We start from the raw sequence: 493,532 nt of genomic DNA, 5'->3' as shown, positions 1-493,532 counted from the left end.
ACAACAAAACGAACACATGGTACAATAGGGACGAACCTCAGAGATACTGTGCTAAGTGAAGTAAACCAGACACAGAAGGACAAATACTGTAGTTTCTGCAAACAGGAGACTCGCAGAGCAGTCAGATTCATAGAGGCGGAAAGCAGGACGGTGGCTGCCAGGGGCTGCGGGAGGAGGCAGAAATGGGGAGTTTGTGTTTAATGGGCACAGAGTTTCCCTTTGGGAAGATTAAAATGTTCTGAGGAGGATGGTTGCATGGCAGTGTGAATGTACAGAATGCCACTGAATGGGACACTCAAAAATTGTTAAAATGGGCCAGGCATGGTGGCTCATGCCTGTGATCCCAGCACTTTGGGAGGCTGAGGAGGTTGGACCACCTGAGCTCAGGAGTTCCAGACCAGCCTGCGCAACATGGTGAAACCCCATCTCTACCAAAAATACAAAAAATTAGTCGGACGTGGTGGCGGGCGCCTGTGATTCCAGCTACTCGGGAGGCTGAAGTGAGAGGATCGCTTAAGCCTGGGAGGCGAAGGTTGCAGTGAGCTGAGATTGCGCCACTGCACTCCAACCTGGGTGACAGAGTGAGACCCCGTCTCAAAAATAAATAAATAAATAGTTAAAATGATACATGTTATGTTATATTTTCATTATAATAAAGAAAGCAGGAACATATATGCTGGGTTTCACAACTAAAGCTTAAGATCATTCCACTAAACAGAAGCATAGATGCCAATGTCCAAGTCTCTCCCCAGACTAATAAGAAAGTCGGGGTTGATTCTCAAAACTAGTATTTTCTTAGTGTCCCGGAGGAATTTAACATGCAGTCACCGTTGAGAATCTCTGCTGTAAAATCATTCTAAGATTTCAGCACTCTGTAAGAATTATTGCTGCTCTAGCCATTTATCTCTTGTGATGGTATTAAACTGTGCCCACAGATTCTTTTATACTCCTCCTTCAAGAGGTAGCAACTAGTCAGGCATGCTGGCTCATGGCTGTAATCCCAACACTTTGGGAGGTTGAGTCGGAAGGATCCCTTGAGCTCAAGAGTTCAAGACCTCTCTCTCTCTGCTAACAATACCAAAAAATTAGCAGGGCATGGTGATATGTTCCTGTAGTCCCAGCTTCTTGAGAGGCTGAGGCAGGAGGATTGCTTAAGCCCAGGAGGTCAAGGCTGCAGTGAAGTATGACTGCACCACTGCACTTCAGCCTGGGCAACACAGTGAGACCCTGTCTTAAAAAAACAAAAAGAGGTGGAAATTACTTCCTTTCCCCTTGAGAGTGGGTTGAACTTTGTGACTTGCTTCTAACAGGAAAAAAAAAAAAAAAGGAAAAAGCAGAAGTAATGATGTAAGACCCAGAGACAAGGTCATGAGAGGTACTTTGGCATCCATCTTGGTCTTTCTCTTTCTCACTTGAATCATTGACCATGAATACAGGCAGCTGCCATGTCAGGAGGGCACTCACGTAGTCTATGGAGAGGCCGATGTAATGAGAAACCAAGGCCTCCTGTTAATAGCTGTGCAAGGGATCCATCATGTAAGTGGATCCTCCAGCCCCAGGCAAGCTGTCGTATGAAACTGCAACCCTAGCCACCATCCTGACTGCAGCCACGTGAGAGGCCCTGAGCCAGAACTACCCAGCTAGGCACTCCCAAATTCCTGACCCACAGACATGGTGAGATAATAAATGTTTTCTGTTTTAAGCCACAAATTTTGAAATGATTTCTTACACAGCAATAAATAACTAATATACATCCATCCGTGAATCACTCAACGATCCACACATCCATCTATACACCCAACCATTTATTCACCCATCCACTCACCCACCAATCTATTCATCCATCATCCATCTATCTATCCATTGATCCAGCTACTCATTCATTTACCCACCCATCCACCCACCCACTCATCATCTACTCAGTACAGAACCCAGGGCCTAGCCCACAGTAGATTCATGTAAATATTTGTCGAATGTATGAACCAAACATTTTGTAAATGTCTAATCTCCATTTCTTGCCAAGACAGGCCAAGGGAGGCTCAAATGTGGCCTCTGGACCACTGTGAGATGAAACCAGTGTCTAGTTCTGCCAGAGCAGCTCTGGCCTCTGGATGCTGTTGGCCACCTCCTAGGCCCATTTGGCATCATCCCCTTCTGCTAAGAACCACCCACCCTTCTCTCACCCACCCACACACAAGCTGCATGGGCCTGCCTGGTAGGAAAAACCTGGCTCTGTCCCTCCCTCTCCCCCACCCCACCCCACATGCACCCGCAGGGGCTGGTCGTCCTGGAAGGCTGGGAACAGAGAAGCTGCTTGCCTTTCCAAGAGAGTTTGTGACAAGAAGATTTGGGTTCTTTGAGGTTCAATAACTTGGGCCAACTGGGGCAGCCATAGGGAGGTTTTTGGCAAAGACCTGTCTGCCTCTTCCCAGAGAATGTCATGCAGGCCTGGGCCCTGCCCGACCCATCCCAAATACCCACTTCCAGCCTATTCCCTTCTCTTCCCTTGTTGTTCACCTTACAGGCTCAGGCCTCAGTTTTCTCATCTATAAAATGACAATGATGAGAATAGTTTGGAGATGAGATGACACGTGCACAGGGGAACCTTCAGCAAAGGACCCGGTGAGCAGCAAGTGCTGTAGTGCATGTGGGGCTACTGCGGACCAAGCAGATGGACAGTGAGACCAATGACACCCAGACGCCTATGAGAAGCCGCTGACCTGGCCCTCCCCTCTCCTTCCCTGTGCCCACTCTGCCCTGGCTGCATCCCCTCCTCCTGCTCTTCATACTCTGTGCCCACTCCCACCTCTGGGCTTCTGCTCTGGCTGTTCCCTCTGCCTGGAACACTCTTTCCCTAAATACCCACTCAGTTCCCTTCTCCCTTCCCTCAGGTTTTTGTTCAAATGTCACCTTCTCAGTGAACCCCACTTGGATACCCCTTCTCCATTCTCGCTAGTCCCCTTTCTGGATTAATTTTTCTCTACTGTATTTATCCTTTTAAAGTACTACGTCTTTTCCACCTTTCTTTCTTTTCTTTTTTTTTCTTTTTGAGATGGAGTCTCACTCTGTCACCCAGACTTGTGTGCAGTGGCACCATCTCAGCTCACTGTAAACTCTGCCTCCCAGGTTCAAGTGATTCTTGTGCCTCAGCCTCCCAAGTAGCTGGGCCTCACCACACCAGGCTAATTTTTGTATTTTTAGTAGAGACGGGGTTTCACCATGTTGGCCAGGCAGGTCTCCAACTCCTGACCTCAAGTGATCTACCTGCCTCAGCCTCCCAAAGTGCTGGAATTACAGGCATGAGCCACTGCACCTGACTCACTACATCTTTTCATTGTTGATTTTGTTATTGCCTGACTCCTCCCAGAGCATAAACTTCATAAGGGTGGGAGTTTTGGTCTTGCTTATTCATAACTAGATCCTCAGCATCCACCAGAGTGACCGGCACATAGTAGGTGTACAGTCAACATTGATGAATGGAGGGGGGATGGATAGTGAATGTATGTATGGATAGATGAATGAATGGGTGGATAGATGGATGGGTGGGTGGATGATGGTGAATGGATGGATAGATGGATGGGTAGATGGATGGATGGATGAGTGGGTGGGTAGATGGAAGGGTGGATGGAGAGAGGATGGACAGATGGATGGATGGATGGAGAATAGATGGATAAAGGGTGGGTGGATGGGTCAGTGGGTGGATGGATGATCAGAATAAGAGGAGATTGAGTGAGCCTTCTCCAGCAGCCTTGAAATCGCCATCTAGGTATGAGTTCCCCACATTCTAGAGAAAGGTAGAAAGCCAAGGGCCGACCCCCGGGGCTTATTAAAAAGTAGTGCAAAATGTTCCACTCTCTCTATATGTCATCCCATCTCCAACAGAAGACTAGAGGTCCATGAGCAGGGAGAGAAAAAGAGGGAAATCCCCTTCCCAGGTTCCAGGTTCACTCCTGTCCTCCAGCCACCCCCAGCCCAAGGCAGGTGATGCTTGATCTTCACGCTGCCTGCCTGGACTAGAGGAGAAAGAGTTGCCAAGAGGTACCTGGGTGGGGAGAGGTGACCACAGCAATGTCCTCCAGTCTACAAGTCAGGGCAGTGTGAGTTTCTGGGAGTCACGTGGACACCAGGAGGCAGGAGGCCTGAGACAGTTTCCTGTTATCCCACCCAGAAAGGAAAAAGAGAGCCAGCAGGGGGCAGCGGGAGGTGGGAGGTGGTCCACAGGGGGAAGGGGCTGGGGGGAACATGGCCTGGGGACCATCATCTCCACCCCTGTCTCATGGGGTCTCTCCCAGAGCTCACACCTGGGCCACCATTTGAACATCCCCACTGTCAGCCAGAGAAGCAGCAATGGCCTACGGAGGACAAAGGCAACACCAGCAAAATGAGGCAGGTACTCAGAAAAGGGAGGGGCTGAAGGAAACATGAACATAGTTTTGAGGCCAAAGTCTTAACTAGTGTAGACTGACCTTTTGCTACAAAGGTATTTTAAGAAACTGGAAAAGCCCAGGCATGGCGGCTCACACCTGTAATCCCAGTGCTTTGAGAAGCCAACGTGGGAGGATCACGGAAGGCCAGGAGTTTGAAAACAACCTGGGCAACATGGTGAGACCCCCTCTCTATAAAAAATTTAAAAATAAGTCAGGCTTGCTAGCACTGGCCTGTAGTCCCAGCTACTCAGGAGGCTGAGGTGGGAGGAACACTTGAGTCCAGGAGGTTGAGAGTGTGGTGAGCTATGAGGGTGCCAGTGTACCTCAGCCGGGGTGACAGAGTTAGACCCTGTCTCCAAAAACAAAAAACACATCTATTAAAAAAAACAAACTGGAAAGATTTGACAGAGCAGCGCGTAGCACCAGGAAGAACACCATTTCACACATGTGCTCCAGGGAACACATGTGTGAACACAATAAATAAACCAGCAGCTTCCACAATGTCCCTTGTAGGTCCTGGGGCCACAGGGAGGGTTCTGTGACCTCATAAAGCATTCAGGACACCGCTTGGCACAAGGAGGGACTGGGTCAATGTTCCTTAGCGAATAGGCATTAGAAACAAAACAGGGGGGCCGGGCGCGGTGGCTCAAGCCTGTAATCCCAGCACTTTGGGAGGCCGAGACGGGCGGATCACGAGGTCAGGAGATCGAGACCATCCTGGCTAACACGGTGAAACCCCATCTCTACTTAAAAAATACAAAAAACTAGCTGGGCGAGGTGGCGGGCGCCTGTAGTCCCAGCTACTCAGGAGGCTGAGGCAGGAGAATGGCGTGAACCCGGGAGGCGGAGCTTGCAGTGAGCTGAGATCCGGCCACTACACTCCAGCCTGGGCGACAGAGCCAGACTCCGTCTCAAAAAAAAAAAAAAAAAAAAGAAACAAAACAGGGGGAGTGGAGGGAGGTCAGTAAGAGGCTGCTGGTTCCCTCTTCGTGTGCTCCTGTGGCAGGCCAGGTCTCACTAACACAGGCCTCATAACAACGGTTTCGGCACTGACTGAGTGGTTCAGTGAAATATTAAAAGCTGAGAGAGCCAGTGCCCTTCTCCAAAGACTGGAATATCACAAAAGCCCACCAAGAGCTTTGCCTGGGCCTTTCCTGGGCCTTGAAGCATGACAGGATAACGAAGGAATTCTTAATGGGACCCGTTTAGGATTAAACAAATTTTATTGGGGGTCTGAAATAACTCCCCAGACCTCCACAGACAAGTTTACTGGGGATCTGAAGGAACTCCCCACACCTCCATGCTTTAGCAGGAGACAAGATAAGGGTATTCACCCCAGCACCTGGACCCATTTAGATGAACTAAACTTACTGAGGCTCCAGAGGAAGAGCTTCAGGACTCAGACCTTAGCTATAGAAGTTAATCACTTATGTCTTTAGATGAATGCACACTTAGACGTAGACATGTAGCTTAGAAGGTATATAAGCTCTGGAAAACTTTGTAATTTTGAGTTGGTCTGGGGATAATCTCCAGGCCTTCTGCCTGTACCCGGTTACAGAAATCAACTCCTTCCTTTCCCCGTTCATCTGCATCTAGTTATTGGGCCGGAGAATAAGCAGCCCCACCCTCGGTTTGGTCCGGAAACACTCCTGTTAAAGGGAGGACCACGGGCGCATGCCACAACACTCTTCTGCCAAGACAACTTCCAGATTGGGGACTAAGTCCGCCCCCGAGAGGGCAGTCTCTGGACCCCAGGGTGGGGAAGCCTGGGCCCCCATCTCAGGGGGTTCCTCATCGGCTACCCCAGGAGCTAGTGCAAGGCCGAAGCCACGTCTGGGCGACGCGACGCGGGGCGGGGCGGGCTGGGTGCAGCAGGGAGCCCTCCCATTCTGGGCATCCTGCCTCTGCCAGGGCTGTGCTCCTAGGTGGAGCCACCGCCTGCGCCTGCACCGCCTGCAGGACCCAGGTCTGTGCCTTCTGCTTCCCTCAGCCTCGCAGAGCCTCCCCGCCCCGGGCTCCCGCAGCTGCAACGCTGGGCAGGGAAGCCGGGTCTCCATGACAACGTTGACGTCACCGGCCCGGGGCTGGGAACTGCCTCCCGCCCCCAGCAGCGGCCAGGCCCAGCCCCAGCCCGGATCTGCAGCAGCTGGGACCCCAGGGCGGGTGGCGCCGCCGACCCTGTCCTCTGACCTTCCCGTCCCAGCCACCAGGGGCAGACAGGCGTGAACAGGCCAGCCGGGCTCTCACCTGCCTGCCAACTTCCCGAGATCCCGCTTCTTCCCGCCCTTCCCTTTTGTCCTCAAATTGCTCTCAGCTGGTTGCAAGCTCAACAGACCTTGCTTCCTGTTTCATTAACTGGAAGCCCCCTCCAGGGAGAATGTGCATTTTAATAGAATGTGGGGAGTGATGAGCTCGCTGCTCCCTCGACGGCTTCACCTCTGCCTCCCTTTACTCCACAATAAAGAACAACTCCCAGATTATCATATAGCCCCTCCCCCATCCCGGGCGTCTACCCTGTAACAGCTTCCCACTGCCCTAGTGCTGCGACTTCAGAGACCTCGGCTCTCCGCAGCGACCCAGGCCCCCGTACCTCCTCCTGCTCCTCCTCCTCCTCCCTTCCAGCATCTGTTCCGCCGCCGAATTGCCAGGCTTTGCCTCGGGGCCTCCGCACATGCTCTTCCCTCTGCCTGCAAAGCTGTTCCCTCCTCCGCCTCCCCTCGGGCTGGAGACTCCAGCTTCTCTCCAGGTCTAGGCTCGCAGGTGAGCTCAGTGCTGCCCCCTCTTGAAGGCGCTCCCAGCAGCCTGCACTTCCTTTCGGCCCTCCGTGGCTGTCCCGAGGGTGAGGACAGTTAACAATGAAGTGCTGTGTGTTTCCAAACAGCTACAGGAGGCGTCTGAATGTTCTCACCACAAAGCAGTGATCAAGGTTTGGGGTGATGGATTTGCTCGTTAACCTGATTTGATCATTACACAATGTGTGCATGTATGGAAACCTCGCGTTACACCCATAAATATGTACCATTGCCAAGTGTATCTGAGACATCCCAAAGTATCTGAGACAGGGCTCGATCAATCGAGAGAGTTTATTTTGCAAGGTTTAAGGACGTGCCTGTGACACAGCCTCAGGAGATCCTGATATGTGTCGAAGGTGGTCAAGGTACAGCTTCTTTTTATGCGTTTTAGAGAGGCATAATACATCAATATGTGCAAGATGGACATTGGTTCCATCTGGAAGGGTGGGACAACTCAAAGGGACCAGGGGCTTCCAGGTTGTAAGTAGATGTAAATTTTTTCTGTTTGCCAATTGGTTGAAAAAGTTATTATCTGTAGTAAGAAATGTCTGAGTCATGGCCAGGTGCGGTGGCTCATGCCTGTAATCTCAGCACTTTGGGAGGCCAAGGTGAGTGGATCACTTGGGGTCAGGAGTTTGAGACCAGCCTGGCCAACATGGTGAAACCCTGTCTCTACTAAAAATGCAAAAATTAGCCGGGTGTGATGGCACATGCCTGTAATCGCAGCTACTTGGCAGGTTGAGGCGGGCTGAACCTGGGAGGTGGAGGTTCTAGTGAGCCAAGATCACGCCACTGCAGTCCAGCCTGGACAACACAGTGAGACCCTGTCAAGAAAAGAAAGAAAAAAGAAACAGAGAAAGGGAGAGAGAGAGAGAAAGGAAGGAAGGAAGAGAGGAAGGGAAGGAGGAAGGAAAAAAAGAGCCAGGTGTGGTGGTTCATGCTTGTAATGCCAGCACTTTGGGAGGCCGAGGCGGGTGGATCACGAGGTCAGGAGATCAAGACCATCCTGGCTAACATTGTGAAACTCCATCTCTACTAAAAATACAAAAAAATTAGCTGCGCATGGTGGCAGCGCCTGCAGTCCCAGCTACTCAGGAGGCTGAGGCAGGAGAATGGCGTGAACCCAGGAGGCGGAGCTTGCAGTGAGCCAAGATTGCGCCACTGCAGTCCACCTCCAGCCTGGGAGACAGAGAGAGACTCTGTCTCTAAAAAAAAAAAAAAAAAAAAAGAAAGGAAGGGAGGAAGAAAGAAAGAAAGAAAATGTCTGAGTTGCAATATGGGTTGTGGAGACCAAGGTTTTATCATGCAGATGGTGCCTCCACGTAGCAGGCTTCAGAGAGAGTAGGTTGTAAATGTTTCTTATCAGACTTAAGGTCTGTGTTAAAGCTGGAGGGTATAATGAGAAATGTCCAACCCCCTCTTCCAGGACGGCCTGAACTAGATTTTCAGGTTAATTCTAGAATGTCCTTGGCTGAGAGGAGGGGTCCTTTCAGAAGGCTGCAGGGCCTTACAATTTTATTTTTGGTTTACAGCATCTGTTAAAAACAAAATAAAATGCAAAACCAAAAGGAAACTGATTTGTATGATCATTTGTTTAGCAGTTGCCTCCACCCCCAGACTGTATGTGGTCTGAGGGTGAGGATGGCATTAGTTCTGTTCATTCCTGAGTCCCCAGCGTGCAGGTCACACAGTGAGTGCTGAACACATATTTTTAGACAGCCTTATTGAGGTATAATTCATACACCATTCAGTTCACCTTTAGAAAGTGTACAGTGCAGTGGTATTTAGTGTATTCAGAACTGTGCAGACCTCATCATGTTGGATTTTAGAATGTTTTCATTACCCAAAAATGATACCCTGTACCTGTGGGCAGTCACCCTTCTATCCCCCATCTCCCTCAGCCCTAAGCAAGCACTAACCTACTTTCTGCTTCTATAGACACTCTGGATGTTCGTATAAATGGAATCACACAGTATGTGCACTTTTGTGACTGGCTTCTTCCACTTAGCACAGACTTTTAAAGGTTCTATTTGATACATTGTGCTCAATGAATAAATGAATGGGTGACTGGATGAATGAAAGGCTGTGAGAAGCAAAGGCAGGGCCCTCTCCTGATGGGATGATGGGCAGTGGAAAGGAGGGCTCTGGGTATACTTTGGGATCCACGTCTAATAAGGATGCAGCTCTGACTGAGTCTACAACTGCCTGCCCCGGGCACATCTCTGAGGGTATGCAACCCAAGATCAAAATACCAGTCTTGTGGCCCAACCCCTGAGTTTAGATGTAGGTCAGAGGCTGGGCTCACGCCTGTAATCCCAGCACTTTGGGAGGCCGAGGCGGGTGGATCACGAGGTCAGGAGATCGAGACCATCCTGGCTAACACGGTGAAACTTCGCCTCTACTAAAAATATAAAAAATTAGCCGGGCGTGGTGGCGGGCGCTTGTAGTCCCAGCTACTCGGGAAGCTGAGGCAGGAGAATGGCGTGAACCTGGGAGGTGGAGCTTACAGTGAGCCGAGATTGTGCAACTGCACTCCAGTCTGGGGGACACAGCGAGACTCCGTCTCAAAAAAAAAAAAAAAAAAAAAAAAAAAAGATGTAGGTCAGAAGACCTACCCACCGCCCCTCGTTCCACCAGAAGAGCCGCTTTCTGTTCTTCACACTGGCATTTTTCATTCATTCATTCATTTATTCCACAGGGTCATGGTTATGATCTATAAGTCCTTTGTAAATGAATATACTCTTTTTTAAAAAAATCAATTGCAAGAGACAGATGGTGGCTCTCAATTGAGACTTTGGGTTAGACCTGGGAATCTTACCTCTGCAAGTCCATTCTGTCAGAACTCATTCCAGGAGGTCATGCCTGAGACCTTTAGTGCTTGGTCTCAGTGTTAGATGGGACAGTGCTCCCAAGTGGCTTGGAAGGCCTCTCTGTGAACATGGATGCTAAGTAGAAATGATTTTACCAACATGTAAATGCTGTCTCAATTCCTGCCCCCTCAGTGCCCCAATTCCTTTTGTTTGGTTTTTGTTTTGTTTTGTTTTTGAGATGAAGTCTTGCTCTGTCGCCTAGGTTGGAGTCCAGTGGCATGATCTTGGCTCACTGCAACCTCTGCCTCCCAGGTTGAAGCAATTCTCCTGCCTCAGCCTCTCAAGTAGCTGGGAGTATAGGCATCTGCCACCATGCCCGGCTAATTTTTCTACCTTTAGTAGAGATGGGGTTTTGCCATGTTGGCCAGCCTGATCTCAAGATCCTGACCTCAAGTGATCCACCTGCCTCAGCCTCCCAAAGTGTTGGGATCACAAGAATAAGCCACTGCACCTGATCAGTGCTGCACTCCTTATTATATGGCCACTGCCTTGGCTACTGGTTTATGGAAATTCTAGAACTGCATTGTCTACACAGCAGCCACCAGCTATACATGGCTGCTACAGAGCACTTGAAATGTAGCTGGTGTGAACTGAGATGTGCTCTAAATGCGAAACACACACCAGATTTTGAAGACTTAGTATGGGGGAAAAATATGTAAACTATCTCATTAGTCATTTTTTATATTGACTACACATTGAAATAATATTTTGGATATGTGAGGTTAAATAAAATATATTGTCACAGCATTTTGGGAGGCCAAGGCAGGTGGATCACCTGAGGTCAGGAGTTGGAGACTAGCCCGGCCAACGTGGTGAAACCCGGTCTCTACTAAAAATACAAACAAATTAGTCAGGCGTGGTGGCAGGTGCCTATAATCCCAGCTACTCGGGAGGCTGAGGCAGGAGAATCGCTTGAACCCAGGGGGCGGATGTTGCAGTGAGCCAAGAACACGCCATTGTACTCCAGCCTGGGCAACAAGAACGAAACTCCTTAAAAAAAAAAAAAGAAAAGAAAAGAAGAGAAAAATATATTGTCAAAATTAATTTCACCTGTTTCTTCCTGCTTTTTAAAATGTGGCTACCATAACATTTAATTTTATCTACGTGGCTTGTCTTCTATTTCTTTTAAACAGGGTACAGGTATGGTCTGAAGCATCCCATATCTGTGATGGACGCATCTCCAGCGCTGTGAAATGCATTACTGCTGTTCACAAAACAGCCCACAAGGGAATCATTGTCTCCCACCTGCCCTGCCCAGCAGTAGCCAGTGGATGGGTAGGGAGAGCCCCAGAGAGGAGCTGCTTCCAGGGTAATCCTGGTCCCAGGAAGTAGTGGGATTGCAGAGCCTCCTTCGCAGTGGATCTGCAAGCCCCATCTCCTCCCTGGCAAATCAAAGAGGAGGAACATGCCTGGTGTTCTGGGGGGAAACGGTGCGTTGCTCTTGCCGGCATAGTTACAGAACAAACGGCCTAGACATCTGTCACCAGGAGCAAGGAGGAGTCTCTTCCATCCTGTCCTCATCCTTCTGGTTCTGCAGAGATGATCCAAAATGCTCCAAAGAAGGTTTCATGGCCCCGAAAGGCAGGTTCCACTACAGTGATGAGTGGATCCGGCACGTGGATTTCTTTGCTGACAGGCATCTCCCTGACAAATAGGAGGGAAGCTAGCCCAGGCTTCTTGTACCTGCAACCTATGCAGTAACACAGAACTGAGCTGAAAAGGGTCCTGTGCTTGGTTTAATGCTCTGCTAATGTTTTCTTAAAATTCTTAATCATTTTTGGAACAGGGAGCTTGCATTGTCATTTTTCACTGGGCTCTGCAATTGACGTCACCAGCTCTGAGCAAAGCCCAGGGCTGCTCCAAATCGAAAGCGCACAAGAAATACCTGAAGATCTTGTTAATACACAGATTCTGACTCAGGAGGTCTGGAGTGAGCCCTGAAGCTCTGCATTTCTCATGAGCTCTCCAAGAATGCTGATGCCGCCGGCCCACGGCCAGACATTGAGCAGCAAAGCTTCTAGACCAGTGGTCTCAACCCTGGCTGCACACGAGACTCAGTTAACAAGCTTTTCCACGTCACACATCCAGGCCCCACCCCAGAGTCAGTAGGTTTTAAAGCTCCTCAGGTGATTCCAATGTGTAGCCAGGGCTTCTAAGGCAGCGCTTCTCAAATTCCGTGTGCACACAAATCAGCTGCAGACCTTGTTAACAAGGCAGATTGGGCAGGGCACAGTGGCTCATGCCTGTATTCCAAGCACTTTGGGAGACCGAAGTGGGCAGATCACCTGAGGCCAGGAGTTTGAGACCAGCCTGGTTAACATGGCAAAACCCTGTCTCTACTAAAAATACAAACAATTAGCCAGGTGTGGTGGCAGGCACCTGTAATCCCAGCTGCTCAAGAAGCTGACGCAGGAAAATTCCTCGAACCTGAGAGGCCCAGGCATAGACTGCAGTGAGCCGAGATCACGCCATAGCGCTCCAGCCTGTGCACCGAGAGTGAAACTCCATCTCAAAGAAAAAAACAAAAAGCCAAAAAAACCAATGTAGATTCAGGCCTGGTGTGGTGGCTCACACCTGTAACCCCAGTACTTTAGGAGTCTGAGGTGGGAGGGTCGCTGGGGCCCATGAGCCCAGGAGTTCAAGGCTGCAATGAGCTATGATCACTGAATTGCACTCCAGCCTGGATGACAGAATGAGACACTATCTCTAAAATAAACTAGGCTGGGCACAGTGGCTCACACTTGTAATCCCAGCACTTTGGGAAGCCAAGGTAGGCAGATCGCTTGAGACCAGGAGTTCAAGACCCACCTGGCCAAAACGGTGAAACCTTGTCTCTACTAAAAATACAAAAAAATAGCTGAATGTGGTGGTGGGTGCCTGTAGTTCCAGCTACTTGGGAGGCTGAGGCAGGAGAATCGCTTGAACCTGGGAGGTGGAGGCTGCAGCGAGCCAATATTGTGCTACTGCACTCCAGCCTGGGTGAGAGAATGAGACTCCCTCTTAAAAATAAAATAGCCGGGCGCGGTGGCTCAAGCCTGTAATCCCAGCACTTTGGGAGGCCGAGACGGGCGGATCACGAGGTCAGGAGATCGAGATCATCCTGGCTAACATGGTGAAATCCCATCTCTACTAAGAAATACAAAAAATTAGCCGGGCGAGGTGGCGGGCGCCTGTAGTCCCAGCTACTCGGAGGCTGAGGCCGGAGAATGGCGGGAACCTGGGAGGCGGAGCTTGCAGTGAGCCGAGATCGCGCCACTGCACTCCAGCCTGGGCGACAAAGCGAGACTCCGTCTCAAAAAAAATAAAATAAAATAAAATAAAATAAAATAATTAAAATGCAGATTCTGATTCGTCATGTCCAGGTGGATCCTGAGACTGCATTTCTAGCAAACTCTCCTGCCATACGAAGGCTGTGCATACCTGGATCACAGGTGGAGTAGCAAAGCTCTAGACTCAGTCAGTTGTCTATTTCTGGTTAGTATCAGCATTGGAGTGGGGACAGAAAGGAAAGGCAGCACTAGGGTTTTCAGGGCCTCGTCTGTATGTGGATGGAGTACACTGAAAAAATAAAGTCAAATATTCCACCATGTGTACATGTGCAGGTTGTGCACTGCACAAGTATGCCACATCTATGGGAGTCCGTCCCTACCATAGGTTTGTATATTTATGATGACAATTTTCCAGCAGATGGCAGTAGAGTGTTTTAAGGAAGGGACACAATGTTCACCAAGAGGCTTTGTAAGGATGGGCAAGTGTTGCTTTGATAGAAGTCAGGGTGCCACCACTCCCTCTCCCGAGTCCAGACACAACAGAGAGGAGGAACAGCCACCTTTTCATTGGAAGAAAAAATCTCGCTGGGCACAGTGGATCACACCTGTAATCCCCGTACTTTGCAAGACTGAGGCAGGAGAATTACTTGAATCCAGGAGGTCGAGACCAGCCTGGGCAATGAAGGGAGGCCCTCGTCTCTTAAAAACAAAAAATTGAAAATTTAAAAATTAGCAAGCCATGGTGGTGTGCACCTGGAGTCTCACCTGCTCAGGAGGCTGAGGCAGGAGTATCTCTTGAGCTTAGGAGTTGGAGGCTGCAGTGAGCTAAGAGGTACGATCGAACCACTGCACTGCACCCTGAGTAACAGAGTGAAACCTTATCTCAAAACAAAAAAAAAAACAATCTTTTTTGATGTTGCTTTTTTTATTGAGATGAAATACATGAAACATAAACCATTTAAAATTTTTTATTTTAGTGATATTTAGAATATTCACGATGTGTGTGACCACCACCTCTAGTTACAAAACAACTTCCTCATCCCAAAAGAAAACCCCACAACCACTAAGAAGTCACTGCCCATTCTTCCTTCCCTCCCATCCCTGGCAAACACCAGTCTGCTTTCTGTCCCTATAGATTTGCCAGTTTGGGATGTTCCAAATACAGAATCCTACAATATGTGGTCTTTCGTGTCTGGATAATTTCACCTAGCACGAGGTTTTTGAAGTTCATCTGAATCATAAAATGTATCAGCATTTCATTCCTTTTTATGACCAAATAGAATTCCATTATCTATGTGTGCCACATTTATATATTTATTTATTTGTGATGGACAAAATTTCTCATTTAATTTTTTTTGAACAGAGTTTTGCTCTTGTTGCCCAGGCTGGAGTGCAATGGTGCGATCTTGGCTCACTGCAACCTCGCCTCACGGATTCAAGTGATTGTCCTGCCTCAGCCTCCCAAGTAGCTGGGATTACAGGCATGCACCACCACACCTGGCTAATTTTGTATTTTTAGTAGAGTCGGGGTTTCTCTATGTTGGTCAGGCTGGTCTCCAACTCCTGACCTCAGGTAATCCACCTGCCCTGGCCTCCCAAAGTGCTGGGATTACAGGTGTGAGCTACCGTGCCTGGCTCCTCTTTTACAATTTTATTTATTTTTTCCTCTGCTTTTAAAGGCAACGTAAATGGACAAAATTTTGAGTGTTTCCACTTGATGTCACTTTTTAAAAGTTGATGTGCAACATATATGGTAACTTACACAAATCTTAAGTGTAGAGCTCTGTGAATGTGTAAACATCTGTGTAACCACAGATCAAGATGTGGAACACCGAAGGTTCCCTCCTCCCCTTTGTATTTGTCCATTTTCACACTGCTATAAAGATACTACCTGAGATTGGCTAATTTATAAAAAAAGGAGGTTTAATTGACTCACAGTTCTGTATGGCTACCGAGGCCTCAGGAAACTTACAATCATGGCGGAAGGGGAAGCAAACACGTCCTTCTTCACAAGGCAGCAGGAGAGAGAAGAATAAATGAGACAGGAACTTCCAAACACTTATAAAACCATCAATCTCGTGAGAACTCACTCACTGTCATGAGAACAGCATCGGCAAAACTGTTCCCATGATCCAATCACCTCCACCAGGTTTCTCCCTCAACACCTGGGGATTGCAATTCAAGATGCGATTTGGGTGGGGACACAGAGCCTAATGGTATCACCCTTCCCAGTCAATAACAACCCCCCTTACAGAGATAACCAATATTGTGACTTCTATCATCATAGATGATTTGTGCCTATTCATGAATTTCTACAAATTGAATCATACAGCAAATCCTTTGTTTCTGGCTCCTGCCACACAACATAATACTTACCCAATTATTTCGTGTCATTGTGCATATCAGTCATCAGTTCTTTTTCTCCTGTTTTGTAGAATTCCATCTTATGAACATGTCACCGTTTATCTTTCCATTCTCCCGTTAATGGAGACATTTGTATTGCTCCACTGTTTGGCTCTCCCACACTTGGTTTATTCATTCTTCTGACAGTGGACATTTGGGTTGCTTCCACTTTTTGGCTATTATAACTAATGCCACTATAAACATTCTTATTTGTGTCTTCTGGTGGATGGATGAGCTCAGTGCTCTTGAGCTCTTCTCCTGCACATGTAGGAGTGGAGTTGCAGGGTCCTAGAGTAGGCATATGTTTAGCTTTAGTAGGTAGGCTCTCCAAAGTGGTTGAACCCATCTATCCTCCCATTAGTGACGCATGAGAGTTTCTTTCAGCAACCACCTCCATCTCTGAAAACAATGCAAACTGGTTCTCAGGTTCCCAATGGCAGAGCCCTACCAGGTTGGCCAGGAGGCCCCTCTGTCTCTGATGGTCCAGGAAGGTATACCTGGTGACTGTGCAGTTTTCCTGGTAGAGTCTTCCTGGCCTGCCTCAGGAAGGGCTGCCCCTTCAACCTATTCCTCTGTCCTCTAACATGGTTAGTCACTGTCTTAGTCTGGGCTTTCCTAGGAGCAGACACTGAGATAAAAGATTTTCATTTGAGAGTTGGTCCCAGGAAATACCAATGGGACAATGGGAAAATGAAGTGGAGAAGGGAAGGAAATCCTAACAAGCCCGTAAGCACTGAGAGTAGCTAGAGATCAATCCCAGGGAGGGACCCTGGGAGCCAGAGGAGAAGATGGGCCTCAGAACTCTACACTCCCCATGAGGAGTGAGGGTGCTGGGGTATTGATACACCACTTCCCATATGTCTTTGGTTGAGGGCTGCTGCCTGGGCAGAGGTGTTAATTCTAGGCCCTTGCAGCCTGCCTTAGGAAATAAGCCAAGGAAACTGAAAGTCAATCTTGACTCCTTGTGCACCCTCCCTGCATACCAGCCACCATGTGCTGCCATTTTAAGCCTGAGCTTCCCTTGAATCTGTGTGTTTCTCCACAGAGTCCAAACCCCAGACTCATACCCATCCATTTACCAACAGTGGAGGGATCTTCCCACAGTGCCTGAGTTATAACCTTGGCTCTCTCCCCTGCTTACCGTGGACGTTGACTAAGAGATCCAGACTTTCCTGGCTTCCACTTCCCCATCAATAAGGGGTCATGTTAGCACCTCCCTTGTAGGCTTGCTTCAGTGTAGTCCTATAAAATCCTTCCTACTGTGCCTGGTGCACAGAGGGTGCTATGTAAGTGTTTTGTTTTAAAAATGAGTAAACAATTGCAAACTTTTTTTTACAATTGCAACCTTTCTTAACAATTGTACATACCTCTCAGGACAAATCCCAGACTCCTAAATATGATTCATTAGTCTTTGGCTGGTCTCACCTCCTCCTTCCCCTAACAGTGTGCTGCATGATGGTCCCAGGACATACATCCACCTGGAACCCATGAATGTGACCTTATTTGGAAAAACAGTCTTTAGGGCCCGGTGTGGTGGCTCACACCTATAATCTCAACGCTTTGGGAGGCTGAGGTGGGAGGATCACTTGAGCCCAGGAGTTCAAGACCAGACCGGGCAACATAGTGAGACTCCATCTCTACAAAACATTTTTAAAAATTAGCAGGACACGGTAGTGCACGTCTGTAGTCCCAGCTACTACGAGATTGAAGCAGGAAGATTACTTGAGTATGGGAGTTCAAGGCTGCAGTGAGCCACGACTGTGCAACTGTACTGTAGCCTGGGTGACAGAGCCGGACCCAGAAAGAAAGAGAGAGGGGAGGGGAGGGGAGATGAGGAGAGAGAGAGGAGGGGAGGGGAGGGGAGGAGACTGAACTGCAAAGATTACAGTTGTGATTAAGATCTCAAGACGAAATCATCCCGGATCATCCAGGCGAGCCCTGGGTTGCTTCCACGTTTTGGCTATGAAGTCCAGCGGCATGTGTCCTTATAAGAAGGGAGAGGACAGACAGGTGATGAGGCCATGTGAAGACGGAGGTGGAGGCTAGTGCTGCAGCCACAAGCTAAGGAGCACCAGGAGCCACTGGAAGCTGCAGGGGTAGGGCATAGGTCCTCCCCGGTGCCTTCAGAGGAAGCACAGCTCTGCCTACAACTTGATTTTAGGCTTCTCCAAACTGCTAGAGAACAAGTTTCTATTGTTTTAAGCCACCCAGTTTGTGGTAAGTTGCTACAACTGATATACTCTGTAACCAAGCACTTAGTAACAAAGTATCCAAAAGGAAGCCACTTAAAATGAGATTCATCTTCATCCTCTCACAGTCTGGCAGCTAGAAATCCCAGTCTTGGTGTCTTTCTGAGGGCTGTGAAGGGATAGCCGCCACATCCTCCCTCCTGGCTTCTGGTGTTCACTGGCCGTCTTTGGCTTGCGACTGCACTACTCCAGTCTCTGCCTTCATCCTCACGTGGCCTCTCCCTGTCTCTGTCCCTTCACTCTGACATCCCTCTATGCATATCTCTGTGTCCAAACTTTCTCCTTCCGGCTGGGCATGATGGCTCATGCTTCTAATCCCAGCACTTTGGAAAGCTGAGGCAGGTGGATCACTTGAGGCCAGGTGTTCGAGACTGCCTGGCCAACATGGTGAAACCCCATCTCTACTAAAAATACAAAAAAAATTAGCCGGATGTGATGGTACACTCATGTAATCGCAGCTACTCGGGAGACTGAAGCCGGAGAATCACTTGAACCTAGGAGGCGGAGGTTGCAGTGAGCTGAGATCACACCACTGCACTCCAGCCTGGGCAACAGAGCAAGACTCCAAAAAAAAAAAAAAAAAAAAAATTCTCCTTCTCAAATCGGTACCAGTCATATTAAACTTGTGCTCACTCTAATGATCTCACTTTAACTTGATCACCTCCTTAAAGACCCTATTCCCAAATAAAGTCACATTCCGAGGAACTGCAGCTTAGGACTTCAACATCTCTTTCTGGGGGGCTACAATTCAACCCTGACAATAGCACCCCTCTCAAGCCCATCGCACTTCCCACTGGCCGTTCCCAGCCTATATCCAGCTCTGGTCTGTGGCCAATCTTTGCACACTCCCTTTTCCTCTCTGGTGACTCAGCAAACATTTCATTCTTCATTCTGTACAGTATTACCTCCTCCAGGAAGTCTCCCGTGATGCCCATAGGCCTGGGTCCACTGCCCACCATCTGTGCCTGCCATAGTGTCCTGTCATGGCATTTGTCATGCAGTATGTGACTGACTCCTTGTCAGCATGCTTGGGTGCTGAGCCTCTGGAGGACAAGGGCCATGTCTCTTGCTGCTGTTTCTTCTTTCTCTGAACCACTTTATTGCAGTCTAATCAACATACAAGAAGCCATACATATTTAACTCATACAACTCAATGAGTATGAAGATGAGTATACAGCTGTGAAACCATATTGAAACCGCCTTTGCAAAATTATAACAGGATAAATTATGGCAGTGAAAGAAATCAGACCTAACCGACTCCATCTTTCTTCTAACCTTTACGCTGTTCTTGTTCATTCCTGGGTGTAGGCCGAACTAACTTTGGGAAGGAATTCAGTTCATACTTTTACTCTGAAACAAAATTGATAACAGCCCTTTCCCAGAAAGACCCTCTTCTTGCCTGGGGACCAGACTGCCTTTGCAGTACTAACAAATTAGCTACAAGATTAGAAATTACAGTTTAGGGCCGGGAGCAGTGGCTTACGCCTGTAATCTCAGCAGTTTGGGAGGCCAAGGCGGGCGGATCACCTGAGGTCAGGAGTTCGAGATAAGCCTGAGCAACTCGGTGAAACCCCGTCTCTTCTAAAAATACAAAATTAGCCGGGCGTGGTGGCACATGCCTGTAATCCCAACTTCTCGGGAGGCAAAGGCAGGAGAATCGCTTGAACCTGGGAGGCGGAGGATGCGGTGAGCTGAGATCACGCCACTGCATTCTAGCCTGGGCAACAAGAGAAAATCTCTGTCTCGCCAAAAAAAAAAAAAAAAATTTAGGGGGTCATGCAGTTTAGGGGTCATGCAGCCTCTGGCTCCAAGAGTATGAACCTTCCCCAGATTGCTCCTGGGGATAACATCACTATTGTAAAACCTAAGATTAGTGCTTGAGATATTTTGTAGACCCTGCGCTCATCGATCAGCTGACACCACCCAGACAAGTCATCTGGCTCAACCAGTTCTGCCATCCCACCCAGGGACAGAAAATAGCAAGAAAACTTCACTTCAACCCCCTGTGATTCCATCTCCAAAGCCACCAATCAGCACTCCCCACTTCCCAAGCCCCTACCCGCCAAATTATCGTTAAGAACTCTGATTCCCGAATGCTCAGGGAGACTGATTTGAGTAATAATAAAACTCTGGTCTCCCGCACAGCTGGCTCTGCGTAAATTACTCTTTCCCCACTGCAATTCCCCTGTCTTGATAAACTGACCCTGTCTAGGCAGTGGGCATGGTGAACCCGCTGGGTGGTTACATACAAGAAGCCTAGTTGTATACAACTACTCATCTAGTTGTATTTAACGCATACAACTAGATGAGTATGGGGACGAGTATACAGCCATGAAACCATACTGAAACCGCCTCTGCAAAATTATAACAGAGTAAATTATGGCAGTGAAAGAAATCAGACCTAACCGACTCCATCTTGCTTGTAACCTTTAAGCTGTCCTTGTTCATTCCTGGGCGTAGGCCGAACTAACTTTGGGAAGGAACTCAGTTCATGGTTTGACTCTGAAACAAAATTGTTAACAGCCCTTTCCCAGAAAGACCCCCTTCTTGCCTGAGGACCAGACTGCCTTTGCAGGACTAACAAATTAGCTACAAGATTAGAAATTACAGTTTAGGGGTCATGCAGCCTCTGGCTCCAAGAGTCTGAACCTCCCCCAGATTGCTCCTGGGGATAACATCGCAGTCTGTGCCCTAAACCTTTCCATCTCCTTCAAAAGTTTCCTCCCACCCTAGTTATTTGTCACTATGATTGTGTGTGATAATAACATCTCCATGCTTAGCAAATTTTAAGTATATACTATAATATCGTTCACCGTATGGTACATCTCAAGCGCTTTTCCATCTTGCATACCTGAAACTTTGTTCCCTTTGACGAATATCTCCCCACTTCCTCCTCCCCTCAGCCCTTGGCAACCACCATTCCACTTTCCGTTTCTATGAGTTTGATTGTTTTAGATTCCTCATTTAAGTGGTATCGTGCAGTACCTGTCCTCCTGTGCCTGGTTTATTTCACTTAGCACACCATGCCTTCCAGGTTCCTCCACATTGTTGCAAATAGCAGGATTTCCTTCTTTGTAAAGGCGTAAAGGAACACCACTTTGGAATGGTGTTGCATTGTGTCTATATCACATTTGCTTTATCCATTCATCTGCTGATGGACAATTGGGCTGATTCTGTATCTTGACTGTCATGGATAGTACTGCAGTGAACATGACAGTGCAGGTCTCTTCTCTAGATCCTGGTTTTAATTCCTTTGGGTATGTCCCCAGAAGTGTGATTGCTGGATCATACATGGTAGTTCTTCTGTTTTTCGTTTTTTAAGGAAGCTCCATACTGTTTTCCACAGTAGCTATCCACCAATTTACATTTTCAGGGACAAGGTACCAGGGTTCCCCTTTTGTCTGCACCCTCGCCAACATTTGTTATCTTTTGTTTTTGATAATAGCCACACCTAACAGGTGTCAGGTGGTATCTCACTGTGGTTTTCATTTGCATTTCCTTGATGATAAGTATCTTTTTTTTTCTTTCTTTTTTTTTTTTTTTTTTGAGATGGAGTCTCACTCTGTCACACAGGCTGGAGTGCAGTGACGTGCTCTCAGCTCACTGCAACCTCTGCCTCCCAGGTTCAAGCAATTCCCCTGCCTCAGCTCCCGAGTAGCTGGGATTACAGGCGTTCACCACCATGCTGGGCTAATTTTTTGTATTTCTAGTAGAGATGGGGTTTCACCATGTTGGCCAGGCTGGTCTTGAACTCCTGACCTTGTGATTTGCCTGCCTCAGCCTCTCAAAGTGTTGGAATTACAGGCATGAGCCACCGTGCCCGGCCCCTTTGCTCATTTTTATTTCTATCAAACAAATTCTGACAGACCTTTGCCCATTGATTGATTGATTGATTGATTGAGATAGAGTCTCGCTCTGTCACCCAGGCTGGAGTGCAGTGGTGCGATCTTGGCTCACTGCAAGCTCTGCCTCCCGGGTTCACACCATTCTCCTGCTTCAGCCTACCGAGTAGCTGGGACTACAGGCACCCGCCACCACGCCTGGCTAATTTTTTGTATTTTCAGTAGAGACAGGGTTTCACCGTGTTAGCCAGGGTGGTCTTGATCTCCTGACCTCGTGATCCGTCCACCTCGGCCTTCCAAAGTGACGGAATTACAGGCGTGAGCCACCGCGCCCAGCCCCTTTGCCCGTTTTTTAATTGGATTCTTTGGTTTTTTGTTATTGAGCTGTAGGTCTTTTGCTTCTTCTCACATGTTTTCTAGCACTCCCCCTGGACCTGTTGGAAGTGGGTCCTCAGTAATGAATTGCTGGATGCGTGAGTGGATGAACGAGGCCAAGCCCTTTTCCAAGATTCTCTGACCTCTTTTTTCTTAGTGTGCTCTTGGGGAGCTTCTAGCAAAGTCTAGCTACCTTTAGAGCAGCCTGTCAGTCACAAATGACAGCTCAGCTTACCAGGTTCTCATGTTGCACAGCGGTGGGGAGCGCCATTCACACTGCAGTGTAAGTGACCGGAAGACAGCACATTCTAAGGCAGGCGCTGTTAAGTGGGGCAACCTGGAGATGTGCATTGCTGGGCAGCCCCAGAGCTGAGTTTGTAAGAATCCAATTGTTGCTCTCTTGGGTGAGCTTCACACTGCTCCCAATGACAGGGTCTGTCTTAAATTTCCTGAATACATACTCCTGTCCCAGGCATGGGGTTAGATTTCTGTTGGACTCTCACTGGGCCCATCTAGGGCTGGCACCAACAGTTGCTGGTTTTGCTTGGAGGTGGGGGACAGTCATTGAGGTAGGTCCTTGTAGAGGACCCCTCAGAGAGAAGAGAATTATGGAGAAAGGAAGGAAGTGCTAGCTATGAAGCGTGGGTGGGGCTCCAGGCTAGGTAATTAACAAGGGATGCAGAGGCACCCAGGCACCCAGGAACCAGTAACCGAGGGGAGCTCTTACCACTCCTGGGTTGAAGGGCGAGGGGAGTACACGGTGTAACTCAGTGCAGCTGGGAGGAGGCACAGGCCAGGTGTGAGCATCGCAGAGGTGGAGGCAGGGTTAGGGATGCTGAGGCACCCAGGAACCAGCAAGGGGCAGTTCCCAGACTAAGGCTGAAGGGGTGAAACAGGGAGCTGCATTAGTTCCAGAGCTGGAATCCTGGTGGGCAACCCACGGAGGGAGGCAACTCCTGCCAACAACAGGCACAGCGGCTGGGATGCCAGGGAAGATACCCCCTACTTCTTCCGGCAGGGAGCCTGCATTCTCTTTTTTTTTTTTGAGACTTTGAGATGGAGTCTCGCTCTATTGCCCAGGCTGGAGTGCAGTGGCACGATCTTGGCTCACTGCAAGCTCCGCCTCCTGGGTTCACACCATTCTCCTGCCTCAGCCTCCCAGTAGCTGGGACTACAGGCACGCACCACCACGCCCGGCTAATTTTTTGTATTTTTAGTAGAGACGGGGTTTCACCCACCTCGGCCTCCCAAAGTGCTGGGATTATAGGTATGAGCCACTGCGCCCGGCCTTCTCACCTTTCTTAAAAAGACTTGGCAGAGGCCTCTAGAAGGAGGCCACCAGGGCACAGAGAGAGATGTAGACAGGCGGGGCAGGTAGCAGGGGGAGCTGGATGGTGTGGGAAGGATAGGGTGGAGGCTGGCAGGGGCAGCTCCAGCCACAGAGTCTCTGGAGAGATGGTTTCGGGCCAGTCCCACAGTGGAGAGGCAGAGGACTGGATCACGGACATCCTGGATTTCTGTCAGCATGTGGGGGCAGGACATGCCTGGGCTGAGGACAAGGACACCCCTGCTGAGCTGGGGGACCCTGGAGGGTGACAGGTTTAGGAAGAGGGGTGAAAACAAAGCATTTTTTCTTTCTTTTTTTGTTTTTGAGACGGAGTCTTGCTCTGTCGCCAGACTGGAGTGCAGTGGCGCAATCTCGGCTCACTGTTATCTCCGCCTCCCCGTTTTAAGCGATTCTCCTGCCTCAGCCTCCCGAATAGCTGGGACTACAGACACGCACCACCGCGTCCCGCTAATTTTTGTATTTTTAGCAGAAACAGGGTTTCACCATGTTGGCCAGGATGGTCTTGATCTCTTGACCTTGTGATCCGCCCGCCTCGGCCTCCCAAAGTATTGGGAGTACAGGCGTGAACCACCGCACCCGGCCAAGATAAAGCATTTCTTTTCGGACTTGTCAAGATTGCCTCTGGAGACATCTAGGGGGAGTAGGCAGCTGAAGTGTGGGCCTAGGAACCTGGCACTGACCAGCAGCACAGCATCACCGGGAAGCTCGTCAGGAATGCAGATTGCCAGGCCCCACCTAGAGCTGTGGCATCAGTATCTGCATTTCCACAAGACCCCCCAGGTGGATGGAGGGCACATTCCGTGGAGTAGCTCTGGGCTAGAGCTTTTGTAAGGCCCTGCTGAACAGCAGCATTGACCTTGGTCTATGACGCGGAGTCTCGGCTGGGGAGCGAACTGTTCCCCACGGGACACGTGGCAACGTCTGGAGACACTCTGGTTGTCATAAATGGGGAAGGGGTGCTACTGTTGGACAGAAGCCAAGGATGCTGTTCAATGTCTGGCAACAAACACAATAGCTCCCTGCAACAAAGATGGCTCCGGCCCCAGTAGCCAACAGCAGCCAGGGTGCTGAGCCCTGGTCCTCAGGAAGTGCGTGCAGATGAAAGTGAGGGCGTCCCAGTACTGTCGGAGCCTCGGACTTCCCACCTGGGCTTCGCCCCCTCCTTGGACCTTCTCCCCCTGGGCGCCGAGACACCACACACAAAGGCCAGACGTTGATGAGTCACTTACAGTTTATTTTTGCCTGAAAGTATTTCACATCTCTTTGTACACAGCTACGTGACAGTAGTATTAACCATCAGGAAAAGCAACAGTGCGAGGGGAAAGGTGGCATGTCTTGTTTCTTCTTTTTTTTTTTTTCTTTTTCTTTTTTATTTTTTTCTTCTGCTTCTTCCTGCACCAGAGTGCTGTGAAGTATGGGACTGGAGGGGCGCGGGGAGAAAAAAAAAGAAAACCAAACAACTAAAAACAACAACAAAAAACAAAACACAAAACGAAACACTCTCACACACACACGAAATAAAACCTGGCACGGAAAATAAAGAATTAAGACTGGAACCCAATTTCTTTTTTTTTCCTTTTTTAAAAAAATGAGGGCATCGTAGGGGGGTAATAAAGTCTACCTAGCAAAGTATAAAACGACAAAAGCATGGTTTCCATTGAATAAGATTAAATATATATAAAACAAGTACACTGACTGTGGGGTAGGTTTGGAGGTGCCGGAGGAGGGAAGTATTTGTGCTAAACCAACAGAAAAAAGGGCTGGGGGGAGAGGGGGACCCCAAATAAACCATCAACGGGCTGTTCTGTACAGTGAGGGCTTGTTAAGAAAAAGCCGACTGTTTATAAAAGAAACGGAGGTTGGTTTGTCTTCAGAACAGGTGGGGACAGAAGGAGCGTCTTCATTGCAGTGGTCACATGTGGAAGGTGGGGTGGGGAGGGCAGTCGGGCTGGCGGAGGCAACGTATCTCTTTTCCCAAGAGACCATGCAGAGAGGCGGGCATGCATGGGGCCACGTGAAGCACACGATGGCAGGGGGAGCCCATGGGTGACAGAGTCTCCGTTGGGGACAGGGGACAGCAAAGGCTGACAGGGACAGGAGCTCCCTGGGGGTGGGGAACAGCTCTTTCACCGGGGTGGACTGGAGAGGGCGGATGAGCAGCCTCCTGTTCAAGTCTAAAAGGTGCCGAAAGAGCTTGGGCCTTAGAGGAGCAAGGGGATCTCAGTCCTTCCTCCTCCTCCAGCCTGAGCCCCACCTCGTGAGGGAGCTGGAGACATTTGGAAATCAGAAACGCACAGTGGTGGGTGGGGGAGGTGGGCAGACAGACAGATAGACGAGAGAGCATTAGCATAGAGAATCCATCACGAAAAAACAATTGTTCCAAGGAGGTTCTTTTTTTCTCTTTTTGTTGTCTGTTTGTTTCCTTTAAAAAAATAACAATACTACTACCACTAACCCGACAGCTGACTGGTTTCTACAGTACTACACGCCGGGGCGGGGCGGGGCGGGGCGGGGGGGTGGGGGGACGGTCGAAGACTTCATAAATAAGAGGCGGGTCCCAGACCCGCAATTTGTCAACATGTCTTAAATAGGTGCATTATTTAAATCTTATGTACAACAAGAATCACTTTGCATAGCAATGGTGAGGACACAGGACGGGTGCAGTGATGTGACTGGGTCTTCTTGTCCCAAGGGCGGGGGGCGAGTTCGCAGCTCAGCTTGGAGCCTCTAGGAAGAAAGCATCCTTCGTCCGGCCCGCAACGGTGGCATCAGAGTTGACTTTTCCCACACGACGGCATCAAACACAAAGGCAAAGAAAATCCACAAAGGGTCCCCCACCCCCCAGCCCACCCCCAACCCCCTCCCCGACCCGCTGATGCTCCTCTTGTTGCTACAAAGTCCACTTTAGATCAGGTCAAAGGTTCCAATTACGAAGCTAAAAGAATTCGGTGGGGGCTGGGCGTGCTTGTGGACCCCCTCCCCACCCCCTCCCCCCTCCGCCCCCAGAAAGACTCCCCATCTATCTCACAGCCAGGGCACCAGGGTGGGACCCCAGGACCGGCTGCTCTGCGGCTTAGTCAAGAGTTGTTTTGTCGCGGTTGCAAATGTCTCCTGTCTTGAGCTGGGAGCTTCACCAGGCTTCAGTGTAGCGGACGTCCACTTCCTTCAAATTGGGAAGCTTGGCCTGGGGGTAGCAATAAGGGTCCTTGTCACGTGTAGGCCATTCCCTTCCAGAAGCTGACAGTGCCTGACTCCACCCACACTGCCGGCTGGGGGGTCCCTGCCACCCTCTCCCTACCTTGGTGCTGTGGGCTCCCTGGGCTCTTGGAGGGTTGGGTGGCCTTAGGCAGAGAACAGAGCAGGTGGGATGTGCCCTGGTCCCAGAGAAACCAGACAGTGGGGCTCCCATGCCCCACCTCAGACAGGCTTCGGTGTCTGTCTTTGCAGGTGGAAGCACTGGGGTTTGAACCCAGGCCCTGCCACTTGCTGCTGCATGACCGCGGGCAGATAACCCAGCCTCTCGGAGCCTCAGTTTCTTCCTGTGTGGACCAATCTGATTCTAGTCCCTGGCTCAAAGGATAGGGCTAGGGGTTAAATAGCAAATGCAGAAAGCCCAGGGCACCATTATAAGCCCTATGAAAGGAAACTGTTCTTATTTTTACTGTTAGTAATATTCTCATCGTTATCAGAAAATGAGCAGGGTGAGTGATGCGGATCCCAGTAAGTCCCAGGTACCCGGGGTTTGGCTTAGATTCTTCCCATTTGGGGCTTCCCCTTCGCTGGATGCATTGCTAGACTCTACGATTCCACCTGCTGCGTCTCTCCATTGTTTTCTGCTTTCTGTTTCTGCTACTCAGACTTCCACTCTTCTTTTAAAAACAGTTCGCTTTTTTTCTTAACAAGCCTCCACTCTACAGAGAGGTAGCTGCCTCCTAACTGGCCTCATGCCTTTACTTCCTCCCTCCCAACTTTCCTGTACACTGGCCAGCACACCAGCACACTTTTTGGATGCATGTACACATATGTATGCATGAACACGCACACATGTACACACACGCACATGCAATTCCTCACTGCTGCTCTCCTGTGCTCAACAACCCTCAATGGTTCCCCACTGCCCAGGCAGAGGTCACAGGTGGGGACCTGCAGCCACCTGCAGTGCTATAAAGCATACTAAGCCAGCCTTTCAAAATTAGGAGACACGGCAGAAGAATCTAGATTTCAAGGTTCTCTTGAAAAATGGGAAGGTCTGGCCAGACTGGGCAGTGAACAGGGGCGTGGCCTGCCTGGCACTGAGCGTAGGCTCCTCCTCCCAACGATAAGCAGCTGCTGTTTGCTCGAGTCCCCTCCACAGGGAGGCCAGTCACAGGCTGGCAGCATCAACTTGGCACCATGTCTCTCTCAAATGTGTGAAAATGAAAAAATCGACTGAAAGTGATTTTTCTTCCCGAGTGGCCTTTCCTGCACTCCCCATGTCCTCTTTCCAGCTTGTTCTCAGTAGCGTCTGACTTTCAGCGCTCTGAACTCAAGATCATCCAGGCAGCATTTCTCAAACATGAGTGTGCACAGGGATCCCCCGGGGTGGGGTGACCTGGGGTGGCCTGGATCCTGCATTTCTGTTGGCCCCCAAGTGGTGCCAAGGGCGCTGGTGTGCAGACACCACCCTGAGTGCTGAGGTCTAAACGCTGGGGTGAGTGATCTGCTGGCTGTGCCCCTGCCACCTGCTGCGTCCCATACATCCTCTCTGGGACCTCACTCTCTGTTGACTGTCCCTCCTGGCCCCACCAGGCCCTGTGCCCACCTTGGTTTGCTGAGCTTGCCGGTGCCTGCCAGGAGGGACTATCTGCCGGGCAGGGACTGTGGCAGCCACACCTTGGTGTCCCTGTTCCTGACATGGGCCTGGTACAGAGCAGAGGCTCCAGAAGCATCTGGAGGATGCCCCAGTGAGCACGCCCTGGTGGCAGGAGGCCTGGCTGTAGGAGATGGGCCCCAGCCAAGGGCTGTCGGGGGATTCCCTCTAAGTGGCTTCCAGGGCATGGAGGTGCCAGCGTGGCTCATGGGCACCATCTGTGCCTTCTCACCTTTGAGCCCAGCCCTTCTCTCCCAGGATGCTGGCCCTCTGCCGGTCCCGCCTGCTCCTTCTGGGGCAGCTGGTACAGCCCCAGGAGGATGGGGTGACAGGATGACAGGAGGCAACTGAAGGCCTGGCTCCTCCAACCTTCCCAAGACGTGCAAGTGCGTTTCTTAAAATGCCCCTGCCTTCTACCCTCTGATCCTTTTTCTTTCCCTGATTTCACTTGCTGGCCTAGTGCTGGAGCAGTGCAGCCCTCAGTGGTGTGAGGCACCCGCCCTGCTCCTACTCCTGCTCCCTCTCAAAATATTTATTTCCTAACACCCAGAGCACGCTTTGAAAAGCGTGACTCGCTGCTCTGCTGTGACCTGTGAGGGCATTTTCATCCGGCCCCAGCCCATTCCCTCTCTCAGTTCCTGGCTACATTTGCTACAAAGCCAGGCCTTGCCAATCTCTTCTGTCTCAGGACCTCGACACTTGCTCTTCCTCTCGCCCTTTGTATTTCTGGCTTCTTACCTTTTGGGTCTCAGCTCCTGTGGCCTCTTCATCAAAGGGACCATCCCTGATCACCCCAGGCCACACAGGCCCTCCTATTTCCAATGACTTCCCTGCTGCTTCCTCTTTGTTACTCCTTTTGACCTGCCTTTATTTATGTATTGATCTGCAGGTGTCATCGTCTTTTACTGGAGAATGAGCCCTGGGCAGCAGATGCACCAGCATCCAGATGCCGGCTGGAGAAAGGAGGGGAGGAGACAGGGGAGGAAGGATGGAATTACCTTCAGATCTTCGTAGGTGTCAGCTGAGAGCTTGGTGCTGTTCATGTTTAAACTGCAGAGACTCTTCATGGCTGTACAAGAGACAGATACAGTTGTTAGGAGAGTGAGGCCCCAAAGGTATGCCGGTATGGGATGGCCAAGCTGGAGGAGCTGAACGCAGGTGCCAGGCCCCCTGATAGGAGATGGGGCTGGGGAGGAAGGTTTCGCAGGCACAGCCAGGATAGGTGGCCCACTAGACACTGAAAGTCTGTTTCAGGCATGTGCTGGTCTGAACAGAGCCTTCGTTCTCTTCCCATCCTCTGAGTCTCCCCGCCCTTCTGGTCCCTCTGTCGTGTCCCCCCACTGCCTAGATCTGATGTCCCCAGAGCTTGCCTGTCACACCCCAGACCAGGCCCAAGATCTCCCCGCTAAAGGAACCCCGGATGCTTCCTGCCATCGTCATTGACTTGGGTGCTGCTTCTTGAAAGCAAGCCTCAACCTCTGCTTTGTGTTGGAGTCACAAGGAGAGCAGACCTCTCCACCCACTCCCAGAGATGCTGAGCAGGGCTGCAGCGGGGACCAGGAATCCGCACTGTTCATGAGGACTGAGGCCCCCGGCGAATGCCAGTGGAAGCGGTTCATTTGCATTTGCAGCCAAACTGGCCGAGCGCTGCCTCTCTGCTTCCATTGACCCAGTCACCTGCCCCCACCTCCTCCCAAGCCATCCAGAATTTGCCAATGACCCGGTAGGAGTCATGGCCCTGCCCAGGGTGCCTCCCCCTTGGCCAACTCCCACAACTCTGTCTTCACACCCAGACTCAACAGCACCTCCCCCGGAAGCCTTCTCTGACTCTTCCCACTGAGCCACGGGTCTTCTTGTTTAAAGCAGTGGGCCTGGAATAGGGAAAGCCGGCCAAATACAGAAGCCTGGGCTCAACGTCCCTGAGGGTAGTTCAGTCAGTTGGGGTTGGGGCACAGGAATTGGCCTTTCTAGGTTCCTTGAGAATTCTGCGGCTCCTTCTATGATGACAGGGCTTCTCAAATGTCAACGGGCCCAGGAGTCTCCCAGACATCTGCTTACCGTGCGGTGTCTGAATCAGGAGGTCCGAAGTGGGCTTGGGAATGGACATTTCTGACCAGCCCCCAGAAGACGCTGCCGCCACTGGTCGGGGGACCACAGTGGCAACACACTACAGCCCCATCCTTGAACTTCACCCCTCAGTGGACTGCGAGTGTCAGGAGGGCACAGGCTGGCCTTATTCATTTTTTCTATTGCTTCTAGAGTATAAACTCCCTGAGGTCAGGGATATTTTTCTCTGTGTTGTTCCTGGCCCTTGGAATGGTGCCTGGTCCACAGCAGGTGTGCAGTGAACACATGTTCGTGAATGAAGGAATTTCTTTATCTGTGCAAGGTGCAAAGTCAGCGCTTGGCCAGTTTGGCTGAAGCAAAGAAGGAATGAATAAAGCAGCCCCTCACCCCCCAGTTGCCCCCGAGGCACTCACAGCTCAGGGCCAGCAGGCCAGCGTCTGTGACCGGGGTCTCGCACAGGTTCAGCACCTGGAGCATGGTGAGGTGTTCCGACAGGAGCCGCAGGCCGGCGTCTCCAAACTGTAGGGCACAGAAACTCTCAGCCCTCTCCTGGCCACCTCTGGGGAAGTGACTCGGAGGCTGGGGCAGAGGTGGAGGAAAGGGATGGGGACAAAGCCTTGCTCTGAGGCCCATGGCCCACCAAGCCCTGGGGTCTGGGCTGCGCTCGCTTCCCCTAAACAATCCCACGCCTCTCTGACCCGGGTTAGAATCCAGCTTCTGCTGTTGGGAGTGGAGCCAGGCCAGGGCCACCGGGAGTCAGTTTTGCCTACATGAAGGAGGGCTTGGAACTTGTCGTTTCCCAGCTTCGAGATGCTGCCTAGGCGGCTTTCTCCTGCTGGGTGGACAGTGGAAGGATAGGGCTGGGCCAGGGGCAGGCTGCAGGGACTGTCCCCAGTTTCTCTTCTGGAAAACGAGGGTGAGGGCAGAACCCGCACTTCCCAGGTGTGCAGTGAAGGCCCCTTCATCTGCCCTGTGCAGAGTACTGAGTGGTGCAGCTGACACTGAGCTGGGACTCAGCAGCCACTGGTGTTACCATAACAAAAAGACCCAGAAACCTCCCGTGCAGCCCCGGGCAGGCCAGTGAAGCCCGGCTCACGTCTCAGCTCCACCTCTCAGAACCTCAGGACTCGGAACTGGGCACAATATTTCCAACTGGGAAATGGGCCTCAGGGCTTCATGAGGTCCTCAACCTCCTCTAGCCTCAGGGATTGGGTGCTGAGCTTGAGGAAGGGGTCATGTGGTAAGTGATGTCTGGGGTGTAGGCAGGGAGGCGGGTCAGGGGGCAGGGAGGGGGGTGAACGAGTTAGGAAGGAGGGTGGGGGGCAGGGAGGAGGGTGAGGGAGGCAGAGAGGAGGCTGAGGGGGCAGGGAGGAGGGTGAGGGGGCAGGGAGGAGGGTGAACGAGTTAGGAAGGAGGGTGGGGGGCAGGGAGGAGGGTGAGGGGGGCAGAGAGGAGGGTGAGGGGGCAGGGAGGAGGGTGAGGGGGCAGGGAGGAGGGCGAGGGGTAGGGAGGAGGGTGAGGGTGTAGGGAGGAGGGTGAGGGGGCAGAGAGGAGGGTGAGGGGGGCAGGGAGGAGGGTGAGGGGGGCAGGGAGGAGGGTGATGGGCAGGGAGGAGGGTGAGGGGGCAGGAAGGATAATGATGGTGGCAGGAAGGAGGGTGAGGGGACAGGGAGGAGGGTGAGGGGGCAGGGAGGAGGGTGAGGGGGCAGGGAGGAGGGTGAGGGGACAGGGAGGAGGGTGAGGGGGCAGGGAGGAGGGTGAGGGGACAGGGTGGAGGGTGAGGGGGAAGGGAGGAGGGTGATGGGGCAGGGAGGAAGGTGAGGGAAGCAGGAAGGAGGGTGAGGGGACAGGGAGGAGGGTGAGGGGGCAGGGAGGAGGGTGAGGGGGCAGGGAGGAGGGTGAGGGGACAGGGTGGAGGGTGAGGGGGAAGGGAGGAGGGTGATGGGGCAGGGAGGAAGGTGAGGGGGCAGGGAGGAGGGTGAGGGGGGCAGGGAGGAGGGTTAGGGGACAGGGTGGAGGGTGAGGGGGAAGGGAGGAGGGTGATGGGGCAGGGAGGAAGGTGAGGGGGCAGGGAGGAGGGTGAGGGGGGCAGGGAGGAGGGTGAGGGAAGCAGGAAGGAGGGTGATGGGGCAGGGAGGAGGGTGAGGGGGCAGGAAGGATAATGATGGTGGCAGGAAGGAGGGTGAGGGGACAGGGAGGAGGGTGAGGGGGCAGGGAGGAGGGTGAGGGGGCAGGGAGGAGGGTGAGGGGACAGGGTGGAGGGTGAGGGGGAAGGGAGGAGGGTGATGGGGCAGGGAGGAAGGTGAGGGAAGCAGGAAGGAGGGTGAGGGGACAGGGAGGAGGGTGAGGGGGCAGGGAGGAGGGTGAGGGGGCAGGGAGGAGGGTGAGGGGACAGGGTGGAGGGTGAGGGGGAAGGGAGGAGGGTGATGGGGCAGGGAGGAAGGTGAGGGAAGCAGGAAGGAGGGTGAGGGGACAGGGAGGAGGGTGAGGGGGCAGGGAGGAGGGTGAGGGGGCAGGGAGGAAGGTGAAGGGGCAGGGAGGAGGGTGAGGGGGCAGGGAGGATGGAGAAGGGGCAGGAAGGAGCGTGGGAGGTAGAGAGGAGGGTGAGGAGGCAGTGAAGAGGATGAGGGGGCAGGGAAGAGGATGAGGGGGCAAGGAGGAGGGTGAGGGGAAAGGAAGATGGTACAGGAGAACAGGGAGGAGGGTGTAGAGGTGGAGGAGGTATGGAGGGCCTGGAGCAGGGTGGGAGGATGTACCTGAGTGGACCACAGGTTCAGCTGCTTGAGCGAAGGCAGTTTGATGAGGTGCTCGGCGCAGGCACTGGTTACATTGGTGAAGGCCAAACTGAGGTTCTCCAGGTTTCCGAAGGAGCCAGAGCTCAGCAAACGAGCCAAGTCAGCGTCCTGCGAGCAGATGCGGGAGAGGCCTGAGGGACCTGCTGGGATCTCCTGAGACCCTGGGCCCTCCTATCCCCTATCCTCCTCCTCTCCCTCGCCCTCCAGGGAGCTGTTCCTGGGGGGCGGCAAATCCCAGGAGCCGAGGTGGGGGCACGGCTTGGTGGGATGGGCCAAGGGGGTGGTCAGAGAGGGAGGGGCTGCCGCACATCCCATGGATGACAGCTGCCAGGCGGAGGAGAAAGCCTCCAGTGCTGTGACTCACACCCTGAGTCACCAGCGGGGTGTTCCGAGGCCACGATCCTCCCACAGGCGTCTGTGTGTGTCTATGTGTGTGTGCCTGTATGTGTGGATATCTGTGTGTGTCCGCATGCGTGTCTGTATATGTGTGTGTCTGTACCTGTGTGTGTCTGTGCATGTCTGTGTATGCGTGTGTGTGTAGGTGTGTCCGTGTGTCTCTGTGTGTGTCTGTGCATGTCTGTGTATGTGTGTGTGTGTAGGTGTGTCCGTGTGTCTCTGTGTGTGTCTGTGTGCATCAGGGTATGTGGCTGGCTGTCTCACTCCCAGGCAGCAGCTCATGCAAACACCGAGGCCACACTCAAGTCTAATGCCTGAAGACATCAGCGCATGCCTAAGCACTGGACTAGGAGGTTCCTGAGACTCCCCTCCATCCTTGAGTGTTAGTGGCCATGTGGCTGCCCGGAATGAAGGCTGATTTCCAGCCTCCCTTGCCACTAAGTGTGGCCCCACACACTAAACCCAGAAAATGGGATGTAAGTAGACATGTCAAGTAGAACTTCCAAGAAGTTTCTTAAGAGGAAGGGGTATGTCCCCCTTCCTGCTGGCTGGAATGGAAACAAGATGGCTGGAGCCTGAGCAGCCCTTCTGGTCCAGGAAGTAGCAGCCATGTATCAAATATAATGCGGGCATCAGAATAGAAGGAAATAAGATCCTTAAAGACCTTGCAAAATGCGAATGGTAAGATACACAAGCCTCCAAGGGTTGCTGTGAGGATAAAATGAACTAATAGAATAGCATCTGGCACACAAATGCTCAAGGTATATCTGCTATTATTCCCAGTATTATTAATAACTGGATATCAACACCATTATCACCAACGATCTATATCACATTTTAACTTTGTTTTTGGTTTTCATCTCTTCCTCTAAGCTACCCCATGGAAGAGCTGGCGTGTTAAGTACTAGGGGGTCCTTGTGCCTTGCCCTCCATCACCTCCCATCTCAGCAGCAGACACCACCTGCCATTCCCCAACAGAGAGGACCAACCCACTCTCTCCATCCAGCCCCAAAGAGAACCAAACCAACTCACTGTCGACTTGGAGGGCAGTGTTAGCCTGGTGGGCCCGCCTTTCCTTTGCTGCAACAGAAACCAGGCTGGTTACAACCATTCTTTTCCCCAAGTTTCCATTCTGGACTTCCACCTCTGTTAACAGCACTCATGGAGCCATCATTATTTTCTCGGTTGTACAAGGCAACATGGTGGTCTTGGTCTCAGGGGCAAAGCCAGAGATGGGGTTTGAGCACAGGTGGTTTATCGGAAGGTGACCCCCAAGAAACACCAGTAGAAGAGTGGGGAAGTGACACTGTGCTGCCCATAATGGAAGGGGTGTTATCAAACCAGCTATCACTGGATAGATGGGTACTGGCACCAAATCCCACCGGGGGACTCTAAGAAATGGTGGAGAAGCCATGTCTCAAACATATCTCACTGAATGGGTGAAACATATCTCACTGAAGGGAGCTGGGGTATTTAAACACACTCTCCCAAGAGGCACTGGTTGACGGCTGCTCCAGCAGATTAGAAGGCATCAGTTTCCTGCCCCTTCTGTCCTTCTGTGCACACATGTGAGTACACGCATGTGGACATACAAAGTCCTTCAGCAAAGAGGTGTGGGTGCTGGCATTTGGAAGTTGGGCCCCCATGCACTTAAGTGGAACGGTCTAAGGGACATGGAGGAGGGAGGGTGGGCACTGTCCTGGCTAGGCTCCAATGAGCTACGTGACTCTGGGCGTTGCTTTGCCTCTCTAGGCCTCTCTTTGATTACCTGAAAAGTGGCAGGTGGTAATACCAATTTCTTGGGTTTGGAGAAGAATTCAATGAGACTGAGGTCCACTCAGGTCCAAGTACTAGCTCCCCTGGAACCCGCCCTGGCCTGCCAGGCAGAGGAGTGGTCCGGAGCAGCCGGGGACTCACCAGCTCCTTCAACTCCCGCTGCCGGTCGCACAGCTGCTCATACATGCGCTTCCCCACGTCTGTGCTCTCCAGGGTTGAGATGATCTGCAGTTGGGTGTCGTTGTTGTCAATGATGTTGTATTCCAGCATCAAGCACAGGATCTGCCCAGAACCACAGTGCTGCATCACGGACCCAGCCTGCCACCCTCGCTAAGCACACTCTGTGCATCCCAAGGGTCTTGTTTTGAAAACCAGCAACCCCACTCCCCCCTCTCTGCAGCCCTGGCTGTGTGAGGTTGGGCAAATCACCTGCCCATCTTCCTGCCTGTGCAATGGTAGCACCAGTGCCCGCGCACTGAGGTTCCCCGGGTTCAAACATCAAAGGACGTGGGAGTCTCCCAGGCATCTGCTTACCGTGTTGTGTCTGGACACGGGGCAGGCCCCTGAGGATGTCTGCAGGCCCCCAAGCACTGGTGGAAAGCCACACCTCTTTCTGTCCCCAGTTTCTTCCCCAGTGGCTGTCACAAAGTAGGTGTTCAAGCTCACAGAATGGCTCGCAGCCCTGGGCCCGTCTACCACACACAGCTCCAGAGACGGCCTCGTGACTCTACATGTGGCTCACGTGCCTGGGAGTCAACATGCCTGACAGCCCTGCCTCTGACATTCCCTTTCCAATGACTTAGTTTTATTTATTTATTTATTTTTTTGAGATGAGGTCTTACTATGTTGCCCAGGCTAGTTTTGCCCCCCTGGGCTCAAGCGATCCTCCTACCTCAGCCTCCTGAGTTGCTGGAACTACAGGTGCATGCCACGGTGCTCAATTCTCCTAGCACTTCTCACTCGCCAAGGAACGGTCACTCAGCCCAAGCTTTTCACAGCACCTCTTGCTTGTCTCCTGTCTCCCTGCTCAACCCTCCCCCATGGCCTCCGAATCCCTGTCACAGGACAGCCTAGACTAAATCCAAACTCCTTCCCAGCACCTCTGGGTACCCAGAAGCCTCTTCATGCACATCCACCCACATCCCAGACCTCTTGCCCCTTGGCTCCCTGTGTTCCAGCCACCCTGGTCCTCCCTGGTGCAGGACCTCAGCCCGGGCTATCCCCATAGCCTGCTCAGCTCCTACCTTCCCGCTGCCTCTTCCCCAGGGCTCACATCTCCCCCAACTCTCATTTCCATGGGAGCTCCCATGGCTTTTCCCCGCCTGCCAACTCTCCGATGCTCTTCCCACTGAGGGGTGAAGTCTAGCTCCCACGCCTTTGACTGAGGGCCGGCCACGGTGACTCATTGCCAGCAGTAGGATGTGGCAGAAGTGATGCCGCCTGCCTTCCAAGGGAGGCTAAGTTAAAAAGTGATAAGGCTTCTGCCTTGGTTCCCTTGGGACAGTCGCTCTGGGAGTCCCAGGCTTCTGGGGACTTTGGAGCATGCAGGGAGAGAGAGGAGCAGCAGTAGGTGACGGGTGGCCTGCAGGGCTGGGTGTGTGTGTTCTGGGCAGGTGGGCAGACTACCTGGACGCCATGAGGTGGAGAGTGTGGCTGAGGAGCCCCACCCCGCAAAGCCCTCAGTGTCTGAGGCCTCTCAGGCCAACGCAAGAAGCCTTGGGGCTCATCCAACCTGGCCCCATCCGACTAATGAGGCCCCAAGTGAGAAGTGCGTAGCTGTGCCCAGGCACCCCAATGCCCATGTGCAAAATAAATGAGTGATCTTGTTTTAAAGCCCTCACTTTGGGGTGGTTTGTTACACAGCAATAGATGAGCAGAACAGAAGCAACCTCAACCCCACCGATCCATGGATAGCTGGATCACACCAGAAACAAATAAACTGTGTGATGAAGGCTCGAGGCTCCCGCTAAGTTCAGGGCGGTTGGGACTGCATGCCTCGCCCACTGCCCCCGTGCCTGCAGCAGCTCCTGGCTCCCAGCAGATGCTCTATCAGCAAGGACAAGGGACGGGGAGCCAGCCATCCTGCCAGAGACCCCGACCAGCTCCTTACCTCCACCATGGTCTGGTTCCCCCTCAGTGCCAGGAGCATGCAGGGACCCAGCTTGTTTTCCGCCAGGGAGAGCAGGAATTTTTTGGTCTTGTAACAGGAGCCCATGAGGATGTGCACCTGTGAAGCAAGAAGGCCCAGGTGAAGGGACAGAGACACCCAGTGCCAGCCTCCAGCATGCCGGCAGGAAGTGAGCCCAAGAGTCACTGAACAGACCTGCCTACACGCTGTCCGGACGGCCAGTGTTCTAGGATCACCAGGCCCCCGGGGGATGCAAGAGATCCTTCCCCCGCACACGGTCTAACCCACATGAACCCTGAGGACACTACGCTGAGTGGAATAAGCCAGTCGCGAAAGTCACGTTCACGATACCTCTTTTCAGTCTGTCTTTTGCCTTTTACGGTTTTTAGTAGGACCTGATTTAACTGCAAGCCCCATCTCAGCAAGGGTATCTTTTGTATAAATTTATAATACTAAACGCAGTAAAAGCTGACTAGAGTGCAATTTAAGGTCTATTGATTGAAACAAACGTAGCCTTTGCTATTTTTATTTTTTCCTGCTCTATTGTCCAGGCTGGAGTGCAGTGGTGCAATCTTGGCTCACTGCAACCTCTGCTTCTTGAGTTCAATCAATCCTCCCACCACAGCCTCCCTAGTAGCTAGGGTTACAGGCATGCACCACCATGCCTGGCTAATTTATTTGTATTTGTAGTAGAGATGGGGTTCACCATGTTGGCCAGGCTGGTCTTGAATTCCTGATTTCAAGTGATCCGCCCGCCTTGGCTTCCCAAAGTGCTGGGATTATAGGCATGAGCCACTGTGCCTGGCCCTTGCTAGTTTTTTAAGTATCCGTAACAGAGTCTCTAAATATGTAATCTCCTGCCATTATAAAAGTTCTGATGTTTTAAACACTGATTACGTTGAAGTTTTAAGCAGAAAGATGACTCTGACTCCACTTACATGAGGTGCCTGGATAGGGAAATTCAGAGACAGAAAGGAAAAGTGGCTGCCAGGGACCAAGGACGAGAGGAAGGGGGAGTGAGTGTGTAATGGATGCTGAGTTTCAGTTTCGGAAGATAAGAACGTTCTGGAGATGAACGGTGGTGATGGTTGCGTAACAACGGGAATGTCTTTACTGTCACTGAACAGTGTGCTTACAGATGCTAACTTTTACATTATGTGTATTTTACTGCCAAAACCAAAAAGGCCCCCTTCCCTGCTCCCCTTGGGAGTCTGCTGACAGTCGATCCTTTGAATTCCTGGCACCGCTGGAACCGGGCAGAAACTTCTAGGCAGGCTTTGCAAGGGGGGTGTACATCTCGGGGTAGGCGACGTGACGAAGCCCAGCCACCTCTGCCAAGCCCGCTGTGAGCTCGGAACGGTGTTTTGGGAGACCGCCGGCCCCAGGAATCCAAGAGTTGGCACATCCTGCTCCCTCCTGGGTTATGTGTTGGGCGGTCTTTTGTTCTGGTGCATGGGTGATGGGGGCCCAAGGGCAGGGGTCCCCGGCCATCAGGGCTTGGGGGAGGCCTGGACACCCCATGGCTTTCCTCCAACTTCACACAATGGCAAATGCCCTTGGCGGTGGAGAAAGCAGCCTCATCGAGGGGCCGGCTTCCAAGCCATGCGTTTCCATGGCAACAACACACTTCCATCCAGCGGCTGCCTGCTTCCTTCCTTGTGTGTGTTTTTTCCGCTCCATCATGAACAGCTCTGGCATACCAATGCAACCTCTCGGGCTGGGAAGCCGCCAGCTCCCTGAGCTTTCTTGCACCGAATCCCCACACTGTAGGGTGGGGGTGGGGCTGCTGAGCGTTGCTATGGTGAAGCTGTGACATCAGCGGAGAACCCGAGAGGTGACCGAGAGCGCAAGAGAGGTGGTGCAGGCTGGCAGTGGCAGTCACATTCCTAGATGCGCAGGGCCCTGACAGGCCTGGGGTGGCAGGCAAGGAGTGGAGAGGGAGTGCATGAGGCAAAGGGCCTAAAAATAAGCCCCTTTCAAGAAGCTTCCAGGGGCAGCGCCTCAATTTGTCATCACTGCACAAACATCTTTGCTAAGTTCAGTGCGGAGAGCCAAACCAGCCACCCAGCAGAGACGAGAATCACCACTGGCGTCATTTCTGAGCAGCAACTGGGCCGGCCCACCGGGCGCCCTGCATCTCCTGTTGCATGCAATCGCTATGGTAACCTCGAGAGGCCAACGCGATGCTCCTGGACGAGGGGCTGAAGCTGGCAGAGGCAAATTACCAGCCCAAGTATGGGAGCACCAGTGACCAGTAAATGGAGCTGGTTTTCTCAGCAAGTGGAGTCAGTGAGGCTGCTGGCCACTAGGGTGCAGCATCTGCCCTGGGGGAGGAAGAGTCTGGCCCTTTACTCCTGAAAGAAAGCATGTGGGCCTGGCCAAGGAAGGGCTTGGAAACAGAAGCCCAAGTTCGGTGGTGTGACCCCAGGCACGCCACCGAACCTCTCTGGGCCTCTGTTTCAACAGAGATGTAATTCAGCAACAAGGATGCTGTACCGATTAAAAAGGATAGTGCACATGAAGTGATGGATACAATGCCGGGCACAAAGAAAGTCATCATGGATTCAGCTGTTGGTTTGGTGACCTCAGACCGCACATGATGGTGGGGGCAATCACCCTAACCGGGACACCTCCTTGTAAGGATTAAACAAGCTGGTGGACCTGCAGTGCTTTCCAGAATCCCTGGTCCCACTGGGCACTCAATCCCTTGTAGGAACATAACCATGACAATGAACTGTGTGACCTTAGGCAGTAACGCCCCAGGCTTTAGCTGCCTTGGGTATAAAATGGGGCAATGACATGTGTCCTCTTCTCACTGAGCTGTGAGAGACGGAGTGCAACTGGGATGCCAAGTGCTTGGCTTGGAGCCTCAGATAAGAAATGAGTAAGTGACGGTCACAGTCACCACCACCACCTTCATGACCAGCACTGTGTAAGCCTGGAAACTCCAGGGCTGGGTCCAGGTGACGGGCGCAGCTGTTTTACTAGTCAGGCATGGCAAGCCCAGGGCCCGCCCCACTGGGGTCCCACTGCATACCATGCTGGCGAACAGCTCCCCGTCATCGTCACAGGCCACTCCTCCGGGGCTGTAGAGCTGGAACCAGCCATCTTTGCCGGCCCGCACACTCAGCAGGCATGAGTGGACCTGCCAGACAGGGGAAGACACAAGTGTGAGCTGCACGCAGCCCTGGTGACAAGGGCGACCGCGATCTGCACACATGAATGGGAAAGGCTCAGGCAAGTCCCGCAGTCAAGAAACCCGCTTGTTTCCTCCAGCAACCCCCAGCCTTCCACCAAATGCCATGAAAGGTCTTTTGGGGAACACCGTGGCCCCCACACCCCGGGGGATTCTGGCTACTGGCTGTCAGTTGCACAGGAGGGAGGGCAGGCCCTGGCTTGACTGGCTGATCTGAATGAAGCGGGACTGCGGCTGCACCAGGAAAAGATGTCCAGAGCAACTGCCCGCAATCAGCCCCCTTCCCCCTTCTCCTGCCCCTTTCCCCTTCTGCTATGCCTTCCTCTGGGGGGGCCATCTCCTGGGTCTCCGTCCTCTGTCCGGTTCTCTGTCCTCCTCTCTCTGTGTTTCTAACTCCTCTCCCGTGCTCTCTGCCCTCTCTCTAGAAACCTCTCCCTGCTATCTGTCTGGGGTTCTGCTGTCCCCAGCACCGACTCTCCCTCTTGGGTGTCTGCCTTCTTCCCTTTCTTGACTTGTGTGGGCACCATCCTCCCCTCCAGGTATCTGCCTTACTAAGCTCTCTCTCTCTCCCCTCTTCTTGGGGACTCTGCCACCCTCTCTCGTTAGGTCTCATCCCCACTTCCTTCCCTGAGTCTTTGTCCCTCTCCACTGAAGGATCTCTGTCCATGGCTGGGGGCAGTTTCAGTGCCAAAAGCAGAGCTCTCACATTCCTTCCCAGAGCTGTGTGTCTGTGTGGATGGGCCTGTGTGTGCATGTGAGCACACATGTGTGAGTGTATGAGAGGAATTCCACATCCACTCTGGCCCCTGCTGTGATTACACAGAGAGAGAGGGAAGGAGGGAGAGGGGGAAAAGCGGCGAGAGTGAGGGAGAGAGAGAGCATGAGAGCGAGTGCGCGCACAAAACACAAAGGACTTTTCCCCACCTCCTCCCGTCCTCGGAAGAAAGCTGAGAGAAGTTCCTCATTATTTCCTTTAGGAAAGGACAATTTGCTGCCAAGAATCAGTTACCCACAGATACTAAACTGATCACAACCCACACATGAGCACACAGAAAACAAAGGCAGTGGCTTTTATTTTTCCCTCTGAGCTGAAAGAATATCAAGGGTTTACTTATTGACTTCAAAGCAATAAGGACTTAGGAGTATAAGATGCTATTCAACAAATACAGCAAATAATTTTAAAGGAAACAACTTTGGCTTCATTTAGGAAGGTGTGAAGGTAGGAGGGAAGGGAGAAAGAAGAGTGAGGAGGAAAAGGGAGACAGAATCAGCAGAGAAAAGAAAGAGGCAAACAGGAGAACAAGGGCCTGGGCGTGGGACTTTGGCCAGGGGAGCTGGCTCCTTCCAGACCTGCAGGTCACTCGGGGCCTCATGCACGTTACCCGGGTTTGAAAATTACCCTCCCAGCAGCTGGCCCTGCCTCTCTACTCCGAGAAGCAGCTGGTACCACTTTTGTTCTCCAAACGTCAAAGTCTGGGTTTGAATAAAGGCTCAGTTCCCAGGAGAATTCTGAGATGCTGTCTTCACAGGTAGCAAGGAATGACTTAAGTTTAAGAAGAAGAATGGAGACACTCACTGGTCCCTGACATTTAAAAGCACCATATCCACCATTTCTCCTTTTTCCCTCCACGCCTGAGGATCCCTTGGGGAAATGGGTGTTTAGAATTGGGGTGTTTTGGAACTAGATCTTCAAGACCCCTCCAGAACTAGGTTTTTCAGTGTGGCCTGGAGACCAGTCCCTCAGAACCACTTGGGATGCTTGTTCAAAATGCGAAATGCATATGCTTGGCTCCACCCAGGCCCCATGAGCTGGAACCAGGAAGGAATGTAGGGGCGGGGTGGGGGGGTCTGCCTTTTGAACAAGCTACTCAGGTAATATAGTTTGAGAACAGTTATCTAGAACTTCTGGAATTACAGCCTGATAAACTGCGGGTTCTGAGTCAGAGAGACCCACCATGGTTGGACACGACAAGACCTTGGGGTCTATGTGTCCTCAGATTCCTTCTCAAACACCATTTTCCACCCTCCAGACTAAGGTCCAGTTTGATCCATTTAGCTAAGTCCAACCAGTTCACTACCACCTTTTCCAGGAAGCCTCCTGGGGAGGGCTCCATGGAGAATAACGCCCTCTGTCCTCTGCCTGTCCTTCCCCTGTTCTGCTGGGAGCACGAGTCTAGGTCTGTCCTCAACTGGGAGTCAGGCCCCTACCACACCCAGAACTCATGCACACAGAAGCAGGCTGTGAGCATCTCAGGGCACAGCACACAGCGCAGTGAGCTGGTTATCAGCACCAGGCTCCAATCCTGCCTCAGTCGTGAACAAGCCATGCAACACTGGGAATACTATAGAAGACACTCGTAGGGACGCTGTGAGGATGAGAAAAGGAACGTGTCTGGCCCGGGGTACAGCACCTCATAAAGGACAGCTGCTGCTGCTGCTGCTGCTATCAGGTGATGCAGGCCCAGGGCTACGGGCTGGCTTCCTTGCCCATCTAGGTCCCTGCCCAAGTGCACAGGCTTGGGGGCAGAAGGCAGAAGGTTGCCCTCTCCCTGGAAGGCCAGCTTTGGTGAGGGACACAGCAGCCCTTCAGGGAAGCCCTTGGCCACCACGACCAGGAAATAAAAACCAGCTCTGATCCCAGCTCCGATTCCTTGCTCTTCCCAATGATTCACATAATAGCAGAGCCAGACAGGATCAAAATGTTGCCTCAGAGTTGGCTGGGAGCTGCCATGCCAGCCCAACCCGAAATCAAGGCCTCGGCTGTGGGGAGAAACCACCAGCCAGTGGAAAACCACCCCGGTGAGCCGGCGTTTACAGTAAAACACTGACATCACAGGCTGGGCTCTGCACCAGGCGGGGCTGTGTTTCCGCACAGGCAATGGGTCTCTGAAAGTTGTTCCGAATGCCTGTCGCTGACAAGGAGGCCCCACCAGAGCTTCGGAAGGCCTCTGAGGGGCCCTCGTGCGTCCTGCTGTCCCGAGACAGCGGGCCTGAGATGCAGAAAGAAACGCCTCACCTCTTGCCGGGGGTCTTCAGCGAACCTCTGAATCACGTACTTCAGTTCCCTGGAAGAGACGAGGCGGCCAGAGTTACTGCCGGGGTCTGGGACTGAGTGGGAGGTGTGGGAAGGGGAGGGGATGGTATCAAGCAGGAATGGGCCAGGGAGCTGGGCAAGCAGCTGGATCCAAGCCGGTGGATCAGGGATGCCAAGAGAAGCCACCACTGCCTCCCAGAATGCACGTGCCACGGAGGGAAGACCTCAGGACGGAGGCCGTGCGTGCCAGAATGGAATGAGGGCGGTGCCCAGAAACTCACTTGGTGAACTTCTCGTGTGCGAGAGCTCTGTAACAAAAACAGGGGAAAACACGGCAGTTAGCAGAAGCGTCGGAAACAGCACAATGTTCCCAAGATTAACCTCTGGGGACGTCTAGACTTTACGTCTGATTCAAAGAATGAAGAGGAATTTGAGTGAAATGCCAATATTTTGTCCCCACTCAAAGCTCCAAAACAAAGGCCTTCTTTGAGGAGGTGACAGATCATAGCAGCGGGAACAGACAGGGCCCCCCATTCCCAAAACTTCCCTAGGCCCACACCTGTGAACAAGAGGGGCTAAAGCTGCTGCCTGAGCACGTGTGGGTGCACGTGGGCTCCAGGGACCCAGGTGTGTTCATTAATTGTTCCACAATTAAGGCAGGCGGCACTCATTACTGCACACATCAGCGGCCATCGGGGACCATTCTTCTAAGCCAGCTGCCACAGCCAAGAGCGCCCAGGCCTATGGGGACAGGGGCTGAGGCCAAAGACGTCACGACTCTGCCGAGACTGAGTGCCTCTTAGGAGTTGGATTTCTCTGGTCTCAAGTCCTGGGACCTTCGGGGACTGGCCAAGCCAGCAAATGGGGCAATTACCGCGTGTAATGTGCCCTTACAGAGGCCGCGTTTCATAAACACGCTCGGTCATCAGCTCCTTGGAGAACCCCAGCCGCCTCCCGAGGCTGGCTCCCTCCAACCTCTCGAAAGAGACCTGGAGGCATTTTAGGGCCTGGTTATTCCAACAAAGCCTTCTCTTCAGGCCATTATCCACCAGACAGCGTTCTCTCTGGTTTCCAGTGATCACTTCAATAAGGTGCTAGGGGCCGGCAAGGGAGAGGCAGAGGGTCTGTCTCTGGCCAGGTTTGCTGCGGAGTCTGAGCTGAGCATTGTAACGGGCGTAGTCAGAGTGCTTCCAGCATCTCAGTACGGCACAGCGAGCAACTCCACGTGCATTATCTTTTGATTCTTACTATCGCCCTTGGAAGAGGAGCGGCAGGTATTACGGTTCCCATCTGGTGCGTAATAAAAAATGCTAACTGCACGGCCTGCCAGGCGCCGTGGGGAGGGCTCTGTTTGCATTCTTAGCTCATGAATCCTTGTGACAATGCAGTCAGACAGCTCCTACAACGTCCCTGTTCTCCTGAGTTCCCCATTTTTCTGAGGAGGGGAGGTGTGCCTCCCCAGGGGTCCCACAGCTGAGGACATGGCTGAGCTAGGACCGACGTCTCCAGGGTCTTCCCACTGTGACTCGGCTTCCCCATAACATGACTGGTCCCCCACTAAGGCCTTGGTGGACAACTGAGGTTTGCCTCACGGGTGGGAGGGCTCCGGGGACGCGCATGGGACTTACTCTTTGGGGAATGGAATGGGTTGAAGCAAACTGGCTAGAGACGGTCTCCAGTCATCATAGTCCGACCTAGAACGAGAGAGGGTGACAGTCAGCTTTGGTTGGGACAAGGAGAGGTTTACGGCACTGTCCCAGGTGGGCCAAAAGATGGGATGAGAGCCTGGCAGGAAGTCAGTGGCACCGACTCCTCCACCCACTCCCACCTCCAGGATGAGCAAGTCAATGTTCTCAGTGTGGCCACAAGGACTCACAACCAGGCCTGTGCAGAGACTTCCTCATTGAACCGAGGGCGTGAGCTGTCTATTCCTCAGACTTCACAGTGCCCTCTGAACCAAGGCTACGTGATCATTGTTCATTCCCTCTTTGGGACCATTAGGGGGTGTTTTGGGCTGACCTTTGCCCCCTACTCATATACTGAAGGTCTGTCCCCCAGTACTTCAGAATGCGACTGTACCGGGAGATACAGCCTTTAAAGAGGTGATGAGGTTACAATGAGGCTGAAGACAGATGTCCTTAGAAGAGGAGGAAACACGGACACGCAGAGCAGAGACCAGCCAGGACCCAGCGAGGAGGCCGCTGTCTGCAAGCCAGGAGAGAGGCCTGCAGAGAAACCAGCCCTGCCCACACCTTGATTTCAGGGTTGTGCCTTCCCGAACTGAGAGAAACACGTTTGTTGTGTAAGCCACGAGTTCGATGGTACTTTATAGCAGTCCTAGCAAACTAATGTAGGGGGCTTAGGCTGGGACCCTGGGGCCATTCTCACCTTTCAGTGATCAGAATTGACTGGAAATTCTATACATGGATTCATAAAAAATAAACACTCCATGCTGTGTGTTTGTAATTTGGGTCAAATCTCCTGATTTATTGGATTCCTTTTCTTTTTAAAAATTTATTATTATTATTATTATTTGAGACAGTCTTACTCTGTTGCCCAGGCTGGAGTGCAATGGCATGATCTCAGCTCACTGCAACCTCCAACTCCTGGGTTCAAGTGATTCTTGTGTCTCAGCCTTCCGAGCAGCTGAGATTATAGGCATGCGCTACTATGCCAAGCTAATTTTTTGTATTTCTAGTAGGGATGGGGTTTTGCCATGTTGGCCATGCTGGTCTTCAACTCCTGGCCTCAGGTGATTCGCCCGCCTCAGCCTCCCAAAGTTCTGGGATCAGCCGGGTGTGGTGCCTCACGTCTGTAATCCCAGCTGCTCAGAAGGCTGAGGCAGGAGAACTGCTTGAACCTAAGAGGCGGAGGTTGCAGTGAGCTGAGATCACCCCACTGCACTCTAGCCTGGGCAACAGAGCAAGACTCCGTCTCAAAAAAGTAAATAACCCAAAAAAGCAAATAACACCTGCTGGGATTACAGGTGTGAGCCACCACACCCAGCCTTGGTGGACACTTTTATTTTTGCTTTCAGACAACAGCTTTTCTTCTTTTCCAAGAGTTGATGCTAAATACCTAGGAATCCAACTTACAAGGGGTATGAAGAATCTCTTCAAGGAGAAGTACAAACCACTGCTGAACGAAATAAAAGAGGACACAAGCAAATGGAAGAACATTCCATGCTCATGGATAGGAAGAATCAATATTGTGAAAATGGCCATACTGCCCAAGGTAATTTATAGATTCAATGCCATCCCCATCAAGTTACCAATGACTTTCTTCACAGAATTGGAAAAAACTACCTTAAAGTTCACATGGAACCAAAAAAGAGCCGACATTGCCAAGATAATCCTAAGCCAAAAAAACAAAGCTGGAGGCATCACGCTGCCTGACTTCAAACTGTACTACAAAGCTACAGTAACCAAAACAGCATGATACTGGTACCAAAACAGAGATATAGACCAATGGAACAGAACAGAGCCCTCAGAAATAATATCACACATCTACAACCATCTGATCTTTGACAAACCAGATAAAAACAAGAAATGGGGAAAGGATTCCCTATTTAATAAATGGTGCTGGGAAAACTGGCTAGCCATATGTGGAAAGCTGAAACCGGATCCCTTCCTTATGCCTTATACAAAAATTAATTCAAGATGGATTAAAAACTTAAATGTTAGACCTAAAACCATAAAAGTCCTAGAAGAAAACCTAGGCAATACTATTCAGGACATAGGCATGGGCAAGGACTTCATGACTAAAACACCAAAAGCAATGGCAACAAAAGCCAAAATTGATAAATGGGATCTAATTAAACTAAAGAGCTTCTGCACAGCAAAAGAAACTACCATCAGAGTGAACAGGCAATCTACAGAATGGGAGAAAATTTTTACAATCTACCCATCTGACAAAGTGCTAATATCCAGAATCTACAAAGAACTTAAACAAATTTACAAGAAAAAATCAATCCCATCAAAAAGTGGGCGAAGGATATGAACAGACACTTCTCAAAAGAAGACATTTATGCAGCCAACAGACACATAAAAAAATGCTCGTCATCACTGGCTATCAGAGAAATGCAAATCAAAACCACAATGAGATACCATCTCACACCAGTTAGAATGGCGATCATTAAAAAGTTTGGAAACAACAGGTGCTGGAGAGGATGTGGAAAAACAGGAACACTTTTACACTGTTGGTGGGACTGTAAACTAGTTCAACCATTGTGGAAGACAGTGTGGCAATTCCTCAAGGATCTAGGACTAGAAATACCGTTTGACCCAGCCATCCCATTGCTGGATATCTACCCAAAGGATTATAAATAATGCTGCTATAAAGACACATGCATGTTTATTGCAGCACTATTCACAATAGCAAAGACTTGGAACCAACCCAAATCTCCATCAATGATAGACTGCATTAAGAAAATGTGGCACATCTACACCAAAGAATACTATGCAGCCATAAAAAAGATGAGTTCATGTCCTTTGTAGGGACATGGATGAAGCTGGAAACCATCGTTCTGAGAAAACTATTGCAAGGACAGAAAACCAAACACCGCATGTTCTCTCATAGCTGGGAACTGAACAATGAGATCACCTGGACACAGGGTGGGGAACATCACACACCGGCACCTGTCATGGGGTGGGAGGAGGGGGAGGGATAGCATTAGGGGATATACCTAATGTAAATGATGAGTTAATGGGTGCAGCACACCAACACGGCACACGTACCCTAGAACTTAAAGTATCAAAAAAAAAAAAAAAAAGAGTTGATGCTAACGATGGTAATAACAATGACAATAATAACAGCAGCTCTGACGTCATGGAGACTTTCTACACACACTTCATTACGCTAAGGGCTTTACCTTAGTTCATTTACTCTTTATAAGAGCACAATCAAGTCAACGTGACTAACCCCACTTAACAGATGAGGAACTTGAGGCTCAGAGGTTCAAGGTCACATGGCTGTGGCGAAAGAGAAGTCAAATACAAGCTTCTGTGATGGCAGAGCCTTGGCTCTCACCAGCCCTGAAAGACCACAGCTGGGATCTTAGCAAAAGCTAGCACCCACTTGGGTAAGGAAGGAGGGCTAAACCTCAGTTAGAGCAGGTGCACTGTTCACCTGACTTCACTTAACCCTTTCACGAGACAGCCTTCTTCCTGTGTGAACAGCCAGCGGGAGAGGTCAGTTATCCACTCCGAGTCATCTACACAGCTAGGAAGGCGTGAGGCAGGACTCAGAACCTGGTATTTCAGGCTCTACCACACCACGGTGTGTGGTGAAGCCAGGCACCAGGGTGTCACCCTCGTCCGACCCTGGGAAGACCACTGTCCCACAACAGAACAGTATTAGCACTGCTGATAAGGGAGATGCAATTCGCGCCGCGCTGCCTGCACACCAGGGCTTGAACCAAGGGCACTTCCTGTGTTCGCTCATGGGATCTGCCCAGAGGACCCTGTGTGGTGAGTCCAAATGACGGACAAGGAGCAATATGGAAATTCACTGACTGTGACCACAGGGCTGTGACACAGCCAGGCCACAGCAGGGAAGTAATAGCTTCGGGAGTTTCCTGAGGCCCAACAGGCTGCTTCCCGACCAGCCACCAGCACAGCTACATAAACAGGGAGTTTTTTGGCCAACTCTTGCCCCAAAAGCTAGGAGCGTCCAGAGAACTCTCCGGCGTCTCAGTCTGAGTACAGATGGGCTTGGATCACACAGCAGAGCACTCACACACGGCCCCCAGAGACTGCAGTCATGACAACCCCTGTTTTACAGACGACAAAAATGAAGCTCAGAGCTGTTTGTGATTTCCCACAAGTCACCAGCAAGTGGCTGAGATCTGACCTTAGGTGCTTCTAAGACCACAACCCGTCGTCTCTGCTCCAGCACCTGCACTGTGTTTATAACCGGTTCCCCCACCTGGGTTCCGGATCTCTCTAGCTGTAGGGACTCTGCTGGAAAACAAACCCAGAGGTAGTCAGTTCTCGCCTAAGCCAGGCCTGGGCACCTCTGAGGGCCCAGAGCTTAAAACCCTGACACATAAAGTGAGGGGTAGCCGCTGGAGCAGTCCCCACCTGAATCACAGAGCTGTCCCTGGGTGCTCCCCAGCCTCTGACCATCTTGCCTCGGACCACCCCAGGGAGGGGGCCAGGTCTCATCTCTGAATCCCCCATGCTGGGCCCTGGGCCGGGTGGATGGCTGGTGCTTGGGAGGGAACTGCTGAACCCAAGACCCAGTGCACACTGGGACTGGGCCAATGACAGAGTCTGGGGCCTGTGATTGGCTTCCAAACAGAAGGGATATTGAGTCTCCATCTGGGGGACTAGCATGTGCCACCAGGTGTCAAGATCGAGTGGGATGCCGATTAAGATCCTGGCTTGGACTGGGGCAGGAGGTGGGATGTGAACCCTTGTCCAGTGGCCCATGTTGGGGAGGTGCTGCAGAGAGATGCCCCACTGATACCTGGGCACCACCCAGGGGAGAGGCCAGTGGGTGCTCAGACCTGGGCTGGGCAGAGGGGTGGTCCCGGGACCCCTACCCACATACAACTCACCACAGATGCACTGTGTATCAGTTTGTGTGCTGTGTGTATAACTGTGCCCTACAGAGAAACATCTCTAAAAAGAAAGAAAAAGTTAAAAAAAAAAAAAGTAAGCCAGCAAGGACAAACGTTCACTCCCATCGACAATGAGCGGTTTAGATAACCCCTGAGTGAGGGCGTTTCCTGCCCCACCTTCCTCCAAATAAACCCACGATAGCGTGCGTGGCAGCCTTCAAACCCCGATCACACCCTGGAAGCTTCTGAGGAAAGGCTCCGATGCCAGGTGCAGAGAAAAGAATGACCAGGAAAGCCTGTTGCCTGAGATAAGTCCTGACCGTGATGCCAGTGGCCGCTCACTCACTGCTTACCCAACTTGCTCCCTTAAACCCCAGAGCGGTACACGAGGACAGAGGGTGCCGGTGAGGAAGCTGAACTCTGCGCCTGGGAGGCAGGACGAGGACTGAGAGCAGGTCCACTGGGCTGCCGTGCTCGAGGGCGGAAGGCCCAGGTGCCATGCGGCCTGGGGGTCTCAGAGCTGCCTGAGGCTTGTCAGGTGCATGTCAGGATGCAGAGACCCCTTTATGTCCCCGTATTCACACGCTCCCTTCCGAGGGGTCACCTGTCGTTGCAGCTAGCTTGTCTTCCCTCCAGAAGAATCACTTTCCTCCTTTCCTCCCACCTGTCCCTGACTCATGGTTTCCAGAAAATGGAAATTCAGTTGACAGCAAACCTCATGTGCAGCGCCTGCCGCGTGCCATGTGCTCTCCAAGGGCTCCCCATGCGTCAGCCGTGCAGCAATCCCAGAACTCGGCTGGGCGGGTGCTCTTGGCACCCCCATTTTATAGGCCGGAAAATGGAAACACAGTGAGGGACTGCCCTGGCCCCAGGCTACACAGCTGGTGAGAGCTGGGATCTGAACCTGGGAGCCTGGCCGCAGCGTCTGTGCTCTACCATCTCAACAACAACGTCTCACAAGGAGGGTGGCCCGGCTCACACCTAAGGAGGACGACGATTTCCCCACATCACAAGGGCACTGGTGGGCACATGGTGGCTCGCGCCTGTAATCCCAGCACTTCAGGAGGCTGAGGTGGGAGGATCACTTGAGGCCAGGAGTTCAAGACTAGCTTGGGCAACATAAAGAGATCCCATCTCTAAAAAGAAAGAAAAAGTTAAAAAAAAAAAAGTAAGCCAGGCAGGTGGTGTGCACCTGTAGTCCCAGCTACTTGGGAGTCTGAGGTGGGAGAATTCCTTGAGCCCAGGTGTTCGAGGCTGCAGTGACCTGTAACTGTGGCACTGTACTCCAGCCTCAGTGACAGAGTATCTTAAAAAACGAAAGGGAGGGGAGCACTGAGGTTTTTTTTTTAACTATTTTTTTTTTTTTTGAGACGGAATCTCACCCTGTCGCCCAGGCTGGAGTGCAGTGGCGTGATCTCGGCTCAATGCAAGCTCCACCTCCTGGTTTCACGCCATTCTCCTGCCTCAGCCTCCTGAGTAGCTGGGACTACAGGCGCCCGTCACCACGCCCAGCTAATTTTTTGTATTTTTAGTACAGGCGGGGTTTCACTGTGTTAGTCATGATGGTCTCAATTTCCCGACCTCGTGATCCACCCGCCTCGGCCTCCCAAAGTGCTGGAATTACAGGCGTGAGCCACCGTGCCCGGCCATTTGTTTACTTTTAAAATAAAGAATATTCTAGGCAGAAATGTCACGAAATACAGAACTCTAAGGAGATTTGAAGTCACCCACAATCAGAGGAGTCAGGGTCCCCATGGGGGGCTATGAGCCCCAGCAACAGGCCCATGGTCACTTGTCACTCCTGAGCCTGTTCTGTGAACCGTGAGCGTGGTCTGCACTCCCAGGTGCTCAGCCCAGTGGGAGGCTTCGGCCTGTCTGAGGCGGGGTCTGGACAGAAGCCTCCTCCTCTGGGTCTCCCAGCCTGGGGCTCCACTTCCTGGCAGCTCCCACAAGTCCCAGAGGGGTGCAGGGGAAGGAGGGAGAGGACAAGTGGACTTCCTTGCCTTGGCCCAGACCAGCTTGGAAGTCTGTGACCCCAGTCTGACCAGGTTGGTGGATGAATGGCAGGCGCTGGACACAGGTTGTCGTGGAGGTGAGGCTGGGTGTCCCCAGACTGGCAGGCCCACAAGGAAGGAATGAGGAACCCTCCTGTGCATGGGCCTCTCTGTGACAGGCCTTGGCACAGGCCCCAGTGGTTAGCAGAGTCCCTGCCTTGAGACTGCCCTGGCTCTGGGTGGGCCTGTTATCCTAGGATGGGATGCCCCTGGCCACTGGGGCAGTCTCCCACTTGGCCAAGCCAGGCCTGGGATGGGAGGGCAGGCAGCAGGCAGGGTGTGAGGGACCTGACTGCCCACCCAGGAAGAAGGAAAGAGGGCTGCGCCCTGCCCAGTTCAGGGAGGGAGGGGGTGGGCAGGCAGGCAGGTGCCTGACGCATCCTGCTGACCCCAACATGCCTCAGGCATAAGGCACCTGCACATTTAACCCTCCCATGAATGGGGCCTTAGAACCCCCATTTCACAGATGAGAAACGGAGGCCCAGAGAGGTTCAGATACTTGTCAAAGGTCACAGAACTAATGGGGGACATGCTGGGCCCAAACAAGGCTTTGTGAGTGCAAAGCTCGGTCTCCCACCTCACGCAGCTCCATTGGGATTTTAACCCAGTTCAGAAGATGCCACCTCAACTAGAGCCCTGTGCTGCTCTGTGGACAGGACGCTTCCTGCCAGCCTCGCTGCTTTTCCTGACTCACAGAATCTCCCACAAGGTGTGGGCAGAATGTGGTGGCCTCAGGGTGGCCTGATGCTTGGGAAGGCCTGGGGCATGACAAGGCTCATGCGGGAGCACATTCAGACCACTTTGCTCCCACTATGCAACATCCAGAAATATCTGCTCCCTTTAAAGACAAACCAACTGCTCCGGGGATTTGATCCCAGGCTGAAAAACAGCGGCTGTTACCCCTGAGGCTGGGATACCTCAGGAAAACTCCCTCTCTCTCCACCTGTGCGGTCATCCCATCCGGGACCTTCCCAGGCCCCACAGCAGATCTGCTAGCCTTAAATGCTCCAGGGACCTTTGAGTTTCTACAGAGTTACCATGTGCTCCAGGAATGAGCAGTTTTAAGTTTCCAAACAGGATGGGCATGGTGGCTCATGCCTGTAATCCTAGCACTTTGGGAGGCCAAGGTGGGCAGATCACTTGAGGTCAAGAGTTCAAGACCAGCCTGGCCAATGTGGCGAAATCCTGTCTCTACTAAAAAACACAAAAATTAGCTGGGCTAGGTGGTAGACGCCTGTAATCCCAGCTACTGGGGAGGTTGAGGCAGGAGAATGGCTTGAACCTGCGAGGCAGAGGTTGCAGTGAGCTGAGATCGCACCACTGCACTGCAGCCTGGGCGACAGAACGAGACTCCATCGCAAAAAAAAAAGAAAAAGAAAAAGTAAGTACATATAAAAAAGAACTACCTAGAAGAATCACAGACTTTTTAAAAATTACAAAACAGGCTGGGCACAGTGGCTCACACCTGTAATCTTTGGGAGGCTGAAGTGGGCAGATCACTTGAGGTCAGGAGTTCGAGACCAGCCTGGCCAACATGGCAAAACCCCGTCTCTACTAAAAATACAAAAATTAGTTGGGCTTGGTGGCGGGCACCTGTGATTCTAGCTACTGGGGAGGCTGAGGCAGGAGAATGGCTTGAACCTTGGAGGAAGAAGTTGCAGTGGGCGGAACTACTGCAGATAAGTCCCCTGGCCCTGTCTCCGGGTCATTAGAACAACCCCAAATTCATCTGCATTTCCCTGAAGTTCCCCAAGGGAGGGGCCTCTTCCAGCTGAGCTGCGGCCCATCAAGGGCTCTTTTAAAATCTAACGTTTGCAAAGAGTCCCCAGCAGTAGATGGGAGCCGATCAGGGCCGATCAGAAGCACGTCCTACCCCTGTGGCCCCAGTGTGCCGCAGTTCCACACTCTGCCCATCTGAGCTCTACAGCAGCCCCGCTGAGCCCTTGATGTCACTGCTCTTAGCACTTGGCAATACTTAGGTTCAGAGGGACTGAGTACAGGGACCAGTATGGTATTTGGCGTAAAGTCTGGCCTGGCGTAGGTATGCAACAAAAGCTGGATGAAAGAATGAATAAATAGGTGGATAAATGAAGGTGTGAATCACACACAGGTGCCCAGCAGGAAAAGAGCTGGACTCTAAATGACTACAAATCCCAAAGCTCTTCTTCGCCTCCCGAATCTGCGTTCTTTTCATCACCCCACCCCGCCTGCACCTCACGCGGTGATTTTTTTTCCACATCAGCCTCGACCTGCATTTGGAATAGTTTTACTTTTCAAGGATCTTCAGGAAATTTTTGCAACTTAGGTTACTTTTCACAAGTGTCAAATTCTAATGATGCAGGGACCTTCCTGTGGGAACACGCAGCAACTGATCAGTCCTCCGAGAAGACACGCATTTTACAGACAAGAAACCTGAAGCCCAGAGGAGCCAAGAACACTGGCCACAGTTCCACAGTAGCTCAGGCCTGCGGCTGCATTTCCTCAACGCGGAGATGCAAGCTTCCTGCAGTCCAGGATTGCGATGAATGCCATGTGGCTTTTCTCTCTCAAAGCACTGTTAGGGCATCAATGACGCATCTCACTCTCAATAGTACGGTCAAGTGGCGGGAACACAGCTGCATCATAAATGGTGGCTACTCCCGTGGGCCAGGTGTTCACCTCGCAGAGGTGTCTGCTCTGTGCCAGGCACTCAGGGATGGCCCCTCCCATCTCTTTCCCAATGTCAGACGCAGCCATATTTGTGCCACCTCCCAGCCTGGGACCAGAGGCTCAGAGAGGATGACCAACCTTCCAAGGTCACAACTAGTATGTGGCACAGGTGGGACAGGAACCTAGCATGGTCTGACTCTGAGTCTGTGCCTTTCCTGGTGTATCTCACTTTGGAGCCCTTTGAGCAGCTGGGGTTGTTTGGGTCCAACCAGTTTGAGGCCTCCAGTGAGCCAGCAACTGAAGCAGCCTGCTGGGTGTGGGGAGGGAAGTTGTTGGGAAAACACAGTTATCAGGCCCAAATTGTGTTGAGCTCCCCCAAGGTGGAAGAGGCTGCTGGAAACATAATCCCATTTTGTGGAGGTTTTGGGGCTGGGCGTGAGCTGCTCCTCTGCGTAGCCCCATCGAGAACCCCTCCTGGCTTGCCCTGACTGTCCTGGGCCCTTGGCAATGGCCCCGACCCCCACCTGTGCCCTGGCAGCTGGGTGATGTGGCGCAGGCAGGGGGTCTGGACGCAGATGGGGGAGAACAGAGTCCTCATTCATGAGCATGTTCATGAAGAAGGAAAAAATGTGTGCCAACTGCGTTATGAAACTCAAACCTTTAGTGCTTAATGAGAAATAAGAGTCAGGCCCAAAACAGCAGAAGGCCCAGTGGTTCATGGTGTTTGCAAAAACCAGCTGGAATTGGGTAACTGGAGTGGACAGCAGGGCCAGTCTCTGGCCTGGAAGCTTCTATCTCCATCAGAGCAAGGGGATCCCCTCCAAAAATCCGGAGGGGTGCCCTAACCCAGCAGCCGCTGGGAGAGCTGGCACCTTTCTTTGCCTTGAAGACGCTCAGGTCTGTGATGTGTTCTTGGAGACACTCTCTTAGTGGGATCTGGAATTCCACTTGGCTGGGGGTGGAGGTCACTGAATGCAGTATGCCCTCACCCAACCTCTGCTGCTGGGACCACGAGGTGGGGCTGGTCCTGAACCCCTGGGCACACTCCACCCTTTCCTCTCCGGCGCCAAAGTCAGGGCAGAGGAGGTTATGTGGGGACGCCGCCTCCACGATCTCCTTCAAACCAGCAGAAGCCATCTTGTGACTGTGTGTGCCCATGTGTTCACCTTCGCAGACACCACAGGCCTTGCTAGTAGAGCACAGGGGGCACCCCAAGGTGCCTCCCAGCCATTTCTCCAGCTCATCAGGCCCTCAGAAGCTGCCCTCTGTCCCTCCAAACCCTGAGCAGACTCCAGGAGCAACACACACATGACAGAATGAACAAACGCTGCCCAGCCGCGTGACGACACAGGGCCTCAGGGAAACCCTGCCCACCCACACAGACAACACCCCAGGCACCGGGCTGCCAAGTGGCCTCCCTGTAGGCTGAGGGCCCCGGGAGCCCTGGTTCTAGACAGGCGTCATGCACTGGATAAATGTGACAACACAGCTGTACCCCCAACCCCTCCGAAAAGTCCAGCAACCACAAGCAGTTGCATCTGAAAATGCCCATCTCTGGATTCAAAGCTCCTGAGAGTGCGGCAGAGCCTGTTCCGAAGGAAGGAGTTTGTGGAGCGAGAAAGCGGGAGGTGTTTGCTGAGTGTCTGCAGACCTGAGCTTGTCTGTGGAACCACATGGCTCTGCGAGGGGCTGAAGGGAACAGTCAATGAGGTCCCTCAAACTGGGGCTCCAGGAACCAGGTGCTCACGGGTTTGAGACGTGTCAGGTGGAACGTGTGGATGGCAAGGCTGGAGAGACCCTTAGGGGTCACGGATTAAGAACTGTACTCCCCACTACCTTAGTCACACAACTGAGCTTCAGGGAGTGGAAGGGACAGGCACAGAAGGAGCCAGCTCAGAAGCCACACCACCCAGGGCAGCCCCGGGTCCACGGGTCTCCTACACCCACACCCAGGCACACGCAACACCAGTGTGCGCACACAGACACCCAGGCACACGGCACAAATACGCAGAGCCACATACCCAAGACAGACTCACACACTCCTGCCCATGACCCCTCACTCACTCAGACACACACATATGCACAGATGCTCACACCCCAAAGACACATGGCATACATGGCTCACACAATACAAACACACATGGGCTCATGCACATACCTGCAAACATATACAGAGAAACACGCATGCTCTCCAACCCTAGAGCACAAATGGTTATACCCACATGCATGCAGCCACAGCCACTCGTGCACAAAACTAGCACAAGTGAGTAGACATACCCACTCTTGTGCATTTAACACACACACACACACCCCCACACAGAGAAATCCACATGCATGCCCACACCCATCTCCTATAAACACACACACTCAGCAGACCACGTGTGCCGTCGCACCCACATCCACCCATGGCCGTTCACGCACACAAAGACACTCACAAGCTCAGATGATCCCGCACACCCAACACACCAGAGATGTCCACATACTCATAGACACACTTGGGAACCCTTGTGCTCCTGCACACCCTGGCTGATGTATCCAGATCCTCACACACACAAACTCGTGCAGACATATGTACACATGTATGCTTGGGCATGTACCTTACACATGTGCCCAGGCACTCAAGCATACAGGTACAAAGCCACGCATGCACCCCACGTGTGTGCATACACACACCATATGTTCACAGATACACAACCACAGCCACCTGTGCACACACCCACGTGTCCCTCACCCACCTGTACATATGCACCCTGTATGCCTATACTCACAGCCACACTTGTGCTTATGCACACTCTTGCACACACCAGCTTGTGTGCACTCACACACACACCACTCTACCTGCGTAGTTTGAACCAACACACACAGCCGCACCCAGCAGCAAAGCCCATTCTCCTCCCGCCTGCCCTGGGGGCGCGCACACGGGGAGCACTCACAGCAGCTTGAGGATTTCCACATAGCAGCCGAGCGTGCGGTCGGCCTGGGGGCCCAGCTCGATGCTCATGGTGCTGCAGGCGGGGCTGACCATGAGGCAGTCGATGAGGTTGGGCTCACTGTCGTTGCCCGCACTGGCCGTCAGCGCCGGCTTGGCAGTGCTGGTGCGTTCCACCTCCACGTGGATCTCACTGGAGGCCACGACCACCGACTTGAGCCGGGCCTCAGACAGCGTGGCTTCCTGAGACACCAGGTCCGGGCTGGGGTGCAGAAGGCGCAGAGGTAAAGTGGGCTTCCGGTCGCACGGCTGCTGGCAGCCATTCCGGATTTCCTTCAGGCTCGGGGAATTGTCGCGGCTGGGGGAAGAGGCGGGAGAGGGCACATGAGTACAGGCACCGTTCATGATGCACCATGACCCACCAGGCTAAAGGCCTTCCTGAATCCCAGGATGAGGCCACAATGTAATACTATCATCATCCCTGTGCTAGAAATGAGGAAACTGAGGCTCCGCCTGGGTGCGCGGCTTGCCCATGGTCTAGACAGGAAGAGGTGGGGATGGCAGCCCAACCCAGGCTGCCTGTCTCTATAGTCCATGCTGTCACTTCAGCACATAACAGGCGCTCAATAAACATTTGCTGACCGACTGAGTGGATGCTGATCTCTACATGACAGCCATAAGGCTCTTGGCATTCTCCACCAAAACACCACTGGCCACTTTCTTGATAAGCCAACGGGATCTACTATTTTGCTTTTAGTTGCTTCCTGTGGTTTAACTACCTACCAATCCCTGACCTCATGCCACAATGTCCTCCAGGACTCTGCTCTCCTGCCCTCAAAGTGAGCAAGCTCAATATCTGCCCTCCTCCTGGGAACCCACTTCAATGGGATCCCAAACCCCAGAATTCCAGTCTGGGCCCTGGAGTCTAGCCCTCCTGTCTGCAGAACCCCCACTCCTCCTGGGTAACCTTCCAGGCACAGCATCTCTAACTGCCCGGAGGAACAGAAGCCTACACAAGGTGTTAACAGGTGTTAGCTCAGAAAGGGGCTCTATGGCATTATTAATCTCACATTTGTTAGGGAAATGCTGGGGCAAACGAGATGACATTAGGCCTCTTAACGGCAGGATCTGTCAGAGCCTTGACCTGGTTAAAGTCCCTCCTCTGACTGAGTGCTTCCCAAGGTGCCCAGTTGCCTGGGAGGTGCATTGTTGTAAGGGACAGTAGTAGCATCAACGGGTTCCTCTGCTGGTGCCCATGGCCGGCACAGTGCTAAGTGCAGTCATACAGATGCTCACAGACATCACTGAACAGTGATTCCTGTCTCTGTGCCACAGGCGAGGAAAGACAGTCTCAGAAGTTAAATGATCTACCCCTAATTAAACAGCCCATGAGTTGATGGAGATGGGATTTGAAACCAGATCTCCCGGACCCCAAAGCCCAGGATCCTTCTAACTAGGTTGGCTTCCAAGGTCCCCTAAGATCTGTGCAGGTCCCCTCCTCCAGGAAGTCTTACTTGATTTCTTCCTGCTACTCTTGCCCTTCCTACCCTCGAACTCCTCCTAAACCAAAGCTTTCCACCCCTGGCTGGACACCAGGATCCCCCAGGTATACTTCTAAACATCCCAAAGCCCAGTTAGACAGGAATCTCCAGGGTGGGACCTGGACACGAGCAATTTTTAAGGTTCCTCATGTGTGTGGTCAAGGTTGAGATCCACTAATCCAAGACTTCGAGCACAACAGCATGATTGAGAACAGCTGCTTGTCTAGTCCTTCCCCAGATGTGTCACAGGCATGGATCTTGTGCCTCTAAAGGGCCTCCCAGGCTTGAGGACAGGGCCACAATGCGGGCATTCTGCTTGGGGAACTGTTGTGGCTGGGGGAAGCGGTGGGAGGGAGCCTGTGAGCAGCCCCTCCAAGGGCTGTGTGCAGAACTTGAGCCCCATGCACAGGAAGGGTCTGAGTGGATCCAGCACATGCCAGGAACCAGGCCCGAGCTGAGCCCACCAAGGGTGTTTAATAAATATACTTTCAGCTTTGCTGGGACAAATAATCCGCCGGCTGAAGTCCGAGAATTCTATCGTTGATAAAAACTTGTGTGTGGTCTGTGATGGGGGGAGACCTAAATTCTTTGGTTCAGATCTGATTTGCTCCCTAAGTGCTCAACACTCCATTTCTCTTTGTTTGCCTTTGCCGGGTTTTAAAAGTGGATTTTCAAGGCTGTTTGGCTCAGATTGGTGATTTTCGAGAGAGCCATGCTAACCTGGGTCAAGCTGTCTGTTCTTTTCAGTGTGAGTACATTGTGTACATTTGCCCACAAAGAGCACTGTGGATGGCCTGGAGGACATGACGGGCTTTATCTTGAAGGGACTGACTGAGGGGGCGTCATGGACCTGAGCCCAAGAAACGAGTTGGCAGTATCGTGCTTCTCTGGGTGACATCCAGGAAACTTATGGCATCAGCTGGAACCCAAGCTAACATGGGCTCCGAGGGGGCTCAGCATCGCTGAGCCAGGGTGGGCGGGAGGCAGCAGGCACTGTCTCACCCTCGCCAGCCTCCAACCTGGCATCTCCTTGCCACAGCCACCTAACAGTTCCCCAGGGTCACATCCGCCCCCTACTCCATCCTCCTCACAGCAGCAGCCAGAGGGGAATGGAACTGAAATCCCATCACGTCCCTTCTCCACTTACAACCCACTATGGACTCTCCAACGCTCCCAGGATAAAAGTTCTGCCACTGAAACCCAGGACAGCCCCGCTACTTACAGTGTGATCCCCAGTCCACGGCTTCGCCTGAGAGCTTGTGAGACAAGCAGAGTCTCAGGTCCTGCCCCAGACCTGCTGAATCCGAATCTTCATTTTAATGCCAACCCCTAGCGAGTCCCAGGCACCAGGAGGTGTGAGAAGCTGCCTATTCATGGCCCAGCGCTGCTTCTCTCTCCAACTCCATCTTTTGCTTCCCTTTCCTTCTCTCTGCTCCAGTCACACTGGATTTCCTTTGGCTCCTCCCCCGCAGGGACCTCCACATTCAGCGTGCAGCAGAATGACTTGTGCAGTTTGTTTAGAATGCAGACTCCTGGGCCGTACCCCAGAAATACTGCAGCCAGGAATCTATTTTAAAGCAGTCCAGGTGATTCTGAAGTAGTGGTTCAAGGACCCGTAGATACAAAAACATTGTAGACGGGCACGGTGGCTCACCCCTGTAATCCCAGCACTTTTGGAGGCTGAGGGGGGAATTTCACTTGAGGCCAGGAGTTTGACACCAGTCTGACCAACATAGCAAAATCCCATCTCTACTAAAAATACAAAAAAAAACAATAAAATAAAATAAAATAAAATAAAATAAAATAAAATAAAAATTAGCCAGGTGTGGTGGTGCACACCTGTAATCCCACCTACTTGGGTGGCTGAGGCATGAAAATTGCTTGAACACAGGATGCAGAGGTTGCAGTGGGCAGAGATTGCGCCACTGCACTCCAGCCTGGGTGACAGAGTGAAACTGTTTCCAAAAAAATCCAAAAAACAAAAACAAAATCATTGTGACCAATGGCACCTTCACCCATCACTGCCAGGCCTTTGCCCGTGTGGTTCTCTCCCTGGGTCACCCTCTCCCTGCTTCTTACCTGGAGAACAGCCAGGAGGTATCAACGTAAGTATCACCTCCCCGAGGCTCCTTCTAAAAACAGATGCCAGGGCCATCCTAATTAAATCAGAATGGCACTGGGAGGGTCCTGGGCACCCTTTTGTTTCTTTCTTTTTAAAAAAAAAACCTGAGATATAACCCAAGGTACGCTGGTAAATGTCTAACAACCAACTCTCCAAAGAAAGAAGCCCTGATCTGGCCGGGGGCAGTGGCTCACGCCTGTAATTCCAGCACTTTGGGAAGCTGAGGCAGGCAAATCACTTGAGGTCAGGAGTTCGAGACCAGCCTAGCCAACAAAGTAAAACCCCATCTCTACCAAAAATACAAGGATTAGCCAGGTGTGGTGGCCCACACCTGTAATCCCAGCTACTCAAGAAGCTGAGGCAGGAGAATCGCTTGAACCCAGGAGGTGGAGGCTGCAGCGAGCCAAGATTGTGCCACTGCACTCCAGCCTGGGCGACAAGAGCGAAGCTCTGTCTCAAAAAAAGGAAGAAGCCCTGATCTGCAGTGCTTACCAATCTCTTTTGTGTAAATACTCCCACCACAGCTACTTCAAGCTACCGATATGGTATCATTACAGAACTTGGAAGGGATGTGTTCCCAAAAGAAATGGGTGAGCTGGCTCCTGCACACTCTGGGTATAACTTAAATACTATAGGCCAGGCGCGGTGGCTCACGCCTGTAATCCCAGCACTTTGGGAGGCCAAGGTGGGCAGATCACGAGGTCAGGAGATTGAGACCATCCTGGCTAACATGGTGAAACCCCGTCTCTACTAAAAATGTGAAAAGTGCAGGCCTGGCACTACCCTCTGGCTTCCGTTTTCTCCTCTTTTTGCCTCACCGTGTTGTCAGCTCCAGAACAAGCACTTGGGAATGAGCAGCCTCCCATCTCCACATTCTGGCCCCTGGAGTCCCTGCACTTCTTTCTCATCAGGGAAGTGATTCAAGGTGGGACACGGTCCCCTTTGAACATCGGGACCTGAGGCTGAAGGCATTAAAACAGTGACCCTCTCTCATGGCCTGCTGCAAGGAAGCAGCCCCTGATTTATTAAATGCCTTTTCCTGCCCCTTCCCCAGATCTCAGCAGTATGGCATTTGTTTGAGAAGTCCCCCCTGCCAGGTTTTCAGCGACTCCGAATGCTCTACCGCCTTCGTTTTGAGAAAAGACTGAAATACCCTCCTGCCGTATCCCTAGCTCTGGCGGGGTCTGGACTCATGTTGGTCCCCTTAGAGTTGTGCAGTGTACCACCTGAACAACTGGGTGGCTGCAGCAGAGACCACTGCGTTCTGCATGTCACATCCCCTCCAATGACACCAGAGGTCACTGCAGAAAGTTCTCCATAAAGTAATGGCATCTGCATCAGTCTGCATCCCGGGAGCAGTTCTCAGCCAGCAAGGGATGGGAGCTGGTGAGTGACTCCCCCAGCATAGCCAGCCTCGGCTGAGCAACTCTCAGCACAGCAACTCTCAGTGTGTTCCGCATGGCCTCCTGGGGCACAGTGGGAGTGCATGCCAACTGCCTGAAGTGGTCACCTGATTGCTTACTTGCTTGCTTATTTATTTATTTATTTTTGAGAAGGAGTCTCACTCTGTTGCCCAGGCTGGAGTGCAGTGGTATGATCTCGGCTCACTGCAACCTCTGCCTCCCAGGTTCAAGCTATTCTCCTGCCTCAGCCTCCTGAGTAGCTGAGTAGTCATGTGCCACCACGCCCGGCTAATTTTTGTATTTTTTTAGTAGAGACGGGGTTTCACCATGTTGGCCAGGCTGGACTCAAACTCCTGACCTCAAGTGATCTGCCTGCCTTGGCCTCCCAAAGTGCTGGGATTACAGGTGTGAGCCACCACACCCAGCCTCATCTGCTTATTAATTCATACTTTACTGCTGTCCTTCCTTCCCTGTCCCCCAGTGTTTCCTGGGACCATCTTCCTAGGAAGCCACTTCCACCCAAATGCTGGTCTTAGAGTTTCCTTTTGGAGGCTCCAAAGCCAGGCGGAGACCCTGCCTCACCTCTTCCGGTCACTTGCTACCCCACCACTCAGTTTTATTGCTCGCACGGTTTTTCTTACCCTCTGACATGATCTTGCACATTTACTTGTACATGATCTCTTCCTGGTAGAATGGAAGCCCCAAAAGAGCAGGGAATTTGTGATCTTGCTCGCTCTCTAGCACTGAAATTGTGTCAAGCACAAGGCAGGTGCTCAAGAAAAACAGGTGCAGTGGCTCACGCCTGTAACCTCAGCATTCTGGGAGGCCAAAGTGGGAAGACTGCTTAAGCCCAGGAGTTTGAGGCCAGCCTGGGTAACATAGCAAGATCCTGTCTTTACAAAAAAAATTTTAAATATTAGCCACGAGTGGTGGCATGTGCCTGTGGTCCTAGCTACTTGGGAGGCTGATGTGGGAGGACTGCTTGAGTCCAGGAGTTTGAGGCTGCAGCGAGCTATGACTGCACCACTGTATTCCAGCACAGCCTAAGTGACAGAGTGAGACCCTGTATCGAAAAAATAAAACCATGCAAATCATGGGCAAAAGTCTGTGTTCTCAAAGGCAAGACCAGACAGGCTAAACCTTACTGTCAACCCTTGTCCCCAACACACGGGCACATATTCACACCTCTATGTGCATACACGTACACACAGTCACATGTATGTGTACAGTTCACACATGCATTTGTATACCCATGTGCACACATTCACACACACACCAGTGTGTCATACCTCTCCAGTGGTGAGAGATCTTCAGCATAAAACATCTGTCCCTAAAGCCAAGCAGCTCTAACAGCCTTGCAGTTGCGGTGCTAATTCAGTGCTTGCTTCTTCAGCAGCATCCCTGGGTTCTGGGCCCAGGAATCAATGGGCCCAGGGGAACTGGCAAATACACCATGAGGTCTGCCCAGTAAACAGCTACTCCACTTCTCCAGCCTGGTCAGTTCTTGGTGACTTTGCCCATGATGGGGGTGACAGTTTGCCCCTCCCAAGCCCTGTGGGTGGCAGTGGTTCAGCAACTGACCTGTTGATGAACTCTTCATAGCAGGAGTAGATGGCAGCCAGGCACACGGCCACCAGGTTGGGCAGGACCCGGGGGTGGGGGCAATGCCCTGTGGGGCCGTGCATGCTGGAAAAAAACAGAGGGCCGGGGTGAGAAGCCTGCAGGAGTGAGGCCCACAGACAGGGGAAAGGGGACAAGGGAGGGCCACTGCTCAGGTACAGGACTGCGCGCTCTGCTAGCACCGCTTGGGGGGCTCTGAGAGCCGTTGCTGTGCAACTGGCGGCACGAGGATTTGGGTCCTGTCTGTGCCATGTGCAGGTAGCAGAAGGCAAAGCTCCCGGCTGTGCACTCCAGATCCAGGGTTCCTGGGTTCAAACCCGAGTGGCCTTGGAAACCTCCTAAACTCTCCACCGTGTTTCTGCAGCTATAAAATGAGGATAGCAGCCCCCTCCTCGGGGGGTACAGTTAGGACCAGCTTTTCTAATTCACGGACAGACCTAGCAAATGGTGACCATATGTCCTGGGACAGTCATGCTTACACCTGGTGGTTCAGGAATAATTATTCCTAACACGTCATTCTACTTTCAAACATGTCCTGCTTTGGAAGAAAAATGATGAGGGTCATTTTGGCTTAGCATAGAGTCAGCAGCATAGTCAATAAGTCCTCAATAAGTGCCACTAATTATTACTTGTCATGGCTATTTTTGTGGTCCTAAGGATAATAGCTGTACCATTTCTGGGAAGTTGTCATCAAGGCTGCTGTCACTAAGAATGGCCTAACCTGACGAGATTTTGCAAACCACAGCTGGGTGGTGTCACCAAGGTTCTGGCCTGAGGGCATGTCACAAAGCTACCCTCAAACGGCTTCGTGAGTTCCAGGTGAGCATATTTAGGAAATACGTAGTTTCAGAACTTGTTTAAATGGGTTACTGTGATTTTCTTAAAAGATGAGAAGAGTCTCGGGGCAGTGGCTCACGCCTGTAATCCCAGCACTTTGGGAGGCCGAAGTAGGTGGATCTCCTGAGGTCAGGAGTTTGAGACCAGCCTGGCCAACACGATGAAACCCTGTCTTTACTAAAAATACAAAAATTAGCTGGGCGTGCTAACATGTGCCTGCAATCCCAGCTACATGGGAGGCTGAGGCAGGAGAATTGCTTGAACCCGGGAGCCGAAGGTTGCAGTGAGCCGAGATCGAGCCACTGCACTCCAGCCTGGGTGACAGAGCGAGACTCCATCTCAAAACAAACAAACAAACAAAAAAGATGAGAAGAACAAGACTGATGACAGCTTGGCCTGACACGAGACTTCTGCAGCGTTCTCTATGTGTTGTGTCTACTAATCACTGGAGCATCACACTAACTGGGCGATGGGTACTATGGTTCTTGTGTTACAGATGAGGAAACTGGAGCACGGAGAGAAAATTTAAAATTAAAAAAAGCAAAAGCAAGCCCCCTCAAAAAAAACAAAAACAAAAACAAAAACCAAAACCAAAACACCAACCTCAAGCACCAAAAGCGAGTAAGAAGCAAGAATATTTGGCTTCCTGTGGGTTATGTTTAAGGGGTGATTGTTCAAGCACCCGTCGATGCTCTGGGACCACCAGGGGTGGGCGTGAGTCCTAAACACATAGCGCCCACAGCCCGAGGGGTCGTGGGACCTGAGGAAACAGTAGTGTTGCTGAGGTCCACTGCCGCTTTCCAAGTTCCTATCGGGCACCGTGCAGTGGGCTAGGGGCTTCCTCATAGAGGGAGTCTTCATTTAATTACACAACAGCCCCCGAGGGATATCTGAGGAAACAGGATCAGAGAAGAAAGTGGCTCCGAGGCTAAAGAGGGGTGTTGCACTGAAGACCCACCTCTGAATGAACTTCTTCACCACTTCCATCCCCGCGTTGAGCTCGTTCAAGGCAAGGATGTACTCCTGAGTAAACAGCCTCAGTCGCGGGCACTTCCCAAAGTCCTGCAGAGAGAGCAGAGGACAGGAGTCAGGGGACGGTGCCAGGCAGGGCAGGAGCCTAGGGCAGCCACGACACCGGAAGGAAGGGGAGGACCCAGCTCTGCCTGGAGCTGTCAATGGGGAAGGCAATGGGGAAACGCCAACCCTCTAGAAAGGACAGGTGGCGTCTACTTCAAAGAACAGCACCGTGACACCTGCACTTCCGCTCTGAAGGACCATCTGATGAGCAAGTGCTTTCGGCTGTAGAGAAAGCCACCCTCAAAACGCACGTGCGGGACAAATGAGATGAGAAAGAGAAAAGAGAGCCAGAAAGGCTGGGGGGACAAGAGAGGGTGCTTCTGACGGGGATGTGGAGTGTGGAAGGAGGTGTGTGAGACGTGGTTGTGAAAGGAGGTGAGTGTGAGGTGGGTGTGGAAGGAGGTGAGTGTGAGGTGGGTGTGGAAGGAGGAGAGAGGTGGGTGTGGAAGGAGGAGAGAGGTGAGTGTGGAAGGTGAGTGTGAGGTGGGTGTGGAAGGATGAGAGCATGAGGTGGGTGTGGAAGGTGAGTGTGAGGTGGGTGTGGAAGGAGGTGAGTGTGACAGGGGTGTGGAGGTGAGTGTGAGGTGGATGTGGAAGGAGGTGAGTGTGATAGGTGGGTGTGGAGGTGTGAGGTGGATGTGGAAGGAGGTGAGAGAGGTGTGTGTGGAGGTGTGAGGTGGATGTGGAAGGAGGTGAGTGTGAGAGGTGGGTGTGGAAGGTGAGAGGTGGGTGTGGAAGGAGGTGAGAGAGGTGGGTGTACAAGGAGGTGAGTGTGAGAGGTGGGTGTGGAGGTGTGAGGTGGATGTGGAAGGAGGTGAGTGTGAGAGGTGGGTGTGGAGGTGTGAGGTGGATGTGGAAGGAGGTGAGTGTGAGAGGTGGGTGTGGAAGGTGAGAGGTGAGTGTGGAAGGAGGTGAGTGTGACGGGGGTGTGGAGGTGAGTGTGAGGTGGATGTGGAAGGAGGTGAGTGTGATAGGTGGGTGTGGAGGTGTGATAGGTGTGTGTGGAGGTGTGAGGTGGATGTGGAAGGAGGTGAGTATGAGAGGTGGGTGTGGAAGGTGAGAGGTGAGTGTGGAAAGAGGTGAGAGAGGTGGGTGTAGAAGGAGGCGAGTGTGAGAGGTGGGTGTGGAAGGAGAGAGGTGAGTGTGGAAGGAGGTGAGAGAGGTGGGTGTAGAAGGAGGAGAGTGTGAGAGGTGGGTGTGGAAGTGAGTGTGAGGTGGATGTGGAAGGTGAGTGAGAGGTGGGTATGGAAGGAGGAGAGTGTGAGGTGGGTGTGGAAGTGTGAGGTGGGTGTGGAAGGCAGTGAGTGTGAGAAGTGGGTGTGAATGGACGTTTGTGAGAGGCTGGTGTGGACAGAGGCATGCATGTGCAATGAGGAGCCTGGGCGCGTGTGCATGCACCAGGCATTAGTGGCAGGAGAGGCACTGGCATGTGTCACTATCATGAGGGGACAGGGCGACGGCCCTGGTGGGAGGCCCCATCTGTGCCACACTAGGGAAAGCAGTGCCTGCGCGTCTCCATCCACTAGCCCCCCGGAACTAAAGGGTCCACTGTGGCGCTCTGTCGAGGGGCCAGGTCAAGGACACAGGGACCCTGCCCATGCCGGCCGAGGGCCATAACTGGTGGCTGCTGTGCTCGGCCTCTTCCAGGTGTCAGGAAGACAGGGGCCACGCCACAGCGAACTCTGCCAGGAGGCAGGAAGGCGGCACCCAGCCCAGTGGCGGGCTTGGGGCTTGCCAGGAGCAGAGGAGAGAGGCATGAGCTGGATGGGGGCCTGTGAGTCTGGCTGCCACATTCATTTCCAGAGTCGTGGCTAGGGCTGGGGAGGTGCTGGGACTGCCAGCCCCCTCGGGCTGTGTCTGGCCAGTCAGGAGCGGCACGGCCCTGCCCAGACCCTCCATAAAAGTGATGTGGCTGACCAGCAAGACACGGAGGGGAGCCTAGAGTCTCCAGACCTGTCCCTCTGTACCCATCTCAGTGGAAGCTGTTTTTTAAAGAGAGCAGCCTGAATCAGGACTCTAAGCTGTAGAAAAGAAGTAGAGACCCCTTCAGGTCTAACTGACCCCGAAACTGGCATGAAAGCTCTGAGTGGAACCCGTTCCTACCATGCCCTCCCGCGAACTCCCAGGAGAGTTTCTAGAGCCACTGGAGGCTTCTTCACGTGGAGTCAAAGGGGCTGAACTGGGTCCTTAAGAGACAGTGGAGAGGGAGCTTTCACTCATCTGCCTGCTAGGACTGTCCCGCTACATAAAGAGGGAAGCAGAGTCCCGGAGCCAGTTCATCTGCCTCACAAGTATTTCATCTGGCTTTGGGCTGCCACGCCCATCTCTGGGCCTCACGGTACCCACTATGGAATGAGGCTCCACAGAAGCGACCTCTAGCCCCCTTCCACCATTAGGGTTTTATGATTCTATGAACTGCTTCAACAGAGACTTAGGTAACTGTCATCTTAGCTACTGGATTTTTGAATAATCAAGGTCATTTCCATGGAAATAAACATTTACAGAGGGATCCAGCAGCCTCTGAAAAATATAATCCCCTTGGAAAACTGGAGGTCAGATTACCTGGTGGTCCACTGGGGACCACAGCCATGTCTTCTAGCCTCCTTTGCCACAAGAACACTCCGAGTGGCATGGGGGCACAGAGACACATGGCCATTCTTCACAATGCAGTTTGGCGCATTATTTGGATTGAATCTCCAGAGGAACATACTAAAGAACCGCTTCCTTTTGTTTCTACTTTTTATCTCGGTCTAGCAAGGAACGTTCTTTGAGACTCTCAGAGCTTCAGTTTGCTCATCCATGAAATGGGGCACATAACATATTTGCAAGAGACATACTCGGAATGGGGGAGCCCCAAATCCCACAACAGCACTGTGGCTATGTTCCCCCTGCTTCCTAAATGTCTGAGCGCCTCCTTAAGGAAAAACACTGTATTTGGGGTGAAGAGAAGTCACTGTTCATGCTACCCCAACAGGCTCATGGCTTATGCTCCTTAGCCAGAGACTTGACCCCCACACCAGCTGAGAGCGCCAGCTCCAGAACGGTGCTGCTGACCCATGGCCACTCATTAAGCATCAGGGAGCATTCAATGAGTGAATGTCAAAGCTCTATCTCGCCCACCGTCTGTGTTGTCACAATTCCATGAGGTCAGGTCTTCCCGTGCCTGGCATGGCCATAATCACTGTTTAATACAATCTGTTCTTCTACATGAGGGGCGGATCCTCCTCGGTCCTCCCTGCAGTTCTCCTCTGATGCCACCGCTCATGGTGTGTAATTAGTAGGCGCCAAGAACAAGGTGGGATCTGGGTGCGTTAAAGCATCCCCAGACACCTGGGATCACTTAGGGGGTACCCGTTACAAATGAGGCGAGGACTCATGGCTGAGGGTCCCAACTCTCTGCCAGACCGCCACAGATACTATAAATTCTGGGTCTGCCGAGAGTTGTTCTGATTTTTATAGAGAAAATTATTACATGGTCAACACTCCAGGCCCATAAAACTAACCAAATACAAGAGAGGCGTTGTATGGTGAAGCCCTGAGAGGCTGTCTGAATTCTGAATTTTTTCCCTTTGAAGTCAGATGTCCCCAAAGAACCCTTATAAAATGGTTTATTGACTAACATGGAATATGCAAAAATGTTTATGTGCCTGAAGAGGCATTCCCCTGCCAAGTATATCCTGGGGCTATGGCTCTGCCATTGACAAGTTAAGGTCCTTTGCAAGAAAACCTGAAGAACCTTTGCTCTGAACTCCAACATGACACAGTCCTCCCCATACACTACACCCGCAGTGATTTTAAAGTTAATGAGTAGGGTCCCTTTCCTCCCAGGTGGACAAAGCCAGAAAGATCTCCTCCTTGAAACTATGAGCGCCCAAATTAAGGCAGAAACCCCTCCCCATTCCCCAGTGGGAAGTCTCCTTGTCCTGGAGAAAGAACGGCACAGGGTGTCCCTCTCCCCTGTGTTCTGAAAACAAGAAATGAATTTACCCCAAATCTAGGAGGGGCTCAGAAATCAGCAACAATTCAATTATGGTTTGCAACAGCTTAGGGTAGAGAATGGTACATAGTGTTCATTAGGGTACTAACATGATTCAGTTGGTAGTGGTGGCCTGGAAAGCAGGAGGGGAAACTGATGCTATCTCTGGCTCTACAGGAAGAGTGCTGTAATTGATTAATGATGTCTGCCATGAGTATGAAAGGGGTAGAGGAGCACATGTATCATGCACTTCCATTCCTGACTGGGGAAGGGGCTGTAGGTGATACAGTATTCTTCAGGGCCATGATGTGGAGACAGGCAAGCTATATCACAGGCGAAATGATTTGTAGTTACCCTTTTTCAGTTGTTTTCACACGCTCCAGGAGGCTCTAAAGTCTAAGGTGGTGGCTGGCCCAGTACAACATGTGACTAGGAACACTGACCTCAGGCTGTCTGCTCTTTAGCTCCCCCCAGGAGCACCCACAGCTGCTCATCAGACCCTGCCTATCCTGTCCTGCCTTTCTGGGTCCCAGATTCCTCCTGTGCACAGACGTCATGGGAAGGGCACGAGGGTTAATGACACAATACACTCAAAGAGCGTCACACTCTTGACTCCAAGAAAGTGTTCAATAAACATCTGCAAAAAGATGTTATTCTTAGTCCTACCTGTGGCCCCTGTGGCCACTTAGTGGACTTAGCTAAGCCTCAGTTTCCTCGTGTTGTACAGGGCAAATAATGGCATTTGCTGCTGTCCCTGGAATGATGAGGGAACACCAAGGGGCCACACAGATTACAAGCACCCCAGCCACTGTAAGCGTGCAAGTAAACCCTACCTTTGTATTAATAAATAAATAAATAAATAAATAAATAAATAAATAAAGGCCATACTTTATTCAGATTTCCTCAGTTTTGCCTTCATGTCCCTTTTCCATTCTGGGATTCCATGGAGGGCCCCAAATGACATTTAGTCGTCATGCCCCCTTAGAATCCTCTGAGCTGTGACAGTTTCTTAGAATCTCCTTGTATTTGACGACCTTGACCGTGGGGAGGATTGGCCAGGTACTTTGTAGATTGTCCCCTTCTTGGGATTTGTCTGATGTTTTTCTCATGATTGCAATGGGGTGATGGGTTACTGGGAGGAACACCACAGAGGTCAAACGTAGTTTTTATACATCATATCAAGGGGAAATTCTGTCAAATTGGCTTATTGTTGTTGATGTTGACCTTGATCATCTGACTGAGTCTGGGTGTGTCTGTTTTCTCCACTGCAAGGGGACTCTTGCCCCCTTCCATATAGTGCTCTCTGGAAGGACCTCGCTGTGCACAGCCCACACTAAAGGAGTGAGAAGTTATGCTCTGGGTCCCTGAGGGCGGGGCATCTACAGACATTATTTGGGCCTATTCTCCCTGGGAGGCTTTCCTCTTCTCCTCCAGCCACGGTATTTTTGTAATTCTTATGTACTGCAAAAAAGATTCTTCCTGTTGCCATAATGGAGGACAAGCTGTACAAAACCCCCAAAACTCCTTAACCAGAATCTCAACCCCAGTTCCTGGCTGTCGGGCTGGGCCAATCCTATCCCCCAAATCTGTGCCAACACAAAAGGCCAGGGAGGTGCACGGGGCCTCATGCACTGGGCGCTGGGGTCTGGGTGTTGAGGCAGGGGGAACTCACCATGTTATGCTTGAGGATTCGCTGCACCACGGGGGTGAACACCTCGATGACTACCATGGACCGGGGCCGCTCTCTGCAGTGCTGGGGAGAGAGTGGGGTATAGTTACTGTGGGCCTAAGAATGTTCCGACCACAGCCCGGGGCTGCTAGCAGGGCTGGAGACAGCTGTGGGTGCCTGGGTTCCCTTGATGAACACTGTTGCACAAATGAGTTTATTTTGGAGGGGGGGGCCAGTTCTAGGTTCAGAGCGGAATGGAGAGGAAGGTAGAGAGCTTTCCCAGATACCCCCTCCTCCGGCACGCACGGCCTCCCCAACTATCACTGCACATGTTCCTATTAAGGATAGGGTGGGGGCGTTCCAGGCCCAGAAACGTACCCTGGGCACTCAGGCCAGCGGGCATGTGGGGCACTGGAAAAAGAATCCTGGTGGAGACAGGGCCCAAGAGGACAACACAATCCTGTTTCCCTTTCCTGTCCCCTGATGCACACACAGAGGACTCCCTGGGCGGGGGGTAAAGTGCACCACGGTCCCCTTTCTTCCCAGGTGCCTGCGTTTCCACCTCACAAGCTGGTCTCATTGGTGGACACAGCCCACGCCTCCCCAAAGGACCGTGCAGTGTAACCAATGTAGCATGTACACCCTGTGGGGTATTTGTTACAATGGATAACCCCACACTGACACATCACTGTTACCCAGAGTCCACAGGTGACTTTAGGGTTCACTCTTGGTGCTGTGCGTTCTGGGTGTTTAGACAAATGTCTGATGTCCTGGAGCCACCACTGTAATATCATAGGAAGTCGTTTCACTCCCTAAAAATCCTCTGTGCTCAGCCAATTCATCCTTCCCTCTCCCCAACCCCTGGCAACCACCAATCTTTTTATTGTCTGTATAATTTTGCTTTTCCCAGAATGTCCTGTAGTTGGAATCATGCAGTGTGCAGCCTCTTCATATGGGCTTCTCTCACTCACATGCATTTAAAGTTCCCCCTTTCTCTTCGTGGTCTACTAGCTCGTTTCTTTTTAGTGCTGAATAACACTCCATTGTCTGGCATTCCACAGTTTATTTATCCATTCACCCGCTGGAAGGCATTTTGGGTGCTTTCAGGTTCTCGCAGTCATGGACACAGCTGCTGTAACATCTACATATAGATGTTTGTTTGTGTGGACAGGTGTGTTGAACTCATTTGAGGAAATACCTAGGAGTGCCATAGCCTTAAAAGTTTTTTCTTTTTTTGGAGTTAAAAAAGTAGATGAGATGAGAGCTTTTGTTTGCTTTTTGTTTGCTTTTGACCTTAAAGCTTGAGACTGTTTCAGATGGTACACATAGGCGTCCTGACATGGTCCTTATTTAACATATAACGTTAGCTAAGATTTTGTAAAGCTAAGATTCTGCATGTGTGGTCTGAAAGACCTTGGAAACTGGGTATGATAATACCAGGGCTTTAGCATTTGAACACCAGGGTGTTGAAAATTCTGTGACTCTTCAATTGGTGGCTTTAGCACTCGGGGGGCAGTCTGCAGGCCCAATTCATCACCAGTGTGGCGTTTTGTTTTTCAGATTGGAAAGGAAGCCCTTCACAGGCTGTGCAGACAAGGCCCAGCCCCTCCCTCGTGTCCTGCACATATTGATCACCCACCCGGCCCCTGGATGAGGATGCTGGACCTGGGGTAAGAGAAATCAGGGCTCCCCTGAGAAAGCAAGATGAATAAACTTTCCTCAGATCTTGGAATTTGGCAGGAGGTTGGCAGAGCAGACGCAGCGCGGGAGGCTTTGGTCCCCTCAAGCTCTCCTCTCTGGGCTCCAACTCCCAGAGGGAAAACAGCCAAAGAAGCATCCCACGTGGCTGGGACCCCCCTCCCTCCAAAAGGCAGACGGCCCTCTTTGAAACACCCACACGGGATTATAGCCAAGAATGCCAAAAAGGATAACTTTTTCTACCTCACCCTTTTCCAAACTGTGCTACCAGGAACGCTGAGGTAAGAAACACAGTGAGACAAGTGAAGCCTCAGGTAGGAAACACAGTGAGGCAAGTGTATCTTGTTCTACAACAAATACCCATTGTTCTAGAACCAGAGTTTGAGAATCATGAGATCTGGGAGAAATCCTAAGCTTGAGAGGCAAGCATGGGGCAGGTTTGGGTTAAACTGGACAGGAGATGGAGGAGGTGACCTGCTGTGACAGGCAGAGGAGCAGCTAGCCGTTCTCTCAGGATACCGGGTTATTTAACTCCACTCTGCTGGGGGCATGATACCCATGAGGCCCAGGGGCAGAGAAGGCCCTCGTGTGCCCCAAGGAGCCCGGGGCCTGTGTGTATCCACACCTGTACACACACACACACACACACACACACGCTCGTGGGTGTTCACTCCCTGGGCCCGGGGGCACACATTGCACATGCCCACATTAAGGATGGGGGTAGAGGTCGTTCCAGGACCTGACAAGTACCCTGGGCACTCAGACCAGCAGGTGTGTGGGTCGCTAGAAAAGGAATCCTGATAGGGAGGCAGACTCCAGGAGGACAACAGGATCTTGTCTCCCTTTCAAAGCTCCTATCCCCTGACACACACACCCGGGAGCGGGAGGCCGGGGGAGGGCAAGGGAAATCAAGCGCACCACAGTCCCGTTTCCTCCCAGGGGCCTGCTATTCCACCCCACAGGCGGGTCCCACTGCTGTACACAGCCCACACCTCTCCAAAGGACAGCGGGTGACCTTGGCAGGAGGCAGGTAATGGGAGCGTGGAGGGATGAGGACCAGCTGAGCAGGGCAGCAGGGGTATGACAGGGGAGCGCTGAGAACATGTCTTTCCAACGACATACAATTATTACACTAAAAAAAAACCACACACAGCAAAGAACAAAACAGGTTTGTGTGCTGGTTCGGCCTGAGCCGAGAAGATGTGCTCTGGGAATGAGAAATGCCTGGTCCCCGATATGCCCTGGGCATGTCCTATGTGAAGCCCACTGCAAGGCTGGTGCCGGGTGCCTGACAGCGGATGCCCTGCTCCATGGCTCCTCTAAGCTAACCTGGAGCACCATGCTGCCTCCCGTGTTCAGGGAAAGCCCCACAGCCGCACCCCACCGTGGGCCAGCCACTGCGCAGAGGAACCTTGGCTAATAATAACCCAGCTCTGACGTCAGGAGCCCAGGAAATCTGCAGCAACCTGTCTCCCAGGACAGCCGGGAAGTGATTCCAAGAAAAAGCAAGATGTTCTCCCTCTGACTCTTTGTCACCTGTCTGGCTGAGAGGTGGGTGTAACCCTAAGGATGGGTACCTGGCGCAGAGAGGTGGGTGTAACCCTAAGGATGGGTACCTGGCGCAGAGAGGTGGGTGTAACCCTAAGGATGGGTACCTGGCGCAGAGAGGTGGGCGTAACCCTAAGGATGGGTACCTGGCGCAGAGAGGTGGGTGTAACCCTAAGGATGGGTACCTGGCGCAGAGAGGTGGGCGTAACCCTAAGGATGGGTACCTGGCGCAGAGAGGTGGGTGTAACCCTAAGGATGGGTACCTGGCGCAGAGAGGTGGGTGTAACCCTAAGGATGGGTGCCTGGCATGCCCTCCGCCTGTGTCTGGGACCATGGCCCAAGACTGTGGGGCCCAGGTTTTCAGCCTTTCTGTGCAAACCCGATCCCCAGTGTGCATACACCAAGGGAGGTAGCCCCTGCCGCCAGAGCCCCAGCTCAGCAATCCCGTACCTTGCAAAAGAATTCACAGAGATCTGGTGGTGGGTGGTTGTTTTCCAGCAAAGGAGCGATTGCCTGAAACACAACAAACAAGGATCAGGAACTGTAGGGTAGACAGCCACGAAAAGACTTCGAACAACCTCTAGGCCATATTGTGAAGAGAGAAAAATAAATCCAGGGCGACACACCGTGCATCACATCATTCATATTAAAAGCAAAAAAAATAAAAATAAAAAACCCAAAACCCAAAAAATCCACAACCATATCTGTCTGTGTGGGTTTGTCACCACCTGAAAACAAGATGTTTCTGAAGAGGGCACTGGGATGGGATGATATCCTCTTTTCCTGATGAAAACATACTCATACTCATGCAATACTTGCAAAATTGGCCAGGCGCAGTGGCTCACGCCTGTAATCCCAGCACTTTGGGAGGCCAAGGCGGTAGATCACTTGAGGTCAGGAATTCAAGACCACCCTGACCAACGTGGTGAAACTCCGTCTCTACCAAAAATACAAAAATTAGCTGGGCATGGTGGCGCGCCCCTGTAATCCCAGCTACTCAGGAGGTTGAGGCAGGAGAATCACTTGAACTCAGGAGGTGGCGCTGCAGTGAGCCGAGATCGCATCACTGCACTCTAGCCTGGGCGACAGAGAGACTCTGTCTCAAAAAAAAAAAAAAAAAAAAAAAAAAAGAAAGAAAGAAAGAAAAGAAAAAAAGAAATACTTGCAAAATGATATTTTAAATAAAATTAAAAGTTCTATCACAGCTAGTATGGCTGGGGTTGGGGTCTGAACTTGATTCTAAACTTGAACCTAGATTCAGCTTTAAGCCCACGTTCTTCACCACCATGGTGAGCGCCTTCCATAGTGAGCCGGATCACAGCTGGGGTTTGGACTCCTGGTCCAAGACCAACAACAGTTACTATTGCCTGGCCAATGGAATGAATAAAACCAACTCAAGCTATGGTAGAAAAATTAGTGCATAAAAAAACTACCAAGCACATGGGAGAAGACTAATTGCCAATAGGGCAAATAAGAGGATGTAACTGTTGGAATGAAAGGAGGCTCCAGAAGTCGTCACAATAATGACAACAGCAATAGTAATAAAAGAATGCTGGAAGGGGAGGCTGTAAAATGCAGGGGTGAGGGTCAGACCCTCAGATCAAATTCTTTCCTGTTGTCAGGCATTCCTGCTGAGACGAGAAGCTCAACCCGACCCAACTAAGGGTTCAGTTCAGCCATATTAGCTGGATAAATGCAGCCTGGATTTCTCGGATCAAAATTTCTTTCCCAGGCTTGTCCTGAATGCAAGCCCTTGTCCTCCATCCAGGGCTTCCAGGCACCCAGTGGGACCCACAGGTGTTGCTGGCAGGGAGAGGAAGCAGTACCTCCTTCCGGCTCTCACGCTTGCTCCCGGTTCTGCAGCAGCCCATCTTACCACTTTGCCTTTGCACATGGAAGTCCCCCTGCCTGGAACGCCTTCCCCAGCTTGCTCCGTTTACCTGACATTCTCCTATCTCTCCTTTAAGATTCAGCTTGGTCACCTCCTCCTGGAAGTCCTCCATCATCATCCTCCCAGTACCCTCCCTGACACAGGTTAAGTACCTATCCTCTGCACCCCCACTAACACCCAGAACAAACCTCAGCCCTTGGCTATGTTATTTTTGTATTATCTGTTGACCCGCCAGGTTCTCTCAGCATACATTCAATCCTCAACGCCGGCCTCATGTCTCGTCCAGCTCTCTATCTGTGGGACAGAGTTAGTGTCTGGCACATAGTTAAAGTCACATGCTCAGCAAAGTTCGTTAAATGAATGGATGAATTAATACTATGCTGGAAAAAGGTGGTGGTGAGTGACTGGGGGTGCCCAGGTTGACTTGTTCTCCTGTTCTGGCAAGAGAAGGCAATGGATAGTCAGGGTGAGAGCATGGAGAAAACCTCTATACTGTTAGCAAACACCCACCGAGGGCCGACTATGTGCCAGACACTGGAGGTGACAGCAAAGGCAGAAGCTGCTGCCTTGACTCTCTACAATCAAAGGCCTGGGGTCCACCTCATTTTGTGCATACCATAACCAGCTTGGCTTGCCAGGGCCGAATGAGTGGGTCCCTCAAGGCCTCGATTCGGCTAAAGGAGTCTGAGGGGCCTAGTGACTGATGCTGCTCTTGTTCTGTACCTTGCAGCCAGGAGACATCCCAGGCAGCTTAGTTCCAAGGTCCCCTCCTGGGCACAAAAGGCTCTGCCTCTTGCTTCTATTTCATCTCCCATCCGCCTGCTTCTCATTTCCTTATGCTTTATGCTCCAGAAATGCTGAAGCTTCCAGAACGCACGACGTTGCTTTAAATCTTTGTGCCCTTGCACATTGTTTCTTCTCTCTGGGATGCTTTTATCCTGTTTTGCCACCTGGAAAACTCCTATTGATCCTTCAAAACCCAGCTCAGATATCACTACCTCCAGGAAGCTCTCTGGCTCCTTTCCCAGGGGAGTTTATCACTCTACTTACTCTCTGTACTCAATGTCTCTATGTTTTGCGGTGATCACTTTTGTCTTCTTACAATAGATGACGAACTCCTTGGGGACTAGGTTATCTGAATTCAAATACACAGCACGGTGCTGACCATCTAGCAGGAGTGATTTCATTGCTTTCTTCTCTCAAGTGAGAGTTAGGTTTCGTAGCTAAAAGTCATCCAGGAAGATATTTTACCTCAAAAATGCTTACGTCATGGTAGAGTCCCAGAAAACAGCATCTCACTTTATATATCACAGGGAATTAAATCCAAGTTCTATTTGTGGATTAATTGGCAGACATGTCCTGGGGCAAGAAAGAGGACGTTTACCTTTCAGCTAATGGGGTGATGCCTCTGAATAAATTATACGGTCTCTGCCATCTCCTGCCTTCAACTCCCTAGGCAGACTCAGGAAGGAGGAGGCGATTATGATACATTTGCTACAAACCTCAAAGACAGATAATTACACTCCCTCTCCCATCAACTGGGGCTCTGAAATGTGCAAAGGCAGAGGGAGATGCAACCAGCTTGCTAGAAAAGACAAAACGGAGCAAGGCCAGATGCTGGTGGATTACGCAGGCGCCAGAATTACCCCAAACCAGGAAAAGGGTTGTAGGCTCCAGGAGGCGGAGGTGGGTGGAGGGTGCGTGTTGGAGAGGAACTTACCACAATGATGTTTTCATGCTCCTGGGTGGTCAAGTTTGTGTTCTAAAGGATTGAAGGGAGACAGCAGGAGGAAAAGAAAACAAAAGAAAATTAAGAAAACGAGCATTTGGATTTCAAGATCCACAGTTTTGAAACATCTTCAGCGTCACAGACCAACTGTCACCATCATTTTTTCTTAATTAAACAGATCTGAACACCCTCAGAGACAAGGACGGGAAAGGGGAAAAAGTATGGTTTTGGGGCAGGGAGAACCGAGTTCTTGTCCCTGTTTCAGGGCTTCAGTTATGTGACCTTGAGTGAGTCGAGTCTGGGGGAGACTCAGTTTCTGCTTTGGTAAACGGGGTTTCCAGTAACCTCATTAGGCTGTTGGGAGAGGATCTGGTCCTTGTCAAAGTGAAACTGCTTAGAAGCCAGAGGGCAGGTTCATAATAAGTATGTAAAGAAACAGACCTTTTAAGAGTCCTAATGCTGTGCCAGGCAGCCTTTTAGGAGTAACACGTATATGATTTCAGTGTTTCTCAAACTAAGTTCCCAAGGAACACAAAGTTCTGTGAGTGGGCCTGAGATGTTTTAGCTGAATTCAAATTCTAGCAACTGACTTGCAAAAACATAATTAGGTTGAATGGATTACATCTGCTGAAATTTTAGGGGTCCTGTTTCCTTCCCAATCTGGACTTTTCTTAAATAATTGGTAACCGTTACAGGTTGAACATCCCTTACTGAAATGCTTGGGAACATGTGTTTTGGATTTCCATTTTTAAAAAAATTTTGGAATATCTGCATTATACTTAACCAGCTGAGCATCCTAGTCTGAGAATCCAAAACCTGAAACTCTCCAATGAGCATTTCCTTTGAGTGTCATGTTGGTGCTCAGAAAGTTTTGGACTTTGGGCCAGGAATGGTGGTTCACGACTGTAATCCCAGCACTTTGGGAGGCCAAGGAGGGTGGATTGCTCGAGGCCAGCCAGGGGTTCAAGATCAGCCTGGCCAACATGACAAAACCCCGTCTCTACAAAAAATACAAAAATTATCTGGGCATGATGGTGGGCACTTGTAATTCCCGCTACTCGGGAGGCTGAGGCAGAAGAAACATTTGAACCCAGAAGGCGGAGGCTGCAGTGAGCCGAGATTGTGCCACCACACTCCAGCCTGGGCGACAGAGCGAGACTGTCTCTAAAAAAGAAAGTTTTGGACTTCGGAGCTTTTCAGGTTTCGGGACTAGAGATGTTCGACCTGTGCCGCCATCTGTGAGTACGTGAACAAGGAAAGAGACGGATGTGCCATAAACAAGGAATCACGGGAAAACCCCAAGTGCTCGCCCTTCTTTCTTGCTAGTTTCATGGTGTGTTCCGCTTTGCTTGTCTGTTTTGGTGGACACACAGTGGTACCGATTCGTGTTTCCTAACAGAGCCACATTGGCTGCTTGTAAAGAGACCCCTCATTTGAACAGTGTCGGCAAGATCGATTGTTCTGGTTCTAGACAGAGTCCCATGGCTCCCACCACCTAGACAGGCTTAAGGCATATGGGGGTGTCTAATGTGTTCACAGCAGCCAAGGCAAAAGAAAAGCTCGCGAGCTATGAATTGGCTTTTGCCCAATAAACTGGCTCCCCGAGGGCTGCGGGAGACCGTGAAGCCGGGTCAGCGTCTGAACAACACGAGTCTCTACAGGTCCCTATGAGACTTCCTGACCAAGGTGAGGCCAGACCCAAGACACCTAGACTCCAGGCATGTGAAAGGATGTTTTTTGGATTTGAACACCCTTTTTTCTCTAGTGGATATGAGTGGAGTTCGAGCAGCCTGTTTATGGTAGATAATATTAACTGTCAGTCATTTTTCAGCCTGGGGGAGAAGCCTGGCCTTGGTCTCTCGTTATGACTGCTGATGAGCTCTCTATGCCTCAGGCACTGTGTAAGAGCTTTGTTTTGCTCATGCCACCAATTTCTTTTGATTATGACAGGTTCTCTACTATCCCATTGACTGATCAGCTGCCTGAGACTGACGGGATGCAGTGACTAGCAGGTGCAGGGTAATACGGGGTGGAGTGAGGATATGAACCCGTCTGTCCTGACTCCAAAGTCTATATTTCCTGCCACTGAGCTATAGTGCTCCGCCACCCATTCAAGAGGCAGTTCCTTATTTTGGGCTGCCAAGGGCAGCTCGACACATCCATTCCTCGCCCCCACCCACACACCTTTTCAGGATGGCTTTGGTGACCATGGACACCACCTTTATCCCAGTCACAGGGCAGCCCATGCATTCTACAGGGAGCCTTCTCTCCACCAGGGCCATTTTCCACCCCTGGTAGAGTATGTCCACGAATAGCCGCTGCATTAGAGGGAACACCTGACTCTCAAGCTAAGTGGCCACTCTACATATAACTCAACAGAGGCCTGGGAGGGTGGGGACAGCCAGCTTTGCTTTGCTGGTGGACGGACAGTTCTTTCTCAGAACTGTTTTGCATCCTTAACAGCTCCCTCCACGATGCCCCTCTGCCTGCTCCCTCCTGATCCTTCCACTTTCTAGTCAGTCTGGTGATGCCTGGAACCTCTCCAGAGGAGGCCTTGCAAACAACTTGAGTAAACAGAACAGAGAAAGAACCCAGCTCCAAAACAGCGCACGGAGGTCGAAGGCAGGTGTTTGTTTTTCCAGCAACTAGCTCCAGACACCTGGCTGAGGGCGCTTACGGGGTTCAGACCACAGCCATCCCTTATGACAGTGAAAAGGTGGCCCTGTATCAAAGGCCCTTGAACGTTAGGCACAGTGCCAAGCCCTTCATGTGGAAGAGAGCATCTCATCCTCCGTCCTGTGAAATGGGTACTCGTCTCAGACCCAATTTACAGAAAACAACTGGGCACAGAGAGGCCTAGCAACTTGTCCAAGGTCACTCAGCTACTGAGGGCAGGACAAGGTCCTTCCGACCCCACAACACGCACTCTTAATCTACACAGTCACATACTTGCCAAGAAGTCTCTACCAACCCAGGTTTAGGACACATCTATGTGCAGGGGCATAAGCTTCACCACTGGGCAGACCCGGGTGAGGGTCCTGGCCTAACACTTATCCGAATGGCCTCGTGTAAGCTACTTAACCTCTCGGCACCCCTGGTTACTCCTCTATAGTATTTTAATACTTACCTTGCAGGGTCCTTGCGAGAAACAGGGGAGGTCTAAGGGTCATCAAACTGACCACTGCAGAATATGCATGAGTGGAAGCTGGGTCAGGCAGCCTGGGCTGGAGTCCCAGCTCTGTCCCTCACGAAATGTCAGCTCTCTTCAGTAACGTAGGGTGAGTAATGCTGACTCCTTGCCTGACACAGTAGCTTCAAAGCACATGGAAACTTCTTCCATTTTCCTACTTTAAATATCTTTATTCCTCCATCCTAGCACTTAGGGGTCAGCTGCCTTTGAGATTTTTACGTTAAAGCCCAAGAAGCACCCTCAGCCAGGTGTCTGGAGCTAGGTGTGGTGGCTCATGCCTATAATCCCAGCACTTTGGGAGGCCAAGGTGGGAGGATCGCTTGAGCCCAGGAGTATGAGACCAACCTGGGCAACACAGTGAGACCCCATTGGTAATTTAAAAAAAAAAAAAAAAAAGCCCAAGGAGGGATGTGAAGGCCAACAGGCATGCGGTCACCTGAAGCACATCTGAGAGGGGAAAAAAATCTTGCCCAAGGCAGGCAACATGGCACGTCTGCTGCCCTAATCACTGCCCTGATTTAAAAAGGGTGTGGTGGTGGTCAAGCATGGTGGCGCTGAAGTGGTGGCCAAGTTGGTCTCAAAAGCAGCTGGCAACTCTAAGGTGGAGCTTCTAGCTCCATTACAAACTTGCCATGTGAGTTGGGTAGGTCACTCAGTATCAGTGGGCCTCAGTTTCCTCATCTGTGAAGACAGAAAGGACCACCTTTCAGAGAGAATGTGAGTTTTAAAAGAGAGGCTGCCTCACTTTGGGAGGCCAAGGCAGATGGATCACTTGAGGTCAGGAGTCCAAGATCAGCCTGGTCAACATGGTGAAACCTTGTCGCTACTAAAAATACATAAAATTAGCTGGGCATAGTGGCACGTGCCTGTAATCTCAGCTACTTGGGAGGCTGCGGCAGAAGAACTGCTTGAACCCAGGAGGCGGAGGGTGCAGTGAGCTGTCACACCACTGCACTCCAGCTTGGGTGGCACCCGGCACCTGCCCGGCTTACTACAGGTGAGCAGAGACCCCTTCTCCAGATGAGAAGTCTGCAGCTGGGGCTGGACATCTGGCACCCGGCCTCAGAATTCCAGCCACTCTGTGATTCATTTCCCAGCCTGGGGTTTCACTCCTTTTGGAACGATGCTGGTCTCCCAAGTGAGGACACCACCTCTGACCTCTATCCCTCTGCCTGAGACTGTCACTGCCACCTACTTTCTACCTCCCACCCCGCCTCCTCCCAGAATGAGGGGCCTTCCCTACTCCACAGACACAGAGGGCCGGTGACAGGCTCCTGTCCCAGGGCAGTGGCCAGCCTGGGCCTGCAGAGAGAGGGGAGGGCTCCAGGAAGCCGGGCACTTGCATGGGAGCTTGACAGGGGTGACTCAGGAACCGGGGGTGCCACTGTCAGAGGAGGGGGACAGAAGCATCACTCTGGTGGCCGTGCACAGTTTAAATCAGGAGTCATCAACTCCAGTGTTCCCAGAGGGCCAGGTGAGCAAATAAACGAGAGCAGTATTAATATTTGTAAAGCACCTAGAATAGCATCTGAAACAGAGACAACAGAAAGAAGCACATTTCCGAAGCGCCTTCTGCCTAACCAGCAGTGGGACAGACTCGCTGATGAGTTTCATTGTTCACTGTCTGTCTCCCCTGCCGGGACACAAGCTCCAGGGGGGTAGGGGGCTTGTCTTTGCTTGAATTCCCAGATGGTGCCTGGCACAAAGTACACATTCAACATGCGGGGAGGCCAGCAAAGCAGATGGCACAGGAAGCCCAGCCGACAGGTAGCACCAGGTAGCGCCAGCTGCAAACCGCGGCTGGATTTTCTGATTGTTTTTATAGAGAACCTGGAAATTCCCAGTGTATTGTGAAATATCCTAATTTTAAAAATGGTGTTTAAATTAAACAAAGCACATCTACAGGCTTTGTGGGGTGACGAGGGCAGAAAGCTAAGTTCCCCTGGACCCGTGAACTCATGTGGGCCACTGCTGGGGGAAGAGAGAGATGGGGCTGGGACTACCGGCCCCCACTGTATGGGGCAACACCTCCTCCACCGTGCCTACAATCCCCAGACAGCACAGCTGGAAGTAGCTGGGGCAAGCCTCCCTCACCATCTCCCACACATGGCTGGGTGGGCAACTGCTCACCTCCTTCGGCAGCAGGGTGACAACACAGCCCACATGGAGCTCTGCCTGCGCGTGCTGCTTGGCGTGGAGCCGGTGATCGGCGGAGGAAAACGCAAACATAAACGGGTCTGGGGGGAGGCGTTTTACCTCTGAGAGCAGTTTCGAGACGATTTCCAGTGGGGCCTGGTTGATGGAGTCGTCCTGCAGGGGGGATGTCAGAGCCATGTCCACCAGGGTCCGGATCTCTTTCAAGACAACTTCCCAGCGGCTTGGGTTACTCAGCACTTTCTTATATTTGTAAATCTTTTTCTGGTTGAAAGAGATAAAGAGACAGCAACATGTTACTCATGTAAGGAGGGCAGAAGGTGGAAGACAATCAAAGAATCAGATGGGTTAGGGTGAAAAGGCCCTGAGAAACGGCCAACTTGGCCCAGTCCCCGTCTATAAGGAAACTGACACCCCGAGAGAGGAAGGGTCTCGTTCAAAGCCACAGGGTGTGTTTGCAGCCAGGCCTCCTGACACCAGAGACCCATTTCCCACACAGGCTCACTTCAGCCCGATGATAATCCTTGATAGATGACCTTTTTCTTTTTTCCTGTTTTTTGTTTTTGCTAAAAGGATGAGGAAACCGAGGTACACAAGAGGTTAGAAAATCTGCCCAAGACTCTAGAGTTGGCAGAGCTGAGACAGGAACATGTGCCCTGACTCTCAAGCCAGTACCCTCACCACCATACTATACTGTCTCCACACAGTTTCCAGTGACTTCAAAAACACAATGGGGAGATTTCTCTCTTAGATCCTATCTTTTGCCAAACGCATTCCCCAAGGATTCAAGTGCAGTAACAGTGGGAATGGTAAGTCCCCAAAGGGGCTTTCTCTGAGTTGAAGGCACTGTTTCCACCTACGCCATTCCCAAGAGGTCGCCTGAAGACAGGTAGTCAGCTAGGGAACATGACAGACAGGATTAAGGCTGGGAATTAAACTCCAGCCAGGTAGGGACTAAACCCAGAATGCTCCCCTGGAAACCCAGCGCTGCCCTCCGCATCCACCTGGCGAGGAAGAGAAGAGTGCTCTCACCTTCGCTTGGGCGCTGTGTCGAAGCCAGAGTGGCTGGGGCAGGGGCTGCTGCCTCTCTGGATTTGAGGCAGGGTTAGTTCCGCCTCTCTGACATCATGGAAACGGAGGCCCTCGGAAGGCGGAGGTCTGGGCCAAGCGCTCCTTCCACCCCCGCCCTGGCTCTTGCCTTTGCAGCTGCCTGCCCCACTGCACCCGGCCTGCCTGAGAGACTTTCTAACTGGATGAACTCCTTCATGAAGTGCTCTGCTCCTTAGGGAGAGCCTAATTTTAGTATCACCGTGCCAGCAGCCAGCTGGGGTGACATGTCACAATCTCTGAGCCAAAGTCAGAAAGAGGATGGGGGAGAGGAGGGTCCCCTGCTGACCGCTAAGGCTCAAACAGAAACCTACAAGCTGCCAGAGCCTCCCTGACCGCTTAGTTTCTGAGCTAGGAATTATCAAGTGGTCTTGGGACGCACAGCTATCAAGGAAATATTTAGGGGACACATTCCATGCCAAGTCGAACAATTACTTCTGTCGGCGAGGCACAGTGGTGGGACGGGAGGTGGACCTGAGTCGGAAAGATCTGGTTCTTCCTAGAAAACTTTCACCTTCTGAGCGTTAGGGTCCTGTTCTGTAAGTCAGGCTCGAAAATACCCGTACCTCTTTCAATCTGTAACCCTTATCCATCCTAGACCCATGTGGTCCACTCTATGGAGGCGCATTCAAAAGTAAAGTCCAGCCAAAACAGCCAAGAGTAACAAAAAGGAACAATGAGACTGCATCTGTCTCTTGAAAAACTGAAGCAGATGAAGTATAAAACCTAGGCCAATACGGCATCCCATCTTCCTCCTCTCCATTATTCTCCCACACCCCATGATTTTCTGGGGCCTCGGATACACTCATTGCCACTGGTGTTGCCCCCATGAACTCACACCAAAGACGGTTTTCAGTACCCCCCCATCACCCCAAGTCTTTCTCGTCATCTCTCCCTTCTCCTCTCTCTGCTCCTTTCTCCTTCTCTCTAGTTCTTTCATCTACCCACCTGCCTACCTTTCTCTCCTCCTTCCAGCACCCTGGTCTTACTGTTCTTTGCCCATTCACCCATTCCACATCAAGAATCAGAAAGAGATCAGCTCTTCTCATAGGCCCAGGAGGGCAAAGGAGGCCAAGGCAGCCCAGCATTCCCCAGGCAGCAGGAGGGGAAAGACCAGAAACATTCCCTTGCCAGCCACTGGAGACCCTAAGAGTACGGGAAGAAACGCGTGACAAGCTGTCGGGGGTGAGCGTACAGTGAAGAGTAAACATGCTGTTGATATTGATGATGGCTGAACTTCATTAATGACAAGACGCACCCAGTCCACTGAGGTGTCTCTGGAACTATAACCAGCCTCCTTCCTAGTTACTGTCAACCGAAGCCGCCCTGTCTTAGTGCTGTGAGCAGGACGTGCTGCCTGAGCAGCACAACGAAATCTGTGCAAAACACAACATGTCTGAAGCAAGAACCCTGCCCGTTCCAGAGGATGACTGCTCCTTTGAGCCTTGGAGTCTGTGGTTTCGGTGTGTACCCAGAGAATTGTTTAATTTTTAAAAGACCATGAAATGATCACACAAAATCCACCATATATCAAGCCCCAAAGCAAACCACAGCGATCCACACCCGTGTCTTCCCACAGCAGACTGCAGATTTGCATGGAGTCTGGGCTCTAAGTGGACTCTTCTGATCAGCTGCACATTATTTACTTTTGAAAGATTAATGACTTCATTCTTTTGGTAAAGATGCATGCTCACTGCAAAAAATCTAAACCATACTGAAAAGCACAAAGAAGAGGATAAGTTTTAAAAGGCCTTAAAAATCCCACAACCCAGAAATAGCCACCATTAATATTTGGTGAACATCATTCCAGCGAAGTCTCATTTAAACTTTGCAAAATACAACCAGCCCTGAGGTGGGTGGCTGTGAGTACAACCTCCTGTTCTCCACACACAGACGCCACTCAAGATGCAGAGGCGACCAGTCTGAGGCATAGCAGGGCCCAGTGGGCAATGCTGGCACCAACGCAGCTTCAGAGACGAGCCCTCGGGGTCGGTGCACCCAGCCTCAGCTCATCCACAGCTCCCCTTCTTCGAGAGGGGAGGACAACAGCTTTCCCGGGAGGGCCCAAGCCCTTGTTTCACAGGCATCCATGGGAGAGTCTGCAGAGGCTGTATTCAGAGCCAGAAGGTCCCAGGGCTTGTACCAATGGCTAACATTTCATGAGGACATACCACGTGCCAGGCACAGTGCTAGCTCTTATAAGCTTTATCTCACTCAATCCTCACAGTATCCCATGAGTTGGGGGCTTGTCATAGGGAAGACCCTGAGACAAGGGACTGAGCGCAAATGGCTTACTGATTTGAGAGGGAATGGCAGGAAATACGGGTGGGGAGAGTGGGGAAGTGAGACGGGGAAGAGAAGATGGTCAATAAATGGGGCATTGTCAAGCACATGATACGGGCAATGAGGGCTCACTCTTGCTGGGGGCTCTAGGGGACAGTGCAGATCACACTCAAAGTTGACGGTCCTAAAGAGTGAGGGAGCTGGTCATTTGTCCATCAGTTCCCTAAACTCTTCAGGGATTTTTTTTTTTTTTTTCTGAGACAGTCTTGCTCTGTCACTCAGGCTGGAGTGTAGTGGTGAGATCTCGGCTCACTGAAATCTCCACCTCCCGGGGTCAAGTGATTCTCCTGCCTCAGCCTCCCAAGTAACTGGGATTACAGGTGTGCACCACCATGACCAGCTAATTTTTGTATTTTTAGTAGAGATGGGGTTCACCATGTGGGCCAGGCTGGTCTTGAACACCTGATCTCGTGACCCGCCCACCTCGGCCTCCCAAAGTGGTGGGATTACAGGCAAAAGCCACCACGCCAGGCCAACTCTTCAGGGCTTCTGACTGCCCTGTGCCCAGGCCAGAGTGATCCCAGAGCCAGCAAAAAGCACGCGCTCGCGCAGGGTCACACGTGCTCATGGTGAGCAGCCTCACGTGATGCTGAGGGGTGGCCGGCTGCAGCTTTTGCCAGAGGACTGTTGGTTTCTCTGTGCACAGAAGCCTATCATGGCCCCGAGAGGTCAAGCAACTTGCCCAGAGTCAAGCAGCTAGAAAGGGACAATTCAGGAGTGAAAACTGGCTCTGGCCACTGCAAAGCTCTTTCCATCACATCAGTGAGGGCCAGCGGGGTCGGGCGGAGAGGATATCAGACTTGCCAAGAGATCCTGAAGGAGGTGTCAAGAATGCTTGGTGGCATAGGGACAAGATCCAGAAACAAGCCTGTGAGGCTCTGAGAGTGGAGGCCAGGTAACCAGAAGGTGGCGGAAGTGGCAGGGAGAGGGTGGCTACAGCGCCGTGGGTGCGGGCTGCAGGCAGGCCCCTGTTCCGAGAAGAGGCTCTGAGCCCCAGGTCAGGGTGGTCACAGGGATGAGGGAGACTTGTCCAGGATCAACAGGGCCCTGTCCCCCCTCCCTAGGTGACAAATTAGCATGCCTCATCCCAGGAACTCTGATGAGCTCATCAGGTGATGAATCATGGTGGAGCTGGGACAGGGACGCCTCCGGAATCCCCGCTCCAGGCTCCCTGGAGGCTGGCCCTCAGCTTTGCAATATGGTCTTCCTGCTGAGCGCACTTTGCCAGGTGGGGTGGGTGGCCTGGTGGTTTGTCTAGCACGGACCCCACAGGCCACTGGATTCTTCTGAAGTGGGGAGTACACAGGGGCCTTGGAACTGTTCTGTGGCTGGGCACGTGACCTGGTGTTTTCACTGAAAGGGGCTGACTTTAGAGCAGGGTTGGTGAACTACAGCATGTGGGTGAAACCCAGCCCCCTGCCTGTTTTTGTTCGATGAAACCAAGAATGCTCTCATAAACTGTAGGAGTTATGACGGAAAATAAACACAGAATATGCAACAGAAATCGAATGTGGCCCACAAAGCTCCAAATATTTGCTATCTGGCCCTTTACAGAAAAAAGTTTGCCAAGCTCTGGCTTTAAAAGTCAAACTCCAGCCTAGGAGTAAGCATGCAAAAAAAGATGCTCAACGTCATTAGCCCTCAGGAAAACGCAAGCTAAAACCATGAGGAGATACCACTTCGCCTTACGAGGATGGCTGTAATAGAAAAAGACAGACAATGCCAAGTGTTGGCAAAGGTGTGGAGAAACTGGGAATCTTGTGTGTTGCTGGTGGGAAGGTAAACCGGTACGGCCACTGTGGAAAATCATTTGAAAGTGTCTTAAAACATTATACATAAATTTATCATATGACCCAGCAATTTTGTTCCTAGAAATCTACCCAAGAGAAAGAGAAACAAACTCCAGAGACACGCCCAAGGATGTCCAGAGCAGCATTCTTCACAGAAACAACTTAAATTCATCAACTGATGAATGGATAAACAAAATGTGGTTTAGCCATTCAACCAAACAGTATTTAGCAATAAAAAGAATTGAATTACCCATATGCTACAAGATGGATGCACCTCATAACCACTACGCTAAGGGAAAGAAACCAGACACAAAAGACATATTGTATGATTTCTCTTATGTGAAATGTCTAGAAAAGGCAATTTTATAGAGACGGAAAGTGGAACATTCATTGCCTGGGGCACGGAACGGGAATGAGACTGCAAACAAGCACGAGGGCATCTTTCAAGATGGTGGAAATGTTCTAAAACTTAATTGTGGTGACAGTTGTACAACTTTAATAAATTTACTAAAATCACTGAACTGTATACTCACAGTGGGTGAATTTTATGGTATGTGGATTCTATTTCAATAGAGCCTTTTTAAAAAAATGCTATCCTAGAGAGGCAGTCATCAGATAAAACCAAAGGTAGTATGGCTCAGTGGCAAAGAGCATAGGCTTCACGAGCAGTCTCCATATCAAATCTAAGCTCTACTTCATCCATCCACCCATCCATCATCCACCCAACCACCTACCTTTCACCCACACATCCATCCATCTGCCCGACCACCCATCCATCCATTCATCCATCTATCTACCCACCCATCCATCCACTCACCATTCATCCATCCATCCATCCATCCATCCATCCACCCACCCACCCACCCACGCACCCACCCACTAATCCATCCACTCATTCATTCATCCATCTACTTATCCATCCAACCATTCACCTACCCACCCAACGATCCACCCACCCAACTATCCACCCGCCCACCCATCCATCCTTCACCCACCTCATCATCCATCTACCATCCATACTTCCATCACTCACTCATCCCTCTATTCACCATTCCATCTAATCATCCATGAATATCTACTATGATGTGCCAAGCACTATGTTAAGTACTAAGGATAACCGTGATGAACAAAGCAGACAAGCTCCGGTGCTCATGAAACTTACAGTCTATTACTTGCATCAGTTTCCTTGTCTGCAAATCAGCATAAGAGTAACTACTGTCAAAGGCTTGCTATGACTATTCCATGAGATAATATATAAAACACTTAGCTCAGTTCCTGGCTAAACAGCAGCTCTGATTGTTATCACCTACCAAGTTCTGTAAAGGAGTAGTCCGGGGAGGCAGAACTCAGGAGGGCTCCCCACATCCGAGCCCAAGCCCCACCAGCCAGCAGCAAGCAGAGACAGCAGGCAGAGCCTCCTGCTTCCCGTCTGGCAGAGTCAGCCACTCCAGCGCTGTCCTCACCCTCTCTGCTTGTCAAGGAAGGGACGTTACCTGGGCAACACTTGCCATCACTGTGGCAACTGTTCTCCCAGCAGAGGCAAGCACATACGCCAGGGTTCTCAGGCCAGGGAAAGCAGAGCCTGTTGCTCCTCCACGGGAGACAAGTCGTCAGCAGGAATGTGCCCCTTGCCAGGAGAGGAGTGACTAAGAATGCACTGGAAGCACGTCGCGCCAGGCAGGGGCTGCTGCTCTGCTGCTCTGCTGCTTGCCGCAGCCTCTGGGGCTCGCGCGTACACACACAAGCACGCATGCTCCCCACCACCTGTCGTGAAGGGAGGACGCTGCATGGGCGCACCCATGGAACTGCAGAGTGGAGGAGGACCCCACAGGGAAACATGAGCCAGGGAGGAGCCAGCCCGGTTTTGAAAACTTTTTCCAGTGCAGGTCCTAGAGCTGAGCTGCCTAGTCCAGAAGCTACAAGCCCCAGGTGGCTACTCACACTGAACTTCATTAAAATGAAATACAACCACAAATCCAGCACCTCAATCGCATCGTAACATTACTCGGTAATACTCATAACTGGACTCGGTAACCAGCTGTGTCTAGGGGTGACTGTAATGGCGCAGATAGAGAACGTTTTCATTGTTGCAGAATGCTCTGTCGGGCAGTGCTATCCTAAAGCCTTGGTGTCCCTGTCACCACGCCCCCCGGGGGCCCAGGAGCATGCGTGTTTGCCTCTTCCCATCATTGCTGAGGTCTAGTACGTGTGTGGCACTGCGTTCAGCCAGAGGAAAGGGCCCCTGCCTACCTCCTCCCATGGGAGACCCCCCTCTCCAAGCCCCCATCTTACTGGGACCCCACCTTGGAATTTTCTCAAAAGGTCTACCAAGGTGCAATGTCCCCAATGTGCCTTGCACACCCAGGGAGAATGACTGGCTGGTTATCTTCTCTGGCTTCCTTGATTCAAGACTCGCTATGGCTGCAGATGCTAAGCGTGGAGGAAATAATTTGCTATCTCCAGCAAGCCATAGCTTCCAGGAGGACTGGACACTTGCGAGGTAGCATTTTTGGCCTTCTCGAGTCCTCCAGAATAGCTTCCCTTCAATCCTGTGAGCATGAGAGACTGTCACATTATCTTCAGATACAATGCAGGCCTCATAAGTGTTACCCCCAAACTGCCCTTCTGGCCGCCAAGTCTTCACCATCACCTAAAATCAGCTCATAACCTCTCAGCTCCCTGCTGGTGCACCCCCCACAGAGACACCCTGGGTCAAACACAGCGCCCTGGCCTTACTCCCCATGCCTGCTAGCCCACACAATCCATGTCATGAAATCAGCCTCGGCGCTTTGGCTACAATTTCCCAGGGAAGGAGGCGGCACTGTCCCAGTTATCTGTGCACATTTCCAGTGAAACACATGGGTGCCAGGACCACGATGACTGGAGGGCATCTGTGATCTAATTGTGGAGTATAAAACGACGAGAAGATACTCCACTTCACGAGAAAGTGACACCCCCAAAATCTCATTCTTAAAGAAATACCGTAAATGCGTGTTTTGTTTGTTTTTGTTATAGGTCAGAGCTTTAGGGTCAACGGTGCTTCTGGGATTAGATTGAATACTATTTTTTTCTCTCCGATTGGGATTCTTTTCTTGCCCCAGGCTTGGTAGGGACAAACCCAGCGTCTCTGGGAATCACACAGGGGCTTTACTAGTCACAGCCCATCACTCTGGCCTGAGAAACCAGGCTCTTTGAGGGACCAGGGGACTGCCATCACTATACACACATACATATAGATTTACTTCATTGAGGAAAAATTCACACACCATAGAATTAACCATTTACTTTATTTATTTATTTACTTTTTGAGACGGAATCTTGCTCTGTCATCCAGGCAGTGGCATGATCTCGGCTCACTGCCACCTCTGCCTCCTGGGTTCAAGCGATTCTCCTGCCTCAGCCTCCGGAGTAGCTGGGACTACAGGCGCCTGCCACCACACCCGGCTAATTTTTGTATTTTTAGTAGAGATGGGGTTTCACACCATGTTGGCCAGGCTGGTCTCAAATTCCTGACCTCAGATGATCTGCCGCCTTGGCCTCCTAAAGTGCTGGGATTACAGGCGTGAGTCACTGCACCCGGTCACCATTAACCCTTTTACAGTGAACAGTTCAGTGGCATTTAGCACAGTGTTGTGTAACCACCACCACTATTTCCAAACCTTTTCCATCACTTCCAAGGAAACCTTTTTAAGCTGTTACTTCCTATTATATTCTCTCCCATCCCCTGGGCAACCACCAATCCGCTTTCTGTCCCTGGATTCCCCTATTCTGAACATTGCATATATATGGAATCATACACTATGTGTCCTTTTGTGACCACGATGAGGCCTGGGAATCTGCATTAAGCAGCTTCCAGGTGAGACAGATGTCCCTGAGCCCTCTAAGCAGCAAGGTTCTCACCCATATCCCCACTTCCTCTCCTCTACAAGGTGGACGTGTTACAGAGGAGAGGAGGGGTTCACACCTTGTGCACGTCACACAGCTGGTGGTGTGGGTGGAACCATGTCTGCCAGAACTGTTGTGGGTTAAAATGTGTCTTCCACTGCATATAAATCATACACGAGGTGGTCTTTTGTCCACTTAGCATAACATCCTCAAGGTTCATCCGGCTGTGGCAGCTGTCAGTGCTTCACCCCTTTCCACGACTAACAATCTACTTACTGCATGGAGATGCTGCAATTTATTTCTCTTCTTTCTTCTCTCTGTCTCTCTCTCTTTCTCTTTCTGTCTCTCTCTCGCTCCCTCTCTTTTTCTTTCTTTGTTTCTTGAGATGGAGTCTCGCTCTGTCACCCAGGCTGGAGTGCAGTGGCGCAATCTCAACTCACTGCAAACTCTGCCTCCCAGGTTCAAGCAATTCTCCTGCCTCAGCCTCCTGAGTAGCTGGGGCTACAGGCACCCGCCACCACTCCTGGCTAATTTTTACATTTTTAGTAGAGACGGGGTTTCGCCATGTTGGCCAGGCTGGTGTCGAACTCCTGACCTCAGGTGAGCCACCGTGCCCGGTGGATATACTGCAATTTCTTTGTCTGTTAATCCGCTGATGAGCTCTTGGGTTGTCTCCACCGTAGGCTATCACGAAGAGTGCTGCTATGCACATGTATTGATGTATTGTTGCCTTTTGCCCTGCCCCTGTGCCTCAGCTGCACTGAATCAGTTTAAGTTTTGCCACAGGACAGCACGGCGTGTAAGGGGTCTTTTAGGGGACCCCGATTTACCCCACACAATTACTGAACTGTTACCTGCTGATCCAACTAATTTACAGATGAATTAATCAATGCTTACCTTTCAGGACTCATGTTTTCAAGGTGGGTGAAGGGCGCCTACTCTGAGTGGGGCACTGTCTCTATGGAGGGGCAGGGAGTGGGGGAAATGATACAGAGATGAGACAAACCAGGCCCTGCACACTCCCAGTCTGGCTGAAGGGTGAGGCAGGGCACAAAACATTCTAATGAAACTACTCATTACAGTCATAAGGCTACTACGTATCAAGTGCTGACATTTTCCAAGAACAACCACCATGCATACTGGGTTGTGATGAATGACGAGTGACAAGACAGTGGAAAAGCCATCCCTTCTGGAGGGCACTCCATAGGCCAGGTCCTGTGCTAAGCACTTTGTATAAATACATTTTTAATCATCCCAGCCACTCAGTGAGGTGAGTGGTATAATGTTAAGTCCCATTTTACAGATGAGAACATCGAGGCTGAGAGAGGTAAGTCATGCATTTACTAAGAGCCAGGCAGAATTGGGATCCAGGTCTAGCTCTGGATCCTGAGCACCTGACCATCATGCTACTCTGAGAGGCAAACCTTAGCACTTTCTATGCCTTGATCAATGCTTCTGCTGCCTTTAAATCGGAGAGTTGAGCCTTACCTCCTCGGCTTCCCAGCGGCAGATGCAGGCTGGTGCAGCTGGGTGCCCAGTGGACACCTGCCTGAAAAGCCGGCTCCTGGGGAGATGGGCAATTTGTTTGCAAGAGGGGAAAACGCCTGGGCACTCAGCCTCAAGTGCCTACCGGTGGTGGCCTCCGGTGGTCGATGCTGCTTCCAAGGAAACAAACAGTGGGAACCCAGGCGGGCGTCCTGCTCCACTGTCTCTGCGGCATCGGCTGGTTGCCTAGGTAACCACGTGCCTGGCTGTTGAGGAGATGAGCTGGCCTTGGTGTCAGGCTCCCAGCTGAATACCACATCCTACCTGGCTCTTCAGGCCAGCTGCGCCATGGGCAAAATCCAATCATCATGTGGATGTGTTTGAGCACATTAAAAAAAATTGTATGTAGCTGTTTTCCTCGCTGAGCTAGGAGCTCCTTAGGGGCAGGGATGACATGTCACCTGTTCCTTCGATACGTTAGATGGTGACTGCAGCCACCCAGGGAAGGTGCTCTCGGTGTTTGTTGCAGGTAGAACGGGCAGTGGGAAGAATGAAAATTGGCATTGATGGCTAACATGCGTCAGGTGCTGCTTTAGGTCAGGCCCTGCACCAAATCCTTTCACCTACCCTGCAACTCTCAAACATTCATGTGGACAGGAATTGCCTAGGGGTCTGGTTACCATGCAGATTCCAGCTCAGCAGAGCTGGGCAAGGCCTGGGAATCTGCATTTAAGCAGCTTCCAGGTGAGACAGATGTTTCTGAGCCTTCTAAGAAGCAAGGTTCTCACCTACCTGCCTCATTTCACAGTGGGCGTGCTGCGGAGGAGAGGAGGGGCTCACACCTTGCCCAGGTCACACAGCTGGTGCTGTGGGTTGGACTGTGTCTGCCCAAAACATATGCCCAAGTCCTAAGCCCAGTATCTGTGACTATGACCTTCTTTGGAAATGGGGTCTTCGCAGATATAATCAAGTTAAGATGAGGTCACACTGGATTAGAGTTGGCCCTAAATCCAATGACTGGTGTCGTTATAAAAAGGCCATGTGGACACACACAAACACACACACACACACACACACACACGCTCCAGAGAGACCTCCATGTATGGAGGCAGAGCCTGGATGCCAAGGCACATCAAGGATTGCTGGACACCATCAGAAGCTGGGAGAGGCCAGGAAAAGACCCTCCCCTAGAGTCTCAGAAGCAACGTGGCCCTGCTGACACCTTGATTTTGGACATCTGGCCCCAGAATTGTATGAGAACAAATTTTTGTGGCTTTAAGTAACACAATTTATGAAAATTTGTCATAGCAGCTGTTGGAAGCCCAGACAGCTATAAGGAGCAAGCAAGGACTGACCCCAGGACGCCTGGTCCCAGTCACTCTGCCATCTTACTGCAGTGATTCGAGCTGAGCCATCCAGCCCCTCATTTCACAGAGGGCAGCAGAGCCCTCTGCAACTGTGGTTGGGAAGGTGTGAGCTGCGTTTGGAATTGGTTGGGTTTTCTTTCCCTGGGGCATTGTGGGGGCCTGACATCTTCTGTTCTTGCTGCATCAGGGGACGGAAATGCTGACTTTTGCCCTAAGGCCTGCCCCCAGCCCATTACCCGATTGCATAAGCCCTGGCCCTGCCCTGTGTCAGAAACAGCACATCTGGGCACCTGCATCATCAGTGAGGTCAGAGGGAGACCCAGGAGGCTACGGGAGGAACTTCCAGGAGAATTCAGGCAGGGACGTCAGCATGGGGCTCGCACAGGGTCCCTGGCAAGGAAGAGCTGTCGGGGAGGATTCCGGCCCTGAGCTGTCGTCTCACACAAAGTCGCACATCAGCCGACACCAGCAGCCACCATCAGGCCAGCCAACAGCCCAGGGCTTCCTATGTACTGGGCCCCGTGCTGATGTGTGCCCCAGATGACTCTGTCAGGCAGGGTTCTTGACCCTGGCTACACATTAAAACCACCCGAGGGGCTTAGAATTCCAAGAACGGAGTCCAACCCCAGGCCAATCCCATCAGACTGGTGTTGGGTGTGGGTGGAACCTACGCATCAGGACTTTTTTGAGCGCCGGTATATTTAAAAGTACATTTGCACACTCATGTTCATAGCAGCGTCATTCACAACAGCCAAAAGGCAGAGGCAACCCAGGTCCACCAATAGATAAAGAGAGACATAAGGTGTGGTCTACCCATTCACTGCAGCATTATTCTGCCTTAAAAAGGAAGGAAATCCTGACGCACGCCACACTCTGAATGAACCCTGGGACATGAGGCTGAGATAAGGCAGCCACCAAAGGCCAAATCTTGTGTGATTCCATGCATATGGGGTCCCTAGAGTAGACAAATTCTTACGAGACAGAAAGCAGAATGGTGGATGCCAGGGGATGGGGGAGGGGGTAATGGGGACAGAGTTTCCATCTGGGAAGAGGAGAAAGTTCTGGAGTCGGATGGTGGTGATGGCAGCACAGCAATGTGAATGAACCACTGAACTGCCACCTAATCATAGTTCAAATGACGCCTCATGCATATTTCACCGCACTAAACAAGAGAATATTTAAGATCTCCAGGTGATCTGAATGTGGCACAGCTAGGGGTCAACAGGTGGGACCCCCATGCTACAGACTCGAGGACCACAACACACAGAGGAAAAGGTAACCCACTCCAGGTCACAGCCGGCCCTGTAGGAACCAGGACTCTGGCTCAGGGTCACCCCCTGGTCCTGAGCTCTGGTCCTTGAAGGGACTGAGCCGCACACACAGGAACAATCCTGGACTCGCCCTTGGCATTCTGGGAATGCTCTCTGGTCTGCACGTGGCCCTCACCCCAGCGGGGGCTGTTCCTCCAGGAAACCTGAGCGCAGTGGAAAAACAGCCTGCAAGGGTGGGCCAGTGTGGGGTGGGCCTGGTGAAGTGCATTTCCTCGTGGACTAGAACAGACGCCCCTCTTTCAGAATTCTAAAACTCAGCACAGCCAGACCGCCCCTCCCGTCCTCCTGGGTTCCCTGCTCTGAGGCTGACCCGAGGCTGTGCGGACAGGAGGCACCTCCCTCATTCCCACAGGAGGCTGAACCGGGGCAGGAACACCCAGTTCAGCGGGTTTAAAGTTAAGATTCTGAACAGGCTATAGAAAGAGGGAAAGAGGGGAAAACATTCTCCGGTGCAGGCAGAAGCCGCAGGTGTCTTCTCCAAGGAGGAGGGACACGGGGGAGAGGAGGACAAGGGGAGGGATGAGAGGTGACAGAAGGGACAATAAGAAGAGTCACCTCGGGCGTGTTATGCTCTGGCTGTGATGAGGACAGGCCAGTTTCTCAGGGTTCCTTAATCAAATCCCAGGCACAGTCCCCTCGGAGAGTCCTGTGCAGGCGGGGGTGGGCCGAGAGCTGTGGGATTTTCTCCTGCCCGTGCATGTGTCAAGACACTCTGGGGGGAGGGCTGTACCCGGAGACACGTTCCCTAAGAGAGGGAAACTCCTGCCTGGGTCATGAGGTGACAGGTGGCCCCAAAGAAGTTATGTCCACAAGAAACCCCTGCCATCTGTGAATGCCACATCCCAAGTTTGGGATCTTGAGATGGGGAGATCACGTTGGATTATCTGGTGGGTCCTGAATTCAGTGACAAGTGTCCCCAGAAACAATACAAAGGACAGACAGAGGAGGCACAGGCCATGCGGCCACACAGGCAGACACTGGAGTGAGGCGGCCACAAGCCAAGTCAAGTGCTAGGGTCTGAATGTTTGTATCTTCAAAAAATTCACTGTTGAAACCTAATCCCCAGTGTGGGGGTGTTAGGACATGGGGCCTCAGGGAGGTGATTAGGTCATGAGGGTGCAGCCCTCACGAATGGGATCAGTGCCCTTAGAAAACAGGCCCGAGGGAGCTCCCTCGCCCCTTCCCATGTGAGACACAGTGAGAAGGCACCCTCTGTGAAGCAGGAAGCGCGCCCTCACCAATCTACCTTGATGGTGGACTTTCCGTCTTCCAGATCCGTGAGAAATGAATTTCTGTTGCTTATAAGCCACCCAGTTTAGAGGGTATTTTGTTATAGCAGCCTGAACAGGCCTAGACACCAAGGAATCCCTGGAGCCACCAAAAGCTACAAGAGGTAAGACTTGGAAGGAACCCCCAGAGGGTGTATGGCCCTGTAGAACTGGAGAGAGAAGTGTGTGCTGTTTCATGGGAGCCCTGGGACACTGACCCCACCGGAAACACCATGGCAGGGAAATTCCAGGCTTCCTTGTCCACTCTGGCCTTTGACTCCACAGTGGCCCAGCCCCAGCTGCTACCAAATGCCATCACCAGTGCCGCGGGGAGGGGCTGCACAGTCTCCCGCTCTGGTCGCAGCTCTGCAGGGACACTGGCAGGTCCCAGCCCCATGCTCGGTATGCCAGCACTTACTCCCTCACCAGTCTCTGCTCACTCTATGACCTATGGGCCAGCTGCCTCCCCCACCAGCCTGCACACTCCTGGGAGCTCAGAGGCTCAAGCAAGCCGTGTTTTTGCTCGCAGACGTGTGCATCATCACAAACGGAGAGTCAGGCAGATCTACACTTGAATTTCTTTTCTGCTCCTTATGAGCTGTGTGGCTTTAGGCAAACTACATCACCTCTCTGAACCTTGGTTTCCTCATCTGTAAAATGGGGATAATAGTAGCATTTGCGTCCTGGAGCTGTTGGAAGAATTAAATGTCACATTTCAGGCTTGATAAACGACACCTATTGAGTTCAGTAGGACACTGACTAAAGACAGTTAATGTCTTTAAAAAAATAAAGGTGACTAGCTGGGCGCAGTGGCTCACAACTGTAATCCCAGCACTTTGGGTGGCCAAGGCAGGCAGATCACCTGAGGTCAGCAGTTTGAGACCAGCCTGGCCAACATGATGAAACCCTGTTTCTACTAAAAATGCAAAAAAATTTAGCTGGGCATGGTGGCACACCTGTAATCGCAGCTACTTGGGAGGCTGAGGCAGGAGAATTGCTTGAACCCAGAAGGCAGAGGTTGCAGTGGGCCAAGATTGCGCCATTGCACTCCACCCTGGGCAACAAGAGCAAAACTCCGTCTCAAAAAAAAAAAAAAAAAAAAAGGGTGACCAGAAACCCCCTAAATGTCCATCAAAAGAGAAGTGCTTACACTGTGGTCCCCACAGTGCAACACCACACAGCAGTTAAAAAGAAGGAAGAAGGGTTACAAGATCTGCCATGGATTCCATTTGCACGACACGCTGTTAAGTACAGAAGCAAATACATACATAAATCTATGCTGACGTGCACATATATATGATCTAATTCACGGGGCTTCAGGGGGATAGGGTGTGGGGACCAAGTCCGGCTGGTGACAGCTGTCTTCTTTGGAGAAGGAAGTGGCTTGGGGGAGGACCAACGGGTAGGGCTTAGCTTTATCTGCAATGTTTCAAATTATTGCAGGAAGCCATTCATGTGTTGTACATTCAATTAAAGAGAAATAAAGGAAAAAACTCTCCAAAGATTTCAGAAATTGGGATCATGGTAGTGGAATTACATGCTTCCCCAGAATTCTTAAATTAGTCAGAATCCCATATTCTTTTTTTTTTTTTTTTTTCTGGGACAAACTTTCACTCTGTCACCCAGGCTGGAATGCAGTGGCGCAATCTTGCCTCACTGCAACCTCCGCCCCCTGGGTTCATGCCTCAGCCTCCCTAGTAGCTGGGATTATAGGCGCCTGCCACCACGCCCAACTAATTTGTATGATTAGTAGAGATGGGGCTTCACCACATTGACCAGGCTGGTCTTGAATTCCTGACCTCAGGTGCGCCACCTGCCTCAGCCTCCCAAAGTGCTGGGATTACAGGCATGAGCCACCACGCCCGGCCAGAATCCCATATTCTTAAAGAGAACTAGAAGGGATCTGAGATCTTACTACTTTTGACTTTTCAGTGGTCTAGTAGATGGATAATCTGATTTTTGAAATGCATGTTCTTTGAAAAATTCAGAATCATACAGAGGATAAGAACTAAAGCATGGAGAGCTCACGGCCCGCACACTTGTATCATGGTGCATGCGTGTGCACGCACAGACAACCACAACCCAGTTAAACACACACACACACACACACACACACACCCAGCCCAGTGTAAAACTGCATGTAAGTTTCAGCTGCATCATACATGCTGGCTTTCTTATTTTTAACCTCACCTCTGCCCTCCCTCCCGCCACCGCCTGAATCCACACTAACTCCATGCTCACCATGTGAGCTCCAAAAATTTGAGACCATGTTATATATTGGGGTCCAGAAACCATTTTCCTGAGAGCCAGATAATAATAGTCTAGGCTCTACGGGTCATGCCATCTCTGTTGCCGCCAGCGTAATGCCACAGCAGGAATGGGCAGAGTTGTGTCCCCCTCCCCCAAAATGGGCAGAGCTGTCCCCGCCACCCCGAAAACCTCTTGTTTATAAAAACAGGCGCTGGGCCAGACCATTTGTAGACCCTTGATGTCTATCATTTCATCTCTTTCTCCATGGTCACGTTTAATCAAATACAAATATGTATTATATATTTGTCTGGCAACAGATTTTGAACGGCAAAAACTGCAATTACTTTTGCACCAACCCAATACAGACAGGTTTTGTGGGGTCCTCATTTCATTTTACACAAATGGCATTGCACAATACTTACGTCTGCACCTGGCTTTTCCCTCCTAACACCTGGTGGGTGTTACTCCAGATCAATTTGTATCGATTTTCCCAGTCTGTGTGCTTTTCCCCACTTCAAGGGTCACTAAGCAGAGGTAGGATATACCTTTCAAAAAGTAAAATGAAGCCAACCAAATCCTTCCCCCGACTCTGCTCTGTGTGCCGATCCTTCTCAGGGTCTTTCTGACACAGCCACCAGCCTGGCCTCCTGAACCTCAGTAACTGGCCCTCCCCTCTTGACCAAGGCCACCCAGAGGGAAAGAGGAATTTGCACCCAACATTAAAGACTACAGGGTGGGGGTAGGGAACGCCTCTTATGAATCATTAATACAAGGTGATATTTTCAGGGCATTGCAGAAAACAACCCTGATTAATTGCAACCCACCAAATAAATAAAAATTGCAAATACCGTACCAGAGCCTGCTCTTCCTCGGTGGTGTGAGGCGGGCAGCCCCAGGCGAGTTTCCTGGCCCTTCTGAAATACAGTGAGGGACACCACAGGCTCTGTTTCCTTTGGGCCTGATAAAGGGAACTCTCTCTATCCCAAATAAGGATTTCCCTTGCCAGGCCTCAAGACGGTAGCATCTCCACAGGGGCCTCCGTTGTTTATTTTACTAAGAACTTTATCTAGTGCTTGCAGCACTTCAAAGGACATCTGATCTGCTCATGGCTTTGTTTGGAAGCCTCTATCCTTCCCGGCTGCCTCCTCTGGGTGGGAGTCACCGGCGCCTACTACAAAGGGCCTTAATTTATGAGAATCCTGGAGAAGGATCCTGTTCTTTAATAAATTAATGTTCAGTAAGTCTCTAATGTGAGCTTCAAGCCAGGTAATGCTGTCATGCTTGAAGATAGGAGAAGGCGCACTTCTGCCTTCCCTGGGGAGGCGGCTCCTCAAGACACTTGTGCAGAGGACTCTACTCACCCAGAGAAGCCCAACGTCCTAGCAGTGTGAGTTTGATGGTGTTCACCACAGTGAATTCTAAGTGTCCTGTACAAACGGAGGGGATTCTGGCAGAGTAACCCAAAAGCTATGGACACGTTTAGTCATCCATGCTTGATCTCAGGCTGTGAGAAACCCGGTAAGAAGGTGAAATGGTTACAGAAGGAGGCTTCAGACTCTGGGTCTGAATTCCGGCTTGGATGCACGAGAAGGTTAATCTGAGAGTCAGACTCGTGTTCATACAATGGAGATATAAAACCCAGGGACACTGTGCAGCCTAAAGAAAATAATGAAGATAAAGCAGATGGAAAACAGTAGGCACTCAATAGAGGTTTATTGTTCTTTCCCCTCTCTTCACACGACTGCAGTGGTTCTCAAACGCTGGAGTGCCTCACAGTCCCGCGGAGGATATCCTAAAATAGTTTGCTGCTCTCATCCTGCCACCTCAGAGTTCGTGAAACTGAAGACTGGCATTTCTAGAGTTCCCAGGTGATGCAGATACTGCCAATCTTGGGACTTCACTCTGAAAACCACTGAGCTACTGGTTCAAAATCCCCAGGTCTGCACTGGCCAGGATGCCTGGGATGATAAGGACCCTCTTGGATGGAAGACTGGTTGCAGACTCAAAGTCTCAAAAGTCAACAGACATGATGAACGGTCTGCCTGAGTCTGTTTCTGCGCCCAGCCAGTGTCAGGCTGGCCCCTGATCTCTGGGGTGTGCTTTCTAAGGTCCCTGTACTCCTGGACAGAGGTCAGGTTCAGTCCAGTCTTCCAAATGGAATGGGCCAAGCCTGTGCCAGCTCCCGCTGGCAACAAACCCCCTGGCCTTCTGCTGCCACGTGCCACCAGGCTCCATTAGGAGTGACCTCCGTTTCTCCGAAAGGGGGTCTCTGTGCCTCTCAAGGGTTTCTGCAAAACAGTCTGTTGGTTCTGAGAGTGCAGCAGGGTGCTCCGGGGAGCAGAATGTGGGCTACAGCCCCCAGGGCCCTAGTTGTTCTGGCATCATCTCGCGGTCAATTAGCCTCTCTCCCAAACACCTTCCCTTCCAGACTTAGCCGGCTGTCCCGCTGGGTATTTTCTGATCATCCCTCAGTGAAGCAAGGGCCTAATTCCTCTGTGGGGACAAGCACTGCTCTTTTTTGAGTCTCTGTTTGGCCTCATCTCTGAGCCAACAGGCCAGCAGGTGGGAGCCCTGGAGGCCAACAAAAGGACAGCAGGCCACCTCCCTCTTCCAGGGTGGACACCGTGTCCCACAAGTGCAGATTAGCAACCCAGCTCAGGGGCCTCCACTGCCCACCACTGGCGGCGAAAGAGACCCACTGCAGACGCCCGTGGAACAAAAGATCTTGCTCATCAAGACTCTACCTCCCGTTTACGTTTTAAAAACTTGTCTTTAAAGGGCGAGAAAAAGAAAAACATAAAAATCTGCCTTAAAGGGCAAAAACAAGTTCACCCACAAACCGTTTACATGAAAAACTTCCTTGTATGGCTTGATGACTCATCAGCCTCATCAAAGCCTGCGCTGGATGACACACGAACGCTAGGGTCCCCCCTTCCTTGCCCAGAAGAAACGATGACAACCCACAAACGCCACTTCTTCCTTGGCAGTTTGGGAAGCCGCTGTAATGCGTCATTTCTGAGGCTCAGGAAAGACCTTTACACAGAAGGTGGGGGAGGGGGGGGGTCTTGAATGTCCCAAAGCCCAAGGCTGGCCCTTATGTAGAGCGGAGGAAGCCCTGGCCAGGGACAGGAGAGTGCAAGGCAAGGCTCGGTGATCCAGGCACATGGTGCAAACCCGGCACCTCCACTTCCCAGCTCTGCAGCCAGGGGCAGCTCACACCACCCTGGTCCCTGGGGTGTGCTTCCGGGCTTCTGAGTTGGGAGGCAGCGAAGCCTGGGCAGCAAACCACCTTGTACTGCCTCTGGCCTGTGGATAGTAGATGCTCAATAAACCTCTCCTTCCTGTCAGAAACTCAGTCTACCTATGTGGATGACAGCATTTTCCTAAAGGATCTAAAGTTCCATCCACCTTAAACTCTGCCTGAAGGGAAGACTATGAAACTGGAAAAGAAAATGGCATGGATTTGTGTGCTACTCCAGGACACTGCTGCAACAGATATTGAGGAGTATGGAATGGAATAGCGTGGATGATAAAATCTGTGTGGTGTTTACAAAGGAATATTCATAAGCACTTTTCGAGAAGCCCTGTGCAGCTGCTAACAGTGACTGCCTAGGGGAAAATGGACTTGAAGGAGTGCAGGCCAACTTTTCACTTTATATCTTTCTATACTTTTCAGGACTACCACCTATGCACATGCATTTTTTCTTAAATGTTCACAGAGGATGTCTGGCAGGACAAGGAGGTGGCTGGAAAGGGGCGCGAGGAGATTTTCTGGGTGACGGAGATACAGGTGGTGGTCACTCAGGTGAATACAACAGTCAGAACTCCCTCACACTCAACAGTCAGGGCATTACATTTTGTTACATGTAGATAATAGCTTGATTTTTTTAAATGTAAAAGAGTTAGTTAAGAGAGATTTATGGATAGTGGGAATTTTCTTAGTTCTCTGTGTCCTTTTTGGTATTCTAAAAAGCTTAATAAATGCCAGTTTTTAAATGCCCTGTGTCTTAGGGCTCTTGCACACTGCTGGTGCAAGTATACACTGGTGCAACCACTATGCAAAACTGCAGGGCAGCGTCAATGAATGACAATTCAGCCCCCAAGCATATACTCAACAGGACCATGGACACACACTCACCAAAAGATGTACACTAGAGCGTTTACAATGGCCTATTGGTAACAGCCCTAAACAGACCTATCCATAGAATGAACAAGTTAACAGAGTCTAAGCATACAACAGAACACCACCCAGCAAAGGGAATGGACAAACTGTTGCTACACACAACACAGATAAATCACAAGAAGCCAGTCTCAAAAGAGTTCAGAGTGTCTGAGTCCATTTAGATAAAGCTCAAGTATATGCAAAGCTCATCTACGCTGCTAGAAGTCAGGATAGCCATGGCTGTCCATGGTGGGGAGGAGAGGCCGAGGTGAATGGCAACTCTTTTTGATTTGTACACTTTTCTAGATGTATTTTATCCTTCAATGAGAAGTTTATTTCAAAAACGTCCTGTGTCTCTTCCAAAGACAGCTCCAGCTGGGCAAAGTGGCAGCTCTGTGGGCTCCAACGGAAGAGGACAAAAGACCCATCCTCCTGTCCCCTGGGTTCAATTCCCAGCCCTGCCTGTCTCTAGCTGTGTGATCCTGGACAGGCCTCTCTGCTTACTCAGCTCCTCCTTCAAGACAGGCCTAACCAAATTTTGAGAAGATTTCACAAGATAATACATAGAAAAGCCCCCAGCAGAGCTCCTGACCCTAGTAGGTGCCTAATAATTATTTTTCTCTCCCTCTACTGTAATGAAAGCCCTCAAGAGCATGAGCTCTCCTTCCCAAGGCTCTTGGCCCTCTGCCATTTGTTGGTTTCAATCCCTCAAGCAGCCCTGGTTACTAGTTATGGGGTCCCTGATGACCCACTGTGGGGCTTGGGCTGTGGCTGGGAGACGCTGGTGACTGTGGCTCTTGCAGGGGACTGGCAGCCTGGCCCCAAAAGGCTTCCCCATTTGGATTGAACACGTGCACAAAGAGGCTACTGGGCTGGACTCGCTTCCCCTCCGTAGGGGCCTTGAAGGCCTTTGCTTGCTCACCAGCCGCACCTCCCGCTGAGGGCCCCTCCTGCAGTCTTGGAGTGGGCTGGGCCCCCTGCCTCTGGGGAATGCCCCTCCTTTCACAGTTCCCCACTGAATCCCTTTGATCCCCTCTTAAGAGGTCACAAAGCCCTCTTTGACTGAGTGCCAGAAATTAATCTGGATAGAATTCCTGCCTTTTCAACCTGGACAAAGCAGGCAGGTGGTTGGGCCTGTAAGAGGACTGAGGCTGACTCCCGCCCATCCTTGCCCCCTCCCCTGTTCTGCTTCCTTCTCAGAGGGTGGGACCCTCCAAGAACGGACCCACGGTGCCTGCATGGAAGCTCCACAGAAGCTTCCATGAGAAAGTCCCACGGAGGCACAGTCAGAGCCAGTGGCACTGACCCGGCCTCCAGCAGCACTCGCCCCACAGGCCTGGGCAGTCACTCACGTAGGATGGAGGACACTTTCACTGCCTCTGTCAGCTGGGTGGCCTGGCAGGGACTATGCTGAGAAGAGCTCTGCCTCAGGGCAAAGCATGTGGTGGCTGATGGGTGATGCCCGCCCTGGGCTCATGAGTTGGTGGCCTGTGTGCCACACATGTGCCTCCGTCTTCTGCAGCCCTGTCTCCTAGCACCCTCCGGCACCAAGAGCCTGTTTCCCTCTGTGTCCTTGTTCATTAGAGAAGAAGAATGAATGTTCTGAGTGGGTACCACATGGCGGTGCTATTCTAAATACTGAACAGCCATGAACCCATTTACTCCCCATAAGAACCCAGTGAGCTTGGTTTCATTTCACTCAAGAGGCCCAGAGACGAAAGTAACTAGTCCAGCGTCACACAGCCAATAGGAGGTGGATCAGGGTTGGAACCTGGGCAGTCTGGCCCTGAAGCACTGTAGAAAGAATTATTTTGGGAGCAAAGAGGTAATAGGTGGTGAAAGCCACCCAAAAATACCCTTCTCTCTGGCCCAGTAGCCACTTCTAGAAATCTGCCCTAAACAAGTAATTCAAATAAAGTGAAAGCTGAGATATGCGACGGTCACGGCTGCATTATCTGTAATTGAGGAAAGCTGGGAACGACCCAAATGGTGACCACAGAGGAGCCCTTTGGTAAATGGCACCAGCCTCTTCGTGGACGATTATGCAGCCATTAGGAAGCCTCCCCTGGGAGCTGTGGCACGGCACTGGGATGTCTGAGCTGCCATGACTTGGTGAGACTCACAGGACTGTCCATGTGCCTGGCCACAGCTGCCAAAATGGCCGCGTGACGATGGATGCAGCCTCGGAGAACTGCAAGGTCAGAACTGGCAGGAGCTGGGGGCACTGACCTTGATGTGATTGTAAAAAGGTAGAAAAGGACACAGAGAGGGAGGAAGGTGACCAAGACGGGGTTAGATGGGCAATACGGAGGTGGGGTGGGGTTCAAGGGCAACGTCTTCCCTCAAGACCAAGGGATGAGCTGGACTAGAGGGGACAGGCCCGGCCAGGAGCCACCTACGTGAGGGATGGTATGGAGCAAGGGAGTCAGGTGCAAGGTCAGATGTGGGCTTCCAAATCTCAAGTTTAAAGTCAGGGGACACAGCGGCCAGCGTGTTTGGGGAAGATGTGGAAGCGGGTCAGTCCTGAGTTGGACACCAGGCCTGGGAGACGTGGTCTGACAGTGGCTGTGCTGGTGTCATGCAAGACAGGATGAGGCAATCAGCTCTTCTCCACGAGAAACAGGGGTTTGCTCAGTCAGAGATCAATTCACATTATTCTTTTTTTTTTTTTTTTTTTTTTTTGAGCACAGTTTCACTCTGTCACCCAGGCTGGAGTGTAGTGGCACCATCTCGGCTCACTGCCACCATCTCTGCCTCCCAGGTCCAAGTGATTCTCATGCTTCAGCCTCCTGAGTAGCTGGGACTACAGGCCTGAGCCACCACGCCCGGCTAATTTTTGTATTTTTAGTAGAGACGGGGTTTCACCATGTTGGCCAGGCTGGTCTCGAACTCCTGACCTCAAGTATCTGCCTGCCTCAGCCTCCCAAAGTGCTGGGATTATAGGTGTGAGCCACTGCACCCGGCCAATTCACATAATCCTAATGGTGATGGGAGACTTAGGGAAAAATGGAAAGCTCTCATGCAATCCTCAGGCACCAGAAACACCCAGGCTCTACCCAGATGTGCCACGAGAACAGGTGGGAGCTAGGGTGCTGCTCCCAAGTGCACATCAGGTGTGAGAAGTGTCTGGTGAGCGTGTGTCTGTGTACACGCGTACAGGTGCAGTTGGGAGCCACACTCCCAGTGGCTAAAGTCCCAGGTTCTGGACTCACTCAGACTTCTGTTCAAATCCCAGGTAAGCTACTGAATAGCTGTGTGACCTTGAGTGAGTGATTTAACCTCAGCCTCAGTTTCCACATCTGTACAATGGGAGAACAGGAGAAACAGGCACCTCCTCAGGGCTGTGAGGATTTGCCAAGCTGAGTAAGTGAGGCACTGGCACACGCCCGGCACAGGAGTAAGTGTCCATCATGACTCGGATGTCCAGCTGCAGCCTTGTGCTGAGGCCTTGGGGTGCAACTGGGGGCTTGGCTTGGGCTGGATGAAGACTTGGGGGATGTGAGCTTGGGAAGGGATTTGCAGCCTGGTGGAGAGAGCACCTGGGGCCACATCTCTAGGACACTAGGAGTGGCTCTTCTCCAGGGAGGCTCCCATGACCAGGAGGTGACTCAGGGGAGGTGGGATCCGGGAGGAAGGTCAGAGCCGGGCGTGACAGCCCCCACTGGTGGCCTGGTCTGGAGCTTCAGGCTTTCTGCTTTCCTAGGGATCCCCCCGTCTAGCATGGCCCTCGGTGAGGGGCCAGGGGAGGCATCAGTTCAAGGGTCCTGTGTCATTCTGACCTGGTCCCCCGGGGCTTTCCCCTGCACGGGGATGTGGGTCCTGCCTCGCTGAGGGCGCAGCAGGTGGGGAGGAGACGACCCAGGCCCTGCCCTCGGCTTCCAGCCAGATGGGCTTCACCTCTCTGAGCCCCAGGCACTTTGCCTTGGTGCTGGGGACTTTGAGGGTGGTGGTTCCCCAGTGCCAGCTCCCAACACAGAACATGGAACAGACTCATTCCCGAGGCGCCGCAGCCACTCATGAGGTGGAAGCGAGATTGTGACCCTCGCTGGGAGGCATCTGGCTTTGGCACCGTCCTTTATCCCCTTGGACTCTCGGCCCCTTCTGCTATGAGATGGGGGAGGGATGTGGACCCCGCAGAACTGTTTCCGGGCTCAAAGGAGCACAGGGGCACATAGTGCTGGACACAGGGGATGCTCCATGGCCAGGCCCAGGCAGAGACGGTCCTGAAGGCGGGCTTCCCACCCACCCCAGCCCTCACAGGCCATGAGTCAGCCAGGACCACCAGCAGGGGCTGGAAGGGGCTGCCGGGGAGAGGGGCTAAGCCAGCTGCTCCCACCATGTCGGACCCACTCGGAGACACACTGATGATGGCGCATGAGAGACTCCCACGCGTGGGCTCCTACCAGGATCCCTTCTGCCAGCTGCACAAACAACAGAGCCTTCGATCCTCACACGGCCCAGTAATGAGATGCCAGGATCATCCCCATTCCACAGAGGAGAAAACTGAGGCCCAAACACACACACTCCAAACCAGCACACTCATAGTCTCCCCACAGGCCACACACACACTCACACACACATAAAACAGTCACCCCACATGCCACGTACACACACTCATAAAATAGTCACCCCATATGCCACACACACCACACACTCACAGTCACCCGCACACACCACACGCACACATACACACACACACACACATAAAATAGTCACCCCACAGGCCACACACACACACACACACACATTCATAAAATAGTCACCCCATATGCCACACACACCACACACACACACACAGTCACCCCCACACACCACACACACACATATAAAATAGTCACCCCATAGGCCACACACACACAGTCACCCCCACACACCACACACACACACATAAAATAGTCACCCCACAGGCCACACACACACACACACACACATTCATAAAATAGTCACTCCATATGCCACACACACAGTCACCCCCACACACCATACACACACACACACATAAAATAGTCACCCCATATGCCACACACACCACACACACACTCACAGTCACCCGCACACACCACACGCACACATACACACACACACCCATTCATAAAATAGTCACCCCATATGCCACACACACCACACACACACACAGTCACCCCCACACACCACACACACACACACACACAGTCACCCCATAGGCCACACACAGTCACCCCCACACACCATACACACACACACAAACACACTCATAGTCACCCCACACGCCACACATACACACACACACTCATAAGATAGTCACCCCACACCCCATACACACTCATAAAATAGTCACCTCACACGTCACACACACACACACACTCATAACAGTCACCCCACATGCCACACACACATGCAGTCACCCACACGTCACACGCACTCATAAAATAGTGACCACACATGCCAAATACACACACTTATAGTCACCTCACACGCTACACACACACAACAGTCACCTCACCACACACACTCATAAAATAGTCACCCCACACAACACACAGTCACAGTCACTCTTGCGCTCACACACACTCTCATTCACTCTTAAATTCACACACACACATTCTCACCCGCACACACACCCACTCTCACACTCACACACCCCACATTCTTTTCCACCCTTCTCCACAGAGGAGGGACAGAGGCCTGGGCTTGGATGGGGTGACTGAGGGGCTGTGGCCCCCCTCGGGGGCTGGGAAATCTGCCCAGCGAGAAGAAGACAGCGAGGCCAGGGCAGGCGGCCAGAAAGGATCCAAACCTGGGCTGGGATTTTCTCAGAGCCAAGGGCACTCCTCTGGCCCCGGCAGCCCTGGGACAGGAACATAGGCCAGTTTCTTGTGACACACAGTCTGCTCCTTGAACCCCAGCTCTGGGGCTTGGCCCCTGGGGCTGTTCTGAGTGACCTCGCTTCCCCCAGGGAAAAGCCATTTTGGTTTCCAGGACTTGTGTGCCTCGGCCTGAGGAACCCTCTCAGGAAGCGAGAAGGTGGAGAGGTGTCAGGAGCCCAGCTCCCACAGCACGTGCATCCTGGCTTCTCAGGGCTCCTCTAGGAGCCTGCTGTGTGTCTCCTCACAGCCCGGTAGCCTGGACCTGTCACCTGGGCCTGTTCACATGGACAGACTTGTCCCTCACAGCTGTGCATACCTGGGTCTCTCACCTCGAAACCCTGGACACAGAAACAGGCCAATCTTCTCGTTGCTTTGTAAACACACACGGTCTCCTCACAGCCTGAACACGCTCTTGGCCTTGCCCCACAAACTGGGCCTTCACGGCCTCGCATACACAAGCCTGTTCCCTCATAGCCTCGTGTGCAGACAGGCCTGTTGCCACAGGGCTTGGCCTCCGAGGGCCAGGGCAGGAGCCAGGAGGTGCATCTGAGTCAGAAATGAAGCCTCATTAACCCAGAATAACTGTTTAATGCTTCCACACCCCTGGGAATTAGCCTCAAGGGCTGAACCACCCAAACCAAACAGGGCTGGCCTCCCCAGGGGCCCTCAGGACTGCAGGCTCTAGCGAATGCTGGGAGGCAGAGCAGCCCTGGGCCGGGAGATCCTGGCCCTCCTCCCGCAGGCTCCAGGCCTCCTCAGACCTCCCAGCCCAACACGGCAGAGGCCAGGCCGGGAAGGCTGGGAGGAAGAGCAGAGCTGCTCGGAGAAAGAGGCAAGGATGTTCAGGGTCTAATCCCGCTTGCCTTCTTGGTGGCCTTGGAACCTTGTGCGAATGACTTATACTCTCTACACTCAGATTTCCCCATCTGCAAATGTCGATAGGAACAGAACCTATTCAGTGAGAGGGAGTAATTCAAAAATGCAGCATCCAATGCTGAGTAAACTCCTCCAACACGGGGCTACGACTGCGTGTGAACAGCTCAAAGTTCTGAGCTGAGGCCACAAAAACAACACTGTTATCCAGATGGAAGAGCGTGAACAAGATGACCTGGATATTTTACCCCCACTCTGCCTTCTTCCACAAAACAATTTGAGGTCGATTCTATAGCAGCAGTTGTCAACCCTGTTTTCATGACTGTCCGCATAAAGAGCCCTAGTGTCTCACCTATCTGTCCTCCCTTTGAAAGAAATACTCAAGAATACGATTTCATTGAATAGGGTGGAGCTTTGGAGGGCCACAGACTATTGTAATCATTAAGATTTGTTTAAATCTCAAAGAACCAATTTTGGTCCTTAGGGGTGATGTGGCCCCTGTTGGGAATGCCGGTAGAGATGCAAATCCAACTTAATAAAAACTAAGCAATGGGAACACAGTATTTAGGAGGTTGCATTCTTTTTTTTTTTTTTTTTTTTTTTTTTTTGAGGCAGAGTCTTGCACTTTCCCCCAGGCTAGAGGTGGCATTCTTTACATACAGAAGAATGTGTTCTGACTGTGTGCGCACTGCAGCCACAGGAGACAAATGTATATTGGTGTAGGAGAGAAAATGACAAAAAAATTTAGAAAGTTAAAAAATTCAAGCTGAGGTGGTGGAATTTCTAAAGGTCCTCAATTTTGATGTTCCACTGATTTTTTTTTTTTTTTTTTTTTCAGTTAAAGACAGAGAAAAGAAGAGAAAAGAAACAAGGAAGGAAAAGAAAAAGAAAAACCTCAAATACGTGGTTGTAAATAAAGAGGGGAGAGAGTGGCCGTATCAGCAGAAGCAGAGGGGTCAAGTCCTGGGAGGGCTGCGGAGTCCCAGTCTCAGAGAAAGGCACTGTGATCAAGGAGGAGGTAGGACAGTCGCCCAGATCTGGACTGAAATCTGCTGGGTAACTACGGGTAAATCACTTATCTCTCTGAGCCTTGGTTCTTTTACTTGCTTAACGACAAAGAACCAGAAACGACCTAGCCAGTCCTGGCATCTCATAGCTACTCACTAACGGTATCTGAATTAGGTGAACACTTTCTGGAATCTGTCCACAGAACCAGGATTCAAATTCAGGTTTCCCAGCTCATTTTGCTAGCTGGTGGTACCTCCAAAACACCGTACGTTTCTTTGCCATTTTAAAAGGAAGGAGAGCATGCCTTCTCAAATATCACCAAAACTGGGTACAAAGGGCCACAGGAATTGAAATCAAGTTGCCAACACTGAAATATCACTGCCACCTGGTGGCAGCATACCTAAATTATTGGGGGGCAATAGTCCAAGGGGAAAAACTGTCAGCATCTTAAGCACGCTGTAGACACAGCCAAAGCTTACACCCTGAGAACGAAGACCCATTGATTGCCTGGCTAGTGGGCCGGCACGCAGCCAGGCATCTGCCAGTTCCTTGACATCCTGATTTAGGTTTTCTGAAATTTTTAAAAACTGGTTGATTAAATGTAGCAACCATAAATAAACCGGATGCCACCATAATTGAATGTAAACATCCAGGTCTTCATGAGAGCTGCTAGAAACAGTGATCCCAGTTCTGGACTTGCTCAATCAACTGTGTGAATCCCACATGCAATCCTTAACATTTTGGGGGTAGGGCATGGGGGTCTCACTCTATCACTCAGGTTGGAGTGCAGTGGAGCGATCTCAGCTCACTACTACCTCCATCTCCTGGGCTCAAGTGATCCTCCCACCTCAGCCTCCCAAGTAGCTGGGACCACAAGGGCGCACCACTACGCCCGGCTAATTGTTTGTATTTTTGGTAGAGATGGGCTTTCGCTGTGTTGCCCAGGCTGGTCTTGAACTCCTGAGTTTGGCTATCCACCCGCCTTGGCCTCCCAAAGTGTTAGGATTATAGGCATGAGCCGCCACACCTGGCCAATCCTTGACATTTGAATGTTTCAAGCCCGAGCTTTTAAATCATCTTTCTAGCCAAAGCCTCCTGAAGTCCATTTCTATGGCCATCATCTTGGTTGCCCCTTGCAGCTATGCAATACTCACAGATTTCACAAATGCTGCCTTCCAGGTGCACGTGGAAGTAGTGTTGAAAATGCGGACCAGGGAAAGGCAGAAAACAGAGCCTTGTGGAATACTGCACCTGACAGCCTTCATTGATTCTCATCTTGGCCTCCTTTTAAATAAGGCATTTTTCTCCCAACCTGTCAGGTAGGCAGTATGTCTCCAAGTACATTCTGCCCTGTCCTGAGCTAAGAGAAAATGCAAGGCTGTCACTTACTGAGGCCCCACAAGCAAAACACCATGGGGAAGGGAAGAGGTGGTACCCCCGTGACCACCACCGCTCAGTCCTCCCTCTCAACTGCTCTGGCATCTGACTCCCAGATGGTCCCCAGTAGGTGCTGACGAATGCCCTGCCTGTCCTGAGACACACTCGTACCTGGGCATGTAGAGAGAACCAGGTATCAGAGATGTTCTCCCAGTGGAAACGGAGCTCTCAGCAGCATCTGCTGATCACACGAGCCAGTGAGCACCACCTTACCTGCTTGGCTGACATCTGTGCCTTCCCGCTCCACTACCTTCAGAAATCTCCAGTACATACAGGTACTGGAAAGGTCGAGCTGAGCGATGCCTCAGCCCCTTCCTAACGACAGGAGCTTGGACTACGGTCTGAGCCTCACCTTTCCCATATGGAAAATGGCAACAATGATAATCATCAACCTTATGCGGTTGTGGTGAGGGTGAAATGGACATGATGAGTCTAGCAGGGCTCCTGGCACACAGCAGGTGCTCAAAACACGCTAGTCCTGGCATACAGTAGGAGCTCAGTAAACACTAGTTCTCTTCCCTTCTGCAGCCCCAACTTGGAGACTCAGCTCAGTTTCTGAGACGTGCCCACAGCACAAAGCAAGAGGACCAGCAGCTGACAGGGGAAAGGAGGGGAGTGGCTCTCTCTGGGACCAGGAAAGCCATTTTCTGGGGTTGCCTTTCTGTCCCCAACCCTGGCAGTTGGGGGAGCCGCTCTGGAGCCATGAGAGGAACCCTGAGCGTTCCCTGGGTCCTCCCAACACATGATATGGCGCCCAGCTCTGCTCGGGGCCAGCTGTTCATCCCTGCGGCTCCCCAGCGTACTGTAAGGATGACAACTTACGACACACTGCTCATTCCAGGCATACCCTGCTGGTGCTGTGGGGCCCGGGGCCTGTCAAAGCTTGTTCTAAACCAGAAGATCAGAAGACAAGGAGAGACAGGGAGGCAGGGCAGGAATGAGAAGCTGACTGTACGTGCTTCACGCCCTGGTCCTGACGTCAGGGTTTCTATCGCCTGAGCCATGGGGCAGAACTCGGGCTCCCCCTCGGGTGGCTGGGGGACCCTTCTTAGGAGATCTGCCCCTGGGTCTCCAAGATGAATTTCCCTTTACATGCCAGAAAGCTCTGAACCATCCTATGCAGAGCTAGAATCAGAAAACTAGGCCAGAGAATCTGACAACTGAAAAGCAGTGAAGACTACAGAAATAGGGCTCGGGAGTTTGAATCTCTGTTAAGTTTACACTTGGCACGGCCTTTGGAAGTTACTTTCAACTAAGCATCTTGAGCCCCTGAAGTCCAGCCTCCCCGGCTGGACTCCCTTCAGGGTCACCCTCACTCTGAGAGCAAGAAGTTCTATGATCCTTTTGAAGCAGGAAAACAGCTATAGGGTTTGAGAACACCAGGGCGAGAATGCCATTTCAGCACTGCAGGGGATGGGAACAGCAGAGGACGAAGGGCCAGGGGCTCTTAGACAGGGGAGCAAAGTTCCTCAGCTGAGCCATCTGGAAGGCATGAGTTCTCCACTTTCATGCCTCTGGGTGACAGATTGCCTTTAAGCCATCACACCGCTGCCTGAGTCGCTTTAAACAAGCAACTGAGTCAGGACTTACCTTCCACTGCAGAGAATGGAACCACTGGTCTCGCAGGTAGCTGTTGGCAGCCTGTAACGACAAGAACAGGACAGCAATGTCCGGTCATCAGCTTGCGGCATCTCAGGGCGTTTCAAGGCCAGCCATGTGAGCCCCCCAGCCTGCTCTGTGGACAGTGTCTGCCCTGTGACCCTAACGAGTCCGCTGAAAGATATGCTAAGCTGAGCCGCTGTGTGCAAAACCAAAACAGAAGGACTGGCCAGGGAGGATCTCCTCAAAACAAGACATCACTAGCACCATGTGCTTCCTTTGCTGGATACGAGTGACTTCAGACACTGCTGACTCGAGAGCATTAACTGCGCACACAGCCAGACTTAGGGACACGGGAGGGGCTGGGATGAACTGGTTAGAGGCCCGAAGTGAGGATGGTGGGGGCTGGCTGGAGGCCTGTGCATGAGGACTGTTCTAGAAACTTGGCTTTTGTTATCCACATAGTCTATCCTTGGTCCTCACAGCAACCCTATGAGGTGGCACCTACCATGATGCCCATTTCACAGAGGGAAAAATTGAGACCCCGAGATCTCACAATGAAGTGCATTCAAACCCAGGGCAGCCTGGCTTCCAAGTCTGTGCGTTTAACCATGACCTTCTCCTGCCAATGGCAGAAGGTCATAGTAGACGGCGTCCAGCAGACCTAGGCTAAACATGACAGTGGGGGAAAGAAAATCTTCTCTGATCTACCCCACACTAGTTCTGAGTCTTTGGATATCTCAGCCTCAATTTTCCCATCTATAAAATGGGGACAGTAATCCTGATTTTGCAGGGATGTTGTAAGGACCAAAAATTATTCTTGTAGAACATCTAGAACCATGCTTGGCATATGGCAGGTGGTCAAAAATGCAGCCATTGTTATTATTATTGTTATCATTATCATTGCCATCATCAAGTCCTTTCCAACAAAATGCAGCCCAAGGCATCCCTCCCAGCTCTCATGAGTATCACTGTGGCTCTCACCTCCTTTCTTGATCTGCTAACAGAACAGTAAAGCTATGGTGTTTCATGGACACCAGACACAGCTCTGAGTCCTAGGTGTGGACTGGCTCATTCAGTCCTTACAAGACAGCCCTGTGAAGTCGGTACTGTCAACATCTCATGGTACAAACGAGGAAACTTAGACTTCGGAAGTTAAAAACTTTCCTGAGGGTTCACAGACATGTGGTGCGGGGCCAGGAACTGAACCGAGGTGGTCTGACTCCTGCTGTAAACCACAACACCAGGCCATTCTGAGTTCCCCATTGGCTACCCCTCCACCCCACGCAGGGCCGAAATGCAGTGTGTGTTCTCCACCAGAATCCATAGCCCTCTCTCCAAAGTGACCCTGCCTCTGACGGTTCAGGGGGTCTCATGAAGGCTGGAGCCTCTCTTCAAGCACGAAAGTCCACCTTCTGCCTCGATGCACACAGACACAGACACACACACACACACTCAAGCGTGTAGCCCTTTTGGTTCACCCTCGTTTGAGGAGATCCAGGTCACGCTACAGGTGATCACCTCCCGCTCCCCAAGTCATCTACGAAACATCAGCTGCTCTCCCAGGTCAGGATCTGGAGCAATCTCTGGCCTTGGATAAATGATCCATTCCAGCAGTAAGTGTGGTGAGGAATCAGGCTCTCATGGGTGACTTCAGAGACTCAGGGTTTTGAACCCTGGACTAGACGAATCCACACCAGCCACCCCAAGGCTGGTGGAGCTTGAGTCTGCCCAAGTGCCAAGCAGACAGAAGGCAAGCCCTCCATGTGACACACGAACTCCTACAAGGGCTGAGCCTCTTACAGGTGCAGGTTCAAGTCCCGGCTCTGCCATGTCTAATGATGTGACCTGGAGCAAGTTGACTGATGACCCAAGCCTGTGCCCCCTGCCTGAAGCTGCAGAGGCCGAAGAGGAGAAACAGCCCCCTGGAGAGACTGTTGCTGAGCTCCTTCCCATCAGCACTGCCCAAGCTCTACTGGTCTTGTGACAATTCCTATTCATTAGGATGACAAAATACACCCCTGCTCGGGGAGAGCCGTGCGAAGATCCCAAACAATGAGCTAATCCATGAAAAGTGCTTCCTCAGCACGGTGCCTGGCACGTGCAAACACTCCACAAACAGGGGCCAGCAGCGTCAGCAGCCATGGCCAGGGCCGTGCTGATAAATGCTTAACATCAGGCTCTCTGGAACAAAAAGCCCTGATCCCAGCGTGTGCGGATTTCCATGTTGTGAACAATCCCATCTTGGCCAATTCCACACCTTCAAGGGGATGCCCCTGGGCCAGAGCTGGGGAGAGACGTGCACGATTGGCTCTGGTGGGCAGGTGCAAGCCGGAATGAGCTGGCTCCAGGGCATGCCTGGTCCACATCCATTCCTGTGCTTCTTCACACACCATGGGTGCCAGAGAGAGAAGGAGGTGGTAAGGAAAATAAGCCCCCCTAAACATGTTCCATCCTAAATCCCTGTGATTAAGTTATCCTATGTGGCAAAGGGACTCTGGACGTGAACAAGTTCAAGGTCTTGAGATGGGGAGATTATCCTGGATGATCTAGGTGGCCAATGAAATCACAAGGGTCCTCACAGGAGGGTCAGAGTCAGACTAAAGCAGATGTCAGAGTGATGTGGCCATGAGCCAAGGAAAGCGAGCAGCCTTTAGAAGCTGGAAACGAATTCTCCCTGAGAGACTCCAGAAGGAACATGGTCCTGACACTTTGGTTTTAGCCCCATGGGACCTGTGTTGGACTTCAGACCTCCAGAACCGTAAGAGACTAAATCTGTGTTCTTTTAACCACAAAGTTAGGGGTAACCAGTCATAGCAGCAATAGTAAATAAAACCAGGAGGTACAACCAGGTTGGTATAACGCTGATGTGAGTTGTTCCACTGGCTCTGAGGGTCCACAGTGGACCCAGGCAGTGCCTGTAAGCTGCCACTGGCTGAACGGAATAGCCAAGCAAAGACAAAAAGAAGGAGGTGGAGGACACCCACACCCCTCCCTCTTCTGTGTCCACTGGCCCCGCCACAGTGCCCTGCATATACGTCTGACCCTAAGAGGGCAGGGGCCACGGATGCTCTACCCACCGCTGTATCCCAGGGCCTGGAGCACTGGGAGACCAACAGGTGTTTTCTGAAGGAACAAAGGAATGAATGGACTAGGAGTTCCTTGAGGGCAGGGTCTTATTTCTGAATGCGCAGCCAGATGAGCAGTGCCTGGCTGGGCCAGGGTTGGTTACAATGGAATGAATCAACACAGAAACAAAGGAAGAAACAGGAAAGCAACCCAGCTGTCACAGGTGGTAGAGTGACCAGAGGAGACTCCCTTCCCCAGACTCTGCGGCGAAACCCAACACAGACCATCCTCCACGATGGCTAGACCAGCCCTTCCCATCTGGGGCCTCTCGGGCTCAGCAGTGTGTGAGTCGGTCCTCTGGCTGGCCAGGCAGAGGTTCTTGCCCAGGACTCTGGATCTTGGGCAAGTGCTATAGAGATGGGGTAGGGACAATTCACCTGGGAGGAGCTGGGTCCTGCCCTGTATCTTCCTGCACCGGTGGTGATGGGACTACCACCTGCACACCCCTGACCCCACCTCTGGGCCATTCTCCAGGCTGTCATCATCCTTCTAGTACATTCCTTTCCTGCTTGGAATGGCCAGATCCCATTTCGGCTGTTGGCACATGAGAGCCCTGAGGGACCCGCAGGGCCTACTGGCTCTTGGCCTCTTCTTCCTTCTCAAAGTGGACGTTCTGATGTGTTTGCCCCATAGGCGTTTTTACAAAAGGAACCAGCATTTCCACAAATGTGGCTTCTCCTGGTCACACCATCGGTGCTCCTGGCATCTCTGTCCCGAGCTCACATCCAGGTGGTTCTGGCCCTGCCAGACTGGGTCCAGCCCACTGCTTAGCCGTTGGCAGGGATGGCTGCCAGATCTCCTCTCCTGGTCCCCAACTGCCAGGCCTGGCCACACCCTCCGTGAGCTGAGCTGCATGAGCCTCCAGTCTTGGCTGGGTCCTCGGTAGCCTGCCTCTCACAGCAGCACTCGATGTCTAAAGGCGTGGGAGGGATTTCTGCAGAGCCACTGACCACAGACGCTGCTACACATCAGTCTCTTCTCAGCCCCATCCTTCCAGGCAGAGCCATCTGGGTTTCCAAGCCTTTCCTCCCATGGGAGGGTGTGACCCCCTTCCCCAGCCACACTTGGCTTTCTGGCCACTTCCGTTCCCTCTGGGATCCTCTCAACTCTTGGAGGTCGGTGTGGCATTCCAGGAAGAAGGCAGGTTTCAGTTCATCAGCAGTTTGCAGACCCCAGCTAAACAGGTATGTGACACAGGCTGGCGAACTAAATGCGATGACGCATGTCACTACCAACCACAGACCACGTGTGCTTATTCGGTACCAGACACCACGAGAAATGCTCACACACACCTCCTCTCCTCCTCAATACACCCATCTTACAGAAGAGGAAGCTGAGGCTCAGAGCAGGCAGTGGGGTGCCTCTGCACACTCTGGCGACTGTCCCTGCCCTCCCCACACCTCGGCCAGGACCCCATCCCTCCTCCACATTCCTGAAGCTTCTGGCGGCCACTTCTTCAAGCCCTCGGCCCACACCCTGAGGCTGGCTGGGTATTTATGTCCCACCCACAGGACTGGGAAAGGAGGCAGGATCCACGTAGGATTAACTGCGACTGCTCCAGTGAGCCTGGTGTTAAAAAAAAAAAAAACCCGCTGAATGAATTAATGACATGTAAGGCAAAGCATGGAGATGCCGGGCTGAGGACAGTCTCAATGCGGAACTCTCCTGCGCCTCCTTCCAGGGAGGCAGAGATGGCAGAGATCTCCCACCCACCATGCCCGGCTCCTTCTGCCCCAGTGCGACGAGAAGGAAAGCTGGCCATGGTCCCCTCCCCACCCCCGTTCGGGCTGGCTGCACTTTAGAAGAAGGCAGAGGCTTCAGCCATGTTTGTCCACTGTAACGATGAGCATCTTTCCATCAGAAGTCAAAGGGAGTTTAAAGATCACCTCGTCCAGGGGTTCTCAGTCTTTGGGGGTTTATAGATCCCTTTAAGAACCTAAAACAAGCTATGGACTCACACCCATGTAATGTCAACATGTATGCACACACACTACACACACACACACACACACACATACACCAGACACAAACACCATACACACATACCAGTTACACATGCACACACGACACACACAGACACATACACCACACGCACCACACACAAAGACACATACACCACACACACACACCATACACACACACCAGTTACACATGCACACACGACACACACAGACACATACACCACATGCACCACACACAAAGACACATACACCACACACACACACCATACACACACACCAGTTACACATGCACACACGACACACACAGACACATACACCACACGCACCACACACAAAGACACATACACCACACACACACACCATACACACACACCAGTTACACATGCACACACGACACATACAGACACATACACCACACGCATCACAAAGACACATACACCACACACACACACCAGTTATACATGCACACACACCACACACACAAAGACACATACACCACACACAGACACCACATAAAGACACACCACACACACACCACAAAGACACATACATCACATACAAAGACACACACACCATACACATACCATAGTTACACATGCACACACCACACACAAAGACACATACACCACACACACACCATACACACAAAGACACATACACCACACACACAGACACACACATACCACAGACACACCACACACAAAAAGACACATACACCACATACACAGACACACACACCATACACATACACACCATAATTACACATGCACACACCACATACAAAAAGACACATACACCACACACACACCATACACACAAAGACACATACACCACATACACAGACACACACATACCACATAAAGACACATATACCATACACACACACAACCAACCACATAAAGACACATACACCACACACACACACAACCAACCACATAAAGACACATACACCCTACACACAGACACACACACCACATAAAGACACATACACCACACACACACACCATACACACACACCATACAGTTACATATGCACACACACCACACAGCCATATACCACGTAGACACACCATACACATCACACACAGACACATATGCCACACACACCACATACACAAAGACACACCACACACACACCATACACACACACACAATACAGTTACACATGCACACACACCACACAGCCACATACCACGTAGACATATACACCACACAGATCACACACACAGACACATACACCACACACACACCACATACACAAAGACACACCACGCACACAGACACACACCATACACAGACACACCAGTTACACATGCACACACACCACACATACACATACCACAGACACATACACCACATACACATCACACACACACACACACACACCACACACAGACACACAGCATACACACCTCATACACACAGATACACACCTCAGACACACAGATACACACCTCACACAGACACACAGATACACATGCACGTACACCATATACACACAGAGACACACATCACATACAGACATACACCACACACACCAGTCACATATCACACAGACACACCACACACACATGCACACACCACACACAGAGATACACACTATGCACACCACGTATAGACACAGGACACACACATGCACATATCACACACATGCACACACAGATACATGTGCATACACACCATATACACAGAGAGACACATGCCACATATAGACACACAGGCCAGGCACACACATGCACACATACCACACACACCAGACAGACATATCCACCATAGACACACACAGATAAACACTCAGAGACACAGATGTGTACATGCCACATGCAGACATACTATACACACAGACACACATACCCCACAAAGACACACACATAAACCATACAGACACACATACACACACACCACACAGTCCCACCCGTAGGACTGTGCAGGCAGTTTTGGAATCTACCATGGACCACACGTTAAGGACCCAGATCTAACCCAGCCTTTCCTCCGCTGCCACTTTTCCACTGGGAAAAGCAACGCAGACACCACACACACACCCAGACTTGCTGGGGTCGTCATTTGTGTCATTTCCAGCTCTCTTCCCTCCAGGCTCCTGGCAAGCACACAGGCCAACGCCAACGAGCTGATGTCATGCCGAAGTGACCCGTGGCCCGTGCATGGAAGCCCCTGAGAACCCATGCAGTGCCGGGCACACTCCCTTCCCCCACTGGCCCACGGTGGACACACAGCACAAGTGAGAAACAACGCCTTGCCGTTTCTAGCGACCTACAATGCGTGGCCACTTGTGACGGTGGCAGCACCTGGCCTGCCCTGCTCTCAGACTGGCTTCCATGCAGCGTGTACTCCCACCAGGAACATTCTGCTGTCAACCCCTTCTCTCCGCTGCCCGCTGCACTCCTACTTACCCTTCAGGTCCCTGCTGAAATGCCACTTCTCCACAATGACTGTCTTGATGGTGTCTTCCCCTCCCCCTCCCCCACCAAACCAGGCCAGAATGCCTCGCCTAACGCATCACACTGTCCTGGAATCGCCTGTCTAGTTGTGCTGCTTCTGCAGGCTACGGGCTCTGGGAGGTCAGGAAGCATGTCTGACTTATGCAGCACTGCGTCCATGAAACCCAGAGAAACACTTGTTAAATGAAAGACTGGCTGGAGTGTCTGAATGAATGAATGAATGAATGAATGAATGAATTGGATGGATGGAGACATGGATGGATGCAAAAACAGATAAGACAGACAGTCTGATGGATAAACAGATGGGTGAGTGGATAGATGGATGGATGAATGGGGTATTCATATACTCATTCTGCTCAGTGAAGAAAGTTCACACACGACAGACCTTCAAAAGAACCCTTCAGCTCTGATTCCCTCTCTTCCCTAAATGGCATTTGACTAAGACTCTAAAAATGATCATGGCAGTGTTTTCTTAAACACCTACTATATACCAGGCACAGTGCTAAGTATTTTACATGTAATATCTATAAGCCTCACAATATCCAAGGAGAAAAATATTAGGGTATGGTTCACAGATAAAGAAAATGAGGCCCAGAGAGGTTCTTCCTGTTGTCTAGGGTACCACAGCTAGAATGTGGTAAAACTTAGGGTTCCAGGGCTGGTTAGAGCCTAGGGTTCGACAGCCCGTTAGAGTCTAAGGTTCCAGAGGTAGTGCCCAGGAGAGCTGGGCAGGAACTCAGGTCTGTCTGACGCTACAGTCTTCCCTCCCTACGATCCAGCCCTGGAACATGAAGCAGCGCATCTGAGCTCCTCTGGATTCTCAGGACTTGGGTTGGGACATCCGTGTATTTCTCCATGGTAGCTGCCCTACTGATGGAATAGGAGGAGGAAGGATGTGGCACACAGGAGACCTCACCTTGAAACTAAGGGAAGGACCGGAACTTGCCTCTAGGAGAGCAGGCGGAGGCTGATGGAGCCACAGAGGTCGGGACAAGGCTGGACTGTAAACTGCTCGTTCCTTCGGCTTGTCTACTTTTGAGGAAGGATACAGGCTACTAGGCAATGTCTTGAATCCCAGCACAGACATCTCTAAGGGGCTTCCAAGCAAAGGGAAAGTTGACCAGGCTGCTTTCCAGCCGGGGGAAGACTCACGCTTCTGTGCAGAGTCCCCACACTGTCCTGCTGGTGGCTGAGCCGAGAGAACCCAGCCCAGGGGGAACATAAGGCAGGGCTGGAACCCCAAGGGTCACTCTGAGGAGAATCCATTCAGACCCAGGAGAGGTCCCCCAGCCTGACCCTGAGGGTCACTCAGAGGAGAATCCATTCAGACATGGGAGAGGTCCCCAGTCCAGGAACCCCAAGTTCCCTGGAAGCCGGTGCAGCTGGTTCCGACTTCTGGTGTTAAATCTTTGGAATGTTGAAAAGGCCTGATTCCAGGCAAAAGCTGCCCAGTTTCCTCTTCCAAACCTGCCAAGTTCTTTCTCATTGTTGTATTGTCTCGAGAGGTGAGAAAAACAGCCCAGGGTGCGCTGTGAGCGACCTTTTCCAAGCTCCCTTCCCCGGCCCAGTTTCTTAGGGGAAAGCAGCTTCCTTTCTTACTGGAAGGTAGAGAGTGAGACCTTTCTGGTGCTTTCCAGGCCGGAAAAGTCCTGCTCGCTACCTTCCAGTAAGAAAGGAACCCACCCTGTCCCTGCCCTGCTGCCAATGTTTGGGGTAAACAGTTGCCCTGCCTCTGCAGGACTTTCCAGAACATTGATGGAGAAGAGCGGGATCCCGGAACCCATCCCAGAAAGAAGCAGACACTCTCGGGAGGAGGGTCTCCCTGCTCTTACCTTGCCTGAAGCCTTGTTTGTGGAGCACTGGCTCTGTCGGATTTTTGCTGATGGGCAGAAACTCAATTTTTAGGCAGAATCCCCCAGAAGATGACCTGCACCGTGTTGCTCTTTAATGCCCACTACCCCATCCCAGGGGCCAGTGAGGAGCACCCCAGGACGGTTTCATGACACTGTCTACGTACTTACGTACTTACGTGGTTGGCCTCCCCACAATGAAATGCTAGCAGAAAGGGCATTAATGGAGGAAACAGGATAAATAGGTCCTTTCTGCAAGCAGGGATTCTAGTAACATGACATTAAGGGAGCTCATGCTGAAAAACACAAAGCATCCAAAACACACCAATTGGACCCATGCTGGAAGGCTGGGCGCCCCTGTCTGAAAACTCAACTTGCTGGTAGATTGCTCAGTCTCTGAGCTGGGGATGAGGGCCTGAATGTCCTCTCTGCCTTCCTTGAAGGATCAGGACAGCTCCCTGAGGTCTGCAAGAGGCACTGATTCAAATTCTAACAAAGCAAGAGTTTTACAAGGAGCTCCTCAGAAGACAGAGGGAGAGGAGGAGGAAAAGACAGAAGAGGGGAGAGACACACAGAGAGGATTGGGATACAGGCTCGGAGGTGGTGAGAGTCCTGGAGGAAGGACCTGCAAGAGAAGCCCAGAGTGAACCACGGCAAGAACTAAAGACAGAGGAAGAGGAGAGGCAGGAGGGGATGGAAGGGGAATGAGGGCAGAGAGATGGAGAAAAGGCATCAGAGACAGAGGAAAACAGACACGCACAGATGCAAAGAACCTGAAAGAGACAGAGACACAGAGAGATCAGGCAGGCTGGGGTAGGGAAGGGGCACTGGTCCTCTTTGGGCCCTGCCATTCCCCTAGTCTGTAGAGAATGGCTGTGCTGTAATGCAGCAGGGTGCAGACTGTGTGACAGCACAGCCAGACTGCAGGATCGAAGAGCCCCCTGTGATCCCAGGCGATCTTCCCCAGGAGGGGGTCAGGTGCCTGCAGCAGGAGGTCAAAATGAAAAGGCCTTGAGGCCAGCACTGCTCCACAGAACTTCGTGTATCAATGGAAATGTTCTCTATCTGCGCTGTCCAACACAGCAGCTTTAGCCATGTGTGGCCCCTGGGCCCTGGAGGTGTAGCTAGGGGGCTGAGGAACTGTGTTATTAATTTGATTGAGTAAATTAAACCCATATGCGAGCTGCCATGCGTGGCTGGTGGCGGCTGTGTCAGGTGGCACCATTTAAGGCACTTCCACTTCTCTGCTGACTAGGTGCACTCAGGTGATGCTGTTCAGATGGGCCGTAGCCCAAGAGGGCACCTGGCTGTTTCTTGGTCCCCTCTCCCACGCTGGAGCAGGGAAGATCTGTCCCCAGGGCCAAAGGGGTTGTTCTCTGTGGCACCACGGCTCTGGGTTCTAATACAGTGTGTTGTATGTGAATCAAGACAAAGTAAAGGCTCTCAAAGCAGAGGGTCCTGCCACCTGTCACAAAAGGCACGGGAATACAACCAGGACTGAAGAAAGCCCTGAGCACCACACCGGGGGCCAAGTGCACTCTGCCCCAGCCTCCCTAGAACCACGCAGACTCACCAGTCCTGTTTATAGAATGAGCCAGCTATACACCACCCATGCATCACGGTGGGCAGAGTGTGGGGGTGAGGACGAGAGGGAAGCAAGGGAGAAGCCGATCCAGGCCTACCTTTCCTGATGGAAATGGCAGCCAATGAGAGAACCACAGCCGCCAGGGACAGGGGCTGCACCCACCTGGGTTCCCCTGGGAGGAAGGGTTGGGAGGCCGAGTCTGCTGCTCCTGCCCTAGCTTGGAATCCGGCTCTGGATCTGAGGAGCTGCAAGCCGCCGCCTCCTCCTCCTTTTCCTCTGCTTCCTCCTCTCCCGCTCCTGCCTTCGACTGCGCTGTCCACGGGAGCAGCGGGCAGTGAGTAAGTGGGACGCTGGAGCAGCCAGAGGCTCCCGCCCGCTCGGCTCCTCAGCGCCACAGGGCCAGCTCTGTCCTGAAGCCCTGCCGGACGCGGGGCCAGGCGAGTCATCACAGTTGGGCCCGCCGCCACGGCCAGGTTAAAGGGACATTCCAGGCACTGCCTCTCTGCTTTTCAGCCTCACTGCCCCTCCATCCATGGGACGAGTGACGCTCTGGCCTCCGTTGGGGGCCAGGGCTGCCCCTCCAGCCCCAGAAGGAATGAGGCCCCTTTTCTGGTGGAGGAGGAAGGCGAAGGCTCAGGGCCTCCTCTCCTCCGACTGGACTGTTTCGAGGGGCTCCCTCCTGCCTCTCTGTCACATATACATCTAGGCCCCTCTGCCCTGCCACCATACTGATTCCTCTAGTGTCCCTCTACTCCTTCAGAGCTTTCAGTGGCTCCCTATTGCCTTTGGAAAAGAGTCTGAGGCTTCTTCACTCAGCTGGCAAGGCCTGGGTGATCCGGCCATCGCCCAACAGATCTAGACACATCCGCAGCCCAAACTCCATCTCCCCATCTCCTCCAGCTACAGCAAGTACCCAGGTCGCCCACATTCATGCTCTGCACACACATCCCCTCTGCCCGGAGGGTGGGCCCCCCACCCCACCATCCTGGCACACTCCTACTCATCCCTCTATACCCAGTTCTAATGCCGCCGGTCTGGGGAGCCTGCTTTGGCTCCCCAGGCCAAATGAGTTTCTCCTTCCTCTGGGCTCCCAGTCCTCTGGGGTTGCCTCTGTCTTAGCCATTACTTCAGTAATCATTTGTTTATGGTCCTGTCTCCCCAATGGCTGAGGGGCTCTTCACACATGGTGCCTACCCCAGCAAAGGAAAGAGGCTGCCTCAAAGCTCTGTGACGGCAGGAAAGTCACTTGGGTGGGATATTCTCCGGCATCCCTACGTCTCTGTTGGCCACGGAACCCTGTGACTGCCCGCCCCATCTCCCACCCCGGAACCCTGTGACTGCCCGCCCCATCTCCCACCCCGAGGGGGCTGGCACTGACCACCCCCTTCATGGACTCTGTGATGTAGCCATCGGATGGGCAAGAAGGAGTGAGTGAAGAGGCAAAGGAACTGGCAGGAGAAGTGTCTGGCAGGAGGATGACACTGACCTCTATCATAAAGACAAGAGGAGAGAAAGGACGGACAGGAAGGCTTTGCCGGCTGCGGTGGGAAGGCAGGGGAGGGACAGTGTGGGGGTGTGGGGACAGGGTTAAAAGAAAAGCGTAGAGGGCAGAGTGTGAGAGATTCACTAAGAAGAAAGCAGACTGGGGCAGACGTGGTTTCCGGAGTCCTCTGAGAGATGACAGTAAGAAACAGGACTTTTCTAACAATGCTAAGTTGTGATGGTCCGCCACTGAGCTTAGCATTCCTTGGAGCCCAAACTGGGTGACTCTTAGCCCAATTCTGTTACACAATCCAGTGGCCGCTAGATGGAAAATTGGTTTTTAGAGAGCATCTCTTTGGGCTAAGAGAAGATTTCCCTGGAGAAACAGGGTAGGAATAAAATGATCCCAAAAGAAAAATGGAGGCAGATCTTCTTCCCACTGATAAGAGGGTAAATTTTCTCTACATGAGGGGTTTCGGACTCGGGGTTCCTCCTGGAAATTGGGCTGGCTCCCCGACGTGACGTAACCTGTCTTATGGATGTGTGATTGTGGTCGTGGTTTTTTGTCGGTCACTTCTCCACTCTTGGTGGACCCACCTCACCACCTCTGTGTGGACCTGGTGGGGCTACCAATCCAAGACCTGGGCCTTGCCTGAGGTCAAGAGTGGGTGGGTAATCCAGGGGAGTGCATTCCTGGGGGCTGAGTGGGAACACAGCAGAGTCGATCGGATCTTCCATGACATTTTGTAAAAGGTACTGGAAACAAAAAGGGCGCTCACTCATAAGGACTATAACCTCCAAGGATGTGGCTTTGGGCTGCAGGTAGGTCATCTTTCCTACCACATGGTGAGATTCTGCCAGTGAAGCCAATACACAGAAGCACAGCCAGGAGACGGAGAGAGAGATGGCCACTATTAATGATGTCATCTGACCCCTGGATCCAGCAATGCCTGAATTCCTCTCTAAGACTTCCCAGTTATTTTAATAGTTAACAGCATTAAACTCTCTTTTTGTCTCACTAGTTGGAATAATGTTCGTGTCATTTCCAACCAAACATCCTGACCAGTACATACAGAATGCACTTTTTTTTCCTGAAAAGACAAGTTATAATTCTATCAGTCTCAAAAGACTTAGATCAACAAGATGTCAGAAACCCCCTCACTCAAAGTAAAGCAAAAAGTTAGTATCTACTGCTCATCTGCTTTTCACAGCCTTCTTGGGCCTAATAACGCACCTGTGTGCCTCAGTTTCCTCATCTGTAAAATGGAGATAAAACTTATTTATCAGGTTTATTAAGGGAACTAAATGAGTAACCTGAAAAGTTCCTAGACTGCAGCAGGTGTGCAGGAGGAGCCCAGACCATGCACAGTCCTCTTCCTTTACTCTGGTCAGACCCGGTTTATAGCTTTCCTATACTTGGGGAATAACACCACCCAAAGTTAAACCTTTCCTCTTGATAGTTGGCTGGCTCCCTCCAAGGGAAATGAGGGGGGCGAGTGCATGAAGATGAGGGAGAAGAAACTGCTTGTTCATGTTTATTTCTCCTACCTGCAGTAAGACAGTTCCCCCAGGAATCGTGAGCTGTAAACAGTACTTCGGGGCATTCTCCCAGGACAGCAGCTGAACATCTTCAATCGCGCTGTAGGAGACTGAGTTTTCCATGTACCCAGTTGGCTGCAGCAAAAAATAAAAGGAAAAGAAGAGACATGCATTGGTTACAGGAGCAGGCATGACGTCTGCATCTCGGATGGTTCCTGGAAACATTGCCCCTGTGGCGACAGGCAAATGGAGCTGGCACAGGAGTTCGGCACCTCTGGCGACCACAGGAAGCCTCCCTGTCTCTGGCTGGCCATATTCAGCTGCAAGGGGGTTCACTGTAAAACTCCACCCACATGTTTGGAGGTGCAGAGTTAGGAACAGAGTGGGAGCAGCTGGAGGGCAAGGACTGAGGGACTGCTGCTCTTGGTATCTATGGGGCCAGCACAGGGCGTGGCCGGAAGCCCGCCATCCCTCACCAGCAACGAGCCACCACCTTCTCCTGCCCAGAAAGCACCCATCTCCCTGCCTCCTCTCCCCAAGGATATGTATCCTCCACTCGGCCTCCAGAGCCACATTCCAAGACGGCAAACTCCATATCCCCACCCCGCTGCTCAACATTCTTCAGTGGCTCCCAATGGCCCAGCCACAAAATCCACACTCCCATCCACAATCGACAGACCCAGGGGGGTCTGCTCTCCCTGTGCCCCCAGCCCCGCCCCTAGGCAGCATCTCTATTCTGTGTCATTATCTGTTGGATGTCTGCCTCCTGGCCAGGCTGCGAGCTCAATGAAATCAGGGTCTAGGTCTGTCTTGGTTCCCACTCTTTCCCCAGTGCCTGGCCCATGGCAAGGGCTCAATAGCACGTGTTGAAAAGAATGAGAAAGGCTATTATTATCGGTCATCGTTGGGAGTAGGGGCAGGGCAAGAGAAATCCACAGTCACCCACCACTCTCTGAGTGAGTCTTGCTGTCCCGAGAAGGCACTAGGTGACCGAGGGATATAATGGCCACCAGGAGCCAGAGCAGGTGTCCTTGTCACTTTGGCTCCAGGAAGTCAGACTTCAGGAGAATCAGGTGAGTGCGGCACAGCTGAGAAGAATAACAGCGAACACCTCCCTAGCTCTCGCATGCACCCTGGGCACGTTGCAATCATTTAATCCTCACACAAGTCTTGTAGAACAGGAATCAAGGTCATCCCATCATACAGACAAGGAAACTGAGGCTCAGGAGGTCACGTGATTTGCCCAAGGTCACCCAGGTAGGAGTGGCACGGAAAGGACTGAACTCAGCCATCTGACTCCGGAATCAGAGACCTGACCTCTATCCTGCGTTCCAAGAAAGAGGCCAAGGCAATTCAAAGTCTAAGGCCAACAGGTTAATTCTACCATAAAGATGGGGGACCTCCGTTAGGTTTGTTAATTTCAGTATCTGTCTGCCAAAGGAGAGTTATGGTGATGGGGGTGGAGGTAGAGAGGGTTGATGGCTGAAGCTGCCTCAATTTCCCTGATGTGATCAATTGCGAGGTTCAAAAAGTACAAGGGATTGATCAATTCATTTTTCATTCATTCCTTCATTCATCCGACAGACATTTACTGAGCTTCTATTATGTTCCAGGCGCCATGCTAGGTGCTGGAGATTTAGCAGTAAGACAGACAGGAGCCCAGTGGGCAAACGGGCAACAAACAAAATATCTAAATAAATAAACTATTGGAGAGTGGCAAGTGCTGCACAAAGAATCACAATGAGGCATGATGACAGGTGGCTGAGAGCAGGAGTAAAGAGTGTCCCAGAGCCCAGGGCCAGTGCAAAGGCTCTGAGGTGGGAACAGCTGGGAGTGTTCGAGGAGGAGCAGAAGGTGAAACGGACGGAGGGCTGGGCAAGCGATGCCCTGGAGAGAAGGGCAGGCCACTCCTGGGGAGGTTGGTAGGTCCACCTAGGGGCTCGGGTATTACTCCCGGGGGTTGCAGGAGCTTTAGCCAAGGTTCACAGGGATTGCTGCTCAGAAAACAAACTTGAAAGGAGACAGTGGTGACGGGGACAGTCTGCAGGCTGCTGCAAAGGTCGAGGTGAGCGACAAGGCTGCTTGGACCCCATAACTTAGGGGAGGAGGCAGCCACGTTCATCCCATCCTTTCCACCACTGCATCGCTCACCCCTCAGAGGACCCCCGGGCCACCAAACCCGGCGGCTGCCATGTGTCACCCAAGAGGGTTCTCTTTATACCACCATGCCTCAAAGTCACACTCCTGGGTCTGCCCTTCACCGTTCTGGCCTATTCCAGCAGCCCGTGCACTGTTCTGTTCTCACTATTCTGCAGTAAATGACTCAGCCCTAACAGCATGTCTTGTCCTGAGCACTGCCGGAGAAGCCAGGGCTTGGCGGTTGGTTCTACGCTTATTTTCCTCATTCATGTTCAAATACTTATTGTGTTGCTCACTGACTGTCTGTGTCCCCTGCTACTATTTAGGTACCATGGGAGCAGGAGGGTTCACCTGTTCTGTTTCATGTGCCTAAATGACGTCTGACATTTAAGAGGTGATTACTAATTTCCTAACAAATGAATGAACACCTTACAAAAAAAAAGGCAATGTTCATCCGTGTTTTAACTATAAGCATCACCCACAACACACTGGAGAGAGGCTTTGTGAGTCTACCTTTCACTTACCCTGCCCTTAGTTGTCTTAATGTGGCTTTGATCTGAAGTTGCAACCAAGGCTTTTTCAAGAAAGGTTGTGTATAAATAAATATATACTGTTTTGTGTTTCGTTTTGTTTTGTTTTAGACGGAGTCTTGCTCTGTTGCCCAGGCTGGAGTGCAGTGGCGTGGTCTCAGCTCACTGCAACCTCTGCCTCCTGGGCAGAGCAATTCTCTGCCTCAGGCTCCCAAGAAGCTGAGATTACAGGTGCCTGCCACCACGCCTGGCTAATTTTTTTGTATTTTTAGTAGAGATAGGGTTTCACCATCTTAGCCAGGCTGGTCTTGAACTCCTGACCTTGTGATCCACCTGCCTCAGCCTCCCAAAGTGCTGAGATTACAGGCATAAACCACTGTGCCCAGTCCTTTTCTTTTCTTTTTTTTTCTTGAGACGGGGTTTCACTCTTGTCACCCAGGCTGGAGTGCAATGGTGCATTCTTGGCTCACTGCAACCTCCACCACTTGGGTTCAAGTGATTCTTCTACTTCAGCCTCCCGAGTAGCTGGGATTACAGGCGCCCACCACCACGCCCAGCTAATTTTTCAGTATTTTTAGTAGAGATGGGGTTTCACCATGTTGGCCAGGCTGGTCTCGAACTCCTGATCTCAGGTGATCCTCCTGCCCTGGCCTCCCAAAGTGCTGAGATTACAGGCATAAGCCACCACACCCAGCCCATTCTATTTTTAAAAAGCAGACAAGCTGCTTGCCTCCTGTCTGAAGCAGGATTTGGCCAAAAGCAGACTTTTTAGGACCAAGGAGACCTGCGTTTGGGCCACTTACTGTGTGTCCTTAGGCAAGTTACTCCCCTTCTCTGAGCTCACTTTCTCTACTGGTTAAGATGAGAATTTATTTAATAGGCAGAATTCCTGGTAGCATTAAAGGAGATCCAGTTTATCAAGGACTCAGCACAGTACCTGGAACAAACTAAAGAATGCAATCAAATGAACTATTTTGAGAAAGATGAATCTTTGCCTCTGGGGTCTTCCTTCCCAAACCCATAACCCAAGTCTAACCATCAGAAAAATATCAGACAAACCCTAACTGAGGGACCTTCCTCAAAACTCCTGACCAGTGCTCATTAAACACGAGGAAAGCCTGAGCAACTATCCCAGCCAAGGGAAGTTTCGGGAGACGTGACTACAGGTACCGTGGGGATCCTGGATGGGATCCTGGGACAGAAAAAGGGTATCATGGAAAACCTAAGGAAACCTAATAAAATATGGACTTCAGCAATCATGTATCAATACTGGTTCAAGAGAGTTGTGACAGACGCAGCACACAGACTAAGATGCTAGCAGCTGGAGAAGCAGACTGCAGATGTGTGAGAACTCTGGAGTATCCTCGTCGCTTTCCTATACATCTCACACTGTCCTAAAAGAATATGTTTATTTAAAAACAAAAACAAAACTGCTATAGTGCTATCACCGAGCAGGAAGGTGGGAGGCCTGCAGGGCACACGGGCTGGATTGGGATGGAAAGCCTCTGAACACTGCTGTTCCTTGGGCTCAGATTTGAGCTAACACTGCCCCGGCACCGCTGCCGTGCTGGGTACTTTCCTATTGCTGGGATGACTTTACAGATAACTGATAATTCCCTGGTAAGCTGAACGTGATGACTGGCGCTCCAGGGGAGGAGATTCCCATCTGGGGTAGGAGGCTGAATTGGATAAGAGAAAACATTAAAATTCTCCTCTATTGAGGGACGGTAGGGAATCCTGCTCTAAGATGTACAGCTAAGAGAACAATAAGCAGATGAAAATTTTTTTTCCTAAACGTTAAGAGCAGTGTAAGGCATACTGTATGATTCCATTTATATGACATCCTGAAATAAAACTACAGGGGCTGAAATCACACCCGTGGCTGCCAGCCGCTGGGGAGGGCGAGGGGCAGGGGGACTCTTGCGGGGGACTCTGTATTGACTGTGGGGGCGATGCTACTTGGCTGTATACGTTTGTCAGAACTCACAGATCTGCATGCTAAAAGCATGACTCTTACTGTATGTAAATTACAACGCAAACCTGACTAAAAAAGGCAATGCGTGAATACTGAAGGTAATTTGGAAGGTGATGAATAAAATCTTTCCCATAAAAATCCAATCAAGACCACTCATTAGCACTGTGGTGTATGACTTTCCTGATTATTTTAATACATAATTTTTTATAAAGCCCAAATCATACGGTACATAGAATTTTGTGACGTCCTTTTTTTTTTTCACATCATCGCACATATATTTCCCTGCTCTGAATGGCAAGCTCTAGAACTCTCACTGTAGCAGCTATAAAACATTCCGCCATCATCAATTTCATCCCTGTTCTCACCCCCTCCCTCAGGGACAGTGCCACTGTCTCATTTTACGCTGCCGTGCACAACTCCGCAGTGAACATCCTTGTGAAACATGTTTTTCTACCCTATATTTAGGATTATTTCCTTAGGCCAGATTCCCAGAAATGGAATTACTGGGACAAAGGGCAAGAGCATGTTTTACATTGTTGCCAAATTGCTCTCATTAAATGGATATTAAAGGGAACCGGGGAGCCCTGGCCAAGGCTGAGGGGCTTTTGTCCTGGGCCACTAGCTTGACAGGGCCATGGGAGAAGCAACGAACGAACCCAGGTAGGTTCAGTGGGCCCGCTCGCTAACCCAATGCCTGCAAGGTGACAGCGCCCAGAGGGTATTGGAGATGCGGCAGCCCACAAGCTGGGGTTCGGGCCCCTGGGGACGCTGCCTTCCGTGGAAGCTGGAGAATGGTCAGTGAACTCTGCCTTTGTCTTTTTGCTCTTAGGGACAGATACGGGGCTAGTTTTGAGGGGTCCTGAATTTGCCAGACCAGGAAGAGATACTTCGCCTCTGCCTGTTTCCAGGTAAGCCCCCTGTCCAGTGGCACGCAATGCTGGATCTGGGCTGGAAAAAGGAGGGCCTAGAGGGACCTCATGAGGGTCCCATGTGAACCCCCAGAGATCTTCAGAACTGACATTCCAAACCAGATACCGCCTCAGACCTGCTCCCAGAGTGGGTGGGGAATGGGGTCAGCTGACCCCCCAAGAAAGAGTCCCCGTCAGGCCCGCCCCTGATGCTGGCAGAAGGCCCCTAGCCTTCGCCTTCTCTTGCCTTTCTGGGGAGCCAGCTCCCTCCTGCCCAAACCTGCCTGCTGGTTTCCATGGGGATTCCTCTCAAAGAGAATACGAATCATGACGTCCAGGCTGACTCAAAACATGTCCCAGGGAGGGGAGGGGAGGAGCTCCCGGACCCCAAAAGAAGAAGCCAGTCTGGAAAATCCTCCCCTGAGCTTGTTCCCGAGGCCAGAGAAACCCTGCCCAGTCGGGGATGGGGTTGAAAACGGCAGGCTGTGTGTCACGGGGCATGTGTGGCCCTAACATCTGGCTGGAAGTGCTGGACTGGAGACAAGTCCCCTCTCTTCCTACATGGAAGTGGCTTCAGTCATCACACAGGGGACACCTATGCTGCACAGTCGGGTTCCACGTGGCACCACCCCACTGTAAGGAAGGATTTGCTGGCCCCGCACACACACCCTGGGGCGCCAAATGAGAAACAAGAAGTTGGATGGCAGCCCTGCTTAGACAGTCAACAGCAACAACAACAACAACAACAGTACCAGTGATGAGGCTGCCATCACAGTGGCAAACACAGTGGTGCTAAAAGTGCCTTGTGCTGGCAGAATGGGCTTCAGCCCCCACCTCCCCTGGCTGCATTTCTAAAATTCAAAATAAAATTCACATAACGTAAAACTAACCATTAATCACTTAAGATGTACAATTCAGTGGCATTGAGTCCATTCCTGATGCTGTGTCACCATCATCTCTATCTAGTTCTGAGATGTTTTTACTCCCAAAGAAAGCCCCATACCATTAAGTCGTCACTCCCTGCTACCCCATCCCCAGGCGCCAGGCAGTTGCTAGCCTGCTATCTATCTGTGGGACTTGCCTGTTCTGGACATGTCACAGAAATGACATCACATACTTTGTGGCTCTTTTGTGTCTGGCTCCTTTCACTTACTGTTTTTGAGGTTTATCTGTGCTATGGCATGAATCGGAATCGCATTCCTTTTTATGGCTGACTGACATTCCATTGTATGGGCAGGCCACACGTTTATCCATTTGTCTGTTGATGGACACATGGATTGTCTAACTTTTGACTACAGTGAAGAGTCAGCTGTATATATCTTTTCTTTTCTTTTCTTTTCTTTTTTGAGACGAAGTCTCGCTCTGTTGCTAGACTGCAATGCAGGGGTGCGATCTTGGCTCACTGCAACCTCCGCCTCCTGTCAAGTGATTCTCCTGCCTCAGCCTCCTAAGTAGCTGGGATTACAGTCACCCACCACCACTCTGGCTAATTTTTGTAATTTTAGTAGAGATAGGGTTTTGCCATGTTGGTCAGGATGGTCTTGAACTCCTGACCATCCCACCTCTGCCACCCAAAGTGCTGGGATTATAGGTGCAAGCCACCACACCCGGCATATATCTTTTTTTAATGACAGAAGGAAGGACACCTGCTATGCAGATGCTAGCCTCACTACAATACGGACATGCACAGGTGCCCCTGGTTAACATTCATCAAGCAGTTACCATGTGGCCAGCACGTGCTAACAGCTTTATATATATTCCCTCATTTAACCTGACAACAATGCTAAGGCGGGGAGGCTGTTTTTATTCCTGTTATCCACATGCTACAGAGGAAGAAACTGAGGCACAGAGTGGGGGAAGTCTCATACAGGCCTCCTGCTCTTATAAGACAGGCCCAGGATTCAATTTCATAACCCCCCAAGGCAGCAACTTCCATCCCTCTGTTATGCCAGATTCCTCTGGCCAGAGGCAAACTCCAATTTGTGTACCTTTGTGCTCACACACCTCAAGTACATATTATGCAGAAAGGAGCTGGGACCAGAGCTGAAGCCATGGTTGGAACCAGCATGGCAGGGGTCTCAGGACTGGCCTTCTGTTACTGTCCCGCACAGCAGGTCCCCAGACACCTGTAGTTCAACTTGGCATCACTCTCATGACACACCAGGAATGAACACTCCGAGCAGGTGCACAACTTGACCAACCATACACAGTTATTCAGGAGAGAGCTGGGAGGAAAACCAAGATGTCTGGACTTCATGCCCTGGCCTTTGTCTATAGGCAACTAGTAAATTAAAGACCAGACTGAGGTGGGCGGATCACAAGGTCAGATCGAGACTATCCTGGTTAACATGGTGAAAACCCATCTCTACTAAAAACACAAAAAATTAGCCGGGCGTGGTGGTGGGCACCTGTAGTCCCAGCTACTAGGCAGGCTGAGGCAGGAGAATGGTGTGAACCGGGAGGCGGAGCTTGTAGTGAGCAGAGATCACGCCACTGCACTCCAGCCTCGGGGACAGAGCGAGACTCCATCTCAAAAAAAAAAAAAAAAAAAAAAAAAAAGACCAGAGGGGTTACTAGAGTATGAGACCATCATACCAGCAGAATGGCTCAAATGGAAAAGATGAACAATGATAAGTGTTGGCGTAGATACAGTGCAAACAGAATCCTAAATTGCTGGAGGGAGTCAGATTGTGAATCCACCTTGTGACAGCTCTGCTGAAGCTGAACATGAGTCCCCTAAAACCCAGCAATCCTCCTCCTCCTCAGAAATGCCCACATTAGTACTCCCAAAGATGTTTGCACAAGTGTTCCCTGAGCCCAAAATGGAAACTACCCAAATGACCACCAAGAGAAGAATGAATAAAGAAATCCTGGTATATCTATTCAGGAGAAGCCCACATGATGAGAATGAATGATCTACAACCATGCACAGCACACAGACCTACACTAATTGAGCATGAAGCAAAAGCAGCTGGACAGAAGTACGTCATCAACTCATCAACGTACATCACCATGTGCTTCCATTTATATAAACTTCAGAAAGAGGTGCATCTGAGTCTGTGCCGTGAGAAGTCAGGGTACTGGCTATTGGGCGACCAACCGTCTGGTTTGCCTAGGACTAAAGGGTTTCTTGGAATACTGAATGGTCATTACTCTATCGGGGAAAATCCTGGGAAAACCAGGACATGTTGTTGATCCTACTGGTTACACCATGGAGGGATAGTGCTGGAAGAAGGCAAGTGGGAGCTTCTGGGGAGGGCTAGCAGCATTCTAGGTCTGGATTTTGGCTGTTGGTGACACAGTGTGTTCACTTTGTTAAAGTTCATCAAGCAGTATACAACGTGTGTACTCTTCTGTGTGTATGCTATGTCCCAATTGAAAAAAAAAAAAAGTTTTTTTTTTTTTTTTTTTTTTTTTTTTTTTTTTCTGAGACAGGGCCTTGCTCTGTTGCCCAGGCTGGAGTGCAATAGCATGATCCTGGCTCATTGCAATCTCTGCCTCCTCGGGTTCAAGTAATTCTCCTCCCTCAACCTCCCGAGTAGCTGGGACTACAGGCGTGCTCCACCATGCCCAGCTAATTTCTGTACTTTTAGTAGAGATGGGGTTTCATCATGTTGGCCAGGCTGGTCTTGAACTCCTGACCTCAAGTCATCTGCCCACCTTGGCTTCCCAAAGTGCTGGGATTACAGGCGTGAGCCACCGTGCCTGGCTGAAAGATTAAAATGAATAAATAAATAAATAAATAAATAAGATATTCTAGAGCTGAATCCAAACTCCACAACTTGGCCTTAGGCAAGTCACTTGGTAAGTCTGAGCCTCCACTTTCTCCCTGGTAAAAGTGAGATCAGACTCATACCCACTAGGATGGATAGAGAAAAACCAAATAAATAAAAGAACACAGACAAAAAAGAAAGTGTTGAAGAAGAGGTGGAGAAAGTGAAACCTGCCTACACTACTGGTGTGAATGTAAAATGGTGCAGGCAGCTTTTTGTGAAATAGTTTGGTAGTTCTTCAAAAAGTTAAGTATAACCTGGTAATTCCACTCCTAGATATATATCTAAGAGTTGTGAAAACACAGGTTCACACAAAAACATGCATACAAGTGTTCAAAGCAGCATTACTCATAAGAACCAAAACATGGAAACAGTATCCATCAACAGATGATGGATAAACAAATGTAGTCTATCCATCCAATGGAGTATTATGCAGCCATAAAAAAGACTAAGAGTCTAATTCACACTGCTACACGCATGAACCTTGAAAGTAGTATGCAGGTTTGGGCATGGTGGCTCAAGCCTGTAATCCTGGCACTTTGGGAGGCCGAGGTGGGCGGATCACTTGAGGTCAGGAGTTTGAGACCAGCCTGGCCAACATGGTGAAACCGTGTCTCTACTAAAAATACAAAAATTAGCCAGGCATGGTGGCATGCACCTGTAGTCTCAGCTACTCAAGAGGCTGAGGTGGGAGAACTGCAGTGAGCTGAGATTGTGCCACTGCACTCCAGCCTGGGTGACAGAGCAAGACTCTGTCTGAAAAAAAAAAAAAAAAAGAAAAAGAAAAAGAAAAACAAACAAACAACAAAAAAAGGAAAGTATTATGCAAAGCGAAAGAAGCCAGGCACAAAAGACCACACACTGTATGATTCCAATTATATAAGACGTCCAGAATAGGCAAATCCATAGAGACAGACAGTGGGTTCATGGTTTCCAGCGCAGGGATGGGGAAATGAGGCATGATGCTAATGGGTATGGGGTTTCAATTTGCGGGATGAAAATGTTCTAGAATTAGTGACTGTTGTACAACCTGGTGAATACAGCAGTCCTCCCTAATCTGAGATTTCACTTTCAGATGTTTCAGTTACCAGTAGTCAACTGTGGTCTGAAAATATTAAGGTGTCTTGAGAGAGAGAGAGAGAGAAAGGAAAGACCACATCATATTACCTTTATTGTAGTATATCATTCTAACTGTTCTATTTTTTAAATTGCTGCTGTTAATCTCTTACAGTATCTAATTCATAAATTAAACTTTATCATAGATATATATGTTTAGGAAAACACATAGTGTATATAGGATTTAGTACTATTCTAGGTCTCAGGCATCCACTGGGGGCCTTGGAACATACCCCCCAGTGGAAAAGCGGGGACTGCTATATGGTGAAATCAACCCAACTGTACACTTTGCATTAGATTATAACTAAGAAAAAGGTAATGCTGGCCATGCGCGGTGGCTCACACCTGTAATCCCAGCACTTTGGGAGGCTGAGGTAGGTGGATGGCTAAGACCAGCCTGCGCAACGTGGTGAAACTCCCGTCTCTACAAAAAACACAAACATTAGCTAGGCATGGTGGTACATGCCTGTAGTCCCAGCTACTTGGGAGGCTGAGGCGGAAGGATCACTTGAACCTGAGAGTTGGAGGTTGCAGTGAGCTGATATTGCATCAATGTGCTCCAGCCCATGCAACAGAGCCAGACCTTGTCTCAAAAAAGGGAGGAGGAGGAGGAAGAGGAGAAGTGGGGGAGGAAGAGAGGGAGAGGAGGAGGAGAAAGGGGAGGGGGAGGAGGAGAAGGGGGAGGGGGAGGAGGAGAGAGGAGGGAGGAGGGGGAGGAGGGGGAAGGAGGAGGAAAGGTATGGTGGGGGAAGGTAAGGGTAGAGGGAAGAGGGAAGGGAAGGAATGCTGTACCTGCCTTAAGGGTGTTTGCAGAGAGCACCTGAATGGGCCAGGGCGTGTGGTGTGCTCAGTACAGGTGAGCATCTGATACAGGTAACTATGATTATGCTGCCCCCTCCCCCAGACTCCTCAAGAGGGTACTCAGGAGGGAGCATAGCTGTGAGAAAGCAGCCAGGAGGGGATTCAGGCAGGCACCAGGTAAGGTGAGGATCCATTTGTGCCAGGGGCCAATAAGCTCAATGCCTAGACGCGCCAGGTGGTCGGCGGGCACTCACTGCACGAAGGCAATTACTTTCAAGCCTCAACAAGAAAAAGGAGCTTTGCTGAAATGCTTGCCAAGCTCCTCCATCATCCACGGATTACCTCAAAAAGAGCGGAGAGAAGAGCTCCAGCTTGGAGTCGGCCTGGTGCACGGGGTGACCGACCAGCTCCGCATGACGGATGGCAAGCAGGTCGCACCAGCTCTCGATGGCCTGGGGTCAGAGCCCCGATGGCACCTGCGCATCATAGGGCCTCACAGCAGACACTCCCCCCACCCTCCAACCCCCCAGGCTAGGCACACACCTCCTCTCGCCAATCTCAACCAAGCCCACAAGACCCAACTCTCCTTGGGGACCCGGGGGGGTCATGGGTTCATCAAGACAACAGAAAGACCCTCCAGGCACCCTTCTCTGCTGCCCAGACCTCAGCAGCACAGCCTGCAGCTGGGCAGGGAGGGTAGAGCTGGTGCCTGGGGCTCCGTGGAGACCGTCAAGAGGCAGGATATAGGCTCATTAATCATGAAACCAGCTATGGCAGCCACCCCCTTTTATGGCCACAAGGCTCAAGGTTTAATAATAGAGCAAAGGACTGATATTTCCACATTCAAACCCCTCCAGCCACAGTCATCTTCGTGGGCATGAGAAGACGGATGAAAATCTGGGTCCCCAGGGTGCAGCCCTTGGCATCTGTGCCATTGGGCACCTTTGTCATTGGAACAGGTGATGGAAACAAAGATGCCCCAAAGTCAGCATCATTTCCAACCACCAAGTCACATGCATTTGGAAGGACCACAGCAGCCAGCCTGGACCGGGCACATGCCACACGCCAGGTCCTCACCAAAGCAGCCTCCAAAGACCATCGTCATCTCATGGATATTTCCCAAGGATCCTGGGAAAGGGGTGCCGCTAAGACTCCCCAGTTCTATGGAGGAAGAAAAGGAGGTTCGGGTCCATTAGGCAGTGGGCCTCGGTCACAGCCGCTCAGTGGAAAGGCCACATGGAAGCCAGGACTGTTGTTTTGAGTCCTGCCTTGCTTCTCCCAGACACTGGCCTGGGAGCCCCAGCATAAGCAGGGTGAGTGGAGAGTGCAAAGTAATGGGGAGTGCAAAGTAACAACAACACAGTGCCAAAGGCACTGCAGGAGGAAGGAGGAAGGTCTGGTACAAAGGGCAAGGACAGGAAGGAGGGGCACCCTGGAACACTGGGGAGGGCTGCCCAGAGGCAGCCTTTGAGTCGGGTGTCAAGGTAAGCAGGGGAGTGCCAGGCATTCTTGGCCAAGGAAATAGAAAGCGCAAGGAGCCAGAGTTTGTGTGACCGTAGTCTGGGAATGAGAAGTTGTCAGAGGAGGCTGGGGTTCAAGGATGTCTCAGGCAGGGGCCTGAGACAGGACACAGACCAGGAGATAGTCCTCGACTGCCCAAGCTTCTCCCATTTCTGAATCCGCTCTCTTATTCGTTTTCTCTTTCCATTCCTTTCTTTTATGAAAAATTAAGATGTAAACAGTAAAGTACATAAAAAATTAAAATAGAAACAGTGAACTGCAGCCAGGCACCGTGGCTCACGCCTGTAATCCCAGCACTTTGGGAGGCCAAGGCAGGAGGATCACTTGAGCCCAGGAGTTTGAGACCAGCCTGGGCAACATGGCAAAACCCGGTCTCTACTAAAAACAAAAAAACTAGCCATGCGTTGTGGCAGGTGCCTGTAATCCCAGCTACTCGGGAGGCTGAGGCAGGAGGATACTTGAGCCTGGGAGGTGGAGGTTGCAGTGAGCCAAGATCGTGTCACTGCACTCTAGCCTAGGCGACAGCACGAGACCCTGTCTCAAAAAAAAAAAAAAAAAAAGAAGAAGAAGAAGAAAGAAAACCAGTAAAATGCATAACGAGCAGAAGGGCAGAAATCTTCAGTGGGTTCATTTTGACAATGCACACCCCTGTGCACCTGCCAACCAGGCCAAGATGGGGAGCATCTCCATGCCCTGGGGGCTCCCCTGCTCCCCTTCCCAGCCCAGAAGGTCCAGAGTGTTGACATCCATCTCTACGGATTAGCTCTGCCTGTTCCTCAACATGTATAAATGCAATCACACAGCAGATACGCATTTGTGTCTGGCTTCTTTTGGCCAGTAGGATGTCTGAGAGCTTCATCCATGTGGCTGTGTGCACCTGCAGCTCATTCGTCTTTGAATCGCTAAGTAGTGCTCCTCCCCAGGTGCCAGTATGGAAAGAAGGGCACTCTGCCTCTAGGTTCTCACAAGCCTGGGACACACCTCAACCCCAGTGCCTTCTATGCACTGTCTCCAGCTGTTTGTGTTGTGAGATCCTAAAAATAGGCACCCTACATCTCTACCTGGCACCTTAGCTGGTGACCAGAGTAATGTAACTTGATTAAAGACCTCATGTGTGCCAGATACTGGGTCAACTGCTCAAAGGCACCTCCCCACGAATGACCCAGGCCATGGGTACCATTATGATCCCATTTTATGGATGAGAAAACTGAGGCCCAGAGAAGAGAAATAATTTTTCCAAAGCCATACTGCTAGTTATTAATGAAGCCAGGATTTGAACCTGCTATAACTCTAAATCAGAGGTTAGCAAACGTTTACTGTAAAGGGCCAGAGAGAAAACTCTTTAGGCTTTGTGGGCCATATGCCCTGTTGCACAACTGTCAACAGTGCTGTTGTGGTGCGAAAGCAGACACAGACACTACACAAATGACCATGGTTGTGTTCCAATAAAACTTTATTTACAAAGACAAGTAGGGGTCCAACCCTGATCTAAACCATTCAAGAAGAAATAGCAATGTGATGGATGGATGGATGGATGGATGGATGAGAGAAAGCGAGAATGTTTTCTCTCCTTGCTTTCTTTGCAGAGAACCAAAAGATGTTTCAGTTGGCACGGAGGTGAGTGGTTTAGTTTGTTATTTGTTGTGTACACCAGGACTGGGTCCTACTGAGACGTCCTAAAGCCCTCATCTCTGCAATGCCCCTCCTAGGAACTGGCCTTAACCCAATCCCTAAGTTCTATGGAAGCATCAGACAAGTTCTACAGAAATTTCCCAGAGGACGAATTTGCCAAAAATTTCCTTGGGCCCATCCGTAAAAGAAAGCAGATGGCCCAGAAGCCGGGAGACACGGGTTTTCTCTCCCAGGGACACCCACATCCACTTGAGGAAGTGAGGCTGCTGGACATGAGCCAGAAGTGAGCAGCCAGGACCCCGGACAAGGTGACCCACATCTCTCCCTTGTTCCCGAAATCATGGGAATGAGCCAGTGTGAGCGAAGACTCCTTTGGACACCCTCTGACAGTGTCAAGAAAGCTGGGGACAGTGCCTTCCAGCAACACAGCCTTCTAGAAAATACCAGGCAAAGAGGTCGAGAGGAAGGAATGGGAGGGAGGAAAAGAATGGGAGGGATGTTTTTGCCCAACGTGCAGAGGGAAACTGAGGCTCAGAGGGGCATGGTCATTCTCAGGGTCCCCAGCTAAGTGTCCAGGCTGGCAGACAGGGCCGCCTCTCTTCCACCTTTCAGGGGTCCTGCTGGTCTTTCCTGAGACCCGGTGAGCTTCAGAAGCTCTGTGCCCTGAGGGCAGCCCCTGCAGTCAATCCCTGGGCCTCCAGCCTCCGGACACCCGCTGTCACCCCCTGCCCCATCAACCCATCCCCCAGAGGACTCCGAATGTCTTCTCTGAGATCTCCGAATGTCTTCTCTGAGATCTTGAGGGACCCAGGGCTGACGCTGGCCTGTCATTGCACACACCATCGCGGCACACTTTGTCGTTTTACTTATATTTTTCACTAAACGGATTCACTCAGCACCTTAAGTTTACCTGCTATGTCCATGACGTGTTGAGAGAGGGAGGGAGGGACGGAGGGAAGGCTACTTTTTATGAAGCCTGAATATGTGTGCTTCTCTGTATGCATTTTATCTGGTTCAACAAAAAGTGTTCTTTGAAAATACTACATTGCGCTGCATTGATGGTTATGCCTCTACGGACACAGACCATGGCAGGGGCTCAGGGGATTGCTTTGGGATTTTTCTTGCCACGCATGCCTGCGTCGTCCCACAGAGAGACCAGTGTGCCCGGCATGAGCCAGGCTGGGTGCCATGGGGTGTGAGACCTGGCCCTGCCCATAAGCACTTGCCATAGGGTGAAAAACAACAACAACAACAACAACAAACCCACACACGTCTGCATATACGTGTCTGCTGTGCTTCTAATATAGGTAGATACTATTGTCATGAATATAAATTGGTTGAAAAGCAAGACAAGGCCAGGTGTGGTGGCTCATGCCTGTAATCCCAGCATTTTGGGAGGCAGAAAAGGGTGAATCACTTGACCCTAGGAGTTCGAGACCAGCCTGGATAACATGGAGAAACCCTGTCTCTACTAAAAACAGAAAAATTACCCAGGTGTGGTGGTGCACGCCTGTAGTCCTAGCTACTCGGGAAGCCGAGGCAGGAGAATTGCTTGAATCAAGGAGGCAGTGGTTGCAGTGAGCCGAGATCACGCCACTGCACTGCAGCAAGGAAGGAAGGAAAGAAGGGAGGAAGGAAGGAAAGAAGGGAGGAAGGGAGGGAGGGAGGAAGGGAGGGAGGGAGGGAGGAAGGGAAGAAGGGAGGAAGGGAGGAAGGGAGGAAGGAAGGGAGGAAGGGAGGAAGGAAGGGAGGAAGGAAGGAAGGAAGGAAGGAAGGAAGGAAGGAAGGAAGGAAGGAAGGAAGGAAGGAAGGAGAAAAGAAAAAGCAATACAATATTCTGAGCACCAGAATATGTTTATGGCCTTTCATGCATTTTTCTCAAGTTGTAATGGTAAAGAACACAGCTTTGGGGACAGAAAACCTGACTTTATATCTCAGCTCTGCCTCTTGCAGGCTGTGGGACTCCCAGCTAAAGAGCCAGTTGGGCTTTAGGAACCTCAGTCTCCTCATCTGTGAAATGGGAGGGATAGAGCTCAGGAGACACCCGGGCCACAGGAAGATGAGAGGAGGCCCACTTCTGGCTCATAGTAAGGGCTCAACGAACATCAGCATGTGCAGCACAGAGGGCCCACCGTACCCCAGGACAAAACAGCACGCCGGCTTTCACAGGGTCTCCTACATGGTGGTGGAGACAGACAGAAGAGACAAATAAGCGAAATACACAGGATGCTAAGTGATGACAAGCATAGGTGAAAAGCAAACCAAGCAGATAACAGAGAAAGAGGATGTTGGGTTTTGGCAATTACTGAAGGCATGGCCACGTCATCTCGGAAGAAGTAGGTAATGACGGAATCATCACACTGACAATGGTGGAGAAGCACTGGGGCTACTGCTCAGTGCCTCCCAAGGTAGAGCACCCCGCCTGGAAACGAGGTCACTGGACGGTGACACACCGGGACCACACCTGACAAGCAAGGCTCCGAATTTCAAGAGAAAACTTCTGCCTTCATAGAATCAACTGGAAGGGACAAGTCTCCCCCATATCTCTTAAAGAGGTTTAATCTTGGACTGGGGAAAAAGAGAGAGAGAGAGAAGAAAGGCATCTACTTTGAAAGACGGACATGGGTAATTTTTCTGGCCAAAAACCAAAAACTAGGCAAGCTGTGTTTCCCTTTCTGCTACCTCAAGAGAAAGCTCCGAGACGGCCAAACAAAGCTCAGGGTGGTGATCGGCCCAGCCCTGGGGATCCGGAGGGTCTCGTTCTGTTTGATCCTAATTGCCTCCTTCCACACAGTGTCTCATCTCTGAAAAGCCTCAGTCCTCTTGGAGGCAGGCAGGGTATAATCTTAAGACAAGTGCAGTAGTTCCTGGGGAAGCAAGAGCCGGCAGCCTTAGAGATAGTGTGTTTCAAGTGGGAAATCCCTGACTGTTCCTGTCTCAGCTCTAGCCTGGGGGCTGCAGGCTTCCCTGGAGGGTTTCCAGGATATGTGACAAGGGAGCTCGACTCATGCATCCACATGCTGGCTGTCCACACACAGACTCGGCCACCTTTCTCCAGGAGGCTGGACGGTCAGGCCCAAAACATCTGAGGCTCTCACTCACCCTCAGGGGGGATCAACATGTGCTCTCTAAAATCCTCATGAGAAATCTGCTCCCTGAAGACAGGCAAGGAGGGAGAGACAGATTTGGTCACTTCAGGAAAGTCAGGAGCAGTGGAGGAAAGTTCTGGAATATGGAGGAGAGATGGCTGAGATCGCCACTCCAGTGCTATAGCTCACCCATTGAGTGGCCTCTGGCAGCCACTTCACCTCCAGCAGCTTTGGTTTTGTCACGGGTAAAATGGGAATGAGAAGAACATCCACCTCAAAGCTTTACCACGATGGGGATGACGATCTGTGCGATCCGTGCAGCAGCTGGGGAAGCAAGGTCTTTGTGGTGGCTCTGGCTGAACAGAGGTGAAAACGGACCCCCACCGGGTCACAGGCCCCCAAGTACATATGGCACAGACACAGACTGACCACCTCATCGATTCTGCCCACAGCACTCCACCTTTCAAAATTCTGCCTACCAAACATATTCATCATATAATGAGCAGAGGTGATATTTAAAATGTTTAATAGCTGGTACAGCCCAGGAACGGGCGGCCCCATCAAAGTGGACCCCAGCTGTAAAGCTGGCTCCAGTGTCCAGTGCGTTCCCCTGGACCTTGCCCTGTGGTAGTGAATCATGCTGGTTCCATTTCTCCTGTATAAACGCCTCTAACTCCCTGCCCTGCCGCACTTCTGTTTCAAATCAACACCAGGTAACCGGTATTAGAGAATCAAACTAGATACACTGCATCAAAAAACAAAAACCAACCAACCACACAGATTTCATGTCATGTAGCCTGTTCTTTACTATTCGAAATTGGGAAAACAGCTCATGAGTCCCAACAGACTTAGGTGAATACCTAGAATTCCGGAACACCCCAGATTTGAATCCAGCAATCTCTCCTCTTTGAGTTCTCTACTTTCTTCTCTCCTTTACCTAACTTTAAGCACCCACGCAAATGCCTCCTTGGTTCACTTGTCCAGCATCTGTGTGACATAGTCCAGAACCCCTTCCTTAAGGATTCCACAGTTGCGTGGGGAGTCGGATATCTACAGATTAGTAGAATTCCATGTGTATGTGTACAGGTGTGGAGGCAGAGGAGCCCTAGGGAAAGTGGGACGAACACTTCGGAGAGTATGTGATGTTTGAGTTGGGCTTTGAAGGATGAATAGGAGTATCGGGCAGAGAGAGAGAGGTTGAAGGAGCTGAGGCATAAAAACTGGTTAAATCTCGATTACAGAGAGTCTTGCGTGGCCGGCTGCAGTGCTTGGAGTTTCACCGGATCACTGAGGAACGTGAGGGCTTACCCAGGATTTAATTCTCCTAGTGCGGGAGATACTAAGTAAATGTATGTGAACAGGCCTTGGGAAGAGGGACTCTTGGGCCCCTAAGGATCACTGTTGCTACTGTCTCTGCAAACAGGTAGGCAGTGAACAACCATCTCTTTCTACTATCACTGTTTCTACGATAACAGTAACCACAAGTTACCACCTCCAATGCAAGAAGAGATGCACCACGCCTCTAGTGGGTCCCTCTTTCAGAGACACAGGCCAAGGAGTGAGTTTTGTGACAACCATAAAAAGCATTTCTAAAGGCAGTATTATCAAATAGTTATCTGTGTTACTGTGATAACACAGTAAGCTGTGTTATCAAAATAGTAAAGTTGCTTTGTCCATTTCAGTGTCCCATCAATAGGGTCCAAAATCCCATCTCTGAAAGAGCCTGGTAAGTAGGGTCTGAAGACAGAAGGTAGGTGTGGGGCGGGGCCATCTCTACAAGTAACTGTTTAGACCCACCCCCAACCCAAATCCTTTCTGGAAAAAAGACAGGAACACAAACAGATGACAACATGACCAATCCCTGAAGCTACAGGGAGCCATGGAGTCCGGGTGTGAGAATGCTGTGTGTTTGTTCACTGGACCACCCGCTCACTCAACAGGCCTTTGCCGGCAGCGCTCTGGGCACCATGCTCCAGGAGCTCATGAATGAATGCTGGTGAGACAGGTGCTACGAGGGGGGCAGCGACTCTTACACAGCAGTAAAGGGGAAGACAGCCACTAACTCTGCTCACAGCCGAATCTTGAGAAGCGAGGAGGATTCTGCTGGGCCAGGGACATGGAAGGGCATTTGGAGCTGCACGGTCAGGACAGGTGGGGTTCTTCTCCAGCCCAATCCTCGAGCAGATGCAAAGGAATTTCTAAGGTCCAGGGAAATGGACTAGCCAAAAGGTGCTGTGTCATGCGGTGTCTGCCTCCAAATTTGTACTGACACACGCTACAACACGGACAAACCTTGAAAATGTGATCCTAAATCAAAGAAGCCTGACACCAAGGGCTTCAGAATGGAATTAATCCACGTCTATGAAATGTCCAGAAGAGGCAAATCCATAGGACAGAAATCAGACGGGTGGCTGTCAAGGCCTGGCAGGAGAGGAGCTGGGCAGGTGGGGAGCCTGGCAGGAGGGGAGCCGCGCAGTGGGGGAGCCGGGCGGGGGGGAGCCGGGCTGTCTGTTGATGGGCATGAGTTTCCTTTTGAGGTGGTGAGAATATTCTGGAACTAAATAGAAGTGCTAGTGATTGCACAACATTATAAATGTACTAAATGCCACTGAATTATACATTTATTTATTATTATTATTTTTGGGGACAGAGTCTCACTCTTCCGCCCAGGCTGGAGTACAATGGCGTGATCTCAGTTCGCTGCAACCTCCACCTCCTGAGTTCAAACAATTCTCCTGCCTCGGCCTCCTGAGTAGCTGGGATTACAGATACCCACCACCACACCCGGCTAATTTTTGTATTTTTAGTAGAGACAGGGTTTTGCCACATCAGCCAGGCTGGTCTCGAACAGCTGACCTCAAGTGATCTGCCCACCTCAGTCTCCCAAAGTGCTGGGATTAGAGGCGTGAGCCACCACGCCTGGTCGAATTGTACATTTAAGAGTGGTTTTTACATTATGTGAATTTCACCTCAATGAAAAAGAAGTTCCAAACGAATGCAATGAATTCTAAGAATTTTCCAAACTTACGGGTGATATTAAAGTGGCCATTTCAAAGCCTCTGCTCTCCCTTCACAGGGGCCTGAAAAGTCAGAGTTGACTCATGGAGGCGTCCAGGCCCAGCAGGCTTCACCCATGGTCACCTGAACCCCTTCCTTGCAGAAGTGTTCCTTTACTGGACAGAGAGAGAATGAAGTACTAGGGTCTCAGGGGAGTCCTCCAGAGGCCAATTCAAGAACAGAAAGTCATTTCCTGGCATCTCACGATGTGTTGATAATTCGGATGACGGATGGCGACGGGCTAGTTTGATGTTTATTTCCAAGAGCTTCAGTCTTCCTAGTAGGATGAACCAAGGCTCCTGTCATTGTGCGGGACTGTGGCTGATCTACCCTGGCACACTCTTAACAGACCCATTGGCCTTGGCCATTCTCACAGACAACTCTGACCACTCGAGGTAAAAACAGGGTTATTCTGACAAAAATAAAGATGACTTTACACACATAAAACATATACACGAGCATGGCCTTACACTCAGCTTGAAACAAACAACCTAAAAACTGGATTAAGAGTCTCTTTCCTATGCTTCAGACTCACAGTTTATTCATTCATCAAATATTTATGGAGTGTGTGCTGGGGGACATCGAAGTACTTCCAGCATGTTCTAGGTGTTATGGACACATCGTTCAACAGAACAGAAAAAGCTCCTTGCCTCCAAGGAGTTTTCCTTCTAGTAGGGGGCTTACACTCCAGTGATGGGAATGCGAGCTGAACCCACCACCTGGTTCTGGGGGGAGCTCGGGGCCGTCTTCCCAGGCCTGGCCTATGGCAACCATGCCTACTGCTCGGCCACACTCCAACTCCACTTCTCCCTTGGATTCAGCGCTCCCAGCCCTTGAATCTAGTGAGTCACCAGGGTCAGAGCCAGCTGCTTCTTGCCCTTCAATTCCTCCACACCTTCCTCTGCCCTCTATCCTAGCTCTGCCTCTTATTTTTTTTTCTGGAATATTCCAAAGGCTTCCAATCTTTATTTCCTGCTTCCAATGGTTCCCTCTCTACCCAAAACATTGTCACCAGAGTTTTCTTCCCAAAACACAACTCAACCGTGTTGTTCCTCTACTCAGTGACTTTGACTATTTCTGATTTGCCTACAGAGAAAAATCCAGCCCCCTTGGCCTTGTATTCAGTAGCCTCCATTAGGTTTTCAGATGCTCTCATCTTTCCCAGAACCCACTTGGGAAGAGGGTATCCGGAAGTGCCTCTGCAGAGACAGACAGAGGACTTTAGGTCCAAAGGAGAAACAAAGAACCCCCAATAAGTCTTGGTTGGGGCCCACAGCGAGAGGAAACACAGCGAGAGGAAACACAGTGAGTGAGACAGTGGGTCTTCTCTTGGGACTTGGTCACTCCCTCCACGTCTGTGACCCGGCCGTGAGAAACTCTATTGACAAGCTTCATTAAGCGCTGGTCCCGCTCTCTGCCCAGGGTCAAGTATTCCCAATGACTTATTTTTAAAAAGCAAAATCGGACACTAACTGTGAAAGAATTCAGATTTAGCCTAGAACAGTTGCTCAACAAGTAACAAGAATAGATCAGTGGCCGATCCCACTGAGGGTTAAAGAACAGAGCCTCCTTTTCTACCATCGGGGCCACAGCTGTATGAGAGGCCCAGAACCCCGACCCTGGGGGGGAAGTGCCGGTGACTGGGTGGGGACATGCACACAGACATGAGGCCCAGGACTTGCCCAACGCTGTCGCCGTCAATGGGGAGACAAAGGGGCCAGGCAGGCCAGATGTTGGCAGCAACTCCCTTGCAACCCCAGAAACAATTCCCTCTTTCACTGCCTGATCAGACGGCCAAGGTCAGAGGCAATGCCAGCCAGAGCTTACCCTCTGAGTGCCAAGGCCCTTTAAAGAAATTTAAATAATTTTAGATAGAAACACTCCTTCTTCCCTTGCTTTAAGCAGATGGTGGGGAGTAGCCTTTGCCCTTTCTTGCTGACGCAATTGTCCCTTGGAGTATCTGCTACCGCACACTGCCACCGTCAGGAGCTCCTGAAGCAGTGGAGAGCTGCTGGCCCCTGAACGGTGTCCCCAACTACTGTGCACTCTTTAGCTTCATTTTCTTTCTGTCATTTTCGTTCCCCCGCCGACTTGGTGCTGTTGGGCGTTCTGCTCGCAGCTCATGGAAGTGTTCTCCCTCCTGCTTCATCCCAATTTGCTGCTTCTAGTTTCATGGTCTTGGAAACCCAAGCAATATACTAGTCAGGACTGTGTCCTGCATGGGAGTGAGGCCCTGCTGGGAATGCAACCAAAGGGTCAGAGTGTGGCAGCCACTGTGACTTTGGTACACTTCTCTACCTGAATTCTGGGCTGGGTTTGGAGTGTTTGCTGGAAAGTGGTCTCTGAATAAGCAGGGTGTTCCTCTGTTTACTGTCAACAAGGTGCACAGATGACTCAAAGCTCAGAGGTCCTTGCAACGGAAAACCCACCCCACTGGACTCCAGGGAGCAATGAACAGCCACTCACTGTCCTTTAGGGCAGACCTTTGCGGACCCTTCCCAGTCCCCACACATTCCTTCTCAAGCTCAGTCTGATAAGTGGCTTTTAGAAGCACCGCCTTGGCCCTGTCAGGCTCAAGGAGACTGGGGACACACTGGCGAGTTGGCAAAACAAATATTCCAAGGAGGGGTTCCCAGAGGCACTGGGCTGAACATTTGGGGAAGAGGCTTGATATGGTTCGGGTCTGTGTCTCCACCCCAATCTCACGTTCAATTGTAATCCCCAATGTTGGAGGAGGGGCCTGAGGGAGGTGATTGGATCATGGGGCAGTTTCTCAGGATATCACACCATCCCTCTTGGTACTGCTGGCATGATAGTGAGTTCTCATGAGATCTGGTGGTACCTCTCCCCGCCAGCTCTCTTCCTCCTGCTCAAGCCATGTGATGTCCTGGCTCCCCCTTTGCCTTCCGCCATGACTGGAAGCTCCCTGAGGCCTCCCCAGAAGCTGATGCTGCCATGCTTTCTGCATAGTCTGCAGAACCGTGAGCCCATTAAACCTCTTTTCTTAAAATTACCCAGTCTTAGGTATTCTTTAGAGCAAGGCAAGAACTGATTAATATAAGGCCCCTCTGCAGAGAAGGAAAATAGCAGGAACTAAAGGGTTCTGAGGACCAGACTCCCTGGGTCCCAACGCCAGCTCTGCCACCCCAGAGCTGTCTGTGTAAGGAAGTGGTTCCCTCGGCCTGTGACTTGGTTTTCCTTCTGTAGCGACCTAAGGGTGTTATCGTGAGGATTAAGGATAGCACTGTTCCTAAAAGGCCAAGCTCGGCGATTCCCCTTCTAGGTGAATACCCCAAAGTACTGAAAACAGGGACTCAAACAAATACAACCAAGCACTGCACAACAATGTCTGGTCATGACGGACCGCATATATGACTGCGGTTCCACAAGATTATGATTCCATATTTTTACTGTGCCTTTTCTATGTTTAGATATGTTTAGACACACAAATACTTACCAGTATGTTACAACTGCCCCCAGTACTCAGTAGAGTAACCTGCTGTGCAGGTTTGTGGCCTAGGAACAATAAGCCGCACCGCACAGCCCAGGTGTGATGTAGGCTATGCCACTGAGGTTTCTATGAGCACACTCCAGGACGTTCGTGCAGTGACTAAATCAGCTAACAACGCGCTTCTCAGAACGTATCCCCATCATGAAGCAATGCATGCCTACACTTGTACAAGAATGCTCATGGTGGCTTATTCACGACAGCCAAAAAGGTGAAAACAACCCAAACGTCCATCAATAGATGAATGCCTAAGAAAGAAAAATGATACATACAGACAATGGAGTATCATTCTGCCATCAAAAGGAAGGCAGTGCTGACACAAGCTACAACGTGGAAGAACCCTGACAACATGACGCTGAGGGAATAGAAGCCAGTTGAAAAAGACCATGTATTGTGTGATTCTATTTCTATGAAAAGTCCAGAACAGGAAAGCCCAAAAAGACATAAATTGGTGGCGGTCAGTGGCTGGAAGAGGGGGACAGAAGGGAATGGGGAATGACTGCTAATGGTCATGAGATTTCGTGCTGGGGTGGAGAAGAGGCTTTGGAACTAGACAGAAGTGGCAGTTACACAACATCGCGAATTTGCTAAAGACTGCTGAACTATGCTCTTTTTTGTTTGTTTGTTTTTGAGACAGAGTCTCGCTCTGTTGCCCAGGCTGGAGTGCAGTGGCACGATCTCGGCTCACTGCAACCAGGAGCAGTGGCTCACGCCTGTAATCCCAGCACTTTGGGAGGCCGAGGTGGGCGGATCACTTGAGATCAGGAGTTTGAGACCAGCCTGGCCAACATGACAAAACCCTGTCTCTACTAAAAACACAAAAATTAGCCGGGTGTGGTGGCGGGCACCTGTAGTCCCAGCTACTCGGGAGTTTGAGGCACAAGAATTGCTTGAACCCAGCAGGCAGAGGCTGCAGTGAGCTGAGATCACACCACTGCACTCCAGCTTGGGTGACAGAGTGAGACTCCATCTCAAAAAAAAAAAGAAAGAAAGAAAAAAGAAAAGGAGAAGAGAAGACAAACCCAAAATAAATTAAGTGGATAATTTCATATGAGGTGAATTTATCTCCATTAAAAAAACAAAACTACCTTAGCTTAGTGCCCAGCATGTAGCTCACCATGTCACAGACAGGCTCCAGAGCCGGGAGACAGTGGGCAACTTGCTTCTGATTCCCGTCTGTCCACTACAGGGTCAGATCATGGCCCCGCCCTCAAGGCCCTACATCACGGCTGCTGTAAAGCTGGAGATTAGGAATGGGAGCTGAGGGAGGGTCTCAAGGCAGCTAAGCAGGTTAAGAAACCCCTGCTACCATCCTAAGGGGAGAATGAACTCTTGGGAGCCCCAAGACACCAGTTCCGTTTTACTGGAAATATCCGTTCTTCAGAAAGACAAGTTGAGCCACAGTTATCCTAGCTTCAAACTTTTTAAACCTGTCATATTATTTTTTTTCTTTTTTTTGAGACGGAGTCTCACTCTGTTGCCCAGGCTGGCTGGAGTGCAGTGGCTCAGTCTTGGCTCCCTGCAAGCTCCGCCTCCTGGGTTCACACCATTCTCCAGCCTCGGCCTCCCGAGTAACTGGGGCTACAGGCGCCTGCCACCATGCCCAGCTAATTTTTTTGTATTTTTAGTAGAGACGGGGTTTCACCGTGTTAGCCAGAGACGTGTTAGCCAGGATGGTCTTGATCTCCTGACCTCGTGATCCATTGTTACACTAAGTGGCAGAACTCTTTTTTCAAATGAAATCTTTGCCCAGAGTCCCTTAAAACAGAAGGCAGGTGACACTCAGGGGAAGGTGGTGCCTTTGGGGGAAGCCGGGCTGGGCCGCGCCCCCTCTACCTCTTCCACACCTGCTGTGGTTCAGGGACAATCTCTCCAAGTCCACGTTTTCCCTCTTCCCAGTGAGACAACCAAGAAGAGGCCTGGCAGGGTTCTGCTGGTTTCCTTTAAGGAGGAGGCTCAAGGTGAACATGACACTAAGGGGCAGGATTGCTGTCCAGTTAGAAACTGGCTTCTGAGGTCTGGAGGACTGTTGTGGGGCACAGAGGAAGGGGTTGGATTTGTGGTGGCTCAAGACAGCAGAGCTAGGGCCAAAGAGTACCAGTCAGAGGGACAGAGGTGAACGCCTTCCACACCTGAGAGCTGCCCTGTGGAGGCCCCGGGAGGACCAGCTGCTGGCCTCTGTCTTGCGAGGACCCCCACCACCCTTCACCTTCATCTTCCTCCTCATTAAGAAGTGACCCTTTATCATCCCTGCAATAGCCCTAGGAGGCAAGGGGTGCCATCCCCATGTCCCTGCAGGGGAAAATGAGGCACAGAGAGGTGAGGGTGCTTGCCCTAGGTCAACTGGAATTCTTATCTGAATCCGAGATTCTATGGAAGAAAAACAGACTCAGGAGAGGCAAATTGCTTTCTGGAGCTGAAGAAGCTGAGCTAGATCCGGAACTGTGTCTCCTGACTCTTAGTCCAGTGTTCCTTCTACTCTTTCCCACTGGCCAGCACAGAAAGGAGAACATGTGTCTGGGGTCACATGGCACCACCTTGGACCTCGCAGGCCAGGTCTTGGGGCAGCAAGCGCCTTCGGTGTGGAGGATTTCCTGCAATCGCACGGGCTTATCTGCCATGGAAGTTCTCTGATGCCAGTGCAGGAATGGAGCAGGTGTCAGCTGCTTCCAGGCCATGGTTCCCAGAGAGGGACACAGAGGATGTCTGCACAGTCTTTTGTGACGTCTCCCAAGTGCAAAACAACAAAATGTCTTTATCCAACTGGCTGAGAAGAACATCCTACACACCAGCCCATGGCATGGAGATTTCATACTTTATGGACTGAAGGGACCAGAGGAAAGGGTGGGGAAATTTCGAAGGACAGCACTCTCCGATGTAAGTTCCGAGATTGGAGAAGGAAGGAGAGAGGTAGAGACAACACATCGGGTGAACTCTGTGTTCTTCCCCTCGATCAGGTACAATGCACAGTAACAAGACCCAGCACTCACATAGCTCGGGGCTGGGACTGCCATTGACCAGGGAGAGATTAAGGGACTCTGTACTCTTTTTTTTTTTTTTTTTGAGACGGAGTCTCGCTCTGTCGCCCAGGCTAGAGTGCAGTGGCGTGATCTCAGCTCACTGCAAGCTCCGTCTCCCGGGTTCACACCATTCTGCCTCAGCCTCCCAAGTAGCTGGGACTACAGGCGCCCGCCACCACGCCCGGCTAATTTTTTGTATTTTTAATAGAGACAGGGTTTCACCGTGTTTGCCAGGATGGTCTCGATCTCCTGACCTTGTGATCTGCCCACTGTGGCCTCCCAAAGTGCTGGGATTACAGGCGTGAGCCACCATGCCCAGTCGGCACTCTGTACTCTTTATGACAAAGACCCCAGGAAGGGCAGGAAAGAGACCTTATGTGCTGTCTTTCACTTTTAGTTAAGTGATGATGATGGTGAGTGGTGATGCTGTGACAGTGGTGATGAGGATGATGGTGGTGATGAAGGTGGTGGTTGCGATGGTGGCGATGGTGATGATGGTGATGGTGATGGTGATAATGATAATAATGTAGTGGTAACGGGGATGATGGTGGTGATGAAGGTGGTGGTTACGATGGTGGTGATGGTGATAATGATAATAATGTAGTGGTAATGGGGATGATGGTGGTGGTGATAAGAGTGGTAGTGATGATGACAGTGACGCTGCTGCTGCTGCTGATCGTGGTAGTGCTGATGATGTGATCAGAGCAGCCTCCACTATGGCCAAGTACTTCTCAAGCTTCACCAAATTTAATACCTGCTATGACGCGACCATTTTACAGATGAGAACACCAAGGCTTAGAGAGGTACTGGGACATCTCAAAGCCACACAGCTAGTAAGTCATGGGAGTGGCACTCACACCTGGATCTGCCTATCTCTAGACCCTATGCTCTTCAGCACTGTTCCACACTAGGCTTAGGAGACATCATTCTGCAGCAAGCACACTGCAGTGGGTAATACACCATGCTCTAGTAACAGGGTGCTCACGTTCAAGTCCTGGCTCTGCCTCTCATTGGCTATGTGTTGTTCCTGGGCAACCTACTGCACCTCTCTGTGCCTTGATTTCCTCATTGTAAAATGGACATAATACTGCGTTTCATTAATTGAGAGACATACAACTGAACCTCCCTTAAAACTGATGTGATAATAAGTCTCTGGGCATATTCTTTTCTTTTCTGTTATTTTTTTCCCCCTGTTTTCTGAGACAGAGTCTTGCTCTGTTACCCAGACCGGAGTTCAGTGTTGTGATCTCAGCTCACTGCAACCCCTGCCTCCCGGGTTCAAGCGATTCTCCTGTGTCAGCTTCCCAAGTAACCAGGATTACAGGTGTGCACCATCACACTTGGAGAATTTTTGTATTTTTAGTAGAGACGAGGTTTCACCATGTTGGCCAGGGTAGTCTTGAACTCCTGACCTCAGGTGATCTGCCCGCCTCAGCCTCCCAAAGTGCTGGGATTATAGGCATGAGCCACCACGCCTAGCCGCATTCTTTTCTTTCTTAGAGGTATGCAAGAAAATGGGGTATCTTACATGATATCTCAGATTTGATGATAAGGTGGTAGTATCTACCCTAGAGGGTTATTACAAGAAGTAGATGAGATAATACCTAGTGAGTGCTTAGCACACCCAGGCACTAAGTAAGCAATTACAAGAACTACTCTTATTCTGAAAAGTCTTACAGTTTAGCCAGTCTACAAAATGTATCCAAGTGTTTGCTAAGGAATTAAAATGGCCACACTTTGAGCCAGAACCTGTGCCAGAAAAAGTTCTCTGCCCTTACAGACCTTCACTGACCCCTACTCACACACACAGCGTCAGGCTCACGTGGCCAGGAAGGGCCACAGGCAGGACCTGAACTCGGAGCTCTTCACGGCCCAGCACACACCGCCCAAACATGCAAGGTTTACATGCTGGCGACTTGGGCTACGACGTCACTGCTGTCACATTGGCAGTAATTAGAGCATCCCCAGAGGAACCAAGGCGGTAACAATACAAGAGGGAGCAGGGAGTTGTCCTGGGGGTGTTGGCTGCAGCCTCGAGAGCCCTTGTGTTTACTGTGAGCTAATGGATGAAATCAGCCTATGTGTGGGACCTCCCTTACTGGGGCCTGGATCACTGCTCTAGATGATCTACAGACTCGACTCAGGACAATGTTTTCTGCTCCCTGTAGCCATGTGTCGCCTCTGCTCCGAGCCTGCTAGAAAAGGAGGGCCAGTCACAGCTTCGGAGTTGTCTCCACTGGTGGTGTGGGGAGAGAGGGGAAGGGGCCACCAGAAGGCCAATTCAGTCCACGTCCACTTCTAGGAATGTTCTGAGCCTAGTAAAGCTCAGAGGAGGCCCGAGGCACCCCATTCCATCACTGCGTGACTCGGGCCCAAGTGCCTAACTTGTCTGTGCCTCAGTTTCCTCCTCCATAAAATGGGGATAATAGGTCTTTTGTACATTTGTTGTGAAGGTTGAATGAGATAATCTGGGTAACGCATTTAGCATATGGCTAGAAAGAAGTAAGTACTCAGTTAGTTATTATATTATGAGGCAACTCCCTTTGAGTACGTTCAGGAAGCAGCAGGGCACACCTGTGTCCTTCAACGGGAGCAGTGAGTATCCATCCCCTCTCAGAGGATGAAATGAGGTAGGAATGAGCAAGAGCTCAGAACAAGAGAATGCCCTATGCAAATGTTCTTCCAGCAACCATTTCATGAGCAGCTACTGTGGCGGGTCCTAGGATACACAGCGGACAGTCCTGTCCTTGCCCCCATGATCTTGCAGTGTGGTCTGCCCTGACACTCAGCTGAAATGCGAGCTGCATCTTCATGTGCCTGTTTCCCCTACTGGCCTGTGAGCCCCCCAAGAGCAGCGATGGTGACTGGTCCACAGAGGCCACCGCTGTATCCCCAGCACCAGCCCAGCGTCCGGGACATCAAACCTACAAGCAAGTGGAAGAAAAAACTGAGCAAGGGTGAGGAACTGTATTTCAGGCCATACTTAAAGGCTCTGTCTTACAGAATCACCTACAATCTTTCCGTCCCTCTGTTTTTAGTGACTGAATTTTCCCATTTGTCCATTAGCAAAGCCTCCAACAGCTTTCCAGCTTTTGCCAAGTCTCCACCTTTCCCTAATGGATTATGCCCTGAACCTGGGGCACGGCTGTACCCAGCTGAGAACTCAGGCTTCGCCCGGTCCTGCTGAGAAAACAAAGCCAGTTGCCAAGCCTGGCACCCCTGCCATGTCCTCCTGCCAGCCAGCAGGACTCCTGGGGCTGTGAAGGTTGTTGGTGCCAGGCTACAGGCAGCCCCAGATGAGCTGAGAGGTGGCAGGGTAGCCAAGCAGTTGGAGGAGGGGGCCGTGCGGTTATCAAATTCACAGCCGGCAGGTGGGGGAAGTAGGGCAGGTGGGCTCCCTGGGCCCTCCGCCAGGCATCCCTCCAGACTATCGTTGCCCAACAGAACATACTACGATGGTGGGAAATGTTCTGTGTCTGCACTGGCCACAGGTGGCTACTGAGCGCTCAGAACGTGGCTAGTGTGACCAAGGATCTGAATTCTTAAGTTTAATTTGGCATAGAACAGGACATGTGGCTAGTGACTACTAGATTACAGTCCAGGTACAGGCCCCAGGGGTCAAGCCTAGGATCTGGCATTAAACGGTGCCCCCAGAAGTTGGCAGAGAATGGAGGGTAGGTGAAACGAAGCATGTCTGATTTCTGAGATACATTCACTGCTCAAGAGGGATCAGGACACTGACAGCTCAGATTCCTGAACAACTGCCTCTGGGCCACGCATGAGTGAAGCACATTAACTCACTTAACTGGCACAAATACACATCATACATTACACTGCCACCCAGGGAGGTAGGAATGACAGCAAGGCCCATTTTACAGATGAGGAGACTGAGGTTTGGAACCCTGATGCTATGGGTGATGTCCTGCTGGCTAGACCTCCCCGTCTCCCTCCTCCTACCCTAGGGCCCCCAACCTACAAAGCTATTTTCAATAAGTAACAGATATATTGTACTTATTTTTAAAACAACACAAACACCCACTTTTCAGTCATGAAATACAAGCCTCGATGTCCTCAGTCTCCCGCATCCCAGGTCAAAGGTGGAGTTCCTCTCCACTTCTTTCCAAAACCTTAAAAGAGGAATAGCAGGGTATACCTCTCCTTATTAAAAGGATTCCCACACTACCACTTCACTTCACATTCTGGCAGCTCCTCTTCATGAGACAGAGTCTAGCTCTGTTGTCCAGCTTGGACTGCAGTGACACCATCTCGGCTCACTGCAACCTCTACCTACCCAGTTCAAGCGATTCTCTTGCCTCAGCCTCCCGAGTAGCTGGGATTACAGGCACTCGCCACCATGCCTGGCTAATGTTGGTATTTTTAGTAGTGACGGGTTTCACCATGTTGGCCAGGCTGGTCTCGAACTCCTAACCTCAAGTGTTGCGCCCATCTTGGCCTCCCAAAGTGCTGGTATTATAGGAGTGAGCCACTGCGCCCGGTCAAAAGATGCATTTTTGTGATCTCACTATTATGGCTTTGATAACAGGAGCCAGAGGTCGTTTCATTTTATTATTGGTTATCTATATTTCTCTCTCAATCTGAAACTTGCTGATATTTGAAGAAACTGGGATGTGAGGCAGGGACCAATCATGGGGGTGTGTCTGGGACGCAGGGGGTTTCTGGGAGGCAGGACTGACGCTGGTGCTAACGCTGTGGAAGTCCCAGGCAGGCTAGCAGGGTGGTCACCAGGCTCGATGTGAACCGCCATTACTCTGCACTCAAACTGATTTCACAACCAGCCTGAGGGACCTTGGCGCCACTGACTCTGGGACTGTGGGCCACCACGCAAGCAGGGCCAGCGATCAAGGAGCCTGGACTTGAAGTAAGGCTAAACGGAATTTGAGACCCCAGCTCGACCATGTGCGGGCCGGGCACCCTGGGGAAGTCGCTTCTTGGAGCCCCAGTCTCCTCGTCGTAATATAAGGATGGCAAGGCCTACCCTCCCCCGTCGGGGAAGGAAACAAAGAACTAACAGAGCAAGCACACACTAGGTGCTCCAAGAACACTAGCCCCATCCACTTGCTGTTAAGGGTCAGATGCAGAGACGTACTGCTTAGGAATGATTGCAGGAAAGAACCCCAGGTCTCATTGAATCCAACCTCGCATGCCCCCACCCTACCCCAGCAAATCCGCAAGGTGGTGGGGGCTCTTTCCAAGAGTGACCCTGTTCACAGAAACACGGCAGGGACCGATCACTGCTCAGAGAATGTCCGGGCAAACCCCACAGCCCAACTCCAGGCTAGTTTTGTAGACAGAGACGAGAAACCGAGCCCGAGGCAGTTGCCAGAAATTACCACTCTTGAGATCCAAGAGAGAGATGGCCGCTTCAGACGTGGCGCTGAAGGTCTCTGAAGCCTTGGGAAGAACATGTAAAAGAGCCCCTGGGAGAGAGGAGGAAAATGGGCCCAAGGACACACCAGAACACGACATCAAAGTCACCCTGGGTTGGTGCCAGGGTCGGGGCCAAGGCTGTCCTGGTGAGTGAGTCCACCAAGGGTCTCATGATGCAACTCTTTCGAGACAACCTTCCTCCAGTGAGGCTGAAGGCTGAGGGCAGATGGGCGGGGGAAGGGGGAAGGGCTGGAAGAGAGTTGGAATGAACCAGGTACGAGGTAATTTAAGCATACATCAGCGTTGTTAGTGCAAGAGGCTATTTTCCGTGGGCACCTAGAGAGAGGCTTCCAGCCTGGCAGGCAGGACTCCCGGGCACAGTCGAGGCAGGGTATGAGCAGCCACGGTGCTGAATGGGACACACGCAAGGTGCACAATGTGCTCACTAAGCCATGTCCTACGCACTCCGAGGACGGGACCGCTTGCTCGTCTGTACCAGGACCCTCTGCGAGCCAGCAACTCTTTGGATGGCTTCTTTTCCCTTTTCTTTTCTCTCTTTTTTTGATTATTATTATTTTTTAATAGAGATGAGATCTCATTATGTTGCCCAAACTGGTCTCAAACTCCTGGGCTCCCACCTGGACCTCCCAAAGTGCTGGGATTACAGGTGTGAGCCACTGCGCCAGGCTTTTTCGTAAATGAGACAGGATCTCGCTCTATTACCCAGGCTGGAATGCGGTGGCTTGATGGCAGCTCGCTGCAGCCTCAAACTCCTGGGCTCAAGAGATCCTCTCACCTCAGCCTCCTGAGTAACTGGAACTATAGACACACATCACTGCATCTAGCTAATTTTTCAGGTTTGCTAGAGACAGAGTCTCACTATGTTGCCCATGCTGGTCTGGTCTCAAACTCCTGGCCTCAAGCAATCCTCCCACCTGAGTCTCACAAATGCTGGGATTGCAGGCATGAACCACTGCACCCGGCTGTCTTTTTTTAAGAGATTTTATTTTTGAGAATAGCTTCAGATTTACAGAAAAACTGCAGAGTTAGTACCCAGAGTTCCCATAAACATACTCCATACCTCATTTCCCGACTATTTACATCTGACATTAGTGTGGTAAATTTGTTACAACTAATGAAATAATATTAAAACATTTTATTGCTAAAGTCCACACTTGATTCAGAGTACCTCAGTTTTTTTTCCCTAATGTCCCTTTTCTGTTTCACGATCCCACAGCACATTTCGTCATCACATGTCCGCAGGCTCCTCTGGGCTGTGATCATTTCTCCGCCTTGTCCCGGTCACGCACCTGGGACACAGGAGGGCTCCGGAAACGGAGGTCCTGATTACTGGTGGCCTTGGTGGAAGACTAACAACCCAAAGGCTTGGATTGGGAATGGAATGGGGACCTGGAACCAGGGATCACTAGAGATAGAGCACCGGTGTCTCCTTTCAGCACATGTTAACAAAGAACCCAGTTCAAACAGGACAGCGTTTTTGCCAGGGAGAGCCTTTCCTCGGGCCGTCCCTGGTTCTCCTCCCAGGGACCTGCTGGGGCCTCCAGGAAGAAGGGGGCCTCTCTTGAGACTCTCAGTGCCCCACAGGGGTAGGGTGGGGCCCCCTGGCGTTTCCCCCTTGGTTTCTTCAAAACTAGCCGTTCCAACACCTGCCAGGAAGCCAGTATTAGCACATTTTACAGATAAAAAAACTGAGGCTCAGAATGGAGCAGTGGTTTGCCCAAGGCAGTCCACTGAGAAGCAGCCAGGCCAGGTTCAACACCAGTGCCCTTCCCCTGCACAGCACTGGCCCCACGACAGCCATCCCGGAAGTCTACTGCCAGTTCTCAGGCCACTGCCTCTGAACTGACAACACAGGGCGCTAGGATTGGCTTTTGGAAGGTATACGACCCCCAGAGGATGGGCCTTCTCCACCCTGTCCGTGGCTACACCAAGGGAGGTAGTCACACAAGTGGAAATTTCTAAGCAAGACAAAAAAACTATGGCTGCCCTTGGCTCAAATCACAGCAAACAACGATCGGGACAAGGCCTTCTGCAGAAGGGGTGAAGCCATCCCCCTTCCCTCGTTGATTCCCCAAGGGGAAGAGGGAAAAGGAAGATTCTAGCACAGGCCTGGTAGACAGTCAGCTTTGATGGACAGATGCTGGAGGGCTGAAGAAATCAGTGAAAACTGAATGAATGAATGAATGAATGAATGAATGAATGAATGAAAGTTAAGTGCACTTAATAATGAACGCTTAGCACCTACCACGATGCAGGCACTAAACACATTCACTCATTTAATCCTCACAACCAACCACCCTATGCAGCAAATACTGCTTCCATTTTACAGATGAGAAAACCGAGTCTCAAAGAGATTTGACACCAGGTCAAAGTCACCCACCTGGGCAGTGGTGAAGCTATGGCTAAGCCAGCTCTTACCAGCTCCCAGAAGCCAACTGTGCCCATCTTTTCCAAACTCTGCATTTAAGCATCTCACTTTGGCCACAGTGGAAGTATTTACACAATAGGAACGGGCAAGCATTGCAAATCGGGACTTCCCCAGCACCTGGCAGAAAGATGTCGCCGCCTCTCTCTAGCCCGCTTGCCTCCTTGGCAGGACTGTCCTGTGGAATCAGTTCCTGCAGGTCTTGGCTGCTGGAAGGTAACACTGAATTCAAGAGAAACCAGGATCCCCTGAGGCCCAGCCAGTGCCATATACCTCTGGGAGAGCCAGGGGCCAAACAGTGGTGGAAAAGAAGCAAAAAGAAAGAGAGCATGGGCCTGAGGTTGGCTACCCCTAGGTTCAGATGCCAGCTCCATTACCTACTAGGGGACCTCGCCCAAGTCATTTCATCATTCTGGGTCTCAGTTTTTGCCTCTGCAGAGTGGAGCAAAGGAACCCCCAGAATGGGACAGTATGTATAGAATGCATGCTACACAAGAGGTGCTCAGGAGAGGTCACTACTGATATTCTCAGGGGATACAGGATGATGGGGAGAGAAAACCAGGTGAGGTCACCCCAAGAGCATCCAGTTTAGAGGAGGGCAATGATGCACCCACAAGGGAAAGCGTTCATAAGGGTGTTACAGATGCCTTCCTAGTAAAACGCATGATCTTATTTAAACCTCTGAGTTCTCCAGGTGAGAAACGGCATCCCCTGTTCTAATTTACATCTCTCTGATTTTTGAGAGGCTGAGGGTTTTTCACTGTAATTCTCTTTTGTTCTTTGCACCTTTTCCCCTCGAGGCAGTCACAGTTTCTCACTGATTCGCATTTACTTTGGCTGATTAAGGTCATTTAACCCTTCATTTGTCAAACGGGCCACAAGTGCGTTTTCCCAGGTCACCGCTCGCTCTTTCGGACTGGTTTATGGCGAGGCTGGTTGCTGGTCTGCTTTTCTGCGCTCAAGGGTCACTTTGTTATGGAGCCAAATCCAGCTCTCCTTGCCTTTGTGGTTTCTGTCTCCTTCTCAAAGAGAATGAGCCAAGGTTTGAGGCTCTTGCTGATCTGTTAGGTTGATTCCTACTTATTGGGTTGAAAGCGAGAAACAAATGTAAAAGTTTCCGGTCTCCTCCCCCAGCAAGCCAAGGACTGTCATGCCGGGTCCTCCTCCCCATCAGGCCTTCGCTCTAGGGTCACCCCCAGTCCCTGGAGCTCTTGCCTGGCACAGAGAGAGAGTGACTCACTCCCGAGGCACGGTGCCCTTGCCCTGGGCCCCAGCCGCACGGAGATGGGAGACACACGGCCCATGGACTATGGGGCTTTTGCTGAGCTGTCCCTCACATAGGGGTTGGGGGCACAGCTCCCTCCTGATAGCCCCACTTTCAGTGGGCAGAGGGCAGGCATGTAGGCAGTGGGGAGAAAGAGGTGAAAGTTAGAGGGAAAGGCAGACTCTACTGACCACACTGAGGTCAGAGCCCAGGGTGAGGCCAGAGGGTCCCTCTCCCACTGGAGTTGCAAGGAAAGGCAGAAAGACAAACCAAAGGACCTCAACATCAAGTCTGGGGATTCTCCCATCTAAGGTGCCCTATAAGGCAAGGCTCTGGTCCCTCTGGACCTTGGTCTCCTTATCTGCAAAATGGGCCTCTTTTCTGTATGGTTTCTTCCAGCTTCAAAAAAAAAAAAAAAAAATCACACACTGAACAGCTCACAGTCATCCCTCGTACAGCTCCCGGCATCCCTGGAAGAGGATACTGAGGCTTTCTGGCTTCAACTTCACTCAGAAGAAAGCCTAGAGAATGAAACATTAGGGGAAGCTTCTACCAGCTGCTAACAAGTCAAGGCCAAGTCAAGTCAACAACTATTTATCAAGCACCTACTATGTGCCCAGGGCTGGAGATATACAGCAGTGAACAAAATAAACAGAACCTCTGCGCTTCGGGGAGCTGATAAGAAGCGGTGACGAAATAAGGTGAATGCCCTTTAGAAGGTGGTCGGTTCTGTGGAAACGACACAGCAGGGGAGGGGCGGCGCATGGAGAGGCAGAGCAGGAGGGTCCTGAGGGCAGCGTGGCACACAGCGAGAGGAAAAGGGAATTTCAGCCTAGCTCCTAGCAGAGCAAGGGGCTGACACTTCCCATGTGGTCTCTTGGGCGATCCTCACACCATCCCTGAAGGTGTGAAGTGGAAACTGAGGCCCAGAGTCGTGGCATCCCTTGCCCAAAGTTGTGCAGCAAGGAGATTTTCAAAGTGAGTCTGCCGCCCTCTGTGCCACACTGCTTTCCTGAGGCCCAAATACTGCCTGACTCAGAGCTCCTGGGACTGGGGAAGGTAAGGATATGGCCAGGCCACCCCCCAACACCTGCCACGGATGCCACATCCAAGAACGGAAAGAAGTGGATTCTGCCCTGTGGCAGTCGTGTCTCACTGCATGACATGCCTCTAGGACAAGCAAGTCCCTTCAAGGAAGTCTGCAGCTGCCCTGAGTGCAGCACAAGCTCCCGTGGTGCGGGGTTTCCGCTAGGCGGCAAAGCCTTGGACTTCGACAGGGGGATTCCTCCCAGCTTGGCACATGGCTCTGAAGACCCAGTGAGCATCCACAGAACCTGAATGGCTGAAGGATGCTTGTCTCTTGGTGCAGGAGGTACGAGAAGTCGCTCATACATATTGATGGCAAGCATATAGCCGGATAAATGCACATACTCATGTGACCACCACCCAGCACCCTAGAAGGCTCCCTCATGTCCCTTCTTGGCAATTCCCTCAAGAAGTAACTAACCATCATTCCAACCTCTATCACTACCGGGTAGTTCTGCCTGACCTTGAACTTCAGATAACTGGAATAATACACTATGTACTCCTTTTCTTTTCTTTTGCTCAACACAATGTCTGTGAGATTCATCCATGGTGTTTATTTTTCATTGCTGTGTATTACTCCATTGTGTAACTATGCCACAATTTGTTTATCTGTTCCACCGTTGATGGATACTTGGGTTGTTTCTATTTGGAGGCTACTATGACTAAGGCTGCTCTGAATATTCCTGTTTATTGTCTGTTGGTAGACAGAAGCACTCAATTCTCTTGGGAACAGAACTGGGATTAGAATCACTGGGTCTAGGAGAAGCAGGAATGAATGCATTAGACCCCTACCAAGACCTGGTAGGCAGGCAATCTAGGAAGGCCTCCTTGTATAAGAAAAAACCGAGAGATCTAGTAATGTACCCAGAGTCACACAGCAAAGCTATGGTACCAAAACCCGTTGTCCGTGGCTCCAGCTCCATGACCTCCTCACCCAGTCTGGCACGGGTGGGCACCATGAGCAGGACCTGCCTGAGAAAGAGCAAACAGGAAGAGTGTGAGGGAGGAATGCTCCTTCACTGTCTGAAAGAACAGCAAGGAACCCGATGTGTCCCCAGGAGGCTGGGAGACCAGGTACGGGGCCTGGTAGGCTGAGCAAACACAGAAGCATGAATAAGGCCTAAGTCCACCTAAACCCCAAGCACATAATTTTATCTGGAAGCCAACTCATCCAGCCACACCGGCGCGCCCTCCCTCTTGAGGAGAGGGCAGCCTCCAATCTGAAGCACCTTTGTCTCTCCTGGACTGTCCGAGACAGAGTGGCAGAAGCCTCGCTTGTCCAAACACACGATAGTCAACGTCTCCCAGGTCCCCCGCTGCCCAATTTCAGCCTCAAAGAACCAACTATTTGCCCCGGCCTCCCAAGTCTCTCGCCTGGAGTCTCTGGGCTGGTTATGAGTGTTCGGAAGACTCTCTGGCTCTGGTCCTGAAAGCTGAAGGAGGGCACAGGGGCATCTCCCCTTGTGACATTTGTGCCCGCTCCCCAAGTGCCAGTCTGACACAGGGCTGGGAAAAGCTGGGTGAGAGTTGGCACGTTCCAAAGGAGGTGGTGCTGTGCCTCAGAAGGAGGCAGAGAGGAAAGCCAATCAGTGTGTGCTGAACGACAGCACGAATGAGTCAAACCCCTCCTGGGTGGGGGGCAGGTGGCAGACAGTCGCTGTCTTTGTGTCACTCCCTGCCCCTCTGAATCTCCCCTGCACCGCTGCCATGAAGATGCCACGGTCACCACAGGAGGCTGCCATGTGTGTACCATGAGCCCACCTGGCAGCCACTGTTGACGTGTCCAGAAGTCAGCATCTGCCTGAGCCCACCGATGTGGGGTTCCTTCTGAGGGATGTGAAGACTGGAGTGAGAAGGGCAGATGGTCTCCGTGGCAATGCTGAGCTGCAAAGTCTGCGCCAGGGGAAGCTGGCGGCCCTGTGTTAGCAGGAGGGGAGGAGGGGAGCAGGAGAAGGATGCAGGAGTGCAGAGAGGAGCAGGGATGAAGGTGCCGCTGGCTCTGGCCCCTGCCCACCTGCTTGCCTACAACCCCTGGAGTTGGGCTGCTGGGATCTGCACCTGGAACAGGGAGAAAGGCTCCGCTTCTTGGAGAAAGCCCACTGCCACCCAGTGGGGCAAATCTTCCTTTGGAAGGTGGGCCATGGTACATGCCTCCTATCCATCTGGGCCCAGATCTTGGGCTGAAGCTCACGTACTGCCCTGTCCTTGGGGTTGGGGCATCCCTTGGCCGAAGGAGGGCTTTCGGTAATGCCATGGTTACCATGCCATTCCCCCAGTCCCTAAACTGATCCTGCCATCAGCTAAAATGTCTTAAGGCCCCTCTTGAAGGGTCTCAGTCCTTCACCAGGCACCCCCGAGCACTAACTCTTCATGAAACCCCCTCTGGAGACCCCTGCTCCATCCCGTCCTGCCCTGGAATGCCCACCCCCACATAGGTTCATGCCTCCCACCTGCATACAATTGCCTGGGCACACACGCACTCATTTCGAGGATGCCTTCTTCCCCGCATGTTCTCCTTTACGAATTCATTCGCTGTATGCTCGTCCATTAGCCTGCGCATGTTTTATTCAATCCCACATACATGCCTCCACTCATCAAATATTCATCAAACACCTATTCTGTGCCCGACTTGCATCTCCCCCGAGTCCCTAATTTCTAAAAGTACAATCTGCAGGGTCATCAGCATCAGAACCACCCAGGCTTGCTTGTTTAAAATCCAGAGCAGCCTGACCCACTGCCCCACTGTCTCAAGAGCACACTCCTGGAACAGGCTCTCTGGCACTGAGGCGCAGCCTCGAGCTTGAGAACTCCTGGCTCCTGGCTGCTGGCACAGGCCAGCTTTGCTTCTTCTCATTCTCATATTCTCCCTCTTCCCCCCACATCAACCCTAGGGGATTCCAGGGAGGAGCTCAGAGGCACATTACATGGAAGACTAGATTCCTCTCTAATAGCTTTGTGGTTTTATTTCTGCTCTGAGAGCATTAAGTGTATAACACACACTCGTAAAGACACATATGTACTTTTAAATCAAGTCTCTGGAGGTCATCATGAGCACATCTTAGACATCAGAGACTTCCCCAAGAAAGGTACCTTAAGTGGGGTTGGAAGTAGGGGTGATATGGAAGAAGGCCCCAGCGCAAAAATCTCTATTCTCAGCACCCCACCTCCGGGTGCGCAGCTTCCTTGCCTGGGTGAGAGGGCTGCACACTTTTCTCCCCTGGCAGGTGTATCTGACCAACTAAAATCTGGGCTCCACTGTGATGTCACCATCTGCTTCTCTCCTACCCGCCCCAGTGGCTTTTCCAGACCATATATATCGATCTGTCCTAAAACTGCTAGGTAGAAGGAGAGGACGAAATGAGAGAATGGCTGGCCTACTGGCCCTGGGCTCAGGCTGTGCAGCTCTTTCCACCCCAGGAAGACGGGCCCTGAAGGCCAGACCCAGGCACCAGCTGTTGGAGACAGCTAGGCTGCAGCATGGGGTTGGGTCTTCAGCCTGTGGTCTGCAAGGGAAGGCTGGCTCTTCCAAGGCGCCATTAATGGCCCTGATAGTGCTGACCCTCCCTCAGTACAATCAGGGCTAAAAGGCAGAAGTTTTTCTAGATATCGATCTGTTTTCCAGGGCACCTCTGCACCATGAAGCCCCATAATAAAAGCTAAGAGTCTAGGAGAGACGGCCCAAGATTGCACAGCTCATGATTATAAGAGAACATGCCAACCAAGAAGTGTACTGATTGCCATGCAAGAGCATCATGCTCAATATGGAACCTGAACCACCTTGCTCAGTCCATACCAGTGTCTCAGCTTAATGTGCACATATATTGCCTGGGGGTTTTGTGAACATGCAGACTATAATGCAGTACGTGTCGGTGTGGCCCAAGATGCTGCATCTCTAACAAGCTCCCAGGTGAGGCCGACGCTGCTGGTCCGTAGACTACACCTTGGATGGAAAGAAGTGTTGCTATTATCATCATTCCCATTTTACCAAGAAGGAAACCGCAGCAGCTGGCAGAGTTTGTGACTTGCCTGGAGTCCACAAAGCAGAAAGAGGCAGAGCCGGGATTTGAACTCAGGACTTCTGGCTCCAAGGTATTAGCGCCAAGCCCTAAGCCAAGATGACCCTCTCAAGGCAAGCTTGAGGCTTTGCTGTATTCTTGTTGTTCCTCTGTGTCTGCCATCAGGTGCCAGGCAGGTTGTGGCTCGCCTGTAGACACCTTTTCAGGAACTGGAAGACAAAGCCCCCTCTTGGCAGATGATGGGAGCCATGGCCAGCTAGCTAGGGGAGGCTCTGTGCAAAACAAGATGGTTTTTCCTTCGGGCAAGTCAGCGCCTTGCCAGGGCACATAAGATTCCAGTCCACTGGACCCCACCCCATGATGAGGTCTAAAATCAAAACTGCGTAACTCTCGGCAGAAAGCTCTGCTCACCAGTTCTGCATCCTACTCAGCTCCAGGAGACGGCAGATATCAGCAGATAAGGGCAAGGGTTTTGGATTCCAACAGCCCTGAGTTCAAATCCTGCCTCTCCTACTTGGCTGCTGTGTGACTTTGAGCAAGTGACTGTACCCTTCTGAGCTTCAGTTTCCACATTTGAAAAATGAAAGAAAATATTCACATCCCTCACTGGATGGGTATTTGGTAAGAACTTGGAGCCCTTCGATGCTGGCACAGAGTCAGCACTAGACAGATGAATGAACCACCCAGCACGGCGTGGAGAAGGTCCCCAGAAGAAATGTGCAATGCACCCATCTGGGGCCATCCGCTGGGCATGGGGGCAGACGTGGCTAGGAAGGAAGGGAAAGGACACCCTGGCAGCCATGCTTTGCCACATGTCCTACTCTCATAGGCTCCAGCCCTGGGATCATCACCCTGGTCCAAGAGGCCTGCAGCTGGGCGCCTGCCAACACTGCCAGCACTACAAGTTAGCCTCAAATGGATTTGCTTGAGGGCAGAAGGGTACAGCACCTTGCCAGTGGTTTCTGGGATGAGAGAATGCTGATGAGGCATTCCTTGTGAACAGGGCCCCCTCGTCAGGACTAAGAAGACCCGGATTTGAATCCTGCCTCCTTGGACCGTGAGCAAGGTAAGCCAGGGCAGGGATGGCCCTCTGTGGAGGCTCAGTGTGTTCTGCTGCACAATGGGGGCCAAGGGTCCCAGGGGATCCAAGTTTGGCTCGGTACTTGGCACAGACCACAGCTCACTCAATGTAACTTAGAACTGTCGGCTGCATCCTCATCTCATAAATGACCTTTGTAGCCTTCCAACAGCTCTGTCCAACAACCACGGAACCCTCAGCTTCCCTCCCTCGCACATTTATGTCTAACCCACGAATGTGTCCTGCCCTCTTTACCAGCAGATAGGTCCTGAGTCTGACCACTGTCACGTCCTCTGCCCAAGGTATTTATCAGCCTCCTCTCTCACCTGGATTACTACAACAGCCCCCAGCAGGCACCCCAGCTCCCATACTTGCCTGGATTTAGACCACATCATCTAGGAAGAAGACTGGGATGGTGGAAACGTTCTGTATCCGGGCTGGGTACTGAGCACCTGAAATGTACCTACTGAAACTGAGGAACTGAATTCTCAACTTTATTGCTTCAATTAATTTAAATTCCAATGGCTACACACGCCCAGTGGCTACTAGACTGGAGGTTTAGAATACTGTACATACAGCGGCTGAGGGATGCTTTTTAAAGCCAGACTCAGATTTTATCCTCTGTCTGCTCCAAACCCTCCAAAGCTCTCCTCAATCCAAAGAAAACTCAAGGCCGGGGCAATTGTCTGCGAGGCCCTCTGTAATTGCTGGCTCTGCCTCTCATACCCCAGCTCCTGCCACCCTCTTCTCCCTCACTCTGTAGTAGCCCCCACTGGCTTCCTTGTAGTTCCTAAACCCGACCAGCCCCACCTCCTACTTCAGGGCCCTCTGCACATACTCTGCCTACTCCCACTCCACCCTTCCCTCCACCACACATCTGCTAAATGTCTGCAGAGCTGGGTCCCTTAACCCCCAGCTCTGTTGAATGTTGTCCCTGAACCCAGGAAAGGACACCCTAAGTCCTGTGCACCTGAGGTCCCCCTGCCTTGTTTCTCTAAAGCACTGACGATCACCTAAAATATTAAGTGATCTACAGTCATGGCCAGGCACAGTGACTCACGCCTGCAATCCCAGCACTTTGGGAGCCAAGGCGGGTGAATCATTTGAGGTCAGGAGTTCGAGATCAGCCTGGTCAACACGGTGAAACCCTGTCTCTACAAAAACTACAAAAATTAGCCACGCATGGTGACATGCGCCTGTAATCCCAGCTACTTAGGAGGCTGAGGTATGAGAATTGCTTGAACCCAGAAGGCGAAGATTGCAGTGAAGCGAGATTGCGCCACTGCACTCTAGCCTGGGTGACGGAGTGAGACTGTCTCCAAAGAGAAAAAATAGTCATGCATTACTTAACAATGGGGATAGGTTCTGAGAAATGCATTTTCAGTGATTATGCCATTGTGTAAACATCATAGAGTGTATTTACACAGACCTACATGGTATACAGCCTACTACACACCTATGGCTGGGCTACAAACCTGTACAGAATGTTACTGTCCTGAATACTGCAGGCAGCTGTAGCACAGTGGTAAGTATTTGTGTATCTAAACATATTTAAACACAGAAAAGGTACAGTGAAAATACGGCATAAATGATACAAATGGTTTACTCGTATAGAGCATTTACCATGAACGGAGCTTACGGGAATGGAAGCTGTTCTGGGTGGCTGGGTGAGTGAGTGGTGAGTGAATGTGATGGCCTGAGACATTACCGTACACTACTGTAGACTTCGTAAACACTGTACACTTAGGCTACGCTACATTTGTAAAAAACTTTTTTTCTTTTTTTTAAGACAGAGTCTCGCTCTGTCGCCCAGGCTGGAGTGCAGTGGCGTGGTCGTGGCCACTGCAACCTCTGCCTCCCTGGTTCAAGTAATTCTCCTGCCTCAGGCTCCCGAGTAGCTGGCATTACAAGTGCACACCACTATGCTCAGCTAATTTTTGTATTTTTGGTAGAGACGGCGTTTCACCATGTTGGCCAGGCTGGTCTCAAACTCCCGACCTCAGATGATCTACCTGCCTCAGCCTCCCAAAGTGCTGGGATTACAGGCATGAGCCACCACGCCCGGCCCCACAATGCCTTTCTCTGTATACCACCTGAAAGACTTGCCTGAGGCTCTTTTTTAATACGTGGAAGGAGTACACCACAAAATAACAATAAAATGTACAGTATAGCGAATGCACAAGCCAGTAACTTAGTTGTTTACTATCAAGTCTTATGCACTGTGCTACTGTAGGTGCTGTGCTTTTGCACAACTGGCAGTGCGAGAGGTTTACACCAGCACCACCACCCACACCCGAGCAATGCGTTGCACCATGACATCTCTACGGCTATGGCATCAGTAGGTGACAGGAATTTCTCAGCTCCATTATGGTCTTACGGGACCACTATCACACACTGACCACGTCACTATGCAGTGCATGGCTGTTGTTTACATGTTTACCTTCTCTGCCCTTACCTGAACTTAGGAATACGAAAACAGATTTTAACTACTGTGTTCGTTGCTCTATCTCCTGCACCTAGAACGGCTTCAGAAACACAACAGGCTTTCAATAAAGAGCAACAGAAGAACCACCAGGCTGGCCCAGCGTGAAATAAGTGACCACTGTTGCTGCTGTAATAATACATTTTCACCATCACTCCTACCCCAAGCCCATCTAGGCCATGTTCGGGGTCTCATGTCAAACGGTCTGGTTTGCTCAGCCAGGCTTGGTGTTCCCTTTTAAATAAAAACAAAAAAGCACCACCCTCTTCCTCTGCCCAGCATGCCCTGCCTGTGGAGGCCAAGAAGCTGGAAGCTGCACACAGAAGAAGGAAGTCCTGGTGGCTTTGGGCGGCAGGAGGGGCGCCCAGGCCTGGTTGCCAGGTAACCCCCGATCATTCACAAACACGGGTTAATGCGGATCCCACAAGGAGAGGGCTGTGTGTTTACACTCAGACATCTTATCTGCTGGGCTCGCCTGCCAGTGTTTGCACCTCACTTTCAAAGGACAAAGTACCTGATGGCGGGGTGGGGCAGGTGATGCTGAAGGGAACAGAGTCAGGATGCCTGCAGGCGGGAGGAACAGCGGGCCTACTGTGCGCAGCCACTCCCAACACACTCTGCCAAGCTCCTGGCATTGGGGGCTGAAATGAGACAATCCAAGAAAGGCTTCCTGGGGTGCCAAGCAGCAAATACTCACAGGTGCCTCGGCTGTGCTCAGGACAATTTTCCCAGCAGCCTTCCTGGCTGGCCTGCCTCCTCCCCACGCCTCCCGTCTTTCCTTCTGCCCCTCGCTCACTCCAATCCAGGCTGTCTCCACCTGGGCACTGTTGACAAATGGGGCTGGGTCATCTTTGCAGTGGGGGCTGTCCTGTGTGTGTGCAGAGCATTGAGCAGCATCCCTGGTCCCTAACTGCTGTTAGTGGAAATGTAAAATGTGGCAGCCACTATGGAAAATAATCTGGTAGGTCCTCAAAAACTTAACAAGAGAAGAGCTGTATCATCCAGCCATTCCATCCAAACCAGGTACAGACCCAGAAGAATAGGAAGCATGGTCTGGGTGTGGTATCTGTAAACCTACGTTCACTGCAGCACTATCTCTAACAGCCAAGAGGCAGAAGCAACCTCTTGTCTGCTGATGGAGGGACGGAGAAGCATGGTCTGTGTTCACTGCAGCACGAGCTCTAACGGCTGAGAGGTGGAAGAAACCTTGTGTCCGCTGATGGACGGACAGATGGAGAAGCACAGTGCAGCATACACAGACAATGGAATATCAGCCATAAAAGAGAAAGAAATTCTGGCACAGGCTACAATATGAAAGAATCTTAAGGACATGATGTCTAGTGAAATAAGCCAACCACAAAGGATAAATACTGTGTGACTGCATTTGCATGAAGTACTTAGAGCAGTCAAATTCATACAGACAGAGAGCAGAATGGTAGGTGTCAGGGGTTCGCGGAGAGGGAATGGGGAGTTAGTGTTGAACGGGGACAGAGTCTCTGTCTGGTAAGATGAAAAGAGTTCCGGAGACGGAGGGTAGTGATGGTTGCACAATGGGAATGTACTTAATGCCACAGAGCTGTATGTTAAAAACACTTCTGATTTGGTGAATTTGATGTTATGTGTATTTCACCACGATTTTCTTGTTTTTTGAGACAGGTTCTTGGTCTGTCATTCAGGCTGGAGTGCGGTAGCACCATCATAGCTCACTGTAGCCTTGAATCAGGCGATCCTCCCGCCTTGGCCTCCTGAGTAGCTGGGACCACAGATGGGCACTACCATGCCTGGCTAATTAAAAAAAATTTTTTTGCAGAAACGAGGTCTCACTGTGTTGCCTAATCCTCCCATTTTTATTTATTTTTATTTTATTTTTGGATTTGTTAGCGTGATTTAATCAATTATTCCACATTCTAAACATATATTAAAACCTCACATTGTACTCCATAAATATGTAATACATACAACTATTATTTGTCAATTAGAAAAAAAGAACGAAAATGCTGCCAACAAGATGGTAAGTACACAGTAATGAGTGAATTCAACCAATGTGAGTGAATTCAACATCAGTGAATTCAACCAACATGCTTTTGGCATTGACGTGGCCTTGGCCTTCATGGAGCTTCATGATCTCGTGGGGGAGGAGGCTTCTCATTTTTAAATTAAACTTTTCATTTGAAAGTACTTTTGGATTTACCGAAAAGCTGAAAAGGCAGTAGAGAGGATTCTGGTAGCCCTCTCACCCAGCTTCCTTTGGTGTTGACACCTTTCAGACCATGGAACATTTTCGTCACAACCAAGAAACCAACATTGGTCTCTGATGCTGAACTAACCTGGACACTTTATGTGAACTTCACCAGCTTTTCCCAAGCGTCCTTTTCCCATCCCTGGATCCCATCCAGGGCACCACATGACATTGAGTCATCGCGTCTCCTTGGCCTCCCTGGTCTGGGACAGTTTACGCTTTCCTCAGCCTTGAGGACCTGCAGAGTTTTCAGGAGCACCACTCAGGCACTGTACAGAACGTCCCTTAAACTGGGCGTCTCCTACATGACACCTGCTTTTGTGTGTGTACACATGATGTACAACTGTGTGTACAAGTGATGTCCAATTCAGCCATTTTAACCATTTGTAAGAGTACAGTTCAGCGGCATTTGGTCCATCCACACTGCTGTGCAACCATCGCCACTGTCCGCCCCCAAAGTTTTCTCATCTTCCCAAACTCAAACTCTGTCCCCGTCGAACACCAACTCCCGGCTCCCCTTCCTTCTGCCTGTGGTTACCATGATTCTATTTTCTGTCTCTAGAGATACTGCCTCATGCCCATTAGGATGGCCACTAACAAAACAATGGACAATAGTAAGTGCTGGCACAATGTGGAGAAATCAGAACCTTCATGCATTGTTGGCGTGAATATAAAAAGGTGCAGCCGAGTTACTACATGATCCATCAGCTTTACTCCTAGCTATATATGCAGAAGAATTAAAAACAGGGACTTTTAAAATGGACACCAGCGCACCCGTGTTCAGAGAAGCATTACTCTAAGTAGCCAAAAGGTGGAGGCAACTCAGGCGCCCGCCCCCACCTCCTTCTGTGCAGAAGGCATTCCCCCATAATAACCAGTTCAACACCTGCCTTCCAACCCACCAGGGCTAGAAGAGGTTCCGTAACAGCAAAATGAGGTGACCTGCAGCCAGGTAAGTGGACTGTTCTACTCCTGAGATCTCTGGCCTCAGTTCCCAGGACTCAGAAACTCTGAGAGAACAAATAGCTCATCGCTGGGTCTGCGTTCTTCAGGGAAAAAATGGCTTCAGACAGAGAAGACGGTGATTCTGTTTGGCTAGGACTGGACTCATATTCTAAGAAAAGTGAGTAACAGTCACAAAGGAGTTCCTATTAACTGGGCACTTCCTGTATACCAAGGTATACCACTTCCTGTATACCTCCTAGCTGTCACCCTCACAGCTCTCCCAGGGGTGGGTATTATTACTGATCCATTTTAGAGATGAGGACATCGACGTTCAGGGAGAAGAATCACTTGGCAGGAATCAGTCTCTTGGCAGGAATCAGGGCAGACCAGACACACTCCAATGGCAATAATCGGCCCGGAGAGGCTTCACCTACACTGGAGATCCCCCCAGGCTCAGGTGGGGACGTTTCTCCTTTCTGATGTAGCTTTGGGGAGCAGAGTATACCCTGCTGGGGACACATGAAGATGGTGGCTTCAGAGACTTGGTCACATCACTGCCAGGCCGCCTAGGGAAATGGGGTCCTCTCTGATCTGTCTGGCCCCAAATGCCCAAATGGCAAGGCCCTCTTGGACGGGGAGTGGACAGAGTATGTGCTGAGCTGGGAATGACGCCTTGGGCCCTTCTGTGGCGCATACTGGGTCTGTGTGCATCCTGTAGGGTGTTACCTGGGCAGGTGTACTTTCATTGTCCCCATCCCCCGGTGACAGCATGAATTCTTTTGTCTGTTTTGCCCATGGGTCCTGATTCCTCTCCTGCTTTCTGCTGCGCCTGATGTCACTTGGGGACTCCCACAGTCTGGGGGGTTCTTGATTTCCCCAGATCTATGGTGACCCACTCAGGGGAAAAGGAACTGGAGGTATCTATCTCAGCACCACACCATCACGTTTCTCCTCCCTCGATGAGGCCTGCTGCTTATTATAACAATGACAACATCTAAAATGCTGCTTGTGGATTTCCGCAAGAGAGGAGATGACAGGCTTTATTTGCCCTCCTGCTTTTTGTTGGATTCTGCAGACCTGAGATGAGGCCGTGTGTGTGTGGGGCAGTTCCCTGTGGCTGGGAAGACTGAAGGCACAGGTGAGGCACCAAGGTGACAGGGGGTGCCCCTCCCACTGTAGGGGTGAGTTGAGGCAGGATTACCAGGGGAAAACCCCCGCTTCTGGGAGGCATCCCTGGGAGCTTCCAGCCCAATGACACCTGCTGCCAGGGTTTCAATTTGCTAAAGATTTAAGTGAAAACAAATATATTTTAAAGTTGCCATCACCTCTTCAGGGCCTGTTAGTTTCTAGCTGATACTATGCTGAGCACTCTATGCTTTCACTGGGCCCCATAGTCTTACCAGATATAACGATTATCTCCATTCTACAAAGAACTGAGGCCCAGAGAAGAATAAAGTTGCCTGCCCAGGGTCACACAGCCAGAGAAGTGGCTGCAGGAAGAAAGGCACCTGCTGACGGTGAATGAAGAAAATGAGAGAGTGAAATGACAGCTCTGAGCCAGAAAGTAGAAATCTGGAGGTAAACATGAATTCAATTATACACCCATATTTGCCAGTCTGGGATTCTGCAAACTTCTCAAGCACCTGGTAGTGGCCTCCTGGAGGTGTGTTGTGAACGGTTCTGCAGCTGCCTCTGGGCTCAACATGAAAGAGTGGTGATTGATTATTGATGTCTGCCAGGGCACAGTTCTGAGAAGTGGTAGGACGGATGCTACAGGAGTCTCCTGCCCAGCTCTCTGAAGCAGGATGTTTCTCTCAATCTTTCTGCTCCTTCACTTCTCCTTGCATTAAACGAGCTCAGATAGAGAATAATAGGTAAAAATGCCTTTTGAAGAGAAGAGTATTTGCTCTGAGTGCTAATTGCACATCCGGCATTTGTTATTTCAGAGATTAAACTCAGTTCTCATGGAAAGGTAGACTCCCCTCAACGTACATTTATTAGGCACTGATTGTGTTACTGGGTCTCTGCCCTCGATGAGTTTGGCAAGGAAGACAATTAACTTAATGATTATTTAATAATTATTGTTGTTCTAAATGCCTTAAATGGAAAACAGAGGGCCACATCCCGCCCACCACAGGGCAGCCTCGCCTTCCTGTTGAGGATTTGATTCTGATGTGGAAAATTACTTTTCTGTTAACAGCCCACTGGAAACGCTTGCATGGTGGCTCCAGTGCCTAGGAGGGAGCTAGACCACCAAAGAATGTGGGCACATGATATAAAAGGGCCGGGGGAGGGGGGGCCATGCATCTGCACACAAAGCTGAGGGTGGTCCCTCTGCCAGCAATTCATCTATCGTTGCTAATTAGAAGCTCATGCCTCCTTCTTTGATTTTTTCCCACCCCATAGAGGAATCCTGGACATGCTGCCTATAGCTTTTGGCAAGGGGCGAGGGCACGGGAAAGAGAAAACACAAATGGCATCTGGCAGGGCCAAGGGAGGTGTGTGTGAAGCTGGCGGAGCGCGCCCAGCCTTCCTCTCCAGGCTGTGTTAGAGGTCTCTCTCTCTCCCCTTGGCCTGAGCACTCTCCCCACTGCCGGGTGAAGGGAGCCACAGGGTGCCACAGTTGCCTCCCCTGTTCGAAGCTGGCACCGGGACAGGCAGTGGGGTCTGTTTGGAATATATGCTCTTCATCAGATGACTCTGAAACAATCACCCTTTCTGGCCTGAGAGGAGGAAGGCACCTCTGAGGCCAGCGCTTCCCCCAGTGCAAACAGTGACCCAGCCTGCCCAGTCCCGCTTTCAACTTTGTTGCTTTTGCAAATATGGTCCTGCGTTCTATTTCCCACATCCCTGCAGCCAGGTCCTGCCTGCCTCCTGGGGGCACGGCCCGCTCCAGTGCCCAGGCCAGAATGGAGGAAGCCAGCCCCTCTATCTTCCAGGAAAGTAGTGAGTAGGAATGGAGACGAGTGATCAGGGAAACAGAGCAGGCCACAGTCAGGGTGGAAGAAAACAAGGGAAGACTGAGAAACAGCGGGGCTGAAACAAGTGGAGACTCAGGCCCTGGGTGCTGGGACCCACGCGGCCGAGCAACTGGTCTTCACATTTATCCCCACCTCACCTCCCTAACTCCTCCTCATTCCCCAGGCAGCAGCTGACAAGTCACATCTTTAGAGGAGACTTTCCTGTCCCCCAGGGAGGGGACTCCCAACCCCCCTGTGCTGGAAGTCTTTGCTGAAGGTCAATCTTCCCCTGGAAAGCACTGGCAGCTCCGTGAGGACAGGGCCCTCGTTCCTCTTGTGCACTCTGTCCCCAGCCACAGCAATGAAGGAACAAAACCGGAGAAAGAGAGAGGGAGGGAGGCAGGTAGCCTGGCTTCTCCCACTAAGGATGGACCCTGGTGGTGGGAACAAGAGCAGCTCCAAAGACGTCTATGTCTTTGCCCTGAGCCCCGGAAACTGTGAATGTGCCACCTGACATGGCAGAAGAGACTTTGCCGATGTGGTTCCATTAAGGACCTTGAGATGGAAGATTCTCCCAGACTGTCGAGGTGGTCCCAGTGAAAGAGGAAGGCAGAGGGTCAGAGAAAGGCTGGGAGATGGTACACAGGTGGCTCTGAAGATGGAGGAAGGGGCCAAGAAGCCAAGGAATGCAGGTGGCTTCTAGCAGCTGAAAAAGGCAAGGAAAGAGATTCTGTCCCCTAGAACCTCCGGACAAAACAGCCTAACATAGCCCATAGGGCTCTGTATGGATTTCTGACCTCCAGGACTGTAAGATGATTGATCTGTGCGGTTTTCAGCCACTGGGTTTGAGGGAACACATCACAGAGGCCACAGGAAACGAACATCCCCACTACACACACAACACCCTCGGGAACCACCAGCCAGCCCTTATCAGCCCAAGTGAGCCAATGTCAGAGACAGGCAGACAACAACCAATGAACACGGTGCTCTGGCTTCCTTCCACAGCCAGGTATGCGGAGGAGTCCAACTCCTTGCCCCCTTGCAGCCAGGCCACCACTACACAACTGGGCCTGGCCAGGAAATTGTCAGAGGATGTCACATAAGTCCCTCCCAAAGCCAAAGGATGCAGCTGACAGCGCTGGGCTCCCCAGTCCTCCCTTCCCCTGTCGTGGAGGCCACAGAGCCACCAGGTGGAAGGACCCCACCAGCCAGGGCCCCCCTGCACACTGCTGGTGGGGAACAGGGTCCATGGTGACTGAGCAAGAAGAAAGTTGTTTCAAGTCCCTGGACCAGGGAGTCTTTGTCACAGCAGCAGAGCCTCACCCATCTGAGGATGCATGGGGAACCGTCTATGGGAGCAGGAGCTGTCACCCACATGCATCCGGGGGAACCATCCACAACAGGGGCCTCAGCCACCTCTGGAAGCAGAGGCCACCTTGCACACAGATCCCTATGATGTCCCCAGGGCCCTGTGACAATTTCCACCTCGGATGGGGGAAGTTTGCCTTAGTCACCAACTGACTGAGATGAAATCACTTCTTCCAGACAGTGTGGAGGGAAAACGGAAGACAGAGCAGGTTCCCACAGCTCCCACATACTGTACATGGCCCCAGTGTGTCTCTGAGGCACACACCGCAGCTACCTACAGCCACATGCTGACACGGCCGGCCCGACGTGGTCCTCTGTGCTTCCTTCCTCAGGACCCCAAATGTCTTTTTGTTTCTCTGCTACTCAGCCAGGTCCCATCTGTCATGTCTGTGGCTGGGATTCCAGGAAGCCGATGGATATTTCCAGAGCTTTATTGTCCCATTTGTCACTTGCTAATTAGCTAGAAGTGACTAATCAGAAAACAGTTGGGAGGCAGAGGAAATCCCCCCATTTTCCTGGCTTTTGGTTGCCCGTGGTTACTCAGAACCCTCTGGGCGTGTGTGATGGACTAGCGTGTGTGTGATGAACTGGGGCGTGTGTGATGAACTGGGGTGTGTGTGATGAACTGGGGTGTATGGATGGAACTGGGGTGTGTGTGATGAACTGGGGTGTGTGTGATGGAACTGGGGTGTATGGATGGAACTGGGGTGTGTGTGATGGAACTGGGGTGTATGTGATGAACTGGGGTGTGTATGATGAACTGGGGTGTATGGATGGAACTGGGGTGTGTGTGATGGACTGGGGTGTGAAGCAACTAAAGCCCTGCGACCCTCCTGCACCTCCATGGACAGGGCCCAGACCTTCCCGAAGCTGGGAGGGCATGCCATTCACCGACTGCCACCTAAGGCAGGCCCCAACCACACACACACCTACGACCCATGACCTTCACTGCAACTTCACACCAGTGTTGTTCCTTATTCTCCCATTTCACGGACGAGAAGACTGAGGCTCAGAGAACTTGCATGACCAGCCTCAGATCATGCAATGAGTAACTGGCAAAGCTGGGTATTAAATTCAGATCTCTCTCTATCCACCGTGGAACAGTAAGGAGAGAGGGAACGCTAACGGGGGCATGGGCAGGGTGCCCTACAGCCACAGGGGTGGGGTGAAATCACATCACATAGGCACACGCACGGTAATTCTGACACCCAGGTAGATGTGCACACATTTGCCCATGCACATAAGTGAGTGCATTTCAATATGCACACGGGCACTTGGATGGCACAGGCTTGTGTGCACATAAACACACATGCAAATGCACATGCATGTATACACAGCACACTGTGCACACGCGCATTCAAACACACGTGTACAAACATACACACTCGCATATGCACGCACGCACACACATTTGCACGGTTTCACCACATGGGAAGAGAATGTGCAGTTGCCTTCAGAGGAAGCAGCCAGCACTCTGTGCCCTGCGGGGCACCCTGCCCTGCTCTGGGCTTGGTCTTCTCAGCTTGCCAGGTCTAGCAAAGGCCAGTCCTTGCTGCCTCTGTCCTTTAGAGGCGATTTCACCACAAATGGTGCAATTTCCAAAGATAAATAAATAAAGAGGAGGTCTCAGCCCTGCCTCTCAGGACCACTGGCATTTCACTCAGGTCGCTTCTTCAATATGCCCCGTCCCCTGCCCCCGCCACACACAGAGCCCAGCCATGAAAATCCCCTACGTGGACAGTTTCCTGGGGCATGTACAGCACACCAAGGCTAGCAAGGAAAAGTGGCAGCTATCCGCCCAAGGAGAATTTCCCAACGGTCCTCGGCTGCTGGCTCCTGACCTCATGGGTGACAAAGTCCAGTGAAGAAACAGCAGATGTGAAACCAACGGCCCCCCATTTGCAAGCCCGGCATTTTCCAGGGCAGGGTTCTATCGAATGATTTACCAGCTCAGTCACATTAATCATTGCCTAAGAAATACAAATGGCTCCATCAGCCCTCAGGCTGGTCACCCAGGCTCCTGCAGGTTGAGCAGCTCCCTCCTCACCCTGCAACCTGTACTTAGGGTCTGGTTTGTTGACTGAATAAGCCAGTGACAAATCATCAGAAAAGCCCCTTTTCCTGACTATCTACTAAACATCTGGCTTTGGGCCGCACCCTTTCCATCTAAGCCTGCAGTAAAATAGATCCAGCAGCTGAGTACAGGGCCATGCAGACAGACCTGGGTTCAAATCTCAGCACCAATGGTTCAGCTGTGGTGCCAGGTCAATCCTTGTGTGTGAAATGGGTTGCTATGAGAATGAAGGAGTCAATGTGTAAAGCAGTGGGTCTCAACAGGGGGCATTTGGCAATGTCCAGACACAGCTTGCTTTATTTTTTGTTTTTTTTCAGAGACAGAATCTTACTCTGTCACCCAGGCTGGAGTGCAGCAGCATGATCATAGCTCACTGTAGCCTTGAGCTCACGGCTTCAAGCAATCCTCCTGTCTCAGCCTCCCAAGTACGTAGGGCTACAGGCGCACGCCACTATACCTGGCTTTTTTTTTTTTCTGTACAGACAGGGTCTCCCTATGTTACCGAGGCTGGTCTCAAACTCCTAGCTTCAAGTGATCCTCTCATCTCAGCCTCCCAAGGAATTGGAATTACAGGTGCATGCCACCACACATGGCCTGGAGACCTTTATGGTTGTCACAACCGGAGTGGAAGGGTGCTGTGGGCATCTAGTGAATGCAGGCCAGGGATGGTGCCAAACGCCCTACCATGCCCAGGACAGTGCCCGCAATAAAGACTGATCCAGCTGGCTGGTGCCTCACACTGTAATCCCAGCACTTTGGGAGGCAGGCGAGACAAGAGGACCGCGTCAGCCCAGGAGTTCGAGAACAGCCTGGATAACAAAACGAGACCTCATCTCTACAAAAACTTAAAAAGTAAGCCAGGAGTGGTGGCATGTGCCTGTAGTCCTAGCTACTTAGGAGGCTGAGGGAGGAGAATCACTTGAGCCCAGGAAGTCGAGGCTGCAGTGCGCCATGAGTGTGCCATTGTACTCTAGCCCGAGGGACAGAGGGAGACCCTGTCTCAAAAAAAAAAAAAAAAAAAGTGATCCATCTTTAGATGTCAGCAGTGCTGAGGCTGAAAAATCATGATGTATATACTACAATGCCTGGGTCAAGGTAAGCCCTAGATAAACGTCAGTGCTGTAATGATCTGGAAATTGTTCCAACAGCTTTACAGCATGACATGATTGCCATCGTGCTGCAGAGGAGGCTGGGATCAGAGGTTGCGAGTTGCTGGAGTGACAGGAAGAGCAGAGTTGAAGAGGCCTGCCTGGCTCCCTAGGCATTCCTTTTTTGCCACAGCACCCGGCCCCGGGACACAAGCTGGTCCCGGGCCCAGGATCCCAGTGTCCAATTTGGGTGTCTGCCAAATTCCCCCTTACTGCCCCACAGCCGCGAGCCAGTCTCTCCAAGTCTTCTTCATCTTGCACTTCCCCAAAGGGAAAAGGAAGTGCACTTCCTAAAGTGTTTTCTTGGGTACACTGAACTGACGGACACTCAGTCTGGACCCCGCAGGCCTCTGAGCAGATTCCTTCCTTCCTTCTCCTCTGCTTCCCACCCTCCACCTGCAAACCATCACTTTTGTGGGAAATGGTAAGTTTGCCTCCAAGGCCCAGTGACCCCTCTGAGCAAGGTGTCCAGCCCTGGTCCTGCAAACCAGGCCCTCCTCTGACTTGGTTGTCACTGGCTTTGGGACCCTCTGCTCAGCGTGCCCACAGCAAGAGATGGTCTGCAAAGACCCTCTATCTGACTGGAAGGGCCAGCAGGGAGCGTGGAGCGGGGGTCTTTCTGCAGAGGTGGCAGAGCCTGCTGTAGGAGCCTGGTCTGTGTCCCCCTCCAGAGTTGCCCTTGCTGCACACACCCCATGCCCTCGGCCACATAATCATGACATGGTCTATGACCCAGTCACACTGAACCCCTTCCGTCTCTCTCTCTAGAGGCCAGAACTGGACACACGTGCTTCCCTGTACCGGAGATGCTGTCCCTCTCCTCTGCCCCAAATCCTCCTCACTTGACTAAAACGTCATTGAAACCTCTCTGCCTCCAGGAGCCCAGGCATGGCTCAGACATCCCACATCTGTGGCCCACATCCCAGCCCAGACTGCCCTGTACTGTCACAGAATGTGTGCCGGTCTTTAACACCGCAAGGCTGTGCACTCCCGGGGGAGGGTCCTTTACAGCCCAGCACCCTCCAGTGGGCTCTCGCGATGCTGGGAACGGTCTACATCGGCACTCTCCAGTACAAGAGCTACTCGCCCTGCGTGGCTACAGAGCACTGGAAGTGTGGCCATGCGCCCGACGGGCTGAATTTTTGGTTTGGTCTAATTTTAATTGAATGTAAATAGCCACATATGGCAGCAGCTACTCTTCCAGCCAGCACAGGTCTACAGGGACGTCTAGCTCCATCCAGTGCTCCACGCCCCCTGAGCGAGAGAATGACTGAATGACGGGGGAACTGCACTTGGTTTTCACCCTCCTTTCTCCCCCCCACGATAATCATCTGATTTCAATCTTCTCCACGAGGCTGCAGCTCCCTGCGGGCAGGAGACACACAACTGTGCTCGCTCATTGCTGTAACCTGTGCTTTCTTGGGTTTCTGGGACAGAGACCCTCAGTAAATGTAAGTTAGATGAATTAATAGGTGAATGAATGAACGGCCTGCAACTCAGACCCTCTTCCCCTTCCCCACCAAGCCTCAGGAAAACTGTCATGAAAAGGAAAACAGTCCCTCTGGGTGGACTTCTGAGTGCACCTCCAGCCCAGTTCATCCTCTTGCTAAAGGGACCGCCGCCCTGCACGCTGGCTGTCCTGCCTGACATTGAGAGGGAGCTTCTGCCGCCAGCGAACGGGGTATCCTTCTCCGTGCCTTCTTCCCGCTCCCCCAGGACGCCATGGGAGAAGTAGGGCAAGTCTGTCTTCTCTTGACTCAGAGAAAAGGATCAGGATTCCTCATTTCCCTGGGCTGCCATTCCTGCCTCCTGGCCCCGGCAGCAGGATGCCCCCAGGAGGTTTCAGGAAACACGGTAACTCATAAGAACCAGGGTGAATTTGAGAGTCTATTATAAATCAAATGCCTTTCATCCTCGACTGCTGGCTGTGATGTTCTCCAATACTGCTATTCACAGTGAGCGCCATTTGCGTTTCCCCCACCCACCGCCCCGTCCCACTTCCTTCTGATGTAGGTCACAGTGCATTCTCCCTGCGTTCACTAGATCTACCTGCAGTGAGGGGGTGACGCCGCTTGAAGCAAATTTAGCAATTCTCTTACAGGCACGTGGGAATCCTGTGCTCACTCATTCAGTCAAGACTCAGACTTGTACTGTGTGTGGAAATCCTGTGCAAAGACCCTGGGGCCCATGGGAGAGCTGGCAGGAAGGCTTCTAAGCCCAGGTAAGCTGGGCATTTGGAGCTTGAATGCCACCATCAATTGGAAACGATGCCGAGGAGGGTTCGGATTCTAGAACAGAAGCAGATCAGTCAGGTAGTAACTTGCCCTAGTTTCACCGTGAGCACCGTAGGTTCGCCCCGTGGTGTGAGGTCTGGACCAAGTCACTTCTCTCCAGCCTCATGCTTCCATCTGTAGACGGGGGAGGATGCTGGAGCTCGCCACACAGAGCTGTGTGGATTAAATGTCATTCATAGAGTCCTGAGCACAGAGCCTCTGCACATAGGAGACGCTCAATAAACAAGTATTACTGATGTTGTCACTGTTGTTTGCACAGTCCCTTTTAGCTACACAATACAAGCATCATCTTAGTACAGAACCTAAGCTTCCGCTCCTTCACTGTGAGGCGCGTCGAGTACCCACCCTCTTCCAGGCACCATGCGAAGCACTGGTGATACAAGCACGGGTTCGTCTACAGGACTTCTCTAGCAGCGCAGCAAATCCTGGGGTAACGAACGCATTAAATCAAACACCACAGTACCTGTGGTCTGCCTGTCTCAAAGGATGGAAGAAGCTAAGGCACCCTGCGGGGAGGAGGGAAGGCCTGGGAGAGTTTTGCACTGGTTTGAGCTGAGCAGGGAAAGCGAAAAAGGGGAACCCTGGCTGTGGGCCTGGCATCTTCTAGGAGTCTAGGAGTTCACAAGATCATGGGCTCTTTTGGGCAACAGCAAAAGGTTGTTTGTGGCTGGAGCACAGGGTGTCTGGTAAGGAACTGGCAGGAGATGAAAATGAAAAGATTGAGTCTGGCCCCAATTCAGCCTTCTCTGCCAGAAAAATGAGGGGTTGAACTTTGTCCTGTGGATGACAGAAGGGTTTTAAGTACCACTCATAAAGTTACTCAACCCCAGAGACTGGAAGTACAGCCCTCCATGCACGCACACACATGGCATACACACATCACACACATACACCCTCTCCACACATACACATGCACACACACAACACTCCACACATACACAAATACACACACATGCACATATGCACACATTCCACAAACATATACACACATCTAAATACCCACACACCACACATATTCAAACATACACACACACAGGCACACGCACCCCTGTGGTAGTCCCGGCACCCTGCACTGCACCCAGAGCAGAAATGGGAGTCCTTAGGCTCCAAGATACAGCAATCAGGAGGTGGCCTAAGAGCCACACAGAGGCCGGGAAGGTCAGCGGCAGGCTGTTTGGAGAAGGAAATATTTAAAAACAAGAGGTTTCCTGCACACACACATGCGCACACACACACTTACCCCCTGAGGATGAGGAGAGTCCCATGGGTAATTCTTTCAAAATAATGCCCTCACGTGTTCACGCCACACACATAGCACCAAAGAGACTTCGCAATAAAAAAACTGAGTATCTTTCACTTGCATGACTCTCCAGCCTCGGTCTCATTTGAGAGCTAAACCCAGCCCCCTCCCCAGCACCCACACTGAACTTTTCAGTGGACGCATGCACACGACTTAAGAGTCTGTCTCCGTGAGTTCACACCCACTGTGCATGAGGTGCATGTGGAACCCCACAAATGATGAATCACTGGGGCGGGGGGACCCCTCCATGTCCAGCATTTGCCCTTCCTTCTCTCTCTCCTTTCCCCTCTTCTGGGCTGATGAACTATTTTCTAAGGGGAGTGGGTACCCCAAGGAGGCTCACAATGGAGATTTCTCATGCCGGGTGGATGCAATAAAAATGTGCTAAAGCTCCTTAAAATAGCTGTGTTCTCCTAAGTAAGATAAACCTTTTCCCAACAATACGATTCAGACCTGCAATTAGCTCAGCAAACCCTCTTCTTTAGACAGAAAGTAGAAGATGGAATGGAAGGGACTTCGGGGGTCATAGCTGGACTAGTGGAAGTTGATTTTTTAAACAATGACTCAAACTTAGTTATTTCCTTGGAAGGAAAGACTGCCTGAGCCAAATAAAAATTTCTCTTTGTTTCAGAAAATGAAATCCCCATCCTTTGTTAGGCCTGATATGGAAGCCAGGCAGTGTTCTAAGAGAGCAGCCTGTTTTATCCTCACCTTAACTCTAGGTGGGGAAACTGAGGAACGGGGTGGGCGTGACTTGCCCAAGGTCATAGACAAAAGCCAGGAACTGAACCCAGGCTGTCTGGCTCCAAGGGTCAGACTCTTACCCTGACGACCCTGACCCCCTTCCTTTCAGCGCCCTCAGTCCTACTGCTCTGCTGGAAAAGGGAGCTCACAGGCCGGCCCAGGACGCGGCAGGGAGCCCTGGGTGGCCCTGAACTTCAACGCGGGGACACCAGCCAACGCAATGCCTTGGCAATCAGCAGCACGAGAGGGGTGGGTACGATTGTTTCTGAATGTCCTCACGGGACCAGCGAAGAGCGCTCTCCAGCTGCCGTGTAGCACTGGACGTGATTGTGGAAGGGAGGAGAGGGTGTCATTCTGCTTCCAGCCAGGAAGCTGGGCCACAGGTGTCACTTTGCCATCTCAGAACCACACAGTCTTGAGATTCCCAAAGCCAGACCCAGCCTACCTCTCAGATGCGCTCACTTGGAGCGAAGCAACTTCAAGGCCACACAGCAAGCCATCAGCAGAAAAGGAGTGACACACAGTGCCACCAGCCAGGCCTGGGTCCTTGCCACCTCATGGGCTCCCACAGGCAGGGCTCAAACCAGTACCCTGTGGAACAGACTGGTTCTGAACTGGCCTCTCGCTAGGCCTGGTACAGAATTCACAAGCCCCCAGAGAGGGAAGCTGCAAGTCAAGCTATGTACTGCCCCACTGTAAACCGTTCCTTCTCTCTGCTCTCCTGTGCTAGGGATGGTGCTATGGATCGAATGTTTGTGTCCCCCGGAAATTCCTATGTTGAAGCCCTGACCCCACAATGAGGAGGTGGGGCCTTTGGGAGGTGATTAGGGTTTGAGGAGGTCATGAAGTGGGGCCCCCATGACGGGATAAATGTCCTTAAGAGAGGCCAGAGTGCTCTCTTTCTCTACCATGTGAGGACACAGTGAGAAGGCGGCTGTCTGCAAGCCAGAAGCGGGCCCTCACCCGAACCCAGCCAGACCAGCACCTTGATCTGGAATGCCCAGCCTCTGAAACAATACATATCTGTGGTTTAAGCCACCCAGTCTATGGCATGTTGTTATGGCAGCCCAATCTAACACAGATGAAGAATATGACCCTCAGACGAAGGTCCAGAAAAATACAGTCCTGCAGACTGCATTCCCAGACGCAGGTCAGTTTCACCTGCCTCTCAAGATCACGTACGCCATGTCACGAATCTCCCACCCTCGGTGCCTCACACAGCATACAGCTGGGACTCAAGAAATGCCTGCGCGACAAATACATCTAAGCACTGGAGGGGTGTCTGAGCATTTAATAGCTGGCCCCCATTTTAATTATCATTCACAGGTAAAAGACTTAGCCCCATTTTCACAGAGCTCCCTGCCTGGGAGTCTTCAACTTCAAAATCAACCAACTCCTGCTGCTTTTAAAATTTGGAATGCCACACCCAGCAAGTCTACCTCTCAGCATCTACTGAGAGTCTCAGGTAAGACAGCTTGTTCCTGGGTTGTGTTTAATGTTTAAGAGTGAAAAATAAGAAAGGGCCTTCACATCCATTGACCCAGGGTGGGGCACTACCATTTTATGGAATTTGATGTAGCAGCTGAACAGAATGAGGTCAGTCTATGGTTATCAGAACCAGTGACTGAGTAGTGAACCCAAAGAAGTCCATTAAAGGACAAAAACATTAAAACATGAAATAGACATTTCGTTTTTGCTGAAAGCATGTAAAGGTGTATCTGTTCTCCGTCTTTTGTAGTAGAGATGAGGCCTTCCCTTTGCAGAAGGCCTCTCTGTCGTTCTCACATAAACGCATGCCTGATGCCTGACTGACAAGGTGCAGCTTCTGTTTCTCTGAAGACCCCCTCAAGGCTGTCTGATTATCACGGCCTTTTCCCGTTCTTTTACAGTTCTCTCACCCACAACATCAGTTGTGTGCAGGGACGCTCCACTCCACTGAGACTTTCTTAAGCACTCCATTCAGCTTTCATAAAGACAGCCGTTCTCTCTTCACGCTCGTATTTCATAAGTTTACGGAACCTTCAAGTAAACTGTGTAAATCCAGGAACACCTCTCACCAGCATAACCAGCTGTGGTAAACAAACAGCTCAACTCACGGAAGAAGTGTGTGAGGGTCCCAAGAGCATCCTCCCAGCCTCGGGCATCGATCAGGGGCTGCGGTGCCTACACTGGCTGGGTCTACGAAATCACCGCCCAGTGCCACTGAAAGTTAGAGCACAGGTTACATGGCTCCACTGTGCACATCTCCAAAAAGTCTCACTGAGTGAAGAACTAAACTGCAGAAAGATCTATACAATAGGATTCCTTTTATGTTTAAATAAAGAAACTCATATAAAAGTATACCATACACTTTCTATAGGACCATCTGTTTGAATGAAAATATAAAGGAAAAAACCCTAGAAGGATGGGATATGGGGTAGGAACAGGGTCGGTGGTGGAGGAAGGGGAACTTCAGACTTTTCTGTTAAGGTACTGCTTTTCACAAGAAGAACATACTTATATATATAGAATATAACTGAGTTGTGTTTATTTAGTCATCAAGACCTAACAGAGGGGTTGAACACCCAAAACAAATAAGCCCACAGCCTGATAAGTACGCAACTTAAAAAAAAAAAAGACTGGGCGCGGTGGCTCACACCTGTAATCCCAGCACTTTGGGAGGCAGAGGGGGCGGATCACGAGGTCAGGAGATCAAGACCATCCTGCTAACACAGTGAAACCCCGTCTCTACTAAAAATACAAAAAATTAGCTGGGCGTGGTGGCACATGTCTGAAGTCCTGGCTTCTCAGGAGGCTGAGGCAGGAGCATCGCTTGAACCCAGGAGGCAGAGGTTGCAGCAAGCCGAGATCGCGCCACTGCACTTCAGCTTGGGTGACAGAGTGAGACTCTGTCTCAAAAAAAAAAAAAAAAAAACCCTCAAAATAAGACAGAGGTAACTGGCTTCAAAGAAGAGGCCAGGCCAGGTGCAGTGGCTCATGCCTGTAATCCCAGTACTTTGGGAGGCCGAGGCAGGAGAGGATTACTTGAGCCCAGGAGTTCAAGCCCTTGGGCAAAAACCCATCTTTACAAAAAATAGAAAAATTAGCTGGGCAAGGTGGTTTGCGCCTGTAGCCTCAGCTACTCCGGAGGCTGAGGCAGGAGAATCACTTGAACCGGGGAGGTCAAGGCTGCAGTGAGCTGTGATTACGCCAGTGCACTCCAGCCTGGGCAACAGAGCGAGACCGAGCCAGGCTGAGCAAGACCATCTCAAGGCTCAGGGGCAGCACAGGATGGAGCTCTCCAACAGGCAAGACCAAGGAGAGCCGGGGACTCCTCACATCAGTGTGCTCTGACCAGACACAAAGGCCAGCGATGCTGGTCACTAAGCTGCCCTGGTGACCGAGTACTTCCGGCCCTTGCTCTGTTTTTCCGTTTGGATGGATGTGCTCCACGTCTTACAAATTCACGATGAAGTGATACTAAAAGCAACCTTTCAAGGTGGCTGAGATTACTGTGCAAATTAGAGAACTACTTTCGGCTTCGTTCACTGCCAGCGTTTGTTTCTGTCATTCATTCAGCAATAACATGGTGGTCCCTGCTACATCCAGGCCCAGTGCTCAGGGCTGGGGGCAGAGTTGTACACAGGGAGCATACGGAGAGACACAAAGCAACGAATGGGCAGTTGGTTATTATTTCATGTAAACTGTGCTGCGAATCACAGGCCTTCATAAAGAGAATGACTGTCCTGTGGTGGGGGAACGGTCATGGAAGGTCCAGTGGAGGTGGCACTGAAGATGAGGAGGAGGGAATTAGGAATGTGTGAGTGAAGGCAGGAGGGAAGCTTAGTCTTGCTCTAAGAAGGAACTGCAGACCTCAGGTGGTATGGAGGCGGCCCCAGCTGAGAAACGGAAACAGGACTCCCGGGTAAGGAGCTCAAAAGTCAGTAAGAGTGGGAGAGGCAGGGCCAGACAGAAACATACCTAGCCCTGTAGCCCTGATCAGAACAACGAGCGTTTCCTAAAAGCAACAGCGAAGCAGGAAGGATTCTTGAGCACAGATGCGGAATAATGCCCTTCTCTCATTCCCAGCAGAAAACAATGATTGAGCGGATCTGCGCTTCAAACGGCCCTGCTGTGCATCCATCCCCGCAGGGCCTGCAAACATTGCTTTCAAGCCCCCCTGAGCAGCCAGACATTGTACAGCTGCCCTGGCCCATCATCCTCTACCCCAAGGACGCCTGGTTAGAACCTTCTCACCATTCCACTCAAACCTTCAGACTGCTGGGCTGATGGAAACATTCCCAAAATGTTTTTCTGTGCAATTGAGATGCCTGCCTGGAAAATCCCTGCTGCAAGCATTTCTTTCTCGCAGGAGGCTACACCCAACTGTTTTGCTGCAAGGTTCTGCGTCACAAAAGGGATATCCCCAGCTAATACGACATTCAAACGAATGGAGAATCTGAGCTGCTTGAATTCAGGGTAATCAGCCCATCGGTGTGTGCTCCTCCTCGGCACTATCTAATCGAATTTTCTGTGTGCATGAATATAAATACTGTTGTTTGACCCACAGTGAACTTGTAAATAGCCTGATTGTATCAACCTGAACAGATCAGGTTTCCACAAACAGATGGACACCGTTCATTTTATTTTAATTTAAAATGAACACAATTTCCACTGGATACAGATAAAATTAATGACCTTAGACGGAATCAACTTGCCTGTGAAAAAAAAACCCTGATAATCATATTATTGCCCGAGAAGATCATAACACAGTCTTGGTTTGAGATATCACGTGCTATTTTGACCTTAATGCCTTTTTCTATTTCCCTGGAATGAGAATAGCCGAACACATTCTTTGGGGTGGACTCAACATCAGTGTCACTTGGCTTAAACGGCAGGGGATAGATCACCACCCCAAAATTACTGAAACCAAGAGATCCACAGGATCAAGACCAGACCAAGAAAATCTTATAAAATGGTAATCAAATCAACTTCCTACCAAAACCAGGCTCTTCTTAAATTGCAGATATCAACTTACTCAGCTTATGAAGACACAGGCTGGCCCCAAACAAATCCACTGAGAAAATAAAACAGCTAATCCACAGCACATTCACTAATGATGATGAAGCCGTTTTGGACCACATTTCACCTTTGTTCCAACAACCCCTTAGAGTGAAACTCGGCAGCCTTCTCTCAGTGTTTATGCGATTGGGCCACTGTAGGCAGGAGCCACCGCCGGGGGCTGCCTATGTCTTAAGTGTCTCTACTTTATGAGTTTCCAAGGGCAGGCAGCCCATGCTTATGGGTGTCGCTCTGAGAATGAGGCTGACCCAGGCCTTAGCCCCTCTTAACTCCCTACCACACACCTAATCTGGAGCAAATCATTTCACCTGCCTGAGCCTCAGTTCCCCCATCTAAGAACGGGTACAGGGATAGTAGCTACCTCACAGGGTTACAGGGGGATGCAATGAGACTATGGTGTGTGTGTAATGGATCAGGCACAATGTCTTCTGCAGGGCAAGCCCCCGCCAAGTGGAAACGATGATTGTTATTGTTCTGTCCAGAATGCTGGGTCTCTTCCCAGCAGCCTTGGCCTTACGGCGAAGACTCTGCAACCAGGGCTCTCTCCACCCTCTGTGAGTTCCCCAGCACCTTCAGCTGACCCTTGCCCTGCACCCCACCCGTGCAGCCCCCACCACCCCAATCTCTTGCTGCCACTTCATACCACAGGGTATTTCCCTGCTCAAAGGCGGAGGCTCCTGAAATCCTCATGGCTAATCCTCCACTGCACTTTCACCAAACTCCCATTTGGGGTATTTATTTTCTTTTTTTTTTCCAACAGAGATGGGGGGGTTTCACTATATGCACCAGGCTGTTCTCGAACTCCTGGCCTTAAGTGATCCTCCCATCTCAGCTTCTCAGAGTGCTGGGGTTACAGGCGAGAGCCACCGTGCCCAGCCTCTATTTGGGTTTTTTGGTTTGTTTTTGTTTTTGTTTTGGAGACTGAGTCTCTCCCTGTCACCCAAGCTGGAGTATGGAGGTGCAATCTTGGCTCACTGCAACCTCTGCCTTCTAGGTTCAAGCAGTTCTCCTGCCTCGGCCTCCTGAGTGACTGCAACTACAAGTGCATGCCACCATGCCTGGCTAATTTTTGTATTTTTAGTAGAGATGGGGTTTCACCATGTTGGCCAGCCTGGTCTCGAACTCCTGGCCTCAAGTGATCCACCCACCTCGGCCTCCCAAAATGCTGGGATTATAGGTGTGAGCCACCATGCCCAGCCTATTTGGGGTATTTCTATCCAACTTTATTTCTCAGGATGCCCTGACACTCCAGACCAATGCAGGCTCACACGTGAACATTGTGACTGCCAGGACGGTGAGCAGGGGGAACCCTGCTCTGAGTCTGTAGCCCAGTTCTGCCATGACTGGTTCTGACGTTTCCAGTGAAAGAAATCAGGCACATTCCTCAGCCCCGGGCTCAACACAAACAGGCCCAGTACAAACATATCCCACCATATATCTCTCAACTTCCTGAGCCCAGTACAAACACCACCTGGAAAATCCCCAATAAGGACACAGCCGTTTGTAGTTTTACTGAAAGCGCGGGAACCAATAGAAAAACTACTAAATATATAACTTAAAATGTAAACCAATTGTAATGCTGTAACCAAAAGAGTTCCCTTGTTCCTCTGTAACTTTACTATCCTATTTACCTCAGGCTATAAAAGGCAAGCACTCGCATTGTTTGGGGCCCTCTTGTATGCTGTGGAAGGGAGGGACCAAGTTCCAACTTGCAGTAAAAGATCCTTGCCGCTTGGCTTTGACTCTGGACTCGGGTGGTCTTCTTTGGGGAACAAACGGTCTGGGCATTACATCAGCAACTTACTCTTAAAGTTACACAAGTATGTCATGGGAAAAATGCCAGTCACAATCATACATGCCAAACAACTGCACAGATTTGGAGTTCAGAAGTGGGCAAAACCATCAGACACTGAGAGAAGCCAGGAAAGCAGTTACCCCTGGGGACAGCAATGGTTGGCCCAAGGTGCAGGGCAGGGGGCAGGGGGGGTGCTCAGTATGTCGTCTCTTGATTTGGGTGCTGGTTACACGTGTGTGCTGAGTTGGCAAAAATTCACTGAGCTATATGTGTGCATGTTTCTGGATGTATGTGATGCACGTATGTTTCTATAACAACATTTTACTGGAAAAAAAAGATAAGCAGTGCCTCAGTTTCCTCATCTGAAAAATGGGCAGTATTAACACCTACCACAAAGGCTGGTGCTATTGTCCCTTGGCCTCCTGCTCTAAGTAAGTTCTACCCGCTTCATCTAAAGGTCATGAACTAGGTGTCCATCCTGGGGTAGCCGACCCTAATTCTGCATTTATAGAAAGTAAGTTCTGGAGATGGGTTGTGCAACAATGTGAATATACTTAACACTACTGAACTGTACACTTAAAAATGGTTAAGACAGGATATTATGTTCTGTGTATCTTACCACAATTTTTTTAAAAAGATGAACTGTAAGAGAATATTCGTATCCTGATGATCAATTTATAATGCCCCCGAGTTAATGACAGGTGAGAGAAACACCGAATAGCAAGCACACAGGCCACACTGGGTCCATCCAGGGCACAACCTCCCTGCACGGTGCAAGGTAAGATGGAGACTTCCAATTTCCGCAGCAAGGCAAGGGGCACTCCCAAGTACCTTTGGTCATCCTCACAGCAAGTTCCAGGTCACCCTCAGCAAGCTGGAAGCCTTCACACCAACAAAGACTCTCCTCATGAAATTTTAATATTTAACACTTATCTGATTTCAAAGGTTTTACAGGGAAATTAATCTTCATACTGGCTAGTTATGGCTGCTCTGCAAAGCCAGGGGTCGGGGGATGCTTCGGGTCCCTGCTTATGAGTTTACACTGCAAATAGGGATGACATCAACCCATAGCACACAGCAGACAAGAGGTCCCTTACCACCAAGGTTCCCTGGGCCCTCAGGTGACATGACTCTCTCTGGGAGGAGAAGATGCTCTTGCCTTGAAGTCAGCATGGACGATTTTCTCAAAAGCCTGGAACATGTAAACTGACCTGGAGTCCCAGGAGCTTGCGGGAAGGCTCAAGCGCAAAACTCTCCACCACTGTAATAGCTTGTCAGCCGTTCAGAGTCTGGGGTGTCCTGGGTAATTTATGGTGGGAGGGGAAGGTGGGTAACAGGGTCCAACATCTGTAAACGAGTGTCTGAACACTCAGGGGCATTTGATTACCAAACTGACTGATGCTATTAAGTGAGGATGCACCTTACAAAAATTCATCATCAATGGAAATAATAATAATAATTGTATTATTACTAATAGATTAAGGGCTTTTTCTACGCCAGGCACAGTACTACAAAATTCACGTGTCTGATCTCATTCTTGCAAGTAACTTCATGCAGCTTTTTCTGACTAGCTCCACTTAGAGAAAGAACTTACAACAGCTGTTTAAAAAAAAAAAAAAAAAAAAATAGCATTCCAGTCCTATACCACAAGCAGAAGTGACAGGAAAGAAGCACAGGGAAGCATCATGAGACACAGCCCATGAGAAGGTCAAATATACTGGATTTTTAGGGATGTGGGATTCTCAGACAGCATTTGGCTGTGTGACCTTGGGCAAGTTGCTTGACCTCTCTGGTGCCTCAGTTCCTTCATCTTTAAAAGGAGAGGGCTCAATTTTAAAACACTATGGGCCACACAGTGGCTCACGCCTATAATCCCAGCACTATGGGAGGCTGAGGCGGGCGGATCACGAGGTCAGGAGATCGAGACCATCCTGGCTAACACGGTGAAATCCCACCTCTACTAAAAGTACAAAAATTAGCCGGACGTGGTGGCGGTGCCTATAGTCTCAGCTACTTGGGAGGCTGAGGCAGGAGAATGGCGTGAACCCAGGAGGCAGAGCTTGCAGTGAGCCGAGATTGCGCCACTGCACTCCAGTCTGGGCAACAATGCAAGATTCAGTCTCAAAAAACAAACAAACCAAAAAACCTACGAATCTGGAATAAAACAGCACAGTGGTAGAGCAAGGGCAGTATATTAGTGGTAACTAATAGAAAGCCTAAAAGGAACCTTAGCACACATTTGAAAACTTTAGCATCTAATAATAGCAATATTTTAAAGCAATGGGAAAAGGGCACATTATTGAGTGAATGATAAAAGACCATTCATTAACTATTTGGAGGGAAGGAATAGCATTATTCCCTGCCTCACACCTTATACCAAAAATTTATCCTGGGTGTAGATGCTTAGTTCTAGGTTAATTTTACAGTTCTAGAGTTTTTTAAAATGGGGAATGATTGCTCAATCTAAAAATTTGGAAGAACTCTCTAAGCCATGAAGACATTAATTAAGAGGTCACTAATTAAGACACTCAACTCTGACCACAGAAAAATATATAATTTCTACATATCAATAAATACCTCAAACAAAATTAAGAGGCTAGGAATACAAAAAAAGTTGTTACATAAATGATTTGAAAAAGGATGAATAGCTTTCTATATTTCAAAAGAAACCCTTACAATCTTTTCTTTAAAGGCACGTGCCATAATTGAAAATAAAACACACAATGAATATAAACAACTTGCAGAGCAAATGCAAACAGTCAACAAACCGATAAAATGAGGGGAGTGGAAGAAGTTTAATGGAACAAATCCTAACTGAGGGCCACTGGGCAACATTCACACTTTTAAAGAGCTCAGAGTCCACTGCAATTGGGTACGTGTGGCCTTGCTGCATGGTCAGAAGGGGTGCATTCCTGAAAGTCCTGGCTTTGAGATGCAGCCTGGCCACAGGCTGCCCGGGACATGCCCGGGTCCAGGAACCAGTGTGGCCCAGCTCCAGCCTGGAGATGCTCCGACCCACGGGCAGCCGTAGTAGCTGTGAGCAGTGGCTCCCACAGGGCCCTCTCCTGCCCTGCTTGGAACCAGATGGTGGGAAAAAGAAAATGCTCATCTCTGGGCCCTTCCTTCCCATCTGCAGCCAACTCAGCTGCCCAGAAGATGCTCAAGGCGATGGAGATGGAAGGAAGGGGCAGGAGCAGTTCACTGCCTCCTTCTGACTAGTGCTCCCTGAGGCCCTGCATGGACTACACTCCGGTCATGCTCTCGGATCTGTCAGTGTAGCCCTTTGATTGTAAAAATAAAGTACACAGGCCGGGCGCGGTGGCTCATGCCTGTAATCCCAGGACTTAGGGAGGCAGAGGCAGGTGGATTGCCTGAGCTCAGGAGTTCGCAACCAGCCTGGGCAACACAGCGAAACTCTATCTTTACTAAAATACAAAAAATTAGCCGAGTGTGGCGGCATGTGCATATAGTCCCAGCTACTCAGGAGGCTGAGGCAGGAGAACTGCTTGAACCCGGGAGGCAGAGGTTGCAGTGAGCCAAGATCACATCATTGCACGCCAGCCTGGGTGACAATGCGAGACTCCGTCTCAAAAATTAAAAATTTAAATTTAAATTTAAAAAATAAAGCACATAGTGATAATAATATAAAAAATCATGCACATAACCTTAGCTATCATGTACTGAGTGGCTACTAAGTACTTAACAGGCAGACTTTATTCCAATGGACAAAGCGAGGTGCTGCAAAGTTTGACTGACTGATGATTCATTCATTTGTTCTCTCACTCAAAACTATGTACTGAGCACCTACCAGGTGCCAGGCCAGGTTCTACATGCTGGGGATACAGTCGTGGGGAAAAAACAAGCAAACCCCTGCCTTTCTAGTGGGATGAAATTATAAACAAAATAAGTAAGAAGTATGTGGTTTGTCAGATGATAACATATGCTAAGGAGAAAAAAATGTAAGTTAGGGAATGAGAAATAAAAAATTGTGGGAGTGGGTGCCAACTTTTTGGATGGATGGAATGATCAAGGACAGCCCGAGAAAGTGACTTCTAAACGGAGACAGGAGGGAAGCGAGGGAGCATGTGGTGTTGGCGTTTAGGCAACGGGTATCCCAAGCAGAGGAAGTAGTCAGGGCAAAGTCCTCGAGGCACAGTGGGCTTGGTGTGTCCAAGGAGGTGGCCCAGATCACACCATCAGTAAAGGAGGGAGGATTCCACTTGCCACGCCGTCTGGGCAGACAGGCGCAGGAGGCAACATGGTGTGCCCAAGGTCACATGGTTAAGCACTGAGAGACCAGTCAAGCATGGCACGCCGGGGACAGGGCCCAGAGCTGCATCCCGGGAGTCACACCCATCCACATTCCAGCACTCTGATGCCACACCTCCACCCTCCTTGGAGGCTCCTGGAGGAAAGACCCAGGTGACAGCTCTTCCCTGGCACCAGGTGGGTCCCCTGGCTTCGCCTCCCGCTTCCTCGGGCCCTGGGAAAGGTTCTCCTGACTCAGCTGCTAGGCAAGCTGAGGGCTCCTGTGGTGGCGAGATGGAGCGAGGGCAACAGCACTAGTACCTGGGGAGGCTCAGGGTGACCCCAGGGATTCTAAAGGTACTTAAAGAGACTGCAAATAAGTTCAGGGATTTATCTGTTGGGCTCAATGTATTGGCCTGGCATGAGAGGTCATTCAGGAAATTTTTCAAAATTAGGGACAGTCAATCTTCTAAAAGACAATTATATCTGTGCATATGACTCCTGCACCAGCGTGTGGAACATACACACACATGCAGGTGCACACACACTTCTACCAAACACACATCTGAATGTGAACACTACTTATTCAACTTCGACATCTAATGATGAGGTGATCTGTGGCCAGCATGAAGATATGCAGAAAGCATGGACTCCTGAGCCCCAGGACTGCAGTCTGAAAGCAGTACAAACACTTCAGACCTGTGCACCTTGAGCATCTCGCTTCTTTAGCTGTCCTTGGCCTTGACTGCCTTATCTGTAGAGCGGAGCTCATTAGATTACTATAACTACAGAATAAAGCGCTCAACTTAGTGCCCAACATCCAGAAGAAGTGCCATGAAATGGAAGCTATCAAATCGCAAGATGGTTTTAGAAGTATGTGCAGTGCAATCATTTCATTTAGGAGACAAACCAAACCCACGTAAGCAAAGTTATGAGCCATTTCTAAATACAAATGGCAATGGAGGTGAGATAATCAACAACCAGCCCCAACTAGTAATTTGCAACAGAAATGAATGTTTCTTAGTCAATCATCTTCTTTTTCCCCCTTCCTGGTGGTGACATGGTTTGAATCAGCCAGTCTGGGAAAAGCCATGACACATGGGTTGACCTCTTGAAAGCAGTTAACTTGGAAGGAAAAGGAATGATTCTTAAACCCAGTGAACCCAGTTCTCCAAGCAAAGGTCAGACGGCAGGCCCAGGCTTGCTCCTCAAGGTGTGGCCCCAGCCTCCTTAAGCCATGTGAGTACGTCACAGAGATGCCTCAAGTGTCCCAACTTCCTACTTAGTCAGCACTAACAATGTGGGTAGAGACGGCCCCGTGTGAAAAATGAAATACGGGTAGGGTCGTAGAATCGAGACTGGATTGAGTGCATTAGTGTCCTAGGGCCTCCTGAACAAAAGACTGTAAACCAGGTGGTCTGCACATCAGCAATGTGTTTTCTTACAGTTCTGGTGGCTGGAGTCCTAAGTCAAGATGTCAACAGGGTTGGTTTCTTCTGGAGGCTCTGAGGAAGGTTCTGCTCCACACCTCTCTCAGCTTCTGGGGCTGCCGAAACCCTTGGCATTCCTTGGCTAGCAGCTGCATCTTTCTCTGCTGTCACATGGTGCTCACCCCTGTGTGTCTCTCTGTGTCCAAATTTCCCTCATTTTTTACAGATACAGTCACTGAATTTGGGCCCACCCTCCTCCAGCATGACCTCCAGCATGATCTTACCTTGACGGCTTCTGCAAAGATCCTATTTCCAAAGAAGGTCACACTCTCAGAAACAGAGGCTACAGCGTGACTATGCCTTCTGAAGGCTACAGTTCAACCCATAACAATGACCATCTCAGAAGACGTCAGAACAAGCTCAGGCTAGCTGGTGGTTACAGCCGAGAGTTCAGCAGGAGAAGGGCGGGTGGGCTGAGTACTCAGGCTTCCCTTTTCCAATTATTCACCCTGGATGGTAGAGAATTTTTTTTTTATGCAGAAGGAGGTGAACTGATCGAAGATAATGTATGTAAAAGAGGGTGCGTGCCTAGCACACAAATGCCACTTAGTGATGCCACCATGGATGGATCTGGAGGAGGCTCGAAGCTCTGACACTCGGTGACATTTCCACTACCCAGTGACACAGAAGCCTCAGAGGTAGCAGCCACGTGGGCCCCCGGCTAAGGGAGAGACGTGGGAGGGGGGCGGGAGAGGCTCTGCTCTGCCTTGGGAAACAGGGAGGAAAGCTGAATAAAGGCACAGGCTTTTGTGAGCAGAGGCAAGAGACTCGAGTGAACTGTCAGGGAAGTCAGCTGCCGGGGGTGCCGGGTGCGTCAGTGACTCAGACGGGCTACACCGATCCTACAAAAGACGCATCCTCCCACCAAGAGAAATCTGTTTGACTTTAGAAAAGTACAGGTTACAGTGATACTCACTACACACCCCACCTTCCTGCGCAACAGAGGGGAGACGGGAGGAACGGGAACTGCACCCAGGTCCCAGAGGGATCCACCTTTACTGGGATTTTATTTTCCCCAAAAGCAGGACTGTACTCAAATCACATTCGCCTGGGGTGATACAGTATCAGAATCCTCTAGTAAGAAGGCTCCAGCCTCATAATATGTGGGACCCCAGTAGGAATGGATCAGATTCTGTGACCTTCCTTGATCCTGAATGAGCTTGATTTTCCCCCGGGCTTAACTATAACAATTTATCTATAGAGATAAATTCATAGCGGCCTGACTGAAAGATGGACTCTTTGAGGTTTTCACGCAATGGTGATGGTCTTACTGTCCCAGCCAAAAACCCTATCCTCTCACCCTTAATGTGGACCCTCGTACAAAGGTTTTCAGATGTCCCCGCACCTGCCCATGTATCAGGTTCCTAGATGCTAGAATGGTCACACACACAATGGCTTCTTCTCTTACAGTTATTGAGGTCAGAGCCTAACACGGGCCTCACAAGGCTAAAATCAAGGTGTGGGCAGGGCTGGCTCCTTCTGGAGCCTCCAGAGGAGAAGGGGTTTCCTTGCCCTTTCTCCAAGGCTGCCTGCATTCCTGGGCTGGTGGCTTCTTCCTCCATCTTAAAGCCAAAAATTGCACGGCTGCTCTCTGCCTCCGCGCATCTCCTCCTCTGACTCAGACTCTCCCACCTCCCTCTGTCCCTGGTAGGGACCCCTGTGATGACACTGGCGCCCCTGGATAATCCAGGGTAACCTCCCCATCCCAAGTTCCTTAACCCATTCTCCTCTGTGGAATCCCCTTCGCCCTGCAGCCAGCGTATTCCATTTCTGGGGAGTAGGACATGGGCATCTGTCCACTACACAGATCTCAGTGCCCCACAGTTTCACAGCCCATCTCCTCGAAGACCAACAAGCCCCAACCAAACTGCTGACTGATCCAGAGTCATCTATGCCACCCGGCCCCTCACACTGTGCCCACCCACACTTGGTGACTCCGGGCTCACTGAGTGTCCCAAGTATGGCTACTCTCTGTGTCATGTACCATCTGAGAAACCACGCGCCAGTCTCTCTCTTTACCCTCCCTCACGGGCCCATCCCAAGATATCCACAAGATGTAGCAATAGCATCATGACCTCCAGAAAGCTTTTCTTCATCCTCCCAATCCACCCTAGAGACCTCTCTCTTCTTTCCCCCTTATATCCGTGTCATGCTGCATTAGGAATAACTATTTAATCATTTGTCACAGTATGGGGGAATACTTCAAAGGCAAGGACCACAGCTCATTCATCTGTATCTAGCCAAGGCCTGATTTATAATGGGTAAGTCCATCAGTAAGTGATGGATAAAGGGATGAAGGGACGGACGGAGGGATGGGGGCACAGATGGAGGGATGCCGGGGTGGATGGATGGGTGGGTTGTGTGGACTGGTAGGCAAACAAACTGAAGGAAAGCAGAAAGGAAGGGAGGGAGCATGGGTGAGTGCCTAACAGAAAAATATCATGCTCACTAAATATTTGTTGAGTGAAAATAAGTAGATAGATGATGATGGCGGTAAAGGAGGGCAAGCAGGCATGAATTAGGACCACGCTCTATGACCCTAATTCTATGTTTCTTTCATTTACATTGAAAGGACTCAGCTGAGCAGTTAACAACATGAGGAAGAAGCTCAAGACTTGGGCATCATTTGTGCTAAGTCAGAGAGGGAAGCCCCAGCAAGCAGGTAGCTGTGACCTCAAACCAATGACCAGGAGGATTCCAGGAATAGTTACACTGTCAACCAGAATTAGCAAAAACTCAATGAACTATTTTCATTTTCCAGGCTGACTCAAAAATACATCTCTCTGGGACCAGCAAAAAGTGTATGAACTTCTACCAGGCTAGGAACCAGCTCCGAGCTCCACCTCTGGTCATGTCAACTCGATGCATGAGCACAGCTTCAAGGTACTCCCAACCTCACTCCAGGCCCCTGTCTCTGGCTACATTCAGCTTTTAAAAATGTATCCAGCATTCCGGTGGACTGAGGAACCACAATGTCACAGGAGGTAGGGCCAGCCTTGGCACTGTTTAGAATGAAAAAAAAAAAGTCTTCACTGTAAGGCCAGACAAGTGCCAATTTCAACCATTTCCTTCCAAATACTATATTTCTATGAAGTTGTCATGAATGTGAAGGATATTCTTCTCCAACATTTTATTATGAAAAATTTCAGACTTAAAGAAAAGTTGAATACCGTTATATACCCACCAAAATGGCTAAAATTAAAAAGACTGACAATAGCAAGTTGGCATAGATGTGAAGCAACCAGAAATCTCCCGTACTGCTCCTGGGAATGTAAACTGGTACAACCACTTTGGAAAACAGGTTGGTTTTCTCTACAAAAGCTGAATCTATGCAAAACCAGCGAAAGGCAACTCATGCCTAACTATAAGCCAAGAAAATTTCATGCACATATTCCCAAAAAGGCATATGCAAGAGACTTCCTAGCAGTATTATTCATAAAAGCCAAAGAAGGGAACAACGTGAATGCCCACCGTCAGTAGAATGGGATATTTTTAGGATAAAATGTGATCCAGCAACAAAAATAAATAACCTTCAGCTCTAAACAGAATGTAGATGAAGCTCACAAACACATGTGGAGCCAAAGAGGCCAGACATAAAAGAACACACATAGATTTGCTTTCTGTAAAGTTGAAACTTATAAAAAAACTAAATAAACACAGACACTGCGGTCAGGAGAGTTATCGCAGGGGAGGAGGATGAAGGGTGGTCTCTGGAAGGAGTTTGAGGGTGCTTTCAGGGTAGAAACGAAATCCAACTGATAGCCTGGTGGTAGGTCCATGAGATGGGATAATTCATGGAGCTGTTCATTTGGTTGTGTACTTTTGGAAGAAAGTAATACTTCAATAAAAAGAATCCCAGCACTTTGGGAGGCCGAGACGGGCGGATCACGAGGTCAGGAGATCGAGACCATCCTGGCTAACACGGTGAAACCCCGTCTCTACTAAAAATACAAAAAACTAGCCGGGCGAGGTGGCGGGCGCCTGTAGTCCCAGCTACTCCGGAGGCTGAGGCAGGAGAATGGCGTAAACCCGGGAGGTGGAGCTTGCAGTGAGCTGAGATTCGGCCACTGCACTCCAGCCTGGGCGACAGAGCAAGACTCCGTCTCAAAAAAAAAATAATAATAAAAATAAAAAAATAAATAAAAAATAATAATAAATAAAAAGAAAGAAGAAGAAAAGAATGGATGAACCACCATACACCCACCACCTAGATTCTACAATGAACATGTCCCTGTTGGTGTTTTTTCTGGTATCTATCTATTCCTTTATCTGTTCATCAGGCATTATCATTATTACTGATGATAAATGATATTTTTGGCACGCAGGCTGTGAAGCCAAAGGCTCTCACACACTCAGCCAGCCTCCCCCACCGTGGGCTCTCGGCCAAGCCAGGGTGGGTTTGCAAACCTCACTCTCCACCATCGCCTTGTTCCCCGGCACCCCCTTTCCTGACACACTTTGAGCCAACGAGCTGGAAAGCTGAGAAATTCTGGAGCAGACAAAAACCAAGAAAACACATTCCTTTCAGGTCCAGGCCCGCCTGGCCCGCGCATGTTGTCTGAACTGCACCACCCTATTTGCAGCTTCTTCAGAAACCAGGCCCCAAACTGCCGAGCTCACGCCCTGTGTGCTCACTCCTGGGAATCCAAACAAACTGAAAACATGTCCAAAGCCATCCCAGGAACTGAGAGAAGACTCCTGCCAATTATAAAGCGAAATTTCTCTTCTTATATTAGAGTTGGTGGAGAGAGGCTCAGGGCCCTTCCAAAGGAAGTTGGGTCGCTTCCCACAGAGCTGCCCGGAAGCCAAACTGCAAACCTGCTCCTCTGGCGGGCTGGGGCCTGCGCTGTGACCCCTCCTAGGTGCTCCTCTACAAGGCAAGAGCGGGCTTCCTAAGTTTTTTTTGCCTTGGACCCCTTGGTAGTCTAGTGAAGCCTCTGGGCCCCTTCTTAGAGCAATCTTCTTAAAAGCATAAAATACATTCATAGGAAACTGCAAAGGAAAGGAAGCTGATCATAATGAAAAACAGCTATCAAAATAGCCCTTAAAATTTCCAATGTAGTAACAGATGCCCTCTTTATTAATCCATCGTATACCAAGACCTAGCTGTGGGCCTGATAACTACTGGAACGTTGGGGTACTGATGAATGTAATGATATTCCAAGATAACCACAACACCAGGAATGAAATATGCAAACACCCGCGATTTCTATTGGTGACTAAGTCACAGGCACTGCTAACACCACTGTGGTTGGTACTGCCTACAGCCGTCATGGAAACAAATGCTAAATTTCAGTTACAGGTTGGTGACCATAAAGACGTCTTTTTTAAAATGTCACATCCAAGTTCACAGATCACTTGAATTCTATCCAAGGACCCAAGGTTGAGAATTCCTGGAAGTCAGGAGCTTTCTTTTGTACCCTTTGTTTTATTGCCCATGAGAAAATGCTCTCTGCACCTAGGTATAGATCCAAACAAACTGTAAGCAGGGACGCAAACAGATACTTGTATTCACAGCAGCACTATTCTCACAGCCAAAACGGAGATGCAACCGAAACACCAACTGACAAATGAATGGACGAATGCGTGCTCACTCATACACACACACACACACACACACACACACACACACACACACGTATTAGCCAGCCTTTTAAAAAAAGAAAGGATTCTGATACATGTTGCAGCATGGATGAACCTTGAAGGCATTACGCTAAGTAAAATAAGCCAGTCACAAAAAGACAAATCTTGTATGATTCCACTTATACGAGGTTCCTAGAGGAGTCAAATGCACACACGTAGAAAGCAGAAAAGTGATTGCCAGGGGTGGGGGGTAGGCGGAATGTGGAACAATCATTTAACGAGGACAGAGTTTCAGTTTGAGAAGATGAGAATGTTCTGGAGATGGACGATGGTGGATGGTTGCATGACAATGTGAATGTACTCAACGAACTTTAACATTTAAAAATGATTGGCTGGGCCAGTGGCACATATCTGTAGTCCCAGCTACTTGAGAGGCTGACATAGGAGAACCATTTGAGCCCAGGAGTTCCTGGGCAACATAGCCATACTCTGTCTCTTAAAAAAAATTTTTTTAACATTTAAAATGGTAAATCTTATGTTACATACATTTGACTATATTTAAAAAAAATTTAAAGACATAAAAATAGGGGGCAGGCGTAGTGGCTCACACCTGTAATCCCAGTACTTTGGGAGGTCGACACGGGCAGATACCTGAGGTCAGGAGTTTAAGACCAGCCTGGCCAACATGGTGAAACCCTGTCTCTACTAAAATACAAAAATTAGCCGGGCATAATGGTGGGTGCCCGTAATCCCAGCTACTTGGGAGGTTGAGATGTGAACATTGCTTAAACCCAGGAGATGGTGGTTGCGGTGAGACAAGATCACGCCACTGCACTCCATCCTGGGCAGCTGAGCAAGACTCCACCTCAAGAAAAATAAATAAATAAAATAAAAATTAAAAATAAACAAATAATTTAAAGAAATAAAAATAGGGGCCAGGCGCAGTGGCCCAAACCTGTAATCCTAGCATTTTGGGAGGCCAAGGTGGGCGGATCACTGAAGGTTAGAAGTTTGAGAACAGCCTGTCCAATATGGTGAAACCCCATCTCTACCAAAAATACAATAATTAGCCAGGCGTGATGTCACATGCCTGCAGTCCTAGCTACTCAGGAGGCTGAGGCAGGAGGATCGCTTGAACCTGGGAGGTGGAGGTTGCAGTGAGCCAAGATAGCGACACTGCACTCCAGGGCAGAGGAATGAGACTCCATCGAAAGAAAAGAAAAGAAAAGGACAGGACAGGACAGGACAGGACAGGACAGGACAGGACAGGAAAGGAAAGGAAAGGAAAGGAAAGGAAGAGAGAAAAGAAAAGAAAAGAAAAATGCTCTCTGCAGAACACGGGAAGGTGCCGTTACCATCAAGAATAGGAAGAGCCTCACTTGTGGCTGACGGCTGAGTCACCAGGTGGCCCTGAGCAGGGCCTGTGCCACCAAACCCACTAACGAGATGTGCCACCCTCGGCAAGTTACTTCACCTCTCTGACCTCAATTTCTGCATCTGCAAAATGAGGGCCACGATCGCTGCAGCTGCCATACCTTGGGCAATGATGGCATGCCTGGCCTGGAGATAAGCATTTTGCAGACACTATCTCACAAACTTCCAGATAACCCCATGAGCTTAGTAGGTTGTGTCTAGCACGTTACAGATGACTTAGTTAACTTACCCAAAGTCACCTGTCTAGGACACAGCAGAGCCAGACTGGCTGAAGAACTCAGACTTGTAATTCTCTCTGTATCTCTGTCACCTGTAGACGGTCTCTGTCCCTCTAAGCTCCGGTGGGACAGACATCGTCTCTGTTGCATGTGCCATGTTACCCCCAGAGCCCACCACAGAGGAGGTGCTCAATAAACACTTGCTGAGCAATTGAGAGAATCCAGCTCTGTCTGACCCCAATACTGGTTTCCTTTATAAGCGACGGACCGTGGCATTACAGGATCCTGTCTTTCAGGTCTCCTAACAGTTGCTGTAACAAGCCTAGCACATCACAGGTCAGAGGGTTCTGCATGGAACCCCTGAAAGGGGCAGAGGCGAAGGGAGCCAGTTTAAGAGACAGAAAAATAAGCCTACTCCAAGGAGTACAGAAACACTGCCCACACATGGGCACACGTACACATGTACATGCACACCTGGCAGAAATACCTACAACTCAGGAGCCAGGAGCTGCAAATTTCTGCCAGTGTGCGGGAGCTGGTCTTTAGTTCAAGAGGACTTGACGTTTGGAGGGAGCCGAGGGATGAGCTGGGTGTTACATCCAGGCTCCCGGCTAAAGGAAGCTGCGTCTGAGCGAGGTTCAGGGTTACCTGGTGGTGATCCAGCTCACCTTCCTCCTGGGGGAAGATGGAGGCTCCACCAGGGACTACGAGGTGGTTGGGGAACAGGAATAGTGTCTCCAGACAAAAGATGATGTCCTCTTGGTTCTTTTCCAGACTTCGTTCTAGGCCACCATGCCTTTTCGCGGGGAGGGGGCTTGGCTGGGATCTAAATGAGGCAACCACGGTTGGGCTGGGTGACTCGAGAACTTGGATTTGTCAGACTGGATGAGTCAGTTGCTTGGCCGGGGCCCAGGTGAGCTTGAGGTGTTGTGAGGGAAGCCCTGCTTCTGAAGTCCAACCAAAACAGGCTGGGAGGGTACCAGACCCACCTCGCGGCCATGTGACCGTGGGCCCCACATCCCTCTGTGTGACAGGGGGTGAGTCTGTCCCCCATTCAGGCCTGGCGCTCAGATGGAACAAGATGGCAAACAGGGAGTGACTCCACAGTAATCAAAAGAAATGAACTCGATGTTCAGGAATCAACAGAGAGATCTCCAACACATGAGCATCCTCGGATAGGGTAGAAAAAGGCTAGCTGCAAGAGAACTTTAAAAACATACACAAAGCAAAGAGCAGTAGCTCACGCCTGTAATCCCAGCACTTTGGGAGGCCAAGGCGGGAGGATCACTTGAGCCCAGGAGTTCGAGGCTAGTCTGGGCAACATGGTGAAGTCCTGTCTCTACCAAAAAATTAGCCAGGCGTAGTGGTGCATGCCTGTAGTCCCAGCTACTCAAGGGGCTGAGGTGGGAGGATCACTTGAGCCTCGGAGGTCAAGCCTGCGGTGAGCTGTGATCACACCACTGTACTCCGGCCTGGGTGACAGAATGAGACACTGCCTCAAAAAAAGAAAAAATACATATATACACACACACAAAGAAATGTTATATATTGTTTTAAGATTATGTGTGTGTCAGTAAAAATATTTTAAGTGTGAAGATGCACAAGAGACTTATAATAAGGGGGCACCTGGAAGTGGGTAGTAAATTAGAGGTGAATGTCAAGTAATTATACCTTTTCCAGTAATGTTTTATTTCTTTCACCTAAAAAAAGGCAAAGCAAAGAGAACAAAATAGTAACAATGCTCTAGTTGGGGCGGTGGAAATGCGATTTTATGATACTAATCTTTGTGGTTTTTGCTTCCTGTTTGCTTGTTTATTTGTTAGCCAACCTGGAAGGCATCTTGACATTAGTAGGTGGTGAAGCCACATGTCCCACTGATTGGGTACGCTAAATTGTGTGTTTGTTCTTTTTAATCTTCAAAACTCAAAAAAAAAGAAAAGTCTATCGCAGCATGGGGTGCTCACTAAATGTCACCCTTCTAACAAAAATCCTGGCCCAGGCACCCATGGCTCTGCTAAAAGACACCCCTCTGACCTCTGGCTACTTCAAGTGAGAAAGAGAACTCCGCTGGGCGCTGCACAGGCCCTCGGGGAGCTCTGGGCGTCCCTCAGTGGACGGAGCAGCACTGAAGCTCTGCGTCCCTCCTGTGTCAATCCAGGTGTGGCCACCTGGCTTAGGGCTCTGATGACAGGGTACAACCCACCAATCACACTCCAGGAAACCCAGTGACATCATCGATCGCCAATGGGAGCTCCTGATCATCATGGGCCAATCGGTGTTGCCACACTGGGTTGACAGGATTCCAGCTAGAAGCAAAGATGTCTGACATTCCCCTTGTCTTAGGCAGTGGCAGCCCTTATCAAGTGCAAATGGACACGCAGAAACCTCGTCCATCTGCACTTGGCTCCTAAATTTCAGATTTACTCTTAACTTGTAACGGCACCTCTGAAATCCTGCTTAGATGCTTCTCTTCTCACCTTCCTGGATAAAAAGAAAACAATATTCTGTACCCTACATTTCACTGTATCAGACACTGGACTTTCTTGGAGAAATTCTATCTGTAAGATTTGGGATGCCAAAAAGATAAGGAAACACTCAGGATACCTTTCTCCTTTCCCTAATCTCGGCCAAGCCCCAATTGAAAAAAAGTATCTTATGTTTGAAAACCCAACCGACCCCCTAAACTGGCCATTTTGAAATCTACAACGTATCATAGGAGCTTTAAAAGTCACTTGGTTTCTCCTGTTAGTTCATCATCCCACATCTGCCTCCAAATACACAAGACTTCGGAGGAAAAGAAAATCCACTCCAGGGAGGGGCTTTTTGGAGAAGCTCCGCACAGACTCAGCCTGCTGGGTTCAGGGTTTGAATATAAGCACCCTCCCCTTAGCTGAAGTACCCTTAGAGACACTCAGCCCCCTCCTCTTCTGGAAGCAGAAATGCTATTGTTGCAACCCAGCCCTTCCAAGAACCCGCAGTGGCATTTCAGGGAGGCGGCCGACCTTGGCGGTCACCGTTCCACACAGCAGAACGACAGCGGGGGCAGCTCGTGTTTGCTATTCGGGGGGGTGGCAAATGCAAAGCCACCAGATAACTAAAACCTCTGCTGTCTTCCTGCCACTGCCGACCATCACCATAGGAACCATATCCTGCTGCTACCATGGCAACCGTGCAGTACCATCCGCTCAGCAAGCAATGATGCAGAGGCCACTCAGGAAGGCTTGCTGAAAGGCCTCGGGGCTGAAAGGGTCCTGTGGTCCACAATCATGGCGACTGGGCAGTGACAGAGAAAAGCATTCCAGAACAATACATTCTTTCGTTTAAAAGCCCTCCTCCTGTTCCTCAAGAATTTATCTCAAAATTAAATCCTGTATAAAGCACATTGCTATTCCTGGGCCGCAAAAAGCTCCAGGGCAAAATGCAACAGTGAAGAGCTCGGGGGTGGGGGGTCCTTTTTCTGATGCATGGCCACAGCTAAGTTAAAGAGGATGCGAAACCCAGGGAGTTCCCTACAATTCAGCCATACACTCACGACAGCAGCAGCTCCTACGGTAGACCCAGGCACCAGGGTTAGGCCCTCTCAGGAGCAGCCTCTGATTTCCTCCTCATAACCCTACGTGCAAACCTAATTCCTCACTTCCTACACACATTTCACAGAGGAATGAGGCTCAGAGAAGCGATTTGCCCAAGGTCACACAGCACAACGGGCAGACTGTCTGACTCTCCAGTCATGAGAAATTCTGATCAACTTAATTATATCCAATGCCAAGTTCCATGAATCAGGCCCTACTTATTAATCACAGCTCATCTTGATTTTCTTTCTTTTTCTTTCTTTCTGTCTTCTCTCTCTTTCTCTCCCCCTCTCTCTCTCTCTGTTTCTTTAAGAGATAGGGTCTCACTATGTTGCCCAAGCTGGTCTTGAACTCCTGGGCTCAAATGATCCTCCTACCTTGGCTTCCCAAAGTGCTGGGATTAAAGGTATGAGCCACTGCACCCGCCAATTTTTAGTAAGTATTGTTTTAAGTAAGCAAACACTCTCTGCACCATAGAAATTGCTTATTTGTTCTAGGCATTGTTCAAGAACTTTACAAGTGGGATCCTGTTTGTATATGTACTATATATGTATACATACATATGTATACATACATATATAGTAGAGATGCAGGTATCACTATGTTGCCCCAGGTTGGTCTTGAACTCCTGGGCTCAAGTGATCTGAGGTAGATCTCAGAGTCTCTGAGGTAGAAACCACTACAGATGAAGAGACCGAGGCAGACAGATGAAGTAACTTGGCTGAGTACACACAGCAGGCAAGAGGCACAGCTGGGGATCAAACCCGGCCAGCAGGACTCCAGAGAATGGGCTCACAGCTGCTTTGCTATACAGCTTCCTGACTACCTGGGCAGCTGAAATGCAAATCTTAGGCCCCACCTGCTAAGTATAGTCTCCCAAGGTCTCCCACCCTTGAAACTGGGAAACGACCCCACCGGGCCACCTAGGAGCAGCCGCATCACCACCCACTGCTGCACCCCTGCTGCAAAGCCAACATAATGACAGCTTTAAGCAACAGCCCCTAGAAGGCAGATGGGACCTTCCCAGGGAGCCACAACTACAATGCTTGCTCTTGTCCCCAAATAGTGGTTTCAGTTTCAGAGCCCACTTCCCATTCATTGCCATTCAGGATGACAAAGCCCTCAACACTGAAGGCTGGAGGAGAGGAAGGGAACATTACTGAGTCTACCATGTCCCAGCACCTCACTGAGGCATCTCCACTCAAGTATGATGGACATACTTGAGTGAACCACATCAAATTGCCATTCTGTAGATTAAAATGGTAAAATGCTGGCAATTTCATATGTTTTATCCTGTCTTATCGTCATAACAACCCCACTTCACAGATGAGGAAACTGAGGCTCAATTTCCTCAAGTAAGGTTAAATGCTTGGCCAAGGTCACAGAGACAGGAAGTAGGAGACCCAAGATTCCAACCCTAGCTGGTCTCAGTCAATGTCCTTCCCCTCCACCATGCACACACTACTTCCTGGACTGCCCAGGGGCATGGGAGGCCCAGCAAGGGTGTGCCTGAGTAGAGAACAGTCCAGAGAACCCAATTCCTCTGCTGACTGAGTTCTGAGTTAAGGGGTCAGGACTTTCTTGGGCAGCCCACACTCTGCTCTCAAATTGAAGCAGGCACAGCTTAGCAAGTACTAGCAAGACTATAATCACAGGGATTTTACTTTTTGTGTGTTTGTGTGCTTCGAGACAGGGTCTCACTCTTGTCACCCAGGCTGGAGTGCAGTAGCTCGATCACAGCTCACTGTAGCCTCAACCTCCCAGTCTTAAGTGATCCTCCCACCTCAGCCTCCTAAGTAGCTCGGACTACAGGCATCACCACACCCTGCTACTTTTGTTAAAAAATATTTTGAGGCTGGGTGCGGTGGCTCACGCCTGTAATCCCAGCAGTTTGGGAGGCCGAGGCGGGTGGATCACAAAGTCAGAAGTTCAAGACCAGCCTGGCCAACATGGTGAAACCACTTCTCTACTAAAAATACAAAAATTAGCCAGGTGTGATGGTGCGGGGGCCTGTAATCCCAGCTACTCGGGAGACTGAGGCAGAGAACTGCTTGAACCCGGGAGGCAGAGGTTTCAGTGAGCCGAGATGGTGCCACTGCACTCCAGCCTGGGCAACAGAGTGAGACTCTATCTCAAAACAAACAAACAAACCAAAAAAACCCATATTTTTAATATATACATGTATACTATATATATATATGTATACTATATATATACACACACACCATATATGTGTATACATACATATATAGTAGAGATGCAGGTCTCACTATGTTGCCCCAGGTTGGTCTTGAACTCCTGGGCTCAAGTGATCTTCCTGCCTCGGCCTCCCAAAGTGCTGGGATTACAGGCATGAGCGTGGCCTTTTATATTTTTTTATCAACACCAACAGACACAGAACACAGGAAACACGTAGATAGTTACTTAATCGGTTTGAGTCCCACCTGGCTAGTGTGAATGGTAGGATGCTAACGCCAACTGAGTAGGGCTGCTCAGAAATAAACACCCACCCCGTGCTGGGCGCCCAGACGGTTCTCAGTGTACATCACTTCCCTTGCTGGTCCTTGGCTCTCTCACCAAGCTGGAGGGGTACAGTCCAGCCTGGATCCCTGCAGGGACTTCAGCAGACAGCCTCTCCCAGGCCTAGCCTATGCTCTTTCCCAGATAGGTCAAGGTGTTGTCTGTATGCCATTCACCATGAAGTGGTGGCCACTGTTAATTCACAGTCCCGACATCTCTCTCTCTGCTTCCCAACTCCAGGCATCAATAAGCCTGGTGGGCCAGGAAGAAGGACTCTTAGAGGATGACAGGTCCTACTTTCACAATTATGACAGATTTTCTGCGCTCGGCTATCTTTTGACCAAAGTAAGAGCCGAATAGGAAACGCAGGGGTGAGATGATCCATAGGCTTTAGCCATGGGCATTTCAAAGCTAACTCAGGAAACAGCACCCCCATTGACCGCAGCCTTGCGAAGAAGGGTGAGTCCTCAAACAGCTGCACCACCCACCGCCCTCCTCCACTTCCAGCACACACACAATTAACCATGGGGACATGAGGAGTGCAAAGGGACCCCATCACTTACTTTGTGAAAAAATTCCACACATCCACTGGTGCTCATTTTCCCAGAAAAATCCTTGAATCTCGTGACTGTGGCAGGAGGTCCACATTGAAAAGAGTTGTCTGCAGCCACTGCCAACTCTGCACCCTGGCTGCATCTCCTGAGCCTCCAGAGAACGTCGAACTCCAAAAACGGCATTCCCAAAGGATGGGATCATTTCCGAAACACGCCCGGAGAATCGCCTCTGCTCCACATTTCTTCGGGAGAAAATGTTTCCAGCCTCCCTGGCGTTTTCGGGGGAGACTCCAAGGACACACCGGCTCAGATGTGGGGCTTTTTCTTTCTCATAACGGCCTACTATTTATTTTGCAATTTCACGGCTAATATGTGAATACAGGGCTGTCATTAAAATTTGAAGAATATGGCCGGGTGCGGTGGTTCAAGCCTGTAATCCCAGCACTTTGGGAGGCCGAGACGGCTGGATCACGAGGTCAGGAGATCGCGACCATCCTGGCTAACGCGGTGAAACCCCGTCTCTACTAAAAAATAAAAAAATAAAAAAATAAAAAAATAACTGGCCGGGCGTGGTGGCGGGTGCCTGTAATCCCAGCTACTCGGGAGGCTGAGACAGGAGCATGGCCTAAACCCGGGAGGCGGAGCTTGCAATGAGCTGAGATCCGGCCACTGCACTCCAGTCTGGGCAATAGAGCAAGACTCCGTCTCAAAAAAAAAAAAAAAAAAGTTGAATAATATAGAAATGTGAAGTGTGAAAAGCAACCAAATCCCCTTTACCTGAATTCAAGCCCACTCTCTTGCCAGAGGAGGGTGTTTCCTTGGTCTCATTTTCCTATGCAATCATATACATATTAAAAAAAAACCTTTGTGTTATGCATTTGTGTGATGAGTCTTAGACAATAACACGTCTTAAATATCTTTCCACAGCCATGCATTTTAGAGTCACCTCATTCTTTTTCATTGCTGCATCATACTCCACAGAATCAATGTACTAAGACATACTGACCTATTCTTTCACTCATGACCTTGGAAGCTGTCTGATTTTTCACTGATGACCTTGGAGGCCGTCTGGTTTTTTTCACTCGTGACCTTGGAGGCCATCTGGTTTTTGGAGGCCGTCTGGTTTTTCACTGATGACCTTGGAGGCCGTCTGGTTTTTCACTCATGACCTTGGAGGCCGTCTGGTTTTTCACTCGTGACCTTGGAGGCCGTCTGGTTTTTCACTGACGACCTTGGAGGCCGTCTGGTTTTCCACTCGTGACCTTGGAGGCCGTCTGGTTTTTCACTCGTGACCTTGGAGGCCGTCTGGTTTTTCACTCGTGACCTTGGAGGCCGTCTGGTTTTTCACTATGCTTCCTTACACATACTTGGGCATGTGTCTATGCATATATGAGAGAATTTCCTGAGGACAGATTCCTAGATGCTTCGATATCTACTGCCAGACACCCCAGACACAGCGGTGCACTAGACAGCCCTGGTCCCAGCCCCCAGGGAGCCCACAGTTTGGCTGCAGACAACTAAAGCTATCAGCCCAGAGCAAGCCAGTCCCCAGCAGTGGCGCCCAAGTGCCCGCACACTGACGAGACGCATCCAGGCTGGGAGGGCACAGAAGGAAGCTGGCGGAGATGAGCTGAGTCCTGAAGGCAGAGCAGGCTGGCCAAGAGCAAGGGACAGTGCAGGAGAGTGTCCAGGCAGGGGAGTGGGGAGGGCTTCCGAGTCTGGAACATAGTACGTAGCTGCGGAAACCAAGGGCTTAACCAAAGTAGAGCTCCTTCAGGAAAAGAAGGAAGCTCAACATGATTGCAATCCCACTCGGGGGGATGAAGGGACCCTGGGGAGCCAGAAGAATGTTTAAAACGGGGGAGAAGTGTGATTCCATGTGTATTTTAGAAAATCCCCAGAGGAATCAAGAGTGAGAAAATGGGCTGCTGAAGTCAGGTGACTGGACTAGAAACCACCCCAAAGCTGGGGCCATGTCACCTTCATTGATAGATCAGTCAGAGTCCAACCAGGAGATGGAAGCCACTTGGGCACTGGAACTGAGAGACTCTAACGCAAGGCACTGGGTACACAACGAAGAAGATCTCAGAATCCAAACGGGGGCAATGGAGCAACCCAGAGATTAGCAACAGCAGAAAGCCAGCCCCCAACCATAGGCCAGAGAGACAGAGGGGAGGCGGCACGACTGAGGTCCAGGGGCTGGAGGTGCCGACAGAGGATAGGCCATGGGGTCTGTCCAGCGGGAGCTGGAGTCACGGAGGAGTTGCAGTGCCATCAGAGTGGCCTCTGGAGACTGAGGGAGGTAGAAACACTAGCTTCTCCCTTGCTCCTGCCTTCCAGCCTCCTAGCAGCTCCTCCCATGGGTTGAACCCAGTGACACAGGAACCTGGGACACAAGCACCTACAGAGATTGGCCCCTGACCACACCCAGCAGACCAGAGGAAGGAAAGGAATGGACCCCAAGGGCAAACAGGCCCAGAATGGCACAGCTACCAACCTCCAGTCCTTAGAATAGCACCCGATGCAGGATACACATTTGCTAAGAGAATAAACAAAGCCAGTGATGCTTCATTTGAGAGCCCCTCCAGCCCTGTGATTTCCTGATGGCCACTGATGATGCTCTTGGGCTGACGAAACGCGCCTCCCTTTATCCCCAGCCCTGGCCCTGTGCTCCCAAGCACTCAACAGTAAATCAATAGTGTGTTCTCTGAAACAGAAGCCCAGTGGTGCCCGCCCACCCAGCCCTCAAAGCCAAGATCGGCTGTGCCTCTCCTTATATCCCCACACACGTCAGTGCCCTCCAACACAGACCTTGTGTTTTTCCATCTAGAAGTGTGAGGGACCACAACGCTTCAAGGATGAGAATCAGAAGGCCAAGGTGTTCCTTTGAGACCTCGCTGACAGGTGAGAGGCCTCACCTGCCCGGTCAATCCGTCATCCCTACAGCCCAGAATAAAGCACAGCCCCCAGTAGGTTTCTCTCTGCTGAAGTCATGCTTCTAGTTTAACTGGGAGAAGACAGCCTGGCATAGGAAAAAGGCTAAGAGCTTTGGGAGAGGGCACTCCTGCCAGGACTGGCCATGTGGCCACGGGTCACCTCCTGGCCTCAGTCTCTGGCTCTGGAAAATGGGAAGGATATGACCTTCCTCCAGGGCTGTTGGGCCTGGCACACAGCAGGCCCTCGAACAACGATGCTCGGGGGGGTGTTGGTCGCATTTTCTGTGACTGGAGCCCAGGGCCCCACTCGGTCTGTAGGTAGCTCCTCTGACAGATGTTAGTATGAGTAACAGCTACAGCCACCATGGCACGCACTGGCCCAGCACACACACAGGCCAGGCAGCAGCCTAAGGATTGCGTATCTCTTACGTGACTTAATCTTCACAACCACCCTGGGAAGCAGGAAATACTGTTTTTCCCACTTTACAGATAAGCAGACTGAGGCACAGAGAAGTCTGGAAACAAACCCACGGGGACCCAGGTTATAAGGGGTGAAGCCATGACCTTCTCCAGCCCTTGGGCTCTCAGGCTCCAGAGCCACTGCGACTGACCGCAACACTAGATCTATCAGGGGTGCCCATGAGGTGCTGACAGCCATGCTAAAGTCCTATTTAACAGGCTGTCCCATCTAATCCTCACAGTACCCCCATTTTGCATATGAGGAACGGGGGCTCAACGAGCACAAACCACTTGTCTAAGGTCATGGACTAGCCACTTGGGTTGGAACGTGGATGGTCTCATCACACTCCTGACCACTACGCCTCAAGTTAGCCCTGTTCCTAAGGTCAAACCGGGCTGCTTCTTCCTCCCTCCTCATGCCTCTTCTGGAAGCTTCCCTCACCCTGATCCTCTGGAGGTGGCCACACGCCCCCGCAAAGGGGAAGCTTTCTCAGCCACCCTCCTCCTCCCTGCCTGCCCCACCCCTCCAACTGCATTGGGCTGGGACATCTGCCCTCTTCACCACAAAACCAGACGCAAATCCATTCCTCAAATAGACCGGAAGTGTCACCGGATTCTAGTCTCTTCTATAGTAAATACATGAAGTCAAGTCTCTATAAACAAATGCATTATTTTAGGGATGAAGATTCCCTGGACATCAACAAAGCTGGCGGCATTTTTGTTTTGTTTTGCTTTTGTTGTTTTTCTTTTAAACTAGCAGCAGCAACCACAACGGAAACCCCATGGTCTGTTTTGAGGCCAAAACACAAAGCCTTCCTCTAGCCCCAGGATTGCACTAGGCAGTGGGGGCAAGAATGCCCCACCCGGGCTGAGGGAAACACAGCAAATACGGTTTGGGCAAAGACAACAGGGCAAAGGTTGCAAGTCAGTGGAATGAAAGCCAGTCTGGAGGATCCGAGAGCTGGAATCTTAAATATTCACACCAGGAAGTAATGGCACTAACTCAGGAGCCAGCTTGGGCCATGCCTGTGTCCCTTGCAAAACGGCTTGGCCTGGAAACAGGAGGCGGCTCTACTCTGGGAAGTGACCCATCTGACCCTTGCCCCATTGCCTAGACCACGGGTCTGCACGTCAACCAGGCCAGAATGGACCGGGGGACTCCCAAGTCAGCACCCTCAGCACAAGCTAGAGGTTCAGTCCCAGCTCCATGCCGGCTCAGTCCCAGGAAGGTGTCCCCGACACGGCACAGAATCAAAGGCCAGCTCTATTTGAAAACTGGCCTCCTGGAGAATCCCGGGGTGGAAGGGAGCCCACTCCAGCCAGGTGGTGTGGCGGATCAGCTTGCAGTCCTGTCATTCACTCAACAGCCGTTTCCGGAACACCTACTATGCGTGGGGCCCGGGCCAGCCGCACTGGCTGTCTCCTCAACCCCAGCCTCTTGCTGGGACCTTGGCAACCAGGCCAGAGAGAAAGGAGGTTCCTCTGAATAGCCTGTTGGCAGGAAGCCCCACATTCTGGATCTGGTGAGCAGCAATGGATGCAGGCAGGCCCCGCTCTAAAAACCTCAATCTAGGGAGAAAATCTTCCAACCTACCAAGAAGAGGAAACAACTCACGAGCTTCACCAGAGGGTCAAGAGTCAAAATCAAAACTCAAAGCTCCCACCAGCCAAAAATGGGCCAACCAGAGCATCCAAAAGAATAGTAACTGCAAGGAATTGAAATTCATCAAATAAGCCGGGCATGGTGGCTCACTCCTGTAATCCCAGCACTTTGGGAGGCCGAGGAGGGTGGACTGCTTGAGACCAGGAGTTTGAGACCAGCCTGGGCAACATGGCGAAATGCCATCTCTACAAAACATACAAAAAATTAGGCAGATGTGGCGTTGTATACCTGTAATCCCAGCTAACAGGGAGGCTGAGGTGGGAGGATCATCTGAGCCCGGGAAGTTGAAGCTGCAGTGAGCCACGATCACGCAACTGTACTCCAGCCTGAGCAACAGAGTTAGACCATGTCTAAAAACAAACTAGGAATTCACAAGGTATGCAGGAAATCTACAGCAAATAAAGGGAACAGAGGAATGTGTTAAATGACACCATGAGGAAGCAATCCGCAAAACTCAGAATATGGAAAATTCTACAGGGCGGATGACTAACTTACAGAGATTGTAAAACCCTCCGTAAGCAAACACAGGGTGTAGACCACATCCGGAATCTTCACTGAGCAAACCAATAGTAAAAATCATGAATGAAACAACTAGGGAAATGTGAACACTGGACATTTGATATCAAGGAATTATTGTTAGTTTCTTAGGTATGAGAATGTTATTACATTTATATTTATTTGTTTAAAGATAATTTATTTTTTAGCGATTCCTATTTAAGTCATTTCTAATGAAATAATAGCATGTCAGGGATTTGCATCTAAACAGTGGCTGGGAGAGAGGGAAGCACGTAAAGGTAGCTAAGCACACCCCAAGACTCATCATGTGCTGGGAACTGTTGAAGTTGATGATGAGTACATGGGGGTTCGTTTTACTCCTCCATGCTCTCAGTATATGTTTAAAATTTTCCCAAAATTAGGCCGGGAGCAGTGGCTCATGCCTGTAATCCCAGCACTTTCAGAGGCCGAGGCGGGTGGATCATCTGAGGTCAGGAGTTCAAGACCAGTCTGACAAATGTGGTGAAACCCCATCTCTACTGAAAATATAAAAGTTAGCTGGGCGTGGTGGCATGCACCTGTAGTCCCAGCTACTGGGGAGGCTAAGGCAGGAAAATTGCTTGAACCTGGGAGGCAGAGGGTGAGCTGAGATCTCACCACTGCACTCCAGCCTGGGCAACAGGAAAGACTCTGTCTCACCAAAAAAAAAAAAAAGAAAAAAGAAAGAAACCCAAAACAAAGGTTTGTGGATTTTTTTTATTTTTATTTTTTTTTAATGAAGGGAAAAAAAAAAACATTGATCTTAGACTGGTCCAACACAGCATCTGAGAAAGGCGGTAGTGATGTGTAATTTCGAAAAGACCTGGAATCGCACCTCCAGGACTTAAATCCTGGCTCTGTGCCTAGCTGGTTATGTGACTTTGTGCATGTCCCTTTGCTTGCTAAACCTCAGTTTACTCACCTCCTAAATGGGGCTACTAACAATAGTGTTTCCTCATAAGACTGTCAAAGGATTAAACTAATCCAAGCCAAGTGCTTAGCTGAGAGCACATAATATGCTAGGTGAGAATAATACTACCATTATTGACATTGTCATCATTATCATTAGAAAAAACATCAGAGATGAGGGCGGCCATCATGGTCCCACTTGGGCGACTCACATCCAGGGAAACAAGGGCCTTGACACCTGCTCTGTGGAGCTCCTGGGCAGCCGTGAGAAGTGAACATCTCCTCGTCCCCGATCAGACCTTGAGAACTATAACACAAAGAGGATGGCAGCCCTGCGGTAGGATGCTGACAGCACTGTCGTCAATACCTTGATGGGGGCTCACAGAGGCAAAGTCAAAGCCAAAGTGAGCAGAGCTTTTGCCAAATACCCCATTAAAGATACAGGAAAAGCATCCTCATCTAAAATCCTAATGGAAATTGATCAGAAAATGAGGTTCAATTTGCCGGCCAGGTCTGATTCAGTCACAGTTCCTTTGGGGCAGGACTTCTCCATGGGAGCAGGATGCCGGGAGCTCCTGACGAAGGGGCCCCCAGCCACTCACTGCATCAGATCCATCACATTTCCATGCTCCAGCCCACCAGGAGCCCTAGCTGTTCCCTTCCCTCCGGTTAGGGGAGACAGGAAGACAGCAAGCTGAGGGGTCTGGGTCCCAGTTAAGACCCAGCCCCAGAGATGCGCAGCTGGGGCAGGTAGGCCTCACGAGACATCTGTTGAGACCATGCCCTTGGGTTGTCCAGGCAGCATCCCTGAAACCAGGGTCGGAGCCCCCACCCCAACTCTAGGGTAGAGCTCTGTTTAGGGCTGCCCTAGCCCAGCCTGCTCAGGATGACCAGAAGGAAGTGGACAGAGTGGGCAGAAGGGAAAGACAGCCAGACTCTGACCCCCTGAGCACCTGTACATCAGGCACCAACATGAAAGTCATTCCCATTTTCAGAGCTAAAAAACCAGAAGCTCAGAGAGGTGCCAGAGGCAGTGCACACAGGAAGGAGGGAGCCCCAGTGTCAAACCCAAGGGCCTATCTCCAAAGCCAAGCTCCCACCAATGTGTTATGCTGAGCCAGGTGACAGGAAGCAAGCCCCCAGACACACACACAGGCAGGGAATTGTGCAGGCTGAGGGCACATCGGCATCATTCTGGTGGGCTCTCCAGCTGGCTGGTCCCGCCCATGCCACATATCTCTGTGCCCGCTTGCCCATCTATAGGATGGAGCTAAAGAGAGCCCTGTAGGGCAATGACAGCTGAGGACACAGGAGATCTGCCATGTGAGGAGCACCCGGTGTTGGTGACACCTGCAGATACCTGAATGAATCTGTTCTTCATGGGGACCTGCTGGCACTTCTCTCTCTGAAGAGTAGATCTTTATTTGAAAAAAGTAAAATGAATGATTCCCTTCCCATCATAAAAGCTGTTGCTCCTTACGGCTAAGTGAAAGGGAACCTGAATTGTATTCAAGAGTTCATTTCTGGGAGTGGGGGAGACTCCATGCTAAGCAAGAAGGGGCCTCTGCTTTCCAAATACCGGATCCCAATGCGCCTCTTCCCAATGAATGCACCACGTGCTTAATTCGGCAAAGGAATGGCGGGCAAGGCCAAGGGAGAACCACTCCAGGCATGACACTTGCTCTCCTAAGCATTTCCCAACCCCAGTGTACAGTTGACAAAAGTAAACATCAGAGGGGGCCCTGAGACACCATGAGGACCCCCATTCTGGGACCTCCTCGGGTCCCTCGTGCATGATCAGATCATTCTGCACACCGTCCCAGGCCTGCACGAGCTGTCCTGAGATCTGTCTCACGGAGCACCCTCTCAGTCTGATGGAGAGTATTGAAACTCCCAATGTAGTTTGCAAACACCTATCAATATTCCAGAGGTGCATAACCTTTGACTCAGACATTTCATTTCTAGGAATTTTTCCGAGACATTTTTGAATTTGTCTCAAAGATATATATACGTGGATAATCACACGGCATTACTTGAAAGAGTAAAAGGCTGCAAACACAGCCATCAGTAAGAAAATGACTAAATAGAGCCATGGAGTGGAATGCTCTGTAACCACAAAAAGAGAACGGGGAAGCTTTCCTGATACACAACCATTCCTCACTACTGTGCAGTGAGAAAATAACACAGGAAAATGTGCACAGGATTCTATCATTTGTTTAAACAAACCAAAAAAAAAAAAAAAAGGAAATAAAAATTTGTATGTATTTGCTTCTATGTACCTAATTATGTCCACAAAGGAGATGATCAGAAACCAGGGATGCTGCGGCCTCTAGGGAGGAGATAAGGCACCTGAGCCACAGGGCAAGAGGGACTTTTGACTGCATTTCCTCATAGATTTCCTGAGCTGTGCATCATATGAAAGTCCTATCTATTCCAAAATAAATGCACACATTTAATACTTCAAAATAATATAAAGTAGAGGATACAGCACTCACTTTGTCTCTAGAACAAGGTTGAGGGAGGAATACTCCTGCTTTGCTCCTCTCTGTTCAATCATCTCTGAGTCCTCCGTTAAGTATGGGTGGATGGGTCGGCATTGCCCAAGGGGGCTTTACTAAAAGCCTGGGAAAACCAAGTGGGAAATGAACCAAGAAAGGCAAAAACCACCTTATCAGTCCAGCCCCAGCAGGCTGGGCCAGTGTCGCAGGGAGCAATGGGACTCACACCGCAGGACTACCGAGCGCTACCCTCATAGCCCTTCCCCAGAACCCAGTCCTCTTGTTCCCCCAAGAACCCAAAATATAAAGCAGGGCAAATGCAAAGTGATCTGCAGACACCCCAACCAGATTTCACTGCAGTCTCCTGGTTAATCTTAATGAGCCTCGTGAATTTGCATTCCACTCCACATCTGTGCACACTTTAACAGCAAAATAATATCTCCAATGACTCCCGAAGTAAATGGTTTAACCTTTTCTCCCTTCACCAAATTGTCTAAAGTGGATGTTCCCACAAAGGGGAGCCATGTTTTACATTACACACCAGTTAAATGACTTAACCTTTCCACCCCTCAAGGAAAATGCTCATTCCGAGAAGATGAGCCACGTTTGAAATTATATATTAAATTACTTAACCTTTTCCCTCTGAATCCACAAGTCAAGTGGACGCTAGAAGATACACCCAATTTAGCCGATGGTTTCTCAAACTCCTGACACCCTCATAGGCTGCACGTATCCCAGTTTGAGAAACGTAGTTTTAAGCTTATCTTTATCATCTGCAGAGGGAGGGTACCCAAGACCCCCAGAAAGCCAAGGCTGGGCGGATGATCTTTCTTTTTTTTTTTTTTTTGAGACTAGTCTCGCTCTGTCGCCCAGGCTGGAGTGCAGTGGCGCGATCTTGGCTCACTGCAAGTTCCCCCCCCGAGGTTCACACCATTCTCCTGCTTCAGCCTCCCTAGTAGCTGGGACTACATGCTCCCGTCACCACGCCCAGCTACTTTATTTTAATTTTTTTTTAGTAGAGGTGGGGTTTCACTATGTTAGCCAGGATAGTCTCGATCTCCTGACCTTGTGATCTGCCCGCCTCAGCCTCCCAAAGTGCTGGGATTACAGGTGTGAGCTACCGCGTCCGGCCGATGATCTTTCTTTTTTTTTTTTTTTTGAGATGGAGTCTCGCTCTGTCATCCAGGCTGCAGTGGAGTGGCATGATCTCAGCTCAGTGCAACCTCCGCTTCCTGGGTTCAAGTGATTCTCCTGCCTCAGCCTCCCAAATAGCTGGGACTATAGGCACGTGACACCACACATGGCTAATTTTTAGTAGAGATCGGGTTTCACTATGTTGGCCAGGCTGGTCTCCAACTCCTGACCTCATGATCTGCCCGCCTCAGCCTCCCAAAGTGCTGGGATTACAGACGTGAGTGAGCCATTTCAACCTCAAAGTTCTACTTTATTTTTTTCCCACTTGATCATCCTTATATTTGGAAGACTTCTCCCCAATCAAGCTTCTGTTCTTAAGCCATTACTGATTGTTATTTCCATTTCCCATTTTAATCTCCATTTTCCAATGTTATTTCCATAATACAAGGCCAGATTTAAAAAATATATATATATTAAAAAAATAAATTGCAATAAAAGGAAGAATGGGCCGGGCGCGGTGGCTCACATCTGTAATCCCAGCACTTTGGGAGGCCGAGGCGGGCGGATCACGAGGTCAGGAGATTGAGACAATCCTGGCTAACATGGTAAAACCCCGTCTCTACCGAAAATACAAAAAATTAGCTGGGCGCAGTGGCGGGCGCCTGTACTCCCAGCTACTTGGGAGGCTGAGGCAGGAGAACGGCGTGAACCCAGGAGGCAGAACTTGCAGGAAGCCGAGATCATGCCACTGCACTCCAGCATGGGGGACAGAGCGAGACTCTGTCTCAAAAAAAAAAGGGGGGGAAGAATGAGGTTTTCCTGTGTAATGAAATGGCTGAGCATAACTGAGGCAAGATCCACCTCTTAAGAACAGAGGTCAAGATCTCAGTAGGGCTTTATGAAGGTCAGAAAATTTCTCTAGGGGCCCTTGCTCATTACTATCTTCTCAGACTCCAAATCAGCAAGTACTGGTCAAGATCAGAATGGTCCCAAGTGTAGGCTCAGGATCACACAGGCCTAGATCAAATCAGCTTTGCCAGTTTCTAACTGTGTGAGCTGCAGGAAGTTCCTTAACTCTCTGAGCCTTGGTTTCCTCATCCATAAAATGAGGCTAAGAGGAGTTCCACCCATTAGGGTTGCGGGAGGATGAATAGAGACAACGTGTGTAAACCGCTCAGCAATGTGAACAGCATATAATAAGCACTCAATGAACGGCAGTTCTTATTGTTCCTGATTTATTTTATTTTATTTTGAGATGCAGTTTCGTTCTTGTCGCCCAGGCTGGAGTGCAATAGCACAATCTAAGCTCACCGCAACCTCCACCTCCTGGGTTAAAGTGATTTTCCCACCTCAGTCTCCCAAGTAGCTGGGATTACAGGTGTGCGCCACCATGTCCGGCTAATTTTTTGTTTTGTATTAAAAGAGACAGGGTTTTGCCATGTTGGTCAGGCTGGTCTCGAACTCCTGACCTCAGGTGATCCACCTGCCTTGGCCTCCCAGAGTGCTGGGATTACAGGCATGAGCCACCGCACCCAGCCTGTTCCTGGTTTAAATCAGCCACTCTTTCACTGAGAAGAGACTCAAAAGAGACCCAGGGTCCAAGAGGGAAATGATCTAGGCCAAAGTTTCTGTGCAGAGTTCCCTGACACTACTCGTAACTTTCTTCACACAGTCTGAGGGAAATAGACAAGGCTTTCAGTTCCCAAACCAATAACGCACCAAAGCTTCAAGAAGGACCAGAAACTCGGCCCAGCAGGTCCCAGCTGAGGCTCTGGGGCCCACAGACTCTGCTGCCTTTGAAAACCAGGGTGCAAATGGACAAAACAGACAAGATCAGCAGCTCTCTAGGCGTGGAGGCTGGAGGACCCAGCCCACATGGAAGCAAGAACAGGCAGAAGCGAAACAGCACCATGGCCTCCACACAGGCCCAGGTCTCTCCTTTTTTCAGAACACGGGGGATTCCACTTTCCTTCCCTCTCCACCCACCCCTATAAGTTATAGGTGTGGTTATGTGACTTGGCTCTGGCCAGTGAATCATGAATAGTGATGCGTGTCCTGTACAAGTGGCCACACCCCTGTCCTGACTCCAGGACAGCAGAAGCACATGTTGAGACAGGCCCTCCATCGGCTGGGTTACTACTGCATGATCAGATGAGCAAGGCGCCCTACTGATGTGCCATAGACATTTGGCACGAAGGAGAAATAAACCTCAGGTGTGTGGAGCAGCTGCGCTGCCTGTTACCGCGGCAACAGCCCAGCCTCACTGGCTGATTCAAGGGGTCAAAAGAGCAGGGTCTAAGGCAGCACTTCCCAAACTGTCTGTGGGAAAAGACCCATTTTTATTTTATTTTCAATCCACTGTAGACCAATATTTTTGAAAACTGTAATTAAAATGTCATTGGAATGTCAAAATGTTAAAAGGTTTCCACACCCTCACTCTTGCTCTCCTCATTTTTCTCCCTACAGGCTGGTTACGAGCTCTGCAGAGGGGCACAGACTGGGACCAACCACTCGTGGAATGGCACAGACCATGGACTACAGCACAGGTGGGCTCCAGGCCCTGCTGGCCACTTTTCCTTTTTTCTTTTTTTTTTTTTCTGGAGACAGAGTCTCACTCTGTCGCCCAGGCTGGAGTGCAATGGCGCAGTCTTGGCTCACTGCAACCTCTGCCTCCCGCGTTCAAGTGATTCTCCTGCCTCAGCCTCCCTAGTAGCTGGGATTACTGGCACCCACTACCACGCCTGGCTAATTTTTGTATTCTTAGTAGAGACAGGGTTTCACCATGTTGGCCAGGGCAGTCTCAAACCTTTGACTTCAAGTGATCCACCTGCCTCAGCCTCCCAAAGTGCTAAGATTACAGGTGTGAGCCATGGCACCCAGCTCTGCTGGCCATTTTCTATTTTCTTTTTTCCTTTTTTTGAGATAGAGTCTCACTCTATCACCCAGGCTGAAGTGCAGTGGCACGATCTCAGCTCACTGCAACCTCTGCCTCCCAGGTTCAAGCAATTCTCCTGCCTCAGCCTCCCAAGTACCTAGGATTACTGGTGCCCACCACCGCACCAGGCTAATTTTTGTTTTTTTAGTAGAGATGGGGTTTCACCACGTGGGCCAGGCTGGTCTCAAACTTCTGACCTCAAGTGATTTGCCTGCATCGGCCTTCCAAAGTGCTGAGATTACAGGTGTGAGCCATGGCACCCAGTCCCACTGATCTTTTTCTTCTAACACTGGTGAAATAACTGAACCTTCCCAAGCCTCACCTCTCCATTTATAAAATGAGAGTTTGCATGTGAGGATTTAAATATAAAGCCCATGGAGCACAGGGCCAGGTGTGAACAGGCCCTCATTATATGTCAGCTACTCAGCCATATCTTGTTCTGTTCCCAGGTGACAACGTCTGTCGCCGACAGGCCTGGCGATTCGCTCAGGGATCTGGAGGGGGGCCATAGGGTTCAGGCAACCTCAGAGCAAGGCAGTGGGTTGAGATTCAGAATTCACTTCTAGACATCCACTATGAGATAAGGTGATCAGACTGGTACCTTGTCAAGGGGCAGAACGCCAGGCGCGGTGGCTCACGTCCTATAATCCCAGCACCTTGGGAGGCCGGGGCAGGAGGATCGCTTGAGCTCAGGAGTTCAAGAGCAACCTGAGCAACATAGACCTGTCTCTACAAAAAAATTTAAAAATTAGCCAGGCACGGTGGCATGTATCTATGGTCCCACCTGCTCGGGAGGCTGAGGTGGGAGGATGCCTTGAGCCTGGGAGGGTCAAGACTGCAGTAAGCCATAACTGTACCACTGCACTCCAGTCTGGGTGCAGAGAGTGAATTTTTATTCAAAAAATTAAAATTAAAATAAAGGGGGCAGAGGTATCTGGGGCTAGGCAGGCGACCCAGTGATCCACTGAGACCAGGGATAACATCGACTGCTCATACCACAGGGAAAATCTTCACCATCAAGTACCCTGCTGTCACACAGCAGAGCCCCAGATGGTGACCCAGGGCTGTGTTCACTCCAGAGCAGGGTAACCATGTATCCCGGTTTTCCTGGGACTGAGGGATCTCCTGGAATTCAAGACTTTCAGCATAATGGGGACAGTATTGGGCAAATCGGAACAAACTGGTCACCGTACTACAGGGCCTGTATTCTTTAGCCGTAATATTTCGGATGTGCTGAACTAGGGCAGCTCTTTAATAAAACATCAACCAGGAGGCCAGAGTAGACCTCTGGCTGCTTAACAGACTGCCTGGGAAAGCCACATCCCACGGCATCACGCAAACATATCTAAGGACAGAGAGACAGGGCGTGACGGCTGCAGCATAAAAGATAAAGCGATTACCCGGCTTCGCAGGAACAGCAATGGCTCCACACCCGCCTGGGGACTGGCTCTGCCCTGAGGCCTGTTCAGGAATGGAAACTGCTAAATACTGGTCACATAACCAGAAGGCTTTTTCTTGCTTCTCTTTTTGTTTTGTTTTTTTTTTTTTTTTGCATTCAAACAATAGGTAATCAGAATCTGCTTGGTTAACAGCCATATTGTCATAATTTGCCAAACAAAGCAATGGGAGTATGATGATAACGGTAACACTTTGCATTTCTCAGAAGGGCAGGTCTTGGAAGTGACTTAATTTCCCAGAGCCTGCTGGCTGTCTTCTGTCTGGGTCCTCCCCATCCTCGCCCGGCCATCAGCATGACGCCCAAATGCCTGGTGCACGTGACAGGCCCATGGATCGCTGGGTGAATGAGTTAATGAATGAGGACATCTCTGTTCTCTGGGTAACCCAGGCACCCCTAGGCGAGCCAGGCTGGGTGCTCTGTGGCCATGTCACCTCCCCCTCCATTGCTCACATGGAGGCAGTGCCACCATGTCCCCAGGACTGTCCTCAATACTCAATACATAAGCTGACCATGTAATCTATGAATGAAATGAAGCATCACTGATCACTTTACTAGGACTGTAAACTGGGACTGTCCCAGGCAAAACAGGATAAGTGGTCACCTCACTGATGTAGCATCTCACCTAATCCTTGTTACACTGAGAGTGCCAGGCCAGGTCCCAGGTCCAGACTCCATGGTCTGAAGCGTAGCCCTGCCTCCTAGCAGCTAGGTATGTTACTTAACCTCTCTGGACCTCAGTTTCCCCATCTGAGCGAGGCAGTAGCTGCCCCCTAGGGCTGCTGTGCAGACTACTCTATTTAAAAGTTGTAACACTTAGAATAGGGCCTAGCATGTAGTAGGAGCCACACATGTGTTAACTGAATAAAAAAGTCCTCCCATCATCCCCAGGATTATTGCTATTCCATAAATCAGCCAAAGAAGGCACAAAGACTTAAGTGACTTGCCAGTTAGTAGCAGAATGGCTCATGCCTGCAATCCCAGCACTTTGGGAGGCTGAGGCAGGCGGATCACTTGAGGTCAGGGGTTCGAGACCAGCTTGGCCAACAGGGTGAAACCCCGTCTCTACTAAAAATACAAAAATTAGCTAAGCATGGTAGCATGCACCTGTAATCCCAGCTATTCGGGAGGCTGAGGCAGGAGAATCACTTGAACCTGGGAAGCAGAGGTTGCAGTGAACTGAGATCCTGACACTGCACTCCAGCCTGGGCGACAGAACGAGACTCCATCTCAAAAAAAAAAAAAACAAGAACCAGAGTCAAACCTAAGCATCAACGCCCATGCCACATCCATCCTGCAATCCTATCCCCCACTCCACTCCACCCCCAGCTACCGCATTTTCTCTCCCCATTCAAGATTTTAGGGCTGTTCTGCAGATGACGCTATTTAATAGCGTAACCTTACAAGTCGAGTAAGAAGGAGTACAAGGAGTCCAATACAACGCGTGGCACAGGGCACTGCCAGAGCTCCGCCAGGGCCAAGGAGGGGCTTCGGGTCTCCTGAGGCTGTGTGGCACATGCAAAGCAGGAGGCACCAGTCCCAAAATAGGACGGGCATTTGCTGCCCGTGCGTCACAACCCAAACTTGTTCTCCTTTTTCTCTTCTTGCCAAATTACTCGATCTCAGAAATTCCTTAGCAAGACAAGACTGAAATGCAATCTCCAACCTCATCGGGCCCAGTGGAATTTCACCAACACACATTGCTGCGTTCTCCAGGAAAACGGAGGGCGCTGGCCTGAAGTTTCAGATTCTCAGTAGGTCTTAGAAAGCTCCGGCACTTGAGCAGCTCCTGGAAGTGGCAGGAAGTGGTTTGTCTTTGCTTATTTTCCAAAGGATAACCACCAGATTTGCTCGTAAAAACTTGCTAACCAATTGGCAGAGGGCACCTGCGCAATCCAATGATTTCTCATCTCCTGGGGTTTTCTTCTTTTGTTAGTTCAACTCGTGAGGCCTTCAAAGACGCAGACACACAGGCCTTGCCTTGACCCATTCCAAGAAGGAAGGAAAGAAAGAAGGGAGGGAGGGAGGAAAGGAAGGGGAGTGGGGGAGGGAAGGAAAGGAAAGAAAACAGTGGGCGGGGGCAGGCACAGCAGCTCATGCCTGTAATCCCAACACTTTGGGAGGCTGAGGAGGGCAGATCATTTGAGGTCAGGAGGTCACGACCAGCCTGGCCAATATGGTGAAACCCAGTCTCTACTAAAAATACAAAAATTAGCTGGATGTGGTGAAACGTACCTGTAGTCCCAGCTACTCAAGAGGCTGAAGCAGGAGAATTGCCTGAAGCCGGGAGGCCGTGGGCCAAGATCGCACCACTGCACTCCAGCCTGGTGACAGAGAGAGACTCCGTCTCAAAAAAAGAAAAGAAAAGAAAAAAAAGGGGAGGGAAGGAAAGAGGGAGGGAGTGAAGAAGGGAGGGAAGAAGGGAGGGAGGAAGGGAGGAAGGGAGGGAGGAGGAAGGAAGGAAGGAAAGAGGGAAGGAGGGAACGAAGGAAAAAAGGGAGGAAAAAGGGAGGAAGAAAGGAAATTTTGATAAAGAATCAAAATTCACCAAAAGAATCGTTAAGCCACAGCCCATGGCTTCATGTTCACCAATGCTCAGGCAGGACTGTGCACCAGCTCTAAAAGATGCCAGAGGCTGGGGCTGGCAGGACACTGAGGGAGGGAGGGAGGGAAAGAGGAGCAGAGCCCAAGGAGTGGCTGAAGGCCGACTGTCCCGGGGGGACTGGGCATGTTCTGCGTCAGGAAAGAGAAGGAAGAAAGGGCTCCTCCAGAAGTGAGCCGCCCCAGCCAAGCAGAGAGCCAGGTGAAGCCAACAGTGCGTGGGGAGACCCAGAAGGCAAGGGCAGAGAAGCTTGGATGCCTCCCATAGGGCCAAAATAGGAGAGTCTCGCCCGGGCTGACAAGCCCAGACTTGAATCTGAATGCCACAGGCAACAACTGCGAGTTGCTGGGCAGGACCGGAGCTGCCGCCCCCAAAACTGTTTCAGATTCAGAGGGCGCTGCTGGGGTGCAGTGGGGGTAAAGGACTGGAGGGGGAAGCATGAGTTTCCTCCACCACTTCTCAGGGAGCCTTTGGGGAGCCACCTCCGCTCCCTGGGCGGAGGCCACATGCCAGCCCAGTCTGCTATGGACATTGCCAGATTCTTGAAGGCTGGGATGGGGGCACGTGCCCTGGGCCAGCCCAGAAGACGGATGACAAGGAAGCTACATGGGAGCTGGGACAGGCGGATGCTAAGATGAGGAGACAGCTTGGCCAGGGCTGCCTCCCACCCAGAGGTCAGCACCAGGTCCAGATCTGTGCACTCACTTCCCTCCAGAACTGGGCACTTGGGAGAAATCAGAGAATATCCTAGAAGGGACTCTGAAAGGGAGCTGGAAATTGGGGCGAAGCTTGGGGCACACATGTACATGGGTGTGCAAGTGGTGTGTGTGTGCAGAGACAAGTATGTTCTCAAGTATGTGTGCCGAGTGTCCTTCCATGCGTAGGTGTGAGACATGTGCATCCATGACCTTGAGATTGAGTGCTCATGGCCATATGTGTACACCGCGAGGGGATGCGGCCATGCTGGGACACGTTCACAGTGTGAATGGTGCATGCATGCGCCCACATCTTCAACAGGCAAACAGCATTGTGTCAGGGCCAAGAGCCTGGACTGGAGCCTTGAGCACACGATCTAACTTCTCTATACTGATCTAACTGGTCTATGCCTCAGTTTCCTTATCTGTGAAATGGGGCTAGTTAACAGAAACTACCTCCTAGTGTTGACGGGGGATTAAATACATTCGAATTTGTAAAGCACTCAGATGTTTGTATCTGGTGTCCTACTAAATGATACGTATGTGTGTGTTAAAAAATAAATGCATATGTGTGGGTGAGTGGTCGCACAGCTGGGAATCTGTATGGAGACGTGTGTGCCATGTAGACTAACTGGGACTGTGCGCACACACAGGGGCAGGAAGATGTGGATTGGGTGTGCACGGATGTGCAAGAGGGAGGTGTGTCTGCCCATTTGCAAACGTGTGGACTGTGTGTATCCACGACGCCTGGGGGAGTGCATGCCAGGGCCCAGGACATGTCTGCTCAAGAACCATGGGGCATATGCACGCATCCATGTGTGTGCATGTGGCGTATGCAAGTGTGTGCAGCCACGTTCTGGGGCACATGTGTGTAGGCACCTGGGCAGGGGCATGGAGGGATGGGAGCGTGGGTCTGGTGGAAAGACCCTCTCAGAGTGAGGCATGAGGAGCAGAGGCCTGATAACCCCCGTGAGAAAGCAGGACCACTGGGCAGAGGCAGAGTGGCCCCCTCAGAGCTGCTGAGCAGCCCCAGGGAGACTCGGTGCAGAGGTGAGGACCCAGACCAAAAAGGCTGGGGGACAAGGGCCACATCTCACTCAGGCCTGTGCCCAGCCCCTGGCACTGGACCATGCTCAGGAAGCTGGAAAGGAAGGAAGGAGAGAGTGTGCCCAAGGGAGGGACACAGACCCCACCATGACAAGCACCATCCTCAGGTCACGTCCCGGGCTCCACATCCATCATTTCATTGAACCCTCTTGACTGTCCTAGAAGGAGCGTCATCCCCACGTTTTCAGACAAGGAAGCTGAGTTCTATGGTTAAAACATCTGCCCAGAGGCCCAAAGCTAGGGAGCAGCAGGTTCCAACCCGGCTGGGTCTGACCTCTGTCCTCAGAGCCACCATGCTACTCTGAGAATGAGTGAATGAACCAACACATGCATGCATGAATGAATGAACAGACCAACAAAGAACAATGAAAAGGAAACCAAAACTTAGTGCCCGGAAGAGGAATAAAATAAGGGAATAAAATAAGGGAAGCACCGGAGAGTCGGCAGGCACTGCCTGGAGAAGCCTCTGGGGGGACTGCAGCTGGAGCAGCAGTCATGGTGGCCTGCAGGGGACCCAGGAGCCCACGCTGCACAGGGAGAAGGAGCTTTCTTTGTAGCCCTTGAGGCTGCAGCAGCAGAGGAGACAGTGGGGCACCTGTGTGGGCCAAGGCTCCCAGAGCACAAGCCCTGTGGCTTCACAGCAGGGCCAGGCCACTGAGCCTCCAGCACCAATTCAGAAAACTGGCGTTCCACACTCTATGCGAGTCCTGTGGGATTTGGGGTTAACAAGACCTTGGCTGCCAAGGCCCTGACACCCTCGGGGAGCCAGTCTGCCGAGGCCTGGACATCACTGGCAAGATGGGTTACTATAGTGACTTCTCCAAGCTGGCTGTGTCCTAAGGACCCATAGGGCTCAAGCTAATGAAACAATGAGACAGTCCCCTTGCTTCCAGAGACCCTTCTGGACGCCACCAGCTGGGTTCAGGGGTTCTTTAGAAACAGTTCCTAGAGACCCCTACTTAGAATGAGCTCCAGCTCTAAGTGGCCTTGGAAAAGTGGCTCAACCTCACTGAGCCCCAAGTTGTTCCTACACAGTAAGAATCACTCACCCATGAGGGGTTATTGGTGGAGAGGACCAGTACAAGGTATGAAAAACACATCTCAGAAGACAGGTAGCAGGTCCTTCCAAGTGACTGCTGTTCTCATAAATGGCAGCCATCGGAGGCCTGGGTCTGCCTGAGCAGAGGGGGGCCCCAAGCTACTGAGCCCCCCGGGCTATGCAAGGCTGTCAGGCAGGGGTTGGGGGAGGGTGGACCATTGCATAGGCGCCACCAGCTCCAGCCGCCCCATCCCTGTGCCTGGGAGGCCCAGGGTCTACACCTCCCTCTCCGCCTAGACATCCCCACAACCCGGACACCCCTTGCGAGGCCCAGCACCAGGGCATCTCTGCAATCCACTTTTATGGCCTCTTCCAACTGCTGAACTCCCCAGCCAGCCAGTAGTAAGCAAATGGCCTGGCTGAGAGGCTGTGGGTGGGTGGCCCAGGCACTGCCCTCCAAGCGGCACTGGCTTCTCCCTCTTCAACTTGTCCTTTGACCCCTTGGCACCCATTCAGTTTCACAGAATGTAAGACTCTGCTCATTTTTAATTGGGAAGAAGCCCAAGAGATGGAATGCCAGGTTTCAAACTGTGTTCCCAGGGCTCCAGGGTCCACAGAGGGCTGACCCTCGCCTCTACTGGGACAGTGTACCTTTACGAACCTTCTCTTCTTGCTGTTGGAGGAGAGAGCTGTGATACTAAATCCCTGGAAGCACGTGCACAAAAGCTTATCGAATTTAAAATTGAGCCCTCCCGCACCCCACTTTGCTACTTGGAGACATCTTCATCCATTCAAAGGGTTTTATCACTGGATGAAACAGCCATAAATCTGATTTGATCCTTGCTGAAAGGCTGAAATTTTAATTGGTCTTTGTCCTTCAAAGTCCTGCTCATTTTTCTTTTCACTTGTCAGGGTTGAGAAGCAGTTAACTCCCCTCCATCGTACAAATTCTAAATAGGTTTCACTTACTTTCTTGTTTCCCATTCATTGCCCCCAAATAGGCGCGCCCTCATGAAGGGGGTTTGTTTTGTTCACTGCTGTACTCTCAACACATAACAGGCACAACAAATGTTGATTTAATACTTATTTTAATTAACTAAATGTAGCAATTTATAACAGTAACCATAGCACCTACTATGGTCCAGTCCCTGTTTACATGTGACATGTGTTAACTCACCCACCACTCATATCCACCCTTAGAGATCAGTCCCATTATCCCCATTCTACAGATGAAAAAACAAAGGCACTGCTGCACTTGCTACCCTGGATTCATAGCATCTTCAAGGCCTCATCCTCAGTCCTTGGCTCACTTGCTCTCCCTTCCCTGGAATGAGGCCCTGCCTCCTCTGCACCCCTGCCAGCTTCATGGCCTCTTTCTCTGCTCCTGGAAGTCTCAGAGCTGGGGGAGCTGGGGATTATTTCGCAAACTGCATTTTACAGATAAGGAGGCTGAGGACTGACAGCTTCCTGTCTAGTTGGGGGAATGATGTGGAAAGAAAATGACAGCCAACAGCCAAGTCATTGAGGGAGGCCAGCAGATGCCCCAGGACAGACTGGCCGTGGCTGACTACGGCAGGCAGGGGCTTCTAGGAGGAGGTGACAGCTCTCACAATGTCTCAAGTCCTCCAAATAGCAGCAGCCCACAGCTTTGGGGTCTCAGCCATTCCTCCCACAAACATAAAAAGACAAGGGGCCCGGGGTCTCTCAGACTGGCAGACACACCTGCCTACCCTCTGAGAAGTGGGCCTGTGAATTTGCATGGCCTGTGGTCAGCAGTAGCAGGAGAGGTTTTAGGCACAGACCTCAAGCTGGACAGAGTCATTCCCCACATGGGACCGTACCCCAGCAGCCTGTCCCATCCTTCCCCGGACGCCAGGGCGGAGATCTAGAACTTCCCTCCTCGCAGGAAACAGAGGGGCAGCCCGGCCGGCTTGGTTTGTTGTTCTCACACGGCTGTGCCATGCACGCCCAGCCCATCCAAGAAGCCTGTGGGTCGCCTGGCTCCTGCTTATCACTGTACCAGCCTGCCCAGGGCCCCGCCCCAGGGGGTTCATCCTCTGCTTCCCCCAGGCTAACAGGTCCACTCTGACCAACAGTGTCTGTTCTGCTGAGAGACCCTATGCTACAGTAATGATGATGATGATGATGACAGCTAACACTGACTGCCAGGTACTTCACAGTCATTAATTCACATACGCAAGCCTATGCCACAGACAGCAGGATGAGACCCATTTTACAGAAGAGAAAACTGAAGTTCAGAGAGGTCACCTAATGTGCCCAAAGCCTTACAGTCCCTGAGTATAAGGTTCTGTCATCAGAATTGTGTGTAGGTCCCAACTCCGACACCAGCTCTATGATCCATGGCTAGTTACATAGCTGCTCTGTACCTCAATGACCTCATCTGTAAAGTGGGATACTGGTGCCCAACTCATGGGCTTCCTGGGCAGGCTGAATGAGAAAGCAGCTGGCATTGAGGGACGCTTGATAAATGGCAGTTATTATTATTTATTCTTATTAATAATATTCATGATGAAAAGAGAGTCAGAGCTGTTTGGGGACAAGGGTATCAGTTACCCAGGGGCACATGGGCAGTGTCCATCCAGGAGTCAAAAGAGCACAGGCTTTGCAGCTGGCCTGACCTGAGTTTGAACCCAGCTCCCACATTCTGCTGTGTGACCTTGAGCATCAGTGGACGTGTCAGGGGGGTGGCCCCAGGGGTCCCTCACGCCCACAGGTGCCTCCCCAGAACGGGAGCCAGCCGGGGCTCCTCCTGACCCCCTCTGATACCGTGCTTCCGACGGGGAGTGTGTCCTGTTCCGCTTCCAACCCAAGGAGGAAGGGGAGCTGCTTGGGCATCCCTGGAGAGTTCTAGAGAAGGCCCTTCCCAGGTCCAGGATATAAGGATACCCACCCTCTCCCAGCGCAGCCACGTGGCTTCCTTCCCACCCTCTACGTCAATAAAGGCCAGTTCTGGGGAAATCTTCAGCCCTGCATCTGCTCTGTTCCCAGCACATGCCTGGAAACACCCGCAGCTGGCTGGGCTCTGCCCTGCGTCCCTCCAGCACTGGGCCGGCAACCGCGAGGGGAAGGATGAAAGACGAGTCTGAAATCACGGCTGGAGACCCAGGAAGAGGCAGCTCCCACAGTCTGAGGCCCCGGTGACTGCTCAGCAGGCAAGGACCGTGCCTGGAGGGAAGCTTCCAGAACATTCTTCATCCAGGTGGACAGGGGTATTACCTTGGAGCCAGGGACTCTGACTCTGACCTCCCCGATCACATGGTGAATCAGATTTCCACATACTCACACTGGTTGTTTTTTTAATTACGAGATTTTTTTAAAACAGCTAATAAATAAGTCATCTTCCCTAAGACTCCCTGAGAAGCACCAGTGTACAGGCGAGGCCTGAAACATGAAACGGTGGGTGACAGGCCATGTGAGTCACAGGGCAGGCCTGGGCCCTGGAGCCACGTGGGTCACCTGCAATCCTGGTCCCGGCTGCTGTGCGAGCCAGCAGGTGACTCGCCCCTTTCGGCTCTGGTCTCCTCAACTGTGGGTTCTGTGAAGCACATGTTGCTTCTTAGGCCCTCATATTCAGCAGTTTGTTGCTGCCATTGTTGTTACTGTGGGTGTTTATATTAACTGTGAAGCTCAGTTTTCCCAGGTGGAGAGTGGGAACGAGCAGACCTAATTTGCCACACTGCTGGAAGATTCAACAAGGCTGGGCCCGGGCAGCTCACGCCACGCTGGCTGTTGTCCTAATGCCCTTGTCATCGTCACCATAAAGAAGAGAGCCCCTTGGGTCACACAGTACATGATCCACACTACGTGCCCCACTCCAAGTGCTTTCTATTTCATGCTTCGTTTAATCCTCACAAAGGCCCGAGGAAGTGGGCGGCACTCCCATCTGCACTTTCTGGTCTGGACGGCAGGTAAAGAGAGGGTGAGGGACCCCGGAGCTCCAGACTGTGGGCCCAGGCACAATAACCCCTTGCACAGATGGCCACAGTCCAGCTCCCACTGCTGCCCTCAGGCTGGACTCTGATGCTGTGGGAGGGCCCTGGAGGAGAATTCGGTGTGGTGGCTCCATCGCCCATGAAGTGCCTGTGTGCCGGGACCAGGATCACGGCCTGAGGTCCTCCATGAGAACGTACAAGACTCTGGAGGGGCAGGAACCCGGGTCTCCCAGCTCCAACCTGCAGCTTCCCCTGACTCAAGCTTCCAGTGACCCCCGCCCACGGCTCCTCCCTGCACTCTGGTCCTTGCCAGCCCAGAGCCCCTTCCAGGGGTGCAGGGAGAGATGCCCTCCTACTAAAGGGGCATCTGTGCATCTTCTCGCTCACGGGCCCTCCTCCTAGGTTTCTCTCTTCTCTCTGTGTGTCTGTCTGTCTGGGTCTCTCTCTCCCATGTACCCCCACCCCACACCAGCTCCCCGTAACCCACTCTCCCTTGACTCGCCATTTCTCCTCCACCCTCCACTACAACTTCCGCTTCCCCTCCTCTTCCACATCCTGCCTCTTGTCCTCCTTATCCCGGCTGCCTGCCGTTTCCGTGGTCTATTTTTGCCAGCCTTTGTCTTTGTTTCTCTCCCTCCCTTTTTCTCCAGGGCCCTCCCTTCCCTCCCCTGTTTTGCCTCCTCCTCCCAAGGCGCCTTTGTCCCCAGACCCTCTGGAGGGCCTGCATAGCCTGGCCGGGCAAGCAAGGCCTAGTCCTGCTAGCAAGGCCCAGCCGGCCAGCACACTCGCTCCCAGCCACCGCAATGCCACTGAAACCCCTCCGTGCTCTGCAGCCAGAGGAGGAAGGGGGAGCCTGGACAGAACGGATACTTTTTCATCTTCGTTGCTAACAGCAGTGCTCACGGCTGAGTGGCCAGGGACAGAGGGACAGAGGACATAGCCAGGAGCTGAAGGCACTCAGGCATGTGTCTCGAAACCAGCAGTTGACTAATAACACTGAACACTGCACCATTTTCAACCCATGAAGTTAATTTAAGAAAAAAAATGAAAACCAATGACACCCAGAGCGGACATGGCAGTGTTAAAATAAAGACACTTGTGCCCTGTGGATGGCGTTATGGATGGGCTCCACTCCGTGGGAAAGCAAGAGAGTCTCATCGATATCCAAAGCCATCAAAATGTTCATACCCCTGTGGCCAACTAATCTCCCTCCTGGGAATTTTTCCAAATGATCTTTCATCATCAAAAGGAAAGGATAAAAATGCTACAGGCACGCAGATATTCACTGTGGCACACTCTATTGAGGAAGAAAAGCAGCAAACGGCCTTGGTCTCTGACCAAAGGGAGATGGTTTCATGAAAAATAGTGCGACACAAAAGATGATCATGTGGCCACTAAAAAGCTTCCACGATGGCAAAGACTGGGTAAAACATCATCTCCGCTGATGACGGTAGAGGAGAAAATGGAAAGGAACCAGCATGTTCACTGTGCCTGTAATGACATAAAAATACATGTACAGATGGGCCAAGACCAAGAGGCATAAGTGGAAAATCGATACAAGTAATCCTCAGTAGCCAAATCCATCCAGCTCCCGAGTTGAGACAGGGAAGGGTGCCAAATGATCCAGATCCATTTGGTTCTGGAGTTGGGGACGTCAAGCGGCAAGAGTTCGCCGAGTGAGGAATTTATCTGAAAATACATCCAAACCCATTCAGCTGGCGTGTACTTGGGTAGGGTAGGATTTCCATACTTGGGTGAACTGTATGAAGAGGCTTTTTTCGGCTTCTTTGAAATTATCTTCCATGTTCCACTGATACTGTTTTTGCAATTAAATAAGGGAAAATCAAAATGCTCGTGTCCAGGGCTTTGGAGCTGACAGAGGGCTTTCCCACACATAATCTCCCTTGAGCCTCCCAAGCAGGGCAGGGAGTTTTACTAACCCCATTTTTACCAAGAAAACGAGGAATCAGAAAGGGTATGACTTCCCCAGAGTCACACCGCCATGCAGTGACAGAGACGGGACTCAAAAGGCAAGGGCTGCCTCAGCCCTGTCCTCACCGGGCTCTTGTGAGGCCAACCCCAGACACTGGCACTCCAGCCCCCTAGACATCTCTGGAGCCGTCGCCCTGTGATGGGTGACACTGTTCCTGAGCCCTCACGAAGATAACACCTGCAAGGGCAATGGCCAGACCCAATGTTGGCTTCCCCACATGGGTCAGGAACAGGAACCCACCACAAAACCTCTACCCCAGTCTCTCAGCTCAGCCCCCGCAGCCCAACGAGAGCCAAGGCTATGCAGTCAAGCAGTCACCAGTTCAAGTCTCGACTTCTCCACTGTGTGCAGGCTGGACCCCTTGGAGCCTCCACACAGCCAGGAGAAAAATTGGAATTACACAAGGGAACCTCTTAGGCTCACTGGATAAAAGGAGAAGGTGTGTATCTGCACCCAGTTCGATGCCTGGTCCATTTCAAGTGCTCCCTATGCCGCCATGTCCTCCTTGGGGCTTATGCATTTGCTCTCCTGGTCTGGAATGTTCTACCCAGACACCCCAGGGTGGCTCCCTCCTTCACCCTCTTTCAAATTTCACATCAAGTGTTAGCCTGGTAGAGGACTGGCCACGCCACAAACACCTGCTCCCCTTACCCTGTGAGGGTCTTGTCTTCTTCAGGGCTCTTATTTCCCTCAACATGCTAAGCATTTGGTTTTTCGTTTTTGAGACAGTCTCCCTCTGTTGCCCAGGCTAGAGTGTGATGGCCTAATCCCAGCTCACTGCAACCTCTGCCTCCTGGGTTCAAGCAATTCTCCTGCCTCAGTCTCCCAGGTAGCTGGGATTACAGGCACACACAGCCACACCTGGCTAATTTTTGTATTTTTAGTAGAGACAGGGTTTCACCACGTTGGACAGGCTGGTCTCAAACTCCTGAGCTCAAGCAATCTTGAGCCTTGGCCTCCCAAAGTGCTGGGATTACAGGCGTGAGCCACCACGCCTGGTCCATGCTAGATTTGTACGCTGGTTCGTTACAGCAGCATCAGGCCTCTGCACTGGGCTCTCCTGACCATGAGAACAGAAAGATCATTCACTGTGGTGCTATAGTCCTTGCACACAGTACGAGCACAGAAAACGAATGAATTAACTACTAAATGGTAGTGATAACTTTGTCAGAGAGGAACAGGAACCTTTAGCTATACCTAACCTCTTACAGTCCCTGAGGGATGTCAGGCTGCTTGGGACACTGCAGGCCTCTGGCCCAGGTGTGTCCACAGGTCTCTTGCCCTCTCTCACTTCCCCTCTCACTCCCCGGGTACCCAAAGGGCACTAGTCCAAAGGCTGGTACTGAGAAGGTATCAATAATCCTGGTGACCGGAAACACACAAAAAACTGTCTTTCTGCAGCAGAAACTGCAGATTTCAGGACATCACTGGATTCTGAACCCCTAAAAGAGGTCAAATTCCTAGCACTAGAGAGCTGGGGAAGTTCCCGAGACTCGCCTTCCCCTGTGCCTCCTCCCGCCACAGCTGGCATTTGCCAAAACCTCCCCTGCAGTGAAGGGCCCTTCACTGGGCACTTCGCACACATCGCAGATCAGCTCTCCCCCACTCTGAACTAGCCTTGGCAGCGTCGTTTCACAGAGAAGGGAGGGGGGCTCCGCAAAACCAGAAGCAGGAGCCAAGGCCGTCCCACGGCTGGGTCCTGGGAGAATGGTGGCCTCATGGGTTTGTTTGGTGACACGGTGTGCTGGGTTCCCGCACTCTGCAAAGTCACACACTTGCAAAGGCTTCCAGACCTCCGGGTCCAGTGGCACTTTTGGAAAGAGGGACTCACAAAGGAGACCTCTCCTGCTGGTCTCTCATCCAAGCCCCTGCACCCAAGTGAGGTACCTGAATAACACTCTCTGACTACAGGGCAGAGAAAAGCACCACTGTATTGTGGGTCTGGAAGCCCACTCCCTTCCTCAGGATCTGGAGCCTCTGCAGGTAAAGTCCCCCTCTGCAGGGAACAAGCACCACCTCCCCTTTTCACCCACCAACTCCAGTTCCTCCTCTCCTGTGTACACAGAAGCCCTCCCTGACCCCTCAAGTCAACCTCTGAGTGCCGTATCAGCAGCTGTATGGGCACGCCGTACCCCTCCTTGCCCGCCTTTCTTCATGCTGCCAGTTGGGGATGTGAGCTCCCCAAGGCCTTGGACAGGCTGGGCCTTCATGGCTGCATCTCCTGTGCCTGAGAGTGTGGCCAGGACATAGCAGACAACCAAACTGAAAAATGAATGAATAACAAAAGAATGAACGAACAGAATGAATGAAAGCAGAAAGAACTGGAACAGACTGAATGAAAAGAAAAGAAAAAAAACGAACGAAAGAAAGAATGAAGCATGAATGAAACTCACAGGAAGGACTGAAAGGCCATCTCTCCCAGTGCCTGCCAGAGTCAGGAAGCAAAGTCCGGCATCAATGACAGTGGCTCACATCCGATTCTACAGTGGCAACTACATCACTCTGCCAGAGATTATTCTCTCCCCATCTTCCAGATCAAACTGGGCCTGTAGAACAACGAAGAGCCAGGAGCTGGGGGGAGAGTTTCCGAAGAGGAGTACAGAGGTTCTGCGCCCTCCCAAGGCTCTCCTGAAAGTCACAGGAGCCTCCTGCGTGCTGGGGTAAAGCGAGGGAGCTGATGACTGCCCAGGAGCACCACCAAGGAGAAGGGGCACACAGAGAGGGGATGGGAGAAGCAACTGGCATGTCATCTTTACAGCAGTCCCAGGAGACGCATTTCTCCACTGTTTTGGGGAGAACCCGACACAGAGGAGGCCAACAATCAAAACTGGTAGATGGAATGAGTGGATGACTACAGTAATGATAGCTAACAGCACACTGCCTCTGTGCATCAGGCCCAGTTCTAAGCACTTCATACGTATTACTCATTGAATCCTCCCTGCAACCTGGTGAGGTGGACACTATTATAATAAGCCCAGTTTAGAGACTGGGAAACTGGGGCACAGAGACTCTGAGCAGGTTACCCAAGGTCACACAGCTAGGAAGTGGAGGAAGAAGAATTTAAAATCCATGCAGACTGGCTCTGGAATCTGAGCCCTTAACCCGCTATAGTCACAGTCTCTCGGATTCAGTGTGCTACATTCACGGAGCTAATCAGAACCATAACAATAATAACAATGTACTCATCTTCAGTATGCTAAGGTCATGCAGACAATAAAAAATAATAATAATACTCTCAGCTTACTATGCAAACAGTATCTTGCCAACAATAATAAACAACAAAACAATAAATAAAAATAAAATATAATAATTAAAGTAAGATGGGAGGCTGCCAGGGCATCTCAATGGCACCTCCAGATTGCGAAGAGCAGAAGCTGAGAGCAGTCATTCCATGCCAGAAGAGGCATTCGAAGATTGTCTAGTAACTGTGTTTGCAGAGCCGGAACATCCTTTCTGTTTGTTGATAGGGGATGGCTCTGAGATGCCGCAGGGCTAAGCCCCCTGAAGCTGCTCTCTGGCACCACAGCTCTGGAGCCTTTACTCTGTGCCAGGCACCAGCCAAACACTTTGCATGGGTTTTCTCCTTTAAACCTCACACAGACCCTGTGAAAGTGGTGCAAAGAAGCCGCAGTTTGCAGATAAAGCAAGCTGAGACTCAGAGAGGTTAAGTGACTTGCCCAGTGTCACAGAGCTAGGAAATGACATCTGAACTCAGCCGCTCTCTGACCGCAAAGCCCAGAGCCTTGCACTCTGGCTCTGGCTTCCTTCGCCTTGGGAGAGGAGGAGCTGCCTGGAAGCCACGTGGGCCACGCTGCCCAGCCTGCCCATTCCCGCCAAGCCAGCCCGCTTGGCAGGTCACAGGCCCAGAACCCCTCACTTCAAAGTGATTCACCCTCAAGGGCTGTGTGGTTTGGTCTGGGGCCTTGGGAGTGGAGCAGTCAGAGCCCTGCTTGGCCCTGACCACCCAGGTTTGAAGCGGGTTCCCCAGGACCTCAGGAATCCAGGTGCCAGCTCGCTGCGACCGCCCGGGATAGCCTTGCTTAGCAGAGGCCACCATTTCTCAGGAAGTCACGCTGAGGCTCCCAGGCAGAGCAGCAAGGCTCAGGAAGCACAGGAGGCTGGGGGGGACCCCAAAGTAGCCCCCATCCCCCCAGTTCACTAGAAGCCTCACCTCTGCAGGGCCTGTTCTGGTTCTCAGGGACCCCCGTGACCAGAGGCCAAGCACAGCCCAGCAGGCATCCCCTTCTGTTTCTCCGAGGCCTGGTGTCCAGAGAAACGAAGCTGCGCCAGCTGCCCCCACCCCAGTCCCACGCTCCCTCCAGAAGCTTCCCTCGCCGCGCCAACGTCCAGTGCGGTTATCGCCTGCCGTGCGCCTTTGAACCCCAGGAGGCCGGGGAGTATGGAATGTGCGATGCCTGAGGTCAGAGCTCCAGTTTGATTTGAGCTGGGTTGAGATGAGGGGAAAATGGCCAAGAACAACTCGCTCATTTACTTCATTTCCAGACTTGGCGGCTGTTGGGGCCAGGCTTCCAAACCAAGCTGGCTTTGGCCAAGACATCTGCAACTGCGCCGGCCACCAGGCACAGCTGGATGCGCTTAGGGAGTTAAGAGCCTTCAAGTTCTCTTAAGAAATTAGTTCCTGGGGAGTCCAGCTCTCTCTGGGGACTGGGCAATGGGCCGGCCCACTCCAGCCTCACCTCCTGTGGCTGAGGACACCCGGAAACTCTGCGGACTGGAGGGACTTGGTGGTCTGCTTGGAGAGTCACTGTGTGCACTCAAGTGCAAAGTGGCCCGGCCCTGGGCACCCCTCCTGAATGAACTCCAGCAACGACCCGAAGTGCAATTTCCTAGTCTCAGGGCCTAGGATGTATGAGGTGACTAAGAAAAGAAACCCAAGAACAAGTGGATGGTCCTTGGTTTCTGCATCTGTCAAATGGGGGCGATCATCTCTACCTCCCAGGGCTGCTCTGAGGTCAAGCGGATGAAACAGATGCAAGGCCCTGAACACAGAGTGTGCACGCTTGTCTCTGAATTAAGTCCATCAACTCCAGACCTCACAGTCACTTCTTGGGAACCTGAATATCTCTGAGAAAGCCTGGCTGTGATGGAAAAGCCTCCCTTTCTTCCCCTAAGCCCATTCAAGTGCGTCTGACACACCAGCTCGCTCTGACCAGCAGGCAATGAACGTGCAAACCAACACGCCAAGAACAGAGTGATAGCCTTGAGTGTGGCCTTTGGGAGCCCCTCTCTGCCTGTCAGGCCGGGTGCCAGGCTCTCACGCCCAACCCCTCAACCCTCCGCAGTAGGTCTGGGAGCTTAGGATCACCGGCCCATGACACACTCACAGCGCCTGAGTGACTCATTCAGGGAAGTAGCAGAATCCAGGGGAGAGCTGGGTACTCCCACCTCTACAGTATGGTGGTCCAAGCCGGCCACGTGGTGCCACCCCAGCTCTATCATTCATTAGCAATACCACCTCCAGCAAGCTCTTTTGCCTCAGCTTCCCCCTCTGCATTTGGGAATAAGATGACTACTTATTTCACCAGGCTGCTCCCTGTCTGTGAAAAATTGTACTCACGTAATTAAATAACACCCAAAATTCTCAAAAAGGGATCTGGCATATTATAAGTGCTCAATGTTAACTCTTACTGTTATTTCCACAGGCTGCCTAAACATAGAGTCAAATAAATAGGCCATCAGTTCCCACTGAGTTGGGAGAGACACCAGAAGGGCTGTGGTTAGAAATTACCTCCAATCTTCCGAACGGGAGTTCTCCACCCAGGCCACACCGTAGAATCACCTGGGGAGTGTCTACAAACTAGGACGTCCAGCAGTCCACAGGCACAGCTGGTTTGCATTTTCATGAACCAGAACCACTTGCATTATTATCAGCTTTCCACAATTAGAGTTGTAAAGTAGCTCAAAGACGATGAAAAGTAGAAACAGCTCAGATGGGTGAGCTAGACAACACACCGAGGAATCTCTCTCTACCCATTTCAAAGTTGTTTGCAATATTTCTTGACAGATACAAGCTCACAAGGAGATGGATGGAGAACATATTACAGTAGGAAAATTTAGGAACAACTTAAATGTCCATCAACAGGAAACTAGCTTAATCCATTCTGGTATACATAAGCAATAGAATACTCCGCAGCTATTCAAATAGATGATGTTGGAATAAAAAATAAGACACCTGGGTCCCACACACAGCAAATGAATCCCAACCTCTGAGGGTGGAGTCAGGCATCAGGACATTTTTTAAGCTCCTCAAGTAATTCCGATGAGCAGTTCAAGTTGGAAACTGCTGCTCTCAACTCGCTCAAGAAAGCCTTGGACAGGAAAAAAAAAAAAAAAAAAAAAGAGGTTTTCAGGGGCAGGAGGAGGAAGGCAGGAGGGCAGGGAGGGAAAGAGGCAGGGAAGATGGTAAATCTGAGCAGAGCCTACTCCTAGGAGGGGAACAAGGACAGAGGAATAAGGAAGCCGAGAGTTAAATGAATGAGGACACCTGGGCAGGCAAGGATCACAAGTAGAGTGAACCCCTTGGCTGGGTGCGGTGGCTCACGCCTGTAATTCCAGTACTTTGGGAGGCTGAGGTGGGCAGATCACCAGGTCAGGAGATCGAGACCATCCTGGCTAACACAGTGAAACCCCGTCTCTACTAAAAATACAAAAAATTAGCCGGGTGTGGTGGCGGGCGCCTGTAGTCCCAGCTACTCAGGAGGCTGAGGCAGGAGAACCCGGGAGGCGGAGCTTGCAGTGAGCTGAGATCACGTCACAGCACTCCAGCCTGGGCGACAGAGCGAGACTCCATCTCAAAAAAAAAGAAAAAAAGGTAGACTGAACCCCACACTTGTTCCAGAAGCCCACCAGGCATCTTCCAGCCCCACCCAGAGCCTCCGAGTATTGGATGCACACATTGTTTGCATCGCTTGGCGTCTACAGGAGTCCCATCAATGGCCTTAAACTAGCCAGGTCTGTGTGCACCAACTGCAGCAGAGAGCCGGAGATCATTACCCAATGACCCCACTACAAAAACCCACTCCTGCCTCAGGTTCCCCACCCTCGTGGCCCAAGGGGGAAGGCTTGGTTCTGCAGCCAGGTAATAGTTCTCCACTAGAGTCAAAACGGAGTCCAACCTGCAACACCCTTCGTTCGGCGTCGGGGAGGCAGGTTGCCATGGCAGCCACACATCCCAAACCTCAGCTAGAGCCAGGGCTTGCTGAGCACACCACGCCTCCTTCACAGGCAGTTTTGGCTTCCCATGTCTCCCAGAATCCTTCCTGAGTTGCTGTGGCCTTTTCACCAAATCTGACTTTGCCAGAAGGAATGGAAACGGGCGAGGTTCACCAGGGAAGGGCGACTTCCACCTGGTAGGTCCCGAGCTGACCAGGAGTTGGTGGAAAAAAATGATGGCCAAGGACACCTGAAACTATCTCGCTGACCTGGCAAAAACGCTATCTGGTTCGTTCACCAATGAATCTCACATCTAGTAGAAACCCCAGGACATAGTAGGTGTTCAACAAATATTGACTAATTTATTAAACTTGAAATGATTACATACAGGATTGAACTAAACTGGATGCCACCTTACACAAGTTCCCAGTTTGTGACAAAATATGTTGGGTGAAAAACATAAAATGCAGAAAATCGCATCCCCTTAATCTCGGTCCTTTGATCTGGATAAAGATCGCCACTACTGGCCTGGACAGATAACATGCTGCAGGATGGGTTGTGAAATTCTAGAAGCAGAGTTTATAAACCACTGTGCTATATAAATAGCAAAAGCCATAAGTGACCAACCCTGAGGATAGGTGGAGGAGAGGACAGCCGAGAAAGGTCCCCAGACTGGATTGTGGGCAAGGCTGCTACTCCAGGCAGCAGGCCTCAATGGGCTCAATGAATCCCCACAAAACAGTGGGCAACTGGGGGAGGGTCAGGGAGAGGAAGAGGAAGAGGCGGGGGTAGGGAGAGAGGCAAGCCAGCAGGCACTTCGGTTTTCAGAGCTGCCACTTTCCTGAATGTACTAGAACAGACACAGCTCTCTCCTTTCCCTCAGAGTTAAGGCCAAAGTTCTTACAAGGCCCTACACCATCTGACCCCGCTAGTGACTCACAGAGCTCACCTCCTGCCACCCTCCTCAAGGCACATTCTGCTCCAACCACATTTACCTCCTTGCATTCCTAGAAAAAAAAACAGGTAAATTCCTGCCCCGGGGCCTTTGCACATGCTGTGGATGGCTGGCTCCTTTACCTCCTTTAGCCCCTGCCCCACGGCCTTTGCACATGCACAGCTTCCTCATCTTTTTCGAACCCGCTCAAATGTCACCTCTCAACCAGATTTTCTTGGGTCACCCTACTCCAAGTGCCACCACACACAGACGCCACAGCCTCCCCATTCATACCAATACTCCTGTCCTCCCTCGCCTGATGGTTTCCTCCACAGCACTTAGCAGCAGCAGACAAGATTCTCTATTTCCGTGTTCATTTTCCTCCTCCAGCAGAATGGGGGCACCAAGTGGGCCAGGATGATGCCTGCTTTGTTCCATGCCTGCAATGGTGCCTGGTGCACACTGGACGCTCCACCACCATCTGCTGAACAGATGAGCAAGCAGGCACGCCTCTGTGCACCAACAGCATCCCATGACTTGCCTCGCTGACCCCAGGGCTGACCCTGTGAGTCAGGCCCTATCTCACCCCCATTTTACAGCTGGGAACAGGCTCAGCTTAGGATGTGGTGGAGCCTGGATTCAAACCCAGCCCCAGTGACTCCGAAGACTGAGTTTTTCACCTTCTCCAGCAATGGGAAGATGCAGCCTGCATTTCCTGCCCAAAGCACATTATGCTCCCAGCTCTCCCTCTTCCTGTCACTGTGAAAGAGAAGCTCCTAGGTCGGGGAGGGGCAGAGGCTTCCCCAACACACACCATCCTCCTAGGACACACAAGTCCACCAGGCTCAAGTGGGAACAGAAGTCCTCTTTTCAGAAGCTACTTAGCAGGTGACCAACTCCCAGTTTGCCCCAAGGCTTAAAAGGCCCTCCACTGTCTCACCTTCCCCTCCAGGAGCTCCTCCTCCAGGCACTCAGGAGCCTAGCACCCCTCCAAAGCCACGCACCCACTCACCTCCAGGCCTCAGACTCCCTGCCCACCAGCCCGAATATCCCCTGCTATGATAGGCACGATAATGGCCCTATCGTCCTACTCCTTCCAATCTGTGACTATGTAGCCTGACACAGCAAAGGGACCCTGCAGAGTCGCTTAAGATGAAGATCTTGAGATGGAAAGTACCCCTGGATGATCTGGTGGGCCCAGCGTAACCACAGGGTCCTTATAAGAGGGGCCAGGGACAGGCCCGGTGGCTCATATCTGTAATCCCAGCACTTTGGGAGGCCAAGGAGGGTGGATCACTTGAGGTCAGTAGTTCGAATCCACCCTGGCCAACATGGTGAAACCCTGTCTCTACTAAAAATACAAAAATTAGCTAGGTGTGGTGGCGCACACCTGTAATCCCAGCTACTCGGGAGGCTAAGGCACGAGAATCACTTGAACCCAGGAGGCAGAGGTTGCAGTGAGCCAAGACTGTGCCACTGCACTCTAGCCTGGGTGACAGAGCGAGACTCCCTCTCAAAAAAAAAAAAAAGAGTGAGGCAGGAGGGCCAGAGCCAGAGAAGGAAATGTGAAGACTGAAGCAGAGGTTAGAGTGATGCTGCCACGAGTGAAGGAATGCGAGCAGCCTCCAGACCCTTCCCTCAGGCTTCCGGAAAGACCAGAACACCTCGACTTTAGCCCGTACAAGACTCACTTTGGACTTCTGACCTCCAGAACTGTAAGATGATAATTTTGTGTTACTTTAAGCCACAAAGCCTGTGGTCATTTGTCATAGCAGCCACAGGAAACTAGTGTACCCATCCCCCCAAGCCCTCAGCTGAAACAGCACCCTCCGGGAGCCGCTCTGGTCCTGGCATGGGCCCATCCCACGCAGATGCTCCCTAGACTTCCTCTTTCATAATTATCTGTCAGTGTTACTTAGTCGAGCTCTGAAGCCATCAGCTCACATTCAATTTCACTCTCCGCTTCTCACAAGCCGTGTAATGTTGGGGAAGCTTCTCAGCCTTCCTGAGCTGCCCTGTCCTCACCTGTTACACACAGTCACTCCAGGCCCTCACCTATACACCTGCCATGAGGCTGGAATGAGGGAGCCCAGGCAGAGATGGGGCCCGGCACGCTCAGACAAGAGTGACACTACAATCTGTACCATCTGCAAGACCTTCAGGTCTGTGGACAATGGAGACTGAGCCAGTCTCATCACCGCATATCCCTAAGAGCCCCACACGGTGCCTGGCTATCAGGTCTCGACAATATTCGTTGAATAAATGATGAGTCCCGCAGCCATCAAAACTCTGAAACACAAACATGAGGGACAAACTGTGTGCAGTTGAAGGAAACAGGTGGGCCAAAGCCCTGAGGTGTGCACGGCTTCCCCAGCTCCATTCAGTGGCCCCCAACTAGTTCAAACTGGACACAGCAGGTCTCACCGGTGCCAAGGCCATCCCGCAAAAATGCCGCATCCAGCCTCAACTTTGGACCACACCCTGACATCACACACAGTCTTCCCTCCCACTCTGCTTCAGCTGAGTCCCCACCAGGAGGGTCGAGGAGAGACTCCCTCCATGATGAGTGAGGGAAACCGCCCGCATCCTTCCCCAACAATGTTGGGGAAACTCATGTCATCGTAACAGTCCCCTTGCACAAGGCGGCTGTAAGGGTAAAATGAGAGAAGATGAATCAGTGCCTGGCATACAGCTGGTACCCCATAAATCCCAATTAGATAGTTTTTAATTATTTTATCCCATAGCAAACACATAAGTAGCAACAGGTGCCCCTTCCAAAATCACCTGCAAAACAACAGAGAGGGCGGAGCAGCAGAAAGGGTCAGGGCTTTGGACTCAGATGGAGATTTTATCATTATTTTTTGAGACAGTCTCACTCTGTCGCCCAGGCTGGAGTGCAGTGGCACAATCTCAGCTCACTGCACTCTCCACCTCTCGGGTTCAAGCGATTCTCGTGCCTCAGCCTCCTAAGTAGCTAGTATTACAGGTGTATGTCACCACGCCCGGCCAATTTTTATATGTTTAGTAGAGATGGGGTTTCACCACGTTGGCCAGGCTGGTCTCAAACTCCTGATCTCAGGTGATCTGCCCACCTCGGCCTCCCAAAGTGCTGGGATTACAGGCGTGAGCCATCACACCTGGCCTCAGATGGAGATTTAAAGCTGAGTGAGCTTGGGTAAGTTACCTGACCTCTCTGACCCTGTCTCCCTATCCATAAAATGGAGATAATACTACCTACCCCAAAGGAGTTCCATGACCCAGTGAAATACTGCATACCGGTCATTCTCATGTTAGAATCGCTTGAGGAGCTGTTCGGAAAAGGCGATGGCCCAGACCTCTCCCAGCCCAAAGCCATCAGCATCTCTGGGGTGAGGCCTGGGTTTTGGGGGTTACAAAGATCCCCAGGTGATCTCATCATGTGGCCAGGGCTGAGAACCATGGATGCTTACGTGGACGTGGCACAAAGTAGGCACTCAAGAAATCCAAGTTTTCATCATTATGTCTCAGCTGGCCAGGATTTTCTTTCATTCATTCAGCATACATTTGTAGAGGGCCTAATATACGCAAATTCAAATCAAATTTAAAGTCATATGTTGGTTTTCAAGAGCTGAGGGGAGGGGGAAAGAGGACTGACTCTTAACAGGTACAGGGTTTCCTTCTGGGGTGACGATGTTTTGGAACTAGACAGAGGTGGCAGTGGCTAAATATCACTGAATTCTTCACTTTAAAACGGTTGATTTTATGTTATGTAAATCTCACCTCAATAAAAAAAGCAAAAAAATAATAATAATAATCCAGATACGAAAAAGACAAATCCTCTATTATCCCATTCATATGCAGTCCCTAAAGGAGTCAAATTCACAGGAAAAAAAGAGAGAGAGAGAGAGAGAATGGTGGCTACCAGGGGCTGGGGGAGGGGGACTAGGACTTAACATTTAATGGGGACAGCTTCAGTTTGAGAAGACGAGAAAGTTCTGGAGACAAATGGGGGTGACGGGTGCACAACGATGTGAATGTACTCAATGAACTGCACACTTAAAAATGATTAAAATGGTCCATTTTATGTTATGTGTATTTTATCACCATTTTAAAAAAGGTCACATGCTGACAGTCCCTCAAGACCTTCATCGCCCACCTCAGCTGCCTGTAGCCCCCACCTCCTTGACACAGGAGATGACATCTTCCCAGTTTTTCCAGGCGAGCAACTTCGAGTAGCTGACCGCCCTCTTTACAAACAGGATGGAGGCTACGCATGTGTTTTCTCTGTGGGGCAAGGCCAGATTAAGCAAAGAAAACACAGCAGCTCCTTCCCCTCCCCCCAGGAAAAACCCTGTCCGGTCAATAGCAGAACTAAAGAGCTGGCGCGCACTTTCACTTCCCACTCGAGTGCCTGAGGGCCCGGCTTCTCCTGGGCGTCCAGCAAAGCCCAGACTCAAAGGTGGCAGGTGCTGCCCTCTCACCCTGCTCCCGGTGAGGACGGGTCTCCACCGAGCTCCAACGAACAAGATGAGGCTGGGCTGGCTCCAGGAGGCAATTTCTGGCTGGGAGGTGGGGAAGACGAAAGACCCAGAAGTGGGGCAGGGTGTGACAGAGGAACCTGAACCCCAGAGCCCTGAGTCTCCTGCTCCCTTCCCTGACTGCCTCTGGGTATGGCACCTCCAGGCTGGCCCTCAATGTCCACACCTATAGGAACAAGAGAACTGAATTCACGTGGGAAAGGCAAATGGGTTTATCTCAGGTGTCAACTTCTTCCCACCGGGAGGCTCCGGGGTGGTTGCAGCTCTGCAGGGCACCAGGAGGACCAGCAAGGGTTGGAGGGTGGAGGGGACCAAACATGGTCTGTGCGTTCACCATCCCTGCATGAGATCCCTTACGTAACTCCTTAATGGAATTTCACGAACGTGCTTTCTGGATCAAGAATGCACTCGGTGGCCTCCCTGACTGACACATGTCCATCTGACCTTTGCTTACAAACCTGCTTTCTTGGGGAGTTCACTGTCTCCTCTGGCAGCCTGCTCCTCTCCATATAGGAAGCCAAAATCTCTGCCCTACAACCTCTTCCCAGGAGCTGCCGGCGCCATGCAGAACTGTCAGCTCTCTGTTCTACTCTACACCTTGCTGACACCTTTCGGCTCCCTCTGCCCCTGTAAAAGCCTTGCTTCCTTCCACTGTGCTACACGTGAGTGGCTTCCAAAGGATGGCCTGTTCTGGAAGATTGAGGGAATGTCCACGCAATATGTCTCCCTGACCAGCCTTCGCCTTCTCAAGAGTGAAGTGGAGACTGGCCCTGGGACTCTTTCTGGGGTGGGCGGAGAAGGGCAGTGGCAGAGATGGCTAGCGTGGCCCATGCCAACAGCCTATTCTGTCCTCCTCTCCCTTCTCAGTAATAAAATCCTGCTGTGGGGTGGGATTCATGGCTCCCACTTATATTTCTCAGATGCTCTTGCAGCCGGGGATGCCACACGACAGTCTGGCCAGTAAGGTGAAAACAGAAGTCTCCTTAATAGGGCAAAAGTCCTTCTCCACTCCCCTGCCACTCCCACTTTCTGCTATCTAGAATGCAAATGAAATGGTAAGATCCCATTTCCCACTAACTGGAATGTAGGCAAAATGGCAAGAACTTGAGCCTCTCTTGGCCCCTGACGCACGGTGCTAAGAACGGAGGAGCAGCCAGATGGAGGGGTCCTAGGCCCTCAAAGCCACAGACCAGCCACGGCAATCCTAACACGACTTAGACCCTGGATTTCCTTTATATGAGAGAAAAAAACAAGCTTCTGCTGTGTTGAAGCTGCTGCATTTTTAAATATTATATGAGCCCTGAGCCTTACAGGCAGGATCAAGGAGGTCTGAGCGCAGATGACGACGACCAAGCTGCCTTCACACAGGGAGGGCACCCACTGCCTTCAGTGGGAAAAGAGGGGACCTGGACACCATGCCCTTTATCTACCCCTTAAGAATTCAGGCCGGACGTGGTGGCTTACGCCTATAATCCCAGCACTTTGGAAGGCCAAGGCAGGCAGATCAACTGAGGCCAGGAGTTCAAGACCAGCCTGACCAACATGGTGAAACCCTGTCTTTACTAAAAATATAAAAATTAGCCAGGCATGGGTGTGGTGGTGTGGGCTTGTAATCCCAGCTACTCAGGAATGACTTGAACCCAGGAGGCAGAGGCTGCAGTGAGCCGAAACCATGCCACTGCACTCCGGCGTGGGTAACAGAGCAAGATTCCATCTCAAAAAAAAAAAAAAAAAGAGTTCATGGCCGACATTTCCAAGCCTGATGTGTTTCTTCAAAATCAGAGGATAGACACAACCAGCTGCCATTTTTCAAGCACCAACCACACGCCCCAGGTGCTCGGCTCAAGGTGGAATGAATTAGCCCCGAGAGATAAAAATGGTTCTATTATAGATGAAGCCCAAAGAGGTCCACCAAGTTGAGGTTGAAACCCAGGAGTCCCGACCTCCAGGCTGCAGCTAGGGTCTTCTCATTCATTTTCACTGTCTCCTAAAGATTCTTAGGGAGCCCAAAAAGCTGAACTTGGCTGAGGTCGGGAAGTAAAGACAAAAGGAAAGAAGGAGTGGGAAGGAGAAGAAATGAGAAATGGGAGAAACGCTTGGATTCCTGTAAAAGAAGATTATCTATGAAGATGTTCACTGTGGAATTGTTTATATCAGCAAAAATCTAGAAACAATCTAAAAGGCCATCAACAGAATGCATAAATATGCCGCAGCTTCTTCATACAATGAATCTCATATATACAATGTAAGCAAACTAAAAAGGTAAGTTGCACAAGAAGGCCCAAGTAATGATACTATTTACATGAAACTTTACAATCTAGGAAACACGGCCGCTCTGCAGACACTGGCACCGTTGGGAACCCTGTACTACCAACCATGGCCAACCCCACTGTGTTCTTCGACACCACGCCATCACACTATGCCATCGGGAACCCTGTACTATCAGCCACATCAGCGATGTTCTTCAACATTGCTGTCGACGACAAGCCCTTGGACCACATCTCCTTCGAGCTGTTTGCAGACAAGGTTCCAAAGACAGCAGAAAACTTTCCTGCTGTGAGCACTGGAGAGAAAGGATTTGGTTATAAGGGTTCCTGCTTTCTCAGAATTATTCCAGCGTTTATGTGTCAGGGTGGTGACTTCACACACCATAATGGCACTGGCGGCAAGTCCATCTATGGGGAGAACTTTGATGATGAGAACTTCATCCTAAAGCATACAGGTCCCGGCATCTTGTCCATGGCAAATGCTGGACCCAACACAAACAGTTCCCAGTTTTTCATGTACACTGCCAAGACGGAGTGGTTGGACGCAAGCATGTGGTCTGCGGCAAGGTGAAAGAAGGCATGAAGATTGTGGAGGCCATGGAGCGCTTTGGGTCCAGGAATGTCGACACCAGCAAGAAGATTACTATTGTTGACTGTGGACAACTCGCATAAGTTTGACTTGTGTTTTATCTTTTTTTTGAGAAGCAGTCTCCCTCTGTCGCCCAGGCTGGAATGCAGTGGCGCAATCTCGGCTCACTGCAAGCTCCGCCTCCCGGGTTTACGCCATTCTCCTGCCTCAGCCTCCTGAGTAGCTGAACTATAGGTGCCTGCCACCACGCCTGGCTAATTTTTTTTTTGTATTTTTAGTAGAGACGGGGTTTCACCGTGTTAGCCAGGATGGTCTTGATCTGCCGATCTCGTGATCCGCCCACCTCGGCCTCCCAAAGTGCTGGGATTACAGGATTGAGACACCGTCCCCAGTGACTTGTGTTTTATGTTAACCACCAGACCATTCCTTCTGTAGCTGAGGAGAGCGCCCCTCCACCCCATTTGCTCACAGTATCCTAGAATCTTTGTGCTCTCGCTGCAGTTTCCTTTGGGTTCCATGTTTTCCTTGTTCCCTTCCATGCCTAGCTGGATTGCAGAGTTAAGTTTATGACTGTGAAATAAAAGCTAAATAACAATAACAACAAAAAATCTCGGAAACATTATGGAGTGTCCTATAAGGGTATGTAGTTGTAAAAGTACAAAAATATGCATAAGAATAAACATCAAAGTCAGGACAGAGAAAAGGAAGGGTTTGAAATCAGAGAAAGGTGTATCAGGTATTGCAACCGAAATGGTTTATTTCTTACGCTGAGTGGTTATATTGAAATGTTATTTTATACCCTACTTTGTGTGGCTGAAACAGATGGTCATTTTAAAAACAAAGGGAGAATGTGCAGTTTATTGCATGTCAACTTTATCTGAAAGTAGTTTTTTTACGCACCTAGAAAGAGACAGAGAGAGAAAGAGACAGAAGGGAGGGAGGGAGAGAAGGGAGGAAAGGGTTAAGGCCTCCAGACACAGCATCTTCTCCTCATGGCCCAACCCCCTCTCCAGAGGGCCAGCCATGCTGACCACAGCAGTTCCATTCACGAAGCCACAAGGCCACGGTGAAGAGGGCCACTTAAACTCCATGTTGCTGAAGCCTCCTTAAGTAAGTGACACCCCAAACCTTCCAAAATGAGTTACTCTCAGGCCTGACCACCCCCAGAACCGCGTTCAGTCCGCCAGTAGTTCTGCAAAGACAAGCACTGCTCAGCTCCCTCCCCTCCCATCCCCCATGGCTGGAGGTAAGGCAGCCAGGTTGGCAGGGCCTGGGCACAGAGACTGTCCTGGGTTGGCTCCCCTGGCACCAAGGAGGCAGGAAGGGTGTGCAGGAGAGGCAGGACCAGAGGAGAGGGAGCCCCAGGAGGAGGGCACCATGAGCACGGCCAACACTGACGTCCCTCCGCAGGCGGGCAATGGTTCCTCCACTTCCTCCATCGTGCCCCTTTCATAGAAGTGCAGTGACACAGAAGAGACCACAAAGTAAGAAGACACCAGGGGCTGGGGCTCCCCTGCTCCTCTGACCTGACTCAGTTCACTGGGATCCTAATGCAGCACCTCCCACTAGAGGAGTGTCTGAAAGCAGGGAGAAGCTGGCACGAACCCCTCACATGAAGCAGAAGTGGTATGCAACCCACCGACCCAGCGGCCCCCAGTAAGCACCAGATGAATGGGAGGAAGGGAGTGAAGGAAAGAGAGAGTGAAGAAAGGAAGAGGGGCAGGAAGGAGTGGAGGAAGTGGGAGAAAGAAGGGGGAAAGAAAAGGATAGAGACAGAAGGGAGAGAGGGAGGGAGGGTAAGTCAGTGACAGACGACTCAACTTGAGGAGCAGCAGCTGGATTTCCACAGCCACCTTGCCCTCTCCAAGCTTGGGGGGTACACAGTCCACGCCCACGAGCTCTGAGCAGGGGGGAACCTGAATACAGTGGCCTGGGAGGCTGGGGGAGTGGAGAGGCCATGCCTGCCATGCCTGGCCCAAAGGGGTGGCCACACAGGAACATGGGCACAACCAGGACTGCCCGGCTGAAGGCCTGCCTCTGCTTATTTAGCTGGAGAATGGGGATGATCACAGGAAGCAGCACCTCGGAAATGTCTGGGGATCCCAGAAGCAAAGCGATGGGAGTCGTCTAGAGCTGAGCCAAGCCTGTGGCAGGTCACATGGAAGTGTTTGCTTCTGTTGTTAGTATTAGAAAGTGGAAATCCGGAATTTCTTAGGGGAATGCTCCCAACTTTAAAGGCAGACAACGTATTGAAGCTTTAAGAAAAAGAAAAAAAGAAAAAAAAAAACCACTGTGTGGGCCAAGTAAAACACGTCAGCAGACTGGACTTGGCCCATGGGTCACCCGCTTGCAGCCTCTGCTTGACGCGTCCCTGCGTCCCCCCAAAGGCAGGCCCAAGTCCTACAGGGGTCGAAAATCATTAGTGAGATTTGAGATCACCCCACTCCGACACAAGCGTCCAAGTCTATGAACCTCTTAATGGCAAATAAATATTTAAGTCAACCTCCGCCCAACTCCCACACCAAAAGGACAGGAACTGCTAATTCTTACCCACCACATCCAAGTCTCCAGTTTTATTTCATAGGATGGAAAAAAAAAAAAAAAAGACCCATTTTTAAAAGAAGAAGAAGAAGAAAGGGAAAAAGAAAACCAACAAAGACAAATTCAAAAATGCACCACTGTTGACTTGGGCAACAGCCTTTGCTGGTCAAAGAGGAAAACAGCTCAGTCCTGAAATCCGTCCCAGACATGGAAATTACAGAGCAGTCCTGCTGACACCCCCTGCCCTTTCTGTGTCATTCCCTCATGAGGAATGCAATTATATGCCCCCGCAACGACAAACACGAAGAAAGACACGTCAGTGACAGCCGCAGCCTGTTCATGTCGTCCTGCAGAGACAGAGGCCGACACAGGCACTCGCAGGCGGTGGCCACCGGTGCAGCAGGAGCTGAAGGCACTGACCTCAGAGGAGGCCAGGCAGGAGGCATGGGCCACAGGCAGGCTGGTGCTGTGGCTGAAGGTCCTATATTCACGCCCATTTTATAGATCAGGATGCTGAGGGTCCGCAGAGAAAATCGGACCTATGTAACCTTGGCCCACTGAATGCAAGGCGAACAGGCTGTCCTCGCCACCTTCAGGGCAAGCAGTTAAACAGACCAGCCCCTCAGATACTCACTGGGCAGCTGCAGTGTGGTCAGGCCCTGAAAGGGACAGGACAAAGTACTGGGCGCAGGGTGCAGATCACCACGGATGCCACCATGGGCCCCTGGATGTCCCTCCAGCCTCCACACCTCAGACACCCCAGGGCCTCTGCACTTACCATCCCCATGGCCTCCCCACATCTACACAGGACCGGCTCTTGCCTCCAGGCCATCTCCTGAGGGGCCTCCGTCTCTCCACCCCTTCACCCTGCCCCTCTACTGTCCTAGCATCTGCCACCTCTGAAGGGGTCGGGTGATTCACCGACACATTTGCGGGTGCCACCCCCAGGGAATGCTCAGGTTCCTGACAGCAGGGACCATGTTGGGGCACCCTAGGACAGTGCATGGCATGTAGCTGACACTCAACGGTGTCAAGTGAGTGGCTGTGTTCACTGCCTACCAGACCCAGGGGACCCCTGGGGAGATGGGCCACTCCTCCACACATGGGGCACGCCACACACAGGATACCAGAACAGGCGGCTGGATGAGCCACCACGAAGGACACTGGAAATAAGGACAGCTCATCTTCATGAAGCACTTCTGGGGTTCTGAGCCTTGTTCTCAAGTTGGTTCATACATCATCTCACGGAATCCTGACCACAATCCCAGGTCATAAACACTGCTGCCAATCTCATCTTACAGATGAGGAAACTGAGGCAGAAACGTCACACAACTTTTCCAAAGTTACATATACACCAGAAACACAAATGCAGTGAGTGAGATGTCAAAGATGGCCAGTGGAGATGTACCTGTGTGCATGTGTATACAGGTGTATACTGAGAGCACATAGGCATGTGAGTGTGTGCGTACACGGCATATGCGTTGAGTGCACATACATGTACATGTTCATGAATCTGTGTGTGCACCTGCAGCAGCGCCCCTTGACCTGCGGTTTCACTTTCCGCGGTTTCAGTGGCCCACAGTCAACCGCAGTCTAAAAAGATTAGATGGAAAATTCCAGACAACTCTTTAGTCTTCAATCCCACACTGTCCTGCTGCATCTTGTCCAGGACGTGAATCCTCTCTCTGTCCAGTCTGTCCACACTGCATGCCCTAGCTGCCCGTGCGTCACTCAGCAGCCCTCTCGGTAATCAATTCCACTGTCATGGTATCGTGGTGCTTGTGTTCCAGTCACCCTTATTTTACTTATAAACTTTAATCACCAGTATGTGTGCATAGGATGAAACAGAGTCTATGTAGGGTTCAGTACTCTCCACCATTTCAGCTCTCTACTGGGAATCTTGAAACATATCCCCCAAGGATGAGGGGGGACTACTGTATAACTGTGTGCGTGTGTGTGTGTATGTATGTGTATATGCATGTGTGTGTATGTGTATATGCGTGTGTGTGTGTACACTGGTATGTATATATGTATTACATGCCTGCATATGTATATATGTATGCCTATGTATCTGTGTGTATGTCTGTATGCATGTGTATATGTACATATGCACGTGGAAATGTATATGCTTGTACATGTGTATGTGTATGTATGCATTTGTACATGTATATATACACACATCTATACATGCATCTCTATGTACACATGTGTGTATATACGTATGTATGTGTACATATGTACTCATGTAGGTATATTTATACACATATATTGTGCCTGTGTGTACGTGTGCACAAGCAAGTATGCAAAGTATGTATTTTTGTGTATGTGTGCATGTATGTATACATGTATGTGTGTGCGCATGTGGGTTTATTTATGCCCATGTATTGTGCCTGTGTGTACAGGTGCATATGCACATATGTATGCATGTATATGTGTATACGCACGTGTGTGTATGTCTACGTGCATTTATGTGTACCTGTGTGTGCAGGTGGGTATATTTACATGCACGTATTGTGCCTGTGTACATGTGTGTATGCATATGTGTGTGCCTATGTGTATGTACACCAATCACAAAGCTCCCTTTTCCTTCCCAAGAAAGCATTTCTTTTTGTACTGATCTTAGGAGTTTCAGGGCTACAGCGAAGAGACGACATGTGGAAGTCAAGAACTGTATTTACTTACGAACTATATGGAACCAATATTTAATCATTTTCTACTTACAAAATCCCAATTTTGACTGGGCACAGTGGCTCATGTCTGTAATCCCAGCAGTATGTGAGACCTAGGTGGGAGGATCCCTTGAGATCAAGAGTTTAAGATCAGCCTGGGCAAGATCTCGTTTATATTCTTTTTCAATAGTTTTTTTAAATCTCAATTTCCTATGGCTCCAGCCAGCATAACCCCAAGACTCCACCTTCATGGTGGACGCGAACCTCCAGGCGGCCTGTCAGCAGCGCCTGCTCAGACCCAGCCTTATTTTTAGCACTTTCTCCAGACAACCCAAGGGAAAAGAAAGCTGTTTTGAGGTCAAACTTCTGAAACATCTGTCTCTGTGACCCGGCCTCTGTGCAAACGCCACTACTCCCAGGACATGAAAAGCACCCTGCAGATGCCCACAACCCCAGCCACCACAGCCAGCAGGCTGCACGTGCAAAGAAGGCTCTGGACACAAGCCGCCTGGACGGGGTGCCTGGATGGCGCACCTCTTGAACCGCTGGGGCCCTCTCCCAGCATCCCTGAGGCACCTTCGTCTCAAATGTGGAAGCAGCAGGGAGCTGAGGCCAGGGGCCGCTTTATTTCCCTATTGCTTTCAACATCTTTCTTTTCAAATGCTCTTTAAACTGAAACTGTCAAAAATTGTGTCTGATAAATCTGAAGGTTGTAGAGGAAGTGGTTTGTTCTTCCTCCTGCTCATGATTTCTGCAAAAGATAGTACGCAGTACTTGGTGAACTGTCAGGCAAGGCAAGGGCTCCTAGCGAGGGCCGGAGGAAATGCAGGAGATCACTGAGGCCTGCTCTTTACCTGCTGCTGCTGTCAGACACCAGACAAGGTCAAGGGTGCAGCAGACAGGAGGAGCTCAAAGAAGGCCCTCCTCATCCCTCCCCATCCCACCCACCAAGACATTCAGGAAACTGTTCAAACAGAACTGGCCTGGTAGCTCTGATACTCCCACGGCAGCCTGGGTGTTAGGTGTTATTATCCCATTTTCCAGGTAGAGTTTAACTAAAGTAATCAGAAGATAAATAACATGCTCAACTTAATTTCAATAACTAACTTGTCCAATGTCACACACAGTGAGTTCTCTAAAGAACTGTGAATCCACAGTTTAGGCAAAGCCTGAACTTAAGAACATCTGACTCCAAAGCTTGACATCACCTGCCCTGGGAAGCCCACTCTGGCCCCTTAGACCTCAGGTGTAGTCAGGTCCCCTCCTCTGTAATCTTGGTAACAGTAGCAAAGACAGTGGTAACAGCAGTAATAAGAGCCCTCTCTTTTTCCTGTATACTTTTCTCTGTGTCAGACACAAGGTTAACACCAGATGTGCATTATCTCACCGAATCCTTTGCAGAAGCCCACGGAGTTGGCACTGCGATCTGCCCCATTGTACTGATGAAAAACAAAACCTCAGAGAGGTGAAGTTACTTGACCAAGGTCACACAGCAGGCAAGTGGCAGAGGCCAAGGTACAACTTCCAACACGCTGTTTTGATTACTGGCCCGGGCTGATCCCAGTTTTCCTGTATGTGACAATTCTTTGCATTATCTTGGGTCTAGATGCTTCTAGTCCAGAAAGACCACAAGGGCTGCCAGCCCCTTTGGGTTTCCCCACCAATGTCAAAGGTTGAGGGACAGAGGCCATGTCCCTGCTGGCGACGAACTGGCCCCACCTTCCTGATCAGCTCAGCCACTCCCAGGTTCTTGGGCCTAAGGTTGGTCCAAATCGGGGCAAAGAACTAGGTCCTCTCAAAGCGAAGTAGGAAAGAACAAGACGTTCATGCGACCTTCCTGGAATTCGGCTTCTGTGTTGAAGTCCAAAGTCCCAAGGCCAACATGCAGGCAGCTCACTGGGTCCGCCCTCCACACTTCCACCCACCCCCAGCCCACTCGATACACTTGAGGCCCATGGAGCATGTGCCAGGCCCCGCCAGGCCCCTCGGGCTTTCCGATGCTGTGTTCTGCCCGGAATGCTCCTCCCTGCTTTCTCCTCCTGGCCCAAGTGGGCCCATTCTTGGATCCGCAGCCTTCTCTCCAGGGACCCTGCTACTTCCCACGAGTGCCCACCCTGAGTCACCCTTGTTTGCGGGCACTGGAATCGATTGTCCGTAACTCTCTCCTCCCAGGCTGTTATCTCCACACTCCTAACCCTTAGCATAATGCCTGGTACCCAGTAGGTGCCCCATAGGGGCATGCTTCAGGCACAATGCTTCACGGCTAAATGACAGAACACCCTGAAAGCACAGAGGGCACAGCACACACAGGCAACCGTGAGAGGTCTGGGGCGCATCTTCTCACTTCTCACTTCGTTCTCGCCCTACAATGTGCAGAAGGTTCCGTCCTTGGCCTCAATTTACCCGCAAGGAGATGGAGGCTCATGCAGATGGGGCAGCAGAGCCAGAATTCCGGCCCCAGCCTCTCTCTGAGTTTGTGCTCTACTTCCAGAAAATGGCCACAACATCACCTGGGGGTCTGAGCGGGCAGTGGGAGAGTGAGCCCACTTTACAGTATATCTCGAAGACAAGATTGGGAGCCTGAGGTGAACGTGGAGAACCATGGCCCTCTGCCTCCCCAGCCCTCTGTCCCCTGCCCAGGAAGGCCCGCTCCTCATTATCTTGGGCTCCAAAAAGCTACCCAAAAGGTTGCCCCTGATCGTGCATTTCAAAGTCTTTGTTCACCTGGACAAGAGGACCACAGGAGCCCCACAATGGAAACAAAGGAGCAAGGGCTGGACATGGTGGTGCACTCCTGTGATTCCAGCTACTGGGGAGGCTGGGATGGGAGGATCGCTTGAGCCTGGGAGGTTGAGACTGCAGTGAGCCGTGATTACATCACTATACTCCAGCCTGGGCAATAGAGCAAGACTGCGCCTCAAAAAACAAACAAACAAACAAACAAACAAATGAAGGACAGGCACCGCGGCTCACACCTATAATTCCAGCACTTTGGGAGGCTGAGGCAGGTGAATTGCTTGAGTCCAGGAGTTCAAGACCAGCCTGGGCAAGATGGCGAAACCCCATCGCTAATAAAAATTTAAAAATTAGCCAGGCAAGGTGGCACACGCCTGTAAACCCAGCTACTCAGGAGGCAGAGGCACGAGAATTGCTTGAACCTGGAAGGCAGAAGTTGCAGTGAGCCAAGATCACGCCACTGCACTCCAGCCTGGGTGATAGAACAAGACTCCATCTCAAAAAAAAAACAAAGAAGAAAAAGAAAAAAATAAAGCAACAAATGAGAAGAGGCCAGGAAAAGTAAAAACACTAAATTCCTCTTTTCTCCAGACCAAACTTGGGGTATAAATGGCATTTTATACCATGAGTCCTCTCATCTTCTCACAGCAAGCTTTTACAGGGGAAAGAGAAACTGGGGGCTATGTTAAGCCCCTGCCTCACTAAGCAGGCTTTGTCCCACCTTCCCAACGGGGCAGGAGGTTGTCAAGCGCCTCATCTGTGATGGGGACACGAGGCCGGGGCATTCAGACAGGTTGCTGGATGTGCCCAAGTCCCAGCGTGAGTGTTAGAGACCGGTGACAAACGCGGGTCCACGTCTAGCCCGAGGGCGTGGGCCTGCATCACACAACCTCTCCTAAGCCCCTTGCCTGGTGGGATGGAAACACGCTCCACTAAAAAAACTCCTAGCGCCCAAGAAGATCCTTGTCCCTGCCCAGCGAGGATGGACAGCTTCAAAGGGCGGTTTAGGGGTTTCTGTTTATTTTCCTGTATGTTCTGGTCATCTCAATCATCTAACCAGAAGAACTGGCCCAAAATTAGGCACAAGAAAAAAGGAAAAAGTCTGGCCCTGCCACATAACTCCTGGAACTGGTTGCAGAAACTGAACTTTGGCTTTCTAAACGTGGTGAAGGAACAACAGCCTCTTTCAAGCAAAGCTCTTTTGTTCCTAGTTCCCAGGGAGGAGGCAGAACCTTTGGCCGAACAAATTCGGTTCAGCCAAAGTCTCCCAGGGAAATGGTGCTGTGCTAAGTCCCCCACGGTCAATGCATTAACTTGCTCCTATCCCAGGCAGATCACCAATCAATTGGATGGCACTGGTTTTGTAATTTCAAAACCATGTGGCCATCAGACTCATTACGCAATAATGGCCCATTCATAAGTAATACCAATAAGAACTGCTTCCCGAGCAATATCTCGGTTATGCCTCATGATAACCCTGTGAGGTAGACACACCCCCATCTTTCATTACACAGACAAGGAAACTGAGGCTCGCCAAGCTCAAGACCATTGCCAAGATCATCACTAGTAAGTGGCGGAGCTAAGATTCAAACATAGTAACCGCACATCCCTGGCCTCCAATCAACCAAGAAACAGCCAAATGAAGTAATTTTTTTAAAAAGGGAAAGAGACCAGGCCCAGTGGCTCATGCCTGTAATCCCAACACTTTGGGAGGCCAAGGCGGGAGGATCACTTGATCTCAGGAGTTCAAGACCAGCCTGGACAAGATGGCAAAACCCTGTCTCTACAGAAAAAGTAAAAATTAGCTGGGTGTGGTGGCACACAGCCGTAGTCCCAGTTACTCAACAGGCTGCGGTGGGAGAATCACTTGAGCCCAGGAAGCTGAGGCTGCAGCGAGCTGTGACTGTGCCACTGCACTCTAGCCTAGGTGACGGGGCGAGACCCTGCCTCAAAAACATAAGACAAAATAAACAGTAAAAAAAGAATGAAAAGAAGAGAGAAGAAAAGAAAAAGCAAAGGACAAGAATGTATTTTTCATCATTGACTTCCTGCTACTGGAAATTACCAGCTTCTTTTCTGCAAGGGTTGTCTCCCCCACGGGAATGAAGGTGTTCCAGTGCGACTGTGTTTGGTTCACCCCACAGCCCAGCCCTCAGCCAAGCACCTGACACCCAGAAGACCCTGAGCGAAGGTCTGGAGTGAGAGAACTCACAGGGCCCTGTTGTCTGAGCCAGGGTCACAGGCACAACCCCTGCCTTTCCCACAGGTAACAGCAAGGACAGCTCACCATGCTGGGTCACTCTGCCCAGTCACCTCCACCAACACGCCTGCTGCAGGCTACAGGTGAAATGATCTAGCCAGAGAGGCCCTCTCATGGCTCAGCTAAGCCAGGCCCAAGGTCAGCTCACTCGGGAATTTCTCTCATTCGTTCATTCAATCGATCATTTCTTATTGGCTCATTCAACAAATACTTATTGAGCACTAATCATGACCAGGCACTGTGCGAGGCAGCCTTCTTGGGACAGTGGGTGTTAGGAACCGGTGAGAAACATACAGGGTCCAGTCTGGGGACAGAGAACAGGAAAAGGAAGCAAGCACAGCAGGCCACAGCGTGAGACACGGCGTGCGTCCTGCCCCATCAAGGACGCTTCCTGGCGGTAGTGAAAGTCCAGCTGGCATCCCCTCCCTCCAGCGCAGGGCCTCCGGCCTCGTTTATGTATTTCTAAATGAAGATCCAGCCCACACTACCAGAGACTGTCCAGGTACAGCATCATCAAGTACAGATGGAAAAAACGGCGCATGCAAATGAACGCCCTACAAAAATGTGAATTATTATCTCTGGGTGTCAGCATTCTAGGTGGATTTTGTTTTCTTCTGTTTATTTGCGTTATCTAACGGTTCTACAATAAACCTGAGTTCTTTATGTAACGGGTAAGGGGAGTGAACATCTTTAAAAAATAAATGTCCGCTCCTAGATGCATATCCAAAAGAACCAAAAGCAGGGACGATAACAAATACTTGCACCAACGTTCACAGCAGCACTACCCACAACAGCCAACAAGGCAACAACTCAAGTGTCCGTCGACAGAAGAATGGATAAATCAAATGTGGTCTATCCAGTCAATGGAACATTATTTGGCCTTAAAAAGGAAGGAAATTCGGTCAGGTGCGGTGGCTCACGCCTGTAATCCCAGCACCTTGGGAGGCCGAGGCGGGTGGATCACCAGGTCAGGAGATCAAGACCATCCTGGCTAACACGGTGAAACCCCGTCTCTGTTAAAAATACAAAAAATTAGCCAGGCGTGGTGGCGGGCCCCTGTAGTCCCAGCTACTTGGGAGGCTGAGGCAGGAGAATGGCGTGAACCCAGGAGGCGGAGTTTGCAGTGAGTGGAGATTGCACCACTGCACTCCAGCCTGGGCTACAGAGTGAGACTCCATCTCAAAAAAACAAAAAAAAAAAAGGAAGGAAATTCCGGCATGTGCTACAACATGGGTGGAACGTAAAAACCTCACACTAAGTGACATAAGCCAGACACAGAAGGGCAAATACTATGTGATTCCACTGAGCTCAGGTACTTAATAGGCAAACTCATAGAGAGAGCAAGTAGAATAGCAGTGACCAGGAGCTGAGACGAGGAGAGAACGGGTACAGAGTTTATGTTGGGGATGATGAAAAAGTTATGGGTGTAGATAGTGGTGACTGTGAATTTATTTAATGCCACTGAATTGTACACTTACAAATGGTTAAAATGATAAGTATTGTGATATGTATATTTTACCACAATAAAAAAAAGTTTAAAGAAACCTCAGAACTTCAACTGCCAAAACGAATGAATGAATAAATGAATGCATGAATGAATGAAAGAATGAGACCTTCCCTCTTCCCCTATCAAGATTTTCCTGGTCGCACCATCAAGCAGACAAAGTGAGAAAACAGCACGCTGTACCGGGGTAGGGACAGCGACTGGGGCAGTCCCTCTTCCTGGGCCTCAGTTTCGCCAACCGTGAAATCAAGGCAACGGCCCCATCGGACCAGATGTGCAGCCTGTGACCAGATCTCATCTTTCCTCTCGTTAGTCTCAGAGCTAATTCTAGGAAGGTGCTGGCAGGTGACCCCTCACCCCCAGGTAAAGGGGCAGCGAGCCCCACTGGGAAGAGCTCTGGCTTAGCCGGCCACCTCTCACTGTGCCCACGCCACTTCTCTTGGGAGGCTCCTTTTCTCACCTGCGAAATGGGGAGATTAATGACAAAGCTACTGTCTCTACCCCTCCTTCCTTTACACACCGGCTGCGGCTCCCTCAGAAGATCACAAAGGTGAGGAGGATGGAGGTCTAGCTTCCTCCCTGAGCTGGCTGCCTGGAAAAAACCACCCCAGCCAGGGAACTCAAGGGACTAGGAAAATCCTGACTGCACCCAAGCTTGGCAAGGAGGCTGAGGGGCAGGAGAAACGAAGGAGAACTCTCCCAAGCCTGCCTTGTTGTCCAACCAACACCTACTTCATTTTTCCTTAGGTGGAACCACACAAGAGTGGGCACATAAAGGACATCTGGGAAGTCCCCTGGGGTCTCAGAAAAAGCAGTGGAGCCTAGGAAAAGACACACGAGCTCGAGTCGGCCTGACCTGGGTTTGCATCATGGCTCCACAACCCACAGCCATGTGACGCTGGAGGCCAGGGATCTGGGGAACCTGTCCCCTCTCCTGTAACACAGGGACGCTGCCCACCCAGGGGGCTGAATAAGTGCCTGGCACATCATAGGTGCCTGAGAAATGGCGGGTTCCATTATTTCACCCGGTCCAGCCCTGGCAATTGGTACCCAGCTGGGCAGACAGCCGGCTTGAATCGCCCTACAAAATCCTCAGGGAGGCGAGAGGACTCCACGCGCACAGCACACTTACCAAAACGAATCTAAGAAGAAAAACCACAACCGCCATCCCGCCAAACGCAGTGGAAGCAATGAAGCAAACAAAAGGGAAAGTTCAACTCCTTTTTTTGGCTTTAGAACATGCAAATGCAAAATTCAATGGCAAAGGAATTATCCCAGAAAAATTCTATGTCTAAACCTGAAATGGCCCCATGGAACTCTGTCCCTCTCTAGTCATTTAAGTGACGTTTTGCTCTAGGGTGTGGCCGAAGATCGGGGCCAGCTAATGTGGGGAAAATCAAAGACAATGAGGAAACTCGTTTATTGGGGTCCTTAAAATGTTAACAACCAAGGAAAACCCTCGGCTTCTCTTAGTGGTGCTTGCTTACCCTTGCGGAAGGTGAAGTCCTTGGTATGCAGAAGGAGGAAGCCCACTAGACCTGCACCCATTGTCCACTGCTCCGTTCACACCAGATGAATTTGCCAGGTAGCCTCCATGATAGAGACTCAGTAAAGGATCCATACTTCCCCAACTCCAGGCGTTCAAATGCCAAGACTGCCCTGGCCTCTGTGGATACTCTCTGGGCATATTTTCTCATGCTTAGTATTCTTCAATCGTTGGTCATCAAGGGTTTGTGGTCACTCCGTCCCTCCACTTTACAGGTCAGAGAGGTGAGGCCGCCCAAGGTCACACTGAGAGCCAGGGCAGAGCTGAGCGGTGAGCCACCACCTGCCTGATTCCGGCAGAACAGCATCGGACTCCACCACAATGCAGCTCCAGCGATGTGCTCCACCTTATCAAAGAGTGAAGAACTCCTCTAAATCTTAAAACAAACATTTTAGGGGCAAGAAGTGCCAACCTTGAAACTCCAGACTGGGATAAAAGAAAAAATATTTCACCATAACCAAGAAGACTAAACACAGCTCAAGCGAGTGCAGAAAATGCTGCAGGGACAAGCCCCACACTTCCCTGGCCAAAGGAGCAGAACTCTAAATAAAAACCTTGATCTTTCTACTTAACGAAATTTTTTTTTTTTTAATCACTCACATGTTTATTTCCACGCAAAGCTCCATTTCCTGCTGGGGAAGCGTCACTAGCCCCCTGGCCTGGTTTATTACCCTGGAGGGGGAGTGTCCACGAGTCCCAAAGAATGCCTATACTATGGATGTTAAAAAACACATAGTTGCCAAGTTTTATATGTCCTGCTCTGTCTTACCATTTTGCCAGCCCAAGGATCCATAGCTTTCAGCACATTTTCAAAGGGAGTATGTCACTCCCAAATCTAGACCCAATACCCCAGAACATCCACTCAGTAGGGAATATTCAGTCATTTTTATTTTTTGTGACTGACAAAGGACTCACGGACGATCCACCCCAGATATAAGAATGGAAATGACACCATGAATGAAAGAAAAAATAAATCACTTCCCAAAGCAAGTTATGTGATGCATAAATGGACGAAAATTTAAGTGGACATGACAGAGGAGAAGTAAAAGATGATGACAACCCAGTTCCATGTGTTTCCAAGAAGGAAAGAGGTAGAAAACTATCCTCATCTTCATGAGGGCGGCCAGCTCCATGAGAGCTGCCTAAAGCAGCTCACCGCAACACTCAATGCCTAGAACGGTGCCCAGCACATAGTGCTGAATGTTGGATAAATATACCATGTCATTCATTCTCACAGTCCTGGGACGTAGGGATCGTAATTTCAGTTTCCAAGACGAGAGTCAGAGAAGTCATGTGATCTACCCAGAGTTATAAGCAATAAGAGGCATTGCTGGGATCTGAACCCAGAGCCAGGCACTGCTCTGCAAACCCAGGAGCTTTCCTCTATATCACATTTTGTTTAACCCAAAATCATCTCTTAAGAGCCAACACTCTGGTGTGGAGAAGGCTTCGCAATCCCACTGGCTCCCTTGAGGGTCATTTAATGACTCTGGGCCTTAAGTTTCTAATCTACGCAGTGAAAGCAGCTGGGTACATCAAGAATGGCAAACACAGTCCCCGTTGCATGCCAACAACAGTTGATTAATAGTGGCTGTCTCTGAGCTCACTGGAAAGACTGATTACACTAGGGTTGATTAGCAATGTCTACCATGGTCAAGGCAATGAGGAGTGGCAGCACAAGTGTCACAAATTTGCCATCCCAGAACTAGATGAACTGCAAGTTCTCTTCCGACTATGGCTGACTCTGATTCTAATTATAAAAACAAAAAAAGGGGGGAAAGGGCAAACAGAGAAGGAAAAATCAACAAACATTTTCCAACATGGGCCATGGCTGAATTCAGTCAAGTCAATACTGTCTCCCCAGCCAGCCCCTCACGCTCCATGCACACAGCCCTGCCAAATGGGAGGAAGTGGAAAACATCAGACCCACTGCCCACAAACTCAACAAGACACCCAATCCAAGCCAGAAGTTGCAAAACAATGGGTTTTGCCTGGCTTGGCCTTTGTTGTAAAACACCTCATCAGGAAGCGTGGTAACCTGGCAGGGGGCTGCATCTGGGTTCAAAGCTGGGCGGGACCTCTTGCCCAACCTGAGCCTTCACAAATTACTTCAACTCTCTAAACCTCAGTTTCCTTCATCATCGAAAAACCTCACGGGATTCTCATAATGATCACACACAACAGGGCATCAAAGTTCTTCACAACGAGCCCACAGTGAGTAGGCAAAAAAATGGCCACTACCATCATCATCACCACCATCATCATCACCATCACCACCATGATCATCATCACCATCATCATCATCATCACCATCATCACCATCACCATCACCATCATCACCATCATCATCACCATCATCATCACCATCATCACCATCATCATCACCATGATTTTTCTTTGCAGGGGGCAAATTTTCAGAAAAGAGTCCAAGTGCAAGAGATTCTTTTGTTTCTCCCACGTTCAGCATGATGCCCGTTTGGTGGCTCTGAACTCTAAAGGGAGGAGGCTCTGAACACCACTCCATCTCAAGTTCCTGGTGTATCAGCCAGGGTCCTGGGAGGAAAGAGATGGCAGATGCAAAACGGTGCAATTTGAGGAAATGTTCACAAAAGGACAATAGATTAAGGTGTGGGTGGCGTACAGGGGAAGCACAAAAGATGGTTTTTCTACCTAGGGTGACCAGCTGTCCAAGTGTGCCCAGGACTGAGGGGCTTCCTGGGCCACAGGACTTTCATTCCAAAAACGTGGGATAGTCCTGAGCAAACCAGGACAGCAGTCACTTCATTTCTCCCCCATGTATTTCTATCCCTGGGCCTGACAGTGCAGGGGAAGGAGCAGTTACAGAAAAACCTGGGTAGAGGGGGTGACATGACTGCAGGAGTGGCTGAGGGATACCACACACCCATGGCAAAACCGAAGGAAAAGGGAGGAAGGAATAAATACCCCACTCAACCTCCTCCCATTCTCCTTCTCCCCCAGGCTCTCCACTGGCCAGACCCACCCAGAAGGCAGGGGAGACAGAAAAGAATGGAGGGTGGGGTTTCCAAGGCAAAGGCTGGAAAGAACAGAACATGAGCCCAGAGGCAAAGAAAGACACACAGGATCCTGTGTTGACTCTGCCGTGGCCAGGGGAGCCAGACCTCACCTCTCAGAGGCTCCATGGTGAGGCCTTGCAGGGACTCAGTGCCCCTAGTCCTCACACAACAGGAAGGAAAGGAACTTCCCTTCCCCACTGGAGGGGACACTGGGATGTGGCCAAAGCCCTCTTGGTCCATGGGCTTGGTCTGTGGCATTCAAAAGTGAGCCCAGCAGGGCTCGGAGGAAGAAGACCCCTTCAGCTGGCAGCTGGCAAGGCCACCTCCTAAGAGTGGGAAAGGCTGAGACAATTCCCTGAAGCAGCAGCAGCAGCCTCCTGGGCTTGGTCTAAAGCACATGCTCCGTCATTGCAGACCCAAGTGGGGGAATCAAAGGTGGGGCCTGCTCGGGGTGGAGGTCTATAAAATCCAGAGAGCACACCCCTGGAATTGCTATGCAGTTTCCCCCACGGGTGTGCTCAGACCGGAGGCCACCAGTCAGAGGCAGTGCATGCGTCAGGGGCAATATCGTTTAGAAAATAAAAGTGACTTTCAATTCTGTTTTTAAATCATATTTTCCGAGATCAAAATCTTATTTCCCAAGCACTGCTGCTGAAAGCTGAGGTGAAAACCACCAATAATATCTTAATCCTCCCAACGGCGGGTTTCCATCTTGCTTGGGTTGGGAACTTGGTGGCTGGGGTTAGGACAGGGGCTGAGAGCCCATTCCAAATAATATTGCCTGAGGTCACGGAGCGGGGTCACGGGCACACCCAACCAAGGTCACCAGAAGGTTTTTTTTTTTTTTTTTTTTTTTTGAGACGGAGCCTTGCTCAGTCGCCCAGGCTGGAGCACAGTGGCCGGATCTCAGCTCACTGCAAGCTCCGCCTCCCAGGTTCATGCCATTCTCCTGCCTCAGCCTCCCAAGTAGCCAGGACTACAGGTGCCGCCACCACACTCGGCTAATTTTTTGCATTTTTAGTAGAGACGGGGTTTCACCGTGTTAACCAGGATGGTCTCGATCTCCTGACCTCGTGATCCACCCGCCTCGGCCTCCCAAAGTGCTGGGATTACAGGCATGAGCCACCGCGCCCGGTGAGAAGGTTTCTAAGAAAACTGTGAGACTTTCCTGTCCCTTCACAGCCTGGGGTGCCAAGGTCCCCCACCATGCAACAACAGACACTCAAAGGCCTTTACTGACATCGGGTATTCCTGGAGAAATGGACCCAAACCCTGCCTTCAAGTTCACAGTCCTGCAGGAAGCAGTGGAAGGTATACAGGTGGGCAAACCCAACAGAAGAGAAGTGGCAGCCACAATAATGAGGGCGATGGCGATAGTGATGGTGACAGTGATGGTAGCGACGGTGACAGTGGAGATGACAGTGATGGTAGGGGTCATGATGATGATGATGATGGTAGCAAACATCTGTTGAGCACATACCACATGTCCACACTCTACTAAGTACTTCCCATGTATTCTCTCCTTTATTCTCGGGACAACCTGCGGAGTGGCTACTCTTACATCCCCAGCTTTCAGATGAGGAAACTGAGAGCTGGATCACACCACTGGTTAAATGGCCTCATATGAAATGTCTGGATCAAAAAGCCTGGCCAGCCCCTCCTAATCACCCTGCCCGATCAGTGTCCTGTTTTAGGGAAGGGCTGACCTGGGCAGGCAGGAGCTTTAACCCCTCCACCTCCCTGCAAGGCATGATGGGGAAATGGTGTTCTGGTTTCAAAGTGGAGGCAGGGGGTTTCCTCCTCCCCGATCCTCTGGGAGGACCCCTTCAAGCAGCTTCCCAGAATGGCTGAGCAAGGAGGGCCCTACACAGGAGCACCCAGTGGAGGCCAGCAGGACTGAGATCAGCTGGGATCCCCTCGCTTAGTCATGCCCCCAGCCAGGGCTGTGCTGGCCCAGAGAGGGTGCCCTGCTTACCACTGGAGGCATCAGAAGAACCCCAGACTGTTTGTCTTTGCAGTGCTCCCTGACCCCTACCCCTTCACCAAGGCTGCGGGCAGAACCTGCATGCCAACTCCAGAATCTTGTTTTCTAATAGCTTTGCAGGTGATGGGGTTCAGCTACAAAAAGCAGAGGGACCCACTGCCCAGCCGTGGGTGGGTCTGGGGTCAAACAGATGAAGGCCTTTTCAGAAGAGGTGAGAATCCAGGGTCCCTATCCCCTCTCCTCCCCACTCCCTAATCTCCGCCAGAAACCTGCCTCAATTCAGACACGGCACAAGACGCAGGTTTAAAGTCATTTTTCCTTACACCCAAACTTTCTAATGCTAATTTCTCCCTCTCCCTCTCTTATTGGCATGATGTAATTCCCCTTTTCAACAACCCAGATCTCTGAAGTCCTGAGTCATCAGGGCGAAGGCAGGGACAGCGAGGGGGAGGTCAGCTGGGACAGATCAAAGGTAGGGGGGAGCTTGCCAACGCCCAGGCCAGTCAGGATTTCCTTCTGGGGACCTGGGGTGTCGTGGCTCACCGGCTCTCAGCCCCACACCATGCCAGACACGGGGACAGGGTTCCTAAGGCCCCCGCATTGTTTTTCATACCTCTTCTGGGCCAGTTCTGAAGAGACAAGGCGACTGTGGGACAGCGCGGGGGTTCCCTGCTCTGCCACATGCCAGCCCGGGCAGACCCTGCCTGCTCCAAAAAATGGGACCTCACGAGGTGGGTGTGATGATTAAATGAATGAACACAGCAGTTCTCAACCAGGGGCAATGTGGCCCCCAGGGGACATGTGGCAGAGCCTGCTTGTTACATGTCACGGGTTGTTACAACTGTGGGGAGCAGTGGCCAGCATCTGGTAGGTGGAGGCCAACCTAGAATAAAAGCTCCTCCTGCTCCCTGTGTACCTATGTCACAGGCAGTCATCTAGGAGAAAGCGTAGATGGCTACACCCCACAAGGTTAATACGGGTGATTTCCAGGTGGCGGGATTCTGCGAGGATTTTTTTTCTTCTTGATTCTGTAAGATTGTCGTCATCCCTGTATGATGGCTTCAGTTTTGCTTTTACAAGAGAGGGGTGGTGAATGTGGAGTGGAGAAGGCAGAGAGGCAAAGGCACCCTGGCTGCCCAGCTGGGGTGGTGCCGCGCCACAGGGGAGCAAGCCCTGGCTCCAACTGGGGAAGGCAGCCCTGGAAAACCACTGATTGGCGGCGGGGGGCAGGTCAGGGGGGGTTCCAAGCAGAAAGAAGAGGCGTGCGCGAAAGGTCAGAGGCACAGGGAAGCTGAGGCCAGAAGCCAGGCAGGGCAGGAGGCTCAACCCACAGTGGACTTGGAACTTTGTGCTCTCTGTGGTCAAGTCCTCACCACCGGCTGTGACAGATCAGCCTGCAGGGTCAGGTGGTCTCAGGCGAGGAGGCTGAGGTGACCACCCCAGATCCAACGAGGGCAGGTGAGAAGCGATCCTCTGCCGCGGCTCCTCTGGAGACGGGTCTGCAGGAAGTTGGCCCAGGGAGCTCCCGGAAGGGTCCCCAGTCCAGTCAGGGTGGAACCTTCTGCTCTGCCCACACACTCTCTCTTCTGCAAGGCCCTCCTCTCAGCTCACAGCCAGCCTGGCCACTTGCGGCCTTTCTCACATTCCGCTTTGCAGCCCTAAAACCCTGCTCACCAGCCACATGCAGTGATACTCTGGAGCCACACAGCCTGAGGCCAAACCCTGGCTCCACCATCACAACCTGGGTAAGTAGGGACCTCTCCTCTCTGGGCCTCAGTTTGCTCATCTGTAAAATGGGGACAACGACAGCACCACCCCACAAGGGCACTGTGAGGATTAGATGAGTGTTTATCTGCACAAAGGGCTCAGGGTAGTGCCTGGCATACAATAGGCGCTGGGTAAGTGTTCGCTGTCCTTACTGTTGCCTTGCTGGTGATTCGCCCCTTGCTGCCACAGTTCCTGTGCTCACACCAGCCAAGGACTCATTGTGACATGTGGAGGCCACTGGCTCTGGACTTAGGCTGCCTGGGTTCCAGTTGTGTAACCTGAAACTCTTGAGGTCTCCGTCTCCCCTGCTAACGCCTCCTGGGGCTGATGAGAGGATGCAATACACACATGCCTAAAGGTCTGAGAATGACTGCATGAAATGATCCGTGGCCCCCTCCACTCCACCTTGGACATGAATATCATCTGGCCCTGGGCTCTGGCCCTGCTGGGACTCCCCGAGCTCAGTCACCACCAGCCTGCTGGGACAGTTCAAGCTCTTTCATTTTCCCACCCTGAAGCAAGCCTCAGTCACAGGGCCATGAAACGTGAACCAACCAGAGCAACAAACAGATGTCAGCAAGTCATCGTTCCCCTTTCTAACGGGCAGCCCTGCCCCCGAAAACCACCAGCTGAGACCCCACTGCACTTCCCCCTCTGCAGACACGAAGCAGAGCGTCACCTAGAAGGTGCCCAACTGTGTCCCTGGCCCTCGGCTCCAGCCTGATGGGATCACCTTCCAGACAGCACAGGCCCAGGCTGGGCCTTCCCACCAGGCCTCCCTGAAGGGAAGGTTCAAGAAAGGGGCCCTGTGAGCCACAGCTCGGAGACCTCAGGCCTGGGATTTGGAGTAGCAGGGGCCTCTGGCAGAAAGTCCACCAGGAGCTCACCAGCAGCCTGACACCATTACCATCACTCTTCCTAGGCCACAGAGGTGGGCTCAGAATCCCAGGGCCTGTGTCCACACCAAGAAAGGCTGTGTGCACCACGGCTGGGCCATGCGTTGTAGACACCACGCGTGCAATCCCTCGCACACCTTCCTTCAGTATGGACAGGGCCCTGCAGCAGGGGAGTGGCACAATTCGCTCTTAGGCAGAGGGCCAGAGGCCTGTGGGGTTACAAAGTGGAGGGGTAGAGATCTGAGCTCGCTCCTCCCTCTCCGTAGGTCCCTCTCCCCCTCCAACAGGATGGACCTCCCAACTAGGCAAGCTGTTCTTTCATTCATCCAAACAATGTCTGCTGAGGGGCAGTGCCTCAGCGTCCCCATCGGTAAAATGGAGAGAGTAACAGTATCTTGCTGGGTTGTAGGGATCACTAATAGAACCTGCAGAGCATACTCCCTGGCAAGAGGAAACACACTAATCACATGAGTGGCCACTGCATGGTCACTACTGTGACTAACTGCCTGGCCCTGACGACTCAGAGATCCCTGCACTCTTAAGCCTTCCAATCTGTGACATCCTGGGCTCCTGGATGGCCAGCCAGTCCTCAGTCTCTGCATCGTAAAGCACCACCTGCCCCAGGGTACATGGGTTTACCCAGCATTAATCACCCCACACTGGTAGACTCTGCTCTAGAAGGCGAACCCACCTCTATCTTTAACTCCTATGCTGTCTTATGATGTCCACCCCCTAAAAACCGCACAGACCCCCGGAATGTGCCTGGCTGCTCTGTCCCATCCCTTTGCTCACTGTTCCCTCTGCCCATTCCCACCTCCAACCTGCTACCCTCATCTCCATCAGTCTCCATCCTACCTCTCCATCCAGATACCTGCCTCCTAAAAAGAAGTCCTTCCTAAAACTACACACCCCTATGATGGCGTCTCTTCCTCCATCTAAACACACGACAAGACGTAAACCTCTCTAAGCAACGTGCTTTGTTCTACGGTGTATCATAATTGTAATACCCCCATTTAACTATGAGTCCCTTGAGAGGGAAGAGTATGTCTGACTTTCCAAGTGCCATGCCTGAGAGCACTCACTATGCAAGCACAGCGCCCCAGAACACTCACTTTGCACAAATAATATCTGGTGTTCAAGTTATACACCCAATGCTTACCTTTTACAAATAGTTGGCATTCAATTTCCCACATCAGTTCCCTTAACTTTTTTGACAAAATCACAAAGGAATGTCCGCCAACCTTGGCAAACACTAAATTGAGAAGCTCACTTATTTCTACCTAAGATGTTTCTGCAGGAGGCTGAAATAGTTCCGTGTACATCCAACAGGTGCATATACATTGACAGACCCACACAGACATGAGGTCAGACCTGGCTTTGACACTAAACTCTACTTCCTTCCAGCTCTCTTTATCTGAGACTCCATGAGAGCATTTGTAAAATGGGAATAAAAACCTATCCCGCAGGATTGTTGTGAAAATTAAATAAGCACTATGCCCGGCACACAGTAGGGATATAATAAACATCGCTGCCAACCAGGTACATTAGGTCCATCTCCTACAACAGATTTGCTTACCCTACTTTATCCCCCACCAGAGAAGACTGCAAGCTTTGCCGACCTGCCACCAACCTCAAACCCAGGAACCAGATGAGACCACGGTCATGTGAATTTCCTTTCTAGGGAAGCCCCTCTGCTCTTGGTACCCTGGAGACCTCAAGGTCTGCTGCTGCATCCCAGGGATCCTGGGGTGGGAGTAGTCATCGCTTCCATGCTCTCCTCTTCCTCCCGGACACACATGTAAACCACGTTCCCCAGTCTCCCCCTGCACTCTGTGTGGCCGCCTGTCTAAGTTCTGACCAACCAAGCGGCCAGAACTACAAATGGGTTGGCTGTGGTGCTCACTCTCCCCATCCCCGCAACAACGAAGGACCCAGGGGAGGGCAGAACCATTTCACAAGAAAAAGAGGGGGCAGAACCCTCGGGAGACCCCTGCAGGACTATAAGAACTGGGCTGCATGAAGCCACCCAGATGCCAGGGTTGCATGTTACAGCAGCTAGCCTGCCTGGCGAACACAGCCCCTTCCATACCTGTGGCTCCCCTTCCCTGCGGAGCCTCACACCGATATGTGTGGTGGTAAACAGGGTCACCTAGTTCACACAGGGAGCCAACGTGGGAGGGAAGATAGCCAGGCCTGGGTCTGCTCAGAAGACTGTGTGCTCCAATTTTCAGATATTCTGGACCTCTAAGGAAGCTGGCACTGGCCCAGGACACCCAGAGAACCTAGCAGAAGTCCCGGTGTGATCTTCCCTCTCCAAATAACCCCACCTGAGCTTGATGCAGCCAGCCCAGCTCAAGGGAAGCACCCAGATGTCTGATTCCATATACTCAATTCCTATATCCACCCAGGGACCGGATGATCCAGAGCACGTGCTTCCCTCCAAAGAGAGTTTGCCCAGTGCAATCTGTCCACCCTACCATTTCTGACAGTAGCCTGAAAGGAGCAGACCCATGAACAAAGGATGCCACGGGAAGGCAGGACTCTGGGTTTGAATCCCAGGAGGGCTGCTCAGCCAGCTGCAAGGGTCTTTGGGCCACACACTTCCCCTCACCCCTTCCCAGCTGGCAAAATCAGAGGTGAATCAGACCACTAGTGTGTTCTAGATCCTAGGATCCTTACAGTGTAGTTATGGACGAAGGGAGTTGGGTTTTAAAAGTTCTGCTGGGCTCTGTCATTTAAGTCTCTTAAAGCACTGCTACAGGGCTATTCTTCACTATTTATTGGGAGGTAGCCAGGTTTGCAAAAAAAACAAAAGAAAAAACAGACAACAGAAGCGATAGAATGGAAGCTTTACAGGGCGAGGAGCTGCCTGTGTGCCCGGCACCTCGTGCATTCTACATACTCATTAATTTTTTAAACAGATAATAACAGCTCCAGAGAGCAGAGGGAAGGAAACTGATAATCACAGAGCGTGTACCAGGTGCAAGCCACTTTACTGGGTGATTTCTAAGTACCATCTCCTGCCTCAGGGCCTTTGTAATTGCTGTTCCCTCTACCTGGAATGCTCTTTCCCCTGGAAGTCCTATCACCCCCTTCCCTGACCACTATATACAAAGCAGCTCACCACTCGCCCCACCCTGCTTGCTTTTCTCCACAATCCCAGTCATCGGATTTTATAATTACTTGCTCTTAACTTAGTTGTCTGTCTGTCACTCACTCCCATCAACACAGGCTCCACGAGGGCAGGCTCTTGTTTTCTTCTGAGTGCCTAGAACAGTGACACTTATCTGCTGAATGAAGGCATGAAAACACCGCCAGGGCTCACCTCACTTACCCTGACATCAATGCTAAGAGGAAGTCTCTCTGATCCTCGCTTTACAGATAAGGACACAGGCTAGGGGGCCTGCCCAAGGTCACCACCTGGGACGCTGCAGAGGCAGGATTTAAGCTCCCCTGTCCGATTTCAAAGTCCAGGTCCTCACTCCCCTACTCCACTGGGTCTGCCATCTTCTCTTCCTGTGGCCTCCCTGCACACCCCAAATGCCAGGGCGAGCGCTGTGCACATGGGAGGGGTAAGGAAATGGCTACTGAAGTCAGGAACCAATTTCAGCACCAGAAATATTTTCTCTGCCATCTCCTTTGCCTCAATACACACAGCAAACACCTCCCCCACACGCACGTCTCATCACCCTTCAGTTAGGGCTCTGCTGATGTAAGCGAAGCTTCCTTTCAAAATGCGCACAATCTCCCTCGGTGCCTGTTGAATACACCGGGTGGTTCATCACCAGAGCCAGGAGCAAGGAAGAGAAATTCTCACTTCCTCTTTCTCCACCATGGGGCTGGGTGGCCTGGCTTCCATCCTGGGGAAAGCAAGAAGTCGGGGAACAGAAAGCGATGCCCTCAGGTGGAACTGCCCAGACCCTTGTCCTGCGGGTGGAGGTCAGCACGCGTCTCTGTTGGCGACCCCTGGTCACCTGTGTTCCTTCAGCTCTGGGGAAGACCAAGTGGCCAGACCCTCTGAGGGCGATCCCTGGTTGGTGACCTTTAGCCACACCAAAGCATGACTCCAGGTAGCAATAACTCCAGGCAACACTGCCCTTCCCTCTTCAAAAAGAGGCTCAGCTCCCCTATCCCAAAGAAGTAAGCAAAAGAAAATCCAAACTATCAAAATAGAGACAACTCCATTGAGTAAAAATAGAAAATGTTTTCTTTGAAGGAACCAGAGTGTATTCATCCGTTTTCATGCTGCCGATAAAGACATACCTGAGACTGGACAATTTACAAAATAAAGAGGTTTAATGGACTCACAGTTCCACGTGGCTGGGGAGACCTCACAACCACGGTGGAAGGTGAAAGGCACGTCTTATATGGTGGCAGACAAGAGGAGAATGAGGGAGCTAGGCAAAAGGGTTTTCCCCTTATAAAACCATCAGATCTCGTGAGACTTATTTACTACCATGAGAACAGTATGGGGGAAAGCGCCCCATGAGTCAATTATCTCCCACTAGGTCCCTCACACAACACAAGGGAATTATGGGAGCTATGACTCAAGATGAGATTTAAGTGGGAACACATCCAAACCATATCAAAAAGGCTGAGACTAACCTCAATGACCATCAATAGGTGAGGGTCAACCTACATTATTGTGATACACTTCTATGACAGAACACTATGCAGCAGTGAAAAAGAACAAGGCAGTTGCACACACATGGAGGGTCTCCAAAATATTCTGTTCAGTGAAGAATCATGGTGGGACAGCTAGCTGTGTGCGTGCATGTCCAGATACACAAGAAACGAGCAGCAGCGTTTGCCTCCAAGGAGGGCCACTAGGGGCTGTGTGGCCATCAAGTAAGGGAAGCTTCATTTTTCATTACATGCCTTGTTATACTAATCAAATCTACCTGATGCATATATGAGTATTTCAATTTTTGTAATTTATTTTAAGAAACTAGACTATGCCCCCCCAAGGAATTTTTCTTAAACTGCTTACAACAATTTCACTGCCTTCCTACCCATGAGACCTGCTAAATAGCCCTAACTTTCCCCAGTGCACTATTCATCTCAGGGAACTCCCTGGAGGCCACCCATTTTTAGGTAACAATACTTCCTTCCATTTGTGCAGAAGTCATGAAGCTCTTTCAGGGCAATTAGCAAAACAGGAGTTGGAATCCTGGTCACTGCATGCTGACTATACTAGTAGGTGTTTATCTATCCTCTCCAATCCTTACAGCAACCCTAGACATGAGGTGCTCCTCCCTAAGGATGGAGAAAAAACAAGGCCCAGCAAGGGAAAGCAAAGCGCCAAAAGTTACACAGCCAGGAAACTGCACCCTCCAAATCCAGACCCAGCACCATGAGACCGCAAAACCCAAATCTGTTCTGTCCCATAGCAGAGATGCCCCACGTCAGGCTGCCTCACTTAATCTCATGTATTCCTTCAATCAAAGGTAAAAACTGACCCTCTGCAATGTCCACAACAACAAAACACCAATCGAGTACCCTCAAGACAAGTCAGTACTGGCTGGCGGCAGTTGAGGCGCCCTGGGACAGCTTTGCCTTCTACCAGGTCCCCCTGAGCCCTGCCCACGACAATGCCCCAGAAGTGCCCTGTCTCACTGCCCGGTGAGACACTAAGGAGCAGGCAGGGCCGCGACACCAGTCAACCTGTGGGCCAAGCAGCCCAAGCCAACAGCAACTGCCACCTCTGTCACCCACTTGCAGGAAAGCTCAGCCACACGCAGTGAGATTCCTTCTACCTGGACTGGCATGATGTTGCCATGGCCATAACAGGCATCTCAGATTGCACCAGGCAAATGCCAGCATCAAAACTTACTCCTTCCTTGGCTGGGCACGGTGGCTCACACCTGTAATCCCAGCATTTTGGGAGGCTGAGGCGGGCGGATCACGAGGTCAGGAGATGTTAACCATCCCGGCTAACACGGTGAAACCCCGTCCCTACTAAAAATACAAAAAATTAGCCGGGCATGGTGGCAGGCGCCTGTAGTCCCAGCTACTTGGGAGGCTGAGGCAGGAGAACGGCGTGAACCCGGGAGGCGGAGCTTGCAGTGAGCCGAGATTGCACCACTGCACTCCAGCCTGGGCGAAAGAGCGAGACTCCATCTCAAAAAAATAAAAAATAAAAAATAACTTACTCCTTCCTTAAAATGCACTTACTTATTACAGCCTGGGGAAGGCAGACCACGTTTAAAGTTTAGAGAGAATTTTGACTTTTTCTCCTCTCTGTCTCAGCCCCTCCCCTCCACCACCTCCAATCAGACAAGTTGTCTAGGAAATAATTTTTATATACTCCAAAATCCTCCTATGACAAATGGCATGGAAAGGGGGAAAAAAATTCTCTGTGTTTACTGCCATGAGAAACATCAAATAAATTAAAGGCAGGCTAGGCACAAGGTGGGGAGCGGGGGTATGTGACAAAAGTGAAAAAGCAATTAGCATGCGTGCATGTGGACACAGATGAGTTCTCGTGGGATCTGTGACCACCCTGGAGGACACAGATTTTAATTCTCAAGTAAAAACCAAGCCATGTGGATGTGTAACTCTTAGCTCAGCAAGTGACACACAGTAGGTGTGCAGTAAGCCTGTGCTAAACAAAGTCCGAGTTCAGACAACAGCTGCTCCCCACCAAGAAAACACCAGACTAAAAAAACCACTGAGAATTAAGGTGGCTTCTCCTTTCCCATCCATAACGAGATGCCCGGAAACACTGCAATCAAACAGCAGAGTGGTGAAAATTTAAAAACAAGCCACTGATGAATTATGGCTTGAGAATAAAGAACACTACTATCACCTGTGCCCTGACCCCTGAATAAAGGACTTTCTGACTGGATCCACCATTCTGAAATACCGTGTGCCACACTGTCTTAAAAGTAAGATGAAATAAAAGGTAGGCAGCTTATTTGTACTTCTTTGGTGCAGAAGAAACAAAGCCTACAGACAAAGCCCTCTGCCCATGGACAAACATGTCTAGCAGGTGATCAAATTCAACCCAGAGACGAGAACAGCAAAATGGATTCTGGTCCTGCTAAACCCAGTTGCTTATGCAGAACCCCTGGCTGCCCTGGCTGTCATTTACAACCAACACAACCATCACCAGCCGTGAAGAGCCAGTGAGGCCCAGGGACTGGGAAGTTTGGGTACAAAGAGGGTATGGGACACCACATTCAGGCCACAGTCTGGGCAGACGGGCCGTTCCCCACAAAGGTGCAGTCCTGGGTCCCCCAGGGAGGGGGCCCTGGCCTCCCCATCTCCCCTCCCAAGTCAGCTGTCGCCTGTCTGCTTCCTCCTTTGTTTACGAGCATTTCGGATCCAAAGTCTCCAAGCACAGGGTGCATCAGACCTGGCGGCTGTCACAAGCCACATTAGGCACGCTGTTGGCTCTGTAAGGATTTAATCAGTAACTGGCCCAGAAGACCAGGGCAGGGCAAGCTCTGACCTGATCCCACAGGAGGCAAAGTTTACAGGCAGGCCAGGTGGGTGAGGCTGCTGGCTCCTCTGGTAAGACAACCTAGAGGGCTATCAGGTCCCTTGGACCCCAGACTAAAAGGTGTCCTTAGCTGGTATCACCCAGCAGGTGGGACTGGGAGCCCCAGTATGCCTGCATCCCAGTCTGATGCAGATGTGCTCCTGGAAGCCTGGTCTTAAATCTCTCACGATTCAGTTAATTGGATCAACGGAGACACACTGCAGAAGGTTTGGGCAAAAAAGAGTATTTGGTTTGTTTACTGGTTTGAATCCATATCAATCACTCTGGGTCTTGTTCCTGAAGCCCATACAATTAACCAGATATTTACCAGATGATTCTGAGTTGGGCTGTGTAGACGGCTTAAAATATGGATGAGTGATATTTCAAGTAAGGATATGACTCTATAGGAAACATACTTGGAACATCAGGAGCTCAAGGCTGGGCACGGGGCTGCTGCGAAGCCACAGGACTGCAAAGGGTTTTTGTTGTAGAGAACTGCACTCAAATTCACCTTTGTTTCATTTGGGCTCATATTTCTCAATAGAGTGCTTAGGCTGCACTATAAAACGCAGACGGATTACATAATGTCCAGGCCTCAGGGAAACCCCACAGGGGCTCCTCTGCTTCCCCGAGAGCCTGGACACCAACCAGGTGTCTCACGATGGGACAAGAGCCCTGGTGGCAGTCCCAACCTCACCTCTGCCCCGGAGGCCAGCCCTCCAGCCAGGCCAGCCCTCACAGCCCCACCTCCAGGCTCACAGGCCCTGAGGCAAGGCTCCCTGGAGCTCCCCAGAGGGCAAGGGCAAGACTTAAGGCCACCCCCTGCCTGCAGTGCTTGGTGACGAAAGGCAGCGGAAAGGGGATTTTGCCAGCCCATCGGACACTTCCTTATAGTTCCTCTTGCCACATTTCCTAACACCAGAGCATGGCTCTGCCAAGAGGAATCTTGCTCCATGGATAAGCCTCAGTCCCCAGTACTAGACAGGTGCTCTCCAGAGAGGCCCACGCTACCGACGGTGCCACCCACCTGGGCTGGCCAAGGTGAGCAAGGGGCCTCTCGCTATTCAGGTCTTTCTTCCTTCCCTCTCTCTCTCAGACAGACCTCTTGAGCAATTGGAGGTAAGTGGGGAGCCATTAGCCTCGAGAGCTGGCTTCCTGTAAACTGAGGGCGGCAGCAGCGGGACACTCGCTCCTGGCTTCTCCCATGGGGAGAAGGGGCTCCGCCTGGCCTTCCCACGGCAGGTCACTGTCCCTTCTAACCATTTTCCTACCCCCACCACCACTCCCCTTCATTTCGTGGAGTGTAAGAGAAAAAAAAAAAAAAAAAAAAAAAGGCCAATAAAGTACCCCTGAGCCAGGTGAAAATTCTGAAGCCAGATCTGGGTCTCCAGATCCCAGGCAGGGGGCACCGCGGTCACCAGTTCCTCCCCACATCGGAAACACTCAGTACTGGCAAATTTTCAGAGGCTCTCTCCCCCTCCATCCATTGGAAAGCCAAATGCTGCGGCCTGTGGCGCGGGACGGGCTTGAGAACATGCACCAGCCTGACCGGGGACTGGGCCGCCTCCCCGCGACCAGCAATCCTCCCTGAGAAAGGAGTCTTTGCAGATATTGCACCAATGTGCCCACAGGAAAGAGAAAATAGGTGCTCTAAGCATGTCGGACCCCAAATTCAGAATAAAAGTCCTCGAGCACTGCAGTGCTCTGGGGTGGGGGGTGGGGGACTGGTTCAAGGAGTAGGATTCTTCAGCTAACTTTTCCCCTCTCCCCATTCCTTGGGGAATGTGTCATGGCCTGTGACACACCGCCAAGGGAACATGGATGCCAGGGAAATGTCTACACACGCTACACGTTTGTGACATGCCATGTAAGCGACACCCTGTTTCCTGGCTGGGTTTTCTTGGCACAGGTGTGGGCAGGCAGTGGATTCGGCCCCCTCCCACTGTGCTTAGTAAACAGGATCACGGTGGCCCCAGGGAGGAGTGTGCATTCTGGAGAAGACAAGCCACCCCTCCAAGGAGGATGGGACCCCCACGGCAAGGCTCAGGCCCCAGCCACAGCCGGTATTTGAAACTGTCCTTGTTTCAAAACACAAAGCATCCTGTTCAAGCTCCTACCCGCCACCCCCACTCTCCCCTCGACCCCACCACAGCTGTCTTTCTCCACGTACCAAGGCCACCATTTGCAGATCTGATTTCAGAAACAGATCAATGGTTTTTCCTCTCCGACTCATCCAGCTGACCCAGTCCTAGCCATGTATTTAAAAACAATAACAAAATTAAACCTCCAACAACAAAACACACACGTACACACACACTCTACAGACAATGCCGGACCAGGGCTCCACCAAGCAGCTTCCAGGCTAGAACTCGACCACCGCTGGGTCCTAAGATATTCCAGGACCACTGCCCCCTCCCCCTCCACTTCCAACCTCTCAATGTACGAATGAGATTTTCAGAAAGGGAAGCACCCCGTTCTGCCTGCCAGCCCTGGCAGGAAAGAGAATAAAGGACGGGTAAACCAAACAGAGGAACTGGCTTCTGGAAATTCTTTGGGTTTGGGGGCTTGGAGGTTTTGTTGTGTTGGTTTTTATTTTGAGGGGTGGTATTTTGTTTTCCCCTCCCCCACCCCTCAGATCCAGATGGGCCGGGGGCTTCCAGAGAGAGAACCCCCACCACCATCAGGGCCCAGCGTCGGGTCCATCCTCGAGTCCCAGCCACCAGAAACACAAGAGGTGGGGGCAGAAGGTCCCCGGGCACCCAGCCTGGCGGTGGGCCGAGTCTCCAGAATTTTAAGTGTCTCTCTCGAGCCCGGTCGGCTGGTCTGGGCTTCACACTCCAAAACTGAGCCCCGCGAGCAGGCCAGGAGCGGGGCGCCCTGGTTCTCCCCGTTCCCCCGGCACCCCCCACCGCCCCCCAGGCCCTGGGCTCCAGGTGCAGCGCCAGGGGGCAGCCAGGGAGGGCGCATCTCGGGCCCCGAGGGGAGGCTGGGGTGCAGCCGCGCAGAGCCACTCACCGTGGCGGACGCCAGGCTGTTGTCGGCCAGCGTTAGGTGGTGCGGCTCCCAGCGCCTCAGGAATTTCGAGGTGAGGATCTTGCTGAGAAAGGTCCGCGGGTGCCGGATGACACAGACCTGAATGTCGCCCTCCTGCAGCAGTTTGTACCTCATCCCGTTGCAAAGCAGAAGAGCCCGGCGGCAGGGCACTGCGCCCATCTTCGTGCCCTCGGGGGCCGACACGTCGCCCCCCAGCAGCGGCTTGGTCTCCTCGATCTGCCGGGGGTCGCCGCCGCCGCCCGAGCTGCTGGTCACATCCATGGCCGCGCCGGGGGAGGGGGCTGGGGGCGGGGAGAGGGGGCTGTCCTGGGCTGCTGGGGCGGCGAGGCCCCCGGATCCGGCGGCCCGCACCCCCCCACCCCCCGGGAAGGTGGGGGGGTGTGGGGCTGGGGGCGCCCGCAGGGGAGGGGGCGCTGCCCGCGGGGGGCGGCGCGTGCTGCGGGCTGGGCCGGCCTCGGCGCTTCCTGCGGGGCTCCGGGCTTCCTCCTAGCTCGTCGGGTGCATGCTCGCGGCGGCTGACCGGGCTCGGCGGGCGGCGGGGAGGGGCGGGGAAGGCCGAGGGCGGGCCGGGGCCAGGCGCGGAGGGCAGGCGCTGGGGTGGGGGCGGCGGGGTGGGGGCGGGCGTGTCTCGGGGCCCCGCGCCGCCGCGCGCGTGTGTACGGAGCGTGTGTCCGCGCGGCCGTCCGGGCGAGAGTGGCCGCGGGCGGGGCGAGCCGCGCACTGGGCTCGCGGAGCCCGGGGCGCCCGCGCGATTGGTCCCCGCGGGGTCATGTGCCCGCCCCTCTGACGTCAATGGCGGCAACGGCGGCGGCCGCGGCGGCTTCGGCCTCTCGCGGGCGGAGTCCGCGGTCCGGGCGGGGTCGCGGCCCACGACGGGGAGGCGCGGCCCGACGGGAGGGGCAGCCCCTGGGGAGGGGGCTGGGGCGGGCGAGCTCCGCAGGGCCCCGGCCCGCCCCGCCCGGAATGTGGGGAGGGGGCGGGGCGCGGGGGCGGGGCGCGTGACGTCACGCCAGCCGCGCCCCCGCGGGTGCCCGGGCGGGAGCCCAGCCCGGCTGCCCGAGAGAGGGGCCCGCGTCCCGCCCATTCCGCCGTCCCCGGGCCGAACTCGGACGGGGAAAGAAGGATACCCGAGAGCCGGGGGCTGGGTGGAGGGACCGGGGCTGGAACCCTTGACCGCTGACGCCCCCTCCGCGGTCCAGGCTGCCCAGCGGGCTGGCCAGATGGAGCCGTGGGCCGCGGACGCCTCCCCGACTGAAAGTGTCCCCACGGTGATCATGAGCCCACCCTGCCCTGTCTCTCACTGCGGGACCCGGCAGGCCTCGAACTCCTGGCCTTTGACGTCTGCTGGCTTTGGCCTTGGGGGTTCTCAAACCTTCTGGGGAAAGGGGACGGCCCCCCCATCCCCCTTTTTTCTTCTGCTCCTGGAGACAGAGCCTGTTCTAGGAACCCAGTTAAAACCCCTACTACCTACACAGCCACCCCTCTTGTGCGCACCCCAGCAGCTCCCCCTACTTTACCTTCCTGGGACCCCACCTGGTCATTTTATCTGAGTTCACAGGCCCAGCACCAGCCCACGAGAGAACCATATTCCATTCTCTTGTGACCCGGGGTATCAGGAACTGCAGCCTGGATGCAAAAAGCTTCCTTTCTGCCATCACAAGCAGCCAGCACCTAAGGCCACCTAGCAAATGCTCAGCTCCTCAGCCAGGTTTTCTTACCTCCACGTGCTCCTGCAGCTAATAACGTTAAAACCCCAGATTTTTGCCTTTTTAAGTGAAGATGCCTCTGTAGTGAACACATGAATGTGTGCAGCGTGTTGAACTGCGTCGTGAACACTGCGGAATATCCACAGCATCTGTGCCGTTGGTGGAAATTATTCACACCCCCTCTCCCAAGAACAGGCAGCGTGAAGGTGCTGCCCAGAGGACCCTCTCCCTGAGCCTGGCCAGGGTTTCAGGCAGGGGGTGAAAGGCAGGTCCCAGGCTGCATCCCTCATCAAAGAAGACTCACATCCAGCCTGCCCAGGAGATGCCTCCTGGGGGAGGCACAATTAAATTAGAAATTTAGAAATTCATTAACTCCCCACAGTTTGCTGCCATTTCCTTCAAGTTTTGAGCTTGAACAGCCTTGAGAAAACCACCACGCATGAAGGGGCAAGACCTAGATATGTAGGTATTAGGGGGTGGCTATGGCCAAGAAACCCCCCAGTCCATTAAGGGGGTGGGAATAGATCCTTCGTTCAAATTTTTTTTAATTGAGCTCCTGCTGTATGCTGGTCACAGGCCAGGCACTAGGGTATTAATAGTAGTGACTATAATAACCACAGTGGCCAGAGACTTCCTATGTGCTAAGAATTTTGTATGCACACATCATTTTCTTCTCACACCCTATGACATAGGTGCCGTCCTCATACTCAGCCACAAAGCAAGGAGGTCAGAGTCCAGAACAATAACAGACATTGTGCTTGGTACTCCAGGAACAGAAAGGGCAATGTCTAACCCAGTGTGGGGGACCAGGGTACTCTAAGAGTTCTTTAGGAATCAAAGAAGGGGACAGGTGCTCGAGGAAGAGGGAATGGCTCCTACCAAGGCAAAGAGATGAGAGGATGCTCAGCTTGTTCAGGAAACTGAACTCACTTGCCATGGAGTGCAAGGTCCCTGGAGGAGGTGGAACAGAGATGTAGGCGGTGAGCGAGCAGTGCCCTGAAATGCAAACTGAGGGACTAGAGCAGTGGGGAGACACCACATGGGCCATGCAAAGGAGTGACTTGTACACGGCATCTTCAAAAGGCTGCAGTGTGGCACAGATGGGCGTTGCAGAGGAGAAACCTACATGCAAGGAGGCTGGTGAGGAGACTTTCATCCCCACCTCCCCCCACAGAAGGAAGCAGTAAGGGCTAGCACAAAGTCCCTGGGCGGAGTGGCCCAGTGGCAGGCAAAGCAGTTGCTGTCCACTTCAGGGACATCTGTGGACACGCCCCTACCCATACAGGGCATAAAACTCCAGTAGAAGGAGGAGATTTAGCAGGATGCAAATCCCTGATATATTCCAGGACCTTTCCAGACATCCTCAATGCAGTGCAGTAGAGTGGTTGATTTGTAAACATTAAGTAGGACATACCGTGATAATGACCGGTATCCAAATGCCAGATACTATGCTGGAGGCCTTATATATTTGTTCTCATTTATTCCTCCTCACCAACCTAGGAAGTAGGAACTATTACCATCCCCATCTTAAGAGTGAGGAAGTTGAGGCTCAGACAATGTCAGACAACTGTGAAGATCCAGCTGAGGTTTGAACCTCAGATTCTGTTTGACCGCAAATTCCATGTGCTTCCCACTCCTCTGGGAATTTAGGAAGACATTACAAATGTCTATCTTCGTAATGTTGTCCTGAGCAGGCATTCAGGAAAAAAGTATTGAATTCAATCAATGTCATCTTTAAATAACAGTATTTCTTGAATATAGTTTCAAATCAGGGAAATGGAGACCCCAAGACACTGCAAAGAAAGTTCCTAAGGGCAGAAGCCAGAGTCGCCTGTCTGGCAACAGCACTAGCTCAGTGCCTGGACAAAGCTGGGGTGCAGCAAATACACAGCGATTGATTGTCAAAAACATACTCCTTGGTGCTTAGCAAAGGTCCAGCCACAGGATCAGGTCAGTAAGTTGCAGGGGATGAGATGGGATGGCATTAGTACTCAGTCTGTGACAGTGTGACAGTCGAGTCCACAGCCTCCTAGACTGGGACTTGGGTAACTCATTGCAGGGCCCCTCCACCTTCCAGTATCCCAGATTCCCAACCTGGAAAGGAATCTTAATCCAGCTGTCAGACTCCATCAGAGCCCCATCCCTGGAGCTCCCCAAATTATAGGAGACACAAGTCCATCGAGCTCCTGTGGATGGATCATATCCCTGAGTCATGCTCAATGCCCCAGAACTCCAGACCCTCCAAAGAATGGTCTGAGCCCCTAAGAGTCTCGCCTTCTAACACTGAACTTGAGAAGCTTACGGAGTAGCAGGAAGAGCATGGCTGTTCATGCACCCTTCACTCCCCTTGGGCTCTCGCGGGCTCGTTCACTAACCAAAGGCCAGTTCACCAGACAAACCTGTCATTTTCTGCATTCTTTGCTGGCAGTGTCTCCTTGTGTGAGCCAGGTTCCACAGGATGACGTCTGCCCTCACCTGAACTACCACTTTCGTTCAACAGCCCACTGTGGGGTCACCCCGGGCCACACTGGTGGAGGACTCACTTGGTCAAGCTCAGTGCTGGGAGCTGGGATGCCATACTGGACAGGCAGTAAAGTGCCTTCGTGGGCACAGTCTCAACTCCAGTTCTCTGAGGTGTCCCCTGTAGCCAACTCAGAAGGGAAAGACACACCTGTTACCCAGGCTGCCATTAAGGAATTTGATGAGGTGGCAAAGTCCCTGTTGGGGAGGAGAGCAACGGAGCTGAGGTGCAGCCTAGGAGAGGTGGAGCTGAGGCGCCTTCCAGCAGCTGCACCAGTAAGTGGATGTTCCCCTGCTCCCATGAGGGCAGCATTTTATGTGCTATGGATCTGTAGTGCCCAACAAGGTCCCCGGCCCTCAAATAGGTGCTAATGGGTGCTAATAAACAGGTATTTAATGGAATCAAATAAAAGAAATAATGAATGAAGCAGAGCAAAGTAAATGCATCATGATTATCTGTTGAATGGCTGGATCTAGCTGCAATGCCACTGTCCTCACCCCTGAGCTACATGATGCTGCTTCATTCATTCTTTCTTTCTTTTATTTGATTCCATTAAACACCTGGTTTATTAGCACCTATTTGAGAGCCGGGGATGGTGTTGGATACTACAGATCCATTGCACATAAAACGCTGCCCTCATGGGACCTCAGCAACTATTGTCCTGGGGGGTCAGCAACTATAGTCAAGGGGCCAGATTCAGCCCATGGACTCCAAAGCCTAAAATATTCACTCTCTGGCCCCTTTTCAGAAAAAGTTTGGCAACCCCTACAATAGACATAAATAACTTCAAGAAGAGAGATACCGGCAAAATGTACTGAAATAATTAGGAAATGATGGGTTTTATTACCTTTTAAAACATATTATTCATTTAATTGTAACTTTACATAACTTAATCTTTTTTTTTTAACTGGCTGTTTAACAACCAGTGGTCTCCAATGAAGATCCACTCCAGCCGCTATACAGCTCTCTCTCCTTGCCCCACCCCACCATGAAATGGTGCACAAACCCCAGTGCACTGCGCTGTACCCTCCAAGCGAGCAGGGTTCATTCTGGTTTTGCTCAACACTGTATCCAGTGTCGTGTTCAACAGTCAGCCTGCTGAAAAAAGAAAAGCCTGATCTATAAAGTTGGACAATTTCCCTGGTGCAGATACAACCACCATAGCCAATTATTATACAAGCTATCAACATGTGTCCTTTGACATGGAGTTAGGAAGACATGCACCCCATGGCAGAGTTTTCACCACACAGATACAATACACCAGCAAGCGGTCCGATTCAGCCCATGGACTCCAAAGCCTAAAATATTCACTCTCTGGCCCCTTTACAGAAAAAGTCTGGCGACCCCTACAATCAACATAAATAACTTCAAGAAGAGAGATACCAGCAAAATGTAGTAAAATACTTAGGAAGTGATGAGTTGTATTACTTTTTAAGATATTATTTAATTGTAAGTGTACATAACTTAATTTTTTTTTTTTTTTTTTTTTTTTTTTTTTTTTTTTTTTTTTTTTACTGGCTGTTTGGCAACCAGCTTGCAAAATTTCTGAAAAATTCACAATCAACTGTCATGAGCCATTACAGGTCGGCTTCAGGACACCGCTGCTTGTTTCTCCAGGGCATTGCACAAAGTAAATGCACCAGGATTATCTGTTGAATGGCTGGATCTAGCTGAGATGCCAATGTCCTGATTCCCAAACTACATTACCCTGCTTCATTCTTTATTTCTTTTCTTTGATTCCATTAAACACCTTTTGATTAACACCGATTTGAGTGGCAGGGACTTTGCTGGGTACTACAGGTCCATCACACATATGATGCTGCCCTCATGGGAGCTCACAGTCATGTGGGAAAGCCAGATGCCCCCACAAAAAAATAATCACAACCGCCCCCCAAAAAAGTATGCCAAGAAAAAAACAAGCTCTCTGCTCTTTCGCTTACCAGCTGTATGTATCTTTGATTTATTTACTGTAAAGTGGAGTCATCACAGTACCTTCCTCCCAGGTCACAGAAATTCAATGAGATGATCAAGCCAAACCCAGAGTAAGCACTCGCAATAGTGTTAGCTATCTCATATCACCACTGTTATTTTAGAACCTGTGTTGTCACGACCCTTGCAATGGGCCCTCCATCTAGACCACTGTTCTGAGTCATTCCCATTTGCCCAGCAAGTGGGTATAGACCCTCTAGACACAGCATCTCTGCAGGATTGGAAGCAGGGTTTCCAACTTGGGCCATATTCACATTTGGGATGGATGACACTTTGTGGCAGGCAGCTGTCCCGTGCACTCTGAGATGTTCTGCAGCATCCCTGGCCTCCACCTGTGGGATGCTAGTGTAGCATCCGCAAGTCATAACAACCAAACATTTCTCTGAACCTTGCCAAATGTCACCTAGGAGGCAAAATCACCCCTGGTTTCAAGGAAGATATTTACTTCTCCCTCTCAGCTGGCAGAGGCTGCTGTGGTGTTAGCCACCTCCTCATCAGTTGTCCTGTGGGTCACAGTCTCAGGGAGATTCTGTTGTCCACACTTGTACCCTGACACGTTCCTCCTCAGATGCCACTTACAGGGTCAGGTAGCAAACTCCTTCCCAGCCAACTTTACCAGACCATCAAGGAACATAGGGCCCCATAGGATGGAATGAGATGCAACTTGTATAAGTCATGGTTTTGGAGTCCGTTTAATGGCGTGAGGCTGCGTGTGTAATAAAATGTTAAGCACCAAAAGCAGGCAACAAAATTGTTCCTAAGCAGTCCCAATTTCGTAGCTACCCTATTGCTTTTGGGGGATTCTTCGGAAGTTTCGTCTGAAAATTCTGTCTCAAAATTACATCAGCCAGGAAAGCATTCCTGAGTCTCATTTATAACAGGCATCAGGTACTAGCATAAGAGAACAGACACTCCGTACTGATGGCATTTAATGTGCTGATCAAATAATAAAATGTGCTCATTCTCCCGGTGTAAAAAGAGGAGTCGTGTTTTGTGAAGTTGGTGAACATTCTCCTCCCTCTTCTGGGCTGATGTGAAGCTGGCCCATTCTCTAGCTCCAGCAGTGGGAAGGGAGGAGAGGGGAAGGTGATTCACATTCACCGCCTGTGATGCTGGGGAGCCGAATGATAGCTCCCCACCCTCTCTGCTTTTAGGAGATGAGGGAGGGCAACAAGGGAACATGAAGTGCCAGCCTCTCCCCCTTCCCTTCTCACTGTCACCAAATAATTAACTCTGGAGTTGCTGAGAAAGTACTACAGAGGACTCAGTGCTTTCCTAGAACTGATATTTCTTACAATCAGTTGATTGATCGCTTTGCCTACATACACCAAAACAATGGTAGTTATCTCCAGAGAGATGGGATTATGGGCAACATGTTGTCTATTTATTTATTTAGAGACAGAGTCTCGCTTGTTGCCCAGGCTGGAGTGCAGTGACGCGATCTCAACTCACTGCAACCTCCACCTCCCAGGTACAAGCAATTCTCCTGCCTCAGCCTCCCGAATAGCTGGGATTACAGACACTCGCCACCACACCCAGCTAGTCTTTGTATTTTTAGTAGAGATTAGGTTTCACCATGTTGACCAGACTGGTCTCAAACTCTTGACTTCAAATGATCTACCCCCCTTGGCCTCCCAAAGTGCTAGGATTACAGATAGATGTAAGCCACTGTGCCCAGCCTCTTTTCCTTTTGAAATCAATGTTATTTTTGTTTGGGTTTTTTTTTTTTTTTTTTGAGACAGAGTCTCGCTCAGTCGCCCAGGCTGGAGTGCAGTGGCACGATCTCGGCTCACTGCAAGCTCCGCCTCCCGGGTTTGCGCCATTCTCCTGCCTCAGCCCCCCCGAGTAGCTGGAACTACAGGCGCCCGCCACCTCGCCCGGCTATTTTTTTGTATTTTTTTAGTAGAGACGGGGTTTCACTGTGTTAGCCAGGATGGTCTCGATCTCCTGACCTCGTGATCCGCCCGTCTCGGCCTCCCAAAGTGCTGGGATTACAGGCTTCAGCCACCGCGCCCGGCCAGTAGCAAAACTCTTATCTGCAGTGGTGTAATCATGGCTCACTTCAGCCTCTACCTCCTGGGCCCAAGCAACCCTCCCACCTCAGCCTCCCAAAGTGCTGAGATTATAGGTGTGAGCCTACCACACCCAGTCAAATCGATGTTTGGAGTATACTTTGCATGTAACAAACTGCACCCATTTCGCCAGGCACAGTGGCTCCTGCCTATAATCCTAGCACTTTGGGAGGCTGAGGTAGGAAGATTGCTTGAGCCCAGGAGTTCATGACCAGCCTGGGCAATGTAGTGAGACCCTGTCTCTACCAAAAAAAAAAAAAAAAAAAAAAAAAACACACACCTCGTTTTAAAAGAACAGATTGACAAGTTTTGACACATATATACACACACATGTGACCATCACCTCAATCAAGACATGAACCTGGAACTTTCCCACAGACTCAAAAAATGTCTTCCTGCTCCTTTGCAGTCGATCCCAGTCACCCACCGCCAGCCCCAGGCAATCCTCGATCTGCCCTCAGTCACTGTAGATAGTTTTACCCTTTACTGAAAGTCACATACATAGAATGAAAAAGTATGCACTGCTTTTCTTCTGACTTCTTTGGCTCAGTAGAGGAGGATTTGAGATTTGTCCACATTGGTGCTTATATCGTTGTCTGTTCTGTTTTGTTGCTGACTAATATATCCATGACACAGATATCCCTCTTATGAGTAAGTTTTGCTTTCAATTCATTTTAATGTTTTTAATGCCATTTATTTTTTAAGGAAACTCACAGAGACTTTATGAAGAGTTCAAATGCCAGGCTGCCATTGACTCGTGGACCTGGGGCTTGGCTACACAGAATGGAAGGCCATGGATCATATTTTTAAAAATAAAAAACACTGGGGGGCTGGGCACAATGGCTCACGCCTATTATCCCAGCACTTTGGGAGGCCAAGGTGAGATGATCGCTTGTGTCTAGGAGTTTGAGATCAGCCTGGGCAACATAGGGAGATCCCATCTCTACTAAAAAGAAAAATTAGCCAGGCGTGGTCACACACGCCTGAAATCCCAGCTACTCAGGAGGCTGAGGTACAAGAATCACTGCAACCCAGGAGGCAGAGGTTGCAGTGAGCCAAGATTGCATCTCCAGCCCAGGCGACAGAGCGAGATCCTGTCTCAAAAAAAAAAAACAAGAACAAAAATCCACTGTGTTTTTCAGATTAATTACATCTGTCTCCCACACCAGTTTGAGCAGTGAGATTGCTCAAATTTACCAATTTAAATGTGATTGCCTTTCTTTCCTCTCCATCATCTGAGTCAGTTGCCAAGAACCAATGAAAAGAAGGAACTGGGGAGGAGAAGTGGTTTACACTTGTGGAGCAGGTACTGATCTTCCAAAACTCACCCACACCCCCATTTGCATGGGTCAGTCTAGACAATCCTCAGATCGCGATGGGTGATGATATCACCCCATTTTGCAGATTAGGAAGCTGAGGCAAGGTCACGGGTTCATCTAAAACCCCACAGCAAGAGCGGGGGGTTGGGGGGTGCCGGAAACTCCAACCAGGGACTCCAGGTAGAAAAGCAAAGACATCAAGAGGACAGACCATAGACTTGAAACCCAGGACTCCATTGTCTTCAGCTGGGTTCTGCCAACCAAATATCTTAATCTCTCTGAACCTCAGACTCCTATCTGTGAAGCAGAGATTGAATTGTGATACAATGAGCTAAGTAGATAATGCATGAAGGTGCTCAGGACAAGATATAGGAAGAAGTCAGTTCTCAATATAATGGTAGGGGGAAATGGCTTCTCAACCCTTGGTCTCCTTTCTTGAACTATAGCATGAAGTCGGAACTGACTCCAGCCTGCCTGGGCTGAGGGAAAAGGAGTGGATATTTTCTTGTAGTTCCAGGGAGCAGAGCCTCACAGATGCAATGAAGCGAGGAGAAGGCAGGCCAAAGCCTCCAGACATCTCTGTTGCAATAGTGACTAATCAGAGTGAACTAAAGAAAGAATAGACATGGGTTGTTAGGAGTCAAGGGCACCTCCCAGGGCACCAGTGGTGTGAAGGTGGCCAGACCCAACAGGGGCCAAAGATCCAAGGACCCATGGATCTTCTCTGTACTTCATGTTTCTGCTTATCTCTAGGTTAGCCTGGCTTTATTTGCTATGTTACTTTTGCATGACAGGAGGTGGCCATTGGAGAGGACATCCCAGATTGAACTAGGATCTGTTCAGTCCAGTTCTGAGGGAAGGACTTGGCTTGGGCCAGATACCCACCTCAGCCACTATCTGAGCCAACTTGGACAAATGTGGTTGCTGGTGATCAACCCCTACAGGTGAAAACGACAGTCAAGTGGGTCATTGTGAACTGGGCAGGGCATTTCTTCCTTTTATTCATAAAAATAATGGCCGGGTGGCCAGGCACAGTGGCTCATGCCCGTAATTCCCAGCACTTTGGGAGGCCAAGGCAGATGGATCACGAGGTCAGGAGATCCAGACCATCCTGGCTGACATGGTGAAACCCCAACTCTACTAAAAAATACAAAAGATTAACCAGGCATGGTGGCAGGTGCTGTAGTTCCAGCTACTTGGGAGGCTGAGTCAGGAAAATGGCGTGAACCCGGGAGGCAGAGCTTGCAGTGAGCGGAGATCGCACCACTGCACTCCAGCCTGGGCAACAGAATGAGACTCTGTCTCAAAAATAAAATAAAATAATAATAATAACAATGACCAGGCATGGTGGCTCACATCTGTAATCCCAGCACTTTGGGAGGCTGAGGTGGGTATCGGATCACCTGAGGCCAGGAGTTCAAGACCAGCCTGGCCAACACGGTGAAACTCCGTCTTTACTAAAAATACAAACATTAACTTGGTGTGGTGATGCATGCCTGTAATTGCAGCTACTCAGGAGGCTGAGGCAAGAGAATCACTTGAATCCAGGAGGTGGAGGTTGCAGTGAGCCGAAATAATACCACTGCACTCCAGCCTGGGCAACAGGAACAAAACTCTGTCTCAAAAAAGAAAAAAATAATAACAATAGCTAAGACCCATATAGGGCTCACCATGGGCCAGCCACTTTAGTAAGCACCTTGCATGTATTTAAATTAATCCTACAAAATGATTAACTTAATCATTTAAATTAATCCTTACAAAAACGTGATGAAGTTTATCATGTGCATTGTACAGATGAGGAAACTGAGGCACAGAGTGGTTAAACGACTGACCCAAAATCACACTTGAATTGGGTCAATCTGATACCAGGCTTGCTCTCTCAGCCACCATGCCATATTGCCTATTCTAGCCTCAGTCATATTTTTTACAATTCATTTGTTAGCCCATGTCTCTCAAAATAAAAAAAGATGAGGAAGGGGAGGAATCTGAGATGTGACATTTCACCAAAGCATTTAACAGCCAACAATGGAACACAGAGGCACTTTGCTGGCCATCTCCCTGTTTTTATTTTTAGGCAGAGTTCAGGGAGGAGGCACTGCCGTGTTCTCAGGGCCTCTCAGGGTCTCCTGCAGCCCCGGGACACTCCCACTGGCCTGCGACCACCTGGGGCCGACCACCTGGGGCTGAGATCAGCAGCTGCTAGGCTGTTACCCTGCATCTGCATACAGCAGGCGCTAATACCGTTTGTGGTTGCTGAGAAAATGTGTATCTTGCACTACAGTTTTCAAAGTTCTTCCAAAGACAGGGAAAGAGATCAGTTAAAATATCATCCCTATGAAACCTTCAAGAAGGTAATTGATGGAAGGAATTCACACCAGGGAGCCCGGCAAAAGCTGAATAACCAGGCCTCAAGGGAGCAGGAACCGCGGAATCAGCGGAAAGCCTCCTTTCTCCTGTATTTTTTCCTGCCCTCTCTGTGAGCCTGTCCAGCTCCTCGCCTTCCTGACGGGCTGCCTCTGCTTCTGTGTCTGGCCCTTGGCCCCAAACAGCCACTTCAGCCCACTTGCCCAGGGTGAAATGGTCACCATCTACTGGTTTTCCACCTCTAAGTGTTGGGGGTAAGGGGTCCGAAGGGCCTGTGATCTCTATACAGCCAGGCCTCCCCAGTCTCAGGTTCCCAACTCCAGGCTCAAAGAGGAAAGTCATTTGCCCAAAGTCTTCCAGGGAGACGGCCTCAAAGCCAGGTTTCTGAATCAGTTCCATGGAGCTGCTGCCAACTAGGGGGGCTTTAAACAACTACAAGAAATGTATTTTCTCATAGTTCTGGGGGCCAGAAGTCCAAGATCAAGATGGTGGCAGGTTGGTTCCTTCTGCGGGCTATGGGGGAAGTGTCTGTTCCCTGCCTCTCTGTGCTGGGGATCTTCGGCACTCCTCGGCTTACACATCACCGCGATCTCTGCCTTCGTGTTCAAGGCGTTCTTCCTGTGTGTATGTGTCCAAATGTCCCCTTTTTATAAGGACATAGTCATCGGATCAGGGCCCACCCTGCTCCAGTATGACGTCATCTTCACTTATTACATCTGTAAAAACCTTATTTCCAAAAAAGGTCACATGCTGAGGGGTAGGACTTGTATGTTGGGAGCACACAATCCAATCCATAGCAGAGCCCAAAGCCCACCACAGCAGTGCATGTGTTCTGCCCCTAGCCCAGCTTGTTCTCCCAAAGCACGCCCTGCTCACCGGGCCTCCATTCAGCCCTGAGGGCGTCGCTCACCCGATTTTATCTGGGACAGGCATGGACCCAAGTCTGCCCTACTGTCCTCCAGCTCACACTAGAACATTCACAGGGAGCAGTCATGATTTCTGAGGCTCCACGCCGGGTGCCATGGGCGGGACCTGACTTGACTCTGGGCTGAGCACTTAGGACGGCTTTGTTCAGACGGACCGACCATTGTCTGTTTCCCAACCACGCTCCAGTTTCATCAGGCAATTTTAGAGGCATTAAACCTGAACAGCTCACAATGGACTAATGAGTTTCATTCAGCGTGGATGACAATGACCCGTGAATCTAAGATGGCCAGTGTCCCCTCGGCCCGAGTGGTTTCACAATAGCAGCGGTTGACAGGTGGCTGGGTCCTAGGCCAGGGATTCAGGCAAGTGGTTTATTTCTCTCTTCGTTAATTTTTTTTTCTATTTTGTTTGGCTAAAAATCTTAAGCAGATTTTACTCAGGGGTTAACTAGGCAAATCTCTCTCAAAGGTTACTTGCAGCTGAGAAACCCTGGATCTGTATGAAAGTGGGAAAGTTGACTCTCATTTCTTCGACCATGACAGACACCACCAATCAATCGTGGACTCAACCCTGAAGGCCACAGGGGACTGGAATCCATGCCTGTGTACATTAGATTCTGTGTTCATTTCATACCATGATTTGGTGACCTGCAGGATTTTTTTTTTTTTTTTTTTTTTTTGAGACAGATTCTTGCTCTGTTGCACAGGCTGGAGAGCAGTGGCACCATCTTGGCTCACTGCAGCCTCGGCCTCCCAGGTTCAAGCAATTCTCCTGCCTCAGCCTCCCAAGTAGCTGGGATTACAGGGGTGCACCACCACACCTGGCTAATTTTTGTATTTTTAGTAGAGACGGGGTTTCACTATGTTGGCCAGGCTGGTCTCGAACTCCTGAGCTCAAGTGATCCGCCTGCCTCAGCCTCCCAAAGTGCTAGGATTAGAGGCGTGAGCCATGGTGCCCGGCCTTTGTTTCTTTCTCTTTTTTTTGAGACAGGGTCTCGCCCTGTTGCCCTGGTTGGAGTGCAGTGGTGCAATCATGGCTCACTGCAGCCTCAAACTCCCAAACTCAAGCAATCCTCCTGCCTTGGCCTCCCAAGTAGCTGAGACTATAGGCTTGCAACACTAGTCTGGGCTAACATTTTTTGTTTGTCTAACAAACAAATGTTTTTCGTTTCTCTAACATTTTTTGTTTGTTTTTTAGTAGAGATGGGGCTTCACTGTGTTGCTCAGGCTGGTCTTAAACTCCTAGGCTCAAGAGATCCTCCTTGCTGGGTGCAGTGGCCTCCCCAATTTTTTTCCCAACAATTTGGGAGGCTGAAGCCGGTGGATTTCTCAAGGTCAGGAGTTCAAGACCAGCCTGGCCAACATGGTGAAACCCTGTCTCTACTAAAAATACAAAAAAACCTAGCCAGGCATGGTGTCGGGTGCCTGTAATTCCGGCTACTCGGGAGGCTGAGGCAGGAGAATTGCTTGAACCCAGTAGGCGGAGGTTGCAGCGTGCAGAGATCATGCCACGGCACCCCAGCCTGCGCGACAGTTAAACTCCATCTCAAAAAAAAAAAAAAAAGAGAGAGAGATCCCAGAGAGATCCCCCTGCCTCAGCCTCCCAGTGTGCTGCAATTATAGGTGTGAGCCACCATGCCCAGCCTGAGAACAGAGGCAACTCGCAGCTTTGAGTCTGTACTTGGTATTTACCTCCTTGGAAGGAGAAGTGCTAAAGGGGCCATCAATACATCCCAATCCCAGCAGCCATGTCACTCTTACTCATCCCCAGCAAGAGATCAGCAAGCTAGAACAGTTTTCTTGCCAGGGCTAGAAAAAATTGTTTTAAATCTATAGGGGTCTTCTGCCCACCCCTATTTTTTTTGTTGTTGTTGTTTTTTTTAGACGGAGTCTCACTCGGTCGCCAGGCCAGACTGCAGTGGCATAATCTCGGTTTATTGCAACCTCTGCCTCCCGGGTTCAAGTGATTCTCCTGCCTCAGCCTCCCGAATAGCTGAGACTACAGGCGCCTGCCGCCATGCCCAGCTAATTTTTTTATTTTTAGTGGAGACAGGGTTTCACCATGTTGGCCACCATGGTCTCGATCTTTTGACCTCGTGATCCGCCCACTTCAGCTTCCCAAAGTGCTGGTATTACAGGCATAAGCCACTGTGCCCAGCCTCACCTTGCCTATTTTGCGGGTAGGGAGAACTGAGGCTCAGAGAAGCGAAGAAGCCTTCCCCAAGACCACACAGGTGACAGATGGCAAAACCAGGTTCCGCATTCCTGGCCCCCAGCTCAGACCTCCCCCAACCGATCTCCTCCTTTTTTCCTCTGGCCTCTTATGGAGCCTGCTGAAGGCCTGTGTATTTCTCACCCATCTGCTTATCATCCAAGTTCGTGGTGACAAGTCCCTGGGGAGGTTCATTTTCCTCCTGTTCCATCTGCCTCAGCCCCTTAAAACCCGCCTTGCTCCCTAATGATGTGTGCCGTTGCTTCCACCAGCTCTTGGGAGTTCTGCAGCTTTCCACACCTTTTCTGGTGCTTCCTCTGGGCCTCCCTGCTGGCGTCACCATCCTCAGCCCTAGAGAAGGCTCTGAGCCTTGCCCCTTGCCCTGGTTCCACCGCAGCCCCTCTGGCTCAGGTTCGCACTCCCTTCCCTCTTGCTCTGCCACCTTCAGCTGCCCGATGCTGGCAAACCTTCCCATGGGCCAATTGCCTAGGGCAAGCCCAGCAAAGAGTGCAGACAGATCCCCTGGTGGCCACAAACCAATGTGGCTGTGACAAGTCCAGGAACTCTTTAAAAAAAAATTTTTTTTTTTTCAAATATGATATATTTTTGGCCAGGCTGTCACGCCTGTAACCCCAGCACTTTGGGGAGCCGAGGCAGGCAGATCACTTGAGGTCAGGAGTTCAAGACCAGCCTGGACAACATGGACAAACCCTGTTTCTACTAAAAATACAGAAATTATCCAGGTGTGGTGGTGAGTGCCTATAATCCCAGCTACTCAGGAGGCTAAGGTAAGGGAATTGCTTGAACCCAGGAGTCACAGATTGCAGTGAGCTGAGATGGTGCAGCTGCACTCCAGCCTGGTGACAGAGCAAGATTCTGTCTCAACAAGAAAAAAGAAAAAAGAGAGAGAGATTTTTTACTTGGAAAAATAAGAAGATACAGATAAATTTAAAAGCCAATAATAATCAGTTAATGAATATTAATTAGGTACCTACTATAGTCGAAACACCAAGTACATATTAGCTTATTTGATCCTCAAAATAAGAGAAATTCTAGAGGGCAATGACATAGTTTCTTCAACAAATAAATGACAAAGAAAAAAATGTGAGGGGGGATAGTATTTTGGATGAAAAGAGAGTTACAAGGATTATGGACTGTAGAGAGACAGGTAGATGGATGGACAGGACAGAGCAGGTGCAGTAATGGCTTCATGGCTGCGTCTAGGGGCTTATTCAGATGCTCACTGTAGAATTCATTCCCGTTTGCTGTAGGTTGAAAATTGACCTAATAAAATGCTGGGGTTTGGAGGAGGATCTATCAGCCGAACATAATATGAGGGCTTTGTGGATCTTGACTGAAACAAATCACGTGTAAAAGGACATTTATGGGATAACGGAGGATGAATGAACAGTGATTAGATATTAGATGTTATTAGGAAATTGTTTAGAAAAATTGTATGTGTATTAATGATATCATAGAAATTTTTAAATTTTTAACAGTCTCCAGGTTTGGGATTTGCTTGAAAATAACCAGCAGGGATGAGGCTGGGGAGGTAGAGATGAAACAAGATTGGCAATTCATTGATAATTGTCGAAGATGGGTGCTGGATAATGGAGGTTCATTAACTATTCCTTCTTCTTTTGTCAACAGCTCAAAATTCTGATAATAAAAAATTAAAACCTGGGCAATATGGCAAAACCCTGTCTCTACAAAAAATACAAAACTTAGCGGGGCATGGTGGTGTGTGCCTGGAGTCCCAGCTGCTCTGGGGGCTGACGTGGGGGGATCACTTGAGTCTGGAAGGTAGAGGCTGCAGTGAGTTGTCATCAAGCTGTGATCATGCCACTATGCTCCAGTGACAGAATGAGACCCTGTCTCAAACAAACAAACAACAACAACAACAACAACAAAAACAACTATAAGGTAGGCGCTATTATTTTGCAGCCGAGGACACTGAAGAGGACACTGAAATGAGGTCTAGAGATGTCAAGTAATTTGCCCAAGAGTCCCCTAGTCACCACATCCCTGAACATAGATTAAACAAACAAAAAAAATTCCTGCCTGTAATCCCACCACCTCCTCTTAACATCTTCATGGAGATCCTTCTAGATCTCTGCATATAAAAGGACTTTGAAAGACTAAAAAATGTACATACAGCATGAGTCTATCCTTGTGCACCACCAATGACGCTAGTGTGTCCTTGAGCATAAATTTCTGATGTAGAGCTACGGAAAGGAAGTAACGCATACAGAGTGCCTGTTCTGAGCTAAGCACTCTCACTGCATGACTTACACGAGCCTCATTAATTCTCCAGCAACTCTGGCAGGTAAGCATCACGGTCCTCATTTTTACAGAGAAGGAAGCAAACTCAGAAAGGAGAACTGCCTTGCCAAGGTCACAGCGCTAATAACGGATGTAGAGTCAAGGGTTGGTGATGGGACTTGACTTTAATAAACACCTGCTTCCCCTCTTGACTGTAACCTTCAGGAAGGCGGCCATCTTGTCTGCTTTCTTGGGCCTGTTGTCCTGGAGACCGAACAGGATTAATAAAGATTCCTGGCCGGCCGCGGTGGCTCACGCCTGTAATCCCAGCACTTTGGGAGACCGAGGCGGGCGGATCACGCGGTCAGGAGATTGAGACCATCCTGGCTAATATGGTGAAACCCCGTCTCTACTAAAAATACAAAAAATTAGCCAGGCCTGGTGGCGGCGCCTGTAGTCCCAGCAACTCGGGAGGCTGAGGCAGGAAAATGGTGTAAACCGGGGAGGCGGAGCTCGCAGTGAGCCGAGATCGCGCCACTGCACTCCAGCCTGGGCAAGAGAGCGAGACTCCGTCTCAAAAAAAAAAAAAAAGATTCTTTGAATGAACAAAGGAACTAAAAAAGAGCTATAGCTGGGATTTGAACATCCTTCCTCCTATCAGCAAGCATACTAGGCGTCCTTTCTAAAGAATTGCAGGAAAACACACATAAGAAAATTTACCATCTTGAGCATTTTAGGTGTAGGCTTCAGTGGTATTAGGTACATTCACACCGTCAAGCAACCATAAGTACCTTCCATCTCCAGAACTTTCTCATCTTGTAAAACTGAAATTCCATGCCGGTGAAACAATGACTCTCTGTTAGCCCATCCCCTAGCCCCTGGCAACCACCATTCTACTTTCTGTCTCCATTAATTTTTTTTCTTAGGCCGGGCGCGGTGGCTCACGCTTGTAATCCCAGCACTTTGGGAGGCCGAGGCAGGTGGATCACCTGAGGTCGGGAGTTCAAGACCAGCCTGACCAACATGGAGAAACCCCGTCTCTACTAAAAATACAAAATTAGCCGGGGTAGTGGGACATGCCTGTAATCCCAGCTACTTGGGAGGCTGAGGCAGGAGAATCGCTTGAACCCGGGAGGCGGAGGTTGCGGTGAGCTGAGATCGCGCCATTGCACTCCAGCCTGGGCAAAAAGAGTGAAACTCTGTCTCAAAAAAATTAAAAAAAAAACTTTTTTTCTTTAAATAAGAGAGAGTTTCGCTCTGTCATCCAGGTTGGAGTGCAGTGACACAATCTTGGCTCAATGCAACCTCCGCCTCCCAGGTTCAAGCAATTCTCCTGCTTCGGCCTCCTGAGTAGCTGGGATTACAGGTGCCCTGGGATTACACTATGCCTGGCTAATTTTTTTTGTTTTGTTTTGTTTTTGAAATGGAGTCTTCCTCTGTCATCCAGGCTGGAGTGCAGTGGTGCGATCTCAACCCACTGCAACCTCTGCCTCCTGGGTTCAAGCAATTCTCTTGCCTCAGCCCCCTGAGTAGCTGGGGCTACAGGTGCGTGTCACCACGCCTGGCTAATTTTTTGTATTTTTTTTTTTTTTTTTAGTAGAGATGGGTTTCACCATGTTAGCCAGGATGGTCTCAATCTCCTGACCTCGTGATCCGCCCGCATCGGTCTCCCAAAGTGCTGGGATTACAGGCATGAGCTACCGCGCCTGGCCATAATTTTTGTATTTTTAGTAGAGATGGGGTTTCACCATGTTAACCAGGCTGGTCTCGAACTCCTGACCTCAAGTGATCTACCCACCTAGGCTTCCCAAAGTGCTGAGATTATGGGTGTGAGCCACCGCACCCAGCCTCCATGAATTTGATTACACTGCATACCTCATGTCAATGGAATCATACAGTACATACCTTTTTGCGACTGGCGTATTTCCCTTAGCACAATGTCCTCAAGATTCACTTGTGATGTAGCATGGGTCTGAATTTCCTTTCTTTTTATGGCTGCAGACTATCCCACTGTATGGATAGACCAGAATTTGTTTATCCATTTGTCCCTCAATGGACAGTTGGGTTGTTTTCACCTTTTGGCTTATTGCAAATGCTGCTGCTGTGAACATAGGTGTACAAATATGTCTTGGAGTCTCTGTTTGCAATTCTTGTTGTTATATATCCAGAAGGGGATTGCTGGATCATATGGCACTTCTATTTTTCTAGGCATTTCTTTGAATTAATTTTTTTTGTGGGGGGGGCTCTCATTCTGTCACCCAGGCTGAAGTACAGTGGCACAATCATGGCTCACTACAGCCTCGACCTCAAGTGGTCCTCCCATTTCAGACCTTCAAGTGCCTGGGAGTACAGGTGTATACCACCACGCCCGGCTAGTTTTATTTTTATTTTTTGTAGAGGTGAGGTTGTTGCCTAAGCTGGTCTCAAACTCCTGGGCTCAAGTGATCTTCCTGCTTCAGTCTCCTAAAATGCTGCGATTACAGACATGAGCCACCTCACCTAGCCTGAATTAATTTTTATTCTGTATTTTTTGCCTAACTATAGTTTCTCTGTTGCCATGTTTTTTGGCATTTTGATGACTACACATGGGTCTCAGGAAGTTGAATGGTTCCTGGAATCTTTGTGGAAGCTGCCCTTTCTCTGGGAACCTCCTTCCTGTCTGTCCCTGGTGGTGAGTCCTGCTTCAGGGACTCAACTCATCCTTCATTACTCCAAGGACTAGCTGAGACTTCTGGGTAACACTTGGGATTCCCCTTCTGCCCACTTCCTGATTGACATTACTCAATGGTTTGGGCCATCACGTATTGAATGTTCCCTTTCCAGGGAGGACAACAGCTTCTGTCCCCTGCCCCGCCCCCCTTTTTTTTACTTTGTAACCTGGGCTGGAGTGCAGTGGTGTGATCATGGCTGATCGCAGCCTCAACCTCTCAAGCTCAAGCGATCCTCCCACCTCAGCCTCCCAAGCAGCTGGGATTATAGGTGTGTGCCACAATGCCCAGATAATTTGTAAATTTTTTTTTGTAGAGACAGGGTCTCCCTATGTTGCCCAGGCTAGTCTTGAACTCCTGGCCTCAAGGAATCTTCCTACCTTGGCCTCCCAAAGTGTTGGCATTACAGACGTGAGCCACCATGCTCAGCAACTTCTGTCTCTTGCTCTCTGCTCTCTCCTTCCCTGTCTATTTCACATTCTCTCACTAATGTTGTATGAATAAATGTTATCGAAGTAATTAAGTAATTACTTCCTCTCCTGGGAGTTGTTTCCAACTTCTTAATATAAGAAACAATGCAACAACAAAGAGAGGGAATTTTTTTCCCCTCTACTGATGAATCATTTTCTTTCTTTTTTTTTTTTTTGAGACGGAGTCTCGCTCTGTCGCCCAGGCTGGAGTGCAGTGGCCGGATCTCAGCTCGCTGCAAGCTCGGCCTCCCGGGTTTATGCCATTCTCCTGCCTCAGCCTCCCGATTAGCTGGGACTACAGGCGCCCGCCACCTCGCCCGGCTAGTTTTTTGTATTTTTTTAGTAGAGACAGGGTTTCACCATATTAGCCAGGATGGTCTCGATCTCCTGACCTCGTGATCCGCCCGTCTTGGCCTCCCAAAGTGCTGGGATTACAGGCTTGAGCCACCGCGCCCGGCCTTGAATCATTTTCTTAAGACAAATTTCTGAGAGTGGGAGAACTCATCACTGCACTTGGGGGAGCAGGAGGAAATGAAAGAAAATGGCAGACTGGGCAAGATTTATCCAGTAAAGGAGCTGGAAGGAAGTGCATGGTGTCAAGGGAACGTGGCTGTTGATGGAGTGCTCTCCCACCATTGTCACTAGGAACTTTCCTTCCCATTTCACAAACAGTTCCTACAGTGGGTTGAATGTTGGTTTCCCCCTCAAAAGATATGTCCACTCAGAATCTGTGATTGTGACCTTGTTTGGGAACAGGGTCTGAGCAAGTGGAATTAAGTGAAGGACCTCAAGAAAAGATCATCTTTAGATAGACTCTAAATCTGATGACAAGTTCTTAGAAGAGCAGGGGAAACAACACCGAGACCCAGGGAAGAAGGCAAAGGAAGACAGAGGCAGAGCCAGGAGTGATGCATCCGCAGCCAAGGAATCCAAGGCCCCCAGAAGCTGTGAGAGAAGTGTTGAACAGCTTCTCCCTGAGTGCCTCCAGAAGAAACCAAACCTGCTGACAACTTTGTTTTTTCTTTTTAAAAAATGTTTTAAAAACATTTTTAATTTTTTTTTTTTTTTTTTTTTTTTTTTTTGAGACGGAGTCTCGCTCTGTCGCCCAGGCTGGAGTGCAGTGGCCGGATCTCAGCTCACTGCAAGCTCCACCTCCCGGGTTTACACCATTCTCCTGCCTCAGCCTCCCGAGTAGCTGGGACTACAGGCGCCCACCACCTTGCCTGGCTAGTTTTTTGTATTTTTTTAGTAGAGACGGGGTTTCACCATGTTAGCCGGGATGTTCTCGATCTCCTGACCTCATGATCCGCCCGTCTTGGCCTCCCAAAGTGCTGGGATTACAGGCTTGAGCCACCACGCCTCGCCACATTTAAAAATTTTTTTAAATGTTTAGTTTTCATTTTTTTGGATACATTGTAGGCATATATATTTATGAGTTATATGAGATATTTTGATACAGGCATAAAATGTGTAATAATCACATCAGGGTATTTTTCAATTTAAAGCTGTGCTATAGTGACTTTATGTGTATTTTTTCTATGTATTTTTAAAGTAATATTTATTTATTTTTAATTTTTTATTTCCATAGGTTTTTGGGGAACAAGTGGTATTTGGTTTCATTAGTAAGTTCTTTACTGGTGATTTGTGAGATTTTGGTGCACCCATCACTCGAGCAGTGTACACTGAACCCAATTTGTAGTCTTTTATCTCTCACCTCCCCCACCTTTTCCCCCAAGTCCCCAAAGTCCACTGTATCATTCTCTTTTTTTTTTTTTTTTTTGAGATGAAGTCCCACTCTGTTGCTCTCAGGCTGGAGTGCAGTGGCGCTATCTCGGCTCACTGCAAGCTCCGCCTCCCGGGTTCATGCCATTCTCCTGCCTCAGCCTCCTGAGGAGCTGGGACTACAGGCACCGCCACCGCGCCTGGCTAGTTTTTTTCTATTTTTAGTAGAGACGGGGTTTCACCCTGTTAGCCAGCCTCCATCTCCTGACCTCGTGATCCACCTGCCTCGGCCACCCAACGTGCTGGGATTACAGGTGTGAGCCACCACGCACTTTTTTTGTTTTGTTTTGTTTTGTTTTTGAGACAGAGTCTCACTCTGTCAGCCAGACTGGAGTGCAGTGGCCTGATCTCAGCTCACTGCAAGCTCCGCCTCCCAAGTTCATGCCATTCTTCTGCCTCAGCCTCCCAAGTAGCTGGGACTACAGGTGCCCGCCACCATACCCGGCTAATTTTTTCTATTTTTAATAGAGACGGGGTTTCACCGTGTTAGCCAGGATGGTCTTGATATCCTGACTTCATGATCTGCCTCCCTTGGCCTCCCAAAGTGCTGGGATTACAGGTGTGAGCCACTGTGCCAGGCCTATTTTTTTTTTTTTTTTTGTTAAAGAGATGAAGTCTTGCTGTGTAGCCCGGGCTGCCAGTCTGGAGGGCAGTGGCTATTCACAGGTGTGGTCATTGATCTCTACAGCCTCGAATTCCTTGGCTCAAGCAATCTTCCCACCTCAACCTAACTGTGACTTTTAGCCAGTGAGTCTTTTTCTCAAAGTTTATTTATTTATTATTTATTTATTTATTTATTTATTTTTTTTTTTATTTAGTGAGACAGAGTCTCACTCTGTCCCCCTCGGCTGGAGTGCAGTGGTATGATCAATCTCGGCCCGCTGCAACCTCCACTTCCTGCCTCAAGCCATCCTCCAGCCTCAGTCTCCCCAGGTAGCTGGGACCACAAGTGTGAGCCACCATGCCCAGTTCATTTCTGTGTTTTTCTTAGAGATGGGGTGTCACTATGTTGCCCAGGCTAGTCTCAAACTCCTGAGCTCAAGGCGATCAGCCCACCTCAGCCCGCCTAAGGATTACAGGTGTGAGTCACTGCACCAGGCCTTTTCTGAAACTTTAATATTCACACGCATCACCTGGGGGTCTTGTTAAAACGCAGATTCTGTCAAAGCACTATTCATAATAGCATAGACATGGAATCAACCTAGATGCCCATCAACAGTGACTAAATAAAGAAAATGTGGGCTGGGCACGGTGGCTCACGCCTATAATCCCAACACTTTGGAAGGCCGAGGCAGGCAGATCACCTGAGGTCGGGAGTTCAAGACCAGCTGGACCAACATGGAGAAACCTTGTCTCTGCTAAAAATACAAAATTAGCCAGGTGTGGTGGTACATGCCTGTAATCTCAGCTATTCTGGAGGCTGAGGCTGGAGAATTGCTTGAACCCAGGAGGCAGAGGTTGCAGTGAGCCGAGATGGTGCCATGGCACTCCAGCCTGGGCAACAAGAGTGAAACTCTGTCTCAGAAGAAAAAAAAAGAAAGAAAAAGAAAATGTGGTGCACATACACCATGGAATACTATACAGCCATAAAAAAGAACAAAATCAGACTGGGTCCAGTGGCTCACACCTGTAATCCCAGCACTTTGGGAGGCTGAGGCGGGCGGATCACGAGGTCAGGAGATTGAGATCATCCTGGCTAACGTGGTGAAACCCTGCCTCTACTAAAAATACAAACAATTAGCTGGGCATGGTGTTGGGCACCTGTAGTCCTAGCTACTCCGGAGGGTGACGCAGGAGAATGGTGTGAACGCGGGAGGCGGAGTTTGCAGTGAGCCGAGATCGCACCACTGCACTCCAGCCTGGGCGACAGAGTAAGACTCTGTCAAAAAAAAAAAAAGAAAGAACAAAATCATGTCCTTTACAGCAACATGGATAGAGCTGGTGGCCATTATCCGAAGCGAATTAATACAGAAGTAGAAAATCAAATACTGCATGTTCTTACTTATAAGTGGGAGCTAAACATTGAGTACACATGGACATAAGGAAGGGAACAACAGACACCAGGGCCTACTTGAGGGTGGAGGGTGGGAGGAGGGTGAGGATTGAAAAACTACCTGTCACTTATTATGCTAATTACCTGGGTGACAAAAAGTTATCTCTACACCAAACCTCCAAGACACACAACTTACCCATGTAACAAACTCGCATGTGTACCCCTTGAACCTAAAATAAAAGTTAGAAAGAAGGCTAGGCTCGGTGGCTCATGACTGTAATCCCAGCATGTTGGGAGGCTGAGGCGGGCAGATTACCTGGAGTCAGGAGTTCAAGATCAGCCTGATCAACATGGCAAAACCCTGTCTCTATTAAAAAATACAAAAATTAGCTGGGCGTAGAGGTGCACACCTGTAGTCCCAGGTACTCAGGAGGCTGAGGTAGGAGAATCCCTTGAACCTGGGAGGCGGAGGTTGCAGTGAGCCAAGATTGTACCACTGCACTCCAGCCTGGGCAACAGAGCAAGACTCCATCTCAAAAAAAAAAAAAAAAGTTGGAAGGGAAAAAAGAAATAAACAAAATTCAGATTCTGGTCTGGAAGTTCTGAGCTCGGGCTAAGACTGGGTATTTCTCAAAAGCTCCTGGGACTTTTGCTGGTCTGAGAAATGCACTTGGAGGCACAAGGAACCAAGCCACCATCCTCCACCCAGCCCAGACTGCATGCTTGACGGAGGACTCTACCTGGGCCCTCCCAAAGGCTAATTAAATGAGACTCCCCAGGTGGGGGCCTGGGCTTTGGCGTTTTTTAAAAGCTCTCAGAAGATTCTAAAGGGCTGCTGAGATTGGGAAGTAGTCTTAGAGCCGTGAGTCACCTGGGAAGCCCTCAAAGCTCACAGGGGCTCAGGCACCTTGGGGCAGACTAGGACATGGCCTTTGTCGTTTCACCTAGTTCCCAGATGAACCCATGCGCTCTCCTGCTGCCACAGCTTTTGAGAGCCACTCTAGTGCAGTGCTTCTCAAACTTGAGCTTCCATCAGAATCCCCTGGAGGACCCCTGAAAACACAGATCGCCAGGCCCCGCCCCACAGTGTCAGCAGCTCTGAGCTGGGGCCCAGAAATGTGCTTTGCTAACAAAATCCTAGCTGCTGCTGATGCTGCTGGCCCTTGGACCACACTCTGGGAACAAGCTCTAGGATGCTGCCTGAATCAGGGCCCGAAGAGACTGTTTAAAACACTCACGGAGGCGTTTTTGAATGTTACAAAGTGAGGAATCATCCATTTGGCCATTATTTTGGGTTGAATGGTGTCCCACCCAACAAAAGACATGGAAGTCCTAAGCAGAGTATCTGTGAATGTGATCTTGTTTGGAAATAGGGGGCTGGATGCAGTGGCTCGCACTTATAATCCCGGCACTTTGGGAGATCGAGGCAGGCAGATCACCTGAGGTCAGGAGTTCGAGAAACACACGGTGCTAGGTGGTGAAACCCTCTCTCTATTTAAAAAAATATACAAAAAATTAGCCAGGTGTGGTGATGCGTGCCTGTAATCCCAGCTACCCAGGAGGCTGAGGCAGGAGAATTGCTGGAACCCAGGAGGTGGAGGCTGCAGTGAGTTGAAATTCCGCCACTGTGCTCCAGCTTGGGTGACAGAGGAAGACTCCATCTTTTTTTAAAAAAAAAAAAAAAAAAAAAACACCAACAAAAAACAAAATTAGCCCAGCGTGGTGGCAGGTGCCTGTAATTTCAGCTACTCAGAAGGCTGAGGTATGAGAATTGCTTGAACTCGGGAGGCGGAGCTTGTAGTGAGCCGAGACTGCACCACGGCACTCCAGCCTGGGCAACAGAGTGAAACTGTCTCAAAACAAAGAAAAAAAAATTTAAAAAAAAAAGGCAATAGGGTCTTTGGAGGTGATCAAGTTGAGTCATTAGGGGGGGCCCTGATTCAATATGCCTGGTATCCTCATAAAAAGGGAAATTTTGGACAGAGAGACAGAAATGCATAGAAGGAAATGACTGACGGGCTCAGGGGGAATGCCGTTTCCAGGCCAAGGAATGACCGAGGCTACCTACTAGAACCCAGGGGGAGGCGTAAAACAGATCCTTTCTCGCTGCCCACAGAAAGAACCAGTGCTGCCAACACCTGACTGCAGTCTTCAGCCTCCAGAACTGCGAGGCAGTAACGGCTCGGGCCACCCAGTGTGTGGTAGGCTGTTACGGTTGCCCTGGGAAACCAACACAGCCATCTCCCAATGAATGGCTCGTTAATTATGGCACAACCCACCCCATGGAATACCCTAGGAGACTGGAAGTGACCCACAGAGGCAAGATGCAGGGTGACCCAGGCACAATGATTCCACTTACATAATGCTCTATCTGGTTACTGCAAACATGAGTGAGTATTAACAATATGAAAACACGCACACAGGGAGGGGAACATCACACAGCGGGGCCTATCCGGGAGTGGCAGACTAGGGGAGGGAGAGCATTAGGAGAAATACCTAATGTAGATGACGGGGTTGATGGGTGCAGCAAACCACCATGGCACGTGCATACACCTATGTAACAAACCTGCACGTTCTGCACATGTACCTCAGAACTTAAAGTATAATAAAAATAAATAAATAAATAAACAAAAACCTGCATGGGAAGAGAAACACCGGGTTTTATCTGGAGAGTGGTGACACATCCCCGGAGAGAGAAAACCTGGATGTAAAAGAACCCCCTGAAATCAGGGGTTTCAGCTGTATTCTATAATGTGTTTCTTGGAAAGGATAGAAAAGAATTAGAATTCATTTGATTAACAAATACTATTTGAGTGTTTACTGAGTTGGGGCGGGGCTTAGCCCCATGCACAATTGCATTCAAGAATCCAGGGTTGGCCAGGCGCAGTGGCTCAAGCCTGTAATCCCAGCACTTTGGGAGGCGGAGACAGGCGGATCACGAGGTCAGGAGATCGAGACCATCCTGGCTAACACGGTGAAACCCCGTCTCTACTAAAAAATACAAAAAACTAGCCGGGCGACGTGGCGGGCACCTGTAGTCCCAGCTACTGGGGAGGCTGAGGCAGGAGAATGGCTAAACCCGGGAGGCGGAGCTTGCAGCGAGCTGAGATCCGGCCACTGCACTCCAGCCTGGGCGGCAGAGCGAGACTCCGTCTCAAAAAAAAAAAAAAAAAAAAAGGAATCCAGGGTTTTGCTCTGTTGCCCAGACTGGAGTGTAGTGATGTGATCACAGCTCACTGCAGCCTTGACGCTCCCCTACCACTTTCCCACACACTGCTCCCCCACCCTGCCACTTGCCTGCCTCCCCCTGCCCACCCTCCCCCTGGCCCATAGGGAGCACCTACTATGTGCCTACTAGATTCCTGGGTTCAAACGATCCTCCTGCCTGGGTCTCCCAAAATGCTGAGATGACAGGCATAAGCAACGGCGCCAGGCCAGCAAACGCTCCTCAATTCAAGATCCCTCTTTGGGAAAATACCACTGCCTTCTCCTCTCCAAACATTGTGTTTCTCCACACATAAGGTGAGTTTCAGAAAATAGCAATGTACTCATGTTTGCGAGTGCACACATACACACACACACACTCCAAAAAAACAATACAACAAAGCAATTTTCTCTCCTAACTTATTTTTTTTCCCCATAAAGAAGCAGACAATTGAGATCTCTCTTTCGCATCGTGGTCATAGAAAAGAACAAAAACACACCAAAGGAAGAAGCTGACAGCAAGACAACCAGGCCGTTTCCACCGAACAACACATGCAAATCCTGGAACGTGCAGACCCTGAAGGCCCACGAGGAAATGCAAAGAATAAACAAATTCGTGGGAAAACATTCAATGAGTGTGGCCAGGATCCCCACCCCAACATATACCAAGAGAACCAGGGCAGGGTTGCTTCTGGGGAGCTGAAGAGGGCTCTGGGGGTCCCTGTCTGAGCTGTCAGCTCAGAAAGCCAAGAAAGAGGGAAGCCCTGGAGAAACTGCACTTGCTCTATGGAGCAGGTAACCGTCAGAGGCCAGGAGGCTGGGGTGTGGGTGTGAGACCAGGCAGAAGGAGTTCCCCAGGGGTTCCCTGTGATGGTCTCAGACACAGACCATTTGTGAGTGCCCAGCAATGAGGCGGTTGACTAGCAATGAAACTGAGATTTTATTCTCAGTTTCAAGCACCATTTTATTCCATTTGTTTTATTCTCAGTTTCAAGCACCATTTTATTCTATTTGTTTATATTTGTAATTTCTCTCCTCCCCTCCCTTCCCCTCCCCTCCCCTTCCCTTCCCTTTCTTTGAGACAGAGTCTTGCTCTGTCACCCAGGCTGGAGTGCAGTGGCACGATCTCGGCTCACTGCAAGCTCTGCCTCTCAGGTTCACGCCATTCTCCTGCCTCAGCCTCCCGAGTAGCTGGGACTACAGGCGCTCGCCACCACACCCGGCTAATAGTTTTGTATTTTTAGTAGAGACAGGGTTTCACCATGTTGGCCAGGATGGTCTCGATCTCCTGACCTTGTGATCTGCCTGCCTCGGCCTCCCAAAGTGCTGTGATTACAGGCGTGAGTTTCTTTCTTTTCTTTTCTTTTTCTTTTCTTTTTTTTTTTTTTGAGACAGTCTCACTGTCACCCAGGCTCAAGTACAGTGGTGTGATCTCAGCTCATTGCAACCTCCACCTCCCAGGTTCAAGCGATTCTGCTGCTTCAGCCTCTCAAGCAGCTGGGACTACAGGCGTGCACCACCAGACCTGGTTAATTTTTTGTATTTTTTGTAGAGACAGGGTTTCACCATGTTGCCCAGACTGGTCTCAAACTCCTAAGCTCAAGCAATCTGCCTTCCTCGGCCTCCCAAATCTATTTACAATTTTTTGAATAATACCCAAGGCTAGGAAGATGCAGTAGAACTGGACGATGAAAGTTTACATGCAAGCAGGAGCTAACCATCCTTTAATTCACTCGGCATCAGTTTAGTGAGCACCTACTATGTGCCAGCCCGATGCCAGGCATGGGGGAGCTGTGTGATGAAGGGCACACGTGGTGTCCATGTGCAGGGCGTCCGGGTCCCTGGTATTTGGCAGCCTCTAATTTGCCACTTGCTTTTAGCAGCCGAGGATACAAAGCAGGGGGCCGAGGGTCTGTGCAGCTGCCCTTTAATCCAGTCGCCTCATTTTCCACGCACAACAAGTCTCTGGGCAGAGGCAGCATTCTCTGCCTTTTACTAGGAAGACCAGCTCGTTCTGATTTGCCTGGGTCTTGCCTGGTTTTAGCACAGAAAGTTCCACATCCTGGGGACCCCCTTAACCTGAGAAAACAGGGACAGCTGGTCACTCTGCATTTTCCAGATGAGGAAACAAGGTTAGGGAGGTAAAGGGATTGGACCAAGGCTAACTTGCTGAGCAAGGGTTGCAAGCCAGGCCATCGGGTTTTGTAGTGGCCGGGGAAGGGAAGATAGACAAATCGAAGACCATGCAGCCACCTCAAGGAAGCCCCCAGTGTGTTATTTCTGATGAAAGTAGCTGATGATCAGTGCTGGTCAGGACTGGTGAGTGAGGCAGGACCAGGCGGCCCCTGTGTCGGTATCGAGTGGACTGTCTCCTTGGAAAAGCAATTTGGCAACTTGTATTAATGCTGTGAAATTGTTCATACTCTTTGGCTGAGTAAGAGTATGCTTGGACACCAGTTCTAATGAAATTATCCTTTTCTTTCTTCTCAAAAAGCTATCAGAGGCCAGACATGATGGTTTGCACCTGTAATTCCAGTACTTAGGGAGGCTGAGGCAGGCACATTACTTGAGGTTAGGATTCAAGATAAGCCTGGCCAACATGGTGAAACCCCATCTCCACTAAAAATATTAAAGAATTAGCCAGGCGTGGTAATCTGCGCCTATCATCCCAGCTACTTAGGAGGCTGAGGCAGGAGGATCACCTGAGCCCAGGAGGTAGAGGCTGCAGTGAGCCGAGATGGTGCCGCTGCACTCCAGCCTGGACAACGGAGTGAGACTCCATCTCAAAAAAAAAAAAAAAAGAAAAGAAAAGAAATGTTGACTGGGCGCGGTGGCTCAAGCCTGTAATCCTAGCACTTTGGGAGGCCGAGACGGGCGGATCACAAGGTCAGGAGATCAAGACCATCCTGGCTAACATGGTGAAACCCTGTCTCTACTAAAAAAATACAAAAAAAAAAACTAGCCGGGCGAGGTGGCGGGCGCCTGTAGTCCCAGCTACTCAGGAGGCTGAGGCAGGAGAATGGCGTAAACCCGGAAGGCGGAGCTTGCAGTGAGCTGAGATCCAGCCACTGCACTACAGCCTGGGCAACAGAGCGAGACTCTATCTCAAAAAAAAAAAGAAATGTTAAGAGCCCATGTAGGGCAATGGTTCCATACAGCATGAGCCCTCGGCCTACATGGTTACACAGCTGTTGTGAAAATGTCACTTTGATGACTGTGTAGCCACATGGAACACTCTTAGGATAGAAGCAGTATCTTATGGAACAGAATAAGAATGATGTGTGCCTTGGGTGCCTGCATCTTTGCAAAATGCTTCTGATTGAAGGCAAGGCTGGAACGGATTATGCTGAATAGGAGGTGTCATGTGCATAAAGGAAGATTTTTAAAAGTTATAAGTATTGGCTGGGTGCGGTGGCTCTCACCTTCCAGCACTTTGGGAGGCTGAGGCAGGAGGACTGTTTGAACTCAGAAGTTTGAGACCAGCCTGAGCAATATAGAGACCTCATCACTACAAAATAACTTTAAAATTAGCAGATGTGGTCGCGCACACCTGTGGTACCAGGTGCACCCCGGAGGCTGAGGCAGGAGGATCGCAGTGAGCCATGATCATGCCACTGCAGTCCAGCCTGGGCAACAGAGGGAGACTCCATCTCGGAAAGAAAAAAAAAAAGAAAAAAAAAAAAAAAAAGCCCACAAATTTTTACAAATTAAAAATCAAACATTAAAAATAACGGTGGGACAGCAGATTCCCCTACCAAGAGCTAGGGAAATCTCATTTTAAAAAATGCTTTGATGTGCAATGACCAAAAAAAGACTATTGCGTTTAGCACAAAGAAAGCTGGTACACAGGAATTCCCAGGAACTTTCCAGCAGCAGTTGGGATTTTGGCAGGGATCACACATGCCTGCCTGCCTGGTGGGGTGGGGGTGGGGATGGAGCAGGCATCCTCCATGGCTGCCACAGGCACCAGCACTGACCCTGAACTTGGTTTGCTTTCGGCCTGTGCTACAATCTGCTGGGTCTGGAAGGAGGAGCAGGGATGGACCTGGCAGAGAGGAAGGGGAAGAGGAAAGGCTTTTCTAGGTGAAGGGAACCGCACGTGCACAGGCGGAGAAACATGGGGGAAAGGAGGTATAGAATATCCAGGGAGTTATTGGCTGTGGCTGGGAGGGTGGGAGAGTGGCAGCTGAAGAATGTGAACATCATCCTGGCCACGTGCAGAGCCCTAGCCACCCACTCATCATCTGGGTGCTCTCCCCTCTAAAAGGGTCTAAAAGACCACTACTGTGGTCTGCCTACAACCTCGAGCAGGTGCTCGGAAGCTCAAAGGAGATGACAGGAATGTTTTATTAATTGCAACCCACTCCCAAGATTTTTTTTTTCTTTTGAGACAGAGTCTCGCTGTGTTGCCCAGGCTGGAGTGCAATGGTGCGATCTTGGCTCATGGCAACCTCTACCTGCTGGGTTCAAGCGATTATTCTGCCTCAGCCTCCCAAGTAGCTGGGATTACAGGTGCATACCACCACGCCCAGCTAATTTTTGTATTTTTAGTAGAGATGGGGTTTCACCATGTTGGCCAGGCTGGTCTCAAACTCCTGACCTCAGGTGATCTACCTGCCTTGGCCTCCCAAAGTGCTGGAATTGCAGGTGTGAGCCACCAAGCTCGGCCTCAAAGGATTATTCTTGTTTGGTTTTTTAAGAGTTGGGGTCTCACTCTGTTGCCCAGCCTGAAGTGCAGTGGCTCAAGTGATCCTCCTGACTTAGCCTCCTGAGTAGCTGGGACTACAGGTGTGTGTCACCAGGTCTGGCTAATTTTGTTGCTGTTGCTTGTTTGTTTTTGTAAAGACAGGGTCTCACGGTGTTGCTCAGGCTGTCCTTGAACTCCTGGGCTCACTCAGTCTTCCTGTCTTGGCCTCCCAAAGTGCCGGAATCACAGGTGTGAGCCGCCATGCCTGGCCCAAAAGATTGTTTTTATTGTGATTGTTCTTGGAATCTTGTTGGGGTTTGATAAAGACACTGTATGTCATGGAGCTCATTTGATTCAAAAAACATTTCTTTTTTTTTTCATTCACTCAACAAATATTTATTGAGCACCTACTATGTGCCAAGCCCTGCTCTACCTGCTGGGTTAGAGCTCACAGAGACACACATCAAATCAAATAGATAAAATCACAAGTCTATTAGGTGTTGCTAAATACTAAGGAGAAAGCTTAAATGGAAATGGAGGATAGGGAGTGAGAGGTTGTAATCTGAGACTGGCTGGTTTCCATCATCCCCAAAGGCATCTTGCCTTTGAGGCACAAAGGTGCTCAAAAACACAGTGGTCGGATGAATCTTAAAATATCAAAATCGCAGGAGACCTTGAAGATCATCTCCTTCCAAACATTCAGTTTACAGGTGGGAAACTGAGGCTCAAAGAGGCTAAACTGTGGCTTGTAGCCATTGAGTGACCTGGGAAGGAGATGCCTGGGCCTCCTGCTTCTCCCAGTGCCCCCTCTTGATCCTCATCTGTGGCAACCAATGCAGGGCGACTCCAAATCTGCTTGGGGCTAGAAAGGAGCCGAAGTCAATAGAGTCAGACCCTGTCCTGGGTGAGCGGGACCAGGGCCAGCTCGGTGGTGGCCACTGGACATGGAGTCTCTTCTGGCCTCCAGCCCTGCCAGATGCCCATGGCCTTGGCAGCAATGGCGAGGTGAGGAAGAAGAGGGTGGCCCATGTGTATCTGAGCGCCCACCTGCTCTCTGTTCCCTCCTCGCCTCTGTAGTTGCTCGGCTCACACAGAGCTCAGCAAAGGTCGGGGATCAGGCATGTGATCACGGGCTATAGGCCAGGCCCTGAGCTGGGTGCCCTAGGGAGGCAGTCAGGGGTGAGGAGGGCCTGAGCCCTGCCTGGGAGATGCTGATGTCAAAGGCTGGGACGCAGGTTCAAACGTCACCGCTTGCAGAGGGGACTGGGATGGGGAGAGCGGTTTTCGAAAGTTGGGGGAGAGTTGCACTGAGATAGGCCTTGCAGGGCAGGTAAGCTAGAGACAGTGGGGGAAGGAGAGGCAAAGGCAGGGAGGCGGCTGTGCTCAGGAACCAGGGAGCAGGTCTGCGGAAGCCCAGGGGCTGTACATCCGAAAGGGCTGGATGATTGAAGAGGCTGGCGGTGGTGTTGGGGGAAAGGTGTGCGGTTTGAGTCTTTTAAGGAAAGTTGCTGGGGGTGTTGAGTGGGGCAGTCACAGACTCTTTAGAGAATTTGAAGTGCTAGATTGGTATCTGTGTCCCGTCTGTGACCTTGGGCGTGTCACCTGACCTCTCTGAGCGTCAGTCTCCCCATCTGAAAAATGGGAGTGAGAATAGTCCTACTTTCTGGGGTGCCTGTGAGGATGGAGTGAGCCCAGCACAGGAAGGGGAGCCACTGCTGGGATTCATGTATTTGACATTTATTGAGCACCTGCTGAATACCAGGCACTGAGGCTGAAGTGGGGGTTGATGGTGAAGGGTCAAGGCTCCTGGCTTCCCAGGGGCAGGTGTGAGTACAAGGATGCACAAGGTGACTAGGTTCTCGGGTTCTGGAAGTAGGGTGGATGGGGCCGTGGTGGCAGGAAGGGATATTTCCCCAGCCTGCAGGGGTCAGGGTGGGTGTTTTGGAAAAAGGAATAACGCATAGAGACTTGAAGAAAGAGAAGCCTCCTGGATGAAAAAGAGAGGAAGGGTCCAGGCACCGTTGCTCACGCCTTGTAATCCCAGCAATCTGGGGAGGCTGAGGCATGAGAATTGCTTGAACACAGGAGGCAGAGGTTACAGTGAGCCGAGATCGTGCCATTGCACTCCAGCCTGGGCAACAAGAGTGAAACTCAAGAAAGAAAGAGAAAGAGAGAAGGGAGAGAGAGAAGGGGAGAGATGGAAGGAAGGAAGGAAGGAAGGAAGGAAGGAAGGAAGGAAGGAAGGAAGGAAGGAAGGAAGGAAGGAAGGAGGGAGGGAGGGAGGGAGGGAGGGAGGGACGGAGGGAAGGGAGGGACGGAGGGAAGGGAGGGAGGGAGGGAGGGAAAACCTGGCAGGGTGGGGCAGGACCTGACCCACTAGCTGGGTTGCTGTCCTGGGGATGAGGTTGTCCCTGCTGAGGCTGGAAATTTGTCTCCATAACGTGTGAGTGTGGGAACTACTGGCATTTGGTGGTGGCAGTGGGCAGGAAGGCTAGATGGACATCCCGCGATGACAAGAATGGGTCCTCACCCCCCAGGATGGGCTGCCGTCTCTCAGGACATTCACGTAGGCGAAAACTCCGCTTGAAATTATCTGTGTCTGGAATCTAACTTCACTTTACATAAAAAGGCCATTTTTTCCTGCTCAGTTTTCATAGTCCCTGCATTTCCCAGGAGCACAACCACAGCGTAAATGGAGGCAAGGTTGTTCTTTGTTTCATTTGGACGTTAACCAAGAGTTGCTCACCATTTTGGAAAATCACGTCACCGAGAGCCTGCCGGCCTGTGATGTTTGAGTCACCCACAGGCACACCTGTGGCCGTCTGCGCTGTGGCTGCAGCCTTCCCGGGGATTCCTGAGCAGGAGCAAGTGGCTCACTACTTCTTTATGTCTCTGGGGTAGAGGGGGGTCGAATGTCCCACATACAATGTTATGTCAAATTAACTTCCTTTTAATCCTCCTTTATATTATAAATAGGGCATGATACTGACATATCTGAAATCACACGAATAGCTAAATTATATACCTGGAAATTCAACTTCAGGATAGAAAGAAACATTCGAAATATTAGTTTTGGCTGGGTGTGGTGGCTCACGCCTATAATCCCTGCACTTTGGAAGGCCAAGGTGGGAGGATGGCTTGAGACCAGGAGTTCGAGACAAGCCTAGGCAACATAGCAAGGACCCATCTTGGTGAAAAATACAAAAATTAGGTGCATATGGTGACATGTGCCTGGAATCCCAGCTACTTGGGAGGTTGAGGCAGGAGAATTGCTTGAGCCTGGGAGTCTGAGGTTACAAGGAGAGCTGTGATCGTGCCACTGCACTGCAGCCTGGGTGACAGTAACAGATTAATAATATATACATATATTTTTTTTTTGAAAAATATATTTTGGCAGGATGGGGCAGGACCTGACCCATATATATTTTATATATATGTATATTTTTTGGCCAGGTGCGGTGGCTCATGCCTGTAATCCTAGCACTTTGGGAAGCCGAGGTCGGGGGATCATGAGGTCAGGAGATCGAGACCATCCTGGCTAACACGGTGAAATTCCGTCTCTACTAAAAATATAAAAAAAGACAGGCATGGTGGCGGGCGCCTGTAGTTCCAGCTACTCAGGAGGCTGAGGCAGGAGAATGGCATGAACCCGGGAGGCAGAGCTTAGAGTGAGCCAAGATCACGCCACTGCACTCCAGCCTGGGCGACAGAGCGAGACTTCGTCTCAAAAAAAAATATATATATATATATGTGTGTGTGTGTGTGTGTGTGTGTGTGTGTGTGTGTATATATTTATTTTTATTACATATTTTTATTATATATATTTATTTTTATTATATATTTATATATAATAAATATATACACACACATATATACACACACATACATATATGTGTGTGTGCGTGTATGTGTTTATGCAAGAAGCACTGGGTCTGAACGCTCGCAAGGCCCTGCATCAGGAGCCCAGGAATGTGTTGTGTGAGCCAGAGCCGAGTGGAGCACCCAGCTAGCCCAGCAGCAGCTAAGGGGGATGGCCATAAGCAGTCCAGATTCTCTGGAAATGAATCAGTGACTTGGCGATGAATCAGGAGACGGGAATCGCAAGTCATACCACCTCCACCAGGTGGAAACTTAGCGAGCACCTTTGCCCAGCACTGACCCACCCATATTCTCATAAGAATGTCTGGCGGTGGAGACGCTGATCCTGAGAGGAACCCCAGGCACGCAGGTTTCAACCCGGAGTCAGGCTGGAAAAGTTGAGGCTCTTCAAAGAGACTGAGACTTTGAACCTGGGTCCACGTAAGCTCCAGTCATCCTTCAAGGAATGTGACTAACGTCACCCATGGATGAGGGCAGGAAAACGTCAGATAAAAGACATTTTCTGGTAAGTTAACAGGTTACTTTCATAGTATGCACGTTCGAAAGCACTTGTTTTCACCCATAGAGAGGAATATCTTTTATGTTAATAATAAAAAGTAGTTTCCCTGTTTGATAAATGTGCAAATATTTCAGGCTGTGGAGAAATAGGAACGCTTTTATACTGTTGGTAGGAGTGTAAATTAGTTCAACCATTCTGGAAGACAATGTGGTGATTCCTCAAAGTCCTAGAACCAGAAAAACCATTTGACCCAGCAATCCCATTACTGGGTAGATGCTCAAAGGAATATCAATCATTCTGTTACAGAGATACATACACGTGTTTGTTCACTGCAGCACTATTCACCATAGCACAGACATGGAATCAACCCAAATGTCCATCAGTCACAGGCTGGATAAAGCAAATGTGGTACATACACAACATGGAATACTACACAGCCATAAAAAGGAAAGAGATCACGTCCTTTGCAGGAACATGGATGGAGTTGGATGCCATTATCCTCAGCACACTAGCACATGAACAGAAAACCAAACATACATGTTCTTGCTTATAAGCGGGAGCTGAACATTGAGAACACGTGGACACAGGGAGGGGAACGATGCACACTGGGTCCTGTCAGCAGCAGGGTGTGAGGTGAGGGAGAGAATCAGGATAAACAGCTAATGCATGTTGGGGGGCTTAATACCTAGGTGACGGGTTGGTAAGTGTAGGAAACCACCACGACATACGTTTACCTATGTAATAAACCTGAACATTCTACACATGTAGCCTCGAACTAAAAATATAATAAAATAAAATTTTAAAAAGTGGAATTTGGGGGTGTCAAAATTCCTGCCTGGGCCCCCCGTGGTTGGGCTCTGGCTGTCACTCAGAGGGATGAGGCTGGAGTGCCAGGCTCCAGTCAGATAAGGAAAGGCCTCAGAACAAACATTAAGAAGCTTGAATTTCATCCCGAGTTATTGGGAAATTGTTGATGGATGTTAAGTAGGAAGTAATGTGATCAGATTTGCATTTTAGAAAGATCAGTCTGGCTGCAGAGTGGATGGTGGACGGGAGCGGGGCAAGGCTGGAGCCAGGGAGGCCAGTTAGGAGACTGCTGGGGCCATCAGGGCGTGTGTGTGTGCTGCGGAGGGAGCAGTGGCGGTCTGAGTCAACCAGAGGGCATATTATGGTGGCATGGATCATTTGGGGGGTATGGTGATGGCTTGATTCATCTGGGATGGGGTGGGGTTTAGGGTGGCCCCCATCTTCTGTGGGGCTGGGGGAAGAAGTAACTATGACCTGGATTAATAACTAGGCAGTGGGGAAAATAGTCATGCACAACCCACCCTCTGTGCCCCGTGCCAGGCGCCACTCAGGTAACCCTCCCAGCAAACCTCTAGTGTAGCTCCACTGTGATTACAGTCAGCATTTTACAGGCAAGGGAACAGGTGAACAAAGAGCTAACCCTTGCCACGGTCACATCGGCGGGACCCCAGCCTCAGCAGCAGGATGCCAAAGTCTGAGCTCCGGCTCAGAGAGACGTCCCAGCGCTCTTTCAGAGGCAGCGCTGTGGGGTCTCAGGGCTGGATTCCGGCTCGGGGACAGGGGAACTTGTGTCTGGGTGGACTGTTCAGGGGCTGCCCAACCTCACATGTGGACAAAGAACTCAGGTCCTTCCGTTCAGCCCGGAGCCGCCACCTCAGACCTGCTCATGCTGCAAATGGAGGGGAGGTGGCCCTGAACTGGGTGGGTGCAGAGGGGGCGCAGCTTCTCAAGGTAGGCATGGACCAGACCCAGCTCCGACGCTGAAGGTCATGGGCAGCCCTGAGTCAGGGCCATGAAGGGTGTAGGGGGCCCGGCCGGCCGTGCCTCTCCACCATCGCCGTGTCAGTGATCCCCTCTGCACCGGACCTGCCTGGGATGGGAGAGGACAGCGGCCGCTACCTTCTTCCTCCCCGCGGCCCTCGTGGATTTGGGGCGCCCTCTGCTGGACGCTTTCAGGGCCTGCGGTCTGATGCCCGGACGGCCTCAGGGGTTTGGTGCAGGGACTGGGAGGAAGTCACAGGGAGAAGGTGGCCGGCCGATCCCCCGCCGTGAGAAAGAAGACACACGGCAGACGAACCTATGCTTTTCGTCTGCCGGTTTTTGTGCCCCTTTCAATAGGGGTCTACCCTGTCGGAACCCCTAAATCCCCCACCCCATCACCCACTACAGACTTTTAGTGCATTTTTTATTTAGGATTCATTGATCCCACAATAATCAATTCAAATAATATTATATATTCAAATTATTCAAATATTATTCAAATTATTTTAATGGTTGGAAGTACTCCTCCTGCTTATGTATTGATATATTGACTAGTATTTGGATGGACAGAACCACTCCTGCTAACAGCTCTCCCTGGAGTGGCCATGGTATGCCCCATTCTCCATCACCCAGTTTAATCTTCACTTCTATTTTTTTTATTTTTATTTTTGTTTGAGACAGAGTCTCGCGCTGTCGCCCAGGCTGGAGTTGAGGGGTATGATCTCAGCTCACTACAATCTATGCCTCTTCAAGCGATTCTCCTGCCTCAGCTGCCTGAGCAGCTGGGATTACAGACACCCACCACCATGCCTGACTAATTTTTGTATTTTTAGTAGAGATGGTGTTTCTCCATGTTGGCCAGGCTGGTCTTGAACTCCTGACTTCAAGTGAGCTGCCCACCTCAGCCTCCCAAAGTGCTGGGATAACAAGTGTGAGCCACTGCACCCAGCCAAATCTATCATCAAGCCCATTATTCAGATGAGAAAACTGAGGCCCTGGCAAAGATTAAGTCCCGTGTCCAAGGCCCTCGATCAACACTGGGCTAGATTCCGAGGCCAGTGCTCTCTTTTGCCTTGCCAGCCCTCCTGGCAAAGCTATAGTAGGCCCTGGCTAACACACAGGGACCCCCCCACTTGTGCCTGCTACACCTCAGTTTCCTCCTCTGTAAAATAAGATAATAACAGCACTTACCTCAGAGGGAGCATGTGAAGAGGAAAGGAACTAATATTTACATATATAACATTCTTGGCCAAACATGGTGGCTCACGACTGTAATCTCAGCACTTTGGGAGGCCAAGGTGGGAGGATCCATTGAGCCCAGGAGTTTCAGACCAGCATGGGCAACGTAGTGAGGCCGTCTCTACAAACAATTTACAAATTAGCCAGGTGTGGTTGCATGCACCTGTAGTCCTAGCTACTCAGGGAGCTGAGTGGGGAGGATCGCTGCCCAGGCGGTCAAGGCTGTAGTGAGCCATGATCGTGCCACTGCACTCCAGCCTGGGTGACACAGCAAGACCCTGTCTCAAAAGAAAAGAATAAGCATTAAAATACATATATAAAAATAAAATCCTTAAAGCCTAGCACAAGATGACTTATCAGCAAATGTGGGGGCTGGACACGGTGGCTCACGCCTGTAATCCTGGCACTTTGGGAGACTAAGGTGGGCAGATCACCTGAGGTCAGGAGTTAGAGACCAGCCTGGACAACATGGTGAAACCCTGTCTCTACTAAAAATACAAAAACTTAGCCAGCCATGGTGGCGGGCATCTGTAATCCCAGCTACTTGGGAGGCTGAGGCAGGAGAGTTGCTTGAACCTGGGAAGTGGAGGTTGCAGTGAGCCGAGATTGTGCCACTGCACTCCAGCGTGGGCGACAGAGCAAGACTTTGTCTCAAAAAAAAAAAAAAAAAAAATCAACCAACCAACCAAACAAAAATGTGGGATTTTACTACCTACCAGCCTAGTACTCTCAGCCCCGGCTGCAAATCCACCTGGGAGATTGATTTTAATTGACCAATTAGAGCAGGACCTCCTCTAATTGGTCTCAGGTGAAGCCCAAACACGGGTGTTTGTGGGAGGTCCCCAGGTGGTTCTCATGTTCAAGCAAAGGTGTGAAGTGCCAGGCCAGAGCCGCCACCACAGGGCTGGTGTCCTGGGTGCGCAGGACAGTGGGTGGCAGCTGGCAGGTGTCAGGAAATGCTGAAGGGCTGCTTTGTCACCCTTGGTGTCTACATTGCTTGTTACTCAGCATCGAGAGTTTGGATCTCATCTCCCATCAGTTAGGAGGGAGGTCACCCATTCAGACCTAGGTCATCAGCCTTGAAATAAAGATGGGCTTTGTTCCATTCTGAAATTCCCTAATCTAAACATGAAGTCATCCCAGCCCTGCCTTTGGAAGTTCCACTCAAGGCTGAGCTGAGAAGGAACCCGCCTGTTTCCTTCTAAAGTCGCAGGCTTCGGGGCTCTGGATTCCCAGGAAAACACCCGAAGGGGAAATTTGGGTCTAGCAAGGACATGGGGTTGAGCAGAGGTCATTGAGCTCCTGCCTGGGGCTTGGGTCCAGGCTCACCCCTGCCAAATTTCTCGAATCCCTCTCCCGGAAAGGATGATAAATGTGTCTTCATTTCCTCATCCGAAAATGCCCTGCAGGTTCAGGATTGGAATGATGACACAGGGCTGGGCTGCGTGGGGTGGGGCTACCGCACAACAGTCATGCAGGCTGGTGTGTGAGCCTCCTGGCAGCTCTTCCAGGATCAGCCAGTCCCCACTTAAAGACAGCTGTGGCTTGGAGGGGTTAAGTGCTCCAGAATCCAAACACAGTTTGTTGGAGTGTGAAGGTATCCATACCTTTTCTAGTCTGTCTAGACTAGAAATATGGCAGAATAAGATGCAGCTGAAACATCAGCCAGGGGCCCAAGACACTTTCTTAAGTTGTCTCTTTAAAATAACATGATTTCCATCCCGGGCAACAAAGCAAAAACCCATCTCTACAAAATGTACAAAAATTATTACCAGCTAGGCACATGCCTGTGGTCCCAGCTACTTGGGGTGCTGGGTGGGAAGAATCTCTTGAGCTTGAGAGGTCAAGGCTGCAGTGAGCCATATTCATGCCACTGTACTCCAACCTGGGTAACAAAGTGAGACCCTGTCTCAAACAAACAAACAAACAAACCATGACTGGCTAGGTGAGGTAGCTCATGCCAGTAATCCTAGCACTTTGAGAGGCCAAGATTGGAGGATCACTTGAGGCCAGGAAATCAACACCAGCCTGGGCAATAAAGCAACACCCTGTTTCTACAAATAATAAAAAATAAAGTAAAATAAAATAACATGATGGAAGATGAGGAACAAGTCTGGGAAGCTACGTGTTTCCTCATGGAGAGATTGGATCACCCTCATCTCCAGCCTGGTGTCTTGTTACAAGAGGTTGGCACTGGAAATGTTTGTTGACCTAAGCATTTATTTATTCACTCTTCAGCAGATATGTATTGAGCGCCTACTGGGCATTGTATGAGCACTGGGAACCGGAAAAGAAACAAGACTGACAAGGTCCATGGGCTGATGGAGCTGACATTCCAGTGAGTGTGTGGGGAAAGGGGTGGGCAGGGAAGAGAGACAAAAAAGTAAATAAGTAAAGATGATGAAAGATCATAATAAGGGCTATCAGTTATCTATTGTTGTATAATAAATACCCAACAATGTGTCGCTTAACACAACCTCCATTTATTTCCTCACAATTCTGCAATGTGGGCTGGGCTCAGCTGGGTGGTTCTTTTGCTGGTCTTTTCTGAAGTCATTCATAGCCTCAGTTCTCTGTCATCAGGTGGCTTGAGAGGGACTAGTCTTAACAATTAGACTTACTTTTTTTTTTTTTTTAAGTTGAATTAACTTTAAATGCGGAAACCAAAGCATTTCACATAAACCTCCAGCTTCTTTGGAAAAATCAGAAGGTGTGGCCATCCTGAGCCCACATTTCTGCATGGCAGCAGAGCATGTGCTGGGCAGTAGCTGTCCCCAGGAGATGGGGCATTGCTCCCCAGGTTCCCACAGCCCTGGCTTCTCTCTGCAGATTTCTAACTCTGAGCCTGTGCATCCACTGCCATTAAAACCCCTCAGTGATTGTTGTTCTGACTGTAGAGCCGAGAGGAAAGTGACACCTCTCTCCAACCCATGGCTCTAATCACAGCGGAAAGTGAAAATGGGCTGAGAAGAGCCTGCTTTTGATTATTTGTATTTGTTATTTCTCTCCACCTTTGCTTCACTTTTGTAACCACTTTGGCCTTTGCAGCATTTTAACCCTTCTGATACACAGTGGGAGGAGAGGGGCAGAGAAGTCTTCTGTAAACAGGTGACTTTGATGCTGTGCTCTGAAGGATGAGAAGTTGGTAGCTGGGAATAGTGTTAGGGGGAGATGCATTACCAGTGTCCTGAGAGAGCCCTGTGGCTGGAGCTGGAGGTAAGGGACTTCTTGCAGGGTCTCCGATGGCACGTGCAAAGTTTGGGTTTCATTCTCAATGCAGTGAGACAGCAGCAGAAGGTTAAATGGTGCAGCTGCCGTGGAAAACAGCTTGGTGGTTCCTCCTGTTAAACATGGAGTTACCATATGATCCAGCAATTCCACCCCTGGGTGTATAGACCCAAGAGAAGTAAAAACAAGGGCTCAAATACTTGTACTCAAATGCTCACAGCAATGCTATTCACATTAGCCAAAAGGGGAAGCAACCCAAATGTCCATCAATGAAGGAGGGATGGATAAACACAATGCGCTCTAGCCATACAATGGAATATTATTCAGCCATATGAAGGAATGCGGCGCTGGCCCAGGTGACAATAGGGATAAACCTGCAAAATACCGTGGGAAGTGAGGGAAGACCATCACAAAAGGCTACTTACTACGTGTCTTCATTTATATAAGTGTCCAGAACTGGCAAATTCCTGGAGACAAACAGCAGGTTATTGGTTGCCAAAGGCTGGGGAGAGCGGGGAATGAGAGTGTACGGGGTTGCATGGGTACGGGGTTTCCCCTGAGGGTAACAAAAATGTTTTGGAATTCGATCGATGAATGCCCAACACCATGAATGTGCAAAATGCCACTGAATTGTTCTCTCTAGGATGGCTGACATTTGGGCAATTTTACCTCAATTAAGAAAAAGAAAAAATGAGGCCAGGTGCAGTGGCTCATACCTGTAATCCCAGCACTTTGGGAGGCCGAGACAGGCAGATCACTGAAAGTTGGGAGTTCGAGACCAGCCTGTCCAACATGGTGAAACCCTGTCTCTACTAAAAATACAAAAGAAAAATTAGCCAAGTGTGTCTGTAATCCCAGCTACACGGGAGGCTGAGGCAGGAGAATCATTTGAGGTGGAGGTTGCAGTGAGGTGGTATCACGCCACTGCACTCCAGCTGGGGCAACAGAGCAAGACTCTGTCTCAAAAAACAAAACAAAAAACAAACAAAAAAAGGAATAGAAAATAGGGAACAAATAAGACAAGCAATCAACACTCCACTAGCTACGTCGCTGGCAGTATTGAGGAAATGGGGAATCCATTTTCATGCCCAAAGTGGTGTTTCCCGTAGATGATCCAGGGGGTGTGCAAGACTCTGGCTGGAGAGGGGTGGGTTAGCAGCATCAGGAGGGGTCCACCCACGTGTGCACCTGCCAGCTTTCCTGGTCCCCCCGCAATCTTGCCCCAGCATCAGGGAACTGGAGGGAACCTGGTCAGGCAAGTCTCCTACAGCCCTTAAACCCACGTTTCTGAATTGGATTCAATGGGAGGCAGCTTTCTAGTTAAAAGCCCAGGGCCTGGAGCTGGGGTGTGACAAGGTGGGCCTCCCAAAGACACTGATGACTGACGAACAGACTGTAGAGGCAGGGGACGGGATGGCGCAGGATTGGGCGGGCAGTTTACAGAAGGTGATCAGGATGAGCAGGAATTGCTGGTGAAGGCAGGAGGGTGTGTCTGTCGGGACTCCCCGCCCTCTCTGCTGTCTAACAAGAGAGCCTGGGTAAGGAGGGACCTCCAGCAGCTCAAGTGGGCCCAGCGACTCCAGCTGTAGTGTCTGTGGAGCAGGACATTTGAGTGGCTCAGATCTAGGGAGAAGAGGACCAGCAGGCTCTGACCAAGGAAAGCTACGGCAATGTCCGGCCAACTCGGGCAGCAGATAGGTCATTTCCAAGATGTCCTGAGAAGGGTCCTATTCCGGAGTCCCTCCCCTCTGGACTCATCAGATTCTAACTTAGAGGGTGGGCTGCGTCGGTTTCCTGCGGCTGCTGTAACAAAGTCCCACACACGCAGTGACCTAAAGCAACAAGGATGTGTTATCTCACTGTCCAGGAGGTCCGGTGTCCAACGCTGGTCTTGCTGGACTAGAATCAAGGCGTCAGCAAGGCTGGTTCCTCCTGGAGGCTCTCGGGAGAATCTTTTCCTTGCTCTTTGCAGCTTCTGGAGCTGCCGCATCCTTGGCCTTCAGCCCTGTGCCCTGCTCCAGTCTCCACGCTGGTTGTCACATCTCCTCTCTCTGGCCCTCCTGCCTCCTTGATAAGGACTTTGTGATTGCAGTGGGCCCTGAGAGCGTGTGGATATTTGTTCCTCCAAATCTCGTGTTGAAATGTGATCCCCAGTGTTGGAGATGGGGCCGGTGGGAGGTGTTGGGGTCATGGAGGCAGATCCCTCATGAATGGCTTGGTGCCCTCCCCATGGTAATGAGTTCACACGAGAGTTGATTATTCAAAGAGCCTGGCACATGACTGGGCATAGTGGCTCACACCTGTAATCCCAGCACTTTGGGAGGCCAGAAGTTCGAGATCAGCCTGGCCGACATAGTGAAACCCTGTCTCTACTAAAAATACAACAATTACCTGGGCATTGTGGTGGGAGCCTGTAATCCCAGCTACTCAGGAGGCTGAGGCAGGAGAATCACTTGAACCTGGGAGGTGGAGGTTGTAGTGAGCTGAGATTCCATCATGAGGTCAAGAGATCGAGACCATCCTGGCCAACATGGTGAGACCCCCGTCTCTACTGAAAATACAAAAATTAGCCAGGGTGGTTTGCACCTGTGGTCCCAGCTACTCAGGTGGCTGAGGCAGAAGAATTGCTTGAACCTGAGAGGCAGAGGTTGCAGTGAGCTGAGATCATGCCACGCACTCCAGCCTGGGCAACAGGGCAAGATTCCATCTAAAAAAAAAAAAAAAAAAAAAAGCCTCCTGGCACCTCCCACCTCCCCTCTCCCTCTCCTTGCTCCCTCTCTTGCCATGTGACGCTGTGTGATGCACCTGCTTCCCCTTCACCTCTCGCCACGACTACCAGCTCCCTGAGGCTCTCGAGCCGATGCTGGTGCCATGCTTGTATGGCCTGCAGAACCGTGAGCCAAAAGATCTCTTTTCCGCGTACATTACTCAGTCGCAGGTATTCCTTTATAGCAATGCAAAACGAACTAATGCAGGCCCACTTTGAAAATCAAGAATAACTGCCTCATCTCAGAGTCCTTAATCACATCTGCAAAGCCCTTTTTGCCGTGTCAGGTGACATATTCACTGGCTCTAGGAGTAGGGTGTAGATGTCATTGGTTGGGGGGGTGGCAAAGATCAGGAATCTCAAGGTTTTTTTCCTGCAGAGGTGAGAACTCTGAAAGGGAGGCCCCTGAACGCGGCCAGGCTCTTCTGGTTGCGTCTCCGGGGCCCGCGGGAGCAGAGGAAGATTTGTTGGTGCCAGTCTCATTGTACTATGTATAATGACACAGAGATGGCACAAAGGACAAAGGACAGTCAGAGAGAGAATACAGGCCTGGGTATCACACAGATGTGGGTCCAAATCCTGGCTCTGCCTCAGACAAGCCATGAGACTTGGAGCAAGTTTGTTTTTCTTTTTTTTTTGAGGCAGTCTCACTCTGTTGTCCAGGCTGAAGTGCAGTGGTACGATCTCAGCTCAACAAGACCTCCGTCCCCCGGGTTCGAGTGATTCTCCTGCCTCAGCCTCCCAAGCTGGGATTACAGGCATGTACCACCATGCCTGGCTAATTTTTGTATTTTAGTAGAGATGGGGTTTCATCACGTTGGCCAGGCTGGTCTCGAACTCCTGACCTCAAGTGATCTGCCCACTTCGGCCTCCCAAAGTGCTGGGATTACAGGCACGAGCCACCGTACCCAGCCATAGAACAAGTTTCTTAATAGCTTCTGACCATCTCATCTCATCTCATCTCATCTCAGGAATATTCTGAGTGTAAAGACTAAGTTTAGCAACCCCTCCACGGGATCTGGTAGGGGAGGTGTTTGATGAATGCTGGCCCTAGACAATCGCTGGGGAGTGCAGAGGACGGGAGGGGAGGGAGGCCAAGGCAAGCTGCACCTCCCTCTTCCTCTTCTGCCCTGCCCCACAGCTGGGCTGGGCACACACGGGGCGGCTGTGGCAACTGCTCTCTGGCTGTGCTGGAATTGTGAGTGTCTCCTTTCCTGGTCACAGCTGATAAGTATATCCTGCTTGATACAAATACATCCACCCTTATGGCAAGAGTCCCAGGCTGGGAAATCTGAGCACCCCACCTCTAACCCAAGGGAGTGTGCACTGCCTTTTCCCCATAAATAGTTCAGGAGTACACCCTGTGGATGGGCGAGGGGTCTTCCCACCTCCAGGATCCATGCTCTGGGATCCAGCTGGGGAGATGTAGGCTGGGCTGGCAGTGGCGACCGTGCGGAAGTGGCGACTGTGCAGAAGTGGGTAGTTTGTAGCTATCAGTACTGCTGGGGCTCAGCGCCGAAGGCTTAACTGCCGGCAGGAGGAGGTCTCGACTGCACCAGCCACTGTTCTCAGCACTACCATGCATTAACTCACCGAGTTCTGGCACAGCTCTGAGTCTGTGGGTCCTTGCCACTCACTGTCCCCAGGGAACTTGAGGCAGAGAGAGTAGGGACCCAGCTGACAAATGAGTTAGTGCCGGAGAATGGATTTAAACCCAAGGTTAGCTCCAGGGCCTGAGCTTTTAACTGGAAGGTTGGCTCCTATGGAATTTGATTCAGAAATATGAGTTTAAAGGCTGTAGGAGACTTGCCTTCCCAGGTTCCTCCCAATTCCCTGATGCTGGGGCGAGATGGGGGATCACTGGGGAACACTGGTTGGTACACACGTGGGTGGGCTCCTCCGGGTGCTGTTAACCCACCTCTCTCCAGCCGGAGTCTGGGCCACCCCGGACCATCTACAGGAAACAGCACTTTGGGTATTAATATGGTTGGGCTCTGTGTCCCCACCCAAATCTTATCTCAATTGTAATCTGAATTATAATCCCCGTATGTCAAGGGAGGGAGCCGGTGGGAGGTGGCTGGATCATGAGGGCGGTTTCCCAAGCTGCTTTCATGCTAGAGTCCCACAAGATCTGGTTGTCTGGTAAGTGTACGGCTCTTCCCCCTTCTCTCTCCTCTGCTGCCATGTAAGACATGCCTTACTTCTCCTTCTGTCTATGACCGTAAATTTCCTGAGGCCGCCCCAGCCGTGTGAACTTGAGCCAATTAAACTTCTTTTCTTTATAAATTACTCATTCTCAGGTAGTTCTTTATAGCGGTGTGAAAACGGACTAATGCAGGTACAAAAGTGGACTCCTGGCCCGGTGTGGTGGCTCACCCCTGTAATCCCAGCACTTTGGGAGGCTGAGGCGGGTAGATTGCTTGAGGTCAGGAGTTCAAGACCAGCCTGGTCTTCAACATGGTGAAACCCCATCTCTACTAAAAATAGAAAAATTAGGTGGGTGTGGTAGTGCATGCCTGTGATCCCAGCTACATGGGAGGCTGAGGCATGAGAATCGCTTGAACTCAGGAGGTGAAGGTTGCAGTGAGTGGAGATCACACCACTGCACTCCAGCCTAGGCAACAGAGCAAGACCTTGTCTCAAAAAATTAAAAAAAAAAAAAGACAAGAAAGAGTGGATTTCCACTTCCTCAATATCACCAGTGACACAGCTACTGGAATATTAATCACTTTTCTTATTTGCCCCCTATATTCTCTCTTTTTAAAAACTGAGGTAAAATTGACCAAATGTCAGTCATTTTTGAGAGAACAATTCTGTGGCATTTAGCATACTCTCAATGTTGGGCATTCATCTATTCAGTTTCAAAACATTTTTGTCACCCTCAAAGGAAACCCTGTGCTCATGAAGAGTCACTCTCAATCCCCCCGTCTCCCCAGCCCTTGGCAGCCAGTAACCTGCGGTTCGTCTCTAGGAATCTGCCAGTTCTGGACACTTACATAAATGAAGCCATGCAGTAAGCAGCCTTTTGTGATGGTCTTCTCTCACTTTCCATGGTATGCTGCAGGTTTATTCCTATTGTAACATGGGTCAGCACCCCATTCCTTCATAGGGCTGAATAATACTCCATTGAGTGGGCAGACTGCGTTCTGTTTACCCATTCATCCACTGATGCACATTTTGGTTGTGTGGGCACATTTGGCTTGTGAATAGCGCTGCTATGAGCATTTGAGACAAGTATTTGAGTCTTCGCTTCTCTTGGGTCTATAGGTCCAGGGGTGGAACTCCTGGGTCATATGGTAACGCCACCAAGCTGTTTTCCACAGTGGCTGTACCATTTACATTTCCACCAGCAGTGCACGAGGTCCCTGTTTCTCCATATCCTTGCCAACATTTATTTTCTGCTTTATTAAAATTTAAAAAAGTTATAGCCATGCTAGAGTAGAGAAGAGAGTAGAGAGTAGAGAGTGTTTATCTTTTTTTTTTTTTTGAGACAGGGTCTTGCTCTATTGCCCAGGCTGAAATGCAGTGGTGTGATCACGGCTCTCTGTAGCCTTGACCTCCTGGCCTCAAGCAATCCTCCCACCTCAGCCTCACAGGTAGCTGGGACCACATGCATGGGCCACCACACCTGGCTAGTTTTTAAATGTTTTGTACAGACTGGTGGAGGTTGGGGGGAGGTGGATAGTCACGTTCTGTTGCCTAGGCTGGTCTGGAACTCTTGGATTCGAGTGATCCTTCTTCCCCAGCCTTTCAAATGCTGGGATTTACAGCCGTGAGCCACTGTGTCTGGGCTTATCCCTCACTTTTAAAAGCAGAGCTAAGATACCACTTGGCCCCACCTCTGCATAGCCAGTTAAGGAAATGGGTTTTTCAAGTTCAGTGCCCTTGGTAGAGAAGGATCATTGGTGTCAGTGGACTGGGGCCAGTGGAACCAGCTGACCCAATCTTCAGAGGAAACCCAATCTTCCCCTTGGCCCAGTAACCATGGAGACAACCCCAAGCATGACCTGCTCACACCCCAACTCCAGAGTGGGCAGAGTTCACATGGATGGACTCCCTCAAGTTCTCCAGACACATACAGGTTTCTCTAAGAAGTCACTCAAACTTGGTATTAAAAAAAAAATCTTTGCTTCCATCAGCTCCTATTCCAGCTGAAGGACAGTAGTGGTCCTGACTCAGCCCCCAGCAGGAGGATTTCCTGACCCCTTTACCACATACTGACTTTCCACCCATGGCTGTTCAACAACTGAGCCAGTTTCAAAAAAGGTCTGTCCCGTCTCCAGAGAGACAGGCCGGACTATGACATCATTCATTATGGGTGTGCACACTGGAACTGGCCTTGAATCCCAGCTCTGCCCTCCGCATGGGCCATGAGTTTGGCAAAGTGACTTCTCAATGCCTCAGTTTTCTGTGCTGTAAAATGGACACAATGATAGTGCCTTCTTCTTAGGGCTATTGCAAGGATGAAGTGAGTTAACACGTGAGGTGCTGAAGATGGGGTCCATCATGTCGTTTTTCAATAGGAGACCTGTTATTACCATTGGGAGCAGTCAACCCCTCACCTCTCCACCTGCAAAGTGCCTTCCTCCATAGACAGAGCGTCCCTCTGTCTCAGGCACTGGTTTTTGGTGGAGACTCTGTTAGCAACTTGCCCTCACCCCAAAGATAAAAGGGGTACAGGCCAGGCGCGGTGGCTCATGCCTGTAATCCCAGCACTTTGCGAAGCTGAGGTGAGCAGATCATTTGAGGCCAGAAGTTCAAGACCAGCCTGGCCAACATGGTGAAACCCCATTTCTACTAAAAATACAAAAATCAGCCAGGCGTGGTGGCATGTGCCAGTCATCCTAGCTACTTGGGAGGCTGAAGCAGGAGAATCACTCGAACTCAGGAGGTGAAGGTTGCAGTGAGCTGAGATCGTGCCACTGCACTCCAGTCCGGGCAAGAGAGCCAGACCCTGTCTCAAAGTTAAATGAAAATTTAAAGGGCTACAGGCCACTGGACCACATGACCTTGTTATGAAAGGTGGAAAAAAATTTAAACCCACCTGCCGCACCGACGCTCTGCCATGCTGTGGGACCAAAGATGAACATACTGCCTCTTTTCATGTGATTTCAGGGGGAGTCTGCAGGCGGCCTGTGCACTTGCCTGTCCTTACCTAACCTGGACGTTACGGCAGAGTTGCTAAGCTCTTTACCCCTTGCCTTCAGTGGAGATCTGTATTTGAATTATCTTTTTTTAAGTACTACCAATCTTTGTAGGTTTATTGTCTCTGGACAGTGCAGGAAGAGGGAACTACAGAGAATTCTGCTTTCTGCAGATGGAATTCTGCCTCACATTACTAAGCCCTTAATATCAAGGTCCTCTAGTCCTCTGAAATCTCTTTTCTCTCTCTCTTCTGAGGAAAGCCAATTTGCAACTATTTTCCAGGGAAGACAGCAAGGAGATTTACGCTGATGGCGGTGGAGAGGCCCAGGCAGTCAGCGATGGAGGAGGCTCAGGCAGTGACTGGGCTGTGGCTGCCAAGGGACGGATCTAACATCACAAGCCAGGGATAGGAGCTGACACCCACACCGTGTAAATGACTGAAACGACAACGTTTCATTCTTAAATCAAATCAAGCTGTATTGATAATGCTGATTTAGCAGGAACCACTCTAAAAATCAGAAACAATTAGAATGCCTTCCCCATCGAATTATTTTATTAGCTTAATTAAACAGCTTAAAGATGATTCATTTTGTGTGGTACCCTTCTAGAAAATATTTCAAGTTTTTAAATGAACTTCCAATACATAAAACAAAATTAGTTTAGCATATACACAAATTTCAGATCAAAATACAACACTCTTTCTGTTTTCTTACAGTTATAAAATCCAGTCAATACAAACTACATAAAAAAGATAAAACACTTCCACTGATCCTTGGTACAAGAGAACAGCATGATGGCAAAACGTTCCCCAAGCACAGGTCCTGGGTTCACGAGAAGGGACCAACCCCACAATATACTGAAGCATGGAAACAAAGTGCGTGCCACTTAAGTTAGGTTAACAAATGCTTTTTGCATCAGTATTACTTGTAAACCATAAAGCAACTTTTTAAAAGAAAGGTTATTAATTAAAAATTACTTCTGACTGCTAAATTTCTTACCAGCAAGTGAATAGAAAATTATTCCACAAAACAAACTAATACCTTTGGACCACAGGATGTGAGACGTGACATTTCAATGAAATCAACTTAGCACAACTTCTCTACTATCCTACTGAACGGGGAGTACAATATTACAAGTCGCAGCCTTCTAGCACTTCCAATATTTTGAACTTTCTAAACCTGCCTTCCATTTAGCTATTATTTTCATTGCAAATCCCTGTTTTTCAGGAGTAGGACTTTATTAAAGATAGGATAATATCACACACAATATAATCTTAACTGAATATGTGTCTAAGTAGAATATTTGGAATTCTACTAGATAATCAAGTTGCAGGATTTAAAGGAAATACTATTCTGCAGGTCCCATGTCGGAAAACACAGATATGTCCAACAGGTTTGTGTTGAACAAGATGAGTTTTGGTGTGGTATTTATATGGTATTCATGGCATTTTCCTTATAGTATTCAAAGCATCAAAATGACAAATCACAACTGCTAAAACCAGTCTTGGACAAAGGTGACAGTCACATATTCGAGGGTCCAGCACAACACTGGCATGAGCCAACAGGAGCCATGCCGGCTACCTGCTGGGCCAGGGACCACTGCAAACAGCAGCCCTGAATTCGGGAGGGTCAAATCGAATTTACGAATCTTGTCTTCAGAATTTCCTTGACGGTTCTCTTTCATGGCAGAAGACCCACACCCGTGATGGAAAATGAAACAATGTACACACTTCTAGCGTGTCATGAATGGACCTCACTCACAGATCGGTACAGACATCACCGTCACTAGTAACACACCAGGGAGTCTGCCCGCGCCTACCTGAGGAGCATCTGCGATACCGTTTCTGATGAGGACGGGACTGTGCGGAGGCGGGCAGAGCGAGGGGTGCTTTTGTCAGCTCTGCTGATCACTTCCAGGCTGCTGCTACACACCCCAACAGTGGCTGCAAAGGTTGTTCAAAACCTCTGCTGAAGCCACAGTGATGACTGGATGGTTGTCACAATTCACAAAAGGTACGACACAAAAAACAAAGGGGTATCACCATTATGTCGCCGGCGAACTGAAGAGGTCCAAGATAGAGGAACTGAACAAAAGCTGAATTCAAAACGAAAAGAACCCCAATGGCAGAAAAAGCCACGAATTATTTAATTAAGCAAGTTGTGCTAATAAATAGCCTGTGCTTTTCTTAACTAAAGGCCACTTGATAGATCTCCCAACATAAAATTTTTATTCAGATTATCTTTGTTTTCATGGAGAGCTTGAATTTTGAGGTACGATCTAGGAAAAAGATGTTATCACCCACACAAATGGAAGGCTTACTTCTTTATTTCTTAAGCTGATGATATCCTTTTGCCTGCCCCATGTACCAGATCCTACATGGTTTTTTAAAATAAAACGTAAGTCAATTTCAATGAGCACATGCTAGACTAACAATACATTTATTTTCTGAAGTTTCTTTTGAAGCACAAATTTCTTTTAAAAAAAGTATGAAAAGGTGGTCTCTCTTGTAAATAAGCAGTTCTAGTTTCCGATCCCATCCACGATTTGGAACACAGTGTGTTTTAAAGTCAGAGCTGAAGAGGAGAGAAGGAAACAAGGGCCGCGCTCCGCTCTGGTGAATGCGAGCTGGAAAGGGACGGAGGAGAACCCACACGGAGGCTCCCCACACGGCTCTGCGAACGGATGTGGCAGAGGGCCTGTCACATAAGAGGCCACCCGGGTAGAGCACGTCTGGGAGCGCGGGGTTGCGCAGGGTGCTGAGGTAGTGAGTGCGGCCTCTGCCTGCCTGCTCTCCCAGCTTGGAGGGGAGCCCTGAGGGCCTCTGGGGCCGGCCTGGAAGGTGTCATTCTAGCCTACAGGTGCCTAAGGGGCTGGGATGTGTCCTTAGTGGTGCCTCCGAAGGGAGAGGCCCTGGGCCTGAGTTCTGACCTGGAGCCTTGGGGACAGATCTGACTCTCACAGCCAGGGCCAGCTGGTTGTGGAAAGTGCTAGTATGAAGGTCTGCTTAGGGATCTCTGAGGCTTCTGCTTTGGGCATTGTGTGGTCCGAGGAACCAGAAGAGCTATTCTTCTCACCTCCCGCAACCCGCCCCAACCACACCTTTCTTTTCCTTTTTATTTTGGTTACATAACTCAAGCAGTTAAAAAAGCAGGACGGAAGAGGGTTGGGACAGAGGAGCAGAGGGCAGGGTGGGAAAGCTATCCCAAGAAGACTGAGTAAAAGCAACGACTCCAAACACGGCCAAAGTACCCTTCCTCCACCTTGACGGCAATCCCTAAGCCGGCAGAGAAAGATGCGCCGACTGCCAAGTGCCTGTTTTCTCAGAGATCCCACCCAGCAGGGTCTGTGGGGAGCCACAGTGGAACATGGAGAGAAAAACCAACGCTGGTTCGAACGAAAGCTCATTCACCAGTGAAGGAAACGGGGAGAAGACACAGCCGGCAAGCTCTGAAGACGTGGCTTGTACCTCAGCCTATAAACCTCTTATGATCACAATCCCGTGTTTCCCCTATTTCTGAGCAGATCTTTTTTTTAATTTTTTTTTTTTTAATTTTTTATTTTTGTGAGACAGAGACCCCCTCTGTCGCTCAGGCTGGAGTGGAGTGGCACATTCCTGGCTTACTACAACCTCCACCTCCTGGGGTCAAGTGATTCTCCTCCCTCAACCTCCCGAGTAGCTGGGATTACAGGGGTCCACCACCACACTCAGCTAATTTTTGTATTCTTAGTAGAGACAGGGTTTCACCTTGTTGGCCAGGCTAGTCTCGAACTCCTACATCAAGAGATCCACCTGCCTTTGCCTCCCAAAGTGCTGGGATTACAGGCGTGAGCCACTGCACCCGGCCTGAGCAGATCTTTTAGAAGGCAAGAGGGGCCAGGACAAACAGGCAGAGGCTAGTGCCCTCTCCTCCGGAGCCGAGAGTAAAACTGCAGTAGATTTTCACCAGAGAGGAGGACAAGACAAAACCATGACAACAATCAGGTCCCTTGGTGACGACGTGCCCCGTCAGCAAGGCTACCGATCTGGACAGTGGGAAGGTCGCCGCACCAACCTCCCCTAGGGCAGGAGAAACAGCTGGCTCACGTTCAAATGCTCAATATCCCACCCACCCCACCAAAACGTTTTCCTGAAATTTCATATAGCAATGTTCTTTCTTGAACCAAGACATAAGACTTTACATTTAGCCATTAGACTGTGACGAGTATTGCAGATCTAACACCCAACACGTCTCGCCCAGCACTCTTCTTTGCCTTCTATATTTTTATACAAGTTATGGATAGAAATGTCAAACAGGATGCTGCTAGAGTAGCTCACCTTAAGTGATCTTGCCAAAGATCCGTTCTTACCAATACTGTCTGAATATGGCTATTCAACCGACTTTTTGGTCCCTTGTTAAATCCTAGTTCTACTTCCTTTTCTTTTTTTTTCTTTTGAGATGGAGTTTTGCCCTTGTTGCCAAGGCTGGAGTGCAACGGCACCATCTTGGTTCACCGCAACCTCCACCTCTGGGTTCAAGAGATTATCCTGCCTCAGTCTCCCAAGTAGCTGGGATTACAGGCATGTGCCATCATGCCTGGCTAATCTCCATGTGGGTCAGGCTGGTCTCAAACTCCTGACCTCAGGTGATCTGCCCGCCTCGGCCTCCCAAAGTGCTGAGATTATACGCGTGAGCCACCGCGCCCGGCTGTTCTACTTCCTTTTCATATTCAGAGATCAAGAATGACTTTATCAAATGTCTTATTGAAATCGAGACAAGCTGAGCACATCATATACTCCCACCTCTGCCAGTCTCATAACCTAACCAGGAAAAGATGCGTATGATATGATAGAATGATTAAGTAGTTCACTTGTTGTACGACTTTGTTAAATAACCTTCTTTATGCAAAGGTACCAAAGTTCCACACACACAGACACTTGCACAAACACACATGCACATACACACAAGTACTTGTAACACATATTTGTTTTTAAATTTCATGTAACATCCAAGTTAAGAAAGCATAGTTTAGGTCTACTGATCTAAAACAGAGACATAGGAAATATCTAATTTCTTTGACCAATATAGATTACTACCTTTGCTATATCAATGAAAAAAAGAAAAATTCAACTTTAGTAAAGAGTTTTAAGTATTACTGGAGAATTTCACTGGGCATATTCTAAACAAGGGTTATTTATAACTCTATGTATTCTAAACATGTATTTTGGGCTGTTTCAGCTATCTAGAATTGTCTTGAATTTAAGTATGAGAGATGTAGGAGAGAGGTGGTACGGGTCTAGAAAGTAAATCATTTTCTGGCTGGAAGCTCACACCTGTAATCCCAGCACTTTGGGAGGCTGGGGCAGGCAGACTGCCTGAGCTCAGGAGCTCGAGACCAGCCTGGGCAACACGGTGAAAACACATCTGTTAAAAAAATACAAAAAATCAGCTGGGCATAGTGGTGCGCACCTGTAGTCCCAGCTACTCGGGAGGCGGAGGCAGGAGGATCCCTTGAACTTGGGAGATCACGCCACTGCACTCCAGCCTGGGTAACAGAGCGAGACTCTGTTTCAAAAAAAAAAAAAAAAAAAAAAGAAAGTATTTTATGAACACAAGCATATAATACGTTTACTTGTATATCATGTGGCAGCAGATGCGAGAATGCAGAAAGCTATAAGGCCCGGGACACTCAGTGCAGGCAGCCTTGGCCTCACCCACAGGGCCTCCTACCACCCCATGTTGAGAGGTGACATAATCATGGTGGCAGCAACAGCGGTCACTGCATGCCAGGCGCTCTCCCAAGTGCTTACAGTCATCACCCAGTTAATCCTCGCAACGACCCACAGAGGTAAATCCTTCTGCTATTCTTCTTCTGCATAAGAAATACAGCCTTGGGGTTAAAGAGCTTCTCAAGTCACAGAGCAATAAGTGTGGCAGAAGCCCCCAACCCCAGATGCACCTGACACCAAGGCCTATGATCTCAACCACTGGGTTTGCAAGGAAAGTATATAAAGATGATTGCCTGAAAATAATTAAAATAACAAAGTCTGGGGTTTAAGTTGAAGGAATAAGCCTTTGTTCTAATGGAAATCACTTCCAGGAAATGTCTCATGTCCTGAGCTAAGTCAGTCTCATGCCCTGAGCTAAGTCAACAGGGTGCTAACAGATTGTCACTGGAGGAGAAGTTTTGCCATTCTACTATTGAAAGCAAGCCCTTTACTCTGAAAAGCACAAGCATAAAAATTAAATCTTATTAATGCTTAAGGACAGTTAAACTTGGCTATACGTGGTACAACTTAAGCACCAGGTAAAATATACCAAGTATGCCAGGCTTTTAGAAATGGGCATAACTCTTTCGGCCACGGCATCACTGAAGTCCTCCATTTAAGTAGGGCTGTGTACGACTGTGCCCTGAAACTGGGCATTACAAGATCTCCCGGGAGGAGGAGTCTTGCCTACCACTGGTGAGCCTCCTCAGTTCCTTCCTCCTGACTTGGGGACCAGGCAAGCTGACAGACAGTAGGGAGGATGGAGGCCACCACGTGCGGAGTGCAGACGGCGCATACCGGAGGAAGTTGAGGGATGTTCCACGGACACATGGAACAAATCACATCATTCATGATTTTAAGTATCATCCAACTCTATATAGTTCTGCCAACCTCAACTCTGCACTTAGGGAACACTTTGAGTGAGGAGGAACTTAGCAATGAGCAGATTTTCATCAAAATTAAAGATTTTTGGGAAGTAATAGCACCTTATAGAAAACGAAAAAAACAGTATCCTCAAGCACCCAAATCCCAAATACTGGGTGAGATGACAGATGGACACATTTTCTTGTCTGATGCTAACAAGAATGGAAATCGAGCCCTCTGTTTTACACAGCAGTGGCGTTTAAATATACTACTTTTCTGCATTATGAAAACACAGCCTTTTAAAGACTCTTTAAAGTTCAAGTTGAGTTTCAAGTAATCATTTTGCAGCAACTCTAGGAGAATTATTGTTCCTCCTGGTTGTAAGTGCCTTTTTTTTTTTTTTTTTTTTTAAGTAGTAAAATGGAAAAGAGGCCTTAGAGAATTGTATTCCTCAAGGCCACTGACTGCCTGCTTCCAAGCTTTTGTTAAAGAACAGAATGTGTTGAATTCTTCTAAGTTGGCAGGGGATCAAGCACAACACGACATAATGAGGTAGCTGAGAACAGAGTTTTTCCTATAAACACAAAGAACAAGTGAATGAGTGCATGTAATTCATCCAATTAAACAGGAAACATGATAAAGCAAGTTACTACAGTTGTATTTAAACCAAGTTCACTGGTATAACTTGAAAAAATTTAACCCAAGGTTCTAAGGTATGCCTTATTCGTAACTGATGAGTAAAAACAGTAAAAATAAGGTACCCAAACCTACTATTTGTACTGAAATGCTAAAAATAAGATCCTAATAAATATAATTCACCAACCAGAAGACAGAAGAACCTACGTTTGGGATGTGAATGATTTGAAATGGCTGCTCATTTACGTGGATCCTATTCAGTGTCTAACTGTTCACTTTATCTTAAGGCAGTGGGTCCCGCGGACTCTGTGGGTTGCCATTCTTTTCCACCTGTTCCTTCTCTAATTCAAATGACGAATGTACAATTTCTGGTTTTCTTTCAATGTCTGCAGGGAAGGAAGCTCAACAACTTTGTTGACCCAGGAAGAAATTAATATCAACATTTATAATCAGGCCAAACTTCAGTTGAGTAGTGACTTTAAAAGAATTAGTTTTAATCTCATCTCAAAAAAAAAAAAAAAAAAAAAAAAAGGCTGGGCGAGGTGGCTCACACCTGTAATCCAGCATTTTGGGAGGCTGAGGCAGGCGGATCATGCGGTTTAGGAGATCGAGACCATCCTGGCTAACATGGTGAAACCCCATCTCTATTAAAAATACAAAAAATTCGCCAAGCGTGGTGATAAGCACCTATAATCCCAGGTACTGGGGAGGCTGAGGCAGGACAACTGCTTGAACCCAGGAGGCGGAGGCTGCAGTGAGCCGAGATCTCGCCATTGCACTCCAGCCTGGGCGACAGAGCGAGACTCCATCTCAGAAAAAAAAAAAAAGAGGGGGCAACAGACATTTCTGACTAAATAATTATATAATGCAGTTTTATTTATTAGATGTTTAATTTCATGAGAAAGGGAAGGAGTTTAAAAATCCACTCACTTAGAGAATTTCAATGACAGAACTAAAAAAGAACAAACTTTCTACTGAGCGTGGCGGCTCATGCCTGTAGTCCCAGCTGGGTCTCCACGTCTGAGGCCAGGAGTTTGAGATCAGCCCGGGCAACAGAGCAAAACCCTGTTTCTAAAAGAAATTAAAAATAAATAAAAAAGAACAAACTTTCCTAAACTGTATGCATTAGACCAAACCATTTGGAAGTATGACTTAATTCCTTAGATGTCACATAAATGGAACTATTATAATGAGACAATATTGAACTATGTTTAAAATGGAAATAATAATAGGATTACTTCTGAAAAACACAAAACCTTAGCAAGTTTTACCAGCTAACTTGCAAAAAATATAGGAAATGCCTAGCAGTCAATACCACTGAGCCTTCACTGCCAGCAGGCACGACAGACCCAATCCAAGTTCATGTTCTCGAATATGGGCAAATGGGTCCCTTCTCATCCTAACACTATAAATCTCTGTAATTTCTACAAAACTACAGAAAGAGGAAAGAGTATTTCAAGAATTATTAAAAGCTAGCAATATATTTTCCTCAACATTCTAAGACATAGTTTATTTTCCCTTACTAATTACAAGGAATAAGAGAGGGAAATATACATGAAGCTCTTTGAAATAAAAAAGTTTCTCTTTCAAACACATTTTCTTCTGTTCTTATGCCCTTAGTAAATTCTTAACCTTCCTACAGCTAGCTAACAAAGAAAATCAAAGATCTTTCAGCTCATGCCTGTGCAACCAGCAAAGGACATGTTGGGGAGCTTAAATTGTATTAATACTAAAAATGATTATCCTATTATTAAAAATACTTGTATGCCTAGAAAAATCACGTTCTAGCCTCGCTGGCTGACTGGTAAGCTGATAATCCGAAGACCTGGCTTTTGCTTGTGGTTCTTGCTCCTCCCTAAAGTGAGAAATGAAGCCGTATTTATCAGGCCTCCAAGATTACCCTGGTACAATGGGGAGAGTGCCGTGCCTGTCCCAGAGGTGTGAGGATCAAAGGGGTATGTCCTGGAAAGATTTTGAGACCCACATAAAAAGAAGTCAATAAAGCCCAATATTAAACATGATCAACATTACAAGCTGTGCTGAGTCTACAGAGGGTCTCAAAAACCTGCAGAACACACGGACATCACAGGACTGTACATCATGTATGTCAGGCACTTGGCATTGTTTATGCTATCCTAGTTTCCGCTCCGTTTAGGAGGCTGGCCCATCCATTTCATTGATTTACTGAAAACCCAGTAAATCAGTCACTCTTGGAGTGCCCTTTTCAACAGAAGAACATTACTTTGATCACAAGAATCTTCTATTTATTTGTCAAATGTTTACTGACTACCTTCTCTGTGCAGGCACTGAAATTGGCAGATGACAAAGACAGGGCCCTTGCCCATCCTATAGTGGGTTTATGACCTTGAGTGGGAGGGTGGTGTGACATCTGTCTCACTGTTCAGCTCCCAGGACGGCAAGCACAGTTTCTAGTGGGTGCTCATTAGACAGGTGTTGGCGGACCCCAGGTGGGTTTTGCTACACTCAGCTGGTCTCTTCTCACTGACTTCCTGGACTCCAGTGCTCAGTAAGCCGCCAGTGGAAAAGCGCCGCCTCACCTTTCCCTTCCACCAGGTGTTTTTCACGGGGTTCCGGCATCTTTAAATTGAAACAGTCAAAGCGCCACCTCACTCTTCCCCCATTTAACCAAAGGTCTTCATCTGACCACGGGAGGCCTCTTGAATCATGAATGCCAACATTCTGGAAGGGAATACTGCGGTGTTTCTAGAATTCCTTGGAAGGTTTTTGGAATCCCTGGTTTGGTACACTGAGGTAGGAATGTACCAAATGGAACTCTAATGGGCCACAGTAGCTAAGACATTTCTCTAGAAATGAAACTTAACTACCCATGAGTAGCTTAGGTACCATAGCAAAGACAGTCCTCTCTTTACCATGTTTGTACAAAGAATGTATTTCCTATACATTGACTAGGGAATCCCCCCAACTCATAAATTATAAAAATGACACTTCCAAACCATCAATGAAGAAAGTATCATCATTAAAGTGGTAGTGCAATATAACAAAGTGTTTACAAACAACATCCAACATACCCCCAAGTGCTCTTTTTTGGTTGTTATACAGTTTGAAAAAAGCCTACGGTTAGCTATCAATTCCTTACAGCAATGAAATATTAAGCTAAACAATGTATTTAGAAATTTCTTAGCCAAATCTTGACAGTATACCAACTACGAGTTGGTAAACACTGTTTTTGATCCTTCTAAAGAAGAGAAATGCGAACACCAAGTAAAACTTATTATAAACTATAAATATTTCAATATTTACACTCAATATGAGTTTGACACCGTAGTATAAACTGAAGGTCAACAGGCTCAAGAATTTATCTGAAGCACCAGGAGACAGTAATATATGTAGTTTAGAACTACAATTCAAAAAGTAAACACATACCAATACATTTATCAGGTCAAATAGCATCACGCACACACACGCACACTCACTCACTCATCTCTCACACTTTTTCTTCTCACAGGATATAAGCACTATCAAAAACAAAACAAAAAACACTTTAAATTAAACACTTAAATCTTTGAAAAATCTAAATTTGGATGTGTTAAACAAAGAAACTACCTATTTTAGACTGCAGCCTAGGAGAGATTCTTTAAATATTCACTTATTCTAACCTGAGACAACTTTCCTTCCGAAAATAAATTGCACTTCCCCCAAAGATATTTGTATGTAAAATTTAAGACCTATCCTGAGCCACCAATCCCAACACACACCTGGTAAAAGTGACTTATCAAGAAAGAAGTATCAAAAAGTTATCAAGAAATGATGTTTCAAGGCATAAGTGGAATGTTAAAACACAAACCTGCATGAAATGAGTCAAAATTTATTTTACAATACTGAAATAACTATAATTCACAAAAAAGTCATGATTAATTTTGGAGCATAGTAAAATTAAATACAACTCTTTACTTCAACACAGTATGTGAATGCTGATATAGAGTAAAGTGACAGTTTGGCACTTAGCAGCTTTTGTTGGTTATTGCATCCCATATTATGTGGCAAATTTATTTTATAAAACATGATCTAATTTCTGCAGTTGCAGTGTCAATGAACCGAAATTAAAAAAAAAACTCAACACTATTTTTATAAAATGAATTTACCAAGTCATGCAGGTACTGATAATATTGCAAGAGGAACACATTCACTCCTAAATAATGAACTGTCTCCTTGGAGAGGCCTGGCGTAGACTGGAAAAAAAACTTTAAATGTCAGAAATTAAAAAAAGAGAATTGCTGACGATCGTGGCTTTAACTGCATGTCAGTTACTGTTTTAATGTTCCCCAATTGCAGCTGCTGAATGCCAAGGTACTGTTCTGTACAGGATATTTCACCAAAGCAAATTTAGTTTTTCAGCTATTTGCTTCCTCTAAAACTAATGTCTAGTTGTAAAAAAGAAAAATCTTCCTTTCTTTGCAGAGGCCACATAGTTTGCTTTCATTAAAAGATCTCCACAGTGTCACTACAGTGTCACTAGGAAAATGTGCAGACAACAGCTGACTGGTACACAAAACAATTCTGAACTTGGTTTTGACTGACATATTAAACATTATTGAATTACATGACTCTGCGGCACACCTGGCTTGGTGCCTCTGGTACATAAGATAAAAACCTTACACCTTCTCTAACCAGGTATCTTCTGGTTAAAATGGAGAGTTAATGTACCACACTCAACACTCTCTAGAACCCCACAGGCATAGCATCTTTCAGCAACTTTTGTAGCATTGTACTGACTTCCGGCAGGTATAAGAAAAAAAATCACAGTTAGGTCACCCTTTTTCATGTCTATGGGTGGGAGAACATAAGTCATGTTTTTCATATGCATGTTAACTGCATACAAACGTTCCATATAGGAAGTTTCTGGAAGAAATTCCTGTTCTCGATTTACAACCAAAGGATACCTTTATACATGTGTTAATAAGACAAAATGCTGCTTCTTACAGCCATATTCCAAGAGGAAAAAAAAAGCTGTAGAAAACAATTAAAAATGAAGTACTGTATATTAAATTGATTAGAAATTTGACATTGCATAAAATTTAATTTAGGAAGTAATCAAGCACTTTGAAGTCCCCGATTTCACACTAGGGTGGTGTAATTCAAGTGGAAAACAAAATATCTTACAAGATACGTTCCACGAACAAAAGACGTTTTTCCCCCAATGAGAAGTGGGGTAAAGTGAGTTGAGGTGGGACTGAGAGATAGGAAAGGAGGGAAGGAGGAAAAGATTAATTTGCTCTACTATGAACAGAATGAAATTAAGTTGAGGTAGTTTATTCTACCAGCCAAACTTTACTCGTAACACAATTTATCTAAAACTCTCACTAGCGAATGCCACTGGGAAACTTCTATTACAAAGACTAGATTCTTAACACAGATTCGCATTCTAAGACAAGCTTTCAAACCCTAAACAGTAGTAAACAAGACTTTGTGTGCTTTCAGACAGGTTATGTGAAAAAGTTTTTGATCCCTATATATTTTGTCTGGATAGCTTTTTTGTGTTTTTTTAGCCATAGCAGACCTTTATTATTTGTCTGACTCAGGTCTTTCTTTTATAAAATCTCCTACTCACTAATATCCTCATACTTAGAAAATGGTTTTGTTCATTGAGAAGGCAGAATGGCACTGCAGGAGACCCTTCCCAGCTCCACAGGTACTACCCCAGAAAGGATGCGTGACGTGTCTTGATCTAAGTCAACACAGAAGTGAGCAACTTCTTTCAGTTCACATGAGGGCTGCAACCTGACTCATCAATTTACTGAAGCTTTACATTACTAAGATAAAGTTATAAAAGAGCAATTTTCTCTTCATTTCAATTCATTATGATATAGCTTTAAAAAGATTCTTAGGACAGAGTACTAGGAATAAATGGAGACTAACTGGCATACGGTCCGATCTAACATTGTAGGCACAAACCTTAATTTGTTGGGCAGGGTTAGGCATAATATATCCTTCCAAGTGCAGTGGAAAAGCAGTCTTGGCATGTTTGGATATGTTGATTTGCATATATGGATTTTGTTTGTTACCAAAGCTACGTATTTGAACACAGCAGTCAGACATGAGTTCCCTTCAGGGAAAATGCACCTTAGTATTTTAACTTTGATATTTTACATGATACCAATTCCCACTCCCTTTTCCTTTTGATATTTACTAGCCTCCATTGTCTACAGCTGCATCTAACTGGAGGAACTCACTCCTCCCAGGTAGTTCTTCAACAGTTACGTGTTCGCCCAAACAAGAGCTGAAGCTCAAGTTTGTAAGCATCATAAAGCCACCAAAGAGTTACCATACCAAAGCCCAGCACAGAGTGAGTTCAGCTGCCATCTCTGCTCTCCCTTCGTAGCTAGGTTATGGTGCCCTTGGGTCAGGATCTCGCTCTCTGCTCTGCTTCCTCCTCACGGGGAATGAACACGAATACGGAATAAGCCTTGCTGAAGCTGCAGGCGGAAAAGCTTGCAATTCGCAATGCGTAAGGCTGCACACCCTGTGCGGCGAAGGTCGGATGGAAGGAGTGGTTTAGTGTGGTGCCAGGTTCCTGTGCTTCTTTTAAACTCACGCACGTAGTCATAATTGGTACCTAAGCCACGGAAATAAGCAAGGGTGAGAAAACGTACCCAGAATCACCAGGAAACAGTTCCAAGAAAATCACCATAATACTCTTACCTGTATCAAGATCTCCAATAACATAAATACTGGCTCCTATAGGTACAGCTCCATAAACAAAAGAGGAACTGGCGGGGATGCATAAATTCTGGTCGTTAAGATAGATCCACCTGAAAACAAAGCCGATGCACAAAATTAAAGAAATCAAAAGGATGACAACAACGTCTCGGAAGACTGACACAGCAAACTTGGTGAGTCATCAGCAGTATCAGGCACTGCGCCAATCTCGACCCCATGTTCCACTGCCAGGTAATCGCCGACATGCTGCCAGTTGCTACAGATAGGAGTTTTGTCTGTGCTAGAATGAAGCATGTATTGAGTCATAAACAGCATGTGCTTTCCAACCTGCTTCTGCTCAGCACAAGGTTTCTGAGATTCATCCATGCTGTTGTTTACACCTGTCATTCATTTCTGTTTATTTCTAAGCAGTATTCCATCATACGGATGTACCAGAATTTGCTGGTTTTTCAGACAGGCTCTCCCTCTGTTGCCTCAGGCTGGAAAGCAGTGACGCGACTATGGTTCACTGCAGCCTCAACCTACCAGTTCAGGTGATCCTCCCACCCCAGCCTTCCAAGCAGCTGATATTACAGGTGTGCACCACCACACTCAGCTAATTCCTGTGTGCGTGTGTGTGTGTGTGTGTGTGTGTGTGTGTGTACATTCATAAAGATGGGATTTTGCCATGTTGCCCAGGCTGGTCTCGAGCTCCTGGGCTCAGGTGATCTGCCCACCTCGGCCTCCCAAAATGCTGTATTACAGGCGTAAGCCACAAAGCCCAGCCCCAGACTTTCATATTCATTCACCTGTTGATGTTCCAGTTTTTGGCTATTATGAATAAGGCTGTCAGGAACATTAGAGAGCAAGTCGTTTTTGTGGACTTATGAAATTGCTGTGCTATATGGTAAGGGTATTTTCTACTGGAAAAAAAAAAGTGCCCCACTGCTTTCCAACGTGGTATGTCATAATTTTGCATTCCAATTAGCAATGTGTGAGATTTCCAACTGCTCAGTATTACTGTGAGATCTCAGTATTATATTTTTAATTTTAGCTATTTTAACGGCGTACACTTCCCTGAAGATTAACGATGTTGAGCATTTTTGCATGTGCTTACTGGTCATTTTACAGATTTTTTTTTTTTTTGAGACAGGGTCTCACTGTCACTCATCCAGGTTGGAGTGCTGTGGCGCAATCACAGCTCACTGCAGTCTCAACCTCTTGGGCTCTAGTGATCCTCTCACCCCACCCTCCCAAGTAGTTGGGACCATAGGTGCACACCACCACACCCAGCTAAGGAAAACAATTTTTTTTTTTCACAGAGATGAGATCTCACCATGCTACCCAGGCTAATCTCAGGTTCCAGGGCTCAAGTGATCCTTCTGCCTTGGCCTCCTAAAGTGTTGGGATTGCAGGTGTGAGCCACCATACCCAGCCCTATTTTATGTTCTGTTATAAAATGTCTGTTAAAAGGTTTGCTCATTTTAAAACTGGGGGCCAGATGTGGCGGCCCATGTCTGTAATCCCAATACTTTGGGAGGCTGAGACAGGTGGATCACTTGAGCCCAGGAGTTCAAGACCAGCTGGGCAACATGGTGAAACCTTGCCTTTACAAAAATTACAACAATTAGCCAAGTGTGGTGGCATCTGTCTGTAGCCCCAGCTACTCAGGCTGAGGTGGGAGGATCGCTTGAGTTAAGGAGGTCAAGGCTGCAATGAGTTGAGATCACACCACTGCACTCCAGCCTGGGCAAAAGTGAGACCCTGTCTCAAAACAAAAAAAAAGGACGTAGCAAGACTGTCTCTAAATTTTTTTAAAATTGGGTTTACTGTCTTCTTATTGAATTGTCAGATTCTTTATATCCTGTGGATACAAATACTTTTAGATACATGTATTATGAATCTTTTTCCCAGTATGTAGGTTGCCTTTTCATTTTCCTAATGGAACCTTTTGAAGAACATAAGTTTTTAACTTTGATGAATTCCAATATATCCTTTTCTTTTTTTTTTTTGAGACGGAGTCTCGCTCTGTCACCCAGGCTGGAGCGCGGTGGCCAGATCTCAGCTCACTGCAAGCTCCGCCTCCCGGGTTTACGCCATTCTCCTGCCTCAGCCTCCCAAGTAGCTGGGACTACAGGCGTCCACCACCTCGCCCAGCTAGGTTTTTGTATTTTTTTTTTAGTAGAGACGGGGTTTCATCATGTTAGCCAGGATGGCCTCGATCTCCTGACCTCGTGATCCGCCTGTCTCGGCCTCCCAAAGTGCTGGGATTACAGGCTTGAGCCACCGTGCCCAGCCTCCAATATATCCTTTTCTTCTTTTACTGTCACAGTTTCTGCGTCATTCTAAAAAATCTTTGCCTACCCCAATACGAAGATTTTTCTCCTATGCTCTCTTCTGGAAATTTTACAGTTTTCTCTTTTACATTTAGGTCTATGATACATTTCAAGTTAATTTTTTGTGTCTGGCGTGAATCACAGTTCACTTTCTTCCATATACATAGCTAGCTGTTCCAGCACCATTTGCTAAAGGCTTTTCTTTCCTCCACTACATTGTCTTGGCACCTCTGTTGAAAATCAATTTAATAACCACTAAAAAGATTTAAGGCTCTATGAAGATGTTGGTCCCAGAGCTGAGGCAGAGAAAATATAAGAGGGGTCTGGGGCATCCTGTCGTGCCAGATAGGAAGTGCTTAAAAAAGGATGGGGGTGTGTCAAAGGACGAGGAAGCCACGGTGAAGCAGCTCCTGACAGCCGAGGCTGGAACTATGTGAGCATGAAAATCAGTAATGATGGTGCTGGATTTATAACTCAGGGAGTAAAATAAATATCCATGAATCCATATACTACAAATAATTTGAAAACATTAACAGGAAAAAGGGACAGGTTTCCTTTACTGAAAAATTCCGATTCATAAATGCAGAGGAATGACGGAAACAAAATCATCACCAGGCAAACACCGCCGTAATGACTGCTGCAGGCTAGGTCTACCAGTGGATGCTCAAATGAGTGCCTGAGAGTTTCAGGAGAAAATGGTTTTGCAAATTCTCAAATTATCTCCACTAAGATGTTTATTAATCACAACAAGAAAATCAGTTAACTTTCCAGTGGAGAAATTTAACACATACCACCTCAACCAAGTCATCAAGGTTAACGTCACCAGCAACAAGGCACATCAATGTGTTCTCCCTGATATGATGCAGAGAAGTGCATGCTACGACTTCTGTGGTATTGCCAAACTACATAACCTCAGTCTAATTGCAAGAAATCATTAGATCAATCCAAATTAAGAGATCCTACCAAAAAAAAAAAAAATGAACCAATAACCTTCAAGAGGATGAAGGTCGTGAGACTCAAGGAAAGAATGAAGAACCTGCTGGGTGTGGTGGCTCACGTCTGTAATCCCAGCACTTTGGGAGGCTGAGGTGGGTAGATCACAAGGTCAAGAGATCGAGACCATCCTGGCCAACATGGTGAAACCTCGTCTCTCCTAAAAACACAAAAATTAGCTGGGAGTGGTGGCACGCACCTGTAGTCCCAGCTACTCGGGAGGCTGAGGCAGGAAAATCACTTGAACCCAGGAGGTGGAGGTTGCAGTGAGCTGAGATGGCGCCATTGCACTCCAGCCTGGCGACAGAGCAAGACTCTGTCTCAAAAAAAAAAAAAATAAAAATAAAAATAAATAAATAAATAAAATATAAAAAATTAAAAAAAAAGAATGAAGAACTATCACAGATTAAAGGAGTCTAAGCAAACACAGTATCTGAATGCAATGTAGATTCCTGGATTGGATCTGGACACTGAGAAAAAAGACATTAGAGGACAAGCTGGTGAAACTCCAGTAAGTCTGTAGTTTACCTAATAATTCTTGACAATGTATATATCCTGGTTTTGATGCTTGTACTACAGTCATGTAAGATGTTAACACTAGGAGAAGCTGAGTGAATGACTTATTGGGAATGAGAACTCTTTGACTTTACAACTTTTCTACAAGTCTATAATAGTATTCGAAAATAAAAGTTTTTATTTCTTTTTCTTAAAGAGTAAATCTAGACCCTGCTAGGTAATAATAATGTTCCCTCAGGGAACAATCGTCTGTTAACAGCTAAAAGGCATAGCTAGGTCACAGCGGACTTCAGTAGGATCTTGGGAACGCATCTAAATGGTCTTAAGAGTAACCAAGGTCCAGGCCTACCCTCACTGGAGGACACAGTCATATGGTCATCACTCCATCATCTCTAACTCTATGCTGTGAAGCAGCCAGGGCATCTCAATGTCAAATAGAAATGTACAATTATTTCCCAAACAGCACTACTTTTATTTCAATGAACACTCCTCCTAGACTCTTCTAAAGCAGGTAGCTTCCACATTTAGAATTCCAATAAACACAGAAGCCTAATGATCACAGAACAACTCAGAAACAAAGCTAAGCACCATGCTTCTAATGCCATTCATCTAATATTTGATTCAACTAACATCTGAATGTTGATAGGTGTCAGGTAGTTTGCTGGGACTGGGATATAGATTTTGGCCCCTGCCTCCCAAATGCCTCCAATAAAATGGAAAAGGGAAAAAAATCTAAAAGCTTGTGCTGCAAGTGAAAATGGAGGCCCTGAACACAACTTTGAAAGAAAATGTTTGAAAAACATCACACTACAATGCTGGTTTATTCACATTTCACATCTTTAGGCGTAAACATAAATAACTACACCTCAGCATTTAAGTTCTTCCCAGATTCTGAATCAAACCAACTTAGTTCATCCCTGGAATGATTGTATTAAGCTAAAGAAACTGGATTACATAGATGATCTACTAGGTTTTGTCCCAAGCACATCAATGATTCAGTTTCTGGGTTTCAGAAAAATAAGCCTAGGTGATCTATTTTAGGTAAAGACGAGGCTTCAAATTAAACAGAACTAATTTGAAAATTTAATTGAATTGCATCTTCAGGTGTGGCTGCTTATAAAACAGGTATAAAGGGCCATGAGGTTTTACATGCCACTCATCCTCTCACTGACCTGAACAGTTTAGCTGTCCCAGCCTGTCTCCTCATCGGTCCAGTGAGATACCAGATACCGTCACCAACCTCAAATGATTGTTGTGAGGATGAAATGAAATACCAATGTAAAGTATTTTGCATAGTTTCTAGTACTTAGAAGGTATCATTAAACGATAGCAATTTTTGCAATGAAAAAGGCAATATCATGTCTTCAATTACAATGTTTTCAAACATGGGCTTGTCAGTACTTGGGGGTTATAATGATGCACCCTCTGGTAACTCAGAATTAAGAATGCTCTGAGACTGAAGCTTTAAAATACAGCATGGATTACAACAGTGAACTTCAGAGACAGGGAAGTAGAAGGGGAATGACAGGAAAGGAGAGAGGAAGAGAGCTACAGAGGAAAAGAGGGCAATCAATTGAGGAGAAAGGAGAGGAGGAAAGAAAAAGAGAGCTATCGTGAGGCATCTCCTTCCAGTATGGCAGAAGAAACTCTTCAAATGGCTCCTCAGCTGCTGCAAGTGTCAGCTGTAAACTCTGGACAAAATACAACTACCTGAGCACTCTGGAAACTGAAGAAAAGCAGGTAGATTCCAGAAAGCAATGGAAAGTTGATTGAGCAAGCAACCCGTATGGACTAAGTTCCCTGTTTCTCGGTAGCTTTCTCTGAAGGCAGCCTCACGGGGGCAGCTCTGGGTAGCTAAACCCCTACAGAAAAGATAGCCATCTTTCTGGCTACAGGACTCAGCAATCAGGAAAAGGGGTTTTGGGGCAACCAGGATCTCCAAAGTGTGAGTGGAGAACCTGAGAAAGAAGAGAGGTAGAGAAGCACCCCTCAATTTGTGCGCATCCACTCATCTCAAGTCTTCAACTAACCCTGGAACCACGTATGCTTACGACTGAGGCTTCGAGAACTGGATTGAGATTTCAGCTGCCACCCATGGCAGGTGGCACGGCTTGCAGTTTATGTCTAACGAAGTCAATTGCTGACTAAAACTCAGAGCAACACTCTAAAGCAATATAAGAAAATTGAAGGCCTCAATAACATAATAGTAACCACATCCAGGATCCAGTCTAGAGTTTCTCAACAAAAGAAGGCCAGAAAAATGAGAACCCATTTCTCAAGGGAGCAAACAATCAATAGACACCAACTCTTGAGATGACTCAGATACTGGAATTAACAGGCAAGGACTTGAACACAACTACCACAATGATGCTCAGTATGGGAAAGAAAAACATGCTTGTGATGGAAATATAGGAAATTTCAGCACAGAAAATTCAGAAACCTAAAAACAAACTACACAAACATTTTAGAATTGCTAACATAATACTTGAAATAAAAAAATTCACTGGATGGAGATAACAAAAGAAAGCAGCAGCAAACAAGACAGAGAAACAGAAACCATCCAATCTGAAGAAGGAAAAATGATACTGCAGACTGAATGGTCATGAAAATAAAACATGTCAGTATGTCCAGCTAGAATGGTGCTCTGTGGAAAGCTGAAGGCTTTCACTGTTTGCCTTAGAAAAGCAAAAGATCTACCATAAGTAATCTAGAATTCTACCTGAAGAAGCTAGAAAAGAGTAAAAGAAACCCAAAGTAAAAGGATGGAAGTAATACAGGTGAGTGTAGAAATCAATGAAACAGAAAATACTATGGAGAAATGAACCACGTGTAGAAGCTGGTCTTCTGTCCACAGAGGCTGCAGACTGCGGCAAGGCTGGGGACGAAAGGGCCGCTCTGCCGCTGTTGGCTGCCCTCCTCTCACTCCTCCTGTGCGTGCTCCTACCAGCCTGCAGGAGACCAGGGGTGCACACTCTCCAGCTTGTTTCTCTGGCCCCTGGCACCCTGGTGCTCCGCTCTCCAGTGGCCTCAGCACACACACTTCCAATGGGATGAATCTCGGCCTGGTGGGGTGGGGAAGATACTTTCTAATTTGTTCCCTCCTCAGGTGTTTTTCCTCTGCCCTAAAGGTAGCAGCTATACTTCCTATGTTAGCTATTTCTGCGGTTTTCAGTCTTTTAGTAGCTGACTGTCTCTTACTAGTGATAATTACATATATTACATTTTCCCTATTCAAATGACTGGTGTGGTTTTTGCCTCTTGACTGGACCATGACTGAAATAGATGTGGTTGGGGTGGGGTTCATCTCTTATCCTCTAGTTCACAAGTCTTACTAAGGCATCTGAAAGTACCTGTTTCTTCCCAACCATCAGATACAAACAGCACAATGTGGTCAATGGGGTAGACCAATGAGATGTTTTGTGGAACATCATGATGATTAAAGTATCTGTGGACTACTACACAGCAGACATTAGCCCATTATATATTAGTTGACACAGCCCCGAGGCAAGGCTGTGCAGGTGTACTGTTGCCCCTGACAAGTAAAAGCAAACTGCTTCTGGTGACCCTTGCAAATTGGTATGAAGAAAATACATTAGCCATGTCAATGGCTGCCATACTAAGGCTGGGAACTGTGCCTCATAAAGATACAACATTTGCGTGAGGATATTACATCTGAGACAGAATCTGGGATCAGTATGATCATCTGATTAAGTTTATGAATGCTTTTGCTGTGTGCATTAAAAAAGCAAAAGATCTACCATGAGTAATCTAGAATTCTACCTGAAGAAGCTAGAAAAGAGTAAAAGAAACCCAAAGTAAAAGGAAAACCTAAAAACAAACTACACAAACATTTAAAAATTGATAACATATTGTTTGAAATAAAAAATTTCTGCCTGTAATCCCAGCACTTTGGGAGGCCGAGGCAGGCGGATCACAAGGTCAGGAGATCGAGACCACAGTGAAACCCCGTCTCTACTAAAAATACAAAAAAGTAGCCGGGCGCGGTAGTGGGCGCCTGTAGTCCCAGCCACTCAGGAGGCTGAGGCAGGAGAATGGCGTGAAGCCGGGAGGCGAAGCTCGCAGTGAGCCAAGATCGCGCCACTGCACTCCAGCCTGGGGGACACAGCAAGACTGCGTCTCAAAAAAAAAAAAAAAAAAAAATTCTAAGATTTTCCGAGATCCGTTTTACTTTTCTACTTTTTCTAGGTGAATTAAGTGGGGATGTGATAGGCATCACCTCTCCTGCATTTTCTAGTCTTTGATGGTGGCATAATGTTTGCAGATTCCCCCAGGATGCAGTACTGCTTCTGGTTTTCTATTTTGGTAGAGAAGGAAAGTTCCAGGGACTTCCACTTAGCCCCTTTGTTGTCACAGTGGCCCCCAATCCATGTGTCAGAGAACCAGTATGGTGATTCGGCCAGTTGTCAAGTATGTCTATTCTAGTTATATATTCAGGAATCAAAAGAGGAAACTGACAGACCTCAACTTCAAAGAACAGTTAATATAACTCATATACTGTAAAAAATGAAGTAGAGGGGCATCCAGGCTAAGCAAATGCACGGAGGCAGTAAAACACAAGAGGGTTTAAAAAGTGAGCTGGAGTATAGGACATGTGAAAGAAAGATACTAAAAAAGGGTGAAACTTTTTCTTAACTTCAAATCATGGAGAACCGTGAGTAGGTGGCTAACCACTATTATCTTTACTTGGTAAGCAATGGGAAACAGTCAAGAACTTTGAGAAGGGCAATCAAAAACTCTGAGCAAAAAGTTTTTGTCAGGTTCGTCTTTCAAAACCACAAATGAGTAACTGCACGGGCAAGGCTGGCCAGAGGCTAAAGACACTACACAGATGAAGGAGTGACTGTGAGGGTAGCAGCGGGGCAGGGAAGGTGGGAAATGTGAAAAGTGCTACTGAGATTTAAAAAAGGACCAGACCTGGCAACTGATGAGTTGCAAAGTACAAGACAGAATTCAAGATGACTCCCTTTTTTGAGACAGGGTCTTGCTCTGGCACTCAGGTTGGAGTGTAGTGGCATGATCACAGTCCACTGCAGCTTCCCAGGTTCAAGTGATCCTTCTGCCTCAGCCTCCCGAGTAGCTGGGACTATAGGCACGGACCACCATGCTCAGCTCATTTCTGAATCTTTTGTAGAGACAAGGTCTCACTATGTTACTCAGGGTTGTCTTGAACTCCTGGGCTCAAGGGATCCTCCCACCTGGGTCTCTCAGAGTTCTGGGATTATAGGTGTCAGTCACCGTGCCCGGCCAAGATGACCCTTTTTTGAACATGGATGACTGGGAGGATAGTAGTGTTACTAACAGAATAGGGACACAAGGAACAGAAATAGAGAAACTGTCATTCTGGGTATATGACGCTGTTGCTCTGACTTGGTAATACTTTATGGCAGTTTCTTTGCTTGCCTTTCAAGCAGTTTTGCTTTTATTCAGAAAAACAGAAAAGAATAAGATACGGCCTTTTTTTCCCGGAAAGTTTTAACCTAAAAATAGGGAACAAAGACAGGAAAGACAAGAGATTACTTAAAAACAATCGACATGGTCTCCAATCGAATACGGACTGCTCATCCGGCAACTACAGTTTCCACGCTCTGCCAATGTAACACATTTGCATCTGATCTTTTAAGAAATAAACTACTCCTACATGTTGTTTTGTTCTATCAATAGTTATAGGAAAGCCTACATTTTAAAGTCAACCTAGTGTGGTAGTTGAAAAGGTGGACTCTGGGGCCAGAACGCCTGAGTTCAGATCCCGCCTCAGCTCCTTGCTCCTTGTTTGTCTGTGGGCACATCGCTCACCCTTTCTGTGCTGTGATTTCCTCATATGGAAAATAGGAATAGTAACAGTACCTACATACACTTCAGAGTGCTGTTTTGAAGATTAAATAAATACATGGCATTTGGTGTTGTATGTGTGTTTAATGTTATCTAAACATGTTAGAATCTTACATTGATAAGATAAATTAACAGCTTTCTTTATTCTATTTACAAACATTGGAGAGCTTAGGAATAAGGAACCAAATATACATGAATTTTATTTGGAAGTGCTTTTATGTATTTATTTATTTACAGACAGGGTCTCACTTTGTTGCCCAGGCTAGAGTGCTGTGGCACAATCTCGACTCCCTGCACCCTCCACCTCCTGGGTTCAACCAATTCTCATGCCTCAGCCTTCTGAGCAGCCAGGACTACAGGCGTGTGCCACTAGGCCTGGATAATTTTTTTTTTTTTTTTTTTTGTACTTTTAGTTAGAGACAGGGTTTCACCATGTTGGCCAGGCTGGTTTTCAACTCCTGGCCTCAAGTGATCTGCCTGCCTTGGCCTCCCAAAGTGTTGGGAATATAGGCTTGAGCCACTGCGCCTGGCCTGGAAGTGCTTTTAAATAGCAAAGAAGGAACAACAGTCTTATGTTTAATTATTATGAACTTAAAGCAAGTAATAGTTGTATTAAAAGCTTATCCACTACAAATATGTAACAATCTGATAGGCCAGGTGTGGTGGCTCGTGCCTGTAATCTCAGCACTTTGAGAGGCTGAGGCGGGCGGATTACGAGGTCAGGAGTTTGAGACCAACCTGGCCAACATAGTGAAACCCTGTCTCTACCGAAAACACAAAAATTAGCCGGGTATGGTGGTGCGCGCCTGCAGTCCCACCTACTCGGGAGGCCGAGGGGGAAGAATTGCTTGAACCCGGGAGGCGGAGCTTGCAGTACGCTGAGATCACGCCACTGCACTCTAGCCCGGGCGACAGAGCGAGACTCTGTCTCAAAAAAAAAAAAAAAAAAAAAAAAAAAAAAAAAAGGCCTCCACCCCTTGGGCTGTCAGCCCTCCCAGTCATGTAACAAGGAAGGAAAAATGTAGAGAAGTCTGAAAATCGGCCCCACTACAGCAAGTATCCTCTAAACTTCTCTCTAATAAACTTTCCTAAGATAGTCTATTCCTATAATTAGAAAAAAAGGCTACGCAAATATCCTAAATTTAAAATACAAGTTAGGTAGCATTTACATGCATTTCCAGCATCTTTGTAACTGCTCACTGACTGCCTTAATCTAAAACAGCATGAAATTAAACATTATGTTATGGCACCCTCTTCTGGTAACATAACTGAACTACTCAAATAAAATTATGGTTAGCATACCAATTTCCCCTTAGGATTTAAACATATTACTGCAATAAAAATACCGTTCAGTGGTTACAACAATAAAATGCGTGAGGAAAGAGAGAAGACATCGAGAAGGATGTTATTGACTCTACAAGACATATGTGGCACTTTTCAGAGGTTTTAAGAATCTCGGACACCACGCTTTAGCCACTTAATCAACATTTTACTAAGTATCTGATACAAGCAGGTAGGATGTTGGAAGCCAGGATACAGAGCTGACGAAGGTGGACCTTGCCCTGAAGTTGCTTGCAGTTAACAGTTACAACCCCAGAGAGAGACTTGTCTGGAGTGCATGGGATCACAGATGAAGGGATTTAAATCAGAGTAGAAGGTGTGAGAAGGCTTTCTCCAGGTTTTGATAACTAAGCAGTTTTGAAAAAGGCCAAGCTAACTGGATGCTCAGCGGGAAGGAAGCTTTTAGGCAAGAAGCAGCATATGAACACAGAGCTGAGACAATCATACTTGATTTCGCAGGGGAAAGTGGCTCAGTGTAAAGTATCCAGGTTAGTAGCAGAAAAAGCAAAGGCCATATCACAAAAGGCCACATATGCTAAGTTAAGGAGTTTATTTATTTATTTTTCTTTGGAGAACACAGGGTCTTGTTATGTGGCCCAGGCAAATCTCCAACTCCTGGGCTCAAGCAATCTTCAGTTTCTACTTTCCTAAATGTTGAGATTACGGGTGTGAGCCACCACGCCCAACAAGGTAAGGAGTTTTAAACTTTTTCCTAAAAGCTATAGGGAGCCAATAAATGATTTTAAGCAACTAAGTGTCAAGATCTGATCTACATATTAGAAATATTTTCTATTTAGACATATTTTAAGTGACTAGCACTTGTGAAGTCACTGAATAAATACCTAGTATGCATTAGACATATCTCCTAAACCCATAATTTAATAAAGTGACTGAAAACAAAACTAAACAAAGCTAAAATACAACTTTGAAAGCACAAAGAAAAAGTTGCAGTAGCTACGTGAAACCATTCTTAGTTACCTTTTAAACTCGTCATGGTAGAACTCGGACTTGCAAGTTACCATCTCGCTACCCTGGGCGTCCTCACGACTTCGGACTCCCCCAAACACATACAGCTCCATAGCAACTCCACAGGCCACTGCTCCAAACCTGAAAGGCCACACACAGCGTATCAGGCACAAGCAGTACAACGCGAGATCTCACTCCCTCGTTCCTCTTATGCTGGTTTAACTCTGCAGCATTACTATGTAGGCCTTCCTTTCTCAGGAAATGCCAAGTCAAAGAAAAGGCTACTCTGAAAGAAAAGAACAAAACCCAGGCAGGGTAAGGGCTCCAGACCCAGCGAAGAGCGAGGGAATCTACAAAGTCCACCCACATCCGTGTACCTCCTCTCTTTCAGGGGGCATATGGCAGTCCACTGCTGGGTCCTGGGATCATAACACTCCACAGACTCAAAAAGCTTTCCATAGGAGCCTCCACCCATGGCGTAGATTTTCTTTTTCATAGCTGCATAGCAGCCGATCTGAAAGTAGAAAACAATGGTGGGGGAGAGGCAACATTTCTCATTCAGGTTAGGTGGTGCCCATCACCAGGGTAAACTCTCACACACGCCCACCTTCCTATCTTGGTGTGTGGCTGATGACAGGGAAGGCAAACTACCAATAAAGGCAGACTTCTATAAAGTTAATTCTTTTAACACTATCAGTTATATTAAAGGTTTATTCAGGATATGAAGACACATTAAGTTTAAAATCCAATGTGTACACAAACTAGTTACCACAAAATGCGATCCTCACCTTTCTGACCATGGTCAAATCAGGTTGCTTTGTCCAGGTTTTAGAATAAATATCGTAACACTCCATGGAAATCAGCTCCTTTTCACCATCCTCTCCTCCCAAAATGTACAGCATCCCATCTATCTCCACAATTCCGAAGTTATGTCTTGCCTGAAACGACATCAGCGATCTCTGAACATGCAAGGCCAAGGATCATATTAAAAGCTAATATTCATATACTTAATAAAAATTAGAGAGACATAAAGATGGCAACAATAGACACTGGGGACTCCTAGAGCAGGGAGGCAGGGAGGAGAGCAAAGGCTGAAAAACTAACTATTGGGTAAGATGCTCAGTACCTGGGAGACTGGATTAATCTTACTGCAAATCTCAGCATGATGCAATATACACATGTAACAAACCTACACATGTAGGTTTATACCTACCCCGAGTATAAAATAAAAGTTGGAATTATTTTTAAAAATTAGAGACATCTCTTTTTCCCAGTGTTCCAGCTGGAAGTAACACGTTCAAAACCATTTCTCCGGTAATGCTTCTTAAAGATTTCTGGCTTCCCTAGCAGCCCCCTCTTTAGCACAACAGCCAGAGAGGCCAAAGTCATTTCTCAAAACAAGGTTATGAAATACCTGGTGAGTTCCTCAGAAAATCCTCACTTTTTAACTCATAATAGCTCACAAAAAGAAAATGAACTGTTACCTCTGGTTCAATACAATTATTTTTGCATAACAATGGGCAGTATTTTCAGGTTGACGTGGGAAAGGCTAGTATTGACCAGGGCAGAAAGGGCTGTGGAGGACAGGGTCAGGCCAAGGCTATTTGGGATCACAGAAGCCCTAGGTGTTTCATGTCCGTTTGTCAACGAATATTTACATAGTGAACCCTATGTGCCAAGCACAATTCTAGCGCTGAAAATGAAACACTGACCAGCACACACATAATTCTCTGCCATCAAAGAGCTTATGTGAAAAACTTCAAAATGCCTGGTCCATGAGATGGTTAGACGTGGTATGAAGACAGGGACAGGAGGGCTAGGAGGCAGGAGGGAGGCCCGCTGAGAAGGTGCTGCGAGGAGGGGGCAGGCCACACTGGCATCTGCACAGGGCAGGACAAACGGGAAGGCCGGTGCGAGAGCATTCCTGGAAGATTTCAGAAACTGAAGGAGGCTAGAATGAGTGAGGGCCAGGAAGGCGAGGAGAGACGGGCACTAGAAGGAGAGGTTGGAGCAAGCGAGGTGGGGGCTTGGCAGGGCTGCTGTTTCTTCCCTGAACTCAGACACAAAACAAACAGAAGTGCTAAGGGGAAAGAGAAACACATCAAACAAACCGAACCAGTGTTTTACCTCATTCATGGGCGGCAATGCTGTCCAGGTATTTGCATCTGGATCATACTTTTCTCCTGAGCTAAGAGTCTGCTTATTTTCATCTTGGCCCCCGAATACAAACAAAAATCCTTCTGCAAAGATCAAAGGAAACACAAGAAATATGAAATGTGAGCCTTCAACACCCAAAAATGCCATAGAATATATAGAAACAGCATCTGAAGAAACTCTCTGACGACAACAATGTTCTCTTTGGATTCAGGACTTTTATTACATCCCATTGGATCCTTGGTGATGGAGCCCAACCTGTGACTCACTTTGACCATTTCGCTTTACTCATTACTGTCTTTGAGTGGATTTTCACCACCCTATGATGAAAAAGGAAGCCTGACGTCACCCATTCAGTCACCAGCCAGCTCTGGGCCATGTCAGTTTATCTCTTCCACTCCCTCCCAGCCTCTGGGATTCTCATACAACGTCCGCACCACAGCGCACATCTGTTCATTCAAAACCCCAGGAATACCCAGATCTGAAGCATCTGTGTGCACTTTCTATTCAAAACAGGATCTAAGAGCAACTGAACTTCCGATTTCATGTAATGGTGTATTAGGTTATTCTTCCGCAAAAAACACTTAATTTGCTGGATAAAACATTTAAAAAATAATGTTAGCTGGGTGGTGGTGGCTCACATCTGTAATCTCAGCACTTTTGGAAGCCAAGGTACATGGACTGCTTGACCCCAGGAGGTTCAAGACCAGCCTGGGCAACATAGTAAGACCTTATCTCTACAAAAAGTAATGAAATTAGCCAGGCATTGTGGTATTTGCCTATAGTCTCAACTATTTAGGAGGCTGAAATGGGAGGACCACTTGAGCCCAGGAGTGTGAGGCTGAAGCGGGCCATGATCATGCCACTGCACTCCAGCCTGGGTAACAGAGTGAGATCTTGTCTCAAAAATAACAATAATAATAATTTTCTTAGAAGAGGAGAAGCCAACAAAATAACAAGGCAAAACTGAGGGGAAAACTAGGACCTATAGAGGTTACCAAGCATGAAAACCATTTTACTCTGAGGGCATCTCCAATCTAGGAAAATCTAAATCTTTTGTCCTCGGGATGAAAAAGACAGACATTTAAGCTCCAGGTCCACAGAAAATGTGGCTTCTGGCAGGAGATCCTCTCCAAAGTTCTACACTGTCAGGATGAAGGCCAATCAGAATTCGTATTCAGATTTAAACCTCCTTGCTATCTGGGAAATCATAAGCCTTGAATTTAATTTACAGTTAATACCAAATTAGTAATGTTTTCAGGCAACTGGCAGAGACAAATGCAAAACTTCTGTAGAAGAAAGGACCTTAATCTAAGCCTTAGATTCTAACATCCAAGGACATCTAAGGCAGAAAGTTACGGCTATAAATAATTTTTTTCGATTTTTTTTTTTTTTCAGACAGTCTCGCTCTGTTGCCCAGGCTGGAGGGCAGTGGTGTGATCACAGCTCACTGCAACTTCTACCTCCAGGGTTCCTGAATATCTGGGATTACAGGCACATGCCACCACACACCCAGCTACTTTTTGTACTTTTAGTAGAGATGGGGTTTCACCATGTTGGTCAGCTGATTTCAAACTCCTGACCTCAAGTGATCCACCCGCCTCAGCCTCCAAAAGTGCTGGGATTATAGGCGTGAGCTGCGCCCGGCTGCTACGTATAATGTTTAATAAAATGAGCAGCATCCAGCCACAGATATCGGACATAACAAATATTAGACTCTAAGAAAAGACCAGCAGAAGCAGATCATAGGAAATAGTCTTGCAAAGATTTCAAATATTATAGTAACCAGAAAGATGATGTTTTCAAGTTGGATGATGAAGAATAAAGTCTAATATTTATTTAAAAAAGAAAGATAATTTAAACAAATGCTTATCATGTTTAAAAAATAAAAATTAACTTGAAGATAACTCCAGTAACAGGAACTATAGAAATAAGAGTGGATTTGAAGGTAATTAAGTTATTCTCCTGTAAAAAGACAAGAACTTGTAGAAATTAAAAAAAAAAAAAATCAATGGATAAATTTAATAGCAGATTCATCACAGTTAAGGAGAAAAGTCAGTGAGTAGAAGATAATCAAAAGATAATAATGAAGAGAACAGCACAGTGAGACAGAAAGATGGAAAATAGTAAGAAAATTTTAAATACACACCAGAGAAAAGATTTTTTAGACTCGCCACTGACTTAACAACAATGGAAGCCAGAAGTCAGGGGAATGACTTCAAAGTGCTGAAAAATAATAAATACCAAGCTGAAATGCTACACTCAGCAAAAATATTCTTTACGAATGAAGACAAAATAATGACATTTGCAGGCAATCAAAACTGAGTGTTGTCCACTAAAAGACCCATATTAAAGGAAATTCAAAAGGATGAACTTCAGAGAGAAGGGAGATGATCCCAGGTGGAAAGTCTGAGGAGTTAAGAATGAGGAACAAAGAAAGTGGCAAATCTAAATGAACACTATCTATCTAACTACCTGCCTGCCTTCCTATCTATCAGTCAATCATCTATCTACCTACCTGTCTGTCCATCCATCCATCCATCCATCCATCCATCCATCCATCCATCCAACATATATTAAAAAAACACATATTGCGTATATAGTAGCTCCCCCTTATGTGAAGTTTTGGTTTCTGTGGTTTTATCACCCATGATCAACTCAGTCCGAAAATAAGTGAGTTCAGTAAAGTAAGACATTTTGAGAGAGAGACCACATTCACATAACTTTTATTACAGTATATTGTTATCGTTGTTTTATTATTAGTTATTGCTGTTAATCTTTTACTGTGCCGAACTTAAACTTTATCATGGGTATGCATGTAGAGTAAAAACACACAGTATGTACAGGGTTCAGCACTATCTATGGTCTCAAGCATCCACTGGAGGGGTCTTGGAACGCATCCCTCATGGATAAGGGCGATCTACTGTACATATTTATTAGTAATAATGTATTTTAATACTACAAGAGTGTGGAACATGGAAAATGAAGAAAAACTATTCTGAAGAGAACACAGGTACTGACTAACTTTGGACTTTGCTAATTTAAGACAGGCTGTAATTTCTAAGGTAATCTTCCTAAAGGACTATTAACAAGAATGTAAACTCCAAACTGGTAGAGAAGAAAAACTGAATGACAAGAAACAGTCAAAATCAATTTTTAAAAGGCCAAAAAAAAAAAAGAAACAATGTAGGCTGGACAAATGGGAGGACCTCTTCATTCACTCATTTCCGTTTCCGTCAATTCCACTGTACACAGTTGCTCCTTCCATTGCTGGGTTTCTGAAACACTAATCCCTCTGGGATACTTTCAAAAATTAGTGATATAGGAGCCTTTGTGATAGGTGTGTATGAGTGAAAATTAGGAATATGTATATATATTTTGGAGGGAAATGTAAGGGAGCTAATTCTGAGACGATGCAACAGGGACACTAGACCTACATCCTGCAGGCTACACTACTCTGTCCAGCTCTTCACTATTGACAATAACTTTAATAATTTCGGGACTCATAAAAAGACTCCACTTCTATACTATGGTAGAGCCTTGGCCATTTGTATGATACAGAATGGTAAAGTATAGCTTTAAAAATGTTATAGCCTGGGCAACATAGCAAGATCCCATCTCTAAAAAGAAAAATAAAATAAAATATAAATTTTTAAAGATAATGTTGCTGGGGAAAGACAATTAAATAAAGACTGCAGGAGGGCTGCTGACCATAATTAGAATGATGTGAGATGACACTTCTCAGGTTGACAAGGGGGCAGGACCATGGCGAAAAGAAAGGCAGCCAGCAAAGGCAATGCCTCAATGGCCATCTTTTCTATCACCTCCTTAAGGGAGAGCTTTGGATAAAGTACAGTTTTCAAACTTGTAAAGGTCAAGTAAAACATTTTCTGTAGTAAATAACTTTAAGCCATTGCCTATTTAAGTAGCATTTCCTAAAGTCTCATAACTTCTTTTTTTTTTTTTTTGAGACAGGGTCTTATTCTATCACCCAGGCTAGAATGCAGTGGTGTGATCACAGCTCACAGCAGTCTCAATCTCCTGGGCTCAAGAGATTCTCCCACCTCAGCCTCCCAAGTAGTTGGGACCACAAGTGCATGGCCACCATTCCTGGCTAATTTTTTTGATTTTTAGTAAGGACAGTTGTCTCTCCTACGTTGTCCAGGCTGGTCTTGAACTCCTGGGTTCAAGTGATCCTCTCACTTTAGCCTCCTAAACTGCTGGGATTACAGGTGTGAGCCACTGTGCCCAGCCTTATACAACATATTGCATATAATTACATATTGTAATTCTTTTTTTTTTGTTATTAGTTATTAGTTATTTTTTTTTGTTTTTTTTTTTTTGTTTGTTTGTTTTTGTTTTTTTTTTTTGAGACGGAGTCTCGCTCTTTCGCCAGGCTGGAGTGCGGTGGCGCAATCTCCACTCACTGCAAGCTCCGCCTCCCGGGTTCACGCCATTCTCCTGCCTCAGCCTCCCGTGTGGCTGGGACTACAGACGCCCGCCACCGCGCCCGGCTAATTTTTGTATTTTTAGTAGAGACGGGGTTTCACCGTGTTAGTCAGGATGGTCTCGATCTCCTGACCTCGTGATCCGCCCATCTCGGCCTCCCAAAGTGCTGGGATTACAGGCGTGAGCCACCGCGCCCGGCCTACATATTGTAATTCTAAGCTGCATGAATTTCAAAGATGGGACTACCATGGTACAAAGAAATGCTGTGTTCCAGGTGCGGCCCTCCAGCTACTTAGTGGTAAGCCTCACTGAAGTTTGCTCTCCTGACATTAAGTCATCAAGTAATTGCTCCTCCAGTAGTTCTGAAAAGCAGCTATGTGCTGAAGATCTGTGGAAAATAAGGACTGACAGAAGATACGGTTTTCCTAACCACGGTCTCAAAAGCTAGAACTACACTAAAAATATCATGTAGAGATAATAAAGTTGTATCTTTAAAAGGCTCTGAGTCATTCTGTAAAACCTTGAGATTACACATTACTTGATCTGGTGTTTAAGGAAAATTTGCCACAGAACGGTACCTGCTGAGAGAACTCCATGGTTAATTCTCGGCATGCTTAAAGGGGCCAGTTCGATCCAAAGCTGCCTGTTAGGGTCATAGAGAGGGCACATGCATCGCATCGCTGCTGTGGGTTTCCGGGAACTAAGGAAGTAAATCATTGATCAGTAGTTAATGTGCTTCATACAGTTCTTTTTATAAGTAACCATCACTAGTTTTAGTGCACTAAAGAATATTTAACACATTTAAAAAACTGAATGTAATTATGCTTTAGATACTGAAAAACATTATGAATTCTTGTTTACATGGAACTACCTCTTCCCATATACCACTTTTCAAACAACTCCCACCTCATACTTACACCCTCTCTTCTCCACCAACAGTCACGATGCACTCGGAGTAGCCCCGGGGTTTGAAGTTGGCCAGCATCGCCTCTCCTTGCTGTGGCTGGCTGAGCGGTATATTGCTACACTCTTTGACAATTTCTCGTACTAATGGTTCATTCAGCATCTGTTCCCGTAAATAACTGGAGTCCAACCCTGAAACCCACAGAGCTGACATAACATCCTTCATGTGGACCTGCAGAAGAGGGAAGAAAGATGGGGTGAAAACAATGGAAAATGCAACGCATCATTTTTAGAATCTACATTTTCCACCTCATGGAAAACAAACGGTTAACACTCAGGTTATTACCAGGCAAGTGAGACACATCGGTCCTGCTTGAACATCTTCTCCTGGCCCTGACTGTCTACTGCCCAGAGTCTTGATAAGTAAAAGTTTAATTTTTAAAAATCATCAGTGTGAGGTATCACTGTAAAGTTTCAAGCAGCTTCATTTACACCTTAAAGAAGTCCCATTTCAATAGGAAAAGAGAGGGAAAATACCAGCTATAATTTGCTTTCTTTCACACATTTGGATGTGCCATGAGTTAAATCATGTTTATACAAATATTATATACAGTAATAGCTCAATACAATATGGTAAACTTAGATAACATATCAACATTAATATTACAAGAAAAATATACAAAAGCCAAATTAAAAAAAAATCCTGAGTACTATATAATCATTTCTGCAGTAATTACTATTCAAAAATATCTAACACGACTAATATGAATTATATCCTTTTACTGCTCAATCACTAAATTTGAACCAACCGACTAAAGTACTTTACAAATGTAAAATAAAACTGTGAGTTTTAAAAATCAACTGTCTTTACAGCATGAAGTTTAAACTGACCAAAGGACAAAGAACTGCCTCATTTCCCCAGCAACCAGCCAACCTTAAGCATGTCCCTTGCTTTAAGGCAAGAAGAGGGCAGGACGGAAGCTGGCGAGGAGCACCATGTCCCACTGTGATCTTGGTGAGTAGGAGCACATTGGAAATTTTTCTAATTTTTCTACCTCCTTTACCAATTTCCCCAACTCACATGGAGAACAGAACACTACCTGTCCTTACCTGTCCTAATGAATACTAATACTACAAATATGGTTTCTAAATATACATACTTCCAGGCTTACAGAATTCAAAAAATTATGTTAATCATCATCAAAACTTAATAGTCGAGTTTTAACTTACAAGAACAATTAACAGTACAATATACATTTTGAGATCCATTTTCTAACACCTAATATATTTCTTATTTTGAAAACAGTAATTGGAGCTACTGTCTTAATTATAATAATCAGACTTAACGTCCTGGCTGGGCATGGAGGCTCACACTTGTAATACCAGCACTTCGGGAAGCTGGAGTGGGAGGATTGCTTGAGCACAGGAGTTTGAGACCAGCCTGGGCAACACAGCGAGACCCTGTCTCTACAAATATCAAACAATTAGCTAGGCATGGTGGCACACACCTATGGTCCTAGCTACTCGGAGGCTGAGGTGGGAAGATCACTTCTGCCAGGAAGGTTGGGACTGCAGTGAGCTATGATTGTGCCACTCTGGCTGTTGCACTTCAGCCTGGGAGACAGACTGAGACTCTCTGCCCCCCAAAACCCTCAAGTCCTGTGATTTTGCTTCTTCCTCCAAGGTATTCACAATTTGGATCTAGCGGCTGATATTCTTTAAGACCCTCTTTCCAGGCTGTCACTCCCAGAACCTTCCCTCTTGAAACTGCACTGCCACACAAACTCCAGAGCTTGCCTGCTTTCTCCCACGTGGTGTCAATCACACCTGAAGCTCCTCAGGCCCATGCCCCTCCACCCCTGCCAGCGCTCCACGTGCCACCCCCCTGCCTGCTGCAGGAACCTGAGGCCTGGCAGAGGTTAGCCTAGTGATGTAGTAGGTCAGGAAGCTGAGAGCCAGGGTGGGGATACTGCAATTCTATAATCTCCAGCTTGAGCTTGAAATGCATTTTCCCATTAAAAACAACATGCAAAGGATATTACACTCCTTACAAGGGTTAATATTTTCACTGATCTATTGTGTGGCATGGGCTTTTGCAGACTGGTCTCAAAAACCAACTGCTTTCATGATATAGGAAAACATGTTTTACAGGTATCTTTTAGATTGCTGCTTTGTAAGTCTTTCACGTTGAAGAAGAAAAATAAAACAACTATAACTGAATTAAAAAGAAATAAAAAGGCAAATTTGACCATGTTATAAATGACAGGTACCTTTCTTATTTCTGTATCATGTGCTATCCATCGAATTACTGCTTCAAAGACGTATCTTTCATTGCCAACGTTTAACTTCTCAAGAGAAATCACTTCTTTAAGCTTTTGAGGACTCAGTTCTAAGAATTCTTCCGTGCTGCTGACATCTCGGAAATGAGTCTCCAGGTATTCTGTGGCAAGGTAATGAACGTGATGGAGGCAGTAATGTAGTGCAAAGTCACGGATACCGATACAGTTCTCAGCAGCAATGCAGCCTTCCAAAAACTCACAGCACAGGGTTTTAAGGTCTGTCAGTAGTAGCAGGTCTGCTGCCTGAACAACATCTTGGATTGTATCTTCATTTAGCCTGATCTAAAAAAGTAGCATAATTATCTTATATTTGAATGTGTACATTTAAAACCCAAACCACTCATCTATTAGTTTGGGCCACATGAAATTTCCATTTATTTTAGATCAAAGATAATCGAATATTGGCAATTTCATACGGTTTAACCCAGCATTTTTTTTTTTAGCCCAACAGTTGGAAGGCACCAACACAAGCAAATGTGTGCTTGGTTAACTTTTCCCAGCTCTGCCCTTGCTGTACCAATGTCAACCACCAATAACCCTTCTAGGGTAAACCATCCATGTTGCTCACTTCTGTAATTCAGAGAAAAACCTTAATGACTCAAATGCTTGGGAAATGGAAAGTTCTACATTCTACGGTAAACTCAACATGATTAAGTACCAGCATCAGAACTGATGAAAATCTTGCCTTCCAACCTATGAAGTTCACCCTTCTGCTAAATGGCATGCTAACCTGAATGCTAATCCCTTGAAGGGAGAAGGGTTTACAGTGTTTCAGAAGCCTCATTCCACATCCCAAAACACTGTACGCAGTGCAATTTGGTTCACAGACAGATACATTTAGGCCTCAAAACTACTTTTTGGAATGAATCCCTAATACAAGGGTGTTTTTAGTTTTTTTTCTTCTCATTATGAACATCTACTTTTCCTTAATTTTTTCAATTTTCTGACGAATGCTTCTTTGTCCACCCACTTCACAGTGTTCCAAAGCATCAGGAAAGAAACAGTTCTCCAAAATACTGCCACAGTCCTAAGTGGACGACCCCAAAGCATGGGCACTTCACCTACATTCGCAAATGCAAGGGAGACTTCATGAAGAGTACAGCAAGAAACATTTTTATATTTTACACTTTTTGTACCACAGATTTCTTAAAAACTATAGTTGCCAATCGTCTTAGAAACTGAACAACAAAAATGTGGAAAGTAGTATGTTGAGTAAGCCACAAGTAGGGGAAAATGTTCCATTTATATGACATTACATTTAGCCACAAGACAGCAGGCAGCTGTAGACTCTTCAAATATAGGCACGTGAAAAAAACACTGAATTGCATTTCAATAAAACAAAACTGCCAATTCAGGAGTTTGTTATAACTTACATTGCAACTATCATTTTAAATTTAAATTGGAAACGAATCACAGAAGTCAATCCGTAAATAAGGTTTCAAATTTCAAATCCAAGCCTGAACATGAAAAGGCTCTTACTGGCTTATAACTCGTTACACTAATAACTGCTGCTGGACTGACTTTACAAGTTGGACCAGAGGTTGGTCTTAGGCCTGGTTTTGTGATGCTATAGAGTATCTCCGGGCTGTCCCCAAATTAACTTAAATTCATTTACTTTTAACAATCATCCATGTACATACCCACCCCCTAATGTTGAGAGAAGAGAGAAAGCATGAAATCAAACCAAAAGCTTCAAAAAGGATGAGAATCACTGCGTTTAACTCTGGACAGAATGAATATATTTAGACAAAGAAAGCAATACATTCAGAATACTTAGAAAATATGTAGGAGAAACAGCCCCTACAGAAAGGAAAACAAGAGGGATGAAGAAGGAATAAAGGAGAGAGTAGGGCACAAGATCTCAGAAAGAATAAAGATGAAATGCATTCTCACACAGCAAAGGTAAGATGCACTGACCTCTTCCTTCGGTTAAAAAAAACACCAAAAACCAAAAAACAAAAAAAATAACTAGCCCTGATTCACATGGAAGATTTTTCTTGAGTCCTCATGCTATGCTTGAAATCACATCATGGGGAATGGGTAGTCGGAGGAGGGCAAAGGAAAAGAAAGAAGTCTGATCGCTTATCATTTTCCTCCCTGGGAATCACAAAGCCTCCAGAAGTTTAAGTGGACATGGAGAGGAAAGGGACATCAGGAAGAGAGAATGAGGGTGGGGCAGGGATGTGGGTACTACTGAGGCAACAGGACCAGGGCATCGTGAATAAGCTGCTTGTCGTTTCTGTCAGTCCTCTTTCTCTGGGAACGATCTACAAGGAACTCTCTGTCTCTACCAAATAATCCACAATGCCCCAGGAAGTTCCTATTTCCATGCTATGGAGACAAAACAAGTTTTGTATCCCCAGTCGTGTGGATACAAAGCAAGATTGGATTTGGGATTCCAAAGCAAAAACCAAAAAGACAGCAGTCAGGGCAGCATCCCATGTTCTTTAATATCTCATATGAGAAGGTGGAGCTCAGAATGGTAGCAACACACTGGGACTTGGGTCTAAGATCTTACTTCATCCGCTTCTCTAGGAGCAGAGCCATGGAAGAACACATGTGGGATGCCATTACCAGTAGGAGATGTCAGTCAATGCACACAGTGACAGAAGATGAAGATGACAGTGCTACTTTGTCAAATAATGGATGAAAGGAGACCCTCACCCTGAGCTTGAGAAGCCTCTACTTAGGTCTTCCTTCCTTTGTTTCTCATCATACCTGCCCACTGAAGATGTAATCCAGGATCTCTCTCATAACCATTACCGATATCCCTTCAAGTTCAATCTTATAAGTTGATCCATCATCTTTTGGAGGATTATAGTTTAACTTTGTCCTAAGAAAGGGAAAAAAATGTAAAATTTCTATGAAAGAACAGAAATAGCTATAAATATTTATGTACTCAATACTCTATAACGTATAAGATACTTATCAGTACATGCATCCCCACCTAGAAAATTTAGTTCGTTAACTTTAGGTCTATGTATTTTTATAACTTTCAACTACAAAACATTGGTCCCAGGATCCCAAATGCTACTTCTTAAAAAACAAAAACAAAACAGATGAGCAAAGAACTAAGATCCACATGACCATGAATCTGTATTTCCACCTTGGAAATCTCAGTCTCTTTAGGCTTATTTTCTAATGGACTGAATTACCTAATTAATCTTCAATAATGTAACAAGGACTCCACAAATCTGCCATCCAAAACAAAAGCTAACACCTTGTCAATAGCCCGCTTCTAACCAGATGGTCTTCCCCACCAATCCGCTCCTCTGCTTCCACCATCAGAAGTAACCATTATCCTAAATCCTACGCTCAATTTTTCCTTGCTTTATTACTGCATCCATGAAATAGATATTTTAAATTTTAAGGTGCTTTATAATTTATTAATCATCCATTTTTTATTGTTGTTTTATAAAGATGACTTAAAGTTTACAGAGGTGTGCATATCACACTGGTTCTTCTGTTCTTTCTGCTGTGCAATACTCCACTTTCCAGTTAATGGGCATCTGGGGTTGTCTCCAGGTTTTTGATACTGTGAACCGTGATGCTTCGACTATTACTGCATATGACTCTTTTGTACTATGATAAATACTTTGTCGGCTGGGTGCAGTGGCTCACGCCTGTAATCCCAGCACTTTGGGAGGCTGAGGTGGGGGGATCACTTGAGGCCAGGAGATCGAGGCCAGCCTGGCCAACATGGTGAAACCCCATCTCTACTAAAAATGCAAAAATCGACTGGGAGCAGTGGTGGCGCACACCTGTAATCCCAGCTACTCAGGAGGCTGAGGCACGAGGATAGCTTGAACCTGGGAGTAGAGGTTGCAGTAAGCTGAGATAACGCCGCTGCACTCCAGCCTAGGTGACAGAGCAAGATTCTGCCTCAACAACAACAACAAAAAAATGTCCCTTGGGTCTACTCCGGGGAGTAGAATTATGCTAACTTATTCTCCGTAGTAGGTGGCGCAGTTTACAGCCTCATATACTATGCATGTGTAAGAGCATCTGTTGATTCATAAACTCCACAACATTTGAGTCTGTCACACTTCTTAAGTTTTGTCAACTGAATAAGTGAAATATGGTATCTCACTGTGGTTGTCATCTGCACTCTCTTACTAGCCACGTGCTGAACATCTCTTTGTATGTTTGTGGCCACATGTTTCCCCTTTCGCAAAACATTCGTTCATGTCTCTCCTGTTCATTTTTTACTAACTGTCCTTCACATATTGAGGTGGAGGAGTTCTTTATGTATTTGTGATACTAATCGTTCAACAGATGAACTTTTTAAAAGGTGCCTTTTAAAAAACTTTTTAAAAAAGAGCCTTTTAAAAAACTTAAAAAAAGACTTCTTTTTTTTTTTTTTTTTTGAGACGGAGCCTCACTCTGTTGCCCAGGCTGGAGTGCAGTGGTGCAATCTCGGCTCACTACAAGCTCCGCCTCCTGGGTTCACGCCATTCTCCTGCCTCAGCCTCCCCAGTAGCTGGGACTACAGGCGCCCACCACCACGCCCGGCTAATCTTTTGTATTTTTAGTAGAGATGGGGTTTCACCGTGTTAGCCGAGATGGTCTCGATCTCCTGACCTCGTGATCCGCCCGCCTCGGCCTCCCAAAGTGAAAAAAAGACTTCTTAAACAAAGTGATACAGAATTTGAAGAACAATTTTTCAGTCAATGCTTTTTGTGTTTTAAGAACTTATACCCAGATATTTTACTAAGAAAATTTGAGGTTTTTTAAAAAAATTTAAGTGAAATTTAAAAATAGCTTTGAAACATGCTGTTGGCATGAATTATAACTCTGTTAAATCTCAGGATTGACACTGTGTTACCTGCTACCTAATAACCATGTTTTCTAAGAAAAGAAAAGTACACCTTCAAATACTGGTAATCCAAATAGTGAGTTACAGGGAGAACTTCTTAGAAACAAATATTTAAATTCATTATTTGCATTCAGACTTCTATAATAAAGTCAATAAAGAATCAGACTTTTGGTAGACTGAATACAAAGAGAACAGGAAATAACATTAACAAAATTTCATTTTTGTTTTTGTTTTTGAGACAGGGTCTCACTCTGTCACCCAGTCTGGAGTGCAGTGGCGCGATCATGGCTCACTGCAACCTCCTCTTCCCAGGTACAAGTGATTCTCCTGCCTCAGCCCCCCAAGTAGCTGGGACGACAGGCACCCACCACCACATCCAACTAATTTTTGTACTTTTTGTAGAGACAGGGGTTCGTCATCTTGCCCGGGCTAGTTTTGAACTCCTAAACTGATCTGCCTACCTCAGCCTCCCAAAGTGCTGCGATTACAGGAATGAGCCACCGCACCCGGTGACTGAAATTTCATATGCTAGAAAACAGACAAGGGTAACTGACTTGGAGTATCTGAGGAAGCTTAATCCTAATTTAGCAGTAAGCAAAGCTGAGATTCAATCTAAATTGGACTGAAGACTCCCAAAGGCTCCAGGAACTGGTAATACAGGGTAGGTGACGACGGGGTTGGGGTGGGGCAGGGGGTAAAAGATAAGCTAAAAAGAGAACTATTAACAAAGTCTTAGGAAATAGCTGAATTTCTGGATTCTCCCTCCATGTGTATACACTTCTTCCCTTCAGAGCTTAGTAAGACTCTCCCTAGCTCCAGTGGAAAACAAATGACTTATATTTTGAATAATACACAACTGAGGGTCTCTGGACAGCGGAGCACCAGGCACATTTGAGGGTAGGTGTATTGTAACTGAGAGTTAACAGAATGTTTACATACTGAATGCTGGACCATTAGTCTTCTTCTCCCAACTCTGCTCCTAAAATACTGAAAGCCAGAACTTATCTTCCAAGCAAGAGACAGAGACTTCTGGAGGACTTGATCTGCCCAAGGGTACAGACCCAAGGGCATGAACATCAATCTGCCCTAAGAAAATGACCCAGTTTGATCACACAACAGCGAAACCTGTGTTCAACAAGTCTTACCTATAGGACTCTGGTACTTCTAAAACTTTCTCATGTCACATTACACACAGAAAACATATTACTCTGGGCTAAATAGAGGCGGCCTGTAGGCTCAGCCTCTGGATATGCTGCTCAGCTACTCTGAAGACTGACGCCATCAGTATCTTCACACACTTGCAACATATTTTCTTGGCACATGGGTTAAGAAACTGTTTTAGAGCGCTGCTATTAAAATCGAGCAAACAGGACTCACTAGATATTTAACAAAGATAAAAGACAGGACCAAAACTGATAAGAAAAAAAGTAACTTAAAGGAAGTAAGGATTGTGCTAAAATGAAAAGTTCAAGGAAAAAAGAAAAATTCATCTTAATCTTCCCAGAGGGAAAAGACAGGATATTGTGTACATAAAACAAGAGTAGGATGATATAAAAAGGAATATTCATAAGCCAGCAAAACATGTTAATAATTGCAAAAAAAAGTTTGTTTTTTCTTTTAATGTAGGGTCAAGATAAAAAGTTGAGGAAATCTCCTAGAAAAGAGCAAAAAGACAAAGGCAGAAAATACAAGAGATGGCTGAGCACATGGCTTACACCTATAACCCCAGCGCTTTGGAAGGACTGCTTGAGCCCAGGTGTTCGAGACCAGACTGGACAACACAGCAAGACCTCATCTCTATTTTTAAAAAATTTATTAAATAGTTTTTAAAAAAAGAAAATAGGAGAGGTAAGTTAAGAAAGCTGGAAGATCAGTCCAGAAGATTCAACATCTGAAAAAAAGGAATGTCATCCACCAAAAAAGATAAGACTACTAAGGAAGTACTCTCAACAACAGATGAAAACACACCCACTCCAGAGCACATCATCATCATAATTCAGGACACTGGAAATAAAGAAAAAAGTCTTACAAGCTTTCAGAAAGAAAAATTGGCTATATGGAAAGGATAAAGAATCAGAATGGCTTCATACTTGTAAATGGAAGTTAAATAACAAAAAATAAATTACTTTAAAATTCTGAAAAAAAATTATTTCAGACCTAGATTTTTATAACCAGCCAAACTATCAATCAAGTGGCAGGAGGGAACAAAGACATTTTCAGCTATATGAAGTCACAAAACAATTTACTTCCCATGCAGCCTTTCTCGGGATGGTATTAGAAAATGTGCCCCAACAAAACAAAGGAATATATCAAGAAAGTGGAACATTCTGGATATTAACAAGATGCAATCCAAACAGGAAGGAAGTGAAAGGAATGCAGAGTAATGGTGAAGGATGATCCTGGGATGACAGCTATGTACCAGCAGAAGGAAGCCAGTCCATTCTGGTGACAGAAGGCCCTTGTAGGTCTTTAACACAGAATATGTAATGTGTATGACAGTATACAGAGGATATTTAGACAACTTTATTTCCTCCCTGTATTTGCTATCTACTATTCCTGCCCATACAGTTTCTAGTGAACTAATGATTTTACTCAAAAGGTACTTCATTGCCACTGGCTGTCCTCTAGGTGTATCTATTTGCCTAATGCTTTTATTAAAAGTGAAGGAAAGAATCTGAGTCAATTCTCCATCAAGAGAGAAAACAGTGTAAGTGGTAAGAACAAAATACCGGAGTATCTGGCTTTGAAATGCATCATATAATCTTTTTGGTAGCAGACATGTCTTTACTTAGGATGTCATGACTATTTGTATTTCTCAGTCACTGAACTGATTATCAACATATATAGCTTCCCAGCTCCAAATTCACCTTTTTGCTTGCTTTGGAAAAATGGATCTGATCCTTTTAAATCATTTTCCTTTGTCAAATGGCATGATGCTAAGCTTCAGTTAAAGGCACTGGAGAGACACTGCAGGAAGTGAGAGTTTTGCTTGCTGGTTCTGGTGAAGAGACCTGCCTCCTGCCAGGCAGTCTTCTCTCCCAGCACCAGGCTCCCACAGTGCACAGCTGCAACCACACCCTGAAGTTTTCCCCAGAGCCTCCTTCAAGCACCTTCCCATGAATAGCTTTCTCGGGCATCTTACAGCAGCAGTCCCCAACCTTTCTGGCACCAGGGACTGCTTTCATGGAAGACAATTTTTCCACAGATGGGAGTTGTGGGGATAGTTTCAGGGTGAAACTGTTCCATCTCAAATCATCAGGCATTAGCTTCTCAAAAGGAATGTGCAACCTAGATCCCTCACGTGCCCAGTTCACAATAGGGTTCACGCTCCTATGAGAATCTAATGCCACCGCTGATCTGACAGGAGCTCAGGCGGGAAAGCTCGATCACATACATCCCTCTGTGTGGCCCAGTCCTAAGGACATGGACTGGTGCCTTAGAAGACAGATTTCCAGCAAGTCCCACAATGTGGCTTTTCTGCCACGCAGTGAGCCATGGGTGTGTCCTAGTAAGTCAGCTCTGGGGCAGCAGATGCTCCATATATCTATTCCTGTATTTTTCAGAGTTTTCTTTACTTCTTACTGGCCAATCAATCCCTCATTACTCTAATCTCCTGTTGTAGTTAACTCTTTATATTAAATTTTCTTTGTTCAAACTGCTCTGTGGTTTCTCTCTCCTGACTAGACCCAGATGGACACTAACAGTCACTAACAAATTTAGAGGAGGTATCTCCAAAACATGTTTGGATAGAGGAGCTTCAGGCTAGAATTAGAGTTCTTATTTTAAAGTAACCCAGGTTCAAACAAGAGCTAGCTGTACTTGTTTGCGTCTGTGGCATTAGATTCTCATAGGAGCGCAAACCCTATTGTGAACTGGGCATGTGAGGGATCTAGGTTGCACGTTCCTTGTGAGAATCTAATGCCTGATGATCTGAGGTGGTACAGTGACACCCTGAAACCAACCCCAGAACTCCTGTTGGTGGAAAACTTGCATGTGTCTTGCAGACAGTACTAGGATGGGGGAACCTAGGCTATCAAGGAAAAGGTTACAAGAAGCCCCTTTTATTATTATTATTATTATTATTATTATTATTATTATACTTTAAGTTCTGGGTTACATGTGCAGAATGTGCAGTTTTGTTACATAGGTATACACATGCCATGGTGGTTTGCTGAACCTATTAACCCGTCATCTACATTAGATATTTCTCCTAATGTTATCCTTCCCCTAGACCCCCACCCTCAACAGGCCCTGGTGTGTGATGTTCCCCTCCCTATGTCCATGTGTTCTCATTGTTCAGCTGCCACTTATGAGAACATGTGTTGTTTGGTTTTCTGATCTTGTGACAGTTTGCTGAGAATGATGGTTTCCAGCTTCATCCATGTCCCTGCAAAAGACATGAACTCACCAATTTTTATGGCTGCATAGTATTCCACGGTGTATATGTGCCACATTTTCTTAGTGTATCACTGATGGACATTTAGTTGGTTCCAAGTCTTTGCTATTGTGAATACTGCCACACTAAACATATGTGTATATGTGTCTTTATAGAATGATTTATAATCCTTCGTATATGCCCAGTAATGGGATTGCTGGGTCAAATGGTATTTCTAGTTCTAGATCCTCAAGGAATCACCACACTGTCTTCCACAATGGTTGAACTAATTTACACTCCCACCAACAGTGTAAAAGTGTTCTTACTTTTCCACAACTTCTCCAGCATCTGTTGTTTCCTGACTTTTTAATGATTGCCATTCTAACTGGTGTGAGATGGTATCTCATTGGGGTTCTGATTTGCATTTCTCTAATGACCAGTGACAATGGGCGTTTTTTCATATGTCTGCTGGCTGCGTGAATGTCTTCTTTTGAAAAGTGTCTGTTCATACCCTTTGCCCATTTTTTGATAGGGTTGTTTGCTTTTTTCTTGTAAATTTATTTAAGTTCTTTATAGATTCTGGATATTAGCCCCTTGTCTGATGGATAGATTGCAAAAATTTTCTCCCATTCTGTAGGTTGCCTATTCACTCTGACGATAGTTTATTTTGCTGTGCAGAATTTCTTTAATTAGATCCCATTTGTCAATTTTGGCTTTTGTTGCCATTGCTTTTGGTGTTTTAGACATGAAGTCTTTGCCCACGCCTATGTCCTGAATGGTACTGCCCAGGTTTTCTTCTAGGATTTTTATGGCCCTAGGTCTTACGTTTAAGTCTTCGATCCATCTTGAGTTGATTTGTGTATAAGATATGTAAGGAGGTCCAGTTTCAGTTTTCTGCATATGGCTAGCCAGTTTTCCCAACACCACTTATTAAATAGGGAATCTGTTCCCTATTGCTTGTGTGTGTCAGGTTTGCCAAACATCAGATGGTGGTAGATGTGTGGTGTTATTTCTGAGGCCTCCGTTCTGTTCCATTGGTCTATGTATGTTTGGTACCAGTACCATGCTGTTTTGGTTACTGTAGCCTTGTGGTAAAGTTTGAAGTCAGGTAGCATGATGCCTCCTGACTTTGTTCTTTGTTCTTCTTGCCCAGGATTGTCTTGGCTATGCGGGCTCTTTTCTGCTTCCATATGAAGTTTAAAGTAGTGTTTCCCAATTCTGTGAAGCAAGTCAGTGGTAGCTTGATGGGGATAGCATTGAATCTATAAATAACTTTGGGCAGTAAGGCCATATTCACAATATTGATTCTTCCTATCCATGAGCATGGGATATTTTTCCATTGTTTGTGTCCTCTCTTATTTCCTTGAGCAGTGGTTTGTAGTTCTCCTTGAAGAGGTCCTTCACATCCCTTGTAAGTTGTATTCCTGTGTATTTTATTCTCTTAGTAGCAATTGTGAATGTGAGTTCACTCATGATTTGGCTGTTTGTCTGTTATTGGAATACAGGAATGCTTGTGATTTTTGTACATTGATTTGGTATCCTGAGACTTTGCTGGAGTTGCTTATCAGCTTAAGGAGATTCTGGGCTGAGATGATGGGGTTTTCTACATATATAATCATGTCATCCGCAAACAGAGACAATTTGACTTCCTCTCTTTCTATTTGAATACCCTTTATTGCTTTCTCTTGCCTGATAGCCCTGGCCAGAACTTCCAATACTACGTTGAATAGGAGTGGTGACAGAGGGCATCCTTGTCTTGTGCCAGTTTTCAAAGGGAATACTTCCAATTTTTGCCCATTCAGGATGATATTGGCTCTGGGTTTGTCACGAATAGGTCTTATATGTTGAGATACATTCCACTGATACCTAGTTTATTGAGAGTTTTTATCATGAAAGGCTGCTGAATTTTGTTGAAGGCCTTTTCTGCATCTATTGAGATAATCGTGGTTTTTGTCTCTGGTTCTGTTTATGTGATGGATTACATTTATTGATTTGCGTATGTTGAACCAGTCTTGCATCCCAGGGATGAAGCCAACTTGACTGTGGTGGATAAGCTTTTTGATGTGCTGTTGGATTTGGCTTGCCAGTATTTTATTGAGGATTTTCGCATTGATGAGGATTTTCATATCAGGGATATTGGCCTAAAATTATCTTTTTTTTGTTGTGTCTCCACCAGGTTTTGGTATCAGGATGATGCTGGCTTCATAAAATGAGTTAGTGAGGATTCCCTCTTTTTCTATTGATGGGAATAGTTTCAGAAGGAATGGTGCCAGCTCCTCTTTGCAGAACTCGGCTGTGAATCCGTCTGGTCCTGGACTTTTTTTTGGTTGGTAGGCTATTAATTATTGCCTCAATTTCAGAACCGGTTATTGGCCTATTCAGAGATTCAACTTCTTGCTGGTTTAGTTTTGGGAGGCTCTATGTGTCCAGGAATTTATCCATTTCTTCTAGATGTTCTAGTTTACTTGAGTAGAGGTGTTTATAGTATTCTCTGATGGTAGTTTGTATTTCTGTGGAATCGGTGGTGATAACCCCTTTATCATTTTTTACTGCATCTATTTGATTCTTCTCTCTTTTCTTCTTTATTAGTCTTGCAAGCAGTCTATCCATTTTGTTGATCTTTTCAAAAACCACTTCCTGGATTCACTGACTTTTTGAAGAGTTTTTTGTGTCTCTATCTCCTTCAGTTCTGCTCTGATCTTAGTTATTTCTTGTCTTCTGCTAGCTTTTAAATTTGTTTAATCTTGCTTCTCTAGTTCTTTTAATTGTGATGTTAGGGTGTCGATTTTAGATCTCTCCTGCTTTCTCTTGTAGGCATTTAGTGCTATAAATTTCCCTCTACACACTGCTTTAAATGTGTCCCAAAGATTCTGGTACATTGTGTGTTTGTTCTCATTGGTTTCAAAGAACATCTTTATTTCTGCTTTCATTTCGTTATTTACCCAGTAATCATTCAGGAGCAGGTTGTTAAGCTTCCGCGTAGTTGTGCGATTTTAAGTAGGATTCTTAATCCTGAGTTCTAATTCGACTGCACTGTGGTCTGAGAGACAGTTTGTTGTGATTTCTGTTCTTTTACATTTGCTGAGAAGTGCTTTACTTCCAATTATGTGGTCAATTTTAGAATAAGTGCAATGTGGTGCTGAGAAGAATGTATATTCTGCTGATTTGGGGTGGAGAGTTCTGTAGATGTCTATTTGGTCTGCTTGGTCCAGAGCTGAGTTCAAGTCCTGCATAACCTTGTTAATTTCCTGTTTCGTTGATCTGTCTAATATTGACAGTGGGGTGTTAAAGTCTCCCATTATTATTGTGGGGGAGTCTAACTCTCTTTGTAGGTCTCTAAGAACTTGCTTTATGAATCTGGGTGCTCCTGTATTGGGTGCATATATATTTAGGATAGTTAGCTCCTCTTGTTGAATCCCTTTACCATTATGTAATGGCCTTCCTTGCCTCTTTTGATCTTTGTTGGTTTAAAGTCTGTTTTATCAGAGACCAGGATTGCAACCGCTGCTTTTTTTTTGCTTTCCATTTGCTTGGTAGATCTTCCTCCATCCCTTACTTTGAGCCTATATGTGTCTTTGCACATGAGATGGGTCTCCCAAATACAGCACACTGATGGGTCTTGACTCTATCCAATTTGCCAGTCTGTGTCTTTTAATCGGGGTATTCAGCCCATTTACATTTAAGGTTAATATTGTTATGTGTGAATTTGATCCGTCTTTATGATGCTAGCTGGTTATCTTGCCTGTTAATTGATGCAGTTTCTTCATAGCATCAATAGTCTTTACAATTTGGCATGTTTTTGCAGTGGCTGGTACCAGTTGTTCCTATCCATGGTTAGTGCTTCCTTCAGGAGCTCTCGTAAGGCAGGCCTGGTGGTGACAAAATCTCTCAGCATTTGTTTGTCTGTAAAGGATTTTATTTCTCCTTCACTTACGAAGCTTAGTTTGGCTGGATATGAAATTCTGGGTTGAAAATTCCTTTCTTTAAGAATGTTGAATATTAGCCCCCACTCTCTTTTGGCTTGTAGGGTTTCTGCAGAGAAATCCACTGTTAGTCTGATGGGTTCCCTTTGTGGGTAACCCGACCTTTCTCTCTGGCTGCCCTTAATATTTTTTCCTTCATTTCAACCTTGGTGAATCTGACAATTATGGGTCTTGGGGTTGCTCTTCTCAAGGAGTATCTTTGTGGTGTTCTCTGTGTTTCCTGAATTTGAATGCTGGCCTGCCTTGCTAGGTTGGGGAAGTTCTGGATAATATCCTGAAAAGTGTTTTCTAACTTGGTTCCATTCTCCCCATCACTTTCAGGTACACCAATCAAACACAGATTTGGTCTTTTCACATAGTCCCATTTTCTTGGAGTTTTTGTTCATTTCCTTTCACTCTTTTTTTCTCTAATCTTGTCTTCTTGCTTTATTTCATTAATTTGATCTTCGATCACTGACATCCTTTCTTCCGCTTGATCAAATCAGCTACTGAAGCTTGTGTATGCTTCACGAAGTTCTCATACTGTGGTTTTCAGCTCCATCAGGTCATTTAAGCTCTTCTCTACACTGGTCATTGTAGTTAGCCATTTGTCTAACCTCTTTTCAAGGTTTTTTGGTTCCTTGTGATGGGTTAGAACATGCTTCATTAGCTCGGAGAAGTTTGTTGTTACTGACCTTCTGAAGCCTACTTCCATCAACTCGTCAAACTCATTCTCTGCCCAGGTTTGTTCCCTTGCTGGCGAGGAGTTGGGTTCCAAAGAATTTTCAGCCTTTCTGCTCTGGTTTCTCCCCATCTTTGTGGTTTTATCTACCTTTGGTCTTTGATGTTGGTGACCTACGAATGGGATTTTGGTTTGGATGTCCTTTTTGTTTATGTTGATGCTATTCCTTTCTGTTCGTTAGTTTTCCTTCTAACAGAGAGGCCCCTCAGCTGCAGGTCTGTTGGAGTTTGCCGGAGTTCCACTCCAGACCCTATCACCAGTGGAGGCTGCAGAACAGCAAATATTGCTGCCTGATCCCTCCTCTGAAAGCTTCATCCCAGAGTGGCACCTGCCTGTATGAGATGTCTGTCGGACAAGGAGCCCTTTTATTGTTTTCTTTTTATTTTTGACTCATGTGACTGAATGGGTTTTATTATTATTTTTTAAAGATTATTCTACTGTCATATGTTTCCACAATGAAAGAGGATCATTTTTAAAGAGTACAGATTTTGGCTGGGCACAGTGGCTCATGCCTGTAATCCCGGGACTTTGTAAGGCTGAGGTGAGAGGACTGCTTGAGCCCAGGAGTTCAAGACCATTCTGGGCAACAAAGTGAGACCTCATCTCTATTTAAAACAACAACAACAACAACAACAACAAACGAACAAATATAAAGAATACAGGTTTTTCTCAGCAGGTGGCAGAGGATACACAATGGCTAAGAGGACAGAAAAAGAGACTTTCTGAAATATAAGCATGGACCATTTCAGACTTCTATAAAATGTGATCCTTTCCAAAGCCCATGAAAAAATGAATTGCTGTACACTCAAAGTCTCCAAACATCTGAAGGTTAAACAACAAAACTTTAATTATGGTTTAAATTCAGATACTTACATCTGCCCCTGATACTTTCCCATCATCCTATCCTGCCCTTAACATCCCTCAATACCATTTCTGCCTGCCCAATTCCTACCCGTCTTTGAAAGATCGGTTCTAATGCCAGCTGTCCTACAGGTTTTTCCTAGATCATTCCATCATGCCACAGGCTGCACCTCCGCCCTTACCTCTTTGCAGGTAAAAATAAATTCCTGTTATAAATTTCCCCAGCACTTTATCAGTAACTTTATTATGACATATGGGATATCAAGTTCTGGCCTACATTATGGTATTTCTGTATTTCCTTTACTAAACTCCAAGTTCCTTAAGGCTGGAGCCCTCTTTATCACTGTATGCTTATAATCAGCCCAGCAGTTTACAAAGTGAAGATGATGTTCAGTGATCACATGTACAATAAACTTGGAGCTGACAGTGGCCTTTAAACACTCAAGTCTTTAAATGTGAAGCACTGTCACATATAACTTTTTCTGATGACCTCAGGTACGACAAAGCTGAACCAGACCAAAAATGAGGAAGAACTTTTAATAACTGTATCTGTACAACACTGAAAGGATTAAGGCCCAGTGCTTCTCAAACTTTGATGCTCATACAAATCAACTGGCAACTTGTCAAAACAAGGTTTTTCTGATTCAGAAGGTTGGCGATGTGGCCTGAGTGCCTGCCTTTGTAATGAGCTCTTGGGTGATGAGGATTCTGTCGGTCTTCAAACCACTCTTTGAGTAGCAAGGGGTTAATATGTGCTTCTCCAATTATCTGTGCTATGTTTTTTGTATTTCCAATTAATCCCAGATGAATATTTTGTAAAACATAATGACTTAATTCCTAGATAAATAAAATTCAACAGACATAAATTACTCTGTCAGACTGCTAACAGAGTCTCTAAACTCTTGTGCTTCTATGACCACGGGCAGGTAACAATTTGCAGACCATCACCAGCCTGCACATGACATCTTAGTAGCATCAGGCTGGATGATCATCTATCTGTCTGCCAAGAATGAAGTGAAAGTTGGAAATCAGGGCCTCTAAAAGCCCTTCCTTCCAGTCGTGGATTGTAAGAGTCACTCAAACCTATTGGGAAGCAGTCTTGCTCCACAGCCTTCTGACATTCACAGCCATTTCCCTCCCGCATTTCTGGGACAGCCACCATTCCTTTCTAATTTTGTAACTACACAAACTTGTTCTTATTCTTACTGTCTTCACTTTTCCCCCAACTCCCCAACTTAAATCTCTAAATACCTTTTGTTTTATTCCATTGTTTTGCATTTCTTTCCTTCCATATACCTTCATTTTTCTAATACCTACCAAAACATTTTCGCCTTAGATTTCCCTTTTTTATCTAGAATTTTCTCATCTTGCACTTTGTTTTTATCTCTGCCACATATAACAGAGAAGCCAATGAACTGTACTGGATGAGTAATGAATAATAATCATTTAAAAAGAGCTAAGCTAAAGGGTTAATAACTGATCATTTTTTCCTTGACTGAGCCTACAAATCAACAGGACTTTTCTATGTTCTCCGTCCCCACCTCAGGAGGCTATAGGATCACACATGTAAATTTGTTGGAAGTCTTAATATTCTTTTATTATTACATGATTTCAATTTACAAACTCTCCTACAAAATGCAGCAACCTTAAAATACCACCTTGACAATTTTACAACACTCTTAAAAAAATTAGAAACAATTGAGAGTATTATAAAAATGGATCTCAGGTGTTCAAATATAAATACCATGCATGACACATTGTTCCCAGCTTTCTGTTTCTAGGGGAAGACATATCCCCTCTCTGCCCTGTTGCTCAACTGTAAACAGAAGAGATTAAGGTGATTTGCAGTCTCCTCCATCCCTGAACATTTCTTGACTGAGCTGCTGAAACAAGCTATATAGAATTACTGCAGAGACTCAGCCCTGAGACCTACCCTAGTAAGTTTTCGAGGCTTAACTCTGGCCAAATCAATCAGTACTCGAGGATTTATAATATACTTCTTGCACATCATGTGGTCTAAGTTTATTTTTCTCCCAAGCACCCATCCTCTGGCCAAACTGTTTAAAAAAATTTTCTGTTCTATTACAGTAGAACAGAAAATGAAACAATATTCATTTTATTTTCTTGACAATATGGAAAAAAAGGACATAAGAAAAGTCACTGACTACCAGCTAAAAAAGAAGTTGGTATCCATGTTCCAATGGATACTAAAAAAAAAATCCAAACTTTTACATCCATGAAAGGGGTCTACAACTTGTAAGTAACTAAAATTGAGCCAAAGTCATCCACTGGGTACATACAGTCCTCTTCTTGCTTCCAAATTGCTGGAAAAGTTCAATGTGTCTAAATGCCACAACCAACCACCCAGGTAACAGGCCTGGTCATTGTCTTTTAAGAATCATTTTAGACGTGACTGAATGGGGTGTCACGTAACAGTGATAGAGAATAAGTCTTCGTGACTTTTCTTCCCCTCTGATGTAAAAGCTTGTCTCCAATAGAAGCAAAGAAACATATTTAAATAGAAAACAAGAGAATGTAATGTTGAAGAAGTCAAGATTTGCAGAAATTTGCGGGTGATTCACGGGCATTACTCATACAATTTCAAATGAATCATGTCATCATGTCACCTTGGATTGTGTAGCTACCAGGAACGGACCCTGAGATATTTGAAGAGGGGCCTGTGTAGCTTCTTCCTGTACCCACTTACGCCAAACTAATAATTCATATTCCCATGGGGAATTTGTTTCACAGATGCCTTCCAACTGCTTTTTTGTCTTCAGGAGCTTCTGAAAATAGACATTCAGGGAAGAGGATTTTTAGGGCAGTGTGAAACCACTCTGGGTGATACTGTAATAGTGGATCCGTGTCATGACACATTTGTCCAAACCCACAGAAGGCACACCATCAAGAGTGAACCCTGATGTTGACTACAATCTCTGAGTGACAACGATGTGCCAATGTAGGTTCAGGGATTGTAACAAACGTATACCACCCTCATGTGGGATACTGATAATGGGGGAGGCTGTGCATGGGTAGGGATGGGGGTACATGGGATATATTTGTACCTTCCTTTCAGTTTTGCTGTGAACGTAAAGTTGCTCTGAAAAATAAAGCTTTTGGCATGGTGGCTCACACCTACCAATCCCAACACTTTTGGAGGTCAAGGTGGGAGAATTGCTTGAGCCCAGGAGTTTGAGACCAGCCTGGACAACAGAGTGAGACCTTCTCTCTAAAAATAAAATAAAATAAAATAAATTAGCCAGTTGGGGTGGTGTGCACATCTGTGGTCCAAGCTACTTAAGAGGCTGAGGTAGGAGGATCACTTGAGCCCAGGAGGTCGACGCTGCAGTGAGCTGTGATCATGCCACTGCACTTCAGCCTGGGCAACAGAGTGAGACCCTATCTCAAAATAAATAAATACATAAAAATAAAAAATAAAAGGATCTTTTTAGTACCCATTCAACTTAAACGAAATATCAATTTGCAGTTAATGTTTCCATTAACAGATGGCCTCGTCTCACACAAGCCTTTACAGCCCACTTTTGTGAGTGGGAAAACATCAACACCTCTATCTCACAGTTCCTGCCATCCAAGAATTCCATCTACATGGAAGAAGAGCATTTCCACAGATGTCTGAGACACAACCAGAGGTCTCAGAGGGAAACCCAAGGAAGCCCCTCATCAGGCAGTGGGGTGTGGACTGGGTGTCAGGGGCCTAGAGGTGAGCTGCCCTCTGTACAGCTCCATGAGCTATGTAGGCTAATACCAAGGTGCTCTCCCCACTGGACAAAGCCACGTTATTGGAGTGCTGAGGGGAGGAGAGAGCAACAACACACAGGATGGTCTTGGTGACCTGCCTGGGAACTGCCATCAGCCTCACACTGGAGCACTGAGAGCAAAGGGGATAAGGCAGGTGAAGGGGAAGAAATGCAGGAACCTGCAGGGGGCACCTCCTCTCACTGAGCTCAGAGCTGGACTCTTTACTATTTCCTTTCATTTCCCTCTATTCATTTCTCTCTGCCACCAATTCTTTTTACCTAGATTATGGTTTTTACTCACCATAAACACTTTTTTCCTCATACAGATCTTAGAATCATTTGAATGGACTTTTTTTTTTGAGACAGAGTCTCATTCTGTTGCCCAGGCTGGAGTGCAGTGGCGTGATCTTGGCTCACTGCAACCTCTGTCTCCCGGGTTCAAGTGATTCTCCTGCCTCAGCCTCATGAGTAGCTGGGATTGCAAGTGTGCACCACCACACCCAGCTAATTTTTGTATTTTTAGTAGAGAGGGGGTTTCACCATGTTGGGCAGGCTCGTCTTGAACTCTTGACCTCAAGTGATCTGCCCACCTGGGTCTCCCAAAGGGCTGAGATTACAGGAGTGAACTACCATGCCCGGCCACGTATTTTTAGTAGACACAAGATTTCACCATGTTGTCCAGGCTGGTCTTGAACTCCTGACTTCAGGTGATCTGCCTGACTCGCCTCCGAAAGTGCTGGGATTACAGGCGTGAGCCACCGTGCCCGGTCATTTGAATTGATTTTAAGAGTAGTTCCCCAGTCTGCCTTCTCAGAATGTTCAGGAGAGCTTTATAAAAAAACAGATTCCTAGGTTCCAAACTAGGCCAATCAAATCCAGTCCAAGCATGTGCATGTTAAAAAAGTTCCCAGCTTGTCCTGACCTCCTCCATGCCTGGAACACCATCCCTCCACCCACCACCACCACCACCCCATAGTCACACAGTTTAATCCTTCCCTGGATCCAGGTCTCTGCTCCAATAAAACAACAAGCTTCCAACCCCCTTCCCTTGCTTTATTTTTCCATAGAATTTATCACCATCTAGTAAGATGCATTTGTTTAATGTCAATATCCATGAAAATAGGGACTTTGTTTTGTTTCCTGCTCTATTCCCATACCAAATAAAATGGTACTGAACGGGCACTTGATAAATATGAATTGACTTGATAAATGAGCACAGAGCCAGCTTAAAAAAACCAGTAGATTTTAATATTGTGATGTTGGTGACTATTCTCATGTGGTTCTGTAGTCAAATGGCCACACTGTTTAGAATGGCATCATGAACTGGCTGCGCGGTTGTGAGCTTTTCTGCACTCCATCCCGCTGCTTTGTCCTCAATTGAGAAGGGGATTCTTTCTCTCCATATCAACCCAGGGTGTGCTGGACAGTCAGCAGTTCAATTCAATGCTCAAATGTTCCACTATCCACAGCTGCCTGAATGTCCCCAGTGCAATAATCCGAATGGGAACTGGACTCTAGGGCTGGCTATAGGAGGCTTTCATTTGGGAATAAAATAGTTGCACACCATCTCAGCCCACTTCTCTGCTCTCTACTCAATATTACACATGCCCTGCCCGGGAAGATTCGGAGATGCAATGTAGTGAAAAGTCAGGAAAGGTTTCAGGAAAATCAAGGGTTTACTGTCCAGGTATCTTCATCCCACCAACCAACAACACAGTAACGAAGGTGACGGAGACTCACCTTCACAAGGGAGGTGCAGAAGCAACTCCCAGGAGGCCACAGCCACAGTCCTATCCTTCCCCAACAGCCTCCCTTCCCCCAACTATACAACACAGACAGATCCACAGAAACCTTTTCCATTCTCCTCTTGATATAACATCATCCACTTTGAAGAGGAAATATAATGTAGCATTTTGTATTTAGCTTTGCTCTGCGTAACCATGTCCAATTACATCTGTATCTGGAAGAAATATGAGAATAGCAATTATGTATCTTTGAGAGTCATGTGATTTGAAGAAAGGAGAAATTTATCTCAAGGAAGGTTATGCTTTCTGAAAAGAGAGCACGGCAAGTGTGACTTACAAATGAAATGGGAAGACAGTGCAATGAAACTTCTGCAGAGTGTGCATGTGTTTGGGGGACAGGAAGCAGGAAGACAGCAGTCACAGAGCACCCCGGGACTGTAGACGTGCATAATTATAAGTTACAACTGGACCAGGGAGGAACGCAGCCACCCCTAGAGGGAGAGCTACAAAGTGTAACCAAACCAGTGAAAACTGGATTGGTGGATAGGTGGTTTGTTTTGTGTAGCTAGCCTCCTCACTGCACCAGGTGAGATATTAGGTACTAAGTATGGATTCGGAAATAAGATCTCAACTAGTTGGTAGTCTCCGCCCTTGAGGAGCTGACAAACTTTTACTTCTAACCATAGACTTAATGTCAGCAAAATGAAATGCTATGAATCATTTCTGCTTTGGATTTTAATCCAGTCATGTAAGCCTCTAGCATTATGTTTTATGATATAAAGTATCCACTGTGTTCCATAAATCCTTTTCCCCCCGGGCTGCTCATAGCCTATTCCTCCCCAGTCGTCCCTAATTAGTAAATGGTACTATTTTCTACCCACCTGCTTAAGTCTAAAATTTCAGAGTCCACCTATTAAATACAGAAGGAATGACTGAGTTATAAAATAAAAGTGGATACTAAAACTGGTGAATGCAGGTTGGTGAAGAATGGGATATTTACATAATCTCAAAGTGTTGCTCCCACAAATTATTAATTATAAAAAGAAAAATAGATTAACCTAGTGGAGTCCTTTTTTTTGGCGGGGGAGGGGATTGAGTCTTGCTCTGTTGCCCAGGCTGGAGCGGAGTGGAGTAGAGTGGAGTGTGATCTCGGCTCACTGCAATCTCCGCCTCTTGGGTTCAAGCGATTCTCCTACCTCAGCCTCCCAAGTAGCTGGGACTACAGGCACATGCCACCATGCCCGGCTTATTTTTTAGAGATGGGGTTTCACCGTGTTAGCCAGGATGATCTTGATCTTCTGATCTTGTGATTTGCCTGCCCTGGCCTCCCAAAGTGCTGGGATTACAGGAGTGAGCCACTGAGCTCGGCCCTAAACCTAGAGGATACCTCTTAAATCACGCGATCAAACTGAATAATACCCATGTTGGGACAAACGAACATCACGGGTCTCCTGATATGATGCACCAAAGAGGACACGGTATCAATTCCATGGCGTTCTTGCCAAAAATGCACCCCTCCCACCCAACTTAATCATAAGAAACCAAGCAAACCCAAGACAAGGGATATTCTATAAAATAACTGACCAGTACCCACCAGAAGAGCTATGGTCATGAAAGACAAGGAAAGATTAAGGAACCACCACAGACTGGAGACCAAGCAGACAAGACAGTTTTAAGCACTGTGGAGCAGGCGTGTGCCATGTACAAGGGAGGGCAGAATCAGCTCTCGGGAGAGTGCTCACAGGAGGCTTCACAGAGGTGGCACCCAACTCGGGTTGGCTGGGCACTTGCAGGCATACTTGGAGGGAGAGCAAGTACACCAAGGAAGGGGGACAGCAAAAGCATTAGAGTAAAAGACTACATCCCAGGTGTGAAAGTTGATCATACAAACTGGGTCATTCTAGTCACACCCAATTAAATCTGAGTCAAGGACCAGGGTAAAAAGCATTTAGGGCACACACTTCCTGCTCCAGGAACTAACTTTTCCACAAGACCAGCTGCTGAAATAGCCTGCTGCAACCTCACGGCCAGTCTGACCCGGTAGCTTGCTGAAATGACTTGCCATGTCTCCAACTGGTTTATCCACCACTGTTGCTTGCCAGTTCCTGAAAGCTTCTCTAGAGTTCATGAGTTTTCTTTTTTTTTCTTTTTCTTTTGTCTTTTTTTTTTTTGAGACAGATTTTCACTCTCGTTGCCCAGACTGAAGTGCAATGGCATGATCTTGGCTCACAGCAACCTCCACCTCCCAGGTTCAAGAGATTCTTCTGCCTCAACCTTCCAAGTAGCTGAGATTACAGGCATGTGCCACCATGCCCGGCTAATTTTGTATTTTTAGTAGAGATAGGTTCCTCCATGTTGGTCAGGCTGGTCTCAAACTCTCGCCCTCAGGTGATCCACCCCCCTTGACCTCCCAAAGTACTCGGATTACAGCCATGAGCCACCGCGCCCAGCCTTCCAAGAGTTTTCTTTCAGAATATGTCCCAGTCTTCTCTTTGTTCTTCTGACATATTGAGGACCACCCAGTCTGGGCATATGTCCCAAAATGTAATTGTTGCTTCCCAAATAAACCGTTTTAAATTTAGAGATTTGCTCTATATTGTATACGACTTCAACAAAGGAATGAGAGAATGCAAGGAATTTGGCAAAGCTAGAGAGCGGAATGCAGCCATGTGTATGAGGGGACAGGGTGGGATGTGGGGAAGAGCTGTTCCTGAAGGACTTCCCACAAACAAACTTGGACTTCGCCTTGAGGGAAATGGAGCCGCTCCTTCAGAATCTGGTTTTCTTTTTTTCACCTATTGATTTTGAAACAATTTTAAATTTTAAAAAAAGTTTTAAAAAATTGTACTGAGTTCCTTCGCACCCTACAATTATCCAAACTCAGAAATTAATATTGTTACAGAACTACTAATTACACTATATGCTTTATTCGAGTATCACCACTTTCTCCCCCCCCAGTGTCCTTTCTCTGTTCTGGGATCTAATCTAGTCCCAACCTGCAGTTAGCAGTCATGTCTCTAATTGGTGACAGTTTGTCCTTCCTTCCTTGTCTTTGATGACCTTAACACTTTGATGTGCACTGGTCAATTACTTCGCATCTCGTTCCTCAACTGGGATTTGTCTTTCTTCTTTTTTTGAGACATCTGTTGCCCAGGGTAGAGTGCAGTGATACAAGCACAGCTCACTGCAGCTTCAAACTTCCAGGCTCAAGTGATCCTCCTCCCTCAGCCTTCTGAGTAGCTGGGACTACAGGTATGCGCCACCATGTCTGACTAATTTTTAAAGTTTTTGTAAAGATGGGGTCTTGCTATGTTACCCAGGTTGGTCTAGACTCCTGGGCTTCAGCAACCCTCCTGCTTCAGCCTCATACCTGCCAGGATTACAGGCATGAGCCACCATGCTTGTTCTGTTTAACTTCTCATAATTCCACTGAGCTTATGCATTTTTAGCAGACACACTACAGAAATGACTTTGTACCCTTGTCTGTATCATATCACGGAGAACATGATATTGCTATGTCTTGTTACTAGTGATGTTGACCTTTGTCACTTGGTTAAGGTGGTGCCTGTCGGGTTTCTCCACTGTTAAGTTATAATTTTTCCCTTTGTAATAAGTATACACAAGGAGATAATTTGAGAATATATAAATATCTTTTTCTCCTCAAAATCTCACCCTTTTTGTAGCCATCAGTAGATCTTGTCTGCTACAATAACTGTGGCATTTCAATGATGATTTCTATCCTCTATTCCTTCTACATATACACATTGAAATTCTTTTATAAGAAAGACCCATCTTCTCTCCTCCATTTATTAGTTTATTCATCCATTTATTCATTTATCCATGCACAGGCACATGGGTGTTTATCTTATTCTCTGGAGTAGAATGCAATGTTACATTGTTATTTATTTTCTTGCTCACATTGCTGAAGCACTGGCCTCCGGGAGTCCCTTCCGGGTGGCTCCTGCGCCCTGCACAAAGCCTCTGTCTTCTGAGTTCCTCAGTGCTTTCTGGCACAAAATGCTCCAGCCTCTTTGTGTCTTTTTCCTGCCCCAGCACTGAATCAGCCACGTCTCTGGAGATTAGAGTTTTAAACATTATCCAATTACATTCTAGAAACACCACTCTGGCGGCAGCAGTGTGGAGACTGATGGGGGCTGAGCAGGGAGGCAGACGGACCAGTGAGAGGTCCTGCCACAAGTCAGAACTGACGGAAGCTGGCACTTGAGCATGGGCAGGGCCAGTGGCAATGGTGAAGAGGAGACAGATTCCAGAGATCTGAGAGGTAGAAATGAGAGGCATGGGCATCAATCAGATGCTGAGAGTGAGGGAGGTGGTGGTATCTCTGCTGCCTCCTAGATTTCTCCTGGGGAGTCTGGTAGTATATTAACCCACGAAGTCAATGGAGGACAGCCCACTGGCGGGAGAAGGGAGCTAGGCTGACTGGGTTTAAGGCGGCCACGTAGCGGGCTTGGTATCAGCGGGTGTGGGGCTCAGGGGAGAGGTCAAGGCAGTAGCATCTCTGGGGTAGATGAGATCACCATGGGAGAGTGCAGGGTGAGGATGGAATCTTATGCCTAATCAAGGAATAGGAACGGATGAGGAGGAGAGCTAGAAAAGCAAGCTGTGGGCAACATGGGACAAAAGGTGCCATAGAAGCCTTGAGAGACCGAGTATCAACAAAATGTATTAACAAAAAGATCTAACGGTGATAAATACAGCAGACAGGTCAAGATAAACACGTTTTCACTTGATTTGGCAATTATACATAGCAATTTTTTAAAGAACAGTTTTAATGGAGTCATAAGACATAAGCCTAACTGCAGATTGAACAAAAACCAGGAGCCGAGACTGTGCACAAGATAGAGATATTATTCTTTCAAGAAACCTGGTTGCAAAGTCAGGGAAATTATGCACTTGTTAGAAGAGGATGTTTGCTTTTTTCTTTTTTTTCCAGTATAAGTGGAGAGTTTATCTGGCCACATTTGAGGGCTGCAACCCAGGAACACCGATTCCAGTTGCCCTGAATGAATCTATGCTTCCTCTGTTTGCTTTTAACAGATGCGTTTGTTCAACATTTGCACATCTCCTACATGCCAGGCATTGGGAAAGATGAGCAGACTTTTCTGCTGGGGCAAAGAGTCCAGGAGAGAAGGAAAAAATATAGAGGAGAAGGAAGAGAATAAACAACAGGAGAAAAAGGGTGGAGGAAGAGGAGATGAGAGAGTCAGGGAGGATAGGCCTTGACTATCAATCTTTGCTCTACAGAAGACTGGCATATAAATCATCACTAGGTCTAATCAGCGTTTTAAACATGATCTTCAGAGTTACAAGATTTTATGCCCAGATTTTTAAAAATCTAATACTGTAGATGAAAAGGTGACAAATTACAACCTGCTGCCTGTTTAGCCATGGAGATAGAAACGGTTGTTGTATTTTTAAAAGGCTGTTAAAACAAAAACAAAGAAGAATATGTGACCAAGACCACGGGGCTTGCAAAGCACAAAATTATTTCTGACCCTTCAGAGAAAAAGTCTAACAATCCCTGCTCTGAATGTTTTTACAATAGCAAACACACAACATTTAAAAATCCAGTCTAACAGATATGTGAAATAACAATTTTTGAGAAATCATTTCCAAAAGTGATGAAGTAATGCTGATAGATCTAAAAAAATGGTGACAGATCTAAAAAAAAAAAACATAAGTAAGATACACACTGCTAGGGTCTTTATATGATAAGACAGTTTTCCTGGACAGTAACCTGGCTTCATGTAACAAACAACAAATCTGTTTCTATCTTCAGACCTGGGATATAGTCTCCAAAGTAGGTTTACCTGTACTCACAAAAAATACAAAAAGAACCCAAACTCTTTTTCTGATTTGTTTATGGTGTCATGATTCAGAAGGAAAAAACCCTACAAATTAAATAGCAAACGGAATGACATTTCTGAAGCATATAATATGAAATAGTAATATGACATAATAACAGCTATTAAAAATGACAACTGTGGGCATTACATTGAGATACGAGAGAGATGTAAAATGAGTTCAAGTAAAAAGATGAACTGTAAATAATATGTAAATACAGATTTCAACTACTTCAACTATAACTATACATTAAGTACACTGTTCAGAAATTGAGGGCAACATAAACTAAGCTCCAATGTAATTTCCCATTTTTTTGTGTGTATAAAATAGATTTTTAAAATGTAAATCTAGTTCATGTAATTTTGAAAGTGAAGCAGTCAATAAAATTTTTCTCTTATAAGACAAGTTTTGAAAATGCATGTTAAAATTTTAAGAGTTCAAAGACGATTAAAATGATGATGCAGCAACTTGTGAAGCCAAGAAATTCTGCTTGAATGAAACAAGCCTGATTCCTTGTTCTGGTCACACCCTGACCTTTTGGAAAGGTACATAAAAGAAAGGCATTCATGCCACAACCTGTCAAACAGTTCTAGATTTTCTACTTTGGTGTTCTATTTCAGAGGCTATTCAGAGGCTCTTTCTACCTAACCTTAAGACCCCATGCAAATGAGCATCTCAAGAACAAGCCCCTTCACTTTGGGGGGTACTCTTATAAGTCTCCCCTATCTAATTAAAAACGGGCTCTTTTTTTTTTTTTTTGCTACAGTACACAAGCAGCACTTTAGATACCATAGGAGCTCCATATTTCAGAAGTGAGTTCACGTTTCTACTTACTTTCCATTTTCTCTTGCCCAATGTAGAGAGTTACAAGGAAGATAAAATGTTGTGCCTTTTCAAAGAAAGTAGACCTCCTAAATGAATCCAAAAGGAAGGCAGGAATCATGTGAATTTATCATTGTCTTTGTACTCGTCCTTTTTGTGAAGTTCAAACCGAGGCATTACGTGAGTGTTAAGAGACTGCCTCCTTTTTCCTTTTTTAGAAAGCAGATAGTGGGCGTAGGGGAAACAAAAACTACAGCCCCCAACACACCCCTCCAGTTCCCTTGAATAAAAGAGAGGCAGCTCCAGGATGAACTTCCCGTTAGCATCTTTAAGCTCCGTCTGAAAACCACCTTTTTGCTTCTGGCGCCTCCTTAATTTATAATCCACTGCTATAACTTCTCCAAACAACTTGAAGCTGAAAATGCCTTCCAAAATGTTGTCAAGGAAATGAATGCTTCTCAATTAATTCTTTAGTCATGTTGAGACAAAACGCTCTCTCATCGGAGCTACTCTTTCTGAATAAAGAATTCGGTCTCTTCTTCTCTCAGCTTTCTTGGCATCAGAAATTGAAATCGTGGGAGCTGACCACGCCATCTAAAACAGTCCAAAATTAAGACTCTAAACTCTGTTGTAAAATGGTTTATTCTGTCCCTTTGCCCTACCCCACAAACATATTCAGCTACATACTAAAATGTTATGGCAGAAAGTTCAACCTTACTTGGAAGTAGTATATTCAGCATCCTGAACTCTGACCTTTTACTTTTTCAGCAGGACAGTCATGCACCATATAACGATGTTTCAGTCCGTGATGGATAGCATATACAACAGGGGACCCGTACGATTATCGTACCGTATTTTTACTGTGGTTTTTCTATGTTTAGATACACAAAATATACTTACCGCTGTGTTAAAACTGCCTACAGCGTTCAGTACAGTCATATGCTGTAGAGGTCTGTGGCCTGGGAGCAACAGACTACACCAGACAGTCCAGGCATGTAGTAGGCTATGCCCTCTAGGTTTGTACACTCTGTGATGTTCAAACAGTGACAAAATTGCCCCGTGATGTATTTCTCAGAATGTATTGGTGCCATTAAGCAATGCTGACTGTACATACATATCACGGACAACTCAATTATCTTTTTTTTTTGTTTTGAGACGGAGTTTCACTCTTGTTGCCCAGGCTAGAATGCAACAGTGCGATCTCGGCTCACTGCAACCTCCACCTCCCGGGTTCAAACACTTCTCCTGCCTCAGCCTCCCGAGTAGCTGGGATTACAGGCATATGCCACCACGCCCGGCTAATTTCTTTCTTGTATTTTTACTAGAGACGGTGTTTCTCCATGTTGGTCAGGCTGGTCTCGAACTCCTGACCTCAGGTGATCCGCCCGCCTTGGCCTCCCAAAGTGCTGGGATTATAGGCGTGAGCCACGGCAACCGGCCAACTCAATTATCTTACATATGAAAGTTCTACTTACAGGCTGAGTGCCCCAGGCCCTGGACATAAAAGATGATGGGCTTGAAAATTACCCAGTCCATATGTCTACTGGTTTTCCACACTAAATGAAAGGCGGTGATGCACGCCTTGCTGGAGGCACACACCATGAACTAAAGGAGCCTGCTGGAGGGAGTGATTATTTGGCAGAGTTGGAAAAATCGTACAGAGAAAGGGATACTTGAACTGGGCCTTGAAGGATGAATATGAAATTATCTGCCAAGCAAGAGTAGGAAGTCAAGAAAGGCAGAGAGACAAGAAACACATGCAGAAAGCAAAACACATTCACAGACAGGTGAAGTACTCTGCAGAGCTGTCAAGGACTAGAAGAACATAATTAAGGTGTTTAAACAGCAATGTTAACTCAAATTCAACACATCTAAGACAGACTGTTATCTTTGCGACTTTCCCTAGGCAGCCAGGCCCAAAACCTGTTGTCTCTTTTTTCTTCATTCTTAGTTCTCATGTTCAATTAGCATTCAGTTGATTTCCTCCCTAATTCTGGAGACCCACTGCCACCTTGGTGCCTAGGACACTGTCCCAGTGTGCTGCTCTCAATCGGTCTAGTAGTTCCATGTTCATCCCTTCCTGGTCCTGTAGATACACAGCAACTAAATACCTTCTTAAAGTAGGGCTTCAGCATAGTACTAGTCTTTCATGATCACCAACTGATAAAGTAAAAATCTAAACCAATAACCCGGCATGCTAGAATATGTCTTACCTTCCTCCCAGCCACTGTTTCTATTCACTACCCTGAACATGTGCCTGATGTTCCTGCATTTATCCTTTGTCCTGCCTCAATGGCCCTGCTGTCCCCTTTCACCCACCCTACTCCTACTCATCCTCTCCAAGGCTGTGTTCAAATACCATTTCCTCCATATGTGGTCGTCCAAGTAGTTCTTCCCTTCACAATTCCTACAGCTAGAAGTAGCTGTATAATTAAAATAGCTTTTATTCTATACTCTGTTTTTTCACAACTAAGCTGTAAAACTTGAGAGCAGACTCTGTATTTCACTAATCTTTCTACACTGTCCTGACTTTAATGCCCACAGTAAGTGTGACGAACATCATCTGTTGGTGACGATGAAGAAGCCGACAGCATGCCTGGGAGCCATCCTTGGCTGCGAGCCATCCCTGGTCTGCCCTTTTCCTCATCAACATGTTTTGGTGCCAAATGTCTGTAATCCAGCTGCTGTGTCCACTCCACTGCCAAACCCTGGCCCAGGCCATCCCACTTTCCATCTGATCAACTGCAGTGCCCGCTGAAATGGCCACTGATTCCACTCTTGGCTTTAATAGAGCACACCCAGCAGCACTGCATTGGAGTGACTTTAAAACAATGTACAAACAAGATGCTATATTCCTCTTTTAGAATACATCACTGCCCAACCATAGCCCCTGGATTTAGAAAAAGCCTAAATTCTCTATCAGACTCAACTATGCCATAAATTGCATTTTTGTCCCTTTCTCACACCCCATCACCTCCCCAGTCAGCTCCACATGGAAGCAGAAGTTTCATCTTCTTTGGAAGCAGTCTAAATGCCAGCTCTAATTCAGGGACCACAGGCCTTCCCAGCCTCTCATCTGTGTCGATGCCATCCCACCCTTTCCTCACCACTCCCAGGTATGTGATGTTCTGTTCCCAGAGAGGCCTGACCTGGTCCTGGTGCCACCCCTGGTCCTGGTGCCTCCCCCTGCTCTTCTCGTGCCTAGGCCTCCTCCTTCCTCAGATCTCAGCTTCAATGGCACCACCTCGGAGCAGGGATCCCGTCACCCAGGCCACAGCGGCAGCCACGCCCATCCTCTGTGGACTTCCTTCAGCGCACTCATATGGCTTTGTAATTAGATCTCTTTACCGCTCACCTTCCCAGGTAGCCCCCATGGATGCTGGCACCCCATCTAGAAAGGTCAATGAACAAACGAGCATATTAGAGAGGCTTAGCCAAGAACTGATGTTCTCTACTTAAAGAAAGTCGTTTCTGTAAATGTGATTAATTGCGGTAACTACTATAATAGTAAATGGTCAAATCAGCCAATTAAATTCTTTTAGGGCAGACTATCAGAAGTGTCTACTCTGATAAACACAGCAAATCTATTCTCTGCTCATTCTTGAGATTCTGAAACTACCCATAACACAGGGATGTTCTAAAAAAAAAAAAATAAGTGAAATCGAACATAATCTTTAAATCTTTAGTTTTATGTTTATTTCCTTCTCCGGCCCCACAGAGACAGAAAAATAAATAGACTGACAAAGGTCTCCACATACTGTGTTAGTTTTGATACTCTTTGTGGGAGATCACTGAATACATGCTCCAGTGGCAGGGAGTACAAGAGGATGGAATCCTGGAAGACGCAATCCTCTGTAAGCGACTGAAATGGAGGCTCCAGGAGGGCAGTGGCCTTGCCAGCTGGTTGCTGCTATCTTGCTAGTACACAGCCACTGCTGAGATGTCTCGAGTTATCTCCTCTGCATGTGTTGAACGACTACACCTGTAATCAACTCCCTAAACAACACCCTAATTATATATAAGGCCCCTTTACTGTGAAGAAACAATGCACAGTATATCTCAGTAACCTTAGACAATGCTAATTCTTGAACTGTAATCTACTGTTGGTAAACACATCCCCACAGCATATGGGTTAAGGCAGTGATGACATTTCTTAAGGATGTCCCAAGACCTGTGATGACGGTGAATATTTTCATAACCCCTTTTCTAATCACTATGAAAGAAGCCTGTAAATAAAGGAAATGGTAACTTATTTTGCTCACGCCCCCCACACAGCGGGTGATAAAAACAAGATGTCCATTTCTTTCCTACCAACAGCTGGGGTTACAATTTTTGGGTGGGAAATAAAGTTGATAGCTTTGGTAGCACAAGACAGTAGCTGTTTAGGATCCCAAGCAGGAGAACAAACCGACCACCAAAAATCCCGAGAGAAGTCTCTCATCTGTTATAGTAAGTGTCAAATCCCTGTACCAACTTTCATGTAAGGAAGAGAAGCTAGAAGTTGTGGGAAACTATTCCCTTGACTAACCAAACGGAAGACTATATAATTAGCCAACGGGTCCTGCTGGCTTCCAGCTCCATCACTAAAGTAGACTGGGAGCTGTGGCATGGAGAGGAGAATGGCAAACACGAATATCAGGGGCCTTTCTAAGGATTTTCATTGTCCTTCAAAATCCCACTGTCCTTAAACTTCTGGCTTCACTTCTAGCGAATGTTCTCTGTGGGTTAGAAAAGACTCATATCAAACTCACAGCCTAAATGTGAGGTTTCAGTATGAAGTGTCTTACAATTCAGGGACTGATCAATATAAACAATTTAAGTAACAAAAGTGCAAATATTTTGAGCTCAGTAATTAAACAATTTACTATTATTCAGAGGCGTAGGCAGTTGTTACTGATGAATGCTAATATGACCATAAAACTACGTTTCAAAATATATCTGCTCATATTAATATGTTACCATAAAAATCACAAGCATCAAATGGTCTTTAAAATTGTTCTTAAAAACAGAAACACTTTGTAGTTGAGAGAACCACAAAATATCTACGAGCAAAAAGATACATTTAAGTTTCTATAAAAACTCAACTTCAAAAAAACCCCAAAGATATTTAATTGGTCTATATTCCATTATTCAACAGTCAACTTTTAAAAACTAGTCCTCCCATCTTCCATTTATGATATGCATTGGCATATCTAGGGCTTTACTGGTAGAAAGCCCTCTAGGCTTTACTCTATTGAAATGGAGGGCAATGGCCTTGCCAGTTGGTTGCCATCATCTTGCTGGTACCTACCCGCTGCTGAGATGTCTTATCTCCTGTGTATGTGGTGAACACTGGAGATAACTAACAAAACATTTCGCCAGTATCTTATTTTCCCTAAGTATCCCATTTTTCTAATTTATTTGAACCGAGGAAAAGTCCAAATCCCTTCACTATAATAGCAAATGGCAAAGCACTACGTATTTCTATTTCGCAGTATTTCTGTAACAATTTTATGAGAAATTAGGGCATTCACCATTTATTCCCAGAGAGAAATGGATGCAGCAAACATCTGACCATCATTCTATGGCTAAGTCACTCTTTGGCCCTAAGTACTTAGGAAGATGATTTAACTCTGCTTTTCCGAGCACCAGGATCAGGAACTCTGGCAGAGTGTCCAGGCATCGAGATGCACATAGAATCTTTATGCTCCACTGAGCCAGAGCTGCCACCTTTACCTGAGCCTTTGATTTCCTTCCTTCTTTGGATTCACTGTGGCTTAGGAGGCAGAGAACCCATGGGAAGCACTCAAATGCAAGGTCGCAACCATAGTCTGCCACTTGTCACACCCCACACCCCCACATCTCCACTCTTAACCCAGAATTCAAACTCACAAATCATTCATTTATATTACAGCTTTAGTACACAAAATGATAGTCTTGTGTCTTTCAGAAGGATGATGCAACCCTGTGAAGAACTTACTGCATGGCACTCATAGGCCAAAGGAACCCTTATTTGTCCTAATTATGTTTTCTTTACAAATTATAAATAGATTTTAAGTCCCACTTTGATATCATAAGAACTCGTTAACACTTTAAACAATGGATAAGGCGGTTTTATAAACTGGATGCTTAGTCTATATCATCCAAATATAAATCCTAAGGAACCAGAATTTCTATGTGGAAAAGCATTTTACTTCAATCCTAAATTATATAACAAAAACTAATTTAAGAACATTGAAGGAGACGTCACAGGAGAAAATGCAAACTATAATAAGAGGCAGAAGTAAAAACAGTATAGGTAAACGAGTGAGGACTTATCCACTAGAGAAATTAACCACAGCTAGGTTTTACTTCTATTACATTACTATTACTCACAGTAACAATTCTTGGGAAAGTTCTATGATAAATCTGAACACCCCACACTTCCCTTTATGCTAGAGTCATTAGTCTAACAAGAATTTTATTGATTTGTTTCATCATTTGAAACCTTCCAAAAACCTCCCAGAATTAGAACATCTACTACTACCAATAGTGACAACCACTGTGTTATACAAAATAAACAAACATCTTTAAACTGACATGAGTAATCTGTGTTAAACTGAAATTTACAAGTGCTTAGTTTCCTTAGAAGCCTGGATAAAATATGTCTTTGATCTTCCGAAACTGAACATAGTTGTTATCACTTTTGAAAAACTCAGTAAGAATAGGGTTTAATCAAACAAGGTTGTGATTACAAAAAAGAAAAAAGGAAAAAAAGAAAAGGAAAATCATTGAGAACCATTTAACTATCAAGACCTTCTGGACAAATTTCATCTTCTGAGTAGTTGTTAGGAAAGCCTTATAATAAGTAGATAAAAACGAAGCCTAGATCCCTTAAAAGAGACTCAGGCCCAGCTTATTTTCCATCACCATAAGAGTACAAGAAATAGGTAATGTCAATTTGATTTTAAGAGGGCTCAGGATTTGAAAAGAGACTCAAAAATTGGAGCTTCTAACCCCTGAGCACTAAGAAACTTCACAGGCTACAACCACTATTCAAGATCCTTATGACAATCATTCGGGAGCTGCTATGGAAGACTATCAACTCGAAGCACAAGCAGAGAAAAGATTGTGAAAATATTCTAAAGTAAGCAAAACATTATTAACTGAGCATTACTGCGAAATCACTTTGCTTCACAGCCAGACTTTCATTACCAGGGAACGCTTACTAGATGCTGCTGCCTCAGTAGTGTATTTTCAGCATTAACAGGGAAGCAAAGAATCTAAAAAGAGGCTGTGCAGTTATTCATATAAATTAATCAAGAAAAGTAAACTGGGAATGAAAAGCAGGCTCTGCACACACCACATAGTACTCATGGACTTTAGTGCCCATGTGACATTAAACTACAGTGTATGTTTCAGATATTCAAAATAATAATAATAATGTCCATGTTACTATGATACTTGGACCTCCTACAGAGATCATATTAGTTTCCTTAAGTAGTTTCATCAGCATCATCTATGAGTCAAACTTTATATTTAAATGGCAAAACAGGCTCATCAATAATTAAGCCTTGGAACATACCCAGATTAACAGCATAAAACAAATGCTTGTTGCGATACAACTCTACAGGCCCGGATTTATACAACAGAATACCCAATAAAGTTCTATACGACAGGGGAAGAGAAATGCTTTAACATCAACATAAAACAAAACTTTAAATGATACAATAAAGCTATAAAAACAGAAACAGGTCCTCCTCCTCACAACACACACACGAGAGGCAAAACAAAAATAGCACAGAGCTACATAACTTAGACTTAAAGGGGATTTGCTGTCCATGTAGTCCAACCACCTCAATTGACAGATAAGGAAGCTAGAGCCCAGAAAATTTGCTCATGATGACCTAGGCTGGATTTGAGGCCCAACGTCTCACTCTATCCTCACTAGACCTCAAAAAATAAGAGGGGGAAGAAAAGCCATTTACATTCTTAGCTGACTCATCAGAGGATCTAAAAATCTTAGGAATCTTTTTTCTTTTTCTCTCCAGGACTGAAAGCTAAACAAACTTTTGTTGCAATAGGTTTCAAGAAAACCCTAAATTTTACAAGTGACCACAGGACTGGGAACCTGTACAGAGCCACCACAATGTCATAGCAGTTCACTTTCAAATCCTTTTCACACACATTACTCCCCAAGAACCACAGCTCTGGAGAGAAATGGGTCTGAACTTTGCATCAGATCAATGGGACTGTGCCAGAATCGGAAGAGCCTCAGACATGAAGCAGAGCAAACTGTAATATTCAAAAGAAAAATAAATTTCCTGCAAGCCCCAGGGAGTTTTCCCCGGAAGGTCTCAGAGTTGCTGAGAAAGGAAAGACTCTGTGGGTGCTTATGACTACGAATTCAGTTTTGTCATTCTTATAAAGGTTGTTAGCTACTTTTGTTCTTTTTTTAACCTAAGAGACAGGGTCTCGCTCTGTTGCCCAGACAGGCTGCAGTGCAGTGGCAGTCATAGCTCACTGCATCCTGGAACTCCTGGGGTCAAGGGATCCTCCTGCCTTAGCCTCCCAAAGTGCTGTAATTACAGCCATGAGCCACTGTGCCCAGCCTGTCAACTACTTTTGGTTTAGTTTCCCCAACAAACCAAAGAGAAAATCCCACCCAGGAACCAAAAGGAGGAAAAGCTTTGGGAAAGGAGCATGCTGGGAAAGGGGCATGCATGCCATTTACTGAGCTGAGGGACCCCAGGAGGTCCTGCCTCCTTCCTGGAGCAGCTGCACCCTAGGGCTGCAAGACACATGCTCTCTCTACATAACCTGGGAATGCCAGTCCTCTGTGAGCTGATCATGAGGGTGTGCTGCCAAAGTTGAGTTTTCTGGCTTTTTCCTTTTATATTTAAAATCTTTCTAATATGGTATGATTGTTAAGGGAGTCAGCAGGAAAAACAAAAGCTAGACCAAAGATAAAGTAGAGTAAAAGATTAAACCAGTAAGTCAAAAGACTTTTCCATATTAAGTAGATAGTATGCCAAACAAAGGTACCTTTTTTTTTTTTTTTTTTTTTTTTGAGACGGAGTCTCGCTCTGTCGCCCAGGTTGGAGTGCAGTGGCGCGATCTCGGCTCACTGCAAGCTCCGCCCCCCGGGTTCATGCCATTCTCCTGCCTCAGCCTCCCGAGTAGCTGGGACTACAGGCGCCGCCACCTCGCCCGGCTAGTTTTTTGTATTTGTTAGTAGAGACGGGGTTTCACCGTGTTAGCCAGGATTGTCTCGATCTCCTGACCTCGTGATCCGCCCGTCTCGGCCTCCCAAAGTGCTGGGATTACAGGCTTGCGCCACTGCGCCCGGCCACAAAGTTACTTTAATTCCCAGTGTGACAGAGTTGGACTGGCTCCCTTCGTTGGGCACATAGTAAGCAACAGATAATACTGCTCCTATTTTTTTATGTATATGATTTATTACTGTACACACTGGGTCTATGTTGCCCAGGCTAGTCTGGAACTCCTGGCCTCAAATGATCCTCCCACCTCCACCTCTCACAATGCTAGGATTACAGGTGTGAGCTACCATGCCAGGTCATAACATTGCTTCTAAACCATAGAATCACACCAGCACTTATGTCAGTTACCAACACTAGGCCAAACACAGACATTAAACAAAATCAGAATTTCATAAAACTTCAGAGATCACTGAACTTTTGAACATCCAATTCACAGATTAATGACATCACAGATCTAAATGCTTAAGTTTCAAAAGGGAAAGATAAGAAACATCAACTTCTAGAATACATAAATACATTTTGTTTCAATATAATTCTCTAAAGGGCTATTCAAACAAAACAAATACATTATAAAAGCCTAATATTACTGGTATTAAAATTACCAGTAAAAATAAAAAATTTACAAATTTATTTCTAGTCAGTAATACAGATTCGTCAAATTACTTTGAAACAGCTTTGAAATTGATAATTTTTTAAAAAATCCCAAGACATTCTATCACTTCAAAAGCCAAATAAACTTTAAGCAATTAATCTGTCACTGATGAAACACGTATTGACTGATTCATGTTTACCTACAAAATGTAAAAAAAAATCTGCCTTGCCTTTAAAGATGGTTGAAAATGGAAACCAAAATGAGACCGTATGTAAAAGTGCTTGATAAGCGTTTTAATTTTAAGATATTGTAAGCCAGCTAACAGAGTTTAAACAGAGAGAACAGTGAAATACAAGTGATGCTCTTACTTGGTAGGGTAAGAGTAGTTAGAAGGCTAGGTGCAATTAATTTGGAGTCTAATCCTAGTTCAACCATTAAGTACTAATAACCTCATAACATAAGTCACTAATGTCCAATGAGCCCCTATTTTCTTATTTAGAAAGTGAAAGAACTGGACTAGAGATATTTCCTAATTCAATGGGTACTATCTTTGAAAACCTGGGAACAGACCTATGATGTGTCAAAATACTATTACATATTTCTTCACAGGTGGGTCAGTGATTAAATGAGAAGACTCATTTTTATCCCTCACTCATCAGATTAGTGAGCTGAAGCCTTGTCATCTACCAGCAACTCACAGCTAATATGAGTAAAAGCTGGAAGCACAAAGCCGGTCTTCAAACTCTCAACCCAGTGCGTTTCTCAATTAGGTATAACTCAGTTTCTATCTACTATGAAAATGTAATGGAGTCAATTTTCTAATGTCCGAATTTGCTGTGGTAGAAAGAAAGGCAGTCATTCATTCAATACATTAACTGATAGGCACTGTTCTTTCTGAGTGCAAAGAGTAAAGCAGTGAAAAAAGAAAACACCGCCGGGTGCCAAGGCTCACGCCTGTAATCCCAGCACTTTGGGCCGAGGAGGGCAGATCACGAGGTCAGGAGATCGAGACCAGCCTGGCCAACATGGTAAAACCCCGTCTCTACTAAAAATACAAAAATTATCCGGGCGTGGTAGTGGGCGTTTATAATCCCAGCTACTTGGGAGGCTGAGGCAGGAGAATCGCTTGAAACTGGAAGGCGGAGGTTGCAGTGAGCCGAGATCACACCACTGCACTCCAGCCTGGGCGAAAGAGTGAAACGCCGTTTCAAAAAACAAAACAAAACACCACGACCTCATAGAGCTCACACTGTGGTTGGGAAAGACCACCAACGTAAATGTGTAAAATATGGGGTACATCATAGTGGTAAGTGCTATGGAGAAAAATGAACAGGGATAGCAAGCAAGGACAAGGCGATTTGCAATTTACTTCTTTTAAGCCAAACGGATGCCATTTAAAGAACTGTAACAATAACGTATCTAAAGTAGTTTTCTTCAGCATTTTCCCAAACAGGGAAGATGGTCTGCTGACTCCAATTTGAGATTGGTTGCTCAAACCTCTGAACTGCCAGCTAGAAGCTGTCTGTCACATTAGCAATCCCAATTCTGTACTAACGATGATACCTCAGCCCCCACTCCCACCCCCCACCACTCCACACCCCCCACCGCCAAAGAGCGCAAATGGATTTATAAAACAAATCCAGGAGAAACCAGAAGTTACAAGAGCACTTGAACTGCTTCTAAGTTAGCACAAATGTCTCCCCAGTTCAAAGGTTAAAGTGCAGGGTTTGTGGTGGTTTTGCTGGGACAAAACGTTAAGAATACACATCATTTTGCTTTTTCTGACCTGTCAACTGTAGTGATATTCTCTACCATTAGCCTATATTTAACCAGCTTACTGGGGAGTTTCTCCAGTTTTTAGCATTCCCCTCTTCCCTTTTATTAAAACAGCAACCTAGTTTGCAAGAAGGTTGCTAAAAGAAAAGATAGCCTCCTGCAAGATCTGACATACTTGTATAAGCACTGTCTTATCAACCTTTTAATTAACCTGGTTAGTTGAATTGGCAAATCAGGTTAAGTTTTGCTTTACTAAAGTATTAAAATGCCCTTAGTCGCAAGGCTCTCACGGTCCTCGGGTTGTAACAGCATCCTGAGAATTCGCCACAGTTTACTTCAACGTGTAACTCTTCTTTTAAACAGTTACCAGAAAGGAGCGGAAAAGACACGTTTGGCAAGGAGAAGAATTTCGCCCGGGGGATCTGACTACCAACCCAAGGAGAACTTCGAGAGGGTTTTCTCTGCCAGCACCCCGCGAGGCGCTGTCGGTCCGGCCTCCCAGCGGGCAGGGCGCTCCTGGCCGGGTTGGCGGCGCCGGCCCAGCCCCCGAGCGTGAATTCGGAGGCGACCGGCCGGCGAACTTCAGCTGGGACCGCGGGCCCGGCCGGGGCGAGGGAGCGACTCTTCCCCAGGGCGGCCTCGCCCAGCCCGCAGGTGCGGGTCCCGGCCGGCCCAGGACGGGGTCTGGGGGCTTCCGGGTCTCCGAGGCCGGGCGCCCGCCGGCGCAGTGGGAACCGGGAGGGACAGGGCGGGGGATCGCGGCCCGGGTCCGGGGACAACTCCGAGGGCCGCGGGGGTCCCGTGGGGAGCGCGGGCCCGGAAGGCACAGAGGCCGCCCGGGGGACGCGGTCAGCGGGGCCGGGTTCCGGCGCGTGCCGGGAGGGACGCCACGCCAACGGTGACGCGGGGACCCCTGCGCCGGGGACAGGGGACAGGGTCTGGGGGCCACGCCCGGCCCGGCCGCCCCGCCTCCGGCTCCGGGCAGCAACGCCGCACCCGCCCGCCCGCCCGCCCGCCGCGGCCCCCTCCCCACCTGATGTAGGGGCTGGCCGCCGCCAGGATGTTCTTCTGCACCGGGATCTCCTCCCCGTCGAGGACCAGGTGCGCGTCGCAGAAGCGGGACTCCTCACGGAAAGAGCTGAGCGCTCGCAGCAGACGCGCGGCGTGCTGAGGGTCAGACACTGCACTGCCCTCAGCCATCGCGGCGCCCGCTCCTCTGCCAGCGGGTCCGGCTCCCGACACCGCCCGGGCGGACCCCTGGAGCCGCCGAGTTCCGCGCGCGCGCCCGCCCGGCCCGGCTCTCCGCGCTCTGAACAGAAGCTGGAGCCCCCGGAACGCGCCTGTGCCATCCGCGGCGCGCTGGGCCGGCGCCTTTAAGAAGCCGCGTCATGAAGTCATTTCTCCGCGACGCCCCCGCACCGTCGCTCCCCGCCCTCTCGCCCCTGCCGCTGGAGGCAGCCAATCAGAAGCCTCCTTCCTCCGCCTGCGTGACCAGCTCCGCCTGGGTGCAGCGGAAGGTGTAGAGGGATGAGGTAGGTCCCTGCGGCGGTGAAGGGATGTGCGGGCGGGCTAAGATTCTGTGGTTGAGCCTGTGGCCTCTGGGGCCGCGAGTTTGAATCCTGTTTGCAGCTCTTCTACTTACTAGCTGTGTGGCCATGGATAAGGTGCCCATCCTCAGTTTCTCCGTCTGCAAAATGAAAACGACTTTTTAGTGTTGTTGTGGACGCATGAGATGACGCATGGAAGCAAGGGCGCAGTCGCTGTAGCTTTCTTTATTTATGAGAGAAAAGGAGCTGCCCAGGTGAGAGCACAAAGACCCGAGAAAACAGACCCAGAAAAGATGGTTTTGGTTGCAGGCTAGGAAGGAGACGTGGCAGATGAAGCTGGAGAAGTCCGAAGGAGTCCTTAAGTTTTGCAGGGCCTCCTTGGTGTGGGAAGGAGGTGTTTCTGCAGGGGTGAAGAACCATGCAAGGGTATTTAGCAGAGGGTTTTGTGCAGATCACTCAGCTCCTGCGTGGAGAATAAGGCGGGGATGAATGTGCTAAAGGCGATCGATGTTTAGGTATTGCAGGATTTGAGAGAAGGGAATGGGCACCTGGATGAAAGGGTGATGGGAGGTGGACAATGGTGGATTGTTCTAAAAGAAATTGTGAGGGAGAGGGAGTCAAGGATGAATATTCTGGTTGAGTAACTGCATGCATGTTTGTACCTTTCAGGGAGAGCTAGGAAATGCTGAAGGGGTGGGCAGTAGAGAAGCAGACGTTTAGATTCAGACAGGCTCCCAACCCAGTGAAGATCAAAGCTGTGACAGAAAGGATCTCTGGGCCAGCTCAGCTGGCAGGCCAAGCCTCACAGTATCTGAAGTTTCCCTGGAGGCTGCTCAGGGCACATGGGAGTGTGGAATGTAGCTACCATTTTGTGCAAACGTTAGGTACTCCATAAGCCTCTAAAAAATTAGCAATTTTATGAGGACCCCAGACCAGAAGAATGTGGCCAGCATTCCAGTCAGGACAGGATAGGATTTTCACTGAAGCAGCCCAGTCTTTTCCTTCAACCAACTGAGAGGCTCCAATAAAGTCTTGGGTATTTACCCTGACCAGCCAAGGCTTTGGAGTCACTGGCAGGAATCTGGGTATCTAACTGTTTTCAGAGCAGAAGAATAGGTGGGAAGGGAACAGCTGTGGAAGACACATGCATTTCCACTTCCTTCTGTAAATGCAGCTTAGTATTCCCGGATGCAATGATGTCTAGGATTTGCTTCAAAACAAAACAAAGGGATGGGGAAGCAGATGGGAGTGTAGATGAGTCAAAAGTGGCCACAAGTTGCTAATTGTTAAAGCCACGTAATGGGGATGTGGAAATTCGTCGTACTGTCTCTCTATTTTTGTGGATGTTTAATGGGGATGTGGAGATTCATGGTACTGTTTCTATATTTTTGTGGATGTTGAAAAATATTTTCTTTTTCTTTTTTTTTTTGAGATGGAGTCTCGCTCTATTGCCCAGGCTGGAGTGCAGTGGCACAATCTCTGTTCACTGCAACCTCTGCCTCCCGGGTTCAAGTGATTCTCCTGCCTCAGCCTCCCAAGTAGCTGGGACTACAGGCGTGTGCCACCATGCCTGACTAATTTTTGTATTTTCGGTAGAGATGGGTTTTTACCATGTTGGCCAGGCTGGTCTTGAACTCCTGGGCTTGTGATCTGCTTGTCTCGGTCTCGGCCTCCCAAAGTACCGGAATTACAGGTGTGAGCCACCACACCTGGCCAAAAAATGTATTTAAAAAGGTAAGAAACACACAAGACAAGCAGCTCGGACTTATCTCCTCCATGATACCTGCCCAGGAATGTCAGCTGCCCTGGGGGTCCTGCAATACCTCCCAGGGTAGCTGACATTCCTTTCTCCAGGCAGTTGCTGTATTTTGAACATTGCTCCAGCAAGAAACTTATTGTAATGGGTTTATTTATCCATGTCACCAGCTATACTATGTTTATCGTAGCTCAGCATGATTTCCAGGTGCCAAGCACAGTACTTGGTGTGTAACAGTGCTAACTGAATGTTGGATGGATGGAGGGATTAAAGAAAAAAAGAAAAACACCTAAATACCAGACAATAAATGTTTCTTGGGAGGCCAAGGTGGGCAGATCACGAAGTCAGAAGTTCAAGACCAGCCTGGCCAACACAGAAAAACCTCATCTCTACTAAAAATACAAAATTAGCCAGGCGTGGTGGCGGGCACCTGTAATCCCAGCTGCTCAGGAGGCTGGGGCAGGAGAATCGCTTAAGCCCGGGAGGCAGAGGTTGCAGTGAGCTGATATCGCGCCATTGCACTCCAGCCTGGGAGACAGAGCAAGACTCTGTCTCAAAAAAATAAAAAATAAAATAAATAAATGTTTTCTGAACTGTATTCTCTGTCGCTTGTTAGTTAATTTGTGTTTGTCATTTTTAAGATAAAAAACCAAGGAGAGTTTGCTACACAATGTAGATATTTGATAAGTACTTATTAATTGCTTGGTGTGCTAGTCTATTCTTTAAATAACAGAGGTTCCAAAACAAAGAGCTCCAGTCATAGGATCACAGTCAGGTAACCAATTATCCGAGTAGGAAGGTTGCCTTAGTTGAAGTAACTGGAGGCGAATGGGGATTTGTCAGGCAGGCTTTTCCAGGTAGAGGGGAACCTTCCCTGTTGTTTTGACAGAAGGAGGAAATGGAATGACCATCAAGAGAAAGATAGTTGCTGGCTTGAAAGGATCATCTGTGCAACAGGCAGCTAATCAGAAGAAGACCTTATAAATACTTTTGATACCACCCACACTGTTCCTATTATTCCCCGCCACTCCATTGGCCTAGTGAACTCTTCCTCATCCTTCAAAACCCAGCTTAAACATGACCTTCAGGAAATCTTCCCCTGGTTTCCCAGGACAGAGTGGGTCAGTCCTCTGCATGCTCCTGCTGCTGTGCTGTACTCACCACACTGTACTGTAATTTACTGGTTTATAAGTCAGTTCCGCTGCTGGGTTGTGAGCTCCTCCAAGGCAGGAGCTTTGCCATGTCTACCTATGCTCCCAGGACTTACACAGTGCCTGATGTGTAGGAGGTACCCCCTGAATGTTTAATTAGAAGGAGCATATCAGGTAAATTAGCAAAGCAAACTATGGGATGCAGAATGTCAGACAATAGGGGTAGATGGGCTTATGGGAGCTGAAGAGCACATGCTCCTCACCTCTAGATGATTGCTGTGTGCGATAGGGGCCCAGTGGTGGTGGATCTAACAACTTTTTAAGAGATTCTGAAAATTCAGACTAACTTGTTGAATATTCCGGATTTTCAACATTAGCAACTAATTCCATTTGGGGAAAAAAATGTAGCATGGGTCTGCAGATAAGATCTGGCTATAATTCATCTTCAGAGGTAATCAGGGAACGATTAGTTGACTGAAAATGTAGTTGACAATCAGATGGATGCTAGGTTGCCAATAAAACGTGTTGAGTGGAATTCACATGCCCCAGAAAGCTCGTCCTGGTGCTGTGGGCAAGGAAGAGGGCCCAAGTGTGGGAAGAAGGATTCAGGAGGCAGAGCCTACTCTCCCAGTGCTGCCGGAGCCACTCTTGCTTGAGCTGAAGTACTGTGGACTCTTTTGCAGTCTTTCCTGGTATTGCTCAAACTGAGCCGCCCTTGATATTGTGCCTCTCAGAATGATGGATTAAATGTTATTGTTTCCTTGCATTCCATAGGCATCAGATATCAACTGTCATTGTGAAACATATTACAATGTAAGAGATTTGATATTGTCCTAACAGTGTTAGTCTCTGGTGGCTATACTGAGCTCTTCTGGTTTAGAGGTGAAACAACCTAGAGAAAGGATTTATTTATGTATTCGTTTTTGGTCTGAAGACCAAAAAGGATGTTTACAAGATATTAACAGTAATAATTCATTCAACAGCTGTTTTTAAAGCACCTGCTATATGATAACTGCTAACTGCTACAGATACAGTGACGGTGGAAGCACAGTTAGCTCAGTGTTCTTTTGGAAGCTTTTACTTTGTGCTTCCTCAATTTATATTTTCTGTACTGATCGTGCATAATTTTTTACAATCATTAAAAAAACAAGAAAGCAATTTCTTTTTGCAAAAAAAGGAAAAAAAGAACTTTCTTTTGCTTTGAAAAATGAGCCCTCAAGAGAGGAATCCACTTGGGGATTTGGGCTTTTATTTTCTAAAAACTACCTGAAGAGTCCAGTAAGAGAAATAATGCAAAGAAAATATTAACACTGAAAATTCTTTAGCAACGATCAAGTCCAACTGATTCATCTTATTGAAGAGAAAACCAAAGTACAGATGAGCAAATGACTCAGTCTAGGTCATAGGTGTGACCCAGTCAGGACAGAACAGACTGAGGTCTAGATCTTCTGCTTTCCAGCCCTGTAAGCTTTTCCATTACACCAAGTCGACTTGTCATAGACATTCATTTGTTTGAGACAGTCTCTTCTGATTCATTTGAAGGTAGTCCTCAGACATTTTATTGGGTAAATCTTTCATTTGTCCAAATCTATATATAGCTCTTTTCTTTCCAAAAAAAGTCTAGGCTCTTCCAAATTGCTGAGTCAGAGAACATCTCAGTATTTATAATGCTTGAGAGTTGGTTCTATATATTTACACAGTACTCAGAGAAGTGTCTCAGCAACCAGTGAACTAATTAAATTGTAATGAAACTCCATGAAGGTAGTAACTGTTCCTATCCAAATTCATCGTGTACCCTACCCCAGCACCCAGTGCAGTGTCGGACACACAGTAGGTGCCCAATAAATATTTGCTGAAGGAATGAATTCTAATAGAATTGAGATTTTTCTGTGTACAAGGGATTATTTCACGTTATTTTTCATATTTCCCCAATGAACTCAAAATGGAAGTATTCACCAGCCTGCTTGACATTGCCATTTGAATAATAGAAACCTAGAATTTAACACCTCAGAAAGTAAGCTTCTACTTAAAAAAAAAAAAAAAAAATTAGCTGGGTGTGGTGACATCCACCTGTAGTCCCAGCAGGATCAGTTGAGCCCGAGAGGTCGAGGCTACAGTGAACCATGATCATGCCACCGCACTGCAGCCTGGGAGACAGAGTGAGGCCCTGTTTCAAAAAACAAACAAACAAAACCAAAAGCTCCTGATTTTACCCTAAACCTAATCATTTTCCAAGTAAATGGCAGCACCATTCATTTACCTAGGGGCAGAAACTTCGGGTCATTCTTGACCTCTGTCTCTCATACTCTTCATCCACTTCTCCAGTGAATCCTGCAGCTCTTCCTGCAGACTACTTTTTTTTCTTTTTCTTTTTTTTTTTTTTTTTTTAGATGGAGCCTTGCTCTGTCGCCCAGACTGGAGTGTAGTGGCTTACTATAACCTCCAACTCTGAGGTTCAAGTGATTCTCCTTCCTCAGGCTCCTGAGTAGCTGGGATTACAGGCGCCCACCACCACACCTGGCTAATTTTTGTATTTTCAGTAGAGATGGCATTTCACTATGTTGGTCAGGCTGGTCTCGAACTCCTGATCTCAAGTGATCCACCCACCTCAGCCTCCCAAAGTGGTGGGATGACACGTGTGAGCCACCATGCCTGGCCCTGCAGACTAACTTCTGAATCCAGCCACTTCTCCCCACCTCCTCCAAGACCACGCTGATCCAGGTACCATTCAGCTCTCCCGCAACAGCCTCCTAACTGCTCCCCTTGCTTTTTCTCTTGCCCCCTTATGAATTGTTTCTCCTCCTAAGGTAATGAGATCAAGTCACTTCCCAGTTCAAAGCTCTCCCATGGCTTTCCTTCAAACTTAGGAAAAAACCCAAAGCCCTTACAGTGGTCTAAAAAGCCCTGCGTGATCTGGCTCCCTCCATGGCCTCCTTTCCTGCCATTCCCCCCTCAGTGTGCACCAACCAAAATGGCCTTCTTTGCTCTTTCTTGAACAAGCCAAGTATATTCCCACCTCAGGGCTTTTGCACTGGCTAATTGCTCAGCCTGGAACTCTCTTTCCTCGTATTCTCATAGCTTGCTCTTTGATTCTTCTTAAATCAGAGCTGCCATGTCAGCTCCTCATAAAGGCTTTGGCTCACACTCCTGTATAAATGCCTCCCCTTAACCGGCTTCATCTTTCTTCACTGCATGTAATCACTACCTAAAATTATATACGTTTATTAGTGTATTATGTGTCTCCTCTGATTATAAGGTTTATGAGGCCTGGCAAGGATTCTTATTTTATATATCAATGTATTCTTAACCTCTAAAGCAATGCCTGGCATATAGTATGTGCTCAATAGATATTTACTTATTGAATGAATGAATGAATATTTTCCTGGACCTTTTCATCTCTTGCTGCCTAACCTGACATTGCCAACTTGGAGGAAGATGAATTATCAAGAGTGATTCAAAGGACCTGAAATAAAACTTGCAAAGCTTAGAAGTTCACAATATAGCAGCTCTGGGCATAGGTTGCCCCAATAACTTCTTTCAAGCTAGGTCCTGTGCAAGAACCTTTATTCTCCCCTGTCAAGGTACACCACTTTGCACTTTTTACCCTTTAAATTTAGTTGTGTATTGTATGTATTTTATACACCTGAAAGCATATAAGAGGTGCTGGTCTTCTCCCTAGAATTCTAGTCAGGATACTGCTGGGTGTACGATGAGCTGGATTATTCTGCAGAATTTACATCGCATAAGTAATTTGCCTGTGCCTTAGATCTGTTTAAATATCTGTGAAGTCATTTAAATTCATTTAACTCAAGGGATTTCCTAACAACCTCCCTCTTGGTCTGTTCTCCCTGACTTAGAAGTTGCTTCTTCAATTTCTCCCTCTGTAAAATTGGGGTAATCGTAGCAGTCCTCACAGAGCGGTTATGAGGTTTAAATGAGATGGCAGTGATGAAGTGCTGACAAGAAGATCCGGCCTGTAGCAGGTGTTCAGTGAATGCTAAGAGCTGTTACATGTGTCATTACTGTCACCACCATCATGCCTGACGCCCAGCTCAAAAATGATTAGCTTCTAGTTGACTTTCAAGTCGAAATCTAGTCTCTTCACCTCCCAGTCAGGGCCCACCAGCGATACCGCCTCAAGTTCTGGTCGACAGTCTCACTGCTTGTTTTTCCCTAACATTAATGCTGGGTTTTTGGTGAATTTCATCTATTTTCTAACTCTACCTGACATCTTCATTTTCTACTCCAGGGCTTTAAACATCCCAGTCTACTGCTTTTATTGAAGTTCCTTGCCTTTAATTTATTTTTTTAATGTTTAAATCCATCCTTATGTTTTCTGAAATACGTCAGACCTCTTCTTTAACCACTAAGTTTTGAAACTAATTAATACTTTAATACATTTAGCTTTTAAAAATGTCTTTATTGATGTATAACACATAGTAAAGTGCACTAATCTTAAGCGTATGGCTGAATGAATGTTTCCGTGTGAAGTGGAAACATTTCACACATGTGAAATCCCCAGCCACATCAAAATATAGAACATTTCCAGCAACCCAGAGGCTCCCTCAGGCCCGTTTCCAATCAGTACTATCCAAAAGAAACTGGCCAGACGTGGTGGCTCACTTCCGTAATCCCAGTACTTTGGGAGGCTGAGGCAGGCGGATCATGAGGTCAGGAGTTCGAGGCCAGCCTGGCCAACATAGTGAAACCCCATCTCTACTAAAATACAAAAAAAGTTAGCCAGGCGGGGTGGAGGGTTCCTGTAATCCCAGCTACTCGGGAGGCTGAAGCAGAAGAATCACTTGAAACCAGAAGCCAGAAGGCAGAGGTTTCAGTGAGCCGAGATCACACCACTGCACTCCAGCCTGGGCAACAAGAGTGAAACTCCATCTCAAAAGAAAAAAAAAAAAAAGAAAACGCTGTTATGGTTTCTATCACTATTGATTTGTTTTTCCTGTTCTTGAACTTTTGCATTTGGTTTCTTTCACTCAAATATGATGTCTTCAAAATTCTTTCATTTTGTTGCTTGTAGCATAATAGTTTATTTTATTATGGCTCTTTATTGCTGTGAGTATATCATTGTGTGACTACTCCACAATATACTTATCCATTTTCCTATTGATGGATAGATAATTATTTCCACTTCAGAGCTATTGTAATAAAGCTGTTATGAACATTAAAAAAATATATGGTTGGCACTTTCGGAGGCTGAGGTGGGCGGATCACTTGAGGCCAGGAGTTCGAGACCAGGCTAGCCAACATGGCGTCTCTCCTAAAAATACAAAAATTAGCCATGTGTGGTGGTGGGCATCTGTAATCCCAACTGCTTGGAAGGCTGAGGCAGGAAAAATCCCTTGGAAGACAGAGGTTGCAATGAGCCGAGATTGCACCACTGCACTCCAGCCTGGGCAACAGAGCGAGGCTCAATCTCAGATAAATAAATAAATAAATAAATCTCAAATAAATAAATAAAATAAAGCTGTATGGTTGAATAGTTGCACTTTTTCCTCAGGCGGATGTGGTGAAGAGTTCAGCTGCTGGGCTGTAGGGTAGGCACATATGTTCAGCTTGAGTAGATGTTGCCAAACAGTTTTCCAGAGTGGTTGTACCAAATTATACTCCCACAGTAATGTCTGAGAGTTCCAGTAGCTTCACATGCTCCAGTAATTGGTGGTCTTTTAATTATGCCTGTCCTGGTGGGAATATAGGTGGCCTGGTGGGCGTCTTATTTTAATTCGTATTTCTCTAATGAATAATGATGTTGAGCACCTTTCTATATGCATTTTGACCACTTGGTGACTTTTTGGGGTTAGGTGATTACTGAAGTTTTGTCTCATTTTTAACAGTTGGTTTTTTGTTTTTTTTTTTTTTTTTGAGATGGAGTTTCACTCTTATTTACCAGGCTGGAGTGCAGTGGCGCAGTTTTAGCTCACCACAGCCTTGGCTCACTGCAGCCTCCACCTCCTGGGTTCAAGCAATTCTCCTGCCTCAGCCTCCCGAATAACTGGGATTGCAGGCATGCACCACAACGCCCGGCTAATTTTGTATTTTTAGTAGAGACAGGGTTTCGCCATGTTGGTCAGGCTGGTCTTGAACTCCCAACCTCAAGTGATCTGCCCGCCTCAGCCTCCTCAAGTGCTGGGATTACAGGCATGAGCCACTGCGCCCGGCCAACAGTTGGATTTTTAAGTTAATATTTAGGTGTTCTTTATTATGTATATATAATTATATATAAATAAAGACAGATTTCTTCTCCCAGTCTGTGGCTTGCCTTTCTACCCTGTAAATGGTACCTTTGATGAAGAGATGGTCTTAGTTTTCATGAAGTTCAGTGTATCAATATTTTCTTTTATGGCGGGTGCTTTTCATAATCTGTTTAAGAAATCTCGGCAATCGTGAGATTCTCCTTTGCTTTATTCTAGAAACTTTTTTTGTTTTCCTTTTCACAATTAGGTCTATGCTCCACCTCAAATACATGCATTTTCTTGAATCCAGCTCAGAATTTATCTCTTTTCAGAGGCTCATAGACCTAAATGTAAATTCACTCTTGCTTTTAATCACTCATTCATTAAAAAAAAAAAAAAAAAAAGCACCAGGCACTTAGGGGAAACCAAAAGCAATTAGAATCAACATTTGATTTAAGAAACATATTGGCTAGCAGGGGAGGGAGTGAGATTTGCACATGAACAATAACTGAAAAGTAGTCCTTTAGTTGGAAAATCTGATGTGCCCTGATCATTCAAATATGCTGCGTGGAGTCACCTCCTTTATTAACATAGGCAGGTGGAATCCATTCCCTAAATGCCAGTGATCGTGTCTTCAACACCCTTTACTGGTACCCTTTACTCTGGTAAAAGTCCAGGTCTTTGTGCCTGGCGCTTGAGCTGTCCACCATCTGGCCCCTCTCTCCTTCCTCAACCTCATTTTCTGAATGTTCATTATCCTTCATCCAAACCCCCCACACGACCCACCTGAATTCCTGAACAGAATCAGCTGATTCATCCTGCCAGCTCTTTGCCTCTGCTTTTCCCTCCTGCTTGAACCTCTCTGCTATGACTTTGATGCCTGAAAAACCTCTTGCCGCTCCTGCATTACCTCTGTGAAGCCTCTTCCGGCTTGCTTGCGCGTTGAAATCTACCTCAGGAGGCAGATTGCAAGATGCAAATCCAGCTTCTATCACTTTCCAGCTCTGCAACCCTGGGCATGTTACTTAAGCTGCCCAAGCCTCAGGTTCCTCACTGGGAATAATTGTAATTCCTGCTCTATATGGTTTTGCACAGAATGGACAAGTGTGGCTGGGTGTGGTGGCTCACGCCTGTAGTCCCTGCACTTTGGGAGGCCGAGGCAGGCTCATCACCTGAGGTCAGGAGTTTGAGACCAGCCTGGCCAATGTGGTGAAACCCCGTCTCTACTAAAAATACACAAATTAGCTGGGCATGGTGGCAGGTGCCTGTAATCCCACCTACTGGGGAGGCTGAGGCAGAAGAATCGTTTGAACCCAGGAGGCAGAGGTTGTAGTGAGCCAAGATTGCACCATTGCACTCTAGCCTGTGACGACAGAGACGCTGTCAAAAAAAAAAAAAAAAAAAAAAAATGAACAAGTTTATCCAGATACAACTGGGTAGCACAGTGTCTGGCATGCAGTAAATTCTCAGTAAGTGTTAGTCTAAAAAAAGTCACACCCATCACACTAATGACATTTATTTGTTAACATTTTGGTCCTTACACCAGACTGGGAGTTTCTTGTTTTTAACATTTAGTTATTATTTGTTTGTTTTTTAAATTCAAAATAGGATCTCACCATTTTGCCCAGGCTGGACTCCTGGGCTCAAACAATCCTCCCACCTCAGCCTGGGAGTTTCTTGAAATCAGAGCTCTTTTTCTTAATTCTTCTAGGATGTCACTTCCCCTAGTGCCCCTTTGGGAACTTCTTATTCAGTGCAATTTCCTGTGCAGGGAGCTTTATGTTTATTACCCTCAATCCTTGCAACCACCTACAAGATAAGGATTAGGGTGTCCATGTTATGGTTTAAAAGATGGAGGCTTGCTGGGTATGGTGGTTCATATCTGTAATCCCAGCACTCCGGGAAGCCGAGGTGGGCAGATCACCAGAGGTTAGGAGTTTGAGACCAGCCTGGCTAACATGGTGAAAACCCATCTCTACTAAAATACAAAAATTAGCTAGGTGTGGTGGTGCACGCCTGTAATCCCAGCTACTTGGGAGGCTGAGGCAGAAATGCTTGAACCCAGGAGGCAGAGGTTGCAGTGAGCTGAGATTGCACCACTGGACTGCAGCCTGAGTGACAGTGAGATTCTGTCTCAAAAACAAAAAGATGGAGGCTCAGAGAGGTGACCCCCTGTCCTGTGCTAATGTCCTCAACTAATTCATGGTATAGCCAGGGTTTTGAATCTTTGCTTCATTGCAAAGTATATGAGCCATTCATCATATATCGCTGCCCCTCTGTGCATCCCCAGTGCCTACACAATGAACTCGGGAAATATTTGATGAATGGAATTCAATTTGATAAGCCCAGAGCCTACCCAGTGTTTTCAAAATGTATCATGGGTTCAATGTGACCCTCGAAGCCTAATCAATCCAAGACTGAGAATCTCTGGCAAAGCAGATAGCATCTAGTGCAGCTGACTGTGTTTTCAACTTTTCCCTCTTGGGAAACAATGGTTTCAACATCATTAATTTGTACTTTGCGACTTCAAGGTGTGCTCTTTAATTGACACAATGCTGCATTTCCAGAGGAACAGGTTGTCACTTTTCACAAAATTTGTCCTATTTAATGGAACTTTGTCTGGTGTCTAATTACATTACCTATCATTTCTTCTCTTGCTTTATGACAGTTCTACACTTTTTTTTTTTGACACGGAGCCTTGCTCGTTGCCCAGGCTGGAATGCAGGCCATTCTCCTGCCTCAGCCTCCCGTGTAGCTGGGACTACAGGTGCCCGCCACCAGGCCTGGCTAATTTTTTGTATTTTTAGTAGAGACGGGGTTTCACCATGTTAAGCCAGGATGGTCTCAGTCTCCTGACCTCGTGATCCGCCTGCCTTGGCCTCCCAAAGTGCTGGGATTACAGGCATGAGCCACCACACCCGACCGACAGTTCTAAGCTTTTAAAATGGTGTACCAAGAGTCTTGGGAAGACCCTTTTCATTAATGGAAGCTCGGCCTCTCTAGCTCAATTGTAAATGTCTTGAGAGCAGGGACCACATTGTAACCATCTGTATCTCTCATGACACCTGACTCAGGCAGGGATGCAATAAGTCTTTGCCACATTCGTTATCTGTGTACTTGTTTCATGCTGGACACTGGGCTAGGTCTTGGGAAGGAGAAAGGAGGAATCAGATTGAGATCTTGTCCTCTAGGAGCCTCCAATCCAATAGGACGTAAGACTGAAACACCAAAGTCTGACATGGAAAAATGGTGTGTGTGGTGGGGAGTGTGACTGAGAGCTACGCTAGGCTACACCCATTCTCAAAAGCATCATTTGTACTTAAAGATTGGTGGGAAATTCTTTGATATGAAAACAAGCATGGGTCTAATACGGAGTACACTGCACCCCTGCATGCATTTTAAGGTAAAACACAGATTTGAAGATGCTGTATTAAGACTTCTCCCTCCATTTCCCTCGTAGGTGACTTCCCTGTTCTCCACCATTAGGAGTATTTTGGTGGGTAATATTAACAGACATTGCCATTGGCATCAGATAGAATTAGATTTTCAGTTCAAGGTCTGCACTGTCACTTCCTGGCTGTTTTGTGTGACTGAACAAGTGGTCTGTGTTCTCTGAACCTCAGTCTAGTCATGATTTTTGTGAGAGTAAGTGTTCTTTTTTTAATTTTAATTTTAGAGATGGGGTCTCACTGTGTTGCCCAGACTGATCTTGAACTCCTGGCCTCAAGCAATTCTCCCACCTAAGCCTCCCAAAATGCTGGGATTACAGGGGCATGCCACTGTGCCCCGCCAGGATAAGTGTCTCATATAAAGCTTTGGTCACACATGGTAGCTTTCATACTTACTGTGAGGAAATGAATGTTTACAGAGTGGATGGATGGACGGATGGAGTTGGGAACAAGACAGTCTGTTGCCACATAACAAAAAACGGCATATATTCCCTTTATGATTAATTATTTGCAATTCTATAGTATTCTGTACCCTCAAAGTACTTTTATATTTACACAAAAAATAAAGAAATTAGAAGTATCTGTATTTCACCTATGAGAAAAATAGAGGCCTCAAGAAATGCCCACAGTCTTTTAAAAATGACATTAGTCCACTTGAGATTTGAACCAGCACCTGGTTTGGCATCTTTAGCACAATTGGTTAGTCTGGGCGTAGGAACAAGGAGAAGGTACACACCTTTCACATGACTGACTTTCGTTTCTGAGCTGTGTGCGGCCTGTGAATTTCAGCTATAAATCCCCAGTCACAGAACCACTGAATCCTCAGAGCTGGGGCAGTGCAGAAGTGCTTCACTTCCCTATTGAGAATCTGAGGCTAGCTGTGGATTCTACTCTCCTTGAGAACACGCATGCACACAGAAAGTCACATGCAGTTTCAGGAAGCCAATGGGCACCCTGAAGCCCCTCCACCACATCTCCTCAGGTACTCATGACCCCTCTACAGTGAACAAACTGAGACTAACCAACCCCAGAAACCACAAACTCATTACCTGCAGGCACACTGGTGGAAACAGTAACACCCAACATCGCAAATTCTGGTAACTTCAGCCAGGGACAACTCACTATCTCAACTCTGCAATCATTTTCATTCTAAAACATTTATCCTTCAAGAATTATTGAAAGCCAAACCATTCATTTCCCTCCCAGACTTTCGCAAGTCTTGGTGGAGATGAGAATTGAGGTTATCTGTGTTTTAGAGATCAAAATTGCCAGTGTGTTAATGGAATGGGGTGGAGCCCAGTAAACAGGATAATCCATAGATTACTCAGCAATTGATTGGCTTCACAACAGGCCATGGCTTCATTGCCATGAAAGCCAAGATTGGCCACCGTAGATAAAGAACCAGATTTGCCACTGAATGAGGCTTGGGGAGGCCATTCAGCTCACACTTTCATTCCACACACATGTACTGAGTACCTGCCATGTGCCAGACACTGTTCCAGATGCCTAGAATACATCTGAGACTAAAACATGGAAAACTCCTTGCCCCACGAAACATACATCCTGGTGAGAAAGGTGGACAAATACCAACAAACATCTTAAGTAAATTGTAAAATATATTAAATGACAAAAAGCTATGGGGTAGAAGAAAACTTAAGTAGGATAAGGGGATTGGGAGTGTGTGTAATGGAGGGGCAAGCTGTGATGTTAAATTACAGTCAGGAAATCCTCACTGAAGAGATTCGAACAAACTTGATGGAAGGGAGAACACACATTCCTGAAAGGACTGAGCCAAGAGACTGCCAACAACGATGCTAAACAGTTAAAATTCATTCATGCACTCAACAAATATTTATTGAGTGCATTAAGAACTGGGTGCTTGTGGTCATCTAAATAGTGGCCCCCAAAGATACCCAGGTCCTAATCCCTGGAACCTGTGAATGTTGCTTTATATGGCAAAAGGGACTTTGCAGATGTAGTCAAGGTAAGGATCTTGATATGGGAATAGTCTCCTGGATTATCTGGGTGTGACCATGGAAGCAGGGGGAGAGAGGGTGAAGTAATGGGGCCACAAGCTAAAAACGGAGGAAGCTGGAAAAGTCAAGGAAATGGATTCACTTATAGAGGCTCCAGAAGAAATAGCCCTGCTAAGACCTGGGTTTTCATCCTTGTGAGACTCATTTTGGATTTCTGACCCCCAGAAGTGTAAGAAAATCAACTGATGTTGTTTTAAGGCATTACCAAGTTTGCAGTAATTTTTTGCATCAATAGGAGACTTGTGTTCATGTGTGAAGCGCTGAAGCATAGTGCTCAGGCCAGCATGAACTGTCAATAGACTTTAGCGATTATTGGTGTTGTAATTATTATAATAAACAAGCTCAGTTCCTGCCCTTACCTAGAGAGGATGCACAAACAACATGGACATCGCTGTCCCTCTTACACTAATTCCAATGGTAATGCAAAGAACCCTGAACTAGACCATGGCTTTTTGCTTTCCCCAACCAAATGGCAGACTGAAGACAAAGTCACAATGCCAAGGTGACCTTCAGGCAATCCAGGCCTTCCACCAATCCCAAAGCCACCCCCCAAGCTTTCCCACCTACTCCAGGACATCAGTACCCTTCAATCCTTCTGGAACACAGTGGATGTATTCACCTAAAGAAAATACTGGTGAATCGCGCCAGGACATGTGACTCTGAATGAAGCACAGATGTGCTGGACTAACCTGAACCTCACCAGGACCCTGCGATGAAGACAGAGGAAGTCGTTTAAATCTCCACTGCAGAAAGAGCTGTGGGACTCACCACTGACACATCCATCTGGGTTTTCTGGTCTTGAACTAAGCCTTGCTGGGGCCAGCAGAGAGCTGCCCTACAACTACTTCTCTTGGAATGAAGGAAAAATCTAGGAAATGTAGGAGGGAAAAGGGCAACTTTTTTTTTTGCCCTATCTGGAAGATGTTTCAACCCCAAATGGTGACTTTTTTGTTGGCACAACTAGATATCAATGTATACAAGAACAAAGTTGGACCCCTACCTCACACTGCATACAAAAATTAACTCAAAATGGATCATAGACATAATTGTAAGTGCCAAAACTGTAAAATTATTTGAAGAAAACATAGGAGTAATTCTTTATGACCATTTCCTAGATGCGACACCAGAAGTGCAAGTGATCAAAGACAAATTAGATAAATTGCACTTCATCAAAACTTAAAAACTTTTGTACTTCATCAAGAAAGTGAAAAGACTAGCTACAGAATGGGAGAAGATATATGAAAATCATATGTTTGATAGAAGGTTTACATATATCAGATATAAAGAACTCTTGCAACTCAACAATAAAATGACAAGTACCCTGATTAAAAAAGGATTTGAGGCCAGGCGCGGTGGCTCACACCTGTAATCCCAACACTTTGGGAGAGTGAGGCAGAGGGATCAGTTGAGATCAGGAGTTCAAGACCAGCCTGGGCAACATGACAAAATCTCTACTAAAATACAAAAATTAGCCAGGCGTGGTGGTGCACACCTGTAGTCCCAGCTACTCGGGAGCCTGAGGGAGGAGAATCACTTGAACTCAGGAGGTGGAGGTTGCAGTGAGCTGAGACCACACTACTGCACTATAGCCTAGGGACAGAGCAAGACTCCATCTCAAAAAAAAAAAAAAAAAAGGATTTCAGTAGACATTTCTCCAAAGAAGATATACAATGGCCAATAAACACATGCAAAGATGCTCAACGTGATTAGTCATGAGGGAAGTGCAAATGAAAACCACAGTGAGATGCCACTTCAGTCCCACTATGCTGGCTAAACTAGGAAAAGCAGACAATGCCAAATGTTAGGGAGAATGTGGACATACTGAACTGTCATACATTGCTGGTGGGATTGTAAAATGCCACAACAACTTTGTAAAACAGGCAGTTCATCAAAATGTTAAACATAGAGTCACCATGTGACCCAGCAATTCCACTCCTAGGTATATACTCAAGAGAATGAAAACATGTCCGCACAACAACTTGTACATAAATGTTCATAACAACACTGTTCATGACAGCCAAAAAGAAGAAACAGCCGGGCATGGTGGCTCACACCTGTAATCCCAGCACTTTGGGAGGCTGAGATGGGAGGATCGCTTGAGACCAGGTGTTTGAGATCACCCTGGGCAACATAGTGAGACCCTGTCTCTACCAAAATTAAAAAAAAATTGGCTGGACGTGGTGGGCGCCTGTAGTCCCAGCTACTTGGGAGGCTGAGTCAGGAGTATCCCAACAGATGGGGAGCGGAGGTTGCAGTGAGCCATGATTGTGCCTCTGCACTCCAGCCTGGGTGACAGAGTGAGACCCTGTCTCCAAAAAAAAAAAAAAAGAAAAAGAAAGAAAGAAAAGAAACCTAAATGCTTACCAATTGTTAAATGGATAAGCAAACTGTAGTATATTTGTGCAATGAATGTCATTCAGCAGTACAAAGTAGTCGCAATTCGTGCAACGACATAGATGAACCTTGAAACAGAATTAGTAAAAGGAGGGTCACAAAAAGCCCACATGTAATTCCATTTATATGAAATGTCCAGAATAAGCAAATCCACAGAAACAGAAGGTAGATTTGTGGTTGCCTAGGACTGGGGGGTGCAGAATGAGGAGTAATTCCAGTGAATATAGGGGGGTTTTTTTGGAGTAATAAAAATGTTCTAAAATTAGGTAGTAGCGATGGTTACAGAACTCACAATATACTAAACTAAAATCATTGAGTTGTACTTTATATACGTATGCCCGGCTGGTCTCGAACTCCTGGGCTCAAGCGATACTCCCAGCTCGGCCTCCCAAAGTGCTGGGATTACAAACATGAACCACCACGCCCTGCTGAGTTGTACATTTTAAGTGAGTGAGTTTTTTGGTATGTGACTTAGATCTCTAAAAAGCTATATATATATACATAAAAATGACTATCAGTCCTTGATTGTCCTTGAAGCCACCTTTGGAAAATTCCCTTTAGTTAATGCCAGTTTCATTTCTGACCTGAGTGCAGATAAAGTGGGGGTCTGCTTGGGGCTGTCTTTTGCTATGGCCCCCGCCTTCTGCCCAACAGTTCAGGTTTTCAAGATTCTCATATGCTTCCCTGACTCCAAGGCCAGGCACACGCTCCTTTTTAAATTTGGATCACCTGTTTCACCTTGCCAACTGCTACCATCCTTCCTCTTGTGGCCATCCCTGGCTAAGGCTGCAGAGGGTACACCCATTTTTCACCTCCATTCCATTGTATTGTGTTGGTTTTTCACAAAGCCATACACTCCCTGAGCACACTGAGGCACTGGTTTTTTCCAGCACTATCTGCGAGCACAGTCTTATCACTGAGTAAGTGAACGAATGTGAATGTATGCCTGAAAAAGAACGTGTATTTGTGGACGGGCGCGGTGACTCACGCCTGTAATCCCAGGACTTTGGGAGGCCAAGGCAGGTGGATCACCTGAGGTCAGGAGTTGGAGATCAGCCTGGCCAACATGGTGAAATTCCATCTCTACTAAAAATACAAAAAAATTAGCCAGGCGTGGTGGCACATGCCTATAGTCCCAACTACTTGGGAGGCTGAGGCAGGAGAATTGCTTGAACCCGGGAGGCGGAGGTTGTAGTGAGCTGAGATCGTGCCACTGTACTCCAGCCTGGGTGACAAAGTGAGACTCCGTCTCAAAAACCAACCAACCAAACAAAAACCATGCATTTGTATGGAGTGGAAGAATATGGAGAATTGGAAAGACTAGGGAAAAGGAAGGAGGGAGGATTTGAACTAAAATGATATTACCATGTACCCATGTTTTCTCAGTTTCCTCAGAGATGGGTTTTCTCAGTCCTACCACCATTTTGACCATTTGAGCCTCAAATATCCAAAATTGTCTTCTCAGTTTCAGTCTTATGAATCAAGCCAAACCTTTGGCCTTTCAAGAAAACACCCATTACCTTGTTTTTCTACTCTTTGGCTCAGAAATTTTGAATCGGGAATCTAGCTGAAGAAAATAACAGTAACAGCCACCCAAATACAGGGTAGGGGATGAACTCTAGAATTTTATGCAGGACATTACTTATCAGGGCCTTATCTATAATAGTCAAAAATTGGAAATAACCTAAATGTCCAACAGTAGGGTAGTCTACATTATGCCATGCCCCCAAGAAGGAATATTATGCACCCATTAAAAGAATTTAATGACCTGGGAAAATGCTTGCATCATATGTTAAGTGAAAAGGAGTAGATTATAAACTGGTGATCACTAATATGTAAACGCTGCCCACACACACGCACTCAAAAACACCTGGAGAAAAACATATCAAAATGATTTCAGTGGTTTCCTTTTGGTAATGTAACTGTGGTGTCTTTCTCATTTATTTCTTTAATTTATCCAGGTGTTCTACAATAAACAGATAAGACTTAACACAGGAAAAACAAAAAACCCTAAGCCTGATTCTTTCCACTGCTCTTTCTTGGGAAAAACTCTCAGCACCTGCTTTGTTCAGGCAACCACGTCTGTCTCCAAATCCTTGCCCTGCACTCCCAACCTGGCAGGACCAGCCCCTTGCCAGTTCCCTCTGGCCACTCAGGCAGGTCCTCAAGTCCTGGCCCATCAGGAAGCCTTTCTTTTTCTTTTCTTTCTTTTTTTTTTGTTTGAGACATTGTCTTACTCTGTCGCCCAGCCTGGAGTGCAGTGGCGTGATCTCAGCTCGCTGCAAGCTTCGCCTCCCAGATTCACACCATTCTCCTGCCTCAGCCTCCTGAGTAGCTGGGACTACAGGCGCCCGCCACCATGCCCCCCAAAAATTATATTGTATAAAAACACAATGTAATTTTTTGTATTTTTAGTAGAGACGGGGTTTTACTGTGTTAGCCAGGATGGTCTCGATCTCCTGACCTCGTGATCCGCCCACCTCATCCTCCCGAAGTGCTGGGATTACAGGCGTGAGCCACCGCGCCTGGCCTTGGGAAAGCCTTTCTTAATTACGAGAAAGAAAGCTGTCCTCTTCCCCACCCAGGCTGAATACAGTGCCGCCACATCTCTCTTTGCTGGTTGTGTCCAAGAAAATCTGCCTCTTAGCTGGGACTGGACCTCAAAGGATGCTTTTTGATGTGGCACAGGAGCTGGGGCAGTCGGCGCTGTTTTTCTGGGCAGGATCTCTGAGTCTAAACTCACTGGAAGAAGTTCAAGTACTGAGACCGCACGTCTCATCATTGTTGGATGTTGAGAATGGTGGTGATGACTTTTTGGTCTGCATGTCCTGATTTGTCATGAGAAAGACATCTCCTGGCCATTTAAAAACCACCCAGTCTTTTAAACAGTTTTTAAGAAGCCATCAAAGGTGTTTATACTTAACCTGGACCAGCAACCTTCTTAAAGGAGTCAGGCTGAACTTTGTTCTGGAGGAAGTGTTCGAGCAAATATTGTAGATGTCGCGCCAACACAGTTAGATTTTTTGTGAGTTGATTGCCCAAGTGTCTATCCAGCTTATTCCAGAATTGGGATTAAATTAGAGAAAGCTTTGGTGGAAAAAGTTAGTGGGTCAGCAAACATTTGGGTTTCCTACTGTGTACCTGACGCTTGCAGCACAGAGCACTTGAGAAATGCTGTGGCTTTATCAAAGCAATAAAGAAATCCAGAGTGATTTTTCCTGCAGAACTTCCTGGTCATATATTCCACCCACATGAAACATAACAAGGAAGGCTAAGAGGGTAAGATGGAGTGTCTTGTGGGTCCTTCAAGAATGGAGCATGCATCATAGCTCTTGTGGAGTTTTGAGCTAATTACCCTGGTCTGTATACGAAATGTGTCCAAATTAAGGACCCAGATAAACTGAATATCTTGGCATCAACCTTTGGTGTTTTTGAAACTGAGAAAGAAAGATTTGGCGTGCCAGCCTCCCTCATCAGTCTGGTATTCTACCTGTCATCTTCAACAAGATAAACAAACCACGGACATATTTTTCTTCCCCACAGAACTGCACCCTTTTTCATGACTAGTTCTGGGTACTGTTAGGCAATAGGAATCTAGTAGAAAGGAGGTGGGGAAGCATTTTTTAATTCTACCCTCTTCTCAAGTATTTAAAGTGGAAGAATGAGTGGGTGAGGACTTGTCACATTTTTCAATTCTTTTCCATTCCTGCCACCCAAACGCAGCCCTTAATCAGGTTTTTCTCAGGTCACTAGAGTTGGCATTTCTCCTTTGTCCATTTTGTTTTGTTTTGTTTTATTTATTTTATTTTATTTTATATTTTATTTTATTTTATTTTATTTTATTATTTTGAGACAGAGTCTTACTCTGTCACCCAGGCTGGAGTGCAGTGGCACGATCTCAGCTCACTGCAACCTCCATCTCCTGTGTTCAAGTGATTCTTCTGCCTCAACCTCCCAAGTAGCTGGGATTACAGGTGCCCACCACCATGCCCGGCTAATTTTTGTATTTTTAGTAGAGACAAGGTTTCACCATGTTGGCCAGACTGGTCTCAAACTCCTGACCTCGTGATCTGCCTGCACTGGCCTCCCAGCATGCTGGGATTACAGATGTGGGCCACCGCACCTGGTCCCCTTTTGTCCATTTTATCAAGGCTGGAGGTACTGAGGTTCCCAAAGGCGATTCTGAGGAAGAACAGATGGTCTTTGTCCTGCCATTTCCATGGCTTGCGTTTTTGTTGAACAGGGTATGTAAGCTTAGGGCAAAAATGAAAATGCTGAGAACGATAGGAGGGGTTTTGCAGGACCAACAGGGAGGAGAGGAGAGAGGGGAGTGGTCAGGGACAGCAGGAGTGAGGAACCTTAGCAGGGAACTACGTGTGTTGTCATTGGACTCCATGTGGACTCGCTTCCCCATCTCCCGGGAGCTCTCCTGTAAGACATCCATTTCTTGTTGACGCATTGACGAGTTGAATCTGTTGGGCGAACTGGTGCATTCGTTCATTCAACAAGTATGTATTGAGTGCCTACATTACACGAGGCAGTGTTACAAGTGTTGAGGATAAAATAGTGAGTCAGACACACCCAATGCCTAATGACTTGGATGAATACCCACCACGACTGGATGAATCTTCAAGGAATTCTGCTGTGTGAGAAAAGCCAATCCCAAAAGGTTAATACCGCATTATCCCATTTACATAACATTTTTGAAAGGACACCATTTTATGGTGGTTGCCAGGGGTTAGGGATGGGAGGCGAGGAGGGCGGGAGGTAGGTTTGGTGATAAAAAAGTGACATGAGGGATCTTCATGCCGACATGCTATTTGGTATCTTGCCTGTGATGGTGGATGCAGTCTAGAATTTGTCTAGAACTATATACACGTACACACAAATAAGTACAAGTAAAACTGGGAAATCTAAATAAGATTGGTGGATAATATCAATATCCTGGTTGTGATATTGTACTATATAAATTTGCAAAATGTTACAAATGGGGGAACTGGGTAAAGTCTGCATGAGATCTTTCTGTATAATTTCTCAACACTGCATGTGCATGTACAATTATCTCAATAAAAACTTCAATGAAGGAAAAAAAAAAAGGGCTTGGCTGGGCATGGTAGCTCACGCCTGTAATCCCAGCACTTTGGGAGGCTGAGGTGGCAGATCACCTGAGGTCAGGAGTTCAAGACCAGCCTGGCCAACATGGTGAAACCCCGTCTTTACTAAAAAAAATACAAAGATTACTGGGCGTGGTGGCACGTGCTTGTATTACCAGCTACTAGGGAGACTGAGGCAGGAGAATAGCTTGAATCCCGGAGACGGAGGTTGCAGTGAACCGAGATTGTGCCACTGTACTCCAGCCTGGGTGACAGAGTGAGACTCTGTCTCAAAAAACATTAAAAAAAAAAAAAAAGGAAAAAAGAAAAGAAAGACTGGGCAAGGTGGGACGTGCCTGTAATCCTAGCCCTTTGAAAGGCCAAGGTGGGAGGATCACTTGAGCCCAGGAGTTCGAGACTAGCCTGGGCAACATGATGAAACCCTGTCTCTACAAAAAATACAAAACTTAGCTGGATGTGGTGGGACATGGCTGTAGTCCCCACTACTACTCGGGAGGCTGAGGTGGGAGGGTCACTTAAGCCTGGGAGGTTGAGGCTACAGTGAGCCAAGATTACATCACTGCATTCTAGCGAGGATGACAGAGCGAGATCCTGTCTCAGAAAAAGAAAGAAAGAAAGAAAGAAAGAAAGAAAGAAAGAAAGAAAGAAAGAAAGGAAGGAAGGAAGGAAGGAAGGAAGGAAGGAAGGAAGGAAGGAAGGAAGGAAGGAAGGAAGGAAGGAAGGAAGGAAGGAAGGAAGGAAGGAAGGAAGGAAGGAAGGAAGAGAAAGAAAAGAAAGAAAGAAAGGAAAAGAAAGGAAAAGAAAGGAAAAGAAAGGAAAAGAAAGGAAAAGAAAGGAAAAGAAAGGAAAAGAAAGGAAAAGAAAGGAAAAGAAAGGAAAAGAAAGGAAAAGAAAGGAAAAGAAAGGAAAAGAAAAGAAAAGAAAAGAAAGAAAAGTAAAAGCCTAACTCCCTGGCCTCATGGAGCCTACATTTTGGTAGAAGCTAAGTATGGCTTCATGGTGGTTGCAGGGCAAAAGCTAAGACCATACTGGAGGGAGCTGCCCCTCTGGGGGATTCCATGCAGTGCCACTAGAGAGTCCTTCCCATCCTCCAGATATGTCATCGAATCCCCATTGGTGACTGAATGAAATCCAGATTCAGGAGAGGAGGTAAGTGCGGAATAAGGCTGTGAAGCCCAGCTCTCCTGATCGCATGACCTGGGAATTATCCAGCCTGCCTTTGTTTTTTTACACCATGCATCAGGCACCCACTTGACTGTAGACTCAGATGTCTCTGGGGCTCCCGGTAGTGATGTGGCATCCCACTTGTCTTGTTCCCCACTTTCTCCATCCCCATCACTACCTGGCTCAGGGGCCTTCAGCCTCCTTCCACACTGCCCCAAATGCCTGGTTTATCTTGGCAGCATGTACAAGCTTGGAGAAACTCCTTTTACCTATGCACATGGGCATGGCTCACTGCTCTAGTTCTCAGCAGTAGGGAAGAACTCTCAGCAGTAGGGAAGAACCCAATCTTGGGTTCGAGCCCCTTGGCTGTGGCTAGTCAGGTCAATGTCCAGTACCTATTAATCCCCTCCTGCAAAGAGGAGTCCCACACCAAACTGTCAGTCCCATTGACTGTACAATGAGGCATCGTGCTGGCTGTGAACCATCAAGCTCTGCAACTATTTTATTGCCTTAGAAGACCTTCAGGGGGAGAAGCCATGAAAAAATAAAGTCTGAGTAAAGTTTTTATTATTTTATATTACGCCCTGACTTGCATGGAATGACTACAAAGTGGCATGCCTTCCTGGTCACATAACTTAACTCATCAGGCCTGGCTAGAAAGCGAGAACTCCCAAATACACAATTTAGTCCACTAGAAAGACGGGAGGGAGCAAAGGAAAGAGAAAGAGACAGAGGAAGGCACAATGATAAATAACTATCTGTCTCTTTTCTAACAGGTTAGTGGCTCATTCTAAAAATGATGATGATGTCATTGAATATAATTTCCGATTCATAGTCAAGGTCTTTATGTTAAAGGAAAGGAGCTTTCTTAGAAGAACTGGATCTAATCAATATATACTTGATCTTCAAATATTTGACTTTCAAACAAAATTTTTACGGCCAAAATAAAATGAAAGAAATGATACTGACAAGCTCTCTTGCCATGCCCTTGTGAAAGCACCCACAGAAAGAATAAGTACAAAAGGTAACCAAGGCCCTCCCCTCTATCCAAAGATATGTATCCATGGAGTTCTGACAGCCAAGCTTCCCTCCCCTGTCCAAACCTCAACACCATCAGGTCAGAGGAGCCCCGTGGCAGTCGGAAGCCTTGTCCCGCTGTTCCTCAGAAGCGGCCTGCTTTTTTGCGTCCCCGTCCATGTCTGCGATGAATAATCCATGGAGATCCATGTGCATATCGACATCAACGGAGGCACGGGCCAATTCTGTAAAGCTTTTGGCATCCAGAATGAGCAGAAAAGGCGGCTTCTGGGGATCAGTAGAGACAATGGCTGATAGGATTACTCCTTTGGGGAAACAGAAAGAAACACTTTGTAAAAGTGCAGGCTTCAGCCGGAGGGATGAATTTCTCAGCATGTCTCTCCGCCCTCTTTAGACATATGTATCTAACCAAAACAGGACGGAAGTGAATTTGAGACACTGTACTAGAAAGGAAAGGCCTGGAAACTAGGAATCAGAAAATCTGGCTGTAGGGCAGGCGTGGTGGCTCACGCCTGTAATCCCAGCACTTTGGGAGCAGAGGTGGGGAGATCACTTCCGATCAGGAGTTCGAGACCAGCCTGGCCAACATGGTGAAACCCCGTCTCTACTAAAAATACAAAAATTAGCTGGGTGTGGTGGTGGGTGCTTGTAATCTCAGCTACTCAGGAGACTGAAAAAGGAGAATCATGAGACTGAAGCAGAAGAATCACTTGAACCTGGGAGTGGAGTTTGCAGTGAGCCGAGATCGCACCATTGCACTCCAGCCTGGGTGACGGAGTGAAACACCATCTCAAAACAAACAAACAAAGAAACCAGAAAACCTGGTTCTAGCCCTGGCTGGGCCAGTCCCTTGACCTCTCGGAGCCTCAGTCTCTTCATCAGTAGAGGTGGGATAATCTCACCTACACTCACAGGGTTGCCGAGAGTATCTCCTGCATGATGGATTTTGAAAGCACACTAAATTATTGCAGGCATTGAAGAATGGCATTCGTTTTGTTTGTTTGTTTTGCTTTTTTGAGATGGGTTCTTACTCTGTTGCCCAGACTAGAGTGCAGTGGCGTGATCACAGCTCACTGCAATCTCGATCTCTTGGGCCCAAGCTATCCTCCCACCTCAGCCCTCCAAATAGCTGGGACTACAGGCACATGACATGACATCTGGCTTATTTTTGTATTTTTTGTCAGATGGGGTCTCCCTATATTGCCCATGCTGGTCTTGAACTCCTGGACTCAAGCAATCTGCCCACCTTGACCTCCCAAGTGCTGGGATTACAGGCAGAAACCACCGCACCTGGCTTGAAGAATGGCATTTCAATGGTTAAACAAAATAATGCATATCAACTTCCTGCAAATACTCTCAGTGCCCCCAGAGGGTCCCAGGTTGAAGAGCAGTTGAGCATCCTTGAAGTCAGATTGGCCTGGATTTACATCTTACCTCTGAATGTATGGGATGTGTGACCTTGGGCAACAAAGTCACTCTTTGAGCATCCCATTGGTAAAATGAAGATGATGATACTCCCTCCTCACAGAGAATGTAAAGGAAGTGTCCACACCGCCGAGTGGGACAACGGCCTGAGCAGGAGGCAATGCCAGTGGTCCCCCGCCTTGGAGATGACAGTGACACAGGGTTGCTGGCCTGGCATGCCATGCCATGATCAGTAGGAAGACAAGACCCAGGTGGAAAACCACTCCCTTGTCACCTGAGGGAAGAAGCTGGCAGGCTCAAGTGGGGCAGCCTGCCCTCCTTGCAGGTGTGGCGGCCCCATTGCCAGCGTGGCCAGGTGACATCCCCACCTATGGTTCTAGTTACCCTCCTTAGCCTCCTCAGGGCTGTGGGCAGGGCATTTCTGAAGCATTTCTGAGAATGAAAGGGGAAGGATCATTCAGTCAAGTGGAAACCTAGAAAATAGAGGTGGGCCACAAATACACATTTCCAGGGGCGCCGTGAAACATTTACGCGCTTATGCATTGTTAAAAATTTGGATCTAGGCCACGTGCAGTGGCTGACACCTGTAATCCCAGCACTTTGGGAGGCTAAGATGGGAGGATCGCTTGAGCCCAGGAGTTAGAGACCAGCCTGGGAAACACAGTGAGACCCTTTCTCTACAACAAATACAAAGAATGAGCTAGGCATGGTGGCGTGCCCCTGTAGCTCCAGCTACTTGGTAGGCTGAGGTGGGAGGATCACTTGAACTTAGGAGTTTGAGGCTGTAGTGAGCTACGATCATGCCACTACACTCCAGCCTGGGCAACAGAGCAAGACTCCATTTCTTAAAAACATTTCTTTTGGATCTAGCCACTGTAATCAATTTAAAAACCAAGATTCTGCATTCTGAGAGAGCTTAGTGTCACCGCACTGATGGACTTTGTGCAGTAAAAAACTTAAACTTATCTAAAAAGGAGACTGGCTTTTGTCCTCAGTTTCTGGGAGGTCACCTCTATACTGGTGAAATGTCCTGCTTGATACAAGTATCTTTGTATACGTGGGGGCCTTGGGCCACACCAGGCAGTCTACCGTTACAGTGGGATTTATGGTGGGGCCTTGGGCCACGTGGTATGAGCTTGATCTCCAGGAGGACTGAAGACTACATAAAGGTCAGACACACAGGCGGGCAACCATGTTTACATGAGTGAGCCCCAGTATAAACTCTCCATACCGAGTCTCGGGGAGCTTCCTGGCTGGCAATAATATTGTGTGAGCATTGTCACACAGCATTGTCAGGAGAAGTCAGTGCTATCTGTGACTCTTCTGGGAGAGTGCAGCTGGAAGCTCCTGTGGGTCCCTGCTGGGCTCTGTCTTGTGCACCTCTTCCCTTTGCTAATTTTAGTCTGTATCTTTTCACTGCTGCAAACCAGAACTGTGAGTATAAGCGCTTGCAGTGAGGTTGGTGATTCTAATGAATTATTGAAGCCGAAGGGTATCTTGGAGACCTTCAAACTTTGCAATTGGTATAAGAAGTAAAGGTAGCCTTGGGGACTCCCTAACCTTTTAGCTTTAACCCAGACAGATGTAGACTTCAAAGCACCAGTCCACCCCCTTTATGAGCTGGGGGGTCAGCTGCCCCTAAATGGTGTCTCTGTGGGAAGGGGGATCATCAGCAGCATGCAGCGACTAGGCTTGGCTTCTTAGAGTCTTACCGTCATCCTCATCCTTGGCACCTGGTGCGGGCACAAACAGGGGTTCCGCTGGCCAGCAGTCGTCCTCTCTCCATTTCAAGGATGACTTTGTGAGAATGTCATATTTTATTATCTGTACATCCAACGAGGAGAAACACAGAAATGAAGCCCATCGGATATAGACTTTTGACATAATCACCCAATGACAGCTACCTCTGGTGAGCACAGCCAAGAAAGGACAGGAGCTAACTCTCCTCCCTGAGGTTTTTTTGTTGTTGTTTTTTGGTTTTTGTTTTTTTTGAGATGGAGTTTCACTCTTGTCATCCAGGCTGGAGTGCAATGGCGTGATCTTGTCTCACTGCAACCTCCACCTCCTGGGTTCAAGCAATCCTCCTGCCTCAGCCTCTCGAGTACCTGGGATTACAGGCATGTACCACCACACCTGGCAAATTTTTTGTATTTTTAGTAGAGACGGGGTTTCACCATGGCCAGGTTGGTCTTGAACTCTTGACCTCAGGTGATCTGCCTGCCTCAGTCTCCCAGAATGCTGGGATTACAGGCATGAGCCACCGCGCCCAGCCTCCTCCCCCAGTTTTAAACATGGGTCCTCCAGCCACCATGTAGCTGATACTGCATAAGGAATTCTTTTAAAAATTAAAATATTTTTAAATTTATTATTATTATTTAATATAGAGACAGGGTCTTGCTATTGTTGACCAAGCTGGTCTCGAACTCCTGGCCTCAAGCAATCCTCAGCCCCCCAAAGTGCTAGGATTATAGGTGTGAGCCACCACACCCCATCTAAAAATTAAAATATTGACTATATCTTATATTTGGCATTGCACTGCAATTTTATATGAGTTAAATAAATGAATACATTCAATGCAAACATTTAAAAGTATAATACAACCCCTTTGTTGCTTTAAGAGTGCAATTCCCTGAATCTCCCTTAATCTCCCAACAGGCCTATTTCCCTGTAGGTCTGGTATTAGTGGAGAGTGGTTTGGGGTATGGAGGGGTGGAGGCTTAATTTTTGGCTGTGGACATTTCTGCTCTGTTTGCAATAAAAAAAAGATTTTCCATTTTATTATGAAAAATGAAGATGTTTAAAAAAAGTGATCCCTGCACAGCACTTAGCACGGTGACCAGCACACAGTAAGTGTTTCACAAATGGTAGCTTAAGAAGCACAGTGGGCCAGGCATCGTGGCTCATGGCTGTAATCCAGCACTTTTGGTGGCTGAGGCAGGAGGATCCCTCGAACCTAGGAGTTCAAGACCAGCATGGACAACACAATGAGACCCTGCCTCTTTCTGTATATTTTTTTAAATGAAAAGGAAAAAGCAAATCAAAACAAAAAAAGAAGCAAAATAAATCCTCTAAGTTTCAGCTGCACCCTCTCTGCTGGAGAGGGTGAGTTCCTTAGGTCAGGGATTGGGCATCCCCCTGCTGACTTCCTTACCCTCAGTGCCTACCACATTGTAGCCAATAGTTGGTGCTCAATAAATATGTATTGAATAAAGAAATCAGTGAATAAACTCCAGCCATAACCTCTTACCTGAACCTTAGCCCATTAGGTGCCACTCCCTCTCCCAGCTGTCCATCCTTACTTCAAATTTATTTTATCCTACACTTACCTCCCTCTGACCTCCTCTTTTCTAATCCATGTCTCAGAACCTTAGAATTCAGCGTTGCATATAGACACAATCACTGTAGGAAAAGCCTGTGAATACAGACACCAGTACCTTGGTTGGGATTGGACTCCATTGAACTCCTGCAGCAAAGACATACCGGTATCGCTTTCCATTGTGAGCGTAATTGACCCGTGGAAGCTCTAAGCCTACAAGGAAATTAGAAGGCAGATGAAGCCCCCATCACTGGGGGCTGGGAGCATCCACCCTTCCTGTCAGACTGGGTAGCCTTTCCTCAGAATTCGTTCCCACACCAAGATCCCTGAGCTTGATGTAGAGCCTGAATTGGATCAAAGGTGGTCAAAGGCAGGGGACGGAGCCTCTGATAATTACCCCAGCTCTATCAGAAAGGCCTGGAGCAATGTACCACAGACCTAGGTTTTAAGTGTATAAACATCTTTAATTATCCAAGATAGAAATCAAAGAGAATGGCATGATTAAAATCAGAGGCTACTGCAATTTCTTAAAGCTCTTTTCAAAAAAGTGCTGATGTGTGTATGTGTGCATGCATGTGCATATGTGTGATGAGAAATGGGAAGCTGGCTGGGTGCAGTGGCTCACGCCTATAATCGCAGCACTTTGGGAGGCTGAGGCGGGCAGATCATTTGAGGTCAGGAGTTTGAGACCAGCCTGGCCAACATGGCAAAACCCTCCCTCTACTGAAAGTACAAAGAAAATTAGCCAGGCATGGTGATGCATGCCTGTAATTCCAGCAACTCGGGAGGCTGAGGCAGGAGAATCACGTGAACCCAGGAGGTAGAGGTTGCAGTGAGCCGAGATCGCGCCACTGCACTCCAGCCTGGGCCACAGAGTGAGACTCTGTCTAAAAAAAAAATAAAAAAGAAAGAAAAAAGAAAAGAAAGAAAAAGAAAGAAAGAAGGAAAAAAAAAAAAAAAAAAGAAATAGGAAGCTGTGCCAGGCATAGTGGCTCATGCTTGTAATCCCAGCTCTTTGGGAAGCTGAGATGGGAGGATTGCTTGATGCCAGGAGTTCAAGACCAACCTGCTCAACATGGCAAGAACCCCATCTCTAAAATTAAAAACTAAAAACTAAAACAGAATGGGAAGCTGTGGAAAAGGGTGTCAACGGAGAACAGTTAATTAAATCTGGTGAATTATATAATAACATGGAAAAATAACATTTAATAATGATTTTAATAACATGGGCAAGTGTCCATACCATAAGGTTAAGCGTAAAATGCTGATTATAGAATTACTGTATCTCCACTAGGTTACAAATGAAGAGAAAAAATTTGGAAGCATTGGTGGGGTTATAACTGCCTTATAGTTTACATTTTCTACGATAGAATCTAAGTTTCTCATTATGTGAAATTTTCATCATCTTATTTTTACATAATCAAAAATCTTATTTTTTTTTCTCTCTCTCTGTGTGTGTGTGTGTGTGTGTGTGTATATATATATATGTTTTTTTTGTCGTTGTTGTTTTTTGAGATAGAGTCTCGCTGTGTCGCCTGGACTGGAGTGTAGTGGCGCCATCTCAGCTCACTGCAACCACCACCTCCTGGGTTCAAGCAATTCTCCTGCCTCAGCCTCCTGAGTAGCTAGGACTACAGGTGCTCGCCATCACATCCGGCAAATTTTTTTTTTTTTTTGTATTTTTAGTAGAGAGAGGGTTTCACTGTGTTAGCCAGGATGGTCTCGATCTCCTTACCTCGTGATCCGCCCGCCTTGGCTTGCCGAAGTGCTGGGATTACAGACATGAGCCACCGCGCTTGGCCGTAAATGTGTATATATGTATATATGCCTGTTGCATCAAATGGAATTTCTAAGTCTGAATACTGAAATGGATGTTCAACTCTTAGGAAATATTCCTGGTGGTTGCCACCAGCTGCTGGTGAAGATATAATGTCCAAGAGAAGAGGAAGCAGAGATACATCCATGGATAAATGCTGATTAGGTTCAGTGGGGCAGGAAGGGGAATGAACTATTGAGGTAGGAAGGAGATGTCCAATCCCACATATGAGAAAGCATGAAACTTCCAAGGGGACAGGCCCAGATGAAGGTGAGGCAGACGGAACACTCCCATACTTAAATAAGAAGAAGTTGTCTGCCCTTGACCTCAAAGTAGGCCTGAGATTTCCAAGATGTTCCTGGGCCCCTCTCAAACCAGCGATTCTCCTGCCTCAGCCTCCCAAGTAGCTAGGACTACAGGTGTGCCCCACTACCCCCAGCTAATTTTTGTATTTTTAAAAAAATTGAGATGGGGTTTTGCCATGTTTTCCAAGCTGGTCTCAAACTCTTGACCTCAGGTGCTCCACCCGCCTCAGCTTCCCAAAGTGCTGGGATTACAGGAATGAGTAATGCCTGTAATTGCCATTGTGCCTGGCCAGTAGTTACATGAAATTAAGGCTAGGCCTCCCAAAGTGCTGGGATTATAGGTGTGAGAGCCACCGTGCCTGGTCCTTAACAGCCATGTCTTTTGAAGATCTTCAGGATGTGGGAAAATACTCAGGTTACATTCATTAAGTGCAAGAGGCAGCTTCAGAACATTCTAGATGATATGGAATGTATTTTGCAAAAGTACAAATACAGAGGCAATGGGCTTTGGGATAAGAGAAGGCTGGGGTCACAACCTGGCTCTGCTGCCTGCCTTTTGGCAAATTTTGCGATCGTCTGAACCTGCTTCTTAGGGCTGTTCTAATATTGCTGTCATTGGCCGGACTCTCCCTATAGGCCAGACCACACTAAGGCCTTGATGTGCATGAACAAATCTAATGTCAACAATAACAGAATGACACTGCTGGGATGAAATGAGAGCAGTCTGAGAACTCGCTGGAAGGGACCTGGCCTATGTCACACAATCCACACATGATGGGAGGACTGGATGGGTATCCCAAAGGGCTGTCACAGGTGCAGGGATTATGGGTACTTTGTTTATTGTTACACTTTTTAGTGTGCACAATATTGCAACAATAAATAAGCATGGTCTTCTCAGGAAAGAAAAAAAATGTGATGTGGTGGGTGAGCAGGGATGGGGGTGGATGCCTTCAGACCTGGCATCACCTATTGATTCATTTCTAAAGACTCCAAGCGTATGAGTTCCCTCACAGAACTGGTTATGGGATGTATGGGATGCCTTTTACAGAAGTGGATTCTTAGGTCAAATCCAAGGGTCATCCTAAAAGAGTCCCTAAGTCGATGTGCTCTTCCAGATACCCAAACTTCCTGGCATGGGGCAGCTGATGGAACAAGGCTCTCAGTCTTTTTTTTTTTTTTTTAGGCAAAGTCTCTGTTGCCCAGGCTGGAGTGCAGTGGCGAAATCTCAGCTTACTGCTCTGCCTTCAGGGTTCAAGCAATTCTCCTGCCTCAGCCTCCCGAGTAGCTGGGATTATGGATTACAGGCATGCACCACCACGCCGGCTAATTTTTGTATTTTCGGTAGAGATGTGGTTTCGCCAACTTGGCCAGGCTGGTCTCAAACTCCTGGCCTCAAGTGATCCGGCCATCTTGGCCTCCCGAAGTGCTGGGATTACAGGTGCGAGCTACCGCACCCAGCCAATGCGCTCAGTTTAAATGCACACCGCGCCACTCTCTAGCTGAGTCTCCTTGGACAAGTCCATTCATTCTGTACTTTGACGTATTGAACACAGACCTCTGTATGCCAGCCTTTGTGTCATGTGCTGCTGATACCCTGTGAGCACAGCAACACAATCCTCACCTCATGGGTTTATATTCTGGGGCAGTGGTTCTCCATCATGGCAATGGTGCCCCCATGGGATGCTGGCAACGTCTGGAGACATGTTTGGCTGCTCCAGTTCAGGATAGGGGTCTTCCGGGCTTCTAGTGGGTAGAAGCCAGGAATGTTGCTACACATCTTACAATTCCCTGGACAGCATCCACTGCAAAGAATGACCCAGCCCCAGATGGCGACAGTGCCCAGACTGGGGAGCCCTGCCCCATGGGTGTGACTCCTGTTCTAGAGGGTCTGCGTTCTGTGTGTAGCTCAAGGTCTCTCAGGCCTAGTTTTCTCCTTCATATTGTGGAGCTGATAACAGCTGTTTTGCAGGATATTGTGGATGTTGAGAGGTAGAAATGGAAAGGTATTGTGCCTGTTCGATAAGCCCGTGTTCAGTAAGGGACAGCATTTGCAGAAGTCATCCGGCCCAGCAACCACCCACTGCCTTCCTATTTTTATTTTTATTTTTTTGAGACAGTGTCTTGCTCTGCTGCCCAGGCTGGAGTGCAATAGCACAATCTCAGCTTCCTGCAATCTCTGCCTCCTGGGCTCAAGCGATTCTCATGCCTCAGCCTCTTGAGTAGCTGGGACTACAGGCATGTGCCACCATACCCAGCTCATTTTTGTATTTTTAGTAGAGATGGGGTTTCACTATGTTGCTCAGGCTGATCTCGAACTCCTGGTCTCAAGTGATCTGCCTGCCTCAGCTTCCCAAAGTGCTGAGACTACAGGTATGAGCCACCATGGCTGGCCTTACCCATTGCCTTCCTAGGAAGCATTTGAAGATAGAGGAAAGAGAAATGTCCCCAGATGCTTCTCATCGGGGCATCCCAAGAGCCTTTCCTTTTTGACCCTTGTGTGTGCACAGGAAGGAAGTATTATGTAAAGAGGCCTCTGGGGTCCCCACGAAAATCTGCCCCTTTCCTAATCTCAGGACAAGAGGATGCATTTTACCTTCATAAAGAAATTCCGGCTGACAGTAGACTTGGCCATCTTCTTCCTTCAGGGCCGTGGCTGTTGTAGATGCCACTTTGATTAAATTTGAGCCCACTTCTGCATTCTGAAAAAATTCAGTTTTCAAAGAATAAAATAAAAACGTGTAATCCAGAGCAAACATTTGCTTTAGTGTATATATTTTTAAAAATGCTTGAATACATGTCATCTTGGTTTAGCCTCACATTAATCATAGGAAGCAGCTTTTTTTCTGTTGTTATTCTTAGTCTCGGTTTAAAAAATGAGGATTGGCCATTTAAGGTGACTCCTCCAAGGTCACATACCTGGTAGGTGATAGGACTCCTTTCTCTTACTCTGAGCCTGCCTTATCCCTCACAGGGAAAATTAATGTGCTTCTAAGCGTAAGTTCTCACTTTTAAAGTCCTAGGTGATTCACCTATATAAAGCTGCAGCAGTCATTAAAAGGATGCTTCTGAAGACTTTACAACAACATGGGAAATGCTTATCACACAACACCGAGTAAAAGCAGCATCAGGACAAATTGCATATGCAGTCTGAGCTCAACCGCATTAAAAAAGTGACATTGAGAAGAGGCAGAGAAATATACTAAATGTGTGTGTGTGTGTGAGTATAATTTTTTTTTTTTTTTTTTTGAGATGGAGTCTTGCTCTGTTGCCCAGACTGGAGTCTGGAGTGCAGTGGTGTGATCTCAGCTCACTGCAACCTCCGCCTCCTGGGTTCAAGCGATTCACCTGCCTCAGCCTCCCAAGTAGCTGGGAGTACAGGCGCATGCCACCATGCCTGGCTAATTTTTGTATTTTTTAGTGGAGACGGGATTTCATCATGCTGGCCAGGCTGGTCTCAAACTCCTGACCTCAGGTGATCCACCCCCATCAGCCTCCCAAAGTGTTGGGATTTCAGGCGTGAGCCACCATGCCCGGCCTGAAATATACCAAATATTAAAAATACAACAGATGATGGGATTATGGGGGACTTCAGTTCCTTTTTTGTATGCCTCTCTGTATTTTCAGTATTTTCTCCTAGGAAAAGTTACCACTGCAGAAATGAAAACAAACATGCAATAAAAATTATTCGGTGGAAAAACAACCTGCAAGGACATTTCTTGGTTTCAATTTACAATCAGATGTTGCTGTGTTCAGTATCTTGCTGTCATCAGTATAAGCGAGGAGAGGGATTTAGCATGATTAAATATTTATCGAGCATCTACTACTCCCTGTTTCCCTCATGTACTAACCATGGGACCTTGAGCAAGTCACGTGGCCTCTCTATAGTTCTGTTTCCTTATGTGTATATTAATAGCATATGCATCTTTTGAGTTATTGTGCAGATTAAATGACATCATCTGTACAAATGATTCACAAGAATGCCTGCTTAACAGTAGGTGCTAGATAAATGTCAGCTGCTTCTGTTGATGACATTGTTGTTGTTATATTATTATTACTATCATTACCATACTACTACTACTATCACTTATTATTATTCTATAGCTGCCACCACTACTGGAGGTGAGTACAGGTTAGACTCTAGAAGATACTGAGGAATGAGACAACAGAAAATTATTGTTATGGCTGACTTCTCATTTAAACTTTTCTCTACTTTCTGCATTTTCCAAGATGGCTTCTATTTTATTTTGGGACAGGGTCTTGCTCTGTCGCCCAGGCTGAGTACAGTAGTGTGATTATAGCTCACTGTAGCCTTAAACTCCCAGGCTCAAGTGATCCTTCCATCTCAGCCTCCTGAGTAGCTGGGGGACTACAGGCCTGCGTCACCATCCTTGGTTAATTGTTGTGTTTTTTGTAGAGACAGGGTCTCACTATGTTGCCCAACTTGGTCTGGAACTCCTGGGCTCAAGTGATCCCCCTCTCTTGATCTCCCAAAGTGCTGGGATTACAGGCATGAGCCAGTACACCTGGCTCAAAATGGCTTTTATAATTAAAACCAACCTATTTTAGGGATAGCAGCATTTGTGTTAGAGAGCATGAGAAGTTTACTGCAACTTAGCAGCTGAACCGCAAGGGTCCTCAGAAATTAGTTTAATTCAGTCTCGATTTGTAGAAGTAACTGAGGCCTAGAGAAGGAAAGGGACTGGTCCAAAGTCACAGGGAGAGAAGCAGAGCCTATGCCTGGGGCCTCTGCATTGATTCTTTGGTCCAGAAGCAAAAGCATTGCTGGTAGAGGGTGAAGGCAGTGCAAAGGCCCTGAGGCTGACTCTTCCCCATCCCCGAAGGTCTAGGAAGAAACACCCCTTCCCTAACAACTCCATCGGAATCTGCAGTGTCTCCAAGGCACTGGCCCTGAGCTGTAATTATCTTCTTTATGAAACTCTTTTCCTTCTTTTAGCTTGTCTGCCCCGAGAAGCCAGGGACCAGATTTTGCTCAGTGCCTGGCACCTAGTACCCAGGAAGTAATTGCTGAATTAATGAGTGAATGCACAAGTCAGTCAACTTTTCTTTGGGCTGTCAAGGGGCAAGACATATGTTTTGCAGGGTGACTGTAAGCATCAAATGAGAGGAAATGCAGAGACAAAGGAGCCCAGCACCTGGCCCACTGGTGGCATCTTAGAAACATTTGGTTGAGCGCAGTGGCTCATGCCTGTAATCCCAGCACTTTGGGAGGCCGAGGTGGGTGGATCACCTGAGGTCAGGAGTTCGAGACCACCCTGGCTAACATGGTGAAATCCCGTCTCTACTAAAAATATAAAAATTATCTGGGCGTGGTGGCACGTGCCTATAGTCCCAGCTACTCGGGAGACTGAGGCAGGAGAATCCCTTGAACTTGGGAGGCCGAGGTTGCGTCACTGCACTCCAGCCTGGGTGACAGAGCGAGACTCTGTCTCAAATAAAACAAAACAAAACAAAACAAACAACAACAACAAAAACCAAACATTCAATGCCTCTACCTGCATGGCTCTGCAAGCTGGTGGGAGGCCCTTTCTGGTACCTTGCTAAGCATGTGACGGCAACAGGCCTCTGGGCACGTTCCAGCCTTGATTCTTAGGGAGTTGGTCTGCACAGACATCTTATAACTCCAGCCCCAAACTGGTCGGACTGGTTGAGGAATAAACCGTGAATTTTTCCATCCACAGCAATAACAAACATGACTTGGCTGCTTTCTGTGGCCAGCATGCTTGGTTTTAGGAAGACATCACTTTCCAGCCAGAATTCAGCACCATCTTGCAAGCTTGCACTGAAATCCCTACACTTAAGGGACATCCCATGAGAAGCAGCCATCACCATCATCCCCTAGAATGCTGCCTGCCCTGTGAAATTCAACGCTGTGGTTTTCCATGTAGATTCGAGCAGACCTCTTTTCCTCAGAGCCAGCTTCTTCGTCTGTAAAATCGGGGTAGTGGTTCATATTTTAGAGTGGTGCTGGGTATAAGTGAGATGCTTCCACCTGCATCCGAGCATGATGTTAGGATTAAATTAAATAATGGTTATGAAAAACAGGCTGGTCCAGGGCCAGACACATCGTGCAGCCAGACGGGCATACATTCCAGTTGCAGCTCAAATCCCAGGGATAATTCTACAAAGTTGGGCAAGTTACTTTCTCATCTGTAGATGTAGGGGATCATAAATAACTTAGAACATTGTGATGCAGATTAGCAAAGCATTTAACAGCCCCTAAATTTCGCAGGAGCCAGGAGGAGCGTACAAGTGGAGGCCCACCAACCTTCTGTCTAAATACACCAAGCAAATTAAGTCAAACACCATCTCTCTCCCTGTCTTAACACACAGCCCTTCATGATGGTGTGGAGCTGGCTGTCCCAAATGGCAACCACTAGCCATATGTAGCAATTTAAATTAAATTTAATTTAATTTTACTTTTTTTTTTCTGAGACTGAGTCTCGCTCTGTCGTCCAGGCTGGAGTGCAGGGGCACAATCTCGGCTCACTGCAACCTCTGCCTCCCAGGTTCAAGCAATTCCCCTGTCTCAGCCTCCTGAGTAGCTGAGATTACAGGCATGCGCTACAGTGCCTGGCTAATTTTTGTATTTTTAGTAGAGATAGGGTTTCATCATGTTGGCCAAGCCGGTCTTGAACTCCTGACCTTAAGTGATCCACCGCCTGGCTTAGCCTCCCAAAGTGCTGGGATTATAGGCGTGAGCCACTGCGCCAAGCCTTAAATTTAATTTAAAAATAAGCTTAAGTAAAATTAAAAATTCAATTCCTTAGCTGCGCCAGCCACATTTCAAGTGTACAATAACAACTCGTGGTTAGTAGCTACTGTGCTGGACAGACAGAATGTTCCAGCAATGCACCGTGCTGGCCTGAAAGGATGACTGTGAATTGAGAACCCAGGACTCCTTAGAGTTCTGAGCTGGAATGAGGCAGTCTCTGGCCCCTGGCTCCTTCCTGCCTTATCCCAGGCTCCATCCCTCACTGCCTGGGTACCCTAGCCAGCACAACCAAGGCAACAGTCAGCCCTGGCCACCTCGTGGGCCTGCAGCAGGAACAGCAGAGTGGCACAGTCTGCCCTTCGGAAGACGGGTATTGGAAGCAAGGCTAGGACCTTCAGCGGCTTCTGGGATCCCAGGTGTCCAGCGTATGGTTGGGGTGGGGGTGGAGGCACCCCTCTGGGTAGGCAGAATGCCTTGGCCCTGTGAACTCACCCTGTGGAGTAGGGGTCCTGCTGGAGAAAGAAAGGCTGGCCCACAGACCTCCTAAGTGCCAAACCCAGAGCAGGGGCCCCTCTTGCCAGGATCTAAGAGCAGAAAAGGCATTGAACACAGAGCCTGGCACCTAGGGAGTCCTCCATGAATGATGGCTTCTCTTATTTGAGCGTCTGCATTTGTGCATTTGGAGATAGAAATCAAACCCACTGATCCAGTCGTCAAAGCTACCCCTTCCAGGTCCAAAGTGTTTCCTCGTGTCAATGCCCCTTAGGCGTGGGTGCACACGAACCTAGGGCCTCACACAGTGCTCTTCAGGACCAGGGCAGGGCCAAGGTCCAGACGACCCGCCCTGCCCACACCCCTCCCAGCCACTCCCCGTCACTGCTGAGCCCTGCCTCAGGCACCCCCACACCTCCCTGTGTAAACAGGCCCACGGTGCCCACAGGCCCTGCCGGCCCCACCTTCCTTTGACCCCAGCTGGCCCCAAAGCAAGAGAATCTGGGATATTCAGGACCTCCTGGCCTTTTAAATAGAATTTGCTATTGCCTGTTCTATGTGGGAAGTACTTTTCACTTGGGACGGGTTCCAAAGGCTAAAGGAAGATGCTGCGCCCTTTTGGAGACCTTGCTTCCCATTTTTCATGTATTCATCATTCATTCATTCATTTCAAGTATTTAAGAGCATCCTCGGAGTGCAGCGGATGAGCTGCTGAGACAGAGTCCCTGTCCTCCCAGAACTTAGGCTTGAACAGGAAGAGGGAAATGAACAAGTTACTTACACTTGAGATAAATGTTGACAAAGAGCTACAAGGTGCAGTTAGAGGATACGGATCACCTGCCGGGTCATGCTGCCGAGCCCTGACCTTGGAGGTTCTCTCCCATGGCTGCATGGCAGAACCGGGGATTTCTGAGACCACACCTGGGCCTGGACTTCCTTGGTCTGGGCCGAAGCCAAGGCCCAGACATGGGGGTCTCAGGGCTCTCCCCCATCCCAATGTGCGGCCAGCCAGGGGGAGCAGGAGTGTCAGCCCAGGAGGACAGAGTTGCAGACAGAGAGGACAGCAATGTCCTGCAAAGGCCTCAGGCCCAGAGGGCATCTGAGTAAAGGCAGCATCTTCCTGAAGTTGCTTCTCCAATAAACCTTTGGATGGGATGGAGCCAGAGCTGCTGGATCAGAGCATGTAAGGCTCGGTCCACCTGCCTGACTTTCTGATTTCAATATGCAGGCGGAGCCACTTGAAAGTGCAATAAGAAGACATATTTAAGGGACAATAAGTAGCAATTAAAAAGCGTGGCAGGAGCTACCCATCCCAGGGCTTGCTTTCCTTTGCTAGTTTCAAAGCAGCAGATGGTTCACACGACAGCTTTTTTTTTTTTTTTTTTGAGATGGAGTCTCACTCTGTCGCCCTGGCTGGAGTGCAGTGGTGGGATCTCAGCTCACTGGAGCCTCCACCTCCTGGATTCAAGTGATTCTCCTGCCTCAGCCTCCTGAGTAGCTAAGACTATAGGCAAGGGCCACCACGCCGGGCTGATTTTTGCATTTTTAGCACAGACAGGGTTTCACCTTGTTCGCCAGGCTGGTGTTAAACTCCTGACCTCAGGTGATCACCTGCCTGGGCCTCCCAAACTGTTGGGATTACAGGCATGAGCCACTGTGCCTGACCACATGATGGCTTTTAAAGATACACAAGCTAACATTCTTAGCTTGGTTCCAAGGAAGCAAAGCACTCTTGAGTGTGATAAAAGGTTATAAAATCTTGCAGGGTGTGGCAGTGGGAGGGAGCGTGTTCCTCTCTGTGTACCATCCCCGGGCTGAGGTCAGCCTTGAGACTTACTAGCTTTGTGCCTTGTTATCCCTCAGTACTTCCTGGAACCAGGAGACAGTCTGAGGGGCTGCACTGTGGCGCTTCCGGGAGCAAGCGGTGCAGGGGTCCAGGGTTCATGTGCTGATTTCATGGGACATGGCTGTTCATCCAATAGCCCTGAGTCACATGGGGGAGAAAATCAATGCCATTTTCTCTTCCAGTCATTCTGACTAGGTCAAGGAGAGTCTCAGTGAGGTGCCACGATGTTTTTCATGCCTAATACTTTTAAAACTTTGCTTTTTCACAGAGAGATCAGGTCTTGGCAAGCCACAGCCCTTTGGCTGGAGCTCAAGACCTCTGCTTTATTTCCATTATTTTATTCTCATGCTTGTCTTCTCTGTGCAGCAAGCATTGCCAGCTTTCTACTGGGTAGTGATGTGTTTCTTTTCAAATGAGTTAAGTAGAGAGTGAATTGATTGAAATGAAAAAAAATGGATTTTTAAATGTTAAGTAGAGGTGATATAAAATATGACAAAAACCATGGCAGAGATACACAAATGGCTATGGGTGGGAAAACGCTGGAGAGATGGGGGAGGACCCCAGCTCTGGAGTCAGACAAACCTAGGTTCAAATGCCAGCTCCCCTGCCTGCTGGCTGGGAGGGTGGCTGAATTCCTACACTGAGAAACTGGGTCGTAAGGGTGGGAGAAGGCTCCCTGGATACTGTAGGACCATCTGCCAGGCCTGCAGAGCCCCAAGTGTGCACCATCTGAGGCTCTCTCCTAGGAGTTAGAGCTACTGGGGAGAATAGCAGAGTTCCTACTCCTTTGTAGTTACCAACAGGGGTTTAGGGCTGGCCACGGTGGCTCATGCCTGTAATCCCAGCACTTTGGAAGACCGAGGTGGGTGGATCACTTGAGGTCAGGAGTTCAAGACCAGCCTGGCCAACATGGTGAAACCTCATCTCTACTAAAAATACAAACAAACAAAAAATTAGCTGAGTGTGCTGGCACGTGCCTGTAATCCCAGCTTCTTGGGAAACTGAGACAGGAGAATCACTTGAACCCGGGAGGCGGAGGTTGCAGTGAGCCAAGATTAAACAACTGCACTCCAGCCTGGGTGACAGAGTGAGACTCCACCTCAAAAAAAAAAAAAGGGGGGTTTAGAGACAGAGGGGGGCAGGTTCCAGTCTTGGCTCTGCCACTCTGGGCTGTGTGACCTTGCCCACATTTCTTAACTTCTCTGAGCCTCAGTGTGTCCGTCGCCAAAATGAGGCTTCTACAGGAACGTTTCCCACAGGTTGTTTTGATCATAAGTGAGGTAAGAAAAACAAAAGGCTTAGCAAAGTACCTGGCACGTAACGTGTATTTAGTCAATGTAAGCCATCAACATTTAATTGAATTGAATTTGGTTTCATTTAAATTAATTAAGTCGTGAAGTCAGTGAGTTCTGGAGCCAGAAGTCTTTGTAAGTCTCTGTAAGTCAAGCCCAGAGCCTTGGCCACATCACCCTAATTGGGGATAATGTCTGGCCTGGTGGTCATTCTTAGCACAAGAACGGAGCTTTTCAACATCAGGGAATTGTGTAAGCAAATGATGACGGATCCCTGCCATGAACAATTAGGCAAATGTTTAGAATGATGTTTCAAAGAATATTTAATGTCATGGAGAGATGTTTAGATACATAAATAGGTAGAAAAGCAGTCTGGGCCGGGCACGGTGGCTCACTCCTGTAATCCCAGCACTTTGGGAGGCCAAGGCAGGCGGATCATGAGGTCAGGAGCATCCTGTCTAACACGGTGAATTCCCCCATCTCTACTAAAAATACAAAAAATTAGCCAGGCGTGGTGGTGGGTGCCTGTAGTCCCAGCTACTCGGGAGGCTGAGGCCAGAGAATGGCGTGAACTCAGGAGGCAGAGCTTGCAGTGAGCCGAGACTGTGCCACTGCACTCCAGCCTGGGCAACAGAGTGAGACTCCATCTCAAAAAAAAAAAAGGAAGGAAGGAAGGAAGGAACGAAAGAAGGAAAGGAAAGGAAGGAAGGAAGGAAGGAAGGAAGTCCGTAAGATAGTATGTACCTATTCAGCAATAAAAAGAAATGAAGTACTGGACGGGCGCAGTGGCTCACACCTGTAATCCCAGCACTTTGGGAGATGGAGGCAGGCAGATTGCCTGAGCTCAGGAGTTCAAGACCGGCCTGGGCAACATGGTGAAACTTTATCTCTACTAAAAATACAAAAACGTAGTCAAGCATGGTGGCAGCCACCTATAATCCCAGCTACTTGGGAGGCTGAGGCACAAGAATTGCTTGAACCTCGGTGGCAGAGGTTGCAGCGAGCTGAGATTACACTACTGCACTCCAACCTGGGTGGCAGAGCGAGACTCTGTCTCAAAACAAACAAGCAAAAACCACAACAACAACAAAAAGAAATGAAGCACTGATACGGACTCCAACACAGATGAGCCTTGACAACATTGTGCTATGTGAAAGAAGTCAGACACAAAAGACCATGTAGTCTAAGACTCCATTTATATGTGATGTCTAGAAAGGCCAAGTCCGCAGAGGCAGAGAGGAGATGACAGGTTGCCTGGGACAGGGAGGGAAGGACTAGGAGGTGATGGCTAAGGGGTATGGGGTGTGTTTTGGAGGTGATGAAAACGTTCTAAAATTTATTGTGGTGGTGGATGCACAACTGTGAAAATATACCAAAAGCCGTCAAACAGTTTAAATGGGCAAGTTAGGCCGGGCACGGTGACTCACGACTATAATCTCAGCACTTTGGGAGGCCAAGGTGGGTGGATCACCTGAGGTCAGGAGTTCGAACCCAACCTGACCAACATGGTAAAACTCCATCTCTTCTAAAAATGCAAAAATAGCTGGGCATGGTGGCAGGCACCTATGTAATCCCAGCTACTTGGGAGGCTGAGGCAGGAGAATGGCTTGAACCCCGAAGGTGGAGGTTGCAGTGAGCTTAGATCATGTCAGTGCACTGCAGCCTGGGCTACAGAGCAAGACTGTGTCTCAAAAAAAAAACACAAAATAATAATAATAATAAATAAAGGACAAATAGTATGCTGTGTCAATAAAGCTGTTAAAAATTATGTACAATATGATTAAAAGGAAGAGTCATACACACACACACACGCACACACAGAGACAGAGAGAGAGAGACTGGGAGACAAACATACATATCCACAATGATCATCTCAGGTGGTGGGTTTACAGGGATTTTTTTTTCCTTTTTACTTATCTATATTTTTTAAAGTTTTTATTATGAATTGGTACTACTTTGGGAAAAACAAGGAAACTTTTTTTTTTTCTTTTTCAAGAACAGTTCACTTTCGATTTCAATGTCAATCAAATAAGGGCCAAAGTAACTTCCCACCTGGGCCCACATCTCTCTAGAAAGAAAAGGGACCTCCTTGGAAGCCATTACCTTGTCCACGTGGAGGGGCACGGCAAACCTCCTGAGGGTGGGGACCGAGGTGAGCCTGGTGTTCTCCTTGAAGTCCTGATTCAGGTTGGCCAGGTAGAAGAGCTGGTAGAGGCTGTTGTCCTCATAGGCAATAACGTCAAACACGATGCAGCCGTCCTCTTCATAGGCGTTGACGTGATGGAAGACCACCATGGCGTCTGTGTAAAACTTGGTCTGCACAGGCTGCCTGGTCCTTTGGTCGATGATGTGGATATAAGTCTGAAAAAGGACGCACACCAAGGGCTCAGCTCACCCTCTCTCAGCCCGGCACTGTGGCATCGGGGGACTGAACAAAACCCAGCTCCACCAGGCACTAGCCTCAGGACTGTGTCCCCATTCTGCGTTCTGTGTCTACTCCACAACACCAGACAGGCAAAAATGCCCCCCAAAATGAGAGCTGTTTATTGTATTTCCACGAGTGTATCTTTCACATGGAGAGGAGGGACGCTTTGCTGCCAGAGTCTTTGCAGTCACTAGGAGGACAGTGTTTGGAGAGACTCTCCAGTGTGCATGGTCCCCTTGTTCCATTGTGCTGACATCCCAGCTCCCTGGCAATGACCAAGTTGGGGTGAATCTGCCAGGTGCCAGGTCCCATCTAAGACTGGAGCCTTGGCAGGGTACAGTGGCTCATGCTGTAATCCCAGCACTTTGGGAGGCTGTGCGGGCAGATCACTTGAGACCAGGAGTTCGAGACTAACCTGGCCAACATGGCAAAACCCTATCTCTACTAAAAACACAAAAAATTAGCCAGGCATGATGGTGCACGCCTGTAATCCCAGCTACTCAGGAGGCTGAGGCAGGAGAATCGCTAGAACCCAGGAGGCGGAGGGTGCAGTGAGCCAAGAATGTGCCATTGCACTCCAACCTAGGCGACAAGAGCAGAACTCCGTCTCAAAAAAAAAAAAAAAACTCGCCAGACATTGTGGCGCGTGCCTATAATCCCAACTACGCAAGAGGCTGAGAGAAGAGAAAAGCTTGAACCAGGAGGCGGAGGTTGCAGTGAACTGATACCGCACCATTGCACTCCAGCCTGGGTGACAGAGTGAGACTCTACCTCAAAAAAAAAAGAAAAGAAAAACTAAAAGTGCACATGAAGGCAGAGAAGGTGGAGTAACACTGTGCCAGTGGGTAGTGGTGGCTCCCTTCAGACATGGGGGTGGACGGGAGGCGGGGTAGGGGGAAGTGAGTTGGGGAGGATTTTATACATGGCTTTCTATACTTGTATATTCTTCGAATAGGTAACACTGAGAACTACTGGATATTTTACAAAAGTGAAGTGACAACAGAAAAAAAAAAAAAAAAAAAAAAAAAAAAGACCAGGTGCAATGGCTCACGCATATAATCCCAGCACTTTGGGAGGGGAAGGGAGGAGGATCACTTGAGCCCAGAGTTTGAGGCTAACCTGGGCAACATAGCAAGACCCCAATCTCTACAAATCAACAAAAAATTAGCCAGGCATAGAGACATGTGCCTCCGGTTCCAGCTCCTTGGGGGGCTGAGGTGGGACGATTGCTTGAGCCTGGGAGGTTGAGGCTACAGTGAGCTGTGATCGTACCACTGCACTCCAGCCTGGGTGACAGAGCAAAACTCTGTCTCAAAAACAACAACCCCCCCCAAAATACCCAACAAATAAATAAATACTGGTAATACATACATACACACATGCATATATACATATATTCATACACATATGTACATACATGCACATATACATGTATACATATACATGCATACGTGCATATACAAGCATGCAATACATGCATACATACTTTGAGCACTCAGGTGTACCTGAATGGAAGGAGAGGTTTCTACTGAACCGTCTGGTGGAACATACTGTCATTACAATGTCTAAACCTCTGGCAGCTACCGCCCTAACGCTACAGCGGGGCGGAGGCTGGGAGGAGCCCAGTTCTCCATCAGGACTGAGGACTCACTCCTTTTGCTGCTGGGCATAGGGGGACTGCCACGGCTTCCACGTTTGCCCAAGGTGGCATCCCTTTGCCTGGACAGCCACATCAATGACTCATCACCGTGGGGGTACAAAGGCCTGGAGATCATTCTGAAGGACCATCCAGAACTCGCTGGAAGGTGGGTAGACGCCTCTGGCAGCCTCCTCCCTTTTCCATGCCACTTCCTCCCCTTAACCTTCACCCTCCTGCAGACCGGCCTCCCTCCATGGGCAGCCAGCACCCACTGGGCTAGAGTCCAGCCAAACCTCACCTTCTCCTCCCTGTGGAAAGCCAGGCAGGAGGCCCAGCTCATTCTCCGGATGTACGCGGTTGCCATCTTGAGAATATCCAACCTGAAAGGCTGCTCAAGGAAGATGACATAGTTCTCGGTGACTCCAAAGCTGTGGTAGTAGCTTGGGGAGAGCAGGGAGCGGGATGGGATGGAGCAGAACACCTCCGTGTGCTTCCAGGGGCTCTTCTGCTTCTTGCCCTCTAGCAAGACAAAAAGCAAGCCTCAGGAATTGTGCAGGATATGGCTGGCCCCCTAACACCACACCACCATCACCTACAAACTGACTTGATTGCTGAAAGAACCTTTACATTAAACAGCAACACGTAGACAGATAGTGAGGTTGTTGCTGTGGCTGCTGCAGAGGGCCAGGCTGAGACCTTCCACTCAGCACCCATCCCATATACAATCTGAAAACCACCGAACCAAGAGGGAGCCCTCCAGGTCAGGGGTCTTCAACTATAGCTTGGGGGCTAAATCCTGCCTCCACCTGTTTGTTTGTTTTAGATAGAGTCTCCCTCTGTTGCCCAGACTGGAGTGCAGTGGCACAATCTCAGCTCAATTCAATCTCTGCCTCCCAGGTTCAAGTGATTCTCCTGCCTCAGCCTCCCGAATAGCTGGTATTACAGGCTCACGCCACCACGCTTGGCTAATTTTTGCATTTTTAGTAGAGACGGGGTTTCGCCATGTTGGCCAGGCTGGTCTGGAACTCTTGACCTCAGGTGATCTGCCTGCCTTGGGGATTAGTGCTGGGATTACATGTGTGAGCCACTGCGCCCAGCCATGATTAGGGGTTCTATATAAATGCAGATAGTCAAGCTAGGCTGTAGGATGGCCATTTTATAGATGAGAAACTTAGGCTTAGTGGAATGGGCTATCATTATGGTCAGAGTCACAGGGTTAAGCCAAGAAAACACAGCTCCCTTCGCCTTCCTCCTCTTTTATCAGGGATTATGACTCTCCTAGAGTGAAGGCAGAGAACAGAATAAAATAAAGCAGTCATCCATGTGCCTCACCCTGCACCCAAACACGGAAGGTGCTCAATACATGTTCAGTTTTCTTATTCCTCTGCAAGCATGAGTCACTCACTGGTCAAAAGGCCTCCCCACCCAGGCCTGCGGCTGGCTTATAATGAGTTATCTGCAAACTTCCCCACCTCTCTTGTGGCCACCTGTGCACCCTGTAAACAGCTGGCTGGTGGGAGGGATGCTGTGGGGTTGTGGGATAGTTATTTTCTTTATAAAACAAATAGAACACAGTGCAAACTGAAACGAAAAGCACTGTGGCCTGGGAGGAGCGGGTTACGGCGAGTCCCAGTGCCACCGCCAGCATGGAGCAGGTGCTCAGAGGATCTCTGCTTGCAGGATGTCAGTGGCTCCTGGGAGCTATGTGACTGGGGTGTCTCACCTGATCCCCTGAGCCTCACAGTCCTTCTCTGTAATACAAGGTGGCAATCGCAAACGCCTAGACAATCCCCAGGTATGGCATTCTAGGATTCTGAGCTTGACCCCTATATCCCTTTACTGGCTTAATTAATGAGAGTTCTATTTAACAAGTACACTCCATGTACCTTCTGACCTCGGAGGCTCACCTCTCCAGGCAGAGCCTGGTAATTTGCTCAGGGGGCTCTACAAGACTATGGGGCATGGGGGAGCAGCAAGGATCACAGGCAGAAACTAGTTTTTCCTAAACTAGAAGGTCAGAGGAAGCACTGTTATAGTTCTGCACTGTCTCCTGAGTCCTGTCAGCTGTCTTCACAGGCCTAAGTCTCCTGGGTGTGGTTCCCAGGAGGGTCCTGGACAAACATGGGCTAAGAACCTCCGCCTCCTCCCCCTCAGGATCATGCAATCACAGTCAGTCTGGGCTTTGCTCCAAGATCCCAGCCCCACATGGAAGAGGTCCAGAAGGCCTGGAGAATAGGACAGGGATCTGGAGTGGATCCCAGCAGGGCTGAGCTCCCTAAACAGCCCTGGAACCCTAGCTGCAGGGGCTGGGAATGAAAGTAGGTAGCATAACCTTACCATAGAAAGGTTTGTCAGGAGACTGAAAAACTGAATGGATGGATGGATGAATCGGTACGTGGGTAGGTGGGTGCATGAATGGGTGGATAGTAGATAGATGGATGGATGGTGGGTGGATGGATAGATGGTGGATGGAAGGATGGTGAGTGAATAGATGGGTAGATGCAGATGGTAGATGGATGTTGGGTGGGTGGATGGATAGATGGTGGATAGATAGATGGATGGATGGTGGGTGTATAGATAGTGGGTGGATGGATGAATGATGGATGGATGGGCAGCTGGGTGGCTAAATGGATGGATGGTGGGTAAGTGGATGGGTCGATGGATGGGAGAATGGGTAGATGGATAAATGGATTCATGATGGGTGGGTGAATGGGTGGGTAAATGGATGGTGGATGGATGGTGGGTGGATGGATGGATGGTGAATGGGTGGGTGGATGGATGGATGATGGATGGAAGGGTGGGTGGGTGGGTAGCTCAATGGATGGATGGATGGTGGGTAAGTAGATGGGGGGATGGATTGGAGAATGGGTAGATGGATAAATGGATTCATGATAGGTGGGCGGATGGGTGGGTATATGGATGGTGGATGGCTGGTGGGTAGATGGATGGAGGGAGGGATAGTGTATGGGTGAATGGGTAGGTGGGTGGATGGATGGATGGTGGATGGGTGGGTGGATGGATGGATGATGGATGGAAGGGTGGGTGGGTGGGTAACTCAATGGATGGATGAATGGTGGGTAAGTAGATGGGGGGATGGATTGGAGAATGGGTAGATGGATAAATGGATTCATGATAGGTGGGCAGATGGGTGGGTATATGGATAGTGGATGGCTGGTGGGTAGATGGATGGAGGGAGGGATAGCGTATGGGTGAATGGGTAGGTGGGTGGATGGATGGATGGTGGATGGGTGGGTGGATGGATGGATGGATGATGGATGGAAGGGTGGGTGGGTGGGTAGCTCAATGGATGGATGGATGGTGGGTAAGTAGATGGGGGGATGGATGGGAGAATGGGTAGATGGATAAATGGATTCATGATGGGTGGACAGATGGGTGAGTAGATGGATGGTGGATGGATGGTGGGTGGATGGATGGATGGTGGGTGGATGGATGGATGGTGGGTGGCTGGCTAGGTAAGTGGTGGATGGGTGGGGTGGACGGATGGTGGATGGGTGATGGATAGGTGGATGAATGGTGGGTAGATGGGTGGATGGATAGTGAGTAGATGAATGAATGATGGATAGATGGATGGTGAGTAGATGCATGAATGGATGGATGGTAGATGAATGAATGATTAGATAGTAAGTAGACGATGGATGAATGGATGGATGGTAGATGGGTGGATACACTAATAAAATAATAACCTGGAGCCTAAATAAAAGGAAATTAGAATAGTAAAGGGATTTATTTCTTCCAAGAGGAATCCCAGCAACTCTTCTTTTCTTCTAAAGGAAAGTACTGAGATCGTGGTCATCTGAATAATCCATGGGAGAAAGTACCACACTGAGTCTTGTGTCATCACGAAAAACAGAACTCTTCAGAAGGAGCCACCCTTGGCTGTTTGTGTTTTATTCGATTCCCCAGAGTGGCCTACCTGGTACTGTGGCAGGGATCTTAAAAATCACATATTTTGTCTTCCCCTTTTCCACAATGGATGTGCCCATGTTGAGAACATTTCCAGCCTCATCATAATGGGGATGTGACGTTGCCAGATTTACCGCCACGTATTTACGATAATCAACCTGCAAGATATGACACCTCCTGTTTTTTTTTTAAGTATTTACGATAATCAATCTGCAAGATATGACATCAACTGGTTTTTCAAAGGAGAAAGGTTGAAATCCTGTGAAAACGTGACTGATTCTAGGTTCAGAGAGATGAGGGATATTTTTGCACATCTGAAAATGATACAGAATTTGCTTTTAAAGACTTTCATTCTCGTGACCTGATACGACTTCACATGGGGATTTGAGGGACTCAGACAGTTAACAGGTTGCAGGGGAGTTAGGGAGCTGGTATGCTTCTGGGGCTATCATTGCAATCCTGCTGCTTGACCTTGCTGGAATCCTCAACATGGAAACAAGATTCCTCACTGCAGAAAGATCTGAGCAATGACCTGGGCAGAGAGGTAGCCTTCGAGCTACTCTTGGCCACAGCTCTGTCATTCTGGCTTAAATTCTGCCGTTTTGCATTGCATAGAAGCATAAATCTCTAGGCCTCTCTTAGAGGATTATTCTGGGAAGGGAAAGGTTACAAAAACACTTGGTCAAAGTGAAGCTCGATGAACGAGCTGAATAATCACCCTTACTCTGCAATCCACAGCTGCAGAATAATGGAGCGGCCGCAGACCAACCGTCTGCCCTTCCTTCCCTAGAAATATACAACCTCCAGCCCAGAGTCAGATAACCCCATTCTCTTCCAGCATTTCCTCTCTGTAGCCTTGTGGAAAGTGTCATCAGTTGGACTGATGCCATCTAGCTTAAAAGCAGCTGGACATAATTTCACAGCTAAGAAAAGCCTCATCTCTTTAACAGATCGTTAAAACGTATTGCGGAGACATCAGACTTTTGAACAGCCAGTTGGAGAAAATTGAAAGTGGGTCTATTGATTTTCACCAAAATGTTGACTTGATTCTTCCCAGGAAACGTATGTGCTTGCTTATTTTTGTGCCCTCGCTTTTTGCCTAATGCCTCCCTCTTCAGGTCAATAGAAGGTAGGATTTCGCTGAGAATCGCAGGTGTTTCAACAGAGTCGTTCATTCAAATTCTCACTGAACTCCCTCAGTACCAAGAATTATGAACACAGTTGCGGGTTGAATTGTGTCTTGCAAAAAGACAGGTTGAAGTCCTCACCCCAGGTATCTGCGAATGTGATCTTACTTGGAAATAAGGTCTTTATAGATGTCATTAAATTAAGATGAGGTCATACTGCAGTAGGGTAGGCCCTAATGTAATGACTTGTGTCTCTGTAAAAGGCAGAACATGGTTGGGCACGGTGGCTCACACCTGTAATCCCAGCACTTTGGGAGGCCAAGGCGGGCTGATCATGAGGTAAGGAGATCAAGACCATCCTGGCTAACACGGTGAAACCCCGTGTCTACCAAAAATCCAAAAAATTAGCCAAGTGTGGTGGTGGGTGCCTGTAGTCCCAGCTACTCAGGAGGCTGAGGCAGGAGAATCACTTGAACCCGGGAGAAGGAGGGTGCAGTGAGCTGAGATCGCGCCATTGCACTCCAGCCTGGGTGACAGAGCGAGACACTGTCTCAAAAAAAAAAAAAAAAAAAAAAGAAAAGGCAGAACATTTGGACACACAGACCTGTAAGGAGAGGCAGTGTGAAGACTGAGGCAGAGGCTGGAGGGATGCATCTACAAGCTGAGGCACACCAGGGGTTGCTGGCAACCACTAGAAACCAGGAAGGGGCCAGGGAGAATCCTCCTCTACAGCCTTTAGAGAGAGCATGGCCCTGCTGACACCTTGGTTTCAGACTTTTAGCCTTCAGAATTGTGGCACAGCAAATTTCTGTTTTTTTTTTTTTTTGTGGTTGTTGTTTGCTTGCTTTTGTTTTTGTTTTGAGACAGTCCCACTCTGTCATGCAGGCTGGAGTGCAGTGGTGCAGTCTGGGCTCACTGCAACCTCCGCCTCCCGAGTTCAAGCCATTCTCCTGCCTCAGCCTCAGAGTAGCTGGGATTACAGGCACATGCCACCATGCCTGGCTAATTTTTGTATTTTTGGTAGAGATGGAGTTTCACCATGTTAGCCAGGCTGGTCTTGAACTCCTGATCTCAGGTGATCCGCCCATTTTGGCCTCCCAAAGTGTTGGGATTACAGGCGTAGGTCACCACGCCCGGCCAATCTCTGTTGTTTAAAGCAAACTTTTTTGTAGGACTTGGTTACAGCAGCCCCAGGAAACTGAAACAGACACAAAGATAAAAACAACACAGTTCTTGCCTAGCATCTAGCACTAAGTGTGGCGCTAGGGCACGGGATCCCACGGTGTTAGAGGAGGGCCCCTCTGGTGAGCTCCCTGCAGGCTGAGCAGCCTCAGCCCGGCCGTCCCCGACCCTCCCTTTCTTGAGTCAGGAAGTGATGCTGGGTTACTTATGTGTTGATACCTTCTCCAGGGTTTCCAGAGTCTGTGGGTTGATTTTCCTGATGTAATTGGTCTCTGAGGTCGCATAGAAGTCTTCTCCGCACTTCATGATGTTGATCAGGCAGTTGTCTGTGAAATCGGGGATGGTGTGAGACAAGTAGGTGAAAGCTCTGGGGAGAAAAGCAAATCAACAGAGTCAGTGGCTGTGTCCACTCAGTCAGAGGAGTCTGTCCTTGATGGCTTTAGTTTTCCTAAAACGTAAAAATGCTTTACTTCAACTAAGAAAGATAAAGCAACTGGGTTCCAATGGGTCACTTGAGGTATCCTAAGAACTCAGATATCAAGTTCCCCAAAGACACCCCCAGGTTGAGTCAGCTAAGAAGTGAGTCAGCCAGAATGCCATGGTCACCCGCTGATCCCTCTTGGGCTCCCTAAAACCCAAAGGTCTCCGACATCAGAGCCAGCAAGACATACTGTTCCAAAGCGTGTCAAGAAGCTCTACGGAAATCATACTTGAACCCATAACGGCTCCCAAAGCCTAACAAGGCAGCTGATAATGGCTTTGCCAGGAACGTGAGTCCACACTGGTTATCTCGAATTTATCCAGGAAATTAGTTTTTAATTTAAAAAGGAAAACAAACTAATTATGAGTTAAGAACACATAGCTCATTTGCTCGGAAGGTACACTCAAAGCAAGAAGAAAGAAAAACCAGAGGGGTTTATCGGTGGTGAAATTGGCAAATCCTGGATCGGTTTACTGGGGAGTGCTCCTCCTACTGGCAAATACTGGAACAACAAGGAAGATTGGTTCCAGGACCTCCAGGTCATCGTTTTAAATTCGTGATTATGGTATCTCCCCTACCAGGTAAGTATGGTTGTTTTAAATTCGTTTACTCCTTCCTCCTCCTTTCCCACTGGCTCCTGCCCCACACTTCCTATTTGCAAATGTGAATTCAGTGCTTGCTCTGAGCCAGCCCAAGAGCTGGATACTGGAATGGGAGAGATGGCTTCAGTTCTCAAAAAAGCAGAAGCAATCTTCCATCTCTGGGCCAGTCTACCCTTCAACCCTTTCGTAACTCTTCTATGTCTAGAGAGTTTCAGAAAGAAGATACTGATGGCAGGCCTGATTCCCTAGCCAATAATTTAATTGTCAGATATGTAACACATTCTTATGGATCCTAACCCAGATTATTTAAAATGTATGCAGTGGCCAGGTGCAGTGGCTCATGCCTGTAATCCCAGCACTTTGGGAGGCCAAGGTGGGTGGATCACCTAAGATCAGGAGTTCAAGAGCAGCCTGATCAACATGGTGAAACCCCATTCTACTGAAAATATAAAAATTAGCCGGGCGTGGTGGTGGATGCCTATAATCCCAGCTATTTGGAAGGCTGAGTCAGGAGAATCGCTTGAACTTGGGGGGGCGCAGAGATGATGGTGGACTGAGATTGCACCATTGCACTCCAGCTTGGACAACAAGAGTGAAACTCTGTCTTAAATAAATAAATAAATGAATAAAATGAAATATATACAGCAAAAAATCTCTCCCTCTCCTCATCACTCATCTGCCCCACGTCCCCTACGCATCCTTTCTTAGTTTCTTTATGCATGTACAAGCAAAATTTAGTCTAGACTTCTTCCTGTTTTTTCACACAAAATACGTCTTATAACATGCTCTTTCTACACCTTCCTTTTTTTTTTTTTTTTTTTTTTTTAACTAAGTCTATCTTGGAAATGTTTCTGCAGAGCACAAAGAGAACATTCCCATTCCTTTTTACTTCTACATGGCATTTTCTTGTACAGTTTTACTGTTATGGATTTAACCGCTCCTCTTTTAATGAACATTTGGGTTGTTTTCAGCTACTTGTTTTAACAAATGATGCAGCCATAAATGACAAATACCTGCTGCATGTGCCATTTTGTATGCAAGCAATAGATCTCTAGGCTGAAGGGAATGTGCCTTTGTAATTTTGACAGATGATTCCAAATTCCTTTCCCACCAGCCATGTGGGAGGGCTTCTAATAATCTGTCAAATGCTCTTAGCTTCTCTGGCAGTCAGTGATCAAGAACTGCATAGCACCTCTGGTTAAAGGGCAGCCATGTGGAGTTTTCATGCACCCTAACGAGAATTGTTAGAGGAGCAAATGCTGGTTATTTCAGCCATCAAGGAGAGCAAAAGGCATGAAATTTGCTCAGATTTAAAACAGGCAGTTACTTGGAAAATATGTTTTTGCAGGGGTCCGGATAGGCCATTGTTCCAAACTCAGACACCACAATCCTGTTTGCCTCAATATTGGCGTTGTAGGTATCACTTCTCAGGTATTTGCTCCTGTAATAGATTTCACCTGCAAGAGAAGAACCAGAATACTCTCAGGCTGACAGCTTTACAGGGCTTTGAAATCAATGTCAGTTAGGGATTTTATTGGGGGAAGGAGGTGGTCATTTCACCAGGACAAGCTCACTTAGTACACAGGGCTGATACAATTAGCATTTGAAATATAATTTTATTTTATTTAATTATTATTATTATTATTCTTTTGAGTTTCGCTCTTGTCGTCCAGGCTGGAGTACAACAGTGCAATCTCGGCTCACTGCAACCTCCGCCTCCTGGGTTCAAGTGATTCTCCTGACTCAGCCTCCTAAGTAGTTGGGATTATAGGCACATGCCACCACACCGAGTAAATTTTTGTATTTTTAGTAGAGATGGGGTTTCACCATGTTGGCCAGGTTAGTCTCAAACTCGTGACCTCAGGTGATCCGCCCACCTCAGCCTCCCAAAGTGCTGAGATTACAAGCATGAGCCACCGTGCCTGGCCTGGAATATAATTTTAGACATACATTTTCTCACTCCTGACTCACAACAGTATGGCCAGATAGGTGAGTGTTATGGTTTCAATGTTTTGTTCCTTCCAAATCTCATGTTGAAGCCTCTGATGTTGGAGGTGGGCCTAGGGGGAGGTGTTTGGGTGATGGGGTGGGTCCCTCATGAATGGCTTAGTGTTGTCGTGGTGATGGGTGAGTTCTCACTCTATTAGTTCATGGAAGATCTGGTTGTTTAAAAGATCCCTCCCTCCTCTCTCTCTTTCTCTTTCACCATGTGACGTGCCTGCTCCCCCTTTGCCTTCCGCCATGAACCAAAGCTTCTTGAGACCCTTGAGACCCTTGCCGGAAGCCAAACAGATGCTGGTGCCTTGCTTCCTGTACAACCTGCAGAATTGTGAGCCAAATAAACCTCTTTCCTTTATAAATTACCCAGTCTCAGGTATTCCTTTATAGCAAGGCAAAATGTGTTAATGCAAAATATACCTGTTCTTAGTTCCATTTTCCATAGGAGGGAACTGAGGCTCGGAAACATTCTATCACCTTGCCCAGGGTCACCCGTCAGAAAGTGCTGACCAGGAATCATTCATCCCTTCTACCCTGTTTGTGTCCCTCCAGGGAAGGGGCAGAGCTGGAGGACTAATCTAGAAGGCTGCATATGTGGGGTGGGTTTCCCCAGGGCCCCGTTCAGTCCTGGGAAAAGGAAACTAGTACTAAGAGCCACCATTGGTTGAGCACCGGTATGCTAAACACTGCTGGACAATTTATGTGTGTTATCTGGTTTCATACTCAACACTGGAAGCAAGTAGAATACTCCAACTAGAAATGCATTTGCTGGGGGAAAAAAAAAAAAAATCGGCCATGCGCAGTGCCTTATGCCTGTAATCCTAGCAATTTGGGAGGTAGAGGCAGGTGGATCACTCGAAGTCAGGAGTTCAAGATCAGCCTGGCCAACATGTGGAAACTCCGTCTCTACTGAAAATACAAAAAAAAATTAGCTGGGGCAGTGGGCACCTGTGGTCCCAGCTACTCAGGAGGCTGAGGCAGGACAATGGCTGGAACCTGGGAGACGGAGTCTGCAGTGAGCCAAGATCGTGCCACTGAACACCAGCCTGAGCAACAGAGTGAGACTCAATCTCAAAGATAAATAAATAAATAAATAAAGGCATGGTGGCTCAGCCTTTATTTATTTATTTAATAAATCCTGTAATCCCAGCACTCTGGGAGTCTGAGGCAGGCAGATCACAAGGTCAGGAGTTTGAGACCAGCCTGGCCTATATGGTGAAACCCTGTCTCTACTAAAAATACAAAAATTAGCCAGGCATGGTGGCGGGCACCTGTAGTCCCAGCTACACGGGAGGCTGAGGCAGGAGAATCGCTCAAACCCAGGAGGCAGAGGTTGCAGTGAGCTGAGACCACGCCACTGCACTCCAGCCTGGGCGACAGTGAGACTCTATCTCAAAAAAAATAAAAAATAAAAATAAAAATAAATAAATAAATAAATAACATAAAGTCATTTGTTAATTAGCAGCAAAATAAAGCAAGATCTAAACAGTGCTTACAGGTTCCAACTTTTTTACCAAATGAAGTACAAAGGGCTTGGGTACTCACAGCCCTGCAGACTCATTTCCCAGCTAATAAAATTGTGGCACAGAGAGGTTAAGCAGCTTGTCTTAAGCCACACAGCTAGCGAATGGTAATCTGGATTCGAAGGCCAGAAATGAGCATCTAAAGCTGGCCCTCTTAACCAAGATCCTAACACAGCAAGAACAATCAGTTTGACTATTCTGTCGGCACCTTGCAATTGAAATCACTCCTACAGAAATGTGCAGCTTGATGAGGTCCAGCCTGCTTCTGTTTCACAAAAGGGACCTACCCACCCAAACTACATCCTGATCAAGAAACAGGACCTGGGGCCAGGTGCAGTGGCTCATGCCTGTAATCCCAGCAGTCTGAGAGTCCCGGGGGGAGGATCACTTGAGCCCAGGAGTTCAAGACTAACTTGGGCAGCATGGCGAGACCCCATCTCTGCAAACAATACAAAAATCAGCGGGGCGTGGTAGTCCCAGCTGCTCAGGAGGCTGGGGCAGGAGGATCACTTAGCCTGGGAGGTCAAGGCTACAGTAAGCCAAGATTGCACTGCTGTACTTCAGCCTGGGTAAAGGGGCAAGACCCTGCCTCAAGAAAAGAAACAGGACCACAGCAGGCCCCTGAACACTAGCTTCATATATCCACCTGGTCACTAGCCTCTTCCCTCTCCAGGGTAACCACTATCTTGACTTTAAAGAGTTTCAATTTGTTTTGTTCTTGGGGTTGTGTTTCCATGTCCATTGCCAAAGGATTTGAATGTACATTCCAGTGGCAATGACTCCCACCTGTGCACTTGGATGGACATAATGACAATAATAGTAACACTAATTATAAGAAAATTGAGGGGAGGCATGGTGGCTCAGGCCTGTTGTCCTGGCACATAAGAAGGTGAGGCTAGGTGTTCGAGACCAGCCTGGGCAATGTAGGAAGCCCTCATCTATTAAAAAAAAAAAAATGCTGGGTGTGGTGGCTCATGCCTGTAATCCCAGCACTTTGGGAGGCAGAGACGGGCGGATTACCTGAAGTCAGGGGTTCGAGACCAGCCTGGTCAACATGGCGAAACCCTGTCTCTACTAAAAATACAAAAAAAAGAAAAAATTAGTCGGACGTGGTGGCATGCACCTGTAGTCCCAGCTACTTGGGAGGCTGAGACAGGAGAATTGCTTGAACCCTAGAGGCAGAGGTTGCAGTGAGCCAAGATTGCACCATTGCACTACTGCCAGGGTGACAGAGGGAGACTCCAGCTCAAAGAAGGAAAAAAAATACAATAAAATAAATTGAGGGACATCATGAAAGAGCTGCTAGTTCCTCCTCCAGTCTTCAGGAGGTTATCTGTGTTCCTAAGAGACAGACAATCATCCACCCTTTACGCAGACATCTTTCCAGGAGTGGTTACTGTGTGAATAATTGTTACTGAGATATTTCTTTCTTCTTTCTTTGTGAGACAGGGTCTTGCTCTGTCACCAGGCTAAGTGCAGTGGTGCAATGACAGATCACTGTAGCCTCAATCTCCCAGGCTCGAGTGAGCCTTCCACCTCAGTTTCCCAAGTAACTGGGACTGTAGGCACGTGCTACCATGCCTGGCTAATTTTTGTTTTTTTGTAGAGATGGGATCTTGCTATATTGCCCAGGCTGGTCTTGAACTCCTGGACTCAAGTGATCCTCCCGCCTTGGCATCCCAAAGTGCTGGGATTACAAGCGTAAGGCACCATGCCCAGCTTCACTGAGATATTTCTGTAGGGGGAAATTTATTCCTGGGCAGCAGAAAGAAATATGGAGGAACGGTTAGGAGCCTGAGCTTTGCAGCTGACCAGACCCTGAGTTCATGCTTTCAGCCATGACTTATTAAGTGCCCTGATGGGCCAGGAGTGAAAATACAACAATGAGCAGAACGGCCAGGATTCCTGTTGCTAAGGAGGCTCAATCTCCACATGGATATGAATCCTGGCTTCATCATGTACCAACCATGCACTTGACCTTGGTCAGAGTCAAGAATCTGTCCCCTCCACTGTGACATGAGGATCGTGACACATTCCTTGCAGAGTCTTGTGACATTTGAGGCTTGCAAAGCACTGTGCACAGAGTAGGTGCTCAAGAAAAGCTGTGTAGAGTATTGAGATGCAGTAGACAGAGTGATCAAGGCTGCGGCTCTACGTTTCATCTCATCCAGGTTGGGTGACCTTGGACAGGTCTCTTAATCTCATTGAGCCTCGGTCTCCTTGACTGGAAGTTGGGAATCACATAGTCCTCCCCTTCTAGGTGGGCAGTTTTATCATTTTTATTTTTTATTTTTGAGACGACATCTTGCTCCGTCACCCAGGCTGGAGTGCAGTAGTGCAATCTTGGCTCACTGCAACCTCTACCTCCTGGGTTCAAGCAATTCTCCTGCCTCAGTATCCTGAGTAGCTGGGATTACAGGTGCCTGCTGCCATGCCTGGCTAATATTTGTATGTTTAGTAGAGAGGGAGTTCCACCATGTTGGGCAGGAGGGTCTTGAACTCCTGACCTCAAGTGGTGAGGTGGGCAGTTTTAAATGAGATGAGGTGATGTAAGGTGTTCTGCGCGTTGACTCACAGCATGCACTTGGTAAACAAAGGCTGTTGAAACTGCATTGTCCAAGAAAATACGGGTGGCAGGCGGACTCACCTGCGGGTGAGCAAGGCCACGCATACTCACTGGTCCTCAGCTACATGCTGCACGGAGACAGAGGCCCACTTAAGGCCACCCTGATCTCCCCCTTGAGCCAGCCTGCCTTTCACTGGTTACTCTTGCTGGGAGTCACCACCCACAAGGCATTGGCCAAGGTGCTTCACCTGAAATGTTGAATTCTGTTCACTTGAAATATTGACTGGGTGCTGTGGCTCATGCCTATAACCGCAGCACTTTGGGAGGCCAAGGCAGGTGGATCACCTGAGGTCAGGAGTTCAAGACCAGACTGACCAACATGGTGAAACCCCGTCTCTACTGAAAATATAAAAATTAGCTGGGCATGGTGGCAAGTCTGTGCAATCACAGCCACTTGGGAGGCTGAGGCAGGAGAAATGAGCCTGGGAGGTAGAGGATGCAGTGAGCTGAGATCACACCACTGCAATCCAACCTGGTGACAGAGCGAGACTCCATCTTGAGAAAAAAAAGAAAGAAAGAAAGAAGGAAGGAAGGAGGGAGGGAGGGAGGGAGGGAGGGAGGGAGGGAAGGAAGGAAGGAAGGAAGGAAGGAAGGAAGGAAGGAAGGAAGGAAGGAAGGAAGGAAGGAAAGAAGGAAGGAAGGAAGAAGGAATGAAGGAAGGAAGGAAGGAGAAAGAAGAAAGAAGAAGAAAGAGAAAAGAAAGGAAAAGAAAAGAAAAGCACCCAGGCTGGTTGGTGGACAGGCTGCCCATTTCCTATCAACATCCAGCCCCAGGGCATGGAGTGCCTGGTGACCACAGGAAAATGTGTGTCTGGAATTACTCAAGGCTGACCCTGGACTTTGAGGTTGAGATTAAAGAAGGAGCCTGCATGCATTCCCCAGCAGCCTGCTTTCGGGAGAGCCCAATTAGCCACATTCCTTCTGAAGGGACATACGCAAACAGACGTGTTCCTGCCTGGGATCTTCTAGAACTAGGTCAAGTTTGATATTTTGGGGAAGAAGGGAAGATATATATATACATACACACACACACACACACATGTGTATGTGTGTATATATAAAAGCAAACTTTCCAGTGTTCCAATCCTGATGGGACAATTACTTTGTCCATTAATTTTATTGGAAAATTAACAAATATCATAAATGAGGGAGACTTAAAATCACTCTATGCCTGCTTTATAAATCTCTATGCCTGCTTTATAAGAACTTTTTTCTTTGAAATAATTTTAGATGTACAGAAAGGAGTGTTCTTGTACCCTTCACCCAGCTTCTCCCTCTGTACTCTGCTTTTTTGGTTCACATCTTTGATATTTTAAAAATGTTTTTATTTAAAACTTTTTTTTTGGATAAGGTCTCACTCTGTCACCCAGGATGGAGTGCAGTGGTGTGATCTCAGCTCACTGCAGCCTCTGCCTCCAAGGCTCAAATGATCCTCCTGCCTCAGTCTCCTGAGATGCTGGGACTATAGGTGTGCACCTCCATGCCTGGCCAATTTTTTGATTTTTTGGTAGAGACCAGGTCTCACTATGTTACCCAGGCTTGTCTTGAACTCCTGGGCTCCAGGGATCCTCCCACCTCAGCCTCCCAAAGTGCTGGGATTATAGGCGTGAACCACAACCTCGGGTCCCCTCTTTGTTTTTTTTTAGAGCATTATCTTCTGGTGGCCTCTGCTGAAGGCCACAAGCGATTTTCTGTCTTTTTGTTTCTTGCTCCAGAGTCTTTTCTCTAAGTTAGATGTTTGGTCTTAAGCACCTAACCCGCATCTACGCTGGAATCACCTGGGTGCTTTAAAAAAATTACCGAAGGCTGTTCACTAGCCCATGGTTCTTCTGATTATGAGTATTAATAACATGGTCTTGGTTAGGCCTGGGCAGCCAGGCTGGAGGCCCATTGTGGAGGGATTGTCAAACCTCAGAGGGCTCGGGGTCACCTGGGAAGAGTGTTACAAACACCAACACTGTCTCTATCTTTTAGGACTATGACAGAAGCCCTGTGCAGCTTTCAGGATTCAAACTTTACTGAACGGTCGGGCACGGGGGTTCACACTTGTCATCCCAGCACTTCGGAAGGCCCAGGCGAGTGGATCACCTGAGGTCAGGAGTTTGAGACCAACCGGGCCAACATGGCAAGACCCTATCTCTACTAAAAACACAAAAATTAGCCAGGTGTGGTGGCTCATGCCTGTAATCCCAGCTACTCGGGAGGCTGAGGCATGAGAATCGCTTGAACCTGGGAGGCAGAGGCTGCAGTGAGCTGAGATCGTGCCACTGTACTCCAGCCTAGGCAACAGAGTGAGACTCCATCTCAAAAAAAAAAAAAAAAAAAAAAAAGTTTCATTGAGAAAGGAGGCACACAAACCAACTTCTGAGAGTTATTGGCTTTGTGTTTTCAGCATATCGGGGACCCCAACTTCCCCATGTGTTCTCTTCTGAACCCGCTAGAATGGAACTGAACATTTCTGGTGTGTCTTCCCACTGTTAGACAATGGGGTGCCACGGACAGTCCTAGAGGAGAGGACAGATGAGACCAGGCTGTGCCACACCAGCATTGGCAAGCTGGCAGCACTGAGAGGATTGGGCTGGAGAGATGGGGAGGCAGGAGCTGGTGGGAAGGGGGAACAGGGCTGAACTGCACAATGCTTAGGACTTGGGATTCTGAAGTTAGAGAGTATTGCGTTTATATCTGACCTTTACCAACTCTTAGCTGTGTGCTTCTGGGTAAGTGACTTGGCCTCTCTGGGACTTAGTTCCTCATCTGTAAAATTGTGGTAGTCCCCAGGCTACCCTCCTCAGGAGTGACAGGGAGGGCTGAGTCGTGGATGGGCATGAAACACTTGGGGCAGGGCCCAGCAAACCCTCTTTGTAGTAAATATTGAAGAGTTTTATTGGGAAAGTATTGCCTCTGTCTACAGAAACAACGACTGCCTCGCTGTACCATCTCAGCTCCATATACAGTTTCTAAGTGCCCCTCTGGGCCAGGCCCCATGCTAGACGATGAAGATACAACAATTCAGGCAGGCTACCCAGACTCTGGGCCTTCCCACCCTATGCCAGAGATTGGCAAAATGATGCCTGCCAAGCAGAACGGGGCATGAACCCTCAGACGCCGGCCTAGGTCTAAGAGAAAGATGGAGGGAAAGCAAATCATTGGGCATAATTCCTGGGTTTCCTATTTTCCCAGCTAATTCCAGATTATTAATAAAACTGACTCGGCCTGGTGCAGTGGTGACTCACGCCTGTAATCCCAGCACTTTGGGAGGCCCAGGCTGGTGAATCACCTGAGGTTAGGAGTTCGAGACCAGCCTGGCCAACATGATGAAACTTCGTCTCTAGTAAAAATACAAAAAATCCTAGCCGGGGCCTGGTGCGGTGGCTCACGCCTGTAATCCCAGCACTTTGGGAGGCCAAGGCTGGCGGATCACAAGGTCAGGAGATCGAGACCATCCTGGCTAACACGGTGAAAACCCATTTCTACTAAAAATACAAAAAAATTAGCTGGGTGTGGTGGTGGGTGCCTATAGTCCCAGCTACTCAGGAGGCTGAGGCAGGAGAATGGTGTGAACCTGGGAGGTGGAGGTTGTAGTGAGCCAAGATTGCGCCACTACACTCCAGCCTGGGCGACAGAGCAAGACTCTGTCTCTAAAAAAAAAAAAAAAAAAAGAAAGAAAGAAAGAAAGAGACCATGGAGGAGCTGGCAGCCTGGAGAAGCAATGCCTCATGGAAGGAAAGCCACTGGTGCTTTTTTTTTTGAGACGGAGTCTCATTGTGTCACCTGGTCTGGAGTGCAGTAGTGTGAACTCAGCTCATTGCAGCCTCTGCCTCCCAAGTTCAAACAATTATCCTGTCTCAGCCTCCCGAGCAGCTGGGATTACAGGTGCCTGCCACCACATCTGGCTAATTTTTAGATTTTTAGTAGCGATAAGGTTTCACCACGTAGGCCAGGCTGGTCTTGAACTCCTGACTTCAGGTGATCTGCCCACCTCGGCCTCCCAAAGTGCTGGGATTCCAGGCATGAGCCACGGCGCCCGGCCACCACTGGTGCATTTACCTTCTGTGTTCCTCACCCAGAACAGTATTTATTTCCAAGAATCATTGGGAACTTCTGTTTCGAAAAGAAAGGAATCCTTAAGGTTTAGTGCTGTCAGCAAAATATGGACCCACCCATTCTGTAGCTGAGTCACAGTAAAATCTGCAAGGTATTGCAAACTCGGAGCTTGCGCCTTTCATCCATGGTGTCTCTATTCATGTGTAAATGTTAGAGCAACTCACTGGCATAGAATACACATTCAAAAAATAATTGCTGACTAGCTCAAAAGAAATTAATAGTTATATAATTTTTTTTTTTTTTTTTTTTTTGAGAGGAAGCCTCACTCTAGTTGCTCAGGCTGGAGTGCAATGGCACGATCTCAGCTCACTGCAACCTCTGCCTCCTGGGTTCAAGTGATTCTGCTGTCTCAGCCTCCCGAGTAGCTGGGATTACAGGCACTCACCACCAACACTCAGCTAATTTTTTATATTTTTAGTAGAGATGGGGTTTCACTATGTTGGCCAGGCTGGTCTCGAACTCCTGACCTCAGGTGATCCACCCGCCTCAGCCTCCCAAAGTGCTGGGAGTACAGGTATGAGCCATCGTGCCTGGCCAGTAACATGAAATTAAGAGCAAATGCTTATTGAGCAGGTACTGTGTGCGAGACATAATACAGAGCTCTTTACACATTCATTTAGATCTCATAGCAACTCTATAAGGTATGCTACTGATATGTCCATTTTACAGAGGAGGAGACTGAGACACAGACAGGGTCAGTACGTTGGCCAAAGTTATACAGTTTAGATGCATGTTAGCTACGATGGTGGAGCTGGGATTCAAACCCGGAGACGGTGATGGTGGGTTTTATTTTTATGTTTAATTGATTATTCTTTTTTTATAAATTAAAATAGAAATGGGATCAGATGGGGGCAGTGGCTCATGCCTGTAACCCCAGCACTTTGGGAGGCCAAGGTGGGCGGATCACCTGAGTTTGGAAGTTCGAGAACAGCCTGACCAACATGGAGAAACCCTGTCTACTAAAAATACAAAATTAGCTGGGTGTGGTGGCGCATCCCTGTAATCCCAGCTACTTGGGAGGCTTAGGCAGGAGAATTGCTTGAATCTAGGAGGTGGAGGCTGTGGTGAGTGGAGATTGCACCATTGCACACCAGCCTGGGCAACAAGAACAAAACTCTTGTCTCAAAAACATAAATAAAAATAAAAATAAAAAATAAAATAAAATAGAAATGGGGTCTCACTAGGTTGCGCAGATTGGTCTGGAACTCCTGGGCTCAAGTGACACTCCTGCCTCCGCCTCTCAAGGTGTTGGTATTACAGGCATGAGCCACCACTGTGCCTGTTCAATGGTGGTGTTTAATCTATTAAGCATCTACCAGGTGTCAGGCCCTTGCTAGAATGTCCAGTACTTCCAGTGATCCCAACAGTTCTCCAGGGAAGGATGAACAAGCTCATTTTACTGACGAAGAAACTGAGGTTGAGAGACTTAACATGATCACAGTTTGCCCACATTAGAACACAGAAATTAAAGAAAACTTTTGCAAAGTCTGGAGCATTTGGACACAAATCTGTCCACTGTGTGACCCAGAGCCCTCTAAATCCATCCTGGACCTCTGTAAGAACTCAGTTCATGATTTTATGGCATAAACTGGCTCAGTGGTCAACAGCAAAGAATTTACATTCCACCCATGAGCCAGACACCTGAACTCAGAATTTGCCTTATGTGATGCCCTATATTTAGCCATTTCCCTTTCCACTCAGGGAGACCCCTCGGCTTGTTGTATAAGTGGTCTGACTCTCTCTTGCTTAATGGGCAATACATGAAGCTTTGTCTTTCCAGCTCTGTACTCTTCTTTTTTTTTTTTTTTTTTTTTGAGACAAAGTCTGACTCTGTCTCCCAGGCTGGAGTGCAGGGGCACAATTTCAGCTCACTGCAACCTCTGCTTCCTGGGTTCAAGCAATCTCATGCCTCAGCCTCCCTAGTAGCTGGGATTACAGATGTGTGCCACTATGATCAGCTAATTTTTGTATTTTTAGTAGAGATGGGATTTCGCTGTGTTGGCCAGGTTGGTCTCAAACTCCTGACCTTGAGTGATCTGCCTGCCTCAGCCTCCCAAAGTACTGGAATTATAAGCATGAGCCACCGCGCCGGGCCACGAGCTCTATTTCCTGTTTCAACTTTAGGCATGTCTGATTCCTGTACTCTTCCACCTGCTCTTGCCTACCTGATTGAGGATGTATATTATTTTGCAAGATTAACTATTTGAAAAAGAACCTTGGCCTTCTTTTTAGGAAAGTCTATGCTTGTGGTTGGCTGAATAATGTAGCCCTCACAAAGATCTCCACATCCAAATCCCTAGAACATGTTGAATATGTGACTTGACATAGCAAAATGGACTCTGTAGATGTGATTAAGGATTTTGAGGTGGGAGATTATCCCGGGATTATCTGAGTGGATTCAGTGTAATCACAAGGGTCCTTGTAAGAGGAAGGAAGGAAAGTCAGTCAGAGGAGGAGATGTGAGGATGGAAGGAGTGAGAGAAATTGCAAGACAAGATGCTCTGCTGCTACTTGAAAGATAGAGATGGAGGCTGGGTGCAGTGGCTCACGCCTGTAATCCCAGCACTTTGGGAGGCTGAGGTGAGTGGATCATCGGATGTCAGCAGTTCGACACCAGCCTGGCCAACATGGCGAAATCCCATCTCTACTAAAAATACGAAAATTAGCTGGGTGTGGTGGCACATGCCTGTAATCCCAGCTATTCAGGAGGCTGAGGCAGGAGAATCACTTGAACCCAGGAAATGGAGGTTGCAGTGAGTCGAGATTGTACCATTGCACTCCAGCTTGGGCAGCAAGAGCGAAACACCATCCCAGGAAAAAAAAAAAAAAAGAGATGGAGCCACAAGCCAAGGAATGCAGCTTCTAGAAGATAGAAAAGGGAAGAACATGGATTTTTTTCCTAGAGCCTCCAGGACTGAATGTGGACCGGTGAAACACCTTGATTTCAGTTCAGCGAGCCCCGATTTAGACTTCTGACCTCCAATCCCTAAAAGAATCAATGTGTGCTGTTTTAAGGCAGTGCATTTGGGGTCCTTTGCTGCAGCAGTGGCAGCACACTCCTGGGTGTTCTCACCGTCTCTGATGGTGAAGCTGTGGAGGAGGGCAAGGCCGTCGAACCAATGGTTGTATCTGGACTCCCCCACCGTGTGCATCCCAGGCCCGTTGCGGAGCAGGGTTCCCTGCAGCCATGCTGGAATCTTGCCTGTGAAAAGAGAGAATGTTTAGTTTCCTGTTTCCACCTGCAAACCAAAATGCTGGAAGAAATGTTCAAGGAAAGGAATTGGAGACTTGTAGTCCCAGTACCACTCCTTGCATCTGTTCGTTTACTCTACGATCGTTTCCAGAAAATGTATAATATGTCCGGCAGACGGAGACACTGTCCCTGTCCTCAAATTGCCCACTGACCATTAAGGAGACAGATGAATAAACAGACACCCAAGATCCACTGTGGTCAAGGCAATGCTGGTTGTGCGTTGGCTCACACCTGTAATCCCTGCACCTTGGGAGGCTGAGATAGGAGTATCACTTGAAGCCAGGAGCTCAAGACTAGCCTGGCCAACAAAGTGAGACACTGTCTCTACAAAAAATAAAAAATGTAGCTCAGAGTTGGATACGGTGGCTCACGCCTGTAATCTCAGCACTTTGTGAGGCCTAGGTGGGTGGATCACCTGAGGTCAGGAGTTCAAGACCAGCCTAGCCAACATGATGAAATCCCACCTGTACTAAAAATACAAAAAATTAGCTACTGGTCATGGTGGGTACCTGTAATCCCAGCTACTCAGGAGGCTGAAGCAGGAGAATCACTTGAACCCGGGAGGCAGAGGTTGCAGCGAGATTGTGCCATTGCACTCCAACCTGGGCAACAAGAGTGAAACTCTATCTCAAAAAAAACCAAAAAACGCCCCCCTCCCCACACCAAAAAAAAAAACCGAAAAATAAAAAACAAAAAAAAACATAGCTCATTGTGGTGGCATACCCCTGTAGTCCCAGCTGCTTGGGAGGTTGAGGTGGGAGGATCACTTGAGCCTGGGAGCTCGAGGCTGCAGTGATCACACCACTCCACTCCAGCCTGGACAACACAGCAAGACCTCGTCTCAAAAAATTAAAAAAAAAAAAAAAAAAAGATAAGGGCAATGCTACAGACATAGCAAAAGGTTCTCTGTGAAACAGAATGCCACCCTGGGGTGGGCTAAGAGCAGGAGGGTGAGGTCGGCTTCCTGAAGGAGGCAACCTGGCTAAGTCTTGAGGGAGAGTAGGTATTCGCCTCACAAAGGCAAAAGGAAAGAACATTCTAGAGCTGTTCTGTCCAATATGGTATCTATCAGCACTTGAAATATGGTTGGTCTGAAATGACATGTGCTATAAGAATGAAATATACACCAGATTTCAAAGACTTAGTACGAACAAAAGTGAACCATCTCATTAGCAATTTTTATTTTTCTTTTTTTAATTTTTGAGACGGAGTCTCGCTCTGTCGCCCAGGCTGGAGTGCAGTGGTGTGATCTCCACTCATTGCAAGCTCCGCCTCCTGGGTTCACACCATTCTCCTGCCTCAGCCTCCCAAGTAGCTGGGACTACAGGCGCCCGCCACCGCACCCAGCTAATTTTTTGTATTTTTAGTAGAGACGGGGTTTCACCATGTTAGCCAGGATGGTCTCGATCTCCTGACCTCGTGATCCGCCTGCCTCGACCTCCCAAAGTGCTGGGATTACAGGCGTGAGCCACCGCGCCTGGCCAGCAATTTTTAAAATATTGATTTCATGTTGAACTGATAATATCTTGGATTTGTTGTGTTAAATAAAATATACCATTGAAATAATTTCACCTGTTTCTTTTGACTTTTTCCAATGTTTCTACTAGAAAATTTTAAAGTGCGGGTGTGGCATGGGTTCTCTTTCTAGGGTACAGCCCTGCTCTAGAGACGGGGTGCTGCAGCTAAAGCTGTTGGTGCCTCCACCCAAGTCTTCTCAGAGTTCATCTCTTCCCGCAGGCAGCTTTCTGCAAATGCCTGCAGCTCCCCGCCCGAGTACTTGGTTCTGACTGCGGGTGGGGCAGGCTTTGCCTATAGGCAGGAACAGTGGGAAGCACCTCGGAGAGGTAATGCCCCTGGAAGCTGCTCTCACCCAGTGATGGATGCAGAATTTGGGGACAAATCCCATGGTTGCCTTGCCCTCAGTTGGGAACACAAGAGGCGTGTTTTACACCACGCCCAGGGGATTTAGCTCCAATGGCCTCAGCAGCCAATGGCTCAACAATGCCCCATTTATTGGTTTCCTTCTCTCTTTTTCCCTGAGTTCCTCCTGATGTTTCTTGGGATCACGTGCCAAATAAACCACTTAGCCTTGAATTCTTGCCTCTGGAGGAACCCAGAACAAGAAGATCAAAACCAGGAGGCCGGACACTCTGAGGCATGCCTGTAATCCCAGTACTTTGGGAGGTGAGGCTGAGGTCAGGAACCCCGCCTACACCAAAAATACAAAAATTAGCCAGGTGTGATGACAGGTGCCTGTAATCCCAACCACTCTGGAGGCTGAGGCAGGAGAATCGCTTAAACGCGGAAGTGGAAGGTTGCAGTGAGCTGAGATCACGCCACTGCACTCCAGCCTGGGTGACAGAGCAAGCCTCCATCTCATAAATAAACAAATGAATGAATGAATGAATGAATGAATGAATGAATGATCAAGACCAGGAGATGGGCAAGCTGTTTAGTAAGACTGGACCATCATTTTCAAGCAAGAAAATTGTGAGCAATGAAACTGCAGAAATAACAGGGGCCAGGGGACGAAGGTCAACAGGATCACACTAAGGGTCCTGATCTAATCCTCAGAAGAATGGGGCATATTTGATGGTTATATTAGGGAAGGACAGGACCAGATTTTTTCTGCAATTAAAAAAAAAATTGAGATAAAACTCATCATTTTAAAGTGTACAGCTCAGGGGGTTCTAGTGACTTCACAATGTTGTGCAACCATCACCTAATTCCAGAACATTCCACTCCAAAAAGACATCCCCCTTATGCATTAGCCGTACCTCTTCTCCCCTTACCCCCAGCCCCTGGCAGGCACCCATCTATTTTCCTATGGATTTTCCTGTTCTGGATTCCATATAGATCAGCGGTCCCCAAACTTTTTGGCACCAGGGACTGGTTTTTTGGAAGGTAATTTTTCCATGGACAGTGGGGTTGGGGGGGTCAATTCTCATAAGGAGCACACCACCTAGATCCCTCACATGCGTGTTCACAACGGGGTTCACGCTCACAGTAGGGTTTGCACTCCTATGAGCATCTAATGCCACCGATATGAGAGGAGGCAGAACTCAGGCGGTAATGCTGTGCGGCCCGGTTCCTAACAGGCTACAGACTGATACTGGTCCACGGCTCGAGGGTTGGGGACCCCTGATATAAATGGAATAGGATCTTGGAACTTCAAAGGTTCTCTCTGTCCGTGGTGTGGACTGGGAAATTCCCTGAGAGAGGCAGGAAGACCAGAGAGAGGACCCAGGGATTCCACAGGGATGGAGAGAAATGGATGAACAAAGATAAATGGAAGACACAGAACTGATGGGCCTCTATTTGATTAAATATGGGGAGATGTGGAGTGGAACACTGAAAAATGACAGCCAAGGCCAGCGCAGTGGCTCACGCCTGTAATCCCAGCATGAGGAGAGGCCAAGGCGGGTGTATCACTTGAGGTCAGGAGTTTGAGACTAGCCTGGCCAACATGACGAAACCCCGTCTCTACTAAAAATACAAAAATTAGCTGGGCGTGGTGGCGGGCACCTGTAATCCCAACTACTTGGGAGGCTGAGGCAGAAGAATCACTTGAACCCAAGAGGTGGAGATTGCAGTGAGCCGAGATTGCACCACTGCACTCCAGCCTGGGTGACAAGAGTGAAACTCCGTCTCAAAAAAAAAAAAAAAAAAAAAAAGACAGTCAAGTCTCTTGCCTTGGGCACCTACACAATCCTGGCGCCAGACACAGGCACCCAGGGCACAGGAGAGGGGGCAGGCCTGAGACAGAGCAGGGAGAGAGGCATCTGAGAATATAACTAAAACCCTAGATAGGACAGGAAAATTTATACACATTCACACACCAGCCACTGTGTTCTAGGCGGATTAAACCACTTAATCATTGCAGCAACCCTGTGTGGGAGGTGCCAGGCTACATTCATCAGACAGAAAAGAACACTGAGGCAGGAAATGCTTAAGTTGCCAAAGAGGTCTCAGAACACACGTGTGCTGGCACAGCCAGTTACAAAGCCAGAACCTTTGCATGTGTTCCCGGCATGGATGCGTCAACCCAGGCACAGGTTTTAGCTAGCTGCCTGCCCATGGATGTTACCAACTGATTAGGCTCAACCCAGGCCTGGATGGAGGGTGAGGAGGTCCGTTCTCTGCAGGCTGCCTGGCCTTGGCAAGTCACTCAGTTTCCCCTGTCAGTAGGGAGGCTTGATGTAGAGGAATGGTTCTCACCCTTGGAATCACCAGAGGGCTTGTGAACACACAGCTTGCTGAGCTCCACCCCCAGAGTGTCTGATGCCATGGGTCTGGGTGGGGCCCAAGGATGTTTATTTCTACCCAGTGCCCAGGTGGTGCTTACGCTGCAGGTCCGGGGACACACCTTTGAGAACCGCTGCTGATCTTTGGGTTTCATTCAGCCTCTCATGTTCTAGAATTCGTGTTTTCTAACATTTCCAACGATTCATGCAGTCATTAAACATGAGGTGTAAAGGGTACAAAATATTCATAACATTCCAGGGCAGGAAAAGGTAGGTATCATAGGTGCATTTTTTTTTTTTTTTTTTTTTTTGAGACAGAGTCTCACTCTCTCACCCAGGCTGGAGTGCAGTGGCGTGATCTTGGCTCACTGCAACCTCCGCCTCCTGGGTTCAAGCGATTCTCATGCCCAGTCTCCTGAGGAGCTGGGTTTATAGATATGCACCACCATGCCTGGTTAATTTTTGTGCTTTTATTTAAAACAAAATTTCAAATAAAATACATTGAAAGTAATGGCAAAAACCGTGATTATTTTTGCGTCAACCAAATAGTAGAGACAGGGTTTCACCAGCTGGGGTGCCCGTTATTTATTTATTTATTTTGAGACAGGGTCTCACTCTGTTGCCAAGACCCTAGTGCTGTGGCACTATCTCAGCTCACTGCAACCTCTGCCTCTGGGGTTCAAGCAATTCTCCTGCCTCAGCCTCCTGAGTAGCTGAGACTACAGGTGCATGCCAGCATGCCTGGCTAATTTGTGTATTTTTAGTAGAGAGGGGTTTCGCCATATTAGCCAGGCTGGTCTCAAACTCCCGGTTTCAAGTGATCCACCCTCCTTGGCCTCCCAAAGTACTGGGACTACAGGCATGAGCCACTGCGCCTGGCCTTGGGTGTCCTTTTAAAAAATAAAAAATGCACAGATGAAGAGTCAGATTGAGAAAAATAAATTTAACAGTATACATTTGCTTTTTCAAAAACTATTTACAAATATAGTAAAGTTATCTATCGATTCATCTACCTATGTTTTAAAAAGTTAAAGGAAATATACCCAAATATTAATAGTGTTTAAGAGATTTGGAAATACAGCTGATTTTATTTCCTTCCATGTTTTCAATTGCACTCCTAATTAATTTATATATCATATACATACAGCTATATATGTATATACAGATTGATAGCTATAGATTGTGCCTTACCTTTGTAACCAGGAAAAAATATACATAAAAGCTATTTTTTTTTCTTTCAAAAGACTCCCAAGGCAATTGCTCAGTTAAAAAGCTTCAATCTGATGTTCTGACAAAAATCACTCACAGTTGTCCTCTCCTTATGAACAACTGAAGTCCATCTAGCAGATGAAAATGTCTGTGGGCCTGAGCTGACTCAGCTGTTCTTAAAACTGAGCGAGTACCACTCTGGGGACCCGGGAGTCCAGAACCAGGAACTGCCCTTTAGAGACCAAACAAGATGGTTCGAGGAAAGTGGCAACCCAAAAGAGGAGGAAAAAGCAAGAGATATAAAAGATGAAGTGAGCCACAGGGCCTCTAAAGGATAGAAAGTCCTACTCCTATAGGCGCTACAGGTGCTGACACCTGTGAGTTCTGACAGAAAATCACATCAGAGTGCAATCCCCTGCAAGTGTGCGTGGTGGATGTGCACGTGTGGGAGCTCACGCACGCCCCCTAAGCATTTTGAAACTAATTTAGAATGCATACATTTGCACAAATACATCATACATCTGAGACTGGCAGCAGTTTGCTGATTAATCCCATTGTATGCGTACCCACTGGGGCATTCCAACGCTTTTTTCCTGGGAACAGAGAGACTGACTCTCCTCCCTTTGGAAACGGAGTTGTAATGTGTAAAAGCACACCATTTTCACAGAAAATGTGTCCCCTCTCTGTACTGTTCTCTGGACTTTCCAAAAGTAATTTACAATTAGTATTACTTATATAATCAGGAAAAAAAGTGTCCATCTAAACAGAAGGAAGAAGCCAGGTGCAGTGGCTCACCCCTGTAATCATAGCACTTTCGGAGGCGGAGGGAGCGGATCACTTGAGGCTAGAAGCCAACATGCTGAAACCCCGTCGCTACTAAAAATACACAGATTAGCCGGGCTTGGTGGTGGGCACTTGTGATCTCAGCTACTCGGGAGGCTGAGGTGGGAGGATGGTTTGAACCCGGGAGGCAGAGGTTGCAGTGGGCCGAGACCACCCCACTGGACTCCACCCTGGGCGACAGAGCGAGACTCCGCCTCAAAAAAAAATAAACAAAATAAAATAAACAGAAGAAAGAGCCCAGTGTTTATCAGAATGCTCACCTGTCACTTTGGCCCTCACGGGCTCCAGCTGTTCTTTTCTATTCCTGCCAAATATTATATCCATCGTTCAGGGCGCCGAGGGAGACTGATTTTAACAGCAAACAGATGCTCCTCTGTGTTCAAAGGAGCTGCTGCTTCCTCCTCCTGCGTTTCCTTCCTGCTCTCCTGCTCCTTCCCTTCTTCACATCTCTGTCTCTCCTGATGCCGTTTCTGCCTTTGCTTTTTCCTTTTTGGCTGGCTGTGACTTCTCCCTCTCCGAGAGCCCAGGATCTCTTTACATTCACAGGAGAAGCTGCGCTGGCGTTATTTATAAGATGTTTGGTTAAAGGTTAATTTCCAAGCCATGTGTCATAGCTAATCTTTAATCCTCTTATTGCACCCTCAGCTTTCCCTCTCCAGTTTCACTTTTGGCTTAACCAAAAAAAAATCTTGCTTTGGGCTAGGTTCTAAAAAGCAGAGAGAATTCCGTGCCTCCTGTTATGTTGCCCGACGTAATCCAAGAGCTGGAGATGTTTATGATCAGAACAAGAAGAGAGGCAGTCGGGGCCATCAGAGATGCTGGGCATTAGGAGAGCCGTGAGGTGAGCTCTGTGATCATGCGAATGTCTGGTGTACAGCAGGGAACCCCTTCAGCAGAGACGGGTAAGGTTTTATGTTTTGTTTTGTTTTTAGTAAAGACCCTGATGCTCCCCTCTAATAATCATAAGGAGAGACTTAATTCATTATTTTCTTTTTGGAAGAAGGAGACATAAAATGTTTCATGTACCCATTTAAAAAATAATGAACGGAAACCAAGACTTTTCTCAGAAACTATAAAGAATAGTAAAAAAGATGGGCCAGGAGCGGTGGCTCATGCCTGTAATCCCAGCACTTTGGGAGGCTATGGTGGGTGGATCACTTGAGGTCAGGAGTTCGAGACCAGCCTGGCCAACATGGCGAAATCCTGTCTCTACTAAAAATACAAAAATTATCCTGGCATGGTGGTGGACGCCTGCAATCCCAGATATTCAGGAGGCTGAGGCAGGAGAATCTCTTGAACCCATGAGGCAGACATTGCAGTAGGCTGAGATGGCACCACTGCACTCCAGCCGGGCCACACAGTGAGACTCTGTCTCAAAAAATAAATAAGTAAACAGAATAGTAAAAAAGAAACTTCATTTCAACTTCCTGGTCTATCAAGAGGGCAAAACGACGCCTGAATTTGATCTGAGCTTCCCTATTATTCGTGTATCTTGGCGTGTTGCCATTGCCTGAAATTCATATTCAGCTTGCTATGTGCACTGATTGAAGTTAATGAACTCATCTTAACGTATTTTGCTTAAAGAAAGAACCAGTCATTTGCTCTGTGGGTAGAGTAAGAAAAGGCAGTGGCATTGGCCTTTATGCAACCCAGCTGAGAATAATGATGTCTGGTCTGGGCTGAGACCACATGCCAGCACCTTGGGCCATTCATTCCGGACAGCTGTGTGTTCTGGCTGTGCTTCTGCCCTGGCACACATTGGAATCACCTGGTTGGAGGCACGAACTGTACCGGTGCTGGGCCTTACTCCAGACCCACTGACGCACAGTCTCTGAAAGTGGCTCTCAGCCATCAGTTTTTTTATATTGGCTGGGCATAGTGACTCACACCTGTAATCCTAGCACTTTCAGAGGCCAAGGTGGGAGGATCACTTGAGCCCAGGAATTTAAGACCAGCCTAGGCAACATAATGAGGCTCTGTCTCTACCAAAAAAAAAAAAAAAAAAAAAAAAAAAAAAAAAAAAATTAGCTGGGCATGGTGGTGCACGCCTGTAGTCCCAACTACTTGGGAGTCTGAGGTGGAAGGATCACTTGAATCTGGGAGGTTGAGGCTGCAGTGAACTGTGATAGCAGCACTGAACTCCAGCCTGGGCAACAAAGCAAGCTGTTATCTCAAAAATAAAAAATAGGGAGGTTGAGGCGGGTGGATCACGAGGTCACGAGATCGAGACCATCCTGGCTAACACTGTAAAACCCCGTCTCTACTAAAAATATAAAAAATTAGCCGGGCGTGGTGGCCGGCGCCTGTAGTCCCAGCTACTCGGGAGGCTGAGGCAGGAGAATGGCATGAACCCAGGAGGCAGAGCTTGCAGTGAGCCAAGATCACGCCACTGCACTCCAGCCTGGGCGACAGAGCAAGACTCTGTCTCAAAAATAAAAAAAATAAAATAATAATAATAATAATAAGTGCCTACATGTGTGCAGCAGGAGTTGCAAAGACCTGACCCTGAGGAAAGATGCTACATGCCTGAGTTGAAACTAAATTCAAATTACAGCTCATTGGCTGGGCATGGTGGCTCATGCCTGTAATCCCAGCACTTTGGGAGGCCAAGGTGGGCAGATCACCTGAGGTCAGGAGTTCAAGACTAGCCTGGTCAACATGGTGAAACCTCGTTTCTACTAAAAATACAATACAAAAATTAGCTGGGCACGGTGATGAGCACCTGTAATTCCAGCTACTCGGGAGGCTGAGGCAGGAGAATCACTTGAACCTAGGAGGTGGAGGTTGCAGTGAGCCGAGATGGTGCCACTGTATTCCAGCCTGGGTGACAGAGTGAGACTCCATCTCAAAAAAAAAAAAAAAAAAAGGAAAAAAGAAATTACAGCTCATCCTTTTTTCTTCTATTTATTTTTTTGAGATGGAGTCTCACTCTGTCACCCAGGCTGGAGTGCAGTGGCATGATCTTGGCTCACTGCAGCCTCTGCCTTCCAAGTTCAATTGATTCTTCTGCCTTAGGCTCCCGAGTAGCTGGGGTTACAGGTGCCCACCATCACCTCAGGCTAATTTTTGTATTTTTAGTAGAGATGGGGTTTCACCATATTGGCCAGGCTGGTCTGAAACCCCTGACCTCAAGTGATCTGCCCCACTTGGCCTCCCAAAGTGCTGGGGTTACAGGCGTGAGCCACCGCGCCTGGCCAGCTCGTCCATTTTCTGTGTGCCTGGGCCATTCTACCCTCTTTGAGCCTCTCTTTTTTCTTTTTTCTTTTTATTTATTTATTTTTTTTGAGACAGAGTCTCGCGCTGTCGCCCAGGCTGGAGTGGAGTGCAGTGGCCGGATCTCAGCTCACTGCAATCTCCGCCTCCCGGGTTTGCGCCATTCTCCTGCCTCAGTCTCCCGAGTCGCAGGGACTACAGGCGCCCGCCACTTCGCCCGGCTATTTTTTGTATTTTTTAGTAGAGACAGGGTTTCACTGTGTTAGCCAGGATGGTCTCGATCTCCTGACCTCGTGATCCGCCCGTCTCGGCCTCCCAAAGTGCTGGGATTACGGGCTTGAGCCACCGCGCCCGGCCAAGCCTCTCTTTTTTCAACTATAAAGTGAGGCATAATGATATTAGCACCTCAAGACTACTGTAAAGGGTCTAAGGAAAGTACTTTGTCTCAGACAGTTACCAGTCAATGCCTTTACCTTTTCCTCCCATTCTCTTAGAGGGCATTTCCCTTTGACCCACTTTTCCAGTAAGACCGCCAATAACTTGCCAGTTTATCCCACTGTGTGGTCTAAACATGTGTATCCATGTCAGAGTTCTTTATTCCTAGCTTGTGAAGGCTGCGTTCTTGGGAGGATTACATGGGAATATCTGGCATACACTAAGGTCTCAGGGAAAAAAACGACACCGCCAGGGTGCAAGAAAGTGCTCAGGCCTTAGAGGTCAGAAGACCTGGGTATGGACCTTGGCTCTGAGATTCAGCAACTCTCCGGCTATTGTCACGTGACCTCTCTGAACTTCACTTCACTTGGCAAAATGGGGATGGCAGTATTTATGTTACAGGGCTTGTTGGAAGGGTTACAATAAAACCATATGAGTGAAAACATGCCAGGTGCGGTGGCTCAAGTCTGTAATCCCAGCACTTTGGGAGGCCGAGGCGGGCAGATCACTTGAGGTGAGGAGTTCGAGACCAGCCTGGCAAATATGGTAAAACCCCCGTCTCTACTAAAAATACAAAAATTAGCCTGGTATGGTGGTGTGCACCTGTAATCCCAGCCACTCGGAGGCTGAGGCAGGCGAATCGCTCGAACCCAGCAGGTAAAGGTTGCAGTCAGCTGAGATCCCACCACTGCACTCCAGCCTGGGCAACAGAGCAAGAATCTGTCTCAAAAAAAAAAAAAAAAAAATTATATGAGTCAAAACATGACTGTGCTCTCCCTTCTTGTCAATCTTTGCATATTCAGAAAAGCAACTGAGCAGTTTACCTGCACCAGTTCACCCTGGCCTTACACAGTCCTATGAGATGTGTGTTCCTACAACCATTCTCAAGGTCAGAGAGCACAGGGAAGATAACTGGCTTGCCCTCAATCTCACAGTGAGGAGCGAGTCAAATTAGGAGCACAGCCAGGCAGCCCGACTTCAAAGTACTTACCCTGACAATTCACAGCTCCAATGCACGATGGCTGTTCGCTGGATTTTTACTGAATGAAGTAATGGGTGGATGTGTCAATGGGTGGATGGGCCCTGAAAGGGCCAG

At 48.7% G+C, this 493,532-nt stretch overlaps 5 protein-coding genes and 1 long non-coding RNA gene across 9 annotated transcripts; 1 reads left to right on the top strand and 5 right to left on the bottom strand.

Annotated features, from left to right (window-relative positions):
- Window positions 1-26,570: 26,570 nt before the first annotated feature.
- Window positions 26,571-290,028, bottom strand: CMIP (c-Maf inducing protein). 3 transcript variants are annotated; one of them, XM_038008220.2, is made up of 21 exons: window positions 289,427-290,028; window positions 130,231-130,356; window positions 116,208-116,258; window positions 84,568-84,729; window positions 79,113-79,154; window positions 75,952-76,014; window positions 72,259-72,339; window positions 66,492-66,595; window positions 64,658-64,762; window positions 58,015-58,368; window positions 45,445-45,510; window positions 44,098-44,124; window positions 43,799-43,847; window positions 40,624-40,731; window positions 37,569-37,685; window positions 35,600-35,740; window positions 34,715-34,762; window positions 33,248-33,394; window positions 30,905-31,010; window positions 29,423-29,493; window positions 26,571-26,759 (listed from the first exon to the last, which is right to left on the bottom strand). In XM_038008220.2, the coding sequence occupies exons 1-21, from the start codon at window positions 289,724-289,726 to the stop codon at window positions 26,706-26,708; spliced, it is 2,322 nt and encodes a 773-aa protein (XP_037864148.1). In that variant the 5' UTR covers window positions 289,727-290,028; the 3' UTR covers window positions 26,571-26,705. The 3 variants fall into 3 exon arrangements, with proteins under 3 accessions (XP_037864148.1, XP_037864151.1, XP_037864150.1); XM_038008223.2 differs by lacking the exons at window positions 116,208-116,258; window positions 130,231-130,356; window positions 289,427-290,028 and adding an exon at window positions 91,016-91,272; XM_038008222.2 differs by lacking the exons at window positions 116,208-116,258; window positions 130,231-130,356; window positions 289,427-290,028 and adding an exon at window positions 85,498-85,576.
- On the bottom strand, window positions 66,621-72,252 carry LOC140711706 (uncharacterized). The gene has a single exon (XM_073015600.1). It carries the CDS (start codon window positions 68,050-68,052, stop codon window positions 66,760-66,762), a length of 1,293 nt encoding a protein of 430 aa, XP_072871701.1. The 5' UTR covers window positions 68,053-72,252; the 3' UTR covers window positions 66,621-66,759.
- Window positions 161,196-206,838, bottom strand: LOC140711705 (uncharacterized). The gene has a single exon (XM_073015598.1). It carries the CDS (start codon window positions 169,735-169,737, stop codon window positions 168,769-168,771), a length of 969 nt encoding a protein of 322 aa, XP_072871699.1. The 5' UTR covers window positions 169,738-206,838; the 3' UTR covers window positions 161,196-168,768.
- A 50,651-nt stretch (window positions 290,029-340,679) lies between the features above and the next one.
- Window positions 340,680-415,749, bottom strand: GAN (gigaxonin). 2 transcript variants are annotated; one of them, XM_007994178.3, is made up of 11 exons: window positions 415,583-415,749; window positions 378,715-378,829; window positions 375,928-376,278; window positions 373,672-373,889; window positions 373,333-373,454; window positions 368,279-368,391; window positions 366,940-367,089; window positions 366,529-366,665; window positions 366,164-366,292; window positions 354,153-354,262; window positions 340,680-354,066 (listed from the first exon to the last, which is right to left on the bottom strand). In XM_007994178.3, the coding sequence occupies exons 1-11, from the start codon at window positions 415,747-415,749 to the stop codon at window positions 353,885-353,887; spliced, it is 1,794 nt and encodes a 597-aa protein (XP_007992369.1). In that variant the 3' UTR covers window positions 340,680-353,884. The 2 variants fall into 2 exon arrangements, with proteins under 2 accessions (XP_007992369.1, XP_072871698.1); XM_073015597.1 differs by lacking the exon at window positions 415,583-415,749 and adding an exon at window positions 402,955-403,446.
- A 157-nt stretch (window positions 415,750-415,906) lies between these two features.
- Window positions 415,907-475,650, top strand: LOC119627675 (uncharacterized). Its single transcript, XR_005243874.2, has 3 exons — window positions 415,907-416,081; window positions 468,784-468,967; window positions 471,241-475,650. It is a non-coding gene; the product is annotated as an uncharacterized lncRNA (long non-coding RNA).
- BCO1 (beta-carotene oxygenase 1) lies at window positions 438,957-489,556 on the bottom strand. Its single transcript, XM_007994180.3, has 11 exons — window positions 489,049-489,556; window positions 482,313-482,441; window positions 470,316-470,445; window positions 468,125-468,272; window positions 465,607-465,754; window positions 461,971-462,191; window positions 459,712-459,969; window positions 449,839-449,944; window positions 445,243-445,337; window positions 443,521-443,632; window positions 438,957-440,688 (listed from the first exon to the last, which is right to left on the bottom strand). The coding sequence occupies exons 1-11, from the start codon at window positions 489,110-489,112 to the stop codon at window positions 440,459-440,461; spliced, it is 1,641 nt and encodes a 546-aa protein (XP_007992371.3). The 5' UTR covers window positions 489,113-489,556; the 3' UTR covers window positions 438,957-440,458.
- Window positions 489,557-493,532: the final 3,976 nt, after the last annotated feature.

Source organism: Chlorocebus sabaeus, chromosome 5, assembly GCF_047675955.1.
Source record: "Chlorocebus sabaeus isolate Y175 chromosome 5, mChlSab1.0.hap1, whole genome shotgun sequence".
NCBI lineage: Eukaryota > Metazoa > Chordata > Mammalia > Primates > Cercopithecidae > Chlorocebus > Chlorocebus sabaeus.
This window is presented reverse-complemented; position numbering and strand designations above follow the sequence as displayed.

Excerpts from the sequence above, each read along its gene's own strand:
- LOC140711706 (XM_073015600.1), bottom strand. The coding sequence starts at position 68,052 with ATGATAGTGACACATGCCAGTGCCTCTCCTGCCACTAATGCCTGGTGC.
- LOC140711705 (XM_073015598.1), bottom strand. The coding sequence starts at position 169,737 with ATGGTAACCATGGCATTACCGAAAGCCCTCCTTCGGCCAAGGGATGCC.
- CMIP (XM_038008220.2), bottom strand. The coding sequence starts at position 289,726 with ATGGATGTGACCAGCAGCTCGGGCGGCGGCGGCGACCCCCGGCAGATC. Across the intron at positions 34,763-35,599 it reads AGCGGGAGTTGAAGGAGCTG|CAAAGGAAAGGCGGGCCCAC; the intron begins GTGAGTCCCCGG and ends TTTCTGTTGCAG. Across the intron at positions 29,494-30,904 it reads TGGCCTGCTGGCCCTGAGCT|CCATGAAGAGTCTCTGCAGT; the intron begins GTGAGTGCCTCG and ends TCTCTTGTACAG.
- GAN (XM_007994178.3), bottom strand. The coding sequence starts at position 415,749 with ATGGCTGAGGGCAGTGCAGTGTCTGACCCTCAGCACGCCGCGCGTCTG. Across the intron at positions 368,392-373,332 it reads CCATGGAGTTCTCTCAGCAG|AAGGATTTTTGTTTGTATTC; the intron begins GTACCGTTCTGT and ends TGATCTTTGCAG. Across the intron at positions 366,293-366,528 it reads TGCCCCCTGAAAGAGAGGAG|GTTTGGAGCAGTGGCCTGTG; the intron begins GTACACGGATGT and ends GTGGCCTTTCAG.
- BCO1 (XM_007994180.3), bottom strand. The coding sequence starts at position 489,112 with ATGGATATAATATTTGGCAGGAATAGAAAAGAACAGCTGGAGCCCGTG. Across the intron at positions 482,442-489,048 it reads CGTGAGGGCCAAAGTGACAG|GCAAGATTCCAGCATGGCTG; the intron begins GTGAGCATTCTG and ends CTCTTTTCACAG. Across the intron at positions 468,273-470,315 it reads TGCAAAAACATATTTTCCAA|AGCTTTCACCTACTTGTCTC; the intron begins GTAACTGCCTGT and ends TTTTCTCCCCAG.